Source organism: Heliconius melpomene, chromosome 13 (assembly GCF_056956725.1).
Source record: "Heliconius melpomene rosina isolate 202511_hmr_F chromosome 13, ASM5695672v1, whole genome shotgun sequence".
NCBI classification, from domain to species: Eukaryota; Metazoa; Arthropoda; class Insecta; order Lepidoptera; family Nymphalidae; genus Heliconius; species Heliconius melpomene.
In genome coordinates, this window is record NC_140401.1 from 7309886 (window position 1) to 7877594 (window position 567709).

At 32.3% G+C, this 567709-nt stretch overlaps 38 protein-coding genes and 1 non-coding gene across 80 annotated transcripts; 20 read left to right on the plus strand and 19 right to left on the minus strand.

Moving 5' to 3' along the window:
* Positions 1-294: 294 nt before the first annotated feature.
* LOC146532765 (putative tubulin polyglutamylase TTLL2) lies at positions 295-11587 on the minus strand. 3 transcript variants are annotated; one of them, XM_085196910.1, is made up of 12 exons: positions 9980-11587; positions 9262-9384; positions 8311-8414; positions 5880-6027; positions 4303-4465; positions 3476-3589; positions 3057-3262; positions 2448-2596; positions 1918-2080; positions 1287-1373; positions 677-865; positions 295-525 (listed from the first exon to the last, which is right to left on the minus strand). In XM_085196910.1, the coding sequence occupies exons 1-12, from the start codon at positions 10058-10060 to the stop codon at positions 325-327; spliced, it is 1728 nt and encodes a 575-aa protein (XP_085053036.1). In that variant the 5' UTR covers positions 10061-11587; the 3' UTR covers positions 295-324. The 3 variants fall into 3 exon arrangements, with proteins under 3 accessions (XP_085053036.1, XP_085053037.1, XP_085053038.1); XM_085196911.1 differs by having other exon boundaries at positions 1924-2080; positions 9980-11584; XM_085196912.1 differs by lacking the exon at positions 9980-11587 and having other exon boundaries at positions 9262-9762.
* An 825-nt stretch (positions 11588-12412) lies between these two features.
* LOC146532766 (cytochrome P450 4C1-like) lies at positions 12413-17196 on the minus strand. 2 transcript variants are annotated; one of them, XM_085196913.1, is made up of 10 exons: positions 16846-17196; positions 15600-15689; positions 15378-15488; positions 15101-15286; positions 14213-14409; positions 14063-14132; positions 13725-13926; positions 13307-13458; positions 12973-13158; positions 12413-12773 (listed from the first exon to the last, which is right to left on the minus strand). In XM_085196913.1, the coding sequence occupies exons 1-10, from the start codon at positions 17000-17002 to the stop codon at positions 12592-12594; spliced, it is 1533 nt and encodes a 510-aa protein (XP_085053039.1). In that variant the 5' UTR covers positions 17003-17196; the 3' UTR covers positions 12413-12591. The 2 variants fall into 2 exon arrangements, with proteins under 2 accessions (XP_085053039.1, XP_085053040.1); XM_085196914.1 differs by lacking the exon at positions 16846-17196 and adding an exon at positions 16088-16809 and having other exon boundaries at positions 12414-12773.
* Positions 17197-20299: 3103 nt separating this feature from the next.
* On the minus strand, positions 20300-28156 carry LOC146532767 (cytochrome P450 4C1-like). Its single transcript, XM_085196915.1, has 10 exons — positions 27860-28156; positions 27095-27184; positions 26852-26962; positions 26580-26765; positions 25114-25310; positions 24960-25029; positions 24688-24889; positions 21106-21257; positions 20646-20831; positions 20300-20536 (listed from the first exon to the last, which is right to left on the minus strand). The coding sequence occupies exons 1-10, from the start codon at positions 28014-28016 to the stop codon at positions 20355-20357; spliced, it is 1533 nt and encodes a 510-aa protein (XP_085053041.1). The 5' UTR covers positions 28017-28156; the 3' UTR covers positions 20300-20354.
* A 1375-nt stretch (positions 28157-29531) lies between these two features.
* On the minus strand, positions 29532-34144 carry LOC146532768 (cytochrome P450 4C1-like). Its single transcript, XM_085196916.1, has 10 exons — positions 33758-34144; positions 33516-33605; positions 33158-33268; positions 32902-33087; positions 31978-32174; positions 31832-31901; positions 31200-31395; positions 30873-31024; positions 30319-30504; positions 29532-30012 (listed from the first exon to the last, which is right to left on the minus strand). The coding sequence occupies exons 1-10, from the start codon at positions 33912-33914 to the stop codon at positions 29843-29845; spliced, it is 1515 nt and encodes a 504-aa protein (XP_085053042.1). The 5' UTR covers positions 33915-34144; the 3' UTR covers positions 29532-29842.
* Positions 34145-35579: 1435 nt separating this feature from the next.
* On the minus strand, positions 35580-40840 carry LOC146532769 (putative gustatory receptor 28a). The gene is made up of 4 exons (XM_085195856.1): positions 38520-40840; positions 38281-38349; positions 36131-36220; positions 35580-35819 (listed from the first exon to the last, which is right to left on the minus strand). Exons 1-4 carry the CDS (start codon positions 39561-39563, stop codon positions 35760-35762), a joined length of 1263 nt encoding a protein of 420 aa, XP_085051982.1. The 5' UTR covers positions 39564-40840; the 3' UTR covers positions 35580-35759.
* Positions 40841-40929: 89 nt separating this feature from the next.
* RhoGAP93B (MyTH4 and RhoGAP_KIAA1688 domain-containing protein RhoGAP93B) lies at positions 40930-63911 on the minus strand. 2 transcript variants are annotated; one of them, XM_085195855.1, is made up of 22 exons: positions 63775-63911; positions 63504-63594; positions 62546-62638; positions 62346-62474; positions 60836-60978; positions 59970-60087; positions 59428-59536; positions 58409-58518; positions 58044-58133; positions 56976-57100; positions 54670-54822; positions 54067-54206; positions 53478-53594; positions 52893-53048; positions 51903-52183; positions 51173-51370; positions 50243-50448; positions 49348-49540; positions 48955-49086; positions 48159-48399; positions 46562-46716; positions 40930-45988 (listed from the first exon to the last, which is right to left on the minus strand). In XM_085195855.1, exons 1-22 carry the CDS (start codon positions 63786-63788, stop codon positions 45764-45766), a joined length of 3219 nt encoding a protein of 1072 aa, XP_085051981.1. In that variant the 5' UTR covers positions 63789-63911; the 3' UTR covers positions 40930-45763. The 2 variants fall into 2 exon arrangements, with proteins under 2 accessions (XP_085051981.1, XP_085051980.1); XM_085195854.1 differs by having other exon boundaries at positions 58044-58142.
* Positions 63912-64790: 879 nt separating this feature from the next.
* On the plus strand, positions 64791-76255 carry DppIII (dipeptidyl peptidase 3). 2 transcript variants are annotated; one of them, XM_085195906.1, is made up of 14 exons: positions 64791-64930; positions 65587-65708; positions 66093-66245; positions 68350-68577; positions 69334-69460; positions 69962-70250; positions 70531-70784; positions 73484-73626; positions 73711-73822; positions 74083-74215; positions 74357-74480; positions 74572-74719; positions 74998-75171; positions 75819-76255. In XM_085195906.1, the coding sequence occupies exons 2-14, from the start codon at positions 65589-65591 to the stop codon at positions 75971-75973; spliced, it is 2160 nt and encodes a 719-aa protein (XP_085052032.1). In that variant the 5' UTR covers positions 64791-64930; positions 65587-65588; the 3' UTR covers positions 75974-76255. The 2 variants fall into 2 exon arrangements, with proteins under 2 accessions (XP_085052032.1, XP_085052031.1); XM_085195905.1 differs by having other exon boundaries at positions 64827-65138.
* A 381-nt stretch (positions 76256-76636) lies between these two features.
* Positions 76637-105993, minus strand: Nuak (Nuak family kinase 1). Of its 7 annotated transcripts, none has more exons than XM_085195910.1 (29): positions 105764-105993; positions 98777-98882; positions 96478-96677; positions 95549-95657; positions 95370-95478; positions 95170-95289; positions 94764-94896; positions 94508-94586; positions 93711-93852; positions 92998-93103; positions 90306-90429; positions 89817-89901; positions 89031-89246; positions 88657-88771; positions 88334-88423; positions 87320-87432; positions 87060-87172; positions 86706-86800; positions 86148-86286; positions 85672-85839; positions 85197-85394; positions 84893-84952; positions 84445-84556; positions 83984-84081; positions 83473-83532; positions 83309-83350; positions 82927-83006; positions 78161-81428; positions 76637-77770 (listed from the first exon to the last, which is right to left on the minus strand). In XM_085195910.1, exons 2-29 carry the CDS (start codon positions 98875-98877, stop codon positions 77710-77712), a joined length of 6336 nt encoding a protein of 2111 aa, XP_085052036.1. In that variant the 5' UTR covers positions 98878-98882; positions 105764-105993; the 3' UTR covers positions 76637-77709. The 7 variants fall into 7 exon arrangements, with proteins under 7 accessions (XP_085052036.1, XP_085052035.1, XP_085052037.1 ...); XM_085195909.1 differs by having other exon boundaries at positions 84893-84949; positions 86700-86800; XM_085195911.1 differs by having other exon boundaries at positions 83473-83499; positions 86700-86800.
* Positions 105994-108464: 2471 nt separating this feature from the next.
* TRNAG-GCC (transfer RNA glycine (anticodon GCC)) lies at positions 108465-108535 on the plus strand. The gene has a single exon. It is a non-coding gene; the product is annotated as a tRNA-Gly (tRNA).
* A 1394-nt stretch (positions 108536-109929) lies between these two features.
* LOC146532774 (uncharacterized) lies at positions 109930-129444 on the plus strand. 3 transcript variants are annotated; one of them, XM_085195917.1, is made up of 14 exons: positions 109930-110183; positions 120741-120833; positions 121501-121642; positions 122915-123055; positions 123847-124015; positions 124134-124248; positions 124385-124501; positions 124953-125148; positions 125683-125848; positions 126432-126549; positions 126955-127075; positions 127566-127739; positions 127829-127925; positions 128003-129444. In XM_085195917.1, exons 2-14 carry the CDS (start codon positions 120767-120769, stop codon positions 129164-129166), a joined length of 2787 nt encoding a protein of 928 aa, XP_085052043.1. In that variant the 5' UTR covers positions 109930-110183; positions 120741-120766; the 3' UTR covers positions 129167-129444. The 3 variants fall into 3 exon arrangements, with proteins under 3 accessions (XP_085052043.1, XP_085052045.1, XP_085052044.1); XM_085195919.1 differs by having other exon boundaries at positions 127829-127913; XM_085195918.1 differs by having other exon boundaries at positions 109930-110178.
* Positions 129421-135831, minus strand: pont (RuvB-like helicase pontin). Of its 2 annotated transcripts, none has more exons than XM_085195923.1 (11): positions 135454-135831; positions 135009-135237; positions 134613-134741; positions 134015-134189; positions 133505-133707; positions 132885-133053; positions 132471-132562; positions 132229-132335; positions 131832-131934; positions 131645-131736; positions 129421-130610 (listed from the first exon to the last, which is right to left on the minus strand). In XM_085195923.1, the coding sequence occupies exons 2-11, from the start codon at positions 135147-135149 to the stop codon at positions 130451-130453; spliced, it is 1371 nt and encodes a 456-aa protein (XP_085052049.1). In that variant the 5' UTR covers positions 135150-135237; positions 135454-135831; the 3' UTR covers positions 129421-130450. The 2 variants fall into 2 exon arrangements, with proteins under 2 accessions (XP_085052049.1, XP_085052050.1); XM_085195924.1 differs by having other exon boundaries at positions 135633-135830.
* Positions 135832-137549: 1718 nt separating this feature from the next.
* On the plus strand, positions 137550-151055 carry cdm (importin-13-like protein cdm). The gene is made up of 17 exons (XM_085196862.1): positions 137550-137942; positions 138120-138287; positions 138374-138490; positions 138894-139006; positions 139462-139638; positions 139829-140015; positions 140125-140334; positions 144063-144230; positions 144518-144764; positions 144846-145039; positions 145548-145691; positions 146984-147127; positions 148081-148218; positions 148682-148904; positions 149052-149189; positions 149800-149998; positions 150201-151055. The coding sequence occupies exons 1-17, from the start codon at positions 137790-137792 to the stop codon at positions 150319-150321; spliced, it is 2841 nt and encodes a 946-aa protein (XP_085052988.1). The 5' UTR covers positions 137550-137789; the 3' UTR covers positions 150322-151055.
* On the minus strand, positions 151041-185706 carry LOC146532777 (uncharacterized). Of its 5 annotated transcripts, none has more exons than XM_085196865.1 (17): positions 185484-185706; positions 180203-180292; positions 179385-179508; positions 178852-178922; positions 178574-178657; positions 177901-178003; positions 177308-177393; positions 168478-168603; positions 167446-167541; positions 167020-167127; positions 165589-165722; positions 165206-165266; positions 156872-156915; positions 156081-156248; positions 155534-155704; positions 154878-155081; positions 151041-152839 (listed from the first exon to the last, which is right to left on the minus strand). In XM_085196865.1, the coding sequence occupies exons 1-17, from the start codon at positions 185545-185547 to the stop codon at positions 152585-152587; spliced, it is 1989 nt and encodes a 662-aa protein (XP_085052991.1). In that variant the 5' UTR covers positions 185548-185706; the 3' UTR covers positions 151041-152584. The 5 variants fall into 5 exon arrangements, with proteins under 5 accessions (XP_085052991.1, XP_085052990.1, XP_085052989.1 ...); XM_085196864.1 differs by having other exon boundaries at positions 167011-167127; positions 177901-178000; positions 185484-185705; XM_085196863.1 differs by having other exon boundaries at positions 167011-167127; positions 185484-185705.
* A 1395-nt stretch (positions 185707-187101) lies between these two features.
* Positions 187102-201233, plus strand: Parp1 (Poly-(ADP-ribose) polymerase). Its single transcript, XM_085195915.1, has 20 exons — positions 187102-187367; positions 188456-188597; positions 189305-189462; positions 190204-190385; positions 190984-191194; positions 191521-191623; positions 192265-192451; positions 193205-193424; positions 194000-194104; positions 195188-195293; positions 195724-195886; positions 196133-196289; positions 196650-196808; positions 197032-197168; positions 197402-197538; positions 197875-198035; positions 198422-198542; positions 199556-199715; positions 199884-200057; positions 200740-201233. The coding sequence occupies exons 1-20, from the start codon at positions 187257-187259 to the stop codon at positions 200810-200812; spliced, it is 2967 nt and encodes a 988-aa protein (XP_085052041.1). The 5' UTR covers positions 187102-187256; the 3' UTR covers positions 200813-201233.
* Positions 201234-201895: 662 nt separating this feature from the next.
* LOC146532779 (sphingomyelin synthase-related protein 1-like) lies at positions 201896-212530 on the plus strand. The gene is made up of 5 exons (XM_085195922.1): positions 201896-202573; positions 202709-202913; positions 203404-203690; positions 210600-210792; positions 211938-212530. Exons 1-5 carry the CDS (start codon positions 202123-202125, stop codon positions 212362-212364), a joined length of 1563 nt encoding a protein of 520 aa, XP_085052048.1. The 5' UTR covers positions 201896-202122; the 3' UTR covers positions 212365-212530.
* Positions 212531-214371: 1841 nt separating this feature from the next.
* Positions 214372-216546, minus strand: Sh3beta (SH3 domain binding glutamate rich protein Sh3beta). The gene is made up of 4 exons (XM_085195926.1): positions 216375-216546; positions 216062-216265; positions 215820-215915; positions 214372-215517 (listed from the first exon to the last, which is right to left on the minus strand). The coding sequence occupies exons 1-4, from the start codon at positions 216417-216419 to the stop codon at positions 215110-215112; spliced, it is 753 nt and encodes a 250-aa protein (XP_085052052.1). The 5' UTR covers positions 216420-216546; the 3' UTR covers positions 214372-215109.
* On the minus strand, positions 216371-258953 carry LOC146532781 (uncharacterized). 2 transcript variants are annotated; one of them, XM_085195920.1, is made up of 14 exons: positions 258801-258953; positions 258143-258270; positions 231328-231376; positions 230885-231020; positions 230457-230562; positions 229834-229995; positions 229096-229221; positions 228324-228436; positions 227849-227944; positions 227297-227765; positions 226865-226951; positions 226247-226307; positions 225121-225421; positions 216371-224610 (listed from the first exon to the last, which is right to left on the minus strand). In XM_085195920.1, exons 1-14 carry the CDS (start codon positions 258886-258888, stop codon positions 224490-224492), a joined length of 2043 nt encoding a protein of 680 aa, XP_085052046.1. In that variant the 5' UTR covers positions 258889-258953; the 3' UTR covers positions 216371-224489. The 2 variants fall into 2 exon arrangements, with proteins under 2 accessions (XP_085052046.1, XP_085052047.1); XM_085195921.1 differs by lacking the exons at positions 258143-258270; positions 258801-258953 and adding an exon at positions 243013-243166.
* LOC146532782 (uncharacterized) lies at positions 244089-257728 on the plus strand. Its single transcript, XM_085195925.1, has 10 exons — positions 244089-244394; positions 253350-253465; positions 253647-253758; positions 254510-254607; positions 255118-255228; positions 255316-255531; positions 256294-256412; positions 256482-256578; positions 256933-257168; positions 257496-257728. Exons 2-10 carry the CDS (start codon positions 253358-253360, stop codon positions 257701-257703), a joined length of 1305 nt encoding a protein of 434 aa, XP_085052051.1. The 5' UTR covers positions 244089-244394; positions 253350-253357; the 3' UTR covers positions 257704-257728.
* Positions 258954-260315: 1362 nt separating the features above from the next.
* On the minus strand, positions 260316-266017 carry Rheb (Ras homolog enriched in brain). Its single transcript, XM_085196212.1, has 5 exons — positions 265855-266017; positions 265698-265769; positions 265187-265394; positions 264909-265038; positions 260316-264182 (listed from the first exon to the last, which is right to left on the minus strand). The coding sequence occupies exons 1-5, from the start codon at positions 265901-265903 to the stop codon at positions 264093-264095; spliced, it is 549 nt and encodes a 182-aa protein (XP_085052338.1). The 5' UTR covers positions 265904-266017; the 3' UTR covers positions 260316-264092.
* A 942-nt stretch (positions 266018-266959) lies between these two features.
* Vta1 (vesicle trafficking 1) lies at positions 266960-270643 on the plus strand. The gene is made up of 4 exons (XM_085196017.1): positions 266960-267308; positions 267865-268015; positions 269162-269319; positions 269547-270643. The coding sequence occupies exons 1-4, from the start codon at positions 267128-267130 to the stop codon at positions 270017-270019; spliced, it is 963 nt and encodes a 320-aa protein (XP_085052143.1). The 5' UTR covers positions 266960-267127; the 3' UTR covers positions 270020-270643.
* A 276-nt stretch (positions 270644-270919) lies between these two features.
* Positions 270920-276863, minus strand: LOC146532785 (putative acetylcholine receptor chaperone). Its single transcript, XM_085196019.1, has 4 exons — positions 276506-276863; positions 274505-274643; positions 274033-274177; positions 270920-272631 (listed from the first exon to the last, which is right to left on the minus strand). The coding sequence occupies exons 1-4, from the start codon at positions 276614-276616 to the stop codon at positions 272556-272558; spliced, it is 471 nt and encodes a 156-aa protein (XP_085052145.1). The 5' UTR covers positions 276617-276863; the 3' UTR covers positions 270920-272555.
* A 177-nt stretch (positions 276864-277040) lies between these two features.
* Positions 277041-278962, minus strand: LOC146532786 (NADH-cytochrome b5 reductase-like). The gene has a single exon (XM_085196018.1). It carries the CDS (start codon positions 278512-278514, stop codon positions 277642-277644), a length of 873 nt encoding a protein of 290 aa, XP_085052144.1. The 5' UTR covers positions 278515-278962; the 3' UTR covers positions 277041-277641.
* Positions 278963-281062: 2100 nt separating this feature from the next.
* On the plus strand, positions 281063-283047 carry LOC146532787 (uncharacterized). Its single transcript, XM_085196020.1, has 4 exons — positions 281063-281217; positions 281804-281907; positions 281982-282143; positions 282231-283047. The coding sequence occupies exons 2-4, from the start codon at positions 281836-281838 to the stop codon at positions 282354-282356; spliced, it is 360 nt and encodes a 119-aa protein (XP_085052146.1). The 5' UTR covers positions 281063-281217; positions 281804-281835; the 3' UTR covers positions 282357-283047.
* Positions 283048-283182: 135 nt separating this feature from the next.
* Positions 283183-333152, plus strand: cno (adherens junction formation factor afadin). Of its 7 annotated transcripts, none has more exons than XM_085196009.1 (36): positions 283183-285973; positions 288513-288574; positions 295894-296024; positions 296823-296931; positions 297123-297313; positions 297923-298079; positions 298433-298558; positions 299506-299663; positions 300440-300521; positions 310264-310445; positions 312366-312533; positions 313853-313977; positions 314309-314659; positions 315142-315303; positions 316521-316629; positions 317027-317172; positions 317291-317507; positions 317594-317732; positions 318169-318356; positions 318736-319026; positions 319545-319685; positions 320014-320128; positions 323007-323241; positions 323904-324044; positions 324444-324552; positions 325122-325546; positions 325688-325763; positions 325909-325999; positions 326454-326613; positions 327141-327258; positions 327984-328154; positions 328609-328796; positions 329180-329342; positions 330026-330144; positions 330604-330747; positions 331245-333152. In XM_085196009.1, the coding sequence occupies exons 3-36, from the start codon at positions 295917-295919 to the stop codon at positions 331246-331248; spliced, it is 5409 nt and encodes a 1802-aa protein (XP_085052135.1). In that variant the 5' UTR covers positions 283183-285973; positions 288513-288574; positions 295894-295916; the 3' UTR covers positions 331249-333152. The 7 variants fall into 7 exon arrangements, with proteins under 7 accessions (XP_085052135.1, XP_085052133.1, XP_085052136.1 ...); XM_085196007.1 differs by having other exon boundaries at positions 330604-330739; XM_085196008.1 differs by having other exon boundaries at positions 285614-285693; positions 330604-330739.
* A 518-nt stretch (positions 333153-333670) lies between these two features.
* Mkp3 (Mitogen-activated protein kinase phosphatase 3) lies at positions 333671-354586 on the minus strand. 2 transcript variants are annotated; one of them, XM_085196015.1, is made up of 6 exons: positions 353933-354586; positions 345397-345487; positions 338562-338742; positions 337849-337987; positions 336182-336417; positions 333671-335819 (listed from the first exon to the last, which is right to left on the minus strand). In XM_085196015.1, the coding sequence occupies exons 1-6, from the start codon at positions 354297-354299 to the stop codon at positions 335676-335678; spliced, it is 1158 nt and encodes a 385-aa protein (XP_085052141.1). In that variant the 5' UTR covers positions 354300-354586; the 3' UTR covers positions 333671-335675. The 2 variants fall into 2 exon arrangements, with proteins under 2 accessions (XP_085052141.1, XP_085052142.1); XM_085196016.1 differs by having other exon boundaries at positions 333671-335838.
* Positions 354587-355125: 539 nt separating this feature from the next.
* LOC146532790 (uncharacterized) lies at positions 355126-360663 on the plus strand. 2 transcript variants are annotated; one of them, XM_085196021.1, is made up of 7 exons: positions 355126-355333; positions 355435-355506; positions 355685-355815; positions 356407-356592; positions 356933-357145; positions 357955-358559; positions 358667-360663. In XM_085196021.1, exons 1-7 carry the CDS (start codon positions 355277-355279, stop codon positions 360493-360495), a joined length of 3093 nt encoding a protein of 1030 aa, XP_085052147.1. In that variant the 5' UTR covers positions 355126-355276; the 3' UTR covers positions 360496-360663. The 2 variants fall into 2 exon arrangements, with proteins under 2 accessions (XP_085052147.1, XP_085052148.1); XM_085196022.1 differs by having other exon boundaries at positions 355697-355815.
* Keap1 (kelch like ECH associated protein 1) lies at positions 360655-382651 on the minus strand. Of its 2 annotated transcripts, none has more exons than XM_085196023.1 (13): positions 382354-382651; positions 378765-378916; positions 372473-372586; positions 371897-372061; positions 368621-368770; positions 366859-366975; positions 365548-365709; positions 365087-365278; positions 364658-364789; positions 364284-364363; positions 363713-363918; positions 363293-363469; positions 360655-363127 (listed from the first exon to the last, which is right to left on the minus strand). In XM_085196023.1, the coding sequence occupies exons 2-13, from the start codon at positions 378909-378911 to the stop codon at positions 362871-362873; spliced, it is 1899 nt and encodes a 632-aa protein (XP_085052149.1). In that variant the 5' UTR covers positions 378912-378916; positions 382354-382651; the 3' UTR covers positions 360655-362870. The 2 variants fall into 2 exon arrangements, with proteins under 2 accessions (XP_085052149.1, XP_085052150.1); XM_085196024.1 differs by lacking the exon at positions 382354-382651 and adding an exon at positions 379920-380064.
* Positions 382652-384066: 1415 nt separating this feature from the next.
* Positions 384067-392006, plus strand: RanBP3 (ran-binding protein 3). Of its 2 annotated transcripts, none has more exons than XM_085196030.1 (6): positions 384067-384224; positions 384684-384809; positions 385406-385806; positions 387937-388074; positions 388551-388841; positions 391039-392006. In XM_085196030.1, exons 1-6 carry the CDS (start codon positions 384206-384208, stop codon positions 391414-391416), a joined length of 1353 nt encoding a protein of 450 aa, XP_085052156.1. In that variant the 5' UTR covers positions 384067-384205; the 3' UTR covers positions 391417-392006. The 2 variants fall into 2 exon arrangements, with proteins under 2 accessions (XP_085052156.1, XP_085052157.1); XM_085196031.1 differs by having other exon boundaries at positions 385406-385794.
* Positions 392007-393687: 1681 nt separating this feature from the next.
* On the plus strand, positions 393688-396787 carry LOC146532793 (odorant receptor 94b-like). Its single transcript, XM_085196040.1, has 7 exons — positions 393688-393917; positions 394340-394469; positions 394906-395110; positions 395488-395748; positions 396091-396190; positions 396346-396450; positions 396576-396787. The coding sequence occupies exons 1-7, from the start codon at positions 393693-393695 to the stop codon at positions 396780-396782; spliced, it is 1233 nt and encodes a 410-aa protein (XP_085052166.1). The 5' UTR covers positions 393688-393692; the 3' UTR covers positions 396783-396787.
* Positions 396788-397275: 488 nt separating this feature from the next.
* LOC146532794 (uncharacterized) lies at positions 397276-407488 on the plus strand. 6 transcript variants are annotated; one of them, XR_014878637.1, is made up of 5 exons: positions 397276-398214; positions 403216-403331; positions 404702-404927; positions 405010-405203; positions 406936-407488. XR_014878637.1 is itself a non-coding variant. In XM_085196036.1 (3 exons), the coding sequence occupies exons 1-3, from the start codon at positions 398122-398124 to the stop codon at positions 406973-406975; spliced, it is 249 nt and encodes an 82-aa protein (XP_085052162.1). In that variant the 5' UTR covers positions 397287-398121; the 3' UTR covers positions 406976-407488. The 6 variants fall into 6 exon arrangements, 2 of the variants coding, with proteins under 2 accessions (XP_085052162.1, XP_085052163.1); XR_014878638.1 differs by having other exon boundaries at positions 404702-404905; XR_014878636.1 differs by lacking the exon at positions 405010-405203 and having other exon boundaries at positions 397277-398214; positions 404702-404905.
* Positions 407489-407628: 140 nt separating this feature from the next.
* LOC146532795 (4-vinylanisole receptor-like) lies at positions 407629-414144 on the plus strand. The gene is made up of 8 exons (XM_085196035.1): positions 407629-409284; positions 409778-409907; positions 410335-410539; positions 412511-412771; positions 413107-413206; positions 413433-413537; positions 413671-413826; positions 414010-414144. The coding sequence occupies exons 1-8, from the start codon at positions 409099-409101 to the stop codon at positions 414058-414060; spliced, it is 1194 nt and encodes a 397-aa protein (XP_085052161.1). The 5' UTR covers positions 407629-409098; the 3' UTR covers positions 414061-414144.
* Positions 414145-426508: 12364 nt separating this feature from the next.
* On the plus strand, positions 426509-442999 carry LOC146532796 (uncharacterized). 2 transcript variants are annotated; one of them, XM_085196025.1, is made up of 9 exons: positions 426509-430055; positions 431363-431437; positions 434232-434368; positions 438831-439004; positions 440113-440267; positions 440574-440712; positions 441139-441327; positions 441964-442104; positions 442402-442999. In XM_085196025.1, the coding sequence occupies exons 1-9, from the start codon at positions 426590-426592 to the stop codon at positions 442549-442551; spliced, it is 4626 nt and encodes a 1541-aa protein (XP_085052151.1). In that variant the 5' UTR covers positions 426509-426589; the 3' UTR covers positions 442552-442999. The 2 variants fall into 2 exon arrangements, with proteins under 2 accessions (XP_085052151.1, XP_085052152.1); XM_085196026.1 differs by lacking the exon at positions 431363-431437.
* On the minus strand, positions 442750-447515 carry LOC146532797 (uncharacterized). Of its 4 annotated transcripts, none has more exons than XM_085196033.1 (8): positions 447198-447504; positions 446968-447038; positions 446701-446893; positions 446515-446598; positions 445963-446125; positions 444788-445080; positions 444045-444172; positions 442750-443374 (listed from the first exon to the last, which is right to left on the minus strand). In XM_085196033.1, exons 2-8 carry the CDS (start codon positions 447013-447015, stop codon positions 443174-443176), a joined length of 1110 nt encoding a protein of 369 aa, XP_085052159.1. In that variant the 5' UTR covers positions 447016-447038; positions 447198-447504; the 3' UTR covers positions 442750-443173. The 4 variants fall into 4 exon arrangements, 3 of the variants coding, with proteins under 3 accessions (XP_085052159.1, XP_085052160.1, XP_085052158.1); XR_014878635.1 differs by adding an exon at positions 443552-443869 and having other exon boundaries at positions 443235-443374; positions 446968-447515; XM_085196034.1 differs by lacking the exon at positions 446968-447038 and having other exon boundaries at positions 447198-447505.
* Positions 447516-450241: 2726 nt separating this feature from the next.
* Positions 450242-454449, plus strand: LOC146532798 (uncharacterized). The gene is made up of 6 exons (XM_085196038.1): positions 450242-451855; positions 451932-452480; positions 452956-453159; positions 453345-453494; positions 454074-454165; positions 454270-454449. The coding sequence occupies exons 1-6, from the start codon at positions 450409-450411 to the stop codon at positions 454426-454428; spliced, it is 2601 nt and encodes an 866-aa protein (XP_085052164.1). The 5' UTR covers positions 450242-450408; the 3' UTR covers positions 454429-454449.
* A 536-nt stretch (positions 454450-454985) lies between these two features.
* On the minus strand, positions 454986-473238 carry aux (cyclin-G-associated kinase). 2 transcript variants are annotated; one of them, XM_085196027.1, is made up of 20 exons: positions 472934-473238; positions 472082-472486; positions 471824-471921; positions 470689-470914; positions 470000-470155; positions 465006-465228; positions 464686-464803; positions 463705-463923; positions 463329-463492; positions 462960-463043; positions 462477-462582; positions 462088-462245; positions 461492-461700; positions 460439-460477; positions 459460-459788; positions 459152-459311; positions 458708-458885; positions 457940-458132; positions 457252-457413; positions 454986-457063 (listed from the first exon to the last, which is right to left on the minus strand). In XM_085196027.1, the coding sequence occupies exons 1-20, from the start codon at positions 473064-473066 to the stop codon at positions 456953-456955; spliced, it is 3471 nt and encodes a 1156-aa protein (XP_085052153.1). In that variant the 5' UTR covers positions 473067-473238; the 3' UTR covers positions 454986-456952. The 2 variants fall into 2 exon arrangements, with proteins under 2 accessions (XP_085052153.1, XP_085052155.1); XM_085196029.1 differs by lacking the exon at positions 460439-460477.
* Positions 473239-473486: 248 nt separating this feature from the next.
* On the plus strand, positions 473487-477696 carry elgi (E3 ubiquitin-protein ligase NRDP1 elgi). Of its 2 annotated transcripts, none has more exons than XM_085195699.1 (7): positions 473487-473783; positions 473853-473995; positions 474333-474415; positions 475133-475338; positions 475624-475782; positions 476079-476209; positions 476515-477696. In XM_085195699.1, exons 1-7 carry the CDS (start codon positions 473694-473696, stop codon positions 476651-476653), a joined length of 951 nt encoding a protein of 316 aa, XP_085051825.1. In that variant the 5' UTR covers positions 473487-473693; the 3' UTR covers positions 476654-477696. The 2 variants fall into 2 exon arrangements, with proteins under 2 accessions (XP_085051825.1, XP_085051826.1); XM_085195700.1 differs by having other exon boundaries at positions 475624-475779.
* Positions 477697-478360: 664 nt separating this feature from the next.
* On the plus strand, positions 478361-497644 carry LOC146532801 (proteasome-associated protein ECM29 homolog). The gene is made up of 37 exons (XM_085195444.1): positions 478361-478518; positions 478598-478716; positions 478898-479026; positions 479098-479216; positions 479633-479758; positions 480178-480289; positions 480587-480726; positions 481079-481175; positions 481873-481962; positions 482247-482332; positions 482480-482592; positions 483207-483362; positions 483580-483727; positions 484034-484150; positions 484459-484759; positions 485493-485667; positions 485973-486350; positions 486574-486920; positions 487495-487602; positions 487968-488081; positions 488525-488639; positions 488892-489075; positions 489567-489685; positions 490498-490667; positions 491018-491124; positions 491469-491598; positions 491876-491997; positions 492486-492705; positions 493635-493889; positions 494202-494391; positions 494802-494944; positions 495377-495528; positions 495714-495906; positions 496072-496210; positions 496845-497066; positions 497258-497329; positions 497436-497644. The coding sequence occupies exons 1-37, from the start codon at positions 478467-478469 to the stop codon at positions 497561-497563; spliced, it is 5688 nt and encodes a 1895-aa protein (XP_085051570.1). The 5' UTR covers positions 478361-478466; the 3' UTR covers positions 497564-497644.
* A 2015-nt stretch (positions 497645-499659) lies between these two features.
* Positions 499660-506843, minus strand: LOC146532802 (LMBR1 domain-containing protein 2 homolog). 2 transcript variants are annotated; one of them, XM_085195446.1, is made up of 10 exons: positions 506418-506843; positions 506105-506286; positions 505078-505456; positions 504668-504838; positions 504080-504257; positions 503417-503598; positions 502586-502825; positions 502156-502357; positions 501803-501901; positions 499660-501506 (listed from the first exon to the last, which is right to left on the minus strand). In XM_085195446.1, exons 1-10 carry the CDS (start codon positions 506589-506591, stop codon positions 501400-501402), a joined length of 1914 nt encoding a protein of 637 aa, XP_085051572.1. In that variant the 5' UTR covers positions 506592-506843; the 3' UTR covers positions 499660-501399. The 2 variants fall into 2 exon arrangements, with proteins under 2 accessions (XP_085051572.1, XP_085051571.1); XM_085195445.1 differs by having other exon boundaries at positions 499660-501539.
* A 37689-nt stretch (positions 506844-544532) lies between these two features.
* LOC146532803 (uncharacterized) lies at positions 544533-545501 on the plus strand. The gene has a single exon (XM_085196487.1). The coding sequence runs from the start codon at positions 544758-544760 to the stop codon at positions 545499-545501; it is 744 nt and encodes a 247-aa protein (XP_085052613.1). The 5' UTR covers positions 544533-544757.
* The last annotated feature ends 22208 nt before the right edge of the window (positions 545502-567709 follow it).

Genomic DNA, 567709 nt, shown 5'->3' on the forward strand with positions numbered 1-567709 from the left:
TTTATTTTGTACGTGTATTCATTGTTAATAAATTAAATATGAATTATTTTAATTCATTATTATTTTGACCGATCACATCGCCCTAAGGCTCGTTACTCTGAAATACGTGTTAACAATATTTCTGCTACAACTTACTCGTAGTATCAGATGAACTAAGAGAACAGGAAGTTCATTTCTTAATTAAAGTATTTTGTAAATAAATCACAAATGGGTACTTTATAAAAAAAAGTTTTTGTACACCTATTTTTAAAACGAAGAAAGGAAACAAAAACATAAACAACAAGCAATTGAGCAAGCATTTATTTAGGGCTAACTAAGAACACACTAAAACGGTGGCAGCCACACTTCGAAGTTGGAAGATAGTTGGTAAGACAGTTTTTTCCTCAGCGCCGTCTCCAAGAAGGCATCGCGGCTGTCGTCCCGCGGCGCGCACTTGTCCCGCCCGCCCTCGCGTGCCACTTCTCGCGCCGCCCGCAGGAACTTTGACACTTGAGCTACACTTTCTCTGGCATCCTCTACTGGTAACTGTAGTTTAAATATAATGATTAGTTAGGTACATATGATTTAAAACCTAGTTAAAAATAATAATATATGTGAATTGAAAATTTAAATAAAACTAGCTGATAGTAGAGACTTAAAACAATATCTGCTGTGTGCGGGTACACTAAAAAAATACCTGATCGTCACCAGGCAGCGTATGTGGATATATCCGCACCCACTGCCCCACACGCCCCACGCCGCGGTCCCACCGCACCCCGTTGCCCCACGCACACGCGCTCATCATCCGACGACGGGACGCCGCAGTCGAGTACCCGCCACGCCAAGACTCGTCAACTGGCTCCGTTGGTGTTATATTAGTTGTTGACTGGAAATATTTTTTGTTGAACTTCATACTGTATCCCGCATTTTATATGGTAGGAAGAGTAAACCTAGTGTTAAGACATGGTCAGCTCCTAAGTCGGAAAAGTTCAGGTTTGGACGGTATCCTGTGATCACAGACTACACCAGTGACCTCCCGCCACTAAGCCAAGGCAACGCTTATCCGACCATGGATATCGTGATCGACGCCTTCAGACTCGTGCATGACGGATCTAAGATACCTGAACTTTTCCGACTTAGGGGCTGGCCCAGGACTTATAAGGATAGTGCTCGACTCCGGGCTCTCGCAGGCCTCTCTCACTCACTATATATTTATTATTTACATATTGTATGTATATACCTACGTATTATGTATTTATTATAAATTTCTCCACCATGAAAAAATCGAAACTGATATCGTAACATACCGGTACTTCCGTAATTTCAGGGCTTGATTCAGGCGAGTTTTTCGGCAGGCGCCCAATTTGAATGTCCTTAGACTTTTCAGGTATCTCCTGGTAAAAAAATAATATTAAGTATGTCGAGATTCTCGATAAGTAACATAATGAACATCTTATAAAGTTTAGTAAATATATGTTAAGTAATTATAATTATTTAAATATAATTAAGATCAATCGCATACAATTTTGTCCGTGATGTGTGTTCCTTTCTAATACTTTACAGTAATCCAATATCGCATGTAAACATGACTCTACTTCTTGTAAAACGTATTTAATTATAATTAATACGTAATAAATCAATTTTGAATGGGAAAAGCAAGCTTATTGTATGAATATTGGGAAAATAATAATAAAAATATAACTTTCTTTTTTTAATGAATTACACTGTATTACAGAGTAAGCAGAGGAAACCTAATGTTAAGACATTCGGTTCCCCACTTTCCGGTATTTTTTCGAGACAGTGCGTATTGGGTAGAGGAGCACAAGTATGTTCTTAGTCTTGTTACCAGAGCAAAGAACAGAAACACATTGTGCCACTGCGTTACGACTGCCTTAAATATAACATATATAAGTAGATAAGTTTGACAGTTGAACCAACATTTACTATAACAGGAAACTTATCAGCCACAGGTGGTTGCAAGTTGACGCAGTGTATGGGCATGGCGCGCCGTCTGCGCTGTCGGCGAGTTCCGCGGCGGTGGCCCGTCGACGCCCTCGTCGCTACCACCTTTGTGACTCCGCTCTCGTCCTCTGAACTACAGCTAGAATATGTTCATATGTAATAGAGAAATATATTATTAAAAGACAGCTACGTAGAGTACGTAAAAGAAATGTACGTTCCATGGTTAAATTTTGAATTATTTTCTATTATTTACCGTTTGCTCCACATAACAATTCTTAACGTATTAATAAGAAATAGAGAGGGATAAAAATTTAAGAAAATGTTTTAAAAATTATCTTTTTTTAGTGGATTTCAAACTAAGAATCTCTATGTTCAGTCAGTCGCTCTATGTTCAGTCAGGCAACAGGTATCGCAACTGGGCCACGGATGAATAATAAACAATAAATTAAAAAACCTTGAAAAAATATAATATGTAGTTTATTTTAAGTATAATAAATGTTACATACTTAGTGGGATGTGGCGAGGGTCCCTGCAGTAGAGACAAGCCAGTATGACGCATGGGTAGACCCAATAAATCAAATAGCTCGTGTAACATCGGTTGCTTCACAATTACATCGGCTTCACAGTCAGCACCCAAGGCTGGAGACAGATTCACCTAAAATACAACATTTTGGTATAAAGCAAGAAATATAAAGGAAATATTTGAAATAAAGCAATAAATATACATTTCAAAATTACTAATATTATAAAATGGTACTGTACTGTAACTGTAACTTATAGCGTACATTACCTAACAACACTAATATCTATATTCAATACAAATTTAATATAAATAAGGAAAAAACTAAATAATTATTATAATTTATATTTTCATTTCTTCGTTCTGGTATCAAGGCGAAGCGCGGCGTTGAGTTCCGCCACTCAACACGCAATGCCTCCACAAATTTTAATACTGAGTTCCTTCTGCCAACCCTGCTGTGTGCGTACAGCGTGACGCTGATTATTATTAATTATAATAATACCTTAAAGATAGCAAAATTATCTATTTGGTGTTACACGTTAACATTAGCTACGATATGGAAGAACACAGATCTCAACAAAATGTAACATAATACCTCAATAAGCCAAGGTTTCAAACAATCATCAAGTAGAACATCAAAGCCATAGAATTCAAAACAATTTCTCGCCGGTGGCGTCCCCGCGGCCTGCGCGAGCAAAGTCAGTGTTACTAGCGCCCTTATCCTTTGCCAAACCAACCACTCGACGGCGCCCCATCTCCCGACCAAGGCTCGTCTCACTTGCTTAAGCGTCCATTTGCAACCTGAAAACGAGATACTAGCGACATCTGGCGAATCATTTAATTTTCTTTGAAGAAAATTGAATCAGCGCCATCTTTTATTATGCGAATCACAAGAGTTATGCGAATACATTATCTTAAAAAGTGACAAATACGTTGATAATGCACGTATTTTGTATGCTTACTAAAAACTAAGTCTTAAATTTGCATTTTTTTTGTTTCTAAGTATTTACTTACCACTGCCAATTCTGTCCTTACATTCAGCATATCTCGGCCCAGTTTTGTTCAATGACGAATTTGTCAAGTGTCGGTACGGATTGTGGATATCGGACAACGTGTATTTATCTGTACCTGGAAAACAAATAATCACCTAAACTTAACAATATTAAAAACTCTATCTTAACTCTTTTTTACCTTTTTGATAAATATATGGTATTTAAGACCAGTTTTTGTAAGTTTAAAATGTATTTAAACTGGTAACCCTGATAAATGGTCTTTTTATGTAACAGATATATTTTTTATGATATTGCTTAAATAAAATACTACGTACTCTTCAAATGGTGAAAAACATTCTCTCACTCTCTCTGTCTCTACCTTGTGAGACGCGAGATGGCTCACGCAACATGAGAAATAAGTTAATATACATACTTACACTGTGTACTTAGTTATGCTTATTATACATATAATGTTGCTACTATTTACATCTATCAAGTATATATCTATAATGTTTATAACTATTTTAAAACTTAACGACCGTAATAATGTTTAGAGGCTACGATCTTTTAAGTCAATTACACATAATATATTAATTTAAAAAAACAAGAAGAAAACCAAATAAGAATATATAGACTTGGTAGAGTCTCTCGCTCAGAATTGATCGCTGATGCCGTTTGCATCATAGATATGTAAATTATGAATGAAAACGGAAGATCTATCTCAGACTTTAAACTCAAACTCAGAAAACGAAGTAAAGTGTGAAAACTTACTACTAGAAAGCAACGACAAAATGATATAAGAAATTCAGGATAATATATAAAATTTCGTATATTTTATGTTATACATACCAAATCTAGCAAGCCCCTCGGCATACATATAGGCGGTGAGCGGTCGATATCCAGGTACGCAAACGTATAGTCTCAAATCGAATTTGTACCCGGCAATGAGGAGGGGCCGCTCTATATATCTTTGAACGACAGCGGGACTACCGCAACGCATATCACACACGCTCTGAAAATTAAATAAAAATACGTTTAATTTACATATTACACTTCAATTATTTTTTTTAAATATAAAAAGACAGATTAAGGCATTCGTGGCGCAGTGGGAACAGCCTCTGACTGCAAACCTGAAGGTTATTAAAAATTATAATTGGATTATCGCTCAGGGAAATTCATTCCTTGGCCTTGATAGTGTGCGTGTTGAGGGGCGGAACTCAACACCGTGGCTTGCTTTGGAATCAGAGCGAAGAAATGAAAATTTATTATTCATTCCCCCGAGTGGAAATTGAACCCACAGCGGTTGCGTTTACAGTAACACAGCCTCATTATACATGTATGTTTACTCTTTACATGTAATACTCGTATATGCATATAATATTAGTGTAAGTTGGCCAAGCCCCGAGCTGATAAGATGTAACAATAACAATAATACGTGTGGAACATATGCAGTAGGTATCTTCTAACATACCAAAATAGAATACTAGAATTCTAAAGAATACCAAAATTCATTCATACGTGACGTACGTAAGGACTATTTATAGACTGAAGCTAACTCTTTACACACACAAGACCTACGACCTGCCTCAATAGCGTGTCCACGTGCACTAAATTTGGCAGCTCAGTACAAAGTTCGCGTACTTGGAAGTATATTCAGTTATAGTTGCCTTAGATGCACTAAACCCATTTAGGATTTTAGGGCAATAAACTACAAACGTTTTATTTTCGCTTCCTCGAAAAATGAAAAACCTATGCCTCCATAGATGGAAGAAACAGAAAAACAAATTAGCAGCAGAATATGTTAATTTTCTTTTAAGTTGTTAGAGGCTATCGTGGCGCAGTGGCACAAACGTTTGACTGTAAACGCGACGGCTTAGAGTTCGGTTCCCAATCGGAGAAATGAATTATTATTTATTAATATTTTCATTTCTTCGCTCTGGTAACAAGGCGAAACCCGCTGTTAAATTCCGCATTGCCTCGAAAATTCGCCGAAAGTGGGGAACGGAGTGTCTTAACACTACATACAACATGTAAGAGCTTATTACCATATAAGATCCATGTAATAAATACTCATATGGCAGTAAGAGGTAATTATTTATTCCATCCCAGCGCAGTAGCCACTAAAAGCATATTAAGATGTATTTTGCAGATAATCGTTGTTGTAATATCCAAGGTGGAAAAGAAACGTAATTTTACGTGATCTACTATACAAATGGATATTCATGTGAAAAATGGGGCACCTTTTTTAAGTATTCGGTGACATTTTCCTGTTATTTTGAGGTTTATTGCCTCTGTCTATTAAAATTTTATATGTATGCAGCATATAAATCGAATAAATTATATTATCGTTTTTGTCAATATTATTATCACTTTTACCTTATAGGTACTGCAATTATTAAATTATTTGTTCTTATAGGGATATTTACCCTAAATAGAAATATTCCTCGGCCCTGGCTCTGTGCCACGGGCTTGTGTATCCAAACGACATTGGATCCAGCAGACTCATCGCGTCTTAAGCGAGAACACTCAGATACCAATTTTGCATACTCCAAGGGTAAGTGGAAGCAGGGTGGACTGAAACATAATATTAAAATAGTTCAACAAATATGATAATGCAATTATTTTTAGGCATTTCTTTCAATTCTTCTCCAGGCATTAATGCCAGAAAGAAAATGCCGGCTTTTGCCGGGGTCTGTTAACAATAGCATTTTTTCTCTAACTTCTTTAAATTTAAACATATGTATTGTATATGATCTTGAGCAGCGGCATTGTTTCGAAAGATACCTAACAAAAATCAAACCCGTTCCTTACATAATCCAAAAGCCAAGCGGGGGTATACAACACAGTGTTAGAACTGTCGTCACAAAATTTTCAAGGACACGACATTACCTTCCGTTTCTTTAAAACAGAAAGTAGCGTGCGTCAGTTGCTCTAGCTAAAACGTCATTAATTCTATATAAAACAAAACTATGACATTGGCTTTTTCTTGAGATTGTCACGCGAGCCCCGGTACCACTTGGAGTAATTACGTTTCATTAGTATACAGTATACACTATAATTTAATATTACCTCGAACTTTCACCTTCGTCCCGGCAGGAAGAATTCCTAACTCGACCTTTAAAACTTCGCTAATTTAATATTCGCGACGAGTTAGTTTCATAAGTTTACATTGTTTCTCCATAGAATTACATTTTCAATAAACGTATTTTCTTTCTGTTTTGTTACTATTTTGTTCATTCTTAGAACTTTATTTGTCCATTAAGGGTAGGTAATATAATAAATTGTAATGACTGTTATCTAATGATTATTTGATAAGTTTCATTTTTGCTATATATAGGCTAAAACATTTAGAAGCGTTCGCATTTTTGTATCTTATTTTTTTACCCGCGAGGACTACATGATAATGACTATAATTTGGCATTACAATAAAATATTCCATATTCTAGAGAAATAATGTAGACAACACAACAAAAAATATTCCCTAAGATATGTATTTTTTCTGTCTTATAATAACCAATTATTGACGAATTTACTTTAGCTGTGGCATATGGAAACGCAAGGTAATCTAAAATATTTCTAATTATATTTTGAACAGCCAACACAATGACTTTCAGGAATAAATAGATAAACATTAAATATAGTTGCAATTTCTTTCCCGCAATTTATTTCATATAGTCTATATAGCATAAAATTACGGTTTTTCCTCTTCTAGAATTTCCAAAAATCAAATCAAACTTTTGTTCTATAGTACTAAGGATAATTTTATATTGTTCAGAGTGATTAAATCAAGGCATCCAAGGAGGTTAGAAGGCTCAATTTTCTTAGATGCATCTCATAAAATAACGATAATGTCGTGCCGCACGCAACACACGTAGATTCATTCAAATCGCCAATGACGTGAATCGTAACTAATGTAACGAACAATATCGGAAAAAGCCAAAATGAGACTAATTTCTAGTAACGTTAGAGTTACAGAAATGATATTTTGTTTTTGATAAACAAATAAATGTTGTAGAGATATACAAAAGATGGTATTTCTATATTGGTAACTTTTTGATTGATGTTGTATTTATATTACATAATTTCAAAGTTTCCTTCATGTCTGTGATAGATTAGTATCGAAAATACGCTATTAATATTTTTTGGCATCACGTAACGACGTCATCAGTTGGGAAAGGATGAACTCGGATTCTTATTCACGAAATGCTTTTAAAATGTTTTCGATATTCGAAATATTTTAAATATTATTTTCCGATTTAATTTATTTTAATAAATACAAACCAATATTTATAACAGCATTTAATACGCAATATTTCGAAAAAAAAACAGAGAGGAGAGAACGCAGTATTTAATCATAACAATGAAAAAATAACATAACAATTTCTATAAAATAAATATGGAAAAAATATTTAAAAAAAATATTTTAATACCTCTATATATAAATAAAAACAAAAAATATATCATGCTGCAGAACATGGTTTGAATATTAAACGTGATATTAGCGATCAATATATCGGTTCCAACGGCGGGGAACCACAAAAATATCGAGGGTGCAATTACCTCCCTTCATTTTACAGCCTGATTAGAATTCATAGATTTGCGTGTTGATTTTTTTATTGTTTTAAAATGAAAGATTTATGTTTAATTTTTATTGGCTAATTCTCTATTTCCCTTGTTAATTCTATTTTTTTAATTACCCTGAAACGACTTCCTGTTGTTTGTTTGCTTTATATTTTACGATCGTTGCTTTAATTTTATAGCTTTTTCAGTAGGAATTTACGAAAATATATTAAGTTAAAGGGCTCTTTATGCATATATTACAAAATTGTGGAAATAATTAAATCGCAAACAACTAACCTAAAGTCATAAATTGTTCCATATATCCTTCTCATACACCGTAATAGTCTAGACAAACTGTCCTTCCTGCATATCGAACCACCTTTTGGTATATGATTCATAAACTGAAACGAAAAGTAAATTACTTGTTTTCTAAAAATAAATTATTATTCAATCTTCAGAATGTATAATAACAACAAACTAAAAAAACAAATTTCATAGTACCAAATAGTACAGATTTTTGGAAAGCCACTGAAAAAGATGACTGACTGTAAAACCGACTGGATGTGGGTTCGATCCCCACTGGAGGAGGTGAAATATTTGTTTAAATTTATATTTCTGGTGGCGAGGCAAATCGCGGCGTTGAGTTCTACCACTCAATAAGCAACGCCTCAAGAATTCGGCAGCAAATGGGGAACGAAGTGTTACACTACGCCTCTGCCTACCCTGCAGTGTGCGGGATACAGCGTGAAGCTGACTGAAAAAGTTCATGTATGTATAGGAATTGCCATCCCTAACACCGCTATAAAGTATACCAAATTTGCAAATGCTCAATATTTACGGAATTTCAACTGCTTTACGAGTAAGGTAAATAATAAAAAAGTATAACATGAATAACAATAATGTTAGACACAAGCCCAAGTCATAAAACTATCGACGTTTGTCACAGCGTCATAACTTTGTATTAGAGGTAGACACGAGAAATCTCAATAGAACATGAATGAATATCTATCGCGAACGAATACTCGCATCCATTTTATAGTCATTTTACTAACCCCCTTAGATTTTTCTAGCACCTATAAAATATTATTAGGAAGATTTACGCAGATATAACTTGTCTTGAAATAGATATACGATGTCATATGCTATAAAAACAAAGATTTCGCATTATATAAACACCTCTACCTAAGTAGATAAAAGAATTAGTTCAGATGGAGACAGAAATGGATGTTAATAGCAAGATTCTCTAACCTGCCAATCACCCAAAGCTCTATAAGAAGTGGCAGGAAAAGCGCTAGTCCGCCACCACAGATTCCATTTTTCCTCACCACCACCGAAGCCTTGATAAACGCGCCATCCGCGTTCTGTACAAACCTGATAAACAAATGATTTAATAGGCAATTTGGTATAAAAGCAATGAAGTACTTACCTACAAAACCTACCTTACAAAGCCCATATTTATATAGCGCTCTCAAGTCTGAGATTCTGAGAGTCTGATCTTGAGATGCTGTTTTCTTTCATAAATTACATATCCATCTCAGATTTGAAAGTGATTAATAAATATGTACACATTGCGTTTGCTATTTTCCGTTTAATTTTCGAGACGTTGTGTGTTGAGTCATAGAACTCAACGCCGTTACCAAATCAAAGAAATAACCTTAACCTTTTTCAGTCGGACGCTGCAACATTGTGCCACAACAGCCTCATTTAACACTCCTTTAAAATAAGTTTAGTGTTGTTAGCCCTAGTGATTGGAGCCTTAAACAGTAGGAGATATTCACTGTTAAAAAAAAAATTCTATCTCATTAGACATAGAAAATTTTGACTGTGGTAGTGCCCATAATATTAAAAAAGTAAAATATTTGAATAAATAATATTATTCAAATATTTTCAATTTATTACTATCTACTTCTAATTTTGAACCTAAATGGTTTAAATTTACTTTACTTCTAAAGGTTTTAACATTTACCTTTACAAGAAGACTTGGTCCAAACCCGTTATCATTTAACCGATAAATAAAGGGCTCATCGTTATCAAATACTTGAGTCATTTTGCTTAAGAGCTATCTGGAAAATTATATATTATTTAATTTAATATTCTCATATAAATTCTCATTTCGTATTTCTGAATGTATCAGAGGGGAAATGACATACTCGATAATATCAAAACTTATGCCATCAAATATTTTTCGCTTAGCAAAAATATGAGCATATTTCTATACAAATGCGTAAATCGCATGCTACGTCGTAATAGAGAAAGCATCGAGATTCATATTTAAAATCTACATGTCAATAGAGACACGTTACTTTTTACGTTAGTTTCACGTGTGCTACGTTTTCCCGCGTCACGTTATAGGGGCCCGCCCAGCACGGCCGCCCGCCCGACACTGCTCCTGGGTATTCGTGACACGCTGCTTTTAGTAATAACAGTAACTAAGTAAATGTCTTTCCTTAAATGTAGTGACGTGACGTTTCTGTTTATGCTCTATTGCACTTGTCACGTTGACCTTTAACGATATTAAAAATTTTAACTTCGCCAGAACAAAGAGCAGTTATGCACGAAGTTATATTTTTGAAGAGAATAGAAATAAATTTACTGCAATAAAAGTAAACTGAAGTTTACCTTGGATAAATTTAATTAGGTTTGTGTATACTAAATTCTAAAGTAATTTCTATTATGTCATTTTGAGAACTTCAAGATATTACGTACCTACGACGGAAGCGACAGTCTCAAATCAAATATTGAATTAAATTCGCCGCCTAATCAAAACATATGGGAGAAGTTACGGGACAAATAAAGAGAAAATTTGAAAATTAAATATTTATAGGTATTTATATTAAAAAAACCATAACCATCATATATTTGTAGTTCATCCTAAAATTGTGCATATAATTTAAAATTACATGTAAAAGTAACTAAAATTAAATGTGCGGGACATTTAAATTTGACCGTTCTTTGAATTTGTCATAAAACTTTACTTGAGAAGCATCCGTAGGAAAAGCAGATTATTTAGTAGAAAAAAAAGCATGAGCCATCAATGTTCTCCGTAATGACAGCCAGACAAAGATTTCTAGATGTTTGTCGCTAGTTTTATACAAGAAATACAACACATGAAAACAAGAAATAAAACAAATTAACTTACGAGAACTTCCTATAGAATAATTAGAACGTCCTATAGAATAATTATCACTTAACTGCGGATTCTTCTCTTCTTCTGATTATCTGCTAAAATAATTGTGTATTTTTCTCCAATATCACAAACAATCATAAGCTAATCAACGAACTGTATCTGTTCAAATCAATTGTCGTAACATTGACATAAACCAAAAAGATTTATGTTGACAATTTGTTTTAATGGCCTGAAATATAAGCTGCATTATGCGAATTATGTTGAAATTATGCTTTAAAAGGTCGTTTGTCATTAAAGACATTGCTTATTGCTGAAAGCTATGTGAATGTTTATTCACAAAGGTTTTATTTATTCAAGTAAAGGTTATTGAAAATAGCAATTTTAAAGTGTAATTATTTTTCATCTTTATAAACATATAATAAACGTATAATATATAACATATAATATGTTACTTGATCAATTTGTTTAAATATACAAATTTGTATAATTTACAGTTAGATACACAAACTTATATAATTTGTTTATTTTTTTTACAAAAAAGTATTAATTTATATAAAAATAGAACTAAGGCACTACTACTTAAGGCACCGTTACCGTTAATTCACTTCCATTCCCCATTTTCCGTCGAGTTTTCGAGCTGTTGTGTGAGTGACAGAACTCAACGCAAGGCTTGAAATTTATAACCAGGGCGAAGAAGTACTGGCCACTTCTGGCCTCAAATCAATAATTAATATAATTTTTTTTTTTATTACAAAACTGTCAAGTTCAAAATTACTATTATTACTAATTTTGCTTTTAAATCCGTTTTCTATTAGCTTCACGCTGAATCACGCACACAGGGAGAAGAAAGAAAAAAGTGTTAAGACATTCCGTTCTGCACTTTCCGCTGAATTCTGGAGGCATTACGTGTTCAGTGGCAGAAATCAACGCGAGAGCGACGAAATACAAATATAAATTTAAATAAATATTTAATTTTCTCGAGTGGGGATCAATCCTACAAGCAGTCGATGTAATTATGCATATAATATTATAATATTTACAGGATAAATTGAACTAACATTAAATGGTTATGGCCGTGTATATTTCTTAGAAAATTAACCAACTGTTATAGTCGACTAAGCAATAAACTTGATACTAGTGATTACTTAGAATTTCCTTGTATTTAATTGATGGAGCAGTTAATATAACAAAATAAGGTATTTAATAGCGATGTGTTTTATTGGCAATATGATTTGTATTTTATAGGTAAATTGGTATGTAAATAAATAAAACATTTTTTTTTATATTTTTCACTTTTATATGCAGTATTTTATATAAATATGTACAAAAATATACTTATTAATACTATCAATAGCTATTACATACTTCTTATATATTGATACTATGTACCTACCTACTGTATAAAAAGAAAAAAACCAAGTATTTTTTTATTATTGAGTTTTTATTAATTGTTATAATGTCATTCCGGGCCGTCTTTCCAAAGCCACTTGATATCCATCGACATCTTTCATCATGACATTTAACTTAACTCTAATATGCGGTATCGGTCCCTTCTCCGGTTCTCCAACTACTTTATAATATCGCAGTATCATTGCCAGCGAGGTCTTGATCGACATTAAAGCGTATTGATAGCCTACAAATAATATATAAAAATATGATTAAAAAATAGCATAATTGATTTATTAATTCATAAAAGTATGAATTCGATATTTTAAGAACGAAATTGTCATAAATAAGTTGTTATAAAAATTAACAGCAAGATATGGCACAAATCTTAAAGAATTTGATTTGAAAACCGATAATAAAAATATTTAAGTTGCAACTTCACTTGCCTACACAATTCCTAGGTCCGTTACTAAAAGGCATAAAACTACAGGGATGTTTTAAGTCAAAGCGCTCTGGCAAGAAGCGGTCAGGATCAAAGTGGTCTGCATCCGCTCCCCAGTATTTTGGATCTCGATGACAGCCCCATATTGACACTACTACTCCTGAACCGGCTGGAAGAACACGGCCTGAAGCTGAAAAAAATTTAAATATAGGTACGTACATTATAGAAAAACTTACTTTGCCATGTACATATAAATTTTGCAAATTGTAGGAAAGTGTAACTATATTATTCCGTCAATTAAGCAAGATATTTCATACAGAAGTAACAACGTTACTTACGAAGTGTGACATCGGCTTCCACTTTTCGAATAATAAAAGGTACAGGAGGGAACAGTCTTATGCTTTCTTTTATTACTCTCTCTAAACATTTTAGTTGTAGCAAATCATCTTTGGTCACAGACCTATTGGAATTTCCAAACATTTCATACAACCTGAAAAGGTAGACTCACTTATAATTTTTGTATGGCCTATTGGGAATTTAAATACGGAAATTTCTTTATTTTAGATTTACTCATTTTAACGTCAGTTAAGTAACTAAATAATTTTCAGATCAAAATGGGAGCACAAAAGTAAGCAATTTGTGAGTGACAAAAGTAAAGATAAGAATTAATTTTATTATTATGTGATTAATTAATCATATTCTTCTTAAGTAATTACTAAATTATTAATTATTTTTCTTAGAACTTGAATTACTCACTCTTCATACACTTTCTCCTGTATTTTTGGATATTTTGCCAACAACTTCAGTGTATAACCAATAGCTACAGCAGAAGTGTCTGTCCCAGCAATAGTCAATGTGAGAACTTCTTCGCGTAGTTCCATGTTAGTATATCCTCTCTCACCGCCAGACAACGATATAAGAAGGTCCAACAAAGTTTTTTTATGATATTCCTGTAAATCTGTAAAGGGAAAATCCATTTTTTTACAATAATTAATCAATAATTTAGATATTCTGCATATATATTTTTTAAGAAAAATGTAATGTAAATGTGTTACATTAAAAAATGTAATGTAATAAGAAATTATACCACATACTATATTCCGTACTGGCTTCTGTTTCGTTATCCTTTTCTTTGCTCAATTCAACTCGTCTCTTTTTGATGACCTTAAATGAGAAAAATATATAACAACTTTCATCTAATTGTCATAATGTAATAATATTCACTATAAGTATGGATTATTTACTTCATCTGTGAAATTATGTAAGATGCCTATACACTCTTCTTGCTTCTTGTACTGAGGGAAAAATTTGAAAAGCCAATCCGGTTGCAACCACAAATGAAAAATTCTCTTGCTAACAATATCTAACACAACGTTTATTGAATTTAAAAAGGAAGAATTCGGATCATCTTGGGCGTTTAGTTGAACACCTAATGTAGTTTCTGTAAAAAGAATAGTAAGTATGTGTTGATTTTGTATATTACAGCTAAGTCATTTAATTTTCCATAAATATTTACAATTTTGTTTACATTAATGGAAAATTCAAATAATATAATAAAATCCAAATTTAAAATAATAAAAAGAACATGATAGTTTTAGCAAAGCAAAAGAAGACATAAATCAAAGTCTAAAGTCGCGTGTGTGTCTAATGACAGATAAACGTGAATAAATCAACATGAAACCAAACAAGTAACATTTGCTGCAAATACTTCTGAAACTGGAACGCCCATTAATATACTTATGTGTGTACCTCCGTACGAGTGGGACTTAGAGAATTATTTTTAGAACTCTAGTAATTTATATTTCTGAGATAGGTATTTTTAAATTTTTCAAAATGATGAGGTCAAAAATAGACAAATGGACAAAGGATGTCACGGAGTGGTATCCCAGAGACGCAGGTGAAGAGATGGGAAGACGACCTGCCTAAACATTGGAGAAAGCTCGCCAACTCAAGAGACCATTGAAGAAAGTTGGAGGAGGCCTATGTGTCAAGACAACCTGACCATATTGAAAATATAAAAATAAAGGCTATTTATATTTATTTTTTATTTTATTTAGTAATTTATAACAATTTTTACTAAACTACTTTTATATATTAACTATCATAATTTCCGGTATCCTTTCCATACTGACCACACACGGAATCCAAAGCATATGCGGACAAGTATGGCCATATGCTAAATTTTCCTTTTCCATCAACTTTGGATAATTTTTTCACTAATTTTTCACCATTATCAGAAAATACATCAGAAAATTGATCTGTAATTTTTGGACTAAAGGCTGGTATTAATATTTTTCTGCGTCGCCTCCATATTGGAACTGAAAGAAGTTATATTCAAAATGTTATCACAATAATGGAAAATATTATATATATTTTTTGAATATATTAATAATATGAACACATAAGTACCTGGTGCGAATATACCACCATTGCCGATGATTTTTTGTATAAATCTGTGTAAGTCATCTTTAGTTAAGCATGTCTTTAATATCATTTCCAAATCCACAGGATTCGTTATTACTAGAAATAAGAAATGCATCGAATAATGATTGAAATAAGTAAAACGTATTTTAACTATAAAACATTAGTAGATAAAAATAATAATTATAAAATAAAAAATAAAATACTCACAAAAATAGAGTATATGATTGAGCCAACCTCGAAGCACTCCATCGTATAACATTGACTCGTAACTAAATGCTTGTAAACTCAACATTATGTCTGCGTAAGCAAAAGAAGATTATGTTATTAAAGAATAAATAGATACGTTTCTGTATATATGTAAGGTTATAAGGATTTTATAGAGATAAATAAAAGTATATTTTGTTTTTAAAAGTGTCTGATAAAAAATCTGTTGACATATTCATAGCCCCAATGTACCTAAGTACAAAAGTTGATTCACCTAAAATATCATTATATTCAAAATATAGGTTGGTGTACTTTTAGTTTGCCTTAACAATATCTATGTTCGATCCGCCCACTTTATATATCCTTATAATGTTATTAAGGTTAACTTAAAAAAAATCTATCACAATTTTATTTTTTTTTTCTTAAACATGATTGACTTTTTTTCATAGTGTGTATTGTTATCTGTAAGTAAAATTCATTTCAATGATTACCCATATCAAGTTGGTTGTCAAAGAATCCATGCTCGGCCATCATACTGGATTCAGTATTATGACACAAACCAAACGTGTATTGGAAAATTCAGCCCATTTCATTATTTGTGAATATATTATACACATCCAGAGGTAATAATCTCGATTTATAAGTAATAAATAATTAATACATTCTTGTTAGTAATATTATTATCATCTATCAATATCATTATTATCAAAAAATATCTCCACATTAATAGGTAGGTATATCATACTTGAGACCTTTGATATAACCATGTAAATTTACACATTGTTTGTCTCAATTTTAAAATTTACATGGAAAGACTAAAGCGATTTTGACGCATCTACCATCGGAAAACCTTTTTACACAAACAAGACTACATTTAGTACGACAGGAAAAAGAATGGTAAGCTATTTCAAAAATTTATTGTGTTGGAACACAAACATATTTACAAGATCAACGAGACCACAAAATTTAATATTCCACTATACTTAGTGGAAGTCACTAAAGACCATATGCAGAAAAGACTGGTATTAAAACATCACCAATTGTTACTCCGAAATTACGACGAATTAATCAGTGGGGCGGTAAATCTTTAAATTAATATATCAAATAGTTGTGAAAATCATATTTTTTCTATTTTTTTTATATATTTAAACCGATCTTTAAGTTTTTAATTAATTCATTTTGTGTAATTCCATAACAATATTCCATAACACTTACATGTTTTCGTATTTAGGTATAAATTTTAACTTGCCTTCATTGCTTCCCATCAGCGTTTGCGCTATCCCTATAATGGGTATTTCCCTATCCGGCGCTTGGATTTTAGAAGCCAGCTTGTACATATTCCTTCTCCTGAATCTATATATAAATGTCCATAACACAACTATAACTAGAATAGACCACAAGATCATTTTAAATATATTTTTCGTTGAAAAATAATATAATGATACTCGTTACAGTTCACTGATATAAAATGTGCGCCGTTTTATACGTATGGTCGATTTACACGATCGACACGGTTTGCGCACAATTTTTCCCGCTTTAATAACTCTAGTGTCGTTAGGTTCATGGCATACATCCCGCAACCTTCACATCTCTAGGAAACCGTAATGCCATAGTGGAGTAATAGCACGTACGTATATAAGTACATGTATGTATGTATGTATAAGTGCACAGACAGAAACAAATTAAGGAAGAATAAGTTTTGTTTTTAAAACAAATGAAACAATATAGAAAACTGAAAATCCCTATGGATTTTAAAATATGTTTAACTGTTATAATTTTACATATTTTCATATACAAATTTTATTATTACGTGTAGTTCCCATATCGCTATATGAAAATACATTATAAAACAAGGTCCTATATTATATAACAATTGTTTTATACTAAACTGAAGTTTAGCCAGGTTTGCAGAAGTATCCAATACTGATAATGATAATCCACTTAAATAATTAACGTTCATAGACTATGGAATGGAATAATACTTACACAAAGATTACTTAAGTGTAGGGTATAGTTTATTATATAACTAATAACTGCGGTAACCCACAATAGAGGCCAACTATGAAATTGTGTCACGAGTAATTTATCTTCTAAACACTGTAATTTATATAATAAGACATTTTTCTTGCATTTTTATAATTACTTCAAGTTGAATATAATAATTAACGGGTCAACCGCGCCGTTGGGTCAATGTTTTTTCTTTAACATCATAAATTTATTGTTTCATTAAAATAAGAAAAATAATTAAAACACATGTTAAATAAATGTAGTTTTTTTATTTCGTACCACAAATATATTTTTTAACACTCTTCAATATAGTACCATAGTTATAACAAATATATATATGTTATATACCTATATAAAATAAAATCTATGACTAAAGTAAGTTAGTAGTAAAGTAAGTTAGTAGTACCTAAATAGTTATTATATAAATAATATTCTTTTTTATGTCAGTTATGTCAAATTAGTTGTCAGTTTTTAATTTAGTTGTATGTTTAAATTAGTTGTCAGTTTTTACGCGTAACTATTATATGTAAAACACTTTTCTTCTATACATTGCAGTGCCTCTAGTATCCGGCGAGAAGTGGGAAACAGAAGTGTCTTAATGTTAACGAGGTGCCTTAATATTAGGCTACATACGGGATACAACGTGAAACTATAAAAAACATATCGTTAACTTAACTTCTTAACATATGGCTTACGAAGAATTAAATTTAATTCAATATTATCTATATTTATGCATATAATAAAAAGGTAACTGATTGCCTCCGTAGAGTAAACCCGGGATAGATGCCTACCACACCCCCCGCCTCTTTTGAAATTGCCTTTTAGTTTCAAAATAAATATTATAAATATAAATATTTTTGATATCAACTAGTTTTATTTATTTATATTTTTTGGTTTGTATTGTTCATAGTTGTTTTTGATTTATCAGATTAATATGCAGAATAATAAGCTTACAAATTTTTTAAGATCAATTTACTCCAAACAACTCAGATCAAAATATGAAAATTGCTATTTATTGAATCTTTGTATTATTAAGATTGATGTTAGAATATAATTGTTTTTACCTAGTAATGACCTCTAATTTGTATTGACCTAGTAATGACCTTTAATTTGTATTGACCTTGGTCTTGGGTTACTTTTACATATTCATAACTTTGCAAAATGACACAGTTTCGTTATAAATACGTTATAAAAACGTCACCAAAAATAGATTGCTCACATATGATGTGCATCGTCGCATCTTAAATAATAGTACAAGTTTTATACGACAGATGCAAGAAGAAGCGGAATTGTAATTTTTATAAGAAAAATGTTTTTATTTATTTCACACCATAATACGCAGTACAAATATACAATTTACAAGAGCTTATAAAATAATAAAATGTAATAAGTCTTATCACTAAAAGTGATCTCTTCCTGGCAACCGGATTGTAGCAATAGGCCGAGAGGAGCGGGCCTAGTGCGGTGGAGAAATAACTATTACATTACTGACAATACACGAAAATAGAAATATATATATTGCTCCAGTAGAGCTCTTATTGGTTGAAACCAACATCCGGAACGGAAGTAAAAATTATTGGTTGTTAAAAGGGGTGTATAAAGGAAATAGGGAAGACATGAAGGTATGTAAACAGAAATCTCTTACTCTCTCTCTGAAAAAATCTATCAAATCAAATCAAAAATACTTTATTGCACAAAATTTTTATATAATTGGTATAATCTATATACGAGTATATAAAAGTACTTGTCCTCACTGACTGAGGTAAGACGCGCGAACAGCCGTAACTGCTGATGGTAGGAACGTTAAATTTGGACAAAAGTTTACTTTCGTAATCTGGACATCCACTAAGAACGGATTTTGAAAAATTTTAACCCTAAAGAGTTGAAATAGGTGTTCAAAATTTGTATGGAAAAAATTTTAAATCGGCATCATTTTTAATAAAATTTGAAATTTAGATTTTTAAAAGTATTTTATTGACCACGTGTTTCATCGTTTTCTAAAATTCTCCCCCTAAGGGTGCAAATAAGGGGTTGAAAGTTTGTATGGGAAAATTCTTAAATCGCCACCGATTTTTATAAAATTTGATATTTAGACTCCTAAAAATATTTAATAGAACATATGTTTCATGGTTTTCTAGAATTCACCCTTTAAGGGTGCAAATAAGGAGTTGAAAGTTTGTATGGAAAAATCTTTAAATCGCCATCAATTTTTATAAAATTTGAAATTTTGACTCTTAAAAATATTTCATTGAACACATGTTTCATGGGTTATTAGAATTCACCCTTAAATACGCAAGAGAAGCTGCGCGCGTCCGCTAGTAAATTGAGATAGTGCAAAGGCAGCCTTAACACTGTACGGGATCTCTAACAGGCAAAGATATTTTTGTTGTTCGTTATATATCATACATACGAGAATACTATAAATACATATAAACATATATATATATAATCAAACAAACTTACATACAAACCGTATATATATTTATGATATATAAATATTATATATAAAATCTATAAATGGTCTCTCCACAATTAAAAACAAGTTTAATTGTTGTATAGAACTTGTAGCTAGCGCTTCAATCCTAGCTATATAATAAATAAAACCTATTTTACTTATATTATTATTAATTTTTATATGTGGAAACTTATGTACTACATATGTATAAAAGTATATTTATTATAACTAAAAATAACGATTGTGTATTGAATATATAAAGTATTTATTTTTTAAATAGGTTTCTTTTTTAATTGTTATAATGTCATTCCAGGCCTTCTTGTCAAAGCTACTTGATATCCATCGACATCTTTCATCATGATATTTAACTTTACTCTAATATGAGGTATCGGTCCCTTCTCCGGTTCTCCAACCAACTTATAGTACCGCAGTATCATTGCCAGCGAAGTCTTGATTGACATAAACGCGTATTGATAGCCTACAAATAATATATTAAAAAAAAGATTAAATGTATAATTTTTAAATTTTTATATTTAACTATATTTTTTAAAACAATATAACATATTTACGATAAGAACTTTACTTGCCTACACAGTTTCTTGGTCCACTACTAAAAGGCAGGAAACTGCTGCGATGTTTTAAGTTAAAGCGTTCTGGAAGAAAACGGTCAGGGTCGAAGTGTTCTGCGTCCGCTCCCCAGTATTTTGGATCTCGATGACAGCCCCATATTGATACCACTACTCCTGATCCTGCTGGAAGAACACGACCTGAAGCTGAAAAAATAAATCCAATATATATAAGTACACTATAGGAAGAGGCCAGTCGTGGGACAGTAGCACAAAATGTGTTGCAAAATCGGCTGGTTGTGGGTTCCATCCCCACTCGACAAAATTGCCTGCCTTTGTCCGACAATAATTTTTTTAATATGTTTGTTTAAGCAAGATTTAAAATGTAGTATCATTCATCTATATTATTATTAAACTAGATAATTAATATAGAGTTAGAATTAACATAATGAAAATCAGAAAAAGTAAAAGAGGTACTCACGAAGCCTGACATCGGTTTCCACTTTGCGAATAATGAAAGGTGCTGGAGGGAAAAGTCTTAAGCTTTCTTTGATTACTCTTTTTAAATATTTCATTTGTAACATATCATCTTTGGTGATAGATCTATTGGAATTTCCAAATATTTCATACAATCTGAAATTGTACAGTTTTCTTTTATACATTTCTAACGAAACGGAAAATTATTCTTTGGGCCGCAACGTATACTACGGTTAACAATAATCTTCTTCTTCTTCCTGGCATTAATCCCGGCTATTACCGGGGTCTGCCTTCCTACTTAACCTACTCCACTTTGCACGATCTTTTGCGTCCTCGGTGGTTAGACCATTGGCTCTCATGTCCTGCATCACGACATCCAACCAGCGCTTCCTTGGGCGTCCGGGAGGTCGCGCCCCAGGAACTTGTATAGCAAGGCACTTGCGTCCGACATAGTTCTTAGGCCGGCGCGTAACGTGGCCAAACCATCTCAAGCGACGCTCTTGGAGCTTATCCGCTACGTCACGGACCCCAAGACTACCTCGAATGAATGTGTTGCGTATGCGGTCAGACCGCGTTACGCCGCACATCCACCTCAGCATCTTCATTTCCGTGACGTGAAGCTCCTGAGTGTGCCGAGATAGTGCTGGCCAACATTCGCTGCCGTATAAAAGAACCGGTCGGACGATGCTCTTGTATATCAGCCCCTTGAGCTTGGGCGGTATTCTGCGGTCACAGACCACACCAGTGACCTCCCGCCATTTGGCCCAGGCAGCGCTTATCCGGCCATAGACATCGTGGTCGATGCCTCCAGACTCGTGCATAACGGATCCAAGGTACCTGAACTTCTCCGACTTAACGGCTGGCTCAGGACCTATAAGGATGGTGCTCGAGTCCCGGCTCCCGCAGGCCATGTACTCTGTCTTCGACACATTTAGTTTAAGACCGCCGTTCTCAAGCGTACCCTTCCAGAGGTTCACTTTACGCTCCAGCGTCAGTCGGTTCTCGGCAATGAGTGCTATGTCGTCGGCATACATCATCAGCCATGGAGGATGGTCCTGGATGTGAGCCGAGACAGTATCGAGCACTACATTGAATAAGAACGGACTAAGAGCCGAGCCCTGGTGAACCCCCACTGTAATCGGGAAGGGTCTAGTGTCGCCAACAGCAGTCCTAACCATAGAAGCGGAATCGTGGTACATGCCCCTGATAATCTCAATATAGACCTCAGGGATCCCTTTGGATCGCAATGCCCACCAGATACACTGACGAGGCACACAGTCAAAGGCCTTCTGCAGATCTAAAAAGGCCACGTGCAGAGCTCTCCTTTTTTCCCTGTATGCCTCCATCAAAGTTCTGAGGGCGAAAATGGCGTCCATGGTGCCCGATCCTGGCTGAAATCCATATTGAGACTCAGAGACAGTACACTCTTGGTGGAGCCTGAGGTCGATCATGCGCTCGAAGAGCTTCATGGTATGACTCATAAGCTTAATGCCCCTATAACTACCACAATCTTGAACACTGCCCCTTCCCTTGTAAATAGGGGTAATAAAGCTAAGCCGCCACTGATGCAGCATCTTACCAGTGTTCAAGATATGGTTAAAAAGGTCAGTAAGCATGAGCACACCAAGAGAGCCCAACGATTTCCACGCTTCGATCGGAATGTCGTCAGGTCCCACCGCTTTTCCGTTCTTAGTGCGTCGAAGGCAATTACGTGTTTCGTCTAGGGTTATTGGGGCAATAAGTCCGAGGTTAGGCGGTGGGTCGTGATGAAGACTGCATGGGTGCTGAGTATTCAGCAACTCCTGGAAGTAGCTTCTCCACCTCTCCTTCACAGAGTCATGATTACAGAGCAGCGTGCCCTGGGAATCTCTGACGCAAAGACATTTTGCGATATCTTGCGTCACTTTATCCCGGGAACGTGCCAGTTTGTAAATGAGCTTCTGCCCCTCCACAGTTTCAAGTTTATCATACAATGGTGACAAACTCTCACTGCGGGCTCTGGCTACAGCTCTTTTACTGGCACGTTTAGCTACTGTGTACTCCAGTCTGTCTTCAGGAGAGTTGGATTCCTGCCACTTCTTAAAGGCAGCCTTCTTTTCACGAGTCACCTCCTGGACCTCGTCATTCCACCACCATGTCTCCTTGTCGATGACACGTCCTCCCCTAGAAACGCCAAGAACTCGCCTGCCTGCCGCAATGATTGCCGACTGAGCCCGATCCCAAGCCTCCTGAGCAGTCTCGGTGTTAGTCGAAAGATTATGACTTTTCACCTCTGCCAGGAAGTCGGTCTGCATCGGTCCATTCAGCAACCACCACTTGATCCGAGGCCTACGTTTCTCGGCTACTTTCTTCTTCGGAGTGACGTTAAAGTCCATGACAAGAAGACGATGTTGGGCCGTTAGGCTTTCGCCTGGAATGACCTTACAGTTAGTTACCCTGCCCATATGACACCGTCTGGTCAATAAGTAGTCTATTTGAGTTGAGTGGGACCCGCACTTATACGTGATAAGGTGCTGAGAATTCTTTTGGAAGAACGTATTCACGACGGCCAGATCAGACGCAATGCACAGGTTCTCAGAATGTTTTCTCCCTCTGCATTGCGAAGACCGTGCCCAAAACCCCCGTGAACACGTTCATACGGCTCAGCAGCCTTACCGACGTGCCCGTTCAAGTCCCCCCCAACTAAGACCACTTCGGTACACGGCACAGCAAGTATCACCCCTTCATACTGCTCCCAGAATGTCTCCTTTTCGGCCGCGCTACATCCCGCCTGGGGAGCATAGGCACTGGTTAAGTTTGTGATAACGCCCTCAATCAGTACCCTCACTCGCATCAAGTGGTCGGAGCGACGGTCAACTTCAAGGAGCCCATTCTGAAGCTCTTCAGAAAGCACTACCGCTACACCGTTTCTACCCGAAGGTGACCCAGTGTATATAAGCCGGTAACCCTGTCCGATGTTACGGGACTTATTGCCCTTCCAGCGTGTTTCCTGGAGGAAGGCACACTGGACCCGACGTCTCATGAGTACATCTGCGAGTTCCCTGCATCGTCCGGTCAGAGAGCCAATATTCCACGTTACAAAGCGGAGTTTCCGTCTGGGTACTAGCGTCTTTAGCCGTGCCCGTACATGACACGGTAGCCCTTGCCCACTTGTCGCAGGTGTAGGGCGATGTGCCTGCGCGTCGTTTTGCGGCGACGCCCTAGCCGTACCCAGTCTTTTGCTTTTTCGGTCCATTTAAGTGGCGGTTGGCGGTTTTTAAATGGAGCGACTGCCGTCTGACCTCCAAAACCCCTTTGTGGGGAAAAACCGAGGGGAGAGGAAAATAGAAGGGGTAGGATAGGTAAAAGGAGGGAGCTAAGGAAAAGAGGAGGGGAAGGGGGGGAGTTAGGACACCATTCTTACGGACTGGATGAGGATGTAAGAGTGGCGGCTCGAGGATCCGGGGTCGCGTACCCGTATGCCCACAAACAAATATCGGACAGATATTAGTCAGGACATCCTCTGGATAACAATAATACTACGGTTAACAATAATATGTTTATGTAATTAATAATTATATATTTTCCAAGAACCTCAATTACTTACTCTTCATACACTTTTTCCTGTATTTTTGGATATTTTGCAAGCAGTTTTAGTGTATAACCAGTAACTATAGCAGAAGTGTCAGTGGCAGCAATAGTCAAAGTCAGAATTTCTTCACGAAGTTCTATATTAGTGTAGCCTCGCCCACCGCCAGATAGCGATATTAAAAGGTCCAGAAAAGATTTTCTCTGGTATTCTTGTAAATCTATAAATTAAAATTACAAATTTTAGACAACAATAAACAAATTTAATGTTCTTTAAATTATACTACGTACCATATTCCTTACTAACTTCTGTTTGATTATCATCTTTTTTGCTCAATTCCATTCGTCTTTTTTGTATGATCTAAAATGAAATATATATATATTTCAAATAGCATATATTTGCCACTATAAGAACAAATATGCACTAAAGATATATATTGTTTACTTCATCTGTGAAATTATGTAAGACACCTATACACTCTTCTTGTGTCTTGTACTGGGGAAAAAATTTGAAAAGCCAATCCGGTTGTAACCACAAATGAAAAATTCTCATGCAAGTAATGTCCATTAGAAGGTGAAGTGAAGTTAAAAATGAAGACTTTGGATCATCTTGAGCGTTTAGTTGAACACCTAGTGTAGTTTCTGTAAAGTAATTGTAAAATCGTTGGGGTCAAATGTGCGAATACCTTTAAAGTCCCACTGTGCAAACAAAAGTTAAATTGCGGTAAAAAGTATAATTTCGAAATAAGCGGTTATTATTCTATAAATCAAAATAAAAAGCTGTACATTTCTCATTTATTAAGAAACAAAAGAAAGTCAGAAAGCGTAGATTTTAAATTTTTATTAAGACTTTTAAGTCACAAGATGTTAAGAAAACATCATATGCTAGATCATATGTATGGGATATTTTTCTCAATAAATTTTTGAAATGTCATGTATAAGAAAAATATTAATGACTTAGCAATACCGGTGATGTATACAGGGTGGAATTGTCAGCGCCACTTTAAATGAAACCACAGTTTTAACTACTCTATGAAAGCCTAATATAATTCGGAAAAAAAATAATTCCCAAAAATGAAAAAGTTATTTTTTCAAACAAAATAAATAATAAAATTATCGTTTTAAAATAAAACGCCATTTGTAAAGTATAACATAGGCACGCACACACTTACCTGTCAAATCGGAAACGCCGCATACGTATGTGTGCGTTACACGAAATACAGGTATGGATAAAAATCGTGAAATGAAAAAAAAATCCTACGTCCAAACTGTTGAGGTACCTTGATTAATTTCTTAGGTGTGGGTTTGAAATATATTACCCTATATGCAGTTTCAATAAAAGAAGCGCTGCCTCTTCCACCCTCTATAGTAATATACATAGTACATAGTGCTTAAACTTAGCGCACCTGTAAGTTACAACAGCATCCCAGAAAACGTCCGAGGATGATCTATATTACAAATTTTAAAAGTTGAGAAATAATTAATTAAAAAAGTCCCATTGAAAGTCTTGCACCGTGTATTGCGCAGAAACTTTAGTGCACCGGTGGCAAATTATTCCACGTCAAAAAAAAAAACTTTCCCTGACTTAACCCTATTGAGGGTAAGTGTGCGTTTAACTTCGGGGCAAGTAGACACAATTCATGCAAGTGAACGCTTTGTTTATATTATAAGCGTGAATATGAATCCAAACAGGCAATATACGCAGAAATACTTCTGACTTCTGAAACTGGAAACTTAATAAACTTATATATGTAGGTACCGTACATGTATGTCGTACATAATTTGAAATCTGTAATAATAGATTGTATCATTCCATTTATAATAGAACATAAAAATACTTTACATTTCTTAATATCAAAAACTCATAAAATAGCAAGTATTCATATATTTCGATATCTTATTCATACTAACCAAGTACAGAATCCAGAGTATATGCAGACAAGTATGGCCAAATGCTAAATTTTCCTTTCCCATCAACTTTGGCTAATTTTTTCACTAACTTTTCACCATTATTACAAAATATATCTGTGTATTGATTTGTAACTTTTGTACTAAAAGCTGGTATTAATATTTGTCTTCGTCGCCTCCATATGGGAACTAAAAAACGTTATATATTAAATTATGGAAAAGTTATTTCATCACAATAGTAATAATTATTTTTGTATTTAATTGTAAGCGAATACCTGGTGCGAATATTCCACCATTACCAATGACTTTTTGCATAAATCTGTGTAAATCATCTTTCGGTAAGCATGTTTTTAATATCATTTCCAAATCAATGGGATTCGTTACCACTAAAAATAAAAGATTTATCGCATAATGCTTAAAAAATATTTATTTCTATTAATAGATCTTCACTTTAATGTAGTAGTGTAATAGTCAGTGTAATATAATAATGTAGTATAATAAAAAAACATAATACTCACTAAAATAGAGTATATGATTGAGCCAACCGCGGATGATTCCGTCGTTTAGCATTGAATCGTAACTAAATGTTTGTAAACTCAACATTATATCTGCATAAGCAAAAAAAAAATTATTATATATACGGATTTTATCGGAATTATCTTTATATGGATTGAATCTGAATAATCATAAAAATATTTCTTTAATAATAAATAAACTGTTGACAGTATCGTAGCACTAATTTATATCGATTGTAAGTGCACAAAAGTCGTGGACTATTGATTTCATCTATAATATCGTCAAAATATACAATTTTTTTTAGTAGTACGTTTTTAGTAGTAGTAGTTTCTCCCACTGAATACAATTTAAAAATAATTCCAATACAACTTATTTATTATAAAAGAAGAGGGAAGAGATAGAGAAATGTTGGTCTTTTCAATGTTCGATCCAAAAGAGTTCAACAATTTCCATGCTCCCGTTCTTCATGTGTCGAAGGATTAGGAGTTTTGTCAAGGGTTATTATGCCACTAAGGCCAAGGGAAGGCGCTAATATAAGAAGATTGCACTGATACCGAGTATCCAGCAGCGTGCCCTGGGAATCTCCGATTCAAAGACATTTTATGATATGTTGCGTTGCTTTATCTCAGTGTAGTATAGATGCCCATATTAAGATAGTCAATCAATTTTTCCTAAATAGGTCCTAAATATATAATTTTAAATAAATAAAGCCGCGTGGGCACCGCTAGTAAATAATAATAAACTAAAAAGAAAACATTTGAACTTGCCTTCATCGTTTCCCGTCAGCATGTGCGCTATCCCTATAATGGGTAATTCCCCACCTGGTGCTGGAATTTTAGAGGCCAACTTGTACATATTCCTCCTCTTAAATCTATATAAAAATGTCCATAACACAACTATAACTAGAATAGACCACAAGATCATTTTGAGTATGTCTATGTTTTTTCAATTACAACAAACCCAGAAAAAATTAAATAAAATGATGTTATGCTAAGCACTGATTTACAATGTGCGCACTTTTTACTCGTACGTATGATCTATTTACAGTATGGACGCGGTTTGCGCTCAAATTCTCCTGCTTTTATAACTCTAGTGTTACATATATATTTAATTCTATATAATATAATCTTTATATTTCTAGGAAACTATAATACCATAGCAGATTATTAGTGCATATATACGTAGATACGTACATACACGTAGGAGACACATACGGAAATAAATTAAGAAAGAATAAGATTGGTGATTTATTTTTGAAATTTATGAAATAATGTAAAACACTTAAAATGTATTAAATTTATTTAATTCTTAAGCTATTTTTAAGTGTTTCCATAATGAACATTTCAGTTGGTGTAGTATTTATTCAGATAAATCATTTATTTACTAATTTCAATAATTTTATTAGCTAATCTGATTTATTTATTTAATTTTTAAGTAATATTTGCACTGAGACGTAGATAATTTCTCATGTCGTCAATACGAACGAGTCCGTTATTTACTGAAGGTTGCCTGTTTAGAGATTGTTTGAAGCAATATAAGCCTTTGCATCTTTTTTTAGCTCCACGTTGAATTGCGCACATAGCAAAGTGAACATTGGAACATAGTGTTAGGACATTCAGTTCCCATTAAGACACTTCCGTTTTCCACTTTCCGGCGAATTCTAGAGGCATTGCGCGTTGAGTGGCAGAACTCAACGCCATCGTTTGCTTCAATATTAGGAGAGGTAATTAAAACATTAAATATTTCATTTTCTCGAATGGGAATCGAACTCACAACCTGTCTTGTTTACGATCATACTCTCATGCCTGCGCCATGACTGGCCTCACTAATTTAATCTAGTGTTTATCTGTGGCTTTGTCTTAATATTTTATTTCTCACATTAAGGCAAAGCCACAGATAAAAGCTAGATTAAATAATACGATTAGATAAAAAATTTCCTTCATTTTTATAATTACTTCAAGTTGCACATAATAATTAAAGGGTCTCCTGGGGTCAATTTATTGTAAGGTACAACTCGTGATGGTCTTTTTAGTTGGTAATACATAAATTTATAGTTATAAATAAAATCAGCGTCACGCAGACTCCTGCACTCAGTAGGGTAAGTAGAGGGAACGTAGTGTTAAGTTCACTCCGTTCATAATTTTCCATCGAGTTCTGAAGGCATTGCGTGATGAGTGGCGGAACACAACGCCGCACTTTGCCTCGACACCAAAACGAAGAAAATAGAAATATTAAATATTACACTGAGGCCAGTCGTGGTGCAGAAGTACAAAGTGTGACGGTAACACGGCAGGTTGTCGGTTTGATTCCCATTTGAAGAAATGAAATATTTCATATTTTCAGGATCAGCGTGAGGATCCTTGGGAGATACCTATATCTAACAGTGGACGTCGAAAAGCTGATGTAATTATGATTATGGGTAATTTTGTGTCCTAAGAACCAAATAAAAAACAGTTGTGATAGATATTTTTTTAGTTATATTTTCATCATTATTAAATTTAATTATTTTAACTAATAACTGCATATAATTTAATATTATAATATTTTGAAATTGACTCTTTTAAATTTGAGGTTGCAGATTTACCTCTAAACATTTCATATCAAATTATAGCACCAGAAATAATTCTGGACATACGTTATACTAATAAAAAAAGTTATACTAATATTTAAATTGCATCATATATGAAAGAAAACAATTTTCTTAATAAATTATACATGTTTTTTTTTTTTCAACTACAATGCCATTTCTCTCAATGTCTTTTTTCCAAAGTCACTTGATATCCGTCAATATCTTTCATCATAACACTTAATTTAACTCTAATATGAGGTATCGGTCCTTTCTCCGGCTCTCCAACCACCTTGTAATTTCGTAGTATCGTTGATAGCGATGTCTTCATTGACATTAATGCGTATTGATAACCTGGAAAATTGTAAGATCTAAAAAAAATATACTTAAATGTGCCTAAAACACCGATAACAGTGTTGTTGTTATTAGTACCCTTTAAAAATCACGTCGACGTTTCTCCGTCTGTCCCTTTGCCAATAACTATTTCTCAAAACTTCGGGTAGGTAACCAGCTTAATGAAATTAACATCAAATATCGAGGTCCACGATCTTTTGGTGTTTGGAAAAAATAAACTTGTAAGACATCGCAATCAAAATTAAAGGTAGAATTTGTGTTTTCAATTTCTGGTAGGAAAATAATACTAAGAACAGCTAGACTTGCCTACACAGTTCCTCGGCCCGTTGCTGAAGGGCATAAAACTACAAGCATGTTTTAAGTTAAAGCGCTCTGGCAAAAAGCGGTCAGGATCGAAGTGCTCTGCATTCGACCCCCAATATTTTGGATCACGATGACAGCCCCAGATAGATATCATCACTCCTGATCCAGCTGGTAGAACACGACCTGAAGCTGAGAGCAGAAATCTTTTTAATATGCATGGTTAATATAAATGGGGTGGTCTAAGAAGAAAAGAATAACGGCACTTTAGTGTTTAAAAGCAAGTAAAGTTATATTCTTTCATTAAATACATGAAACGCATATAAAAAAAGAATCCTATTATAAATATTAGGTACCTGGTAATTTATTTAGTATATAAATAAATTACCAGGTCTGTTAACTGCACTGTCAAGTAAAACTTATTTCAAACTAAAAGTAAACAGATACTTTAACAAAAGAAGGCAGAATACATTTTATATTATACTCGTATTCGTGTGTTTAGTATAAAATAAAACAGTGAGAGCGAAGTACTCGTAAATATAAATCAAAAGATTACTTACGAAGCGTTAGATCAGTTTCGATCTTTCGTGAGATAAACGGTGCCGGAGGGAAGAGCCTTAAGCTCTCTTTTATAATCCTTTCTAATAATTTCATTTTTAACAAATCTTCCTTAGTTATTGCTCTCTTAGAATTTCCAAATATTTCATATAACCTGAAAAGGCAATTCTTCATTCTATTTAATTTAAAACTTATGAATCTATAATTTTTAGAAACCGTCGTAGCACAGTGGCAGAGCGTGTGTCTGTCAACGTTACAGTTGTCGGTTCAATTCCCACTCGGACGAATGGATTATTAAATATAACCATTTCTTATGTTTAATTACTTACTCTTCATATGCTTTCTCTTGTATTTTTGGATATTTTGCCATTAAATTCAGCGTATTCCCGGTAGCTACAGCAGACGTGTCAGTGGCAGCAATGGTTAAAGTAAGAATTTCTTCCCGTAGCTCTATATTAGTGTACCCTTTTTCACAACCCGATAATGATATTAAGAGGTCAAGGAAAGTTTTTCTGTTGTACTCATCTTTGAATGGAATAAAATAAATATAATATATAATACAGAAAGGATAGTACACCATAATTTAAAAAGTTAAGTTTAATTATGTTATATAATCATTAATATATATAAGTATAATATATATAAATATAATATATATAAATATAATATATATAAATATAATATATATAAATAAGAGGTCATCGTGACGCAGTTGCAAAAGCGTGTGACTGTAGACACGATAGTTGTGGGTGCGATTCCTACTCGGGAGAATGAAATATTTCATATTTTCAATTTTCATTTCTTCGGTCTAGTACCAAGGCAAAGCGCGGCGTTGAGTTCCGCTGCTCAACAAGCAACGAAGTTAATGTGAAAAGTCTTAACACTAGGTTCCCAGGTTCCCTCTGCCTACCCTGCTAAATGCGAGATACAACGTGAAGCTGTAAAAAAATTTTACACTTACTATGTGTATCACCACTCGGTGTTTGGTTTTTTTTTTCTTTATTTAATTCAGTTCTTCTCTTTTTGATGATCTTAAATGAAAAAGATATTAAGAAAAGATTTTAGATATTAACTGTAATTATGCATTTAAATGATTTATTTTATTACTTCATCTGTGAAGTTATGTAATATTCCTAAGCTCTCTTTATATATCTTGTACTGGGGAAAAAATTTAAACAACCATTCCGGTTGTAGCCATAGATGAAACATTCTCGTGGCTACAAGTTCCAGGGCGGCGTTGAGTGACGTTAAAAATGTTGAATTTGAATCCTTTTGGGAGTTTACTTGAACACCTAATGTTGTTTCTGCGAAATGTATATATATTATAATATATATCATATATTTTTTATATGATTTATTATCACACTTATCAAGTTAATTATATAAAATATTTAACATATTTGATTAATGAAATGGAATCAAATGAAAGACATATATCACAGACCTTATTTTCTTATATAAAAATCAAGATCATTCTGTAGGGTAGGCAGAGGGAATATAGTGTTAAGACCACTCCGTTCCCCCACTTTCCGCCGAATTCTGCAGGCATTGCGTGTTGAGTGGCGGAACTCAACGCCGCAATATTTTCTTATATATTTTTTACATTTTACTTTCAATATTTTTAATAAAATGTAAATATCAAATTAATAGAGAAAGAACAAAATTACTTAAGCAAAATAAAGATACATCTAAAAGTCTAAACTTGTGTGTCTCATGTCAGACAAATGTGAATAAATTAACATGTAACCAGACAAGCAATACTTATCTACCTCTTAATATAGCTCAATAGAAAGTTGTAAAATTATTGAAAATTGTAGAAAACGAAAGCACATTATTTCAATATAGATGCTACCTCTTGCCTTTTTATATTAGCAGACGGACTTTTTTTTATTATTTTTTCCTAAATATAAAGTATAAACATATCCATCTATGGATATATCAAATTTTTATATTATAGATTCGCCTATTCGAGTCGTATTTTTACGATGTTAGTAATATGCATTTAAATAATATTTATTTATTTTAACTCACCACTCACAGAGTCTAGTGCGTAAGCAGACAAATACGGCCAAATGCTAAATTTTCCTTTGCTAGTAACGTTTGCTAGTTTTTTTACAAATTTTTCACTATTTTCAGAAAATACTTCGAAAAATTGATCTATAATTTTTGGGTTAAACGCAGGTAACAAAATTTTTCGTCGTCGTCTCCAGATTTGAACTAAAATAGTTAAATTAACATTTTATGTTCCAAGAAAATAGAAATTAATCGGTAAAAAACTAATTCATACCTGGAGCAAAAATGATGCCATTACCGGTAATATTTTTAAGAAATCTGCTTAAATCATCTTTTTCTAAACATGTCTTTAATATCGTTTCTAAGTCCACAGGATTAGTTACCACTAAAATATATAAACCATAGAATTAATAATATTAAATTATAGACATTATATGTAATAAACTCTCGTTGTGTATAATTACAGATACATTTCATTTAGATTTTTCTATAAAAAATCTATTTTATACCTAATTACATTTTATGAATTTATGTAAATCGGAACTTTCTCGCTCACTATGAGCAAAATAAATGCTTGACATTAAAATTAAATATTTTTAAAACTATATACCATTATAAATTATAATACTTACTAAAATATAGTATGTGACCAAACCAACCCCTGATCACCCCATCACATTGCATTGCTTCATAACTAAATGATTGTAAGGCTAGCATTATTTCTGGAAAAAATACAAAAAACATAGATAGGTACTGGTTAATGCTATAAACAGAATTCTCATTACTTTCTTAAAAATATAAATAACTGCTACAATTTCTATAATTGTGACTATGAAAAACAACAATTTGACAATAAATAAATGAAAACACTTACCTTCAGTGCTTCCTTTCAATGTATGCGCTACTCCTATCAAAGACAATTCTTTTTCTGGACCTGGAATTTTAGACGCGAGCCTATACATATTTCTCCTTTGGAATCGATAAGCAAATATCCATAATACAAGTATCACTAGTAAGAACCACTGAATCATTCTGTAATTGTTAAGTTTCTGTAAAAATATTTCATAAAACTTCGACGTTTTATACGTATTGGCGTTTTACTCAATCGACACGGTTTGAGTAAAAATTTGTCCGCTTTATTAGTCTAGTGTGATAAAGTTTATAGCTCAATATGATACACTCATTTGACCTCTACAGAAGTGTGCCACTACAATGTAGGTAAGCAATAGAAAAAATTAGCACAGTTCCATCCTCTAGCGTTAAGCGGGTAAAGCTTCTATGTGATCCTACCCTCAGAAATAATATATTGCAGTGTTAATGACTTCATTTTCATTGACCTTTACGTTATTTTTTTTACGAACTAAAAGTGCACAACAATTATATCTTTTCTAAAAGGAAAGAAACAAAATGCTATTATTTGTACAATGGAAGTGTCATACATTTTTTTCCAAAATATATCGTTGAAACTTTGAATTTTTTAAGATAAATATTTCATCTTGTGCTTCAATTATTTATGAGACTAAAAACTAATTGAAGCGCTCTTGCATTTAAAATTGGATTATTCATTTATAAGCTTTAAAAAAATAGGAATGTAAGTGCTCAAAGTTTTATCTTATTAATTTTTTGGTAAAAAATCTGAAAAAGAAATAATTTTATAAAAAAGTTGATATCTCTGCAATTATCAGTCTTTGAGCCCCAGTTGATGAGATTTTTTGTTTCAATTACAGTACAGTACCTAAACAACAATAGATCAATTATAAAATAGTGACGTAGTAATTAGACTAACAAAGTATCTTTCTCATATTTTATAATTACCTACAGTTACATATAATGACTAAAGGTCATAGCTCATTAGAGCCCCCCGGCACCCACTCCGCACCGCCTCGTCGCACGGCGTCCACTTGTTGTCGACAGGTGGCCCACGGGTGGACACCGTGTTATCACCAATAAACGTCGCGCGGTCAACCATTGGATCGTCACCCAGTAGACCCCGCGCTGGCCTCTGGTGGACGCCGCGTGGTCTACGACTGGAGACTGGTTAGTCCAGGAATTTTCGCGTAGTCTGTTAACAATTGGCACTACGTCTACACGTGTGCTTCATAATGTTAAATTTTACAAACCGTGAATTGGCACTCATAGCTGTAGCGCTTGATGCAGAAGAAAATGAATGACCCAAGAGAAAAAGGAAAGCTTATTGGGTGCACGAAATGTTTAAACAAAGAAAAAATCGTCCGCCTCGTTCGAAAAAAAGGCTGGGAATGAAGGGAGGATGGGAAGCGGTGCATCGCCAACGCATCGCCCTCGAGTGAATCACTCGCAGGCAGCGCGCGGTCCACTCGTCGGCAACGCGCGATCAACGTGCGGCAAGCATGCGAGTTGCGAGTTGTCACCGAGTGGTCCACTCGCCGCCCGCGCGTGGGCAACTTGCGAGCGAGGCGATCCGGAGTTGATGTAATGAGCGTATACCCATAGAAATCCATACAAACAATATCAACCGCACTAGTTGAGGCGGTGAGGGTCGGGTGCCGGGTGGCTCTAATGAGCTATGATCTTAAAGGGTTATGGAAGGGTCAATTTTTATATAAGAAATAACATTACAAAGCTCATCATTACTATACTAATGAAATATCTATCTAAATTAATTACATGCTACTGTCAATTAGTTACTATAAGGAAACTCAACTTTAAAGAATACATTTATTTCGACATTATAATTGTTAAAACAAGTAACCGTAGTTCTAAAGAATGGGCCACTTTCCGATTTTCTTCTTCATATTAACATTGCCATCTTACATACTAATAGTTGCACTATTTTTTAATTATGTGTAATATACGTTATAACGTAAAATATTTACGGACATAGTAATATTGTTAGACTATTTATCCGTGACAAACTGTAGAAGAATAACGAGATAGGTAGTTACGGAACGGGCTCCCTGGAACAGAATAAAAAAATGGGTTGTAAGAATATTGGAATTTATAAAAAGAAAAAGTAAAAAATCTGTTATGTAGGTAATTCATCATTCAAAAATTCTTTTTTTCAATTAGCTAGATAGAGAGATGAGTCCGGACAGTAGAGGTGAACGTTTACAAGCAATTAAACGAAAATCGAAAATCCTAGGCACTGGTCTGATTATCCTGCAACGTGATGGTTTCCGTACCCACATGGTGAATGCATATAAAATGCTAAGTAGTTTGTTTCTAGTATATATTTCATAAAGAAGATTTATGAAATTGAATTGCTTACTTCCAACATCATTGCATAGTCGAGCTTGAACAAACCACGTGCTGTGAATACTGGCCTCTGATGAAGTGTTTGTAACGAGAAGTGCACTGCCTGAAAATACATTTTTTTTAAATAAATCGTTCAAATGTTGAACCATTTTACCATAATGGATGTACCTACCAATAGTTTTTTTATTTAAATTGTTGAAAAGAAGAAGACTAGGTACTACTGAAATCTGATTTTTTATGCTTACTAAAAATGACTCAATAGAATCTATATTAAGAAAATTATAGGAGGACAAACATAAAGTGTAAATCTGGTTTGAGTACTTAAGGTAAGTGACGGTAACTTCGTGATAGTACGTCGTTTCGTGAGTTTTGCTACTGGCAAAAATAATAAGCAATTTAAGTATTATTTACGTAAACTATATATTGGTATATAATCTTTATACTTTCAACTGTCTAAAAATTAAGTAACACTATTTTAATGATAAAATTGAGCGTATAGCGACACTTTAAACGCAGAGTTGTCTACAAACTGCAGTGTAACGTGTCTGCGATGCTTGCGACCGTAAGACTAGCGTAAGAATTTCTTAAGGTTGTAGAAAGACAAAGGTAAGTTATTCGAATAAAACATTGAATACATGCTTTTTTGTATTCTATAAAAAAACATTTTATTGAAAAAAAAAATAGATGGAAGCATAAAATTCTTTTAAAATTGCAATAAATCGATTCACGAAATAGCAGTCATTTTATTTATCAAGTGTCCGCTATTTCGTGCTACTACCGAATTAGGGGGATCTTAGATACTTTTTAATAAATTTATATTTATGTTATAATTGAGATAATTCAAATTTAAAGTTTAAAATCAGTTACTGTATTTAATAAAGTTTCTCGTGATCGAAATTCGGTATATATTTTGTTCACTTAAATTTCTATATTTCTATTTTAAAGGTAACCTGAATTGATAATTTTAAGCTAAATTCGTATAGGTACTGCCAATGTAACTTTGTTTTTTAATCAACCTTTATAATTTATTTTTGTGTATGTTTTCGAATATACATGGTAGTTAATGATTACTTTACATAATGTAAAAAATACTGAATAAACAGAATTGCGGAAGTTACCAAAATCAGTAACACGAAATAAGCTCCCCCACATTTCATTATTTTCTCTAACTTCGTGACAAATAAATCTACGTAAAATCAACACATTCACTTCTCTGTCTTTGTTAATATTGTTTATCTTAGTCTTGTTATAAGTCTAAATAAAGATCTTTATATTTTTTCAAGAATATACTAAACTGGTTGCGAAAATAAAAGCCATGAGCCAAATATATAGGTCTATAAACTGGCATAGCTAGCTTCAAAAAATTTAACTTGAATTTTGAGCTTTTTTTATATTTTTTTTATAAAAAAAGTATATAAAAGTTCAAAAATGTATTTTTTTTTTAAAACTGTGCTTTTATATATTTCTAAATTATAAAAGTTGAAGCCAGTCGTGGCGCAGGGGTACAAAGTGTTACTCTAAAACCGATTGGTTGTGGGTTCGATCCCCACTCGAGGAGATGAAAATAGAAATAGTATAGAAAATAGAAAATGTTTATTTAAATTTATATTTCAAGCCAAGCGCGGCGTTGAGTTCTGCCACTTAACATGCAATGCCTCCGGAATTCCGCAGAAAGTGGGGAACGGAGTTTCTTAAAAACACTAGGTTCCCTTTACCTACCCTGCTGTCAGCGGGATACAGCGTGAAGATGATTTAATTTGATTTTTTTTATAAAAGTTTTAATGTCGTTAAACTGATCTAACCAATTTTTTTTATTTACAAATTCTTTACAATGAAAACCTATAAAGGTGTTTATTTTTTTTATTATAAAACCTTACTCGCGGGGTAAAAACTTGTGACCCGAAATAGGGGACACAAACTCACGAAGTTAGAAACAGAGCTAAATTTTATCACGAAGTAGGGTTCAAACAAGAGGTCCACAAATAAATTAATATAAAAATTAAGCTTAAGTTAAACCGCATAATTCACACATTAAATTACTGCCAAAAGACCCACTTTGATCATACTAAAATTTGCAAATTCATATAACCTTTAATAATGTATTTACAATAGTTTAAAGTTATAAGAGCCTTAAACTGCCGAATCCCCGTACATTTACCTTACTTCACTTCTTACTTCGGGATCCGAGTTACCGTTTATAATTTCATGTAATATTTGAGATGTTAATTGTGCCTTAAAATAACCAATAAATATAATTACTTAATGTTTTTAATATTAGATTCTAAACTTATTTTGATATAAAATTAGATTCTAAACCTATTTTAATATAATAGATTCTATAATCAAAATAGGTTTAGAATCTAAGTTTTTAAAAACATCAGGAAAAAAATATATTCCTTTACCTCTTTAACGGTGGCTTCACTGAAGTAAATATAAGCGTGTTCAATACTGAGCGCAAAACCAATTTGCCAAAACACATATATTAAGAAGTCAATATATCTCGCTGTATCGTGGAACAGGCCCGATGCCGTCGCCTCCATAAAATAATACAGATATAGAACTATAAACAATAGTGTCATCAGCATAGTGTGCAGTATCACTGATCCAAATTTGTCGTTGGCAGTTTGTGTTGCTTTGTAAATCATACTATAAATTTTTCCACAAGATTTAAGCTTTATAGTGGAATATTTCGCTTCGAGTTTAATCCTCCGAACTTTTTCCGAAACGCCTGGTTGATTCAATCGGATCATAAAAAAATCCGTTGATTGCTCTTTTATTGCTGTGAGAACTCTATTTATGATTCTGTACCTTCTTTTCAATATTATAAGATAAGTACAATACTGTGCCGTTATAACGAAAGCTATGTAGTCTGTAAAAAGCATTTGGAATACTCTACATATGGGCACGCTGATATCTAAGTTTCGGAATGACATCCATACGCTGAGTATTCGAGTACCACTGATAAATATTTGGGCTGTGCATATTATGATGAGTGATTTAATTTTTTTCGAGTAATCAAGCTCTTCGCCAAGCTCTCGGAAGGCTTTGTCGATATCGACAATGAACTGCATGTCTTCAGTACTACCACTCAAATCAAAGGGAACCTTCCACAAGGCGTACAACACGAATAAAGTATTAGTTATCCTCTCAACTTCATCACCGTACCGTTCCAATTTGGTATCATAGAGCGCTCTAAGTATAGTTTGATCTTCAAAATAAACGTTATAAAGCGAATAAAAATATAGAGTATACCAAAAAATAAAAAAAATAAAACCAAAAAGAGTAAATGTAGAAACAATAGTTTCGTTGGAGGTGCTTTTGATAGTAAAGACCGAGGAACCAGCAAATTGTCTCACATATCGAATTAAATATGACGACTCTACTATATTCTTCACTTGGTTTGATTTTAAAAGCTTTTTAATATTTTTCAATAAATTCGACGACATTGTTAGTCGAAAGCAAGGCGCCTTTTGACTGTGAAGTGAAAACGGCTGTTGACCAACATTCACTCATTTCCTTTCATGTTGATTACACGATTAGTCTTGTATTAATTTAATTTCCAATACTTTACTTGCTTTCCGCTAAATAAAACGCTTACACAAATATACTAAGAATAGTAGGTACTGTACCTGTAGTATTTTCAGTTTCACAAATATACTAATAGGTACTAAGCATTTCATAAAATTAATATTATGTTGTAGGTAAATTATATTGCGTTAATATTGGTGAAATCCAATATTCATGAAATGTAATCTACATCTAATAAATAAAGATACATATTATTTATTATTTTTGAGTTGAAAATACTTAAATAGCAGTTCCAATTATAACATAACATAAAAACTCTTTATTTCACACCATATTAAACATATTTAACAAAACAAAAAAAAATCGTACAAAAAAAGAAATGTGAAATTGCGGCCTTATCACTAAAAGTGATCTCTTCCAGGCAACCTAATCTTAGAGGAATCAATTTAAAAGAGGGCATGGCGCGATCAAACATATATTATACACCTGCGTAAATACTATCTCATAAACTACATAGAATACACATACATAATAAAAATAAATAAATAAATAAGTAAATAAATAAATAAATAAAAAAAGTGCATAGATACATGACAATTACGTCGAAATATATAAAAATACTACATACTAAGATAGTAATTTTTAACTTTATATTTAAATATATTTAAGGATTTAGACTGCCTTATAGCTCGCGGTAAGGTATTCCATAGCTTCGCAGCTTGGACAGTGAATGACTCACTGTAGCAACGGGTACGACACAAAGGTATTTCCAGGACATTATCACTTTGGGATCGGAGAGTTAGGGCAAGACGGGATTCAGAGCCAAGAAAGGTAAAGCGTTTTATGTATATCTTTATATCCAATTATATGTATATCTAACCAAATAATTTCCTAAAATCTGAAGACCAGAAAAAGGATATTCAAATATCTGCGTAACATCGATGACGATATTTTTTTTCTTCAGTTTCACGCTATATACCGCATACAGCAGGGTAGGCAGAGGGAAGCTAGTGTTAAGACACTGACATTACGTGTTGAGTAGCAGAACTCAACACCACGCGGCTTTTCCTTGTTACCAGTGCGAAAAAAATTAAAATACTAATATCTCCTAAGTGGACATCGAACTCGCAACCGTAACATTTACAATCACACGCTTGTGCCATTGCGCCATGACGACGTAAAAATTATAATAAAAAATAAAAATATCAAAAATCAGAATTTCTATTGCTTTTAATCGCATTTTTTATCACATAGAATATCATAAGGTAATAATAAAACAAATCCTGGTATTACCAATTATCCGATGGATAACTATGTTTATTTGTTTTCAAAGCTTACAATTACGTAATCTTCATTTATGAACATCATAGGCATTAGGTATATTGTCCTGATTAACGAAAAAGGAGACTTATTATATACAAAGGGTTTAGGAGTGAACTGATTATTGCATTTTTATTTATAAGCACTATACAATTTTACATACTGTCATATTATCAAGCAATTTTGTATACAATTTAGGTATTACATTTCTAGCTGCCAAAATATAATAATCGCATGCAATGTGCAATTATATAAAGTAGAAAAAATAAAAATTACAAAAAACAGATTGTGCTCGCGCTATCACAAACTAGCACTTAGAGCATCACAGCTAACTACTACACAGTAACTGGTCTCGTTTAAACATAATTCTTTGTTAATAATAATAACCTAGCTAAAACTATATGAAATTCGAATAATATCAGCTTATAGTGAAAATCAACTTGAGAAAAACGCAACTGTCCTCCACAAAATCGAATAAAAAATTATAATTTCGATAATACTGTGTAAAATTACGAAAAAAAATAAAACATTTTAAGTTCCCAAAGAACTGTGTTGCCAGGCCCTAGTTTACAAATGGCACAATATACAGTAATAAGTGTTCATCTTAATAGTACCTATAAACTGATCTGTACTATCCCAGTGCGGTATATAGTAGACTGCCATAAATGTATTTAATATCTATATAGTTCAGCAATTAATTATTATTAGGGACGATTACAAAACACGTGTAATCTGACATTTTAAATGAATCTTTAATATAATTGTGGTAACAATGTCTATAAGTAACTACTTTTTCAAGTAGGCAAAGGCCTCTACGTTTGGATAACAACGTGTTTCTTTAAAATAGTGCATTTTATAATTCGATATTTATTCCTCATCTTCATTTAGAATTTAAACGCTAATATTTTAAACAAGGCGTCATTTTTAATATTATTTTCTAGGACTTCGACTTTTAAGTAGTTCTATAAGAGTTTTAAGCACTATATTTTTTCGAGATCTATGAAACAAAACTCTATTTTTTTTATTATATCAGTACACCTAAAAGCTTTTTATAAATTGTATCAGTTCGATGAACGAAATAAAAAAATAGGTTAGAGCTAAGGGTGTAAACAATGCAAATTAATGAAGAAAAATAACATAATATATAGAGTCAGCAATGAGTATTTTAAGATTAAAAAAAAAATTATATAAATAAAGTATAGTTTCTGTACAAAAATATTTCATCAAAGGGAAGTAAATAAATGGAATGTTGAACGGAATCTTAGCAAGCGAGTCAGCTCGAATAATGGCGATCGCCATATGAAAATCAAATTAATTCAATAGAATTTTACGAATATGAAAATGATAATTTAGTAATATCACGAAAAATGTATGAAACAGAGGTAAAAATATGATACAAAAAATATCGAAATATAGTAGAAATGTCAAATATAAATTAATATAGTAAAAATGTCAACTTTAAGCATTGCTAATTGGATTTCCAACAACACTAAATTTATCAATTCGAACAAAATTTCCTTTGTATATATTGTTATGATATATTTAACTATTACAATTTTCAATAATAATCCGATACAACTTTTATAAATATCAAATAATACCTATTGAATGCAGCTTAAGCATTCACCAAGTAATTTGTTTCTTTATTTATTACATTTTGTTGTTTTTCTAATAAAAAATACTTTTACTTCATCAGAATATAATCAATAGGAATTTATTAACGATTCATATGAAATTATCTATATAATATTGATGTAAGCTGATCATATAAGAATCAATTATCCTTATATATTTAAATAGCGCTATTTTATAATAGCTGTGACAAGCCAACTTTTACGAGATCAAAAACTTGTTTAAAGACAGTTGAATATTGAATTATAAGTATTTGTAATATAGTTTATCTATTTCGTAAATGTATTCAAATTATGAAAAATAGATTTTTTTATGTGGTCCAGAGGTGTAAGCGATTCTTGTATGAACTTTTAATATTCTAAAGCAATGTTATAATTACGAGCTTACAAATAAGAAAAAAATATATATGTATGTGTAAATGAGATTATCTTTTCCTGTAGATTCCCAAAATAACAATTTTCATATTTGAGTCACTTTTTATAATCAATTATGGCATCGATAAATAATTCATAGCGAATAGCATTCTTTGACTATCACGTTTAAAATGGCGGTTTTACAGAAAACGCGATAATTTCAAACATATACCAGCAAACACAATTTTAGCTTGACTTTTGCTGTATCATATTAAATAATTACGAAGCATAGATCAAAGGTGAAGTGCATAATCGTTTTATTATAATATTTATGATGACAATTTATGTAAAAATATTGTAAGATTTTTTAGCATGTTCAATGATTTACTGCCTTGTTGTTTATTATATTACCTTGAAAATATACAGGCGATATAAAATTTCTGATTTAGCCTTATTCTAGATATGCTAATAACTAATATAAAAATAAAAGCAAATTTTAATCAAAATAAATGCATTGTTGTGACCGTAGTTCTACGAAAGGATCAGTAATTCATTGAACTGTTACTAGCTTTACTTATATCGTGATGAACAAACCTACAATAAAAATAGCTAAATACATATATTTATAATAACCATCATTTGTTTTATGAAAAACAGTTTTTTTTATTTCCGATTTCATTTTAATTGAATACTATCCTAGGTGTTTCCAAATATTTTATTTAAATGCTATATCATCTGTTGTCTAATTAATATAGAATTTAATTGAATATGGAATATATTAACATTAGTTTGTTTGTGAAATGAAACTCGTTTTTTATTAAATATAATTATAAAAAAAATATAAAAATGAGATTTAATATTAAAAAAAATAACTCAACATGTCAGAAAATTATTTTTAGCTTTGGTACAAGTATTTTAATTCATTTTATATACTTTAATTGCATACATTATGATGCTTTTAAGTTATTACGGTTGTCATTTAGTCATTACGTATAATTTTACTAAATAAAGGGAGAATTACGTTCATATGTTAATTATACTAATAAAACGTCGGAAAGTCACATAGTATCTACGTTTTACATTTGTCTAACGTCACGAAACAATTATACTAAAAACAGTTACAGAACGAAAAACCCCATACATAGGAAGTGTTTCAGCGTATTATTAAATCGAGGATTTCAAACTAGGCAAATTCAATATTTTTATATAATATATCAATATGTATTGTCAGTCTTACCTTTCTCTACATGTAAAACCGAGAAAATATATCAGAAAAAAATTCTGACTGCTGCTTAGTTAATACTGTTTTTTTTATTCATTTTGGTTTTATAGAAACAGCAATACAAAGTAATTTCTTTTAACCGACATAGAACATTTACTAAATTAGACAACAGCGTGACTATAACACCTAATTCAATATAAGGAGCCATAAAAATATAATTGAAAGCGACCGTTCCAATCGCATAGCAGTAATAATAGTGATGTGTATATTCGTAAAGCCTATAAATTTTTAATTCGTTATTAGGTCTGCTCGAGGGTAATTCCTTAAAATATAATAATATAACTAAAAAAAATAACATTCCGCACATATCCCACGCAAACTATAACTACAAAACAAACACACAACAGTTCCTATAACAACTTATCGGAACATTGCACATACACTTTTGTAAAGCTCAAGTCTAAATATATTTAAAATCACATCTCATTAAATATCTTTGGATACGACCAAATAATAATAATAGCGTACAAAAATACAAAAAATATACAAGAATGTCCAATATAATACAGTGGAGCCGCGGTAAGTCAACAAAAGCTTAGTAGAGTGATGTCGTATTGTTGAATTTGTTGGATTGCAGAGTTAAGTTAAGACCCTCTATAGTCCGGATTTTTTTTAATAATTCGATAAATCTACATTTTTTTATTATATAAAACACTTCCGTTACTGAATGACTAGCAGATAATGCACATACGAAACTAATGAACTTAGAAAGTTTAAATTTAGCATGTAGATTGGTTAGTGAGTATGTGGAAGCTAAATGAGGATTTCTCGAAATTCCTACAGAACGGTAAATACGGCAGTTTCCTTTTTACGTTTTATAGTCGAGCACAAAACAAACTCATACAAGTTACAACCCGCCCAATTATGCATTATATTAGTGTCGGGTTAGATAGAGCCAGAATTAACTTACATTTTTTATATCCAGAGCGATAATAACCGCGGTTCCACTATAATACACTTAAGAGGAATATACTTTGTATACGATTGACGATAATGGTATACATATTTTTCATAATTGATATAAAGAGCCTAAAGAGGGTCACTAACTATTTGCACTGAAGGCTTGCATTAGATTCACTAATATAAGATTTTGTGATATAACAATTGTCATAGGAAGAGATTTGGTTTTAAAATTTAATTTCGTTGAAAAATAAATACGCATAAAGAAGTATGCATGGAATACGCATCGCATCGCATCGCATCGCATATCGCATATATTTTTATCTTGTATTATCATAATTTTTGCCTACATGATAGAACATTACAAATGTAAAATGTTTGAATTTATTATATTATATATTTGCTACAAACTTTTCATAATTGTTATATTGATAACATATTTGTGACGTAAATATAACCATAATATATTTTTTGGCTGTAATCATAAATTTCCCAGCAATATTCCAGTTCCAATCAACATGTACATGAAAAAACACGAATATATAAATAAACATCAAACCCCTTCCAATGGCAACCAATACTAATACTAAAAAGCTTGTTCAACATTATTATTCTGACAAATGAGATTCGGTCACAGTAGATCTTGCACATGGGAAGTATCTAGATTAGTAATTAAAGTTTTCAAAAAGGTCATTTCTTTGTGTGCATTTTCGAGTATAACACGTGGATCCTGGGCGGTGCATCGGAGGCAATTCGGAGCGAAGACCATAGCTAAGTTTGAGGAGTCCATCTTGGTTTGACTCACAACTTCCGGTGCGGCGAATTGTTGAAGGAAGCTTATTAAATATGTAAGTACCTGTGGGGGAATTAGAGTATTAGCGGAGGGATAGGACGTAAAAGTAATATGTTATTAAATATTAAAGCCATCGTGACGCAGTAGGACAGCGTCCGACCGTAGACGTGATGGTTCGGTTCCCACTCGAGTTAATAAACCATTTACTTTTTATTTCTCCTTCAGGTAAGAAGCCAAAGCGCGGCGTTGAGCTACGCAATCTCTCGGAAATTAGGCGAAATGTATTTACAATAAGTAAACGGAATGTCTTAACACTAAGTTTTCTTTATACGGTGCTATATGCAGCTTAAAAAAAATAAACAAAAAAAATCTGTTAGTGATACACTAAACAGTTTAGAATCATGGCATCGTGGCACAAGCGTGTGACTGTAAACGCGACGGTTGTAAAATGAATAATTGAATATTATCATTTTCTCGCTCTGGTTACCAGGTACTCAACCCGTAATGTCTCAAAAAATCGGTGGGGAACGGAGTGTCTTAACACTAAGTTCCCTCTGCCTACCCTGCCATCTACAGGAAACACCGTGATATATATATATATATATATATATAAAAAATAAAGAAACCAATACTAACCAATCTATTTAAAGGTGGCAACCGCTGCAGCGCTCGCGTGCACGCTGCAAAATCACTACCGGCGGCGACGCAAGCGCTGTACAGCGCGTCCGGGATCAGAGGCTCGTAAAGCTCGCGGTACCACAGCTTGAGGAGGCTGGCGGGGGCGTGTGCGTCTGTGGAATATTATTGATTAAAGTCTACCTGCTTTCCTTTCTACATCTTAGCAAACTCTTCTGTTCATTGTCAACATTTTTTTAACAAAAAATATATAACAATATAGATATAATGTAAAGAGAATAAAAATTTATAAAAACTACAGTGATTGTCCACAGCTTAAATCTAACATAGATTTCTGTAATAAAATTACTTTTATTTCATAAAATTACCAATCTGTTCTAATTCTTTAATTTAATTCTTCTGTTTAATTACACTATAAAAAAATTAAAAACAATTTATCCGACCATGACACTGGTATCTTTCACGACAAACTTACTTCCTTTGAAAAATGGCCGAAATTGATTTGTAATAATTAATTTGATATTACAACTCACTACTATAATATTAAATCTATACTAATATAATAAAGCGGAAGAGTTTGTTTGTTTGTTTGTTTGAACGCTAAGATCTCTGGATCTATTGGTCCGATTTACTTTGTTTTTCTTTTGTATGAAAGCTGCATTCTTCAGAAGTGCTATAGGCTATATAATATAACATTACACATATACACTAATATATTTTAAAGTACTTTCTAATTTGACATGCAATTTATTCTGCTATGTTAATAACAACCGTCGCGTCGCTACGCAACCGTTACCGCGACATTTTGATATTCATCCTTTTGAAAATAAATATAATAGTCACTTTTAACATTTTATCTAGATTGAAATTATAGTTTACTGTATAACATTCTAATAAATAATTAAGGAGATATCACTGATTCGAAATGACCCTAGCCTTCAGGCGGCATAGTATGAGTATGACCGACGCGAAAATATTCTTATAGTTCAAGCAGGCGTAGCCGCGTCCTGGTCCACTAGTATTTATATAATATTAAATATTAATTTTTCTGCTTCACTGTACCGTGTACACAGCAGAAAAAGCGGAGGAAACTCGACGCTTAAGTAATATTTAAAATATATTATATAATATATATTACACATTGTCACCAAGGCGCGCTTGGCAATGGTTTAACTCTGAGTTAAAGTGATATTTTGTCTCACATGGCAGATAATAATATCTTTTAATTAAAGTGTTTTAGTGACAAGTAATATAAAACTTGCTAAATAGTATGATTTATGCCTATATCCATTTTATTAACCCTTTATATTGCAAAAATGAAATGAATAACTTTATAAACCAATTCCAAACCATTCCTGCCATCTTTCCATTGGGAGACAGCACTGATTGCGAGGTGACCATATGCGTGTTGTGGGTGCAACACGCTCAAAGAAAAGATACACAAATAATAAAAACCATCAAATACATATATTATAGTACGGGTGACGAAGCCGGGGCCACTATGAAGTTAGATGACTGTGCAGATTTGATTTTAGTCATTTTCCTTACTTTGGTTATTTGCTTTTTTTATGTATCGGGTACTACGAGGTGTACTGACCGGTGAGCATAGAGGCGTCGGGCAGCTCCCAGCTGTCGACGTTGGCCTTGAGCGCGTTGACCTCGTCGACGTCAGCGGGCACGCGGAAGATGCCCTCCGTGTCGCGGCCGCTCAGCGCCAGCACCTGCTGCGACAGCGCCGTTTGCACCCAAGGCAGCGCGCGCTGTGGAAACCGCTCGCGCTGCAGCGCCATCACCTCCGCCAGCGTGTTGCCGAACATCGATTGACGGAAGATTTGGATCTGTTGGTGGAACAGCAGAACTTCAACTAATCTGAATTACTTTAACATTATCACTCTATTTATATAATGAAAACTAAAGTTTCAGCCAATTCCAGTTGACTTTTTGTTGCAATTTTGACATAATACTCTAAAAACAATTTAGTGAAGGAAGTTTGAAGAAATAAAATAATGATAACTGCATTTATAAATTTTATAAATATGAAAATCAACAGACAAATTTTAAAGTGGAGACCCCCATGTTCCCATAATAATCTATAATATTTATGATTTAAAATTATTCATAGTAAATTTGTATGTTTATATTTTATAGGAACATGGGGGTCTCAACTTTTAAATAAAACCAAATACATATAACCAAATACAGTTGCAAGTCATAGTCAATACAATAATTGATTAATTGCTTATTTAGTTAGCCGATTAATTGGTTGATAGACTAGGTATTAAATTAATTAAATTGATAAAACCATTTTTAAAGTGTTTTTCCACAGTTAGGAAAGAAAAATACTTATTTAGAAAACATCTAAATAAGATAAAAGCCTGTTTTAAGTAACTTACTCTAGCTTGATCAATATCCTCAGTGCTTGGTTTCCTCGGAGGCCTCTTCCCTCCGAAACCGATCCTCTCCAGCCTCTTACACGCTACACTCGCGTAATGCGATACTTGAACATGAATAGGCCATTTACCCACCTGACAAAAAAAATTTAGTTTCAATATTTTTAGCTGTATCCCACATATAGTATGGTAACCAGAGCGAACCAAGTTTTATGACACTCCATTTACCACGCACCATTCAATATCGAGAAGTGGAACTCAACGCCGCGCTGTGTATTGTTAGAAGAGCAAAAAAATTAAAATAAACGAATCGAGCTTACAACACCATCACAACTGCTATATGCGGGATACTGCATGAAGTAGTAGAAAAAAGAGAAATAAAATATATTAATATACCTCAGGGAAACAATCAGCAAACGCCGGATCTCTATGTCTATTGACATAGTTAGTTAACGCCGGCTGGAAGGCGGGCGACGGCGGCACAAAGGCGAGGCAGACCGCCAGCAATTCCCAACCTCGCAAAAGTGAATCTCTTAGGGGATTTTCTGTCGTTTGCCTGCATAGTTGCACGTATAACTCGTCTCGTAGTCTGGAAAAAAAAACTATTTATAGGATTGTGTAAAAAAATAGGTGTTCGGCAAGTAAAGAGAACTTGGCAAAAAGTAACTTTGATTTTACTGTCGTCATTTAGCTTTGGAAGCGCATTGAGTGATACATGGCTAAACTAAGGCATGCATTTTGTCCAAACTGAAAACTAAAGCATGCATGGAAGACTTATAGAATGCTCTCCTACAAATTTTATTGTTTAAGTTATTGGATGTGGGTATTTCATGTTATTATTGGTTAATATCAGACTAAAGAGATCTTGTTAATGCGTTATGGAGAACACATGCAAATTATCAACATGAATATTAAAGCATGTAATTATAATATATAAAATATTTTTAAAATTAAAAAATAATAATTAATAATTTCCAGACATGTTGAAAAATATATATCTGAGTAGAGCAACTAGAAGAGCCTTAACGAGACTGACGCCGGTATCAATCTAGAAAAAAGTGGAACACGTCGATGAAGAAAAAAGTATACTTACTTCTCATTTCAAAAAGTTGCATGCAATATATTCCAGGCCATAGCTCAGTGTAAAGCCTGTCATCGTTGTCCTATCGCCTATGTATGTATTTGCATTAGAATAAATCAATAGCCACATTTTAGCATGCCTTATCTCCACCCATGGGCACTTTGCGTTAAAAGGATTGTTTATATGAATCATATAAAAAAATATACTTACTTCTCATTTCCAAAGGTAGCATGCAATATGTCCTGGGCAACAGAGTTCAGCGTCATGCCGGGCCTCGCCTTCCTGTCGCCCATGTATATTTGCACTAAACGGAACAGATCAATAGCGGCCTTCTTGTGTGCTTTGTCCCAATCCGCACCAACCATGGGCGCGCTGATGGAAGAAGACGTCCATGATAACATGTCTCGGACCGATGCCTGCATAAATAAAATATTAATTAATATATCACTTTTATCAATAGAATCCATTGTTATTGTAGGATTGATTTCCATTCAGGGGAATTATTTGATTTCTTTCTATCAATTATTCAAATTATTAATTACTATCTTTCCCACTGTATAAAGACAGAACGTGGTGATGATGACTTTCACAACTTAGCACACGATTTCTCAAATTCGGGCGGTAAGCGGAAAACGGAGTGTCTCTACCGCCTATCTGTACTTGCAGGATAGAAGTGTGAACATGAAAAACAAACTCTTTATTCCCTAGGGAGTCAATTTTTCAGTTATAAATTTTAAAAAATATTAAATTATTTTTAATGATAGCGCAATGTCACCCGTAACTATGTTATAATAGCTGTTACTTATTAATTTCTTAATTTTAAGCATCTCCCACATCCTCATTCGTTATCCACTTATACATGGAAAGTAAAATTAAAACCCTTTTATGAAAACAGTCTAAATTAATTCACGAAGACCACACATCAAATCCTTTTACCAATCTAATAACCTGCAAATTACAATCAAAAATCCGAATTCTTCGCGAATTTCCCAATATTAGTGTTTGGGTAGGCACAAACGGCTCTCTGTTTACCACATTTTCCATCTTAACTTTAGATTTTCCTTGGTATATGCGGGGTACAGCGTAAAACGAAAAAAAATCATCATCAATCAAAATATCTAGAAATAAAACAATAACCACCTTCCTCCTGAATATCCCCTTATTAAAATTCAAGTTATCTTTTGCAAATATCTCGATATCCTGCTCGGGGGGCGGAGCGAGTCCGTGTGCGTGCGCGTGTCCTCTAACTGGACTGTATAATGCTCCTTCTGTTCTAGGATTGCTGGGTTCAGAAGTACCTGAGGTCGCAGCTGCAGCACCACTGCCTAGAGAGGATGTCTGTAAATAGAATTTGACTGTTGTTGGTTCGATTTCCACTCGGGGCAATAAGTATTTTATTTTCTCGTTCGGGTGACAAGACAAAGCGCTTGCAAATGTTTCGAAAAGTGGGCGGAATGTGCGGAAAGAAGTGTCTTAAAACAGAAAGCTTAAACTTTTAAATAAAGATATTTAAAAGATATACTATGTGTGAAGTAGTAATGTACGACAACTCTGTGGCATAAAAATCACTGAACTTTTTATTACATGACGGTTTCAATAATTTCCCCTTTCTACAACATTTGTTTTAGATCTTTGTAAAATATATTTTAATTATATATCATTCATGATTACAGAATTTTAGAAAAAAGCAAAACGAAGGATTAGAGTGGAATCTATAACCTTTAAACAATTAAATTACGTTATACACATTATTTCAAAATTTGTTAATTTAATATGTTATTTAAGTATGTTACTTAATACGGTTATTTTAATTATGTGCAAAATAAATTTAATTTATTGACATAATAAAAAATATAATAATAACAATTACCCTATGTATTCCAGGCGACGGTTGTCTATCCCTATCGAAGCCAACAAACGTATTGTAATATGAAACACCATGGTTCATGTATTCCACATCCTGAGGTCTGTGTGCGTATGTATGTGGTAAGTAAACACCAGAGCCGTCATCATCATCAGGTGTTCTGGCACCACCATCAGATGACTCGTTGTCAGGCTCATGACCTGACAGGGATCTAGACTCAGATCCTGATCGAGACCTGGAAGTAGCTGAGTCTGCGTCTGTATCTGATCCGTTGTAGCGACTTCGACCTAAAAAAGTTTTTTAAGTTTGTACATCAAATTATTGAAAATATAAATTGAGGAAAAAATCTTAATTAATATTGAGAATCCTAATTATTTTATTTTTGTGTAATGTAAATAATTCCATTATATTTTTGTGTGAACTTAAATAAATATATGTTGTTGTGGTTGTTGCTCTTTATTTATGGCGTTCCGAGAATAAATACATGTATATTTGTATACAACCTGTTATTTGCGGCTTTGTTCGATCAAATAGAAGTAGTTAAGAGTGTTTGACACACGACATATTGAAATAAATAACGTGATGTAATAGCCTACAGACCTTGTCGGTAAATGGATTATCCAAATAAAAATATTTTTTCAATACATGGTTTGAATTGTTCGTGGCTTGAATTGCCATTTCCTGAGATTTTTCAACCAAATAAATTCTTTAATTTGATTTATATTTTTATTATGGAAAAGACAAGACAAAAGAGTGTATGGGTCTTTTGTATTTATAATGTACTCAATGTAAAGAAATGACTTTTTTAGTTTTATTATGTTTGTAGATTAAAAAACTAGGTAGCCTAAATATTGTTCCACTATCTTCCAGTAAAAGTTCTTTAAAACTTGAAAGCAGTATTTTTTAAATCACAACCATAATTTTAATTTTATTTATATATATAAATTTAAAGATGATCACATAAAAATATTAAGGTATTCACAAAATAAAACTAACTAGATAATTTCGCCTGCTGTATAATATAATCCTGCAAAGGCAACAAATGCTGCATGCCGCGTAAATCCCAGTTGCAGTAAAGGGGCGATCCACCGCCATCTTCTTCCTCTTCTTCCCCATCAATCTGTGGCTCATCTTCTACTGGTCTTTTATGTCCTGGTATGTAGAATTAATATTTGTAGACAAGATAAAAAGACACAATATATAATATGAGATCAGATATTTTTATCTGATATCATCTCAGGAAAAAGAATAAAAAAATATATTTCATAATAGATAAATAGCAATATCACAATTGAACGAAGGCCAATTAAGAAGTAAAATTTAAAAAGTAAGATAATAAAACAAAAATAATTACGGCAATTTTTTTGGTCTTTCTACAATACATGTCAATTAATCAAAAATATTATTCATTGTATATTTTACTCTAATTCATGACTTAACTAAGCCGTTAATGAAAGGTTAGAATATATATCTAAAACTAACGCACCTAAGATATTTACCAGAAAGACAATCACTATAATTCTTGCTAAGAAGTAAAATTGTAGTTTTTATTTAATGAAGATGAATCATTTCTGAACTTACGACGTGATTTAGTACGATCTCGTGGTGTAGTTGACTTTTCGAGACGTTGATTGTGCTTCTGTACATTGGGTTCCGTTAAAGTTGGTTCCAAATTCACACATTTTAATTTGAAATTTACTGTAACATGAAAATAGCACATTTTTTATGGTAATGGCATGGTGCATGAAACACTTTTTAATATATAATTTTAAGCATTTCAATTTCCATTAATCCTTAGTATACCAAAACTTTTTTGTTATCTTTATTTTTCTCTTAAAAAAGAGCAAATTTATACAATAAAATATTTAGTATGAGTGGTAGGACAATGTCTGAATGTACACGTAATGATTGTAGTTTCGATTCTAACACGAGGAAATGAATTAGTTTCTTTTCTTCACTCTGGAAAGACATTCACAATATGCAATATGGAATGCGGGTGGACAACTAAGAATGGAGTGCTATGACCCTAGACTCTGTCAGTCTACCCTATATATGTGTGGCAAATTTTTATTATTTGTATTAGGCTTTTACAGAGAGTTAAAACTGTGGTTTCATTTAAAGAGAAAAAGAATTTGTATATTAAATATTTAGTGTGTTCAAAAGCACATACCCGCAGCAACATTATCCTGTTCGTTGGCAGACGAGAGTCTCATGAAGTTGTGCGCGTCATGCGGCGGGCGGTGCTTGCTGCTGCCCGACGATATCGACGTCTTGCTGGACGTGTAGCGCTCGGGCTCGGCTTGCTGGCGTCTAGAACATTTTATGCTATTATTATTTACTTTATAACAACTTCAGACTGTTGTGGCGCAGTGGCACAATTGTATGGCTGCAAACACGGCAGTTGTGGGTTGGATTCGCACTCGGGGAATTAATTATTTAATATTTTCATTTTCTCACTCTGGTAATAAGGCATTCACTCACTGTGACAAGTGACACTCTTTCCCCTCTCAACCTCCCCACTCTTTCCACTTCATTCCCCACACACCGCTTATCTCTTTTTTTTACATGTATTCTATAATTGTGTATATTTATCTTTTTTATTACCGGTCAATTTCCTTCGTGTGTTTTCCATACAACGTGACATTGGCGAAATGAATTGTGCTCAACTGGCACGCTCGAAACGCCATATATAAAGAATTCAATTCAATTCACACACCGCTGCGCCACGACGACCTCAAACTATATACTTCTATGTATGTACGTAAGAACATACCTAGTAAACTCCCTGGGCGGATGCCAGCTGGAGGCATTATGGCGAAGATCGAGACTGGTCTGTCTGAACGGCTTGTCTACACTGTACACTGCTTGCTTCTCTGGATATCGCTCCATTCTTTCTAATTCCGCTAGACGTTCTTTGTCTAAGTGCCTGTTATTAAAAAATATACTGTATAATTTGTGGGTATTATTTTCTATACAAATATAGTTGTTTTCAAACTCGCATATTAGGTTGATGACTTAATTAAATAGAACGAAATTACAAAATTTAATTACATTTTTTTGGTAATATTTTTTAAAAACAAAATTTAAAAAAAAATCCTTTTATATATTTTTTTCAAATCGATTTCTATCATAATAATAATAATAATAATATTCTTACACCCAAAAATATAACACAAGAAAAGGAATCAAGATAAGAAAGAAATGTACAAGAGGCGGCCTTATCGCTAAAATAGCGATCTCTTCCAGGCAACCTTAAGGCATAGGACGTAAAGTGTAGGAAAGGGTTGGGGGTGTGAAATAATAAATTTAATAAAATACATATAAATAATAAAATATATATATATCCATATATAAACATATACAAAAATATATACATAAATACACATACATACATACATACATACATACATACATTCATGGTCACATAGTACACATATATAGCTTATAGTATAAACAAAATGTAAATAAATAAAAGATAAGAAGCTCAGAAAGTAAGAAAATATTGTTTTAATAAACGTTTAAAAACAGGTAATGATTTTGCCCGTCTAATATTCATAGGTAAATTATTCCAGAGTCGGGAAGATGTAATTGAAAAAGAATTGCTAAGGAAGGAAGAAGAATGTGAAGGAATTTTGAGTGTTAAGTTGTGTTTTGAGCGCAAGTGTCGTGAGTGGGATCGCCCCAAAAATTCAAAACGCTCTTTTAGATAAGGTGGGGTCAATGGATCAAACAGTACCCAGTAGAGAAGATGGAGAATACGAGTATTCCTGCGAAGTCGGATTGGGAGCCACTTGAGCTTAGCTCGAAACTCTGAGACGTGGTCATACTTTTTTAATCCAAAGATGAACCGAATTGCAAGATTTTGTAGCCGCTCAAGCTTATTAAGTTGCTCTTCTTTTAAGTCAAGGTAACATGAGTCAGCGTAATCAAGAATTGGTATAAGGAGAGACTGTGCTAGCACAATTTTCGTTGGTATAGGTAGAAAATTACGCAACCTTAAAAGATAACCAATCGAAGCAAACATCTTCCTACTCACCTCACTAATCTGTGGATCCCAAGACAAATTTTGATCAATAATAATGCCAAGATTTTTAACAGTCTTACTGTACGGTATTGTTTGTCCACTCAGTAGTATAGGAGGTAAAGAAAAGAGGACGTGTTAAATCTAGACATAAGCTTTGGACTACCGACGATTATTACTTGAGTCTTAATTGGATTTAACTGCAGTCCAAAAAACTTACTCCAGTTGGTTATAGTCAGTAAATTATTATTTAAGAAATTTATCGCCGCAGGTAGTTCAGACACTTTGGAATGGCAATAAATTTGTAAATCATCTGCATATAGGTGGTAGAGAGAAGAGATATGTTGGGAAATATTATTAATAAAAAGTGAAAATAAAAGAGGAGACAACACGCCACCCTGCGGAACGCCAGCATTGACTGAAGACCAGTCCGAGTACGAATCATTTATTCGAATACGTTGACGGCGTCCATGCAGGTAATTGTGAAACCAGTCGATTACGTTAGGAGATATGTTAAGAGAAGCTAAGGTGGCAAGCATAAAGTCAAAATCTACAGTGCCAAAAGCATTGCTAAAGTCTAGCAACACTAACACCGTGACCTGTTGTGTATCCATAGCAGTGCGGATGTCGTCAGTTATTTTTATAAGTGCTGTAGTCGTACTATGACCAGGACGAAAACCGGATTGCAAAGAATTGAGAAGGTTATGCTTTGAAAGGAAATATGTGAGTTGACTTTGCACCAGGCGTTCGAGGACTTTGGATAAGAAAGGAAGAATTGAAATTGGACGGAAATCACTATCGCAAGTGGGATTGTTCTTTTTGTAATAATATACATGTATTTCAGCTTTATTTATATTCTAGGATTCAAAAGTGCTTGTCTTCTTGAATACAATAAATATAATATTCTTTATATTATGAATTGACATAGACCTTCGAGTAAGTGTTGAAAAAAGTTTTTTTTTTATTTATTACTATCATTATACATACAAATATATACACTATAGTGTAACTCAAAGTTATATGTAGACAAAATTTTAAAATTACAACAACATACAGACCTATCAGAAAATCGTTCCCTGGCGTGTCGCGACAAATGGTGCGGACGCTCTAAAGAGTGTAAAGCACGGGCGCCTTCCGCAGCTAACGAAATTGATGATACTAAGGAAGGACGCGCCGCACTAGCCTATAAAAATAATCCGATATTGGTACATTTTTTCTTTAATAATATATACAATAAGAGTTAGTAGGAAAGAGAGCAAGGTTCGATAAATCGTGTCTCTACTGTAACAAAAAAAATATTGTCGACTATAAAATATAGAAAAGATGGATGTCATATGACAGAGTTATTTACTTTCCACTCAATAAGTAATATTTATTTGAGTTACATAATGAGCGGTGGAACTGAATATCATGGTCTAACAGAAGTTACCACCATTTCCTTGATTATTAATCTAGCCCCAACCTTCATATTCAATCAAGTCTATCACTTACATTCATAGTGTATTATATTATATTGTATCATAAGCGTTTTTTTAGCTTCACGCTTTATTCCGCACATAACGGGGTAAGCAGAAGGAACCTGGGAACCTAGTGTTAAGACACTCGTGCTGATTAGAGGGACTCAACGCCGTGCTTTGCCTCGTTACCAGAGCAAGTATATGAAAGTAAATAAATAATTCCCCCGAGTGGAAATCAAACCCACAACCGTCGCGTTTACAGTCACACACTTGTGCTCCTACACCATGACCTAACTTCACTTAACAAAAGCCAATTTAACACAGACGAAACTGTTTATTTTGTTCAAATTTTAAATTTGCAGCAATCAAAATTTTAAAATATTACTATATGAGTACAATCAGTATAACTGAAACAAAATTTCTAAATTACATTTTTTAAGATTCACTTTCCAAATGGGAAATGAAATTTTATCATATCCTTACTCTGGTAACAAACCAAGTGCGCCGCAGTTCCGCCACTTAACACGCAATGTCATAAAAATTGTGAGGAAAGTGGGATGCAAAGTGTTTTATCATTATGTTCCTTTTGCTTACCCTGCTATAAGCGGGATACAGCGTGAAGCTGTAGTAAAGAATTAAATAAATAAATAAATAAACTATAAAACACACCTGTAAAAATGGCGTAGGCTGTGGCTTCTGCAATGGACTGCTAGGACTCTGAGGCGACGCTGAATCACAAGACGATCCTCCGGCTGACTGCTGTTTTAACTAAATATTAATTAAACAATCAATATTTCTTAAAAAGACAAAAAAAGTATAATAATATATAAATAAAACAGTAAATATCTCTAATAAAATTAAAGAGTATGGAAGAACTCTTCACATGTTATTTTATATTTTACTTTTTTAATAATAATTTTAATTAAGCAATAATATTTTATCACAAAATATAACGTCTATCATAGAGATGGGCAGATGAGTGACAACCTAGTCCCCTTTTATGTACGCTAATTTATAATGTGTGTCAATGTTACCTTACGTCTCGTTAATGGCGTACTCTCAACGGATTTGAAATATTTTTCGTGCATTGAATCGTCCGACGCATCCTTTCTGGGCGATATAAAACTACCGCTGCGATTCAAACCTGTAAATTATAATATAATTGTATATCATCCACAATAAAAAAATACTTTGATGTTCTGAAAGCACAATATAATTTTCTCTAAAGAAGACTTAAAAAACGAAAATGTCATAATATTATACGTTATTACGTATAAACAATTTATTGAATAGGATTTGTACCCAACAATCATTGTATACAGTCCAGCCTGCAACACGATGGCGAAAAGTAAACATTTATTACTTATAATGAAAGAAAAACATAATTATCAGCTCCACGCTGTATCCCGCACATAGGAAGATAGGCAGAGAGACCTAGTGTTAAGACACTTCGTTCCCCACTTTCCGCCAAATTTTTCGAAGTGCGTTGCGTGTGAGAGGTTTTTTGTCTAATTGTCCCCCTTCTTTCATTATTTTTATATTTACAATCAACATTTATATTTTTATAATATTGAAACTTACAGGAAACCGTCTGAAAAAATCTGGTCATGTAATATGTTCTTATTACTTCTTTACATATGTTCTTAATCCATCTTACTAAATTACTTTACAAAACATATTTTAAAAGCCCTCGTAGCGACGTCACCGTGTCTATAATAGCAATAGTTGTTGGTTCAATTGGCACTCGGGGAAATTAATTATTTTCATTTCGTTGCTCTTAGAACTGAAGACGCGGCGATAACAGATTGTGTTTTAATATTAAGTGTCTCGATCAACCCTTCTATATGCGGGATACAACATACATGAGCGTAGGAAGGGGGAGGGCGGGGTGAGAGTGCCCTTCCGACAAGTTTTACCGACCGAAAAATTAATAAAAAAACAACATTTATGCGAACATATTTGTTCAAAGGTAAAGTCCAGGCCTCTCCCAGAAAATATCTCTCTAGATACTCTAATGACAAAATATGAACTAAAATAAAAAAAAAGAATTTACCCGAATGCGGCGACCATTTATCAGGCTCGTGCGGGGGCGCCGGCTGTGCACTGCTGCGCTTCCTCAACTGCGGCGTACACGCTGTGGCACACGATACACTGCTCAACTCCTGTTGTAAGAATAAGTTTCATTATTAAACATTTGTGTTATAAATTGATAATGAGAGGAATTATTTTTTTTTGTTAAATTATAATATAAATAGTTTTAGAAAATTAAAGTCTCCTTTCGATTAGGACATAATAAGATGTTTAGTTTTTGTGATTCTGACACATAAAGCTATATTAAACGGATTAACTACGTGTAATTTAGTATTCGAAAATAGAGTTTAGAAAATCGGACTTTTCACGGATGTTGTGATGTTGTTTCAAACAATAGACGACCTGTCTGATTTAAAACTACTTAAAATTGTTTAAATTTTAGGACAAATAGTCCATGGATTTTGGCCAAATTACCAGATCTAGTGTAAAAAACAATTCTTTCTTCATTTCAGTTGCGAGTAACTCATCATATTCCTAGAAATTGAATTCAGAAAAACAGCTTGCCTGTTTACGTCGTTGTGCACTACTAATGCTACTATCCGAAGACCGGCCTGAGTCTGTATGCCGACACGGCGCCGTGCCATCCTCGCTTAGCCGCCCACGTCTGTTTTCACCACTATTCCTTTTTATAAGAATATAATTTATAAATTTGTAAAAATAAAAAAAAATCAACATGTATGTTAAGTTTATAATATGAGAATAAAACTTATTTTGTTTACACAGAGCAAAAATTCAAAACCAGACAAGTCACGGGAAGGAGTCACACCAATAGTAGTTGTTAAACACATTGTACACCTAAAATTTTCCAGAACGTGTAAAGCTGTTTAAAGTATATTGAATACAATTCATTAAATATTAATTTATATAATTATTTAATATATAATAAATTATATAATTATTTAATATATAATAAATTCTCAAATGTTATTCACTAAACAAGACAGAACTGGAATGGCCTAAAGCTACTTAAACTGGCTCATGCTATTATATTATGGCATATTCAGTGGCTATTGTCACAAGCAATGCATTGCTTTTTTATTTTAATATTATAGATACGTCAACTATTTACGTTATTATTAAATGATACTAATTTCACTTTTCACTAAATATAATAAAGTAATATTAATTATATATCAGCTTCGCGCTGTATCACGCATAAAGCATGGTAGGCAGAAGGGGGTTGGTCAATATATATATATATAATATTGAACAGTAGCCTGTAAATAGACGAACCTGTAAATTGCAGGCATCTAAGAAAATAAATTTACGTTAGTTAATTGCATTCACACATAATTATACAAACATTACGCATTAATAAATATTAATAAATTATTCATTTGATCAATGTCTAATAGCTGTATACGATATACCTGTGATGATAGTGCGTTCTCCTCGTCCGCACGGGACTAGTTTGCGTGATCGTGATATTCTTGGCATTGGTCGGTGAAAGTTTGCTAACACTCGCCGCCGTACTGTTGCCATTACTACTTATTGGGTCTAATGTAGCTGGTATCTGTGTAACGAAATATTATTTTTTATAAATTATGAATTCTGTATAAAGATTGTTATGATATGAAGTCAAAGTTAAAGTTTTCATGTTAGATGCGTGAACATCAAAATTATAATCTTTAACAGAAAAAACACAGACTTACTTAATTTCAACCGAAACCTAAAGCAGAACCTACTTTCTTCAAACTACCCTTGAAGTGTATACTTTAGAATAAAAAGAAAAAAAAGAATCATCGAAATCAGTTGTCGGGATATTGAGTTATTCGTTGATTTGTCGAGCACATTCTGAATGCAAGTTTAAGACTTATGTGATTTGCTCACGGATAGATTTGTCAGAAAGCACTAATAAAAAAAGTATAATTCTTAAGCTTCAATTAAAAAAAGAATAATCAAAATCGGTTCTCCTAGTCAAAAGTTCTGAGATCTGAGACAAACAATAAAAATTCAGTTGAATTGATAACCTCCTACTTTTACAGAAGTCAGTTAAAAATATATATACGTTTTCTAATGTTAGTAGTGTTTGTTAAGACACTCTGTTCTCAAATAATAGATAATGATAGCATATTAATTGTTAAGAGGAAACGGAAGTTGAAGTTTGAAATTTTATACTGCTACAGGAGGGGTTATTGTAGAACCTTTCAATACGTGACTTTTACTACGCGACGTTTTTTCCACATTCACTTTGATAAAAACCGAGACAATGTTAGAGGTCGAGCTAACTTCCGCCCTCGATAGGCACAATGAACTCCCTATACCGCTGGGGATACGATCCGTGTCAAAGAAACTGCGTTAGAATAATGTAGCCTTTGTTTATAATAGATTTCAAATAGTTATTGCAAATAATTCATTTCTATAATATAAAAAAAACTACTGTTACAAAACTAATTACACACAAATGATGCGGTAAAAATGATATAGTTTCTGCTAATTTGTAATTTTATAAACACAAGTTAATTTTTCATTTGTTAACATTGTGATGCAACGGCACAAGGATGTCCATTTCTTTACTCTGGTGTCAAAGCAAAGCGCGGTGTTGAGTTCTGCCACTTAACACGCAATTCTTACAGAATTCGGCAAAGTGGGGAACGGGGAATATCTTAAGACTAGGTTCCCTCTGCCTACCCTGCTGTGTGAGGTACGCAGCGAGAAGTTGATTTTTTTATTTTTTTTTTATTTTCTTGCTCCGGAAACACAAAGTGGTGTGTTGACTGTTGTCACTCAATATGCAATGTCTCAAAAGTCAGTGAAAATAGAATGGATGATGGTCTTGTGGAATTAAGCATGAGGCTAGAAAGATATAATAATGAAAATATGTTGGGCCAAAATATAAAATAAAACTAGACATAAAATATATAAGAAATCTAAACTTACTTGAGGTGCAGCTTGATTAGTTTGAGTAGAAGTCTCCCGTCTTTTTTGTGGATCTGTATTTTGTTTTAAAGTCTGTAATTTTGCTAATGGAATAATATCACAATCAGTAGGTCGATGCCACACAGTGGTCTGAAAAATAAATGTATGATGAATATATTGTTTAATACAATGATACCATTTTAAATGGCAATAATGTTTACCTGCGTTGATGCATTGTAATAGTAAAATCTATGAGTATTTATGTCAAACAATTCCCACCATTGGGAAGAGTCAGTTCTTTTTACTTTGACACCCTGCAAACAATAAATTGACTATCTAAATCAATAAAATAAATAAAAGCCTATGAAATAATTCAGGAAAATGATAAAAAAAATTAGCACTGTGGAAATGTGTTTACTAAAAGCCACATAATTTCAATTAAAAGATATGTAGAGGCCATTGTGTCACATTGGGACAACATACAACCGTTAATGTGATGGTTATGAGTTCAATCCCCACTTAGTGGAATTAGTGATTTTCATTTTTCTAATCTAGATAGGATAATGAATCAGGATTACGATGGTCAAAAACTAAACTTAAGCTAAATATCACAAGCAATACAATATCTTACAAATCACTTTTAAATATACCTCAAGATATAATATGTGGTGGTGTATGGTGGGCTTAGAGTATAAGCCTGCTAAATTCATTTAAAGTTTTTTGTTATGTACATTTTTATACTATCGAAAAGTGTATAAAATTACAAAATTGTTTACAAATCAATTACAACCAACAATACATATATATATACTCAAAATTTTTTAAAGGCTTGTCTTTCCTGATAATTTGCTTAATAGACTGTTAGCAGGCTTACACTCTAAGACAATATAATTTATTCAGTATTAATAATTTCTTACATAATTTTCCAGATCTTAGATTTAGGAACTGGTGATCAGTGTCTTAAAGCATGTTTTTATTATGTTTCAATAACAAATACATATATTAAAATATTTATAACATTACACAAATATATATCAGTCTAGCATATAAGGCTATATATAGCAGACTAATATATGAGACTATTGAAATTAAAGTCCATTCCAAGTTTTACAGCGGAAGTTAAACATTTAGAAAGAAGATACTTTAAACTACAAGAAAGTGAAAAGTTCAAGAGAATACCTCAGGGGGATCCCATACACATTCACCAGTTGTTAGGTTAGCATACATATGCTCCTTTGTCTTCGGTTCTATGATCTCCACCCATTCGACTCTAGAATAAAACATCACTATGATTTAATTTACCACATTCACTGCTGCACAGTAACAAACTAATTCAGGGCGTGACATGAGTGATTTCCGCGTACTTTATTGATTTTGCAACTTTCGACCGAATTTGGGAAAGGAATCAAAATTACTAACAATTTGCTGTAAGGTATACCAATGTAATTACCTTTCAGAAGCCATTTTAAAGACTATAACTTAACTCTCCTCTACATTACTAAAGCATTTTATACATTTAAATCTAAAAACCGAACGATATTAATGAGAAATCATCCATGTTGAGTGTTTACTTCATTCCACAGATCCAAAAAATATTTCAGCACAGACAGTAATATAATTGTCAGTTACAGCTGATATATCAAATGTCTGATACCGTACCATACGGTACAATACCGTAAAATGGGATGGATAAAAGCATTTTTACACTTCACATTCTCACATTCTCTTCTCATCACAGTTACGTTTTAACGATGCTATTATATTTACAGTAATAGAAAATACAAAAATATAAGTTATTTCCTATATAGATTCGATGTGCAACCTATGAAAACGCCAAATGGGCTAAATAGAAAAATAAATTTTAGCTTCACACTATATCTATATTCGGCACATAGCAGGCAGAGGGAACCAGAAAATTAAGTATTGAGACTCTTCGTCCACCATTAACACTGCCGTTCTCCACTTCCCACCAATTTTTTAAGGTATTGATATTATATGTTGATATTGATGTTAAGTGGCAGCATGTTGTGGCACAACTGAACACCGCACTTTGCTTCGGCACCAGAGCGTAGAAATGAAAATCAATCATTTAAAATATATATTTAAATAAATATTTCATTCCCTTTCAATATATATATATATATATATATATATATATATATATATATATATATATATATATATATATATATATATATATTCTAAGGGGCCTCTACGTGTTGAACCTGTATTCCCAGGCAAGTCTTTCAAATTACTGAGTTCCTTTGAACTCGGGATCCTTGAGGAAAGAGACACATAATGACACACCATGTTCATTATACAAATATAATTTTAAACATTTTCATGGAAGTACAAAGTCTACATCTATAAACTGTTTAAATTTTTTGGCAAAATTAATTTATTATATTATTGGTACTGTGCCGTATTTATTGTATTCTATATTAACGGCACCGTACATACCCTTAATTCTTATCTACATCGTACGTGTCAATAAAAATGACATTTTGACATTAGTTATTTCTTTGAAGTGCTGTGCTGAAGTCGTGGGTGTCATTTTAAAATATTGCTGGAATTTTTCTCAAACTTAAAGTATTATCAATTATTTAGTAAGTACGGCATTTTAAAAGTTTAAAGAGCTTATATAATACTGTTGTCAGGTTTTAACGCAACTGTAATCAATGTTCCGAACCCTGACTATTAACCTGTCGAAATGCCGGCATATTAAAAATGCTGATTCATTTATTTGTAAATACTTAAGATTTTCGTCAAGTGCATCTAAAGTTAATAGTGTACAACCGGCCAAAATAGTTAATGGTCAGTACTGTGTGTCTATTATTATTTAAAATTACATAAAACATTTGTTAATATGGACGTTGTATAGAACCAAGATACATAGACAAATAAATTGAAAATTTTAATCACTCACCACAAATCTCACTAATTAAAGAAAGTTATATCTCAAAATATCATATTCTCATACTTCTTTTTTTAAAAACCATATTAAGAATATAAAGCATTTTTTGTTACAAACATTTTATGTGTTAAAAGTGAAATAGAATATATGTTTTATATGATACAATATTAAGCTTTAGTCGCAGTAAACAAAAAGCATTTGAGGCCAATTGTGTTACAGGGGCACAAGCAACAGATTGTAGGTTTGATACCCACTTGAGGAGATGTAATAATAATTATTTATCCTGCTTTATGCAGCATACAGTGTTAAGCTAAAAAAACATTAATTGAGTTCACTTTTTACTTTTAGCCATGGAGGATAAATCAATCTTTCTTCTACCTAATAATCAAAGATTTGTGGAATTAGATAGTTCACAGGCATTTGAAAATTTGACTAATCAAGAAAAGCTTTATGCTCATTATTTAAGTCAGGTAAGATTTTCTTATAACAGAGAATTATTAAGTTACAATTATTAAATATTATAAGTATTAAACATATTATTTTTTAAAATAGTAAATTCTATAAAATAAATGATATTTTATTAAAGATTTTCTAAATATTTTTATAAACTTCTACCCACTGCTTGTATTAAATTGGATTTTATTCAAATTGGACTGGATTGGATTTGGATTGGATTATATATATATATATATACTATATGCTATGCTTAGGTCATCAAGAGAGTTAAGCCAGAATTTTGGCCAAGGTGTGTTATATATGCTTAAGTTGTGGCTTCACTCTTTTTACCATCAAAGCAACCATATACACATGATGGAATTTTAATATTATTATCAATAGTTATGATATTTTTTTAGGCTGCTTGGAATGGTGGACTTATTGTTCTTGTACAAACTAGTCCCGAATCACCTAAAATATTTTCATTGTTGCATAGAATATTCTTAGCGGAAACATTGGAGGAGCTTAAGACATCTTCAAATGCAGCTGGAGTGTCAGATGATGATTTTCAGGTAATACTAAAAGACCTAGATTACAGTCATTCAAAATAATTGTTATGACCTTTTTGACATTACCATTGATCAATTTAATCACAGCTCCTGCAAACTACTATACCCACTCACCTTAGCAATTTTCTGCCAACTCTTAGTTATATATGTGTAGTTATTTTTATGAAAACTACATATGTGATTAATCAACATTTAGAGACATGGGTATCAGCAACTAAGTTATACAATAAAGACAAATAGAAGAAAGTTCAGCTTCACACTGTATATTGCACAGCAGGGTAGGTAGAGGAAAACCAGTGCTAACACTTTGTTCCGCACTTTCCGCCGAAATCTGGCGTCACTGCGTGTTGAGTGGCGGAACTCAACCCCGCGCTCTGCCGCAACACCAGAGCGAAGAAATGAATACATTTAAACTTAGAAAAAAATTGAAGATATTTTAAAATATTATTTGTATGTAGTATATTTTGTTACAAGATTTATGATTAATGACTATTTGTTATAAAATATAAAACATGGGGAATAGAGTGTCTTAGTACTGATTTGCCTCTGCCATGCATGTGAATTGCCATGCTATGCATTAAAGTTCAGGCAAATATTTTTAATATAAAGTAATTTCAAGTTTTATAAAAATTCATGCTAATTTAAAGATTTTTCTATACAAATTTTCGACCCCTATGCACCCCGGGTTCAGGGTTAACATTTTTCAAAGTCCCTTCTTCGTGGGTGTTCCCATTATAAAAAGAAACATCTGTCCAAATTTCACATTTCTACCATCAGTGGTTACATGCATCTATACATCAGTCAGTGGAAAAAACTCCTTTTATATACAAGTCCTTGTATATAGATATTGATTATGTTAACCTAAAAGTTTATTATATTTATTTGCCATTTATGTGAATCTTACATATGTTACTGTCACAATATTTATATATTACATATAAGATAATTAATAGATAACATAACCACATCCTATTAGATAATTGTTGTTGTGGTTCTGTTGTACTATTTTCTATGAGCTATCAAAAGAAAGGAAATTGCTAATATTTCTTTCAAACCCATCTTTAAATTACATTCCACGATGCGTTTTGACCTTGCCCCCGTCGCCGCCCGAATTAACATTTTGCCTGCATCATCTTTGTCTTCGCCATAAAACGTGTAGCCGTGGGCCGAGATATCGCTACGACCGCGTGAAAAACGCTATCTTGCAGCTGCAGCCTAATCGATTTGATAGTTACCACTACAACGGTCGCGCTGCTCAGACCCTGAGCCTCGTGAATTGTCAGCACCTTCGAGCCTGTTTGTCCTAACCCTTCCCTGGCCGACCAGTGATTTTTTCTCCTCCTGGATAAACGTCAGGTGGAGCGGGTGTTTAAGAACACTCGACACTGGTGTAAATAATCTTGATGTCCTTCATAGAAAGGAATCACTCGGGCGTAGGTTTCAGTGGTTCAAAGGGATGCTTATGGATAGTCTGCTTGGGTGCTGAAGTGGGTGCAGACTTACGGTAATAAAGTAAATGCTAGACCAGATGCCATGCATCTACGCTTATTATTCGTGGAGTTCTGTTATCTCACCCAGTTTATTGAGCAGCTCACAAGCCCGCGTTCTTTCATCCCAGTCGAGCAGTCTTATCGATTTGTTTTTCGATTTGTTATTCGACAGGCAATGTCCTCCATCCTCGTGGGTAACGCTTCATTAATTTTGCGTCTTACTATTTTCTTAGTGCTACCATTCAACGGACGGAATTTGTGATTTCTAGACCTGCAGAAGCTTATGCCTAACCGTGCCCCACTTTTGACGCCGGGCTTTTTGATTTGGTGCCAGTGTGAAGAAAATATTAAAAAAATAATAATTCATTCTCTCGAGTCGAGATCCAAACAACAACTGTCGCGTTACAGTCACACCCTTGTGCCCCTGCGCCAACCATAACACGGCCTATATTAAACTATAATAACGGCCTCAAATGTAATTTTTATAATAATTTAAAAATATTTATTTTTATTATAGTTACTTTATTTGTGGTAATATTGAAATTTTATTTCCTTACTCTTTTGATTTCTTAAATTAATGATGATACTTTTTAATCAAGGTATTAAAATTGTTGCAGGCATTTCTAGTATATGCTGGAGGCTTTTTCGCTAACAGTGGAAATTATAAGGGCTTTGGAGATACTAAATTTATTCCCAATATTTCTAAAGAGTCTTTTGAATTGATTGTTAAAGCATCAAAGGCTTATGAAAGTGATGGTACTCATATCCAAAAGCTGTGGGAGAACACAAAGAATGTTATGTATAGTGTTGCACCTAGATTGACTAGTCTTGGCTTGGCAGACAAGGTGAGTTTTTATTTATGAATTTATATACATTAAATTATTTATAAAGAATTGTTGATATAAATAAAATGTACATAATGTTTTACAGCTAAGTAGTAAGTCCTTTCGAAAGCCTTTGAAAGAAGGCAATAAATAACTGCCTACCGTGGTATGTGCAGGATACAGTGTCAAGCTAAATAAAAAAATAATTGTAACTATAAAAAAGAAACACTTAAATCATAGCCATATCTAAATATTTTTTATAATCTCATTACTACTGTATATGTATATTATTTTTTTCTACAAAACTTCCATAAATTAGTATTATTTTCTTTTTTTTTAATAGGATTACCGAATGTGATAAGAAAACTATATTAACCTCCATTTATATTGCATATTGCTGTAAGCTTATAATGTAACAAATGATCATAAAAAAACTATATGCAGTCCATCAAAATGTATTTTTAGTAAATAAAATAAGGGTATTACTTCACACCAATTTGATGATATTTTGATCCTTTATCCATCATTGTCACATTTGTTAGGGCTACCCTTACCTGATCAAATGTCACACATTTTGCTCTTTTACATATGAATATTGAAACAACAGTTTCAAAATTATACTTGTATATTATATTTTGAAATGTGATGTAATAACACTTAGGACTCCTGCCCATCCCTAGTTACACGATGTCAAACTTGGTTGACCCCGCCACCCCCCCTTAACATGTGACATAATTTATTAATGGGCTCTTACAACATTTTTTTATATATGTATAGGGTGTGACTACATATTTTTCGAGCAATTGCACTGAAGCTGATTCTAATTTGGTGAACGATTGGATGAAGACCAAACGCATAGAGGCATATATTTGCAGAACATTCAAAACAGTTGCAGATGATGGATGTAAGTTTTATCAAAGATCATTTAGTAATTAGATAAAAAAAAAAATTTTTAGAATTTTTTCTTAAATAATGTGTTATAATATTATCCTTCTGTCATTTAGTAGATCAGGTAAGTGTATAAACAATCTTAAGTAGTACAAACAATCTTTAAACTGGTTAATTGTTTACGCATTGTGTATACAGAGTACAGACTGATATTTGTTTAATGCAACATGATGGCTTATACGTTATAACAGCTAATTTATATATTATGATAATCTTAGTAAAAATTAATAATTATGATGTAGTGGGACTGCATTTGACTGTAAACTTAATAGTTGTGAGTTTGATCCCCCAATCTTGATATCTGGGGAATGAACTTCCCTCTTCTCTTGGGTTAGACAAAGTGCAGCAATGAGGTCCGCTATTTAACACGAAGTAGCTCCATGATCTCTCTGTCTACATTGCTACGGATGAGATAAATATAATTTAACAACCCGATCATCATATTTTTTTCTTTCAGTACCTCTTTACACCATACATTTGGCCAGCATTGAAAAAAACCCTAAACCACCACTAACAATGGATAAAGAAAAATACAAAGACGCTTATTTCCAAGTGACTCGTGGAGATTATTCACCATTATTGAATCTCGTTAATGAAAATATGAGTAAAGCAAAGGATTATGCGGCAAATGACAATGAGAAGAATATGCTGAAACATTACATTAATAGTTTCAAGGAAGGTGACTTGAATGAACACAAAGAGGGCAGCAGATACTGGATAAAAGACAAGGGACCTATTATTGAAACGTGAGTTGTCGAATTCTTTATAAATTCATAATTTCTGTAAAAGTGCGTTAATTTTATTAAATTAAGGCACATTTACAATTAATTTGAGGCCATTTTGTTGCATCATATAATATTTCTGTGTTTCTGTTTGTACTACTGCTTTTATGTTTTATTACATAAATAAAACATAAACATCAACATCATTTCGTTAACATCAATTAAATCTACATAAAACATTTTTTTTTAAAATAAAACTTGTGGCAGCAATTTTTTTATTAGTTTTTTTTAAATATATTTTTAGTTATCAAGGTTTTATTGAAACATATCGTGATCCGAGTGGACAGAGAGGCGAGTTCGAAGGTTTCGTATCAATGGTCAATAAGGAAATGTCCAAGAAATTTGGAAAATTAGTAGAGGGCGCTGAAGGCTTCATAAAATTATTGCCGTGGGGCAAGGACCTGGAGAAAGACACTTTCCTTCGACCAGACTTTACTTCATTGGATGTTCTTACGTTCTCTGGTAGTGTTATACCAGCTGGTATTAATATACCTAATTGTAAGTTTAATATTTAGAATTATTTTTTGATTTAGTTCCATATTTAGCAAAAATTAATACTTTTATAGAACTTGAAAATGTTAGCAACCGCCCAAGAGCGGGCAGAACTGCTGATATCTTTTTAAACAATTTCTAAAAAAAAATTAATTTAACAGGGGTTTTTTTACATAGCCTACACGAAACTCAAAATCGTATCAAAATATGATAACATTTTTTCCAGCGTAATTTTGATATAGAAATACTGCTGAAGAAATGTTTCACAACCAACAATTAAACTCAAAACATCTTTTTAATCAGATTTCGTTAAATCTATATTTATAAAGTTTTCAATATATTATTCATCTATATGGTTAAAAAGTGAACAACTCCTTACCAGATCCACACTGCAATTAAATTGCTAAACCATAAGAAATCGTCATATATCATTATTCAATTATCATTATAAAATACATATACAGGGTGGAATTGACGGCACCACTTTAAATGAAACCACAGTTTTAACTACTCTATAAAAGCATAATATAATTCAGAAAAAAAATAATTCCCAAAAATGAAAAAGTTATTTTTTCAAACAAAATAAATAATAAAATAATCGTTTTAAAAAAAAACGCCATTTGTAAAGTGTTATATTATCACTCACACACTTACCTGTCGGCGCGGCAACGTCGCACACGCTTCATTCAAGAAATCGAGTCGCAGCAACTAGCGTAGGTATGTAGGCGACGGCGGCGAGCTGATGTTAAATTAACGCAACACTTAGGAATACACTTTACACACACTTTTATTGAATTATTTCTATTAGGTTTTTAATTTTACTTTTGTTGCACTACAAACACATTTTTTATGTTCCCGTTTTAAACTAACACTCATTTTTAACATGTTTACAAAATTATTACAATAATAGCATTTTTTTTCACTTTTTTTAACAATAAATATTACATTTTCTGTCCACATTACATTCAGCTCGATAATGACCCATATTATTACACTTGAAACATTTAATATTTCTTTTAATTGTAGCATTTCTTTTTACAATAAATGCAGATGATGATGACACAATTTCCCCCCGTAGTAGTATTATGGTTTGGAACTTCCAAGCATTCCAATTTTTCACTCCTTCCAGTTTTATTACTGTGCTGTTTCCTTTTCATTGTGATTGTTTATTTTGCTTGTTTTTCTTTTTTATTCCTTCCCGGCAACTTAACCTCCAAATTTCAATACCAACGCCAAAGCGTCGCGTGAAGTAACGCTGTTTTAATCTCGCCAGTATTTCTAATTTTCTACGATTGATGCAATCTTCTTTATTATTGTTACAACGTGGTCTGGGCCCATAACCCGTTGTATTTATATGGTTTAGTAAATAGCATTCAGCTATAGTCCGACCCAACTACTATTGCGCAGAATGTACGCGCCGCACCGATTCTATGGGAATCCCCGGTAATCGGTGCGGCGTGAGCGGGGTGTCTTTGTACAGATAACAAAATTCATTTTTAATATTGATTGATTGTGCAATATAACACTATAATTCATAATAAATGTAGATTATACTTTTTACGCATGATTTGATATTAAAATAATTAATAAAATTATCAATACTATTTACAAATAATTACTAAATATTAATTTATTTCGTATTGAGTTTTCGCAGGTCCTCGTGTAACATTATAAAACTCGTTTAATATTTAATTTTTATACGATTTTCTATCAAAATAATCATACAAATATAAATAATAATGAAAATCTTAATAAAAAATTTAATAGTATATTCGATAAGTATTTTAGTTAATGGCAACTATTACAATGTTTTTAATTATCTGTGTGAGAACAGAACTTAGCCGCGGAACGGCTAAGTTCTGTTGTATTTACATTATTTTGTTTAACTTTATACATTGAATAATTATTAAGTGTTTTAAATTATTTGGATGTTGTTTAATATTAATTTTATCATTAATCGGATTTCTAAAATCATGATGAATGTTTCGTGATCGTGATGATGTGATTACTGAGTATTTTTCTCAAATGTGAAACTATTGTGTCAGTATTTGAGTGTACTATCAAAACATACATTTTTTAAGACATTTCAAACAAATGTTGAGTTTTTAATATTACTTATGATGTAAATATTAGTGATAGTAAAAGGAGAATGCGACAACGACGATGTAAAACTAATGTTAAATGTAAGTACCTATCTATCGTAGTTCAATATCATTTTGTGTTAAAAATTTTGAATATAACTTTGTGGGTGGTTCAATAACCATGCAGTATTTCTAAATAATTTCATAATAAAAGTGATATAATAAATTGACTTAAAGTAGGATTTTGTTAAACAATTTTAATAAGAGGTTTGAACATTATTTAGATTTATAATAAATAGGTAATTGCGTGAAAAAGAACGCGAGATATCGTTCTTTCTCGTTCGGTTTTGTTTTGACGAATGAAAAGTAGAAGTTTGGCAACGCTTAGTAGTATTTTTGTAGTAGTATGTGTATGTGTGCGTCACACGAAATACAGGTATAGAGAAAAATCGTGAAATGAAAAAAAAATCCTACGTCCAAACTGTTGAGGCATCTTGATTAATTTCTTTAGCTTCGAGTTTGAAATTTTTTACCCTATATGCAGTTTCAATTAAAGAAGCGCAGCCTCTTCCACCCTGTATAAATAATGTTAATAATTTAAATAATTTGTGATTGTTATTACAGACGATGAAATAAGACAAAATGAAGGTTTTAAGAACGTGTCTCTTGGTAATGTCATCCCGGCTGCGTACAAGGAATCGGTGATACCCTTCCTGTCTGCACAGGACAAAGAACTGCTTGAGAAGTACAGGGTTCCCGCTTTTGAGGTAGTTTATTTTAAGATTAATTTATTTATTTAAATTTATTTAAATAATTATTTATTTAAATATAAATTCTTTTTATACATTCAGGTTCAAGTTGGACTACATGAGTTGCTTGGACACGGCAGCGGAAAGTTGTTGCGACAGAACGCTGATGGCTCTTTCAACTTTGACAAGGAGAAAGTTAAAAATCCTTTGACTGGTGAGAATTTTGGTTTACTTTTAATTTTAGTAATTACATAATTTATTAAATTATAAAAATGCGCCGCAGTCGGAAATTCTTCTGGTGATTTCATCTTTTTTGTAAAATTTATTTATATATTTTTTTTTTCTCATTGTGTTTGGTAATTGTAGTCTTATGACTATCGAACTTATATGAATATAGATAATAGAACTTATGTACAAATAGAATATTAATTAATATACATTAATACAGAAACAACTTTTATTTATTGTTTTTAGGCAAACCAATAGAATCCTGGTACACCGAGGGTGAAACATACGACAGCAAGTTCACCACCCTCGGCTCTGCGTTTGAAGAGTGTCGCGCTGAAGCGGTCGGATTGTACCTATCTTTGCAGCCTGAGATATTGAAGTTAGTTGCGGTTTTCGTATGGGGATTTTTTAGCTGTGATAATTTTTGATTAACAATTTTATCTGTTACTTAATAAAAGTACCTATTTAAATCGTCTTCTGTGTAATTTTTTCTTATTTAATGACGAACTTATTCTTTTAGAATATTCGGTTACGATGGTGAAGAAGCTCAAAATGTGATTTACGTGAACTGGCTCAGTCTATTGTGGAATGGTGCTGCTAAGGCCACAGAGATGTACCAACCTGCTAACAAGACTTGGTTACAGGTAACTTTAATAAAAAAAAAGACTACACACTAGTGTAGTGTATATAGGTTTTATCTACTTCTTTTAAATTGATGTATATTTATTTATACAGGCACATGCTCGAGCACGTTTTGTACTGATGCGTTTACTAGAGCTAGAAGGTTCTGGGTTGCTCACAGTCACAGAAGTGGAGCCTGGGACAGATTTGCTACTTACCCTTGACAAATCCCGCCTCGCCACTGACGGGAAGAGGATCATTGGTAATTTTCATTATATATTTTTTTTTCAAGAAATTATATCTATGAGTCAGTGAACAGTAAAAACAGAAAGTTTTTTTAGGACAAAAAGGAAGGAATAAAATCTATAAGTATTTTTTCTATTAAGTGCAAATTTTACTACTCTGCCTTATAAATATAATATATGTTTTTGTACAAAATGTACATTTAAATGATGGATGAGTATTATTAAAAAATATATTTTTTTAATTATATATAATTCTCATAATGCACTCATACTATAAAATATAATAATATTTCAGGCGACTTCCTAGTAAAATTACAAACGCTAAAAGCAACGGGCGACGTATCAGCCGCAGAACAACTGTTCGACCGCTACAGCCGCCTCGACGAGCCCTGGGCGCGGTGGAGGGACATTGTTATGTTACACAAACAGCCGCGTAACATATTTGTGCAGGCTAATACTGTTGTTAAAGGTATGTTTTAATAGTTGTAATAACACAAATGTGTAGGCTATATTATTGATAGTAGAACATATTTTTGGCTGTTTGGATTTAACTATTGAGTTTGTTTCTTGGATTAAGTATTTGTTTTATTATGTTGACCCAATATAGAAGCACAGATTTGATGTTTTTTTAAATTATTTCACTACAAACATAATATGTATTAATAATAAAATTAATTAAATAAAATAAATTAGCTTTACAGTGTATCCCGCTCACAGCAGGGTAGGCAGAGGGAACTAGTGTTAAGACACTCCGTTCCTCAATTTCCGCCGAATTTTGGAGGCATCGCGTGCTGAGTGGCGGAGCTCAACGCCGCGCTTTGCCTGGACACCAGAGCGAAGAAATAAAAATATAATAATAATAAAGAATTATTATATTTTCATTTCTTTCTTCAGATAAAGAAATGAAAATATAATAATAATAATTCAAATAAATATTTCATTTCTTCGAGTGAGGATCGAACTAACAACCAGTCGCATTTATAGTCACACTTTGTGCCTCTGCGCCACGACCGGCCTCGTTAACAGTTAATTAATTAAATATAATTATATAATAATGTCATTTAATAATAATTTACGAATATAACAAACTTTAGTACATGTTGTTTTAATCAACAGGCGACGCAGTGGAGCTGCGTCGTTATCCAGCAAGTGCTGAGGGTATGGTCACGTCATGGGTAGAACGATTCCCAAATACGCAGGTCGATGACATGTTGGAAAAACTTGCTGAACACGACCACAAATACTTTAATGAATTATATCAACTTTTGTAAAATTAAGTTTTTAAAGCGATTGATACTAAAAATAGACATTTGGTATTTCCAAATTATGTTGACATTATATTGAACAATTATTTGAGAAATTCACTTCATATTAAATGGTTCAATATTATCAAATTCATGTTTTATTTGAAAACAGTGTAAATAATAAATATTTACAATTGTCATACTTTTAACGTTATAAGAGCTATATTTTTTAGTTTTATGAGCATTTTATACATTACAATAATTATATTGTCATACAATTTTCGAAATATATTTTATATGTACTTCAAACTTTTGTTTTTTTTATTACCTTTGACTTTCTACTAATTTAATACCTAATAACCGGAATGGTTTATGTGAATGTCGCAATAGGCATGATGACAGCTAGAAAAATAATTAACATGACGTGTTTCAGTAATGAAACCCTGAAATGGAATGAATTTTTATTATTAGAATTATAATTATTTTGAAAAAAATAAACCACATATAATCCGCCAAGCCGCCATATAGTAAACGAAATCGGAGAAATTATATCACGCCTTGGTAAGCAAACGAATTCATTATAATGTTAGTGTAATATTGTTTACAGATATTATACAAATCAGAGGGTACTTTGTAGTTGAAGTTAATTAAATCTTTGGATTTCTTATATTAAGCATAAATAAAAAACAATTCTCAACTATATAATTTATTCACATTCAATACAAAACGTGTGTGATAGTAATCATAATATCGAAAACAGTTCATATTATCTTATTAATAAAAAGAAATATTAATAATCACCACACACTAATAAATAATTAATTATTACAAATCTAATGAAATGATAATAAATCAATAAATAAATAATGACAAATAGAAATAATAAATTGATTCACACGTTACATATGTATGTGCTAGACAGACTAGTTCTCACAGACGTCTAATAAAGTGAAATGGCAACAAATGATAAAACATAGTAACTAGTTCATTAAAATACTTCTGTTCTGCCTTAACAAAATAGATTCTTTGAATTCGAAAACATTAAATGTATTTACCTACATATAGTAGGTGGCTGTAACTTTCTCTATAAATACGAATTATTACTAAGAAAACCTTCAACTAAGCACCATTCTATTCGATTACTGTTGCTCGACCGCGGTGAGCGGTCAATACTATTCGGTTAACATTTAAACTTACGAGCTGGCTTACTATTCCGACGATAGTAAGTATAAAATAATTAAAATTAACATAATGAGTTAAAACATTTGTGCAAAACACTAAAACTTGCGTCATCATCATTTCAACAAACTTGACTATCAAATCCAGTTGCTTATGTTATAAAGGCACATAAGATCAATTCACAATAAAGTTTATAAAAAAAGGTAATATATGCAAAATATATTATTAAAATTGTATATTTCTAAGAAAGTTACTTTTAAATACAGATAAAATTGCTTACTCGTTGAAAAGTTGCAGTTGTAGTGATTATGTTTTTGGTTTAACGATCGACTAATGAGATTTCTCAAGATGCGCTATTCGTCAATTAGTCTAAGTACTAACTTCGCAAATGCAAAAGACTAAGTGGCAAGAATTATACGCGTACTATGAAACTATCTTATAATGCTATAAAGTAGTGGAGATAAAATTGAGATTTCGTAATAAATCCGAGTTCCAACTAATTTCGTTATTAGTTTCAATGTACCTCGACCGAATGTTACGCGAGAACAAAATATTATAATCGATAGTAGTATTAATAGCGCCTCTCAGTCAATTTTCGTAGAGCGTTCTGAACCGTCGCCTTCGCCTTTAGGTGTGACATTGGATCTGAAATTCAAAATCACACGGGTTTTTAAACAAATAAATGCATCAACAAGTCATTTCCGCTGATGCTCGAATGATACAAGTGTGCGCCATGATATTTATTAAATTTCTACTGAATGAAACTGCTTCGTTAATAGCAGAATATTTTAAAATATTTCTTGATATTCTCAAAGTACTCCTTTGCATAGCTGATTATTATTTATAATGTTCAGGCTAATGTAAAACTATAAATTCATTGTCTATGAATATTTATAAATCTACAATATATTATAAAACTTAAGCATTAGTGCTGTAAAAATTTAATTCAAAAGCGTGAAGCGTGCACAGATGTTTTTGTAGGGAAAGTTATTTATTATTATTTACTTTACATGAAATAAACTCCGTCATACACACCTCGGCAATGGGTCCTTTTCGGGGTCGGGTTTCCTAGTAACGCTGATTGAATACTTTCGTTGTCTTATTTTTTCTAATATATTTTCCGGACTAGGTTCTTTTTCACTCTCTTTGAGAATAATTGCCGAGTTCCTAATCTTTTTCGGTCTGTAGGTGGCGTAGCTCCCGGGTGAGAACAAGGAGCTAGTTCGACTATACTTTTGAGATTCTCTCGGAAGACCGTGATTCTGATCTTCCGCGGGGTCCGAACTGTCGAATAAAGATTTTGTTCTCGAATATCTACTAGAGCCGTAGGAGGCCGGTTGATCGTAATCTAGATAGGATCTGCCAGGGTACTTCCTGAAGTCGCTGCGGTCTAGCGACCTGTAAATGTCTACTTTGTCATTCATTCCATCATATCTCAAGTTACTTCTTGTATTGACAGGCAAGTCTGCGAGTAGAGATCGATAGCGTTCCGTGGACGGCGACAAGTCTGAGCCGACAGACAGACCCGGGGACAGGTCGTAGTTCCCCGGGGACGAGGGGGAAGCGTCATATTTAGACTCCGCCGCAATCGGAGAAGTGATACGTGCCAGAGGGTCGTACTCGGTAGCTCCGGGACCAACTAGACTACTTTTCCTTCGCTGTTTCTTTTCGTTAAATCGTGAATAGAAACTTTTCCTTCGTATTCTTTCTGCAAGATCCTCCTTTTCGGGGGTCGTAGAGTCGTGATTTCTCGCGGGTAAGTGATGTGTGCTAAGCTTATCTTTGCCGTCAGCACTCTGCTCAGATTTTACGTCAGAGTTCGAGTAAGTGGATCTGCTCCTTGACCGACTCCTGTTGTTTGCATCGCTAGAGTCCTCCTTAGGGTCACCATCGTCTGGGACAGATCCGTTCTTTTCTAAATAGCCTGTATCTTTTTCTACGTCGGATATATTAATTACTTGGGGTTCTATCACAGAATTAATAGGAACTATTTTTTTAACTCTTGGCAATCTTGAGAAATCTAGTTTCAAGGAATTTTTCATACTTTTAGAATCAATATCTTTTTTAAGTACTGGACGTTCATTATTATCTATGTTTATCATAGTTCCGTCATCGCTTGCCGTCCTGGCGTATCTATTTTTACGTCCTAAACCATTTAATAGTAAAGAGTTTGGCCGTTTTGGCTTATCCTCCAGATCAACAGTCGACCTTGACGTCTCCTCACCAATAGATTCATTAATAGGCTGCTTGTGTTCTGCATCTCCTCTGTCTGTGTTATTTTTACTTATTTTTTCTTTAGGTTCAAACTTTTTAAACAAGCCTAGTACTTTGGATACAGTTGTTTTATTTTGGTTACTATTTTGATTTTCCAGAGCAGCCACATCGGTAATGGTAACAGCTCTCTTAATTAAATTCGATTCTGTGGGTGGTTGAACATATGCTGGAACGGAGTTCTCTCGTACAGTGCGAATCGGTTTACTTATGTCACTCTTGACATTAGCTAATTTTTCTGGTGAGTTTGATTTAGACGATGTAAATTTTTCCAACTTATGTCCAATTGACTGTAAAACTGATTTCTTTTTGGGTACAACACTAGTTCTTGTATTGTCATCACTAGTTTTCTCCTTTGCTTTTTTAGTAACTTTTTTCTTTTCAACTGACGTTTTGGAACAATTTGCATCTGTTGAACTCAAATCAGTCTTTGATTTAGAAGACACTTTTTTGATAATCTTCTTCTTAATTACATTTTTCTTTTCGCTTGTTTCACCGTCTAGTGTCGTTAATTTGGTATCATCTTTTTTATTTACAATTTTACTTTCTTTGCCTTTTGTATCATCGGTACTTAGTAAAGTGGAACCATTCTTAGTAATTTTGTCATTTTCGGTACTATCAATCTTACTCTCAGTCTTATCGATAATATTTGTATTAGTCACTTTATATCTCTGTAATGTCAGCGAATGTTCCGTTCCTTTTTTCTCTGTACTAGATTCTGTTGATTCAATTTTTTTCTGTGATTCAGATTTAGTCACAAACGGTTTGGACTTTTTAGGTAAAGTGATGCTAAAGCTTACTTCTATATCAGTTTTAGTTTCAGGGGATTTACTTTTTTCAGAAGTTTTATTTTCATCTTTTTTATTCATGCAATTGAGATACACCTTTTCTGGCGACGGACTACTTGCCGGATAACTTTTTGGCCTTGTAAGTTTGGATTCTCTATTAGCTTTTTTATCATCTGTATCGTTATCATTACTTCTACAACTTTCTAAGGATATACTATTATTCGTATCATCATATTGATCAACATGTTTTATAGGATAACTTTTAGGCCTTATCATTTTCGATTCCTTATTTATGATATTTTTTTGCTTTTCACTATGTTTTGATTCAGAAATTAAGGCAGAGGAATCTAATGTAGTTTCTTTAATATTATCTAGAATAGGAAAAAACGGTGTGTTAGATCGACTCCGTTCTTTTAATATTATATTACTAATTGGCGATAAGCATTTTTTACCCGAGCTCTCATCTTTAGAATCGAATTTAAAATCACTAACTTCAGTAGGGCTCTTAGCGTTAGATTCAAGTGATTTATTTTTCTTTTCTCGAATTTCTTTAAGAATTTTTTGCGTCTCTAGCTCCTTTTCCTTTTTATGTTTAGCATATAAGCTTTCATCGGAGGGTGTATCAAAAAAGTCTGATCGCAAAAATCTTGAAATACGTTTTTTAGGCTGATCTCCACTTAATCTGAGGGAATGGCGTCTAAGTGTCAAGCTCGGTGAACTTACCGCGGAGGGTGCGCCATAGGCTACTATATAGCTCGGATCAGATAAAATACTACCGCTGTCCAGAGAATGGCTCTCATCCATAGACAGATTTTTTTCAGGCGCTAAATATTTACTCAGTAGCGGGCGATCTTGAATTCGATGTGGTGTGTCAGTTTTGGGCTCATCTAATTTTGCGGTACTTTCATTTGCTAAAGAATTGATCGTATCGGATTCCACGGAGGTAGTGGAGCGTCGCCTGGAGCGAGGTAGCGTGCAATACTGGGGGGCGGGATCGGAGGGGCACTCGTCGGGCGCGGCGGCGGGGGTGGCGGGCGTGGGGGCGGCGTCGGATCCATGCAGCGACAGCGTGCGGCGCAGGCGGGCGGCGGCGCGCGGCGGCAGGTGCGCGAGCAGCTGACGCTGCAGGCGGCGCGACAGCGCGGGCGTGAGGCCCGACAGCGCGCGCATCTCGCGCTCCGAGAACTCTATGGCGCTCAGGTCCAGGTCCGACAGGTCCAGCCCCTCCGCTTTCTTACTACTACCTGCAATGTCAATCGAAAACACACGATTTCCATCATGCATGGTGGTCGCTAAGATGGTGTATTTACAGTCGATGGCAGACTCTATTTCCACCCTCGGCGGGGTGCCGGCTCAGCTCACAGGTCGTGAACAGATCGGAGTTATTCGTTGTGATTAGGGGATGCAAACACTGATGCGACTGGTTAAAAGTTAAATTTGAAAAATTTAGTCTAATTAGAATTAATATCAAAACAAAAAGCGAAAAAAATGCAAAAATATCAACACACAAAAGATATGCATTAAAATGTTGCTTTCGAACAAGATGTGTTTACCATTATTGCGACGTGAGCGCAGTGACATGAGCCGGCAAACAAACAGCGATGAACAAATAGACATAGTTTAGTACCTATTGGTGCGCGGCGCGAGTCGGTGTGTCGGCGGGGCCGCCGGGGCCGCCGCGGAGGGTCGGTTTGGGCGGGGCATGCAGTGTAACGCGCAACCCAACTGCAACCACACCAACACAACCTCACTACTGCGTCACCCCCCTCTATCTACACACCACATCGACTAGCTACGTGTATGCTGTGATCTTTCCAAACAAATTCATTAACTGACCAGTAACTGAATAGAAATGCAAAACAATTATAAACATTAAATATTTCGTGTTCTTTAATCGTACACATTAAGGCATTGCCTCGCCGCTTATTATGCAAAATGAATAAAAAATATGCTTCTTTTTCAACACGTCATGCAATCGTAACTACGGATATGAATTTGTGATTAATAATCGAGAGCGACGCAACATTTTCCTGCTAAGGTTAGCGGAGGCAAAGTCAACACCTGCACAAAGAATGCATTAGGTATACAATGTGAACACTACGATGCAGAAACAAGTCATATTTAGTAATCAAACGTTAATAATAAAGAGGGGCTAAAAGAACACACAGAAATGTAAACGGCAATTTCGAATTATGTATTCGAAATTGTCTGTTACACAAATGTTATAGGAAAAATCACTGGCACGCATCGCGACCCCGCCCGCCGCCCGCGACCCCTCGTCCCACCCTTGTTTAGTGTAAGCTGTGAGTGAGGCGTGCGATATCTAACTACTAGCGGTGCCCGTGAATGCTTTATGTGAATCATTGAATACATAATCTAATACCTTTTTTCACGATAAAATAAAATAAAGTTATCTTATTATTAATTATAAAAAAAATATAACAATTTCAGATATCAAATTCCAATGAATCAAAAAGATATTATTCTCAAATATCATTATAATATGAAGAGAATAAAGATTTGATTTTTAGATTAAATTTGATATTCAAACGAATTATAAAAAGAAAAAAAAATTCTCAAAGAAAATTAAAATTTGGAAACGGAATAATAATTTCAAATTTGAGTATGTGATGATTTGATATGTAAATTTATATCAGCGGAAGCGTGTCCGGGCGGTAGGGGGCGACGTGGCGGGTGGAGAGTGCGGGGTGCGGGGCAACGCGTGGCGGGTGCGGCACTCACCTCGTGGCAGCGACTGGCGGGACTTGCTGAACACGGAGTCGAACGGCGCGTGCAGGTCTCGCGAGCCCCAGCCTTCACGCCTGTTTAAATTCAAGTAAAAATAAATATAATCCAGTTCTTTCAATAAATATAATATTTATATATAATAAATAGTACATGCAAAAAATATAAAATTTCAGATAAAAATTATAAATATAAAACAACTATAATGTAATTACGATATTCATATTATTGATACCTATTTATAATATAATCAATCACATACCAAATAAAAAATAGAACAAGTGAATAGTCATATTATTATTAAAATAATTCGCTTAAATATAATAATTTTGAAACGCTATGTATTACTTGTAATTTAATTTACTAGTAACAAACTCACGTTTCGGACACACTTCGTTTACTTTCCATGTACCTATGAGTGCTGCGTGTAATGAAAGCGAGCGACACAATTATAATATATAAAAATGACAGCGTACAATTAAATATAATTAGTTTGTTAACAGGTGATAGATAAATGTTTATATTAAAATGAAAAATACTCACAAAAGATGTCTCCGCGGTAAATGGGGACTGCATGCGGAAAAAACGTCATTATTTATTAGTCTGTACGCAAAAAAAAGCATGCGAAAAATTTATTAAAATTTTACCTGAAAATAAACCATATTAAATAACGAGTTATTGATAAAGTATATTATTTTGTTTTATAATGCTATGAAAAAATAAAGGTTTATCTATAAGAATCTTGCATTTAAAGAAAATCATAATATTATAGAAAATTTGTAATATTTTTTTATAGATAAATCTTTTTAACTATTTGAATTATTGTGGCCGTTTCTCACAGAAATGAGGTTCAAAAGCCTGTCCCTTTGCTATGAACTGAAATATTAATGTAAGTGAATTATTGATAATAAATAACACATAAGAAACATTATATTAAAATTATCAGACAACTTTTGAACTGATTGAGGTAATTATGATTGTGAGTATTTTAAATAATAAAATGACACAAAACTATCCAGTCTTAATCAACATAATTATGTTTGTTATATGTCACCTGTTGAAAAATGGCGATTGCAAATTGTTGAATAATGAATGAGGATGCTGGAAGCCTGGACCCTCTTCACCATTCAGACGTTGGGTAAGAGCACGCACCTAAAAAAAGAAAAAAGTACGATACAAATAAATTCCTTATATTTAAAATACGAAAGTGACTTTGTTTGTTACATTTTCTTTATAAAACGGTTCAACCTATCTTTATCAATTTGGTAAACATATTTTTAAGAGTATTATGAACAATATAAGATACTTAAAAAAAAACTTCAATGCAGGTGAAGCCGCGACAAACAGCTTGTGTTTTATAAAGATATATAATTAACGCTTTGGTGACAAAACTTGGAATGTGAAAGCACTATTCTCGGTTCTCTATGTCTACTGTCTCTCAGACAGGAAAGAGAAATTTATTTTCATTTTTAATAGTTTTATGAAAATAAAATGAAAATCCAATAAGTAACTTACTCTGTGCAGTAGAGTGGAGAACAAATTTTCAGCAGTTAGTAGATGGAAGCCTTCATCTTCTTCATCTTCTTCCCCAGAGCTTACTGATTCCGCTCGTGCAGCTCTAGTAGACCTGAATAATTATTTGATATTGGTTACTTAGCAAGTTTATCATATTTTAAATGAAACTCTTTGACCAGATTAATCTCTTACATTTAGTAATATATATTTTTGGAAACCCAACATTTCGAACACTTTGCAGTAGTCCACAGTCACTGGGAAACTCACTGGTGACTACAGGAATTTATTAAAGTGTTCTTCATACAATGATGAAAGGAAAATATTTAGTATCAACTTATTAAATACCACTCTCTAGTCAAATTACAATTCTTTAATCTTTGTGTAGCGGAAAGTAATAAAAATCTCCATAAAAATAGAGAAAATATCCAGTATCCAATTTTATCCATACCTCAATCTGTGCATATGTGTATCGTCTTCTTCTTCAGATTCACCACCACTCACCAAGCTGCTGTAATGTAAAAAAAGATGATATTATTATACAGTTTACTAAATTAAAACCATATTATTGACTTCCTTTAAAATAACATTCATATGATGCCATATTGTGGTTGTAACTTTTACGACTTGTCTGACACTGTCTTGTTAATTATTTTCCACATTATAGTTTACTTGTAAATTGTTACAAACATATATCTGGGTTGACTATATAAACACATATTAAGAAACCATAACTACAAAAAAAATAGTAATACCTTATACGTCTTGGCCTTCCGTGTGTATTCCGCAATCTTGTATGTAAGGGCTCGGGCTCAAGGCTTCGTTGTCGTGGTGTTACATAGCCCTTGCCCTCTACCGCTATGGGTATTATAAACTCGCGCGCTGATTTCTTTATTGGTTCGCCTGGGGAAGGAGTGCCTGTGTCGCTTGGGGACTCAATTGATGTTAGACGTCTGTAATTGAATGTTAACCATTAAATAAAAACATACTTATTACTAATATTATTTTTATATAGAAATGTTAGTAAAAATAACAGTGTGTTGTGTGTCAATGGTTGTAATCATGTGAAATTCCGAAATATATACTTGAGTTAAAACTTCAAAAGTGACAAAAGTGTTCTTAATAGAGTTGACAAATAAAAATAAATTGAAGGCACGCAAGCTTAACGTTTTTATCAACCACTGTCTCACTACTCCACAATGGTTTTAATACTAAAATATCCATATTTACCTTAAAGGCGTATTCGAAGACCTAGATGGTGGAGTAACAGGTGTTACAGGGGAAGTAACAGGTGATGCAAGAGTGGCTGGGGGTGAGACTGGCGTAACAGGAGATGCTCGAGCTGGTGGCTCTTCACTAGACATTGTGATTGGTATTATTCGTTCTACTGATACACCTCTGGAATATGAAAATTAATAAAGTTATTGTTAAAATATATAAATAATGGACATTGGTCAATTTTGGTTTCCAAAAAACCGAAATATTTAATTTATATACTTATCAAATATAGTAATTCTGTAATTAACTTCAGTAGACAAATAATCAATGTAAAATACGATTGACAAGAACACAAAGTTTGATTGTTTGTGTTTTTAAAGAACACAAACAATCAAAAGAACCAAAAAACTTAAAATCAAACCTGCAGCCATGTACGCTAAATTCATGGCGGCCACAACATGTGACCGTACCATAAGTAAGAGACCCACCTATTACGATGATCTTCCACCCTGTGCGAGGCCTCAGTGCGGAAGAGGCGCGCGGCGGAGGCAGGCGGCGTAGCAGGCGGCGACGACAGCGACGCCACGCCCGCGGACGACGAGCGCCCGTACGGCACCGGCGGCTTGCCTGCGTAACGTTAGAGCTATTCTTCAAAGCAGCTATCGAGCATATAGCAGGGTAGGAAGGGGGAACCTAGTGTACGAGTGAACACTTCATCCCCCACACACCGTTCAAATTTTAAGACATTGCTTAATGATTAAACAGAAAGATTCAATGCTACGTTTTGTTTTCCTAAAGCGAGGATATGTAAAACGAATCCCCCGGATGAGAATAGAATCTACGTACTATTTACGTAGTCAGTCGTTTTATTACTGGATCACGATGGTCATACATGCTATGTTTTTTTAAATACTCGAAAATAAAATATAGACAGACAATTAAATTCTATCTCCAATATCATTAATATATTTACTGATAGAATTCTAAAAACATATATTCATATGCTTATGGTATCTTTATTACGTAATACAACAGATTACCCGTACGTATGGCTGAAGAGATAATATCGCGAGCAGCACGGCGGCGGCTGTCCTCACCTGCACGCTCCTCCGCCAGTTTTGCCATTGAATTCTGAAGACTCCTAGTATAAACAATTAATTATTATTTTTACATCTCAATAAACGTTTTCTTTTTTTTTGTAACTAATGTTAAGACACTTCGTTTCCCAAGCATCGCCCAATTTTCGAAACACAGCCATGATTGAGCGGTGCGTAGAAACCTGAATGTCTTAAAACTAGGTGCTATTTGACTGACCCTGTTATGTGAGGGATAGAAAGAAATAAATAAAACATATAAATTTAAGAAAAAATCAAACAGGAATATTTATATGTAGTTGATACCTCCTAGCGTCCTGCAACAGCACAGAGGGGTCAACGGCGGTGGAGTGCGCGGGCTCGCTCTCCGTCTTCTTAACGCCGCCGCGCCCCATCTCCTCCAGGCTGGCTTGCGGTGACTGAAATGTATAACGAGCTTATATTTTTTTCCGGTTCACTCACTCAGGCAGAGGGAACTGAGTATTAAGACACTCTGTTTCCAACAAAATCAGCTCAATGACAACAAAATACATAAAGGTTTTCTTAATAGGAAGATGTATAATTACCAGTGATGGTTCAATTCCAATCTGCTGTAGTCGCACGGTGCCATTATCCGGGGACTTTGCACTGAGCTCACGATCTTCGCTTTGAGCTTTAGGTTTAGCGATTTTTGACACAACTGTGAAAAAGCATAAATTTATTTAATATATTAACGATATAGTAGGTCGGGGCAAAAGTATTTTATTTTGAATGTTTTATTAGTAATCAAACCTCTTTGGCTGTACTGAATGTAAATGGCTGGTTTTAATACGTGACATTCTGAAGATGCAATAAAAAAAATTTCATTTGTTGAAAAACAATCAAAAAGCAAGCAAAATGTTTTGTTGTGAATAAAAATGTGAATAATATTTGTGTGGTTTACGGGCCTAATGCGGTATCAATACACAAGTAACAAGAAGCACGTTTCAAGTCTGGAAATTTTAGTGTGAAAGATTAATATAATTAAATATTTTCCTTTGTATTGTTCAATACGAAAATACTTATGTCCCGAACTAATTCAAAATTCAAATTCAAAATATTCTTTATTCAAATAGGCAATTATTACAAGCACTTTTGAATCGTCGAATGAACATATGAATAAAAAGCTACCACCGGTTTGGAAGGCAGTTCTGCTGAGAAGAGCCGGCAAGAAACTCAACAGTTGCTCTTTTCAAAATCATTAGTACAATCTATTACATTAGCTGGCAGCTATCCTGCATTACATTCAATAGACATTAATTCCATACATGTTTATCCTCTAAATATTCTTGAACAGTGTAATACGCTTTACTTGTTAGAATTTTTTTTACAGATATTTTAAATTTTTGTAGTGGCAAACTATACTGCGGAATATTAAAATTTATTATTAAATAATATTATTGCTTCTTTCTAATAGATGAATATTTAAAAAAAATATATACATGCGTGGTGACATATATTAACTAAATACATAATCAATCTATTAAACCATTTAGAGTTAATTACTTACATTTAACTATGTTCAAAATCATTAACAAAAAATCCTGATTCAATTTTATTACCTGGTTTAGAAATGTTTCGTTTAGTTTCAGGAGCTGTAGTGAGAGAAGCACGACGCTCAAATTGCTCTTTAAAGTTACCTACGTGGCCTCCTAAAATGTAATTGGGTTTTTAACTTTTTTTTAAAAAAGACTTAAAAATGTACAATTAAGATAGCTTTATCTAAGCTATAGTGAAATGAAAGCTAAGCTATCGCTTTATATATGCAATATTGTGTTAGTTATATTTAATAAATTAAAATTACTATTAATATATTTTTTTAATGTATATCTCAATATGCTGTTTTATAAATATGCGTGAGTGTAAAAAAGTAATAAATATTTACCAGGTATAGAAAGCTTTTTAGGCTTGGCAGGCGCGGCGGGGGCCGGCTGCGTCAGCGACAATGATGTCAGCTTGTCTGCAGCTGATGACACAGAACTTGGCTGGTTTTCTTCCACCTTAAAAAACACATTTTTATTTAATTAAATACTTTAGAAAATATATTTTTACTATTTATTTTAACCGAGAGTAGCCAAAAATTTATAAAATAATCATTACATTTAATTATTATATTTATAGGGTTAGTAGGTAGATTATTATCTACCTCATGACATTTCATGAGCTTACAACAAAAAAGTTGTCACAAGTACTTGGATAGTTTCCAATAAGGATGATTTCGTACATTTATGAACCGAATCAATAATAATCGAATAATACCTTTGCATCATCCGATTTCTCTGGTTTCTCCTCCGGCTTAGGTGACGTCACTTTTTTCTTAATAATCAGTTTAGGTTTAGGCTTTTCTTTCTCATCTTCTTTTGGTACATCGGGTATAATTTCAGCTTGCACTTCCTTTATAGGCTCGTGGGGCAATGGCGAGGGCGATATTGTCATTGTTGCTGACGATTTGAGAGTCGGTTGAGTGATCTGCAACTGAAATGAAAATGAAATGTAGAAAATTACAGAAAATATTATATAAGTAAAAGTATGTTTTTAAAACTGTATCTTGCATATAGGATAGGCTACAGGAGCCAGAGTACTAATTTTATTAACCACTTTCCGTCCAATTTTCTATGCGATCATATTGAGTAGCGGAATTCAACGTCTCGTTTTGTCTTATTACCAGAGCGAGAAAATGAAAATAATTTATTCCTCCGAGTGGGAATCGGACCCACAATCGTCGCGTTTACAATGAGACGCCGTGCCGCTGCGCAAGAAATAACATTTTATTTGTTGATCAATTCCAATTTTTTTTTATTTCACATATTCAAGTTTCATATTTTTAAAGTACAAACAAAATTTATTTAAATTTTATACTTATAAAATATATATGATAATACATGTGATATATATATGATAATATGATGATAATAATCCAATGCTATATACAGCACACCCATAGTGTCAACTATTGTCTAAAAACCAATTTTTCAAAACAACAATTAAAATTAAAAGTGTTATTGTTATGAATAAAATAAATAAAATTAGTAAGAAAAATATTACTGTATCGTCTTGCTCTTGCGGCGGCGAATCCAATTTAGCTTCTTCTTCGGGAAATGCTGGTGAATGAGGCGCCATGCTTGCACAACTGTTAACGGAACGGGAATAAATTATTTTATTTTCATAATATTATAACAATATATAAATGACAGCAAAGGCATAAATAGGCCTTATCAAATGTTAGAATTTATACACTATATTCAAACAATGCTTAGAAAAATTAAAGAGATGTAACAACTAAATTGAAGTTAGAAGCTTCTATAGGTGAACTACTCGGTAGTATGTAATAATATTATTTGGGTCTTCTAAGTTGTCAATTATAGATAAAGATGGTCATTGGATATTACATCTCGCTTAGGAGAAGTACGGGAAAAGAGAAAAAAATATTGTGCCTTATATAGGTGTAGGTCTAAATGACGTAATATTTATGGCAAGGGTGCAACAGTCTGTATATATACAATTATACATAGCGATATAGATAATTTAGCTTACCTGGCCACGCGCTCCTTTTTACGCAAACAAGAAGCACTCATAGCCGCGTCCAACTTGCGCTTGTTGTCGCCAGCTGATACTATCGTACGAGTCGGTGAAGGTTTAATTGCGTCTTCACCGCCCTCTGCAAGATGGGAACATTAAATTATTAATATTAATAGTATTTTGTATCACTAATAAATCTGTTTTTAATAAGTGATTATAAAAATTGAAATTTATTTATGATAAAAACATAAAACGATTAAAAAATATATATCATTCGTAATATTGTTACACATGTTAGACATCTCAATTTATTGTCATTGAAATATAGAAATAAGCTAATAAATAATAAGTTAACCATTGGTACACATTGAAAACATGATATTTTTTTTAAATCCATTATTATAAAAAATATCATGTTTTCATTCGGAAAATACAGACTAGTGAACAAATTACTTATATACAGGGTGGAATTGACGGCACCACGTTAAATGAAACCACAGTTTTAACTACTCTATAAAAGCATAATATAATTCAGAAAAAAAATAATTCCCAAAAATGAAAAAGTTATTTTTTCAAACAAAATAAATAATAAAATAATCGTTTTAAAAAAAAACGCCATTTGTAAAGTGTTATATTATCACTCACACACTTACCTGTCGGCGCGGCAACGTCGCACACGCTTCATTCAAGAAATCGAGTCGCAGCAACTAGCGTAGGTATGTAGGCAACGGCGGCGAGCTGATGTTAAATTAACGCAACACTTAGGAATACACTTTACACACACTTTTATTGAATTATTTCTATTAGGTTTTTAATTTTACTTTTGTTGCACTACAAACACATTTTTTATGTTCCCGTTTTAAACTAACACTCATTTTTAACATGTTTACAAAATTATTACAATAATAGCATTTTTTTTCACTTTTTTTAACAATAAATATTACATTTTCTGTCCACATTACATTCAGCTCGATAATGACCCATATTATTACACTTGAAACATTTAATATTTCTTTTAATTGTAGCATTTCTTTTTACAATAAATGCAGATGATGATGACACAATTTCCCCCCGTAGTAGTATTATGGTTTGGAACTTCCAAGCATTCCAATTTTTTACTCCTTCCAGTTTTATTACTGTGCTGTTTCCTTTTCATTGTGATTGTTTATTTTGCTTGTTTTTCTTTTTTATTCCTTCCCGGCAACTTAACCTCCAAATTTCAATACCAACGCCGAAGCGTCGCATGAAGTAACGCTGTTTTAATCTCGCCAGTATTTCTAATTTTCTACGATTGATGCAATTTTCTTTATTATTGTTACGACGTGGTCTGGGCCCATAACCCGTTGTATTTATATGGTTTAGTAAATAGCATTCAGCTATAGTCCGACCCAACTACTATTGCGCAGAATGTACGCGCCGCACCGATTCTATGGGAATCCCCGGTAATCGGTGCGGCGTGAGCGGGGTGTCTTTGTACAGATAACAAAATTCATTTTTAATATTGATTGATTGTGCAATATAACACTATAATTCATAATAAATGTAGATTATACTTTTTACGCATGATTTGATATTAAAATAATTAATAAAATTATCAATACTATTTACAAATAATTACTAAATATTAATTTATTTCGTATTGAATTTTCGCAGGTCCTCGTGTAACATTATAAAACTCGTTTAATATTTAATTTTTATACGATTTTCTATCAAAATAATCATACGAATATAAATAATAATGAAAATCTTAATAAAAAATTTAATAGTATATTCGATAAGTATTTTAGTTAATGGCAACTATTACAATGTTTTTAATTATCTGTGTGAGAACAGAACTTAGCCGCGGAACGGCTAAGTTCTGTTGTATTTACATTATTTTGTTCGATTTTATACGTTGAATAATTATTAAGTGTTTTAAATTATTTGGATGTTGTTTAATATTAATTTTATCATTAATCGGATTTCTAAAATCGTGATGAATGTTTCGTGATCGTGATGATGTGATTACTGAGTATTTTTCTCAAATGTGAAACTATTGTGTCAGTATTTGAGTGTACTATCAAAACATACATTTTTTTAAGACATTTCAAACAAATGTTGAGTTTTTAATATTACTTATGATGTAAATATTAGTGATAGTAAAAGGAGAATGCGACAACGACGATGTAAAACTAATGTTAAATGTAAGTACCTATCTATCGTAGTTCAATATCATTTTGTGTGTTAAAAATTTAGAATATAACTTTGTAGGTGGTTCAATAACCATGCAGTATTTCTAAATAATTTCATAATAAAGGTGATATAATAAATTGACTTAAAGTAGGATTTTGTTAAACAATTTTAATAAGAGGTTTGAACGTTATTTAGATTTATAATAAATAGGTAATTGCGTGAAAAAGAACGCGAGATATCGTTCTTTCTCGTTCGGTTTTGTTTTGACGAATGAAAAGTAGAAGTTTGGCAACGCTTAGTAGTATTTTTGTAGTAGTATGTGTATGTGTGCGTCACACGAAATACAGGTATGGAGAAAAATCGTGAAATGAAAAAAAAATCCTACGTCCAAACTGTTGAGGCATCTTGATTAATTTCTTTAGCTTCGGGTTTGAAATTTTTTACCCTATATGCAGTTTCAATTAAAGAAGCGCAGCCTCTTCCACCCTGTATAATGAGGAAGGTATAATCGAAATAAAAAAAATGAAAATCATACCGGCGACAAGTTCCAGAATTCTCTTTTCCGCCGAGTTACTGGGTTCGACCGCCATTGATGTTGAACTGGTTAGATCCGTACCACTCTCTTCTGGTCCTAAGTTCGTCTGTACAAAAATAAATCAATCTAGTCATATTATTGACAAACATTATATAACAAAAACATAAATACATTTAAAATTTTATTTTAATTTCAAGTTTATAAATATTAGTCTAGTTCTCGATTATCTCGTATACTGCATATATTAAGAAAGAACCTATAAAGGTTGCTACACTGGTTGGTGTGTCACGAAATCCAACTTACACTTCAGACTGGGAAATAAAAAACATTTTAGGTATACATGTGTAAAATTTGAACCCACAACCAACGCCACACCGCTCCATCTAGATAAAAAAAATTTAAACGCCATTATTGCCATATTTAACAAGTACTTAAACTTAACTTAGCTTCCACGCTGTATCCCTAGCGGGGCAGTCAGAGGGAACGGAGCGCCAAACGCTACGGTCTCTACATACCTCTTTCGCTTCGCCCACTGTCATCAACCTCTTCATACATGCCCTCAGGGAGGTTATCATGCTTTTTAAAATTTTCAAAAGTAAAAAACAAAATCGTAAAATCAAATCTGCGCAGCCATTTACAGGTAACTTCATGGCGGCTAATCGATCGCATAATATATATTTTATAAAAAAATATAATTAAAAAGTAATGTATACCTCAGGCGGAACAACAACACTGTTCGAGCTGGAAGGCGCGGCGGGCGCCAGTGACAGTAGCAGGTCGAGCCGTACTGGTGTTTCCGCTGCTAATGCCTCTGCCACCTCCAGGCAAGACATCTCGCAGCCCGCGTTTACCCATCTGTCGTTTTAATATAGACTAATGTATATGTTCTATCCCACTTGGAGGACTGAATTATCTATTATTTCCATTTCCTCGCTATAGCTACAAAACGCGGCGTTGCGTTCCGCCACTCAACACGTAAAGTCCTGAAAATTCGCCGCTAAATGGATCCACCGAATTTTAGAGATATTGCAGTGTTAAGCGGCGGCACTTAACGCAGCATTAAGCAAAATCGGACTTTATTAACCATCAGTTATATACATTTCTTCTAAGTAGAGATCATACAACTTGGAGTAGGAAGCAAAGAGATATCCATACTTATGTTATAAATTCGAAAGTAACTCTGTCTGTGAAGCAATCATGGCCAAACCGCTGCTCCGATTGTGATAAAATTTCATAGAGAGATGCCTGAGGCTTTATAATATTAAGAATTTTATTTCCCTTACTTATTAACGTCTACTTATTATTCTTTTTCGGCTTATTTTGATTATTTAGGCTTATATTTTCTTACTAATCCTATTGAAAACTGCAAATAATTTCATAAATAAACATACGTTTACTTCAAACTGGCGAAGCCGCGCGGATCCAAAATTATTATTTGAACATGTTATTATTTATCGAGTATTTCGTAAACATTTGTTTGTTTTGGAAATTATCACAACTATACACTTACGGATGGTCACAGATATATGCGATGTCAGCCCTCTTCATAGGATCCACTGTTAACATATCTCGAATCAAAGGTGACGCCGCTAAAAATAAATAAAGTTGATATACACTATGGCATTCTTATTAAACGGAACCCCTAAACATGATATACAATCAGACATGTTCCGATTGTAACATGATGGAGTGATAGCTTTTATGTTTATATTATAATAATGCATACAAATCGACTAGAAAAAATACATTTGCAAATGAAGACTTACTGGAAGGATTTTTAGGTTCATAATAGTCTCCATTGCTAATTTGTCGAACCAGACGTTTGAAGTTTGAACCATCAAAAGGCATAGCCCCATAGACTAGAGTATATAACAGTACTCCCAATGACCAACAGTCCACCTGAAATTACCAAATGAAAAAATATAACTAACACTAATAAAGAATATTACAGGCATTGCAGTGCAGTGAAACAATATTTTACTGTAAACGGAATTATAACACTCGGAAGATTGTATATTTAAATTATATTAATTTCTCCTTTCTCTCTTCAACAAGAACTATCCTAAAATCGATTGAAAAGCGGACAATAGAGTGACTAGGGTCAGGTTCTTTTTGTCTACTCTTTTACTTAGAGCGTGAATTTCAAATGAAAAGTACTACTAAACATTTTACCTCCGGCCCTATATAGGGAGTTCCTTTAACAATTTCGGGTGAGGCATACAACGGTGATCCACAAAATGTTGCTAGGAGGGACGTTTCTTTAAAAACATTTGATAGACCAAAATCAGCTATCTGAAACAAAATATTATTTAATCAATTTATTTACACAATTAAAGTCATGAAAAAAGTTCAGTTCAGAAGTATTGACTTACCTTAGCGCTGCCGGTGTCGTCAAGCAATACGTTTTCTAATTTTAAATCTCTATGGCAAATTTTGTGTATATGACAATAATATACTGCTGTTGCAATCTGCCGGAATAACCTGCAAGATCGATATTTGTTAAACATGACAAAATTATCAAATAAATTCTATTCTCTAACGCTCATCTGACCTTCTGGCTTCGTCTTCTTCTAATACTTTCTTCTGGCTGAGGTAGTCATATAATTCGCCGCCCGAACAATATTCCATTACGAGAATCATCTTTTCACTGTTTTCAAATACTGAAATGTATAAGTAAAAACAATATTATGTAATACTTAAAATATAGTTATCCTTATTGCAATGGTTTTGGGCTTTAATTTCATAGATAGACTGACATGTTTTAAAATATTTATTTACTTCAATTTAAATCTTACTGACTTATGTAAAAAAAATCATGATTTATTTATACAAATATTTTAAGTAAAGTTTAAAAAAAATTGCTAATGCTTGCAGCAAGTAGCAATAGTTAAATTATGTTACTGTTAATAAACACGAAATGAAGATGATGACTGATATATTACATTAATGAAAGTGTTAAAGATTCTAATCGTGACTTTTGGCACATGCACAAATATGCATTAAGTTAACCAAGACCAACATCTCTGCAACTCAAATATGTACTTTTCGCTATATACTTAAAATAATTGCAATGTGCTATTGCTTCTGCTAGGGATAAACTTTTTTACTGTTGTAAATAACTAATATTTTTAGAAATTATATAAACTGAATGTATGGTGTTATAATAATTATGATTTATGGCGAAAATATCGTCACATTAAATATGTGACAATAATAGCTTTTTGGTGCCAAAGTTAAATTTAGAAACAGCTCAAGAGACACGTGACCCAATGTAGTCCAAATGCAGGACAAAGACCTAACGTTTACATGTTAGGTTAATATTTATATTTAATACTATACTTAATAAAAGTAATATTTACAAATTGTTAAACAGTTCAAAATATCATTAATAGTATATAAATGATATTTTGATTTACGATATAATGTACAGCTAATTAAGAATCGTTAGTGTTTAAACCATGCGTATATAAAACACTATACCTTCATAAATATGTACAATGTTAGGATGCCTCACGGAGGACATAATTTGCACCTCTCGTCGAATACGGATGAGGTCTGCTTCAGTTTCAATTTTACATTTTTTAATAGTTTTGATGGCCACCTCCTGGCCTGTTTTCTTATTAATACCGAGCTGTACTTTTCCATATGTTCCTTGACCTAATTTTCTGACTATATCAAATCTGAAATAAATAGAAAGTTATTTAATGATGTAACAAGATGCAAACAAGATAATTGTTTTTATTTTGTACAACATGTTCAAATATTCAATATATTCAAAGTATGGTGGTTGCTATTTTCCTCTCACTATTCTCTAGTTTCTCTGGCACTTTTCTAATCAGTCCAATCTAAGTAAATCACTTATACTGACAGACTGATTTTTTCAAAATGGATTACTACAACTGATAAAATTAAATCTGGCGTATCGTCGTATCGTCGTATCTCTGACTGTTACGTAAAATCCTTAGTCTATTTCCTCGAGTGGGGATCGAACTCATAACCAGTCACATTTAAAATTACACTTTTTGCCCCTACGCCACGACTGGCCTCCAACATGCAATGCGAATACGAACTAATTGAATTGGAATATTTTAATTGCCTCGCGTGGTCAACAAAGCCAAGCGTGGCGTTGAGTTCCACCACCCATCATACAATGCCTCAAGAATACGCCATAATGTAAAGAAACGAAACGTCTTAACACTAGGTTCCCCCGGCCTATCCTGCTAAGTGCGGGACACAGCCCGCGAGGCTCGCGCGAGGGTTTGGATATCAATTTGCACTAAAAAATGTATTTTGGTTCAACCGTAAAAAAAGGTTATTGAAAATAATTATTAAATTTAACTATACTGCTCATATGATTGTCATTTTTTTTGTTTATATAAATATAACATTGACAGCAATAACACATGGACAGCAATATTTACTTTATTTGGACACTAAACAATTCTATTGTGCAATCTAAATAGGCAAGTTTATACACGAATAAGCATTTAGTTTAAACAGAATGGTCGGAGTAAAGGTGTGAATTGAAGCATTTAAATATTATTATATACAATTATTTACATGTTTATATAAGTAATAAGAACCTCATGAGAAGGTGAAAAGAAGTCTATAAATTCGATAGTCGATACTTTTTTAACTCGAAGTACACCATTCTAATCTTATGAATTAAATAGTTATTTAATTTTCAATACTTAGGACGCCTGAAGTCCGATTTCCATAAAATAGAGGAATGATAGAGTAATGCTTAGGGGAATTGGCTCCTCTTAAATAAAATAATATTAAGAAAACGTATATAAATTTGAACGTAGCGGGATTTGAACCTGCGCCTCTTTGGAAACCGTCCAAGCGCTCTGCCGAACTCGAATAAGTCATACGTTCTCATCGAAATTCTTTTATGCTTGTATTTCTATATGTCGTTAGCATATCTGTACGCAACAAATCGCAACGGCTCCCGTTGCCATTTGTTTACTTTACAGATTTTTATTGATACCTACATATTTACTAACACCACCGCAGTTATTTAGTTATCTTTAAGTATAGAAGTTTCTAATATAACCTAACTTGCACCTAAAAATTGCCAAATCTGTACCATGAAAATAGGGAAAAGAACCAAGATCTATTTATTTTACACTTTGTCGGTGGTGAAAAACACAAACACGTACGATAGCCACTTTCAGCTTAATTTTCATAAAGATATATTCAATCGATAGCGAGAAAATAAAGTTATCGTTAGAGATAAAAATTTTGGTGTGTCGCTACTCGGACAAAAAGCAATACAATCATAGTGAAAACAATTCATTAGAAGCCAGAGCCAGCTTTCCCATGCTTATGCGGCTATTCTTTCCCTTTAATTATCAAAAGTGAATGATTTAGTTAAATTTAAATACATATATAGTATAGAACAGTAATCCATATAAACATGCATTACTGTTCTATTATTTGAATAGAATGACGTGATAAATCCAAGAAGGGAATCTGAAAATTTGGCTAACTCTTGTTCAGTACAATATCCAATAACCAGTCGTAAATAATGACGTCATTTACAACCTTTCCACCTACTGAATATAGGAGAAGCCAAGCGTAGGTGAATAAATCGAAACTAAAATGCGGTCACTGGTTCGGCAAGACAAGAAATAATTGTAAAATATTAATGTAACCGTTAAACTGTATTTACTTTTCTAGTTTTAAATTTATACATTTGTATGTAGGTATCTCTTTGTATACTAAACTTAATATTATCAGCATCGATTTATTATTATTTTCTATTTTATCGGGTTACCTCTGTTTGAGACGGAGTCGGTGGTCGTGGAGGCGGACGTCCCCCGTGTTTTCAATACCGTCCATGATGTTGGCTGTGCGCTTACTTTCGCCCACCACCATTTTGACTGTAATAAAAATTAATTTTTAAATTGTTAAACATTATAATTTTAATTTAATATTTAAATACATGGCATTTATCAATGCCATATTTAAATACATGGCATTTATCATGGCATTTATCAATGCCATCAAATAATAAACTATGTATCTCTTTACTGGCAGGTACTTTATTCAATCTGATGTGAAGGGTTTATTTAGGTCGTTTAGGTCTTATGACTTAACGTAGAGCACTTGACAGGATTCTACGCAGTTTAAAGTATTTACACAATCATGTGGAAAATACCTCCTAAGTATTCAGTGTGCGTAAGTATTACAATAGCGTCCAGCTTTCCAATGAGTCATAAGGAAAGTTTTTCGTCAGTTCTTCCTAGTATGTCTACAGACGTATAAATTATAATTATTTAAAATTATTCAAGTTTATTTTAAATAAAAATTTGAAACAAAATATAGGTAATTCTCTTTATCTTTTATAAAGGTATATCTTTATATTTTATTTATTTCTCAGACAAAATTAGATTTACTAGCTTTTTCGAAAAATAATACGTAGACAATTATTGGCATTGAAGATAAAATGGTAGGTGTATTATTATTTCCGAAGTACTTAAATGTGCGATAGCTTCTTTTTACTGTGGCTTAGAAAACAAAATAACGATATTTCTATAATATTTCGTTACATATGTATTCTACAAATATGATTTCATAGAAAAATAAAACAGAATTTAATTTTCTTTGTTCTCTATTAAATTTGAACACTATACTTGTATGTAGGCGTAGTCAACTAGCAAGTTATTTATATATACAAATATTTGTTTTGTAACGTCCTTCTCGCTAGTAGACAGCATGTGAATAATTAGAGTGATGAAAGAAAGACTCAATAGGGTCATTGGTATGCCTTTTAAGGTCCTTAAATGGCATACTTTAGTTTGATTGATTTTCTCGTTTGAGGGCATGTTATATTCAGCAAAGTGAAAAAATGTAACTGAGAAATGTATGTTGCAGCGTTGGAACCAATAGAATCATTATTGCAATCTGTCTATGTCAATATGGAATTTAATAAAAACAAATAATATTTATCTTAGTATTGTATGCTGGGGAATCAAAATTATTTAGTTCGTTCCAGTTATGAAAAAAATACCTTTTAAATTATAAAAGAAATACAGTTTGTATGTGTGAGGCCAGTCGTGGCGAGGGGGCACAAAGTGTGACTGTAAATGCGACTGGTTGTGGGTTCGATACTCACTCGAGGAAACTAAATATTTATTTAAATCTACATATTCATTTTTTTCTCTGGTGTCGAGACAAAGCGCGGAGTTGAGTTCGTCCACTCAACACGCCATGCCTTAAGAATTCGGCGGAAAGTGGGGATCGGAGTGTCTTAACACTAGGTTCCCTCTGTGTGCCCGCACACATGTATCCCGATACATCGTGAAGCTGATTTGATTTCAGTTTGTAAAAATAGGCTTAATTTATTCATCCTTAGACCGCGTACGTAGGACGCATACATCAGTTAAATAAAATATATCCTGTATAATAAAAGTAGCAAAAAATATATTAAGGAAGTCCAAACTAGAAAATTTCTTTCTATTTTAAGGTAAATTATATATTAATTTGAAATATAAAGTAAACCGTCTACAATAAGGCGGGTACTAAAAATAATTATTATGTTACGTTTGACAGCGTAACAAGTAAATGGCGTGTTCACTTCAATTAGTGTAGTAATACGGAACCGGAACGGCCGCCTACGTTGTTATCGCCTGTTAGCAAACCCACGGGATTGTTTCAATCAACTTAATTATAATATTCTAAATTACCTGTCCATTTTTTTTGTGTATTTCATAATCTAATATTACAATACACATATATTCTTATATTGATGTATGCCAAGTAATTTTTCAGTGTAAGATCGCAGTTAAACAAATATTCTACACATGCTATGCCACAAGACTTTTTATAGCTTTTCGATGTATCCCACACATAGCAGAGTAGACGGAGGGAACCTGGGGACCTAGAACCAATCCCGACTTCCCACCGAATTCTGGAGGTATTACGGAACTCAATGACGCGCTTTGCCTCGATACGAGGAAATGAAAATATAAATATATTTCACTTTCTCGAGTGGGAATCTCACTCACAATTTGTCCCGTTTACACACACACCTTTTTAACAACATATTAGACTAATAATCCCCAAAATTTCAGCTTTGCTAAAATTACGTAGGTCTGGGGGCCCTGGGATTTTAGGCTATAATGGGTTTTATTTCTTGTGTTAAGAGTCAATCAATTCAATCAAAAACATACATTATATTTTTGTGTCATGTAACTATTAGTACGAAGTGTACCTAAACTTTATTAGATACAAATTTGGCGTAAGTGTAATTTTTTTTTGTACCCACGTAATTGTTTTTATTGTCATAATAATTAAAATGTGACAGTATATAGCTAATAATTTAATATTAAAAAAAGAATTAATAATATATAAACCTATATTTTATAACTTAAGACACTGTTTCTGTTTCATATTCGTTTAGCATGATTTGTTTCCAATCTATTTTCGTCTATAAAAGTGTCAATGTTTGTCGGTCGAAAGTGGCCTTTTCAATGGCATTGGCGTTGTGCGAGCGGTCGTCCTGAAAAATGCGGCGCAAGTAGCCAATTAACATGCGGGATAGTGAGGCCGGCGTCTCGGCGCCTCTATAAATATCACTACACAGCGAGCGGTGCCGCAGCCACGCCGCCGCCGACAGAGACCTACCAACTCAATATTGGAAAGAAAATGTATGATATCGACATCCAATCTAACACAGTTCAAAATTGTATTTTTGTCTACATTACATACATACACATATTATATAGGTAAGAAACAATGTGATATAAAATTAATTTTCATTGGTGTTATATGGCTAACACTTCAATTCAACTCTTCAATTAGCATATTCACGACCATTGCATGACTCATTAGTACTTCGAGAAGATCCAAATGAGGTATCCACCACATAAGCAGTCAATAAAAGCGCAACGACCGAATTCGTGTACGTGACGCATACAAAGGTATCATTAGAGTAAAATACATGTTAGTCAGCTGGTGTGAACCACGTCACATGTGTAAAAAAGTTTTTATATTTGTCTTTTTTTAAGATGAAATGTTACCCTATTCCATCCCGGAAGCAAGGCCTGTCCCAGCGCTGATGGCAGAGCGGCGTCATCAGAGGTTTACGCTAGATGCCGCGAGTGATCGCGCTATTTCTGTCCACCTAACAGTTGAATAACCTCCAATCAACTATTCGCACTTAGTTCGCCTACGAATCCTAGTAGCACAAACTGGGTACAATCAACTCTATGTAAATTGTGACACGAAAATTATATTTGAAAATCTTTTATTTTTCTTTTTTGAGCAATTTTTAATAAAGTTCCGTTTAAGCAGTTAATAATTAAGAAAACATTAATATTATTATTAAAAACGTACTGAGAACCCATTTAAACAGAAAGATAATATTTCTAATATGAGAATCTCTGAAAACACAGTAATCGTAATTATTAACTAATAGAGGAAAAAAATACTTCAAAAAGAACATACGAAAACTAGTTTAATATTTTGTATTATGATGCACAAGATTGTTGTGAAAAATTTCAATTAAAAACAAGTCTAAAAATTATTTCTATAATAAAGTAAAATATTATTTCTGTAATCAATGAATTCTAATTCCTGCTTAAATTATTACTGTACTCTCTGGATAATTTATCAAGAAATCCAATATATATAACGAAATGTAGTTAAGTTGACAAGAGAGAGTTTTCTATTATATATGCCCCTCCGGTATCAGATAACTTTGTTATTCCTGGTTAAGTTAGCATAAGGTGCTTGCGTGACATTAGGTTTATAAGTCGCCCTTATTGTACATAATAATCATATTATTAGTATAAAGCCTTAGTAAATGTAATACATCTTAAAACAAATACAATTAAGGTAAGAATTTACCCTGCTTTACAATTAATTACAGCAAAAGGAAAACAACAATGAACAATATTGTTCCAATAATAATAATAAGTTTGTTTCAATCGTTTCACTGAAACAATATTTTATAAACTAATGGGAATAATATTTGTAGTACAATGGATCAAGCCATCAATGGGTCAATTATACAGGTTGGAAGTGTCAGCACCACATTAAATGAAACCACAGTTTTAACTACTCTATAGAAGCCTAGTACAATTAAATAAATTTAATTGTTCTCAAAAATGAAAACGTTTTTTTTTTCAAACAAAATAAATAACTTTATTAATCATTGTAAAATAAAACGCCATTTGTAAGGACGACGTACGCACACATAAACTCATTAAAGGGACACCGCCGAAATTGAGTCGTAGGTATTGGCGATAAACTTCAAAGTTGTTTCACCTTTAGTAGTACTTTTGTAGTAGTAAGTGTTTACGTTATTGGTGTCTATGCATAATTGCGTCATACAAAATACAGGTATGGATAAATATCGTGAAATGAAAAAAAAATCCTACATCAAAACTATTGAGGCATCTTGATTAATTTCTTCTGGTATGGCTTTCAAATATTTTGCCCTGCATGCTGTTTCTGTAAATGGTTCGCTGACACTTCCACCCTGTATACATATATTTCATACTTTTAACACTTTCACTAACTTGTAGTATATGTATTATATAAAATTGATAAGTCCATATTGTGAATTACAAAAGTGCATGACTGAACACAATAAATATAGATTCAAATTTATTTGAGAAATATTCATATTAAGTATCTATAGGTAAATAATATGTTAACCTGGATCTTACAGAAATATGTCAGCATCTACAAGTGAATAAATGCCTTATAAAAATCATGAGTAAATCTGCACACAGAATGATATTTTTTTCATCAACAAGTTTCGAGATCAATAGACAGGAATCCTTCTGTAGATCTCAAAAGTACTTTATTACTAATTTCATTAAGCAGCTTTCATTAGCCTATTGAAAGACTAGAGATATTTTTAGATATTTGTAAAGAGTATTATATTTATTGGAGGAGTTGTAATGTATGTGTATTCATAATTTAAATCAATCAATACATAATTTAAATTATTTGTTAGTCCAATATTCTCAATGTGTGTAAAGTCAAATAATTGCATTGGAATAACCAACAAACATAATTGGAATATTGCCAAATGAACACATATATGTATAATAAAAATATTCTCATGAGATTGTATTCTTTTAGTTCATACTTCGTTTAAACAATAGCTAAAAATAATTTGACATTTACTTTGTAAATCTTAAAAACATTTAATTTCTTTAAATGAAATAGTTTAATTAATGCATAATATTTTTTTTTACATAAACTGTATGAGAAATAATAAATGAATAGGAACAATAGTCAACAATTGTTTAATTTAGAAAGCAGGTTCCACTATAATATGTTTTTAGGAAAGGAAAATAACATTATTCAATTGTTTTGTGGGAGAGTAACATTTTTTGGGCTGCCTTTGTCCCCATCACAGTGAGGAAATGAAAATAGTCATAGTAAAATTCCTTTAGGGAGGTTTGAACCCAAGACCATCCACCATCCACCTTTTCACTGTGCACAACGGTCTCAAAGCAATTACACAAGCTAGTCATAAGTTAACATTATTTGGATTGTAAAATAAAAAAAAAGAATGCAAAAATGTCTGTAAATATTGCTCAGATAAAATAGCAAAATATAAAATTGAAAAGTGTAATTAATATACATACTTTTTTAGCTCTGATGTTTTGCTGAAATGTGAATAAAATATTTTAATATTTCTTTTTTAAAAAATATAATATTTATTATATCTTTAATTAAATAACTATTACATAAATTTTTACCTCTTAAGCAAGATTTGCTTTGAATAATTTTCAAATATGAGATTGATTGAATATTTTTTTAAATTAACAAAGAATATAACATTCCTTATTTACATTTAAATTAAATCTTTGTCAACATCCTTTAGGCTTTGATAATGTTATTAATTAAAATATAATTCAAATTAAATGTCTGCAATTGAGTTATTACAAAAATATATTTTTAGTTAGGTACAATATAAATAAAAATCAAGCTACAGTCAATTATAAACAAGATAAGGTAAATTGTTAATAAATCAAATAATATGTTTATTTATTTCATCCACTGATCTCAATTAATTTGACCCAATCACAAAATTATGTCATGCATTCTGAGATTTAGGAAGCTACAACAAAAAACAGACCTAGTTTCCATTTTATTATTAGAATGTTACTTGTTCACAATTAGCCAAGGACACTTTTTAGCTTTTGAATTAAAAATTGTATTGTCATTTTTTAACCTCGCTGTAGTAGTTCTTATTTGATGCAAGTGTAATAAGTTTTTAAATATATATTTTTTCAAATGTATTTCTATTTGTTATAGTAATTCATAATTCTTTTTAAATTAAACATTTAATTTATATGCATAAAATATATATTTATAAAAATTGTGCTAAATGAGAAAAAAATATATGACTATATGTAACAATTATTCAAAGAAGTTATTTTCGATAAAATGTTAAAAATACATTCTCGATAATAACGTTTGATGAATCATACACCTAAATGTTTACAGCAGTTGGTATCGCCTGCTGATGTCATGTAAGCTTGCAAAGGCTCTCAACGTCTAAACTCTAAAGCGACCGTGACTTCTGTCTGGAAAGCACGTACAAAAATTCCACGAATCTTAGAACTTATGATATTTGTGCACGTCGTTCATAAAAACTATTACAAGATCCAATCCTTATGGTGCTCCTATTCTTATGTAATGGTACCACAATACAGTCACCTGTATATATTGATGAATATGGATCGTTTTAAAGTTTGGTTGCAATAGTAAAATTTAAAGCGTAGGAGTTAAATACCTTTATTTTATGTGTAATCCAATATCCTAAAGAATGTGGAAGTCTTATAATCACACGAGTAACACTGTCAATCATGTACAATAACACAACATCACAAAGCAGCACTACACAATTTTTCACTTCTAATTGATAAAAATTGTGAAAATATCACATAATGCGCCATTTTCGCAATAAATCCGTAGGACAGCAGACGGCACTCGCTGCCATCTTTTTTGTCAAATGTCTAAAAACTAAATATAGCGTTTTAAACGAACTCTAGTGTTATTTTTAGAAAGTAAATTTATGAACCCTCTGTAACGACATCTACTAGAGATTTATAACAAAATTCAATGTTTACTAGATGGCATCAGCTTGCTAGATATGTTAAGTCAAGAATACTTTTAATATAATAACAATAGTACCTCAAAATGTTTATAGATGGCGTTGAAGTTTCAAACACAAAACTAATAAGATTGGCTCTATCTATTGGCAATCGTGAAGCATTCCACGTATTTTTTTAAAAGCTTTTTACGCTACATAATAAAAACTTGACAAACAATACTTGTAATTGTGTTTTATTACGAACAGACAATAATAATATGAAAAAGGTACTAAAATTAAAAACTTGAACAAAATCAACTTTTACCATTCTTTTACTTATTTAAGCCTGAAAGTTGGTCGGACAAAAAACATTCAACATTAGTATTTTTAAATTATTTTTATACATTGTAATATAAACTCATATATATACATAGTCTTGTACAAAACAAACTCTACAATTCAGTCAGGCAATACGTAACTATGCGTCATAGCGCGCGCGCGGTACACGTTAGCACCTCTTGTTAACGGCTGCGGTGAAAGTGCTTGTGCAATGATGCAAACATCTGCAGCAGTAAACGGGAAACGTTTATTACACTCTCAATGACATTCTTGTATAATTGAATTTGCATATTATAACAAATTATTTATTATATCTATATAAGATATTTAGTTCCGTATGTTGATTTTTTCGAATTCGCTTCTAGGAAAAACTTTCGAAATATGCTGTCTACGCTTTGCTATTAACTAAAACAGATTATATTTTAATGGGGGAACGGGGTTTCTTAATAATAGGTTCCCGCTGTCTACTCTGCTGTGTGCGGGATATGGCGTGAAGCTAAAAACACTATGTCCTAAACGCTCTAGTAACAAGTCTAAGCGCGAGGTTAAGTTCCACCACTCGATACGCAATGCATCAAAAATTCTTAGAAAAAATGGAAAAGCGAAGAGTCTTTACACTAGATCCCCAGGTACCCTCTGCCTACCTTGGAATTTGCAGGATAATGATATAGATATAAAATAATTCCAGATTCTATCTTTCTTACATAGCTCTACCATGTGATCCTATTTTTTTAATTCCTTACCCTAGTTCACTAGGGTAAACGGCGCATATCTAGAAAAAGCCTTAGATATTTGCATATCTATATGCATATGTATATAGACTTAAAGGCGTCCAATATTATTCAAGCATACTATTATTTACGATACGTAAGTAGGTACGTTACACGTTCTGATTTTTTAAAATCAATATATTAATTTTAATCAGCATAATTAATGTTGATTATAGTAGAATATCTTTCTCTTATGATGTTTTGCTTAAATAATCTTCCGTAAGATCTAACAAATTGAGACTACAGACAGATATATCTACCTAGGTATAAATTATTTTAATTAAATCATTTGAAGAATGAAATATTATTACTTCCACTGCGCAATTACAGTTGTATCAATTTGAAATCATCTACTTACTATAAAACATACTTTAGTTTAATGTAACAGTAACTCAGCAACCAGGAAGGAACTGCGCTATGAATATTAAAGGCTTTGTATAACCTGTTTACGCAATATCTTTATACTCACGTAATTAAGCTGGTGGCTAAATAAGTTCAAGATGCAAACCGAAGTAGATAGAAAGTGTTTGATTTTCCTATATCTTATAAAACAAAGTCGCTTTTCGTGTCTGTCTGTTGTTTCTAACTCTTCTTCTTCTAAACCACCCAACGGATTTTGATGCGGTCTTCACCATGAAGTCGAGTGTTTTTCGTAGAAGGTTTATATATAGTTTATTATTTGTACATTCTTATGTAAATTAACATAAATACGATAAATGTGTATAAAGTCCTACCCGTTGAGACACTTTCGCGCATGCGCTGCTCTAATGGTAAGTACCACATGAAAAACTGTACTGGAGTATTGTTCCTCTTAATCTACAAAAAAGTCCGCGAGAGCATATTCGTATCTTTTAAGAATAACGTGTAGTGATCATTTTTCTGTCTAAAAATAATAATTTCAATATATTTTTTATTGTGAGGGATATTTTTCCATAATGGTATTAATCCTTATCCTTTAAAATACTTTATTAATTTTCTACGTTAAACGTAGATAAAATTTGCTTTTTACAATATTTCGAAGTTGCAAATAGATTTACAGAAAAACGCATTTAATTGTTGACACATCCCGCCATTGACACATCAGCTGTATGTTACTCAAGTTTCACTTATCCCTTACTCTCAGCATATAAATAAGTACATTAGTTACGTTGGCTATTTAATGTAGATCAAAACTGTCTTTTACCGTTTTTCATTTTAATAAGTACTTTAGAAGTTGTTATAATATCAAAAAATCCTTGCTGCGAAACGGCTCGCCACTCGCCATGCGTCCGCCGCGCCCGCCTGGCTTACACGCATCGGTGGTTCAGTGGTAGAATGCCCGCCTGCCACGCGGGCGGCCCGGGTTCGATTCCCGGCCGATGCATTCTATTTAATTTTCCTCACAGGCAGCCACGTAGTACTTGCTTTTCATCAGGGACAGAATACCCTCTTCAGCATTAACCACAAGCTCGAAAAAAATCCGCCTGCCTCTATAGCAACGAAGTGTTAGATGCGTTTGCACGTATTGGATAATTGGAGTTGAATGTATTATTTCAGCGCGATATATTTGGATTAATATTTTTTGTAGTAGTTATTAGTAGGTAGGTTTTGGTTTATAATTTCTTCCGTTTAAAAATAGTCATTTAACTATCTAAAAATAGTCATTTAAATATTTTTTAATAAGTACTTGAAAAGATTAGTAGCACAGATTTAAAATTACGGTACCTACTAAAAATCCTTGCTGTGTAAAACAATTGGAAAATCCTTATTGAAACTACGAAAATGCGGGTTGTATTAGGGTTTAATTAATTTTCACATTATCTTAAGTGCTTTGCAAACATACATTATATGAATAATCCAGTAGTAAAAGCGGGCGAAGCCGCAAGAGGGTCGCTAGTAACTTAATAAGATAATTCATTAATGAAAAATTGACGTCAGTTGCTATGGAAAAATGAGTCAGAACAGGATTTCAAAAGGAACAAAGACCTTATTGGAAAGTCTATAGGCCACCCACTACAGAATAAAGTTTTTAGTATAATATTTCATTTATTTATTCCGTTTCTACGGTATTGCGTGATATAATGTTAGCATTTCATACAATATTTTTATTTCTCATGAATGCTTAATATTGTTAATATTATGAAAATATATGAATAGCTAAAACATATTCAATGTAAATTTATGATTAGCTTTTTGGTAACTTTGTTAAACCTAATCTAGTGCTTCTAATTTTAATGACTGTTAAGTAAAACGTCAAATTTTAGCACAAAATTATGTAGACTATGTTGATAAATCTTAATTATTTAAAACAGTTTCCGTGTGAAAGTTTCTTAAGCTCTTATATGAAGGTACCTACATATGTATATATATACAATTTATATTTTATAGTTATGTAGTGAAGAAGAAATAGTCATATTAAATAAACAAATGCTTTATTTTTAGATATTTTTATACAAACCTTCAACCGAAATATAATATTTTTTTCAAGCAAGACTATACAATTCTCAACAGAAAACATATGATTGAACTTTAAAACATTTGTAAGTTGAAATAAGAGTGTACAGTTGTAACTGAATAATAAAGATAGAGTCACAAAAAATCAACACATACCTACTTAAAAGCTAAAAATAAATGAAATTTCTACTTCTTATACTTTAAACAGGTTTACAGTTTCTTATTAAATATTAAATAGCTTTAAAATTGTAAACAATACAGTCAAAGAGAGCATTGATGTAATCGCAATGCATGTAGGGGGAAGGCACTTTTCTCTCGAGTTTCTCCGGCAGCGCGCGCGCAGTCCCGGCCGCGACGTCGCCCCGTGCGCTCATTGTTCATTTTTTATTTTTTTATGTTTAATAATTCGAAAGTAAATAGAACGAATCGGTGTTACACAGTGTTACATGGGATTGCTGTTACTCTCTGTGTCTTATCGTTTGATATTCTTGGATTACCTATTGAAACATTAAGGCGGATAAAGAAGAACAACTTTATTTTTTTACTGGAGAACAGAGATCTGTTAGTGTAACTGTAAGGTTTGTTTTGTATTTAATTCATGCTGAACGTATCATGCAATAGACAGAAGCACGCAATGTACTAAATTACTCTAGATAATATTATGTTTGCGTTAACTTTGTGTAAGTAAACAAAGACAATTTAGTGACAAACTGCTTACCTAGTCATAAAAGCATACATTTTGAATATACTCGTAGAATAAACTATTAACTGAAAACTGTTCTTGCGATATTTTCAAACACAAGCTGTCCTGGGGTAACCAGTTAATATATTTATTCTGCTACACTATGACAGTCGTATCTACTTATTTTATTCGACTTGTAGATCTTTATTCTCATTTCGACAATGTCAATTACATACAGGCACTAGTGAACACAGAGTTAACACGAAGTATATTAGCCTTACTACTCTGGTAAAATATATTATTTGTAGAAAAGCTTATTTTTATATTTTTTTAATATATCCGCATTATCATAAAGTTTTTGACGGCCACTATTTAGTGCCAATTTTGTGCAGACAATATTAAGAAAAAGCCTTTAAATACCTATAAAATAAGTCCATAAGATAGATAATGTTAAAAATATTTTGGATATATTCTACATACATTAATTGTATTTCCTTTTTTATTGTATTGGAAATACAATTTATATACGTTAAATTTAAATATCTCTAAAACATTTGTAACATTATCCTATGGACTAATTTACAGTCGAGAGAGTAGAGGAAGTCCTCTACGGAGAGTAGTAGTTCTTCCGTAGACTAGATTCTGCATCTTAAGTAGACAAATTTATTACCGAAATATCTTTTTATACATTTCTTATCTTAATTCCTTAAAATATACCTCTAGCAAAACAGATTTTAACACAGGTTTATTTTAAGTTACTTTAAGCTATTTGCCTTATTTATACCTACATAATGAAGATATTTAGAGTTTGCTATAAGGAAATCTAGAAAAGAAAACAAGAAATAGGAATGTATGTGTATGTAGGTACTGTCTTGCAAGTAGTCTTGCAACTTCTTTTACCGCTATTGTCAAATATTATCTCACGGCACCTATTTGCAATATAAGAACTTATCGAGGTAATTAAGACAGACTTGTCCTCGTTGATACCTATATACTCGTATTTGAGATGAGATCATACTGTAAGGTAGCAAATGCTGACTGGCATACAAAAAATATTGTAATGAGTTCAACACATTTTTATAGCTATTTAATATTAACATCGTACACACATACACAATTTAAAACTACTCGTAGTTAACTAGCGGCCCCAGTACGGCTACGCCCGTTGAAATTTGGCAGGAAGCATCTACAGGTAGTTCTAGTTCAGAAAAACAAATTTCATGAAAACAGTTGTAGTTAAATAATAAAAAAATAATAGCCTTAAAAGGGGAGCAAAAGCTAGTTCAAGTGAGGTATCAGATGAAAGGGCTCTGGCTAAGCTAAGCATGAATTAGGCAAGAATCAGAAAAAAGCTCGAAACCGCCAATTTTTGTACGGAACCCTCAATGGGCGAGCCCAACTCGCACTTGATCGGTTTTTATTTGTAAGTAAAAATAAATTGAATGAAAATTTCTCATTGTAATAGTGAGACTTTTTAACTTGTATAGTTTAAATACGGAATAAAGCAATTACCCACTACAAAGTAGGGAAGTAGATAAAAATTATTTTATCCATTGTTGTTGTGGTACAGCAACAGTGGTATCAATAAAAAAAAACAAGTTATTCGCATGCGAAACGTAGAACAATCGAGTGGCGATAGTGTTGAAACAACGCGTGATTTATTTATCAATCGGGTTGCGTTTACGAAAGTGCAATGCAATAGTAAAGTCTCTGACCTATTTTTTTTTTATAGAAAAAGATTTTAAGCTAGATTTGGTAGCCGTATCCATCCATGGTATAAATCCATGTGTAAATTTTGATCCCCTGTGTTAAGTTTAAATTATTTTAAAATCAATTGTTAACTTTAAAGTAAAAAAATATCAGCTTTGAAAAAAAAAACAAAAATTGTATTAGGGTTTATCCACTAACACTCGCATATAATAATTGATAAAAGAGTCTCTTATCACTTTTCTGTCAGTTTCTCTTTTCCATCCATCCATCAGCCTTTCAACGTCCACTGCTAGACAGCTGTATCCCGCACACATCAGGGTAGGGGAGGGAACATAGTGTTAAGACACTTCGTTCCCCACTTTCTGCCGAATTTTGGAGACATTGCGTGTTGAGTGGCAGAACTGAACGCCGCGCTTTGCCTCGACCCCAGAGTGAAGGAATGGGAATATAAACGTAAATAAATATTTCACTTCCTCGAGTGGGGATCGAACCCACAACCGTCGCGTTACAGTCACACCCTACTGTCGCTGCGCCACGATGGCCTCAATACTTTACTTTTTATAAAAAAATATATTTGTAATGATAGGAAAACTCCACCAATTGTATGCAGCACTTGCACACAGGGACTATTTATATTCTGATATTGAAAAACTGAAGCAAGCAGGTCTCTTATATTATAAGCCACGTTGCATAATAATATAACATATATAAACGATTATAGAATGCATTAATATTTTTGTATGCAGTAAACTACTAACGGTTAAGCATTATGCTAAGAACGATATTACGTAACGCGAGTTCGTTGAAGTCTTTTATAAGGTAAAAAATTTGCAAAACAATTGAAAGTTGTACACGTAGGTACTTTGTCGTAATATTAATAGAAAATGTATATTTTGTTTACTTACAGCGCAAAATAATAAGAAAAAAAATTGTATAAAATCAATATTGTAAAATGTGTGTTCAGAAAGCATCACTCAGTATGCCGCACACAACAGAGTAGGCAAAGGAAACCTAGAGTTAACTTAAGACATTCTGTTTCCCATTTTGCGCCGAATTCTGGAAGCATTGCATATTGAATTGAACAGAAGAATAAATTGAAATAAAAATTTAATTTCCTCGAGTGGGGATCGAAACAATAATCAATGGCGTTTACAGTCACAAACCGTCCCGACTGGCCTTGAAGAGAACATGAATTTTTAGTTCCCAAAAAATAATGTTACGATTGAACCCCGTTCAGAGGAACGGAAAAAAATTTATTATACCAGTAAATACAGAGGTATTTACTGGTATAATAAATACCACAGTTTCTTAACTGTTCTCGTTTCGCTTAAGCCCCAACAATTGGAAAATAAATTATTTTCATTTATCGGCTCTGGCATGATAAAGCATAGCATTGAGATCCGTGACTCAACAAGCAATGAATTAAATTTGGGCAGACAATAGAAAATAGTATATACAGGGTGTCCCAGAAGTCAACGATAAAACGAAAACAGGTGATAGACCAAGTCGTGACAGTTATGAGAAAAATATGAAAAAAAATCTGTGTATTTTTCATATTATATTGATTTAAAAAAATATCAGAAAAACCGACACCCTGTGATGATTTTTCAAGTCCTGAGACTACAAATATTACTCTTTTTTCATTTTTTTTTCTGTAATGTAATCATGAGTAACCCTTCTGTGAATTACAGTTTCAGATTGAAACATGCCTGCGTCGGTTTTCAATAAAATGCCGTGTTTCAAATATAAAATTCTAAATATTTAGTACACCCAACTTTAACCGACTGTACTATAAAAAAAATGTACTACACTGTTTTTGCAAGTAACTTTAAAAGTTTGCGCATTTAATCTGGATTCCGAAATAGTACGATACTTGCTTATTTCTTGGACTTTCTTTTCTGGATTATTTCTTTGTTGAAGAGAGAAAAATCGAAATACACGATAATCGGGATGACGTTCAACGTTTTGGTATCATTTCCGATACATTCTAGATGCAGCATTAGCATTACATAACCATACTCCATGAATGAAATGCATATTGGCAATGTGTCAAAGACCGAGTATATGGCCTGCGCGAGCCCGGACTCGACCACTATCCTTATAGGTCCTGGGTCAGCCCCTAAGTCGAAGTTCGAGTCGAGTCCAGATATCTTAGATCCGTCATGCACGAGTACGAGTAATAAATCATGTATGTAATCATTATATGTATATTTATATATTTATTGGGTGTATATGTATGTATATTTTACTTCTGCACACCTGCATACTTATTATCCCACATGACAAGGTTGGCTGGGAGAGAATGCTTTTAGCGTTAATCCTGTCTTTTGTACATTGTTTTTTTTTGTAATTTTGTGCAATAAAGTATATATAAATAAATAAATAAATCTCCATGGTCGGATAAGCTTTGCCTGAGCTAGGTGGCGGGAGGTCACTGGTGTGGTCTGTGATCGCAGGATACCGTACAAACCATTTCCGACTTAGGGGCTAGCCCAGGACTTACCTGTATATAGACAATAGAGTGTCTTGAAATACAGCGCTAAGACGATAAAAAACATACGGCAGAAAATGAGATCCCGAATAGGATCAATTCACGTCCATCAGTCTGTCTCTTAAAATCATTTATCTCAATATTACGTGAAGATATCAAGCTGAAGTTAATATCAAATATTTACGTCTATGGTTCCTTGAAACACGGAAAAAAATAAGCTTCTAAGTCAACGTAAACAAAAGATACGAGCATTTACGTATCGAATTTGCTGCATTTTGTATGGAATTCGCCACATAAGCAATACCCATGGGGTAGCTGTGCATCTACGTCTATGAAATTTGGCATGAAAAGAGAACTTACAATACAAATTAAGGAAAAATCCCAAAAGGGAAAATTAATAGCTATTTACTTAAATTTGTAGTTATTTCGTACAAAATGAGTGCCCAATAAGCCTACAAACGAAATTTTTCCAATTTTTATAGGTTGTAGTTCCGGTTAACTTACAATTCTGCCTCGGAATCCTTGTTGAGTGAGTCCGACTTGCACTTGCCCGGTTTTTTATATAAATAAACTTTGTCACTAATATTTCCTAAAACCTTGAAACATTTCGGTATAAAAAAACTATACAAAAACTTAAGCAAACATTTATATAATCTGACATATTACTAAAATAACGATTTTAATTGTACATACAAGTTTTTACATACAGATATATATAACAAATATATATAAAAGCAAAGCAAGTTAAAAAACTGTTATATTAAAAAATACAAGTTATTCCTACATAAAGATGGTAAAAATATACGAGTAAAAATGTTTTAAGTTGGCTAATGAAACATTTTAATTTTATTTATGGACTGAGAAATATAATTAACCTCAACCTTCAGCCTTGGTAGAGCTTTCGAACGACATAAAGCGGCCGTGTAGCAGAGGTCGTCCGCAAGATGCGCTGAACTATTCACTTAAGTGAAAGTGTGCTGGCCGTGTATCGAACCAGCCGAATCATGTCCATTCAAGTGAAATTGAAGGCAATTTCGAAATGTTTTAGTTAATTAAATATTTCTTTTATGAATCTATCACAAAGAAAAAGAGCAGTATATTTTATACTTTAATGGTATATAGCTGCATGTATGTTAGTATTTATCGTAATGTATTGGGGAAGGATGTGATTGAAAAATCGATAGTTATACCAAATTTAGTGTTGGATTCCCCCACTCAATGTACATTGTCATGACCTCCACCAGAAAGAGAACAAAGGAGTGTACTACCACTATACGTGAAGCTAAAATACTCTACATAATTGAGTCCAAATATATCTACATTAATTCAAACATTTCATGAAGTAACTTTCATATTTATTAATATTTTTAGTCTAAACAAGGCAATAAACAATACTTATAAAAGGATAATCAAAACTAATATTTAAGAAAATATAAGTAACTTAACTTTAAAAATCTCAGTCATAAAACGTGAAAACAAGATGATAAACCAGATTAGCGCTTAACAAAATATACATATGTCGGTACAATTCTCACAGCAATTAAAAAGCGAAGAAAGTTTCCACTCAATTTACATACCATATAGCCACTACCGAGCACGGCTACTCTGACAATAAAACTCCGTTCTCACTTTAATTATCGGTTTACTCTTTTAGCGTTTACAGGTATTGTTAATAAACTATACAAAACAATACCATTAACTTTTATCTTTAATATTTTTAAAGTGTTATTCTACGCGTAGTAAAGGAAAATACTTTTTTAGAAACGTGTAAGAATTTGAACACAGTGGGGTTTGAATCCGCGCGTCTTGGAAGCTACATAAATAAGTTGTAACAAGCGTATAAGAATTTCGAGATTTTGAAGCTCGATGAGGGCATATGGCTTGGTGATCAGAGTACTTGGTTAACTAGAGGGACGGGTTAAAATTGCGCCACTTAATTTTTTTTATACATTTTTAAAAAATTATGTCCAACCAAACAACAAACAAACAAACAACAACAAACCAAAAATATCCAAACAAAAGAATCAATCAATATGCTCTATCTTGGTGAAATTCGACATTCAAAAGTTAACATATGCAGATATAAACTTCGTAATTTTAGTATAAAAACACATAATAATATGTCTACGGACTGCTGCGTCAAATCAAAATACTCGCATGAAGGATAATTACAGGAAATTAGTTAAGTAATTACAGTAATTAGCTATTATATATAATTAAAAATACTAATCTTTCTCTTTAGTGCTCTAAATTATTCAATTACACTAGATTCATATAGAAAGATTATTTAGTCTTTAAAATGTTAATATTCTGTATATTTTGTTGATTCCAAATAAGGTATTTTATCATTACTCATTTTGCACAATATTTGTGTCTCGCGAGTCACGACGTCAAGATATATAAACATACGTAATGTTTTATAAGAGCTACTGAGATACTTCACTTGGGCCAATGTCAGTGTTCATATGAAATAGCGCATCAATTGAGGTCGCAGTACGTAATATCACGATCATTGTTTCCGCTACAAGCTATACGGAAGTGCGAGTAATAAAGCCGCTGTCAAACGTTTGTGGTGGCTGCCTAATTAGCTTTGTCATAAAAATGTTATCGTAAAAACGAATGAAACAATATGAAATATTGTGTGTGACATATATATATTTAAAGCTATAAAAATAAATTGTGTGTTTCTTGCAAAAGAAAACGTTTAGAAATTATACATATTATATATATTAAATCATTATATATTATAGCAGGTTAAAGATTAATTTAAAATAAGTGTCTGTAAATGTCTTACTTGTTCTTATTAAAGTAGGGTACAATACTCTACCGCTCAAAGCTTAATTCCGATATAACCTTTATTAGAAACGATTTATATGACAATTAGAATTAAAAAATATAAATATAACGAAAAACTGTACAATTGAATAAAATCATTATCAATAACGACGACGTTACGCTCAATGTCTAGCGAAGCATGACACGATTCCAATTTACTGAATACGGGTCACTAACTTTGACCGATATGTCTGTTCAGACATACTAATTCACATTTATTAGAAATCAGTTTCAACCGACGAGTCGACGACCACTGTTCTATTCTCATATGTAACAAGCAATACTGACGGAACTCACTTACATATTTATTATTTATCGTAACATTATTGATTTGTAAGGAAGAGCTAACAAACGAATAGATATAATTTTATTTACAGTTAAGTGAAATTCTGTTATTATTCCTAAAATGAATGTCAAGGAGAATAGAATGAGACATATACATTGATATTTTTCTACTGTAAATCTGTTAATCTTATGCCAAATCCCTATAAATCAACGCGCTTTGCGTCGACCAGAGCAAAGAAATGAAAATATAAATTTAAATATATAATAAAATATATATTTCATTTCATCGAGTGGGGATCGAACCCACAACCACTCGCGTTTATAGTCACACATTTGTGCCCCTGTGCCGCTTAATATGTTTTTAATTTATGAAAGTCTTTTTAAAAATATAATACAAGGCTTCGAAATCCATTATGTACATTACATGTACAGAAGGAGTAAGGAGGTCGACTTGTAGTAATATAAAAATGTTTTCATGTTTTTTCCGGTTTTGAGTCCAGCAAGATAAATATTTAATGAGAAAAATTGAAACAATATGAGCTTAATAAGATATTAAAAAGCTAAAATGACTATGAAAATAATTTTGAATACACATTTTTATATTCATTTTGTTTAAAAAAATCTTAAAACTTATATCTCACATTGTCCCACACTGTTTAATATGCTGACATCTTTCTATTTAACAATTTTTTCTAAAAGACATTTAATATGTACCTTCGCTATGTACTGACATAATCTATACTAATATCTATACTATAATATAATAAAGCGGAAGAGTTTGTTTGTTTGTTTGTTTGAACGCTAAGATCTCTGGATCTACTGGTCCAATTTTCATTGTTTTTGTTTTGTATGAAAGCTGCATTCTTCAGAAGTGCTATAGGCTATATAACATTACATTACACATATATACTAATATATTTTAAAGTACATTCTAATTTGACATGCAATTTATTCTGCCATGTTAATAACAACCGTCGTTGCTACGCGACCGCTACCGCGACGTTTTGATATTCATCCTTATGAAAATAAATATAATAGTCACTTTTAGCCTTTTATCTAGATTGACATTATAGTTTACTGTGTAACATTCTATTAAATAATTAAGGAGATGTCACTGATTCCAAATGACCTAGCCACCTAGCGGGCGGCACAGTATGACCGACGCGAACGGGCAGATGACGTTGACGGTTTTATAAATTTTCATACATTTTCGAACTTTATTTGTTGTTTATAATTAATTTAAAATACACTTTGATTCTCTTCTTATTTTATTTGATATTGCCCGCTAAAATTATCCTATTTAATAGAGAGAAATGTTTAGTTATTTCGTAGAGTCGATATCTATGTACGCACGTACGGAAAACTTTAGGTACTTTTTCTAATATTAAGAATACCTATCCTTTAGTTACTTTTAATCCTTTTGTTAGTTCATTTCAATAACTCAGATATTTTTTTCTAATAATGTGTATCTACTTATTATTCTTTTTGATTATTTGAGCTTATATTTTCTTACTAATTCTATTGAGAATTGAAAATAATTTCATGAATATATTTAATAAATATTCTTATAGTTGAAGCAGGCGTAGCCGCGTCCGGGTCCACTAGTACTAATATAATAAAGCGGAAGAGTTTGTTTGTTTGAACGCTAAGATCTCTGGATCTACTGGTCCGATTTACTTTGTTTTTGTTTTGAATGAAAGCTGCATTCTTCAGAAGTGCTATAGGCTATATAACATTACATTACACATATATACTTATATATTTTAAAGTACTTTCTAATTTGACAAGCAATTTATTCTGCCATGTTAATAACAGCCGTCACGTCGCTACGCAACCGTTACCGCGACATTTTGATATTCATCCTTAAGGAAATAAATATAATAGTCACTTTTAGCATTTTATCTAGATTGAAATTATAGTTTACTGTTACATTCTAATAAATAATTAAGGAGATGTCACTGATTCGGAATGGCCTAGCCTTCGGGCGGCATAGTATCAGTATGACCGACGCGAAAATATTCTTATAGATCAAGCAGGCGTAGCCGCGTCCGGGTCCACTAGTATTTTATATATCTTCAAATAGTACCTACCTACAACAAATATGAAATAAGTTACAAGATTGAATCATAAAATTCAAACAGTTTACAAATACCAATAAACGTCAGATAGCACTGCTTTGGTAACGAGACCGTCGTGGCGCAGTACGAAAACTTCTGATTGTAAATGTGACGGTTGTGGGTTCGATCCGAACTGATTAAAAAACTGAAAAAGTGTAAATAAAATATATAGCAGTTTATTATTAGGTTATAGTAGGTTTAGCAATATGTTTTCTTAAGAAATGTAGAAGAATAATGAATATTCTTAAATATTCTATGTAATATGTAGTTTAATCTCGTTAGAAAATTACTTTCATGGTTATTAGCCTTGTTCCTATTTCACCTTTCTCTAAGTAATAACAATTACTTTTTCTTAAAGCATGGAATTAAATTTTTAATATGCGTACAATATGTTTTCGACGATATCTATGAAAAGACATTAAACAATTTGAAGTTAGGGATATTATTATGTACCTTTGTAAAGCTTATTTTAGTGTTTTAATTATAGTTTCTCAAAACTATCAAATATTTATCCTCACCTAATTTAAGGATGCTTACTATTATTCAATTATGCTTAGTGAAGTTTACACAACATTGGATTCAACTTCTCCCAAGGATAAATGCTTGTGATAAGCATTAATTAGTATTTGTTTTGTGTTCATATGAAATTTTACTTACACCTTTTTATGTATCTTTAATATTACACCTAAGTGTTTGTTGATATTTATTATAATCTAACACACACAGAAAAGATGCTTTTATCGGTATATAAACCTTATAGTACCCAAGTCAATTTCTGAGCTCAGCAAGATATAAGGGAAAGTGAAGTGTTTTATAGTGCATAATATAAAATTCACAATAACTATCAATAAACACCGTGGTAGAGTATTAAATAAAATTTAAGTGTTTATATTCTCCATAAAACGGTTATAAGTACCGCGTTGATTATGCGGTCAGCTAACCAGTTACAATAAATACTGTATCACATTGCATCGGTGCGCTTTGTACAGTTTATTTATAAGAAAGCAATTTCCAGGCGCCCGTGAATGCCGCGCCGCGTGGATGGCGCCGCAAGTATGGCGGTCGCTCGCCTTCCTACTGGTAGCTGCCTCCTTCACCCTAGCTAAGTGTAAGTACCATAAAATAGTTAATCGTAAATTGCGTTGGAAACATCAATTAAAAGTCCATTAAAGTTGTCATATAAAAGCGAAGTAAAGTAATAATCAGAAATTTGTTTTGTAATTTATTAACCTAACAAACAAAAATATGTATTGCATATATTCTAAGTTGAGTGTGTTAGAAAGAATAATAAAAACACAAATAGAATGAACTCGCACCATATACCTACATTGAATGTAGAATCGTTAAGTTTCCCACCATACAAGATGATGGGAATGGTCTCGTTTCTCGTTTCTACGAGATACTGCCCTACACCGCCACATCAAGGCCGGCAAAGACTGACGACAGCCGCTCACCCGGAGACGGCCGCAATTTGGGTTACCTGCTTTGTGCCGTATACGCTCTTTACATTTTAATATGTGCACCTTTGTTGGCGGTTTTACGACAAACACCATTCAACACAGATGAAAGCTGACATTTCTCCTTTTCGAAGAATATACTCGCTTTACATACATAAAAAAAATAAGAACGTATTTAACTATAATAAGATTCTTTATTTAAATAAAAGTTAAGTTATTTCTTATATGCTCTAAAAGTAGGTGAGTAATACTTACCTACTTGTAAAACCTATTCGTAGCCTTATGATAGGGCCAATTAAAGTGTTTTATTTTGAATAGATGCAGAATTAGAATCATGGACAGGCGGCGGGAGGCCCGTAACAGCTGCCCAGGAGGCAGAGGACGAGCGACACGATGCGGAGCTCCTGGCGGCTGTGAGGACATCCATGAAACAGTGGGAAATTAAAAGATCACGCACTAGGTTGTTATGTTGTGGACATTACTTACTGTAACTGTAATATTGTACAAATTACGATATATTCTAAAATCATTAAGATAAAAATCTTCATTCATATAATTTTACATCACTTATTAATTCAATGTTTTCCTATTATATATATGAATATTATATATATAGCTTTTATTTTAATTAGCTTTAAACTTTAACATAATTCACTCACCTTTATAAAATAATTTCGATATGGATTTTTGCCGAACATTTATTTCGGGCAATAAGCTAAAAGGCAGTATCAGAACTTTCACTTCTCAGCTCCATGTACACTTTCTATTGTGCAAATTTATTATCTATCTGGCAATGGAGCGCGATATAAGCGCTTCGACAAAAAGCGAATCATTACTTTTATTATTATTAATCATAGTTTACTTATAAGGACGTCGTAGTGCAGCGGCACTGACTGTAAACACGTCAGCTATGGGTTTTTTCTCACGCAGGTGTATGAAATATTTTCAATAGAAAAAACTTACTTAAACTAAAGACAACTCACTTAAAGAACTTACCCGCGCTTTAAAGCGGCGGTAAGTTTTCACTTCTCAAATAAGGAGAAAACGGGGAACGGAGTGTCCTCAAACTAGACTGTCTGTCTGACTGTCCTACTACTAGTACCTATGCTAAATATACATATTACACTGCGAAGCTGAAAAATAGTTTGCGAAAAATTATATACCTAGTTTTTGTTTTTGAGAAATTTGAATTAAATGCTTTATAATGTTTACTTAAAATTATTTGATAATCGTTTTTCTATCTAAACATGTATATGTTTCTTATCGACTTCTCATATTTATTGGCCTTTTTTTATCACTCTAAATTAAAAAAAAACCGTTAAAAATACTAACATAAATGTCTTAAAAATATTCATGTATTCATTATTACGTAAGTTGCAAAAGCTAATTATTTTAAATATATTATAGCCATCCGGGCAAGTCAAGGTGTAGTTCAAGATTTTTTCTAATATCCAAGGATTTGTTAATTATTCTAGAATTGTAGTTTTTTTAAATTATATGTGCTGTCGTTATACGTACATAATATGATGTTTAGTTGGAGCCAATTTTAATATATTTTTTAGCCTTACGCTGTATCCTGCACACAGCTGGGTAGGCAGAGGGCAGAGGTTAAGACACTCCGTTCTCCACAAAGAGGAAAATATTGATACAAAAGATGACATTAAACAAATGATGAATTAGTTTTATCTAGATAGAATGAATAACTAAGTCTATTTTTGATTTCTTCCTGCAGGATTAAACGGTCACAAGGAAGCATTTGCTATGGAGAATTCGGTTGCTTTGAGGATTCTGGTCCATTTGCATACTTGGAGACGCTACCAAGTCCACCATCAGAAGTTGGAACGCATTTTCTCCTCTACTCTACTACGAGCAGGTTTTTAATGTTTATTTTTCAACAAAATTAACTTTACAGTGCTTTTATTATACAATTTCAACGTGTTTATTTATTTAGAAAACATCTTACGTTGTGAACATAATAAAAAAGCCACTAAACGCAAAGACTTTCGGCAAATTACTTTTTATTCAAACAGGATGCAGTCGAATTTTTGGTACAGTGAAGTCATGCAGTAATCAAAAAGATTGAGGTGAAGGCTAGAAAATAATTTGTTAGGTATTGCCACGATTATATAATTAATGATGCCTGAAGTGGTAAATTTGAACTAAGTACCTATTTATTTCTATTAAACTCTTCTAACTCTAAGTTATTAAATTATCATAACAGATGATACAGCACTTTCCTTTCAAAAACTAGTAAATATTTTCATATCAAATCCATATTGGCGCAGTGGGTTGGCATTGTCTGACTTTGAACGTTGTGTAGCTTCGATCCCTATTCAGAGGAATGATTTTTTTTTTGTCTTTCCTAATTTGGCAATAAAAAGTACGGCGTTAGTTCCACCAGTGAGCGTATAATGTCTCGATTTCTATGGAATACTGAGGACGAAGGGACTCAACATCAGATTTTATCTGCATATCCTGATATGAATATCCATGATAAATATGAAGCTGAAAGCTATTCAAAAATTTAAATATTCACTTGTACTAAAAGTGAATGCAGCTCAATTTTCATTTTATAGGAAGCAATTGTGCAATATTTAAGCTATATAATGAACGTAATATTATGTCTAACAAACATTACCTCCTTCCATTTTTTTTTTACTTTAGAGGAGACCAACCACTTATAGCTGTCCCGGCAAGCAACATGTCGGCAGCGTGGAGCTGGGCCGCTCGCGCCTTTGACACCGTCCGACCCACACGCGTCATCGTGCACGGCTTCGGCTCAAACTGTGATAATGTATGGGTGTACGAGATGCGCTCCGCCTTAATGGCAGTGGTATGCTAATCTTCACTTATTAGAAATAGAAAGGCATGTTTTACAAAAACTCATAATTGCTTCTCGTGAACTTTTAACGTAACTGAATATCAATAGAAATTATGTACATTTCTTATAGGAAGAATGCAACGTAATTTGCGTAGACTGGGAAGGTGGTGCTACTATGCCAAATTACCTTCGAGCGGCAGCTAATACGAGACTTGTGGGCAAACAGTTGGCAATGCTGCTACAAGGTAAACTACTTATTTAACGAATGCAGTGTACCTACATAGAAACATTCCTATTAGCTTTAATTTACTTAGTCTCTGCATTCATTATTATACTTTAAAATGCAGGTTACAAATATTTAACGAAGTGAATGTTTCACAGGTTTGACTCAACATATAGATCTGCGATTTGAGGACGTCCATTTGATTGGGTTTAGCTTGGGAGCGCATGTCGCAGGATTTGCTGGATCTGAATTGAGAAATATTAGTCGTATAACAGGTATTATAGTTATATTTCAAGATATAATACATTAATATACATCAAGATAAATAGAATTCTGGCTCAAAATTTCACTCAACATTTGTTTACGTGCATCTTTTACTATTTTTGCAAGTTAGTGTATTTCCACCTTGTGTTGGACTATTAGGTTGATATCTAGTAAGGTGCCTGGTGATAAAAATAGCCAAGTCGAAATAAGAACTTAAATAATTATTAAACAGAACTCGGCACCAGTATAAATCTCCCATTCTTTTGTCAGTGAAATCGAGGACGCATTTCACATCGAAATTGGCTCTCATTTCACATTTGTTTATGATGGGATATATTTTACATCACAATGTTTTGTTATCCACTTATATGTACTTAGATGGAGTAACGCGTCATTTAAGTACCGGTAGATAACAGTTAATATCGGTATTTATTTAATTCAAAATAAACAAATTTCACCTAGGTTTGGATCCAGCGGGACCTCTATTCGAATTTCAAGACCCGAGAGCACGATTGGATAAAACTGATGCAAAGTTTGTAGACGTGATACATTCAAACGGTGAGACGTTAATACTCGGCGGGCTCGGCGCGGCGCAGCCTCTCGGACACGTCGACTTCTACCCCAACGGCGGCCGCGTGCAACATGGCTGTTCTAATCTGTGAGTTACTTATGTATTATATATGTTATCGGAAATTTGGGATAAGCTTATATTATACTATTAGTAGTATTCTATGGCTGAAGTTTAAATCTCACTCGGGGATATTCATAGTATAGAATAAGTAGGTATAAATTCTGAAACTTAATTAAAATATGAATATCTCGGTACACGGTTAGCCGTGGGAGCTAACGTACGTAATTTTTTTTTTAAATATATGTTTTAGAATATGTGTAACGATTATTAAATCAGAATTATTTACATTTAATCTAAATAGCCTGTACCTTGCTTGCACCTTGTACCTTGCTTGTAGAAGTAAAATGCTGTACCTTGCCGTACCTTAAGATTTACGTAGAAAACCTTACCTACTCATCTTACCTTAGTAATTTCCACAACCGATAGCGATTTTCCTAATGGCGGCAAATCATGTATGTATAATCTCCCTAATAAAATACACTCACGAGTATATTTTACTAACTATAATTTACAAATGTAAATACGAGTATTATCATAATAAAATATAATGTTAAATGTCAGGTTCGTCGGTGCAGTGTCTGATCTTGTTTTGCCATGGGCCGGCGCGTCTCCAGAAGGACGGTCATTGTGCAATCATCGTCGCGCGTACAAGTTCTTCACTGATTCTGTTTCGCCTAAGTGTCACTTTCCAGCGTTTCCCTGCACTGATTATGATACTTTCTTGGAAGTAAGATTTTTAAATTTTTTTGGCTAACCATATGGTATTTATTTAATGAATCTAATTTTTTATTGTTATAAATGCTCTTTGGATTATAAAATGAGGTCAGTCATGGCGCAAAGGAACAAGTAATTCAATTGTGGGATCAATTCCCACTTCACGAAATGAGATTTTTTTTTTCATTTCCTCACTCTGGTAAGGAGGCAAAGGGTGGCGTTAAGTTCCGCCAACGGCAGCACCCATTGCCTCCTGGATTTGGCAGAAAATGAGGAACGATAGTGTGTTAATGGAAACGGATTAGCTTAACACTAGTTTTCCCCAGGTTCTTTCTGCCTACCAAGCTACATATGTGCGGAATAAAGCGAGATGCTAAAACAATCTTTGTAAAAGTCCCCACATAGAATGCTTTCAAATTTTAACTACAGTCATAAGAACCATATTAAAATTTAACGCTGATTTACTTAAATGTAGAATAAAGCGCCTTAATGTCTCATGTAATGGCTCAAAGACACAGTTTCAAGCCAGCTACTTACAATTCTTATTCATAGGATAGCCCAAAGGGTATTAAGGTATCTAATAATCTATAATTTAGGGTCGGTGTTTTCCTTGTGATGGCGATCATCGTTGTGGCAATATGGGTTACTACGCCGACCGTTCTCTCGGACGTGGACAATTGTACCTTCTCACGAGAGAGGAGGAACCTTTCTGTGGTATGTATAATTTGATATGCTATATCTGTTTCTTATTGACCGTAGCCTTACACGACACTTATATAATACACATTGTTCCTTCTTCTCATATTTTTAAATAAAAAAAAAATCATTTGCTAACCATTATAGGAATATTCCATATTGGATGATATGTCTAGCTCGAACTTGTCAATAGCACATACCGACAATTTTTTTTACAAATAATTGGAATAAGTAATTTAGTAATACTAAAACCTGTTCAATTGCAAAAAATGTGGTAGTTAAAAATGTTGGTATATGTTCGTGTAGTCGAAAAAGCCAACCTTGAGCTTATAATAATAACTACTTCAAGACATATTATATACCTACTATACTTAGGCTTCATAATAAAATGTAACTAATTAATTATGTTCTTTTTTATGTTAGCACATCAATACCACGTGGCCTTGTGGGGAGCTAGCGAAGTAGGTCAAAAACCAAACTACGGTCGAGTGACCCTCACTCTACATGGGGATTCAGGGTTAAATGAATCTTTTCCTATGACCAAGTAAGATATTTCATATATTTTATCTTTTTTCTTTGTGCAGACGAGGCACGACTACATTTCACGACGACTTGCATTCATGTCAAACCAAAATTTAAAAAAATAAGGGTAGGTAACTTTATTTTACAATACAGAATTAAGAAGGAATGTTGTTAATTTCTAATTAAATATCGATGTTTTTAGATAAAAAAAGGCCGGTCATGGCGTAGGGGCACATAATCTGGTTGTGGGATCGATCCCTTCTCGAGGATATCAAATATTTATTTCAATTTATATTTTCATTTCTTCGAGACAAAGCGCGGCGTTGAGTTCTGCAACTTGACATGCAATGCCTCCAGAAAGTGGGGAACGGGATATCTTAACACTAGGTTCTGCTGTGTGCCGGATACAGCCCGGAGCAGATTTAATTTAAACAAAAACATACCTACAGATCTTGCCGTTACCTAAGTATATTATAATTTGTGATTTTATATGTTCGTGTGTTGTAAATTAGACGTGAGGCCAGTGACCGCAACGTGCGCTTCGGGCGCATGCTGGTACCGCACCCCGCGCTGGGCGTGCCGCTGCGCGCCTCCGTGCACTACGCCGCCTACAACGGCTGGCTCAGCGCAGGCGCGCGCGCGCTGCTCATCCACAAACTGCTCATTACTGACAGCTTTGGGAAGACGTGAGTATCATCATTATTCTAAGACAAGCCAAACATTTTTTTTCACCTCCGTGGATAATAAGTTTCATTGAAAACTTTTCTCCTATTAGTTCATCATTCTGTAAGAACCTACGACTTCTATCCGACGAGTCGGCCCAACTACCGTTGCAGCCCGGGGATTGTCAAATTCAAGAAGTTAGTGTACTGGTATCATCTATTTTGCTTATAATTAGTTATAATATACTTATTATAAATATATTTTTTTCTATATATTTTTTTTCTAGGTTGAAGAACCGACTAACAGCACTCTATTGGCACAGGAGGTTATTCATTTAGAAAATGTGACTAGCGCTCCTCTTGATGACCCGCACGACAATGAACTTCCCGAAGATCCGCAGCAGAGGCCTTTTGTCGCCGAGTCTTATGACTGGGAGGAAACAGCCGACACTGGTAGGGCATTTGGTATGACCAATACAAAAACGGCAGCCAGTGGAGTTATAGAAATTGCCGAACCAATTCTACGTCCTCGACCTCGTAAAACTCCAAGACAAAGAGCAGACTTACCTGATGAAAATCGTGAAATATCAGAGCCAATACTCCGCGCTACTCAGCCTCCGCGTACTACCCAGGCTCCATCACGAAAACCTAAAAATTACGACATGTCTACAATTGCTAATGATTTACCGTGGGACGAACGAGCTGAAAAGGAAGAAACAAGTTTTGCCGTACAATTCCTGCCGGCACGTCTGGCTTCATTCATCTCGAGAGCCGAACGTTACGCAAGAGATACACTCTTACCTCTAGTCTCTGCATATGCCCCGCGTTTGCCCTTATTTGGCTCCCGTGAGGTTCCTAAAACAGTAGCAAGATACATACCTACAGAAGAGATAAATGTAACTAGTTCTATCCCTTTTCCTACTCCTACTTTAGAAATGAAGATTGAATCGCTTAGGATAATGGGTCCGCCGGGAGAGAAGCGTGAATTCGAGACTCCCGAGGAGCCTGACATACCAGTCGTCATTTCCACAACTACTTCAACTACAACGACGACACCATCTACTACTACCACCACAACTACGACAGAGGCGTTACGACCTGCGCCAGTTGAAATGTTACAGGTAGTGGAAGGTCCCTCTGCGTCTACGAGCACTGCACTTCCACCGGTTGCTCTACGCAGTAAAGGGGAAAAGATTTTAATTGTTTATCCAATTAACGCTCGTGATGAAAGAAAAATCAAGTCACATACAATCTCTGAGGAAATGCAATTTGAAGCACTATACAGACATACAGCCGGACCAGCTGACGTCAGAGTAGATCTACCCACATTTACTCCACCGATTTCCACCGAAAATCCCTTTCATTCAAGTCAGACCTCCTCCACAGTATCTCCTGACTCTCATTATAATCCAATTTCAAATTCAGATAAAAGAAAATCGAACAAAAGATGAAATATGATATTCAATAGATTTAAGTGATTGAAGATTTTAAAAATGTAAATATTACTTTAAAGAAGACTTTGACAGTCTTCAGTAAGTTGAATTCACATGTAATTAAATCACATACAAGACGTTCTATTTAATTTTAGGAATCTAACCAATACTGTTACAATTATCTGATATTAAAAAAAATTACGACTAAATAAAAAAATATGATGTACATTCGGTTTTTATATAGCTTTAGGTATAGAATAAGAGGCATCTCATTTTTATTAAAAAGTTATTTATTAGTTATTGTTTTTTTGTTTTATAATAATCCACAGAAATTGTAGCCTAACAGTATTTATGAACTTAAAACTTATCTCACTTTTTTATATTATAGGCTATGCTTAGGCACTTTGTATTGGATTCAAAACTATTTTCTGGCTAAAAAAGTAAAGGGAAAATAGTTACGGTACAGTAGGAGAGTCGCGGCCGACCTGAAGCTTGGTGGAGATTGTTGCGCAATTTGATTTTAGGATTATTATTACTTTTGATATTGTTACTTAGCGAACAATGCGCAAAAGTTCAGAAAATCTAATTTCACTTTTTTACTGTAAGATATGCAATAATGATATATGTTGAAGCTATGTGACAAAGAACTAAACAACACTAACATTTAAACGTAGTAACTATTGTAATTTTATAACACTCATGAAAACCAATTGTACTATCTTAGAAAAAATATAAAATAATATTTATTGATTGAATTAAAAACTACCTATGAATAGACACTTAACTAAAATTTGTATGCATTCAAGTACATTACACATACCAATAAAAAAATTAAAGATATGAGAAAATACAGCGCCTAATTTATATACGCTCAATATTATATGATAATTATGTTATAAAATTAAATGTTTTTTTGACACCCAGCCAATGTAGAAATATTTTAAAACACACTTTAAAAATCTAATGTATAGCTAAGTAGACAGAACCGTGCTTACACACATATTGTGCAATTAATTTGTACAATATTATATTAATAAAAAAATATTAATCGTAATACAACGACACAGTTCATGACTGTAAATGCGACTGTTGTGAGTTCGATGTTCACTGGGGAGTGAACTATTCTCATTTCCGCGGTTAAAACAACTACCTAAAATGTCTCAAAAATAGACTGAAAATTGGGAAACGCAGTGTTTTAACACTAGGTTTCCTCTACCCTACCCGACTTAATGCAGGATACAAAAGAAAACTAATAAAATATCGAGCATATAAAGGGGCGCTTGAAGTGAACAATAAAGTAAATTACTTCATATATTTATCAGAATGCTGTGTTAAAATACGGGCAGATGATTTAGCGTCCAAAAATAGTGTGTGTACTGCTCGTATGTGCTGTGGCGCGATACGAGACGCACCCTCGGCGCGGGCTGCTAGGGCTGCGGGGGTTAGAAGTTGTGCTGCGTACCTGTGTAAATATATATATATATGGTACATTAGAATGATAGGAGATACATAGAAATATTCTATTGCACTTAAATCTATAATTAAAAACCCCTTACACAAAAAGTACTAAAAAGTAAACAAACCACTAGAAAAGAGTGGATAATCTTCAAATGCCTGAACATGTTTATTTTAATTATGGCCAAGGACATTTCCAATTAAGTCATCTTTCAAACAAAAAGAAACTAAACTTACAATCGGTACATACGTTTGTGAGACACACACATAAACACATAAACCCATACATGTAACACCCCTTTGTTTTCGTCGAGGGTTAAAATACATTAAGATAAATAAAGTGGTGCATGCCAACACGTTTATCGCTACTAGCAATGACTTACACACAAGAAGTAAATAATGTTCATAATTAGTATGAGAGAGCAATAAGTTTAAATTAACTTTTAACGTTTAATAACTGTAAAGACTGAAGATACAATAATAAAAAAATAAGAATTAATACGATAACATAACATGTAGAACTCTACATAAGATGGTTACGGTCATTGGACAGATTCCCACTACCTGTCAAAATTATTATTTTAATCCAGCAAACTGGTTAGATACATGATGAAACTATCAATAAATTAATTTAATTTTTCGTGCCATTTCAAAAACATAGAGCTTCAAGATGTTTGTGCATGTCATAAAAAGTCCCAATGGAATAGGAATAGGTTAATTTGTAATCAATAATAACATTTAATTTTGCATGAGATTTTAAGTAATACATTCAAATCAAAATCTTTCATAATTTTTATATTCTACTAAGACCAGACGCGACGGTTATGGGATCGATTCCCACTCGAGGAAGTGAAATATTTAGATGGAGTAAAATTTTTGGATATAATTTGATTCCTAGTGACATAAGAAAAGGGACACCAGGGAAGTCTTTAAAAAAGCACCAAAATAGCTCAATTAATTGTAGGCACTAAACAACTTAAATGTCCCAGAACAACTAAAATGACATACTAAAACGACAACCATAAATCCTCAATATCTTACCTGAGTGTACTGTTAGCACCAACTTCAGACAATGCAGTCAACGCTTCATCTTCTATAGCTATTCCTTCCGTTGCTGCGCGTAATTTTAATATCTACAACGCATATAAAGAACAATATTATATTTTTATAAAAAAAACTAGTTAAAAACAAGCAATAGTTCAAATAAATTCAAATAAATATTTGTTACCTGTAGAAGTTCTGCTTTATTGTAAGGCAATGTGCGAATTATTAGGAGTCTATCTAGTAAATCTAATGGTATACCATGTGGTGAGATAATATCCTCAGTCCCTCTGAAATTTTTTTATTAAATATGCATAAGTATTAATTCAGAAATTGTGGCACAGAGGCACTCACTATAAATGTAACTTTTGTGGGTTCCGAATTGCGGGATATATATATTTTTTATTACTTTACTCTTGAAACAGCTCAAATGGCGATGTTGAGTTCCTCTATTTGACACAATTTCACAGAGTGTGTAATGAGTCTCTTAACACTAGGTTTCCTTTGTTGAAACATATACAATGAAATATATATTTCACACATTACCTTTTTAAAATTAATTATATACATAAAATAACACTAACCTTATTTGACATTTTCCTCTATTAGTTGCAAAAATGACTATAGGGGCAATGGCAGATTCTAAAGCCCGATGCAAATATGTGAATGTTTCCAAGTCTAGCATATGTATCTGTAATATAGGAAAAAATATTGGAGGAGGCCTTTGTGGCGATATACAATAACATCTACATGGACATAAAAAAATTACAATTATTTTTATACATGTCTATACTCATACATACTCATACATATTGTAGGTACATACCTCATCAATGAACAGTACTCCTGGAACTAACTCAGCTATTCCTTGGTCAATATATTTATTTACAACTTTATTTATTTCTTTTCTCAGTTTATCTAAAAATATTAAATATTTAAAATGTTGGTTTAGTTTAGTTTCATTAAAGCATTTGGTAGAAATGTTTACCAATCATGGTAATGTGTGGAAGTGTTTAGCTGTGAACAAACTGATTGTGGTTTCCAAATCATTTTCAATTCCCTAGTTAGTATAAAAATGAAAACAAAAAATTATTACTAACTTATTATTTCCTTGAGTCTTTAAAATTGGGCAGAAAATGTGTCACATAGTGTCTTCACACTTGGTTCCCTCTGCCCAGTGTCATGATATTTAATTTTCTCTGCCCTGCCCCACTTAAGCTATAATAAACTTTCAACACACCTGTTATTTCAGTTTTCTTAGGCTTCATTAGCTGCCCCATCATAGACATGATATCATGTCCTCCTTGAGGTCTTGCGTTAGCAGAGTCTAAATCATGCAAAGTGACATCTTGTACAACTTCTTTCTTTTTATGAACATCACCTTTTGGCAAAGGTACATATTCCTCTGCCTAGAGTAGAGAAAATGTTTTAAATTAGTATATTTAGCCAGAAATGTATATGTAAATCTATATTGGCATAATGCAGATAGTATTTCAAGGGTAAAAAATACTTATAAATACAAGCAACTGCCATTATCAAGAGTAAATGTGATGGTTACAAGTTTAATTCCCTCAAAGAAATCTTAAAATTAATCTTTAAATTATTAACCAACTTCTGTAAGAAAACTTTATTAGTTGTTTTAATACATAATTTTCCTACTTAGAGGAAACAAATAAAAACTTTAATGTAGAATGTTAGAATTTTTCTTTCCTAACTGTGGAATATCACTCTAAAAATGTTAAAAACATAATTTTCCTAATAATTTCTTTACTGCTATATATGAGATAAAGCATAACACTAAAAAAAAAAGTAATAAGCAATTCACTTCAATAATTAACAAGATATATTCAATCAAATTACCTCTAAATCAAATTCAGTAGCAAAAGTATCACTTCTGCCTTGCCTTTTGACAGCACCTGAATTTGCTTCTATGTAAATTACATCACCCACTTCAACTTTTTCCTTTTGAAGTGATTCATAAATTGTTGGATCAAGTTTCAGTTGCTTTGTACCTTTTGCTGTTTTCAATCCAATAATTACATGTGAAACAGTTTTCCCGTAACCTAAAATTAATATAAAAAGTTTACTAAAAGAGTAGTAATTACTAAATAATGAGGATATTGTGGTGTCTGACTGCAGTGTCTGATTGTAAACACAACTGTTAGGATTTGAATCTCATTCAAGGGGATGAATTGTTTCATGTGAGAAAACTAATGTAGTGTTAAGTTTACCATTTAATATTATGTCTTGAAAATTAGGCAGAAAGTGGGAAACATTGTTTTAACATTAGGTTTTTTTTGCCTACCCTGCTATATGTGAGATACAGCATGGAACTAAGCATACTTTTAAGTAAGTTTATACTAAGGTTACCTCCAGCTGGATTTTCAGTTTCTACTGGTGTAAGTTCAGTAACTTCTCCTTCATAGACTTCTTTTGTTTCTCTAATACGCAAGCCAATAGCTCGTCGGAAATTTTCCATTAGGACCTCTGTTTTTTTAATCTCTGTACTATAGACTTCACTGCCTACCATTGGGCAAAATGGCACCTAAATATAAACAAATAAGATAACATATAATTTTGGATAGATATAGATGTAGTCCTAATGAGATTTCTTATGTTAGAAGAATCTTTTGGTACTAGAAAAAGCTAAATAACAAATATCACAAATAACAAAGTAGCTGTCCACCATTATAAGAATATAAAAAACAACTGATTTTATAAAAGAATTTCCATAACACCTAATATCAGTAATGGAAATTATCTGAAACTAATGGATAATCTGAAATAATTTTACATCTATTACCAAAACCAAACATGATAAAGTATTATTCTTATATCTATATCCATATCCCGAATTGTAATTTTACATTCCTAATATCCTTGTAATAATTGAATAGTAATCTCAAATATCTATCTTTAAATAGTATATTTTTTATACCTAAAAGTAGGTAAAAATTCTTATTTTTACCTTATTTCCCAGCTCTTGTGCAATTGCTAGGGCAATAGCAGTTTTTCCGGTGCCCGGAGGTCCAGCAAGTAAAAGAGCTCGACCAGCCATTTTCTTACTTCTAATCATATCAACGACAATACCAGCTGCCTGTAGAGAAAAATAAAAAAAAACATATATATTTTATTAATGCGCTGAATAGTGTATCAAATAGACATGTTTTAAATTAATTTAAATAAACTGTTTCTAAGCTCCATAGCAACCCATGTAAATTAACCTAAATGTTTTATCAATATTTCATATAAGATTTTAAGAATATACTTTTAATTTATTAAAACGGGTTGAATGAGTTATTCCTAGAGATATCATGTTTATAGCCTGCTTGATATAATAAAACTTCGCAATGCTCCTCCTCACCTCTCGTGCTGCTTCTTGGCCCACGAGACCGGCTGCCATTTGAATTGGAACTCCATTCTCATCTAGACCTAAGCCTTTTATATGGCTGTGTGCTGATATTCTTTGAGTTTTCGCAGTGCTCTTTACCTCTTCGATTTTCATTTTAAGATATAATTCAATAACAAAGTTCAAATTTGGACACTAATATCAACAATTCCGTGACAGCTTCCGAAATTCGCAAAAGTGACACCTACCAAATTTAAATTTTTATATTACCGGCCTGCAGTTGAGGTTAACACAGAGTAAAAAATATAATATTATTTATTTTTTATATTTAACCTAGGTGCCATAACTACGTATTATGTACATACGGAACGGGTATACGGACGGAACGGATACCTAGGTACCTAGTAGTACGGTATGGTACCTAGGTTAAATATAAAAAATAATGGCTACGGTACGGTACCGTTCTAATGAAAAAAATTAAAATATTATTTATTAATATATTAATTTGTTCACTCTGGCACCAAGGCAAACGCCCGACATTGAGTTCCGCCACGCAACAAGCAAAAAAGTGAAATATTTGTTCAAAATCACTCTCATTTAATTCTTATAGATTAACCTAATACAGGAAAAATATGAAACCAGATCATTATTCGTTTTCGAGAAAGATATTCGATGCATATTTTTTTTGATGACCACAGAACGGACACAGTTCTACAGAAAAGTATAAAGTATTAGTGCTACATGTATTTAATTGGTTTCCTACTTCTAATAATAATAGTATTGGTTAATAACGACCTTGATTACGATATGACATCAATATTGTCACGAAAAAAATAAAAAAATCTAGTAAATGTCAGATTCATACAGCAGATTCCTTCAGTCTTAAAAATGTAAGGTAATAAATAGAAAAAAAAATATAATTTCTTACAATTACTGAGTAGCAAGTATATTAATCCATGTTTTCTTATCATTATTTGTTTGTTCATAATAGTTTCAGTAATTTTCTGCATAACTCAACAGAACTAAACTTAAAATTTTTATTTAAACAATGAATAAATTTATAAATAATGTTAACGTAACGATAATGATACTGTAACAAATACTAGCCTCTTAAAACAATAAGAAAGAGTCCTAATCAAAATAGCAAATCTATTCATTAATGAATGGCCAACAATTATATCGAAAAAAAATTATAAAATTAAGTTTTCTTCGTCATTTTCAAGAAACTCTTTGTGTCTTAATCAGATCTTTAAGTAAGGGATCATGTCTCAAATTTGTAGAAATAGAACAGATAGATGTTGTCTTAAGTTGTAGCGACTAATAATCAACGAGTAGTAAAAAAAGACCCAAGTGTGTAAATAAAAATGTATTTTTAATCCACCAAAATGGATTGGTTGAACTTTTGATCCATATTTACAACAATAATTTTCAGAGAATAATAATAATAATAAAGCCGAAGGGCAGCTTGTGGCGAGCTGTTGGGGAGTGGCGACCCCACGGACCTGACCCCTCCGGAGAGGAATTGTAATCTATCCCCCGCCTCTGGCTTTCCTTTATTGGCCAGCAGAGTGGAGCGCAAGAGCTATATGCTTGAAAGGGTGGAAGTGCTCAAGCGTAATGCGTAATAATAGGAAATCCCGCTCACGAGCTCCTCGTGATGGTGAGCTCTGCTGCTGCTTCTCTCTACACCCTTAGCCGACCACCCCGATGTTGCGCTCGAAGCATTACGCCGCTTTGTGGGGGCCCATCTAATAGGAGGCGAGTCACCGTCCACCAACCATTCAAATTCAAAATATTCTTTATTCAAATAGGCAATTATTACAAGCACTTTTGAATCGTCGAATGAACATATGAATAAAAAGCTACCACCAAATTTTTAAAATGCAGATTTTTTGGATCACAGAAAAGAGTCAGATACGTGTAACAGCTAGTTTATTAGAAATTATAGTAAAAAGGCTGAAGCATATTTTGAAAATTATCATTAAAAAATCAACTCAAGTATATTCTACGCTGAAAATATGTGTGATTTCGATGACACGGGCGTAATAACTTAAATTACAATTTTTTTAAATTATGAACTACGAATCTGAACAGCCCACAGAAGGGGACAAATGATGGAATTTGAATTTTTTTCTTTACATTTTTTTTTAAATTTTGATTTGTTGACTATCCACTTATCATAAGGGGTAGGCATAGTTAAATTTAGAATGAAAAATCGTTCTATTTTCTTTTATTTGTTATAGCTATTGTAATATAACACTCATATGAGTATGACCCATATGTTATTACTCATTTACCTTCTGATATACATTTATATATTATTAATAAATATACATTTTTATAAATAATATATAAATGTATATTCACTATTATTCATTTGCGTGTAATTTATTATACCATCAACAGCAAAAAACATCCGTTTGATACGAATTCAGACTGAATATGCGCCAACGTCTAAACATCTTGCAAGCGTTTGCCGCAAGCACTCCATTTGATCTGGTAGCGTATAAACGCCGAACGGGCTATTAAGTTACAACATAATTTTGTTAATGTCATATATAAGAATCTTGACATTTATGTGTCAATTGTAATGTTAAATACATTATTGACAAGTGAATATTTGCTATTTTATTTATCCATATTTTAAGAGTGGCTAGTTAATTAAAAATATATATTATAACTGATATTAGTTTTAGACATCTCCTTTAACGTTTATTAATTCTTTAAAAGTTCCAAATGTTTATTAATTAGTGATAATGCTTTAAGTGCTGAAGGATTGAAAAAGTCTTATAAATAATGGAGTATACAGCTCAAAATTTAGAATATGCGGTCTCAGTATTTTATAACGGCGAGCAAGAAGATCGGGCAAAGGCTCATGCGTGGCTTACAGCAGCTCAACGTGTATCAGAAGCCTGGACATTTGTGTGGGATTTGCTTCAGCCCAGCAAGGTAATATTCCTGCTTTTCCATTATTTAACGTCATTATGGACTAAATGATAAAATATTTTATGAATTATTATTATACTATCATTGTCATTTATATTTATTTCACATATAGATGAATCAAATAAAATATTAGTAAGTGCTGAGATACGTAAGATTTATTTATACCACAATATTTTGTAGGGCACAGAAATACAATTTTATGCTGCAACAACTTTACATACAAAAATTTTGAGATGCTGGAATGAGGTACCTCCAGAAATGTATCCACAATTAAAGGAAAAATTATTACAGGCTGTTATTGGTTACTCCAAAGGTCCTAAAATAGTTACTAACAGATTATGTATAAGTGTAAGTAATATAAATTTCTTATGTTGCACCTTTGTCTATTTTAAAACATCCCTTCCAATTTATTACTTTTGGTATTATTCTTTTAGCTAGCAGCATTTATTTTACAACAAGGCTCTGTAGATTTAGCAGATACTTTAAGACCACTTTCAGCGGCTGAAAATACATCACTTTTACTGGAAGTACTTACTGTGATACCTGAAGAAGTAAGTACATTTAAGTTATAATTATACAAAAAATAAAAATAAAACTATTAATATACATTAATAGTGAAAAAAAATTGTCTGTTTGTCTGTTTGTGCATGCTAATCTCCGGTAGTACTGGACAGATTTGAATGAAACTTTTTTGGTTATATTACTATTAAGTCTAGGCAACATCTACGCTATAGTTTATTTTGAAAATCTGGATTAAATTATGGATGGATTAAATAGTCAGGACCTATAAATAATTCTTCAATCAATAAAAATTTTACCAGGAACCCCACATAATTTAATGAGGTCCTGACTGTTAATCCTAATAAACAGTTGGCCTTGCTTATTTTCTTTTTAGATTTATGCAGTTGGTTTTTGTTTTTTTAATAAATATTTTTTTTATGTTTTTATCTTCAGTATAACAGTATGACAATGGGTACAACTTTACGCCAAAAAAATCGTGCAACATTAAACCAAGCAAGCAAAATGGTTTTGGATGACATGCTAAGATATCTACAGAGTGTTTACAAGTTAGTATGTGACATTGTGACATAATAAAAAAAATTAATATTTATTTAAATATAAAAGAAGCTTCACACATTCTCCTAAATAGCAGGGTAGTCAGAGAGAATTTAATGTCAGGTTGATTCTCCATTTCCTGTTCATTTTGAGACATTGTGTATTGTATAGTAAAACTCAATATTGTGCTTGGTTTCACCAAAGTGGAAAAATAAATTCACAAATTCAAAGTGTCATACATAAGTAAGCAGCTATCCCAAATGCTATAATACAAAAAGAAATATTATTGTCATTCGGAGAATGCATCTTTTTTATCATTGGGGCAAAGCAAGGAGGTGGCAAAGCCCTCTAATAATATAACAACATATATATATATATATATATAAAGTTGTAAAAGAAGTAGCCTAAACACTATAAATCTACTCATATATATTTTTTATGGCTATATTTTTTATATCACTTTCAGTGACTACAGTAAGGACCCACCAACTGAAGACACAATACAATCATGGACTATAGCGGCAATGTGTGCTGCAAGCTGGCTCACCCTAGGAGAGGAGGATGCAGTAGACTGTGCCACTACACTACCGGAACGTGCCTCGTTATACCGTGGCCTGTTGGCCGCTGTTCATGTTATATGCAGGTGTGTTTCATTATTACAAGGAACGGAGACAATACAGTCATGGATTATAGGGATATATATACCACAACAACTTTATATAGGAGTCAACGGGCGTTGCCAAAACTAGCATTTTAAAATATACATGCATTTATAACATTTTTCATTACGCAAACTCCTGGAGGTCCTCATTATTATAACTTTATGCACATAGATGGAACGAAGCCGTAAGCGACACAGCGTTGGAAGCGTGCGAGGCGTGTCTGTCGGCGGTGCGTGCGGCTGGCACAGCTGGCGGCGCCTGCCGCCACCCGGGCGCGGCCAGGGACCTCCTGGCCAGTGTTTCTGAGTTAGCCACACCGCTGTTTAATGCCAATAATGTGCCAAATTCTATTAATGAAGTAAGTTTATTGGGGATTATACTTTATGAGGCATTTTAAAAGGAAAAATAAATGCATAAATTATTATCCTGATATATGTATATACAATTTTCAAATGATTCGATTACAGGAGCTTCTCTCAGCTCTAATAACGTGCTGCGTGTCTATAAGCGAATGCCACTCGCGCGAGATAGTGCGCGCGGTGGAGTCGCCGGCCGAGCGCGACCAGGCCGCCAGGAGTGTCTTGGAGCTGTTGCTGGCCGCGCAGGCCGCGCCCGGGCACTACCCGCTACACGAGACGCGGTCGAATCTTGTGTTCGGCATTTGGTATACTTTACAGGTGAGTGGGTTCGTTTTGTTAGTTAAATTTAAAATATATTAGAAAATACCGACATTAGATTGTTAAACATTCTTTAAATATTTTTTTACATCCTCTGAGGTAAAAATATATTTAACAGCCTATTGTCCGTCAGTAACCAGGCTGTATCTCGTGAACCGTGACAGTTAGAAAACAGAATAAATATTTATGGAGGCTCCCGTCCCGTTATAGATAATGGTAAGGAACCAATGGTAATAAATACCAGATTCACGAGCACTGCAAACGCTTAGTGAAGCGCTACTTTGAGCGCGCAGTCTTACACGCGAATCCCCTCATTGTTAATGCGTGTGATTACACCCCTAACGCGCTCCCTAGATGTAGACGCCCGCGTAGCGTCCTTTAAACTCCGATGACGCCATGACTATAGCGAATGCCCCGTATGTAGGCAGGAAACACTACTCACACACGACGCAAACACCGTCGTCGACGGAATCAACGACAATGTCCAGCTTATTCAATGGCTCGGCCGTGTCTCGGCGCAGTCGGGCCCAGCGGTTAGGGACCGTTAGCTCCCTTAGATTAGTCTAATTTGTCCCCAGTCGCGGCTCGGTTGCTTAGCATAAGTGAAATCCCAGTCCGTTCGACGGCCGCAAGCCAAGGTTCGAGTCCCGCAGAGGACGCCCTTACAGTCGTCGACTCCCTTGTGAGGGAGTCGACGACTGTAAGGGCCTCGTTACCAAAGCGAGGAAAAAAATATTAAATATTTCAAATAAAAAAATAATTTTAAATTCGACAACTGACTGAGAAATCGACGCACAAATATAAAAAAATAGTTAACGAAAGTAAGAATGTAACGTCCTTTTAGAAAACAGTAATCGGTTAAAACCATGAAATGAATTAGTAACGTTTTATAGCAAAGCCGTTGTCGGATAAGAAGTTTGATCCAGTGACCCCCTTGGCTTTGTCACTCGCTAAGAACAACACTAAATCAGCTATTTCCTGAGCCTCTGACACTCTATTCAAGGAAGTGCCTTTTTGTAAGTCCTCCATTGTCCAAGGGAAGCCTGAATTTTCAATGATATCGGTTATCACAGGACCAGGACTCCCTGTGTTCACTCTTACACCATGAGGAGCCAGTTCCACAGCCGCACATGCACTGAAATGATTCAACGCGGCCTTGGAAACACTGTACGGCATTAACGCTGGTAAAGAAGAGGGAATCTGACCAGCGACACTCGATATGTTTACAATTTTACCTTGAGTTTTAATCAGATACGGCGCAGCTAGCTTCGACAAATGTATGGCAGCGCGTAAATTGACACTCATCACTTCATCGTACGCCTTCATTATGTCACCATTTAAAAGACTCCCCAAAGATCCGAAACCAGCATTGTTGACTAAAACGTCCAATTGTCCGAATTCATGAACTGTCTGTTTTATTAATTTTTGTGCTCCTTCGTCTTTAGAAATATCAGCCCGTATTACCAGCGGTTGATTGCATTTGTAGGCGTATTTCTTCCAAGTAATACTACACGAGCTCCTTCGTTACTTAAGGCTATGGCTGTTGCCGCCCCTATTCCGGAAGACGTGCCGGTCACTTTAACTACTTTGCCAGTGAAACTCATCGCGACGTCTGAGAAGTGTTGGGAACTAAAATAGAATGAGAATCGCTCGAACAAGTACATCAGTATGACTGTTTAGTAATAATAAATTAATCTTATCACCGCGCAATAATCCACTAATTTCGTCCGGAAGGGGTGAGCGGGTAATGCTCAGGTGGAACGGACTCCTTTTAAATAAAATGGGTGTATATTTCCATTAATAAAGTTTTGTATTTTGTAATATTAATAATAATATTAATTTCACTCGACAATTTTGTACGTACAGGCTTTATTATACATATTTGCAAGTTAGTCGTAGTGTACTTCCGGCTTGTATTAATCTATTAGGTTGATATTTGAGTTGGTGGCTGTTGCTGAGTGAACATCTTTTCACATCTATGTTTTTGATGGGATATCATTACTTTGTTTGTGAGGCCAGTTGTGGCGCAGGGCTACAAGTGTGTGATTGCAGCGCGACAGTTTCGATCCCTACTCGGGAAAATGAAATATTTATTTAAATTTATATTTTTATTTCTTTGCTCTGGTGCCGACACAAATCGCTGCGTTTAGTTCCGACACTCTACACGCAATGCCTCCTGAATTCGGCGGAAAATGGAGAACAGAGTGTCTTAACACTAAGTAGGTAGGATATAGGTGAAGCTGATTTGATTTAATACTTGCTTATTTTTAAAATCGCTTTATTTTCCTAAGTTTTGATCCAACTTTTGTACTTAACTTCTTTTTAACTTTCGTGTTAGTAATTATCAATAATTATTATCAGTGTTTAGATTTTTTCCTGTATACCTATACAGGAAATACTTTTTTAAAATAAATCTACCTTGGTACTAGAAGTAGTAAATTTCATGCATGCATACTATTTTTTTACGAGTTATGGGCTCAAAAGAAGCTTCAAATGATACATATAAAAACAAATTGGGCGTTTGCAGTTTTTTAAGTTGGCTGGACAGGCGGTGCGTGTCCTTATATTTTTCTAATGTTAGGTATTATATGCTGTCTTTTCCCTACAAATATAAATTCGTGTGACCCTTACAGCAATAGCAATAACTGATAATGCATATCGTGTTTATGTAATAATTCTTATCTTTAAGGTGTAAAAACAATTTAAAAGCGTGACTAATTAAAGGGAAAATATTAGAAAATACTAAAAATAATTAACATGACAATTAATACACTAACGAAAATATAATAACTATTATTATGTTCCTACACAAATAAAATATTTCATTTGAGCCCATTCGGCACGAATGGGCAGTAGGGGCACAAAAGTGTGACTGTAAACGCGACGTTGTGGTGTTGATTTCCACTCGAGGAAATTGTATTTCTTACTCTGGTAACGAGACAAAGCGCGGCGTTGTGTTCCGCCACCAACACGCAATTCTTCCATATCCGCAATACGGCGGTAAGGGGGTAGCTGAAGTTTCTTAATAGAAATGGAGTGTCTTGACACTAGGTTCCCAGATTACTAAAATAGACAGAGTCTTTCCCTGTTATGTGTGGGATACAGCGTGAAGCTAAAAACAAAAATTAGTAAAGCGCTAGTCGGACTTGTTCACCTAGGCTTCCGTACCATACCAGGATTGTAGGTCAACGGAAAGAACAACTTATAAAAAATGACAAACTTAAATTGGCGTTCATATGCACTCATTTTATATGAAATGAACTCTGCAAATGTAAGTGTGTAATGATCTTTTTTTTTGAAATACCTATCCAGTCATAGCGCAGGGACACAAAATGTGACTGTAAACGCGACCGGTTTTTTGTTCGATCCCCATTCGAGGAAATAAAATATTTATTTAAATTTATATTTCTATTTCTTCGCTCTATTGTCAAGACAAAGCGCGATGTTGAGTTCCGCCACTCAGCAGGCAATGCCATGCAGGCAGCAGGCAATGCAGCGTGAAGCTGATTTGATTTGAAATACCTATAAATTTTCACTTATCGGACTTTTTCTTTTATTTGTCTTGTAAGTTCTCACTTTTTAAGTTCTCACTTAAGTTTAACTGTAGGTACCTCCACGCGATCTCGAGATAAATAATTTCGAATATGGACACAAATAACATAGCATCTGCTCACTATGGTAGCACGTACGCAATCATTTATTTTTAAAAGCTTTTATTTTTATTACAGGACGAAATATTAAATGCCAATGTGGAGATAAATCCAGTATGGCGTGAAGTTTTTACGCAACTTCTCTTGACATTAGTGAAGAAATCTGAAATGCCTCCGGAGTCAGCACTTTCTAAAGACGATAAGGAATTACTACGGTGCTATAGACAAGACATTGCTGATATTGTGGTAAACAAATATCAGTTTTTTTACGTTAATAATTAAATGATTAATTATTGTTAGCAGTACTGATATAACACAAAGATGAAGTTCAATCATGTATTTTCAAAGATCATTTGAAACTTATGATTAATGAACATTTATATAATTTTTACTAACTTCATCTATTACTGTTGTTTTTTACATAATTTAGAAAAAATTAAACTATTTTAACTAAACTATTTTAAACTATTTTATTTTATTTAAAAATAAAATTAAACTATTTTAATATGTCAATAATGATATATGGTTATTAGATGTACTGCTACATGTTTCTCGGCGAGTCATGCTGGTCGCTAGTGGAGAGCGCTTACACGGGCACTTCGCCAACGGGGGCCGAAAATCGCGCCGCTGCGCGCGAGGCGGCCTTGCACGTGTGTCTCGCGCTGGCGGACGCGGCCGGCCAAGCCGCAGCGCCCGCCGCTTTGCTGAACCACGCCTTGCACTGCGTGGCGGATCTGAACGAAGACTCTCGCGTGTTGCAGACGGCGCTGGATTGTCTCGGTGAGTCGTATTTGTTGTGGGCAGAAGGAGCGCAGTGCGGAGAACTCACAACTACTATATTACTTACTATATATTCCACAGGCGCGTACGCATCGTGGCTGAGCGCCGCGGTGCCGGGGCGGCAGGCGATGGCGCGTGCGGCTGTGCGCGCGGTGGGCGGCGCGCTGAACCGGAGCGCCGCTCCGGCCGCGCTGGCGCTGCGCCGCCTTTGCCTTGACTGCAGCGCGCCCGCCGCCGAGCTGGTCGACGACATCGTGAGGGTGGCGCAGGCGCAGGTGAAGTAGTTAATGAGCTTCCCGATCAGATAAATATTCTTATTTGTATTCGCCTCGTTCCCTTATCGTGGTTAGTTAAAGAAAGCTTTTTTATTTTGAGATTCACTATTATCTATAACATAGTATACTGAATTCGCTTTGGTTTATCCTTTATTTTCGGTTGACTTCGGTTACGAATCATAGAGAAAGGGCGTTCTATTCGAAATAGCGTCACACCATTGCCAAAAGTTCCGAAAAATATATCTACATATCTACAAATATAATAAAAAAGTAAAAATAACGCGTCTGTACAACAAAACAAAAAACAAAATATAAATTGAGGGTGCCTAGGAACAACAGGTAGCGCAGCTTTCTTTATGCTTATGGAGCTAGACTCTTTATTTTTAAAGAATCTGCTATTTACAGCCGTTTTCTACATTCTTGTTAAGGTATAAGCGGTCTTGTTGTTTGACATTTGAAACTATATATAATTATTATTCCTAGTATGTGTGTTGTTTATGTTTAACAGTGTGCCAGTACAGGCGTGGATGCGTGGTCGCGCCGCCAGCTATTGAGCGCGGCGGGCGCGGCGCTAGCGGCCAGCGCGCCCGACCGCGCCACGCCGCTACTGCGTGATCTAGCTGTTACGTTGCGACAGAAGCTTGTTAATCAGGTATAATTCATTTAGTATTAGGGCTTGTATTAGTTGGGGGAGTTAGGCGTCTTCATGTCGTAAAGCAACACGAAGGGGAGAAGCCATAGCGCTTTCCCTACTATCAAAATATGAGTCCACGTGTTGCTATGCGTATTATATTAATAAAAGTTATTACAACCTGACTGCTTCTGCTTCAGCACTTATCTCTGACGAAGCCAGTTCTTTACGGTGCGTGAGCACCTTAATGAGACGGGGCCCAGCGGTCGCAGACCCTCCTGAACGTACGCAGGGTGGATGGATCAGAACTCACATTTCTTTAACTCGCCTCCCGGCGACGCTGTAGAGACTATTCTAGGTCAACGTCAGTTTTGTCCATTTGAAAAAAAAAACGTGGCGCAGCCGAATTGTTTCTGTTTCAATTATTTGCTGCAAAAATCAGTCCTCCGGATATGGTCTTCTGGTGACATTATTACTTTTTGCTCCTCCAAAAACGTAAAAGTAACTTTTAAGTACACGTAAGATCTTATGTATTTATATATACTTGAGTTTTTTTATAATAGCAAAATTAATTTGACTCCAACAAAAAAATATGAAATTTAAGATAATCTATAATGATTGCCTGAATGCGAATAAGACAAAGGTTCTGGTTTTTTTTTTAAAGAGATGAAGAAAGGACGGAATGCAAGATCAGTGTAGGTAAATGGCAAGATATTAGAACAAGTGAATGCAGTGGTATATTTAGAAAATATAGAAATGGACGATACGAGATGGATGTGGAAAGGCGTTGATTATGAGTTCAATACCCAAAATTTAAATCTCCATTCTGGTAGACAAACCACTAAATAGATCTTAACCCGATTACTCCAAAATTTGTCAGAAAGTATGATGTGAGCGTCTTAACGATTTGTTCTCTCTGCCTGTCCTGATGTGAAAAAAACGTGAAGAGTGTCATAGGTGAGAATTACAGGACCACCATAAGGACAAAAGAACTATTTTTACTTGTTCCTTCTTACGGACCATCCATAAATTACGTCACAGGTAGGGATGAGGAAGGATTCTGATTTTCGTGACATGCTACTGTTACAATTTAATTCTACGTGTGAAATTACAGATTTAATACAACATTACAATAGGTAAGGGGAGTCCCTTATGTTAAACCAGCTATAACAACGACGTGGAAGGAGCAGATAAAATGAAATCCATGTGACGTAATTTATTGATGGCCCGATAGAAGGAACAAATATAAATAGTTGTTTTGTTCCCATGCTGCTCCTGTAATGACGACCCCTACGACCCCTACGACATCACAGATAAGCGAGGGCGGCACAGTGTGCGCGTCCGAGGTGATAGCGCTGATGGGCGCGCTGGGCGCCAGCGCGCACCTCGCCGCCGCGCTCTACCGCACGCTGCACCCGGCGCTTGTGCTCATGTTGGCCACCGCCAGGATGCCGCAGGTATGAATACTACTATAGTGTTCCCATTATAGGCTTGATGTGTTAAGTCCATAGAGTCAATATTTGATATAATGTTAACCATTCCTTCAAACAGGAATCGCATTCACTTTATTCACAAAATCGCGATTTTAAAACGAATCAGTCAACTCCCTGTAGGACACTCTATTCTCCACACACCGCCCAATTCTGGTGACATTAGTGGTGACGTACAGCGTGAAGCTAAAAAAAATATTCCGTGAGTCGTAATTTAAATTTGCTAAATTTTAAAATTCTAGGTGGTATGGATGGAATGTTTTTAGGGTTTCCGTACTTTTTAAGGAAAAAAGAAACCCTTATAAGATCACTCTGTTGTCCATCTCTCTGTCCGTCTGTCAAGACATTTTATCGCAGAAAAGCTTGGCGGTATCGGGTTGTAATTCAAACCATATACTCAGATGTACAGCCCCCATGATGATATGACATGATCAAAAAAAGATATGGCCGTGTATATCGCAAAAAATGCGTATTTCGACACATACGCTTTTTTGCGATATAAACGGCGATGCGATACAAAATTAATAGGTACTTCCTGTTGACCTAGAAATATAAAATTTGGCAGTTAGCATTTACAGTTAGTTACTACGTTACTAGTTCAGGAAAAAATCTGAAAACTATACAATTCTGGTTAAATAATAAAAAATTAAAGCCAAAACCGAGAATTTTGAAATTTGGCAGCTAGCATCTACAGCAGTGGTTCCCAACTAGTCGTCCGCGGACCACAGGTAAGCCTAGGCGTTGGACGCGAAAACGCTCATACCGGTACACCTAATAAATAAATATTTCATTTCCTTGAGTGTGGACCGTTGCGTTATATATAGATCCTAGGGTTTCGTCTTTTTTTCTTTTGAGGTACGAACCTTCATAATTAATTTGTTCATATTTTATCATCTCATCAATATGTTTTATTTTTTCAGCCAGTGTTTCAAGTGTTGAAGCATACAGTATCAGCAATGATGGGTGACATTATAACACTAATAGAAGATATCGCGGACTTGACTATAGCCGGTTTTGAAATAGAACCGTGCCCTGTTGGCCTGGAAGTTATTAAATTAGTGAGTTGAAGTTTTTTTTTTCCGTTTAGTAATTATTGTTAACTCTTAAAAAATATTTTTAAAATATTTACTGAATACCCTAGAGTACCCTTTTATTTGATCTTTGCTTTCATTGAATCTTATAAAATGTCATATAATATTTTTTATTTAGCCTGAATTTGTAAATTTCTTGTAACATGAAAATTTATTCGAGCCTTATTTCTCCACTCCACCGTTTAGGTAAAAAAATGTTTTACGCTGTATCCCGAATATAAAAGAGAGGGCAGTGGGAACGAAGTGTCCAATTACTCCGTTTCTTATTTTAAACCAATTGGGTGTTGAATAGCAGAACTGCGCTTCGTTTACCAGAGCGAAGAAATATATAGATACATATAGTAATTCCAATATAATCGTTACCCCGAGAGGAACCAAACCCACAACCATCGTATTTATAGACAGATGTGTGTAATATACTATATTGCAGGTAACAGTACTCGTAGGCAACGAGTGGAACGGGGCGTGTCGTCTCGTACGTGCGGGTGTACTGAGCAGTGCGCGTGCCATATCTCCCCCCTCCACCCCCTCCCCTACATGTGCCGCGCCAGATCTCGCTGAAGCCTTGTTTACATTACTTGTAGCCTTAACTAAGAAACAACCTCGGTCAATCGATTGGTTGGAAGACTTGTTGCCAGATTTGGTCGATTTGGGTTAGTTATTTTAATTTTTTTCTTTGTTGTTTGACACTCCGTTCTACCATTTATTTCAATATCTCGAAATTGGTACGGAATTCTCGACGGAGGAAACTGAGTCGCACTAGGCTGGATAATAATAAAATATAAAATTATTAATTCCAGCGTGTAGTTGCGTGCGCGTGTGGGAGGCGCGCGCGGCGGGCGCGGCTTGCGCGTGGCTGTCTGTACTGGCACAGCGCCGCGCCACTGCCCTGCAGCGTTGTGCGCCGAATCTGACGCACACCGCTCTGTCTTGTATTGGTATGTTTTGTTTTCATAGCAAAGAAATTATGTTGCACAATTTTATCTAGTTTAATTAGAAAAATAAAATATTATATTCTCTCTCTCTCCCTCCTACTTAAAAGATCGATTTTGTTTCCGAGGTGCCGATCCACTTCTTCACCTCCACCTTAGATCCCGTTCTGATAATCTCCTTAAATTACCAACCCCCCATACCCTGTTTTATTCCAAGTCTTACTATGAAATCTGCAATTCTTTGGAATGAACTTCCTAAAGAAGTTCGACATTCCAAATCTCTATACAGTTTTAAAAATCGTCTAAAAGAGTACTTATTTAATTTAGTATAGTAGTTTATCCTTATCTTTTTAATATTATGTATATATTTTTGAACACGTTTTATGTATGTATTGTGTATGTGTTTTTCTTTCAATTTTATTTGTGTTGTTCTTTGTATATATTCCTTTTATGTGTGCAATAAAGTATATTCTATTCTATTCTATTATTTATTTTTGTTTTGTTTAATTTATTTAACTTTGGAAAATGTTATTTAGCTTTACGCAAATATGACGCAGCACCGAAAAAGCAAATTTAGCAAAAAAAAGAACTATTTTCATATTCCATTTATGTATAGGTGGCGCAACACCCCGTAATCAAATGGAGCCCTTAGCAGAACTATTACTAGCGTTAAACCGTGCACAATGGGGCGAGGGGGAGAACAACGCGGGAGGAGAGTTCGGTGCGTGGTTAAGAGACGCTTTAGCGCGTGCGGGGTTCCCCTCGGCGCACGCTACGGATGCGCATAAACAGAAATTTATACAGGCTGTGCTTAAGTAAGTTAGCTACAGCGAGAAAAAAAAATACAAAATAATAAAAAAAGAGAAAATGTCAAACTCCCATACGGAGCTTCTAATGACTGGTAATACATATAATATTATATAATTGATACAAAATTGATATGAAAGTACATAAATTCAATTACAAGGTTACCACTTGTGTAAATATTTCTCAAGATTATATTATTCATATTTACAGAGAAAAGAAAAGCAAAAGACGGCTATTAGAAAGCGTGCAAGAATTCTCACTGGCGTGTCGCGGCCTCATCGGAACGGAGTACGCGCGGCAGTCGCTCGCCGCTAAGCAGATGGTGGCTTGAGCACCGTATACAACGGGAATGAATATATTAAAATTATTTCCATTTCCTTGTGGTCATGGTACACAAAGTTCAGTGTTGAGTTCCGCTACTCAACACGCAATGACCAGAAAATTGGGTGGAACATGTCGAAATATGCATTTCCTCAGCATACCTGCTGTATGCGGGATAACGCAACGGGAAACTGCTTACCATTTTGTATTTAAAAAACGTTGTCTTTACAAATTATTTCTTAATATAATGATGAAAATAGTGGAATTGTTAAAAGTGGTATTTTTGAAGCTTTGTTTTTTTTTCTATTTGTTTTATTTATGATGATGTGTATTATGCAAAAGTGTAAGTAGTTACTGCACTACATTACTGTTGTATTGAATTATATTAATATATAATAGCATATTCAATATTAATAAACGTTAATTAAACGTTAGGTTGGCAAAATGAATGTGATAATTAAATTTAATAAATTTTTAGTTTTGTATATACTAATTGCTGTAGAAGATCGAAAAGGGCGCATGACATTGTAGTGTCCAATATTGCAATATTACTGCAGAAATAATTATATAATAGACAAAAAATACAATTATATTATATACAAAGCAGATTTTAATTTTTTATCTAAATTTAGTATCTTCTGTATGCCCCATTTGTTTGTAAAAGGACATATCACGCAAATAATAGTTAATTTAGTGTTTACTTTTAAGATTTGAAATAAAAATAATAAATATATTTAAATACCATTATTTTATTTTATGATTGTGGCATTCAAATCACCTTAACCTTATATTATTATAAAAAATATTTAGATAAACGACTTATTAGTTTCTCTGCCGCAGTATGCAGAAACTTAGTAAAAATTAAAAAAAACGTTGCGAGGGCCGGAGGGACGTCGCAAAAGCATAACCAAAAATCACAGATATAAAACTTTATATAAGGTATGTTTGAATCTTTTAAACACAATTAACTGAGTAAATAAAAGAAAAAGTAATTTATAAAAAACTATATAACATGTGCAATGCAAATATGAACTTTTAACTTCTAAAATTCTTCAAAATATGTATGTATCAATTTCTAATAACAAGAATGACAGTGTAATACTCATTAATCGAAGTCGATTGAAACTAAATTAACATTATTCTTTTTCACTCCACTGAAAACAAATTTGAAATATTAACAACATTAGATTACGATTTTATCTTCGAAAAAAATTTACAATATCAGTTTAAAAAATACAATAACAGCAATTCATACAAAAGAGAATAATTAAATGACAAATATCGCTTTAAAACTTATGAATAATTAACAAATATTTAAGAAAGAGTAAAACTAAAGTAAGATTATTCAATTATATTTGCATTTATTTTGAAATAAGATACAGATACAAAGTTTTTACCACTATAACTTATTTGTGTAGGAAAAACTAATGGTAACTTCTAGCTTTCTATCGAGTGTTTATAAAGGCAATATCAGTCTATATAAGTCTCAAGTAATACTTTTATATAATACGACACTTTCACCAGTAGTTTAGCCTCTATACCCTTGATGATGAAAAGGAGAAAATAAAATTTGTCTTTTAAATTTTAACTATCAACTTATATCCTCATTATACATAGACAATTTATATGATCATAAAAGCTTGTCGTGCGATTTACTTTTCTAAGTTTAAAATTTAAAAGTTTCAATTTAATCAAATACATTCTTTTATGCTCATATAAATTGTGTATAATGAGGTTATGAGTTGATAGTTAAAATTTAAAAGTAGCAATATAAAAGAGCTCGAATAAAAGATCATTTTACTCAAGTAGAAGTATGTAAGAGATAATAAAAATATACTATTTAATATATGAAGAGTAGTATAAACAATATATATTATATTATACAATGTCGATTGAAGTTCAATATAACAAAGTTTTACTAATTTAACAAACATTAAGCATAATTTAAAGAATTCGCCAAAGCAAAATGATGACACATCATCACAATGTATCGGCGATCCACGCCTAAATAAAAAAAAACTACATAATATAGGGTAACAAATACATAATAATATAATGAGTTATAAGAATAAAATGGTTAAGAAATGCACTTTCAAGGTTCCGCACTATATCCCGTTGACATGCAAGCATGAAATCGGTGCGCGAGTCCGACTCACACTGAACTGGTTATTTCTGAACATGCAAGTCCTTCACTGGGTTTCAGGCGCGTCAGGGATGCCGTGCGTCTCGTATCTGACGATGCGGCCCTCGCTAACGTACACCACACACTCTAATCAAGAATCCGGTTCGTCCGTCAGGCTTTCTACAGGCTCGTCGCATTTACTAATATCCACTGTGAAATCTAAGAACTTGTCGAGTTCACGAATGTTATGTTTAATTCTTCTCAGTTTTAGGAAGTTCTGGGCCTGGTCCAGGGGCAAGTGAAAACAGTCTTGGCGACTTACGTTGAGTGATGAGCTTTCAAGGTCGCTATGTGTTGCTCTCGTGTAGACTAGCTTCTTGTTGTTATGTTCTCCCGTCACCGTCACCTGTTAAGGAAATGTTATTTAATCTTTGTTCACCACTCAACAAGAAGTGTCTCGAAAATTTGATTTTGAAAAGTTTCACACCTGACGCAGAACCGTAGTGGTCCAGCTAAACTATAACTAACTAAATACGTCCAAAACGAAAATTGTTAAGTGAAGAGCATTTTGTATGGACATATAAAAATTAAAAATTAAAGATTTGGAACATCGGATGAACAAAAATTATAGTCCAGCTAAACCATAAGAAATAGTGAAATACCGCCTTGCCAAAAGTGTAAAGCATGATAGACATTTTCTACTTAGGGAACTAACTTATTATAAGAACTAAACCAGCTAAATTAAATCAGCTTCACGCTGCATTCCGCACACAGCAGGGTAGGCAGAGTAACCCAGTGTAAAGACACTCCGGTCCCCACTTTCTGTCCGAATTCTGGAGGCATTGGGTGTTGAGTGGCAGAACTCAACGCCGCACTTTGCCTCAACACCAGAGCGAAGACATTACACGTAAATAAATATTACGTTATACGTTTACATACAAACGTAAATAAATATTTCACTTCCTCGAGTGGGGATCGAACCCACAACCGTCGCGTTACAGTCACACCCTTGTGCCGACCTGAATTAAAGATCTTGAAAATATCATGAAGAACATAATGGTGGTACTACCTTAGCTAAGATATAAAAATTTAAAAAATGAAATTATAAGAATTTTGTATTAATAATAAGAATTCATAAAATGCCTTAGTGGAAGGTATTTTCAGTATAGAGGACAATTATCTATCTCTGTCTATTTGTCCGGAAAAATCTCTGGAAAAGCTGAACCGTTCTATGTAGGGTTTTACTGTCCGATAGAGGTGTAGCCACATATAGGTCACTTTAAGATAGAGATTTGGGAGAATTTTTCGATTAAACACAACAATTTTTGCGAGCAAAATACCAAGATTTAAGTTACCGTTTATAAAGTGTATACAAAATAACCAACCAATTTTCATAATCTATATCTATAAAAGGACTTGTCCTCACTGACTGAGGTGAGACGCACAGCCGTAACCGCTAATGGTAGAAACGTGAAATTTGGACAGATGTTTACTTTCGTAATCTGGACATCCACTAAGAAGGGATTTTGTAAAATTTTAACCGTAAAGGGCTGAGATAGGGGTTGTATGGGAAAAAAATTAAATCGGCACCGATTCTTATAAAATTTGAAATTCAAACTCTTATAAGTATTTAATTGAATACGTGTTTCATAGTTTCCTAGAGTTCTCCCGCTAAGGGTGCAAATAAGGGGTTGAAAGTTTGTATGGAAAAATCTTCAAATCGCCACCGATTTTTATAAAATTTGAAATTTAGACTTAAAAATATTTCATTGAACACATGTTTCATGATTTATTAGAATTTACCCCTAAATAAGCTAGCAAAGCTGCGCGCGTCCGCTAGTATTTAATAAAAAAGAAGCGGGCGGAGCCTCGCGGGCCCGCTATTAATGAAATAAACCCTTATCTAAAATAATAAAAAAAAAACGCAGTTGCATAGTATATTATAAAAAAGCTTATAAATTATTATCAAGGTTAGTATAACGAATTCTTGATCTCACTTTAAAAACAAATTTGAATATCCTATTAATATTATAAAATTTTTGTGATATTTGTTTTATTTTTATGCAAAACTACTAAACTAAATTTAGATGAAACTTTACAGTAATATATCTTATACATCAGAATAAAGAAGAAAGACTAAAATTAATTTAAAGATTTTGTAAAATTTGACTATAATATAAAGTATAAGTTAAAGCGGGCGAAGTCGCGTTTGGGTAGCTAGTTAAATATAATTACAGAAATGTAGCTGCCTAACTTCAGCCAACTCAAAACAAACATGCAAAATGAAAAAATGGTACATCAATAAACTGAATTTTGTAACAATTTGAAAAAAAAACTTACCTTATACACACATGTGTTGTGGTGGCGCGTCTTCAGGGTTTGCCAAATTACTGTACACACTATAACATACAGTAACTTTACTGTCATTGATTACACGAACTCACCTCGTAAACAAAACGACTAGCGTTACATTTAGGTCCAATGTACGCTACATACACGACCACGCCCCACGCGCGTAAGTCGACGTCGATATGCAAGTGGAACATGTCGCGGGCGACCATCACGAACCAATTGTCGGAGTGCGTTGTGTTTACTCGTACGGAGAATTTGTGTTTGCGCCCCAGTTTCAGCATTGGTAGGTGTTCCGCCTGAAAGTGTTATAATTGATCTGTTTTATTAGGGAAAAGGGGTAAAAGTTAGCGGTTGCCGTTATAAGACGTTCACAAGGTAGAATCAGCCGTGAATTCTCGTCGTGATTACTTAAGTAAAATATGAAACCGTTATAATTATAACAAAACCGTTATCGAGTTTTATGTTAAAAAACGAAACGAACGAAAGTTCGGTAAATGTACAACAGAGGTTGAAAATGAAATTCGAAAAAATTATATGTTAATATTGATTGTCATAATAAGAATTTAAATTAATATTAAGTGATAATTGAAAACAGTGACAGCAGCAGCTGCAGGACGATAGGCAGCGGCATAGGCGCGCAGCGCAGCTGGCCTCGTGCGCGGCGCACAGCCGCACCCGCACGTGGCGCCCGCACTCGTGGCAATGCAGGTCGCGCGGCAGCTATAGTACGGTAGACAGAGGGGCTCACCCGTGCGTGCGCGGCGAGGCCGAGCAGCGGGAGAGGCGCGCGCGCGGCGCAGGGCGATGCGACGCAGCGGTAGCGGCGCGCGGCGCAGCTGGCTTCATGCGCGGCGCGTCGCCGCATCCGCACGTGGCGCCCACACTCGTGGCGGCACGGGTAGCGCAGCAGCTCCGCCACCTGCACGCGTCGCGCAACATACACATTTGAACGTCGCGCCGCTATAACGACACCCATCCTTTCTCTTTTATTCATTCCTTTGATTTTTTCTTTTATTTCATATTTCTGTATTTAAGCTTATAACCTTCTTCAAGCAATAAAACCTCTCTTCAATCATTCCTGGATTAACTTCATTTTGTCGATCCAGACAAAGAAAATAAGAAAGTATGATTAGAATATTATATAATTTCGGTAAATATACACATTAATTTATTAATAAAATACCTTGAAATACTTTGTTTTTTACATTTTTATGTTAAGGGAAAAACCCCTACACATATAGATATGTGGGGTATTTTCCTGGCCTCGCGTCCGGCCCTGCGAACACAATACTCACAGCTTCCATGGCGCGGTTGCGCACGGAGGAGAAGGCGGTGCGGCACACGGGGCAGGCGGCGAGGCGCGCGCGGCACCGCCCGCACACGAGATGGCCGCGCCGGCACTGTGACATGGGCGGCTCCATGCACTCCAAGCACACCGGGCACTCCAGCAGGCTCAGGAGACACTGACCACGAGCACACAATATTACTTATACCTCATTATCTTATTACACAGGGTCTAAGCCTAATCAAGACCGCATTGGCTGCTTGGTTATTATTCCAATATAATGAAATCCCTAAGTGGAAATCGAACGCAATAAGACGTTAACAGATAGGTTAACCATTGCACCATGATAACCTCAAAATTGTTAAATTGTTTCATTTTAATAATTTCTTATTTATACTTAATTGATATAAAATAGGCTATATTAACTTAAATTTGGCTATATTAAGTAAAATTATTCTCTTTTTAACTGCACGTTGATACCGTTTTATACGATCAGGAGAGAACCTAGTTTTAGGACACTGTATTCTCCACATTTCACAGAAATAGGAAAGATTGGATTGGATTTGCAATCGAGTGGTCAGTCGAGAACCTTAAATAACTCATTGGTAGAGGAATACAACTTACAACCACAGCGGTAAAATAAGACCCTGTTCCATAGCTATGCAATGGCTTTCTAATAAAAATTACAATCAATATAAATATTTCCAAAATATTAATTAATGTTTTCTTTAATATCCCAAATTATATTAACAAAAACAAAAATAACAAAATAGACTTAACTATAAATATTTAATAGCTCACCTGGTTAAAGTCTTTAACCGTCTGATGCTCAACATTCTCACGAGCTGTAAAATACATATCAGTAAATTAAAGCACAAGAGATCACCTACTTAAATAGATTAACGAAATCTATACTTATAATAAATAGCTTATAGGTGACTTTACATGGAAGATGTATCAGAAAAAATATTATTGGGGGCATTTATCAATATAATAAATAGAACTCAAAACAATGATTTTTAAAAATTTTGTTTGTCTGTACGCTTGTTTACTCTAACCTCAGAAACAGCTTAAATGCAGTTGCATTATTGGATTCTAGCAAGCTTCCGTTCACATTTAGTGTTTATTTTTTTACAATCGGTTCATAAATAAAAAAATATTTCAATTTAAAGTATATTGTTCGACTAAATTACTACTTGCTAAAAGAGTTATGTTATATTGAATTGCTTAAATCGATAGTTTTCAATGTTTTCTTGTTTCATATTGTTTATAAAATTGTTATTTGTACGATGATAGAAAAAACCTGAGATTGTACGATGATAAAATATACCTAGATTTCAAGATTTAAGATTCTCCAATGTAACTGTAAGTACACCTTCTCAATGTAAGTTGACACTCTCGCAAGAAGCCACGTAGTGCTTGCAATTTATCAATGAAAGATACGGGGGGTTGTGGAGCAACATATAATCTATTTTATTCACCCGATTTTTTTGCAATTGTAAGGTCATTCCAGGCGAAAGCCTAACGGCCCTACATCGTCTTCTTGTCATGGACTTTAACGTCACTCCGAAGAAGAAAGTAGCCGAGAAACGTAGTGGTGGTTGCTGAATGGACCGATGCAGACCGACTTCCTGGCAGAGGTGAAAAGTCATAATCTTTCGACTAACACCGAGACTGCTCAGGATGCTTGGGATCGGGCTCAGTCGGCAATCATTGCGGCAGGCAGACGAGTTCTTGGCGTTTCTAGGGGAGGACGAGTCATCGACAAGGAGACGTGGTGGTGGAATGACGAGGTCCAGGAGGTGACTCGTGAAAAGAAGGCTGCCTTTAAGAAGTGGCAGGAATCCAACTCTCCTGAAGACAGACTGGAGTACACAGTAGCTAAACGTGCCAGTAAAAGAGCTGTAGCCAGAGCCCGCAGTGAGAGTTTGTCACCATTGTATGATAAACTTGAAACTGTGGAGGGGCAGAAGCTCATTTACAAACTGGCACGTTCCCGGGATAAAGTTACGCAAGATATCGCAAAATGTCTTTGCGTCAGAGATTCCCAGGGCACGCTGCTCTGTAGTCATGCCTCTGTGAAGGAGAGGTGGAGAAGCCACTTCCAGGAGTTGCTGAATACTCAGCACTCATGCAGTCTTCATCACGACCCACCGCCTAACCTCGGACTTATTGCCCCAATAACCCTTGACGAAACACGTAATTGCCTTTGACGCACGAAGAACGGAAAAGCGGTGGGACCTGACGACATTCCGATAGAAGCGTGGAAATCGTTGGGCTCTCTTGGTGTGCTCATGCTTACTGACCTTTTTAACCATATCTTGAACACTGGTAAGATGCCGCATCAGTGGCGGCTTAGCTTTATTACCCCTATTTACAAGGGAAGGGGCAGTGTTCAAGATTGTGGTAGTTATAGGGGCATTAAGCTTATGAGTCATACCATGAAGCTCTTCGAGCGCATGATCGACCTCAGGCTCCGCCAAGAGTGTACTATCCCTGAGTCTCAATATGGATTACAGCCAGGATCGGGCACCATGGACGCCATTTTTGCCCTCAGAACTTTGATGGAGGCATACAGGGAAAAAAGGAGAGCTCTGCATGTGGCCTTTTTAGATCTGCAGAAGGCCTTTGCCTGTGTGCCTCGTCAGTGTATCTGGTGGGCATTGCGATCCAACGGGATCCCTGAGGCCTATATTGAGATTATCGGAGACATGTACCACGATTCCGCTTCTATGGTTAGGACTTCTGTTGGCGACACTAGACCCTTCCCGATTACAGTGGGGGTTCACCAGGGCTCGGCTCTTAGTCCGTTCTTATTCAATGTAGTGCTCGATACTGTCTCGGCTCACATCAAGGACCAGCCTCCATGGCTGATGATGTATGCCGACGACATAGCACTCATTGCCGAGAACCGACTGACGCTGGAGCGTAAAGTGAACCTCTGGAAGGGTACGCTTGAGAACGGCGGTCTTAAACTAAATGTGTCGAAGACAGAGTACATGGCCTGCGGGAGCCGGGACTCGAGCACCATCATTATAGGTCCTGAGCCAGCTGTTAAGTCGGAGAAGTTCAGGTACCTTGGATCCATTATGCACGAGTCTGGAGGCATCGACCACGATGTCCATGGCCGGATAAGCCCAAGGAAGCGCTGGTTGGATGTCGTGATGCAGGACATGAGAGCCAATGGTCTAACCACCGAGGACGCAAAAGATCGTGCAAAGTGGAGTAGGTTGAGTAGGAAGGCAGACCCTGGCAATAGCCGGGATTAATGCCAGGAGGAAGAAGATTCACCCGATTTTTTTGCGGAATCGGAATTTATGTTGGTAAACCTACATTTGCAGTGCGCGCACGACAATTTTTGCGAGGTCTAAATTCTTAAAAGCCTTAAATTACGATTTATTTAATGCATAAAATAATTAATCAATTTTTATTGTTCTGTGTCTCAAAAGGAAAAAAAAACGGAAATCCTATAGGAACACTTTGTTGACCGTCTGTTAGTCTGTCAAAGCCATTTTACTTGAGATCGTGTTGAGGTATAAAAATATAAATTTATATCAGATATTCAGGTTTACCAGTCCCTTTGCTTCAAGGGACTGGTAATCCTGAATATCGCATTTATACATCGAATTGCTTTATTTTGTATTAAATACACTGCGTAATCAAAAACTATAGGGTACTTCCTGTGGAACTATAGTTACGAAATTTGACACGAAGATACAATACAAATAAAGAATATTTTTAGACATGGTCCTACTATCAAAAAACTTTTCCAATCGACTAGCTCTCTGAGGAGGCTTCGGAAGCCAAATATAATAAAGATGATACATCTTTAGTTTTTAAGGTTAATAGACGGCAATTGGAAATTGACGATGTAAACAATGCTCTTTCTAGGATATTACACTGGTTTAGTGCCAATAACTTGCTTTTAAATAGTAGTAAAACTAAATGTATCAGGTTCTTTACTAAGAATGTGCAACAAGCAGAAACCAGGGTTTTGATGAACAATGAGGAACTTAAAGTAGTTAATGAAACTGTTTTCTTAGGTATAACAAAATGGGTCCACGGGAGTCACTAAGGAATAAATTCAAAGACTTTAACATCCTCACACTACACTCCCAATATATTTACGACAACTTAGTATATGTGCATAAAAATATTAATAAATTTAAAAAAACAGTGACCATCCATCAACATAACTTAAGAAATAAAAATAAGCTTGCTGTGCCCTTCTCTAGGCTCCATAAAGTGTCTCACTCATTCGTAGGTCAAAGTATACACTTTTATAACAAACTTCCAAACGACATGGTTAATTTATCACTGAACAAATTTAAAAAAGTGGTAAAGCACAGGCTCTGCCAAAAAGCATATTACTCTGTTAAAGATTATGTTCGCGATAAAGATGTTTGGAAATGAGTTGCTCTATTTCTAAGTTAAAATTGTTAATTGTAATTTGTAACAAAGGTTGGCATTTAAAAAGAGTGGCCATGAGTTTCTTTGCCTGTATCTTCTCATGAGCTCAACCATTTGAACGGGCTTTTTTCAAGTCAAAATTGAAAATTTTTTTTGGTTATTTTGTTTTGTATTTTTTTTTCTACTTTATGACATGTCCAAGTAAATGTTAAGCATTTTTATGGAATAAAGATATCCCATCAAAAACATAAATGTAAAAAGAAAGCCAAGTTCTGTAATAAAACGTATGCTTTCAGCGATAAAAGAAGTGAGATGTAAATGTATGCCAAGTTCAATGGTCAGTCCTGAAATTTATTTTTAACAATATAAAATATTTTATAACAACTGAAAATGCCCATTCTTCTTACAACTTGGAGACTTTATTTATGTGTAATATCTGACTTGGCTAGTTTTCATATGAATTTACAATAGAATCTGAATAGAATAGAATAGAATTTGAATAAATTCATTAATATCGATGTAAATTAATTTGAAAACTAGCCAAGTCAGATATTACACATAAATGAAGTCTCCAAGTTGTAAGAAGAATGGGCATTTTCAGTTGTTATAAAATATTTTATATTGTTAAAAATAAATTTCAGGACTGACCATTGAACTTGGCATACATTTACATCTCACTTCTTTTATCGCTGAAAGCATACGTTTTATTACAGAACTTGGCTTTCTTTTTACATTTATGTTTTTGATGGGATATCATTACTTTTTGTACAGAAATTAAAAGTAGGAAGATTCATAATGTTATCAAAATCAAAATATTCTTTATTCAATTTGGCCATTACAAGTACTTTTCCTATAGGAAGCTACTATAGCAAGAAACTCAAGAGTTGCTCTTTTTAAAACATAGTTTAGAGTAAGCGCTTCATAGGACATTTCTCTTCGCCGAATAAACCAAGTAGGATACCATTGTGATAATACACTTCTATCTTAATATTGTACAAATCTACTGCAGCCTTTATTTCGGAAGTAGCTCCGTACGTAGTTAAGCAAAGCATGTCTTCTTTAGAAGAGTAAGGATTCCCGTTTCGAGCGCTAGTGTAGATACTTAAATCATTCCAGTTACGACATACGTACTCTACTATAGTCTCGCGCAATTTATTAGTTTGTTGTATATCAATACGCTCAAACAAAGAATATACAAAAGCATGGAAGAGACAGCTCCCATCGGGAGGCATTGGAACAATTCGGTGTAAGGTTCTTGTTTCACCCACAAGCAATTCTAACGAAACGACTCATTGTTCAACATGTCTTGGAAAAAATATAAACAATAAGTTTATTAAGTGCTGACGGTACCAATCTGAATTGATATGATCCCAAGGTTAACTTCGTTCTCCGCCGTTTTTACAAGTGTTCTTAAAACCAGTAAAATCATGAAACCCAGGCCAAAACAACCATTAAAATATGAGCGCCTTCGTACAATAAAATGTATCTAATATAATTAGGTATTTACTTTTTTTATTATAGTCAATAATATTATGTTTTATTACTCTTAAGATGATATTTAATTATATATGAATTTAGATTATATTTATCTATGAATCTCGACTATAGTTTTTATTTTGTTGATTAAATGACAGTTGTCAGATTATAAAGTAATTAATGTATGCTGCGTTTAGAAATCTGATAAATTTATTATTATTTTTTTCTAATTTTATTATTTTGTTGGAATAACTCAACACGCAATGCCTCCAGAGTTCGATGGAAAGAGGGGAACTGAGTGTCTTAACACTAGGTTCCCTCTGTCTACCCCGCTATGTGTGGGATACACCGTAAAGCGGATTTATTTATTGGAACGAAGTTCCTTACGGCAGGCTTGGAAGGGATAGGGATTTCGCTGCGTGACCGAACTGAAAAAAATGTGATAGTAAAACCATAAGAAAAATGCGTGGAATAAAACCGTTAAATGAGACGTGCGCAGGCGCGACAGTCGCATACACAGACGAGTAATGTATAATACCTTTCTCTTTCTCCCTCTTTCTTTTTTAGTTGATAATTTGAATTACGATGTTTTTTTATTGTAAGTAATTTATTATTTCCTAAAATACTGAATTTTCTAAATACTTTCTTATACTTAAATAAAAACAAATCTGCAAAATTTAAGAAAAAAATCAAGAAAACCTACATAAAATTGAGCACGACTTTTTTTGCAATTTGTGTCGATTTTACATTAGCCGAAGGACTCGTCGTTCGTCGAACTTCGTTCCTAAGTGGTGTCCCACGACACCACATTTTGGTTTCTTTTATTATTTTGTTTAAGTAATTTTTAATTTTCTCTTTTTTTCTCTTATTTTTTTATTAACAATTACTTAAATTTTTACTGTTAATAATTACTTTATAATTACTTCTGTTAAGATAGCTGGTAGGCTGACAATGTTTCAAAATAAAAATCAAATCAGCTTCACTCTGTATCCCGCACACAGAAGAGTAGACAGAGAGAACCTAGTGTTAAAACACTCAGTAACTAGTAACCAGTAACCAGTCAGGTTTTACAGTCACACTTTATGCCCCTGTGCCACGACTGACCTTACAGATAGTATATTTTTATTAAATTTTATATATATTTCTATCAATATAATTACTTTTTAAAAGCTTTTATTTATATTTATTTTTTAGTGTATTTTTTTCTGTTTTAGGATTCTGTACCTCGAAAGCAATAAAACAGAACCCTTATAGGACTTAGTACTTAAATATTGTAATAATAATTTGTTATAATAATTTGTTATTTGTTATCATTGTGCCGATAGTGGTTTCGGTTAACGGTTTAATAGCGAAAAGCCTCGACCAACACCTTAAGAGGCTATCGCTTAGCTGTTGGATCAAGAACCAGATACAGAAGGCAGTATCACTTGAGACGGCACGTATTGTGCGGAGGTTCCTCTCTCTGGAGCCCTAGCCACCGATGGCTTGGACCCTTGTCCCGCCCTCGGAAGAGTGGTTTTTTTATATTTTTAAATGTATCTTTTTTATAATAATTTATATTTAAAAATGTAAAAGTGATTCACTAATTTAATAAAAGTTCTTCAGGTATTTAATATCAAATACGTTAATCGACTATGCAAATACTCTTAGTATAATAAGTACTAAAATGTTTAAATTATCTATATATATAAAAGGACTTGTCCTCACTGACTGAGGTAAGACGCAGGCACAGCCGGAACCGCTGTGCGTAGAAACGTTAAATTTGGACAAAAGTTTACTTTCGTAATCTGGACATCCACTAAGAAGGGATTTTGAAAAATTTTAACCCTAAAGAGATGAAATAGCGGTTCAAAGTTTTTATGGAAAAAAATTTAAATCGGCACCGATTTTTATAAAATTTGAAATTTAGATTTTTAAAGGTATTTAATTGAACACGTGCTTATTATTCCCCCCCTAGAGAGAACCCTTAGGGGTGCAAATATTCATAAATATTCATAAAATTTGAAATTCAGACTCTTAAACGTATATAATTAAACATATGTTGTATGGTTTTCTAGAATCTAAGGGGTTGAAAGTTTATATAGAAAAATATTTAAAACGCCACCGATTATTATAAAATTTGAAATTTAGACTTAAAAATATTTCATTGAACACATGTTTTATGGGTTATTAGAATTCACCCTTAAATAGGCAAGCGAAGCTGCGCGCGTCCGCTAGTAATAAATAATAATGAAGGATGTTAATCCATTTATTATATTTTTATATTTTTACGTGAAGCCCTTGAAGTCCACATGATGGCAGGCTTTCTCAGGACATTAATTAGACTCACCTTCAGCTACAAATGGAGACATATCTTATCTTAAAATATACTTGAAAGCATCGTGTTGTTTGAGATGGCTTACGTAAGTAATAGTGAAGTTAGTTTACAAAACAAATAAAATATTTACTAACGCGTGACATAAATTAAAGCAACATATATATAAATAATGCATTGCTCTTATTTTGTTGGCAGGCGCTATGCCTAAAAATCAGTTATCATTAACTTTGATTGCTATGCTTTCATTACAGGTGCTATAAGTAAATGTTCCTAATTGAATCTATTTATTGAAAAATTATAAGAAAATATTTAAAAAAATACTAGTTTCGGATTTTTCCCTTGACATACACCCAATTACTTAACCGGATGCTAAATTTCACCATTCTGGATCATCTGGAACTTGGTTAACATTAAGGTCTATAGGTCAGTCACCCTCCTAAAAATTTACGATTTTTGGACGTCATTATCTAAATAACTGTTTGAGCTGTGTTTATGAAATTTTATGCACATATACAGGTAGGGGGTCTAAATATTTGATCCAAATATGACAGCTTTAGGTGGAATAGTTTTTGAGTTACGAATAGGTAAAAAGTGGCTTCAAATGGTTCGTGTAAAATAACACACGGTGCTGCTCGCCAGTTCTGAAACCCAGAAACTTGGCACGCGCTCCGCGCGTTTTAAATTTTGACTTTGACTTTGAATGTCATTGAGACATATTAAGAAGAATTTTACTATCTACAGATTCTGTGTTTTAATGATGATAGACGAGAGTTCCAAAAATAGAATGAATAAAATGTACTAGAATAATAAATAATAAATAAAATGTGTATATAAGTTTTCTGGAAAAATATCCATAGTGAGGCAGTTCGTTAATGAATAAATAAAGATTGAACACAATATGCACAAATTGTTATATATTTATAATTACTTACTTTCTCGTCTTCTTTTAACTGTTTGTGATGATTGTGGTGGAAGACTTTGGGTTGATGGCTCCTATGAAACATAATAAAATATTAACTAACAAATTCATACTTATTAATAATCAAAATATGTATCTAAATAATATTCAAGATAAAATTTTATATGATTAATTTGAAAGTCTATTTATTTATGTTTTATACCTGGTTCTGGCAATTGAATGACATTAATTTTAATTTTATTTTACTTTTAGTAATTGACTTCCCAAGTGAACAATCAGCAAAAGTTCAAAAAAACTTCAGGACGAGCAAGACTCGTCGATCCCTCATCCGTATGGTAAATATGTGATGAACTCTAACAATGAAGCTTTATAATTTATTTGCTATTACTCAATTACCTCATGTTCGTCTTCATTTTCAGGCAGTACATCTATATCATTTTCATTATCGTCGTCGTCGTCCTCACGGTTTTCCTCGCCACCGTCGACTTCCACCACATCTTCCTCTAACTGCACACTTTCTGATATATTCACTGTTAAACATGTATTTATTACTTGTTAAATACCACAACCGACAGTACAAAAAAATTATCTTAATTATTATTTAATTTACATAACATTTTTATATATAAAGAGTTTTTGTCATCACCACTTTCAATGAAACCACAGTTTTCCCTACTATAAAAGCCTAATACAATTAAAACAAAAGAGATTTTGCCAAAAATTAAAAAGTGTTTTTTTCAATCAAAATAATTAATTATATTTTCGTTGTAACATAAAACTCCATCTGTTAAGAACGACGCACGCAGACATAAACCTTCCTTTCATTCCGAAATCGAGTCGTAGGTATTGACAGCAAAGTTCAAAGTTGTTTAACCTTTAGTAGAATTTTTGTAGTAAATGTTTACGTTATTGGTATCTAGTGGTAACCGCGCCCCACGTCATACAGCATGGATAAACATTGTGAAATTAAAAAAAATCCCACGCCGGTTGACGTATTTTAATATTTTTTTTTTAGATATGGGTTTGAAATATTTTTCCCTATATGCTACTCCCGTAAAATGAGCACAGACTTCAAGGAGTCAGCTTCCACCTGTATATTGTACCATCATAATGACAGGTAAAAAGTAGCTCTATATTGGGAATTGTACTTAAAATATAAGAGTATGAATGAGTAAGTGATTTCAATAAAATATTTGTAAAATATCTTTTTTATGACATACTATAAAATGTGTATATATGATAACTTTATTCTGCATTAAAAAAATTACTCACAGGTTTTGCTATTACAAATCGATATTCGATATGTCAATCTCGCTAATGCTACTGCCAGACTTGATGGCGAAGATTCGTGTTCGCGTTACGATATAAGTTCGTGTTCGATTTAAGACAAAGTGCTTTTCCACATTAATAAAAAACTTCACTATGTCGCTCGGAGTCTCGCAGTCCACTAAAGCGCGTGACGTGTAGCTAACCGCACAAATTTTGTCACGACAAAAACCCTTTCAAATACGACGTTTTCGATTCTTTCCTGAATACGAAAGGCATTCGTATTCACGAAGATAATTCGCGATAGGACGAAAACTTAGGCCAGACGTGTCGCGACAACGCAAATCTTGGCGTTACCGCGATAGTGTGGCCCAACCATAACAAATTCAACAAATATTTGGCCGTAATGACGCCATAGTGGCTGACTGTAAACGCGCTGGTTGCAAGCTCCAATCCAATCGGAATAGTGACTTATTTTCTCGCTCTAGGTCAAGCGTGGCGTTAAAAAAATTACTTATCAGATGAATGATTATAAAAGGTAGAATAACATACTGTCCATACTTTCCGGTCCCTGAGTGTTAGTATCATCATTGTTTTCTTCAATATTTTCATTATTATTTCCATTATTTTCTTCAATGACGAATGTTGAACGCACGGGTGGATCTGAATCTAAAAAGAAATACAATAAAAAAGGTGAAATTTAATTTAGAGTATTTCACATATGGAGCACACTTCTAACATATGTCAACAGCACATCCCTTATTGTATCTTATAAAATTACAAAAATATAATGTTAAGAAAGAAATTTAGAAAAGTGCCACATGTTCATAGCAAAGGAGTAATTCATACAAAAAAAGATAATTTTAAATTCCAACATTTATTATTAATATGGATGGAAGCAATTAAATAATTGCTATAATTTATTCAGCTTAATTAAATAATTAATTATTTAATTAAGCTGAATAAATTATACTAAATCAAACAAACCATCATCAGAGTTTTGTTCCTGTTCAGTATTTTGTGCTTGTTCGTGATTATTGCGGCCAGATGAGAAGCTTTCCTCGTCCATTACAGGAGGTATAACTGAGTTAAACAAACGAGTTAAATATAATATATTTAATAATAATATAAAAAAATATCTTCCGTAACTATCTGAGTGACTGATAGACAACCAACTAACACTAAATACTTTAAATTTGGTATGTAGAGAAAATTGATGGTTCGGGAAAAGGAATAATAATATCGTTGTTTCATCTGGTACAGGGCAGACTTCTACTTCTAGTACGTATCTAATTTTATCACACCTGACGGCCAAAATCAAGTATGAATGCCAATGCCATGCCGTTTTGTCTACGAACGCGCCCTCAGCCCTTTAGCGTGTTGTTATACAAGCTTTGGATGATTTGACGAACACTTACATAGTAGTGGTTATGGATGATGTTCTCATTAGGGAACTCGAACGGCATTCGAACGACTAAGAGAGGTTCTTAAAAAATCTTCCTTTTTGAAATAAAAAGTTGAATATCTCGAATTCGCAAAGTGAGCAACAAAAATTAATACAATAAATAAACATTCTACAACTTATGTATATAGTATAATCAATTATTTTCATTTCTCCGTTGACTCAAAGACAAAGCACGGCGTGGCGTTAGGTTTTGCCCAGAACACAGCCTAAACAATCTTATAAGAAAAAATGATTTAATGCTGTTGGCAATAATAACTTGTGAAGCCAGTCTTGGCGCATGGACGGGCGACTATAATAGGGACAGATTGTGGGTTCGATTCCGACTCGACGAAATGAAATATTTAATATTTGCATTTATTCGCTCTGGTAACGAGGCGAAGCGCGGCGTTAAGTTGCGCCACTCAGCACGCAATGCCTTCAGAACTCGGCGGAAAATGAGAAACAGAAGTGTCCTAATGGGAACGGCGTGTTAAATACTACATTTCCAAGTTACATCTACCTACGCTGCCGAGTGTGGAATACAGCAAGAATAAAAAAAGAATAAAAATACGTACTACTGATTCTATCAGAAGGCAGTGGAGCTCGATGGGAAGGCCGTCTTCTGATACGAATAGTTCCTAACGCTGCTGTCACATTCGTTTGCATTGATGGATTAAACACTACATCACGAGATGCTCCTCCTAATAATAACAAAGTTGTAAGCTTAAAACGGATACTAATTTCGGCTATTTACTGAATATCGAATATGGGGCAAACAAAAAAAAAAGAATTCAAAATTTGTAAAAAGGTGATTGTTTTAGATTTCTTTGTATTTTTGATTTATGATTATTGCCATACAAGTGTTTAAAGAACTACTTAAAGACATTATTATTTGAAACATAATTAAGCATATTTGGATACAGCCTACATTTGGTAAATGGATAACTTTACGCTTCACGCATGTGTCAGAAATTATTTATTTCTATAATAAAAATATATCAATAATAATATATAATATTTATAAAAATATATAATATTCAATTATTTAATAAAAGTAATCTATTACTTGTTAGAATTTATTAATTTCTATAATAGAAATATATCAAAAATAATATAAAATATATAATATATAATATTTGTAATAATATTTAAGTATTTAATAATTTAAAACGTATAAAAATAATCTATTACTGAAAAGTTATTTAAATTCTTATAACTGCTTTATATGGACGGGATAAGAGAAACAAATAATAAATTCAAAATAATATTTATTCAAATAGACTTTTATTATAAGCACTTTGAATTGTCGAATGAACATATGAACAAAAAGCTACTACCGGTTCGGAAAGCAGTTCTGCCGAGAAGAACCGGCAAGAAACTCAACAGTTGCTCTTTTCAAAATCAATGGTACAATTTATTACATTAGCTGACAGCTACGTCTATTACATTTAATAGACATTAATTCCATACATGTTTGTCCTCTAAATATTCTTGAATATATACCAATTTCATAATTCATAAACTAATTTATTATATTTCTTAATTTATTATATTTCCCTTATTTAATAAATTCAGTAAATACATCATTATATATTTGATAATTAAATAAATAATAGAAATATTAAATAAAAGCACAAGATAATTTATATTCAGTTAAATAATAGAAATAATAAGCAAAAGCAACAATTTATCTGTAAATATTCATTTTTAAAAAAAGAATCAATAGAAAGCAGCACTTACGTCTGTTCAGTCCGGCAGCTCGTCACAAGATGTCTTTACAAAGCACTGCACTTCGATTTATAAACTACCGACCGATGATGGTGGGGAACCACCATCATAAATTTAGTCAAAATACTTCTAATAAATTTTATTATTTTAAGATACTGTCAAATTCATATTTTTTTTATTTTAGTATTATAATATTCTTAACGATAAAATTTAGAATACAATAAATGTATAATTTTAAGATACTATCACGGCCATACTGACAGTACTTCGCTCCTCGAAGTACAAAACTTAATATTAAAACATAAATAACGTAACAAAATACGTAATATAATACAGTAAGTAATATAATACAGTAAACAATATAACATAGTAAGTAAAATAACACAGTAAGTAATATAACATAGTAAGTAATATAACACAGTAAGTAACATAACATAGTAAGTAACATAACCTAGTAAGTAACATAACCTAGTAAGTAACATAACATAGTAAGTAATACATAGTTAATTGCTTTTACAGTTAATTGCTTTTACAGTTAATTGATTTTACAGTTAATTGGTTTTACAGGTAATTGGTTTTACATATTAAATCTATACAATAATTCTTAAACATAACTTACTACTATTAACAATTCTTAAACATTAATCGCTGCCGCCAGACCTCTCACATTAGGTTGACAAGACAACGAACAACTCGCAACTGTTCTATCTCTCACATTAGATGAACATGTTAGCGATCCTCTTATTGTCATACCTCTCACATTAGGTTGACATAACTCGCAACTGTTCTATCTCTCACATTAGATGAACATGTTAGCGATACTCTTTTCTTACTATCTCACCTCTCACATTAGGTAGATAAGTTAAGAAATCACTCTTGCTGTCGCCCCATCTCTCACATTAGATGGACAATCTAGCAATATCCTCGTGTCCATCTTTCACATTAGATGAACAAATACCATAACATTAATAAGCAATTTAGGAAGCAATTAACACATATTATAAATAAAAACATTAATGAAAAGAAATCAACACTTAAAACATTATATTCATTATAAATTAAAGTATTATATACTACCAAATGAGATTAAATTTATCATGTGTCATCTACCCATTCTCCATGCCACAATCTTAATTTATCTTTAGCAACAACAATATTTCGTAAATGCCCTTGACCCTGAAGAGAGTACCTATCGTTTGGTAAGAGAGCCATAATTTTATATGGTCCCTTAAATTTGCAACTCAGTTTATCACGACGTCTGTGATCTTGGTTTACATAAACTATATTGCCTACCTCAAAAGACACATTATCCCGCCTTACACTGTCAAATCGATTTCTAAACCTTTCGGCTTCTAATTGTAAACGCCTGGTAGCTAACTCGCGATCGGCTCTTAAATCAATGCTGGACCCTGGGACACTAACATCATTTAAACGAGCTTGTATACAAGGTATGTTAGCATTTACACCTATAAGTAAGCGAATCGGAGCAAATCCAGTTGATTTTTGGACAGTGGTATTAATAGACTGTTGGACCTTCCATAAACCGCTTGGCCAGTCTGACGAACCGTTACAGGTAGTATTCAACATATTGATAAGTGTCGCAATGTATCGCTCTACCTGACCATTTCCCCTTGGGGTACCGGTTGATATCATATGATGTTCGATTTGTAATTCCGTAAACATTGACCTAATTTGAAGAGAACTAAAGTTAGTGCCTCTATCGGTTATTACCAATGAGGGAGTACCGAACAATGTAATGGTATCTCGAATAAGTGGTACCAATTCTACAGCACCGAGCGTTTTAAGTGGTTTTAACACACAAAACTTGGTGAAAGCATCTAAGAGTAACAAAATATATTTGTAACCGTCATTTGTTTGTACGAATGGACCCGTACAGTCTAAATGAATCGTGTGAAAGGGAATAGGGACTTTTTCAATTGGATGTAAGAAACCTTGCTTTGGGCCAGAGTGGCTCTTTCGTTCTACACAAATTAAACAGTGTTTTAAGTATTTCTTAATAAATGGAATCATTCTCGGAAACCAGAAATTTTCACGAAGCTTATGTAAAACTTTCTCGAATCCTACATGACAATTGTTGTCATGATAAAGTTGTAAAAGACTAAATCTAGCTCCTTTTGGTAAATATAATTTTGGCTCCCCAGATTTAATTTTATAAAACAATAAATGGTTCTCTAAAAGATAACGGTTTTCATCAAGGTCACCAGCTGTAACTCGACTAATTAAATTTTGAATTTCTGGATCATTTTGTTGGGCAATTTCTAACCAAGATGGCGTCTCATTAATAAAATTGACATTTAAGAATTCAGTAGGTGAGCATAGACTAGTAGAAACATTACTTGGAGCATTTTGATAGGTAATTTTAGCAAGATTAACAGAAACAGGACTCCCAACAGGATTGCGACTAAGGAAATCAACGTGTCCAATATATTTACCCTTTTTATATACGATATCAAATTCAAAATCTTGCATAAAGATCCACCAACGGGCTACACGTGGAGATAAATCTTTTTTATTAAATGTAGCTTTAATAGCATTACAATCGGTAATGATTATAAATTTGATACCTAAAAGGTATACCCTAAATTGTTTTAAGGCGTTATAAATAGCTAAAGTTTCTAGGTCATACGAACAATATCTAGATTCTGTAGGAGACGTTCTTTTACTAAAGTAAGCTACAACTGATTTTACATTATTTACTTTTTGCACCAAAACTGCTCCATAGCCTATTGAACTAGCGTCAGTGTAAAGTTCTGTAAGTAATTTTGGGTCAAATACAGTTAATAAAGGTTTAGATGACAAATGCTTAATGACATAATCCCTAGCCTCGTTTTGTTCGGGTCCCCACTGAAATTTGAAATTATTTTTAGTTAAATTCGTGATACAGGCCGTACGCGTTGCGAAATTTGGAATAAATTTTCTAAAATAACTAGCCAACCCCATAAACTGGCGCACCTGTTTAATATTATTAGGTACTGGAGAATTTACCAGTGCAGATACTTTTGTTTCACTAGGTCTTACACCTTCTTGTGATATGTGTCTTCCGAGATATTCAATACTGTCAACAAAAAATTTACATTTCGACAAATTAATAATAAATCCTGCAGAACTAAGAGCATTAACTGTTTTTTCTAAATAATCTAATCCTTCGTCGATTGTGGAAAATGGGATAAGGATGTCATCAATGTATACTAAGAGAAATTTTAAGTGTTGCACAGCCTTTGTGATGGATCTTTGAAACACAGCTGGACCATTACAAATTCCAAATGGCATTTTAATAAATTCGTAATGACCAGTTGGCGTCACAAATGCTGTATATTTTCTAGACTCTAACGCCACGGGTATTTGATAAAACCCGTTTCTCATATCCAGTGATATAAAATACCTTGCTGAACCAAGCTTATCGATTTGATCTTCGATGAGAGGAAGTGGATATCGATCCTTTTCTATAATTTTATTCAATGCCCTAAAATCTACACATAACCTATCATTACCATCTTTTTTTTTTACCAAGATTACGGGACTAGCAAATGGAGATTCACTTTCGCAAATTATTTTTTTTTCAAAAGCTCTTGAATAATTTTATCCACTTTCTCTCTTTCGACAGGGGCCAACCGATAAGGGCGGTAATAGACAATTTCATTACTTTTCAAACGAATAGTTAGTTCACCGGTTTTTACCGTGCCTATCTCATCCATGACAGAGGGTTATTTCTGAAAAATACTACAAATTTTATTTTGTATAATTAAATCTAAGTGACAAATCTTTGATGCTAAATCAGATAATTCTGTTACAGAAGAAATGAAATTCGCCTCTGCTATGTTTTCGATAGGTTTTCTAATCAAACGAGAACGAGTTGAATCAGTAACAATTTCTATATCCGGGTACTGTACTGCATTTCTACCTATAAGGAGGTCATACTGAAAATCAATATCTCTAACTACATGTATATCGAGTTCTAAATTGACATCTTCAAACTGAACACAAACAGTAATTAGTGCAAAAACATGTATATTATTGCTGCCTATTCCTTTTAAATATAAGGATAAAGGAATTAAGCGACACCCCAGTCTTCTAGCTACGGATTCTCTAATTAAACTACAATTTGCCCCTGTATCAATCAGGGAATTTAGTAATAAACCATTAATAGAAACTGGTGTGAGGCTTAATTCGGTTTTCCTAAAAAATTAACGTCTTTAGTAGGGATTGAAGTTACAGATCTTTTTGAATCTGCCCTTAGTTTATAAAAACAAAGATTTTCGGTATGACCTACTCTTTTGCAATAAGTACATGACTTTACATGAAAATCATTTTGCTTCGAAACCTGTGGTGCCTGGTCCGTTTGATTTTTCACATTTTTCCAACATTGAGACTGTACATGTCCAGTTTGGTTACAAAGAAAACATTTTCTATCCATATCAAATTTAGACCGTTTAGCTCCACTGAATCCTGTGCCAGTATTCTTATTACTACTGTCTGAAGCTCTTTTCCTGTTTTTTATGTACGTTGACAACAAGGAGATAAGGGCTGCAGTAGTGGTGACACCGCTATTTAAAGATGCCATTTTTACATCAACATCAGTTATGCCTCCACAGATCAGCTCAATCAGTTGCTCATCTGTAAAGGTTACTTTAGTGTTGCGTAGTAACCTTATTTTTTCTCTGGCATAATCTCCATAGGATTCTACGGCATCAGATGAATAAAGGACTGCTCTTGAAAGTCTCTCGGACAGATTTTTTTTCTCAGGGTAAGCGTCAATAATGTCTTGACGCAGATTTTCCCAAGATCTGCCGTCCGAAGGCTCCCATGACTCAAACCAAAGTAAAGCAGAGCCCTTAAGGGCCTTACCGGATTTAGCCGCTGTTCGAATGCTGCTCCAGTTCAACTCCTTAGCGAGGGACTCCACACTGTTGCACCAGCTGGCGGCTCCACAGTCGTTGTGATCGGGGTCAAACACTGGTAGTGCAATGTCATCATCCTTTTGATGAGTAGCAGTAACGGCATCGCGAATTGCTCGGAGAAGACCACTTATTGCTTCAGAATCCATTCTGAAACTTGTAAAAATAGGTGTTAACAATTATGGCTATACGATCCCACTTCTGATGTCAGAAATTATTTATTTCTATAATAAAAATATATCAATAATAATATATAATATTTATAAAAATATATAATATTCAATTATTTAATAAAAGTAATCTATTACTTGTTAGAATTTATTAATTTCTATAATAGAAATATATCAAAAATAATATAAAATATATAATATATAATATTTGTAATAATATTTAAGTATTTAATAATTTAAAACGTATAAAAATAATCTATTACTGAAAAGTTATTTAAATTCTTATAACTGCTTTATATGGACGGGATAAGAGAAACAAATAATAAATTCAAAATAATATTTATTCAAATAGACTTTTATTATAAGCACTTTGAATTGTCGAATGAACATATGAACAAAAAGCTACTACCGGTTCGGAAAGCAGTTCTGCCGAGAAGAACCGGCAAGAAACTCAACAGTTGCTCTTTTCAAAATCAATGGTACAATTTATTACATTAGCTGGCAGCTACGTCTATTACATTTAATAGACATTAATTCCATACATGTTTGTCCTCTAAATATTCTTGAATATATACCAATTTCATAATTCATAAACTAATTTATTATATTTCTTAATTTATTATATTTCCCTTATTTAATAAATTCAGTAAATACATCATTATATATTTGATAATTAAATAAATAATAGAAATATTAAATAAAAGCACAAGATAATTTATATTCAGTTAAATAATAGAAATAATAAGCAAAAGCAACAATTTATCTGTAAATATTCATTTTTAAAAAAAGAATCAATAGAAAGCAGCACTTACGTCTGTTCAGTCCGGCAGCTCGTCACAAGATGTCTTTACAAAGCACTGCACTTCGATTTATAAACTACCGACCGATGATGGTGGGGAACCACCATCATAAATTTAGTCAAAATACTTCTAATAAATTTTATTATTTTAAGATACTGTCAAATTCATATTTTTTTTATTTTAGTATTATAATATTCTTAACGATAAAATTTAGAATACAATAAATGTATAATTTTAAGATACTATCACATGCAATGCATAAATTTTGAGTTCAACAATAATTAAAAGCTTACAAATATGGTTTAATTATGCAATATAGTATATTGTATATTGATTCTAATTCGTTATTTCATAATAATCCTTCTTAATATTATAAATTCGAAAGTAACACTATCTGTCTGTAACGTGATCACGGCCAAACTGTCGTGCCGATTGTGATAACATTTCATATAAAGATGCTTGCTGTATTGGAATCAACATAGATTCTCCAAAATTTTCGATATTTTAAGAAAAGGTCACCGAAAATGGAAATCCTGAACACTTACACGGCGTGCGCTGGCTCAACCTTATGAGACACATCAAAACAATGTTCTACAAAATATCTTCCTTTAAGAAACCTATAAGATGTCTGCGATGGTATATGTATATTTTTGAAGATTGAGCCACAGTAACCATTTTAATATATTTAATTACAATTAAAATTTTGTTAATGTATTTTCTATAATTTAATCCTTATTAAAATAAATATAATATACATATACACCTTCGGCATTTCGTCTTTAATTTGAAAAAGTACTTTACTATACCTACATCATTATAATAAACACTGTAGGAGATATCACTGATTTAAAATTACCTTGCCTACTTTTAGACAAGATTACTTTTAGAGATTTATTAAATTTATTTTGTCTTGTTTTATTGTGGTGTGTTGTATTTCGTGTTACGTTACTTTTAATTTTGATATTTTTTATTATTTTAGGTACATAATATTATTGAAACAGCTGTGTTTATCTAGATTTTTTCAGTAATTACTATTTATACTATTATTTTATTAAAATATTAATAATTTCCTTTAGTTACGTTTATTTATTATTTCTTGTTTATTTTAAATAGGTATTTTTTTAATACTAAGAATTTTATTTCCCTTATCTACTTTCATTCATCATTATTTCCTTACTATTCCTATAGAAAATTGAAAAAAGTTTTATAAATTTATTAAATAAATATTTGTATAGCAAGTCATTCATTTATTGTAATTCTATAAATTTGTTTAAAGTAAATCATCTTTGTACTGATGTTTGATGTTGACTTGATGTTTTAAACTAAATCATCTTTGTACTGATAATTTTGCTAAGGATATTTAGGTATGAAAATATTGTGTCATCGTTAGCTCCAAAAACGTGCGTATATTTTCAAGCAAATCAGACGACAAGCAGTGAGGCAAATTATTGTTGTAAGATTTTCTTACATTAATAAATAGATGCATATAGAATATTTAGGTCCGAGGCCATCGTAGCACAGTGGGACAGCATCTGACTTTTAACGTGATATTTGCTGTTTTGATCCAACTTAATTAAATTTTAATTATTTTCATTTGATTGCGGTAGTGAATGATGCGGCTTTGATTCTACCACTTAACATACGAGACGATACACTTAACATCGTACAATTTCTTGTAAATTAGACGGAAACCAACGAACCAAGTGTCTTGTCTCGCCTTTCCCTCTGACTACCCTACTGGGTGAGAAAAAGCGTAAAGCTAATAAAAAATAACTACATAAAAAAACATACCGCGCTGTACAAATTGAAAATTACGCCTCAGTCTGTTGATAGCTTGCATTAGTCTTAAATCACGAGCTATTGGCTGATCTCGATATCTATGAGAAAGAACTTTATTATAAAGTGGTAACACAGAACATTAATATGCTATTTAAGCACAATAAGCCCAACGTCTGGTTATAAATGGGACGGACGTGGGTTCGATTCCCATGTTGTCGAATTCCGTCACTCTACACAAAATCACTCGGAAAGTTATCTGTTTATCCTGCTATTTAAGAGATAGAGCTTTAATCTGAAAAAATAAGTAACATAAATAACATATTGTTTGAAATCGGAAGCGATAAACGTAACGTAAAAAAAACATATCATCTATATGATTCTATTGTATTCAAATAGAGGTTCTACGTAATTGCAATAAGTGATATGTATCACTCAATAACAATACTTCACACAAGATACCTTCCAATCAGGGCCATCTCCTACAAGCAACTACCCCGATTGACACAATTCCACTGATTTTAGAGCCTTTTTCAACTACATCTACCCTCTTTTACACCAGTACCCTAACAATGTATTATTTATATATAAGGTACATAGATATTTACCGTGAAGCACCCGAATCGTTATTTTGATTGCTTTCAGACCAGTATGTTCCTTCCATTTCTGGTTGGTTTCTTTGTGTAGGAGATAAATTAGATGTACTTCCTGCTGTAATTATTAAAAAGTATAAAATAATAGAAGACTAGTCGTGACGCAGAGGAACTAGAGTGTGACTGTAAGCACGACAGATTATGGGTTCGATTTCCATTCGAGGAAATTAAATAATTTGTATTGTCATTTCTTCGCTCTGGTATCGAAGCAAAGCGCAGCCTTAATTTTCTCCACTCAACACGCAATGGGACCAAAATATCTGAACACTAGGTTCCCTCTGCCTACCCTGCTACGTATGTGATACAGTGTGATACTATAAAAAATCAAAAAATATAAATTTATTACAATTATGAATGTTGATTAACAGATAAGATATAAAAAATTGCCAAAAACTATTGATATTGCGTTAAAAAATATACGATCGGTAACGGACAAAATGTACGGTATGGCCTATAATAATAAACATAGCCTATATTACTCAAGGATAACTTGGCATACTAATGTGAAAAAATATCTGAAAGCAGTCTAGGAGTTTTTGATTTTATTCGATAAAAATAGTCAAAAATATAAACTTTTGTCCTTTATCCAGTATATGTGTTATAGAATATAAACAAATAAAAAAATTACCACTGGGTTGTGCAGTGTCACTGTCAAGATTTCGTTGTCTGCCAGGCACCGCTTCCTCATTAGTCGTCGGATTGTCTTCGATAGCTAAAAATAATATTATTAATTCATTGAAATAAAAAAAATTACTTAACTTATATGCACATTTGTATTTAACAAGGGTATTTTAATATATATAAATGAATGGCGCAGTTCAACACTTACAAATCTAAGTAAGGATACACTTTTATAATTGAATATTTATAATTTTACTTTAATAATTTGTAAATGAAAAGACTTACACGCTGGCCAAAATATATCTTCTAAATTTGGCGTCCGTCTCGTAAATGCCAGCATATTGGGATTGCCAGATCTGTAATTAATATAAACTAAATTACATGCTGCACTATGTATAAAGATGTTTCATTGTAAAGAATTACATATAAAAATATTACTATACAGTAATGTGAGAAAACAACTTGTGCACATTCGAAGATGGTTTTGGCATATCGTCGGCTAAAGAGTATGAACTTGCTAAATCAGTTTTTTGTCGTTATGTAATCGTATATTTTTACACCACTGGAAATTGTAAAAAAAGTATAAAACAACCATTATATTTATTTATTTCGTATAAGAGATTTTAAAAATCTTCCGATAATATGTGTACGTATATTCATAGTTTTTTAATAGACATTTCTTTCCTCCCCTGAGAATTTGTTTAATAGGCTGTTTACGCAGCTGCACGCGTGGGAATGTATTCATATCCACAACCGTCGTGTGTGAGGGAATTAGTAAAAAAAATAGATAGAGAAATATAAAAAATATATATATTTACCGTGAAGGAGGAGCTGGTACATTTATTATACTTGGCGTATTCAGCCGAGACCAGTACAAATCCCGTTCCAACCGTGTTGGATTTCTTCTCGTTGGTGAAATGGCAGATGAAGATGTGCCTGCAACTACATTATAAAAATATTATAAAGAAACAGCTGTACCATATTTTATCTGATTAAGAAGAGATCAGTTTAAGATATTTTTATGTGTCTTCGAAAGAAAGCTGTTTAGCTGTTATTTAGATTTATCATTATGGACTTAAATACATATAGTTACTTTTCTTCTGCTATTTTTTTTCTTGTTCTAGTTTTGTTACTTTTGCTAGAATTATTTTAAATAAAAAATATTCCATAATTTATGTAGTACTGATGAAGTAATGATACACAAAAATATATTTTTTGCATTGTTGCTGTTATGTTAACTTAAGTGGGTGATTATTGTCTATCATATTAGTTGATGGTGAATTAGAATAAAATTATTAATTATAAGATTACTATCTAAAACTCTATTGGTACCCAGTGAAATTATAAATCAGCTTTAATGTATTCTGCACACAGCATGGTAGGCAGAGGGAACCTATTGTTAAGCCACTCCGTTCCCCACTTTCTGCCGAATTCTGGAGGTATTGCGTGTTGAGTGGCACAACTCAACACCGCGCTTTGCCTCGACAACAGAGTGAAGAAATGGAAATATAAACGTAAATAAATATTTCACTTCCTCGAGTGGGGATCCTTGTGCCGCTGCGCCACGGCGGCCTCACCTTGTGAAACCCCAGTGAAACTTCCATTAAATATAGTTCTATCCTACTTATTGACTTACTGCTGGATCCAGATACAAGAGTAGCACTTTCAAGATATCTTCTGCTTGCAGGTGACTGCTCTTGATTAGTCCGTGGATTATCTTCATCATCTAAAATTGTAATTGTTTACAAGTTGCAACATTATCTACATTTAAATGTATATTGTCTGTTATACACTTTTTTTTATTACTAGCGGCCCGCATGCAGCTTTGCACGCTTGAATTACAAGAATTGACTGACAATAATTATAATGACTTCTAATATGTGTTTTTACGACATTATCGTAATTTCTATAAGGAATGTTGATACTTGATTTTTATAAAAAAATTATAATAATTAGATATTAGAGCATTGATACGTAAAGCTACCTAGACCTAATAAATATGTCAGAGAGTATGAACTATGAATATGGAACATCAAGTTGTTTGACTTGGGTGTATTGAGAGGATGATAACACTGTCATTTGGCATAGTCAATTGTCAGTTTTTAGGGAAGTGGGGTGAATGACGCTTGGTTCTTAAATAATGATCCTCCCTCCTATGATGCGTCATCTCATTCCACAGTTATGCTTCTTTAAATTGAAGCAAGTCTGGATCGCCTTAGTCGGTGTATGTTTTCATCTATATCGATCAGTGACCTTGCAAGTTCATTTCTATGATGTTCCAATCTCATTTTATATGTGATACACGATATATTTATCTGTTCCTTGACAGTAGGCATTTTAAGATATTCGTGGACTTCTGTATTTCTTATGAACCATGGAGCACTAGCAATTGTTTTTAAGGCTTTATTTTGGAAGCGTTGAAGTATTTCTATATTGGAGTGGCTTGCTGATCCCCAGAGTTCAATGCCGTAAGTCCAAATAGGTTTTATAATAGTTTTGTAAATTAAGATCTTATTTTCTAATTTGAGTGAAGACTGTCTCCCTATTAGCCAGTACATATCCCCAAGTTTCCGATTTGCCTGTTCTCTTTTTGCCTTGATATGGTCTTTCCATGTGATCCTCCTGTCCAGATGCATTCCCAGGTACTTGACTGTTTTTTGTTGAGGTAAAATCATGTCATTTAGTTTCACTGGTGGGCAGTCTCCTCTTTTAAGTGTGAATGTCACATGTATAGACTTAGCAGCACTTGCTTTTATTCTCCACTTTTTGAACCAAGTTGCGACTTTATCTAGGTGTTCTTGTAGTTTTGCAGACGCTATGTTTGGATCTTTGTGACTTGAGAGTAGTGCCGTATCATCAGCGTAAGTAGCAGTTAAAGTATCATCGGAATAAGGGAGGTCAGCAGTGTAGACTGTATATAATACCGGACCCAGCACTGATCCCTGCGGGACTCCAGCTTCTATGCAGCAGATAGGTGATAAGCTTTCCTCGACCCTGACTTGGAACATACGGCCCTGAAGGTAGGATTTTAGGATCATATACATATTGTTGGGCAGGCATATTTTTAGTTTGCATAATAATCCTTTATGCCACACACGATCGAAAGCCTGTTGTACGTCGATGAATGCGGCAGAGCAGTATTCCTTTTTCTCCAAGGTTTGGCGGATAGTGTGAGCAATTCGATGAATCTGCTCTACCGTACCATGGCACGCTCGGAATCCAAACTGGTGATTTGGTATTATTATATGCTCTTCCAGTATCGGATTTATTCGTTGCAGGAGAAGTTTTTCCAATAATTTTGATATTACAGGAAGGAGACTTATAGGTCTGTATGAAGTGACTTCTGTCGTAGGCTTTCCTGGTTTTGCAACCATGTTTATAGTTGACATTTTCCACAATGATGGGAAATATTGTAACCTTAGCACAGAATTGAATATAATTGTAAGGAGGACTATGCCTTTTTTGGGGAGTTGTTTCAAAATTTCTGCTGTAATCAGGTCAAATCCTGGCGCCTTCTTAGTTTTTAATCCTAGTATAGATCTTTTCACTTCCACAGCTGTTATTCGCTTTACAGGTAGCGATACTTGTTGTTTATCAGTCGTCAGGATGTCATCAATTTCTCTTTCTGTGTCCATGAGATCAGGTTCATGAGGTGTAAGTCTTTTTTAGAAAATTAGCAAATAACTCTGCCTTTTCGAAAGGCTGTCTCGACCAATCACCATTTGGTTTTCTTAGTGGAGGAATGTGATCTTTAGGTCTTTTCAGTGATTTCGTCATCTTCCAGAGAGAGTAATCATCCGCTTGGTGTGGAGATAAAGTCTGTAGTTTATCCTGGAGAGTTTGATTTTCGTTTTCTACCAGCATCTGTTTTAATTTTTTTTGCTCTTTGTTTAGTTCCCTTTTATACCTGTGATTTCTGCTTGTTTGCCATTTCCGTCTAAGTCTCCTTTTTTTGGCTATCTTTTCTTTGATCTTTACAGAAATGTCTTGCGATTTTTGTTTGCGACTAAGTGATGGAGTGGATAGCCATGCCGCCTTCTGTATTAAGTTTGTGGCATACAGCGTGACGCTTTCGATATCTTCCTTTGTTTTAAGCCGAATGGATAGATTGATATTTACATCAATATATTCTCGGAAGGCGTCCCAATCAGTCTTATTGTTGTACAAAGTATTTGGCGCCTCCTTCCAGATAATGGTAGTGCTGAGACTGCAGATCATCGGTGTATGGTCAGAAGATCCATCCAGACAAGATTCTATCCTAGTGTAGAGCTCTGACATTCCCTTACAGATAAATAAGTCAATAAGATCAGGAGTTTTATTGGGATCAGTCGACCAGTAGGTTGGCTCTCCAGTAGAGAGGACAACGAGGGAAAGTTTATCTATAGCTTTTTTCAACTCTCGGCCTCGTGTTGTAGTAAGTCTGGAGCCCCAATAGATGTTCTTTGCGTTCCAGTCACCTCCAGTGATGAATCTTTTTCCAAGTTTGCAGAAAAAATCTGTATACATTTGTTCGTCAATCCTATGTCGAGGTGGACAATATACAGCAGCAACAGTAAGCGCTCCCTGCCAGTCATCTATTGCTACTGCTATGGCTTGGAGATGCGGGTGTTTGAAGTTGAGCAATTCATGTTGTTTAATACATTCTCTAATAATTATTGCAGCACCACCGTGCGACGTTCCATCGGAATGATTAGAATAATATACTGTAAATCCATTAATCTTAACCACTCTTTCCTCTGTCAGATGTGTCTCGGAGATTAGTAAGATGTCAATTTTATTATGAATTAGGAACAATTCTACTTCTAGCCTATTAGGAGCAAGGCCATGATGTTCCATGTAGCGATCCTCAGAGTTTTCATTTTTGCTGGCGGGCTATTAGTGTAGTGAGCAATCCTAATAAAGTGCCCATTTGTTGTATTAATATGTCTATCTTTTCAGATTGTTTCATAATAATTTGTTCTAGTGAACTTGTTGACTGAAGCTGTACATCCTCTGTTTTCTTTAAATGGTGTCGGGTAGCTGAAGAATATGTCATTTTCTTTTTAAAGGTAGGCTAGGTATGCTGTTATCATCTTGAACTTCGTTATAGTTTTGCATCCGAGTATGGAGCGGAGGGAACTCTTTGACATCTGGTGGAATGGATGACTTATTAGTTCTTTGCGTAACTAACTGTTTTTTATTTACAGGGCGGTAATTTTTTCTTGCTCTGATTTCTTTGTAGACTTGGCAGCCCTTATAATTGGCTGGATGATCGCCAAAGCAAAGTGTGCAATTAGCAAGTGTATTTCTATCTTTTTTAGGACAATCCGTAGTTTTATGTCCTTCTGCACATTTGACACACCGATAGGGACGCATACAATTGTTTTTCGTATGTCCATATTATTGGCATCTGGTGCACTGAGGGATGTCGTTAGATTTCCTCGGATCTTCAATCTTGACTCTCATATGATAAATGAATTCAATATTTTTTATATCTAGGTTGTTAGTGCTGGGTTCAATATTTACAAAAAACATATTCAATGGTTTTTTATTCTTTTTTGATATTGCACATACTATTTCTCCTCTAACTCTGTTGCCAGTCTTTTCTATCTCTTCGATTATGTCTGTTTTAGGTGTAGTGTGGTGCAAGTTCTTAACTACGATTCTATAACACTTCTTTTCTTTTTGTGTGAATATATGGCCTATAAGGCCATTTTTTCGAATGTGGTCCATTAGGTCCTTATAAATTTCAGCTGATAGTGTTACGATTCTTAGTTGATCCCTATTGATGATTTTGTATGAGTAAGTTCCACTGGGTACAGCTTTATTTAAGAGATCAGTTAGATTAGAAAGATCTTCTACACCATAGAGGATGATTGGTGGTGGTTTATGGACCCTTTTAGAAGGAGCCATTTGATTTTGTTCTCTAGAGTCTTCATCAGTTAGATCTATCGGGAGTCCACTAAATCTGTTTGAAGTGCTGGTAATGTGTCTTTTTGTGTTTAATGGGCTGTTAGTTTGTCTTTTTCTTTTAGAGTTTCGCTGAGTTGGTGACCTTTGCCATACAGGATGGCAAGGTTTAGCGTTATTGTCAGTAGCAATTGCCTCTGATAGAGGATTTCCTTTGTGACATACTGGGCTTCCTAGTGAAGAAGATCTAGGTCTTTGAGTAAATAGACTTGGATGGAATGCCTGTTGTACATATTTTTTAGTATTGCTTCCAATAGCATATACTGATGCAGAGGCCTGGTCACTCGCTCCTATGCAGTCTTCGGTAACCAATTTCACACTTGCAGGCCCGGATACCTGCAAGCGCCGGGGGCTAGCCGGGTCGCATGACAAAACAACATCTTTTTCGTTCATAATTCATAGAAAAGAGGTGGGAAATACTAGCGGCACTTTCCCAAGGTACCGCAGTCACTCTTTTTGAGAGGATTTAATCTCCCAAGGTTTGTGATGAACCAAAGACAGGTTAGTTGAACGCCGCCCGTTGCTCGGAATAGGTAGTATATAAACAAGTCTAAATATTGTGTCTATAAAATGTAAAGCAAAGAATATATTTTTTCGATATTGTAGAGAAGACATTTTTTTTAATACATTACAAGACATTTTCTCTTAAATTATAAATCATTCAATCCATCAGCTTCATGCTGTATCCCACACAGAGCGGGGTAGGCAAAGGGAACCTAGTGTTAAGACACTCCATTCCCCACTTTCTGCCGATTTCTGGAGGCATCGCGTGTTGAGTGGTAGAACTCAACGCCGCGCTTGGCCTCGACACCTGAGCGAAGAAATAAAAATATATAAGTGCATAAATATTTTACTTCCTCAAGCGGGGATCCAACCCACAACTGTCGCGTTACAGTTGCTACTGTTGCGCCACGACGGCCTCCAAAATAAATTAAAAGTGATAGATATGTATACATTTGTATACCTACCAGAACTCCAAGGATACTCTGTGATACCAAGAGATTTTTTCAAGCTCTCCTTTCTATTGCTCATTTTTTATGACAATAAAACGAAAATTATAGACGTGTAAAGCATAAAATTACACTTAAATGATTAACAACGCCAATAAATAAACTGAGATTCAATGAAGTCTTTATGTCATGACTTTTATAGAAAGACCGGTGACAGCTGACTTCTGTCACAGAAGACAGAAGTTCTGTGCTGGGTCCAGTGCTGCCAGCCTCACATAAGCAAAAAAAAATTAAATAACTACCCAAAACATTATTAATTTTATTAAAATAATTAATTTTATCAACATTTTAAATTTCGCGGCTATCGACGTTAATGTACTATATTTTGAAAGTTATGTACATAAAAAACTTAACCCTTATTATAAGATCATTTCATTGTTCGTCTGTTTTGATGTCTGTCAAGACTGTTTATCTCAAGATCGAGTATCGGATATGTTAAACTGAAATTAATATCAAATAACCAGATTCACGATCTCTTAGAGTTCCAAAAGTTATAGTTTTTGCTGCATTTTATTTGAATTTACCACGTGCAAACCCTTTAGGGTACTTCCTGTGGACCTACAATTATGTAATTTGACCAAAAGTGAGAACTTACAATACAAACGAAAGTATGAAATGAATGCAACTTTAATAAGCAAAGTTCCTGTTGATCCACAATCATAATTATTTTAACGCATTTCAAAAAACAGTAGATATGAGGAAATGAGTAATAAAAGAGAAAACATGGATACCACGGCGAAAACAGGCAATTTACTGCTAAAAAAGTAGGGTTGGCAGCACTGGCTGGGCCTGAGTTAGACGTCAATAGACATCTTTTAACATAGATATTTACCTAAAAACGGTAAACATTGATATTTGTATACATGAATGTTTATTTTATACGTACGGAGTTGTTGGGAAGAACATTTAATAGTATAACCTAGAATATGTTATTGATCTTTTTAACAACTAGTGGCAACTGGCAACACTGGCAACTTCGTTTCGTTTACTTGATATCAAGGAACATACATTAGGGATGCCCGATGTTAGATAAGATCATGTTGACATCGAAGTCAACATTGATGTTCGATAAAAATCAAAATAAATGAATCAATTTAATCAAAATCGATGGATTTTGTTTTGCACATATCGTCGTCAATAAATAAAAAAACGGACAAGCAAAATAAATAAAAAATCAAGCTAGCCCACCGAGGGTTAACTTTCAAGCTCAAGCTTCAAGGGAAAATTCAAGCTCAGCTTAACCAGAGCCCTTTCATCTAGCGCTTGAACTATCGGCTATAATACCAAATCTTGCTCCCCTTTTAAGGTTATTATTTTTTAGGATTATTATCTGAAATTTGGCAGCTAGTATTTAGATTCTTGGTCAACCCAAAGTATCTTATTAATTTCGATTCACTTTATAATGTTGAAATACGCTTTTTTTGTGATATAAGCGGGCATATTTCTTTTTTAGGAAATGTAGAAATACTTTTTTTTTTCAGAAAATCATGGGACCGTACATCTGAATCTGAAAATATCGATTATATGTCCCTGCTGACATCGATGCTACGATGATTTATGCAACATCGATATTTTATTATTTTATTTTAACATTGAAAATTGATGATCATCGGGCATCCCTAGTCTAGACATTTATTATTATTAATTATCTAACCGGTTTGAATCACAACTTTGAGTTTGAGTCGTGTTTTCGTGTTGAGACAATTTTAAAAATTGTTAATAGTAATAAATATGGCTGATCTACCTTACCAAGTAGAATATGCTAAATCTGGTAGAGCATCATGTAAGGCATGTAAAAACAAAATTGATCAAGGCGAATTACGAGTAGCTATTATGGTACAGGTAAGTTTTCACAATTAATATGTTGCAATTATTATAACAGTATAAGTATAATACACATTATACGTATTAAATGTTCTCTAATCATGATATTTAATTAATATTTCTAATTATTGGTGCAATTCTAGAACTTCATTGTTATATTAGAAATTATACCTAGAACATTACAACAGGAAATATATTTCAAAATATTCAAATACAAAATATTCAATGCCAACAGTTTTAAATATGTACTAATATTCCTTTAGTTCCCTAATTTTTATACGTACTGTTAATGTCCTAACATTATATTTAATAATAATCGCATTAGCAAAGAATAAGAGCACAGATTAAATGTTACTCTCTTAGAAAGAAAAATATGACAAGATACCGGTAATTTAATTTGCATTATATTTACGTTCTAGCGATATATATATATATATGTTGTATTTGTAAAATACAAGGCATGAAATACAAAAATGCTACATAAACATTAAAACTTTAAATTTATACATAGTTATTAGTTTAAGCCTTAAACTTTAAGGTGATATCTATACTAATATAATAAAGCGGAAGAGTTTGTTTGTTTGTTTGAACGCTAAGATCTCTGGATTTACTGGTCCGATTTACTTTGTTTTTGATTTGTATGAAAGCTGCATTCTTCAGAAGTGCTATATGCTATATAACATTACATTACACAAATGTACTAATAAATTAAAATACTTTCTGTTGAAATGAAATGTTGAATATTGATTCCAAACATGAACATAGTTTCATGTTTCGAATATATAGATATTTTATGATTAATAACTAAATAAATGTTCTTATATTCTTAGATTGAAATATAGTGAATAGAAGTTAACCTTAGTTATTATTTTATATCCAATCTAAGACCAAAAATATGGAAGCGACTGTATAAAGTCGTTTTATTATTATTGCTTTATTTTACAATAAAAAGTTAATGATGAGAATTAATGAATGAAGTTTGTAAGTATGAATGTTGAGACATTAAACATTTCATATAAGCATTTCACTCAATTTTTAATAGCCAGAAGTAAGAAAAAAGATTCATTTGAAAGGTAATAAAAATTGTATGAAAATTGAATTTTTAGTCTGCATTCCATGATGGAAAACAACCTAATTGGCACCATGAAGATTGTTTTTTCAAGAGAAAATGTCCACAAAGTATTGCTGAAATAGCAAATTTTAATAAGTTGAAACATGATGACCAAATTAGAATTAAAAGCAAGTTGGGTAAGTTATTTAAAAATAAATAATTATAAAAGAGGATAATTCGTAAAAAATGATACATTTACTAATGAAATTTTGAAATATAAATCAGTGAGATGGTCATAAGCCTCATGCATGTATCACACATTGTTAAGAAAACTGTCACTTAAAGAAAAAATGTATTTTTTTGTTAGAAATACTGCCTTGTAGAGATAACATCACTATATGAAAAACACAATTGTCCAACATATAATAGTGATGATCTTTTTAACAATGTGCAATATATTAATTCTGTATAGGAAGGAAATAGGAAGGAAGGCAGAAAGAATTTACTTTATCACACTTCCTCCTCTGCTTTCAGCCTAAATGTTGAGTAGCAAAGCTCCTTGATGCACTAGAGCATGTACAATGATAATTCTTCAATTAATGTTGAATCACTCAATTTGAATATACATATATTATATTTAATATTGATTTCAACTATAAATTATGAAACAATATATTTTTTCCAATAACTACATCTGTTTATTATTTATAATTGAACTAAATAGCAAAACAATATGTAATTGTTGATACTTTACAGTATAAATATTAAATATAAGAGATCATAGTGGTACAGAGCTATGTCTGACCATAAACGCAACTGTTGTGGGTTCCATAACCTAGTACCCCATAATCTGAATGGTCAGATTCTGGGGTATGAATTATTTCCTTGCACAAAAATGTTTCAGGTGGTTCATCTGGCATTGTAATGCCAGCTAAAAAGGGCAAGAAAGGCAAAGGTACAAAAAGAGAAAATTCTGATAAGGCAGCACTTTCAAATTATTCAGTAGAATATTCTAAATCTAGCAGAGCTACATGTAAACACTGTGATATTAAAATTTGTAAGGTAATTTAATATTAAACTAATATTTGTAGTATCTATAATATTATAATTTTTACGAAAAAAAAACCGCTTTTCACCGGATCCCACAATCAGAACCTAACCAAACTCAATAAAAACTACCCATGAAGTGCATCCTTTTCAAAAATAAAATCATCGAAAGCAGTTGATCTGATATTGAATTACTTGTCTATTTGTCGCGCACATAATTTAAATTTAAGATTTATGTGATTATCACAGGATGCACAAGCTTTGAAATAAAAAAAGAATCATCAAAATCATTTCACCCAGTCAAAAGTTCTGACGTAATAAATGATAAAGGTAATAAATAAAAAAAAATACAGTCGAATTTATGCATAAAATGTTTTTATATTTTTTCTAAACAGAAAAATATTTGATTCCAAAGCTGCTATGAGACGAAAGGTATATAGTTTCTAGCGTTAGGTTAACCCGATACCAATAACCCTACAATTATGATATTTCGCAAGGTTGGAGAACTTACTGAGGAAATTTAATATTTTTATTACAAATAAAATGTGTAATAACATGTGTAATTGTTTAATTTCATATAAAAGAAATCCATACTCTCGTATTCTCTCTCGTACTCGTAGTTTGTCAGCTTTTATAAGTTGTGCTTTCCATTGACTTTTTTTATTGAATCAGAAAATTCTTTCACAAACACGGATGCGGGAGGGTGGGCGAGATTTATTTATTGTAGGAAAAACAAAATCCATTGTAATGTTTCAGGGAGAAGTAAGAATATCTAAAGTAGAGTATGATCCTAAGTATGGTGATCATCCCAAGTGGCACCACGTCAATTGTTTTGCTGAAAAAAAAATTGAATACTTATTCTTGGCTGGTGGAGAAGATCTACCGGGATTTAAGAGCCTTAAAAAGGAGGATCAGGCAATAGTCAGAGACACTGTAAAGTATGTAAGACTTATATAAATTTTAATATTACATACTTTATAGAATCTTTGCCTAAATTTATTAAAGTTAATAATGAGATAAAAAAATATGCCTATGGTGCATTCAGATGCACCATTAGTTCAATCCCCCTCATTTTCTGCCTTATTTTTGAAAGAAATCAGACCGAGAGAATGAAAATAATTCATTCCTCTGAATGGAATTGAACTCACAGACAACAACAGATTACAATCAGAAACTGCATTTACGCGACAACGTCTATTTACTACTTGTTTTGTTTATTTTGAATTGACTTTTTGTGACCTTCACGTTGTATCCAGCACATAGCAAGGTAGGCAAAAGGAACTTGGAACCGAGTGGGAAGGGAACCTAGTGTTCAGATGCTTCGTTCCCATTTAAATCACTGTTGTTCCCCAATCTCTGCCAAATTCTGTAGGCATTGCGCGTTGAGTGCAATTAAAGCTGCGCTATTAAATATTTTATGACCTCGAGTGGGAATCGAACCCATAACCTGTCGCGTTTACATTCACACGCTTGTTTCCCTGTTCCACGACGGCCTCATGAATTTAAATTATTTATAAATTAACAATATCATATTAGAGCATCAAAACCAGATGAAGTGGAAGTAAAAAAAATGAAGTTAGAACCAAAAGACGAGAAAGAGATTAAAGCTGAGAAGGAGTTGGAAAAGAAAATAGAGAAACAAAATAAAACGTTTCACAAATACAGGAGTGCGCTTACTGAATTGTCTAAACAAGATATAAATGATATTCTTGATCAAAATGCATTGAATGCTGGTACCCGGGATGAGGTAAATGTAAAAAAAAAATATTCTTTCTTTTGTGCTTGGGTAGATAAATGGAGACGAATTGTTGATTAGACACTTCATTTTTCACTATGTGTGTGATGTTATATTTAGTTTTTTAACAGCAGAATTGAAAATAATTGAACATCTTAAATACTTGATTGAGCATTTTGGAAAAAATGATGCTTAATATTAACGCTCTGCTTAGTCTTTTTACCAGAGTAACGAATTGAAAATATTAAGTAATTCAATCCCCCATGAATCGAACCCACAATCGTCGCCGTACAGTCACACACAGCCCTTATTATATTTAATATACTTATTTTTTACAGTCTTTAGATCTTTTAGCTGATATAATGACGTTTGGTGTTCCATTGCCATGTCCAGAATGCAAAGGCCAGCTTGAATTAGATACATTTTATTATAAGTGTACTGGTATGTGATTTACTTATCCTCTAATTAGTATGATAACATGTAACAGTGGGAAAAATTCTTATAGCCCTATACCAGCTATCCATATTATTTTTATTGTGTCATGAAATGATGAGCATTTTTATATTAATTATTTATAAAAATGTTTATAACTAGCAACCCACTTGCGGCTTCGCCAGCTTGAAATATACAATTATTTTTGGAGTAACCTGGAATATTTTCTTGTTCTATTAAAATTATCACTTTACAGACTATCTATGCATTAGTAAAAAATGCTCTTAAATTTTAGTTGGTTTTTTCCCTACTGTTAAGAAGCGTTATTAGTATTTGTTGTTATAGACGCAACAGAAATACATCATCTATGGAAATTTCAATTGTCATGGTTCATAACATATAGCTTAGTCACAGACGGACAGACAGACAAGCAGATGGACGGACTCAACTAATAAAGTCTAGTTTCACCACTTGGATACACAACCATAAAAATTAAAGTTTCAGACAACTGTATATTAATATTATTATTTTATTTATAAAGAAATAAAATAGAAACACCAGCCCACCAATAAAATACAGACACCAATCTGTTAAAATTTTATTACAAGTATAGATATCATTTTATTGAAAACAATTTTCTTCCTAACCAGGTAACATAAGTGAATGGTCCAAATGTAGATACACTGTGAAAATTCCAAAACGAGTTCCAATGAATATTCCTAAAGAGCACAAAGATGTTAAGCCATTCAAAGGTTTTAAATCAAAATGTAGCGATCGTGTATTTGAGAGTGAACCACCACCTACTACCGTTGTAATAAAAAAGGAAGAACCTGAAAGGTAAGTTATAATTATTCTCTATTTATTTATTCTCTCACTTACTCCTTAATTTATATATTTATTCCATTTACCAATAATTGTTGAGCAATGGAATAGAAAATCTATATATATCTATATAATAGTCTAAAAAAGTAAATTTTAACAAAATAAATTATATTAATAACATTTTAAGATAAAAATTTAAAAAGAACCTAATATTGTATATCCATACCTATATTATAGATTCGAAAGTAACTCTGTCTGTCTGTCTTTCACGCAATCAGGGTCAAACCCGTAATCCAATTGTAATAAAATACTCATATAGAGATACTTGATGGTCTCGGGATGAAAATAGGTTACTTTTTTGTAATATTGTCGATATATACCAAAATATTAAAATATTTATTAATTTGACATGCAATTTATTCCGCCATGTTAATAACGACCGAAGCGGGCGAAGCCGCAAACGGGTCGCTAGTATACTATAAAATAAACTTAAGACCAAGTATGTGTACAAACAAATTTGAGGTAAACACTGCATGCAAAACATGATAGATTTCTATAGTGTGTAATAGAAGTAAATAAAAGGAGCTACAACAATAAACGTTAAACTGCTAACTAAACATATTACTGACTAATATATACTACTTATCATAGTTCTACTAATATTATAAATGTAAAAGTTTATTTACATTATGTTTCACGTAAAAAAAGATGTAAAATGCTTGCAAACGCTCTCTAAGCCGACGATATATAATTTTAAAAATGTTTTAGCTCTCAGTCTTCAATACCTATACCGCCATTGAAAAATCTTCAATTCTTTATATATGGTAAATTTAAGTCATCCAAGGAAGATATAAAGCATAAGATTTTGAAACTTGGTGGTCTTGTAGTAAACCAACTGCCAGACACGCTAGCCGCAGTAGTATCCTCTAAAAAAGAAATAGAAAAGATGAACGTTACGATGATGCAAATACAAGAAAGTGATATTGTAGTATGTATTAAAAACACTATAATGCTATATCAAATGTTGAGATTGTTTTTTTAAATAACAGGTTGAACTTTTACAATACAAACGCAAAGGCTGTGGTATGTCTCATAAGCAACCATCGCAGTTATTTCCATTCGACCTCGTAGCTAGGAATCTTTTATATAATTTTTATTGGGGCTAAAGTATTTTCGTATTTTGAATGTATTATTATTTATTAGTAATCAAATCTCTTTGGCTGTACTGAATGTAACTGGCTGGTTATAATACCCTTAAATGTGACTTACTGAAGATGTAATAAATAAAAACTAGTTTCCGCCATTTTGCACTTGTTTTTCAAGCAAGCAAAATGAGCGTATGTGACGGAGAAATACGGTACACCTTAAAATTTTATTACAAAAAAGGTAAAAATGCGGCGAATGCTGTGAATAAAAGAAATGAGTAGCACAAATGTGGTTTAATCGTTTCAAGTCTGGAAATTTTAGTGTGAAAGATGAGGTTAAATATAATGAAATATTTTTCTTTGTATGAACAATATGAAAATACTTTTGCCCCGACCTAATATATTAATCATATTATAGGTTGTAGACGAAAATTTCTTTGATTTGATTGATCCAAAAACTGGGAGCATTGCAAAGACACTTGAGCTGATAAAAGAAAACAACATTGCGGATTGGGGATCAGATGTACGTATTCATCACTTATTTATTATAATATTATATACTAGCGACCCTCTTGCGGCTTCGCCCGCTTTTACTACTGGATTATTCATAAAATGTATGTTTGCAAAGCACTTAAGATAATGTGAAAGTTAATTAAATCCTAATGCAACCCGCATTTTCGTAGTTTCAATAAGGATTTTCCAATTGTTTTACACAGCAAGGATTTTTTAGTAGGTACCGGAATTTTAAATCTGTGTTACTGATCTTTTCAAGTACTTATTAAAATATATTTAAATGACTATTTTTAGATAGTTAAATGACCGTTTTTAAAAGGAAGAAATTGTAAACAAAAACCTACCTACTAATAACTACTACAAAAAATATGAATTCAACTCCAATTATCCAATACGTGCAAACGCATCTAAATCTTCGTTGCTATAGACACAGGCGGGTTTTTTTTTCGAGCTTGTGGTTAATGCTGAAGAGGGTATTCCGTCCCTGATTAAAAGCAAGCACCACGTGGCTGCCTGTGAGGAAAATTAAATAGAATGCATCGGCCGGGAATCGAACCCGGGCCGTGTGCTAGTGTAAAAAGCAAATTTTATCTTCGTTTAACGTAGAAAATTAATAAAGTATTTTAAAGGATAAGGATTAATACCATTGTGGAAAAATATGACTCACAATAAAAAATATATTGAAATTATTATTTTTAGACAGAAAAATGGTCCCTACACGTTATTCTTAAAAAATACGAATATGCCGCCGCGGACTTTTTTGTAGATCTTATTAAGAGGAACAATACTCCAGTACATTTTTTTCATGTAGTACTTACCATTAAAGCAGCGCATGCGCGAAAGTGTCTCAACGGGTAGGACTTTATACACATTTATCGTATTTATGTTAATTTACATAAGAATGTACAAATAATAAACTATATATAAACCTTATACGAAAAATACTCGACCTAATGGTGAAAACCGCATGAAAATCCGTTGGGTGGTTTAGAAGAAGAAGAGTTAGAAACAACAGACAGACACGAAAAGCGACTTTGTTTTATAAGATATAGGATTTTTTATTAATGTATTTTAATTATTTCTTGTAAAATAGCCAACTGTACGAGTTCCCCAAGATGTCATCGACGGAAAACCCATACAAAAATCTGGAAGTATGTACGCAAAATCTAAATCAACTACAACGAAATTAAAAATTAAAGGTAATTAGTCTTTTTATATTTATTTTATTATCAGTATAATTTGTTACATATATCTTTTTGTTAATTGTAAGTAATATCTTCACAAGTGATCTTATTGTGATGACATGCCTGATTGATTACACGCGGTTGTAGGTTCAATCCCCATTTGGTGGATTTATTATTAATTCTCTGCTTTGGTGGAACTATGTGACGTGTTAAGTTGCTGAAAATGCAATGTCTCTAGTTCTAGCCGAAAGTGGACTACGGTATGCAAAGTATCTTGGTACTAGATTCTTATCAAGTTAAAAAACTACGTTTCCCTAGCCCAATAAAAAAAATTGAAGAGTCGTTTTTTAACTTTGTTATCTCTGCCAGTATATATCAATAGGTATAGTTAAAAAATATATATTAGTCTAAAAACGAAAATTTAATATGTATAATTGTTATCAAGGTGGTACTGCAGTGGATCCAGATTCGAATCTCCAGAACGTAGCCCACGTATATCAAGACCGTGATGGTAATAAACATACCGTAGTGCTAGGAAAGACTGACGTAGTTGCTGGAAAGAATTCTTTCTACAAACTACAGGTGCTGCGTGCCGATAATAAAAATAAGTCAGTATTATGTTGGTCAAGATGAATATATGTATACAATAAATAAGTACATACATAAACCAATAAATAACGATCATATAATATAATGTATTAAAAAACAATAATAATATAATGTATTTATAAAAAAATAACTACTTTGTGAATTATTAACACTTATTGTCCATATATTTCTAAATTATACGGATATAACTCCAATAAGTGATATGTCACCCAATAACAATACATATATTTTTTAAATTTATTTAGATTTTGGCTGTTCCGTTCATGGGGAAGAATTGGTACAACTATAGGAGGCAGTAAAGTAGAAGAATGTAGCACCCTCGATAAAGCAATTGACAAATTCGAAAATCTTTATATGGAAAGGACACAAAATCCATGGAGCCAACATCACAACTTTGTCAAAGTAAAATTATTAAATATGAAAAAATATTAGTCTATACTTAATACAATAACGTACTAGTCTCAGGAACTACTGGTTTGCTTACATTTTTTTTGTATTTGAAGGTCCATTTTTTGTATGTAGGCCATAATAGGTTATTTATTACATCACGCTTCGATCAATAGGAGCGAAAACCAATTTTCCTCATTGAGCGCATTTTTTAGACGTTGTGTTTAGGGCGTGGAACCCAACTGTCATTTTTTTTTCCTAAAAATGGGATAAAATAAAGGTGTAATGTTTTCCCTTGGTGAGTGAGCGAGGTTTACAGTTAAATTTCCAAATACTATATTTTAAGTAAATATAATAATTATACATACATTTTAGATGCCAGAATGCTACTATCCAATAGACCTGGACTATGGTACCGAAGAAACGGCAAAATTAGAAACAGACATAGAATGTTCACTGGCCATGCCCGTACAGAAACTTATGCAGAAAATATTTGACATAGATACCATGAAGAAAACTCTTTTGGAATTTGAGGTAATTGACTGTCATAGCTCCATGCTGTATCTCACATTTTGTGATGTAGGTGGAGGAAACCGAATGTTAAGATAATTATATAATTATATCACTGCCCAATTTTCATGTCTCTCACTAACTTTGTCTTGTTACCAAATCAAGAAAATGAAGATAATTCATTATATTTTTGAGGCCAAACAAAAATTAATTATTGTAATAAAAGATATATTTGTTTATATTTTAGCTTGATACAGAAAAAATGCCACTAGGAAAGCTGTCTAAGAAACAAATTAAAGCAGGTTATAGTGTACTCTCAGAGTTACTTAAGTTGCTGGAAAATAACTCTAGTAATGAAAACAAAATTATTGATGCAACAAACAGGTTATTTTTCAATTATTATTTTATAAGTATGGTAAATTAAAAAATCTTAATATTTTTTTTTAGGTGTAGAGAAATATATCTATTGACTTATTTTATACTCATATATAATTATTTATCTGTACGTTAACAAAACTGTAATTCACAAAAGATTTAAAAGATGCAAAAGACATTAAAAAATATCTTTAGTAAATTCCAATTAAAGCTAATAAAAAGCATTTTTTATTAAATTTTAGGTTTTACACATTAGTTCCACATAGCTTTGGTACTGATAATCCTCCACTTCTTGATAATGTGGAGTCTATCAAAACCAAAACCGAAATGTTGGATAATTTACTGGAGATAGAAATCGCCTATAGCTTGTTGAAGATAGGTAAACATAGAGATATTTAATATTTTTCTCAGTTTTTTGCTTCATCTAGCATATAGCAAGTTGGTCAGAGGTTATAGTTATGACACTCTGTTCGCCGCTGTGTGAACTCGATGCCGCGCTTTGTCTTCCCAGAAATGGTAAATGATAATATTCGACTGAGTAGAGATTGAACCCAAAACCATAAAGTTGTAAGTTTAGAGTGTAAACCTGTTAAATCCGTTTTTTTGTTGTTTCGCTATGTACATTTTTATACCTCCGTTATCTCCGCACAAAGCACAAATGCAGGATACATATAAAATTAAAAAAATACTATTAAATATATTTAATTATCATCAGACAAGAGCGACGACATGGTACCAATAGAGTCTCACTATCGCAAATTAAAAGCGGAGATCGTTCCATTGGATAAAAACTCCGATGAATTCCAAATGGTGGTTGAGTATACACGTAATACGCACGCAACCACGCATACATTCTACACGCTGGAAGTTGAAGAGGTAACGATTTATAAGAATAAATATGATTCATAAAATAAATGTAATTTTATTATGTCATTTTATGAGCGTAAATTTTTTTAAAGGAGAAAAGGAAAATTATTCATTCTTGGGAATTGTGAACGAAGTAGTATTTTTTGTTATGAGATTGTTACTTAAATATTTTTATTTTATAACTTAAGTAAAATAGTAATATCTACACGCATAAATACAATTTCGCCCATTTGCCTAAAGAATTAATTTTACAATCGCCTGCAACGCCGCCAACAAATTACATAAACTGACCAACCTACTTTTTATTATAAAAAATGAAAAAAACAATTGTCTCATTATAACATTTTTAAGGAAATATTATTTCCAGGTATTAATAAACATAAATATTATTACAGGTATTTAAAGTGGTTCGTGAAGGTGAAGAAAAACGATTTAAGCCATTCAAGAAACTTCACAACAGAAGATTATTATGGCATGGTTCAAGAACCACCAATTTTGCAGGAATACTTTCACAAGGTACCATCCTTCACCTTTATAAAAAATATCGATTATTATATACAATAAAATTAAAATTTTGCGGGATATTTTAAAGTATAATATTATGTAATCAAAATTATATCTAAAAATATAAAGATAAGATTGATCGTATAGTTCGATTCCCAATAATAGGAATGCATTATTATTTATTAATATAATCATTTTTTCGCTCGGGTACCGAGGGAAAAGCACGGCGCTAATTTCCGCCTCTCAACACCCAATGACTCGAAAAGTCAGCGCAAAGTGGAAAGGACTCCTTTCCACTTTCCTTTCAAAGGAGTGTTTTAACTAGATTCCATTTGCCTTCCTTGCTATATGCGGATACAGCGCAAAATTGAAAAAAAAGGCACAGGATACAACGGAACAACAAAATTAGCACGAAGATTGCTTGTTTGAATCTATTGCAATTAAATTTGGATATTTTTAGTACGCTTTTATTAATTGTTGCATTGACTGCCTATCTTGTATGATGTTTATATAAATACAGCGTTGAGTTCTGCAACACAACTTTCAAGAGCTCTGGAATTTGGCGGAGAATTGAAAGTGGAAGTGTCTTAATATAAATGGAGTGTGGTAACACTAGTTTCTTAAGTTAACTTTAGCTGCTATGTACGGGATTCAGCATAAAGCTAAAATGTATATATATTTTGCGATAGATAATCTATCAATCAATATAAGAAAATCTTTCAACGCTAAATTGATCTGATGTCAATACAATATATTCATAGCATGATCCTGATATTCTTATCAAGAAGAGCTGGGTAACAATAACATACTTTGTTAATTTTTTTTATTTATCTATTTAAATTCACCATTAATATAAGTCATTTTTTTACCAAAAATAAGTCATTTTTTGCTTCTTAACACTTAAAAGTCTCTAAAATTGGGTGATAATCTGCCGACCCTGTTTTATGCGGCATACATACAACATGTAACTTAAAACAATGAAAATCTAGAATGGAAATCTAATAATAATTTATAATATTATTTAGGTCTTCGTATAGCGCCTCCAGAAGCCCCAGTCACGGGTTACATGTTCGGAAAAGGCATATATTTTGCGGATATGGTGTCGAAATCTGCGAATTATTGTTGTACTGATAGAAGGAATAATGTCGGTTTGATGTTGCTTAGCGATGTTGCTCTTGGAAATATGTTAGTATTGTTTATTTATATACTTAAGCATATAAGTTTGAAAATTCTTTCGTTGTTTTATGCATTATAATATATATTTTCTTCTTTGTATTAGTAACTATATTATTAAGTGTTGTATGTCAGTGTGGCGATCAGCTACTCAATATCAATATATTTCAATTTTTACAGGAAGGAATGTATGAAAGCAGAGTATGTGACAAAGTTGCCAGCTGACAAACATTCAGTATGGGGTATAGGGCGTACCCAGCCCGACCCGGAACAGGCACGAACAGTTGGCGACGTCACAGTGCCGCTGGGCCAACCAACCACACATGACAATAACGCCTACTTACTGTATAACGAGTATCCTTTTATATTATATAGAAGAGAGATGAGAGTCTGAGACTACTGAGTATTGTGAGCATTGTGTGTGAGGGGTCACTCACTGCCACTATCCAAGCTCTTCTCGACACCTTCACCAAATTCTATGTTTGCCACCTTCAAAGTATGTTCTAGAAATTAACTGATGATAGTTCCAAGCAAGCCCTGATCTTTTAGCAAACTATAGTCGGATTACATTTGTATACTTACCTCTTACCTTTACCGCGTATAAATTTACTCTGAATTTCTGGCCATTTTGTTAGTAAGTCTTTACTTTAACGAAGTCTTTATTTTAAATTTTTTATTAATTTTGAAGACTTGTTGCCTGATACCACATTTCCACAGAGCTTAGATAAAGGTAATTTTATAATGTTTTCTGTTGAATTTGAATGTTTGTAAACATGCCATCATCACCCAACACAAGCTGTTCCAAATTATAATTTACTACATATATTTTATTAATAGAATATTTTTTAAGTGTTATTCCACGCTAAGGATGGGGAAATATTTTGAAATTAAATACAGCAGGACTCGAACCCACACCTCTTGGGAGTTACCAGGATAATAGACAATGGTCAGTCTTCAAGAACAAGTCTCTCAATGTTCAAATTTTTAAACAATTTCTAAAATATAATAAATATATTTCCTGAACAAAGTACCTCAGATTTATCGTATATGATGTGGCGCAAGTTAACGTCAAGTACTTAGTGCAGATGAAATTCATATACAGAACCTAAAACGAAATTTTTTCAAGAGATTTGCTAAAATGCTTAATTTTTAATATAGATATATTTTAGCTAGAATACTGTATTATTACTTTTAAAATTAATTTTATTTGGCAGCAATATTGCATGTTTGGTTTTTGTTATATTTAATCACAATAAATACTATTTTTTTATATTACTAAGAATTATGATACTAACATTTTACTCCATGTTGCAATTTGTTTTCATGACCATTATGATTGTAATGTTATTATTCGTATATTCTAAGATAATGTTAAAGAGAATTAATTATGTACTAGTTACATTAATAGAAGTGTTATTTTTCGTGAATTCGTTCATTATTTTTTTATTCTTGTTGTTTTAATGACAACATGTTGTGATTATTAATGATTTTTTTTTCTCTAATTATATTACATTTTGATTTTAAATTTAATATGTTGTTTTATTTACACTAAACACATCATTTATGCAGCAGTTAGCCGCAGTGGTTCAATCGTGTGACTGCAGGCGCAACGTTTGTGGTTCCGATTCCCACTCGGGGAGAAAGATATATTTAATATTTTCATTTTCTCCTAAAATTGTTATTTTTATCTAAAAAAATGTCTTTAAAAACCAGCATGTAAAGCTGAAATTTTGCTGTGAGATATAAGCTTGGACATTATAATGAAATAAATAAATATAATTTATTGAAGTGGCCTTTATGAACTACCCTTTTTAAAAAAAAAAATGGAATGCGCTTGAAATGTGTTGATATGGACAATGACAATTATTGAGAATAATGGTAAGCACGTGTAATAACTTGAAATTAAATAATTACTTAACTTCATGTTGTGTACCTGGCGGGGTAGGCATAGAGAATGGAGCGCCAAAAGTTACTGTTCCTGCATACCTCATTCTCCTCGTCCACTGTCAACCTCAATCAATCAACCGCTTCCTATATGCCCTCCCCCCGGAGGGCTTTCCTTATGCTTTCGATGTCGAGTTCTTCAGTGTCATCATTTTGTCTAGTTTCTCTGAAAAATTAAATTTTTAGTTTTATGGCAATATTCGACAGCGTCGCTGTCAAATTAAAAATCATAACATTGGTGTGCTGTCACCGTGACATTATGCACTGTAACATGAACATCGGATCATATTATTAATCTGAGTTTCGCGCAGATCGGTGTTAAGAGAAATTAAGAGTGACAGTAAAATCAACAATATGTTTATATAAACCAAAGATTTAACCTCAACTATGATATGAATTTGAACAATAATTTTAACAATATTATTTATATGTACAGTTACTTTCATAAATAGTGCTTGCGATCGTAATCCAAAAAATGGATGTGGATATTATTAAGTGGAGCAACAAAGAAGTTTTAGAAATATTACATAAAGAGAAGATATCCAGCTTTATAATAGATATATGTAAATCTCAAGACATAGATGGACAGTGTCTCCTGTCTTTTGTAGACCGAGATTTTTACGACTATCCTTTCGATCAGCTAAAATTGGGAGAAAGAAAAAGGTTTATTTTATTAGTGAAAAAATTACAAAGAAACAATCGAAATGCAATGTATGAACTTGGTTTATGTGAAGATCAAACATTAAATAATCCTGCAACTAATATAAATTTTGTTGGTACCAATTTATCACATTTGAGCTATAATCTCCATAATCAATTACAAAATGAACTATATGAGAGAAATTCAGAATGCCCATCAACTTTTAGTACAGATGTTAAGGCTTCAAAGCTTAAACCTGAGGTGTGGAAAACTGCTATAGCTTTAGGTAATTTTCATAATATATTAATATGTAATATTAATATGATATTTTATAGAAAAAAAATATTTTATTAATTTTAATAAAATAATAAAAAATTTATATAAATAAATATGGATTAAAATGTGTATTACTTTATCTCAGGTTATGTATTTCTGGTAACTTGGGTCACTGCCGTAGTGATGGTTATTGTTCATGATAAGGTGCCTGATATGAAAAAATATCCTCCACTGCCTGATCTCTTTCTGGACAATGTGCCCCACATTCCTTGGGCCTTTGATATGTGTGAAATAACAGGTTCATTTCTTATGGCTATATGGCTTGTAGTATTGTTCTTCCATAAACATAGGTAAGTTTAATTTGTCTTTATTAGTTACTATTTGTTTCTAAACAATAGAAAACATTCTAGTTTGCTTAAGTGTTGATTAAAATGAAAATATTGACACATAAACACTTATCATAATTGTGGAAGTGATTACAAAATCATACATTCTTTTGTTTGTGTGCACTTTACATTTTTTCTTTGTGAGTTTGGAAGTCATTATTTGTCTTTTGTTCAATATACATAAGTCATCTCTATTACTTATCAAGAATATGAACTTTGTATCAACAGTTTATTACTATACAAAACACATATACAATTTTTTCTTGGTAGAGGAAGTAGAATTTTTTTAAATGAAAATGAGACTGTATTTATTATACATTAAAAAAATAGATGAATTAAAAGATGCATATATTTAGTTTTGAAATTTCTAAGAAATGTTTTTATCAACTTGTATAAATTTTTTTTTAAGAGTAGTTGAATAACAAGGATGATTTAAAATGTTATCTTTTGTCAGATTCATAATTCTGAGGAGATTCTTTGCATTGGCTGGAACAGTATTTCTATTGCGCTGTTTCACAATGTTGATAACATCATTATCAGTACCAGGATCACATTTAAAATGTGAGCCTCGATTTTACCCCCCCGCTGATGACCTTACTGTGTGGGGTCGAAGGCTCCGCCAGGCCTATGACATTTGGAGTGGTGCAGGCATGTCCGTACGAGGAGTACGCACCTGTGGGGACTACATGTTCTCTGGACACACTGTTGCATTGACATTACTGAATTTTTTCATCACTGAGTGTAAGTTGTTATTGTTTTTTTTACTGTTATACATGGTGTTGCATGAACGTGGTAGTTTAGTAGGCTTGCAATATATAACATACCCATTTACTAAATATTGAATATACAGCAAACATCAAGAGATTTGTAAAAAAAAAGGTGATTATACACCAATGACTACTATAATAATTATACTCTATATGATTTTAAAAAAAATTATGACATATTTCAATAATTAATTATATTTCATCAATTAAATTACCTCATTCCAATAAAATGTATTATCTAAACATTCAGAATCTCCAAATACGATAAAATCAGCCAAATATGCTATTCGTCACAAGTATAATATTTTATATAGTACATATCGTTTTTATTTGACATTAAGTTCCCACAAATCGAACTGTCTGTCCTGAAACTGTGTGTCGTTACAAAGAGCACCTAATTAGATAACCCTAATAAACTACTGACACATTTTGGGTACGATTTAACGATTCAAAGAGTGTAAATATTGACTGAACTTCAATTGTATATATTTGACTATGTATCTATAGAAATTTGTTACGTTAATATTTATAATGTATATATATATATATATATATAATATAAAATTAATGTATAAAAAAATAATATCATTTTTATTACAAGTATACTTTTTATCCGCATCATCCTACAGTTTTTGCACTACGCGAGAGATTCGTGAAGATCATATAATATATACCTATAACCTAATAATAGATAAAATTATTTAATAAATATTTTTTAAATACATACACATATTTATATTTTGATATTATTTTAAAAATATTTTATTAAGTATTTATTTGAGTTAACTCTTAACATAACATTTAAATATTGTTTGATTATTTTATATTTTTAACAATTAAATATTACTTTAAAATTTTAAAAAAATTGTCATATTAGTAAGAACTATACCCATATAAAGTAAAGGATTCTACACAATTGCATAAATCATTTGTTTACAATAAAGATCAATATATTATTGTAAAGGTAAAATACCAATTGCCTTTACCTAAGTAAGTAATTCCTTAGTTTCCAACAGCATGACAAATAGAATAAATTACTTGATGCAATGTTTGTATTTCAATATTTTACGTAAGCATGATATTATAATTTATAACTGACTTTTTTTTAACAATAAAATAATAACGGACCATAAATTTTTCTCAACCTACTTTAATTTAATGCGTAACAGTTATTTAATAATAATATGTGAATAAATGAATTGGTTCAACAAAATAGCTTAACAAAGAAATTGAAAGATTTACAAAGCTTTGTTTATAATTTTTGATGTACCTACCTATATGAGTCACTCGGTACAATACAGTAAATATGATAAAAGGTTCAACGAACAGTTTTATTGTATGTGAATTTGGTTCAGTTCTTGATGATATGTAATAAACCAACATGATGCACTTATACATTCAAGTGTACCTAATGTAACCATATGTCCTCTTTACGCGTTGGGATTTACGTGATTATACCTAACTCCTAACGCGTAAGTTCAAGTATTGCACGCGCTGTTATTAAACAGCTTAAGACGATGCATAATTTTAATCGTATAAGTATATGACCGTAAAAAAATACTTAAAAAGTAATAAAATAAATAAATCAGCTTCACGCTGTACCCGGCACCCGGCAGGGTAGGCAGAGTGAACCTCGTGTTAAGGCACTCCATTCCCCACTTTCCGCTGAATTCTGAAGGCTTTGCGTGTTGAGTGGCGGAACTCAACGTCGCCCTTTGCTTCGACACCAGAGCGAAGAAATGTGAATAAATAGTTCATTTCCTCGAGTGGAGATCGAACCCACAACCGTCATGTTACAGTCACCCTTGCCGCTGCGCCACGACTCAAGAGATTCATTGAGACTATTGTTTATCTTAAACAAAAGTTACTTAAAATAATATACGTTAAGTTTTTCAAGTAACGGCTTTAAAGTATTTTATCATTATCCTGGTCCTGGTCATGGTAACAAGGACATGAGTTTTTGCTCTAAAAATATTGTAATGGCATCTGATAAAATCAGCAATTTGCTTTGCAAGATTTCATTTTCTTAGATTGATTGCGTGTGAGATAGATCAATACAAGAGAAACTTAAGTGTGTTAAAAACAGATTTCATTTTTTTCTGTGTATCTAAAACATTTTATTGGTTTATATTTGCCGAGGTAGCGTACCTACTTATAGTACTCCAGATTTATCCGTACCTCATATTTTGTACCTAAATGAATGTTGGTTAGATACAGAAAGCCCACTTTGTGAATATTGGCAACTTGTTTATAACTTATGCAATTATTTGCTTGAGTTGGTGTCTAAGATATGGTGGGTTTTTTAAGGAAAAATATATATTGTGGATTTTATTATAAAATTTTCTCTTGTAGTTGTAAATACATATGTACGTTGTGTGTGCTCTGCACGCACGTATTGTTTGAATTGAAGAACGTACGTACGTTTAATATATTTGACGTTTATATGGAAATTTAACAACATATTATGACACTGAGTAAAAATACTAGTTGAGACTTGTAATGTATGCACATTGTTTCATTACTTAATAAAATTTATATTAACATTAATATCTTATACAATGGGAAAGCAGAGGGAACCTAGTATTAAGAGACTCCGTTCCCCACTGAATGGCAGAACTCAACGCCGCACTTTTCTTCGACGTCAGAGCGAACAAATGAAAATATAAATGTAAATAAATATTTCATTTTTCGGATGACGATCGAAACCACAACCAATCGGTTTACAGGTATGCTTTGTGCCCCTGCGCTACAACTGGCCTCAAATATACATTTCTTTAAATATATATATATTTTTTTAAAATATAAATTACATCATAATTTTATATACTTAATTATGTATACAGGAAAAAAAATTGCAATTGCTATTTACATTTAAGTTTAAATTTTATATTTCCATTCAGAATTGTACTTAAGTGAAGGCTAACGATGGCACGGTTTAATTGTTGTTACGAGAAAAAATATATTATATAAGTACATAAATACTAATTAGACATTCTGTAAAAGTTTCTTTGACAAATTTGATATTCATCAAAAGATTAAAATTTACCTATATGCGTTATGACATCATTAATTTGGTAGCAAGATTGCAGATTAAATCTTATCATGTCTGGAAATGTTTTCCATTCAGAGTCCATTTTTACTTATTTTATCTATGTTTTGTAAACTTTATCTAAAATTGATCACCATTTTAAAAAAGTTAAATAACCGAAGTAAGTACTTTTTGTTGAAAGCTTTGTAGGTAGGTACGGGAATTGTGCTTAAGATGACATACTTTTTGTTTGAAGACAAATATTTCAAATAAATAAGGTCATCTGAGAACGGCATATTGCGTATACTATTATATATTTCATAATCTACGAAATTATTTTAGTTTCAGAACAATCATATTTCAAACATCATAAAAACAAACAAAAATCGCACTTAGGTCGACCAGTGTAAGACGACATATCTACAGAGTAAAATGACATACTTAGTATGTGGCATAAAAACGCCATCATTATTTGTCGAGCATAGTTCACAAATAAATAGTTTGTTGTTTGCTGGGGGGCTTTTAAACAGTATTAAGGCCAGATTCATACATGTTGCAAATTTTATGAGGTTGGATTCCGTTAGCAGTCACTTCGTTTTCCAAAAGGGAAATAAGCTTCGTCACTTGCAGCTATTGAATGCCCTTGCTCTAGCAGCCTTATCCATGTCTTCTTGTGACCAATATATATTGGTTTGTAATTGCCAGGCATTTTGTAGGTAAAGCAAAAAATACATCGATTCTATTTATAAGGGTATGCCATCTTATACTCACGTTTTGTATGTCATCTTACCCAATAGATATATGAATTTAATTTTAACCGTTGTGACAAAATGTTATAGGTTAGGATGCGCTTTTAGCGTTAGTTGTGTCATATAATAATCCTATTTTACATTTATAATTAGTTCAAATAGAAAATCTTTATCTAACATGTCTTTTCACCATCAAGCAAAAGCGAAAGAAAAATTTGTTGCAATTGAAAATAACGAAAACAGGAATTGCTTGCTCATCTGCATTCACTTTAAGCACTAGCTGCATCTACAGACACTCTCTAAAACGTCACAAGATCGCACTTAGCGCTAATAGTTTCATCAATATCGTAATGTGTCATCTTATCATAGTATGCCATCTTGAGCACAATTCTCCTACTAGACGAATATATAAATTAAAGTAAGAAACGCACTCTTAGGTGACATCTAAAATTAAATGCAAAATATTAATTAGGTATTTTCATAACATTTTAAAAGACAATATTGCATTGTTGAGATTCACATTCAATTTGTTTACAGTTCTCGATAGTTGATTCGGTCACCCAACACAACATCAGTGACGTGTTATATTTTGTTACTATTGAAACTGTGCCATTAAGATTATTTCCGTGTCGTATATTATATTTTGCAAACTCCAATTTATTACTATGTTTATTGATAACATTTACATGCGTCATTAAATCACATAATATCGGAAGCAGTTGCTATTGTAGGTACGCGGTTATGTCTATAATGCAGCATATACTTGTTGTTTATTTTATCTATAATATTTAAACGTATTGGGGAAAATGTATATTATCAAGCGTGCGACTGTAAACACGATTGGTGGTGGGTTCAATTTCAATTCTCACTCTAGTATAGCGCGGCGTTAAGTTTCTCCACTCAACACGTAATGTCCTCAGAATTTGACGGGAAGTGGGGAACGGAACTGTCCGAATGGGGATGAAGTGTGTTAAAACTAGGTTCCTAAATTCTCACTGCCTATTGAGTGCAGGACACAGCGTGAAGCTATCAATAAATAAAATATGACACTTATAATGAACGACATATTGTTGAGTTTACTTTGTTTCAACGGCAATAATGAAATGTTGTCTAACACTTACGTTAAATGAAACTTTGCTAAGATTAGATTAAGAAGACCTCATTATGTCGATAAATAAAAAAAAACTAATAAAAGTAGTAAACAAACGCTTGCTGCTTTTAGAATTTAGAATATTCATATTAACTATATTAAGTATGTTCCCTTATCATGCCCGGTACCTATAATTTAAAATTGATTCACAACATTTAATTTCTAAATAAAACATTCGAGTTTCTAATGAGACGACGCAGATTTGATAAAAATATCTTACTACATATTATTTATCACCTTTATTATTCATGTATAATGTAAAGAAAATAATATATTTATTTTTGTTTTTATATTCTTGTCCGAAAGATTAGTCACTATTACCTTGAAAAGTAGTCATCAGTTAGCGGCGTTTTTGTGAAATTACGCGACAAGTTATGCTTATCAAATCAAGGTGTTGCGTGATAAGAAAAATAATGCAGGGCATGTCTCTTAGCTTTACGAAATATTTCTGTTGTACGCTTCATAACTCATAAGTATATTTTTAATAGCCAATAGGTGCAGCTACAGTGTACGATAAGAATTAGTAAGAAAGACTAGAAATTTCTAAAAAATGTATAGATAATAATAATATTATTGGTTATGCTTAGGTATATACGGAAACAATTTATTATCATTAAGTTGTTACTGAAACACTTAGCTATTATGAATTATCGTTCACGTACAAAGTTCACTTGTTCCTATACCACATAGGTAGGTACAAATGTCTATTTGTACCTACTATGTTAGATATTTTTATCATTAGTTTTTTTAATATAGTTCATGATACCATTCTTTATCTGACCACATAAAAAATAATTAGAGTTATTAAAAACCAGTTACCTACTCAAACTGGTGTTTCGGAAATACATACATGTACATATTTGGCATATTATTTTAGTAAGAATTTTGCTTTTAAGAGACTCGAAGTGAAAGCTTTAGAGTACAAAGAAAATGGACTGGACGCAACGCAACGCTTGTTGCGTTATTGTAGTTTTGAATATTTTTGGCGAAAACAATGGTGAATACGACAATTTCTTTGAAACAAACAAATAGATTTTTCATGCATTTGATTTTACAAACTATAGCTTATTAAAGATTACGCTATAAGGAAGTTTTACCTGGGTTAGGAATCCCATAGTGCACCGCAATGCTATGACTCATAGTCATATGTAACTTCGCAGTACTTTTGTTTCATTAATTAAAACAGAGAAACAATTAATGACAATGGGTTTCCTTTGCTACGTAATATTAAGAAGTTATCCATATATTATTCTTTGGTCATTTTCACTATTGTATTTATGTGAGATTATTTAGATTAATTTATAATTGACGTAAAACAAATCTAACATAAAAAATAGTTAATAGGTAATTTATATAAACTCTTATTTATTAAGTTACTTAAACATAACGTGACCAGACGTCCAGTTTTGAACGGGACCGTGCCGTTTTTCGTTGCTAGCCCCACCTCCAACGAAAGAAAACGAAAACAGTTGAAAAAATCAAAAGCATACCTAAAACAGCGGAAGTATTTTACGCAATTTATACAATTTTTGTTAAATAAAGAAAATCGTTTTCAACCAAAAAAATTATAGTCACGTTACTTATACATAATATTACGGGTAATGAAGCGTGTGCCAAAAGCTCTGTATTGCAGCCAAACCACGTGGATATAAATTGGACCTAACGTTGTATACAATGAATGAGTTATTAAAATACACAGACGAATTATTATCTATTTACATAAAAATGACTTTGAACAACAATCTTTGTGTACCAATTTAAATTGGTTCGTCTGGGGGGAGCTGAAGAAGTATTTTGCCCCGGGCACGAGTTAAGCTCGCTATTCCACTGACTGTGTTGGCTCTTTAGTCACAGCATCTTGATTTGTACGGAAAGCGGAGAATGTAATGACATAATATGCTTGCAGCCATAGCCTTACAGTTGTTTAATAATAATTTATTAATCATTTAATTCCAGACACCTCACGCAGCCTGTACCTCCTGCACATACTGACGTGGGTGATGAACATGTTCGGCATATTTTTCATTCTGGCAGCTCACGAGCACTACTCTATTGACGTTTTCATTGCATTTTATATAACGTCGCGTCTCTTCCTTTATTATCACACTCTGTCTAATAACCAAGCTTTGATGCAAAATGACTCTTCTCGGTAAGTAATATTATAGACGTTAAATATTAAAAATATGGCATTATTCGTAATATCTAACGTCCCAATTTTTTCCTACTTCTTTAGGAGGAATGGTTGTAAAACCATGTCCCTCATTCCTCCTTGCTAGGATTGAACCCTATTTCATTGGCGCTAGTCAACTCTTATTAAATGAACCACTGCATTGCAGTATCAACGAAAATTATTTATAACCTGAATATTATATATAAAAAATATATAATTAATATATTCGTATTTAGCTGGAGGCCAATCTTGGCGCAGGGGCACAAAGTGTGACTGTAAAACCGACTTGGGTTTGTGTGTGGGTTCGATTCCCACTCTAGGAGATGAAATATTTATTTATATTTCAATTTCTTCGCTCTAGTGTAGAGGCAAAAGCTCGGCGATGAGTTCCGCCACTCAACACTCAATGCCCTGATCCAGAACTCGGCGGAAAGTGGGAAACAGAGTGTTTTAACACTAAGTTCCCACTGCCTACCCTGCTGCGTGCGGGATACAGCGTGAGCTGTTTTTTTTTAGTTTTAACTTTATGACGCCTTAAGAAACTGGAAAAAAATATTTTGAAAGCTGAAATAATATAAGTGAGAGATCTCTTTCTATAAATAATATAGGTATTAAGCAATAGGTATACATAAATATCGAAAACTAATAAAACATCTAAATATATCTCAATTTTCTCACGTAATATATTTATACAATACTAGCGGACGCGCGCAGCTTCGCTTGCTTAATTAGGGGTGAATTCTAAAAAACCACGAAACATGTTCAATGAAATATTTTTATGAGTCTAAATTTCAAATTTTATACAAATCGGTGGCGATTTAAAGATTTTTCCATACAAACTTTCAACCCCTTATTTGCACCTTTAGGGGGTGAATTCTAGAAAACCATGAAACACATGTTCAATTAAATATTTTGAAGAACTGAGCGTGAACTTTATGACCATATCCATAATATGTACTTCCATTCCACCTACTACCTACTACCACCTACAGGTTAACATTGAGAAATATAGACCCATAATTTTGAGATATTGCTTTTGTTGAATGGTGGAACTCAACGCCGCGCGTTTTTTCCCGGATCCGCTCCGGGAACTCTCAGTAAACAATTTAAATATTATTTTACAGAACACGAATTTGGTTTCCTCTATTGTCCTTCTTCGAATCTGAAGTAGATGGCATAGTGCCTAACGAGTACGAGGGGCCTATGGAAATTGTAACCAACTTAAAGATATGGCTTATCCAATTTGTCGTTGACGTGAAAAAATCATCTATGGCCAAGATAGCAGGTAGTAAATTACAAGAAGGGGCCGCCATGGGGGAGTACTCAGTAGTGCGACTAGTCGACGGCATTAAAAGGAATCTCAGTCTTATTGAAGAATATAAAAGCTCTCGTCAGCGACTCGTAACTCTTGACAAGAATGTGCAAGCTGGTTTATTAGAAGAACTACCAGACGCTGAAATACGTCGTAGAAATCTCGCAGAATTGGCGAGTGACTCGCTTTTCAAAGAATTTAGCAACCCACCTTCTCCTGTCATGAAAAAAAATATATGAACTAGGTCATACATTTAGGTCTACGCCTATTCAACATTTCCATTTTAGATTTTATATAATATCATGTTATTCCATATTTATATTAAGTTATAGTTATGTAGAAAATTACAAAGATTAATTTGCTCAAGATGATTGATTGCGCTGAAATATTATATGTTTAATTACTTATTTTGTTTTTTTTTATTTCTTTACTTTAATAAATTGTATTATATATTTTATCTGTAACTTATACATAGTTTCAGCAGATTTACGCCGCCTTTTGCTTATTAATTTGTTTAACTTCTTTACAGCAAATACAAAGCAGCATTATTTTTCATAATATTTAGGTAAATAAATAAAAAAATTATATCAATTTAGTCTTCAGATTTGAACATAATATCAAAGAAATAAACAACATATTGCATGCAGCATAAAAATCTATACTTGTATTAAAAAATGTGTAATAGCTATAGAATCAATTCATTCGTACTTTGTTTAAATGTAAGTGCTTTATTAGCAATAAAAAATAAAAAAAGTATTATATGGTTAGCTAAAAATAGTTAAGTATTTTTACACTTTGTTGGTGCATATTTTATTTGCTAAAGTAAGTAAAGTTCTCGAATAATATATTCTTATTCTAAAGTGTCCCTATATTTTATCATAAAATTTATTAAAATGCATTCAATGATAAAATAAAAAGCTAGATCTATCGTATTTTCATATTAATGTAGATAAAGGTATTGATTAATTATTACATAAATTGATATAATGATAGTCTTAGTAATATAAATAATTATATTCTTTGCATATAAATACAATATTAATAAAAATTCTATTGTTGTGCTTTTTTTTACATTAAAAAGTAAGTTAAATGGACTTCTGTAACAAATTTTGTATTAGATTTTAAAGCCATGTTCCATACCCACTTAACTGAATAAGTATATAAAAATATTATTAACTTATTCAGTTAACACACACAAAAAAGAATTTGGTGCTTGTATCTTTTCTTTCTTTAAATGTAGTAATTTTTACAAATATATTTTGTTAACAAGATTGAAATCAATCAACATAGTTTGTAGGTCCCTCGCGGCGAAAAGCAAGGTATAGGTGGCTAAAATGCTTGCCATTAAGTTACTCAAAAATGTCAATTTTGTACAGAACTTATATTTTATTGCTTATTTATTATTTATAACATACTAAGCAATAAAATATAAATTCTAATTGTATAACAAACTTCTCCTGTAAAAAAAGTAATTTTTAAACCAATTTGATATAATAACTTGGTAGCGAGCTGAACTCGGGCCCGGAGCAAAACACTTTAACAGCGCCCCCCCAGGCGAACACAATATAATTTCATATGTATGTTTAAATAGTTTTGCGGACTATTTGGCGCCCCTTTATGAGCGGCGTCCGGTGCACGATGAAACCCCTTGGATCCCCCCCACCCCCTCTGCCTCACTGCGCCACTGCTTTGCGTATTACATCATGAATGATGAACGACAGTCACCATGTGTTATAGCAACGTCAGCAATGACTGCGCGGCGCGCCTCTCGTGTCTACTGCTATATCAGGTCTATTTTTTTCATCATTACTAAACAAATATTTTATTAATAAATGAAATAATATACATCTAAATCACACAATCGCTGAAAAAAGCTGATGCACATTGTTAAATAAATTATATTTTGTTTTATTCTTTAGATTCAGGAACGAGAACATGAGGCTTCACAACTTAATTGATCATTGAAAAATTGTAAACCTATGAATAATTAGAAAATTCCATATTTTTTGCAAAAAATGAATGTTTTTTTTAGTATCCACGTGAGACCGAAATCTAGCCTTAGATCACAGGAAGGGTGAAGTATGAAACTCAATATTTATATTAACTATTTTTATAATATGTTTAAAATAAAAGCTCCTAATTATGTAGCATTTATATAATTGATGTGAAAAAATTATTAGTAAAAAATGTCTTTAAAACAATAAACATGATGACATCAAAGGATGTAAAATAAAAATAACAAAGGATTAATTTCATAGAATGCTCATTTATGTATAAATCAAAGAAATATAAAATCAGCACCTTAGACTACAAAGTCTTACATTACTTAACAATAATGTCATGTAAATGATAATATTTGAGTTTCTTAAGCAAATGAGCACTCCAAGGTAAATAGTTATTTAATTTATGTATATAAATATTTTTGTGAAAAAAATACAAATTAATACTTTGAAATAATACATGTCTATGTTAATTAATAAACTCTTACATTAGAGAATGATAATTTGATTAATTTCATTAAAAAAAATAGGCCACATGATAGCAATAACTACAAAGATTTAACATTATAAACCAACAAGTAATGGCAATGAGCTCCTGTACAATGTAAGGATGATATAATCAGTGACTAGTAGCATAATGGTGAATTGTTCAAGAAAAATTTAACAATTTCAATTTTATTTATAAACAATCTTTATGGCTTTACTTTCTAAAGCTAAATTTTCATCACTTAATCTCTACTAACTAGTCACAAGGCAACTTGTTCAAACTTTGCTATCATATAACAATAGACTATTACAGCATATACTTCGCAAGGTCATATGAATCATAAGGGAGTTCACTGAATTTGCATTATATACAAGAATTAAAGTATGCCAAAAATATGATAGATGCAATATAAATAATGCAATGATGATGGATAGTGCTTGCTTAGTGCTAGATAAATGATTTGAGCTGATAACATGAGCCCATGAGATGATAGCAAATTATTCTGTAGAAGCCAGCTGTTCATTCTGAATGAGTGCTTCTGAGGCATTCTCTGCAATTTGTTCATTATCTTCATTTTTCTCTTCTGATTGACCACGAGACCTAGCACCATTCTTGGCTACATCTACAGAGGCTTCACTCTCTGAAATTTGTTTAGATTCAACTTCAGTCTCATTAGGTTTCTGATCACCATCAGCAGATTCAGAGTTTCTTGCAGGTGAGGATTCTTTTTCTACCGATGCTGCTTCAATCTCTGGAGAATTTTCTTTTGAGTGGCCATCGTCAGCAGAAACTTCATTTATGTCTTTAGATTTGTCTGCCTGTTCAACTAAATCCTGTTCTGGGGATTTTTCTTTTGACTCCATTTCATCCTCATTATTTTGAAGTACTCCATTAATGGCATTACTCTGAAAGAGTGAGAGTAAAGTTGTTAGCTTCCATGGTTTCACCATGCTTATGTGCATAGCACATTGTGTCTTTGCAGAGAAAAGAGCTTAAATTTTCACTTTTATTGAGTGCCCGTGGCATTCAATAAAAGTGTAAATTTAAGGAACTGTTTTAATTATATAAAATAATGCACATTCATACACAATGTTCTACTAGCCTACCTTCAAAATGTTCTAGAGTTTTGTTGATGATAATACTAGACACAAATATATTAAATAATTTAAAGTACTGAAATAACTATTGAATAAATTAAAAGGTAAACCTTATTGTTTAATTGAGGTTCTTCGGCAGGGACCTCTACCTTCAGAAATTGCTCCAGTGTATCTACTTCATTAGCTAAGTCAAACTGATCATAGTCCTGTAATAAACCACAAATTCAAATAAAGTTAATTATAATGAAATATTTAGGGAACTTAATTTTGATAAAAATTTTCCAAAAGTAAAACATAGTAAGAACTGCACTAAATTAAGTTTAAAAAATGAAACAAAAACGACTACACTTACCCCACAGTACTCGTCGTCGTTGAAGACTTGGGGAGGTAAAGGTGTTCGAGGATTGGGGTCACTTACAGTGCCTCCATTCGATTTTGAATTATTTTGCATAAAGTCCTTATCATCTTCTCTACCAGGTTCCGTTATGTCAATTATTTCATATTTAATGTTTTTCGAATCAAGTATCATTAAAACACGCTGCTGCCTTTTTTTTACCTTAAAAGTGCACGATAAAAAGTTAAAAACAAATCGAACTATGAATCAGCACTGAAAAAGTCAAGAAAAGCACCCGGTTATCCCAGGAAGTTTCTAATATTGTACTTGCCTCTTTGTTTCCTGAAATACCACTTATATACACTTTAACAACCATGTCTGTAAGAGTCCGGTTACCAGTGTGTTATTCAAAATAAAACAATTTTTAACCAAATCTTAACTGAGAAAGATATAGATAGGCTTGGCCATTAGACAATCTGTTGTAATAATTATTACCAAAGTTGTCAAAGTGACAGTAAAGTGCTGCCATTATTAATTTAAAATTATAATGATTACTACCATAACAATATAATTTTGCATCTTTTATATTGTTATAAAATTGGTCATAAAATAATGAGAATTTAAACTAGCTTTGCTTGTAAATAAATATTTTACAAAAATTTAATAATAATAATTCAATATAAAGGGAAAAATCATCGTGGCAGTGGAAATTAACATGGTGGCTGTGAATTCAATCTTCATTTGGTGGTATGAATCTAATTAAACATTTTTAAATGTTACTACCTACTCCACGAAGCAAAGGACTAGTAATGTAATACTAAAAACAAAATGAAAAATCAATTTTAAGAAGGAGGGAAATGTATCAAATGTAAAATAAAAACAGAATATTTTCTTGTACTTTCTTCGGGTAAACAAGAAGTGCTGTTTTTGTGCAGATTAAATTTTTTGTCTAACTTCGCTTTTCCGGATCCGACCGTCATAGCATACCTGCTTCTACATCAGGTACAGCCGTGTACAGTAATTATTGGATTTATAGTAAAATTTATTTATGAAATTAAAAAAAAGTAACGACAGTAATAAAACAATATAGGTTACTCATATAAATTTACTTCATTTGATGTTATACAAATGCGTATTGTCTTATAAACGATGTACATTGCTCAATGCAATATATACCTAATGAAGCAAGGCTTTACGCGCACAACATTTCTTACTCTTCTCTTGACAATGCATATAAGTACTACTGCTGAGATGACTCTCAATTATCATTATTATCTCATATACTTAATATAACTCAATAGCGCAATATCTAGTATTTATGAATATCCATTTATGCAACAGGTACCATATATGTATACAAAATAAATAATGTTTAAATTGTTTTATTAACAGAATTTCGTTATTACTCATTATAATAATTTGACTGATGTAGTCATATTTTATTATTGTTTCTAAATTTTCTACCTAATAGATTGTGGGTACTACTATAAAAAAGGGAGAATGAAATAAAATTTATGTTATAGGTATATAAAAGCGCAAATTCATACAATAAACCTTACTTAATAATTTCTCGATGATTACTAATACAATTTTAAAATTCACAAATTTAATTATAGTTACATATTAAATATTAAATAGAGATCACTGCACATTTCCATATTAACACGAAATTATTATACATCAAATAATGTGAAAGTCTTTAAATATAAATAAGAACAATAAAATTAAAACATAATATTAGATAATATGACAAATAACATTATAATTATAACTTTATCACTGGTTATAAACAAAGCTGTTTTGTGGCGTATATTTACCCTGGGATCCGACCGTTGAATCCTGCATAAACGAGTTTTCTTAATTAAACCTATATTAATGAATAATACGTGATTAGTAGAACAGATTACACCTGGGTTGCCTGGAAGAATCCTGCCGCAATCACCTTTAATTACATTTTTTCGTAACTCGTTTTTGGAGAAAATTGCACCCATACGTTTTTTATATGAATCGCACATCATTTGAAAGATAATCGCATAAGGAATTGGAAAATTAAGGGTTGCCAGCTCTCAGTCTGCCGCAAGTCTGCGGTTGCCTGGTTTAAACATGTCACTAAATGTTAATAATTTGCACTCATGTGTTTTTTTAATGAATTATATATCAAATTAAAGCTTATTTTTTTCTGAACACTATAAAACAGGGTTGCCTGGAAAATTCCTGCCGCAAACAGGGGTTGCCAGCGTTTGAAATATTTTATTCCGGTTCCGTTTGACTATGAGAATAGACGATGAAATGCGCGGTCTGCCTTATGTTTTAAAGTAAAATATTATATAATAGAAGGTCAATCTTAAAATCAATGTTTATTCTAATTGTTCACCTGTTAAATGATGATTTTAATCATATTAAGTACACGCAGAAAACTATTTAAAGATCATAGGGCAGAAGAAATCATCCTTATTTTTCAAGTAAAATAATGAATCTATAATATTGAGTCTTTGCAAAATCTATTTTCTAAATACTAATATTTATTTATTAATTTAAATAACCCTTTCAAAACAACTAAATTAAGTAAATGTTTACAAATATCGATCTACTTTAAGGTAATAATTACAACATGTTTCCTTAATATAATGAAAGGTGACAATTATTGCGGATATTTTTTTATTAAGAAAATATGGAAAATTACATTTCAATAAACAATCTCTCTCTCTCTCTTCGCCCTCTGCTTGTTTGATTTGACAACGCCGTCCGTATCCGTAGAAAGAACTATGGCGCCCATCTTTTTGGTACGAATATTTACGTTTTTGAAAGTAAATGAAAACTATTCAACTAATAAAAACTATTAAAAAATATAGATAAAAAAATGTCGCTAGCAACAACTTGTCCGTCTATGCTGATAGTTTTTAAGGCATTTAGGTCTGAAAGAATTGTTCTTATAATTATAATAAAGCGTAATCACTCACTCACGTCCCTAACTTAGTGTAATCAAAACTGAGGCAATTCCCATGGCCACAATTGTCACATTTTATTAAACTATATAATATTAAACATTAAAGTATACTTACGTTTTGCATTAGAAAATAATTAAAAAATACTTCTTTATATTTTTGTTTTTAAACAATGAACTTTTTGTAACACTGTAAATGATAACTGTGCATTGTGTCACTATTTAAAAAAATGTCACTGTATTTAAAATTTATTTTTTGGCGAATCAATAACATAATTTTACACTTTTGGAAAGATTCCTTATTAAATTCTATCACATTTTCACATCTTCATTTTTGTCAAGTAAAAACGTCTTTACTCCAAAAGGAAAGGTAAGTAACTAAGTAATATGCTCAAAAACAACTCATTTGGCCATCTGCACTTTTATTGCATTTAGAAACAATACATCTTCGAAAATAATTTTATTGCATTTGGTTTGCTTTGTATCGCGCCGAAAAATGTTTATCTATAGTAAAAAATAGCCAACTAATTGATATTTGCCGACTCTTGGTCATAAACCATAAATAGCGTTTATCAGTCGGCATTACTGTCGGATTTTCTTCGAATTTATTTTGCTAACTTAGTTTTGTTTATTATAATTCTATTATATATATTTCTTTCCTATGCAAATTATTAAAAATTGCGTGAGAAAAAATCAAATCAAATCAAACAAGTAGAGGACGAAGAGAGAGAGAGAGAGAGTTCATTGAAATGTATTTTTCAATATAATTAATAAAAAAAATATCCGCAATAATGGTCACCCTTCATTATATTAAGGGAACATGATGTATATGTATGTATATTAATAGTTTATAGAAGATCGATATTTGTAAACATTTATTTAATTAGATAATTTAATTGTTTCAAAATGGTAATTTAAATTAATAAATAAATGTTAGTATTTAGAAAATAGATTTTGCAAAGACTCAATATTATAGATTCATTATTTTACTTGAACAATAAGGATGATTTCTTCTGCCCTATGATCTTTAAATAGTTTTCTGCGTGTACTTAATATGATTAAAATCATCATTTAACAGGTGAACAATTAGAATAAACATTGATTTTAAGATTGACCTTCTTTTATATAATATTTTACTTTAAAACATAAGGCAGACCGCGCATTTCATCGTCTATTCTCATAGTCAAACGGAACCGGAATAAAATATTTCAAACGCTGGCAACCCCTGTTTGCGGCAGGAATTTTCCAGGCAACCCTGTTTTATAGTGTTCAGAAAAAAATAAGCTTTAATTTGATATATAATTCATTAAAAAAACACATGAGAGCAAATTATTAACATTTAGTGACATGTTTAAACCAGGCAACCCCAGACTTGCGGCAGACTGAGAGCTGGCAACCCTTAATTTTCCAATTCCTTATGCGATTATCTTTCAAATGATGTGCGATTCATATAAAAAACGTATGGGTGCAATTTTCTCCAAAAACGAGTTACGAAAAAATTTAATTAAAGGTGATTGCGGCAGGATTCTTCCAGGCAACCCAGGTGTAATCTGTTCTACTAATCACGTATTATTCATTAATATAGGTTTAATTAAGAAAACTCGTTTATGCAGGATTCAACGGTCGGATCCCAGTCTAATTTACTTACGCGGGTTACGTTATATGTATTGGCGTTTATCCAAACAGCTGTTGGCTATATTTGCACCCCATTATTATTATTATTTACAACAATCACTTAATAAATTACATTAATAGAATGTCCTCATCGGATGTTGTAAGAAATCAATAAGTTATGTATAATAGATATGTATGTGTTTAAAATAAATAATAATATTTAAACATAGTGATGTTATTTATGTAAATAGAACAATTTTTGTTCTTAAAAATATATAGCAATAAAAAGAAAAGTAATTAGATATAATTAAAAATGTTTTTTTTACTGTAGAACGTCATTACATTGTTTTCGATTCAAGCGCCAAGAATTTTGTAGGAATTCGGTGACCGATTTAGATTAATTAACACAAAAATAATTGTAACGGCATATTTGACAGAAAATACAAAAATGAAAGTTTTATTAATAGACCTTTAAAGTATAAAAACAGACCGATATACTAAAGGTGTTGCGTAAAGTATTTACGTTGTCAAGTGGAGATAGTTCAAGACGCGTGGGAGTCGGAAAATTCTACGTTGCGGACTAATTTACCGTAACGTGAGATTTCTCGTCGATCTTATAAGATTTTTTATTGTTTTTGTGAATGCCAAATATTTTAAATGTGAATGTAAATCGTCATATATAAAATCAACCCAACATGAAATTACTAAAGCGTTATAAATAGCATAAAATATTAAAAACATTATGAAATATTTTGATATATAATAAATTTCTAAAAAAATGTACATGGAAAATAGAAAGTAGGAAATAAATAAATACAATATAAAAAAAAGTAACAAAAAATATAAAAAAATGTTAAATTTTTAATTTTCCTTTTAAATTCTACATCTCAAGCCTTATAATAAAAATAAATATTAGCCTGTGCACCTTGCAATGACACGACCAAGTGTTTTATTTCACTGAGCGAGATTAAAAATAAGCATAATTAAAGTTATGTATATTATATATATATATATATATATATATAGGAAAAATATCTAGGTTTCAAGTCGGCAGACGACAGGTCATTAAGAGATCAAAGATGGAAAGCTGCGCCTCGTGTAGAGGAATCCAACGTGTGTGTGTTTTTATTTTTTAAATTTAAAATATATTTTATACTACTTTTATAATTTGGAACTAAATCACTCAAATTTTGTGCGTCGTTGTAAACCAATAAGTTATTCTATTTTTATTTATTTATTTATTTAGAATTTATAGTTAATTTTTCCTATTGCTTGCCTATTTCTTTCTAGAGGCAGCAAAAATGCAGTTTCAATTGCACTACAGTCTTAAAACTTAACGATATTCATTTTATTAATGATAGACCAGATAAAGTATATTCACGTATTCACTAATTCAAATAATAGTAAGATTTTTTTTTCAGCTTCATGATCAGCAACATGTAATGCAGAGGGAATCTTGTGTTAAGGCACTCCACTCCCCACTTTCGCATTTACATGCATGCATGTGACATGCTTTTGCCCATGTACCACGACTGTCCTCAAGATTTGATTATAATTAATATTTAAACTCAATTCAGTTCCGATTATGGCGTTTCGAGGGTGCCAGTTGAGCACGAATCTATGCAGAATAGAAACCAAATCAAAATAGCGTTTTAAAAGAAGGGAAAATAAATCATAATATTATGTTGTAATTTTGTAAATGTATGATTTCAGGTATCAAATTTATATTATTACACAACAATATAATATTTGTGTATAAATACAAATTTAGTTTTAAATTACTTTTGCGGTGCGTCATGGCTTTGATACGTGTTCACATTTAAGGGGTTCTACTGCACTCATATTTTTAGAACTTTGCCCGAAACTAAATAAAAAGTATAATCCTTGAAGAAAGCGTTGAGTTCTGTCACTCAACACGCAATGCCTCCAGAATTCGGCAGAAAATGGGGAACGGAGTGTCTTAACACTAGGTTCCCTCTGCCCACCCCCCTGTGTGCGGGATACAGCGTGAAGTTGATTTATTTTTTTAACTTTAAAGAATAAATGGCCTCATCTATTCAATTCACATCGATTATTATTATATATTTATGTATTATATATTTTATTGGATAATATTGAGGAATGTTTTTTTGGTTATATGCATAATAATTAAATTACAGGATATGTTAAGAATCTTAACAATTTTGTAAAATTATTAAAAAATTGTGGAATTTTAAAAATTACATATTAAAGCATAGTTTCTTAGGACATAATAATTATATTACTAAAATGAATATTGTTTTACTACGTCGCTACCATGCAGGTAATAATACCTATTCAAACATCTGACGGTAAACAGGGTTGTGGGTTCAATTACCAGATCCGGCAAGACAAAGCGCAGTACAGAGTTCTGCCACTCATCACGCAATGTCTCGAATTTCGGCGATGAGCGGAAATCGTCTATTTACTATGCCGGATAATACTGGAAACTAAAACGGTGTATACACTTTACATATCATTTATTAAGAAACATAAGGAAATCTCTTGACAGAACACTTGTCTATTATTTTTGGAATGTTTTTGAATTTGTTTTATCATTATTAGCATCATAGCAATTAATATAAAAGTTATTTATTATATGAATAATTTAAAGTTTCTAAAATTAAAGTCGACGTCAGCTTACACTTTCCACGTTTTGACCTTTTTATTTAATCCTAGGCGATATTAATTAAAAATAGAATGTCAAAACATTATGCTCTAAAATTATTCAACACTTTGTCTAATGTAAGAATATATAATTAGAAGCACCGTAACTAATATTTACAGTGTGTAATACAATGTCCTCCAAAAATTAATTACTATTTATTTTCGGATACACTATTCTAATACGTAAAGAAAGGAATTCTCCGAAATTCCGACCTTAACCCTATTGAAATTGTATTATACCGCAGGATCCTTGTTTCCATAAGACGCAATAAGAATTTGTTTAAAAATAAAATTCTTGAACATGGTGGACTATTCCGGTAAAAACACAAAAAAATCTTGTAGAATCAATGCCTAGACCTTAAAGCAGTTCTACAAAATAATAGCGGTCATACAAAATATTAAAAGTTAAGACAATGGCAAAGGCACAATCCTAGAAATATTTTTTCAATTGCAACTAACTTTTGGTATCCTAATTTCAATGTTTATGAAAGTTGTAAAGGTTCTCTTATCGATTAAAATATTCTAAATTGATTATATTTTAATAAATAGATATTGCAGCCAAGATCTTATTTGGTTTTATTATATTTTTTCCTCATTTATTACATTATTGATCTTTTCAATTTATATTTGGAGGGCACTGTACATAAAAAGGAAATATGAAAAGTCGCGACATTGTTTCAAATAGGGGGCCATTCATAAATTACGTAACACATATTTCAAGATACACCCCTACCTCTTTGTCATAACTGGTCATATTAGTGAAACTGCCCTTACTTGGTGTGCATCACATATTTTGCAATTTTACACATAGAGATTCTTAAATTAAAATAGTAGTTCCGATATAAAATATTATTAAATTAAATAACGTAATTTGGGACTCCTCTCCACTCCTTTTTACATAATATCAGACTTCGTCGATCCCACTTCCCTTAACATGTGACGAAATTTATGGATGGCTCTCGAAAACTTTCAACTATAAAATATATATATATAGCGGCTTATTAGGCCGATTAGCTCGTAAACATGAATTGTACGTACATACATACTACGTATAAATATATTAAAGTACAAGCATAACTAGCTAGCGGTACTAGTGCGAACCGAGCAACAGGAAACGAAGCGAAGTGAATCAATTTGAGGCGAGTCGAGGCGAGTCCAAGCGAGTCTAGGCGTGTCGAAGCTAGTAGAGGTGAGGCGAAGCGCTCAGACGGGCGTGCCGAAGTCCGGATCGCCTCGGCCGGGCAGCAGGCGCGGTGGAGGTCGCCGCTCGCGTTCCGTCTCGCCGTTGCGTAGAGGTTCTGTGACTCGACGGGCTGACCCTATTCTGTAAGACATGAGGATATTATTTTGTATCTATTTTTTTCGCTCTCCGTTTTCCCGCTTTGGCTGGGTAGGCAGAATGAATCACTTGTATCATATGTATTCGCTATCGCATATTTTTGTAAATTACTAATATAATTTCTTTATTTAAAATATTGTCAATATCCTCCACCGTGTTATTACTCGCATATTAATTTTGATTAAAATCTAATTAAACCCTTTCATTATCTTTAAAATATATTTAATAAAATAACCGTCATGTTGAGTAGTATATCGTTGCAAAACAATGACTGTGTTTTCGATTCCCATACGCCGGAATGGATAATTTTCATTTTCTCGCTCTGAAAAATGACAAAACACGGCGTTGTGTTGCCACTTAACACGCCTCAACTGGGAGGTGCGTGGGGAATAGAATATCTTAATAGGTTCTCTCTGCATACCCATACTAAAAATATTCAATAGAACTGCAATCGTTTCGTTCGTTGTTTCGTTTATAAATTTAAAATCCATTTACCGAAATCCTTTCGTATCTTTTCTCGAACGACTATCGCCATTTGCTTTGCTTTTTGGCAAAACTGATGCAGATGACGTCACCATGATGGTTGACATAACAGCAGATGTCACGTTAGACGTGACGGAAGGTGGCTTATCTGCCGGGACGGATGACGTCACGGTGGATGTGACGTTTGACGTGACGGTAGACGTCACAGCAGCCGTGACGGGGGCCGTCAAGGCGCATGACGTCTCGAGCGCCAGAGACGGGATTGAAATCGGTAGGTATCCAGATGGTGAGGTTTCTTTTGTATCGTTCGTAGCTGAAAAATATTTTAATTATATTGACTTGGTAATGCTACAAATGTTAACTTATTTTTTAAAAAGTATCTCAACGCTATCCTAATCTTAATAAATAAATATATAAAATATTAGAATATTTATTTAATAGGTACATAGATGTGACATAAATCCATTACAATTTTACATTTTCAAATTTCCTGATGAATACCATATTGGTCTTATGTGACGTCAGTTAGTGTTGTAAGCAAATGCAATAACTATGCAGAAGGGTAGCGTTGATCCTTTGAAATTTTGTATACAAGACCGTTTGTTTGATGATTAATGATTAAATATTTTAAGACTGATTTAAATTTTCAAATATACATTATATATAGTAAAATACTCTATTATCTAGTAAATAATTGAGGCCTTTAGTGGGCAAAAGCGAGCAACTGTAAACGTTACAGGTTGTGACATATTTAATATTTTCATTACCTTGCTTTGGTACCGTGATAAAGCGCGGCATTCAGTTCTGCGTGTTTTATTATGAACAGAGTGTCTTAAGGCTATGTGCGGCATACAGGATGAAGTTAAACATTAAATAAAAAATAAAATGTTTAAAACAAAGGTTCAGTAATGCACTTTTTAATAACAAAAACAAATATTTAAAAGTCCAGTTACAGGTATTAAAATCCATGTTTCAAAGAAGGCAGGGAAGAAATGTGTTTCACTGAACGATTAACATGTTACAGCAAGGTACGTGTGCTCAGAGTTACACCTCTGCGTAGTGCTCTCACTTAAAACTTGTTATGCATCATACATAAATTAAAAAAAGATAGTTTGAATATATTCATGTGCATACGTACGCAGGTCGTCGGAGGATTGCGCATCCGACACCGCGCAGTATGCACCTTTGGTCCTCCAGTCCTGTAAACAATTATTTATTTGAAATATGTTTTTTTGTTCAAAACAACGAAAAAAAATTAGACAAAACAGGAAAATAAAAATTTTAGTAATGAACTCCTACTGTACGTAATGGTTAAGTAAAAATGTAAAAACGCCATTGTACTTAGCTAGCACTGACTTTACTGCAATACTAATCTAATTGGGTAGGCTTCGTAATCGTTTTGTATTTTTCCAAATAACAATATAAAATAAAGCTCTTCAGTTCCTAAATAACAATTTAATATGTTAAGTGAGGAGCATTAGAAAAAGACTTTGGAAAATAAGAGAACTTACAAACACAGACATGGGATTTAAAATTTAAATTCTTAAAAGTAAAAAAACAATATGAAAGCTAATTTATTTACATAAATGACAAATAATCCTACTAATATTACAAATGTAGAAGTTTGTAAGATAAATGTTTGTTCCACTTTCAAGCAAAAACTACTTTTATATAACTTGGCTATAATAATATATAACAATAAGTTTAAGCAAGCGAAGCCGAGAGTGGGTCACTAGCTAATAACAAAAAAGTTTACCTGAGGTTTACGCTTCTTTTTCAGCGAATTACGGGTATGTACAGGCGTGGAGCGAACTGACGTGGAACCCGACACCGCGCCAGACATCTATGGAAAGTTCCTTTTCATTACAAGTTTACTTTACTCTACTATGATTTTAAATTGATATTTTTTTTTATGGAAGAAGGACAAGGCAAACGAGCGTTCGGGTCACCTGATGGCGATCACCGCCGCCCACGACCCCGTGCAACACCAGATATGATATGATTGAGTTAATGTGATAATGGCAAAAAAAACTTTTCTACAGCTATAAATTATATTTTATATACTTAACATTTCTACTTATTAAATGTAATATAAAAAAAAAAAAATAATAAATCAGAAATATCAAAAGTTTTAGTTGGGAAAATGTGACTTTGACAAATTGTCAAAGTTTTAATTATAAAACGTTACCTCGAGTCGAGCTTCTATCTTAATAGAATCATCATCCATGTCTAATATGGACAAGTTATTGATATTATTATAATCAGCATAATGCGTGACGCTGTCTACCGCTCTCTCTTGGACATAAGAACCGTTTTCATCCTTCGATTTCAACTCATGAGACTTATCGTAAGGTCCGTTTACCTCTCTTGGTTCATATGATTTATCATAAGGCCCGTTTACATCCCTCGGTTCGTGCGCTTTATCATAAGGTCCGTTTACATCCCTCGGATCATATGCTTTATCGTACGGTCCGTTTTCATCCCTCGTTCCATACTTATTAAAAGGTCCGTTTTCGTTACGAGCGTAAGTTCTCCGTTCTGGTTCATACAAAGGTACTGAGTCTCGTACACCATCGTGAAGACAGACACGATGTGGATCGTATACAGGCTCGCGAGCGTATGAATTATCTTCATCGCATTCACTTGCTGAATTATCACTGTGAACGGAAAATATTTTATTTTAGTCCACATAGTCAATTAAAACCCTAAATTGCATATAAATTGTCATAAGCAAGCTCACTTATGGTTATATTCTGGTGTACGAGGCGCGGTGGGCGTAGCGCCAGACGCATCTGGTTCTTCGAAACCTTCACCGTCTTCTGGGTATAGGGGAAATCTAAAAAAAAAAATCTTTTGAGTTTAGTGTAACTAAAAAGATACATTCAAATGAATTGTAACAAATAATATAAATTTATTACTATGTGTGAAGCTTTTAGCTTAATCACTGGAAATCTAGTATTTTTTTTTAGGTCAGGTTATATTTTGTACGGTCGATAAATCTAGGCCGCTCTGAATTTTAAGTTTTCTGAACTTTTGAGCATTGTTCATTCGGGAAGAAAATATTGGAAAATAAGAAAATTTCTGAAATAAATTCTACGCACCCATCTACACCTAATTTCAGGGCGACCACGATTCCTTGTCCGTACTGTATTCAATGTTGTGATAGCTTATATATATATATATATTCTACGAGAGCCAAACAAAAGAGTAAAAACCTGTAATTATCTTCAGAAAGTCTATCATCATCGTCGGTAGCGATGAATTGAACACAGAGGGCACAATCTCCTTTTACACTTTGCAATGCTTGAACTGCTTCTTTGTGACAAGCCTGTCACAAAAAATAGGAGATATGACAATTAAAACTTAAGTTATAGTTTATACAATAGCAAAATACTTTTTAAGACATTGGATTTGGACCCACGCCACTTGCAAAGCTGATCGCTGACGCTCTGCGTCCAAGTGTTTTAAGTTATTTTTTATTATCTTCATACTTCTCCTGCATTTTTAAAGACAAAGAGTAGAACTAGTAGCACCGCTTTTCATTCACTTGGGGCATTGCGTGTTAGGTAAGGGACACTGATTCTCTTAATATATTCAAAAATCTCGTCCGAGCAATACATATTAATATGTCATTAATCTTAACAATCTCAACTTTATATCTTATCCCTGGGCATCTATATTATTTATGACTATATACAAAAAACATTAATACAATTTTGAAAAGAAGTAAATTTGACAGTACAATATCTGAGTTAGATATAAACCGTTGATAGGTAATATAGTGCCACCTATGTCGCTCCGAAATGAGTATGGGCACTCAATTAAATGCATAATTTATTTTTATTTCCCCTTTTCTAAGATAGAGAGCGACGTCAAGTTCCGCCTCTCAACACTGAGTTTGGAGTATCTTAACGTTAGCTTCTCTGTTTAGTTTATTATAATCAGGAAAAACCTCAAAAAACAAGTATATAACGTGAAATATAATACCTGAGTTAGGTCTAAGTCGTTGATAGCCAGTATAGCGTCACCCACATACAGTTCGCCGGTGAGCGCCGCCGGCCCGCCCGCCTCCAGCTCCGATATGAGAATGGGCACGCCATGTTCCCGACCACCCTGTATATAAGCATTCATTATTAATAATGCTTAAAATAGTATATAAATGTGACATTCATTAAATTATTTTTTCCAAGGCATATCAGGATAGAGTTCACTCGCTACAAGATTTTAGGGACAACTAATTGAATGATTAACTGGAATAAGAAAAATAATAACAAGTTATAAATGAGATCATAATAATACTTTGTAAACCGTTTGATAAGTGTGCAACGTATATACCAATACCTGTTTAAAATAAAGTTGCCATATTATATACTCATGGGCATAAGAATAACGGGGCCGAGTGTTCTATGCCCACCCTAAATATTTTAGTGACAAAAAATTGCCCTGAACCCTCTCCACCAAAATGAGACGCCGCAGGATCGCTCGCGCATACTACTACGACGCCTCGATGAAAGGCCCGCCTGTTGCAGGTCACCGTCGCCTTCAGGGTGCCCTGGGGTTTCTCCGAGGGCACCCGCAACCTCGGTGACTTGCAGAAGGATCACCCTGACACTCCCGCAGTAGCTCCTCTAGAGTAGTGGGAGTAGAAGATGCTCATACCGCCTTCTTCTACCCCCTGATTATGAAATCTTCCTACTGTAACTATAAACATATAAATTAACCTACTGTAACAGAGATTCCAAGTCCCAAATGCGGAGATCGTCGGACGCGCACAGTGCGCGGAGCTGGCGGCGCGTGTGAGGCCGGCGGGCGCGGCGCGCGCGGCGCTAACCCGCGGCACACGCGCACCAACGTTTTATGGCGTTGGAGAAGGATTTCTGCCTCCACCTTTAAATAGAATGATTGAATATTTTTTTTGGCTTCACGCTGTACACAGTATATACCTACTATACACAACATTTTTCATTTGTTTTTCTTGTATCTGTGTCATGCTTAAGTTAATTTGTTTGCTTTTTTTTGTTTTGTGCTTAAGTTATTTATGGTGTAAAAAAGTATTAAGTAAATAAATAAATAAGGAAGGCAGAGGGAATCTAATGTTAATACACTCCGTTTCCCACTTTGAGATCAATTACCTATGTTATTATTTATTTATTTCATTATATTAATAAAAAAATAATACTTAAATATCTACTGCATCCTACATGACAAGTATAATACAAAACACAATAACGGTTTTTATAAATTACTAGGTATACCATTTGATCAAACTACAAAAAGAAAGTGTTCCAATTTCACAGTAGACATTTTTATTCATAAAAGAGAATAAGTTAGTAGTATAATATAAATACTTGGGCCCATAACGAATCTCTCAATTCGGCCCGCATGTCGCTACCGAGCAACTGCAACTGCTGTATCCGTCCCGCAAGCTCCTTATCTAGGTACTTTGTTGCTAACCTGTAAAAGTTAGTTATAGCACATGTAGGTAAATATGTAAATTTATATATTTATTAGGCAGAAGTAACTTGGGAACTTAGTGTTACGACACTCCTTTCTTAGTTTCTCTCGTTATTACTTTATGTTAATTAGTGTCTGTGGGCTTGTGGCTTTTGTTTCAACTCGGTAAAAAGTTGTAATTTAAAATTATCGTGATTTTCCCAATAAGTTAAGATAAACGCTGCGTTGCTGTCTGTCCGTAAATGGGGCAATTTATTGATTCCAGACTTTCTGACTATTGCGGTCACGTGGAAGATGTATATATTTATTAATAAATTATTACCTAGCGCCAAAAAGCTCGGAATGTAAGGCAAGCACAGTTTCTCTTAAAGCAGCGTTCTCTCGCGCAAGTTGTGCAGCTTCGGCACGCGCGCGCGCCGACTGCGCTACATTAACCATGATGTCTCCACATTTTTGGCCTGTGAATTAATTAACAAGCAGAAACAACTAAAAGATAAGACTATAATTTAAATTTTTAAGACCATTCCACACTTTCAACGAATTCTGGAGGAATTGTGTGTTGAGTAGCGGAACTCAACGTTGCGCTTTGAGGCAAAGTATGTATATAATATTTCATTCCCCCGAGTGGGAATCGAAGCTACAACCTATTGCGGTATAGTAGCAAGCTTGTTGCCCTACCAAGCCAAGGATGGCCTCGATATCTGGATATCTTATTACCCACAAAGTCGCCTATTGTTTAGGAACAATAAAAAGATTAAGCCTTACCTGCTGCCCGAAGTTGTATTAATTCAGCTCTGATATCTACAAGCTCCGCCTAAAAAAGAAAAAAAAAAAGAAACATGAAACGTGTAGATTCAAATAACACCAAATTGCAAAAATGGGGCGTGTTAAATTTTCTATGAGTTCGAGCATTTTTCTGGTTTTTTATCTAATACAATCTTTGGCGTTTAAAATCCTAAACAATAGTATCCACGTAATACATTCCACATGTAATGTGTGATTTAAAAAATGCACTGGAAAACATTTTATGCTACATCTTTTGATATAGGTACATAAACAACTAAAGTTTGAAGATCAAACCGTTACAATTCTATTATTAATATAAAGGACAAGTGTCTATTAAAGCATTTCATATAATATTACATTTTATTGTATCCATTAATTTATATTCCATAATGGAGATTTGATTTATTATTATTTCAACTGTCAAACAAACGCTAAGCCCTGCGGGCGACATCAGTATCAATATTGACGTCTACTGGATATTGCTCGTCATTGGTCTCACTCTCAGTTGATGGCAAAAACACTCTAAGTTCGTTTATTATCTCATCATTAACACGTTTACATTGTGAAACATATTATCTAACTAAGTTTCACTTTTATTTCAAATTAAGTACAGATGCATTTAATCAAGTACTTACTGCTATTATTTATGTGTATACCTACGAGCAGTGGTAGTGTTATATAACCCTTGCAACGTAAAGCTGCGGAAGCAAATCAATATCGTTGTTATTAAGGCAACACAATTAAGTATACTTAATCTCCATTTATTACTGTTATTACATTTTGGAGTTGCAATAATTAAATTGAGGCATCTTGTGAAATTAGAACAAAACAGACATGGTAAAAAACATAAGTAAATATATGAGTAAATATACTTAGTACATAACGATACCTATGCAAGATAAAGCTACTTCGTGTCTTATCGGGCATATTGTCAATACTATCATAAGCTATTTCTAGTGTTTACCTTGTTAAATACTAGTTCATATTACTAAGTTTGCTTTATGTGCTTAGGTATAATAATGTAAAACCAAAAATATTATTTATTAAAAAATTTGAGACATTGAAAACATAATTGGAACATCTAATCTATGAGGCACTGCTTTTAACCCTGGAAAGATAGTGATAGATAGATAGATATTTTTGTGTTTAATTGTATTACAAGACTGTAAACAATAAGGAAACACGCCTCAATATAATATAAAATTGGAATCCAAAGCTCATAAATGCAAATCTTTGCACAGGCATAATAAACTATGCAAGGCATTCATATAACAGCCTTTGTATAACATTCATATTCAATAAATACGTCCTACGCTGATCTCAAGATCATTATCGTCTTCGCTTTTAGTGGGCGTGTGTTTTAACGGTCAATTGTGAATATTACAATAATAGCAACGCTTTTCAACAAGTGAAATTATAAAATGATTACGAAATATAACGGCCAGTTTATAAATGAACTATCTCTATACCAGACTTATTCAGAATCATTGATAAATTGTATGTAACGAACCACATAAATACGGGCCATTGATATCCAGAAAGCTTGTCTAAATTTCTGTCTTTTGTGCCCTAAGTAATAACACAATATCATTTTTAAAATAGTATCCAAGTAAGTGTTTTTTTTACACAGCAGGGTAGGCAGATGGAACCTAGTAGGTATTAAAACACTCCGCTCCCCAAATATCTATTTAGGTTTTTTCTTTTTTAGTAACAAAATATTAACCGACAAGGAAAACAGAGTAGCTATTTAACCAAATAAATACAAACAGTGCCTAAATACCGTTGCTTCATTCATCGAATGTGGTGACTAATGGCAGATAACATCAAACATAGCAAAGATTGATTCATAACATATCTATATCAGCACACACATCTTAGATACATTACGATTAGACAAAGTCGCGCACGTGCCGCGCGACGGCCGCTAGCCACGCTTACACACGAATCAACCACTTTTTTATTCATGGCGCTAAGTAACAATAAATCTTGCCGGGTTGTGTCGACACTGTTTTTCGTATAAAACGAAATTTGACTCTTATTATAAAATATCTTCAAGCACTTTAGTGTCGTAGTTACCTAATCTAATATCGCATTTGTATGTGACCACACAGCCAGATTAAATAAAATAAATAGACGCGACAGTCAACAAAATGCCTTCGGAAATCAAGAAATGAGGAAATATCTAACGTGAAAGCTGCATCGTATATTAATTATCGTTCGTATGAAATATAATATAGTTTCAAGTGTGTTAATTATTATTATTCTTTTCAAAGTGTGAATAAACACCTTAAAAATGTTAATAAAGGATAATCATTTTTAAAGATTTCAAACATAAATAAAATCAAAATCTAACCAAGGAAACCTGTCAAAACAAACGAATGGTAACGAATCAAGGCTGTTAATAGTATTAAAAAAAAAACAAAAGCAGATGTACCAACACTGTTACATTATTTGTACCTCTGGAAGCAACACAACGCGGCTTTCATTTACATAAAACGTTTGCAGCCAGTCTGTCACGAGGAGGCACGATTGTCCTGCCGCTTTTCACCTGATGTCACTCAGTATGCAAACATTCTTCTTTACGCTAACTGTTCTTAAACATTTTAAGGGCAGTGAGGTTAATTGCTTGCATGAATTTTTGTTTTCTTTATGGTTTTACGAGCTCCCTTTTGTGTACATGACGTTATACTAATTTGTTTATAACTATGTTCGAATTGTAAAGTAAAAACTAAAGTTAGTAGTACGCTAACTTAGGAGCATCGAAGTGACGAATTGTATAAAGTAATAAGGTTAAAAAGAAATAAGTTCGCATTTTTTCCATATCAGTTACTAACCCATGTTAAAGTCTGATTAAGTTTTGTTGCATTGTATTTTTAAGCAAAGATACCTAAATACATGGCTTACTGAGCCATAATCCCAAAAAATATAGGAAACAATCTATTTATTTTATAGACATCTCGTCTACTACTTACTACAAAAAGGTGAAGAACGAAATTATTTATCTTTTTCTACAGTATTGGATAAAAATATTAATAGATAAATAAAATACACAAATATCTGCACATACACGCAAGTATATTTTATATTATTTTAGGTTAAATAATGAATATACTTATCTACTATTATATCTACCCAAAAAAAAAAAAAACAATTTACAAAAATCTCGAATGAATTCGTAAGACCCAAAGACGATAAACAATAGAAAAGCTTGTGAGGAACGGAACCACCCAACTAACTAACGGATTTTATCTCAGAAAGGTTCTGATCTCAGCGGGTGCTCATTTGCTTAACACTGTCTTATCGGAGTTACATTATATATTAAAAAGAGCCGCTTCGACTGGCAACCGGATGCATATGCCTTGTTTTTAAATGAGAAGTTATAAGTATTAAGTAGGTATATATTATTTAAGAGTTCTTAGTTTACGGAATGACATACAGTTTAGCTATTCGTTGAAGAAAGTCCGTGTCTTGTTGTCTAACAATGGCGTGATTTAAACGGCATGCAGCGAAACAAATGACGAGACAGTACAATAATGAACTCGCTATAGAGAACATAGTTAATGAATACTCCCAGTAACAAACTGGGAGACGCTCGCCCGCCACCGTGACTTGGAGTCATTCCAAGCGTTCAGCGTTGATTATTTAAATTTACCTTTAAGTAGCCTATTTTAGAGTTAACATGAGTGTCTTGGGTTCTATAATTAAATTATAAAATAATTATAATTCTGTTAAAATATTTAATCACACAAATTATTGTGTGGAGACTTTTAATATTGAAAAGTTGCATCCTAATTTTTTTGCTACTAATTCGACGTTTTCTGTATAATTAAACTAGTATTACAAATAGAGTGAGATAATAGAGAAACTGAAATAAATTAAATTCTTAAGTAATCTCAAAGGTAAGACAGTCAATATTTCATAGATAACATTTTTAAAATTTATATGCAACAAAATATTATATCAAATTTCGGTATATAATTTCTTCGAAAACTATTTAGATTTTGTCAGTGTGAGAAGTGTGCTTAAGAAAGTTTGTCATTCGTACCTGGCAATCAACGATGCAATATGCACGTGTGGACGTCATGTCGTCTACAACCACAGACGGTTCTAAGAATCGTGTATATGTATGTAACGTAGCATGACGACATGCAAAAGTAATGCATTCTTATAAACGTCCTGTATTAAATTACAAATTCTCAATAAACACATCACATCTTTTTGGATATATATATTTTTCTTTTAGGATAAAGTATAAAATAAATTACTTATCAAATAATTGTATTCGGTATATAAAATTTAATTATGTTAATGTGAAATTATGATGATGAAGTTTATGTGTAACTAGCACTAATGTACGGAAATACTAAAATTAAATTAAAACTACATCCCCGCTTTCGTTTCCATATAATTATAATCTATTAATTACTGCGTTTATTTCTATCAATCCTTACTCCTTATACATTTTTTTTGTGTATTTTAAATATATTTTTCTGATGTTTTCTGAATGTACAGTTTCTTATCTTATAAACGCGCATATGATATTTTATAACAAAAATATAATTTCAGGTGTTTACATTGCTTAAACTAAGTACACATTAAAAGATAAAATTCCGCGATGACATAAATATGACGTGAAGGTTGGTTCACGGTGAGCAATTTAAATTTATAAATTACTAGCGGCCCGCTCGCGGTTTCACCCGCGTGAACTATGTTATTATTAATTTCTGTCTCCATGACTTCGTCCTAGTGACGTTATGCAAAATTTGAGACACCTAGCATTTGTAGTAATGAAGTTTCATACAAACTTTCGACCCCAAAAACAACCCCTTAGAAGTCGAATATAGCAAATTCCCGTCTTAGCGAGCACCTACGTCCTATAAGTAACTCCTATGCAAAATTTGAGATTTCGTGTAGCACATGTAGTTTCTGAGATTTCGTGATGACTGAGTGATCTTTCGATTTTATATATATATAGATGAACGTATTAATAAAAAGGCACTGTTACTTTTTTAAACTCTACTAAAGTACTATAAACTCCATGTTAGCTTCGCTCGCGAACGCCCGTTTTTCATAATGTAATGATTTGAAAAAGCTCCAAAGAACGACAATGTCTTCTTTTATTATGGTACTTACGACATTACGTTCTCTTCCAAAATATTCTTAACTTATTTTTCTTCGGCATTAGTAGTAAGCTAAAATAGGTATCAAAGACAAAAAAAATGAAAATATTTAATCTTTTAGTCCTACTAAAATAAAAATATAAAATATAGGTTTAGCACATTTTAATTTATACAAAGCAACGAAGGTTAAACATCTATGTATGTGTTTTACAAGCTTTTATTTGACTTGCCGTGTGACGTGTTAGTGTCTTATTGTATGTAAAATATTGCAAGTTTAATTTGACCTACTTCCCAGTGCTCGATTGAGCTGAAATTTAGATAAAAATAAATAATTAAATCAGCTTCACGCTGTATCCCGCACCCCGCAGGGTAGATAGAGGGAACCTAGTGTTAAGAAACACCGTTCCCTACTTTCTGCCGAATTTTGGCATTGCGTGTTAAGTGGCAGAACACAAAGCCGTGTTTCAAAAGTTTTTTTTCCAATATTTTATTACTTATCTATTAGGGTCTTTCATAGCTTATACTAAGCAAGCAGAACAAATTTATGTTGTTTAAACTGTTCACACATTAAGAACCTAACAGAGTTGCATATAGATAGATCTATCTATTATTATGTACACTAGTAAATTGTTTGTTTTTTAATACAACACACAACTTATTTCGGAGATTGACAAACATTGTCCAGTTGATTTTTCAACATTTTTCCATCCATTATAGATAAATACACAGTTATAAACATTTTATTATTTAGCAAATCCAGCTTTTACTTTAGAAAATTATCTTAAATATACACAAGGGCATCATTATCGAGTGAAAATGAAGAATCTCAGTATATTTTATGACATTTAATTATGGTTACTAATTTTAGTAATTCACGCGAGTTAGTAATAAATATTTAAATTGTTTCCCGCAGTGAGCATATAGAATGGTTTGTGGGCGTTCCAGTGAGTACTAAAATCAAATGGCAAATGAAACGAACCAAATTAGTATTATTCGAAGGATGAATTTAAAAAATCGGCTGAGGCCAATCGTGGTGCAGGGGCACAAGCGTGTAACGTAAACGCGACAGGTTGTGAGTTCGATTTCCATTCGGAGAAATGAAATATTTAATATTTCGTCGGTCTGGTCGAGCTCGAGGCAAAAAGTTCCCACTTTCCGCCGAATTCTGGAGTAGAGTGGCGGAACTCCACGCTCCGCCCTGATACTGAGAGCGAAGATAATGAAAATATTAAATATTTCATTCCCCCGAGTAGTAATCGAACAGAGATACAACGTAAAGACGGCCCCTGTGCCACGATGGCGCTAGGCGCCAGCTTTTTACACTGTATCCGACAGATAAAAAGAACCTAATTCAAAATTCTACATATTACGTGTTGAGTCGCGAAGCTAAACACAGCAACACAGGCTAAAAAACAAAATACAAGTAGGTAAAACCTTATTAATGTCGTTGCGAACTAGCTAATATATATATTTTTATTAAAGCGTATCATGCGTGACATTAATATTTAATTTATCTACCATACATGTAGAGACAAAATTATAGTGCCTTTAGCATACAAACAGGTTTATATTGTCTTGCTGTTTGCGGTCACTATGGCCGAGGATGTCTTCGGTTGAATGGGTCACAAAGTGGACCGCGCGTCTTCCTGTCGTCTAGAGTATTCTCATACGAGTTGAGATCGTGAGATATAGTTTTTGAGGGCATGGAGCGTATTATTACGCAGTATTGAATAACAATTAAAAACTAAAGTTGTATATACAAAATATATAACATATGTAACTATGTACAAAAAAAGGTAAATTTAAAACAAAGGAAAACAGCCTCTTATGCTTTAGCCTTGTTGTTTATATCTTATACCTACTCATCACTTCAATATGAGAGGACATCTTTGTCCAAACCAAACTAGCACTTACAGAAATAATTTGGCTGAAATTAATAAGTGAAAAATAGCTCCATTTTTCACTAATTAATTATCCTTTTATTTCTTAATGTCATATGACGTGCACATCATTTTTTTTATAGAATAGATAAATAGTATTTTATATCAAGAAGAAAAATGCAAGTGATCAAGTGATTAACAAACAGATACTCAACGTGACTCGCGATTAAATTATTGTATCTATTAAATATGAATAACTTTTGAAGTATGCTATAAATCACAACATAACGATTTTGAGAAAGTTGTACAATGTGATTGTTATTCATGCGTGATGCATAATAAATATTAAGCCTATTTATCAACTTCTTAATATCGAAGTCATATGAAAGACCATTAATATAAGATAACCAAAATAACGGTAAATCTAATGTCAATATATCATTCTAATAAAAATTTGCATCATAAGTACACCTGGTATTATTGAATGTACCTATGTATATTATAGTATATAATTGTAGTATATTTCAAAACATTTTCTGTAATGACGAAAAGAAAACTCATGTTTGTGTTGATTGTAGCATTTAAAACATCATCTACGTATTCATTAATGAGAAAGAGAATAGATCGTAATAAAAAGCTCCATAAAGCAGTGAATCTCATTACAGAAGCAATTAAGTAGAACAAACACGTCAATCAAAGCGATAGCAGTGCGGATGCGCGCACGCACGCCGGCGCAGGGCCGGGCCGGCGGAAAGCTTGTTTCTCTTTTTCTACCGGCATTGTCCGAGAGGGAGAAACATTGATTTACTGCATGTCACGATAATTTATGAATGTAACATTACGCTTCAAACATATTACTTCTGGTGATAGTAAAATTTCGCATAATAACATTATCTAGGCTGTCATCGATCATGTCTTGGCAATTGTAGAAATAAACGAGCTTGTTTAAGTTAATGATGATACATCTGTCTGTATACTGATATACATGTAACATGTAAGAGAAGTATAAAGATGATAGTAAATTACCATCCACTGCGAATCAATTATACGATACGAGTCGGAGATACATATACCTATAATCAAATCTGACTAGTTTGTGTTATTCCAAGAATATGAATCGAGACTCGCGTGTAGCTCATCTGCGAATAAAACCTGTCGCGCTGCTCTATCATCTCACGATTGCGATGCAAATGTGACGGCCCGAGCGAGCTCATCTTCGCAAACGATACCGGTTACGTACGTATGTATACGCGCGGGCAAACCTTGGCCGGCTTACATCTAAACAGATTCTTTAAGCGCATAATAAACTTGATTTGTACCCATGCAACACCCACGTAGTGTCGTTTTAATTATTCTGTATCATTTAATATCAATAGATTTCCTAATAAATAATTTTCCGCGCTCGACTTAATTGCATAGTCATGTCAACGCATGCCTAAGAAGGTGATTTGTTTACATTTTTCATACATTAAAAAGATAGTGATTTAATTAACACGCTTTTAAGAATAGTCGTAAATCGCCCACATTTTATTTATTCATTTCTATTAATATTTTTGTATAATTTTATTTTGAGTCTGTCATCGTAGAATAAAAAAATTAAAAAGATTCAAAAATTTAATTAATTTTGCAGGAAAGAAAAACAAGATAAACACAAACATTGTATGGTGATTTTACAAAGTTTATTAGTATTTTATGTGCCATAAACATAATTACACAGCACAGTTCACAACCTTCCAAATGAGACTTTGTAACGTCAAAGTGAGGTATTAAAACCGGCGCAGTATTGATCAGTATTTTCTTACTTAGTGCGTTATATATTTATATTTTATAATTTGAAATAATATTAAAATAATATTTTCTTAAATGTCATAACCAAACAAATAAAAACATAAATAGTGACATATGTAGTATTTCAACCACAAAATACTTAAGTAACTTTGAAATAGCTTAACTTAAACTTTATTATTTTGATTTTTTTAGATTGATTCTTCATTTACTTATGTCACATTTTCCCCACGAGGATTTGAAATATAAAAATAGCATAAAATATTCAAAATATATCTTTGCAAACGATGTAGCCAAGGTCTTAATCATTGAAAATAAGCTTTAATTTAAGTGACCAAAAGTCTTTCAACATAGAGCCTGATTCTGTATTCAATTGTACTTAAAAGACTGCCCATTGAGAGCTTCTTAGAAGTATTTTCCTTAAGGCTGTTAACTGATACGTCTATCTATGAATAAGGTGCATCACAGCATCAGCACTCAATACTGAGTTTAATTTGACAAACTTTAGTCAAGCTCACTGTGACAGATCTTTTGGCATAAATTACCATTAGTCTAGTCTAGTAATCAGAATATTAAATACTAGTGGACCCGGACGCGGCTACGCCTGCTTGAACTATAAGAATATTTTCGCGTCGGTCATACTCATACTATGCCTCCCGAAGGCTAGGTCATTTCGAATCAGTGACATCTCCTTAATTATGTATTAGAATGTTATACAGTAAACTATAATTTCCACCTAGATAAAATGCTAAAAGTGACTATTATATTTATTTTCATAAGGATGAATGTCAAAATGTCGCGGTAACGGTTGCGTAGCGACGACGGTTGTTATTAACATGGCATAACAAGTATTTTAAAATATATTAGTATATATGTGTAATGTAATGTTATATAGCCTATAGCACTTCTGAAAAATGCAGCTTTCATACAAAACAAAAACAAAGTAAATCGGACTAGTAGATCCAGAGATCTTAGCGTTCAAACAAACAAACAAACAAACAAACAAACAAACAAACAAACTCTTCCGCTTTATTATATTAAGTTAGTATAGATAGTATAGATTGTTTTACGTAGCAATCAGATATTATTTATAACAATGCTACTATATTAGCGGAATTATTTAAACAAATCTGGTCATTCTATCGTTATAATGTCGCAATGCAAAGCCATTAGTTTAACGAGCAAAATGTGATAGCGAGAGATTTGCAAATTGTCGATATTGATAATACTCAGTAGGCCTTTGATAAGGTACGTAAATAAATTCGTGAGTAATGCCAGTAGTTGACCAATAGGTAGATAACCTGATCACAAGTTAAAGCTTTATAGTTAAAATTCCTTTAATTGTCATTTTCATTTGAATGACAATAATTTATGTTGTTCTACTTCTAGTAAAATAATTTTACTTAATGATAAATGCAAGCACATTTCTTTTCTTCAATTCAATTTACATGTAAAAACATAATACAATACAAAGTAGAAAATATTGATTTCTACAAATATCTAATTAAAACAGAAATAGACCAAAAACATCAAATGTATTTAATATCATGCTATACGCCTGTAGAATAGAGCAATAGCTTTCTAGAACACGATATGAGAAACCACAAACCGTCTTAGAAAATCGCGATAAAGTTTAATGGTCGTGTGGTATGTTATGGGCTGACACAGACGTTGCTACCAGCATTTCACATAAATTGATTTATAGATAATCGGTCACCCGCGACCACCAGACGCACTACGTCAAGTGAGTTCGTGAGCTGATAGTATATCACGGGATTAATGTTAGTTCGACGGCGAGAGGCCAACATCCCGCTTGCCCCTAAAATTTAATTGGCTCGTTACGCTTGCATGCGTCCAGGCACGCGGCGCAGATTGAAAATATAAGAGTAGAAGTCTTGTAACGTTCTTGGTTCATTTTGATTCGATTATATAATATGTATTTATACGTCAAGTCGTTGTAATGGAAGGACAGATTAGATATTTTTTATTACACTAATAATGTTTTACAAAATTTACAACAAAAATCTTCGAAACTTCTATTCAATGTTTATAAAATTTTAATACAAATTATGCATAATAAAGAGTGAGATATTTTTTTAACGTATTGTTAGTATAAAACATGAAGTGAAATTCGTATAACGGAACGGGGGAAGATAGCGGTAAGGAAAGCTCTGAAACATAACCCACTCTGACCGTCATCTGTTTAGTGCATGAAATAATATCTGGACTATATTATTTTATTTTAACACGAAAAACGTTTACTTAATCATTATTATAAACGGTAGTTGTGGCAAAAATTTAGTAGTTGATCTTAAATAAAATTAATAGTACTGACAAAAAAATCCTGATTCGTAGAAAATTTAATTCTTTAAACACAGACATACATACATAATTACTATGAATGTTGAGATAATTATGTATATTTATATTGTGCCTACTTATTAAATGGAGGACACTGCCGCCACCGTATGTAACGCAATTATGATTTACAAGCTCTGTGTCGGTTCTTAATTCTCATCATGATTGAAAGATGTAGTGCTAATAAAAAAAATATTACTTGCCAAGCACATAGCAGACATTAATCATAAAAATATAATGTTAATAATTGTTATATGTTTAATAAATTATCATAAGTTTAGTAGTACAAAATAATAAAGGCTCTATCAAATTGTTTTATTTAAAACAACAAATGGACCGTTTATTTTGAAAGTGGTGTAAGTCCATTTTTGAGAAAAATGAGCTATCACGTAATTCATGCTTAATTTAATATATTTTTTTTATATATAACTAGTCCGTGTTTAATTTCTCAAAAAAACCCATGTTTTGAACAACTTAAAATCGGTCGGTAAATGAAATTGCATAATCATCGACATACTAACCTTTAATTTTCTCGAAACAAAAGAAAATGGACTTACACCACTCTCAAAATAAGAGGTAAAATTAATACTCGACAGCAATGCCTGTCGAAGATTAAAAAGTGAGTTTCTTCAACGACTAAGCAATGCAAACTGTGCAAAAAACTGTACCAGAGTAGAATATACTCGTACATAAAAGTACTTTGTTGCAAATTTATTCTTATCTGAACTAGCAATTACTGAAGACGATAACGATAACGCAGAAAACATGTCGACTCTTGATGATGGCACTTTTCTAGTCTAGTGTCTACTTACACTCGCGGCAAAGCAGTCGACAAATAATAGAAAGTCAATTTATATAACTGAAAGTTACAACATAACCAATATTGATTGTAATGATGGATAATAATTTGAATGTTTAATAAATACAACATCAGCTCGCGTGAGGAGTGTCAGCATGATTATATGAGACAGCGTTTCACCGCAAAGAGAGCTAGCTAGCTGTAACACAAAGATTTCTTCGTTTCTCAATTAGCATCTAATCAAGGGACTCATTTAGTAGTAACCAATATACGGATTTACGAGCATTGGACGGTAGACTTTCTCACGCGCTTCACATCCCAGATTCAGCGCATCGCCACTTGCTACTCGTCTCATAGATATATGCTTCGATAGCTTAATTAAACACACCGATTATTATTTTATTTAATTAACATGCTTACATATTTAACGATGATGGTATGCCTTGGTTTTATCAAAGACAAATATTTAATCGTTTATTTTTCCGTGTGATAAAAGAACGTTCAGAAAATAATAAAATTATTATAGGTATATAATACCTAAGTGAGTAAAATATAAAACTTCGTTAGTCAATTTCAAGAACCACATTTAAGAAATTTCAAGCCTAATTCATGCAGAAATAATAAACAAAATAATATTTCGTAATATGGTTTTTTTACATATCCAAAATATAAAGTTCAATAGTTTTATTTGATAAAAAATCGCGAGGAGCTTTCGTGATATAGTAGATAAAAAAATATTAAATTAAGGCACATTACCCAATGTGCCTTAATTTAACGAATTAAAAGAATTTATATTTATTTAGAGGAACGAGCTGAAATTAGGATTTAGTAGGCTTCAGCGTTGGGGCGGGCGGGGAGGTGCGCGCACGCACGGGGCGTGGTCGTAGCGCTATTCGCGTCAGAGCCGCCGTGGATGCTGCGGTGGTCGCACCTGTCGATTCGCGTTAACTTTGCAATCGGGAATACCGCGCGTACGATTGTAACGTAAGAGAAAATGCAATAAAAATCGAACTCAGTGATATATGATTAGAGACATGAGTTCAGTGATAGTGACAGCCAATACATAGAAGCATCTACCTCTACGCTGCTCGGGAATATCCCTAGGTTAGTACTTAAACATATTCTATATAGGCGCATAATTAAAAAACTGTGTATAAAAATATTATTATATTAAAACATTTTGTTTTCTTTCTAATTTCCATTAAGATGGATAAAGTAAATTATATAATGTATGCAGGTATATATGATATTGAACGTTTTGAAAACAGGAAAATATATAATCATAATAAAACAATTTATAAGCTTAATGTAAATGAGTATATTGGAATCGTAACGTAAATGTGTGGTATATTTATGGGATATAAATAAAACTATTTATAGTCTAAAAATCATGATTGTAGTAATCGTTTTTAGACTACATTTTAGCAAAATTAAATTAGAAGTTACTGTATTTGTTTTCAATAAAATTGGCAAATTGGTTTTATACAAAAGGAAATGCTATATTGTCAAAGTTCACAGATACCTTGTTGAATCGAAGAAGTGTTTTCCAAGCACTTCCTATTATCATAAACTTTAAATAGATTTTAATGTGTGTACATAAATAATTAAATCAAAATAAATATTAAAATATCACGAGATCCGATGGGACATATCAAGAACAACAAAAGCAGGAAAATATTATTAAATGTATTCTAAATCAAATCGTTTAGAATATATATAATAAATTTAATTTTATGAGATATGCAGATATCTCGTCGTTAAGAATACAATTATCATCAGTAATATCAAAATGAACAAGCGTAGCTTAGTACGATTACTTCGTAAATGACTTCCTTTCAAAAAAACAACGTTTACATATCACCTGTAAAGCCTTTTAAGAAAAGATGAATTTCTCATTATATTGTTCCTTCTTTGTAAAAGCCAAACAATATGGATGTGAAAGCCTTGAAGACGATTGAGTAAGGTCGCGAATACGCGTATATACATATGTATGCATGTACGTATATTTTAAATTTAACGATAACTATTTAAACTTCTAGTAATTTCATTGTATTTAGCTTTTCTCACGAGTTTATTTTAATACGTCCAATTCGTTAGTAGAAACAGCAGTAAAACGTCCAGGGTGACCGCAGCTTATTCTCATAATCAATCAACTACCGGGACTTGTAGCTATGTAAGCTTTACTTGCCATAAACGATTTACATTCCATATCCAATGTTGGGCCGTAATAGAAAACGCTTTTCATATGTCGAGAACTACGTATAAACAATTTCAATCGCATTCCTCCAGAAAATACATAATATGATGGTATATAATGCCTAATTAGCGATATTTTATCTTATTTCTTTTTTTTAGGTTTACGCTGTATCCTGCACATAGCAGGGTAGACAGAGGGAACCTTGGAACTTAGTGTTAAAGACACTTCTTTCCTATTAAGACCCTTCCGTTTCATTCCCTCGAGTGGGAATCGACCGCCTAACCTGTCGCTTTTACAGTGACACACTTGTGCCCTTGCGCCACGACTGGTTTTATCTCATTATTAATTAGTTAAATAAAATTATTTAGCTAACTGCAACAGAACAAAATTACTTTAATTTTCTAGAAACATAGTAAACTAAAAACAACCACCTTTATTTGGGCAGTATTTACTTCCAAAGGCAATGGGGTGTAAGTGAATTGGGTGGTATGCATGTCAACGTTAGCAAACAAGCAACAAGTGGTAGTTCCCGCGTGCCACGAGTGTGTTGTATTTGCTCACCACAAACACTACTCCCGACATGTCTCCCAAGAAGACGCTCATATTATTTTATTACATGAAATCTACTTATTTGTTTAAACGTACACAGATATGAATAAGTCGCAAAACATTAAAACGAGTACCTTCACTAAGTTATTTCAAAACTAACATTATAGATAAAACATATCTTAATAAATTGAATAGAAAAAAAAACGAAAAATTATATACATTTTAGTAAATAAGGCACTGTTTTCTAAACCTTTATATATGAGTCTGGAAAAGAGAGAAAGTATCAGAACATAAAATATTTCGTAACGACTGAGTGACTTAACTCACGTTTAAAATAATAATAAATTATTTTCTTCCTAATACATTGTGTATTGACCTAGTAAGTGTTTGAAATAAATGATAAATAGAGTTATAAATATGTTTACTAAATGATATTGAAAGTTGCCAAATTCATCTTCGTAAATCGAGGTCGCAGAAGTAGTAATCTCGTAGATGCTCGTACGCAGTTAATTAAAGTACCTAATATATAAATTTATGGTTCAACTAAAGTAATGATCGTTACCCAGAGCGTAATAGAAATAATATATAAATAGAATATTTATATTTTTTTTTCCCGCACATAGCAGGGTTGACAAAGGGAACCTGGGAACCTAGTGTTAAAAGACTTTGCTCTCATTAAGCCCACTTTCCGCTGAATTCGGAAGGCCTTACGTTTTGAGAGGCAGAACTCCAACGCCGCTCTTTGCCTCGACATCAAACAAGAAATTAAAATATTAAATATTTCCTTGAGTGGGAATCGAACCCACAACCTGTTGTCTTCGTCGTCTTTACAGTCAGTCACACGTCTGTGCCCTGCGCCACGACTACCCTCAGTTAAATATTTTAATCAAGCGGTTTATTATAATCATAAACTCTCAAACGAGTTGGCAGTAGATACTCATATTTTGTTGGACTAGGTGTAGTATTAGTATTAAAATATCGTAAGTACCTACAAATATATAGCTAATACAATATGCACGCTGTTTATAAAATGTGTGGTTTTTTTTTCACGTATTTATAATTTTTCAATGACTATTTTCTTCTATAATATATAAAACTCCTTCGTTATTAAGTGACTGACAGACAACGCACAGCCAAACTGGAAAGCACTAAATAGGATTCCCCGAAATTTAAAATATGGAAAAAACGTTTAGATTAATTTGGATTAAGACGTAAAGTATAATAAAAAAATAACAAATATGAAACTGAACAAGAAACTCTTTAGACACATACAATACTTAAATTTGAATACTGGACAAAATTCTCAAATGCAAATTATGCTATCATCTATACAGTTCTACCTTCAATTGTTCTATAGCTAAGTTACGAAAAAGGTACACGTTCGTTCAACGCAATACATTCTAACAATGTATTCGAAGAAGTTCGTCCTCCTTTTTATAATATGACAAATGTTTTAACATTGTTTACTCTGTATGCATATTACTCGTGCAAATATGTAATTCTATTGTAAAAATTATTAAGAAGTAAAAAGAGGTGTCATTTTTAGAAATAGGAATTAATAAGAAAAAATATTATGTTCAGCTCCGTTTCTTTTCGTAAAATTAAAATAAATTATTTACAAACTTTTACCTACTTATTAACAGTTTGAAGGTTTTAGTTTTTTCCTTATCATATTTTATCATAATACACCCTAAGTTTTACCTCTAATTCCAAAAAGAATGCGTAGCTTGAAATGAGTCCGAATGGAACATACGCTGCATTCCAAACAGCAAAGCTTCTTAGCTTCTTATAGGCCGTCGCTGACGTTGACCACTTAAATTTTAGGCTACATTGTTCCTTTTCATATTATCTTTTATGGTATATTGTTTGAAACATATTATTTATATGATCATTTACTAAAAGACATTGAACTTAGTGAGTGTATTAGCTATGAATCAGTTGTTTCTACATATTTTTTTTTTCAGTTTGTGTCAACATGACATCAGAGATACTAAATATGATTAAATATTTGAGGAGGACGTTTTAGAGTAGGCAACAACACTGTACAAACAGTTTGTTGATGCTGATAATTTATATCACTAACTCTATCATTACATTTACTTTATAAAAAATCCAAGTACACGAATAAAAGTGAGTATAACATAATATGTAAAAACGAAAAAATTTTGAATTCTATAGCGTATGAATTTAATACTAAGATAGGAGGTATAAGGAATTCCTTATCGCTTATATTATTCTTAGAAGTGAATCGTTGATGTTACATTGGAGTACTTTAAATATGCAGTTCTGAGATTGCACAATCAACAGTAAGAGGCTGCAAGGGATAGTGTTGATGTCCAACTATTTGATTATATGATAAAACATACATAAGGCGTGTTTGCTTTGAAAACATATTGTTGTTACATTATAAGATATGTATCTTATACTCGTATGCTAGTTGCGTGCAGATAAAAGATAATAAAATCAGTGCACTTAAATCTCAAGATTAATTTGAAAATAATGCTTGGAACAAGACTAACAATATTTTTATTCATTCACTGGTGATTATAGCACAATATTGATTGAATATATATAATAATATAAAAATAGATTCACATCTCATCTTAATCAATGGAAATCTGTAATTTTATAAAAATTACACATTTCTACTTGGACCTAATTTTATTGGGCCTAACATGTCAATTACCAAAACATCCTATATTCTTAAAACGGATCATTATTTTAGAAATTCATCCTAAAGATTCTCGATTCTATACGATTATATTTAGAAACGATTTGGTATCGCCTACAGGCAACACACGCACTATACCTACGCCATACACATATTCGGGCTAAATTAAAAGTAAAGATACCACTTTCCATCTGGTATTTAATCAAAAACAAAATAATATATTAGGCAACAAATAGTTTAAACAAAAAACTGCATTTACTTTTAGAAAAAAATGTAGCCACACGATAGACACGCAACTAAGAATATATTTTAAGCATCGCTCTAATGATAGACTATTTGTCTTCATTGTGGTGTACTATTCACGGAATTTTCAAGACTATACTTATAATTAGACATTGACAATCATTGGCGTTATACGTAAAGATTTAACCACAAAATTATTGTGTATAAAAATGGAATATATTATAAACTATAAACTGTCTAAATCTGCTATTGTTCGATCGGGTTCGAGATTGCGATCGCGTTTTTTGTCGACATCGAAAGAAGGAAATGTTATTTTAAAAATAATTAACGTGGTATTATTGAAATTCTTGTTAATTAATTAAATTATTTTTTATAAAATAGAATGCTAAAATCTAATTGCCTTGGCGAAACCTCTGGAAATTGATGTTACCTGTAAATAATTATTTTTAGTCCTGATTATGATATAATGCAATTTATTGCAACTTTTTGAATTTTATCAATTAGATAAGAAATAACGAGGTCGAGTAGGTACTATATCAACAATTTAACGTCATAATAATAAACGGACCGTGTGGTAGCAGCTTACACGAATTAATTGCTATAAATTCTCGTCTTTATATTCATGTAAAGGTAGGCATTTGAGTAACCCATGAATCATAACTCTTTATGTAAAAGAAAAGGTTTATGTCCTTTGTCCATTAGTTTTTGTTTTTATGTTTAATGTTTGGAAGATATTAAGCGTCCTGTATTGTTAAGCCGACTAATTTTTGAGCCAAGAGAATCGTAGCTATACTTTTAATACAATAGTAAAAAGTAAATATGAGTAGAGAGAGATTTTCTTTATGATATTTTGATAAGTCTGAGTGCCCTTCATAAGTGTCTAATGAAATATAATAAAAGTATTAAATACTACAGTAATCAGTTTAAACTACATTTGTAATGTGTCTAAAGGTGAAGCTATCTTTAGTTAGTTTTGCTGGTCAATTGGCTACCGGCTCTCGCCGCCGCGCAGTCTGTCGCGCCATATAACCTACTTTCGCAAATTTAAACAATTAAATTTAAAATTGAAATAAATTATTTCCTATAAATAGAGAGGTTATTGACAAATATCAAATAAAGTTTTAACTTTTTAGTTAAGATTTTCATTTAAAGATTGAACTCTTTAAAAAAAAGTAGGATATTTGAACTAGAACTAAGGTGATTCACCTATTGACTAGAAATTTCAAAAGGAGGACGAACAGTGACACGACCTAAGACAAGCAGATAAGGCGATCTAGGAGAATTCTTAGCATATATATCTTTGTATATATAGATATACCAACATGTTTATAGTAAGCAGGCTGCAGGTATTGCGAGACCAAGCACAATGTACACATTACGTGGAACACAACATTTTGAAATAGTGCTGATTATTTTCGGATACCATAAGTGTGAGCCTCTTTAGATGACAGCATCATGTCATTTTTTTAACCATAATATGGGTTGAAAGCATTTAGAAACAATTTCATAATAAATAATGTAAAATTATTTTAGTAATTATCATGCGAGTACAGCGGAGCTTATTGTCAAATGTAATTTATTATAGCGAATCACGTTTTCATTGGCAACCTAAAGCAAATTATTTATCAGTCACCCAACGGCATTCCACGATGCGTACGAACTGCCTGCCACCTTTGCTGACTTGACTAAACTTTGTAATTTATTTCTCGCTCATTATGAATATCAGACAAGTATCACCTTGGATTCTGTACCTATATAATTAAATAATATTCATTACTTCAACTCGCAGGTGCTAAGTTAAAATAGTACATAGGATAGACAAAAAATACCATTCAGTTTATTTAAAATGAGGGATATTACAATTTTTAAGAAGTTCAATAACAATTACAATTGATTTTAATTCAAAGATTCATAAAACGCATGTCATCCCGTCAGACTAATTTAAAAAAAAAATCAATTGCGGTACCTTCCGTTTTCAAAACGGAAGCTGCATGATAAGGCGAAAAAATAAATTGATTCTTCCTTTATCATGTTCCTTACAAAACGACCTTAATTTGATGGGACCGACACTACCATGTAGACAAAGAGATGTTACAGCAAATATATAAGCTTAGAAATAAACGTGATCTCACCAGGAAGCTCCTGCATACAATAGAGCAAGGGAAGGACGGTAAGGCCAACGACTTCAGTGAAAACAAATAAATATTCCTATAAATGATAGCAGCCTGCCTCTTCAGAACTATTGTGTTTCTCTTTTCATTATTTTTAATTGGTGTAGAAAATAATTCACAAATAATACGAACATCAAAGAGAGTAACAAGCCCCAGTGATTAGTTTTATTAGACCACTAACAGGCACGCTAATAACGATCATAGGGAATCTATATTGCACCTGGAAGTGCAATCTAACCGTATTGGCTCAACTCCAGTTCTACTGAACTTTGACAAACCGCCGCTGCAAATTGCATTTCTGCAAATCAACTGTACTTCACTAGTGGTTAGATATGACTTTTGCATGAGTAACAAACCTAATGACAGTATTTTTGTACATTTTTTTTTATTTATTTTTATGGAAGCCCTATATATATATACCCTAAGTTTGTCCTTGTAATCGTATACTTGCGTTGCAAGTTTTAAGCACGATGAGGTCATCGAGCTCCAAAATTATACATTCCTTTCCCTTTCTGAATTTATTGTTGTAAATGTTTAACAACATTAAAAAAAATAATTACTAGACATCGTTGCCTTAAAAAAATACACCATATTTAACATTTTAATATTTACAAATATGTTTTGTATTTGTGATTATAGTTTTTTTTTAGAACATAGACATACATATATAATTCTCAATGTTTATTTTTTATTAATTATAGCTAATATTTAGGCTTTAACTAGCTTAAAGATATAAAAAAATATAAATTTTCCTTCTATTTTGGCTATCATCGTACTTTGCAACTCAACTCAACTCTATCGTACATAGTCATTCAAAAGTAAAAAATACTAAACTTTTCTGAGTTTTTATTTTCCAAGATTTTAATCAGGAGTTATGATTGACGTTATAATAGCGAGTCGTTGTGGGATTATGCAACGAATCTCATGGGAGCAGTCAGGGCTGATGAAAGGTCGACCTCGGTCGTGTGTGGGCGCAGTTCGACAATGATAATCTGACTCGGGGTCCACGAACTGCACCGGAATGCAAATAAATAGATGCATATAAGCAGGACGAGAGAGCACACCTGCCGGTGATCGCTGGAATAAACAATTCATGTCAACACGCGCCTGGAATAATGGAACGCACCGTGCGTCTAGTCACGATCGAGTGTCTCTCTTCCGGATCCGCCTATTGATCTTGGGAATGAAGCTATAAAAACTACATCTACTTCAAATATTTACAAATAATAAATCATAGTGTGCTCTTTTAGTTCCAAAAGCCCAGCGCCTATCAAATAACCATTTAGACTTAATATCATTTTATTATTAAAAAAAAATACAACTAACTACCTCTCGTGTAGATGACTAATTGTTTTTAAAATTCATTTAAAGTGACACCTGCTTATTAGTATAATTATCTCGTATTTTTTTATAGTCATCGATCATTTGAGTTAAACTTATCAACCATACATGTATTAAAAATAGCACAATACGGCTTGAAAGACATACCTGGAGACAACTGGTTTACCTTGTTGTAGTACAAAAATAATTATTTTTAAGAAATTTATGTTCTGGCACAAGCCAATAATTTAAGTTTGTTGTTATAACAAATTGTTGATATAGAAATTATAAAATGCTATACGCTTTTACTTTTGATAATATAAAAATTTCATCCCATTCGTACTAATGCCTACAAAGAGTGACAAACTGATAAATAATATTTATTTGGCATTATATTTCTTTTATATTTAGATTAGTGAACTCATTACGTGATCTTTAACTGCGTGGCCTAAGTAATAAAAATGATTAAATATTTCATAACTACAGATTGCCGGCGGCTTTGCACGCAAGTGAATTAGAAATAAAGTACTCTGAAATCACTTTAACATGGTAACATTCACATTCAATATTTTAAGTTACATAAATATATTATAAACTTATTGATAAAAGAGACCGTCGTGGCGCAGCGGCACAAGGGTAGGACAATAATACGACAGTTGTGGGTTCGATCCCCACTCAAAGAAGTGAAATATTTATTTACGTTATTATTTTCATTTCTTCGCTCTGGTATCGAAGCAAGGCGGCGTTGAGTTCTGCCACTCAACACGCAATGCCTCCAGAATTCGGCGGAAAGTGGGAAACGGAGTGTCTTAACACTAGGTTCCCTCGGCCTACCCTACTGTGTGCGGGATACATTGTGAAGCTGATTTAATTTTATTTTTTTAAATATGACATGTTACTTGTTACAGGCGGGGCGATGTTAAGTGTGGCAGTGGCGGCGTTCGCTTGCCTCTGGCTGGCGCGCGCCTCGCCGGCTGAATCGCACGGTTTGCGATCCTATACGATTAACACTTACACACCTAAGGTAATTAATAAAAAACAATAGATTCCTATTTGCTCAATATGTATATCTTTTTGATAAATTATTGTGAAATTATATAATTTTAATTATTTAACATTAAAAAACCTTAACTTCCTAAATTTTAATAAGACTAACATATTTTTTTTTGATAATTTATAAAATAATATGTTTTGTTTATTTATAGGATTTAGGCATCATTTTAGGAAATATAGACGAACGTTTACGTTTATTAGACACCATAAGCGCGGTGCAAGCGAAACAGGCGCGACGATTGGATGTAATACAAGACAAATTAGGTAATATAGTAGTTCTCATTTTACATTTCATTACCTGTACACGAAACATTATCATTTACGTTCTAAATATATCGTCATATAGGACGCAGTAAAACAACTGCCAGGAAGTTGAGCATTAGGTACTGTGTTTTTATAACATATGAAAAATAATTGATTTCCAACACAGAAATAAGTGCTGATAAAAATCTTCATTCCATATTCCATATTCATATTCCATTTAAATACATATAGAAAAGAAAAACTCAATTTATTATTTCAGACAAACGCAAAAAATCCTAATAAAGGTATAGATACTTATGGAAAACCGCAATAAGCTCCGATACCAAGGAACTACCTTCTTCCTTCCTTCCTTCCTTCTTTACTAATGTCAAAAATTTATATTTTCATAATTAAGGTTTAACTATGTAAAATAATATAAAAATCCTAGCAGTAACCTATTATTGTTAAAACATGGCCGGCACTACTGACACATTGACTTGTTACAAATACAATATCCCATTTGAAGTTCCGACCTAAATTTTATTTGTATGTGCGTACTCCAAAGAAACGTATTTCTCAATGTGCAACGATGAGTCACGACATCCTTATTGTGTCATATCCTATTTTAGAATACGTATTATGTCAACATTCGCAATATTGCCTCTATTTATCATTCGCAATTGAACAGAATAGGGGCATCGTTTAATCAGTAGCGTTCATCTACCAAACGGTGTTTATATGAACACGGAAATAAGATGTATGAATCTTTCAGATCATCTAGAAACTACGTTATCCATAAAACTGGAAAGAGCTCAATTGGCTGCTGAAAGATTGGAGCACAGGCTTCATATGCTGCAAACTAGTGTCCAGGTTCGTATTAATAAAAAAAATTATAGTATAATTTTAGTTTATTTAATCGAGTCAAGAGCCTTGATCTCAGCTTGGACATATCGAGTTGAAATTCAACCGTATCTACGGGTCCCTTGATTTTCTGAAAAAATCGTATTTCTACATTTACTTAAAAAATGGCTTGGCCGTTTATATGGCAAAAAAACTTGTAATTCGACGCTGTGAAGGGAATCAAAATTAATAGGGTAAGTACTTTCGGTTGACTTAAAATTATGAAATTTGACAGCTAACATCTACAAGTAGTTCAGGAAAAAATCTGAAAACTATACATTTGTGGTAAAATCTTAAAAAATTTGGTATTAAAGTCGCTGGTTCAAGTGGGGTATCAGAGAAAGGGCTCTGGCTAAACTAAGCTTGAATTTCAGAAAAACCTCGAGACCTCCAATTTCTGAACCCTAGGTGGGCGAACCCGACTAGTGCTTGTCCGGTCTTTTTTTTATTTAAATTATATTAATTTTCATTTTCTTTCAGACTTCTATCAAGGAGAGCAGCGCCAAAATAGAAAACAGTCAAGCTAAAATAATGGAAGTAGCCCAAAATTTAACAAATCGTATAGAATCGCATACTCATTTATTAGAAAAAGTAAGACCCTTAATTAAAAGTAAAAGCTTTGTCATTATTTATTGGCCGAGTAATAGAAGTAATTGAAAATTGTTGCCATAACGTTAGGTAAGTGGTGCGTATGCCGACACGTGGCGGCGCGGCCTTCTGCTGGAGTCCTTGGTGCGAGACGGAATGTCGTTGGTGAACGTGACGCGGCGGGAGCTGGCGGACGGTCTACGCACGCTCGCCAGGCGACAGCGGGAGGCGCGCCTATCCTCTGTAGACTTGGAGGCGGCGTTTTCAAGACGCATCGAGGACAACACTTATAAGATAGACATGAAGGTAAGTTTTCGCGGATCCTATTTTCATACATGTAATATTTAGTTTAACTTTTATAAAGCTTTTTATCACAATTCTCGTTAAGTTCATTCAGATTTACCGAAATATGTGACCCATTAAGTTAATATATTAATATTGAGCCGGTTTTAATTTGATCGCAGTGATAGTTAAAATAAGTGAATAGTTAAAATGTTTAAAGTAGCTTAAGCAATGTCGATTCAAATATTTAATATTCAACAAAGCTACAGTAACATTAAAAGTACGTACTCACAGTATTGCAGTACACGCACAGAGCTTTGCATGGCTAATAAGGTTAAGAAACAACAACCATACTCACCATGCTTACAAGTAAGATTTAGAAATATGAAGGCTATAGTGGACATGTATTACTAGTTACGATAGCGATATTGGCAATAGATAATTGATATGTATATTAATAAATTTTAATAAATTATAAATGACAAAATCAAATTAGTGTACAAAATATTTTGAAAGGTTACACGTGTAAGCTACTTGGATACATAATTACTTTTGTATTTATGTAAAGAAAATTATACCCCGAATGATTACGCGTCGTGTTTATGGTAAAATGTTCAATTTACATAATAAATTTAAAATAATGGCATTGCCCACTATATAGCCTAGCTTACGTTCACTAACGTTCACTATCGTCAGTCAACAATATCCCAAAATTACTAATGAATTTATGAGAAATTACTATTTAAATATGTAACATAAATATATTGATCTAAAACTATATTCCAGATGCAAGAAGTCCTGAACGTACAAAAACGCTTCGCTGATTCTTGTCAACGAGTGCAACTCGACGATCCAACGCACGTAGCGGACGTACTAGATAAATTGATAGACTCGCTCATAAATAAGTATGTATTGTAAGCTTTTTGTGCATAATAATATCTGTTGTATTTTAAAAATGAATGATTTAATTTCAGAACGGCGTCTACATTTCACGAGTTGCAAAATATTCAAGTTACTATGAGAAACCATGACAGTAAAGTCATAAAACTACTTAACACTCGACCGACACAGGTCAGTATGGAACGAGAAAAGTAAGACGGGAGCACCCTTGGCGAAAGCTCGAGGTTTTTCGCATATTGAATGAAGCGATTCAATATTTTTAGCAAATTGTAAAGTAAATACGCCATATAAAACGAGTATATAACGAACGACTAGGAATACAAAATATAAAACGTAAATTTTATTTAATACAGGGACTCAAATATTTTTAATGTTATCTGATTGTGAACAGAAAAAAATTAAGTATTTTTTATCTTTTGATCTGAATCTGTTTCTTATGTATTGGTTGTGCTACGGCTTGTGTATTCATCACATTTAGTTTTATAGAAAAAACATTTTTGTAATTAATTACAACTCTATTTTCAGCCGCCTGAAGTCTCATGCAAGCTTCTTGAAACCTTATTTAAAAATTCATCACATTCAACTTTCAATGAGAAAGAATTACAACAGCTGACTGAAAAATTCATAGCGTTAACAAATAGAGCCGATGCTGCTCTGCAGCGATTAGAGGGACATGTTAGTGAAGAGTCAGAAGAACCTATACCTGGCACGGATGTCACTGATGCAGCAGATCGACTTTTGTTAAAACTTAAAGGAATCAAGTATGAGATACATTTACATTAATGCTCACACACTTATTATGGAATGTATTTTTTTAAAATTATTTTTATTATTTTAAAAATATTATGGTAAATAGAAATATTTTAGGTAGTAGTAAATGTTTAGTTAATATTGATTAAATATTAATGATATTGCAACACATTCCATTTCCATACTTTATATACATATGTACTTTTTTAGAAAATTTAAAAAAGGAAAGAAAGAAAACAGTCCAAGGGCCATAAGTTTGATTATAGCATAGTGGCACTAACGGTTACTTTATTTAGAATTAATCCAAATTTTACCATAAACCATTATTTCATTCCCAGGAGTGAGCAAAGTTCTGAAGAAAATGACTGGGAAGATGAGCAAGATAGCAATTATTTTGACAATAATATGAATGATTTCTCACAAGAAGATCAAGAAATATTGAATAATGTATCAAACAGAGAAAAGTTTACAACCACAGAAAGCACTATAACTAAGCCTCACCGGAGACATCTTCATAAACATCCTTATGACCGTGGTCCCATGTAAATACAGTGTAATGATTTTAATTAAATATATTTGTTTCATTTCAATTTACATGCATAATGTATACTTACAATTTTGTAAGGAAAAGGATGTAAATTTTGCATATAAAAGAGATAACACAAAATAGGATAAAAAATAAACAATATTATGAACATAAATATTACTCTGCTTAACATCTTTGTTTTACCATACATTTTTATCACACATCCTAATATAAAGACTTTCCACTCTCCACTTTCCACCCAATTCTTGAGATATTGCATGTTGAGTAAGGGAACTCAACATTGCAATTTATTCATCAGAGCAGTGAAGTGAAAATAATTCACTCACCTGCAAAATAATTCAATCACCCACAATCCCATTTACAGTTGGAGACTGCCCCATTGTGCCAAAATGAATTATAGTTAGCAAATTTCAGTTAAACTAGGATTTTAATACATACATCAAGTTTTGCACTGTTTTGGAAAATTGTTAGAGCCTTGTGAGTCAACTGAGCAAAACAGGAGCTTAAAGTTGCTATCTTCTGCCGGGATGAAAACACAACATCTGGTTCTTCGCTTTCTAGTTCGGCTGCAAACAGTAATTTTATTTAATTAAAAAATATTATTAAATATATGCTTTGGTAATATGGAGGAAAAAATCAATATCATTAACATCTTTAAGATTTAAGTAAGTTAATTAAGTACACGATTTAATAAGTAAAAACAATATCTAATTTTAATTACTCTAAAAATCTGTTATTGTTGCTGTTCTGTATCTATCTCTAAAAACAATATATGTTTATAGTGAAGTAAAGCAAAGATTTATATAAGGAGAACTCATAAAAGGGTTGTTGTCCTTAAGTCATGATTACATATTCTCTCACGTCACTGTCGAATTTATATTTATATATTCAAATAAAATATTTCCTATAAAATCATACACTAAACTTTCATAAATCTTGATACAAACAACCATAACATATTCAAATAATTACAATTACAAGCTTTTTTTATTAATGTCATTGTTAAATCACTCCATAGATATCTGAATATTGTTTAATTCGTCACATGTGCAACTAAGTAAATTAACTTAACTACAAGGCCATATTTAAGACTTACATAAAGAAGTATCTAATTCGACACATGCTTTATCAAATTCTTTTTCTAATAAATCTAACCACCGAAATCCAACTCCAGACGTCGCCATCTTCACAATAAACTTGTTGTTGATAACAATTAAACGTCACTTTGACATACTTAGCAACTATAGAGAAAATTAATTTAAGTATAGCTTAAAAATCAATCAACATTATTAAAAACTACCCTAAAGTGGGAATTTAGACCATAAATATAAAAACAATTCACATTGAAGAATGAGTTAATATTGATTTTGCATTTACTTTGTAGAAAAAAGTGATTTTACAATAATAATATATCATAAAATACATAAGTATTTTTACTGACCATATCTGTGGGGCAATAGATATAATATATGGGGTGAATAGAAAAATAATGCTAGGTTTACTCCCGTTTCTACAGCATTTATAGGAATGTGAGGATTTTGTTTTTTGAAATTGTTTTGGATTGTGAAATATAACTAAATAACTTTTCTATATACTCCCTTCTCATTTCTATCAATCCACGTCCATCCACACGTAGTATACGTGTCTACCGCCTCTTTCCCATCTCTTTTCACCCCAAAATTTATAAAATTGTACATGTGCTACTATTTTCATTGATATCCTAGACTTAAAACATAAATGTACTTACTAGAACTTATTCATGATTAATCACAGTATAATAAAATGAGACAATCAAAATAAATAACTTTTTTGAAGCATAAATTAGCGCAGTTCAACCTATTACCAATTACCTATCTGATTTCCCTAATTTCACTTTTAATTTTAGTGGAAAAAGAAAGAAGAAGACGAAGAAATGGAAATATAAATTTAATAAAATATTTCATCTCCTCGAGTGAGAATCGAATCCACAAACAGTCAGTTTTACAGTCACACTTTGTGCCTCTGCGCCACGACTAGCCCTATTTAAATGTATATTTTCATTTCTTCGTTCAAGTGTCGAGGCAAAGCGCGGCGTTGAGTTCTGCCACCCAACAAACAATGCCTCCAGGATTCAGCGGAAAATCGGAAACAGAGTTCCTTAACACTAGGTTCGTTCTGTGCTCCCTGCACCCTACTGTGTGCGGTATACAGCATTTTTTAAGGTTCTTTTATTCATATTAATTTATCTTTTACTTTTACATTCTTAATCTATGCATCAATCACATACGACATATTATTTAATTCATTCATGATATTTAACTTTCATAGATTTAATTTGTAAGAGAATATCTAATTACGATACTTTCAATTTTTTTCCTCCTAATTAAGTCTTCGTACGTATTGAGCGCGTACGACGGAAACGGATCATTTGAATTAGAATGTTTGAATTTCAAATTTTTATTTTATCGAAAACTGGGAAGCATATAAAATTTGGGTTGCGAAATTTTACTTACACTAAGTAGGACGACTAGACTACAAGTACGAGTAGCACAAAAAATATTATTTATATACGTAGGAAATTTGCTTATATCTAAGTGAATTTTTATCACGACAAAATAAAAAATAGACAATATAAATATGAATAGCTCTTTAATTTAACCACTTATATTTATATACAGTAATCTGTACAGGTCCACCGAGGTATTTATTTTTAAGTTGGAAAAAAATATTTTCAAAATATTAATTTAAAATAATTTTTCTTTAACATATCACTAAAGATAAAAAATCTGCCCTGTCTTTTTCCTAGAAACCTCTACTCTACAAACCAGTTTTGTAGATTAATTATAACATACCACTGGTGTATTTACCAGCGGGAGAGTCCACTTGAGAATAGGGTGGCAAATCTATTTTTTACTGCTATCTACTTCATATTCATACGGGGGTTTCTGTACGGTACATAGTACAACATGCAAGTAGCATACACCATTTTGCTAACTCATGCTATTTCAACGAAATGTTGGTCACAATATTTTAGGAACTGACAATTGTGATGGTAAGTTCAACAAAAACATCACATCATTATACTTTAAGTTGCAATATTTAAATTTAATATTGGTTTATAAGAAACCGCTTTAAAAGTTTTAAGCATTCAAACAGTTTTTGAGACCTCGGCGGTTACATACGCTGATGTTGTGTACATATTTGGAATCATAAAAAAAATACAAGTAACACTATGACTGGGCTTATGTATTACACAATAAAAATCATCTGTTAAAAACTATTTAAAAATCATTACTACGAGGCTTATAGTTAAAAACAAATCATTGTGATAGGTTAATGATACAGAAAACAATTTTACAAAAATAACGGCTGTATTGTGCCATAAAAATGCGACAACGAAACTTGATTCATATATGTATCTTTCTAACTTATAAAAATAAAATTGTTATGTACATAATTACAAGCTATTTATAAGCTTTACGTTTAACAAAGTCGCAGTTCACCAGTAAGTAGACATTGTGACTGCCACACCACTAACCATCTAAAGCTAAGCTATAATATGAAGGACATAGCTTTAAATACAGTATAAGTATAATTAACGGTAATTACTACTGCAATGATCTACAATAATTATTAATGAGCTTCAATAAATTAAGAATAGAAATGTTACGTTATTGGTGTGTAAATGTAAATTTATCTTGTATTTGAACTAATTCAAATTATTATATAGCTGTTTTTTTAGTAAACTCTTAATTGTTTCCATAATGCTCATAATGTAGTTGACTACTAAATGCTTTTCGTCGAGTCATTATCATTTAACCTACAATGTTTCTAGTTTTAAATATACAAATTCAATAATTATAAAAAAGATCATAAATACATTATATAAAAATACAAAGAAATGTCGAAGAACTTATAAGAGATATACCTATAACTATTTACTTCGTTTCGCAATGTTACTTTATATAATTATTAGTTTGGAGCCAAAATTTACATTCCACTAGCAAATTTTATCATGTTGTATAATTTAGTTTTTGCCAAAGGGAATAATATACATATTTTTAAAAATGTTATTCCACACTATAAATTTTTTTTTTTGAGATGTATAATAAAATTAAGGCAGCGGGATTTAAAACCGTGCCTCTTGGAAACTGTGCATGCGCTCTGGCCACTAATATATAAAAAAAGTTATGATTGATGAAATACCCTCATAGACAATATTATCGCAAATTAATCATAATTTTTTGTATACAGAAAAATATTTTTAAGGGATATATTGCATATGATTTGGTAATATATCTACATGTTAAGGTTTAGATCGCTTTTCAAGAAATTCTTTTTATTAGCAAACGCGTGATGTGCAATATACTGTGGTTTCATTTAATGTAGTGCTGAAACTTCCATCCTGTATATATACATATACTTATATCCGTCTCGTCCCGATATTTTTTTTATTCATATAAAAATTATAAGTACTAGAATATACCAACAGTTATTGATTTGACAAACAAATTAATTTAATTGTAGAAAAATTTTATTGTAAAAAAATAACTGGTTAATATTGCAATTGAACACCCACATGGATCGATTATAAGTAGAAAATTTTATTTCGAGATTTTATTGTTTTTTTGCTTTTATCCTGCAGACGGCAGGGTAGGCTGAGAGCACATAGTACCAAGAAGTTCTCTTCTCCACTTCCCGCTCGAATTCGAGACGTTACGTATTGAGTGACAGAATTCAACGCCAAGCTTAATCCTTGCCAGAACAGGAAAATGAAAATAATTCATCCCCCTGAATGGGGATAGAACCCACAAACATTACGTTTATATTATTAATAATATATATGTATGACATTATTGGTACAACATAATAACAAAAATTGGCAATTACTTTCTTCTCATAATATTCCAAAATTTCCATCAGATTTTTAAAATATTGTGTATGACTCAATCTGCTAAATATGCAGATTGAGCCGCCGCCTCCGACCTCGTTTAATACCAGAGGAACTACCTGAGTTGACTTCTGTCATTTAATACGTAATTACTCGGAGAATTAAGTTATTAACAATAGGTTTCTTCTGACTACCCTTATACAGCACAGTCGACGAGCCGTGGACGCCTGAAGATAGGCTTTCTGAACGTTTGCGCATTGTTAACTCGGGAAGAAAACAATAACAAGTAAGATAAATTCTAAAATCAATTCTGTGCAGACATCAACAGCTAACTTTAGGGTGAAGCTAAGTATTAAAATGTACATAGAAATCTTCGTTTACGAAGACAGTTGAGAAAAACCAAAGTGGTGACCTTCATCCATTTGTTAATACTTTTTATATAAAGTTTTCTTTATTCTTGCATATATCAGAAAACACAAATCGCGCATACAAATGAACAAGCTATTTGTCACATGTGATTCCTTTTTATATCATGGTATGTTTAGAGTGACTTGATTACTTTATTACGATATTTAAAATTTGCAAACTTATAACTTTTATAAATTATTAATATGATGAATAAGCATATAAAATGTATCATATATAAATTACATGACATATGTAGAAATGAAGAAATTATATGAATAAATAATGTAGATACACCTTACTATATTGTGTTCCATTTAAAAATAACATTATATTTTATGACAAAAAGATCTTAATATAACCTTAACTACTGCTGGCTCTATTATACTATTACAACTTTATATATAATGAACACACAAATATGAGTTGTGAGCAAAATTTTTAAGGATATTTATGTTGTGATTTATATAAAAATAAACTTTGATTGAATATTTTGTTGCACTCATACCTTTTGTCAATATATTACTTACTCTTTAGCACCAAAGTGAAAAAAAACAGTTGCCGTGTGATTCATATCATTATTACAAAAGTAAAACATTTTCTCGAAATAGAAATAATTAATTCCCCTGGGTGGGATTCAAAATCACAACCGTCAGGTCACAGCAATTACAGCAAAACACTGTGCCGCTGCGCCACATGCCATTTAACATTTTTAATGGATTTATATAAGCCTATGTCCTTTCCATTCATGTGCAACAAATAATGCTTGCATAGGCATTAAATGAGGCATCAAAATTTGTAACAGTAGCTTAATGAGGTACATTATAAATTGAACAGCACTTAAAGTTGCCACACATTTAACTTAAATCTGATATAATATTATTGATAAAAAAAATATTTAAATATATATATTTTTTTTTACAGCTGTGAATTTATATTGCTCCATATTCTGTTAATGTAGAAAAATATATGTCTACAATTAAATGTGTGAAAACTCTTAAGGAGTTACTAAGTAACTACAAATTATTGCTATTATATTAGCTGTGCATAAACTATCAATAACTTACTTTCACTTTTGCATAAACAAGCACTTTGTCCATTAAATATTTTCTATTAAGAAATAACACATCCATTTTTCTCAGGCATGTGTCCATCCGATCTTTCTATTTCTGATAGCATTGCATGAAACATATCTGTCACTGACTGAAATGATTGAAATAATGAATTTATTATCAACAAAACATAATAAATGAATCTAAACAATTTAATAAAGGAAGTGTTGTGGCAAAGTTGCACTATAATATATAACTGTAAATGCGACAGCTGTGGGCTCCATTTCCAATCAGGGAATCTATCACCAATTTTTTATTCTTCACTCAGGTAATTATGCAAAGTGTGTTGTTGAGGAACAGAATGTTTTAACACTAGATTCTGCCTGCCCTGCTTATATACAAGATACAATATAAAAAATAAACATATCAATGGTCCCTGGTAAAGTATCAAAAGCGAAAACTTGCAATATTTTTATCGCTCTCTTAAACTTCTAAGAAGTTTATTCTTAATGATATTATTTCAAAATTTCAAAAGAATTGTTTATGCATTTTTTAAGAGTGTTAGTATTGAAAACTACCCTTGTTAGTAGTTCAAAACAGCAATTAAAGATACTTGAAATTTTCACTTTCAATACTTTACCTAGGGACCATGGATATGTAAATAAAAATAAATAAAGAAAATGAAAATTTGTATAGATGTTTCTATGGTTATGGTGTATGGTGTTGGCAAAATGAAAGAAAATATTGACTTATTTTATCTCTTAGAATCATCATAGTAGTCATTGGTACATAATAAACCCGTAACTAACCTAGATTGCAATCTGGAAAACATGGATCTGTTAAATAATACAAATATATACATGAAAATGTACAATACCTCATTTCTTTTAGCACTAGTTTCTACAAATGCTGCATTCCATTTTTCAGCCAATCGTTTCCCTTCTTCTGTACTAATTTTTCTTTCTAAATGTAAATCTGTCTTGTTTCCCACAAGTACAATTGGTACACTAAGAAAATTTTAAATAAAAAAATTATACATTTTTAGTTAAATAAATAGGAGCAACTTGAAATGTTTTGCAATTATTAATGGATGCAATAACAGACAAATAAACTAACATGTAGCATTACACAAATAAATATAACCTTTGAACTTACTGTATCTTTCCAACCATATCCAATAGCTTGTCATATATTATTTGCACGATCTGAAAGCTTTTACTTGAAGTAATTGAGTACACCAAAACATATCCATGAAAGTCCATACTGTATTGTAAAGGAAAGATACTATATTCATCTTGCCCTGCAGTATCAACTAATTTTACCTCATACTCTGTAGAATTCAATCTAATAAATTTTGTGAATGCTGAAAATTTATAGAAAAAGTTATAAACGCAAAAGAGAAAATATTATTCGTACATTTCTTTAAATAAGATAGTTGAACAAATCTTATAGGTAAGCAAAAGTCAACACATAAAAACCTTGTTTATTTTGATGGACCGAAAATGTAATATTGCAAAATGTAACTAAGGTTATTTAAAAAAAATGTAATATATTATATATTCAAATAATATATAATATAATATAATATAAAGTATAATTTTATTAGAGAAAATACGGCAAAAATTAAACTTATTTTATGATGGAAAAAATAAATATTTGAACTTACTATTTTCTATAGTAGGATCGTAGGAATCTACAAATTGTCCCTCAACAAATTGTATAATAAGAGATGATTTGCCTGTAAATATTTTTTATAATACATAACGTCATAACAATAAATAAGACGCATAAATATATCACAAAACAATAAAGGTACACCTTACCCACAGATCTGTAGCCCATCATGGCAATCTTTCTCTGTTTCGATGGCATTTTATTAATTTAAATTTGAGTCACAATATACATAAAATATTAAGAATATTTTTACAACTTTTTTAATCACACTTTAGGACTTAAGTCACAAACCACAAGATTGTCAAATGTCAAAATCAAGTCACAAATATATGATTGCAGATTATATTTACATTTTCTTAGGCGTATCTACGCATTTGAGTGGCACATTGGCATAGAACGGTACCGTACCGAACCGTTCTCAATAATGTTACAATTTTCAAGCAAAATTCTCTTGAAGGAATTCTCAACGAAGGTCTCTCTCTGAAGGTCTATATTACACTTTTCTTCACAAAATTAAATTAAATTAAATCAGCTTCACGCTGTATTACGCACACAGCAAATTAGACAGAGGGAACATAGTGCTAAGACACTCTGTTCTCCACTTTCAGCCGAATTCTAAAGGCATGGAGTAATGAGTGGTGTAACCTCAATACCAGAACGAAGAAATGAAAATATACATATAAATAAATATTTGGTTTCCTCAAGTGGGAATTGATCCGACAATCAATCGCGTTTACAGTTACACTTTGCGCCCCTACGCAACGACTCGTTACCTCTCGACATTTTCTCGACACCTCTTTACTTTTCTTCATAATTAATAATTATTCCAAGAAATTTCTTACATGCTAAAATATTTTTCCCCATATCACAAATAACCCTTTCGGGGTCCTTTAAATCCTCCCACACAACTTCTAACTCTATTAGGCCGTTTACACGTTTGTGATGGCTCGGCAAGCACTCACGGCTATACGCTTGTGACTGCTTTACTAGTATGTTCATTGTTCATATTCCTACATGCAAGCAAGACAGACGTGGATGCCGAAGTTATTATCATCTTTTGCTTTAATCTTGACTTATTTATATGCTATAAAAAAAAACGAAAAAGGAAACTGAATTTTCCACAGAAAACTAATCAATCAATCGTCAGTTTAATATTATAATAATATTTAATATTATAGATTGTACTACTAATTACTAAGTCATCGGTGTAAACTTGGGTTAAAAATGTAGTTTATGTTATCAATTGTCATTTGTCAATGTCAATGTCAAAATTGTCAAATAAACTTATAAAAATTAGTGAATCACTAAAAACATTATTAAATTAGTAGTCATTTTTATTTTAAGATATATATATTTTGTCGATCACTTCTGTGCAATTTAATATTTAATTATTAGCGTACTAGTAACATTAAAAACGACACAATGTCCGTAAATATCCCAGAATGCCCACCAAGCTTAAAATCAATTCAACATTTTCTAAAAACTGCAGCTGAACATGACACTAGGGATCCAATTGTCGCATACTGGTGCAGGTTACACGCTCTGCAAGTTGGCCTCAAGTTGACTACGAAGAAAACTCCAGAGGAAACAAAAGTGCTAATGGGTAAATCAATTTTCCAGTTATAAAGAGCAAAAGCGTTTTTGGCTACGTAATATATTCTTGTTCTTGAATAATATGTGTAAATATATATAGGTATATTATAATATATAATTTTTCAACAATTTTTTACATAATTTATAAACTATACCTATTTAACAAATTAACAGAAATTATTTTAAGTAATAAAATGTTTATCTCTTTAATTGAGGGAGATTTTTTTTAAACTAAAAAAGCTATCTATTTTACAAATTATAATAGGCTCTAATATAATAGTGTCATTCAGTAGGGAAAATAAATAATTGTACAGTACATGCTGGTGAAGCTGCAAGCAGGTTGCTAGCCAGTATATAAAGTCTTTACATTGGCGAGAAAACCAACATTTAAAATGAAAAAGTATATACTATACTTATACTTTTGAAACAGAAGTGAAATTTATTCACACTGTATCCTGCACACAGCAGGGTAGGTTTTTATTATTGAAACATATTATTATTAATTCTGAATTATTTATTTAATAAATATAATAAGTATGATATAAAACATATCTCTTCTCCCACAGCAATAATGGATTGGTTGGAAGAAGCTAAGAAAATATTTAAAGACAATGAAGCCATTTCTAGTGAAGTAGTAGCACAGGCACATTTAGAGAATTATGCACTCAAACTGTTTCTATTTGCTGATAAACAAGATCAAGAATTAAATTATGGAAAGTATGTATCTATCTATGTATATATAAAATCGAAAGGTCACTCACTCATCACGAAATCTCAGAAACTACATGTGCTAGAAATCTCAAATTTTGCATAGACGTCACTAGGACGTAGCAATGGGGACAGAAATTAATAATAACATAGTTCACGCGTGTGAAACCGCGAGCGGGCCGCTAGTATAGTATATATGTGTATACATATATATAATCTCCTCAAAATCTCCTAAAGTTTAGCTTTATTTTTTTTTTGCTTCACTCTAATTCTCAATTGTATCCCTTAGGCAAAGCATTGTCCTCAGTGCTTTAAATGCTAAATGTGTGCTAAATGCTGTGCAGGTGTGAGCTTTGTGGAGACTTTGTCGTACCATCTTTTATATTAGATTTGATATCTCCACTCAGCTAGTGACGGTAGTCCAACCCAGGGGCCCATCTTGAAGGTCCCTGATATGGGCTCTTAGCTGGCATAACCTAGAGCTGACCAAAGAGCCTGCGATTGTGGCAATGTAGAGTTCCCAGCGGAATATGATGGGCTCCAGCTCAAACGTTGAAGTGATGGCTGACCACTTGCAAATCACAATGACGAAAATATGCGACGCTGGGACGCCCGGCCCGGAGCCCACCGCCCAGCGTCCAAGGTTCCTTCTCCTACACCTTGTATTTACACAAGGTGTAGGAGACGGTCTCGACCCTGCACTTGAGAGTCAGCTGTAGGGCATACACAAAGAGTTAAAGAAGGCTCTGCAACAAGCTATTAGCTAAGCGACGCATGTGGCTTATCATGAGCTTATCTACATGGTCTTAACAGATTTCCATGGGGGCGCCCCTATCTCGCTGAGCGGAAAAAAATCCGTGCGCATAGCATGCCTTCCATGCATTTCCGAGTGAAACTAGTAGCAAAGTATATCTTTCTATGCTATATGCCTGCATTTGAAATATTGCGTACAAATAGCCGAACTTAATGCGGCGTTTTGCTTTTCAAGAGTAGGGAAATGAAAATACATAATTCATTTACCTGATTTGAGATTGAACATCCAATCAGATATTGTCCCGTTACGCCACAATCATCTCAAAAGTATTTTAAAAAGTAAAAGTTTAAAGTATTTTTTAACTTACAAAATTAGTTTTATTTGAAATTTAATATTTCTAGGAATATTGTCAAAGCATTTTACACAGCAGGTGTAATTTATGATGTTCTGACTACTTTTGGAGATTTGACTGATGAGGCATCACAAAATCGCAAATATGCAAGATGGAAAGCTGCTTATATTCATAACTGTCTTAAAAATGGAGAAACACCTGTACCAGGTAAATATTTATTTTTTTGGGATTCCACTTACTTTCTTCAATCTAAATCTCCTGTTCGAATCTAAATAACATTTCTAGCCAGCGAATTTATAACTATATTCATTGATAGATATTCCAACTTATTCGCAAAAACATCTATCATTCTAAATATAAAGCAAGTTAAACATTGTTATAAGCTTCATATTTCATTGAGTATTATTTAACTTGTATATTTATATTAAATGTAGGTCCTATGCAGCCTGAAAATATAAATGAAGAAGATGGGGAGTCCACGAATGATGTACCAAGTCAACCTGGAGTTGCAGATGCTGGGAGCTCTTTTGGATTTACTTCAGTGACACCAGCAACTCCTCAAGACTTATTACCAAGTGTTCCAACAAGTTTTAACAATAGCCTTCCTGATCCAAATATGGCTATGAGAGCAGCTTCTCAATTACCACCAGTTCCTTATACTCCAGATCCAAACCCTGGGGGTTTTATTCCATATGATCCCTCCCAGCAACCAGCACCGACCCCTTCAAGTACATTTTATGGTGATAATACCACATCAGTCGCTCAATTAAATCCAGATCAAATAGCAAAAGCTCAAAAATACTGTAAATGGGCCAGCAGCGCTCTAAATTATGATGATATCAAAACTGCAATCAATAATCTCAGAAATGCTTTAGAATTGCTGCAAACTGGACGTGATCCTGCCTAAATATTGTATAATAACAATGTGAATGATATTTTACCTGTTTCAATCACAAGGTCACTTATAAAAGAATATGATGTATAGAAAACTTTCTTTGCGAAAATATATTTATTAAAGAATATAAGTCCCATTGAATATGATCATTGAACTTCACAAATGCATATTATTACACACATTACTGCTTCGGCTTTTACAAATTGCTATTCTTTAAGGAAAAAAATTGCTATGTGATCTTTTAATAAAATATACTAAATTATTTTATTTATCAACCATATTTTAATCATATTTAGGTTACACTTTGTTTATATAATATTCTGTTCTTTATTAAAATTGCCTCAAATTTATGATTCTAGATAATATTTTTTTTGTAGTTTGGTTCAACACAAAAATGTATGTTCCCTAAAAGAACTGTAAAAGCCTTTTAATTCCTGTTAAACAATTATACTGATAAAGTATATTTTACCAATCTGTTTTAAATTCTGAGATATGTAAAGTAGATGAGAACTTTAATTACTATAAATGTGCATATGACATTCTTTATAATAATAATTATATGGAATATACTATTTAGTTATATGTAGCAGTTATCAAGACGATTTTTTTAATATAATAAATATATATTATATATAATCTAATTTTATTAAAATTGTACCTGTTTTTTTTTCTTACACATTTTCAAGTAGTCCTGCAGATAGTTCTTTTTTCGTTATGTTATGGGCAATCTGTAAAACTCCGATATTTTATACAATACCTCGGCAATCTATAGTATATATATAGATTACCTGGGGGGTCCAGGCAATGTATGAGATATTATGAATAGCAGTACATACTTTACCTAGGTAATTAATAAAATTCCTAGGAGGTTCTACCTGGTGTTCCATCGGGAATGTGTAAAATAAAATGAAAGAAAGATCTTGGTCTATATTTGAACTCCCTCTCCACTCCTTTCTTGCTCTCTATACTTGTCTTATACATACAATATATATAGATATGTCTATGTTTGTTTCTAGGGTGCTATACAAATATAGTAATAATTTTGTTGAATTAATATATTATGCTATATTGTCTATAGCTATACATATATTAAAATGAACTAATCGCTATCTGTACATGGAAGATATATAAGAACTATTATTGGAAGTATTTATAAAAGTAACAGAACTCAAAATGTTTATCGGTCTGTGCGTTTGTGCATGCTAATCTGAGCAACGCTTAACCAACTTAATTTTCACTACAGTATTTTGGCAAAGTTCCCTTAACACTTGATGTTGTTTTGTTTCAATCATAAATAAATAAACAAATTATGTCATAAAGCATTGATTGCGACAAAATCGTTTAAAAACTATTTTATTGAATTGGCTTTAGTATCCAATGTATGGATGTTGTCTTTAAGATAATAATGTTATTTGATCACAGAATTAATTCAGTTAAAAAAAATTGTAGTAGGTACAAGCGGGCGAAGCCGGGAGCGGGTCGCTAGTGTTAAATTAAACTATTTAATTTTTTTATTTACCATTTATTCACTTGACATTTGCAAACACGTTACACAACACGTTTTGTATAAATCAATTTATGGTAGTATTGCATTTGTTAAACAATTTCAATTGTTCTTTTAACAATTCACTTTTTAATATAAAGTAAACGCATGTCATTGTTTTCTTTACTTAAGTATAGGAAGGATTACTTACATCTACGATACTTATGATTATCGATTTTTAACACATGTTGGTGACTTTATTACTAAAGTGCTTATTAAATACATATTTGTATAATTTTATGTTATTTTTATAATTGTAACCCCCATTTAAAATTATATGTCACCTTTGACTAGTATTATAAAGGTAGGTCTAAAATCTAAAAACCCGCACTTATTTTATACATGGTTGTCACATTCCAAATTACAATTGAGCAAAATGTATTATATATACATATCATTATATGTATATTAACATCATAAGTGCATTAATCAATAAACGTCTACCGTATAGTGGCAGTACCGAGGTCCTACGTTTACATCAGGGAAGTTACGGATGTAACGTTTAGGATCTGGATACGGATATAAGAAGATTATTTCGGATACAAATATTAGATTATTTTGGATTCGTTACTTTCCTTTACCGATGTCTGATAATTTCGGCTTCGGTTATGATTCTCCATAACATCCCTGGTCTACATGTTAACTTATTCACGTGCTCTCTACACTCACTCACTTACAAAATGAACTTAGTTTTACTGCTTAAATTAATATCACTTTTAGATAAGTTTTCTATGTCATCTAAACTTAGAATTACGTTAAGAAATTAATTTAGATTAACTTGAGATTGTGTGTGCCCAAGAAGGAAAACTGAGCGACAAAAGATACTTATTGTAACTAAAAGCGTACTAATAGGATACATGTTTAAAACGATGACTAGTTATAATCACAGTACAAATTCGTATAAAATACTTCAAACGTTCTACAAAATCAGATCATATATTTGTGCTGTTTTGAATTAATGTGCATGGGACTGTTATTGATAGAATGTAAGTATTGAATATTATTTTAGTCTCTCTTCAAGCCGTTACCGTTTTGCGTGGCCGCGGCCTTCTCGCACTCCTCCCGGCGGCTGGTCTGGTACCTTTAAAAATAAATTATAATATTTTTAAGCTTAGGGGCTTTTCATTAACTACGTCACACGAATTTCATGATTTCCACTTTCCTTCGTGGAGCCTAGAGTGAAGTTAAATATATTTGGCAAAATTATTATGCAACGTCACGATTTAGGACCCCTCCTAAATCCTTATTACACAATGTCACATTTTGACGTAATTTATTGTCATCCTTATAGATATGATACTGAACGAGGAACTGAGACCTTGATTCAATGAAATATACAACACATTACATTACGTAACCTTTGAATTACGCTCCAAGTCCAAGTCATCATTTTTCAATGCTCTGCAATGAACGCTATTTATTTGTAACGAGAAATAGTTCGCCGATTGAAGGCGACCACATGCGGGTGAATTGAAATAGGTACATTAATATTTACGCGACAAGCGATTCGTCATAGCGAATTTTTTGGCGCCCGGCCATAGTGATAGTCGCGTTATAGAACTAATTTTATTTCGTAACTCATGTTTACATCGCTTAAATAACTCAAGGTGCAAGCGGTTACTATTTGGTTTTTTAAGTTTTATAATTGGTAATATTTACACTTTTATTTTAGACGTTACGTACCTACACGAAAGTCTCGTTGCAAGCATGTGGCTCATTAAAGGCAACGTGGTAAAATGTTCATTACCGGTAAAATTAACAAGTCAATGCACATACGAGTATAATGACTAGATCAAAGCTGACTTTTACGCGAGGCAAATTCTTCGGTTAATTCGTTTTAGAATATACAATGACGCAAACTCTGCCCACGATGTGGCCGTGGTTCGCTCTGACAACTTCAAATATATTTCCGAAGCGAACTGTTATGATATATAACACAAATATACAAATCACCGTACAAAAATCTCCAGTGAATATAAGATGTAAATATACAGTTTTGTTTAAAACGTTTGTACTGGAAATAATTTACGAGACAACTTTGAGAGTGGTGTTGGAGACGTCCCTAATTATTGTTAATGGTGCACTTAAAAATATACACTCGCTATTTTTACAAAAGTGCAAAAACCTTTTTATTTTTTAAACAAATGTAGCCTGAATTTGATACACAAGAAATATTTATTCTAAACTTATAAACAGATTATTGTGTTGAACCTGTTTCGTGTTGTAAATTTTATTTGTTTTATGTGTAATTAATTAAACATGATCACAGAACAATGAAAATTTCGTAAATTTAAGTTGGTTGGTATTCTATTTTTTTTTTAATGCGGCAATAGAAATTACTATACCGATTGGAATATACATAGATACCTACCTACATTAAAAGGGATTAGAAACTTTTATGAAATAAGTTAAAATAATCGAAACAAAATTGGCTTTTATATTTTAAAATTATATATATTATTTAAAAATTACTATCACTTACCAAACAACAAGTCTTCCAGTGAGCATAAAGAAGAACACGAGGGAAGGAGCACAACGGTCGAAGGGGTCGCCGACCATCACATGCGAGTACGCCGCCAGGATCATTAGCAGTACGAGGCCAATGTTAGCTGTGTTCTTTACTTTATCTGTTATCGTATTTTTTTATTTATTTAACTTTTTATGTATATTTTATTCTAAGCTTAAAGCATGTATAATTATGGCTGCATACACCACGGTGCAGTGGGACCCCCACTGGGGGAATTAATTATTTGGAGGCTCATAACGAAAAATATCTATATTCGGTAATAAGCTGAGTTCCGAATATTCGACGATCTTTTAGATCATATTAATTGATTTTTTGTCAAACGATCCCAGAAAGTAATTATTATAGGTACTTGTTATATTAGGTATACCAAACAATAATTCTATAAAATAAGAATTCAGATAAATATATGAAAATAAACACAACTTACGACTTGGTATGATGGCAAGACAAAGTCCGAACAAAATTTCTAGCCCGCCAACGCTTCTTCGATACCATTTTGAAGGAACTTTAAAATCCAACATGCTCGTTAGTGGGAATACTTTTGCATATCTCACATACTCTTTCCTCTGAAAATATAATCATAAAATGTTTATTATATTTACTTAATTAAAGTCAACGGAATTTTGAGTTAGGATGTTATAGAGATATTAATACTGTTTATGTCCCTACTCATTTTAATTTAATAAATTATAATTTATTACTTTAAGTAACTGTAACTACTTTTTCAACTACAATTTTTAATTAACCAATTAAATTTCCTATGGAGTCGTGGTGCATCCTGCACAGGAGTGTAACTGTAAACGCGAGAGTTTATGAGTTCGATTACCATTTGATGAAATATTAAACTCGATCAAATAGCAAAGGGCGGCGTTGAATTCCGCCTGTCAATACGCAATGCTTCTACAATTCGGCAGAAAGTGGGCAACCGTGTTTTGTTGTGTGTGAAGTGTTTTAATGGGAACGGAGTGTCTTAACACCAGGTTCCCAGGTTTCCTATACCTATGTTGCTAAGTGCGGGACGATGCGTGAAGCTAAAAAAAATGAGAAAAAATCTGTAAAATACATAGTTTATTACATATTCCTGGCGATTAAAAAAAAGTTATATTTTTTATCCTTTTAACAAAATATTAGTTTAATAATTTATACTCAATATGGATTGATTATGCGAATTGACTTGAATTTTAAGTATTCTTTACTTGCTCGCATGCCGATAACTCTCAAAATTGATGAAAGCCAGAAAACATTATACCTCCTATAACGTATAGTTTTTATTGCGTGGTACGGTACGAGTATGAGCACATTAATTGTAATAAGTCTGACTTGTTTACAATACAAAATGTTGTCTTGTTATTTATGTTGCGCAGATTTAGGACACTGGGCACAGTCTCCTTAGTTACATTCGATAAATAAATCTTGATACAATATTTTTGTCGTAATTCAAATAGGTATTGAAACAAACATCAGATGCTGGTGTGGCAAATTAAGAGGTGCCGTTAATAATATTGCAAAACGAATTTGTGTACCGTGCAATCTTTGCTATATATACTCTTGTCACCAAGAAATATAAGCTGTTGATTATTTATCATAAAACGTCAATTATTTTACTCAGCGATGCCAGATTTTTTCTAGATAAAAAGCGGGATTTTTGAACATTTTAAGTAAAAAAGCGGGACTCTTCCGCCAAAAGCGGGACAAAAAAATAATAATAATAAGGATTCAATTTACTATTGACCCATTATTAAAATTTTAAATAAGGCTTCCAATAGTGATAAATATCAATTTAAAATGTTTTTTTAATAGAAAAAGATCACTATTTAAACAATAATGTTTTGGTTTACTATATGTAAGGCAGTTAAGTCTTCAGAATAATTGTGTGTAATATACGAATACCCTTATTTGTATTTCTATAAAATTATTAGTAGCCGATGAAAATTTTAAAGTAAAAAAATAAATATTTTTCACAGTACGTAAAATAATCTGTGAAAAGCGCGACATTGATTTTTGGGCTAAAAAATCAAATGTCCCCGTCGGGACGTTCACGTAAACATTCCTAGGCCGTTACATAAAGCTTTAAGCAAGGCAAGCAAGCTTGTAATGAAGATAAGGTTGTGAACTTATAGCTTATGAATGTAATTTATATTTTGTACTTCAAACTTGATACGATGAAACATTTGTAACAAAAATATATATTTTTTATTCCATTTCGATATTTATTTTGATATTTTTCTAATATTTTTAGCCATAAAGAAATATTATAACATCAGATCATATCCACTGTCACATTAAGCAGCACTGCTGGGCATTAGGCGTCTGGCCAAATACTAAAATAGCAAGCCACATTGCTCCGCAACCAAAATCTTTGTGCATCTAACGAATGATTTTTTTTTTATTTTTGATTCAATACAGTATAAATTTCAATAGTACTTACCAAGTCTTTATGTAATTCTTTAGATATGAGAGGTGTCAGTTTAGTTATGCCAACAAATATGAAGAAAATTCCTAACAGAACAGACAAACTCTTAAGAACGATGGAACCCATTTTGATTGTACAAATAAAATCACGAACAATTAATTGAAAATTACACTTTGAACTGCATTTTTATTTATAATTAAATTATAATGAAATATAGCTCAATAAGAAATGACTTTAGAAATAAAAATGAATAAGTCTTAAGATTATATTCCGAAAAGTTTACGCATTAATACACATTATTGTTACTTATTAAATATTCAATCGACTACGGGAAATTTTGCAAGGCACGTTTCGACGTTCGCGCCGGCGCGAAAAAAATCCATACCACATATTTTAATAATGTTGATGTAGACGCGGATATTTTGGCTCGTCTACATGAATAGGATTGCCATCGTTAAAAATATTACTACCCCATCACGTGCACAATTTAATTACTGATTAAAGGGGGATAAATAAAAATCTAAATCTGTTTAAATTAAAAATACAGTGTGTGCTAATATTCTTCTATTTTAACGAATTGACGTCAACCTATTGTTAATTAAAAAGAAGCAAAAAGTATATAAAATTTTTAATACCATAAAGTTACATATGAAAATGTGTTCTGTGATCAGTGCATGACAGAGTGCGGCGTCGAATTCCGCCACTCACTTTTTGTGTGCTTTCATTTGGTTTGATTATGCCATTTAGCTATTTTTTTATTGACAATGCGCATTGATGTACAACGATAAACCGACGCGAAACGTAATTAGAACTAGCCATTTACCTACTGGCGCAGTCTTCCCAAGCACGGGACACGAGCAAAAAAATGAGGGGAGAGTTTCATTCAAAACGGGACGTTTGATCAGACTAGAAATATTTACCCCACACCCCACAATTGACATTGGGATTGTAAATAAAACGAGTTTTATATGTGATATGATTAAAAAATAATTGAATATTATTTATATTCTTTTTTGAACTAGGAGCATCTTGTTAAGTCTCTATTCTTTTACTATATAATCAGAAACATTAAATTATTTACAGTTTGTAATAATGTGCTAATGTTAATTTATCATGGTTCAGGACTACTTCAAAGATAATTTAAAACAAATTCAAAATAAGACTACATTTGCTGATGTATTCAATAAACATTTTTTATACTCATCCATAAATTCCCTTGAACCACATAATAATATCTGATCAGTAGCTAATAATTTATAGTTCTCTAAATATTCCATATTAAATTTTTTTGCAACTAATGGCTCTTCATACTTTGCAAATTTCAAAACATCTTCATTTTCACTAAGAAAAACAGAATAAGAGAAATTCCAATAAGCATGGTATTCATATAAAACATTTCTAAATAAAATTTGTTCAATGTTTTTACAACAAAACAACAAAATTATTTTTGTCATGTCATCTTCGTTATTTAAAATATTGTCAATAATAGATAAGAATGGTGCTATTCCAGTTCCCTGTGCAATCATTATAATTCTACTATATTTATCTGGTTCCCTCTCATAAAATCCATAAGGTCCTCGCCATAAAGTATCATCTCCTATTTTTAAATTAAATAAGTAGTTAGATACCACACCATCATTATATTTTTTAACAACCACTAAAAAGTCATAATCTTCATGACTGTTCTTTTTTAATCTTATAGGAGTGTATTGTCTGCTACAAATAAAATCATTAAAAGAATATTTTAAGAGAAAATGATCACCAGGTTTCCACCAAATATTACATTTTTCATAACCTGTTTTTTTAAATTTTATTACTATTACTGAACAACATATTTCTACAATGTCGGTTATAACAAATTTTGTGTATTTAATTTCTGAAATACCATTAAGTATAAAATTATCACAATTAGCATTCTTATTTTTCTCATATATGTTCATTTGTTTTTCATACACATCAAATACACATGGATTACAACCACTATGACAACAGTCTTCTTCTGTTGGTTTGCAGGGTGGCTGCATATTTTAATATTCTCCCTTTGCTTTTTTAAATGAAATTTTACAAGGGAGATTAGATAGCTTATAGCTAAGGTTATCTGGCAGATATTATTAAAAGCGTATACATTCAATATTGTTTAAAAAAACCGTCACAACACAATTTTTATTCTTTATATTTGCTTTTACTGATTTTGTCTTAACTTTTAAGGCGAAATAAATCCAAAATTTTCTGAAAATCTTACACCAAATTATATATCTTAAATCTTAGTGAACTGAATATTTTATATCAGGCACATTAAAACTAATAATTTAAAATAATATGTAAATTTGATATTTGATTAATGATTTGAAAAAAATATCCCTAACAATTATAATAAGGATTGAAATGGAAATTTTAATAAAATTAATAATTTATTAGGTTAATGCCTACAGGAGCAGAAACAGATTACAGAACTACAGATAACCTAGTATATGTTCCTAGCAGATAACCTAAATAATAAATATATATACAAATGTTGGTAAGATATTACAGTGCACCCACACACTACAATATTATTGACAATAAACCTATCCCCCAATAAAATCCCCCCGATATTGTCGGGGCAAATACAGAATTTTGTAATATGCATGCCTAGTCTACCAACACATACAAATTGTATAATACAATAATATTGTCAATAAAGTACGTATTGTCAATAACATTGTGTGTGTTTTCGGTTTGTCAATATTATTGTAGATTTCTAGAAATTCTGATTTTGCCACGACAGTATCGGTGGAGGCAGGGTTCATTCGTGTGCGGGCGCGCGGCTATATTTTACTTGAACAAAAGAATTCAGGGAAGGCGGAAGCTTATGCTTATTATTATGGATGAACGACGAAAACAGTGTAAACAGCGAAAATAATGTTGATATTACTACTTTCACGGAAAAACAATATTAAATAGAGTTTATTACAACATGGGAAACTTATCAAGAGCAATGGAATACATCTATTGAAGCATATCGCGATAAAGTCAAGAAAAATAGTACGTTAAAAAAGCTGTTCGATATTAACATAAATATTTCTTTTTAAATAATCCTTTGTTAGTAAAATTAGTTTCAGCGTGAAACTACTATGCCGCACTATGCCGCACACAACATGACATCAGAGTAGGCAGATGGAGGATATAATTAAATTAATAAAGGGACTTGTTAGTCCTTCACGATGGTATTAAGTAGTGGTTCATTGGAAAAAATACCTTTGATATTCTACCGAATTCTACAGGCATTGCGCGTTGAGTGGCGGAACTTAACAATACGCTTTGCCTTAACATCACAGCGAAGAAATGCAAATATTAAATATTTTATTTCCTCAAGTAGGAATCGAACTCACAACCTGTCGCTTTTGCAGTCACACTTTGTGTCCCTGTTAGTTGCAGTTCATTAATTATATAGAAATGATTAATTCAGTTTTTTCCTCATCCAGTCTTAATAAAAAAATATTGCCTGATTTTTGTAAGTAAGTGAAATGTAATAACTAAAGCATTGGCTTTCTATCCATTTTAGATTTAATACGTCCGCACACAAATAAAGCTACTGAGCACAGAACACATTTACTCATTTGCTACTCAAATTTGATTGAAATTTGCTAGCAAATGAGTAAATGTGTTCTGTGCGGCTGCGTCAGATTTTACGAGAAAATATTGTCAATAGTACTGTGTAGTATGCGGGGCCATATATTTGTTATATAGCGTTCGGTGTCACAGGCGGAAAACTTATTTGGAATTATAATGTGTCCGTCTGATAGACGGCCGAGCTCCACAAAATGCTGACAAGGGAGAGATCAGATGAACGGCGCCAGTGAGAAAGTCTTAGATATAGTTTAGTTTTAGATTAGATTTAATTTGTACTTTCATTTAAAATTTTATCAATATAAGTTTATCTATAAAAATCGTATTTTTCTGAATTCTCCAATTGCAGCCCTCACAACTTATCAAGGAACATATACTCACAGAACACATTTACTCATATATATGCATATACTTATTGAACAATATTGTTGCCAATATATGTTAGTACTGACAATAATATTGTGTGTTATAGTAATGTCAATGTGACAATAGTAATAGTGTGGCTAGCCTAATAAGAGTAAAAAAACTTTTATCTAATTATGTTTTTGTTATTAAAACAGAATGTCACTTGGTTATACATTTACTGAAAAGCCAAGCCAAGAGGAAATTAACAATGGGGCCAGTCATGGCGCAGATGCACATGCGTGTGACTGTTAATACGACAGGTTGTTGTTATTTTTTTATTTAAAAATTATAATAATAAATAACATATCAAAAGCGAAGAACAATGTCAGTTAAATAATAATAATAAATCGTCAAATAATGTATACCGGTAAATTGGCATACGATAGACACAAAACCCGGAAAGTTTTCATAACATAACATCCAATGATTTTTGTTAGTACTACTATTTTATTCTGTTGGCTGTTGATAGATTGATGTTAAACCAGAAGATATTAAAATAAAATACGTTTGAATGGCGTTGCTTGAATTATTATAGTTTCTATCCACCCCATTTTATAGTACCGTATCTAGTTATATTTTTCCAAAGTCTAGTATCATATATTACTATAGCGCCCTCTACACTGACGCCAAATAAACACCGGCTAGCGGCTAGCGTTCAGCCCGCCATAATATTCTTTTTAGCTACTGCTATATCGTTGGCTGTAAACAATTCTGTGAGTACGCTTTACATTTTTATCAAATTGTAATTTAATTTTATAAATATCAAATAAAGGTGTAATTTTCTTACTGTGTAGAAATATTTTGTTACTTTAAATTTGCCTAGTTTGGATATAATCTTTAATTACCTAATGGCAGACTCCATTATATTGGCTTGGGGCTCGTAAAATAGTGAACATTGTATTAAAAATGCTATACTATAGAGTAAAAAAATCTAATAATTACTGATTTTTTTATTTCAAATTCAAGAATATGTGGAATAGCGTTTAATTTACTTTCAGTCTATATTTGTACAAGCCCCATATAATCGACATTATATTTAACAAACGTAAGCGTCCAAGAGGCTAATGACTCTTAGTTTTGTTTATTTTCTTGTACATTTCCTTTGTTTCTTTTATTTTTAAGAAAATCTATTAAGAATATTCTTAATATAGAAACTTAATAATATATATATATTATTTAATTTTTATATTTTAATTATTCGTTGTATTATTATATATTATTTATTCACTTATTTATTTTATAAATTTATATTTTTTGTAATTATTTATATAATTCTTATTAAGCCTATCATATTTTCAGATTTTAATTTCGTATATTTAATATTTAACAAAATGTCGGACGATGGGTCAACAGCAGTTGAAAAGAAAGGACGTGGTAGACCTAAATCTAATGGGACACAATCAGTGAGCATTTTCTTATTAAAATTTATAGTTCTATTTTTACATATTTTTTATAACTCTTCACTTGTACATTTTAGGAAGCCAAAGGTGATGGTAAGAAAAGAGGAAGACCAGCAGTACCAGCTGCTAAATCTAAAGAATCAAAAAATTCTTCTGACGATGAACAAGCACCAATAGCAAAACGAGGAAGAGGCAGACCCAAAGGCTCTAAGAAAAAGGCAGCTGCACCTAAATCTAAGGTATGGTTCCTAATATAAATGTAAATAAATAAAATAATATATCTTTAATGTAGAATATAAAAAAAATATATGTTTTATAATTTTTAGAGTTCGTCTGGAGAGGGGCGATCTCGTGGCCGGCCACGCAAAGATGCACCTCCACCTAAAAAAGATGCGGGATCTACTGAAGAAGAACAAGAAGATGAAGAAGAAGAGGAAGGTTCTGATCAGTAAACACATATGTTTCTCTCACAACTCACTCTTAGTGTAATTTGATTGTCATCATAACTCCTTAGAGTGTAACTTTTCATAAAAATACTTGTGAAATGTTATATGCTCTGTATTGGGGTTATAACAACAAGTCTCAAATGAGATTGCTCCTAAATTTTAATCATGTAAGAAAAATTTTAAATTGAAAATAATTAACACATAAATTAAGAGATCATTTTTCATGATTTTATTGCTTTTACTGCAGAATGTCTTGCATGGTTAAAATTTTGGACAGATATAGCTCTCCCTAGCAACGTACAAGTCTAAGATATAATTTGTAAGATCTTTTTTTTGTAGATTTATTCTATTTCTATTATAATAAGTATTTTGTAATCTCCTGATTTATATTGTAAGAAATCAAATAATACAATTTAGATTTATTAATTTGACTGAAAAGTCAAGTATTATTTTCTATAACAATAAATATTTCATTTCATTTAGTTATTTTTTTCTCCCTTTTCTGTTCTTTGTCAAATGCTTTACATGAAATTGTAATTAATTTGTTTTTTTTTTGTTTTTGGTGTATTTAATCATGTGTAGTGCCATTCAAATATTTGGAGCAGACTGAAAAGTAATATTATTTTGAAAATAAAATTTACTGTGTGTTTGTGCGTGAATGTACAATTTTAGAACAATATTAAATAAATCTATAAAATCATGATTTTTCTTTGCCAATGATCATATAGTTTAGGTGAATATGATTATTTTTATTTTAAAATGAATTAAAAAAACACTACATTCTTATTAAAATTGTAGTACATATATGTAATTTCATAAGCATTACTAATCAAATCTATCCTACATTGTAATATATTTACAAATAAACATATAAGATATTAATTATATGTTAGCAGCAAATACGGTCATAACTTTTTTGTGAGCTGCTTTTCTTCCATTTTGTCGGCTATTTCCAGAAACAAGTCCTCGTTACCAAAGCGAGGAAATGAAAATACACCTATCCCCCGATTTACACGGTAGATACGTTTCTGGGAAAAACGTGTAAATCGAAAATTAAAAATTTTCTAGTCAAAACCGTGTAAATCGAAAAGCTTGCAGAAAATGCATAATTTTGCTATTTAACAGTTGTGTTTTTTTCAATATTTTTAAGTGTTCACCACCAGCTGTTTTAATTCACATAACTAGACGGTTTAACAAAAGTTAAATAATTAATTTTTATTCAAATTAAAATGTTTATTTTTTTATTTTAATTAAACCTATTTGGTAAACTGCCATGATTTCTCCAAAATTTCTCGCATTTTTTCCTCTAAATTTTACTTTAATCACGGCCGTAATTTTCACTTATAATTTACGAATATGGAAAATTAAATCATTTAGTAGAGTGCGATATAAACAAAAAAAAAACTTATATGGAAAACCGTGTAAAAGCGAAAACGTGTAAATCGGGGGATAGGTGTACTAAATATTTTAGTAGGAATGGAACCCACAACTGCTCAGTCACGCTTGTGTTCCTGCGCCATCACCGTATAAAAGGATAATCATAATATGTTTTATATTTCTATTCTGTAAGTTTTTATCTCGACAATTTGCCCTTATATTATCAGTGTATTATACTGTACATATTAAAATTACTTTACAATGTCATGAAATGTGGAAGTCTTAAATTAGGATTCGAAATTTAATTTGTTACAAAAATATTGCTATAGACAGTAAGTCCTTGGTTCAGAAACTTCCAGTTCATATTTTTTTAATAGACCTATATATATATCTATTTTTATAAAGTATTATAAACTAAAAAGTTTAAAAATTGGGCATTGCCTCAAGTTTGAATAAACTAGTTGACTAGTATCAATAATGTACGTTATACCCTACAGAGCCATTATATGCTATTATACCAACGTATCAACATCCAAATTCCTGGCCCTTTAAAGTTTAATAATTCATGTAATAATATTAAATGTTGCAAGTATAAATTAAGGAGTTAATTGTGGTACTTTTAAACAAGACAATGACTACATTCAATAAAAAAAGATATGAAGGAACATTTTTTTTAACGTGTGAGTCCCGGGACGCCTAACAGAAGAGATAACTTAAATTGCTAAGCTTAGGTAATTTTTTTTTTTTTTTTTTTATTTTTTTTTTTTTTTTATATATAAAAAAAAATTATAAATAAGTTTTATATATATTAACATCATAGTATACGGAAAGGTTATTTATTAATAAAATCTTCTATTAATTATAAAATTTATTTTATTCTGTACATGCTCACTTATGTCATTATATGCTCACTGTCAACAGTACAAGTTATTCGCAAGCTAAACATTAAGTCTTGCGAATAGGAAAGCTAGCTATCGCTATGGGTTAGAGTGAGAGAGAAGGAGCCTGTCTGCCGCTGCCGTATGCGTGAGAGAAAGAGAAGCAGGTATCGTTACGCGTTACGTAACGAAGCGGTTTACTCTCCAATAAAAAGTTAACACTTCAAAAAACTATATTTTATTTTTACTGAATTTAAGTTTTTACTATTTATGAAAAGTAAGGACTTGTCACTTGGTGCAGAAGTTTTTTTTTAATTTTTTTTCAAATGACATCTGTGTATTGTCTTGTAATTCTGACTCATCTCCTAGGTAACGAGTTTGGATATTAAGTTGAAAAAGAAAAAGTAAATAAATATTTTTAGACTTAATCCATACTTACTACAAAATAATATTTTTTTAGAAAACTTATAAAAATTGGAACATGTCGCTGTTTGAAGGTTTTCAAGAGTTACGGGTTCATAAACCTCTACGTAATTTTTTTTACACGATTTCATACAAAAATACTAAATAATTATATTATATTTAGATAAATACAGGTTTTTACAAAAATTGTTATATCATTATGGTGGTGTGCAATGAGTCAAGAGATAAGATAGGCTTGGGCATAGGCTGCAGGGCTTGATAAATTCTAATATTTAAAGATATAAATATGAAACTGAATTAAATATTGTGGTATGTGGTAAGTGCATATTATATTTAAAATTTAAATACTTGACGAAATGCAGTATTTATTCCATTTTTTTCAATCTCCAAATAGATTTCTTTTCTTTATAAAAAAAAATTGTCCTTTTATTTACTTATAATTAATAATTTAATATAATTGTTTACATCTCCCTCGTATCTCATGACACGTTATATTGTTTAAATGTAGAAAGGGGGTAAAAATAAAGCTTAAGTGGTAACACTCGACGCTTGGTATGTGAATATTGGATAGATAGCTATAAGTATAATTTGTACATTGAGTGTTGAATGTTGATACTTGCGCATTTCCCGTTTTGTAAACTTCACTGCTTGCGTCAGTTTGCCAGGTTGGGATAAAGTTTCTCCGTAACGTATATTTGTTTTATTTAAAATATCATTTATACTGGCTTACTCGTATAGGTTAGAACGTTTCGTTTGAGTATATCAAATAACTTGCTTTTACGTTATTTTAAGTGAACAAGTGAAAACAATAGTGTGATGAGGTGTTTTAGTATTTGTGCTGTCAAAAAGTTTTGAAAGTTGCTGAACTTTTCATTGTGTGTTTGTGTGATAAAATGTTGGAATATTGGAATGCAGTAAATATTGTAAATGATGTTATTTTTAAAGGTTTGTATTACTAAATACTTTTATGTAAGTTTACTCCTGCATTTTTTCAAATTATTAAACAATTCAACACTTTTCTTTAAAAAAAACCCAAATATATGTTTTAAGTATCATATTCAATAAACATACAACAAAGCAATATTTTTTGTCAAAATAACTGCTGTACTAACTATTATTGTCCAAAGAATATGTACAAATAACAAATTTATATTTAATTTAATAACTATAATAACAGTAAATTTATTCTTGCAAGTGCATCACAGGATAAGTTTGTTGCTAGGTTACAGGCAGGTTTGTGTTTGAGGGCAAACTGTTTAAATCAGATTGTGTTCAGTATGAATGGATCAGACTTTCATCTTAAATGTAAACCTTGTGTAATACTATATTTTTATTTAAAATATGAAAAAATATATAAAATACTGTGAAAAAACTAATTTTATGGAAAACAAAACTACATCATTTGTAAGAAAATATAAACAAATCTTAGAATATTTTGAAAATTTTATTGCTATGTCCATCCTCCATTGTTTTGCACATAGACTTCACAGACTACAGTCTATATTAAAATAAAGTGTAAATTATAAATAATAATGTCTATTATAACAATACTATTGTATATTAATTATTGATTTAATGACTTATTAAACAGTGTAATAAAATCTGTTTGGTACAGGTTATGTGATTAAAAATAGCATCCATAATTCTCCATATAGTAGGATAGATAGTAGGCCTTGTGTCAAGCTATTCCACTCTCCACTGCATAGCAGAACTCACTTTTTTCACAGCAAAAAATAATAAAAATTCAAATGTAATATTCCGCAGTTAGATTCGACTCACAATTATCTTATTTAGAGTTGTCTCACTACGTGGTGTGCTTACAAACAAATATTCTAACATCAAGACAGTTGTTTTTCTCATTCTACCTAATTTAGTCTTCAGCTTCTTTTAATGTAGATATTGAGATGTTATTGCTCATAATAGGTTTATCCTGTTATGTTTTGTTTTCTTATTATGATCATCCTGAGATAAGCACTTTGCTGATACCATGTTGTATGTAGACCACACAGGAGACTGTACAGTAAGAAAGAGATAATGTTTCAATATGAGAATGCTTGGTATAAAGTGATTGACCATTTTTCTTCTACTTGTCTAGTTACAATCAAAGTTAAAACCAATATTTCCAATGAATTAACATTTTCATCTTAAAAATATAGCCTGCATTTAGCAGAATATATATTATCACACAGTTTTTACTTTCTATTTATATTTATTCCAAATTCAACAAATTCAATTAACTTATTTCTGCTATTGTTGATTCTGCTTGTATTAACAAAACACAGTATACTTTTGGTACTATAACAATTAATTGTTTAAGCAAAACCTTAAAAAAATTATCTCTAGCTACAGTTCTTATATAAGTATTGATTACATTCAGGTCATAATTGTACACACTTATAATATCGTAAATAGGAATCTTGTTAAATTTTGCACTATATAAAAATATAGTGGAAAATTTAACAAGATTCCACTATCATATAGAATAAACATTATTTTTTCTATGTAATAAAAATTTACATAAAGATATTTATATAGTATTATAATGGTTATCTTTTTAATCAAGATACTTATAAACCCTACCTATGTTTCATTGGTCTTGAGTCATGACGCATGTTATAATCCGTTGGCTCTATAGCATTGTATATTGAATGACTATAGTATGTGAAGGCTCTGTTATGAATTTTAATTGACTTATATGGTCTTTATTACGAAACTAAGACGCGAAAATCCGACTTAGTGTCTTTTCCGGCGTAATCATGGACGTAGGAATAGCGGGGGCCCAGAAATTTTACCAACAAAAAATTTACCCCAAAAACAAGGAAACAATGCTTACATGAACATATATGTTCAATGCTTAAATCGAGGCTCCATCCAAAAAATATCTCTAGATAGGATAATGGGCGTAATATAAAAAAAAACCTTTGCGGTTTGCAGAATATACAGACATTATTATGATGATAAAAAATTAAAATGCTACTAAAAATTAATATGTACTATACGTACGAAAACTTGTACAGTTTGATGACAATTGACAATATAAAGTTGTGTGTGATTTGAGGCGAGTCTTAAATGTCACAGGTTGTGCGTTCGATTCCCACTCGAGGAAATGAAATATATAATATTCTCTGCTGTCGAAGCAAGTTTCGCTACTCAAGACGCCAAATAGGGAACGGAGTGTCTTAACACCAGGTCCCCCCTCCCTACGCTGCTGTAAGTGGGATTTACAACATTTCGTTCCCCTAAATTATATTTAATTCTTATTAATATCACTAAAGGTAAACTTAACAATAGTACATATAAAATTTATGTGATTATATTTTGATAACTCTTTTCATAGACAATATAATGCTGACCGCAATGCATGTTTGTTATCAATTAAGGCCATTATTGCAACTGCGTTAATGAATGACCTTATTACGGTATTGCTCTAATTTATTCACTAAATGATATAATCATTGTAATGGTATAATTTGAATTGTTTCAGATAGTATGGTGTGAATGCACTGCACTCTAGTATTCGTGGCCCACACGTCACATTCCAACAAGGTGAGTGATCTTGAAATGTTATTTATACTCTAATAGAGGCCCACCACGGTCTCCTTTATTGCGAATTCTATTTTTCATACAGTATCCCTTTCTTATTGCCCGTCAGAAAATTATTACGAAAATCTAGATAAACCTTTGCACTCGTGAATATGTCTACTTATTTGTCTAGGATGTTTTTATATGAGTTTCTTTTAAATGTGCTAAAATTGCGTACTGATACCCTTAGTATAAAATATGTGGATATTTTTTATTGTTTTAGAGAAAAACACTAAAATCGCTTAATAATATGGTGTGCCGCCTATACGGCGAAATACGAGTGTAAAACATAACGTATGTCTTTTTAACCATATCACACACATCTCATTTCCGTCACTGGCCACGTGAAGTTATGTCGAAGAGTATATCAATGATAAATAGGTACATGAACCTCGCAGTAGGTCAAAGCTTGTTAGATGTCCTGAATTTTTAAGTAAGCTATTACGCTTGTACAATGTTAGCCACCGCGCTCTTTTCTCTCGTTGATTGCGTCTTTACTTTCACACGACACGATGGTTTCACTATAAGGGACATTTCCATCAGCTTTCTGCTTTCGACGGACATTGGCTTGAACTCTTTTCCGTTTGACGCAATCACTGCTATTTATAAGCATTTCCTGTTTTTTTTATTGACTTATGAATAATTATTGTTTTCTTTATCAGTTTACAGAATTTCATTATAATGAATATCAGTTATGATTAGAAGCCGAAAGCTATTATAATTTACTTAATATTGAACGTATTAAGCATAAATTATTATATTTAAATATGTAGAATGATTTTATTGCAAGTAATAAGAACAAAGGCATATTAAGGTATAGAGTACCACATCAACAGGGCGATTGCTTCTAATTCAATTAGGCTGCAAGTAGAACGCGTCTGGCATTCTTACAAACGGCTTCAGCCTCGTATTATGGGCTTTAAAAGTATAACACGACCCTAGAAGCGATCATTGAAGAATGAAAGAGCTGCTCACTTTTTGTTTCTGATGAGTATTGGCATAGTAAGTACCAACAGGCTAATTCAAAAATCATTCAACGTTCTTGTGGATGTGGACTCTACAATCACTATTGTAGAGTGTAATGTAAATGTTCGCGATATAAAATCGATAATACTTACAAACATATAAATATCTTTTGCATTACACACAGGCCCAAGCACTGATACCTGTCTATGACCTAATTTAGTCTTGAAATATTGCCAAAACGATCTATCCTTAAATTATATAACTTAACATATAGTACAATACACTGTAATCGCTTCGGATAGGATTTGCGACGTGGTGACGGTCACGTAGGGACTAATCTAATAGTGCATCTATTGATTCTCACATTCCTGGCGTTTTTTTCTTTTGTAGGTTTAAAATTATGTGTTACGTTATTCTACTTTAAAAGTTATTTTTTCTCATTAAAATAATGTTTATTTCGAATGAACTCATTTCTTCACAGTGGTTGATGTTCCACATGTAACTGATTATTGGTTAACAATTGGTTCATTCTTACCAAGATATGCAATTTGCGAGTAACCAAGGCTCAACAGTTTTTAAAAACAATAGCTTGTAAAGTATGTGTTGTATTTTGGATGAACATCATTGACGCAATATGTTCATTGTGCGATTTAATCTTTCATTTCCGAATGGATGCCTTTGTTATTAGATTTTAATTTCATTTATACTGGTGTTTCAATATATGCAATTTATTTGGTACAGGCATTGTAATGTGAGATTTATGACATTTACATTTTTTCAAGGATATCGTGTAATTTTTATCCCTACATTAATGCCCTAACTTAAATATATTTTGTATCCTGTTATTAAATATAAGGTTTTATGGAAAAAATGCGTGAGTGCAATAAGGCACGCCGCTCGGTACCTGGCTCCGATTTACTCGTAAACTGGTGGTGGTCGATATGCCGACTGAATGACAATGAAATATAGGTATATCGCTTCCTTAAATGTCATTAACCGACTAAACTACATTACGCTTATTCCGGGCTTCCGTAGATCTAAAAAAACACAACAGTTTCATGCAGGATAAATTACAGAAATTACTTATATTATTTTTATTGGGCTAGCTCGACATTAAAATTACATTTAAAAAAATATAAAGATTAATATAGTTTATTTGTCTTATAGTTAAATGGAGCCTATTAATTATATTATACAATATTTTAGTTTCTTTAGCTTTTAAAACTGATATTTTAATCATTTAATCAATTAAATTAATTTAATTTGAACTAAATCCAAGTCCAAGTCATTTTAAATTCAATAGATAATCGAAAGTCATACATTATCGCGTCGCGAATACAAGACGGGACATATTTTTTTTTGCTACGCGTCCGAAGTATTCGAGAGCGGCTAGACAGTAGACGTTGTGTAGAGCTCGACTTGTGAAGCTCTCACTGACGCACCGGAACGAAAACCGACTGCTAAACTATTGCCCTACTATCACTTTGCCAACTACTCTCTAAATAAATTACATTGATGGATAGTATTTACTAAAAAAAGAAGAAGTAGTAGTGAAGTTCCTTCGAATCCAATTGCAATATTTTATAATTATTAACTTAAAATTAAATATCGCGAAAATTGTTGCATTATTATATTAGTTTTTTAGTAAAATGCTACATTTAATTTAATATTGTATTTTAAATAAATTTAAATATAATTAATTTCAATAAAATAAATTAACTGAATTATATTGTAATCGTAACCGTAATGACCGAAATGTAATATATGCCATGATTTTATATTCCATTTGTTTTAATATTTATTTTAAAGTCTACGATCGTATTGTCATCTTGGCACTTAAAAATAATGTGTACCAGTTTTCGAAGTAGGACTAGTCAGGTGTGCGTTAAGTTTAGTAATAGATGAACTTTATTTTATCATTCTTGTTTAAGTTTATAATAGTATGTAAAATAATATATTTTGTCTTTTTAATTGAACCTTAATATTTTTGAGAAATGTAACTCTTTATTACCGAAATCATTTACTTGATCACACATATAAAAACAAATTTAATACTATTTAAATTGTATAATTTTTAAACCTGTTAAAAATAATTATAAATCAGATAAATCCATAAAAATTATAACTTATTGAGTATCGCTATTGGTAGTGTATAATTTAGTGAAGTGCTTTGCATAACTTCTATGTGAGTCACTCTTGCCTTTAGTTCCATACTGGCATTCTAATGTAATGGAGCAATTATACATAAAAATAAACTTACCTTATATAATTTTTATATAAATTTTCGTTATTCACTGGATAATTCGAATTATTTATTAATATTATCAATGGTGTTTCTACAAAGATGATAATGTTTATCATCGGTAAACGGTAAATTTTAAAACTAGCCGACCTTCTTGAAAGTTTAAACATGGACAGGTGTCCGCTAGTCCGCATCTGTCAATTTAAAAGAATCCATCCTCAGATAACATCTGATTATAAAAATATGTAAAACCTTTTTCATTAATGAATGTTAATGTGAGGCAATCGACATCAGCATCCAGTTACATAACCTACATGGGAGTGTTCTCAGTTCACACAAAGGCCTTGTTCTCAGGCCCGTTTCGCACCGCTCGCGTCATGCGACGGCACTCTGCACCCGGCAGACATCAAGTTTCAAGATTCCCGTAACACGAGTTGAAGATCGCGCTATCATATAAATGAACTGATGTGATAGGTGTGTGTATGCGTGTAGCTTCGTGTGGTTTGACATAAGAGTCACTGCTGGCGCATATACCGCTACGACGACCTGACTGATGATTGCTCATCATAATATAATTGAACTCAATTATATATAAGAAACACCTGCTATCGTAGTTTTACAATTTATAGATTGGATGAGAAATTAAGATCAGATTCATTATGCTTCATGCATGCAGCCATTAATTTTGCTATATTATTTATAGAAGTATTTAATGGAATATATGTACACTTTGTTATATTCGTTAAAACAATGTTTTCGAAATTATATTATTAAAGCATACGTAAGTTGCGAGGTTCGGCGTAATGTGGCGATACGTCCACTTGTTACGCCCCTATGCACTTGCCGTGGGGGTCGGTGCTCACTTTAGTTTTTGCACCCCTTCAAAGTTTAACTTAATTTGTTCCCACGATACGGCTAGCTTATGTTATATGTATTTTATGCTAAACATGATATAGCCTCGGTATTTGATATATTACCCTTCCACTAGATGCTTTTTCAACCAAATCCAACTTGTTACTTGTACGAATGTTTCTCCACACAATCGTAAACAGCTTCTTAATAATTTGATAAAAATTGTCACTTATCTCATTACGTTCAAAATATTATTCATTTAGGTATACGGTATACAGGGCCGCAGTATATACACTGACTAGCGGACGCGCGCAGCTTCGCTTGCCTATTTAAGGGTGAGTTCTAATAACCCATGAAACATGTGTTCAATGAAATATTTTTAAGTCTAAATTTCAAATTTTATAAAACTCGGTGGCGATTTAAAGATTTTTCCATACAAACTTTCAACCCCTTATTTGCACCCTTAGGGGGTGAACTCTAGAAAACCATGAAACATGTGTTTAATTATATACGTTTAAGAGTCTGAATTTCAAATTTTATGAAAATTGGTGACGATTTAAAAAAAAACCTATACAAACTTTCAACCCCTTATTTGCACTCTTAGGGGGAGAATTCTAGAAAACGATGAAACACGTGTTCAATTAAATACTTTTAAAAATCTAAATTTCAAATTTTATAAAAATCGGTGCCGATTTAATTTTTTTTCCATACAAACTTTGAACCCCTATTTCACCCCTTTAGGGTTAAATTTGTTCAAAATCCCTTCTTAGTGGATGTCCAGATTATGAAAGTAAACTTTTGTCCAAATCTACCATCAGCGGTTAAGGCTGTGCGTGCGTCTTACCTCAGTCAGTGAGGACAAGTCCTTTTATATATATAGATTACAAACATATAGGGATTATACAACTTAGCATTGTTTTCACAACTAACACTACTTTTATATGATTAGGTACCAATTCTCTCTTTTTCAAACGCCGTCGCACATCTTTATAATTTAAATGTATACTACAGCTATATCTTGTAACTGTTCAAAGGTAAATATAACATAGGCAAGTGCGGCGTGAACCCAAGCGTAAACTTCCGACACGATTGACAACATCGTGACCAATTACTAATACATAAGTACCTAATGTCGATGTAGCACTCCATAAATAATATTTAGAGTTTGGTAATAAATTAATAGAGACAAAAGTAATATTTATAGCAATTTTTTTTATAATTGAGATAGAAAGTTATTATGTTATTTCAATTAATTCATCATCAAGTAGTAGTTAACGATTTATCATTTCATGTTATATGATAATTATTGGTTGTTAAATTATAATACAAAAATCTTATCAAATTGTGGTTGCCGCATCAACAACAATTTGATAAGATTTTATTAGCAGATTCGTACAGCCGATCCTTGTTTGTAGTTTGTTTTATTTTAAAAGTCGCTACCTATTTATAAAGTCTATAATATTATTTTTTTGTCAAATTATTTATTTTACATTATTTTTAACGTGTAATATGAGACTAATGATTTCATGCAGTATATTATAAAAATACTGTCATATATTATATAGATGTGTTGACTAAACCAAGTTAAGTTAGATAATTTTATTAAAATATGGTCACCAACTTCCCCGAAAAATTGTTACCGATAACACACGTTATCGGTAACAATCGGTAACAACATTCTTTTTCAATCAAATCCGTACGCTTGTGGAACTCTCTACCAGTAACAATTAGACAAGCTAAAACATTACCAACCTTTAAAAAAAGACTTAAGGAATATTATATGACACTGTAATCCTAAGAATAATTAACAGATGCAATTATTGTATATTTATGTACCCAAATAATGTGTTTAAGTATGTATTTATATATTTTCATATATATATATATATATATATATATATATTTATATATATATATGTATGTATGTATGTATGTATATGTGTATGTGTTTGTGTATGTATGTATATGTGTAGGTTTATTTTTATAAGTATATATATTGTCGTATCTATAATAATGACATACTCAGTGCACCTCTTCCCATTTAATTAATGATCTCCTCTACCCCAAGGTTGCCTGGAAGAGATTGCTCATTTAGCAATAAGGCCGCCTATTGTACTATCATAACAATATTATCTCTCCTGATTGTGATACATGTTTGGTGTACAATAAAGAGTATTTTACTTTTACTTTACACGTTAAATACCGTGGCGTCATCTTATAAGCAGGTTCAAATGTTCTATGATTTTTTTACTATTTATATGTATAGTAATTTGTAAGAAGGAAATGATGTACAAGAATCGTTCTGTAGAAGCGCAATTTACAGCTCCAACGCTAGGTCGGTTAAAACTACATTCGGAGTTCGGACGGGCCATATGTTTACGTTATAAATACAAACACGCGTGTAGGTGCGCAGGCGCACATGATGAATGCCAGAAACCGCCCACAAACATTTTTCTTATTTCTGTATTTTATTGTACGTAAATGCGATTTTTTATATTAAAACTATGTCATAGTGATACCCGCGAAAATTGGTGGCCGGAAGAAAGGTGATGATGTTAAGAATGTCTCTCTCTATCTTCACAAATATTAAAGCCTGTCTAAGATATCACGTATTCCTATGCTCTGTTTAAAGCGCATCGCGAAAAATATAACACATCTGAGAAAGAAGAAATAACTAGGCTCAGATATTTTTAGAGAATATCGTTACTATGGTGTAATTATTATTAAACAAGTAGTGCATATTTAAATATACAAATTATTGCTTATTTTTCACCATGACCACCTGTCGTCAACTGTATATTTATTAAGTTGTAAAGAATGAAAACTAAACCATTATCGTTTTTATCTAAATTATTTCTCTTATCTCCAGGTATCTGGTGTAAATGTAGGCGCGGCGGATATGTTACGACTTATTTTTGTTTTAATGTTGTTATGTTTTTAAATAGCTATTCTATTGCAGTGACAATATGGAAAATCCTATTCTAAATCTGATATTTTTCTGTTGTCTTTAGTAACGAACAATTAATAGATTCCTTCTACTCGAGGCCAGTTATAATAATTGTATCTCGTATGTATAATCATTTAACAATTATTAAATGTATGTCACAACGATCGTAGAAATAACATAATAGACCTACATATTCAAAACTTTTTTTAGTATAACTTAATTTAAAGATTATGTTTTCCTTTTTTTTTTAATTAATTGAAAATATAATAATTGCAGGCGGTGCTTAATGTGGTGACAGGATGGACGCGGCGGACAAGCGGATGTTGGATCGCGAGGCGCTCCGCAACATGATCCAGCAATGGAACGCCAACCGCCTCGACCTGTTCGAACTCAGCGAACCCAACGAGGTAACTGATACTATTGTTTAGAGTAAGCTATGCTACTCCGTGCTTGAAATAACAGTGTTCTAGGAATTAGTTATATCAATGTTTTAGATAGAATTTAACAATATTATGAACTCTTAAGTTTTATATAGACTTTATTATTTAATACCATTCTGTACTTACGTGTCATATTAATAAACAAAGAAAAGCGTTTGTAGCGATTTAGTTTCAGAACTACTTATTACTTTTGTGTATTTTAAAACGTGACTCATACAAGTAATTTGCTTAGATAAGTTTGTCATCATACTTTATCTTAGGTACCAAGAACAGGATCGCGATAGCGTTCTTCCGTTTACAATGCTTTATCTTACAATGGTCTATTTTATTGTTAATTTTTTTCCAAGTTCTTAAGCACTGTAACATGCACTAGCTTTTTACTTCATACTCGGCGAACATTAATTGTCTCACAAGAGTAGAGATATTTTATTATTTTAAATTAATTTAAAGAATTATAATTTATATATTATGTGGGAAAAGTTACAATTTCTTTAATATACAGTTTTAGTTTTTTTTAATGTTTTATCTTTATTTATTAATTAAAACATAAACTTTTAGCTTCTCGCCTTATCCCGCACATAGTATGGTAGGCAGAGGGAACCTGGGCACCTAGTGTTAAGATATCCCGTTGTTATTTAGAAACTTCCGTTCTCACTGTCCACGGAATGTCCCCATGCGCCACGATTGACGCAGGACACTTAAAATATAATTAATAGCTTATATTTTAATAAATGGTTAAAATATGTTATATTTTTTTATTTACAGAACTTAGAATTCCATGGTGTAATGCGCTTCTACTTTCAAGATTCGGGTCAGAAGATAGCAACTAAGTGTATCCGTGTTGGCTCTGATGCTACTGTCAGTGATGTTATAGGTAAGTCTGTGTGAACGTTATTTCTGTATTTGGTTAGTGTTTTTAACTGTTTCACTGCGCCTCTATTGCCTTAATATGTTGCAATTTAATAATTTACTTTTTAATTTATTATTAATTTAAAACATTTAATAGTATTAAAATAATTATTTTTATTCTCAAAGATGACCAAAGTGCCTTTTTTATAATTACAGAAACCCTCATAGAAAAATTCCGTCCAGACATGCGTATGCTATCGCTCGGTTCCTACTCGTTGTGGGAAACACACGGGCCAGATGATGAAAGAAAGTTGGAGCCCCACGAGAAACCCTTGCTAGTCCAGCTCAACTGGCACGCTGATGACCGTGAAGGGAGATTTCTACTTAAGTGCCTTACAAATAATGAGGTAATTATTTTAGTAGATTATCATTATATGCCGGTTCATTGTGTTTAGGACTCATATAGGGCTAACGTATTAAAAAATAACCAAAATCAGAGACCACACATACGATACATTATGCGACATTACTTCCTCACATAACATCTACCATAATGTTGATATGTTTAAAATCTGAAATAAAATAAATACTTTAACCAGCACTACAGTCAAGTGCTTTAAAATATTTTATGTTTTCGGTTTAACAAGGTATAAGAAATGGAGAGGCGATAAACTTTGTTTGTTCATAAATTTAATATTTTATAGGCACCTTACTTACTACGGTGTATTTTAATGCTAATGACCTTTATCAAATTAAAAAAATATATATACGATTCTAACGATATAATTGAACGTAGTGGGATTTGCAACCGCGCCTCGTGGGCGGTTTCTAAATCTCGATATGTTCAACTGTTATAAACGTTTCTAAAAAAGTATTTTTCTTAAAAAAAAAATACTTCGTAAAATATATGAAGTATTTTACGAAGTATTTTTTTCCCACTTAAGTGGGAAATATAATAAGCTAGATTTCTAAAAAAGTATTTGCGATTTTTCTTAAATTCATTATTTATTTTGCAGGTCTCACTGTCTTCAGTTAATGAAAAAGCTGACCAAAACTTCAAACGAAAATTATCGAAACGTGAAAAGAAAGAACTTAAAAAGAAAGAAAAATTATCGCGATTAAAATCTGACACTAACAATGAAAATCGACCAGTTGCAGAAAAGTTATATACAGGTGAATAACAATTATAACAAGTTACGCCCATAATGCTAGTTTATTTTTTAGCATGTAAAAGATACCAAAATTAGAATTATCGCCAATATGTTATTGAAATATTTTTTTTATATAGATTTGTCTTTAGCAAAAAGCTTTGTTCCTTTAATAAATAAAATCCTTACATTATATATACAATAACATGGGCAAATTACTGATCATGTGTAAAATACCACATATATGACACATTTATACAATTATACATAATACTGTTATCATATACATTTCACTTATTGTTGCTTGATGTTGTCTGCCTGCTATGTGTATATTTTGTTGGTATACCTTACAAATAGATAAATTTTATTATGTTCTAGAACTACCTGAAACATCGTTTACCCGAAGTATCAGTAACCCTGAAGCTGTTATGCGTCGACGTCGTCAACAGAAACTTGAGAGAAAATTGCAACAATTTCGTTCTAAGGACGGTGGACCTGATACTGGTCAGTATTTTTTTGTTTAGCGTCACGGATGTATCCCATCCCATATATAGAAGGGTAGGCAGACGGAAGTTCTTTCTTATAGATATGTGTAGTGTATACTGCATAGTGCATATTCACTTTCTCCTCAATTTTCGCGACGTTATGTATTGAGTAAAGACAACGCCGCAACTTGCCCTGTTCCCAAAGCGAGGAAATGAAAAGAATTCATACCCCCGAGAGTAAATTAAAACCCCAACTGTCGCGTTGACAATCAGACTGCCGCCTCCAAGACGGCCTCCACCTATAAAATAACATATTAACATAACTTTGAATATGCACATTATGTAGTATGTATTGACTTAACCGGTGGAAACGATAGTTGTACGATCTATTAACTATTAGGTACCTTAGATTAAATATTTGATTTTATAACAATTTGAAGTCACTTCTTTATATAAGTATTTAGAGTTTAAGTTTGCCTTTATATCGAATCGAGTATAGCTGATATTGTAGTGGTGAACGGTGAATTTTTTTTGACGATACGTCGGTCTAAAAAGATTTCAACTTTATACTGTACACCAAAGGCATAAGATGGCACGCGTGTCGTTTTAAAATGTTGCAGTTAACTGTAATTTTGACTAAAGAAAAATGTCGTTCTGTTATTTGCAATACGTCGACGTAACAGTAATGGCAAAATATCGATAATGAAAACCAAATATTCTAGGTACAGGTGTCTTTTCATTTAATTAATTACTCAGAATAAATATAAAGCTTTCTAAAGGTTACATAAAAATCTTTAAAATTATATAAAATACGTATTTTTTATCTTTTTGAGTAGTCACTTTTATATTTAATCAACAAATAAGTATAACACGCAAATATGTGAAATATAATGAATCACAACAAACTAAATATGTTATTTCTAAAGCAAATAACATTAGTTATATATAGTATAATTTAAAACACAGGTGGCACACTGAAAATCTACGGGTCGTCCCTCTGCCCGGATGTGCCGTACAAGACGCTGCTGCTGTCGGTGGGCGACTCGGCGGCGGCGGTGGTGCGCGAGATGCTCGACAAGTACGCGCTGTCGCGGCACGATCCGCACCAATACTGCATCGTGCAGGTTTGTCGTGGATATTATCTAATTACCATAAACAACTTATGTAGCGTTAAACTATTTGAAAGAGATTTGAGAACGTATGGCTTAGTGGTCAGTGCGCTCGTATGTATCCCTCAATTTTTTTTACGTTTTTATAAAAAATATTTTTCTTTTCTAAGTATGGAATAATGATGTAAAAATGTAAAAAATATCTCAAGCGATTAACTTGTTAAATTAAAACTGAAATTGTATCTAAAATATTTTATTGACTGCGACTGAGTGAGAGCTGATAACCATTATTTTTTCGATTCCATACATCATTTTCTTACAAACTATGTTGGGTTCACTAAAAATACATGTATCTACAATTTATTAAAAAATCTAATTGCCATAAATAACATTAAGTATAGGTTGTTGCGTAAAAATTTTGCGAGTCAACCAGGATGTAACCTATTCTACTATCAAGTATCATTTGTAAAAAGAAATTCCATTAAAAAACAGTTACCTGCAGATTTTCGTTATACCATTGTATAATTAAACATTTAATAAATCCAAATATTGAATTTAAATTTAAATTTGAGGGCCTCATGGTAAAACCGCGTCTGATTGTAAACGCAATGGTTGTGAGTTTGAGCCCCCTCGGGGGAATGATTATATTTGAATTATTTTAATTTTCACGTACTGGTAGACAGTGCACAGCGATGAGTTCTGCCAATCAATACGCGAAAATTTGCAACGGAGGATCTTCACACCATGCACCAACGCGTCGAGCTATTCTAACTAGTATAACTATTTCGTAGGTGGATACGGCTGACAACTTGGAATATGTACTGGAAGACGACGAATGTCCACTCGCGATCGTAATGTCGCACCCACATCGCAGTGAGTAATGAAATATTTTTTAAAAATAATTTTTATATTGTCGGCATCCATTGGCCATCGTCTGACTGTAAACGCGACGGTTGTGGGTTTGATTGCTTGAGCTTGCGCGGGGACGAAGAAAATACTTTATATTCATCTTCTCGCTTTGGCAAGACAAAGTTTATGCCCGGCCGCGAGTCTTGCTGAAGGGACCATTCTTGGTTATTGAACATGGTGTTGTTAAGAAGTTTAACATCTTTTTCAAGAATGATATTGTTTACCATGGCTTTATACACTTGTGCACTACTTCTACTTCACAAAGAATAAGGCTCAGTCACTCTTTCATAGCTAACAGCCCACTTAACAATCACTGAAGTCGGGTTATGCCCACGTTGTACTCTGTTGACTATTTGGGAAGCTTCCTTAGAGCTTTCAGCATAAGTTTTTTTTTTTTGGTAAAATATTGCTCAATATATAAATTTTCTCATAAAATATACGAGTATAATTAATCTCCAGAGCGGAGATAAAACTTTAAACCATCATACAGTAAAAACCTGTACCACTGTGGCCCTATGGCCTGGATTCATTGTCTCGTATGTTCCAGATCTTGTTTATTTTTATGTCATTGGGAAAAGTATATTACTTTAAGCAGCTTTTATGGATGCGGTATTACAATATTTCTTTAACTAGACATCAGATGGTTCTTCAGTAGATGTTCCAGGTCTTTAATATTTATATGTCAATGGAAAATTCTCATCTATTACAACAACTTTCGTTAATGCGGCATTTCGTAATTTCGGTTGATTCGTTGGACCTTAATATTAGTATGGATAAACGCATGACTTAAATTGAATATTAATTATAACTTTAATAAATATACCAGCCTTTGCGTACAATTATAGTTATTTTTACATAACAAATCTAGGAGGTGTGTGTCCTTACATAAATTATTCTGTTTTATCTTTAAGCAATTTGGCATCACACTGCCAGTTGTCAGTTGGCGAGCATTTGAAATTTAATGAAGTTAACTTTACGTTTCCTGCATTTATTATAAATCAAGTTGTAACATCAGGCTAAATCAAAACAGGAACACGAACTTTAATATTTACGTTTATATTTGATGCGGATGGAAAAAGTTGCACATATCAATAAACAAGCAAAATTGAAAGAATCACATTTATATTTTTTTAACAAATACAATTAATAATTTAATTCAAATGAATAGAATGAAAATTTACTTCTGTACGTTTATAAATAATTTATAGTATGATAATATTATTGAAATAATATTGTTTCTTGTTAATCGTGAATTTTTTAAGGAATTATCGTACCTTTAATGTAAGGTTAGTGCGAGTTATTTTAATTTGAATGTCATTTTAGAGTGCTGTGTCTAAAAAGTCTGCTTTAACTTATTTAACTTGTATTTATCTAAATTACGGGTTAAAAGTCTCATTTAATCAATATGTGTTCACTTTGGATTATGACTTTGTATGCAAAAATATTCTTCTTAAAGCTCAAGGTATTTTTTATAAAAAAACATATTATATTTTTATGTAAACTACGCCATAAGTTTAATAAACTTATTAACTTTTTGCTAACTAAAATACTATAAAACAGAAGTAGGCGTCTGTAGCTTGTAGTAAAGCTCGTCTGACTCGCAAGCTGTTCGCGCGTAGAGCTCTGGAGCGGACAATGGTCGTTGTGCTCACTGCTCACAATGGGAACACATGACGGGAGCGCGCGGGCGGCAGGACGCGCCAGTAGTCTCGCAGACGCCGCGCCGCGTGCCGCCCGCTTCGCGCACCTTTCCGAAATGGATTGGGGCATTCGTCGTAAGTTCGATCAGACCAACTATTTTGTAGAACTCCCGAGAGTACCCCGTAGTGAATTCGGACGCCTCGTCCGCGGCCACCGTGATCGAAGCCGATAGTAAACAAACGCATGTGGCACCGCCGAGTAGTTCGACCGGTGTGTCCGCAGATGCCGGTCTACTTGCCCGTGTTGGTATTTTTAACTCGTTTCTCAGTTCGATGCCCGTTGTTTCGCCGAATCGATATGCATAATAACGTCCTTGAAAGTTTTACGTCGCGAAAGTTTTTAAAAGTGTTCATGATCTCCTAAGGCCAAAGCTTAGCTTGCACAAACTTTCGCCGTTCACTCGTAAGTCACAAACTTGTTTTGAACTTTGCTACGCATGATTTCGTTCACTTCTTGAGTCATCTAACGGTGACTTTCCAACTTGAATTTTTATAATTTGTTACTGTTAAAACTACAAGATAGCAGTAAAGCAGTAAACTGAGAGAAGGTTTGTTTCTCTCGACAAATGCAATTTTTATAGAACTTTGTGTCGGCGCTTACAAGCAATTGACCTTTAGCTTTAGTGAGATCACCCTTAATGCAATATTATTTGCAGTGTATGTTTAATTAATATTGCTTGTTTCCATTTTTACTAAATATATTTGATGCAAGTATTTTGTTTCATTTTATATTCGGCAATAGTTGACATTTCATATTCTTCACGGTATTATACATTATAAAATATATTTCGAAGCATTTATTAAATATGTATAAATTTATTTTATCACTGAATTGTATTTCAGATTAATCGTTTTATAACATCATTAATTTCTATCATTATATCATAAAAGTCGTATCGTATAGCTACGGATACTTGACTCAGTAACCTTATAAAACAGCCTCACAAGACAAATAGATCGTATATTAGCTCGGAAACAAGCTTATAAGATGGATGATTTGTGCCTATATACAAATATGTTATACCTATGCTATATTATTTCTCGAAAAGTTCATGAAAATATATGTATTATTATTTTTTATAGAATATAAAGGTTAGAGAAATATGACTAAAGCTCTGATAAAGTTATGCATAACTAATACTCTAATCTCTATAATACCTTTGCTAGCTACGAGTGTTGGGATATTATGCAGGATAAACTACGACGTCTACGTTGTCCTCCTTAATTTATTCAGGTTTCGACATTGTTTGCCATTACAATAGGTTAATTTAAATATTAACTGAATTTATTAACAATTATATGTTTATAATATTTAAGTCTGAATTTTTTGGCACAGTATCTGACTGCTAACGTGATGGTTGTGGATTCTATTGCGACTCCTGGGCATGGATTAAATTTATTTCCTCGCTCTGGTAATAAAGCAAAGTGCGGCGTTGAGTTCCGCCACTCAACAAAACATGCAATATCTTAAAAGTTTCGATGGAAAACACATTAAATTCCTCTGCCCTCAATTCTTCAATTTTTTTAAACAGTTCCTTAATATTGTTTTAGCCTGACGCTGTATCCCATATGTTGCTATAAGCGGGATACAGCGAGAAGAAACAAAAATTAAGAATCTGTTTAAAGAATTTGAAAAAATGTCTCTGAACGAGCGACAAACAGCACATTGAAATCATGTGTTTAACGCCTGAAAATTTAACTAATACAAGAGATGTATAAGTAAACGAAGCATTACGCTTGCAAAGGTGGATCTACGTCTTTGTTAGTAAATCGTAACTTTAGGGATTACGACTGCTTATGAGGAACGGAGCTCGTCGCCTGTCTTTTATGGTCGTTTGTCACGCACGCTCCTTATCGTTATATTAACAATTTTATGATTGATAGCTATATGTTTTAGCTTAAGTTTTTTAAAAAAACCATTAATAAGGCCAGTCGAGTTGAAGCCTGGGGCATAAGCGTATGGCTGTAAACGCGACAGGTTGTGTGTTCGATTCCCGCTCGAGGAAATGAAATATTTAATATTTTCATTTCTTCGCTCTGGTGTCGAGGCAAAGCGCGGCGTTGAGTTCCGCCACTCGTCATGCAATGATTTCAGAATTCGGCGAAAAGTAGGGACCTGAGCGTCTTAACACAAGGGTCCCTCTGTCTACCCTGCTAAATTAAGGATATAGCGTGAAGCTGAAAAAAAAGAAATGTGAATGCCGACTTATAATATCATTACATATTTTTAATTATATATTTATACTTAATGTAGCGTAACACATATGTAGCGAACTTGTAAATTATTATTTTTTAACGACTTTATATACATTTTCTATAATTTAAATATATTTATTTACCTTGACGTATCCCTCAGAAGTCAGTTCAAATTGAACTGTCGCTTTGGTTTCATACAAAGTGAAACGCTATTTGTACTCTACATCGGTGGAGTCCTGAAAGCTACGTTACAAACAGATCACGTCCTACTTCTGTAAAGGTCACGTCCCAACCTCTATTACGTTATGTGCCAAACGCTAAAGCTAAAGATGATAAAACTTTACATTTATTTTACGTACTACTTTTATTTGAAGCTTTTATATGTTTTCTTTGACAAAGATCTCTTTCTCTCTCTTTCTTTGAGGCTATCATGGTGCAGTGGCACTGCGAGTGACTGTAGACGTTACCTACGGTATTAGGCGCAATTCCCTCTCGGGGAAATTAAAAATTAAAATATGTTTATTTCCTTTTTCTTGTAACAACACAAGACGCGGCGTTGAGTACCGCCACTCAACACACAATGTATCGAAGATGCGGCGGAAAGTGGAAAATGAAGTGTCAAATCATTATGTTCCCTCTGCCTACTCTACTTTTTGCGGGATAAAGCGTGAAAAGATACTTTTTTTTACATAACTACAAGTTTCAATTCATTTCAAAGTATTTTTTACATATATTCGTAAATTAGGTGATTGTATTGGGTGACATCGTTTACAATTGTCGGCTTCACAAAGAAGTAAATAGTTCAACCGACTCGATTCTATAACTGGTTATCAGTTTATTGTAATGAATTGATTTCTGGAATTATTTTTTTATTTAACCGATTCTTGTAGGAAAATTAAAATTATTAATGTTAGCTGTGAAGAATGACTCTACACGGGCGAAGGTGACTGACTTCAAATTGTCGGCAAATTCAGCAAATCTAAGCTTTAACTCATTAGTTTTTTTAGTAAACTTTTCTATCTCTAATATAAAACTGATTATGTATATATATTAAAATAAAAGACTTATAAAACATTTTAGAAACCATATATAGTTAAATCTTTTATATCCTTAGTGTGTTCTAAAAGGTCTCTTAACTTAAGTGAAAGAGCTGTCGTCTAAAAGGTTGCCAAAAACCCGATAAGTAGGTTCTTTAAAAGGTATATTACGTTACTGGTACTACTTGCACATAAAGTAATATAATATTGTGTATAAAGATGTTGGAAGTTTCATATCATAAGTGAACTTCTCGTGTAAAACAACACGTGTCCTATAATAGCCAATATAATAGTTTCAGCTATTAAATTGTTTTGGGTTTTAAAAAATAAATTTTCCATAGTAATCTTTAACGAAAAGCATTTACGTAATATCTTTTTTAAGTAGTTGTAAATATTAGTATTTTTTAGTATTCAAATAAAATATAAATAATATAATTTTATAAGTAAGAATATCTTAAAATGTTTATAATACTTTTACATTTAGATTAAACAATTGAAATGCAGTATCATATCAAGCATATTTTGCTTATTCCGCTGCAGTGTTGAGAGGCTCTCGTTACAGAATACCGCTCGGTAGATGCTTGCATACTTTTTTTTATCTCAAAGCTTCTTGGCTCTGACAGATATTATGATGATATTTCTATAAAACATTTTTGAATTTTAGTCGACTAAACTATTGTTATAAAGGCAATCCTTCGCTAAGCTTATTTAAATTCATGTATAATTATCGCCAGGTGTACCTAGGTCGTGTTGTTGAATGACGTATTTTGTTAGTAGGTCACTACTCTATGTTTATTTGCTGTACATACAGACATATGACAATGAACTGGCCACTCCTGCTGGTGGTCGATCGATGATCCACTTTAGATTAAAATTTTGATGTGAAATCTCTCAATTTGTTAAGTGACTTTGATTTGTATGTTAAAATAATCATAAGTAGAAATTGTTTGATTTGATTTTTCAGAATTTAGATAGAATAATTGTTTGTAAATCTACTAATAAAATATCCTTATAGGAAGTTCTTACGATATGAAGATATTTTGGATATGTGAATTAAAATTTTGCTATTCGCTATAATTTATAAGATGACGTATTCATAAGATAAATTGTAAATGAAAGCTCTAAATGTTATAAAATATTCTATGATACATTGATTTTCTTTGTTTTCATCATTCACACACCAGAGACTTATGGTTGAAGTTGAGTAATTATACCGTCGCTTGGCGCTGGTTAAAGAGCAACAAGTGAGACAATTAGTGGAACCCTACATGTCACGTAACCACCATACAAGCTCTCACAAGGACGTCGGACGCGCGCCGTCGACACTCGCCCTATTGTTATAATATTGTAAAAACTTATGTTGTTTGATGAATAAGTGAATAAGAAAAACAAAACCATTTTACGTTAACAAATTTTTTAAACATGAATGAATAAATGTTATATTTTTTTTTAAATTATTATTATTAACATTATTGACTGTAGGCTTATAAAAGGAATAGGTGTTATTACTTATGCGTTTGATAATGACAATAAGATTTTCTCATTTTACTTTCATTTCTGCACGTTAATTTATTAGTAATTCTGTTATTCGAATGTGCATGGTCCATCCTAATCTTATTATACAAGGTGTCATCTAGTCGTGCATATGAACATATGTATAATATATTACATTTGTATATTCTACCGTTTGCTTTGTTCAAATTTTCTTATTTTCTAACGTGAAAAATACACAAAATATATCTTTCAAACATGTTTCACGCTGATCTGCTTATACGATGCATGCCGCTTGAAGAAAATTTGTGATTCATTGTGTTCATGTCAGCGGTCACTGTCACTTCGAGGATAAACGCAGTCAATATTCTTACATAGATTAGTAAAAAGACTTACATATGATATAAGTTCGGGTCAATGCAATATGTCATTAGATTTTTTAATTATAAAAGAAAAAAGCAAGCAGTACGTATATCTCCGTCTGATATACGAGGAAAAGAATGAGAACGAAAATAATAATGCTTTTAGCTATATTATTAACAAAATAGTTAAATTTCCTAGTTTTTTAAAAATAAAATATTTTCATTTGAATGACATTGATAATTGATCAATTTAATGTGACGTAGTAGGTTTACCACCAGTCACAATTAGACAGTCGCGTGGCGCGCTGCTTTAGAGCAACATACCGTCTACGCGCGTGAGCCCTGAGGGCGGGTCATGGCTCACACTATTCTCGCTACCGTGATATGCTCTATAGCCGATCATTTAGTTCGCGAATGCGAGACGGTCGAAAGGAAGTCGTACTCGGTAACAAACGCACACAATTGTATTGTTGCTTTCATTATTCAATCACAACAGTTCTCTATAAAATATATTTAAAAATGTTTAATCATTTTGTATAAAATAAATTGTTAAATTCATAAATCTCTTTTTACCAATTAATTTAAAGTAATGTTTAGATTTTCTTGCCAAAATGCTTAAATCAATGATCAAATTGTGTTTGGCCAGTTCCCCAGTGTCCAGAAAACAAATATCAATCATAAAATACTGGCTTGAAAACGAATTGTAATAAAACCATGAAATTTAAACTTTCATAAATTAGATAGTAAAGTTTAAATATCTACCTTAGTCATGGAAGTTAATTAACTAATTTATATCATACACTGTAACTTATTGATTTTTGTTATTTTCAGCTCGATTCTATTGCATTATTATAAAAATACATACTTATATTAGACAGTAAAGATTTAAGCCTTTGGACTTTTAAGCAATATTTACCTAACCGTCAAAGGTCGATGTTGTCCTGGCGCAGTGGAACATCATTTAAATGTGATCGCCACGGTCTGGGGTTTGATCTCCACTTGGGGGATATTTCAATGATTTCCATATGCCGCTCTGACAATCGAAGCAAAGCTTTGAGTTCGGGTACTCAACATACAATTGCATGTAATGTCTCGAATTCGAGCAGAAAATAGACAACAGAGTGTCTTAAGTTCTTAACGCTTTCTCGGTCTACAATGCTCTGTGGGAAAAATGTGAAAATGTTAAGTTACCTGCCGTCACGAAAACAAAATATCCACAAAATCGACTGTATTGCATAAGTATATTATGTTTTTGATGAATATATCCTATATTCATCTTGGTAATTGTTATATAACGAGGAGTAAAAAAAAAATTAATACAACGCCGCAGGTACCTACTTCATGTTAAACTTCATAACCCTCAATATTCACTGACATACATTACATTTCAAATTTTGGTCAATTATACAATATTTTAATACATGAATGTTGTAAAAAAAACGTAAGAATTACGTATTACCGATTTTAAGATAACTTTTAAATAGTAAGACAGGATTTTTTTTTCTAAGCTTTTTCAATAACAATAATTTATAGTAGTGCTTACTTATCAGTTAGAAACCCCTTCACTTTTACAATATGTACAAAAACAGTACCAAAAAACAGTATCTCGCCAAACATATTTAATTATTACTACCAATAAAAATATTTAGTAATTGTTTAATATTCGTGTTCGTAATCTACATTCTTATAAATCTTAGGAACAAATAATTATATTTTATTTTTCTCTAAAAGTTTGGTTTAAAAGAATGTACCTAATATTTCTTTCGGATTTGTTTTGTTTGAAAGTCACAGTCAAGTTTTAGTGACCTTTAAAAGTCAACAGTATGCCATTATATTGGTATATTTACAGTCGGTCTACGATTAACGGAGCAGAACTTCAATAGAAAAATAGAGTACACATATAATGTTACATGTTTTATTAGCGAATGATTACCCGGTTGGAGGACAATATATAAATTGTAGTACCTAGAAGCATTTATAGTCAACATTCACTAGAATTCCTTATATTTTGTTATAACATATTCAATTTAAATAAATCCAATATAAAGTGTGGAGAATATGGAATTCGATAACGTTATCGTTTGGCGCAGCCATTCACTAACGCGCCTGTATCGTTCCACGTGGAACTGGGAACCCACTTAGCGCAATATAATAAATTATTATTTTAAAAATTACTTGTAACTTATTAATTTATCTATATGTACTTATACGAAGGTACTATTAGTAATTTTCAATATTTTAATGAACATATATATGTTTTTAAGATTTAAAATGGATAACAGATATAAAAAATGGTGACTTTAATAGCTTTAAGTTATTTGAAATTGTTTAAAAATCTTTTATTTCTTGCACAGTAAGCAAGTGTCAATCTGTAGATATTTGTTTTGATATTTGTTTTTTGCCGCACATAGCAGGGCAGTCCTGGGAACCTAGTGTTAAGATAGTCAGTTTTAAGTACCCACTTTGCGCAGAATTCTGGACGTACTGCGTGGCATGGCTTTACTTAACGCCGCGCTTTACCTTGTTACCAGAATGAGGTAATGACAGTATAAAAAAATCATGTCCTCGAGTGGGAATCGAACCCACAACCTGTCGCGTTTACAGTTGTATGTTTGTGCCCATACGCCACGATTCGCCTTAAATTATTTAATTAGTAATATTAACATTTTTTCAAAATTTTAATGAAATAAAGCAAAGGACTGAATCTTTCAAAGAAATTAACCTGGGGTTATTAAATATTTCCCTAAATTGCAAATAGGTGGAAAATAGAATGGAATGATGTATGTGTAACTAGAGAAGATACGTAAGAATAGTGATGTACCTACATTAGTATTATTCTTGGGTTCCATGTAGAATTCTATATTGTTTCTACACTTTGAATAACTCTTATAATAATATTCAAATCCTCTTGTGTGTGAAGGCTCCATCATGTTCCACGTGCGGCGACGACCATCAGATGCCCAACCCCGACGAAGGAAGAAAAAGACTGGTGCGGGCACGGGCAGCGCGCGGCCCGGCAACGAACCCATGCTGGTAGAAGTAACCCCTGAGGGTACTGTTCTAGAAAATGGCCGACGTGTACGCATCACAGATGTTATTGAGGTAGGCGTCAACATTATATTAATAAAATACATAAAAGGACGCTGCTAAGTGACGTCGACTACGTGACGACCTTATCAATTTTGCCGTCGAAAACATGTCCTGGTTCGATGACGCTAAGTAATGTGCAATTATAACATTGCAATAAATAACTTGGTTCATACAATTTAAATATTTTTTAACTGGATTAATCGCGAATATTTAGTTTTATACATTTTTGGACTCCCGACATTTCGAACTTTTTGCAGTAGTCCGAAAATCATTTATCATTAATATTTCATTTTTGAATAATACAATTATATTATAGACTAAGATAATTATTAAAAAATGGAAATAATAGTTAAACAATAAATATTGTCTTTAGAGTCTGTCTAGCCAAAATCGTCTAAACAATTCATATCCCAGAAGAGCATAACGAAGCGCAATGCAGTAAAGCTTAAGTAGCGGTCTTTCTAAACTTAATCAATATAAACTCTAGGGTTAAATGCACATTATTATATTCATTGTAGAGATGTTATTAAAAAAACACATATATTTTAAAAGCTTTCCCCACGTTTAACATCACACGTGGGAAAAGCTTTTAAAATATTAAAAACATTTTCGTCCTCTTTCATAAATAGAGAAATATTTTTTACTGAAAGGAATAAAAATGATAGATCATATTTGAATTTCAATATACATATAAAACACATTTCATTGGAAAGCTTTTCAAATTTCAAGTGAGTATAATCAACGTGTGTTTGTGTATTTTAGAGAAAGGCCCATTGGCTTACTTTATTGTATGAAATTAACTAAATATATTATTTTATATAGTAATTAATATATTCACTTATAAACATATTTAAAGTGTTATTATTAAGAATAAAACAAATAATAATAACTTATTATATTTCAGTCTCATAACAAGAAAATAAAAGTTGTCCATCTTATTTTTAAGCTTAACGATTTTCTTAGAAAAAATCTCCTCTGACCCTCGTGAAACGCTTTAATAACGGCCATGACTTTGCTAACATATAATAATTTGTAAGTTCAACAAGTTTAATATACAAGAGTTTTTGTATTTTGAATTTGAACCTGGGCGCCCTTTCGCAAATCCTCACATGTTTACTTTAATTACCTACCGAGATAAGCGTGCTTGTTTTAGTATCTGCTGTTATCGCACGGATTTATAACATCAAATATATATTGACATATATAATGCCGAAGAGCCATGGGCAAAATACATTGTGGTTTTTTCGAAATTCATAACAATATATTATGATGGCGTCCCTTTATTACATACAGCAGTAAATCCATCATGATATGGGTGTAATCTTGCGTCATTTTCGTTATACAGAAATCATATTCTGTTACATGTTATTTTAAATGAAAAAAATATATATATATTTTATATTATATATAATAGAATATATCCAAATTCTGGGTGGGCGAAGAAAAGAGTTTGTTTGAGAATTGTACTTGATATTCTTCAACGACATTGTTAAAATTTAGTATATCTTTAATAAAACATACTTAAAAGTTAAAAGTATATTATACAGCTAAGGTATATAACATATTCCAATTTATTGAATGTTAACTTATACGTATCAGAACTATTTACTTACTTTAAATGTTTTCAAGTTGAAATACACTTCAACACAACTTAGTCACCAATGACGTAGACGATGAAGTTAAAAATATCGAAACAAAAATCTGTGGATCAGCTGTGTTCAGTGACATGAATCTAATATTGTATCTTATAGTGACGCTACCAAAGACAACTATAGCTGTAGGAAGAATAAATATAAGCATAATTTGTCTTATTTACCTTTAGTTTTTGGGAAAAGATAATTATTATTTTTTTTACAAATGATTTCTAATATCGATATAAAAATAAATAAAATAGAGAACTTATATAAAACAAGTTGATATTTTTGTACGCAGATCGGTTCTGGAAATGGCACAGCGTTGCAGTTATACGGGCCATCCATCCAGCCCCGACACTGTGTGGTGGCGGCGGCGGACGGCGGCGGGTACTCGGTGACGCCGCTACACACCGACGCACACGTCTACGTGAACGGACGCAGGACTATGCATTCACAGAGATTACAAGTACAAGCTCCTTTATATATGTTACTTTCTGTTATTATTGTGATATAGTAAATATATTTAATATATTTCTAAATTTTCACTATCTAAATAATAAACAAAGATTTTTTATAAGAGTTAAGATGTTCTTCTATTTTTGCAATAACTTGTTTAAAAGTAGTAAGTAGACTTAGTCTGTTTACTTTTAATCAGATTTCTAGAAATGAAAATATATTTGATACAGATGGAAACAATCTTTGTTTCCAATTAATCCTATCCATATTTTTTCCCCTCCCTCCATTTTTTAAATTTAGTTTTCCCTGTTTTAATTTCGTTTTAGTCTAACCATCTCCTTTTTTATAGTACCTTTTACTATATTTATATTTTTAACTTAATTCAGTGACACTGAATAGCCTATTAATTTACGTCCTTTTCAAAATAGATGTAATAGCAGAAACAAATATCAGTTAAAATTAAATTAATATTGATAGAACACAAACTTACCTACTCGATTTTTATATCATTATGTGATCCTGCCAATGTTTATCTTATATACTGTAGAAATATAGAGCTTTTAATAGAAAACATGTACACATTTAAATATTGATATTGGAATTAACATTATTATAAAGTTTTTTAATTACAACTAAGAACAATTATTGAATTTTGTTTAATAAGTTATGTGCGGTTTACCGTGCCAAAGTTGTAGCTGTCTAATAAAATATTAACGCGACATGCGCAGAACACAAGGCCCCTGTGGCTTGTAAACATTTACACAGGCACCGCATTCCTTTTTGTCGTCTTTTCATAGCCTACCTATTCCCTTGGCTATCCAATTTACCAACTACCTCTAGACTATTTTCTCCAAGAATATTATCAATATATTACGTATCTATACGTACATTAATATGTTAGATAATAAGACATCTTAGTTATGGCTCATTCTTATCATTTGTACAAATGTGAGGATATGTCTATATACCTATTGGTAAATCAGAGAGAACCCAGTGATTATTTGAAAATTGATTTCGTTTGTTGTTAGGATGTTTGTAATGCAAGGGAGTCGTACATTATTTATAGTATTAAAATTTATAGATTTTATATGGCAAGCTAGAAAAGTATTTTTAAAAATTTTCTTATTTCTAAATGAATGTAGGTAATACTCATCAGCACCATGACATCATAAAAAATATTTAAGTTATAAAGTTATATAATTTAAAGAATGACTCTGACTACTAACCATTACATCTAGTATGCGCCAAGATGGTGTTTATAAGAAAAATATTTTATTTATAACTTATAAGTTTATTTTACGGGTATGTAATTATATTTTTATTTCCTAGCACGGCTGCTTATTAAAATTTGGTCGAGTGTCCACTTTTCGCTTCGTGGATCCTGCTCAAGAGAACCTTATGAATCGGAATCTCTCACAGTCGCAACATTTCGGCTCCGGCTCTATATACGACAGGTGATAAAATATCTATTTTACAAATGTAAATCCTCAATATGCCTTCTTTAGAAATATATAGCTATCTTTTACATAATGTAGCCTTTTCTTACTTTTACTTAGAATGAAAGCCTAGAATAGTCTAGAAAATCACAGGCCACTCTAGCGTTGTTTTTTTTTTTTTTTACTTCTTTTCAATTTTAACTTTACATCACTGTATCGATCCGCTTTTCTATCCACTGTTAAATGTTGTGTTCGATTATGTTATTCATGTATGATCGTCGTTTTGTTTTCTTTCGTTGCATGTGTGTCACTGGCTCACCGACATGCGCTTGTGTATTGCAATTGTTAGATCGCCGTCCGGCGAGAACAGCGGTGCCATGTCGCCCACCTCGCTGGCGTCGCACCAGCCCGACCCGCTAGACCCCAACGCGAACGTCGCCGACCCGGACTACCCGCGGCCCGGCAGCCCCGCGTCGCACGACCACTACGACCCGCCCTACAATAACAACACGCTTAAGCTAGACAACGAGTCGCTCATGATGTCGCAGCATCTGAGCGACGAGCTCGAGCAGGGCGCGCCCGCCGCCCGCGCGCCCTCTCAGTACAAGGACAACTACGAAACCACCTTCGATTTGGATGGCAACGTCGAGACTAAAAGCATTTGTAGCGCTAAAAGTGGAGGGTCGGGACAGGACAACAGGTATGCTTTTATTTTGTATATATATATATATATATATATATATATATATATATATATATATATATTTATTTATTTCTTTTGTTTTGTAAATCTTGAATGTCGTTTTTAACTCCTCGTAGTTGCGCTAACTTTTGTCGAAGCTAGTTTCACACGACTGTTAATTTTATTTTAGTAGAATAAGACGAAATTACTTTGCTATTGATTTATGAAGACAAATAATTTAAAATGTTATAATAAGGGAATTTAAGATTTGAAATAGACTTATTCAGATTTACTTGAAGGAAACATATAGATAACATAGGATTTTCACATCTGACACTATACTGAGTTAGCACATACTTTAAGTTATCTGTAACATATCACCACTTCTATTTACGAAAATATACACCTATTATCTGTATATTCAGATCAAATCCATACACAATCCTCATAATAAGACCTGGACATATTTAATGTTACAAATTGATCTATAAATGTATCAGGAGTGCAATGAGCTCTCGTGGCCAAGAAGCCATCCTACCAGCAGTGTTGGAGTTTCCTGAAGCAGGTCAGGCGCAGTTCTTAGCGGGCGTTATCACACGGTTGGACCCACACGCCCCCGCCTTTAAACTGGCACCTGTTTATACACTGTATTTATGTGCGAGGTTAGTATTTACTGTAGATCTGTTTCTAATTTACTTAGAATTCTTATTATTTAATTATTTTATTAAGGCCACAACGCCAATCAGCACAAAGTTTGACTGTAAACACGACCGTTTGTGGATTTGGTTCCCTACTCGAAAAAATGAAATATTAATTTAAATGTATATTTTTATTTTTTCTCTCTTGTTTTGAGGCAAAGTGGGTTCCGCCATTCAACACGCAATGGCTCTAGAATTCGGCGGAAAGTAAGAAACGAAGTGTCTTAACACCCGTTTCTTCTGCCCACCCTGCTGTGTGCGGAATACAGCGTGAAGGTTTTTTTTTTATTAAAAAAGAAACCATTTTTTTTTTATATTTAATTGAAAATTTAGAGACAATTGTACTTGACTGTGCACGTGATATTTGTAGGACGGATCTTCATTAGCAGAAATTTTCATATTTTAATTATTTTCATTTCTTTGATTTGGTAAGACGTAGCGCAGTGTTAAGCGCAGAAAATTGGAGAACAGCGCGTTTTATACTCTGTATCGAATCGCTGTATTTTACTGCTCAAAGCAGTAGATGCGAGAAAATGTTAAAATGCTTATAAATAAAACTAAGAAATGCCATGAATACATCGGTCGTTAGCTAATTCTCAACATATTCGGTGTATTGGAGGAAATATTCATTTTAACATTTGGTATTTGACCCAATATTGCTTATTATTCGGCCATTCGGCCAACATTAAGTAGTCATGAAAGCTCGAAATTATCCGATTTGTAATTTGATTTCAACGAATACTTGTGAACTTTATAAGAGAGAACAAATAATAATTTTTAAAAATTACCTATATTTAAGCATAATTTTCCTTCGTTTACCACATCATGGCGTCTCGATTACATCCAACCTTTATCTTGGTTTCCGAATCCAGAATTTAGATTTTCTCATAAATATATTTACATTTAGTTCAGTTACATCAATTTAGATTATTATTCATTATTTTAAAACTGTATCCTGCATATAGTAGGATACCAAGGGGGACCTTGTGTTAAAACACTTCGTTTCCCGCAAATTTTAAGATATTGCATATTGGGTGGCTGCGCTTTGCGTTTAACCTTGGCGAGGAAATTAAACAGAGGCTGTGCCGATACGCGACAGTACCATAAGGCGTAAGACATAAGTCTTAAGAATTTTTTTTAAGTTACGTAGGAAATAACGTGAAAAATACATAATTTCGTAGGTACCGCGCATCCACACACTACCGGCCGGAGCTGACGCCGACTGAGCGTGCTCACAAGCTTACCGCCTTCCTACACCACGTCGCCACACTCATACACGCCACTGTACAGGTTATTGGGAAATTTAAATTTACTCTTTATGTATTAAGTGATATAGTGATAATTTTTTTTTTATATAATTTTGTCTAAATGAATTTCTATGAAAATGTCAATATCTAAATGAATAAATATTATTCAACTCACTTTTTATTTTCTTTAAAATATTTTCTTATTGAAAAAATATATATCTATATATGCGGGAGAACTTAACAGATTATACGTTACAATTTTATCCCTTTCCTATTATAATGATATTTGTTAGTTTTACTTGTTAAACGAGAAAACCTGATAAATATGTTTACTTTTCAAATTTTGATGTAAAATTTAAAGTATTTTTTTAAGTGTAAATTTTGGAACATATAGCTTCCAAATATTAGTCTTTATTTATTCTTAAATAATTAAATTTCAGGAAAGACGAACCGATTCCGCCGCACAAGCGTTTTGGATGGCTAACGCGAGTGAGCTGTTGCATTTTTTAAAATTTGATAGACACATCTCATCATTTTCAACGCAAGCTCAGGAGTTGCTTCCGAAAACCGTCCAAAACGCATTCAGGTATGGTTTTTTTATCACTTATAAAATGAGATAATCTTCATCTCTCCTCTTTGGCCCAAATTTATAATTATTTAATATTATTTCAGTATGTTTTTAACAATTTTATTAAATTTGACAGCAACCTAGTGACGTGCTTCCAAGAGGAGCTGTCGCGAGCGCTGGTCGAGCTGAACACGGGCGCGGGCGCGGGTGACGCCACGGACGCGACTGCCCCCACGCTGCAGGCGTTGGCGGCCGCCATGGTGCTGCTGCGGCGCTGCCGGGTCAACGCCGCGCTCACTATACAACTGTTCTCGCATCTCTTCCACTACATCAACGCCTGTTGCTTCAATAAGGTACGTTGGGTGGAGTTCATAGTATCACTTGTCCTGTGTATCCTGTCCATCTGGCGGTCTAACAAGATACGTGATGTCCATTCCAGCTAGTAACGGAACCGGGTTGTGTAACGGCTCGCTGGGGCTCCGCGCTGTCAGCCCGGCTGGCGTTGTTGGCAGCGTGGGCGGAGCGCCAGGGCTTAGAGCTGGCTGCTGATTGTCATTTGGCAAGGACTCATCAGGCTGGTCAGTTTTCATAATAATAATGTTCTTCATACATATATTTCTGTTTGCTATTTTAAAATTAAAATGGATATGTGAATTCAATAAGAATAAAAATTTGAGGATTTTTTTTTTAATTTACATTAATATTAAAATATTTAGCTAATGATGTTAATTATATTCAATATAAATTTATTCACTGTAATTATTTTTCTCTATATACACAAAAGTATGTTTAGCTGAAAAGCCTATTTGAAATAAAAGTTAGTTGACTTTATTGTAAATATAAATTAAATTATTTTTAATAAATCAGCGTCACACCGTATCCCACATACAGCAAAGCAGAGGGAACCTAGTGTTAAGGCACTTTGTTCCCCTCCGTAAATATAAATGATATATAAAAAATATACGGGAACATGCATTACTACTGTTATTAAAAACGGTAAATTTTCTATTACAGCACGCCTAATATCTGGCACATATCGTTCACCGGTGGAAGTATGCGGTGCCTTAGGTGCTTGTTTCAAGCTCAATTCAGTACAAGTGCGCGCTTTATTGAACCCAATACTACCTCCTGACTTAGTGGACGCGGCCGCTGCTCACGCACGTGCTCATGCCGATGAATTATATAGAGCCGATGGAAGAGAGGTATGGCTTAAATAGCTTTGGTTTAAGTTTTTTTTAGCTTCAAGCTTTATTTTGCATTTAGCAGTATAGTAGCAGAGTGATGTTGTGTTAAAACACTCAGTTCCAAGCAAATTTATGTGATTTTGTGTTTTGTGTGACGGAATTCAACGCCACTCTTTGTTACTAACGTGTGGGTACGGCGGTGTTGAATTACGCCACTTAAAACACGACGTTAAGAGTTATGCGTTAAGATCAGAGTGTCTTAAAACCTAGGTTCCCTCTGTCTACTCTGCTGTGTACAGAATACAGTGAGAAGTTAAGCATAATATAAGAAAATTTCATATATATATATATTAAAATGAAATTAAAAAAAAAATATATATATATTATATTTGTCCAGATAACTCTAGAAGAAAGCGTATGGCTCGGTGCAGCACTTCTAATACCAGGCGATGGATTTAGTCCAGAAGTAGTCCGTGGTGTGCCCCCCGGACTAGCAGAATTTGTGGCCCCCTTACAACGTGGTGGACTATGTCGATTAGCCCATCAACCCCATGCCAAGGGTGAATGGACTGTATATATGCATAGTTTTGCCCCAGCTCATGCGCCCCATGATATGCACCCGAGAGTGCATATAGTACAACTGCATAAGAATTCGAATGGAATGGGGCTCAGTATTGTTGCTGCTAAGGTAATTAATACGCTATTTTAAAAAAAGTGGTATTTTAATTAAAAAAATGGCTTGACTCTACTGATACGAACACATTACGGTACGTACTTATGTATACGGTACGTACGTATACGGTACACTTAATGTATATCGAGTCATCGTCGAGTGTCTCTAATTGCCAAAAGTATTGCGACTTGATAAAAAGTGCCACATCAGCGGTCTTGTGAACATGTTGTGTCAAAGTGTGCAGTATAATTGAAATGTACGAACAGGTTAAAAAAAATTCAGTACACCGCACGACGCACATTAAACACATCATTGTCAACAGTCTGTGTGAACAGCTCGGAAGCGATTGCCGTGCATTTACAACAGTACATATATTAATGTAGGGCGTTACTTTTTGTAGTAGTATATTCGTAAATAGTTGTATGGCTTTAAAATGAGCGAGAAATAAAAAAATTGAAATTGTAGTGATTTGATCCATTGCTTTCTACTTCACACAAATAATTAAATGGTTATTGTTCTATATATAATAACAGGGTGCAGGCCAAAGCAAACTAGGCATTTACATAAAGTCGGTGGTACCGGGAGGCGCGGCGGCGGCGGACGGACGCCTGGCCGCCGGCGACCAGCTGCTCTCCGTCGACGGACATTCTCTCGTTGGGATTACTCAGGAAAAAGTAAATTACTAATATTATGTTATTGTATACTTTACTATTTCGGATGTTATTCTTGTCCCCTTTTTATGTATATATAAAATATAGACAAATCAACAGCAAATACATACTTTAAAAGCGCAGCATTGAATTCCGCCATTTAACATGAAATGTTTTGAAAATTTGACGGAAACTGAGAAACGGCGTGTCTTGACACTCGGTTTCCTCTGCCTAGCCCCACATGGTTCCCATATGGCGCATACAGCGTGAAGTTAATGATGATAGTTTAGTTTCACTAATAAAATTATAATCTTAAATAAATCGTTAAAATAAATATTGTATTTTCGTCCAGGCCGCTGAGTATTTAGTCCGTACGGGTCCTACAGTGACGCTGGAAGTGGCGAAGCAAGGCGCTGTACTGCACGGACTGGCGACCCTCTTACATCAACCGACGTATAACCAACAAAGTTAGTAATATTTTATAACTAGTCTTATTTAATACTAAACTATGATATTGTTATTAGGGTTCGCGTTGAGGAAACTGCATTTGTAAATTATAAACATTTTAAATATAAAATTATTATACACAATCATGCTGCTAGTTGCGCTTATACTTGCATCGCATAAATTGAGCAGAAGAACAAACTAAATGTACTGTGTTTTAGGAATTGTGGAAGTATAATTTTTAATGTTCTATAAGTATCATATTTAGTGTCTACCAACATTTCCATAGATGAAGAAGTCCAATACGAGGATCGCGCTCGTCGTAACTCTGGTACTTTCATAAATCCACATCCAGCATTATTGAAGCCGGCGTCCCCGCTCACTGAACTCGTTACCGCAGGCAAATTATTTAAAAAGATATATTTTTGTTTTTATTTGCGACTTTATATTTTATTTTCAGCGTTAATTTTATTCAATGTTTGTTATATTCTTGTGTGAGATTCGCAAATCTGGTCTATGATGACTATGATTTCATGATTTTTTTGGCTTCTTATCATTTTTACGTTTTATCTCTCGTGTGGTTTTAAAGTTCCTCTCATTACAGGAAACGGCAGGTATTCTAATCGAAATCGTCTTTTAAGAGACGAAACGTCCGAATCTAGTACGGATGAAACTGAAGAATTTCAAATGCAATATCACGGCTCTATACCGAAGCTCGTGATTACTTTAGATCGCGAAAATAATCAATTGCAAGATGATCAGTCACCAGACACACCGGGATGTCCTTTAGAACTTAAATCCGAATATATTCCACAACCAATACCGATTTTTACATTCACATGTGAAGATGTAGATGCACATCAGTCTTGTGACAGTTTGTGCGAAGACACTTATGTGCCGGAAGTGTCGCAAGTGTCGCCCATACCGCCCCCGGTGCCCGACCCTCCGCCCAACTATGACCAGTCAAGTGAAAGTGGCGAAGCTATTTGCTTGCCACCGGAGATGAAGCCGATAGATACTAAATTAACTCTAGATTTATTCAATGCACGTTCCAAGGATGAAGATTATAGACGTAGATGTACAGGCGTCGACGAGTGCGTTAGTGCTTGTGAATGTTGCCGTACTCCCCAACCTGAAACTCAACAAATACCCTACATAGATGAACCTAATTTTGAACCTGTGATATTCGAAAATGATTGTTTTCATAATAAAGTTGTGACCCCTAAAATACGACGTATACTACCTTCGCTTTCATTAGATTTGACAACGGATGAGAAGAAACCAAAAACAGCCGACGCCACGTGCCAAACTCCCAACTCGCCCTTAGAGACTGATACTAAACCTCGCATTGTGGAAGTCACAAAAAAGGTCGATTTAAGTCTTAACTTCAAACGCGCATCTCATGACATACAAAGTATACAGAGTCAATTACAAAAAACTTTGTATAGTATGTCAAAATCCCTCTCCAGCAAATCGGACGATACAGATGGTCCATCCTTATCAACTTCAGAATCTTTTGATGAGGATTTCATAGACGTGTCAAGGAAGGTACCACCTGTCGATACAGAAGTTAATGTTATTTTAGATAACGTTGCAAAAAAATCTTGGAAATCACCAGATGAATATCGACCCGCTTTTGGGAAAGTAAAAGCCTTAACCAAACATTTTAATCAAATTAATCTTATGTACTGTGCAAAGAGTTACAAACGTAACTGTAGATCCAGTCCTAACCTCAGCACAGGCGTTAATCAAGAACCCTTTATTATCAAAGAACATTTGCCAGCGAGTACTAGTTTGGCGGATATTCAGTACGAATGTGAAAAAACTGATACAGACGATGGAAAGACCGACAAAATGTCTGAAGATGAAGTAAAAAGCATTCTTATACAACTCGAAGATTGGTCCAAATTCGGTTCTCGTGGAAGCGAGGATACTTTGGCCCAAGGAAATGAATTCGAACTACCAAATCTTCCATCCGAGGATCATACCGAAACCATTCTATCCACAGCGGGTAGTCTTATATTCAACGAAATTTTAGATAAGAAGCCGAAAACGATTACACTTGATGACATAAAATTGAAATCTAACCTGACGAGCGTTAAACGCCCAGAATGCTTAGAAACTTTAAAAATAAAGACTGGTAGTTTAGAAGATATGGACGAGAGTCGAGTGTTTCATAGCAAGTTTTCACGCAAGCACGTGTCGTCGGCGGACGTGTCCCGATGGCGCCGGGATCCCCCCACGTGTAAGCCGACTCTCGCACCGAGCATGAAATAGGTGTGTGACACACGCACGGCTTACGATTTACGTTATTTATTATTTTGTATTATAGGTGCATGTATTGCAGATGTTAGTTTCTGTCACGGCGGCCTTTATTTTTTGAAATTTTATCAGTTTTTATTCGTTCAATTTTATACACTCGTAATTATTCCAAAAATTATTCTGATACGTTTTTTCTTTGAAAATGTTGCATGTTATATTATCGCTGTAATTTCTTTTTTAGTTTCAACACTGTAATGTATATGTAAGATATTCACTATTGTGGGGATGTTGACATCATACATATTTTTAGTTAATGATATTAAGCCATCGTTGTACATGGCATAACGTCTGACTGTAAACGCTGTGTTTGTGGGTCACCCTACAGTGTCTTAACACTAGGTAAACTCTGCCTACACTGCTATAAACGGGATGAAGCATGATCTAAACAATCAAAATATCAGACTTTGTCAACATTCCAGCTGTATGTAATTTTTATTTTATTATTTTGTTTATTTCGTGCATATTACATTGAATTATATTATAGCAAATCATCTCACCAATATTTAGTTAAGACAGTAGAAATTATATATAATTTGATTGATCTATTCCAACTAAATTATAATTACATTAAAATAACAGGGGCAGGCGGTGGTACAGAGGGTGTTGGGGCAGCGCGACGCGCTTCGGAACGCGATCTTCCTTCCCGCCTAGCAGCGGAACCAGTAAAGCCGAGTAAAAGCACTCCGGCGCTAAACCACGCGTTGGCCTCGCCCGTGCACACGCCGCACATGCCCCACGCTCCCCTTGCCAATGTGCCCATATCCCAAACGCAACACTCGGGGAAGATATCGCCGCACTCCTATATAATGCCGAGGTAAGAAACCTGACTCTCCTCTCCCATAATATCTCAAACTACGCCACATTCATATTTAATACAGAGATAATATTAATAATTATTTAAAAATTATGTATTATGCTTGAATTGATTTACTGAATGTGATATATTTTATGGGTGATATATTGTATGTGATATGGGGTGACGATATTCGCAAAGTGGCGGGCAACGGCTGGATGCGAAGAGCTGAAGATCGAGCTCAGTGGCGTGCCATTAGAGAGGCCTATGTTTAGCAGTGGACGAGGACAGGCTGATGATGATGATATATTTTAAAGATATTATTCGATTTTCATCATTTTGCTTATCTAGTATGATGTGGTTATAATTTGTATATATTAAAAAGAATTTATTGTAGTAAAATGATTTCTAAATAGATTCTTAATATCAAGTAATTAGTATTTCATGCTAAATATATGATTGTGATTCTCTCTATTTCCTAACAAAAGCCATAACTTAGCTATTTGTTAGGACTTAGCCGTACAATGTGGCGACTTCCGTTTTTTACTTCATCTGGACTTACAAGACAAGGCACAGTGTAAAGTTTCACCACTCTGGCGTCTCAAAAATTGGCCTATACATGTATGTTCGCTATATAGCTTGAAATAAAGAAAGGAAAATAATAATACATTTATTGATAACAGTGGCTATGCAAAAGGAGGATCGCCAGCGTGGAACGATGTATCAGCTAACAAATCCCGTAGTAGCCACAACTTATCTGCGCAGAACGATTCGTTCTACCAGAACTTATCGTCTGTGCACGCTCAACATCCTTTACAAGACAGGTTAGTTATACGTATACATATATTAATACTAGCGAGTCCGACGGACTTGTTGTGTTATATCTTGCCCTTAAAAAAAGTATCATAAGAAACATGACGTACATGATTTCTTGTAGTTTTGCTGATCTTTTTGTGTGTGTGTAATGTACTTTATATATCTATGGCGGCGTCATCTACCTGGTCCAATCGTGTTTTCATAGTAAAATAGGAGTGTAGTCATAACTTTTTTTTACATAAAGCTTACTTATACTTTAGGTTAAAGCTTATGAAATTGGATTGTTGTAAACGTTACACTCAAATTTAATATCGCATGTGTAAAATTTTAGATAATGAATCTCCTATAAGGTTTCATTAAGAAAAATGAAAACAAGCAAAACTGCATCTTTACTGTTCTTTATATAGATGGTCATCGCTTCGTAGTTCAAGCGGAAGCGGTCGACCTCAATCTGCACACTTCCCAGCCACTACTCCTGATAAGCCTCCGGACGGTTCTAGCACTTTGCCAAATCAGGTACATTTTATTCTTCCTACTAATATTATAAATGAAAAAGCGAGTGAGGATGGAAAATATGTTCTACTTTCAAACCTATAATATGAATTTAGATGAAACTATACAGTAATATACCTTTTATATCAGAATAACACAGAGGCTACAATTTATATAAACATTTCTAGCATTAGCTATAATATAAGATTGAGCTTAAGCCGTCGAAGCCACGTTTGTTTCATTAGTAATTCATATTTAAACTATTCTATATTTTTTTGCATTTTTTAGCATTTAAACTATTCTATTTTTTTTAGTAGATCTCTATCTACTCTCTGGTACCTAGTGTTACAACACTCCGTTCTCCAATATCCGACTAATAATAGAAATTGGATGTTGAATGGCGAATCTCTAAGCCTCACTTTATGTTGTTACCAAAGCGAAAAAAAAAAAAATCATTACTGAACCTTTGAGTTTACGGTCGAACTCTGTGCAGCTGCGCTACGCCTGCTCTAGTTTGCTAGTATTCAATTATATACTTCTTAAGCAATTAGTGCTGCTATAATAATTAATATAGGTGACAATAACATTTTCAGATTAATCAAACAAACGCAGCGAATGTAAGGGCAGCTAAGTTAGCAGAGATGTCTGAAGAAGTAACTAGACGTCAACACCAACAACAACAACAATACTTACAACAGCAATACCAACAACATCAACAGCACCAACAACATCAACAAAATCTACAAAATCATCAACAACATTTACAACAACAGTATCAACAACAACATCAACAAATACAAAAGACAAATACCTATCCAAACCAACCTATGCACGTCCACGCAAACCAGACCATGCATATGCATGCGAGCCCGCAGAACCAGGGTATGCATATACATGCAAGTCCGCAAAGCCAAGGCATGCACGTGCACGCGGGCATGCATGTCAATATGCATACGCAATACGCGGCAACACCAACGCAGCCCAATCAAGTGTATCAAAATCACGCTCAGTCTCAAAGGTATTATTTGTTATTTAAATTAATTTTAACACTAGTTTCCAATACACCATACCAAAAAAATATCGAAGAATAATTTATATTTCTGATATAGATTTTTCAATGGTAGTAACAATAAATTGAATTTGAAATGTATGTTCAAAGGTACGACTGGTACCCGCCAGGACCTCCTTCGCCGCAGCGCACACAACCGCCTGTTGCACCTAAACCAATACCACAGGTAAGACGAAATCATGTAGTTCAGTATTTTTTATATCTGCAAGTAATTGTTAATATTTGGAATAACTGTCTGGAATAACACTTTAAAATTGTAAAAAATATCTTAATTTTATTGTTTTAATTATTTTCGTAAATTTTATTTCCAGTCTAACAGAAGATCTGAAACTGAACAAGATGATTTATATCAACAATCACAGCAGTCTCAACAACAGCCCTCAACAGTACAGCCAGAAGATGGTAATAAATATTGTCAATATATATTTTTTGTAGCTTCACGCTGTATCCCTTACATAACAACGGGATCTGGCAGCGTAGTGTTAAGACACTCCATTCCCTATAAGACATTTCTGTTTCCCACTTTCCCCTGAATTGATGACGCGGCGGAAGTCAACACGCAATGCTTCAAGAATTCGCCGCGCTTTGCCGGATAAATGAAATTAGTTAAAATCATCTTGTCATCATCCATTAGAATACATATATAGAGAATTGACGGAAATAATATTATATAAAGGCTTTATTGGGAAAGATTATAATTTTTAAACAATATACAATTTTTAAACTATAAGTTTAATTATAATATATTTTTTGTTGGATTTCGTTTTTTTTTATTGAAATTATTTTTTTACTTTTTTAAATTTCCATCAAAATATGGATATACCATATATATAAAAAATGTCTCGTTTATATTTAGAGCGATACGTGGCAAGTGCGTCAGAGCCGCCAGCGGTGTCGGTGTACCCGGTGGCAGGCGCCGTGGGGGCCTCGCGTGCCCAGCCCCCCCACAATCCGTGGCAGAGGGAGGAACGAGAACGTCAGGCGGAGGCGAAACGTGCCGCTAATAGAGCACGGAGGTAGGTTTTTGAAAAATTTTTTTACAGGTTCACGCCTATTTTGCTAGGAATAGGCAGAGGGACCTTGGTGTTAAGACATTTTCTTTGTTTGGAGTGGCGAAAGTTGATGCAGCACTTTATATCTGTCTAACTACGACACGACAGCCATAGTTTATATTGTATATCGAATTTAGAGCATAAATATTTGTACTTATTTCTGTTATAATGACTTGTTTTGTAATTGTATTAAAATATTAATATTTGTTTATGTGTCATCTCTGCATACGTTGAAGAATAATTTATTTATTATTCTTCTCAGTCTTTATTGCAAATAATATAAGACAAATATGTCTCATCCCATGTGGGTGTGGTCATGGTCATTATATTAATATTTATTTAATCTCAATTAATTATCAATCATATATTAATCTACAAACTACATAAATCTTTTTAACCATAAATATAATAATTATTATTTTTTCCCTAGCCTGTACTGTCCCATTGTTGGGCAAAGGCCTAAATTAGCAACGTTAAATGTTTTCCAACAGAGACGCGGCCATAGCACAGCTGGTCGCGTTAGGTAGTATGCGTACTCCTGTACAGAACCAGCAGCTGCGGGCGTTACAGCTGGAACGTGATTTCGAGCGTCGTGCAACACAACACCAGGTATATTATATTGTTGTTGTTGTTGTTTTTTCTAGAATTTTAGCATTACGCATAGAGCTGGTTGTAGGCGGAAACCTAGTGCAACACTTTTGGAAACATTTTTAACGCTTTTAAAGTAATATTCCACACTTAGAAAAGAAAGATAAATGAATAAACTACTACTAGTACTATTGGAGATATTGCCCGTTAGGTGAAGAACTCAACGCCGTGTTTTTTCTAACCACCATAGCGAGAAAATAAAAATAATTTATTTCTTCGATTAAAAAGGAAACCCACGACCGTCGATATGCAATCAAAACCTGTGATTTGTATTTATATATTGATCTACAAACAAACTACAATGACCGCTGTCGGAGGATTAAATTAAGTATTAACTTTTTTAATGTTCTTTTTAAATTATATTCTTAAAATACATATAGTAAGTAACTAATTATATCTAGGGCTAAAGAATTGAATGCTAAAACCAAAAGTACGAAAGAAAAATTTCTATCTTATCGCCGATCTTTTACGTAGTCATTATTAAAATTTTTAATAGCTTGAATGTTTGCATTCACATTTGTTACGGATATCGTTTCATTATTACTATGTAACATAACTATTTGTAACAAAACATAATATTTTGTATACAACAAAAAAATCTAAATCTGATCATCTTTTATATCAAGTTAGTGTATTGATTATATTATGTTGTTATCTCGCGAATGATATATATTTTTTTAATTAAGGATGATGGTGGAGGTCCAGACGGTGGTAACGAAGAGGAGAGTCCGTCACCGGAGCCCGACCTTGAAAGAGAACCTGAGCGCGAACGACAACCACCACCACCTAAATCTATACTTAAGACTAACCAACGCGCGGATCTTACTAATGGATATGCCACGCATTCGTCGCATACGGTATGTAGGATAGTTTCTTTATGTACAGTATGGCCAAGTTATGGCCGCTGTATGTTTAAATTAATAGACACTGTACAGTAATTATTAGAAACTGTAGATTGCTGCACAGTTTTGATTATACAAAGCCTGACCTTGAAGCATCCATGACCTGTTGACCATGGTGTATTTTTGGTTAAAGTTTTTATTTATTTCTGTTTTATTGTTTGTTGAAAATATTTTACAAATATTAAATAGAGAAAAGAAGATTCATGAGAATAAGTATCTTTGCAGCCAAAACCTTCAGAATAGCTATTTATTTTAATGTTTCTTCAATGAGAATATGGAGCACAAATATATATAAATTTATTTGTTGTAAATATTATTAGAGTGAACTAGTTTTCTAAAAACATGTAAATAAAAGTTATAAATATTACAAAACTAATAACTAAGCCTATATGACATTTTTTATCCACAGGTAACAGAAGAAACACGCATGTCGGAATTAAGCTCCAGTATGGCCAACATCTCCGTAGCCAGCATGGCTATCAACCCCCCTCCCCCGCCGGAGCGCGGCTCGTCCTTCGCGGTTATGGCGGGCCGTCGCCTGGACGCGCCCCCCGCGCCCCACGTGCCCCACCCGCCCAACGACAGTGTACCCCCGCAGTGAGTAGTATACTTGTCTAATATATTCATTTAAACCAACATCAATTTTTGTAATCGGAATCCAAAAACGTATAAATCGAAAACCCTTGTAGTTTTTTTTGTAATCAATTTAGTGGCGATAAACGAGTTAAGTGTACTCGATTTTTATCGACTATGACTCAATTTTGTGTCCCTACAATCATTTAAAAACAACAAATTTAAACCTGCTATTACGCCCGCATGTCCAAAAGAAAATCGCAATGACACATGGCATATTCTGGGTACTTGTAAGTAACTGTGATATATCGAAGCGATTGATGATATGTAATATAGCCTGTAGCATTTCTTAGTAAATTATTAGTCTTATATTAGTATAGATAATAATATAATTGTATCCTAAACAGATCACCAATTGGAACTCGAGATAAACGCGTTTCATTTCACGAACGAGCGCAGCCTCCTCCCGCGGCGTGCCCCTCCCCATCCCCCGCTCCGGCCCCCGCCCCCGCGCCGCCCGCCTCCTCCCCGCCGCCGCTGGACATACAGCCCGCGAGGGAGGACCCTGATGTAAGTACAGTGCCGACGATGACGATGACGATTGTAGGTATCACGGTCAGCATAGGGCAACAACCTAGAGTTAGGACACTTAGTTCCTCACGCACCGCCCAAATGTTACAGATTGTATATTAAGTGAAAGAACTCAATGTCTTGCAACAACACTGAGTTTAATCGTGACGCCAGAATTTAATTTGTTAAAAGATGAAAATAACTAAATAACAATTACATTTAGAAAACAAATAAATTTTATAAGGATAAACCGTAGTCTACTTAATACATAAAGATTTTGACACCATTGTTGAACATTTATACAGCAAGTAACTGTATACACGAAGAACGGCATGCTAAAGAAATTTATTTTATTTTCTCGTTTTGATAAAAAATATACTCGACATTTGATTCCGCTGCCCAAATGTGATAGATGAAAGGCCTTCTTTTCATAGTTCCATCATTAAGTTCTCTCCGCTTACTATCTTTAACAAGGAAAATAATTGTGAAGACAAAAAAAATTAAAAATACTTACTTAAATTTTATCGCCTTATAATCATTAAGTATTTATGCATATTTTTTTATATTAGTTACGTCACTTGTTATTCCTTTTACATTGTTATAATATCCAATGTAAAGCAATATTACTCTAAATTTATAAATTTCGTATAAATAACAAATTATTTTTGTTTGTTTGTTTATAGCGTTTCATCGAAGAAGCAGAAAACATGTTATCCGGTGGCATATCCCCGGGCGTGACCCCTACCGGCGCGCCCGCGCTCGCGCACACGCCCGGCGTCATCGGCGCGCAGGAGGTCTACAGGTTAGATACACTTTAAAATAGAGTAAACTATGTAGCTTTTGCCTTTTGCTTTTTCATTTCACGACGATTTATCCAAACCAATAACGTAAACACTTACTACTACAAAAATGGTACTAAAGGTTAAACAACTTTGAACTTTGCTGCTAATACTTACAACTCGATTTCGGAATGAGGCGTGTGCGTCGTTTTTGACAAATGGCGTTTTATTTTACGATTATTTTTTATTAATTATTTTTGTTTTAATTGTATTTGGCTTTTATAGAGTAGTTAAAATTGTGGTTTCATTTAAAGTGGTGATGACAAAAACACTGTATACTTTGTGCTGTCTAGTCGCGTCAGTGCTTAAACTAAATAAATAACTTACTTATTCTTACTTACTTAGTCTTAACTAAGTTACATCTGCCTACCGTGTTATAAGCGGGATACAGCTTGAAACTATAAAAATCCTTTTCCCCACAGAGATCCACGCGCTCGTCGTCTTGCCGAAGCCCAAGCTCGGGCCGCACCTGCGCCTGTCCCGGAACACCTGTCTTTTAAAGAGAAAATGAAAATGTTTGCCCTGGAGTCTGGTGAAGCCAGCACACCCAAGGATAAGGTATCATTGTACTGTTCACTTGTATATTATTATTATATTTTGTATTATTATAGTATTATTAGGAATCTCGTTTATAAATAGGGTAGCTGTAGATGAAAGTCTATGAAAGTAAATTAGAGACCACCTATAAATTACACTATACGAATTTCACAATTTTTTTACTCCAACCCGTACTCGTTTCAAGACAAACCTAGCAATTATTGAATTAAAACAGCAATTACGAAATTATGTTTACGTAGAAAGTCTATCCGAATAATTTAGAAACATATGGAGTATATATAATTCTATTTTTTTTTGTATTTGAAATACGTTAAGCACTTTTTAATTTCTAACAATACAATATTGTATATTTCTAATAGCTTTTATTTTTTTTGTATACATTGTTTAAATATAATAAACATTATCATGTAATGATTGAAACTTAAACTGCCCATTTTTTGTGCTAAATTGAATACAATTTAAAACTAATAAGTAATCAGCATTAATAAATATTTTTTATTTTCAGGTGAAGATATCACGTGCACAGCGAGACATCGATGCAGTACACTAAACCTCAGTGTTCCGTATATTTTATCTAAATGGTCTGCTCTTTTTAACCGAGACATTTACATTGGAGTATTTCTATGTAAACATAAACATAATTAAGAAATGATATGGACATCATATAAATTAAATAACTTTTTCATATTAACCATATAAGTTTTAGATGAATATATAAAATGTATGGTAGAAACTATAGTGGCGCAACGAAAGTAAATGAATCCTGTATAATTTGTTTACAATTTTTCAGTATTACAATAAGGATTCGTTTAACACGTTCTAAGATGCGTTTTTGTGCTTTATATGTGAATAGTTTACACATTTATGGACCAGAAAGATTTTTTTATATTTTGGAAATTATTCCTCAAAAATCATTTACCAATATTGGCACCAATTTTATGTCAATCATAGAGTTAAGACATGTCTTATAAAGGAATATATTTTTATGACAGGGATTTTGATCGGTATTTTATATATATCGCCTTAGCAGCTAGTGCAATGTTTTACAGTGATTTTTAGCATCTACCGTTTATATAGAAATTATTTGAGTATATTTGAAATTTAGATGTCTATATATGTATAAATATATTTTCGAAGATATAAATGGCACATAGAAAATAAATAAATATAGAAAAATATAGCCCGTAATCCAAATTAGCCGCGTGCCATTATTATAATAATTATCATTAATAAAATATTATGTGTACGATGTTTTTGTCAGAAGGACCAATATTAATTACAAATTTAATCTGTGGGTGCCTTTGTGTGTTTTAGCAAGTAATCAAATTATCATTTTCTTTCACAGATAATTATATTTAACAGTTAAACTTCGTTACATTCCAAATAATGATTCTATTTGCTGTCTCTTGTAAGCATTCCTCTTTATATCATCAGCCACAATTCTGTGTATGACACAATTTCATCACGAGTATCGCTAATCAGTTTCTTACTTAACACCATTTGTTAACCTTAATTCGTAAGCAATAAAAACTTTGCCTTCTTGTAAATACCGAAAAATGATACGTGTAAATTGATATAATAAACTAGCACGTTAAGTGCCAAAAGAATGTTCACTCCGTTGCCTGTAGGGACCATTCATAAATTTCGTTACGACTTGAGAGAACTCAACAATTGACATTCTATGACAAGGGATGGGATGGCGTTCTATATTTCGTGACATCACATTTCGAAATATAATATACAAACATAATATCGGAACAGCTGTTTTAATAATTTCTGGATGTATATTGCTAAATATGTGACGTCACTACTTTGGGAAATTGTCACAATGTAAGCATGACAAGGGCGGCGTATCTATGAGACGTAATGTATGGTTGGCCCCTTTATTTGAACGCGAGGCAGCTCCACGACTGCAGGTCACAACTACGGTAGCTCGTAGGTATTTTATCATTAGCAACTACTTAGCTTTACATTTGGTGGCACCAATTTATTATTGTATATAGAATAGCTAATAAGATCTTAACATCGCATTGAGGTTTTTACTCCCGTTGTATTTGTAAAAGTTTATTTAATGAAATTACGATTATATCGAAAGTTAACGGATTGTATGCGAGGCCTATTGGAGGTAGGTGTTAGAGTAGTCACTGAGCGACTTATTGTCCTCAATATTTCACCCAACGATAGTCAATTAGCGAGAATAAATATTTTATAGAACGGTTTCGGCTCACTTGTATATATTTATACTGTAGAAATGGGAGCAACTCCCGTATTCCACGTTAGAAGTCTCTTACGAAAGGACCCTCAATATTGTTAACTGATATTATACTTATTACACAAATCATTGTATCGCTTATAGAGTTTAGTGTATTTACTTTAATTATTATCAACATTAAAATAAATTAATTAACATTAACTTTGTTTTATTACTATCATTGATGTCCCTTTACTAATAAATTTATGTAGAACAAAACTTATTTTTTGGCTCATCCTGCAAAATAGCACCACCTCTCGATTTGAGACAGCATGCCGGAATAATAAGAGAATAACATCTTTATTTTCAAGATAAAAACATATTGTGAAGTTCAAGTTGAAGCTACATCTTTATAAATGTATTCTATAATATTTATTGGAATTTATATTGTAAAAGAAATTTAAAAAAACAAACTGCACTTTTAATCATTGCATATATAAATATATCTCCATTTTCTATTTTATAGATTTAATCGATTCTGCATTAAACAATTCATATAAGAGTTCATTTCAAAGTAAACTAAAAAAATATATTATGTTGTAATGAGCTAAGCTAAGCTTGTACGGCAATAACATAAATGCATTAAAATATATTCAGTCTTCAAAGTTATGCTAGTCTCGTACACTATCAGATCAACTATACTACCTAAAAAAGGACTTTTAAGAGAAATAAAAAACAAATAGTTTAACAGTGTTTATATTTTGTTTTGAGGTTAATTATGTTTGCCGTGTGGCATTAATGAATTTGTACAAGACCTCAATGGATCCATGATAATTTTCTATAATATGTGCGATACAAATTTTCAAGACAAGACACCTCAATCGCTTGTCACAAAGATTTTCTAAATAATACATAAAAGGAATTTAAAAAATACATGAAATTGTCACAGGAGTTGCTGCAATTATTCTTACAGGTACAGAAATTTGCCGTTTTTATCAGGGATCGATTCTAACGTGAATGTGACACATGCTGCGTATGGCTGTTGATAACATCAGAATATTTCATTTAAAAGTCTTAATCATTAAAATAATATTTTATGTTATAACTTCTAGGTGTCCCAAGTATGAATCGGACTCTGAAATTAAACTAACGGCATACAATGACGTTACATGTAAACTTCAGGCTTTGGTGATTTTGTGCAAATACGATTTACCATAAAATTACGTCTAGAAATAGAAAACTCGAGTATATCGTGCAACTAAAGCTAAAAAAATGATATCACCATCGCCTTTGCGTACTCGCACGGAGTACAGGAATACAAATACACTTAAAACTTTCACAAAATGTTAATAAAACTGTTTCAACGTGAAGCTTATAACGAGTGATGACCGCTTGGCATCGATAGGAAGTCCAATCTCATCTTATATAGGGGTCCACCCGTTGATTACGTCACACGGGGGGTTGACATAATATAATATGCACACAATTTCGTCACTGCTATTTAAATTTTATAAATTGTAGGTGTAAAATTGCAAAATATGTGACGTCACACTAGGGCGGGCTCACAAATGTGGCCACACCTGTGACAGGGAGGGGAGAGGTCAAAACATGACATTCGTGTGACGTAATTAACCGAAAGCCCTTAAGACTTAGTCTACAACAAATTTACAATTCGTAACAATTTACTACAATATCGTAACATACTTAACATTAAAGCTTGATTTATTTACATACATTTAGGAGACGGTGAAATAAAATTTTGACAATATAGAAAAATATGACGATTTAACAGCACTTTAAAAATAAATGCCAATTGAAATATAATAACTTTATAAAATCAATATATCACGTAAATACTGGCGTCGCTGCAGCTACTATAGTTTTTTTTTATAAAAAATACACATTTATAAGCGTGACTAATGGCTAACATTTAAAATATTATCAACTATAGAAAGGAATCGTTTGAGGTTACAAAATTCACGTTACAGGTTACGAGAAGATCAATAGAAAAATAAACAATAGTATTTATGTTTAATCTATTTTAACTATAAATATACTCTTCGATTTTAAATATATGGATATAGCAGTAGTCGAAGTTCACCTGCGTCCCATCTATCTGTGACAACTAACTAGAGTTAACTATAATTAAAATAATTAATTATTAGAGGTGGGCGATTATAAATAAGAGATAAAAAGTTTTTGTAAAAAATAATATTACGAACATACATAATAATTATGTTAATACCGTTATCTCGTTACAATAGTGTATATATAAAATGTATCTATTTAACTATAAATACGCAACAGTTACCGTCGTATCGCGCCAATCAGTCGCAATCGCTCACCTCCGTACTCCACACTCCGTACTCGACTGTTCAAGTGTCACGTTACGCATTTTTTAAGAATTTTACTTATTCTACCTGTCACGTCATATAACTATGTCACTTTGTCATTTGTATTCTTTTTTGTTTGAAAAAGAATGTATAAGAATAGTAGAGTACTATATAGGTAGGAAAGGATTCACTTTAAAACAAAAACGAAAATTATTGAATAAAAAAAAATGGTTGTTCTTGTAAAGCTTCGTTTAATTCCTCTCCAGACACGCAAAGCAACATTTTATATGACACGTCCCATCTCCCTTGCCCAAGTTGTATTTCGTTACTCGAACTATCTTCACAGTATTAAAATAACACTAAATGCACAATACAATAACAATAATGGAAGAGTGACTCTCTTTCTCTCTCGCTAGTTGTGGTGCGCGTCGGCCCAGCGGTCGAACTCGATGCCGGAGTCGGGCGACACGCCGCAGAGCGCGCAGGGCGGCGGCGCGCACCCGCACGCCGCGCACGAGGAGCAAGCGGCCTCACGCACGCCCAGCTCCGCCAGCACCTGCGCACGCACGACCGCACTGCACAACGTCACGTATGTCGCATGTACCGATACGAGGATAATGGCGCACCAAATACATTCACGCCGGAGGATAGACATTCGTCTCATATCGCCTTTCCGCCTAATTGGGGTATGTTAAATGTTGAATTGAGTTTTGTCGAAAAGGACGAGGAAAATGATAATATTTTTTTATATAAAAAATGGACATTGAATTCACGACTTTAGCTTGTACGCCCATTAGGCACATACTGCCTCACGCACATCTAGCTCAACGTTATGTTAAGAAAATAATCTAAAAAGCATTAAATTTAAAATTCAATCCCATCAAAACAAATTAAAATAATATCACAAATGATACACACCTTGGGAAGGCTGGCGCTCCGCTCGTGTAAGCCCAGGTCCCGTTCAAACGAGTGCAACTGCCTCATGAAGTGGAAGTTGGGGGCGATGTCGGTCTTGCGGCTGCGCACGAGCTCGAAGGCGTCGCGCAGGCACAGGCGGTGACGCTGCATGAGGTACGCGAGCGTCACCGTCACGGAGCGCGACACGCCTGCCACGCAGTGAACTAGGACACCGCAGTGGGCGGACATTGCTTCTTCTGTATGATAAAAAGGGACACCTTAGTATTTTCCTCGATATATCCCACATATAGAAGTGTAGACAGAGGGAATTTATTGCCAAGACACTGTTAATTTAATTATACAATATATTTATCAAATCAAACTATTTTATTTTGTACATTCAATTCAAGAAAGAAAATACAAAAGTCTCTTAGACTTTTGTAAGCTTTGTTAATGTATATTATGTTACTATCTTTGTTATTTCTATTTACTTTTGAGATATTTACATAACAAATAACAACCTAATGCTGTGCTTTATCTTACCAAAGAAAGGAAATAAAAATATTGTTTAGCATAAATAGTTCCTTGAGTGGGAATAGAAAGAAAAAAGAAAAAAAGTCAGATACTTTTTCAACTGTAACATCATCTTATTAAAATATTTAAACTCGAAATATATTATTATTTAACGTATTTACTAATATTAATATTAAAATTACGTAGTCACAGAGACTTAGTAGTTCATTGCCCCACTGCATGGTACTAATTGCCTCAACATTCTTAACGGAAGTAAAAGTTAAATATCAATATAAAAAATTGCCAACCTTCGAATTGTGTAAAGAGCTCGTCAACGAGCAGGTTCTAGTCATATATTTCATAATGTATGTTTATGCGAAAACATTAGTTAAATTATGTAGGTACGATTGACCTAAATGATATCCTACAGTGAAAGTGTTTAATAGGCAATTTTTAAATAAAAGATACTTTAAATGCAAAACTGTAAGCAATAATAGTAAATATGTAAAAACTAAAATAATTTACTAAATTATCTTATCATATAATGATATTGATATACCTAATGTGAAATGTATTTTCATATATTTTTTTCTGTTTATCCAGCAAATACATATCAATCAAAATGTAAATGAGATTGTTGCTTATAAATTTCAATTCAAGTAGTTTTAATTAATTCCATATTTTTATATAATATAACATTATCATGCTGGTAGTTCAAACAATTATTTTCTTTATTTTCTTCAGCTTCACGCTGTATCCGATTCAGACATTCCTTTCTAAACTTTCAACACTGATTCGAGACAGACATTTCGACCTGTTGAGAGGCAAAATCTATCTATCTTAAATCTATATCTATCTATGTTAATTATATATATCTTGACCAGAGCAGAAAAAAGAAAAAAGTCGCCATCGAAAAGTCCACAGGGGACCCCGGTTGACCCTCGAGAACACAGTATCCGATGATACTGGAGGATGGTCACCTAGGAGATACATATATACCGATATAAACCCTTTCGGCGACCCTGAATGAAGAGAGCATAGCATGAAGAATATGGATGTCAGTGGACGAGGTGATAGACATATGCACAAACGGTAGTGTTTGGCTCGCCGTTCTCTCTAGCTACACCGCATGGGATAAAGCATGAGAATAGCAAAAAAAAAGTATTTTTTCGAACCTATAAATCGTATGGCCTGTGGAAAGTGCACTGCTAGATTTTGACTCCAGTGGTCAGCGATGGGTATCTTCAGATAGTTGATGTCGCATCCTTCCGCCTCGAACGTGTTGGGCAAATCCGGCGTCACGTTCAACACATACTGGAAAATTACATATTATAATTAGCATTTGCTTCACTTTAGCAATTATATTGAACGAGTAACTAGGCTATTTAAATATCTAATATAATAGCAATGAGCTAAAATTAAAAGTAATTTTACGATATAAAATCAATATTTTTACATTTATTTTTAAATTTAGAGTTGTTTCACACTCATCTCACATAGCGCAGAGAATGTAGTGGTAAGATGTTTCGTAATTTCCGTTCCATTTACGAACTTAATGCCGTGCTTTATCTACCAGCAAGCGAGGATATTAAAATATAATAATTTACCCAAATGAGGACGATGATGCTGTAACTACTACTCCTCTCAAATCATGAAACATTAAATTCAAAAATAAAATGTTTTCTTATTTTTAAAGACAAATAAATCGGGATAAACCCAGAAATATGGTGCAAATTTATAAATAAAAAAAGAATCATCACAATCAGTTCACCCAGTCAAAAGTTCTAGTAACAAACATGAAAAAAAGAAACTGTTGAATTGACAACCTCCTTCTTACAGAAGTTGGTTAAAAATATGAATATTATTATGCACAGAAACCTTATTATACCTTGATATTATGCCTAGCGAGGGCCTCGCAATCACCGCTGTTCGTGGAATTGCCAAGGTAGAGGTTCGGCAGTATTTCTACGGGAAAGTCCTGTTGCACGTGTGTGTGTGCATCCTCGCATTCGGACGACGAACCGGACGATAGCGCGTCGTCGCAGCCCGAGCCGGATATACGGAGGGACCTGTAAATTATACTCAAAAGCTTAACTTAAATAATCTAATATTAATGTATAGAATACGTCTTCAGGTACATATTATATGATAGTTAATACGTTTGTACTATATCTTGGGAATTTTTCGTGTAAACCTTCTATTATTCATTTAACTTATGATAATAAACTTATGATTAACAATTATCTATTAGTTCACTAATAATGATAAGAAACAAGCTTATTATATTTTTCTAATCATATCGCATATTTCTATATACACAAGCGATGCATTTTAAATTTTAGATCGCATTCATAACATCTAACGTAATATAAAGAAGTTTGACACATAATTTATCAAATTAGGTTGAAGTTTGCGCCGTCAGTATGTAACCTCGTGGCGCGGGCGAGGGGAGGCGAGGGCGGCGGATGCGGCGAGGGCGGCGAGGCACCCGGGCCTCGGCGAGATCGATCGGGGTTGTTCAATGAGGGAGGGGTGCCCCATTCACCTGCCCCCGTGGATCAATGGCCGCCTTACTCTAGCCCCCGTCGCCCCACGCCAGCCCCCGCCGCCCCACGCCAGCCCGCGCGACGCCAACGCGTCTACACCCACGCGGTAACTTTCCCGAATTCGCCCTCTCAATCGCGACTCGCGAGACGCCATTCAGTTCCCTTTATTGAAAACAATCTTTGCTACTTGAACACGCATCCGATAAGCAATCATTATTTTTCATATGAATGAGTAGCATCAATAAAAGTTCTACTATAATATTTCAGTAATAGATATAATTAAGAAAATGTTATAAATATTTAATTATCTTTAAAAAGTCATTGAGTAAGATACACATGGCTATGTGTATTTCTTTGAAATTTTCATTATTATAATAAATTGATGTCACCATTATGTAATAAAAATTGTTTAAAAGGCTTGAAATACCTAAGTCAGTTCCTCAGTGCAGTGGTACTGGTGGGCTTTTTGCTACTTTAATAATTTAAAGTATGTGTGTAGGTAGAATGAGGTAATTGAAAACATTTTATTCGTTTCATTTTTTTATCCTCGTTGTTTATTAATTACGTGTTGTTTATATAAAGTAGTAGGTACAAGTAGACAACGAGCACCTATAGTAGGTAGCGTCGAAGGAGCGCGCGTAGGCCGCGCGTGGGCGACGCTCGACACGTCCATTCAGGGGAGCTCGCCCACGCGCCGCGCCATTCTAACTGATCTGATACTGACAACATAGCTATTTACTTCGATTTGAACGTGGGCGAGCGGACCAATTTTATCGCAAACTCACCTGTTTATTTATACCTACTCAATAAACAGTGGTTAATAATATCGTCGCCCTCGCAAGTATAAAACAAAGGACCGACGGTGTTAGCGCGCTAGCTAGTCGCTTCTATAAGCTTCATCCGACAGAATGACAACATCGCGCAACGGCTTCGTTCGAATGTAATTTGTATTTGAATGAAGGCGAGCGAGAGGGGCCGCCGGAAGCCGTGACACGGCCGGTGCCCCGGTGGCGTTATTAATGAACGAGCTCTATATACGAGTCGTTGCGTCTATAACGTAGCGGGTAGGTGTGCGTGCGTGTGGGCGTGCTGCTGCGTGCGCTGGCGCACAGGAATGCGGCCCGCCGACCGCCCCCCCGCAACCCGCCGCCCGCAGCCAATGACCGCCTGCAAGGGACGCTTTTTTAATGTCTGACTTACTAGTTCTCATCCTGGCAGGACGTTAACGAGCTGACTTGACCGGACAAAGAACTAAATAAGCTGTTAATGTAATGTACTGAATATCGTCATCTTATATATTACAAATGTTTATAGCGTACATCAAGTGTGGCGAGGCCGCAAACCACAATCACCATTTACCTAGTATTTTTTTTTCTTTAAATCGCTCATTAAACATTACCGACGCTATCGTATCGAATAACTCAACAAAATGTGTCAAAAGTTTCACTAATTATACGTGGTTATAAAATAATTTTATAATATGATATAGAAAATATAATTTTATAATTGTACTAGCAATTGGAAAACTTTTGTTTGCTAAATTTAATATATGTAGGTATATGCAGATAAAAAAATATAACAAGAAATTTTTCAAAGCTGTCAAGTTTTATCATAGTTTTAAGAAATAAATATTAATTAAAAATTAAATGTAAATAATTATATATTATTTTGCAACTACTAAAAATAAGTGACCTTCATACCGTGTGGAAACTTACAGGAAAAAAATCATGTTGCACCGTTCAGTGAGCATTGATAAAGTAATTTATCGAGTAATAGTTGCTAAGTTACGATATAATACGATTGCGATTTATATATATATATTGCACAACTAGGATCCGCCACATGCTTTACACGTCGGGTGGAGCTGAGCGAAGCTATTTTGCGCCAAATTTTGCGAAATTTTCTTTTTTCTCCGCACGCTGCACGCCCTGGGTTAGGTTAGTCAAAGTTCAATCTGAGCGCGTGAACTTAAAAACGACTCAACTCTATGGGACACATTTTGACCATTTATTCAAAAACTACAATTAAAATTATCACCAAACTACTACTTCTTCTACTTCTATTGGGATCACCGTGTCGTCCACAACGTTCCTGCAAAATTTCAGAGCTGTAAGTTTAGCGGTCTAGCAGGAGTAGACGAAAAACACTTTTAGCTCACACTTTGACCAGTAAGAGACCAGAATATTTTTTTTCAAAGCAATCTTTTTCTCTAGTTAGAATCTTTCTAAAATGTTCTTTATTGATTAATTATGTTTTTATTTATGTTACTTTTCATTACTTTCTACATATGTTATTCTGCAACATTGACAGAGAAAACAAAGAGAACGTAATCATACGGTACAGCCTTAAAATGACCTCAAATTGCATGTAAAGGAAATTATCAAATAGCTCTATTGTTCAACAGTAAAACGTTTACAATGATACATTTATAATTTAAAAGGGTATTATGTTTTGGCAAGACCCTCCGTTCTCCGTTGGCCTCCCGAATTCTACACAAGCATGTTTAGTGACGAAATTTCTTCTGTCGTACTGTGTTTTTAAAAGCGCTTAACGAATTTCATATTTATCTAGACTAAGTTGGTAATAATTATGATAGGTCACTTTGATGTTTGAATTCTAAACCTAAGAGTACTAAGAGACGTTATTTTCATAAATTGCTACTTACATATTTCCGAATGCTCTTTCACTCTATTATGTATAAATAGAATTTTGTTAATGTTATTGAAAGCATCTATTAGTTGTATTTATAGGTATATATTTATATTATAAGCATAAATTAAGCCGTGATCGTCGCAGTCATAGACGTATTCGTGAATGGAGTCACGAGAGTGGCTGACGCTGACGTCAGACGATTCCATGACGTAAGGTGATAGCATCATATTATAGTTTCTTAAGTTTTTTTTTTGGTAAAAGTGTATTTCGCCTGTCCCTATTAACAAACATTGTACATAGCTTTAAATTAAAACTGACCGTATATAAAAAAAATAGTTTAAGCTTTGGCGGCCTCTCCTGTGAAGTTGCCGATTTTCACAACCGACAATGTTAATAGGAACTGGCGATTTCTTCTAATTCCTTATTAAAAATTACAAATATATTGACTTTGATTAAATTCGTTATCGAAATATAATAACAAGTGTTGCCAAATATTGTCAATTTAATTTATAGAACTAAGATAATTAATAATATACTAACGGATTAGAAGATATTGAAGAAAATTCAATATTAACTAAAATTTCAAGTACATGTTACACAGAATATTACGGCTTCCAGTATGGAAGCCCAGTTAATAATTAATTCAAACACAATGAAATTAACCATTTCGCATGATGGACTCGTGTAAGTCGCAATCTGGCAAGCAATGTGAAATAATTGAAGAACCTGAATTCGAAATGTCCAAAGATAAAGTTAGCAAGGTCAACGTGCAGGGGTAGGTCAGCTGCTGAAACTCAAATAATATTTTAGCATAATATAAAAGATGTCATCAATATTTGAATTAGGTATATATTTTGAAAAACTAGTTTATTTTCTTTTTCGTTTTATGCAGACGGGGTTTTTGTTGTTTTTTATTTTTATAAGTGATTTTTTTCTGGCTCTACTTTTGGTGATCACTAGCACAAATGCAAAGTTACTCACCTGTACGTGAGTAACATGTCATTTGGGTAGTCAAATAAATAAAGGGATATAGCCTGGCGGTAGTTAACAAGAGGAACATAGAGCATTTTTTTGTATATATTTTTATAAGTTAGTATATTATTAATATCTCTGAGACATTTTTTAGCCTTTCGTCGCCCTAACATAAAAAGTAAAGATATTTTATTAATAAGTGTTGCTTACCCAATCTTCATAATTTAGTAAAAATATTTTATTTTTATTAAGCTTGTTATAAAAAAAACAAAATTATTATTAAAAAAATATTACATTTTAAAAGTATGAGGCTTGTTTATTTACTAGTGATAAGTCACGGTATATCAAAAATATTTGTAAGAAAATTATAAAGAAACAATTTTAATTTATCATCATATTAAAGTAGAAATTTAGTTTTATTTTCACGTGTGTAGCATCCAAGTTGTGGTTGTTGAACCACAACTTAGAAAAGCGATTGCGTAGCAGTCCTAACATTTACACCATATACATTACTATTTATAGACCAGAGAACGATGTCGCGAAAGAGAAACTCGTGGGCGGAAAACGGATTTCATATATGAAACAGAATTAAACTTTTAAATAATAATAAATACGCAAAGAACGAATTATAACCTGTGTACTTATTCGGGTGACGTCAGCAATCAGTCCATTGACTCGCCGCGCCGGTGCGAGTTTATTATTTAGTGTGGCGTAATATAACTGCTCGTATACAAATTGAAGCAAGTACGATTTTGCCGTGAAAGGTGAAAAAGTGAATAGTGAACGGTACCACTTCCGTGTGCGCGGCCGGCGCATGAATGAAGCGGACGCCATTGAAGGCGCGACCCGCGTTTCTCTAAAGTCTAATGCAATAAGTACATGTATAACTCGGTTACTTTGCACTAATCGCGCACACCTACATCGATGGCTGGCTTCGTGTGACGAGTGACGTCGCACTCACGAATCAAAAATGAATGAGTTCATTAACCATTTTTTTTGTTTGAGTTCTGTGAATGAGTGTGCAGTGTGTCATTTAAGTGACGATCCACACCTGCGTGTGTGTTGCGCTAGTTGCGATAGGTACATATTACTAATTAAGTATATCTATTATTCATATAGGTACTTACATACATTGATTTAATACGTAATGCGTTAAATTTTTCATATTTTAAGTAAGAGGAACATAATTACATAAAACATTGCCTTATTAATAATTTGAAATCTGCACAAACTTGCAATAATTATATATACTTGTTTGTATTTGATGTGTTTTACGTGTTGAAAATAATAAAATATTAAATAATATAATACTCTATATTTTATGTTACTAACAAGACGATAAATTTCCATATCATTATATACTTAACTTCATCAACAATTAAGCGCTTATTACAATTTAGCGGAGTCGGGATCGCTAAGTGGCCGTCTACCGTCTAGTACACGCCTTATTCAATTAAATAATCGAACCAAACTCGATACTTGTATTTGTGAATGAGTGAATAATTCGACATTGAAAAGTATTATGAATTGCCGGATAGCCTTCAATGAACGAACGCTTATTTGCACAACTGTGTTGGACAATTAGTATGACCAGTATAATTCAACGATTTTAGCGACTAAATATAGTCCAATACCTAATACGTACACGTGATGACTAATATGCTCAATGTTTCTACATAATACCTCTTCCACATTTGTTTATTTTTATAACTCCCACGTCGATAAGTGTTAAAATAATTCCAATACTGCAAATATTAGAAAAAATACCTATGTTTTGTATTAATCATCAAATATTTTAGTATTCTCCATCAATATCAAACGTATAGGAGATACGTTAAATTTCCATTTCTTCGCCCTGGTGTCGAGGCAAAGTGCGATGTTGAGTTCTGTCACTCAACACGCAATGCCTCCAGGATTCGGCAGAAAGTGGGGAACAGAGTGTCGTAACACTAGGTTCCGTCTGCATACCCTGCTGTGTGCGGGATACTAATTTTATTATATTTTTTATTTATTTTAGCATGAAACTAATTTTTAATTTAGGAAATGAAAGAATCCGAGATAGTTCCGTTATAGTTTGGGTTATAAAGTGCAAGTAATTCAGATTTACACTCACGAGGTCTTTCTGTGCCATGAAGCGACTATTAGTATGAAGTCGTGACTCAAGCCAGAGTAGGTACACACCTAAGTCATTTCGCTCGACGAGCAGCTTCTTCTGAATCGATTAAAAGGTGATCGGAGAAAAAGTCTCACGCACATGAAATCGAATTCCCACGCGTGCAAGTTTTTCTTGTTCGATTAATTAGACCCTAACCTAACCAACCGGCTGCGTAACATTAGCAACCGGGTACAAACTGCTAATAATTATTTAATGATAATTTTATGTTGCAAACTTTTTCTTTTTCTCGCATTCGAATAAATTATATGCATATAACCGATGTATTTTTATTCGAGAATTTCATAGTAATTTAAGACAACATTTAAATTCAATATCATAGAAGGAGTTAGAAAGGGTTTTCTATAAGATTTGGTGTTATATCTATAGACCGGTCTTACCGTAGTCCCATTAGCGGCAAATGTGGCACGTGCTGCGCATTGGCCTCGCTGCACCACTCGGGGTAGGCGCGGCGGAACTCTGCGAAATCTCCTGTTGACAATAGAAAAAAATATTCAAACAACAATGAATATATATAATACGTTTATGTTAAGGAGTGCAAAAAGTAAGGTACCTAACGTTTATATGTTGAACTTTTAAGTACTACTCATAATTTAGTTTATAAGACGAACTAACGAGGCTAGTTTGAAACATGAGCACGTTTATATTAAAAATGAACTGTGCTTAGAGAACATTAATGCACAGCAGTGCTTGGTGGGTGCTATAGCCGACATTTCCTGTGCGGGCGCCTGCTTCCTGCCCTCAGTCGGCATTGTTATGATAATGGTCATTCCAGTTGGTAAGTATATATGGCGAAATTGCAATATGTTTTCTTATAGTCGACAATATTCTAACTTCATTTTTACTAATGCAATATACATGCAAGTAATCGTTATCAAATAGTTGAAACCATTGTAAGCAATTTTGAAAGAATGCCAATGTAAAATAATAATAAAAAAATATTTTATCAATTAACATTTAAAGTAAATATTTATAAAACAGGTTTTTTTTTATAAAACAGTTATTTCCACGGTTAGAATATAATTTTAATAAAGAGTTTCTCTCTTTAATGCACAGGAAGTGCGAGAGAATAAGAATTTCATATATCAAGTAGATACTATCCTGGTTTTTACTATTCAATGGTTTAGGTATTCATAAGTACCTAACGCTTAACCGAGATAGTAAAATAAAAACGTAAAAAAAATCATAAAAATTGACGCATATAAAAAGTTTCAGAACAAAAGTGTTAATGAAAGCTTCATAATTGAACATTGCTACACTGCAGGTCGTTTCAGCGGAGGCGGAGTTGCAGAGCGGGCCAGCACGCAGCCGCGGGGGGCGGGTGGGGGGCGCGCGGGGGTGCTCTCATCGATCCGATGACTCATCGCGGCCCATTCATCCGCCGCTCTCAATGAACGCCGTAAACCCCCCAGGCTACCCACTGCCGGTGCCAGCCAACCCCGCCCCCCGCCGCCGCCCCCCGCGCGTGTCCTCGCCACCAAGGACTCCATTAAATTCGTTATTCGCCCCTCGCCAGCTGAATCAAATCCTTTAGCCCGTAACACCCACACACGAAAACATAATCGTTTAAACAACCGAAAGTTTTGCATGAGTAAACGCCTACGCGATGTTATTTTGGTATGTTTCGTTAAATATTGTAAAAATGTAAGGCATTTATTTTATACAAACAGAAATAGAAACAAATAAAACATTTATACAACCTTACTTAAAATATCCGATTCCATCATCCACCCTCGACTATGGCAACTGTTAGGGTTGCCACAATCAAATAGAGGTATATGTTATTATATTTTTTCTAAAAGTTAGCTAAACAAGATATTTAAAAAAAAAAAAAACCATGTTAAAAATTATCTAAGCATCATTAATACTTATGCATATCTCCTGTAAACATCGCTTTACGTAGAGATCAATCATACAACAATAATTCATAATTTATACAAAGTAAACAATTTGTAGAATATTTACCATGACATACAAAACATATTTTCCGTAGAATTCATAAACAACATAATTAGTAAGCCATACTCATATTTATGATATGACATAACATAGATAGCATAACTGCGAGGAGGACGGGGGAGCGAGGCGGAGGGGGCTTTTACAACGCTAGCCGTCTGCTGGCGAGCAGCGGGCGCTGGTGCGCGTGGGAGGCAGGTGCGAGCCTTGGCCCGCGTCCTCCGCACTACCGATAACCTTGCGCTAACCACAACCCACTAAAAACCACCTATGGATAATCAAATTGCTTGTTTATGCACTAATATAGTGTAGAATGATGCTTCTTATTCATATAATAACACAAGCTTGGATCTTGTAAAACCACTTACGCCCAATGTTAATAATGTATCTCCGATCTCCAGTTAATGTCAATCTTGGATTTTTTGACATGTCTATCCAATCACTAACCTGCATGCCGTCCTCCATCTCTGTCTATTTCAATCTATGGTTGCAATTTATGGATTAGGATTGATCATTAACATCGGGCGTTACTGTATTTTATATTTTAATCCGTGAATCCGCTATCCTAAATATAATACGAAGGTCAACATTGTATGTAACCGTAACTGTGGTGTACCCACAGTCACGGTTACGTACCCCTTAGTCTCATTTAACGTCCAATAAATATAGCGTATGTTCCCTCTACTATGTTGAATTGACCTAACTTAAATAAAAATTGACCCAACTTGCAAAAACTTTGACATATTACAAATCCAATTGCATTAAGTACCTATAGCGATCAAATAAATATATTGTATTTTATTATACTGATGAAATATCAAGTGAATACTGGATGCGTGCGTAATAATTATAACTGAGTGTCACTAATTTTTCGCCTTAAATAGAGTTTAATCAAGCCAGTTGGAACAATTTATATCAATTTAAAGGAATGGTGGGCGAGATGTTACTGCATGGACACCGGCTACGAGTGGCTTCATGTACCCAAAGATAGGTCAATTGTATCAAGTCTATCAAAGGCACAGTTTATTATGTTGCGACATAAAGATCGTCTATTATTAGAATGTATAGAATAAAATTGAAAAGAACTTTTCATTACTTTAAAAATGGTGCTTGTTTGTATTTGAATATTTTTCCGTTTATTCGCGTGCGTTCTAACTTACGTAGAGTAGGTACTGTTTTCTGAAAAGGGCCTTTTGAAATAAGTAAAATTTGTAAATTTGCTTTATCAAAATAACTAACATCAACACTTATGTTCAGGTTTAAATTTCACATAAAATAACCAATACATTACACAGTCATATCATATTAATATAAGTGATTGATATCCAATAATGCTTAATAGAAAAAAAGCTGGCAATGTTCCGTACGGAATCGAAAAAGCCTTCTGCCAAAACAGAATCTATATCACTAAAATATACAATTAATCTTTAATTTTAATAGGTACTTATAAATAATATAAGTTATCCAAGAAACATATAACGTACAAAGTCATTTTCAATTGTTTTGTCACATGAATTGAAATAAAAAATTTATATACTTAATATAAAATTTAAATTAATGTTAATATATCAAAAATAATGTAATTGTATATGCTTAACACACATGAAATTATAATATATTTATACACATCATTTAAATACAACACACAATATTCAAGATGACTAATATTCGAGACTATAAATTCTTATATTTATGAAACTAGCAACAATAGCATAATTGGTTGCTTACTGTTTGATCGATTCTATCCAGTTTGCTTCTTGGAATATACATACGGTACTGACGTCAATGCTTCAGATTGAGATTCTGGGAAACGGGAGAAGGATGTGCAAAGCACTGTAACCAAATTAGACTAAGGTGTTAACAGCATAGAAAGACATGATTCTTGTTTTAGCACGATTAAGTTAATTAATATATAAAAAACTGAAACGTACGTTTTTAAAATAGTTCATTATTAACATTTAACAGGTTTTTATAAATATCTCTATAATAAGTTAAAAATTATATATAAATATTTGTTTCTAGAATTTTTTACGTTAGATAAATACATATATCATAAGTTTTTATTTCTATTCTATTAATAATATACATAATGTTTAAAATGTTGTCCAATATATTGGGGATTTGTCTATATATATAATTTGTTGAGAAAATTAGTTTTAGTATAAAAGTTAGTAACTAACTTTTCAAATAACTAATACACACATTGGCCCATTTAGAAGATGAGTCGATAATGACATGGCGCCGTTGAACGAGCGATAATTCCCAGATAACAGTATCAACGGGACAAAGTCGCCGCAGCGACGAGCACCCGACCTCATACTACCATTGTGACTAATAAACTATCATCACTTACATCGACTTGATGCATTTAAAATATTCAATAAATTAATATTGTCTTTAAATAATCCTTTATTGGCACAGCCGAATAACTAGATGCTATTTTATATGAATTTATTAAGTTTAATAAGTTCATATAGAGGCCGTAGGATGCTTTTAGACGCCTCAGAACCTCTTTCGGCATAAATTCTGCTAAAGTGGAGAACAGAGTGTCTCAAAGCTAGGTTCTCCCTGGCTGCACTGCTATGCGGTGAAAAGCATCCTTTTTTTATTAGTTAATTATCTCTTGTTTCATAGCAAACAGCAGCAGCAAAAGAAGGAAGTATTCAATTTGTATTAACTAAAATTCGTTTTCAATTTTTTTTTCAATTAACTAATCCAATAATTTATATCTAACAAAAATCGGTTTTTCTATTCATCGCAATGGATTTAAAAATATGTATTTCACCAAAAACAAAAATATTTTACCTTTATTTGTGAAATATTTCATTAGTTTTTCTACAATTTAAACACTCTCGTTGTTTCCAATGTTTTCAAAATTGTAAGACGCAAAATTTTCAATTCCATAGTAATGATAATCAAGAACAAGAAACAAAACTGAAAACATTAGCGAGAGGAATTTAAGTTTGTAATAAGAATAATAATTTGTATATATTTTTACACAAATTTTAATTCTTGGTCACTGTTGCGCAACGATACGAAACAGAGAGGTACCAAGTGTATTGTATAACAAACTCACAAGAATACTATAACTATAATATTATTATTATTATCATTATTATATTTATAATAAATACAAAAATTAATGTTTTAAATAAAATAAAAGAACAATTACAATAAAATTCAAAAGATTATTATAAACATTGAAGTTAAGTTATATATTTTTTTAAATATTAAGTACTAGTAAAAATAATTATTATGCCGATTGGAGATCGAACTCACAATCATCGCGATTAAAGTCAGATTCCACAATGCCAGGACGGCATCATCTATACATAGAATAGTCTGTATATAAGTCTGGAAAATGATAATGTTATTAGAACATGAAAGTGATTTAGATTAGTAAATAAATATTTGTGTAGTTCAAGCGGGCGAAGTAGCGAGCCGGCCAGTAGTAATTAATAAAACTATAATTATATCACTTAAAGCTGTTATGAATATGCGTGGTCTAGTTTGGTAAGATATCGCATCCTTCTACTATTTCGTTTTCCTCTATGAGCTCATTATGTCCGGTTACGAGAACCAGATGTATGGCATTTCCTCTGTTAATAAAATGAAAAGCATCTAAGATGAGACGATCTGGTAGCATCCTGTTAGTAATATATATACTATATAAATTTCTTGATAAAGCTGAATGTTTTGCAAAGAATTATGGTGAATATTCTTAAGTTTCCAGAATTTGTCTATTTCTCATTTCTAAACCATGAATTACTTGTCTTATTTGACTTAGATGAAGAATAATGTAGTTAAAAAGATTTTCCATATAAACAAAAAAATAAATAACAAAGTTGACGAAAGCATAGATACAAAGCAAATTAAAGCAAAATGCGAAAATATTACTATTGTGTAATGTTATAGTTTAACTATTATTATAAAGCTGAGTTACGTTGAACACGCTAATCTCAACAACTGCTGATTCTACATTATAAAATGTGGGATAGCTTGACAGCTCCCGAGAGCGAGAACATGATTGATAATTCAGTTATTTTCATTTGGCCAAGCCAGCGAAGTCGCAGGTAAAACTAGTTAAATATAAACAGTTACATTACAGACTAAAGTACACCTACATATTAACAACGTTAACTATTAAGTCGCCCAAAAACTGGTTAGCTTAACCGGTTAAATATACTTAACATAGTCAAGACAAATATTCAATTTTTTTCTACATTATTACGATATAAGTACATATAGAATAATTTTCGTTATTGGCGAAAAATTAGAAGGCTTTTTTATTTTCTTATAATTTTTTCACTTGAAAGTCTGGGCAATATTTTGAGTAACCAAAATATGACTTGATAGAATTGGCAGGACGTGAGTGAAACAGGAACTTATTAATAAAATTGCGGCACTCTTCCGTTTCACGAAGACCGCAGCGATGCAGGCATCCGGCCTCCTTTGATCGTGTGTTTATTATTAGTGTTAATGTTTCATTCACAGTTCCTTCACCATAACTCATGATATTGGCAGACGTCACGCATAGCAGGTAGGCAGAGGGAACCAGTGGTAAAACACCCCGAACGGTGTTATGGCGGAACACACAGACGTCGCCAATTATTACAATATTTTTAAAAAACTCTAACTAAGCATTCCTATGTAGTTATTTAAAAACTGCCTCAGATATACTTAAGTACATGCTCCTTCAACTAGTAGTACGTAACGATATCAACAAGAAAAGTGATTCATAACTATGTATTACGCAATTCATCGAGAATATACTCATGTTTACATAGCTTTTAATAGTTAATCATAGCTTTTAATATAATCCTTATGCACAAGTTAAGTTTCTAGAGCAAAACTATTGCAGAAAAAGGTTTTTTATATGAATATTGCGAATATAATTCGAGTATTAAAAACTCTTGATAAAACCCTTCTGGTATTTTTGTGCTTTCTAGAATTACTATGGAAAATACGAGAAAAGATACCGTGAACATATGCTACATACTATGAATCGAAATCGCGACTGGAATGAAATTTATATACACATCTATTTCCTTTGCATATGCCCATACTGAGTCATATGTGTGCACTACAACAAATATAATGTTATAAAACAACAGATCGGTACACTCTCACGATATTGTATTTTTAATAGCCCATAAAATATACCATAGGCGGAAACGCGAACGGGCGGGCCCGAGTTAGTACCTACGGCGATCGTAATCTATCGTCTCGCATTGAGGAGCACAATAAGTAGCAGACATCCTCTCTCACGTTTGGAAGAGCGGATGCCTCACTTTCGGCCTCCGTGTTTACTTTAAAAGGAAATTCATTAGAAATGATAACTTGAATAGAATGTATATTTCATTGATTTTAATGTTAATGGATATGTTTCTAAATAACAATTTAAAGATAACCCTAACGACTACACGTACTATCCCAAGAACAACTTCAACGCCACAAACAAATTCAAAAAAAATCAACTTCACGCCGTATCCCGCACACAGCACGGTAGGCAGAGGGCACTTCGTGTTAAGACACTGTTCCCCACTTTCCGCCGAATTCTGGAGGCATTGCGTGTTGAGTGGAGGAACTCAACGCCGTGCTTTACCTTGGCCGTGCCTACTGGAATAATCGCATTACCTACTTCGCTCTTTATAATTGCGGCATGTATGTACGCACGATTATTCTCAGTTCGAATCCCACTCAAGGGATCAATGTAGATATTATAAATTAAAATATGAAGGCTAATATATCTACGCGTCATGAAATGAACGAAAAGTAGATTACGTTTTGATGTTAATACACTCTTCCTGCTTACCTAAAAAGATATGAGCGATATGTTAAGATAAAAAAAACCAATTCTACTTAATATTTTTTTAGATCTATAAATCAATTGATCAATATTGATTGATAATCAATCAAAAATGTGTATTTTATTAGAAAAAAAAAATGAATTTTAATAATTCAGTGGACATTCCGATTAGCTGAATTAACGAATAATACTGTAGTATAAAGTTAATAATTATTTCAATTTATATTATAAATAAATCAGCTTCACACGGAATTTATTTATTTTATACCTATTTACTGCAAAATATATATTTAATCTGGGGGAATCAAACCCATCACCTGTCACATTTACAGTCACACACGTGTGGCACTGCGCCACGACAGGCTTCACATTGACATTTTAGTTGTATAGTAATAATTTAGTTATATATACTTAATATATTATGTTTATAGTGATATATATATATACATACATATATAGTACTTATAGTTTGTAATAACTAAAATATATTAGACATATAAAATAAAAATATGTTAATAAAATTTTTTTTTTTAGTCAGTCAGTTATTACTTTCTATAACTCAATGGGTAAAATATTTACTCATTTTGTAAACAGAGCGGTTGTGGGTTGGAACCGCTTTTTATGAGCTGATGATGAAACTGGAGTTTCACTCAAGGAATTAGCTATTTTTTCCTTGCTGTTTCAGCAAGAGAAACTTTCTCTACTAAACACACAATGATTTAAAAAATGGAAAGTGGGGAGAACGCTGACTAAACACTAGATTCAATCTGCTAACTCTCCTACAAATTATACAAAAAGTAATAATATATATTATAGTATGACACTGCAATTTTCATATGAGAAAAGTCATAATATATAGAGTTTTATTGTGAACAATATTAAAATGAATATGTTGTAATATCTTGATAATTTAAAATTTAATATCATACCTATTTCTATTGTGGTATTTAATTTATCTAAAACTATGTACATTATATATGTAGTTTTCTTATTTTGGTGAATATAGTTGATTTTACTTAAACTAAATAGGGGTTTTATTTTTTTTATTTACAATAGGGCTTGAAACATACCATTAAAATTCTACATTCAGGAAGCTGCACTATACATAAAAGATGTAGAAAAATATGATTATGATTAAAAGTTGAGTTTACCTTCAAGACAAACAACCTGCACGCCATCTTGCTTCAAACGCTTGAGCAGGATACCATGAACGGAGTCCGGATCTCTTGGGGCACCATCACTGTACAACACAAAAGTGCCTTGTGCACAACAATGGGTGATCCTGGCTTTAAGTTCTTTACACTGAACAGTTGACGCCAGTTCTATTTTCCCTGCAGCTAACCTCCTCAGCATAATACTTGGTATTGAGAAGTTTACTGCAGAACGTATATGGGATACGGAATACTCATTCGATCCCCGACAATCTATAAGAATTGTGTCCCTTTCATCTGATCGTAGTTTGGCTAGAAGCCACTCTTTCGACACTACATCGCAGCCACTTTCTGAATCTGTAGGCATTTTGTATTCACAATGTACTTCTCTGTTTACACGGGCCCTTTAGAACGCCTGTTGCACTTCTTCACTTTTGCGTACAAATTACGCAAAAATGCAGTTTATAAACAAGAACATATTAAAAATCACAAATAAACAACAAAGCAATTATTGGAAGTGTTAATAATTAAATCCACCTATAAATAAACAATACGCGGATCTCACGTCCATAGCGTACGAGATACTAAACGAGACGACAAACGCTAAACGGCGCGAGGCGTAACGGCAACAACTATGTTGTCTTCCATTTCACCCAGTGTGGAATGGGGATACCATACACTTGACGCACCCAAGCCTAAGAAAATTACAAATATTTTATGAGCTGATGATTTAACTATTATTCAATATTGCTGATTTTAATAATATTAATCTGTAAACTATAATACCTTTTTCTATTTAATTAGTCTTTACAAATATTTTAATTAGAAGAAATACGCTACGAATTATTTGGTTTTACCTACGTATATTGATTTACTTGTAAACAAAGAAAATTGTAAAAAAATAGGACTATTTTTTTATAACAAATTTGGAAATATATGATTTAGCTGACCATACCATTTTGTTAACAATATGTTAAATGCATATAAGAAATTAATTTGACAATATTTATACTACTACAGTTTAATCACTGTTCAAATATGACTTAATTTTTTCTAATTTCAAAATTTTTATTCAAAATTGATTTAATTTGATTCAAAAATTTTTAAATGCGTTAAAAATATTTATGATTTAAATTAAAAAAAAAAAAACATAATTTCGCAACGTACATAAAAATTAAAAGCTGCATGGCAACTTTTGTAAAATGTCAAAAAGTGTAACTTGTCCTGGATCGTTTATCACTATTTTTAATTTAAGTGTTTTAACATTTTAATTTAATATATATTTTGAGTTGCATGTTTGTGCATTTTGCTTACATTGTTACCTAAATAAATATATTGATTACAATGGATGATATATATGATAACTTGGAAAATTATGAAGATGTAAATGACGTTACAGAGGTATCGCGTTTTAGCGCCAATTGTTATTTATGATTTATTTCGATAATTGGGTTAATAATCAGGAGTCAAAACTCAGCAATTAAATATGTATTTTTTTCTAGCTTAAGAATGAAAATAATGAACTTAAACAAAAACTAGAAGAAAATTCTATTGCTATGAATCAATTGCAAAAAGTAAGTATTTCAATAGTTACTTAAATTTCCTTAATATTAGCATTATTTCAAATAGATTAAGAAGTACCATTTCATTTTATAAATAATAATCCAGAAAAGTAAAATGTGTTTATAATGCTAATATGTTTCACTATCTTACATCGCCATTCATAAGAATGGATGTGCACTGATAATGTAGAATATTTTGCAGGATTTTGAAAAATTAAATTCAGAATATAAAAAGCTGGAACTGAACTATTCTTCCCTATTGAAAACAGCTCGAGCAGAAATTGAAAGAAAAGGTGAAATGATTAAGAACTTAAATACTGAGTAAGTATGATTTTGTGTTATTTTTGTGAGAATGTTTCTATAGCCCACATATAGCATAGAATAGGGTAGGCAAAGAAAACCTAATGCCACTGTCAATACACCCAATTCTCCTTTTACTTTTCACCCAAATTTCAAATGCTATGTATTAAGACATTTCTCTCATCTCATTTTATATGACAATGTTAGAGATCTTATAGATGTACAACATCTCTGAAGTATGGGACATCCAAAATCTAAAACCTATTTGTAACCTTTGGTTATCCAAATCTTATATAAAAGTTTAGGATAATTTTGAAAATGAATGGAGTCTAAATTATTATTATGACAGGTTTTTGATTATGCCTGGCTGACACACTGGCATTAAGAAGAAAGTAGCAATAAGTTTGATAACTTTTGTTACTAGAAAAGAAAAACCATAATTATCACAAACAACAGTGAAAAAACTGTTTAAGTTTTAAAAAATATTTGTAAACAAAATGATCCAAAAGTAATTGATAAACTGAAACATTTTTTTATCCATAACTGAAACCAATACAGTATTTTTCATCTATCTGTCATAATATTGTGTTAGATAATATTGATTTCTTTTAGAAAAGACAAGTTAATAATTAATGCATTGCAAACCAAGGGTAAATGCATGTCAAGGAATAGTAATAACTTTAATGGAAATCAAAAAAATTCAAAAGATCAAAATAATTATGCTAACATAGATAAAGGCAAACAAAAACAGAATTGTGTTGATTCAAAAGATAAATCTTGTGGAAACAAAAATAATAGGTATGACATTATATTCTTTTCTATTAATTAAGGTCTTTTTCTTTATTAATTTTTTTTAGCTTCAAGTTGTATCACATATATAGCGGGGTAGGCAGAGGGTGTCTATTGTTCAGGCATACTGTTTCACACGTTTACCTATATCCAAAAGACAAAGAATTTTGTGTTAAGTATTGATTTCAATGCTGAGCTTTATCTTGTTACCAAAGTGGGGAAATGAAAATAACTCACTCCAAGTAAGTGTTGAACCCACAACAGTTGCATTTACTGTCAGACATTGTCCTGCTACACCACAAGAAAGTCTTTTAAGATTAAAAATTGAAATTATTCCTAAAATTTTTAGACTACAAACCGGAGCATCTTCACCTCCTATAAGTTCAAATGCAAATGAAAATAAAACCACTACAAATACTACAAATGTAGATAATAATAATTTTGGTAAAAAATCAGTAAGCAATACTGAAATGAAAGAGAATATATCTAAAAATGAAGTACATTCTAATAAAACTTCAAGCCAGAGAATTTCAAATAGAAGAAAATCAATGCCAGCAACTAGGTAAAATTAAATTATATAAAAATTTATATAGAAATATATATATATATATATATCTATATATCTATATATCTATATATATATATATATCTATATATCTATATATCTATATATATATATATATATATATATATATATATAATATATATATAGTGGAATTCATACCCATGCCCATTGGAAACTGTCCACTACACTACTCTATGTACATTTTTATCAAATTGTGTTGAAATTTTTATACACTTGTTACAACTTTTTTATGCAAGACCATGGGGGCTTGATTCAATTGGAATTTCAATGGTGGGGTGAAAGTAAAAAAAAGATCTATATTGGAAAAGTGCCAATCACTTTAAGGCACAATCACAGGCCAAGAGAGGTATAGTGGAGTCCTCAATTTACCTTGGAAAACAGTATCAAAGATACTGGACGAAGGTCACGCATGAGGACCTCCCGTAGGGCATGTATCAAGAGGTTGATGACAGTGTACGAGGCAAAAGAGATATATAGAGACCGTAGCACTTGGCGGTCAGTTCTCTCTTATTACTCCGCTAGGGATACAGCGTTAAGTTAAGTTAATTCCTTCTTTCTGGGAACGAGGCAAAGCACGGCGATGAGTTAGGATACTTTTTTCGCTCTTTTCTCTCTCTCTCTCTTTTCTCTCTCTTTTTTAATTGGTGAACGGAAGTGTCTTAATAGGAACGGAGTGTCTAAACATTAAGTTCCCTAGTTCCCCCTGTATCCCGCATATAGCAATATGCGTGATACGTCGTGAAACTTTTAGCTTAAATGTAATTGGAAACAATTCTGATATATAGTTTTCAGGAAGAAAAATTTAGTTCTGATGAAGAAGCAGATAAACCATATAGCAAAAAAAATAGAAAAACGCCTCCTAAGAATTCAAGGCATGATAATCGAGATTATAGGACAGACATACACAGTCACTGCTCAACTGACTCAAGTAGAAGTAGAAATAGCAATAACTTTGACCATAACACTCCAAGACACAATGACTATGATATGAAACGATGTCACAGAAACTACAGTCCAGAAAGATATCAACATAGATATAGTGATTATAATAGAGTAAGAGTAGTAAAAAGTCCACCTTCTGACAAATATAATCGTTCTAAAAGTAGAGATAGGAGGTACAATTACGAAAGAGATCATGACAGACATCGACATTACGAAACTTCTAGCCTAAAACATAAAATAAGGAATAGTTTTGATGAGCCAAACAGTAAACGACAAAAAACCGAGTTATACAGCAAATGTCCTTCACAGGATAGTAATTATATTAGTGACAGGGAAAAGGAATTTTCTGATAGAAGGTATATAGTCGAGCCTGAATTTGAACAGATATCCTGCCAGTCACCTGATTATATACATAGTGACAGTCATTTCCCTCAACATTTAATAAAAGGTAAAAAATAAACATTTTTAAATGTACACATGACACGAAATTAGCATAATTTTATAGATATTAAGACAAAAGTATTATCAATAAATTCCATATATGATCTGTTCTAGAAATTAGAAACATTGCTGCAACTTCACTTGAAGATCCAAGAATTTCGAGTAAAAAATACTTTTTACATTCTCACAATGGTCAAAAATTTTTATTCATACCTTCCGCTCGGGATATTGATATTCTATGCATAGATAAAATGTTATGGGGATTAGAGAATGTAAAACTTCCGGAACCTTTAAAAAGTTTTCCATGTTCTTTTACTGAAAGTGAAAACTATTTAAATCAAATTTACAACAATATGGATGAAAATGAATCAATTGAATCAGGAGAAATTCTAAGTTTAGAAGATGATGTTACCTTGTCAAAGGCTCCAAAAAATTATAAGGAGCCAAATCTTGATTTTAATAGAAAAAGTATAAGCTCTAACATTACTGATACTGGGCAAAAAATAAATAAACTGGAAGTACGGCAAAGTTCATCAACCTGTGAATATAAAATGCCCGAAATTAAAAAAAATCAAGAATGCAGTAATAAACTGGACAAAAGTACTAAAGTTAGTGATGATATAAATGTAAATATAAAGAAGAGCAAAGAAAGCAATTTAAAATTAAAGGAGTCGGATAAAAAATCAAAACCTAATGAAGAAAAACATAAAGAAGTTCAAGTTAGTGCTAAATTTAAAAAGTCTAATAATAATAAGCAAAGTAATATAGATAAGACAATAAAAGATAAAATAAGAACTGTTGAAGGTGATTTGGAATTGAGTGATGAAGAAAGTGACACAATGGAATTTCAGAAAGAAATTGAAGAGATTTTACCAAATAGTGAAAGCAATCAAAAAACAAATGCGACTACAAAAATTGACAAACCTTACACAAATTCTAGTTTTGTAGAGAAAAAAGAAACTGATGTTCATGAAAATCAAATGATAGACAAAAAAGAAACTGATGTTCATGACAATCAAATGATAGACAAAAAAAGAACTGATAATACTGTAACACAAGAAAGTACTAGTATCAAAAAGAGCTCATCTAAAGATTCAACTCGGGATAGTAAAAAACGCCGAAGTAAGAAGAAATCGGAATCCAAAGAAACTACATCTATGGATCAAAAAAATAAAAAGAAAAGTAGTGAAAAAAATAATAAAAAGATTATTCCCGAGCAAACTGTAAATAAATTTAGTGATCTGTTCGGTGATACTAATAGCCTAATAACACCAGATGATTTAGGTATACCAGTGAGTGATAATAAATTACAAGATGTTACATATGCATTAATGTTTGAAAACACGCAAAACGCCATGAGTTTAAACGTTCAAGGTGTCCTTAAAGCGGAAATTGATCAATCAATTCACCAACTTCCTACAAATACTAACTATAACACTATAATTGAATCAGTACCAAATAAAGAAAAGAATAAAACAGATAATGAATTTTCCAATATCAATATATCAAATAGTAAATGTGAAATGTCATATAAAGAACAACAGTTAAATGACAATAGTGAAAATCCAAAAGGGGAAACCTCGATGGAGAAAAATGACGTAGTTAAGACAGTTATCATATCTACAGGGATTCAACCTCAGAGAGATAATAACCTTCCAGACCTTTCAGATCTTTCAGATTTAAATGTAAAAAACAGTAATGTAAAAGATACTATTAAAAAAGACGCGCTAAACGAAGTACGTGTTTTGGCTACTTCAACTCCATACAAACCCATTGTTAGTGATGATAAAATGATTACTTCACCAAATTCCGATACTATAAATACAAATAATGTTAGTATAGGATTAAGTTCTTCAAATTCTAATACAAATCAAACAGAAGATGTACCAGAATTTAAAATAATTATAAGAAGAAAAAGAAAAGTTATCAGGAAGCCTACTTAGTTTTTACTAATCATGAAGTTGTTTTATAAAGCTAAGTATTATAGAATTACTTTATAAAAGTATTCTAATTTTGAATATGTTACTGTATAAAGTTAGACATACTCTCTTTAAACAGACTGAGATATAGATTTGTATTACTAAATAAAATAAAAGGAGGTATTATTCCCATAGCAGTCTTTATTTTCCTTACAATAGCCTGTACTCTTACCGCAGGTATTATATTTACATACATATTTTAAACACATTATACACTTGCTATGACTTAAGTAATAAATACATGATGTTTTATTTACAATGAATTGAATTGAAAGGTTGATAGAAAAAATGTGAGTTATAGAATAATTACAGTTAAACTCTCAACCATGTTTACAAAATTGTTTAAAATGTTACACCTTTAATACTCAGCCGCCTGCGGTCAAATTTATGTGTTTGGAAGACGATACACAACATTCTCATAACATTCAATCATTTACAGTTTAATTTAATTGTTCATTATTATTTACAAAACTAAAATAATTATAACTAGGGACATAATAAAAGTTATCGCTTATTATTATAATATAATTGTTTGACTTAATTTAAATAGATGTAGGGTAAGCAATCCTTCGATCCAATTTGTGTATTAAAAAAATAATTAAGACATCATTACAGACACATCAAACAAATAATTAAGACTCATTATACTATGAAATATAAAGGAAGAGTATAATGTCAACATTTTTAAAGTCAATTCATGCCTCAATACTTACATCCTTATAATCTTGTCAAGAAATCGCAAACTTAAATTTACATACAAATAGTTAATTACACCAAGACATGTTATTTTAGATTACTTTACACATGAATAATATTAAATAAACTTGTTTGTAGTACTAAAAAAATTGTATTGTTGTGGTATTATGTAAATACAATTAACCATACTTAAATTTTGTAAATAAGGTCACACACACTTTCAATAATTTAACTCAAATATTATAGGAATGAAAATTGAAAGTATTTATCTTTAACACCATTTATATTGCTAAACAAATGTTTTTCATAGAACAAAGATGCTAAAAACTTTTTGTATATATGCATATCATATATACGAAATTAAAGTAAGTAAAATAACATTCACATATTTTATGATTTAAAAAACGCAAATTTATTGTACATACTTTCCACACGTATTGCAAGAAATGCTGGGATGTCTTATTTTTATATTTAAATATAGCAGTCATATTATATATCTAAAGAACTACATAACAAAATACGTACAAGAATAATGGCCTTATTAAATATTTTAGCTTTAATAGTGTATTGTGCGACACTGAATTTGTTAAGAAATAAATAAATTTTGACAAATAACGTAACTTAAAATTTTAATAAAATTATTAGGTTTTTTTGAAAAAATCCATTATTATTTATATAAATATTGATAATAGATATAAGCTAAATGTGGTAAATGTAAGCCTTGTCCCAAACACCGCGGAAATATCAAAATCCATTTCAATTTATAACGGATATAAATAGACTGGCTTCTAATGATTTGTTTTTATCATGTTTGAACTCTTAATTTTTTGTCCCCGACCCGCGCAGGAAGGGATGTAGGTGGTGTGGTGGTGGATCACAATCATTAACTTATTTTTTTTATAAAACTTGAACTGAACCAGACTATTGATGAGCCTAATATAATTTTGCTCTCCTCTCCTTTTTTTATTGTAAAGCAATCCAATCGTGACAGAAACTATTTATTAGAAGCCAGTACAGTTTCTATATGTTAAAATGACATAAAATTGTACTAAAACCACTAATAATGAGATTTCAATAATTGAAAGAGAAATTAATGCAGTTGATTTAACTTGCCCCATTTACTTGAATTTTAAATGTTAATATCAGATATTTAATGAATTTTCATATATAGATTTATTGGCACATGTTTCATGAAACATAAATTCAAAACTCGATCGGACAAAACTATTTTAATATAAGTGGTGTGTTTGTCACCCAGCATGCAGAAAGTAGGATATAATTAATAGAATTATTTATTTCATTCATAAAAAAACATTATGCATGCTGTAATATGAATGATTGACATAGACACCGCATATGGGGCCATCCATAAATGGCATTACACGTAAATAAAGATGTGTGATGTGTGACAGGGGGTTCTAAATTTCATGACATCACATTTCAAATGCATACATAATTTTAAATTGAAACAGCAGTTACGGCTGTTTTAATAATTTGTACATTTAGAATAAAGTCAAAAAATCATGAAATTCGTGAATTTATAGATTGTCCATTTAAGACGAGACCAAACCAGACCTTAACAATCAACAAGGTTGCCACTACACTAATAAAAATAATTTATCACAGCGTATTCACTCCGAATGCTATAACCTTCTTTGCGGGTTGATTGCGTTCATAATGTTGGCAGCCATGGGGACGTCGTCGGGGTGGGGCAGGGGGTTGGAAGTCGAGGGGAGGGGATGGGAGTCGCCTATTTCTGTGGACCTCGCGATATGTTGGTAGCACACGGCTGAAGCGTGTCCGGAGCGAACTGATGTTAGCGAAGTGCCGTTTTTCCATGAGTTTGTTGCTGGGTCGTATATTTCTACTATGTCAAGGAAGGACGCGCCGTCGTAGCCGCCTGGGGAAATAAACACAGTTTATTATTTTTAATATTTAACGCAACACAATAGCTACAAACAAAAACAATCCTATTTATACATAAGAAAGTTATTCTCTAGGACTAGAGACTCCGTCTCCATGCTGTGGCTTAAGTCAATGTTCACAGAAGAACTGCAGTACTCACCCATAGCATAGAGCTTATTATCGAGTACGGCGAGCGAGAGCGCGGACCTCGCGGCGCGCATCGGCGCCACCTCCTCCCACGCGTTGCGCTCCGTGTCGTAGCGCTCCACGGACGCGAGCTGCGACGCGCCGTCGTAGCCGCCTACTACATAGATGTATTGATTCCACGCCGCCACGCCTGCGAACAAATTATACAATTATATGTTTTGCTTATTTTATTTCTGCAGCAGTTATTTTCAGCAGAGGGAAAAAAAAATAATTGAATCTCGTCGCATTTACAGTGAGATATCATTATCCTAATAATAAAAAGAAATTAATGTTCTAAAATAACACTTTATTTAATAAACACAGTGACAGTATTCAAGAAGTAAACTTCAATAAATAAACAAACACACACAAAGTAACAATAAAATTCCCTCACCAGCCCCACTCCTAGCGTAGTGCATGGTAGCAACTTCAGTCCAGCAGTTGTTCTCCGGGTGGTAGCACTCTACCGAGTTGGATCTCCTCGCGCCGTCGAAGCCGCCTACGGCGTACAGTAGGCGATTGACGACCGCCACGCCGACGCCGAGCCGCGCCCGCCCCATAGACGCTACGTATGTCCACGCATCTTTTTCTGGGTCGTAACTGAGGAAATGAAGAAGATGTGTAACATACAGTAGAGCAACATAGCATCCAGCGTTTTGGTCATAATCACGTAAAATTTTAAAATCATACTTTTTATTGTGGTGGGTAATAGGTGGATATTAGTACTTTTCAAAAATAAATATTATATTTAACTGTAAAATTGAAATTACATAGTAAAATTTAAATTAAATTGAGAGTGGATAGTAAACGAAAAGAAAAATAACTAAAGTTTTGTTATATTGTTACATATATTTGTAATTGTAAATAATTAGAAAATACTGGTTTATGGAAGTAAATACTGCGACTAAACTCGGTGATCGTAGTAAAATACTAAATAAAGAAAGCGAAGAAAACTAAATAATTACCATTCAACAGTCTTGTGGTATTCAGAGCCGGCGGATCCGCCGACTGCGTATAATAAACCGTCCATTACCGCTACTCCTACCTATAAAGAGCAAAATGTTGATTTTATTAAATTAATATATTCATTTAAAGTACCATCGACTTATCGAGGGGCCCTGAAAGTAGCTAGGACTTTGCAGATTTCATTTTAGGATTTTTCTTACTTTTTATTATTTTCTTCCTAAGCTTAACTTCAAAGTGTACAAAACAAAAGCGGTAGTCTGTCGTACAATATTATTAAATGTAACATATTTTTATTATTATTAAGAAAAATTATTCAGTGCAAAAAGCAAAGAATAAAAATGGCCACAACAAAATAAAGAAATAAAATATATACCCTATGCCGTGGCGTGGACATTGGACTGCAAGGACGCCAATGCTCAGCGGCGGGACTATACACATCTACCCAATCACTATCGTACGATGAGCCTGGCGATGTATTTCTACCACCCACTGCATAGAATAGACCCTGAAAATTGTATTTATTTTAGTATTTGTTAACAGTATTCTCTCTTGCCAAATGATTTTTCTGAGTCTTTCTTTTTACGCCTTTTTGTAGCGGATATTTGTAAAAAAAAATAAAAAAATATAATAAAATCAAACGGAAAAGATAACGTTATGTAACTTTATAATAATCGCCTAAAACCTTCTTCGATAAAGGGACTACCCAACATTTTTTAAAATCGGAAAAGTATTTCCTGAGGTTACTGCGATCAACCAAACTAACTTTATAATATTAGAGTAGGAGTATAGATTCGAATTTTACCTTAAGAAAAGCTGCTCCTAATCCAGATCTCGGTACAGTAAGTCTAGGTAATGTTGTCCAACAGTTATCATCTATATTATAAGCTTCAAACGTATCTATAGAATGTCTGAAATATCCACCCGCCACGTAAATAATACGAGGCGTGTTGGGCCTCCGCTCTTTTACTATTGGTTTTTTATGTAATGTCAGATCCTGTAAATAAAAAAAACTTATATACTTATGTATATTTGTGTTTTTTAGTACTTTGCACGCTAAATTCAGAAATGTCTTAACCTATTTAAATACAGTTTCTACTATTGTATTTAAAAAAATAAAAGTAATATAAAATATTTTGCTCGACAAAATTGATAAAATAAATTAGCAGAAACATGAGTAAACAATATATCTTTGAAATGATATCGTATTAGAACACGCGGGGGCCACGACCGTATTATCAACATAAGTTGTAGAGAATGGCATACCTTAAATATTTTAGCTAAATACTCTCTACACGCTGGAACCTTCTTCAATACAGAACACGTGCTCATTTGTTCCTTTAAAAAGCTGGGCGTCAGATATTGGCATCGAACAGCTTGTAATATGTGTTCCATAAGAGGATACCTTCTATCTTCGTCGAATTTTACCTTTAAAAAAATATTAAATTTAAGTTATATCTAATTTATTTGAAGTCAGCTTTTCTTTACAGTGGCATGGAATCCCACAGTTCATTCATAAACTGTGTCGTGGTTAACACCATCATCTATGCCATATCTCTAAAATTAAACTTTTCCCGCTGAGTTTCTTGCGCCGGTTCTTCTCAGGCCTGAGGCTTTGAGGCATTAACTTTAGTGAACTGGGTATATTTTGTTTCATATTTCAAATAATGGAAAGGTATTCTTTTTATTTAGAACAAGTCGCAAACCCACAAAAAGTGAACGCTAGTTCAAGGAAATGACATTGGATTTTCTCATTTTCCTTAAGGGATAAGTAAAAATGAGAAACAAATATATTAAAAGTCACGGTTACTTACAACATTTTAGTAATAATTACAGTTCCAATAAAACAATATAACGTATTGTTGGTACGCCGATTTGTATAAATATTGATAACGTATATAACATTAATACTACTTAGCTTATCATAGGACATTGGCCTATAAAAATATTTTACGGCTATATACTAGACCTAGCAAAGACCAATCCGTTTCCGCTTGTACAGAGACACGCTAATATTTTCAAATAAAGATATATTTGTTTTGGATTTGAAGCTCCAGTCTTCCCATAAAAAAATCTTAATAGACAACACGAAACTGTTTTGTATGTTATTTTTCCAGAAAGGATTATAATTTATTGCACACTAACGATTACAAAACATTTTTTCATCCTGGGGTTTACCTACCATTGATAAAAAGGTACAACAAAGATATCATTTTAAATTTATTTGAATTTTCCAATCTGATAAAACAACTTTGTCAAAACATTATGAAAAGAAAACAAAAATGGGTAAAAGTTTTATAGTAGGTATAGTGTAGTAATAACTCAATAAGTGCCGACTCACTCCTATCAAGGATAATCTTTTTTAACGCTATACAAATGCAAATTTAAAATAAAATAATTTATGTTCATATATTTCATACTAAATTTATCATGGTCTTACACTTTTTGTAAAAAAACAATCCTTTTTATGTAATGTAACGTAAATTATAATCACGAATCCGAATTTGGTACCGTTTTAAATAAGATTTTATCATTAATTTTATTAATAAATACTAGTGTTTCTTCAACTACACTTACCCAACTTAAAACTGCATTATAAACTTCTCTCTCTTCCCGGACGTTAAGTTCATCTTTTCGTATTAAACAAATAAGTTCTTGAGCCGTTAACTGTAAAAATTCTTCTTCCTGGCACACCTACAACAAAAATACAATATATACTTGATTAAGATAATCGGCACAAGCGTCTGACTATAACGCAGCGGCAGTACGTTCGATTCCCACTCGGGGGAATGAATAATAATTTATTAATATTTTCATTTCTTCCCTAAGGTACCAAGACAAAAGCACGGCGTTGAGTTCCGGCACTTAGCACGCAATGCCTCAAAATATCGGCGGGAAGTGGGGAATGGTGTGTCTTAACACCAGGGTCCCTCTGCCTACCCTGCTATATGCAGGATAAAGCGTGAAAGACATATTATAGCTCATCAATTAAAAAAAAGAAACAAATACAAATAGTAAAAAACTTAATACTTAAATATAATATAATAAAGCTAAGTAAACTAGTACCTATATGTTGTTGGTAAAGCATGATTTTATAATTTAAATCTCATCGTTGTACGTCACGTACACCATTTGTCATAAAGATAGCTGTCGTGCTGCAAAGCAGTCTAAAATAACAATCCCAAATTCAAGTTCCTTTTAAAAAATAATATTATCAAAGATATATTTTAAAATTTTTGTCTTGTTGTTGATAAATAAAAAGAAATTATATACAAACGACTACTCAAAATAGCGCATATCTCCAGTCATTAATGACGTAAATGTACCTACCTAATATTAAATTCAAAAACGTGGTTACCGCCATTACGTAACAAATAAATACAAATGACGAGTAAAATGACATGGCATTTTTAACATCAGTTGATAGTGTTTGTGGAATAGACAAAATACCGTAAGCAACACCGCTTACACTAATCAATCTAAGTAAATGTTAAAAATATAAATATTAGCATTTTGTCCCCTTTGTGATTTATTTTTCCTTATTTTATAATTTAAAATTGATATTTTTTTGCTAAAATGTTAATAATAAATGTTATCTTCATATTGGATTACGAATCAGCTTGTGACATTTACAAATTTCTACACAAGAAATATGCTGTATGAAAATAACTTCTAAGCATAGTGATTTTGTTTACACTTTTACAATTACGTGGCAATAAAGAGAATGTTGAACTAAAACATGTTGAAAACAAAGTTCTTGTGTCTTCATAATACAAAAATATATATGTACTTAAAAACAAAAAAAAACCTAATGTTAAATATCAAAACATTTGCCTGATATCCGGCAATGTATCTCTACGTAATGAAAATCAGTTCGAAATAACACATTATCTTTTTGATAAATACATATTTGCAACAATAGTCTTAAAAGTCTGTATTTTAAAGTTTGTTTTCTTCAATTAACACATGTTTGAGAAAAATATCTGATGTCTATAATAGTCAACAATTCGGTGGAATTATGTTATATAAAGAATGTAGTGAGCTAAGATTTAGGCAAATTAAATATAATATGACAAACTGACAATATTTATAAAATATAATTATTTAATTGAACACGTGTTTCATCGTTTTCTAGAATTCTCCCCCTAAGGGTGCAAATAAGGGGTTGAAAGTTGGTATGGAAATATCTTTAAATCACCACCGATTTTTATAAAATTTGAAATTTAGACTCTTAAAAATATTTCATCGAACACATGTTTCATGGGTTATTAGAATTCACCCCTAAATACGCAAGCGAAGCTGCGCGCGTCCGCTAGTTATATATAAAGTAAGTACTCACTTGTGTAAAATGTCTTTCGATGAATTGGTTTGCTTTCTGTTTGAGTTCAACGCAGCCATGTTGCTCCGCAAAGTTAGCTATTCCGATGGCGTTCGACGGGTCCAGCTGCCGCTCGAGGAACGCACAGCACGCGTCTATGACGTTGGTTATCTGCAGCACACAACTACAATATATGTCATTTCACATTCTAGCACACCTTACTATTGGTGTTGACATTATGAAAGTAAACTTGAATACAGCTATAAAGCAGGGGAACACTGAGTTCGATTCCCACTCGAGGGAATGAAATATTTGGGCGCCATACGGCCACGCAATGCCTCGAGAATTCAGCGGAAAGTGGGGAACGGAGGGTACACTAGATTTCCTGGTTCCCGTACATAGCACTATCTGTTATGTGTAGGATACAGCGTAAAGCTAATATAAAAAAAGAAAAGCAACTCTAACTCGACCAAGATGCAATAATTAAACGTTTATATAATAACACAGTAATAAATTAACATAATTATGGTTAATAGAAAAAACAAATTGAATAAAGACTTATACAGTAATGTTATTCTCAAAACACCCATTACGTTCCACTGTGCCTCTCGCAACTTAGTGTTTATTCAAAGAGTCGTGCAATATCATGGCAACGCATTTAATTATGTAACTATCACATTTTTTTTAACTATGCTCTCGTTTTTTTTTGTTTGCATACAATAAGGTCAGGCAGAGTGAGATTCCGTTTTCATTCAAAGATTATAATTTACTAGCGACCCTCTTGCGGCTTCGCCCGCTTTAACTACTGGATTATTCATGTAATGTATGTTTGCAAAGCACTTAAGATAATGTGAAAAATAATTAAACCCTAATGCAACCCGCATTTTTGTAGTTTCAATAAAGATTTTCCAATTGTTTTACACAGCAAGGATTTTTTAGTATTAATCTGTGCTACTAATCTTTTCAAGTACTTATTAAAATATATTTAAATGACTATTTTTAAATAGGCTAATGACTATTTTTAAACGGAAGGAATTATAAACAAAAACCTACCTACTACTAACTACTACAAAAAATCTGAAACCAAATATATCGCGCTTAAATAATACATTCAACTCCAATTATCCAATACGTGCAAACGCATCTAACTAAATCTTCGTTGCTATAGAGGCAGCCGGGTTTTTTTTTTTCGAGCTTGTGGTTAATCCTGAAGGGGGTATTCTGTCCCTGATGAAAAGCAAGCACGACGTGGCTGCCTGTGAGGAAAATTAAATAGAATGCATGGGCCGGGAATCGCACCCATTCTACCACTGAACCACCGATGCGTGTAAGGCAAGCGGGCACGGCGGACGCATGGCGAGTAGCGAGCCGTTTCGCAGCAAGGATTTTTTTGATAAGTATTTTTAAGATAAGTGAAACTTGAGTAACATACAGCTGATGTGTCAACGGCGGGATGTGTCAACAATTAAATGCGTTTTTCTGTAAAACTATTCGCAATATCGAAATATTGTAAAAAGCAAATTTTATCTTCGTTTAACGTAGAAAATTAATAAAGTATTTTAAAGGATAAGGATTAATACCATTATGGAAAAATATCCCTCACAATAAAAAATATATTGAAATTATTATTTTTAGACAGAAAAATGATCACTACACGTTATTCTTAAAAGATACGAATATGCCTCCGCGAACTTTTTTGTAGATCTTATTAAGAGGAACAATACTCCAGTAAATTTTTTTCATGTAGTACTTACTATTAGAGCAGCGCATGCGCGAAAGTGTCTCAACGGGTAGGACTTTATACATATTTATCGTATTTATGTTAACTTACATAAGAATTTACAAATAATAAACTATATATAAACCTTCTACGAAAAACACTCGACTTAATGGTGAAGACCGCATTAAAATCCGTTGGGTGGTTTAGAAGAAGAAGAGTTAGAAACAACAGACAGACACGAAAAGCGACTTTGTTTTATAAGATATATATATATATATATATATATATATATATATATATATATATATATATATATATATATATATATATATATATAGGATGAATGAAAATATCATCTCTATATTGCTCTATGTTATATACTTTTAGTATCGTTGTAATATAGTATTATAACGAGATTATAACGAGATTTTCTTAATATATATAATATTTAGAAATTGTTTTAAAGGTTTAGTTAGAGTAGTGGTAGAGTTGTGTCACTTCGTTTAGACAAAACCGTAAATAAAATTAAAACTATCGCTCACTTATTTTAAGTTTAGAACAAGCACTATCGTATGACTGGTAAACGCGACGGTTCTGGGTTCAATTCCTCCTATTGGAAATGAATAATTTATTATTTTCATTTTTCGCTCTAGTAACAAGGGGTACCTCGTTGAGTACCGCCACGCAACGCGCGGTATTGGCGGAAAGTGAAGAAAGGCGTATCTTAACTTAACACTAGGTTCCTTCTGCCTACTCCGCTATATGCGGGATACAACGTGAAGCTGAAGAGCTATTCTTGCGGGGTAGACTAAGATAATAAAATGTTAAAACATGCGTTTCCATTTTCTGGTTGACTTTGAAGTGATAAAGAGCTTAATTATTACGCTTGAATCCCTACGTAAAGTGATACGTTCTTATGTGAATATAAATAAGATAGTTATTTATATTATACGATAACGTTGTTACGTCGTCTTTAAAGATAACAAAATCAAAAAATATTATCTTGGTAATATCAATTTTCGTCAAGTAACGGTCTCAAATATGATTAGGCATTTTCAAGCCGGATACATTTAAATATTACTAATATTATAATTCTACTGACCCTACAAACATTCTAAATGTGTAAATTTGTGAGAATCGATGTTTGTTCCACATTCGAGCATAAACTACTGAACGGATAACAAATACATAAGAATTCAAGAAAAACTTAAGCAAGGTACCTACGTAATATTTAAATTTATTTTAAACTAATTTATCATAATTAATAATTCATGACGCACTCTTTTTTATCATTTCAAAAGTTTTATGTATCTAACTATAGATATAATTATATATGTGATGAAGAGAAAAATCACCAAAACACTTGTTTTATTCAGCGCTATAAAAATTAACTAATAATAAAATGTTGCTAAAAATATATGCATAAGAAAAGAAAGGTAAACGTTTAAAATGTACTTAACATTGGTACAGTAAGGTCGGAAGTCATGGCCTACCTAATCAGCGACGTCCACGACTCGTCCACCGTATTATATAAATACATTTGTTAATAATTAACTCTTAAGGTATAAATATAATACCTGGAACATAGTAGCAGCAGGTAGCAGCTGGCACACCGTGACCTCGGTTATGCGAACTTTGCCCGTGTACATGAAGTACACCAGCCAGGCCATAGCGGACGGACAGACACCTTGTAGACGAACTCGAGACATTTCACTCTCTTTGAGCCCGCTCGTAAACATTGCCTGGTAACATCGTAAAAACTATAAAGCTGACGATTTTGTTTGTTTCATTGGATTAATTTTTAGAACAGTTGATCAAACGTGGAAAATTATTTTTGTAGATATATAAAAATGGTTATGGTAAACTTATTATGCATTCTTTAAAAAAAAATCATTAGACAGCTTAAATGATCGGCTTTATAGTATATTTACTAGGTAGGTAAGTATATATATAAGATAGGACTAGAACTAAAATAAGCATTTTTTATTTAATTTACAATACAATATGATTTTCACGATGACGCACCTAAAACATTTGTGTGTGGCAACTGAAAATTAATATTTATATAACTTTGCTTTTGTTTAACTAACTGTGGTTATTATAACATCTGACATTACTACAAGTAAAGTTATGGAAAATTAGTAAGCATTTACCTTAAAATAAGGACTTCCCGCGGCTAAAACCACTTTGTGAACGTGAAATAGTTCCTTTCCGACTTCTAGAACTACATCAGTAAGCATGTGATGTGATCGCATTGTGAATAACATCTGAAAAAAAAAGGAAAATAAAATATCCATAATAGTAAAAAAAAAACGTCATAAATAGTAGATTTAACATTAACTTTTCAATTCAAATGAAATAATATTTTTTTCCACCTTCATCTTCATCAATCTTTCCCATTGTAACGTAGTCAAACAGAACCTAGTGAAAAGACAACTTGTTCTATTTCCAACATATAAACCTGTTTAGACTGTGACCTGTTTAGTGGTTTAGAGTGTTCAGTTGAAATAAATCTCTTCCACGATAATGGATCAAACTCCCCTCCCCCCAACTACCCCGTTTATATTCAAATATTTTTCCACTGCGCCACGATACTAATTTATATGATAATTCATTATCTTGATAGCAATTGGTGTTAATGTTAAGCATTTTTTTATGGGAAAAGGCTTTTAATATTTTTTAAAATTATATTGACAGTGGACTTTGATCGGAATTTTATCATTAAATACATAAGATTTTTGCTTCCTGCTTATCAATGGTTAGCAAATAAGTTATAGGTTAGTGTAATGTATCTCTTAAATAGATATTTTTAGAGTTATATGTATCATTTAGAAATAAGTTGTTATAGAAAATGTTAAAAGGAAAATATATGAACATGATTCCAAAAAGTTGTTTTCTTTGTCTTCTACTCAACCAACACAGCCAACACTTGAAAAACAATTAATGTACACTTACCAAAAAATAAAACAACCTGAACCATTTTTGTGTAATCAAAAGCAAAAAAAAATTGAATAATTAGGTAATAGAAAAGAAACTTGTTTTTATTTTTTTATAACACCGTGGAAAAAATACAATAATTAGAAAAATCATTAAATAATGTTCAGAAACATTAGCTCAACGACTATTTAAAAGCATATAGTATTATTAATATTAGTTTCTTAGGAAACAAAAGCAAACCTTGATTTATAATATACTACGATGTTTATTAACATTTTTGAGAAATCGTCAAGAATTACATATGAAGCAAGAAAGGCATCGGTTGACCTTCGAGAACACATGGATCGATCTAAATCCAACAAGAGTATCGATGATATTGAATAAGGTCACGTAAAAAGCAGGACTGGTGGAGGGCATGTAAGCACATTGTATGGGTTGATGACTGATGATATAACATTATGAGGATAATATATTTTTTATTTATATTAACATTCTAATAGTATATTACTAGTGGAAGATTAAAATTAATATATAAAAAGATTATTAGTTAAAATTATTATATACATATAATTAAATTTCTACAATAATATTATATACAGCGTTGTAAAGTAATATTTTGCAGAGTCATGGCGGCTTGCGTTATTTCAATATTGAGCGATAAGAAGATATCTTAAGAAACGAAGGTATAACATTTTAATATTTTCAATGACAAAAAGTATTTTTCCGAATAAAAATATATTTTTTCCTTTACTTGTAAGTTGGGAATACAAAATATTTGTTTTTCTTAAAAACGAATTATAAACTTTTTGCGACCTTTATCATAAATATTTTATGACTAGGTAGTTTAGTAAATGTCATTGTCATTTAGTGTTAAAAAATTGCGAAATTAAACAAATAACATAACCCGGGGACAAGACTTTTTTTCTAGCTTCAAGCTGCATCTCAAGAACCTGAAAACAGTCCGTTGCCGGGAAGACGTAAGGTGTGGAATGGGATTGCCTTAATGAACACTTCCGTTTTCCGAATTCTGGAGGCATGTCGTGTTGAGCAGCGGAACTAAACGTCAATTCTTGTTTATTTTTCACACTATCATATATAGTAGGGAATAGTAACTGGAATTATTATTGTTAATTTCACACTTATGCTAAGATTTATTAGCCATAATTATTAGGATTATAAGACGGAAAATTTCACAATCTTATTATTTCTTTGAGGGTCTTAATTAATTAACGTACAAAACAAGAAACAAAAACATAATAGTCTTATTCATTATCTGGAAAATTTTTATTTAGCTATGTCACCCACCATTTTGCTCCGATTATATTGAGATAAAAATGTAGCATGTTCATCATCTCTAACAAAAGAATAAATAACACAAATAATTATTATACTACATCCCAAAATAAACAGCAATTATTAATTTGTAATTTAAAAGGACTACAAGAATTTAATTGAACTACAAGAATTTAATTGCTATTACAATTTAAAAAGATTTTTGCACTTTGTTTTGATACCTACTTATTTTAAATTAAATTACATCAACTATTAATACATTTGGAAAAAAGATAACTTATAGTATTTATGCAAATGTTATTTTGCAAATGTTTGTTTAAATTGGACATTTAGGTCACTAACAATAACAATACGAACAAGGCGATGGTTTGACGCGAGACGCTGTGCCCCTATTGTACGTTATAAGATAAGGCTTCGTGAAAATTAAATAAGCGATCTCGGATTAACATGGTCCCTTCAATTATTTGTTTTGTCTTTAAATTAATTTATTTTGAACAAATATACATAAAATACGTATACAGCAAATGTAGCGCCGTCACTTTGATTGTAATTAAGATATTATAGTTTTTCGATTATTATGTTTATTGTCACGTTTATACAAAAAATATTTTCTTATCTATGTACTAGCGGACGCGCGCAGCTTCGCTTGCGTATTTTGGCGGTGAATTCTAATAAACCATAAAACATGTGTTCAATTAAATGTTTTTAGGAGTCTAAATTTCTAATTTTATAATAATCCAGATTAGATCCAGTTTGTATAGAGAAAAGATTTTGTCATACAAACTTTCAACCCCTTATATGCACCCTTAGGGGGAGAATTCTAGAAAACGATGAAACACGTGTTCAATTAAATACTTTTAAAAATCTAAATTTAAAATTTTATGAAAATCGATGCGGATTTAATTTTTTTTCCATACAAACTTTCAACCCCTATTTCACCCCTTTAGGGTTAAAATTTTTTAAAAATCCCTTCTTAGTGGATGTCTAGATTACGAAAGTAAACATCTGTCCACATTCCACGTTTCTACGCACAGCGGTTATGGCTGTGCGTGTGTCTTACCTCAGTCAGTGAGGACAAGTCTTTTTATATTATCTATGTACTAGCCGCCCGCCCGCGGCTCCGCCTGCGTGAACTATGTTATTATTTATTTCTGTCTCCATGAGTACCAGCGTCTTATAAGTGACGACCATGCAAAATTTGATACTCCTTCTACTACTCCCTAATTTGTAGTAACGAAGTTTCATACAAACTTTCAACCTCAAAAACAGCCCCTTAGAAGTCGAATATTGCAAATTCCCGTCTTAGCGAGAACCTACGTCCTATAAATGAATCCTGTGCAAAATTTCAGATTTCTAGCACATGTAGTTTCTGAGATTTCGTGATGAGTGAGTGACCTTTCGATTTTATATATATAGATTATATTATAGTGTTTTGCTATGAGGGTTCCGTATCCAAGGGGTAAAACAGGATCCTATTACTAGGACTCCGTCCGTCTGTTACTAGGCTATATCTTATCAATCTTAATACTTATAGTGAATTTAAAAAACAAAAATAAATATTTAGAATACTCCCATAGAACAAACGTACCAGTGGCAGCCATACATTAATTGTATAGTTTCAATAATTAATTTTATTGTTATTTATTGAAACAATATTCTCAATTCCATACATTTTATGCGTAATTATTTGACGCAAGCATTTTGTTTAAGTAAATATGTGCCTATTCATGACAAGTTTCCATTTTGTGTAGAGGATTCGTGTCATATAAAATAAAGCATTTCTCTTAACTCTTATTTATACATCCGTTATGATTCAGTAACGTATTTTCAATAAACATCATTGAGTGATGTATTATGTGAAAAATCTCGTATTGAAAAAATATTGTCAAGTTTTTTTTTTATAAATTAAGGTGGCTTGGTTATATCATACCTTAATAATAAAGAAGTTTAAATATAATTGTTACCACGATTGAGGATCGAATCCACAACCATCGTGTTTAGTCGTAATAACATTCATAGGATAATAGTGACGTAGAAAAACTTTGTATTAATTTCAAAGTAGTACCGTAATACCCCATAACCAATTATTCGACAATAATTTTGTTAAGGGTTATTTGGCATCAGTACCCTTATTTAAAAGGCTGTAAGGGGCACAAACATGTGACTGTAAACGCAACAGTTATGGGTTCTATTCCCACTCGGGAGAACGAATTATTATTTATGAATATTTTCATTTCTTCGCTTTGGCATCTGGGCAAAAGCCACTTAACACGCAATGCCTCGAAAAATTCGGCGGAAAGTCTTAACAATAGGTTTCCTCTGCCTACCCTGTTATAAGCGGAATACAGCGTGAGCTGATCCTTATTTAACGTGTTTCCCCTACATTAGCTAAAGGTAATGGGCGAAAGATAATAAATAGTACATAATGGTCAGCTGATAATCGACGTGCATTGACAATTGATAATATTTATGTTGAGCTAGAAAATAACATACATTTCCCAAAAAAAGTTTTTTTATATATGTCGTATTTTTTTTCGGCAAATCGCTCTTGTTTATGCCGACTGTTTAGAATTTCTTTAATATCTAAATAGTCATAATTCTATAAAGCATTAATGTGTTATTGTCGTATTATATAAGTTTTAACTATATAAAGTTTTATATATTCATTATATTGTAATCGCTAAAAAACCATTGTTAAAACCATCAAAGCAGACATCATAATCATTACCTATGTCAATTCATTCAACAGGAATCAAGGGCGATGCGTAAGACAATTACATAATCTGTCATAGAGTAGTAGTACTTTAACTTAAAATAATAATCTATATATATAAAATCCAAAAGTCACTCACTCATCACGAAATCTCAGAAACTACATGTGCTACACGAAATCTCAAATTTTGCATAGGAGTTACTTATAGGACGTAGGTGCTCGCTAAGACGGGAATTTGCTATATTCGACTTCTAAGGGTTTGTTTTTGGGGTTGAAAATTTGTATGAAACTTCGTTACTAATGACATTTGTCTTTGTCATTCGTTACTAAATGCTAGGAGTCTCAAATTTTGCATAGACGTCACTAGGACGTAATCATGGAGACAGAAATTGATAATAACATAGTTCACGCGGGTGAAACCGCGAGCGGGCCGCTAGTCTTCTATATATTATATAAAATCGAAAGGTCACTCACTCATCACGAAATCTCAGAGACTACACGTGCTAGGAATCTCAAATTTTGCATAGAAGTTACTTATAGGACGTAGGTGCTCGCTAAGACGGGAATTTGCAATATTCGATTTCTAAGGGGTTGTTTTTGGGGTCGAAAATTTGTATGAAACTTCGTTACTACAAATGCTAAGAGTTTCAAATTTTGCATAGACGTCACTAGGACGTAGTCATGGAGACAGAAATTAATAATAACATAGTTCACGCGGATGAAACCGCGAGCGGGCCGCTAGTACTGAATATATAATGTATCAACTAATACACGAATTAGACTTCAGTTTACTTTTATAACAATAATACACGCGGTAAGTCCATAATAAAAATGTTATACTATTAAGTTCCATCGCATTGACCATACAAAATAAATTTGAAATAATTTTTCAACGATATCATGTAGAATTAAGTATTTTACGAAATTTTCCTGCATAAACGAAAAACCTATAATATGATTCATGTACATGTAGATAAAGTATATTTAATTTAAATTTTTCTATAAAATTGAGAGGAAAAACCGTTTTATTTAAATTAGTCCTGGTATTTTAATAAATACGTGTTTTACATATTTTATTTGTATTAAGTTTTTCATAAACGAAAATATTTGTACGATAATTTAAGAAAATTGAAAAATCATTCTGGTCGGTCCGTTTCCAGACGCTCTAAAATTGAGCTTTAGCATGACTCATTACAATATTTACAACTATCAGCTTCCCTATACTAGAGGTCCGGCATCTTTGCTGGTTAGTCACATATTGTAAAATTTACGCATATATTTGTCTTCACACTTTAATATCTCATTCAGTTTGACGTTCAAGGTAAATTACCTTTATCACGTCAAAAAGAATGAGTTAGCTGTCCGTGCGGTCACGGTTAAGGACAGATAATGTTAAAATGATTTGACTGATAACGTGAACCTTTTTTAATCAAATTTTAAAAAATGTTTAATAATATTAGTTATTAACAAAAAATAATCAATTTCAAACGATTATTGCTTACCTTCATAAAATCAGGGACGTAATTTCCAAGACAAAAGGTCATATCACCAATATCATTACTTCCCACGTAGGGTCCTTCAAAAAGATCACAGTTAATCGGCGGCATATCGTCTAATAAATTACGACCAATGTCATCTTCTTTCTCCATTTTATCTGTGAACAAAATATTACAAAATTTTAGTAACCAGGGAAATAATTTCAGAAAGTCGTTATGGCGTCTAATGTAAGAATTTCCTGTTAATTGCATATACAAATAAGTATCGACTAAAATATTTTTTCGGCTTATAAAACTTGAGCAAATTAGGACTTCCAATCACGCAATCCGCATCATTATCGGGTCCCGCATATTGCAGGATAAGGCGTGCGGGATTGGCGGGACAGGAAAGAAGTATGTACATCACCTACTCCGATCATAATCACTCAGGAAATTGTAACTCTTTATAATGATAAATAAGTCTTGATTCGTTCTTAATTTAGTTCAAAATGTTTCGATTTAGTTAATTGATTTGTGTTTTTTCGCTATTTCCTTTGATTTTATTAAACGGTGACATTCCGTTGCTTTTCCGTTTCCGTTTTTTCCGTTGTCCAATACTAAGTAATACCTACTTAGATAGATGTAGAGTTATTGATTCATTGATTTAATTCCTTAATACTTTATTCAATATTTTCTATATGCTAAATATATTAGCATATAGAATTACCGAGGTTGGATACAGGCTGTGATATTTGAAGCTTTCAAGCCGTTTTGTAAAATCTGTTATGTGAAAAGAACAAATGCAAAGGTAACTCTACTACCTAATATGATAAAAACATGTAACATAAATAACGATCGGTATACATAGTATTTGTTTATATTAAAAGTTGCGGTCTAGGCGCATAAACTTCGTCTACGAAATATTTTTTTTAAAAGATGGAATAAAATAAAATAAAATAAAATGGAGTAAATTTTCTTTAGATTTGTCCGGCTTCTTCTCGTCTAGTCAAATAAGCTTAATCATAAAAAAGTCATACAATAAATTCAAAGTTATTAATAATTAATTCTGGGGGATGGAATGTCTTAACACTAGGTTCCCTCTGTCTACCCTGCTGTGTGCGGGATACAACGTGAAGCTGTTTTTAATAATTGATCTACAATTAAAAACTTTTCTAAACTCACCTAGACATGACTGCACTATTTATTTTCTATTGCACTTCTATTGCAATCCAAAAATAAATGCACTTTATCACATAAACAATTTCGATTCCACAATAAATTACACGTTTATTATATTTATGATTATTATGCGATTGTTCACACACAATCGGTCTGACCGCTGCCACCTTAACGACTGCTCAAAAGCATCACGAAAACGTAACGCTAACCTGACTCAGCAAAATATTTGTACGTGTTTATGTATTACGGGATTTATCGGAAAACAACAATAGTCACCGTTCGAATAAATTTCGTTGGTGAGTTTAATTTAAAATATTGGTATTAATCTATTTGTAATGTAAATAAGGAAAGTTGTTGCCTACTGCCACACTTAAACAGCAGTAGCATAGTGGGCTATGATGATAATCACGGGTATTGTGAATCATAGTTTTTACTGGTTTTACCAGCTGGGCTTTTAATTTAAAACTCAAGAATAAGCCATGTCTGTTGATTAATTAATCACTAGTTTAATAGAAGAAGACAAATATGGATTACAGAAACGAAATGGTAAATGTTGGTAAAATTTAAATTCATAATAATCATAATCTAATCATATGCAACAAAAAAGCTTTGTAATAGCAGATATGCAAGAACAATGCTCGGAAACTGACAACATTAAATGATACCTAAGTGTTAGGAACAAGTAAAAAAGAAAGCTAATTTTATTATTTTTTTTAAGTTAGCATAATTGCGGTTTGGTTAATGCGTGATACACGAAAAATATTGAAAATGTATTGATAAAATATGTATTATAACAACATTTTTGAAAATATGCTATTAAATATGAGAATGATTTAAATATGCAAAGAAACAAATATAATTTGGTCTCTACTGATGACAAATGTACATATTTTAAAAATTATCAATAATCACTTTCCACATGTTTAGTTGCATGCAGTTGAATGAAACTAATATAATTATAGTATTTTATATGTCTTTTAGCTAGCTAGCTAGCACAGAGTAGGCACAGGACCAGTTGGAAGTTGCTAGTGTTGAATTTTCCTTTTTTCATCCCCCAATTAAAAATATTGTAAAATTCAGACACTGCACTACTGCCCCCATATTGACCAACATAAACAGTGTTTATAATAACTTAGCTTGCTAAATCACTATATTTTTTTCAGCGTAACACTTGTCACAGTAGATGACTCAATGCCAAGATCTTTTCAAGTGGGAGGCTGAAAGCAAGGTATTCTGTGTTGAATGGTGGTACTGAGCTTTGTATCAAGGTGGGGAAAAAAAATGATAGTTAAAAATATGTTGTCTCACTGCCATGATACATCATGGCACAGTGAGACACTGTCTTACTGAACCATGCAGCTGAATTATAACTGATAGTATATTTTAAGATATATGCCTTTCTTATGTCTTTATTTTTTAGTTAGTCTTTATTTATTTTTCAAAATAGGATAAGATATGAAAATAATTTTAATAATTTGGCACTATTAAAGATTTGCAGGTGTCAATTATGGCAATGTTTATCTTACTGGAGTTTTAAAAATATATATTTTATGTCATATGTGTTTTTTGCTAATGATTTTCTATAACTGTTACTTAATTCACTATTAACTACCTTAAATAAGATATGTTATTGCATAAACTTTTGTATATTAGGAATAATATCAACATTAATAATATAACATTGAGTTTTTGAATTCTTTTGCCAGTGTGGGGAATGAATTTTTCATTTCCTTACCACAGTAAACAAGACAAAGCAGCGTTTTAATTTCACCACTCAACACAAAATATCTCAACAGATTGGGTGGTGTGTGGGGAAGGGATATCTTAATACTAGGTTCTGTCTGTTTACCTTTTTGCAATCAGGATACACATGATCCTAATAAGAACAAAAACAAATGTCTTAAATTTTATGAAGCAATTCAATTGATGTACAAGAAACAAATTGAAAAAAAGCAATAAGAAATAAGGTTAATGGTAGGTTTAAATTGTGTTATTTCATTGTAATTACGTTTAGTATGCTATTTACAGTAACTATTGTATTTACTAAAAAAGTAAGAAGTAGCTTTACATATAAAAATATTGTTTTCTAGGTCATTTAAAATATGATATTATTTTACCTACATACTTATATACTAATTGAATGAATAGCTTACAGACTAATATATAAGATCACATATTATTACTGTTACTATTGTGCAGATGAGGCATTTGATCTGTTTTTTTATAAATAAACAAATATATATATTTCTCTTACTTTATATTCCAATACGACACTTAGCAGCGCTGGTATATATTAAATTTTATGTATATATATCCATGTTGATATATATTTCATATTAAAACTGCTGACTTCTTTTACATTGAAAAAAAAAGACAAAATCATTTTTTAATATATACTTACACCTACTGTTTCTTTTTAATATTCAATATCACTTACCTTTTCCTTTTTAATATTACGATATCAACACACTTTAACACTTTATTATTTTTAACTTCTCTTGTAGTAGAACTTTTTATTACCACTAGCTCAAATACTACACGAAAAACTTAATAATATAACTATCATTTACTTTTGCTTATAACAACTAATGTGGAATGTTTGTTTAGAAGAGATAAATTTTGGCCCACAGCACGGATATTTTAATTAAAATGCAATTTAACTCCTAAAATTACTATTTTCCATGGCTATAAAGTATTACTGATATCAACTGACAACTACTGACAATCATATTGTCATGGCTAATGACATTGCAATGTTAAAGTGACTTTGACATAAATGATAATATTATGTATTATTATTTATTAGTGTACCGTACCTAACACTTTTATTTAAATGAAAATTATATTTAAGAATAATTTTATAATGCTATCCCTTGAATATTTAAAAATATGTACATATTTTTGTATGTATTTATACTACCTCTAAAAATATACAAAAGAACAATATTATCACTTACGGCGGGATATATTTAATTTTATAAAAAACCGGACAAATGTCCGTGTTCTGTACCAATTTTAGGATTGTATATCAATGGGAAGTATAACGTATAAAAGTTGACAAAGTCAAATTTGCGGTTGTAACCAATCAATTACAATTATAAGTTGTTGTATCAAATGAATTACAATTATAAGTTTGCAACGATATTTGGATTACAAGTTCTCACTTCTTGATTTATTGGCCTATAATTATAGAGGCAAGGTTTCGTTTTTATAATTTGACGTGCGCAGTCCTAAAAAGTATAATTTATATTTATTATAGAACTAGCGGACCCGGACGCGGCTACGCCTGCTTGAAATATAAGAATATAATTTCTATAGAAATATACTATTATATTTATTTTCATAAGGATGAATATCAAAATGACGCGAGAACGAACGCGGTCGCGTAGCGACGACGGTTGTTATTAACATGGCAGAATAAATTGCTTGTCAAATTAGAAAGTATTTTAATTTATTAGTATATATGTGTAATGTAATATTATATAGCCTATAGCACTTCTGAAGAATGCAGCTTTCATACAAAACAAAAACAAAGTAAATCGATCCAGTAGATCCAGAGATCTTAGCGTTCAAACAAACAAACAAACAAACAAACAAACAAACAAACAAACTCTTCCGCTTTATTATATTAGTATAGATATATTCTCCGGCTCCATCGTGGTGAGGCTCAAGCGTGTGAATGTAAACACAACGATTGTGGGTTCGACTCCCATTCGAAGGAATAAATTAATTGAATTCATTTTTCAAATTAATTCGCACGTAATTCCTCAAAAATTCGGCGGACAGTGGGGAACAAAATGTATATATAGTACATGTATAACTAAAAGAGATAACTTAAGAATAAACATAAGAAGAGATAACATAACAAATTAAAAGTTAGTTTTAACTAACGGTCTGACTCTGACAACAAATTGGATCGTATTCCACTCTTAGGAATATTCTCATGATTTCATTTATAGTTAAAATTACTAGTTTATCTAAAAAGAATCGGGTTATTACCATCGCTGAATAGCTTGGAGACAATGACATCAGAAATATTTTAACTTTTTGTGTGATTGATTTCTGACAAAATACTTAAACTTTAAAAATCCTTGGTAATGTTAACAAATGTTTTTAATTCGTTACGTGCTATTGACTCAACATTGGCATGCGCGTTTTGAGCTTTTTATTCTATACATTTTGGTTGTAGACTCTTATATGCATTAGTCTGTGTCATAGAAGTACCATTCTCAGTTCCATTCATATTTTTGTGTTAATCTGTGTCATCTTAAATCCATGAATATTCGACAATGGCAGATGCTAAGCAAGGTAAGCTTATTTATTACATTTATATACTTGTAAACTACTTTTATAACAAATGTTACCACTATTTTCATTATTTTTAACAAAATCAATATATTAATTAGTATTAAAAGTTCAATACTATTCACATGAGTCGCCAATAACCATACCTTACTGCATCAGCATTTTTTGATTTAAATTTACTAAAACAGTAATTTGAAATGTTTATAGTCAGTAGTATACCATTAAAGCTTTTTAACATCTTGACTTATAAATTTCTTAAACAAGCACATCTTTTTTTTTGTTAGTGACTATAACGAAACAGAAATGTACATAGTAGTAGTTCATTTATGTTTGAACGTTTAATGAACAAATTGCTATATTTGTTCTCAAGCCATTAAATAAATAATAACAAACGAAATCATATAACATTATTTAACTTATAATAATTACATATTGTGTTACTTTGTTATTTTTAATTTTTAGGCAAAACACCAGAAGACTTTTATAATGGATCATCACAATCTCGAGTGGTCCTTGCTAAACCCCGTCTTGGTGGCTTCGGATCTTCTAGTTTTGCATCAAGCTCAAGTAAAAATTGCAATCCATTTGGTAAATATTCATATTTTTTAAATTATATATTATTACTTTAATGGGATTTTAAAAAATAAGGAATGTTCCTTCAACAGAAGTTTACGTAAATTAGTTTCATTAATCAAAATGTTATATTTTATATATCAATTATTAAATTGTTTAATAAAGTGAATCTAAACAGAAACAATTTGATAAAATAACTACATTTTAGAATTACATATCTTATTAGAAATAAACCATAATACTAGGCATTACATTTTAGTGACACTTAATTAATATATTTGAGATGCTTGTAATAAATAAATTTAATAAATGAATAAGCAAAGTTTTAACACTACAATCAAAAGTATTTCGAGACTTTTGTGGGCTACGAAGTAGGCTTAACTGTAAATGGGAATGAATTATTTTCATTTGATTTTGCTTGTTGAGTGACAGACTTCATTGCAAGACAAATCACTGTATTGAGGTACATCAGTCAAGAAGCAAAATGTTGAATTTGTGTGTGACCTAGCAAAGGACAGAGACAGAGTAGTTGACACTAGGTTTTCTCCCCCCACATGCAGAATAAAATGTGAAGTTAAAACTATTTTCTGTTACTATTACAATTCTTACAGGGTCAGTCCTTCGTCCACCACAACTAAAATCAGGGAACAACCCCTTTCTTAAAGTATCTGAAGCAGAGGATGCTAAATTAGAAAAAGATAAAGATACAGAAGGTGTAGAGGACAGACTAAAAAAATCTAAAGAGCAAGAAGCACCGAAGTTTGTACCCTTAGGTTCAGGTAGTGTTGCTCCCAGGTCAAACACATCGGTACCTGCGCCTGTACAGCCAGCTACTAGTGCGTCTTCATCAGGATTTGTGTTTGGACAGAATTTAAGTGAGAGGGTTGTCATAAAGGAAAATGTTAACAATGGAGAAGCAACAGTAGACCACAGTTCATCGAATGGTGCTTCTGAATTACTGTTTACAAGTGCAGCGGCTTCTGTGAAAGAGAATAATCAAGTAAGTGAAAAGGTAGCATACCTTTATATTTTAATATGCTTGTACTGTTTACATAGGCTTATCTAGATTAATTTCTTGAAAGGGAAAATTGTTTATTTATTATACACTAGCGACCCCCTTGCGGCTTCGCCTGCTTTTACTACTGGATTATTCATATAATGTATGTTTGCAAAGCACTTAATATAATGTGAAAATTAATTAAACCCTAATGCAAACCGCATTTTCGTAGTTTCAATAAGGATTTTCCAATTGTTTTACACAGCAAGGATTTTTTAGTAGGTACTGTAATTTTAAATCTGTGCTACTAATCTTTTCAAGTACTTATTAAAATATTTTTAAATGACTATTTTTAGATAGTTAAATGACTATTTTTAAACGGAAGAAATTATAAACAAAAGCCTACCTACTAATAACTACTACAAAAAATATATCGCGCTGAAATAATACATTCAACTCTAATTATCCAATACGTGCAAACTTGTGGTTAATGCTGAAGAGGATATTCTGTCCCTTATGAAAAGCAAGCACTACGTGGCTGCCTGTGAGGAAAATTAAATAGAATGCATCGGCCGGGAATCAAACACGGGCCGCCCGCGTGGCAGGCGAGCATTCTACCACTGAACCACCGATGCGTGTAAGGCAGGCGGGCGCGGCGGACGCATGGCGAGTGGCGAGCCGTTTCGCAGCAAGGATTTTTTGATATTGTAACAACTTCTAAAGTACTTATTAAAATGAAAAACAGTAAAGACAGTTTTGATCTACATTAAATGGCCAACGTAACTAATATACTTATTTATATGCTGAGAGTAAGGGATAAGTAAAACTTGAGTCGATACTGCTGAAGTGTCAACGACGTGATGTGTCAACAATTAAATGCGTTTTTCTCTTAAACTATTCGCAATTTGGAAATTGTGTAAAACGCAAACTTTATCTTCGTTTAACGTAGAAAATTAATAAAGTATTTTAAAGGATAAAGATTAATACCATTATGGAAAAATATCCCTCAGAATAAAAAATATATTGAAATTATTATTTTTAGACAGAAATATGATCACTACACGTTATCCTTAAAGGATAAAAATATGCTCTCGCGGACTTTTTTGTAGATCTCATTGAGAGGAACAATACTCCAGTACATTTTTTTCATGTAGTACTTACCATTAAAGCAGCGCATGCGCGAAAGTGTCTCAGCGGGTAGGACTTTATTCATATTTTTCGTATTTATGTTAATTTACATAAGAATGTACAAATAATAAACTATATATAAACCTTCTACGAAAAATACTCGACCTAATGGTGAAAACCGCAATAAAATCCGTTGGGTGGTTTAGAAGAAGAAGAGTTAGAAACAACAGACAGACACGAAAAGCGACTTTGTTTTATAAGATATAGGATATTGTGGCATTAAAAGCATTTTTTTTAATCATTCACATACAGGTGGAAGAGGAAAGTGCTTCTTTTACTGAAACTGTATATAGGGTAAAATATTTCAAACCCAGAGCTAAAAAAAATAATCAACCTACCTCAACAGTTTTGACATAGGATTTTTTTTTCATTTCACGATTTTTATCCATACCTGTATTTCGTGTGACGCACACATAAGTGTACGACGTTGCCGCTTTGACAGGTAAGTGTGTGCGTGCCTATGTTATATTTTACAAATGGCGTTTTATTTTAAAACGATAATTTTATTATTTATTTTGTTTGAAAAAATACTTTTTTATTTTTGGGAATTACTTTTTTTCTGAATTATATTAGGCTTTTATAGAGTAGTTAAAACTGTGGTTTCATTTAAAGTGGTGCTGGCAATTCCACCCTGTATGTAAAAAATTGTAACTTATAGGTGTCTATATCATGTATAATGTACAGTTCTACATGAAAGATATATGATAAAGATTATAATTTCATTTATCAATGTCATAAATTTTCAATATTTTTGTCTATTACTCTGTTTGTGAGTGCTGATCTCAGAAACTGATTTAAAAAAGTTATGTTTATAATATAATTATATTAAAATGCACTGTTTTAACCATTGTATTTCCGTAAACAGATTCAGATTAGTAAATAAATAATCGTGTACTTCAAGCGAGTGAAGCTCGCTAGCTCGTCAGTTGTATAGTATAATTATTTGAATTATTATAGCCACAAGATGACACAAGTGAAAGTGGAGAAGGTCTAGCGGCAGCAGCGGCGGAGTACGAACGCTCCCACGCCAGACCTCCCCCGCCCGCTGCATATTGCACTATGACTGGAGAAGAAGACGAGATTAATATTTTACAGGTAACGGAAATACATTGTGGGTTCGATCTTCACATGGGGAAATTATTATATTTCAATTATTTCCATTTTCTTGCTCTGGCAAGGCAAAGTTGACTTGCAATGCAGTGCAACATGCAATGTGTCGAATTCAAACGTAACACAAATAAAATGATGGAGTTCCTAGTAAACTATTATTAATTAATTTTTTTACACTTAAGCTCTCTATTAATAGTTCAGTCACCATCGTCGGTTGCATCATACAACCTCTAGCACACTAGAGTAGGTCACTACAAATAGTGTTCATGTATAGTAATCTATTTTTCACGGAGAAAACAACTTATACTGTTCCTGTTGATTTACACTAAGATATATCTATTAAGACTAAATAAATTCAGTTTTTTAAAGGTTTCCTGACAGAGATTGCTATTAGCGAAAAACTTTGTAATATTGTGCGCAAAAAAAAAGTATATGTCTATTTATACATTTAAATTTCCTAGATATCCTGTCGCCTTTTCGCATGGGAAAGCGGTAGCTGGCGTGAAAGGGGGCGTGGGGTACTTCGACTGAACGACGCAGGGGGGGCCGTTGCGGGCGCTGGAGGGGGGCAAGGCGCAAAAGTGGGACAGGGGGCAGGGGGGGCACGCCTTGTAGCACGAGTATCGGGATCACTACGCGTAGTGTTGAATACAAAGCTATGGCCAGAAATGGTGGTAGAGAGGGCAGGGAACAAGTCATTGAGGATAACAGCGGCTGATGCGCAACAGCAAGTTAAATTGTTTTTGATTATGGTGAGCTTTTTTTATTTGATAAACAGAATTTTATTTTCCTCACAGTTGCTTTTTATGTACATAAGGTAAGTGACTTAAGTAACTTCGTGATAGTACGTGGTTTCGTGAGTTTTGCTTCTGGCAAAAATAATAAGCAATTTACGTATTATTTACGGAAACTATATATTGGTATATAATCTTTATACTTTCAACTGTCTAAAAACTAAGTAACAATATTTTAATGATAAAATTGAGCGTATAGCGACATTTTAAACGCAGAGTTGGCTACAAACTGCATTGTAACGTGTCTGCGATGCTTGCGACCGTAAGACTAGCGTAAGAATTTCTTACGGTTGTAGAAAGACAAAGGTAAGTTATTCGAATAAAACATTGAATATATGCTTTTTTGTATTCTATAAAAAAACATTTTATTGAAAAAAAAAATAGATGGAAGCATAAAATTCTTTTAAAATTGCAATAAATCGATTCACAAAATAGCAGACATTTTATTTATCAAGTGTCCGCTATTTCGTGTTACTACCGAATTAGGGAAATCTTAGATACTTTTTAATAAATTTATATTTATGTTATAACTAAGATAATTTAAATTTAAAGCTTAAAATCAGTTACTGTATTTATTAAAGTTTCTCGTGATCGAAATTCGGTATATGTTTTGTCCACTTAAATTTCTATATTACTATTTTAAAGATAACCTGAATTGGTAATTTTAAGCTTTAGCTTAATTGGCAGTACCTATACGAATTTATTCGTATAGGTACTGCCAATGTAATTTTATTTTTTAATCAACCTTTATTATTTATTTTTGTGTATTTTATCGAATATACGTGGTAGTTAATGATTACTTTACATAATGTAAAAAATACTGAATAAACAGAACTGCGGAAGTTACTAAAATCAGTAACACGAAATAAGATCCCCTACATTTCATTATTTTCTCTAACTTCGTGACAAATAAATCTACGTAAAATCAGCACATTGACTTCTTTGTCTTTGTTAATAGTGTTTATCTTAGTCTTGTTATAAGTCTAAATAAAGATCTTTTTATTTTTTCAAGAATTTTTCAAGAATATAATATATACCTACTAAACACAAAACGCCGTACAAACTGGTTGCGAAAATATATAGATGTAATAGAATGCGATATCTATAAACTGGCATACCTAGCTTCAAAAAATTTAACTTGAATTTTGAGTTTTTTTATATATTTTTTATAAAAAAAATATATAAAAGTTCAAAAATGTAGTTTTTTTAAATCTGAGCTTATATAATTTTTAAATTATAAAAGTTGGGGCTACTCGTGGCGCAGGAGTACAAAGTGTGACTGTAAAACCGACTGGTTGTGGGTTCGATCCCCACTCCAGGAGATGAAAATAGGAATAGTATAGAAAATAGAAAATATTTATTTAAATTTATATTTCAGGCAAAGCGCGGCATTGAGTTGTGCCACTTAACATGCTGTGACTCCGGAATTCCGCAGAAAGTGGGGAACGGAGTGTTTTAAAAACACTAGGTTCCTACCTATCTACCTACCTACCTACCTACCTACCTACCTACCTAGGCCTATCCTGCTGTGTGCGGGATACAGCGTGAAGATGATTTAATTTGATTTGATTTTTTTATAAAAGTTTTAATGTCGTTAAGCTGATCTACCTATTTTTTTTTATTTACAAATTCTTTACAATCAAAACCAATAAATATGTTAATTTTTTTTATTATAAAACCTCACTCGCGAGGTAAAAACTTGTGACCCGATTTCACACATTCACACATTAAATTACTGCCAAAAGACCCACTTTGATCACACTAAAATTTGCAAATTCATATAACCTTTAATAATGTATTTACAATAGTTTAAAGTTATGAGAGCTTTAAACTGCCGAACTCCCGTACATTTACCTTAATTGTTTCTTATAACTGGTTATCCATACTTAGTGAGTAAAATTAGAAAAATGATGAAATGATCTAATATTAAAGATCCTTAGCATTCTTAACTATAGTCTTCTGTTTCTCTTATTAATCTGTAATTTAATTTCCTAGTAGCACTCTAAATTATATGTATGTATGTCTTAGATCGTGAAAAGATTATTTCCGTACTAGTTTATTAGTATAAATAATATTAAAGGCAGTTTTTTTTAAAGAAAACTTTTTCCATAATCACATTTATGGATTTACTGTAATAAAAATTATAAAATTTCAGGGAGCTCCAGGAGATATTTCACAGTTACATCGAGCACTAATGGCACGTATTTCACTTAGCAAACGTAACTCGCTAAGCGCTAAAGAAGACGAAAATTCCCAAAGATCAGCCGAAAGACTTGAAGCCGCCACTGACGAAAATGACTATTTGGAAACGGAAAAATCAGTAGATGATTCCAACCAAGAAGATGATGACACACAAACTAGCGATGAAACTGCAAATAGACAAACTATTGAAGATAATAGACTAGAAAGTACAGACAAGACTGATGACGCAACAAGTATGGATGAACGTGTAGAAAAAGAAACTAAGGCATTGAAACGGAAAGAGCCAGTACAGGATGAATCGTCACCCAAAAGACAGTGCCAAGAAGTCTAATTAAGTGGCAGAGTCTCAGTGTAAATGTGTTAACCTAAAATATGAACATTTTTAATCAATTCCTTGCTAAAAGCTATAAATATAATGAAAATGAGTAGGGATATTTATGATTAAATTAATATAAAATAACAATCAGTTCAGTTTGTAGTTAGAATTTATGGGGCATGATTCTTTTCTAAATTCCACTTTTCAAATTGTTTAGCTAAATATCGTCGACTAAAAGTGTTAACATACAAAGAGCCTATTAAGCAAATAGTCTATTAAGCAAATTTCTCATGAGAGAAAAATAAATAGAAATTATGGTACTATTAAATGGTGATTACAATTTCAAAAATTGATTTGTGTTCTCGTTTTGTACATTTTCGAATGATACAAAAATGTAGGAGTACATAACGAAAAAAAAAACTGATTTAGTAGGTATACACTAAGTCGACGATATCATGAAAATATTAACTTTGGCGATTGTTACACATTCCAATAATAAAAGTGAACGAAATAAATATTAGCATTCGGCCGAAGCTGAAAACCAAATACATAATATACATGTGATTTATTTTCTGAAATATGATAAAAATAAAGAGTTCTACTTTTATGTTCTTTTATCTTACCTCCTTTTTGATGTTTTTATTAATGTTTTCAAGAGTCAATAAAGTTAGTATTTTTTATACTTATTCTCTAATAGTAATCTTTAGATTTCACTTTTAAATTTGGTAATAATCCAAAAAAAAAATATCCCTCGCATAGTAGGGTAGGTAGTGTTAAGTTACTCCATTATCATTAAGACACTTACGTACCACATTTTCCATCGAATTCTCGACCTATTGCGTGGTGAGTGGTGGAATTTAATGCCGCGCTTTGTTTTTACCAATTACCAACTCGAGGACATGAAGATATTAAGAAGTTTTCCCGAGTGAGAGTCGAAGCTCTTGCGCCACGACGGTCTTTTCAAAAAATTCTTTTAATAATAAAGACCAACTAGATATATAACATGGTCCCTTGAAGCGCAAAAAAATGTTTCATCAAAATTAGTACAGTACCTTTTGTGTGTAGGAAAAATTAAAAAAACTTATTTTAGCCTACCTACTTATAAAAATTAGTAATTTATAGGAATTTTCTTTTTTTATAGGAAGATTATATCAGACTCCTATACCCTATAGTTAGATTTTTATAAAGCACAATAACCATAGGAAAAAAGGCTACAAATAAAACTAATATATATAGATATAGATAGATTTTGTTTGAAAAAAAAACTCATTTTTGGGATTTTTTTTTATTGTATTACTAGGATTTTATAGAGTAATAAAACTGTGATTTCATTTAAAGTGGTGCAGACAAAAACACTATACTGCGCAAAAGTTTAGAAAGCCTAACTTAAAAGCGGCCACAACACATCGGCCGTACTGTATGTTGAATTGAATACCATAACTACTTAAAACATCAATTAGGTTTAGAACGAACTTCGTTCCCTCAATAATTATAAACATAAATTAACAAGCAACACTAATATATCATGACATGTAGAGTGCTTATTATGTTAACGACACACTTAGCGTTAAATGAACGCTTTCTGACGATAATTACTTGCTTCTCCAAATAAACACCTTGGCCTACACACTATTATACAGGGGATGATGTTAACAGATTTTTTTGATACAATATGTACACACAATTAGGGGCGCGAAGCGAAATCTCGGTAGTGTTCACATGTTGAGCGAAGCGAGAAATGAATTTTTGAAGTTTTTTCGCCTAAAACCATTTACGTGGTCATATCTATATGTATGCAAATTTCCATCTCAAAACGTTTAGGAGCCTATTGGTGACAAACAGTGTAAAAAGTCTCCAGTAGAGCGCCCCGCTCGCTTCGCTCAAATAATTTCTATTTTCGACTCTTTCAAATGAAATAATTACCTTGTAGGTTTTTTGTAGAGAAATATTTAAAACGGTAAATATATTGAATGTCTTTAATTTTTTACGTAACCATTCCTTTAAGTGGAGCATCGCTTAAAGCTTATTTTTCGGATTCATTAATTCGATAAATCATTCTGATAACAGACAACAGGTTTCAATTCATTAAAATATATTTTGGGAAATATGATATTCTACTAATAAAGATTTTTGTACATCCTTTGGTTTGTACAAAAATCTTTATTAGTAGAATACAATTAGTAGAATATAGCAATGATATAGCAATATTAATTTATTATTTTAACAATGTTATCTCTACCTCTATATTTAACGGTAATTTAAATCTTTCCTGATGTTAATATAAAAGAGATATGCTCGTGTCACTTCAAAGAATCAAAATTATTATTACTATGTACGAGTATAGCACATTTCAAGCATTTCGTCCCCATTTTGATGCTTTGGCTCGAGTTGGTTACTTCAAAGCTGTTTTAAAGCCAGAAACGAAATGGCAGAAAAAATTGCATGATTGTTATAGAGCATTCGTGTGGATGGGAGTGCTTGCTTATAACGTACAGCATATGACGCGAGCGATTAAGGCAAGTTCTATCAGATCCTTTGATTAACGTTTAATAATAAAACGAACTGTTATAAGTAGTTTGTGGTACAGATATGTAAGGGAGATATAAAAAAATATCGTTTTACTTTCTATTTATAAAATACATACAATATTACATTATTTAAATGATTGTAAACGCAACGATTGTGGATTCGATTCCTAATTGAGTGAAAGTAAGTATTATAATCTGTTTTTCGCTCTGGTGGTCACCAGAGTAAGGAACAAGACGAGTGGCCTATTCTATTCAACATACAATGTCTTGAAATGTCTCGAAAATTTAATATTAGGGTTCCCTCTGTCTACCCCGATATACGCGGAATATAGCATGAAGCTGAAAAAATATTAAGTACATGATGTAAAAAGATTTTTTTGGTTCTTTTGATTTATTTATTGTTTAAGCAGGTGAGACATCAAACTGATCAACTAATTGGAACTATGTTTCTTTTGTTGACTACTTTAAATACACTTGGAAAGCAATTAACTTACAATTTTCGAGTTCGACGCATTGATAAAATTATTGAAACCTTAAATAGTGAGTATTAAAGCAGTAGTAGTCTCCTTATCAACACAGAACAAGATATACTTACACAAGACTATCATTGGATATATGCTTATATAAACAATAATATTTTGGTGGAGACCTTTTAGCAAAGTACAGAGAGATTTGGCTGTATTTCTCGCATATTAATACTTCTACCTATATATATAGTAGGTACCTATTTACTCAAGTTATAATCTTTCTGGTTATGCGAGCCCCAGTCAGACCGTTAAGACGGTTTCTAGAAAACGGATTTTGGACAGTTTCTGCTACATTCAAATGTTTTTTTGAAAATAGAAAAATATTTATATCTTTGTATATATTTAATGTGGAAAAAAATTGAAAAAATCTCAAATCTCTTCAAATATTTCAAAGTTAAAAATTTTACGCATACCTATTCGTTGAGTTCAATCATATTTTTTTATTGCAGGTCCTTTCTTTGCACCGAAAAATAACGACCATGAGACTCTCATAAAAGTCAATGCTAAATTTATGTCTCGACTTTTAGCTATTTGTCAAATTGGTGTTGTTACCTGTGGCGTACTTTACAGTGTTGGCCCTATTGTGGAAAAACTTCTGGGATATGAAGTTGTTCTTACAGCTTTTTTCCCATTTGATGTTAGGAAGTTTACCCCGTAAGTATTTATATATTGATGAATAATATATTTATAAGATATTTATAAGAATATATAATATGAATAAGATATTTATAAGATATTAATTAATTAGGTATTGTAATAACAAACAAATTGCTACAGGTATGTAATAGTAAATACTTTTTTTGGACCATGTTTTGTCCCACATATACCAGGGTAGACAACGGAAACCTAGCACAAAGACACTCTATAACTATATCCCACTTTGCGCCGACTTTTTGGGACATAGCATCTTGAGTGGCGGAACTTAACGCCGCGCTTCGATACCAGTGCGAGGAATATTAAATATATAATTCTCCTGAGTTTGAATTGAACTCACATCCTGTTGACGCATTATGAGTTTTCTTAACTTGCAGATTTTTGATAGCCAACTTATACATGGGAATTCTTATATGTATGCAAGGTTATGGACACATTACTATGGACTGCGTTATTGTAGCGTTTTATGCTTGCGTAAAAAATCAATTACAACTGTTTCGCTATGATTTAGAACACCTAATGGATGATTTCAAGTTACGGAAGACAAATTTAAAATATGTCGACGATGATGACGAATATCGTAAAATACTGCATGATAAAATTGTAGCTTGTTTCAAACATTACGATAAAATTGTTTGGTAACGTTTTTTATTTTTTATTTATTTATTTTTGTTTTTGCTGTATTCCGAAAAAACCAGGGTAGGCAGATGGAACCTAGTCTTAAAAGACTCTGTTCCTAACCACTTTCCATTATTTAAAAAAATCTTGATCCATTGCGGGTGGACCTCGATGCCGCGCTTTGCCTCGATACCAAAGTAACAAAAATATTGATAATGAATTATTTACTTTCATCCTAGTGATAATCGAACCCATAATCGTCGCTGAGTTTACTGTCGCACGCTTGTACCTCTGCGCCTCGATGTCGTTATTTTTGTTAAGAACATTATGATGATAACTTTTATATATCGCCTAAATTATAGGTTTGCCCGAGAAGTACAGTCAATATTCAATGAAGCGATGGTAATGCAGTTTTTTGTAACAACCTGGGTTATATGTATGACAGTTTACAGAATAGTAGGGGTAAATGTTTTTTTACATCTACGTAACTGGTACTACAATTTATAGTTTACATAAAATAAATTATTAGCGTGGTTACCCACTCAAAAACATGTTTATGTTGATATATTTTTTCAACCAGATCTTAAATATAATACCTAGTATCTTTTATTTTCTAGCTGCCCTTATTTACACCGACATTTTTTACTTCAATCGTGTATCTTTGTTGTATTTTGGGGCAATCGTTTATGTATTGTTATTTTGGAACACATCTGAAAGTTGAGGTAAAGTTAAAATTTTAATATTTAAGCTTTCTAAAATGCGCTGCTAAAGGCGCTGTATAAATTTTGGCTTTATAGAGTTTCTGTTAACTACATAATATATTTTTTTCTATGATATATAAACACAGAGTGGACTAGTAAACGACTCTATCTATCGATCGGATTGGCTGTCAATGTCACCGGCGTTCCGCCGTTATTTGTTCATCTTAATGGAGAGATGTAAGCGCGAGATAGAGCCGCGTACAGCCTTTATTATTCCAATGTCGATTAACACATATATTTCTGTGAGTAAAAGTTATAAATTTACTAAAATTCCAATTATTATGTCAGTTTAAATGATGTTTACATTAAATTATAAGTAAATGTAACCTTTTGTTACTGTTTTAAAAATGAAGTTAATACCTATATGTTTTTTTTTTATAAATAATGAAGTAAATCAGTAGAATATTTATATAATTTGTTTTATTTTTCAGGTTTTGAGATCATCTTATGCACTATTTACAATATTAAATCGTAAAGAGTAACTCTGAGAGTCTTAGTTATAATATAAACGATAATAATTGTTAAAAATAAATAATTTTTAATCACCTTTAATCTCTTTTTAAGGCTTTTGAAGTGTTATTTCACACTTTGGCATGAAAAATACTTTTTAGAAAAAGCACAAAAATTAAGATGGTTGCCAGGAAGCGCGGGTTCAAATCCGTTAATTAATTGTTTCATTTCATTTTTATACGTTTCCTAAAAAAGTATTTATCTTTAATCTCTTTCAGTGATATTAAATGTAATTTATCCAATGAATTCAAATAAGGGTATTATTTGGATTCATTGGATATTTTTTTTGACCATTTACAGGTTTATTATCTATAGTTTTTTATGGATAACAAGATTTATTTTGAGATGAATATGTGATTATTACGAGTTTCGAGCTTCCGAACATGTAATTCCGCTTGTCATTTTGACAAGTCTACGAGTTTGTTAATCGAATACGGCCGATTTTACTTTTGCGAAATTGTTAGAAGTGCAAATATTTTTTGGGATTATAATCCCAATGAATTCAATTCCCAATTAATTGACGAATGATAAAATAATGTTCTATTATATTATACGATATTTTCTTTTGCACTAAATTTAAAATCAAGTTTTTTTATGTTCCGATTGCAATCATTCTTTGTTCATCGGTACTTAATATAAATAGTAATAAAAATGCTTGGTTAAGGCTTGCTTTTAATATTAACAGAAATTTCTTATGTCTAATCTATTTTTAAATTAATTAATTCATCCCAAAAGAAACATGAAATATGAAGAACACACACAACACAGTATCGGGCCAACCAAATTAGTGGTTTTAAGTTTTCTATTTACGAAATGTAAAAACAAATTAAAGCATGCGGGTCACTATAAATATCCTATCATTTATGTGCCACAAGATTCTCGTATACGTGTAATTATTTCGAGTCGCATTTTTGTATCCGAAAACCGCTGAGCGAGGGCGGTTGAGTCACGACTCACGAGTCACAGTATCGGTAGACAATCCAGGAACTTCAGTGCTCCGTTCGTCGTAAGTGCTGAAAGTCGTGTAAAAAGTTGTATCCGGCCGCGAATAGCGCGTGTGGAATTTAGTTTATAAATATAGGATCGTAGTGTGGCGGCGCGACCGGCTATGCGCGCGCGCCGATGATATTCACCGGCGGGGGGGCGCGCCGTCGCACCTCGCCCGCGCCGCCGCGCTCGCGCCCTCCCGCTTACCAGCGTCTGTATGCTGAAAATGTAAGTTTGAGCTTTTGTCAAATGAACTACTTAAAGAAGGAGAATTTTTAGTAATCAATACCGATTGTAGTTTACTGTAATACATCACACACCTCGTATACATATAGTGTATAGCCATTTGTTAAACACATTTCTTTAGAACAATAACGTAATGCTGAATTGTCAATTTATATAGGCTAAACCATCTAAAATTACCTACGCCCATAAATATAAGTAAATACGTATTAAAGTTGTTTTTTTCTTCATACCGTCTTGCAATAAACGATATACGTTAAAATACGTTAATACATTCCATGTGTACTGGAGCTACAATACAAGTTTAAAAGCTTTCAGCCTGGTTTACTTCCATTGATGTGAGTTACGTAGTTCCTGTCTTTTGTGAATATTTCTTTACTTTCTAAAAAAATATTAAAATATAATAAATCAATTAGATAATACATCTACCACTTGGCTTTAAAATCTTTTAACATAACAACATTTTGAAGACTTGTTGATACTCACAGATCTAATAAAAACAGTTTTAAAATTTTAAAATAGTAATTTAACGACCTTAATAAATAGCGCTGTTAATTCTGAAACTATGAATCAGAAACTTTTGCATATTTTATGTACGAGAGGTTTTATTTATACTTGAAAACTTTAATTTTAAAGTTTCAATTAATAAGTTTGATTTGATTAATTATTTGATTGCGATCACTTTTTACTATTATTATTATATGTAGACTTAAATAGCAATAGAGAAGGTGATGACATCTAAACATATCTTTCATCTATTAGAAAGTTCTAATCTTTCCGACGGGGTAACCTAACCACGTAACCTCAACTTGGGGTGATTGAGGAGATGAACCGTGAGGTTGTAGTGGGCATTCGGGAGGCCTACGTCTACCGTGCCGGGAGTCTATCATACATAACAGATTGGATTTCCCACTCGGGTCTTGATAGGTCTTCGTAGAAGTGCTTACTCATAATAAAAAAGAATGGTATCTAACCTTTATTGCAGGAATAGATCTTAAGATCCTTTTAAAAACGCCTTCACTTCCATTTTCCCACTAAAAAGGATTGAAATTTGTAGCTGTACACATCATGACTAGATTTCTTATTAAATGTAAATTTTTTTGCACCCTTGGAAGATATTTATAGTATGCTCGCGTATCGTAAACATAATCTTTACGAAAACACCGACCACTTAGCAGTAACCTGTTAACTCATATAAGAAAAAAAAATAATTTTCGTGAAAAATATAATTTTAAATTTAAATTCCTTATGCTATTACAGCATTAAGAAACAATCTCTGAAAACGGTTTTAACGTTCCTACTGAAAAACAATCGGTCAATCAACTGCTTCAATTAGCCGAGAAAAGCCGATATACTTAAGTGTTTCGGACACTAAAACGTTGTCGATACAACTAATTTTACAGAGTCGAATAAAAATTGTGATGAATGAAAAGTAGATTAATGTATTAAAATTTTTTTATAGGTAACTAAATAAAATATTAATTAAAAATAATCTTTTTAAACCAAGCTTTTATTTAAATGGCCAGTGTCCTATCCAGCCTCTAGATATTTGTTTCATGGTATATTAAATTTAACAAATTAATACATTAATAGAAAACAGTTCCTTTGATACCCATATTTTATTACAGCGGCCATTTTGGATAAACAACAATATTAATTTTATGTAATTCCAAAGTCGTCAGAACTGAAGTCGTAATCCAAATATCAGCTTAATCTGACATTAGGAAGTTGGCCATATTGCTCATGCAAAATTTCACACACACCGACTAACATGTTAAGTTAAGTAAAAGCTTGTAAAAAAAATAAAGTCTTAAAATCAACAAAATGATTTAAAAATAAAAAGAACGCGTCTATTTTTTATTCTCTTTACCCCTGTCACCCTGGCAGTGATATCAGGTTAGGTGGCAAGAATCGTTTCAAATTAACTTTGTTATTGATAGATACATGTAAAAATATAATAAATACTTATTATATTATTATACTTATAATTATAAAAAGTATCTTTTTCGAAAATAAAACTACAACAGACCTGCGACATGATTAGACATATGAAGGCATCTGCTAATCTGAAATGGTAGAATTGAGTAAGAATCAAGGTTGAGTGGCGTATAGTATAGCACAGTAAATGCATGGATATAAATAGAGGGTACTAACGTTAAACGTTTGATGGAATCGTTACGCGTATTGTGAGTTCTCGTAGAACTTGCACAATAAAGTTTGAATATATATATAATTATTATAAAAGACATGTAGGTTTTCTTTTATTCGTTGTATATAATAACTAATGTCCCGCTCGCAGCTACACCATCTTGGAATACACTTTTCTACAGGAGGGAAGTTTCACAGCCATACTCTAGAAACACTCTGTCTTTTATGTAATAAGGTGGTACCAAATAATTTGTACGCTATAGCTAAACTAGAAGACTGTGTAAGCAAAATAATATAAACAAATGTTACAGTTAGTCATCTCAGATATCTAAAAATTTCGTACAGCAAATATATAAATTATACTGTTAGACATCTTCATTAGTACAAACAGAGGTAAAACGATTTTATTTAGAGAAAAATAAAAGGAAAATATGGATGATATTTTAAGGTAAACTGTTACTAACATAATTTAAATATCAATAACATATTTTAATTAAATTGGTACCTATATAAAGCCTATAGGTATATCTTACAATTTATATTTGATACAAGTATTGTAAATTTAAAGCTTTTACAACTTTAGCTCTATACCCATGTTCATAAAATGAAACATTTTAATTAGACTTTTAATATATCTATATACTCAAATACTTTTATGGGCAAGATATGTTTATCAAATTTTTTTCAACATTGGCGAATCCATTCACGTAAAAGTTTATTTAAGGCATTTGCCTCAGCATCTGAGAACTTATAAAATTTTTCACGTTTGACGTTTCAATGTTATTAAAGAAATATATCGAAATAAGAAAATTTGACTAAAAACTAAAGACTCCACGTACTAACAATGTGACCTATCTAAAAAGAAAACGAGAGTGAATGCTAAGCCTATTACACTCCTTTATTAATATAATAATTTAATATGAAAACTTATTACTTATTGTAGGTTAAGTGAAATGAATTCTTGTTTTCAAAATATTTACAGCCTAAAGTACTCATAATAGGTAAAAGCTATAAATTGATATACATACAAGAAACAATAAAGAGATATGTATAACATAAACACAGCATTCCCTCGTGATTCTCATAATAAAAGCCGAATATTAATAGAGATGATGCGTTTCCGCCGATTTGTATCGATATCGTCAATGGTAGTAGTTGTTAGAGATTCACGTGAATGAGGTACGTACCTACTTTAGATGAGTCACACAAACATACAAGACGTGTCAGGTAAATTCACAATATAACCGCATCAACCATTGCGCTTGCGGATTCATGCCAGGGAATTCTGAAGGAGACCTTGGATGGCGACGTCTTCTTAACGGAAATGACACTAGTAGCGTACCTTCGATTGTATGGGCGCCACATCAGTAAGCAAAATGTAAATAAACAAAGCTTTAAATGCAATCGACTTCGTTGTTTTGGCGATTGATCGAGACATCGTTCCAACGGACCTGAGATGTCAAAGTGGTTTCGGGTATGTTTATAAAAGTTATAATATATAAACTGTTCTACATTTTGGATGGGCGATATAAACCTTTGTTGTAGACTGTAGCTATACTAATAAATATAAAAATATATACTAAGGAGTTTAGCACTAAAAAAAAAGTTAATTTTTAAAAATTAAGATGACATAAAGTACGAATGTTCATAAAACACATGAGATTATTATCTAAAATTGTTGTATAACATTTTTCAGTGTTTATAAATGATGTTATCAAAGCAAGGTCTTGGCATCTTCACCCCTTTTCACACTTACGTAGATTTTGTGACGAGCATAAATTGCATTTTAAATGCCCGCATTTACATACGTTCTTTCCACCTTACTCAAAAATAAAATTACACTGCTGCTGAAGTAAAAACTCATAGAAGTGAGCGCAAACAAGCTCAGCTGAATAATATATTGATTTTGTTGAGGTGGAACTTATATATGCGTTTTTTGTCACGTTTTTTCGATAAAAATAAAAAAATACTACTATTTCGTAAACCTATAAGTGAAATAAATTGAAACAATTTTAAGACTTACACCTGTCTTATTGAAATTAAAGTGAAATTAACTAATTATTAACTTTTAGTGAATTAACAATGAGTGCTGTCTTTTGTACCAATTAGGTATTTATTCTGTGTAAAAAAAATGTAAAAATCTTTATATCAGATAGCTAAATATACAATAAATGTTGTAATTGCCATTAAAAATTGGCGTAACGTGATAAGAACTTAATTGGCTAGAGCCCTTGGTCGGATTCCAAAAGGCACAGGTTCAAATCTTAATGTTTTAATTTTTTATATGAAATTTCAGTAATTTCAAAACATAAGATATTTTATAGCATGGTTCTATTAATTTTTATAATACGTAAATGTACAATATAAGCCTATAACACACTTTTTTTCTTTTTACTGTTTTAATATATTATATTTGTATTCTGTAATGCACATTTGGAGCAACATGTATATATAGTTAGCGTCGACGCTGTGCAGAACTTTAGCAGTTGTCAACGTATTCTTTGTTTAAGTATACTTACTATACAGTACATACTACCTTCTATTTTCGTTCCTATTAAATATTTTTTTTATTTTTATTTGAAATAAGTCACACAAAATTATTAATGTTGCTACAACAAATAATAGTGCGAATAAAAAAAAATAAGAAAATTAATTATTAAGATTCTTATATCGTAAAGGCCTAAGTTGTAGCAGTAGGCTTCGTACTACTGAAAAACGACAAAAACCTTAAAAAAAAATTTAATTAGGCACTATTGATATTATGCATACAAATATTCAATGTCAACTCTAAAACATATATCGATAAAGTAAATTTAATATAATTGTCCAAATTTCCAGTGGTTGCCGGGTGCGGGCGACGGGCGCGGCCGCGAGCGTGGCGATGGCGAGCCGGAGGTGCGTCGCTCCCGCGCCAAGCGCATCACGCAGCGGCGGTGCGCTATCAAACACCATAAGTAAGTTGATTGAACAAATGAATGGGTATCTATAAGTATTGCTTATAACAAGATATCTCTTAAATAAGATAGGAGTAGATCACAAAGTTCTTAGGATACAAAATTCTTGTAATCATACCCAAAATATAGACGACAAAAATATGAATTATATTTTTGGATCTCCGCCTTTCTGTTGTTCACGATTCACGAAAAATAACAGGACGAATTTGTATTAAACTTTTCTTTTTTTATATAGTTATAGTTCTCGGAGCATATAGGCTATAATTTATTTCGAGAGTCTGAATAATTGAGTTTGAATGACCACTCTCATTTATAAGAGATAATAATGGTCTATGCTTTAGTGGGTTAAAATGATCAGCATTTTATTTTGACATATTTTGATGACGTTAGAAAATCAAAGGTCTTGAATCCATGATGAGAAACCCTAGCAACCCTTGTACTATACTATAAGAGATATTAGTAAAATGCCTTAGCAACGTTTGTTGCTAACGCATTTTACTACTAATTGTTCAATTTTGATGAGCATTTTAGTAAATGGAAGCAACGCAGCAAGAGTCACAATTTAACGTTTTACGCAAACGAAATTGCGGACGGGAAGTAATCACATATAAATAAGTGAACTAATTTTAAAAAAAATAGATATTTAATGCGTTTTCTTTTCCAAGTAAAATTTTAATAAATGGTGCACCGTTCAAATAAAAGCCTTGCAGAAAATTAACTGCATAGCAGTTTGTCCATCAGTGACTGTCTAACAGATGTCTATCATTTAACGTAGCTTTTTGTTTATAAAGCAGTTATTATAAGTCAGACATTTTTTTGGCGGGGGCTCGTTAATTAACACGTCTGGTGCGCATGGCCATTTGTTTAGTTTAAATAGATCCATTTGTAAAAGCTCGCAGACCAGAATTAATGATGATGAGCACTCGGCTACATATACAACTACCTTGTTAATGTTTAAGATACGGCGTCATAGTAGTGTTCATATAATTTTTTACAACTTGTTTATATATATTTTATTACACTTAAAAGTGGTTTATATCTAATGAATACTGCGACTAACTTAAAAACTATTTTGCTGTTACTTTGAAACATGACTATGTTGATATTTATACGGTATACCTTGTATAAAATAGTAAAAAAATAAACATTGAATAGTAATCGAAATTTAGGTACGGTTATTTAAGGTATTTGTGGTATCTTAATACCGGTTCTGTGATTAGCATATTCTGAAAAGACAGTTATTAACAACTTTACCTTTCGGGAGGAAAGCGTAGAACTGTGTGACAATTGACACTAGATTATCTTACCTTTTAACTATAGTATAAAATCGTTGGTATTAGTACTAAAATTTTTTTTTTCTTTCTTTACAGAATTCATGAAGTCAACGGGCATCGTTTCGTATTTCAAAATTTTTCCGGCAGCCGACATTTTGCACCTTTTGTAAAGAGTTCTTATAGGGTTTTGGAAAACAAGGCTACCGCTGCATAGTGTGTCAGACGGCTGTTCACAATCGATGTCATAGCAAGTTACTCGGGAAATGTCCCGGATCTACGGCTTACTCTGATGCTACTGTGGTAAACATATAATTTTTTTATAGTAGGTATCTTAGGTTGTACATTGTACACACATATACAAAGTACGTTATATATTAAAATGTTAATGTTAATAATCGTTTTAGGTGAAAACGTACCTTATCCTGTAAATGTTCGTTATTTAATTATATAATAAATAAATTGATTATTATGAGTATTTGCTTACATAAAAAATATCAATCAAAATGTGTGAATTATAATTAGTTGGAAACTTTGAATGTAACTTATAAACATCAAGAACTTTGTCAAAGCATGAAATACTGCTGTTTGCAACTTAAAGGTAATTATTACAAATATCTGCTGGCTGTATGTGAAATATGACTGTAAACGCGACTGGTTGTATAAGACACTTCGTCTCCACTTTCTATTGCATTCTGGAGGCATTGCGTATTGACACCAGAGCGAAGAAATGGAAATGGAAATGTAAATAAACATTTTATTTTCTCGAGTGGGGATCGAATCCACAACCAGTCGATTCAGTCACAGTTTGTGCCCTTTCGCCACGACTGGCCTCAAGATCTTACAATACAAATAAAGGAAAAATCTGAAAACTAAAAATCTAGACATTTCATAGAAAAAAAACATTACAAATTTTTATTTGTACGTAGTTCATTTCATACAAAATAAGTGCATAAGCCCGTAAACTTAAGTTTGTTTACTTTATTCGCTGCATCAACAAAATTTATAAGGTATTTCACAAACACAATTCTGAAATTGCTACAAACTACATTAGCATATTCGAAGTGGGTGTAGCCGCACCTGGGCCTGTAGATGGTATGGACCACGGGGTTATGTAGATTTTTCTAAAATTGTGTAAAAAAATGTTTAAGCAAGAATATATATATTTTTTAATCTTTAGGTTATTATTTTTTGGCAATTTAACGTCATTGGCTTTTTGTTTTATTGATTCCTGAAGGTGGAAATATATTCCATATCATAAGAATATCTAAACAATGATTCTATTTTGATGAGTTTCTATGTTAATGTTATAATTATTCTATATAAAATGTACGTTATATTTAAATATATAGCATTTTTTGTTTCAGCAACCTGGGAACCTTATATCGAGACACTCTGTTTCCATTAAGACACTTACTGCCAAATTATCTAGTTATTAGACCGAGGGAATGAAAATATTAAAAATATTATATCCCTAAAGAATAAAATTAAGATATCTGAACTAAAATAACCAGCCATTCTTTCCTAAATACACTCTGGTAGCTGACATGCGGGGCTATAACTTACATCCTACATGTGTAGTAGCTATCATGCGGCTAAAGAGTGATCTTAGTGTTAAAACATTCCACTTTCTGTCCGATTTGTCCGACACTATGTTACAGCACTATCTCCAATCACCAAACTAGCCCCGAATTCTCAATCCTTAAACGTAGAAAAACGAATGCTATAAATTTTCAATACCGTAGCTTTCAAGCCGTTGAACTAAATTTATGAATTGTCCTTTTTTGTAATTGAATAAAATTTATCCAACCAATCCAAAAAGTGTATCTTATTTATTGCGTGTCGGTAGGAAAGAGTTTTAAAATCTCAATGCAGTTTATTATTTTTTATTCATTTTTAGATTTGATATTTTTTATGAATTCTTCGTGATGGAATCATCCTTCTCGTTAACACTTTTATTAAATAAGTTAATCAATTTTACATTTTTAAATATAAATTATTATAAAAAAGACACATTTAAAAATATAAAAAAACCACTCTTACCAGGGCGGGACAAGGGTCCAAGCCATCGGTGGCTAGGGCTCCAGAGAGAGGAACCGCCGCACAATACGTGCCGTCTCGACTCTTATTAGTAGAGTAGCGACTCTTATTAATCTGTAATTTAATTTCCTAGTAGCACTCTAAATTATATGTATGTATGTCTTAGATCGTGAAAAGATTATTTCCGTACTAGTTTATTAGTATAAATAATATTAAAGGCAGTTTTTTTTAAAGAAAACTTTTTCCATAATCACATTTATGGATTTACTGTAATAAAAATTATAAAATTTCAGGGAGCTCCAGGAGATATTTCACAGTTACATCGAGCACTAATGGCACGTATTTCACTTAGCAAACGTAACTCACTAAGCGCTAAAGAAGACGAAAATTCCCAAAGATCAGCCGAAAGACTTGAAGCCGCCACTGACGAAAATGACTAGATGTCAAAAATCAGTAGATGATTCCAACCAAGAAGATGATGACACACAAACTAGCCAAGAAACAGTGCCAAGAAGTCTAATTAAGTGGCAGAGTCTTAGTGTAAATGTGTTAACCTAAAATATGAACATTTTTAATCAATTCCTTGCTAAAAGCTATAAATATAATGACAATGAGTAGGGATATTTATGATTAAATTAATATAAAATAACAATCAGTTGAGTTTGTAGTTAGAATTTATGGGCATGATTCTTTTCTAAATTCCACTTTTTAAATTGTTTAACTAAATATCGTCGACTATAAGTGTTAACACGCATAGAGCAACGCACCTATTAAGAAAATTCTCATGGTAGAAAAATATATAAATATTTATGATACTATTAAATGGTGATTACAATTTCAAAAATTGATTTGTGTTCTCGTTTTTTACATTTTCGAATGATACAAAAATTTAGGAGTACTTAACAAAAAAAAAAACTGATTTAGCAGGTATACAGTAAGTCGACGATATCATGAAAATTTGCAAGCTGAAGTGGCAATGGGCAGGCCATATTGTCAGGAGGGCCGACAACCGATGGGGAAGAAAGGTCCTCGAATGGCGACCCCGTCTCGGTAAAAGGAGCACAGGCTGCCCTCCAACCAGGTGGACCGACGACCTTACAAAGACAGCGGGAATCCGCTGGATTCAAAGGGCGCAGGACCGGACGGAGTGGCGAGAATTAGGGGAGGCCTATGTCCAGCAGTGGACGTTGAAAGGCTGATGGATGGATGGATTCTTTTTTTATAGGAAGATTATAATTAGACTCTTCTATACCCTATAGCTAGATTTTTATAAAGCACAATAACCATAGGAAAAAAGGCTACAAATAAAACTAATATATATAGATGTTGATGATGTTTTGTTTGGGAAAAAAAAAACTTTGATTTCTGGGATTTTTTTTATTGTATTACTAGGCTTTTATAGAGTAATAAAACTGTGGTTTCATTTAAAGTGGTGCTGACAAAAACACGCAACGGCGCAAAAGTTTAGAAAGCCTAACTTAAAGGCGGCCACAACACATAGGCCGTACTGTATGTTGAATTGAATACCATACCTACTTAAAACATCAATTAGGCTTAGAAGGAACTTCGTTCCCTCAATAATTATAAACATAAATTAACAAGCAACACTAATATATCATGACATGTAGAGTGCTTATTATGTTAACGACATACTTAGCGTTAAATGAACGCTTTCTGACGATAATTACTTGCTTCTCCAAATAAACACCTTGGCCTACACACTATTATACAGGGGATGATGTTAACAGATTTTTTTAATACAATATGTACACATAACTAGGGGCGCGAAGCAAAATCTCGGTAGTGTTCACATGTTGAGCGAAGCGAGAAATTATTGAATTATTTTTGAATTATTTGATTTTTTTCGCCTTAAACCATCTACGTGGTCATGTCTATATGTTTGCAAATTTTCATCTCAATCGGTCAAACCGTTTGGGAGCCTATTGGTGACAAAGAGTGTAAAAAGTCTCCAGTAGAGCGCTCCGCTCGCTTCGCTCAAGTAATTTCTATTTTCGACTCTTTTAAATGAAATAATTACCTTGTAGGTTTTTTGTAGAGAAATATTTAAAACTGTAAATATGTATATTGAATGTTGTGTCTTTAATTTTTTACGTAACCATTCCTTTAAGTGGGGCATCGCTTAAGGCTGATTTTTCGGATTCATAAACTCGATAAATCATTCTGATAACAGACAACACACAGGTTTCAATTCATTAAAATATATTTTGCGAAATATGATATTCTACTAATAAAGATTTTTGTTACGCCCTTTGGCTTGTCCCTTAAAGCAAATCTAGCAATGATATAGCACTATCAATTAATTATTTTAACAACTTAATCGCTACCTTTATATTTAACGGTAATTTAAATATTTCCTGATGTTAATATAAAAGAGATATGCTCGTGTCACTTCTAATGAAATATTAGAAACTGAAAGAAACAAAAATTTTATTACGATGTACGAGTATAGCACATTTCAAGCATTTCGACCTCATTTTGATGCTTTGGCTCGGGTTGGTTACTTCAAAGTTGTTTTAAAGCCAGAAACGAAATGGCAGAAAAAATTGCATGATTGTTATAGAGCATTCGTGTGGATGGGAGTGATTGGTTTTAACATACAGTATATGACGCGAGCGATTAAGGCAAGTTCTATCAGATCCTTTCATTAACGTATAATAACGTTTAGTAATAAAACGGACTGTTATAGTTTGTGGAACAGATATGTAAGGGAGATATTAAAAAATATCGTTTTGCTTTCTATTTATAAAAGACACATACATACATTATTTAAATTATTGTAAATGATGTAAACGCAACGATTGTGGATTCGATTCCTAATTGAGTGAAAGTATTATGTTCGTTTCCTCGCTCTGGTGGTCATCAGAGTAAGGAACAAGACGTGTCCCTTGAGCCTGACCTGTATTCAACATACAATGTCTTGAAATGTCTCGAAAATGGAGTGATAAGTAGGAAAGTGGACAGTGTCTTAAAAATAAGGGTTCCCTCTGTCTATCCCGATATACACGGGATACAGCACGAAGCTAAAAAAATATGAAGTGCATGATGTAAAAAGAATCTTATTTCTTATTATCTTATAAATTTTTGGGTTTTTTTACTTATTTCTTGTTTAAGCAGGTGAGACATCAAACTGACCAACTAATTGCAAGTATGTTTCTTTTGTTGAGCCCTTTGAATACACTTGGAAAGCATTTAACTTACAATTTTCGAGTTCGACGCATCGATAAAATTATTGAAACCTTAAATAGTGAGTATTAAAGCAGCCTTATAAACATAGAACATGCTATACACAAGATTCTCATTAGATATATACTTATATAAACAGTAATATTTTGGTGGAGACCTTTTAGCAAACTACAGAGAGATTTGGCTGTATTTCTCGCATAATAATACTTCTACCGCGTACGAATTGACTCTAAACTTGGTCTTCGGCAGTTCACAGTAGGTACCTATTTACTCTTAGTTATAATCTTTCGTTATGCGAGTCCCAGTCAGAGCGTTAAGATGGTTTTCAAAAGACGGATTTTGGACAGCTTCCGCTACGTTCAAATATGTTTTAAGAAAATATTTATATCTTTGTATATATTTATATAAAAAAAATCTAAACTTAAATATTTCAAAGTTAAAATTGTTATGCATACCTATTCGTAGAGTTCAATCATATTTTTTTGCAGGTCCTCTCTTTGCACCGAAAAATAACGACCATGAGACTCTCGTAAAAGTCAATGGTAAATATATGTCTCGACTTTTAGCTGTTTGTCAAATTGGTGCTGTTACCTGTTGCTTCCTTTACAGTGTTTCCCCTTTCGTGGAAAAGCTTCTGGGATATGAAGTTGTTCTTACAGCTTCTTTCCCATTTGATGTTAGGAAGTTAACCCCGTAAGTATTTATATATAAATGAATAAGATATTTATAAGATATTAATTAATTAGGTATTGTAATAACACCAAATTGCTATAGGTATGTAATAGTAAATACATTTATTGGACCATGTTTTGTCCCACATATACCAGGGTAGATAACGAAACTCTAGTACAAAGACACTCTATATCCCACTTTGCGTCGACTTTTTGGGACATAGCATCTTGAGTGGCGGAACTTAACGCCGCGCTTCGATACCAGTGCGAGGAATATTAAACATATAATTCCCCTGAGTTTAAATTGAACTAACATCCCTCTCAACAACAACAAGCTCCCTCTCGTGAGGTATTCAAGCGCCGGGTAAATATATAATACTAGTGGGCCCGGACGCGGCTACGCCCGCGAATATATAAACCTAAATAATTAAAATAAGTTAAAAGATAATAATAAGTGGAGATTTATTATTAGAAAAAATATCTGAGTAACCGAAATGAACAAACAAAAGAAGTAAAAGTAACTAAAGGAAATCCTTAATATTAGAAAAAGTACCTAAACTTTGCCGTGCCCGCGTACTAAACTTTTTTCTATATTAAATAATTATTAATTTTTGCGAACAATATTAAATAAAATCCCAAATGATTAAAATTACGATATTTTAAGTGTATAACATCGGTATAGATAACCGAACTGAGATAAATTAATTATAAGCAGCAAATAATTGCATAAAAAATAATAGTAATTCGAAAATATATAAAAATTTACAAAATCATCAAAGTCATCTGCCCGTTCGCGTCGGTCATACTCATACTATACCACTCGTAGGCTAGGTCATTTGGAATCAGTGACATCTTAATTATTTATTAGGATGTTATACAGTAAACTATAATTTCCATCAAGATGAAATGCTAAAAGTGACTCTTATATTTATTTTCATAAGGATGAATATTAAATTATAGAAATCATCTAATTTTTTTAATTTTAATGTATACAAATGTATATCCATGTATGCATTAAGCAAACTCACTTTGGGTGACGTTTTCTTAAAACAACAAACTTTGCAAATCGTTGCTTAGCAACGGCGGTTGTTATTAACATGGCGGAATAAACTGCATGTCAAATTAATTATTTTAAGTATATACCGAAAAAATTACAAATATGAGAAAAAAAAAGTATCCTATGTTCATCCCGAGACCCTCAAGGATCTCTATATGAGTATTTTATCACAATTAAATTAGCGGTTTGGCCCTGATTGCGTAAAAGACAGACAGACAGACAGACAGAGTTACTTTCGAATTTATAATATAGGTATGGATTCATCTATTTAATTAATTGTATATATTGGAGTATATTTGGTATGCTATATTATTATATGGTTTATATTTTTATGTATTTTATTTATTTCTTTTATTTAGAATATCCGTAATATTTTATTATAATCATATATTATACTAGCGGCCCGCTCGCGGTTTCACCCGCGTGAACTATGTTATTATTAATTTCTGTCTCCATGGCTACGTCCTAGTGACGTCTATGCAAAATTTGAGACTCCTAGCATTTGTAGTAACAAAACAAAGTTTCATACAAACTTTCGATCCTAAAAACAACCCCTTAGAAATCGAATATTGCAAATTCCCGTCTTAGCGAGCACCTACGTCCTATAAATAACTCCTATGCAAAATTTGTGATTCCTAGCACATGTAGTTTCTGAGATTTCGTGATGAGTGAGTGACCTTTCGATTTTATATATATAGATGTATAACTATTTATTATATGTATATTTATATATTTATTGGATGTATATGTATGTATATTTTACTTCTGCACACCTGCATACTTATTATCCCACATGACAAGGTTGGCTGGGAGAGAATGCTTTTAGCGTTAAGCCCGCCTTTTGTACATTGTGTTATTGTAATTTTGTGCAATAAAGTATATATAAATAAATAAATAACATCCTGTTGACGCATTATGAGTTTTCTTAACTTGCAGATTTTTGATAGCTCACTTATACATGGGAATTCTTTTATGTATGCAAGGTTATGGACACATTACTATGGACTGCATTATTGTAGCGTTTTATGCTTGCGTAAAAAATCAATTACAACTGTTTCGCTATGATTTAGAACACCTAATGGATGATTTCAAATTGCGGAAGAGAAATTTAAAATATGTCGACGATGATGACGAATATCGTAAAATATTGCATGATAAAATTGTAGCTTGTTTCAAACATTACGATAAAATTTATTGGTAATATTTTTTTCTTTTTTATTTATTTATTTTTATTTGTGCTGTATTCCGATAAGAACATGTTAGGCAGACCTAGTCTTAAGAGACTCTGTTCCCAACAAGCTACTTTCGTTTCCACATTTTAAAAAAATCTTAAGGCATGGATGGACCTCGAAGCCCCGCTTTGCCTCGATACCAAAGTAACAAAAATATTCATAATGAATTATTCACTTTCATCCTATTTATAATCGAACCCACAATCGTCGCTGATGTTACAGTAGCACGCTGCGCCTCGATGTCGTTATTTTTTTTAAGAACATTGTAATAACTTTTATATTATATCGCCTAAATTATAGGTTGGCCCGAGAAGTACAATCAATATTCAATGAAGCGATGGTAATGCAGTTTTTTGTAACAACCTGGGTAATATGTATGACAGTTTACAGAATAGTAGAGGTAAATATGTTTTTTTACATCTAGGTACATAAGTAATTAGTCATAAAGCAGTGTGCGTATGTTTTGACTGGTACTACAATAGTTTACGAAAAATATTTTTTATTAGCGTGGTTACCCACTCACATATATGTTGATGTGTTAATTTCTTTATTTTTAGAGTTTATTTCGTTTATATATTTTTTCAACCAGATCTGAAATATAATACCTAATATCTTTTATTTTTTAGCTGCCTTTATTTACACCGATATTTTTTTTTTCACTCTCGTATCTTTTTTGTATTTTGGGGCAATTGTTTATGTATTGTTATATTGGAACACATTTGAAAAATGAGGTAAAGTTAAAATGTTCATATTTAAGCTTTCTAAAATGCGCTATATAAATTTGCTTTATAGAGTTACTGTTAACTACGTAATATATTTTGCTGATTAAAAGCAAAGTTATTTTTCTATGATATATAAACACAGAGTGGACTAGTAAACGACTCCATCTATGAATCGGATTGGTTGTCAATGTCACCGGCGTTTCGCCGTTATTTGTTCATCTTAATGGAGAGATGTAAGCGCGAGATAGAGCCGCGTGCAGCCTTTATTATTCCAATGTCGCTTGACACATATATTTCTGTGAGTAAAAGTTATAAATTTACTAAAATTTCAATGATTATGTCAGTTTTAATGATGTTTACATTAAATTATAAGTAAATGTAACCTTTTGTTACTGTTTTAAAAATGAAGTTAATACCTATATATTTTTATAAAAAATGAAGTAAATCAGTAGAATATTTATATAGTTTGTTTAATTTTCAGGTTTTGAGATCATCGTATGCACTATTTACAATATTAAATGGTACAGAGTAACTCATGAATACAACATCCGTTGTAATTGTCTTAGTTATAATATAAACGATAACAATTATTAAAAATAAATAATTTTTAATTATCTTTAATCTTTTTTTAACGCTTTTAAAGTGTTATTCCACACTTTGGCATGAAAAATACTTTTTAAGAAAATGTACAAAAATTAGGATGGTTGCCAGGAAGTGCGGGTTTGAATCCCGCTACGTTTAATTTCATTTTTATACGTTTCCTAAAAAAGTATTTATATTTAATCTCTTTCGTGATATTAAATGTAATTTATCCAATGAATTCAAATAATACCCTTTTTTAACCATTTACAGGTTTATTATCTATAGTTTTTTATGGATAACAAGATTTATTTTGAGATGAATATGTGATTATTACGAGTTTCGAGCTTCCGAACATGTAATTGCGCTTGTCATTTTGACAAGTCTACGAGTTTATTAATCGAATATGGCCGATTTTACTTTTGCGAAATTGTTAGAAGTGCAAATATTTGTTGGGATTATAATCCCAACGACAATTAATTGACGAATGATAAAATAATGTTCAATTATATTATTGTAATATACGATATTTTCTTTTGGACTGAATTTAAAATCAAGTTTTTTTATGTTCCGATTGCGTTCATTCTTTGTTCATCGGTACTCAATATAAATAGTAATAAAAATGCTTGGTTAAGACTTGCTTTTAATAATAACAGAAATTTCTTACGTCATTGATATTTTTAAGTTAATTAATTCATCCCAAAAGAAACATGAAATATGAAGAACACACACAACACAGTATCGGGCCAACCAAATTAGTGGTTTTAAGTTTTCTATTTACGAAATGTAAAAACAAATTAAAGCATGCGGGTCACTATAAATATCCTATCATTTATGTGCCACAAGATTCTCGTATACGTGTAATTATTTCGAGTCGCATTTTTGTATCCGAAAACCGCTGAGCGAGGGCGGTTGAGTCACGACTCACGAGTCACAGTATCGGTAGACAATCCAGGAACTTCAGTGCTCCGTTCGTCGTAAGTGCTGAAAGTCGTGTAAAAAGTTGTATCCGGCCGCGAATAGCGCGTGTGGAATTTAGTTTATAAATATAGGATCGTAGTGTGGCGGCGCGACCGGCTATGCGCGCGCGCCGATGATATTCACCGGCGGGGGGGCGCGCCGTCGCACCTCGCCCGCGCCGCCGCGCTCGCGCCCTCCCGCTTTCCAGCGTCTGTATGCTGAAAATGTAAGTTTGAGCTTTTGTCAAATGAACTACTTAAAGAAGGAGACTTTTCAGTAATCAATACTGATTGTAGTTTACTGTAATACATCACACGCCTCGCATACATATAGTGTATAGGCATTTGTTAAACACATTTCTTTAGAACAATAACGTAATGCTGAATTGCCAATTTATATAGGCTAAACCATCTAAAATTACCTACGCCCATAAATATAAGTAAATACGTATTAAAGTTGTTTTTTTCTTCATACCGTCTTGCAATAAACGATATACGTTAAAATACGTTAATACATTCCATGTGTACTGGAGCTACAATACAAGTTTAAAAGCTTTCAGCCTGGTTTACTTCCATTGATGTGAGTTACGTAGTTCCTGTCTTTTGTGAATATTTCTTTACTTTCAAAAAAAATATTAAAATATAATAAATCAATTAGATAATACATCTACCACTTGGCTTTAAAATCTTTTAACATAACAACATTTTGAAGACTTGTTGATACTCACAGATCTATTAAAAACAGTTTTAAAATTTTAAAATAGTAATTTAACGACCTTAATAAATAGCGCTGTTAATTCTGAAACTATGAATCAGAAACTTTTGCATATTTTATGTACGAGAGATTTTATTTATACTTTAAAACTTTAATTTTAAAGTTTCAATTAATAAGTTTGATTCGATTAATTATTTGATTGCGATTACTTTTTACTATTAACAATACTTAGCACTAATGTCCAAAATATGTAGACTGAAATAGCAATAGAGAAGGTAAAATATGACATCTAAACATATCTTTCATCTATTAGAAAGTTCTAATCTTTCCAACGGGGGGGCTCACGTAACATCAACTTGGGGTGATTGAGGAGATGAACCGTGAGGTTTTAGTGGGCATTCGGGAGGCCTACATATACCGTCCCGTGAGTCTAACTTACATAACAGATTGGATTTCCCACTCGGGCAGGTCGTGATAGCCGTAGACTAAGTACTTACCTACTCATAATAAGAAAGAATGGTATCTAACCTTTATTGCAGGAATAGATTTTAAGATCCGCCTTCACTTCCATTTTCCCACTAATAAGGATTGAAATTTGTAGCTGTACACATCATGACTAGATTTCTTATTACATGTAAAAATTTATTGCACCCTTGGAAGATATTTATAGTATACTCACGTATCGTAAACAGTAACCTCTTAGCAGTAACCTGTTAACTCATATAAGAAAAAAAAAAGTTTTCGTTTAAATTATAATTTGAACTTTAAATTCCTTGTGCAATTACAGCATTAAGCAACAATCTTTGAGAACGGTTTTAACGTTCCTACTGAAAAACAATCGGTCAATCAACTGCTTTAATTAGCCGAGAAAAGCCGATGTAGGTGTTTCGGACTGATGTCCGAAACACCTATCGACGTTTTGGTAAACGTTGTCGATACAACTAATTTTCAGAATCGAATAGAAATTGTGATGAATGAAAAGTAGATTAATGTATTAAAAATGGAATAAGTAACTAAATAAAATATTAATTAAAAATAATCTTTTTAAACCAAGCTATTATTTAAATGGCCAGTGTCCTATCCAGCCTCTAGATGTTTTTTTCATGGTGTATTGAATTTTACAAATTAATAGATTAATAGAAGACAATTTTTTTTGATACCCATATTGGGTAGCAAGTTATGCAAAAAATTGTAATCCGGCATTTTATTACAGCGGCCATTTTGGATAAACAACAATATCAATTATATGTAATTTCAATGTCATCAGAACTGAAGTCGTAATCCAAATATCAGCTTAATCTGACATTAGAAAGTTGGCCAAATTGAACATGCAAGATTTCACACACACCGACTAACATGTTAAGTTAAGGAAAAGCTTGTAAAAAAATTAAAAACTTAAAAAATCAATAAAATAATTTAAAAATAAAAAGAACGCCTCTATTTTTTTATTTTCTTTACCCCTGTCACCCTGACAGTGATATCAGGTGGCAAGAAGCGTTTAAAATTAATGTTGTTATTGATAGATACGTGTAAAAATATAATAAATAATGTATAAAGCTTAGGCTTATAAAAGAACATTAATATGTACTTATTATTATAAAAAGTATCTTTTTCGAAAATAAAACTACAACAGACCTGCGACATGTTTAGATATATGAAGGCATCTGCTAAGCTGAAATGGTAGAATTGAGTAAGAATCAAGGTTGAGTGGCGTATAGTATAGCACAGTAAATGCATGGATATAAATAGAGGGTACTAACGTTAAACGTTTGATGGAATCGTTACGCGTATTGTGAGTTCTCGTAGAACTTGCACAATAAAGTTTGAATATATATATAATTATTATAAAAGACGTATAGGTTTTCTTTTATTCGTTGTATATAATAACTAATGTCCCGCTCGCAGCTACACCATCTTGGAATACACTTTTCTACAGGAGGGAAGGTTCACAGCCTTACTCTAGAAACACTCTGTCGTTTATGTAATAAGCTGGTACCAAATAATTTGTCCGCTATAGCAAAACTAGTAGCCTATGTAAGCAAAATAATATAAACAAATGTTACAGATAGTCAGCTCAGATATCTAAAAATTTGGTACAGCAAATATATAAATTATACTCTAAGACATCTTCATTAGTAGAAACAGAAGTGAAGCGATTTAAAAAATAAAAAAACAAAACATGTATTTCATTGTGCTTAACATTTCACGTACGACCGAACATTCCCGATATAAAAAAAGGGAAATATCAATAACATATTTTAATTAAATAGGTATCTATATAAAGCCTATAGGTATATCTCAGATCTATCTATTTTTATAATTTATTTTTGATACAAATACTTATTGTAAATTTAAATCCTTTAAAACTTTACTTCTATACCCACGTTCATAAAAGGAAACATTTTAATTAGATTTTTGATATATCTATATCCTCAAATACTTTTATGGACAAGATATGTTTATCAATTTTTTTTCAACATTGGTATATCCATTCACGTTAAAGTTTATTTAAGGCGTCTGCCTCAACATCTGAGAACTTATAAAAATTTTCACGTTTGACGTTTCAATGTTATAAAGAAATATATCGAAATAAGAAAATATGAACGTAATTCAAGTGTACCTCGGTTTCGAGTCTTTAGATTGAATTAATACTGACTCCACGTACTAACAATGTGACCTACCTAAAAAGAAAACGAGAGTGAATGCAAAGCCCATTACGCTCCTTTACTAATACAATAGGTCATTTAATATGAAAACTTAATACTTATTGTAGGTTAAGTGGATTTCATTTTCAACAGCCATTTTTTAATATTCTTTTTACAGAAATGAATTCTTATTTTCAAAATATTTACAGCCTAAAGTACTCATAATAGGTAAAAGCTATAAATTGATATACATACAAGAAACAATAAAGAGATATGTATAACATAAACAGCATTCCCTCGTGATTCTCATAATAAAAGCCGAATATTAATAGATATGATGCGTTTCCGCCGATTTGTATCGATATCGTCAATGGTAGTAGTTGTTAGAGATTCACGTGAATGAGGTACGTACCTAGTCTAGATGAGTCACACAAATATACAAGACGTGTCAGGTAAATTCACAATATAACCGCATCAACCATTGCGCTTGCGGATTCATGCCAGGGAATTCTGAAGGAGACCTTGGATGGCGACGTCTTCTTAACGGAAATGACACTAGTAGCGTACCTTCGATTGTATGGGCGCCACATCAGTAAGCAAAATGTAAATAAACAAAGCTCGCAAAGCAATCGACTTTGTAGTTTTGGCGATTGATCGAGACATCGTTCCAACGGACCTGAGATGTCAAAGTGGTTTCGGGTATGTTTATAAAAGTTATAATATATAAACTGTTCTACATTTTGAATGGGCGATATAAACCTTTGTCGTAGGTTGTAGCTATACTAATTAATTTAAAAATATATGTTAAGGAGTTCAGCACTTTAAAAAAGAAAGTTAATTTTTAAAAATTAAGATGACATAGAGTACGAATGTTCATAAAACACATGAGATTATTATCTAAAATTGTTGTATAACATTTTTCAGTGTTTATAAATGATGTTATCAAAGCGAGGTCTTGGCATCTTCGCCCCTTTTCACACTTACGTAGATTTTGTGACGAGCATAAATTGCATTTTAAATGCCCGCATTTACATACGTTCTTTCCACCTTACTCAAAAATAAAATGACACTGCTGCTAAAATAAAAACTCATAGAAATGAGCGCAAACAAGCTTAGCAGAATAATATATTCTTTTTTTAAGGTGGAACTTATATGCGTTTTTTGTCACAAACGTTTTTTGGATTAAAATAAAAAAAACTACTATTTCGTAAACCTATAAGTAAAATAAAGTGCAGCACGTTTAAGAATCACACTTCACTCAAGCGCCAACTTTTAAAGTTACTTGCAAAAACAGTGTAATACATTTTTTTTATAGTACAGTCGGTTAAAGTTGGTTGTAGTAAATATTTTGAATTTAATGTTTGGCAAAAACACCACATTTTATTGAAAACTGATGCAGGTATGTTTAAATCTTAAACCGTAATTCACAGAAGGGTTACTCATGATTACATTACAGAAAAAAAAATGAAGAAAGAGTAATATTTGTAGTCTTAGGACTTGAAAAATCACCACAGGTGTCGGTTTTTCCGATATTTTTTAAAATCAATATAATATGAAAAATACATGACAAAGATTTTTTTTTATATTTTTCTCATAACTGTCATGACTTGGTCTATCACCTGGTTTCGTTTTATCGTTGACTCCTGGGACACCCTGTATATATTTACAATATATAAACTGTCTTACCAATTATTCATTCCGTGTAAAAAAAATTGTAAAACTCTTTATATCAGATAGCTAAATATACAATAAATGTTATAATTGCCATTAAAAATTGGCGTAACGCGATGAGAACTTAATTGGCTAGAGCGCTTGGACGGATTCCAAAAGACACAGGTTCAAATCTTAATGTTTTAATTTTTTATACGAAATTTCAGTATTTTCAAAACATAAGATATTTTATAGCATGGTTCTATTAATTTTTATTATACGTAAATGTACAATATAAGCCTATAACACACACTTTTTTTCTTTTTACTGTTTTAATATATTATATTTGTATTCTATAAAATGCACATTTGGAGCAACATGTACTTATATATAGTTAGCGTCGACGCTGTGCAGAACTTTAGCAGTTGTCAACGTATTCTTTGTTTAAGTATAATATATTACCTTCTATTTTCGTTCCTATTCAATATATTTTTAATTTTTATTTGAAATAAGTCACACAAAATTATTAATGTTGCTACAACAAATAATAGTGCGAATAAAAAAAAACAATAAGAAAATTAATTATTAAGATTCTTATATAATTAAGGCCTATGTTGTAGCAGAAGGCTTCATACTACTGAAAAACGACAAAACCACTAAACACTAACTACAAAACGACAAAAAAACTAACCACTTTTTTAATTAGGCACTATTGATATTATGCATACAAATATTTAATGTCAACTCTAAAATAAATATTCGATAAAGTTAATTTAATATAATTGTCCGAATTTCCAGTGGTTGCCGGGTGCGGGCGACGGGCGCGGCCGCGAGCGTGGCGATGGCGAGCCGGAGGTGCGTCGCTCCCGCGCCAAGCGCATCACGCAGCGGCGGTGCGCTATCAAGCATCATAAGTAAGTTGATTGAATTCTTAAATAAGATAATAGTAGATCTCTAAGTAGAGAACTATATGTAGCTCAGAATACAAAATTTTTGTAATCATACTCAAAATATAGACGACAAAAATATTAATTATATTTTTGGCTCTCCGCCTTTTCTCCTCTGTTCACGATTCACGAAAAATGTCAGGACGAATTTTTATTAAGTTTTTCTTTTGTTATATAGTTATAATCCTTTGAGCATATAGACTATAATTTATTTCGAGGGTCTGAATACCTGAGCAGTCTAATTTATAAGAGATAATAATGGTCTCTGCTTTAGTAGGTTAAAATGATCAGCATTTTATTTTGAGATATTTTGATGACGTTAGAAAATCAAAGGTCTAGAATCTATGATGAGAAACTCTAGCAACCCTTGTATACTATAAGGGATATTAGTATAATGCCCTAACATTAAACAATTGTTCAATTTTGATGAGCATTTTAGTAAATGGAAAGTAGCAGCAAGGGTCACAAATATGCGGCTTACGCAAACGAAATTGCGGACGAGAAGTAATCACATATAAATAAGTGAGCCAATTTCAAAAATTAGATATTTATGCGTTTTCTTTTCCAAGTAAAATTTTAATAAATGGTGCATCGTTCAAATAAAAGCCTTGCAGAAAATTAGCTACATAGCAGTTTGTCCATCAGTGACTGTCTAACAGATGTCTATCATTTAACGTAGCTTTTTATTTATAAAGCAGTTATTATAAGTCAGACATTTTTTTGGCAGAACGAGGCTCGTTAATTAAAACGTCTGGTGTGCGTGGCCATTTGTTTAGTTTAAATAGATCCATTTGTAAAAGCTCGCAGACCAGAATTAATGGTGATGAGCACTCGGCAACATATACAACTACCATGTTAATGTTTAAGATACGGCGTCATAGTAGTGTTCATATAATTTTTTACAACCTTTTTATATATATTTTATTACACTTAAAAGTGGTTTATATCTAATGAATACTGCGACTAAGTTAAAAACTATTTTGCTGTTACTTTGAAACATGACTATGTTGATATTTATACGGTATACCTTGTATAAAATAGTAAAAAAATAAACATTGAATAGTAATCGAAATGTAGGTACGGTTATTTAAGGTATTTGTGGTATGTTAATACCGGTTCTGTGATTAGCATATTCTGAAAAGACAGTTATTAACAACTTTACCTTTCGGGAGGAAAGCGTAGAACTGTGTGACAATTGACACTAGATTATCTTACCTTTTAACTACCGTATAAAATCGTTTGTATTAGTACTAAGAAATATTATTTTCTTTCTTTACAGAATTCATGAAGTTAACGGGCATCGTTTCGTAGCAAAATTTTTCCGGCAGCCGACATTTTGCACCTTTTGTAAAGAGTTCTTATGGGGTTTTGGAAAACAAGGCTACCGCTGCATAGTGTGTCAGACGGCTGTTCACAAGCGATGTCATAGCAAGTTACTCGGGAAATGTCCCGGATCTACGGCTTATTCTGATGCTACTGTGGTAAACATATATTTTTTTTATAGTAGGTTTCTTAGGTTGTACATTGTACACACATATACCTAAAAAGTACGTTATATAATAAAATGTTAATGATCGTCTTAGTTGAACGTACCTAATCCTTTAAATGTTCGTTATTTTATAATATAATAAATAAATTGATTCATTATGAGTATTTGCTTACATAAAAAATATCAACTAAAATAAATGAATTATTATTAGTTGGAAACTTTGAATGTAAGTTATAAACATCAAGAACTTTGTTAAAGCATGAAATACTGCTGTTTGCAACTTAAAGCTAATAATTACAAATACCCGCTGGCTGTATGTAAAATGTGACTGTAAACGTGACTGGTTGTGCAAGAAACTCCGTCTCCACTTTCCGCCGCATTCTGGAGGCGTTACGTATTGAGTGGTGGATCTCATCGCCGCACTTTCCTCGACACCAGAGCGAAGAAATGAAAATGTAATATAAACATTTCATTTTCTCGAGTCCCCAGCGAATCCACAACCAGTCGATTTTACAGTCACATTTTGTGCCCCTGCGCCACGACTGGCGACAATACAAATAAAGGAGGAGAAAAAATCTCAAAAGTAAAAATCTATAAACATTTCATAGAAAAAAAACATTACAAATTTTTATTTGTAGTTCATTTCATACAAAATAAGTGTATCAGCCCGTAAACTTAAGTTTGTTTACTTTATTCTCCGTATCAACAAAATTTATTAAAGGTATTTCCCAATCACAATCCTGAAATGGCTAAAGAAAAAAAAAATTGAAAATTCTCTCTCGGTGTTTTTTCTTAAATACACTTAAATAAACATTCACATATCTCAAGTGCTAATAGTTTAAATAAGTTGTGTACATTTTTTAAAATTGTGTAAAAAATTGTTTATGCAAGAATATATATATTTTTTTAATCTATAGGTTATTAGCTTTTGACAATTTAACGTCACTGGCTTTTTGTTTTATTGATTCCTGAAAGTGGAAATATATTCCATATCATAAGAATGTCTAAAGAATGATTCTTTTTTTACGAGTTTCTATGTTAATGTTATAATTATTCGATGTAATATGTTCGTTATATTTAGATATATAGCATGTTTTTGTTTCAGCAGCCTGGGAACCTAGTATCGAGACCTTTATCCTCTTACCACTCACTTTTCCATCATAGATCTTTTTTGACACACTCTTTTTCCATTAAGACACTTACCGCAAAATTCTCCAGTTATCAGACCGAGGGAATGAAAATATGAAAAATATTAAATCCCTAAAGAATAAAATTACGATGTATTAAGTGTATGTATAAGAACGGTATAGATAACTGAACTGAAGTAACCAGCCATTTTTTCCTAAATGCCAAAAATGCGGGGCCAAAACTTACACTATACCAAGAAGTTTAAGAAAATCTAACTAATCTACTACTCTAATAAGCGAAGACAATTAAAGAAAAATATAAATTAATTATAATAACATATAACCACATAAAAATTAACAATATCGGAATAGTATGAAAATTCTATCTAATCTCTAGATACGCCAGTGATGTCACTGTTTTTTTTAAAGCTGTACCTGCATGTGTAGTAGCTATCATGCAGCTAAAGAGTGATCTTATTGTTAAAACATTCCACTTTCTGTCCGATTTTAAGGTATTATGTGTTGACCGGGGGGAATAATATGATCCTTTTTGTATAACAATATATCCCATCCTGTTTTTCTTGTGGAATCCCAGTATCGTGTGTACAGTCAGATACTATTCTACTGCACTATATACAATTACCGAACTAGCCCCGAATTCTCCGTGCTTAAACGTAGAAAAAAATGTCAAAAATTTTAAATATCGTAGCTTTCAAGCCGTTGAACTAAATTTATGAATTGTCTTTTTTTGTAATTGAATAAAATGTATCCAACCAATCCAAGAAGTGAATCTTAGTAATTGCGTGTCGGTAGGAAAGAGTTTTTAAATCTCAATGCAGTTTATTATTTTTTATTTATTTTTAGATTTGATATTTTTTATGAATTCTTCGTGATGGAATCATCCTTTTCGTTAACACTTATTGTTAAACCGTCAATATTCCAATGTAATAAAAATATAATATAATTTAATAATTTTTTAAAATACTAATGTTGTTATAGTACTTACGGGAACGTTTCAAAGTCGACGTCCCCCATCGCTTTCGTCCACATCAATTTATGTCCCCAACATTTTGTGACCATTGCGGGGCTCTTCTGTACGGTTTCTTCAAACAAGGATTGAAATGTGAAGGTAATTATAATTTATTTTATCGTTAAAAAAGACAATTTTATTTTTTTTTAAAAAGGAAAATAGAAAAAAAATAGAATGATTATTTTAGTAACGTTATACTATAGCTTAAATGATAGATTATAATATCAACATTATACCTTCATGAAACTATAATATTAAGCTTTACTATGATTATATAATTAATCAATGGAAATGAAAAAGCCGCGCTTTGTCTGTTAGAAAAGAAATTAAAATAATTCTTTCCCCCGAGTGTTGATAAAACGGCTGCGCCACGATGGTCTCGTATATTATCTATTTATAAGTTGAAAAAAAAAATACAAATTGTATGGAATTTTAAGAAAAAGTGAGGCATGAGCTTATATTTTTTGTGCAGCATGCAAATAAATAATAGGAAAAAACAAATTAATTATGCAACTAATACAATCTTTATCTATAGAAGTAGCTGAGTAATTGACTTAAAGGTACACAACGCAATAATAGCGACTAATATATGGGTAATTTCTTGGTTTGTTTTTATTGCAGTATCAATTTTAAAAATATAAGGCAAAAACATGTAAAATTAAAAGTAAAATAATATTTATTTCGCAAAAAATATATTAAATACCTAACTTTAAAAATACGTGAACTGAAATTTATTCATTCCTCAACTAACGTTATTAATTATGTTACTGTCTAATTAGCATGTTTTGTTGATATTTTGTATTTGTTATTGTTTATTGTAATATTAACATTAAGTTTCACTTTGTATCCTGCATATAGTAGAGGAAACTTAGTGTTACGACACTACGTTTACCGCTCCCCGCCTGAATTTCAGACATTTCAACCCAACGCCGCAAAATGTATACTAATTTATTGATATATTTATTATATTGTAAAGCAAAACTTTAAGCCTCATATTCAAGTTCGAAGAACTTCGTAGCTTAGTGCTACGAGGCTACGAAACTATAAAACGGACGATACACTAATACGTGTAAATTTTACTCTTTACCTTATTTATGTTTATTATATTTAAAACTTATGATGCATTATGCAAAAGGAACAATAATAATTAATAATATGCAACAATACTTGTTTTGGTATATTTTACTTACTAAAATTTACATATTTGTAATGTATGAGGCCAGTAGTGGCACAGGGGCACAAAGTGTGACTGTAAAATTGACTGGTTGTGAAGAATCAGAATCCAGAATTCGGCGGAAAGTGGGAAACGGACTGTCTTGACACTAAGTTCCCTCTGCCTACTCTGCTGCGGTGCGGGATACAGCGTGAAGCTGATAATTTTTTTTAATACTTATATATATGTATATGTACGTATAGTACTAGGTAAATACTAGTCACATGTATTGCACCAATATCAATATTTTTCAGCGACAAAATATTTTGAAGTCCCCGGGCTTATTTTAGTTGTTAACAATAATATTTATTTGCTGATACCTTTTTTGTGTATAATCAATATTTATTTATGATTTTTAAACACTGCGCGCAAAATATTTTTAGATTAAGCTAAATCTAAATATAATGATTCGTATGATTTATTTTCGTCTGTCGTAGCAAAAGCGAGCCAACACATGCATTAAGTTCCTTTGAGGAAAAAGATCATAATAAAAATATTTGAGATAAATTTAAAGAAGCATCTTTTCATGTAAAGCATGTATTAAAAAAGGAAACTGTCACTGGGGCGTCATCAATCAATCAAGAGGGTGGGTTGGTGGGCGGAGCTCACACCTGCGCCAGCGCGCGTTCCCCGCTCAGTCTGCGTCGCGCGTCCGTTGATTGCCGTCGCGGCGTCGGTGTAACGATTATGCTATCTATAAAATAACCATGCCGCTGTTTTCGGAACATATTACGAACATGTATTACAGTGGAAGTCCTTCTTATAGTGCACCGTATAGTTATAGTAGTTCAATGGCCCCATATGGTTCATCTTATAGTGCATCTTATTTAAATCCGGGTGGCAATTACAGTAGTCACTCTTCTCTCGGAGGCTACTCACGAACCCCTTTGCCTTCACGATGGATAAGCAGCAGCCGTACTTATTCACCTATCTTAAGTACTATTTCAGAAAAAGGTACGTCTAGTCCAGTGAGAATAAATAGTCCTAGAAGAGCACCAATTACTAGTAGAAGTTATATATCATCCGCTTATATAGCACGTCCTATCAATATTAATACCGCTGATATAGATGTATCCAGAGATAAATATCGCAATAAAATCTCCACTTCAAATTTGGTGACGACACCCCCCAGACGGCCGAGTCCAATAGTTCAAAAAGATAATGATCACGATAAACCAGATATTGGCATTGATTCCTCCCCGGGTCCACAGCGTACTACGATTAAACGCGATCGAGCTGTGGTTAGGCTTCATACGATAAAAAGAAAAGATAGAGATTCTCCAAGGAAGCCTATGGAGACAAAACCTGTACAAAATAGCGCCAATATTGAATTATCGAAACGTACAGAATGTGAGGAAAAATCAGAACCTGTTAAGTGGAGGGAAAAACTAGCCGATGATTTAACATTTAAAGTACAAAAGGAAAAGAAATCTATTGGAGCTAAGTTAGTAGAAAAATTTACACTGAAAGACAAGGATAATGATGGTGCAGCTATTGTTTCAAAACAATCTCCGTCTAAGAAAAATGACGAAAATATATGTTTAATTCAACCGCCTTCAGATGAAAGTGCTCATAATAAATTGTTAGGGAGACGTTGTTCTATGGAGCTTTTAGCTGAGCAAGCTTCTTTATTCGATTCATTAATAAGGAGAGAGAATTTAAGCACTGCACCATTAGACTTAAGTAAAGTTGGCACTGATTATGTGCCCGACAGTGGGGATTTGGAAGAAAAAAAGAGAAAATTATCGGAACATGAAAATCCTTTAGCAACTACAAAGTCAGACCACTCATTACATGATAACTTACAATCTAAAAAAATCAATGACCAGAAACACTCTAAAAGACGAAGCCTAAGAAAATGTTCATCTGGTGGTAGTATTTGTAAGTTAGATTGTATATCTGAAGTTCCTAGAAGCACAACGTCTAAAGACCTACTTCATACAAAGGAAAATAAAATTGTAAACAAAAAAAATAATAAAACTCCTAAACCTAAAATTAAAACAAAAATTACATCAACGGTTGAAGTAACACCACCTACCACACCATTAAAGTTAATTGTTGAGCAAGTAACTGTAGAAGAAAAACCACGGACATATAAAAAAGGTATAATATTTAGTAGCACAGTTGATGACAGTTATGATAAATTAGAAGTTAAAAGTGTACCCAAAAGTCCAGATGGACATAGAATGAGTATAAAATGCAAGAAATCAAACAATCAGAGTCCAAAACTCCCTAGCCCTGAAGTAGAATTAAGTACAAAAGATTTAAATATAGAAAAAGGAGAACATCTAAAAAGTATAAGAGTTAAACCTATTGAAAGCCCTGAGCCTGAGGATGGAAATTTTTGGAATAAAATAGGAAAACGAGAAACAATATATTTAATTAAAAGGAAACAAAATATAGAGGAAAATATGGAAAAAACCAAGCGTTCATTATTTTGGTTCCCCGAAAATGATGAACCTTCCACCGACGATGTCAATAACAATGAAAAATTTACGGATAACCAAGATATATTTAAAGTTATTGAAGCTGAAAAGCGTTCAGATGTGGAGGCAGGTACAAAATCCATATCTTCCTCCACAGTGGACAAAATTTGTAAGAATGAAAAACAATGTGAAATCAAAGAACGAATAAAAGAATCAGAACTACTAAAAACATCAGAAATAAAAAAAATACAGACAAATCACAATGAAGAAAATATTTCGAGTATAAAAAATACTAATATCTTAAATGAAAATAATGATTACAGTAACATTACAAGACAGAATGATCTTGTAAATTTGATGTCAAATGAAAATAAGGAAACGAAAACAAAATTAATTAAAAATGACATGCCAGTAAAAGATGAATCATCAACTCCATCGGAAAATTTGAGTCAAGGATTAATAGAAACAGTGAATCAAACTGCCTTTGAAGTTAAAGAAAGCAAAACGCACAACGAGCCTAATATAAAAGAATCAAAAACACTATTTAAGAATATACCTTTGAATATAGAAAAAAACACTGAAATTGAAAAGACATTAGTGGGTGAGTCTTCAGACAAAAGTGAATCAAAAAAATCTCATAAAAATGCAACTCTTATAGAATCAAAGAAAAATGAATGTGAAAAAGTATCACCTGTAAAGATCCAGAAGGCTATAGAGACATCCAAAGAATTAAATAAAAATGAAAATTACATCATAGAAAAAGCATGCAACGATTTCCAAAAAGCAAATAAGGAATCTAAGAAGGACCACAATCTCATTGAAGATGTGCAATCTAACAAAGATGAAGTTGTATCTAAAGCAAACAATAAATCAGTAGAATTAATATGTAGTGAACCAAACAATTTCAAAATTGAAAATAATAAATGTGATTTAGTAGATATCAATAACTTAGTTACTAAAAAAGAAAAACAATTCAAAAATGATTCTAAGCCGAGCGTTGATGTTAAAATAGACAAGGATCCAATAGTGAGAATTATTGAATCAAACATAATCAGTAATGTAAGTTTAAATAAAAATATACATGAAATGGACATAAACAAAACTGATAAATATGCGGAATTAAGTCATAAAAATTCGTTTGATAATAAGAAGGAAGAAGAAAGTCAAGACGTCAAGGATATTCATAAAACATTTGAAAATCAAGATATTGTAAATAAAGAATTAGTTGCCACTATAGACAGAAAAGAAGATAACAAAGAAGAGGAGGTGACTGATCGTCATCATCTAGAAGACAAATCATTAGATGTCAAAAACATTCCAGATTACAATGATCAAAAGAATATTTCAATTAAAAAAGATGATGTAAAAGTAAACTTAAATGAAGCAACAAATACTGTTGCAAAAGATGTAAAACAAGACAAGACAACTCCCTCACCCGCTGAGGCAGTTGGACAGTTTGTTTTGAAAAAGCCTGTCAAAGAGGAAAAGGCACCAAAAATATTAATAGCCACTCCTAGACCTCTGCAGAAGAGAAAACCACAAGTAATTCACACTACATCATCATCTTCATCGTCAGACGAAGAATCATCAGATGACGATTCTGAAGAATCAGAATCGAGTGAAAGTTCTGCAGAATTTTTGGAATGTGAAAACAACACTGACGGAAGGACTTCAACGGGCTCTAATGATTCAGGATTCGATTCATCGGCACCGACGTCTCCTTCGTCTTTTGTCTATGCAAAGAAAGGTAAAAAGTAAAAGTTGTCTTAATTATATACTTTTTGTTTACTAATTAATATGCATGTATCGGCATGGGAGCTTTTGCACGGCTTGAGCACACGGACGTAAGTATAGGAAAAGCATTAAAGAATCCATCTTTATTATCTAGGAAATGCTTTATATGATTGTTATAGACTGCGATGTAAATTGTCATCGAAAGTGTGAAAAATTGACAGCAAATTTGTGTGGAGTGAACCAGCGGCTTTTAGTCGAAGCATTGGCAACTCGTACGACATCAAAAAGAGGTCAGTAATGGAGTAAAATAACAAAATTTAGTACTTTTTTAACAAAAACAAATAATCATTTAAATGATCTACTATATGACTAAATAATTTGAGTTATTTAGTTATATTTTTAAATAAAAATATAAAATGAAGTAAAAATAAGTATATGATGTTTTTACTTTATCTGTAATAATAATAATCTTTCTACATTTGTTATACATTATGACATTTATCTTTATCTCCTTTGTATATACATATATTGAAGAACCGCGTGGGAGCACTATGCGGCTGCTACTGTCTGGATATAAGCCAGTCACTCACAACTTACATACTATGAAGGATTAATAGCAATTATCACTTCTTAAATTAACGAACACTTATCTATTTTTCTTATTACTTTTTTCATAAAAAAATCGCTAACCTCACTTGTAACCTATGTTTAATTATATTATCATTATATCATTGCTGTAAAATATTTGGAACTTTCATTTCCGGGAATATAAAGAAAAATGATACTAAAGTAGAAAATATAATCAGATATGAAATTTTCGTAAACAATCGAAAGTAAGAATGGTCATTGATTTATTTGGCGGGACTTCAAACATCACGTATTTTTATCTATACAGACCGTACGCCCCTCGTTGGCAATGCTCTTTAGACGCTTAGTTAATTCGATTAATATATAGCTGATTGAATATAAATATATACTGATTTAAAAACCTCTTACAAAGAATATTTATAAAATATAAAAAAAATCTATTTAACAAGAAAGTGAAAGTGAATATATTAAAGAATTCTAAGAAGAACGTATTCTTAGTAACGCTGTGATAATAGCAACATAAAAATACAGTCGAATTGATAACCTCCTTCTTTTTAAAGTCGGTTAAAAAATAACTAAAATAATAAAAGAAATGCGCGGAACTCGGAAGCATTCTTTATCATATTCAAATCATTTGTAATTAAAACATAGTCAGATATATCACAAGGTCACAATATGTATATATAGTCTCATAAACATTAGGGAAGTTGGTTTTATCGTATTTATCTACAGGTGGAGACCCCAGCACTTCAACAGCTCCCACACCATCCCAAACGTATACCCACGACGTCTTAGAACAAGAATTGGGTAAGAAAATTTGCACCTATTTTTAATAATAATTATAAAATTCCTCTTCATTTAACATCTGTCACACTATTTTCTCTTACAAATAGTGATTACTTTGCTTCGCCTGCTGTCTGTTCACTAAAACATTCATTACAGTGCTATTAAATTGATGTAAAAAATATCTGCTAAAGGTAAGTCTATTTTATTTATTACAGCGAACGTTCAGATTTATTTTAGTCCGTACAAACAAGCTATTGAATAAACTCTATTTCAAGATCTTTTAGCCTGTGGGCTATAAATTTATACTTCCTGACACAATTGGCAAAAACCAAATTGTATTTCGAAACCCTCTAAAAATACCTGCGCTAAAAGCGAGTCAGGACTTTCTCTGTAGATACTGCAACAATTTACTTTTATTTCCGCGTTCCAAGTCTATTATATATAATATATATAATTAAAATATTACTTAATTTATTAAAATAGAATACAGTCGTGATGCACGGGCTCAAACGTGTGACTATAAAGGCCACAGGTGGTGAGTTCAATTCCCACTCGAGGAAATGAAATATTTCATATTTTCATTTTTTCTTCGCTTTGGTGGTTTCTTGCTCTGGTTCGCTTTGGTGTTCTCAACACGCAAAGCCTCTAGAATTCGGCAAAAAGTGGGTAATGAAGTCTCTTAACACTAGGCTGGTAAAAAAAACAACTACAACGACACAACTAGTGAAGAGAGATGATGAGTTGATATAGAGTTTATAATTTCCATTACAATTAATGTTCTAATTTTATTATAATGACGTAAAATAACAAAAACAAAACATTTATTTTATTTACAACATAATGTTAAATTTTAACAAATTTCTTACTATTCTTTTGAACATTTTAGAAGTACCTAATTTGTTTGACCTGCTCCAGAGTTTGTTTATTGTCTTTGTAAAAGACGTGATCGTAAACTCTGTCATCATGGTTACATTTTTTGTTTGCTCACAAGGCAACGGCGATGTGGCGTAACTCAATTCGTTAGATTGCATACGATTTATTTATATATATATTATGTTTCTTATCTTAAATTTTGTTGTTTATTTATTTATAAATATTATTTTATTTCATTATCTAAATTAAGACTAGTCGTCGCCCGCAATTTTGTATGCAAGGACTCTATAATGTTTTATTGGTGCAATTTTGTCGAAAATATACTTTCAATCGGTTTATAAAACAAACAGTAAATGTTGAGGTAAATTTGCTAAAATACAATAGTGAAGACCGAATTTAAATCGGTTAAAATTACAGAATTTTAAAAATCATTAGCATACATAATACAAATGCCCCCAATACTGGATTTACTCGTGTATCTTCTATGTACAGGCAGCAATCAGATACAATTTTATACCTATATAGATAAGGAAAATCTTTCTAATTTGCATTCGACTTTGTTTAAAGAGATGTTCCTTGAATTCAAAACAAAACATACTGCATATAAACATTCAAAGATACTTGTCGGTCATGAAGAATCGAGCATTTTCCTTAATCATTTTCTTCTGAAGTACTCAGTAGGAATAGATTATTTCAGGTATCTGACCTGTAAATTTCCGGGTTCCTATTGAATAAATAAAATAAAAGACCTGTAATTTTTTTTTATTTACAGATATTTTATTTTATTTATTCAATAGGAAGCCAACGCCATATACAATCATAATTCTTATGCTTAAAATAAAATAAAAATCTTATAAGTAAATAATCTTCATATGCTCGAATGCATATGTAATGTTTTATTCGTAAATATAACATGACAGAATTTACGAGTATATTGGCTTATAAACAGTGCCAAAGTCACTAATTGTGGTAATTATTTACTACATTAGCTATCAAGATACATAATTATTAAACGTAGATGGTGACTTAAATAATCTATCTAATTAATTAAGATCCATAAATACTATTTTCATAAATAAAGTGGCTAAAACATATTTAATGACGACAATAATATCATAATATGTTAAATTCTTTGGATAGCATAAAAAAAGAAGAAAAGTTTTGATAATAAATTTTCAGTATTTACTGAGACGACCTTGATATTGCTGCCTGAGGCGAGTATTTTTAGAGGGCGCGTGATTTTTTTCTAGAACTATCAAATTATTTTGTCGTTGTATTGTGTTGATATGACATAATAATCTATTATACATAAAAAAACCGGTGTTACGTTAACTAAATTTAAAAAGTAAATCAAAAATTAAATCAGCTTCACGCTGTATCCCGCACACAGCAGGGATGGCAGAGGTGACACCTAGTGTTAAGACACTCCGTTCCCCACTTTCCGCCGAATTCTGGAGACATTGCGTGAAGGTAGCCATGTTGACGAAATTATCTCTAAATAATATAAAAGGTAAATTTACGATTGCTCTACTACGTATTTTAAATTTGGAAGCAGCTCTATTATTAACGGTAAGACTTAGTGTGTGAGCAATTTAAAAAAATACAGATCGTAACATTATTGTTACTTTAAGAATTAAAATTTTAATTGCATTTTCATTCTAAGCATGACTATGAATATGTTTGCATTGCTTCAAATTTAATTTTCTTTCAGTCAATAACAAACGTTATGCGAAAAATATGTTTAATATGTAATTAAACTTGATGCATAATATATGTCTTATAATTATACCATTTCTTCATTTATAATTTATGTGATTGATTAAAATATTTAAATGCTTTTAGTTACGTGTCTTTGTATTGTTTTTATAAAAAATATATATTAAAATAATATTAATAAAAGTATTTTTTCTATAAAAATATAAAAACATTCCTATTTTTACAGAACAATCGACGGCGTACGATCTTTTTAGAAAAACTGGTCGTTTTACTCCCCCCGCTAGATCCATACCGAGATTCAAAAAATATACAATTGAAGACTTTCAATTTATTAAGGTGCTGGGCAAAGGAAGTTTTGGCAAGGTATGCTCTTTAACATTTTAATCTTTAAATTTAAAAAAAAAATCTATGTCCGAATAGATACCTTAGGCCTCCTCCTCGCTTTAGCCAACTAAGGGTATATTGTTGATTTGAGCTTAGTAGAAGAAAGCTTGTTTACAATTTATGAAATTTTTTTTATTTAAAAAAATGTAGATAGACATCGAAAAAAATTACGACAGTATTATAATATTATCATCACTAGAAAAAGCTTTCAAACCCTAATAATAATTTTATATGACGCAGTTTAGAGTAGGTACGTATAAGTGACGTAGACTACACGATCACGTCGGAGTGCACATTAAGTGCAACGACTGACATGCTGGCAATGAAATTACGAATTATAAGATTATATTATAATGAAATGATCTTTTACGCTTATTTACTGCAACATATAAATTTATACTATGTGTTGTAATTAGGAAGATTTATTTAAACAACAAAGTAAACAGAAAGCATATAATTAATTTAAGCGAGCTTAACTATTGCTACATCAATGTATCCCACACATAACAAGGTAGGCAGAGGGAGCCTAGTGTTAAGACACTCCGTTCCCATTGAGAAACTTCCTTTCTCCCCTTTCTCCTCTTTCTTATTTATAATGTGTATATCATGTATATCTACATGATATACCTACACATTATAAGAAAAATATATTTTTCACTAGGCAGTTATTGTTTTCTGCCGTTGACCCACTTGTCAATAGAGTCGAGTGCCAGAATTGATGTGACGGTTAGAGTTAATTTTGGCGTACTCTGTTCATACCAAATGCATTATATACGAGTATTTGCTCGCTCCTAAACATTAGATATATTTATCTAATATTGTAGACTCTTGTAACGAAAACCAGATGTCAAGCACTTTACTTACTAATCTATTTGTTAGGTCAATAAACAAACATATTGATTTTCAGTAATAATATAAATCTGAATTGTTTGCCTCAGCGATAATGGTCAACTTTACTTTTAATAACTTTACTTTTGTTTTTTAATTATTTTTATTTTAAATTGGAGCTTATATTTTATGCTCTATAATAAGTATTTATTCTATAGTGTTGTATGGGTATTGTTATAATATAAATAATATTACATACCTAATATCAATAGATAGATATATAATAATTATTATTATTAAAAAAAAATATAATAATGTATTAATAGATACATTATTCAGTGTTGCGGCGTCACACATACTTAATCTACGCGTCTTTCAACAGGTAAATATTCACGTCCAATATTAGACTCAAGTCTAAGAAGCCGTTTTTAAATCTTTTGTTGTAGGCGAAAGCCAGATATTTTCTTGGCATATCCACTTGTTTAAATTTTTATTTTTAGATTGAAAATTGTGGATTTATTTGCAAATTGATTATGTAGTTTCAAGGCTACTAGAAATAATAAGGGAAATAATAATTTATGTATAAAGAACGTATGAGAATTGTATTTTATCATGCACACATATTATTTTAGAAAATATCATTGGGTTTTTTTTCAGCTTCAGAGGGACCCTAGTGAGAAGACACTCCGTTCCCTACTTTCAGTCGAATTTTAGAGGCATTGCATTTATAAAGTATCAAAACTTATATAATTTAAAAAAGATGAAGAAAACAATTTCTTTAATTAATAAATAGTAATTGTAACGTCAATACAGTGTTACTATCACTAACTAAAATAAAACAATTAATTATTTACGCGCACATAATTTCGTTGTCACCAAAATTTCAGCAGCTCATGTCTGAAATATCATGAAACTCAAAACGCAAGAAAACAAAGACAATATAACGCCACTAAAACGAAAATACACAATTTAAAGTAGGTCGCTGGAAAATATTTTGCTCACCTTTAGAAATCCCAGAAACCACAACGGTAAAATATATTTAGAATTTCAAATTTCAATTGCGCGTAGCGAGTTTCTAAAGGAGAGTTATTTAAAAAAATAAATAATGCATTAACCTGAGGAAGCTGAGAGACCCATAAGATTTTTTTTTTCATATTTTTTCCTGACTTAAATATAGCATCATAGGTAATATATATGTATTGAATTTTTTATAAGGCATTCATAATAAGATAAACACGAGTAATTTATTGTATGAAACAATTTAAATTGCGTGTAAACTATTTCATAATGTCGATGACAACGCGATGTGGGTGTAAAAGTTTCGTTTGAGAAACAACGTGAATCTAATAAATATATCGCCATCTCTACACTTTATTTTTTATTGATAATAAAATTGATAAAACAAATACATATAATAAAACATTCTTTATTTTAACTTGTTATAATGATATGTTTTGTATTTTTGTTTTGGGCGGCTCCATTGGGCGGATGACAAATATATTATTAACATACACTGGTTAGTGCTGGTGTCCCGAGTCTCGGCCGTAGCTATGGAAATGTCAAATTATATTTATATCAACCGATATAACCGAGTACGATGAACTTTCAGTGGAAATAATATGTAGTAGCTGCTTTGGCAGCGCTGTTAGTGTATTTACTGTTATGATTATGATACTTTCTAACGTAGATACATTTTAATGATCATAAAACGTAATAGCCATACTTAAATAAAGAAGACTTTTAGTTTAAATCTTTTTAATTGTTTTTGGGTCATTACCTGTGAATATAAGAGATTGTCGGTTGAATACTTTTACTCTTTGTGTACGGTCTACGCTATCTTCGTAGGGCGTAATCTGGCAGAACGAAATGGCAGTTTGCCACCTGCATCTCTCCTTTACCTGCCCTGCAGATATTACTACCAACACTTTCTATTCTCGGTTTTGACATCACTCGCTCGGCAATAACCACGTGTCATCGGTCTCGGCCTTGTATCCGTTTGTGATTGATATAACGATGACAATATTGCCCTATCGATGAATCCTTATTGTTTCATGTATTGAATATATACAAATATGTAGGTAGATAAAAGGATAAAAATATAAATATAATAGTGAGGCCTTCGTGGCGCAGTGGCACTAGCCTGTGACTGTAAGCACGATAGGTCGTGGGTTCGAATCCCATTCGAGGAAATCAAATATTTAATATTTACATTTCTTCGCTCTGGTAACGAGGTAAGCGCGGCATTGAGCTCCGCCACTCAGCATGCAATACATGCAGAATTCGGCGGAAAGTAGAGAACGGAAGTGTGATAATAAAAACGGAGTGCTAGGTTCCTAGGTTCCCTCTACCTACTCTGCTATGTGCAAGATACAGCGTGAAGCTAAAAAAATAGTTTATATAAAATAGTTCACTCAGAAGTCTAAGGAACATCAATAGGTACGTCATCCATTTTAAAAACATCATGTGGGGATGCCAGAACTTTTCTACGTCACAATTCATGTGACTATATATATATATATATATATATATATATATATAATGAAATGAAATATATAATGTACATGTTTTGTTGTGTGTCTTACCTCAACCCTTTAAATACGAAAAAAAGATACTTTGGTATCTTTAACAAAATCCATCCATCAGCCTTTTAAGGTCCACTGCTGGACATAGGCCTCGCCACTCCGTCCGGTCCTGCGCCCTTTGAATCCAGCGGGTTACCGCTGTCTCCTTGAGGTCTACTCGGTCCACCTGGTTGGAGGGCGGCCTGTACTCCTTTAATACAGGCTATTTTATTTTCTTTACTAGACTAGACTCTTTATTTCTTTTAAAAGTAAAAGCAAGGTAATGATAATTTAAATTATAACTTCACATATACTCAAACATTTCGTGATTTAAAGTCATTAGCAAAATCTGGAAATAGAGCAAATTAAAATTATGTAAATTTAATATCGTTCACACTTCCCTATCCTCAACGCTTGGTCGAAATACCTTTGACACTGGGCCAGAAACGGAGAAAGCTTAATTTATTAAGATTAAAATGTAAACGAACATGTCGTGTAGCAATTTTGACAAACGCTACCCACTCCATTTATCAAAGTATTTAATTCGACGTTATGATTAAAGTAGACATTAAAATCTAGCAATATCATTAATCTTACTGTCTATTCAAATTATTAAAATTTAATGAAAATTAATTGTTTTATATTAATTATAAAATAACTGAGAAAGTTCGCTAAAAGCTTACTAATCAACTCCACTAAAAAACGTAATGTTCCCGAATAAGCAATGTGCAAAAGTTCAGACAACCTAACTTCAGATTGGTTACGAGTCTACCACCGTAGAATGAAGGAGATGTATCTGAACACAGGTGTTTAATTAGATATTTATAACTAAGTAGATATATGAGTATATACCGTTTATTAAATCACGTGTACGTGACAGCATAATGATGTATAGAGAAAGACTAATTTGAGAACAAATGATTAATTATAGAATCATGATTCAATAAGCTTATACTCATGTACCTACTCATCCATTAAAGAAATATTGGCTCTTAACTCTTTATCATATATAGTGCATATTTTAATACTTTAATATTTTTTCATTTCATCAGGTAATGCTAGCGGAGCTTCGGGACACTGAATATTACTATGCAGTCAAATGCTTGAAGAAAGATGTTGTATTGGAAGACGACGACGTAGAGTGTACTCTAATTGAAAGGAAGGTTCTAGCTCTCGGAACCAACCACCCTTACCTGTGTCACTTGTTTGCCACCTTCCAAACTGATGTAAGTGTTAAAGGTTTTTTTCATTTTTCAAGTATTATTCCACATTTAGGAAAGAAAAATACTTTGACCATTAAGCATTTTCAGGACAAGCGGATTCAAATTCCGCTACGTTCAAGTTAATAGACGTTGTCTAAAAAAATTTAAATACCTCCTACATATTTTATACATAATACGCATAAGGAGTAGAAACTCGATTAACCGGAGTAATTGTTGTCGTTAGTCATTCGGATAATCGAAAATCAGGATAATCGAATCTATAAAGAAAAGCTGGTATTTTGCATGTGTAGCACAAAATTGTTATATGTCTATTAAAAGCAACATGTATCTACATATCAACGAAAATCAACGTTTACTAGAAACTATTAACATTTTCCAACATACGATTTATGAAGGTACATAATTATATATTACGTACGCATGTACGTACATATAAATTTTCTTAGTTTTCATTGTAGAAGATTGTATAAAATAATAATCGCCATTGATAGTCCGGATAATAGCGAATCCATATAACCGAGGGCCGGATAATCGAGTTTCTACTGTATATCCAATTATTTAAAAATATAAATGATCTTTAAATAGGCACTGTGACGTTATGAATGCGCAATTGAAAAGTAGAATAACAGATTATCGTGAATTTGAATTGCGCCCAGAGGGATATAAATAAAATAATCACAATAAATATCAAGCAAAATATGAATTTATTAAGACAGAATCATTTGGCCACATTGATTGATTGACAAAAAATATATAATAAACACAGTTGAAAATATACATTTAATTAAGAGATATTTGATACGTTGTTTAGCTGTTAATGCAGAATTAAATAATATATCGCAACCTACCTAAAGCATAAATTAAATACAGGTAAGCACCTATCGCATACCATATGCCTACTAAAAATTATAATATTAAATTAAAATATATTTCTTGAGAGATTATTTTAGAACATGACCAAAGCTGCGTAAAAAGCAATGTTTACCTACATAAAAAGTTCTAGCACACGCCAAAATAATTAAATTTTATTACACTTAGTAAAAAGCTCAAATCGATTAAGATTAAATAAATGTACAGGCGTGGGTGAAATGTTGATTATATGGTATTTCAGTCGCATCTATTCTTCGTGATGGAGTATTTGAACGGAGGTGACTTGATGTTCCACATTCAGCAAAGCGGGCGGTTCCCGGAAGCGAGGGCGCGCTTTTATGCCGCTGAAATCGTGTCAGGACTTAAATTCCTTCACAAAAGAGGAATCGTTTATAGGTAATAAGGAAACGGATTTGTTTTTTTTTATTTTCAAGTTTGACTGGGAATCTTTACTGATAAAAAATATTGTTTTGGCCATCCTTTAATTATGGAAAACATATTTTTAAACGTATATTTTTATTTATTTGTTGTAAAAATAACTTTTTTGGTCTTTGTCTAGTTAATACACAATGTCTTTGAATAGGCGGAAAGTATACCTAATAACTAGAGAAGTAGAAGAAAAATCTTATTTAATTAATATCACGTTTTCTTCTCATTCCTTTTACTTAGATATTTTAATTTTTCCTTTCTAATCTTCTATAGGGATTTAAAATTAGATAACATATTGTTGGACTTCGACGGTCATGTGCGGATAGCGGACTTCGGCATGTGCAAGTTACAGATATATCTCGACAAGACGGCGGATACCTTCTGCGGCACTCCGGATTACATGGCTCCTGAAGTAAGGGTTCTATAAAATATTTATATATATATATATAGTGTGGAAAAACTTACTGAAACTGCATATAGGGTAAAATATTTCAAACCCAGAACTAAAGAAATGAATCAAGGTACCTTAATAGTTTGGAGTAGGATTTTTTTTTAATTTCACGGTTTTTATCCATACCTGTATTTCATGTGACGCACATATTTTTTTTCATATTTTGAATAAATATATTATATTCAAAAAATATTCGACTATTTATTCCTCCCATACCTAAGCCTGCCAATCTCACATGTAAGGACCTAACAACATAAAAGGCAAACATTAATTATAAGTTATATGATATAACTTATAATTAATGTTTGCCTTTTATGGTTTAAAAAATGGCTCGAAGAACAACTTTTAAAAAAATACTAATATTCCTAAATAAATATTATTTTTCAGATAATCAAGGGCCTAAAATACAGTCAGACAGTCGACTGGTGGTCATTCGGAGTATTGTTATACGAGATGTTAATAGGGCAGAGTCCGTTCAGTGGCTGCGATGAAGATGAACTGTTCTGGTCCATCTGCAATGAGATGCCCTCATACCCGCGTTTCCTGTCAAAAGAATCTTTAAGCGTATTAACTAGGGTATGGCTATATTTATTTTGTGGATTTCTAATATTGTGTTATAGTTGTTTCCTTATTTATTTAGGTTTAGGCATTGAAAGTTGACAAATCAGACACTTATAAAATCTGAACACAAATTTGAGGGTTACGTAAGAGAAACGTTAAGATTAGGTATATTCGGCATCAATATTCTGAAAGAATGTCTATTTGATAATTGAATAGCGTGGTTTAATAACGAGCGTCCTATTTTAGCAATTGATCTAGATTTTTGTCTAATTTATTTTAGCTACGCTGTATTCCGCACATAGCTAGCATCAGGTTAGGCAGAGGGAACCTAGTAACGTCGTGTTAAGATACTCCGTTCCTATTAACACATTCGTTCCCCACTTTCGCACAACCTGTTGCGTTTATAGTGGCTGCCTTGTAATCCTGCGCCACGACTGGCCTCAGCTTTATTTTGGCGGCTTTATTATTAACACGTGGTTTTTTAGCTTTACCTGCTTTTAGTACCTATACACAGTGTATGACCGAGATAACGAGACAATGTATAGCTTTAACGCAGTATTTTAAATTTCTTTAAACTATATTGTTATCTTACATTAGGTAAATAATAATTCATACTATTTTAAAATCATTAATTTATCTTTTCATCCGTAGCTCTTAGACAAAGACGCACGGACGCGCTTGGGAGGCGCGGAGTGCATGCATGGCGACATTCGCGACCAGGACTTCTTCCAGCCTATACATTGGGAACGGCTTGAACGACGTGAATTGGAAGCGCCCTTTAAGCCACGTGTGGTATGATTTAGTCAATATATTTTTTTATATTAAAAAATCATAGCTAATTTTGACAATAATTATAAAATAATATCTAGTACGAATGTATCGAGTGGTGATACAAGGAATATCAAAAGCCACGTTTGTAAAGAAATTCCACCTATGTAAAGTCGTAGGAATCCTTTGGAAAAGATTTTCTTAAAATAAACTGAGTAAAAACGTTTTTTTTACATGAAAACAAAGTTTTTTTACATTAAAGTTATTTAAATCATCAATCAACTTTTATAAGCATAATAAAATTTGTTTCTGATTTCATAGAGACACCCAATGGACACACAATATTTCGACCGAGCGTTTACTGGCGAGAGACCGCGCCTCACCGCTGTTGAGCCTCAAGTTCTCCGTTCCATGGACCAAGAACCATTTAGAGGATTTTCTTACACCAATCCTAACGCCACTGATCGTTAAAACTAAATTAACGAAATATGGTTAAAATTTGGGTAAACTACTTTTATTACAGTAGTTTCGTTATCGTTTCAAAATGGCGCCCTTATTCAATAATCGTTTTAAGATGACGTGAAGTTAGAAGTGACAATTAGCTATCAAATGTTACTGCTATTTCTGATTGTTTTAGACAGAGGAAAGGCAGTGAAATAAAAAGAGGACTTATAATTATATTTTATTACAAACGACCTGTAAAATATTTACCTGTATAATATACAAATGTACATATCAATTAGGCAATGCAATGTGTCTGGAACACATTCATAACTTTGAGCAAAATATCACAATGTGCTACGATGTATTCTATTTAATAATATATGTAGTTTTTAACAGCGTAATCGTTTTTTATTATTGATTTTCAAGTAAGAAATACAAATGTAACTTTATGTAGAAATTAAATTATAGTAGAATATATAGTGTTTTATTTATTTTTGTGTTATACACTTTTTCTTAATTCTACAGATAACAAATTAAGCTTCATATCTCCAAAAATAAATAATATTAGTATGAAATATCAAATTAAAATAAATATATTATAATAAATAAAGCGTTATTTTTGTATAAAAAACGTTTTTGAATACCAAAATTAAAACTTTTCGCTAATAAGAAACTCATGCACTAATGTGTCTGTCACTACGAAGAGATGGTGTCCAAGTTTTCCTTCGTGGATATCTAACGCTTTTATCTTACTATTTAGTTCTGAAGCGTCTGAGTAGAGAGACAAATCAATAAGAAGTTCCGGCTCGGTTATTTTCTTCCGCAATTTTTCAGTTAAGAAGATTTCAATCTGAAAATATAATGTTTATTGTATCATTATTTTGTACTTATCAAAAACTGGTGTTTTTATTACTTCTTTATTACTACTTCTTGCTTACTTATAAATATAGCAAGCTTGTTTATTCGGATCCTCTCGTTATTATAAAAGTTAATAATATTTTACAATAATATAAATCATAATACTCACAAGAAGTGTGCATTTAAATGTAAATTTGTTGATGTTGTCACCTGATAAAATTGATAGGGGATCGATTTTTTTAGCTTCAGGTTATCATTTAATACCACTTAACAAAGTCCAGGAAAATAAATATGCGGATAAGATAAGATGCAATAGATAAGATAAATGGTGTTAACATTGCAATTATATATTAAACAACACCATTGTGGTGAGGTTAGACTTTTTTGATTTGACAATGTACTAGGTTTGTCGCCAAATTGGGTCCTTTTTTTCTCCATTTCACACTTCACGCTGTATCCCGCACAAAGCAGGGTAGGCAGAGGAAACCTAGAGTTAAGACACTTCTTTCTCAGAGAAATGAAATTATAAATTTCAATAATTGTTTCAATGTCTCAAGTGGGGAAACTAAATTGTAAACACTGCCTTGTGGAAAGATATTGGTTTATCAAAGGACGCCCTATGTCCTCTCAACTAATTATTTCTAAAATATTCTAAAGCTCACCTTCATATTTTCATATCCTATTATTAACGCTGGTCCATGTTCAATAGCACATGTGAGTCCCGGACAGGCCATTACAATTTGATTTTCTTTATGTTGGGTGTAAATTTTAATTTTTTCATCATTTGGAACTATAAAGTTAATTAATTATTTAGCAATATTTTTAAAACTCAAACAATATAGAACTAAAATGTTTCATTAACTTATTTAATAAACAGTAAATGAAGTACATAAAAAAAACTTAAAACAATCACATATACCAATAAAACCTTCAAAGACAATATAATAATAAAACTATACTACAAATATTGACATGGTGCAGCTTCACAACATCTGAATGTAAACATGACAGTTGTGGGTTCAATTCCCATTTGGAAATGAATTAGTTCTATATCCTCAATCTGGTAACAAGACAAAAGAAAACAAGACCTTCTGCATAGTCTGTCTATATATACGAGAATCAGCATGAGGCCAAAAAAACAACATCACAAAAATGAAATAGACACAAAAATAAAATAAATGGATATCACAAATAAAAATATTGAGGTCAATCGTGGCGCACAAGCATGCAACTGTACCTAAATGGGACAGGATGTGGGTTTGATTCCCAGTCCAGGAAATGCAATCTCTATATATAATAAAAGGATAGAATAGAATTGAATTCCAGAATATCCTGCTATGTGCAAAATACATTGTGAAGCTAAAAAAAACAAATTAAAATATCTAATTCCTAGCTTTGAATTTACCTGAAAAAAGTTGACTGAATACATGGAATGTAATTGGTTTAGATTTCATATTGTGCAATGATGTATCAAAATGGAATATTATGTCAAATTTCCTCGATTTCACATCTAAGTATAAAACATCACCTCTTCTTAATAAGACATAAATATCATCTTTATGTATATTTATATCTAAAATAGAATCCTGTACCCCATAGTGCCTAGCTAGGACAATCTCCTGCCATTTGCAATAATCAGCTTTGAATACTCTCAAAACATTTAAATTGTCAATCACATAACATTTATTTAAGTGCACTCTGAAATATGTATGTACACAATTTTTATAGAATTATACTAAAACATTATTACATTTAATTTTTCATAATAATCTAAAACTTAATTTTTATGTTTATTGTGAATAACTACACCATTTCATAATCGAGAACCACATAAGATTAAAAAATGTTTGCTATTTAAACTAAAAGTGACAACTCCATTAGATTTTACAGTAAGAAGAATTAATTATGAGTATCTGATTCCATTTAATAATAATAAAATTATTAATTGGGGACAAGTGGGACAAAGTATGAGTATAAACATGATGGTTGTAACATGTTGTGTAAAGTAGCAGAATTCTATGTCACATGTCGATACCGTCTCAGGGAATTTATATATATATATTTTTTTTGAGTGTAAAATAGAAAACAGAGTATGTTAACAGTAGGGTGTCTCTGTATTTATGTACCGGATACAATGTGACTCTAGAAAAATCTTAAAATAACTTTATTAATTTTATTATACAGGATGGAAGAGGCAGCGCTTCCTTTACTGAAACTGCATATAGGGTAAAATATGTCAAACCCAGATTTAAAAAAAATAATTTAGGTACCTCAACAGTTTGGACGTAGGATTTTTTTTCATTTCACAATTTTTATCCATACCTGTATTTCGTGTGACGCACACATAAGTGTACAACGTTGCCGCTTTGACAGGTAAGTGTGTGCGTGCCTATATTATACTTTACAAATGGTGTTTTTTTTTAAAACGATAATTTTATTATTTATTTTGTTTGAAAAAATAACTATTTTTTTTCTGAATTATATAAGGCTTTTATAGTGTAGTTAAAACTGTGGTTTCATTTAAAGTGGTGCTGACAATTCCACCCTGTATATATAATAATGTTGCTTAATAAACCTTACTTTATTATATGGGCTCTACATATAATCATTTTCTTTCCTTTTGTACAAACACAATCAGGTTTGTGCAGTTTATTTATAAGAACTAATAAATTTCCTACATCATGTCTCCCTATGGGTATTGGCACTTCTGCACTCAAAGCATGATTCTCTTCATATTTTAGACCTAAAATTTTTTTAGTTTTAATTAGTATACAATATATAAAAAGGATCATTATATTTGTTTTTTTTTAAAGTTGTATAGTAGAGCATTATTATTAAATGAAATAAATGATTTAGCAAAACATCTTTATCCACAAGCAAATGAATATAAATTATTATTTACTTATGTAAATAATAATATTTTTTAAATTAAAAATTGGAATTAACACTAGTCTTCACACAAAAATACTACATACTTTTTTTTTCATGTTCACATTCTGTTGATTTAAGGTTAAGAACTCAAGTTAAAGATTAAGAACAATCAATACTATACTGTATTCAAAATTTATGATAATAAATTATTTATCAACTACATAAAGTAGTTTAATAAAGTGTGTTAAAAAAACTACTTACACTTTGTATGAACTGTATTCATTAATGTAAGATTACTTATGTTATAATAATTGACTGTTCTATTACTTACTAGAACTAAGTTATCTGAAAAAGAAATTATAATTTTAAAAGTCTAAATTATTAATAAGTTATTATTATTCTCTTTCGCATTAACTATAATATTTGAAAAAAAATCTATTTTTTTACCTTTATAAACTGAAATACTCTTAATATGACCTGAGGCGTATGTATGGCGGCGAGACACAACTGCATTGTTTATATTTAGCCATTGCTGTACACATGTAAAAAGATCTTGTAACTCCAATATTGATTTTTCTTTAAATTTTGAACCAGAACTGTCTATTAGTTCTTCAATAACTTTTTCCCATAAATTGAAATGCTATAAATTAAATAATTAAATTAACTGAATAATTAATATTTGAAGTATTAAAAATATTTCTGAATTAAATTTACCTTACAACAATACTCCACTATTTCTCGAAAATGATCACTAACAAGCATACAATTAAGTAGCGATTTTGGATCTAATTTAGAAAAGATAATTATTAATATTTCATCAGGTAAATATATTGGAATATTTTCTACTTTACACTTTTGCAGTGACATTTTAGTACCAATTAAAATTGAATAATAACAAATTAAGGTAAAAATAATTTTTAAATATTTATCTTATAGCTAAAAACCTTCATGAGTCTTTCATGACGGATGACAGCTGGAAAATAAAGATTACAGATAATGAGATAACAAAATCAGATTAATCAGTTAAACCAATTTCAAACACACTAATTGGTTAAATAAATGTGTTCTGTTATGTGGATGATCCCTTAGATTCTGTCTAAGATGTTTCTCTTTTCAATTCCCTATTTAGAATCACCTAGTTTTACAATTATTTTTTCTAATTTATCTTGATTTCGACATCATAAACGTTATCATAAAATTAAGAAATAAAATGCATTTTTATAAAAAAAATAATGTATTCATAAAATTGTAAACTATCGAAAAATTGTAAACTCCTTAAACGATTGTTCGCTTTAACAGCAACATCGAACAATACGCGTTGTGATCACAGAACTAAGAATCTAAAAAGGTGTCAATAAAATGAAACTATATATTATGTGATATAAAGTATGTTGTATTGAGAATATTAAAAATATTTTTTTATTATATTCGAAAATTAAAAAATGAACAATTAAAAACTAATATTATATACTGTGACTTTGGTATTTACGTACTATTTGCATTTCTGCCGGTATACTTATATTTAAGTGTAAGTTCGGTTAGGTTAGATCAGTTATTTTTAAATTTAAAAGTTTCTAACCTTACGCAACCTGCATTTAAAAATCGCTTATTCTGTAGCTGCGGTGGCGTTAGTAAATAAATGATATTTTTTATCATTTACATATTTTGAGCCTACTGTAGTAGTTTTTGAATTCTATGGTGAATATTTACGTTTGACAATGTCAGTTCATAATTTTTCGATAGTGTACAATTTCCCAAGTAAAGTATTATAAACTGATGGTGTTAACAATCTCACAGTGACATGCATAGGTAAATGTGTTCTGTGGTGACGTGCACAACAGCTTATAACAAATGTTTTTGACAATTACGTCAAACGACACAATAACAAGCAGAACTGAGAACATTAAATTTAAATATTTATATACAATTTTACTGTAATAAGTATATGAAATATACTTTAAAATATATGTGATAAGAATCATCATTATTGATAATTTCCTTTCCTAAGACTCAGAATGGTAAGTCGTAGCAATTTAATTTAATAAAAAAATCGTTGTTATTGTTGTTACTTAAAAGTAGTCTTGCTTATTGCGCTATCATACATTAAAAAAAGATATTATTGTTATATTTTTTTAAATTTCAATCACAGTTGTTTTCCCTTTCCATATCTGCACCCAATGTTTTAATTTCTAAGTCGAAAGGCAAAACATAACCTAATACTTGTTTTCAAATATTTTTTGGTGTAGGAAAACGAACGAAAAGGCTAACAATCCACAATCTAATATAATTATATATTAAATTAAGAATAAATCTAAAAAACATTATATTATATCATTTTATTGCTATTACACATTTCAATCATAACATTAATTACATTGGGCATTTTCAGCCTGTTTTTAAAAGTTGCGAATCTAAACCAAAATATTATTAGATTGTACAGTTTTCATTTACATTTAATTTTTGTCGTTATTTTAGTTGAAACCCATAGAGAAATGGATATAATTTTTCAATTTTTATTTGTTTAAATGACAAATGTTTGATGCATATGTGGATTTCATCAATATAAGTGCAAAGATTTTCATTATCCACTGTTACAATGTGTTTTAAAAATTTTTTATGTATTTGTTGCTCGCTAAGTTTACTTACGATGACTGAGTGTATATTCACTTTGGGAATGTATCTTTTAAAACTAGCCAGATTATATAATTGTCACTTAAAACTAACCAATTATATCATTGAAGGAACTTGTTAGAAAATAAAATTGTCATAAAAGAAAAGAAATATTACATTTGTATTTTGATAAATCTGATACTATAGGGCAGACAAAGTCTAGAAGAACATTACTGTTCATGTATACATGGATGTCATTCTCATGGCAGTTGTTGCATTTCATTAGTATAGTTTACTCTATTCATGGGCCTGATATCAGGTAGCATTTCAGAGAACTGCAGAACTTTAGACAAGACTATTGTGAATATTAATGAAGGAGAATAACAGTTACTACAAATATGTCTATTAAATATTATCTCTGTGAGAGCCAGTCATGGTGCAGGGGTACAAAATGTGACTGTTAATGCAACCGGTTGTGGGTTCGATTCCCACACAAGGTAATTAAATAATTAATATTCTTATTTCTTTGCTCTGGTATCAAGGTAAATGTGAATTGTCGGGCATTGAGTTCCACCACTCAATAATCAATGCCTCTAAAATTTGATGGAAAATGGAGAAAGTAGTTTTAAAACCGGAGTTCTCTCTGTTTACCCTGCAGCATGCGGGATCTAACGTAATGCAAAAAAAATATCATCCCTTTCCATTCCCCATTGATTTTTACATAAAAAAGATAAAAAACCTGTTTGTGAAAGTTAAGATATAAAATCTTTTGGTACCATTTCTATTTAACCCCACATCCCGCAGACCATCTAACCTAATATATATTTTTTTTGCTGTGGGTAAGGGTTTTGTCGTAAAATGCCCAATGTCCTTTACAATACTGATGTGCTTAAATTAATTCTTGGTGTATTTCAGGCCAGAAATGCAGAGAAAGCCATGTAAGTAAACTTATGTTTACTAAATTACCATTTTTTTTCATTGATTGAAATTCCATCAGAATACAGTTGTTGTTATTACAAAATTTATTTTATGTGTTGAGTAGGAGCTGAACGCTGTGCTTTGTCTTATTATCAGAGTAAGGAAATTAAAAATAAATCTTTTTCCCGAGTTTAAATCGAATCAACAACTGTCGCGGTTAGGATCGTTGCTGCGCCACGAACACGTCGTTGTTATATGTTTTTGTTTTTTCATATTAGGACCACGCTAGCTCGTTGGCGCGCAGCACAAGTTCAGGAAGCAGGTGGTCAAAGGGAACGTAGACCATATCTCGCGTCAGAGTGTACCAATTTACAACAAGCAGAAAAATGGCGTCTTCAAATTGTCAGAGAAATTGCAAAAAAAGTTGCCCAAATTCAAAATGGTAATTTACTAAAAAACTTACATTATATTTTTTAGACAATAGACGAATTAAAGGAATGTTCTAATTTAAACCACTTTTTAAAATCAAGTTGGCCGTGATTTGTCTTCAACATATAATATTAGATAAGCAAATTATGTAGTGTAGATATTTTTTTCTTTATATTCTTATACACCGTCGGAACAAAGATGGATGAAACTCAAATTCCAGCAGCAAATACTCCATCTATACCATCGCCAAACGAATTACAATCTCCAAAAGAAGCACAATCTCCAAAGGAAGTACAATCTCCCAAAAAATCACAATCTCCTAAAGAATTAAGTATAAAATCACAAAATGATGGTGGATTGCCTTCTCCGCGCTTAGGATCTTTGCAAAAATCTATAACACCGATACGGTCTCTTAAACTTCCAACATCAACTCCTGGTTCTGTTAAGGCGTCTTCATTGCCTCCTTCCCCACCTTCGCTACTTAAAGGCTCTATTCAACTATCGATTAAAAATGAAATTTCTAAAGGCCAATCCTTGTCACCAAGTCGTTCAGAACGCAAAAGTTATACGAGTGCTAAAGAAATAGTGGCTGAAAGTGGTGGAAAATCTCACAGCTCTGAAATATCAAACAAAAACTCAACATTGCGCCAAGATGAAAACATTGCAAAAACAGAAGACCTTGCTAGAAACGATATCGCAAAAAGTCCTGTTTTGCAAAGAAATATAGATAAAATAGAAAACATGAGTAAGATTCTTACAAGTGAAGCTAACGCATTGAGGGAGTCCTTAAAAAGCTTATCTGAAAATATTGTCCGAACAAAAGAAGAATTGAATGTAGTTCAAGAAAATGATGTAAATTTTCCTTATCATCTATTTCTGATTGAAATTATAATAAATAAAATCAACATGAAATGTGACTGCTTTGAATTAGATTACAATAATCTTGTGATAGCAGCGAGATTTTTAGGAAAGCCACCAATAATATTATACGATTCGACTTACGGGAAAGTAGAAGATTTTAATCATTTAAACGTTGGAAAATCTGCATTATTTGCCATGACTTATGATAGAATATGTAGCATTAAAGAATTTGTTGTGAAGATTAATATAACTAAACAACCGCCTTGTTCGAATTGTGTTACAAAAATAGCCGAAGCTAAAGTTGACTATACTAAAGAATTTGTCGGTCTTCGAGAGGAATTATGCAAAAAATGGATAGAAGAGAAACCCTGTGATAATATAATGTGTACAACTTCAACACCACTGACTCGAAAAATGTTGTACTTATCTTGTGGCGACGCTGATCATTGTGATTCAATCGGTATTATCGAGTTAACAACAAGAATGTCGTTTCTGGGAAAAGAAATCACGACAGCGTTTACTACTTCCTCTAAGACAAAATGTACTTCGGTTTTAACCAAAGAAGATAATGGAATGTCCATATATGCATGTCACAATGTTGAAATGGATAGACAGGGCAAAATTGTTTTAGACGAGAACACACTGAATAAAAAATATGTCCCTAGGAGCAATTATAGTTTATCTCCTAGAGGTTACGAAAGCCCTACATCTCAAATTTCAAGTCCACACGGTTTGAATAAACTTTACAGGAACCGTAACAACATTCCTCAGCATTATCGACAAGGTAGCTACATTTTTTTGAATTCGTATGTAGGTAAACTCTTAATAGGTTTATATTTAATTATATCATGTTATTTCAGATAATTTATCGAAATATGATGAAATATATACCAAAATGAATACAAATGAATTAAGAATTAAAGTTCCTAAAACTACTAAATTGGATAGGGTGGGAAAATATGATAGAATACAAGAACTATGTTCTTGCGAAGAAACTCCCTACAATACTGGAGATCAAATTCAACTTGAATTACCAGATGACGTTTGTTATCCAGACAAACCTCACAATATATACTCATCAAATTTGAAATATACCTATAAAAATTGTAACAAAAGCTGTGATAATGCCGATAGAAAAATAATTAATGTCACCCCTTCAAATTGCCCGGTACCACTAAATATGGAGAAAAAAGTCCACCCTCGAAAAGATGTATTCATTTTAAAAATAGGCAAGAAGCTTGAATCTAAAGACAAGAAAACAGATCTTGAAATTGAACTTGTAACGCCAAAAGCTCCTGAAACTAAATCAAACGACAGCAATAATATATCACAACAATGTAGTTCTAATGCTTTAAAAGTAAAACAATCAGCGGGTGATAAGAAAAAAGATAAAAAGAAACAAAAGAAGAAAAAATCTAAAGAAACAAAATCAAATAAAAATAAGTTAAAGAAAAAGAAGAAATAAAAAAAGATTATTAGTTTAATATACAAAATTTCGGCAAATATAATATATTTATGTCATATTCCTAATCCATCTACAATAAAACAATTAGAGATAACGTTTTATTTGATAAGTAAAACAAAGTGAGACTTTCAAATTTCCCTTGACTCATGGTCAATTTATTTAAAAGACGGTTTGACTTAAAAAAGATTTAGTAGGCTGTTACTTTGTACTTATTGTGTTTTATAAGCAAAAACTATAGTGACAATTACACCACTCTACTTCTAGTGCATCATGTAGATAAATGCATGTTCTAGTTAGGGTCCCACATTTCTACGTAAAATCGTAATACCATATTTTTAGTGACCTAATATAATGCACTACAAGTAGTGTTGTGTTATAACTGCTTGTACATTTACTTATGTAAATTTAATTAATTTTAGCTGGTCTCGGCGAATTTAGAATAAGAGATTTGAACGATGAAATTAATAAATTAATGCGTGAAAAACGCCATTGGGAAGTACAAATAAAGTCACTCGGCGGCCCTGACCATGCCCGCGTCGGACCTAAAATGTTGGACCAAGATGGCAAAGAAGTACCAGGGAATAGAGGATACAAATATTTTGGAGCTGCTAAAGATTTACCCGGTACGCAAATTGTTTTAATAAAATTTCTCTCGTTCCTATATTTTTTAAAGTGTCTCAAAACTTTTGGAACTCTTATTATAAGATTTCTCCCACATTCGTGTAACTTACGTAGAAAAAAATAAATGTTGCCTTTAAAAAGTTTCGTACCTAAAGTATATTTACAAAATATATTTTATTATTGTTAGGTGTTCGAGAATTATTCGAGCAAGAGCCGCCTGCAGCGCCCAGAAGGACTCGAGCCGACCTCATGAGAGATGTAGATGCAGATTACTATGGATATAGAGATGATGATGACGGACTATTACTGCCACTTGAACAAGAAGCGGAGAAAGAAGGTAATTTAGTAACCTATGTAAAGTAAAAGTGGAATATGTAATCAAATGTTATTAGTGTTTTTTAGTTTCACGCCGCACTTGTATATAGCAGGGTAAGTTGAGGGAATCTTTTGTTAAAAAACTCCGTTCTCCACAAATTTTCTAATTTTCAAGATTAAAATTTATCTTGACGCTGTATTCCGCACACAGTAGAGTAGGCAGAGGTAACCTAATGTTAAGACACTCTGCTCTCTCCAAATTCTGGAGGCATGGGGTGCTGAGTGCCGGAACTCAACTCAAGAAATGGAAAAGTAAATTGAAATAAATATTTCATTTCCTCGAGTGGGGATCGAACCCACAATGCCGTTATTCGGCGTTGAGTTCCGCCATTTTTATAAGGCTGAACTTAACGCCGCGCGTTGTCTGGTTACCAGAGCAAGAGGAGCAAATGGAAATTGAACCCACAACAATAGCAGTCAGTCTAATGTTTTACCACGGCTCTTACGATGGCCAAGTTCACTAGACTATAGTCTTAGTAAAAAATATATATATTTTTTATTGAAGTTTTAAGAAAACATTTTTTTTTCATATTGGTTTCAGCAATTGCGAGAGCGGTTGATGAGTGGAAACGAAATAAAGAACAAAATAATGATCAAGATATGCCTGAAGAAGAAAATATTTACCCTGAAGATGTATGTGTTCATTACTTAATACAACATAACTTAATTATATCTATTAAGATATTCGAGATACAGCGTGAAGCTAACAAAAATCTAAAATACTGTATTTATTTCAGCCGGATGATAAGAGAATAGAAGATGATGAGGATGCTGAGATGACGTCACACGTCGCTGTTCCGTCACAGAAAGACATACAAGAAGCGTTATTAAGAAGGAAAAAACAAGAACTACTAGAGAAATATGGTTGTTTAGAAGTTAAATTAGAAGAAAGCTAACAATAAACTTTTTATATTATTTTTTTTGTGTTTATTTAGATTTTCTTTTCAAAATGTTCTTACAAAATATTTTGTTATGAACTCCCCATGTGTATAAAATATAATAAATATGTCATACATTGATTATGAATACTTAAAAATGATAGGTGGATATGATGATGATAAAAAAGTTAATCTACAGAAAAATTATGTTTTTAGCTTGTTTTATATGACTTATCCTGTTATACTGAGGTAACCTAGTACTAAGACACTCCGTCCCTCATGCACCGTCCAATTTTGGAGACACTGCATGATGAGTGGCGAAACTGTCTCGCTAACAGAGCTAGGAAGCTAAAACAAAATCAACTCATTCCCCCCACGAGTGAATCGACACTGACGTTTCACCAAGACGATCTCAAAAATAGATATCTTGAAAAAGTCGAATAAGTCTTTAGGTGCAAAATATTAAAACAAGTTATATCTTAAGTTGCCGCCTTGTTGTATATTATATAATTATATAGAGACTATATAACGCCATTTGTAACAATAAAATTCCGATAAATAAATGAAATATCATATACATATGCCATATTTATTTATTTTATTCTCGAACAATTTCCTTATTGACCAGAACATTAGAGTACATTGATGTTAAGCAACATATACAAAAAGAAAACATAAATTAACAGATTTAATACTTGAATTCTAGGCCCTAGCAAGCTTCTATAAAAATATCTAGGAACAATTGCACTGGTTAAACACTCTTCTTTAATTACCTATGCAATTTGCTTCTTGGTTGTTTAATTATTAAATGTACCATAAAAGAAATGAAAAATATACTTTATAATAAACTATCTATTGTAACAGTAGATGTAAGGAATGTACAAACTTAATATCAATAAGCTCTTAAGACATAAATATTGATCTGATAAACTACAATTTTTAATTATATTTCATTAAATAAAAAATTTAACCTTTTTCGTATTATTTCATAATTCTACAAACTTAACTTTATATTAAAGGCTAAAGAAGTAAAATTTACTAATTGCATAAGTACTATCTCAGACTTTGTCTGTAAACAATTCGTAAGTAAGTTTAATTGAACCTATTATTATTTTTAAAATAACCATAGCCAATTATAATTATGTTTTTGTTTTATTCTATGGTTTATATTGGTTTTAAAAAAAGTTGAAACAAAATGAATTTTTGAATTATAATTATTATACATATACCATGGTTATTAAAAAAATTTTACTCTTAAAAACAAGTATACAACACATGATAAATAGAAATAAAAAAAATGACATCGCCATTTTGATACAGAAAAATAAATTTATCACACAGATAATAATAATAATTTCTTAACATTCAAAATATTTAAATGATATATGGAAGGTTGATTAGAATAAGATATATCCCATTAAAAAAATCCAGGCAGCCAAAACAACCATGTGTACCGTTGGTACCGTATTTAATGAAGTTGCATTACAGTAACAAATCTAACTATATGTTTCTATTTTACTAACATTTACACATATATAGTTATATCAAGATATTTATGAACAATGGAAATTAATATAAAATAAAAATAACATTTAGGACAATCAAGACAGATAGAAACTAAGAAATCGAAGTTCTACGTTTTATCATTCTCAAATGTTTTTACGTAGTTAAATAAAGAAAAACGAAATTTAATACATACAAGAAACCATCATTTATGGTCTATATTAGCTAAATTTAATACAAACAGTCTCTATTGTATTAAATTTAGCTATTTCGATAACCCGGCTTTCAGTCATACGGTATAAATAATTTTCGTAATGAAATACAAACTTTGAAAACTAAGGAATATTTCTAAATATATATTTTTCATGGCCTAAGTCCAGTATTCTTTTAAACTTATTCACACGTTTATTTATCCGATTTATGCACAACAAGGAATCTGATTAATTGTGTTACTTCTGTATTCATATATACTTTGTAATAGACAATTTATACATAAGCAAAATTACATTTTCAAAATAAATTTTATTTTTAATTAAATATTTCGATGAGACGAAAGAAGACGGAATTTGAATTCACTATATGTATAATACATAATTTAGCTACACCCGGGTACCAAAGCTATAATAAGCATGCTTAGATTAAACACTGTTTACCGCATTTATACCACAAATTATATTATTGCTGCATATATTTAAATGTTTTTCTAAATAAATAATATAATAGAAAGAGTTCTGACGAATGAACCATAGTGTGATTTATACTTTTAAACTAATAATAATAAATTTGATCCTAACTAAAAATATCATGTATTTTACTAAAAAAGAATAATAAAAGTACTAAGAATGTGATGTATCCATTTGTAATATATTTTAATTATTAAGAAATTAATATTCAGTCAGACCTATTTCTATTACATAATATGTAATGTATTATGTTTCAGTAAATCGCAAAATAATATAAAGCAATAAAGTCGAGACATTTGGGGCTATCTATTAATTTCTCTTATATGGATCGTTTGTGTAATGATTTATAATAAACATTAAGATTGAAACAAATTCTGCTGCTTGGTATCGTTTTCAAAGTCGCTCCACGCATTATTCAGTTCCATGAATATCATTTTTGCTAGGTTTTCATTTGGGGTTCCCATTTGCTAGAAAAATCAATGTACATATGTGCATTAATTTTGTTTCATGTGAAATAGAAAAGGTTGATCCGGTTATAGTTGATAAAAATATACGAATTTATATTATTAAAGACAAAATATTTAACTATCTTTTTATATATATTTAAAACAAACATCTTAAGGACTTTAGCTAGAGTGTAAGCTAAGGTGTGTACCTTATCGGGATGTACGGCCAGACACGCTTTCCGGTAGTGTCGCTTGACGTCCGCTGCGGACACCAATTGCGCCATGTCCACGCGCGCCCAGCGACACTCCTCCCACACCACGCCATGCAACGAGCACATGAGGGCTCGTATATTTGCTTTTTTACCTTCCGTCTAAAATGTAAAATAGAATGCAGTCATTATTTATTTATTTCAAATTTTCAAACCCAATCTATCTTTTTACGGCATATGAGTTTTTTTAATTAGCTTAGCTCGTGACCAAGGCGAAGAAATTAGAACATTTCATTCTGGATCACATCATGAGCAACGCGTTTACAGTCTCATGCTACCCTACTGCGCCACTTTATATTACTAAATCTGTGTAACCTGAATATTATATGTGTACAATAATCGATAAACAACTGTATATTTGAACAACTTCACGTATTTCCCGCAAATAAAAAGGTCATAATACTGCGTCCTCCACTGATATTTTTTTATTTTTCACACGTTTTGTTTTACAGAAATAAAAAATTAAATATCTTCTTTTCTTCTAATTGGTATGAAATCAACTATGAACAACTTGTGTGGTCCTATGTGCGTCTCATTTTAATATTATTAAAATAATACGTAAATAAGCGTTCGTGATCATGATTCTTATTGATAAATTGACGCGTGAACAAATTACTACTAAACATACCCATTCATGTATTTTCAGTTTATCCGGATCCATTTCCTTCACCATTTCCTCTTTCCGCATCGCATTCATGGTTTTAGGGCCGGTTTCGCGTTTCGCGAAATCGTACCCCTGACTACCGAGCAAGTCGCCGAAGACGTCCATTGGTTTCTTAGTTTTATCTTCTGCAGCTTTTGGTGGTTCGAAATGGGTGCGGCTGTGAGAAAGTTGTGTAATGTTATGATTAACTTATTTCACTTCGTCTAAATTCAATGGAATTGTACATGCATACGAGTACTTTACATATGATATGAACAAGATTATGATTCGTAAAATTTATATTTCTTATTGCGTCGCGTATACAGTCAGACGTGTCTGGCTCTATCTTATATATAAATTTTTAGTTTTTTCCCATACTAAGATTTAAAGAGAATCATACTCAAAATATGTTGCATGATTAAGTCAATTTGAGGATTCAATTACTTAAAAGAAAAGTCACCAAAAATATGTGCTCTTTATAATATTTTGTATTTCTATACAAATATATAAATAAAGAGTTATTAAATAAATAAACGAGACCGCCGTGGCAAAGCGGGTACAGCGTCCGAATGTAAACCCGACGGTAGTGAGTTCGAATCCAACTTGGTAGAATTAGGAAAAGATTTATCTTCTTACCAGAGCTAGGTAATTGGAATATTGGAATAATTGGTCATTCAACAAGCAAGGTTTTGAAAATGGAACGATGCGTGGGTAAGGGATTGTTAATAGTAGGTGTTCTCTGCGTACACTAACCTATAGTCGGGTTGGTGCGCGGGCGATGCGCGCGGCGTGACGAGGGGCGTGGCGTGCGGGGTGGCAAGGGGCGTGCTCAGCGGCGTGGTGGGTGGGAGTCCCGCGCCCAGGAGACCCATATCCGCGAACGGATCCCGCTTTTGTTGGTTCGCTTCTGCTTGTTGTTGCCGTGCTGGAACTGTTTGTTTTGTTTTATCTTTATTATAGTTTTCCATATCATGAAAAAAAATATATATATATTTACTAAACATGAAAATATCTTAAATTTATTAATTTGATTATAAAGTTTAAATCCAACCCAAATAAAAAAAAAATGGAACTTGAATGAATTTTAAGTGTAAACATGCGAATTTGATGTCTATAACTATGAAGTGAACAACCTATATACAAAATAACATATAAGCAAATATACAAATATTAAATAATATATATGATAAAACTTACCTTCATCTTTAACTGGTTTCGGAGTAAGCAAAGGCTCTTGCTTAGGTAAAGGATCGTTCAAGCCAAATGGATCAAAGTTGAGATCACTTGAATTGGCATTTCCCGTTGTAGTAGTAGGTGGGGGTGGTAAGTCACCGAATATGGACTCAGAGGAAAACGGCTGAAAAAAGTAAGAACATTTTCAAGATAAATAAAGGTGTGTATAACAACTAAATCAAATCTCTATTATATTTCCGTTTATTTTAAAACCAATATAATAATATTGGATCTATATATCACAAAAAAACAACAACAACCACAAAACAAACCTGCTTAGTATTTTCCCCCGCTTTAGAACTAAGGAAATCACCAAACGTTTCATCATTCGTTTTCTCCATCATACCAAAGAAATCAAAGGAGTCATCATTCTTCAGTTTCTTCTTATTTTCCTCTTGTATTTGTGGCGTGGGCGTTAGATTGAGGAAATCTGCTGTAGAGGGGGGTGCGGGTTGTTGAGGGGGTAATGGGGATGGGGCTGCGGGTCTTTGAGGGGGCAAGGGGGAGGGAGGTGCGGGTCGTTGAGGGGGTAGTGGGGAAGGGGGCGCGGGTCGTTGAGGGGGTCGCTTGTCTGGTTGACTTGGAGGGTAGTCTGCTGTAACTGTGGAATTAATTTAATTATATTAAAACGTATTATGTGTCACAATTAATTAAAACAATTTTCTAATTAAAAGAAATAAAGAAGTAAAAGTATGAGCTGCATTTATTATAGTAATTACATTCTGTTAAGAAAAGAGAGAAAATCAGTTTTTTTATTCACATTTTAAAATTTCATCTTATTTTCAAACTTTACAGAAAATTTTAAAAAATTGCCTGAAAAATTATGAATTTGTATGACCTCGTGTTCTGTGGCTATGCTAGATTATGTGCTTATATTAATAAATAAATAGTGCATGCAATATGTAAAGAATGTATACAAAATATTGAATCCAAAATTTTATTTACAAATATCTAAATTGAGGGCCGTCGTGGCGCCGGGGCATAAAACGTGACTGTAAAACACGACTGGTTGTGGGTTCGATTCCCACTCGAGGAAATGAAATATTTATTTAAATTTATATTTTCATTTACTCGCTCCGGTGTAGCTCTGAAAAAAATTTTAAATAAATGGCGATATTCAAATAAAAGAAAATTAAAATAACAAAAATAATACGTTTATATGATTTAATACGATTAAAGCAATGTAAATAGAAACATATAATATTCTACCATACATAAAAAAAATTGTGTACACATTTATCTACAACATACTTGTCGAAGGCTTAGCCGCGGGGTTCCTTTGGAGATTAGCTGTATAAATATGAACATGTTTGTTACAATCATCAGGGATGTTACGGATGCAACATTTTAGATACAGACACCTATATACATATATTTTATAGGCGAAAGCTGAGCTTTGCAATTGTGTGCGTGTAAACAGATAGTGTAGATGTGAAGATGGCTTGGAGCTTCCTTGTTTGGTTTATATCCTTTTGTACTGGTGCACGTGTATAAATGTTGTTCCTGCACATCACTCACTATACAGCGAGTATGCGTAAGCTACGCCAGCCAACAGGCGCCAGCCGAGGTGGCGCGACCTCGCCTCGTACGAGATTGTAACCGCAGCCACTTCACCTTTACTTTGCAATTCTTTTATCTACATTTTATTTTTAAATAGTTAATAATATTTTTTCAGGCTCCACTCTGACACAAATGCAAAGCTCAGATTACGCCTCGCTGATTGCACTACATATATCAGTTTCGTATACGGATATAAAATGATTTCAGTTACATATATTAGATTTATGAGAAATTTGTTCTTAGAAGACTTTGGTATTGACAGCTCGTGATATTTATTGTTTATTTTTTTAATTTGACTTTATTTCGAATATCCGACAGCTTCGGTAACGGTATTACTAACACTTCTCTAATAAGTATAAAAAGTAACAAATTTTGTGAGAAATATATAATTGACATATATATTTTAATATATAATACTAATTTTAGACCATAAAATGGTTGTTAATAATAATATTATTACAATCACATAGACATAAATAATATATAAAAGATGCTTAAAGACAAAGACATACATTAGAACACCTAGAGATAAATGCGGCGCAGGATTCAGCATATAGCTGTTAACGCGATGGTTCTGCGTTCGATTCACACGCAAGGGGTCCTCGCTCCGATTATAAGGTAAAGCTTGGCTTTGAGTATCGTCACATAATCCGCAATATCTCGAAAATTAAGTGAAATGTGGGGAAAACGAGGGACTTAACACTAAGGTTCCTCTGCCTGAAAAAATAGAAAAACGTTACATACCAAAATTATCAATAGTCTCATCTCTCTCTAAAGTAGTGGAGAACAGTACATCAGGAGTTCTGATTGGGTATGAATGATCTTCCTCCCACAGGTCGCTCCTTGGTTTCCTCCGCTCCCCGTTTTGCACTACGAGACTAATAACCACCGAGACGTTTGATGAGAAATGCTCGTTTACGGGACTCAATTCGTCTATGCCGTCGATTTCCGACCTAAACGTAAATAAAGGAAGTTTATTTAAAATCTTATTACTTTGGTCGACGAGTTGTGGCTGTCATGAAATTAGATGATGTTGTGTAGATGCGATTTGCGCAGATATGATTTTAGGATTTTTTATTATTGGAAGAATATCCCAATACATAAATTATTGTAGCTCTTTAAAACTTAGATAATATAATAACCTTCTGAGATAGCATACTATACTCATAGTTTTATAAAAACTTTTTTATATCTCCTGATTTGTTTAATAGGTTATTTTTACAGCTTTACACTTTAAGCCTATAGCCGACGATATAATTAGCTTCGATCAAATTTTACCAATTCCATATTTATAATATTTGTATTTATTTAACTCTTTGCAATGAAAAAGCACTCATTACCTTGTAAACTTAATAACATGCTGATCGTAATCCAAGAAGCCAGTGTGGAATGCTACAGACATCATCGGGACACGTTGGAGTCGACCCAGTTGTTGACGCAAATGGTACACTATTATAGTTACATCGCCTACCACTGTACTATCCAAGGGAAGGGTTACCTATAAATATGAAATTAAATAAAGAAATATGTATTAAAATAAATGAAATTAAAAAAATATGTTTTTGTTTAATTCTGTATTACACATATTGTAGGGCACATGGGACTTTCGAAACATTGAATGTTGCCGCCAAAACCGGCGTTTTATCTCGTTACGAGAATGAATAAAAGATGCCAATGAAAAGGAGAATAATTTATAATACTTTTGATATTAAAAGTATAAAAGTAGTACCTTTCCTTCAGCCATCATATAAAGATGCATGCTTTCATAATTTCTGAGCGGCGGTGATATCAATCGATCTTCATTATATACTTCTAGAAAGGGTCGACATCCGTCCCTAAAAACGCATTTGTACAATTTATATAAAGAATCAGATATTCTGATATATCACAAACTAATATAAAGCAAAATTTCCATGGATTGTTTCATTAAACGCAAACGTCTCAAGAATTACTGGTTTTCATTTAAATTTTTGCGTTCGATAGTGGCCAACGCAAAAATTTCAATGCCATTTAGGATATATATTATATCAGGGTAATCAACTCGATGTAAATCGCTGGACTGGTCCGAGATAAGTCCTGCACTTACAATGTGTCATATCTCATAAACAACTCTTAGATATGTCCATTTGACCACATAGCAAAGCCACACGTAAAAACTAGTACAAAAAACATATAAATATTTTTTTTTATTTAATAATTTATAAATACATACCTAGCTTTAGTAAATAACGGAACTGGCTGTATTGTTAGCGAAACAAGTGAAACTGGTCTAAAGTGTGGCAGCACTGGCACGGGTCTGAAAATAATAAATAATATTAAAAAAAAAATATCGTTATTTTTATTATTATTTATTTTCATACACTCCAAATAAAACTCTTCAGCCGGATTAAGAGCGTATATTTAGTATTATTTTAGGTATAAATAATTTGATCTTGTTTCATCTTATACTGTCATGTTATTGTCATTGTGGAATGCTATACATTCAACAATGACGATAATCGTATAATCTAAGTTGATTTTATATTTAAAAATAGCAATAAGTAAATTGCATACTGTAATTATGAAAAAATACTATACATGCCTTATAATATTACTGAGGTAGTATAAATATCTTAGCTGACTCGGTGGGAGATTAATTGGTGTCCTTTTAACGGCAAAAATTTGCAACGCATCTTCAGGAACAGTTACTAATTTTGAGTATATGAGTAAACCACAAAGGAGCATACAGGATCTTGATTTCCCATCCTGAAAATGAAAAATAAAACTACTTTAACGTCTATTCTGGAGGCATTGCGTGGTGAGCGATGGAAGTCCACGCCACGCTTTATCTCGTAACCAGAGCGAAGAAATAAAAATATTAAATATTTCAATCTCTTCTTAGTATTTAAGTTAAAAAATTACTTAACTATACTTCTTAGTATTTAACTTAAAAAGTACTAAAATAATTAACCACATACCTGACAAGCAATGACCAATGCGGATTTATCATCCTTCCCCAAATACTGATACATATGTTGTAATAAAGCGTAATATGGGGCTAATAATGGCGCCTTATAGTCATCAGTCGGCCACACCGCCGTATCGGTCACTAGCTGGCGTCGTGGGAAACGCGCGCGAGCGTCATGCACTGTATAGACACAGTATTTACCGTTTGGATGGTGACTTTCTAGGTACATCTGGTAATAGGTATAAAATAATATATTATTATGTCTTTGTATGTTGTTTTTAATAAATTATACTAGGTCGTCATCGATGCTGACGTCATGCCTTTTGAAAACGCCTGTGGGGAGTCTTCTTCGACATACATAATACATGGCACATTTTAATTAGCTCCAAACGAAAGTATAGTGGGTTACATAGAAACGATTAACGTGAATTAATAGACGTTATAGCTTTTCTCTACAAATGGAATATCCAACACAAAAATATTTTTTGAATTCGTAGTTCCTGAGATTGGGGCTCTCGCCAAAACAAATCCTTCAGATTTATAATTTTAGTATAGATTATATTAAGATTCGCAAATCAACACTTTGTCACTATAGTAATTATTTGCTGCAATATGACGCGATTCGTAAGCTGTTTAAATAATCTGTATAGTATTTGTATGATAACTATGTAGGTAGGTACATTTAGAATTTAATTGTCATTTATTATATAATAGTCTTATATGTTTTGACTCTATAATATCATTGTTCAGATGAGTTTTTTGTAAACAGTACTGGGTATGGGTTCAATTCCTTTTCATAAGCACACAATGTCATTATTAAATCTATACACATATTGTATTCTTGTTACCTGAATAATCTAACCAAAATTGTTTATAAATATGTTATAAATATTTTCTATATCTCATTTTTCTAACATATCAAAAATTACTATTCCAGTGGTTTCGAACATTCTTTATCATTAAAATAACGTAAAATATAATATATACTCACTCTAACATCTTCAATGTGATTGGTTTTGTATGCACTTTCCAATAATTCGGAAGGATACGACATAACTATAACGCGACTAGTGATATAGCTGATATCGAGGTCAGCGCGGGCTATTGATCTAAAAATAAAAAAAAAACATATCATAACAAAGAATACATTTCTTAAATATGTTATTTGTAAACATACATTTTCTTAGTTTTTTATATTTTTTATTTGAATTTTTGATAAAACTTTTCGACATTCGACACTTCACCAACTACTATAATCGCAACGTTGAGCCAGAACCATGCATAAAATTAATAAAAAATAAAACAACTCACTGTTGAACCGTTTGCATAACTTTTGACGACGTATCCTTCAGATTTTTCAAGAAGCTTCCCGCACCATCCTTAAGGGATGAAAACAATCCCCCCGAAGTAGGAGGTGCTTGAGGTAGAGGCGTATGTGGTGCGGGAGGAGGCCGCGCAGGGGGCGGCGGGCGACTCGGCTCCGGCGGTCGCGGGGTCACTGGCTCCTGGACATTTGCGGTTGGCTCTTTGACCGCTGGAAAAAAAATTGTGCTTGGCGGGAAAATGGAAATGTCAATGTTAAATTCCGAATCATTTTTAATTTTGTTTTGCCAATAATTGACAAATAAAAATTTAGCAATTTGTTAATTATATTGATTATAAACTTTTTTACTTATTAACTATTATTCACTTTTGTTGACTTTGCTTAATAGCCAATTAAATTCAATAAAATTGGTAAATATGTGGATATAAAAACAACTGATTTGCCTTTAATTTTATCTTTATTTCTAGATTTAAATATATCTTTACACTTTCACAAGTCATTGCTTATAGCCTAATAGTAACAAAAATATTGCTTGCATATATTATGTAGTTATATAAAACAATGGTTTCCAATCATTATTTATCTACATTTCAAAAATGTGATGTTATATTAAAAATACAATATTAATTAGCTCCTCAGAAACCTGTTAGTCGTTTTTATAATAAATATTTATGAAAATCTAACTTTTTTATCCTTAAACAATGATGTATCCTGACACTGAAAGATACATTGTTACAATTCCATTTAAATTCGAAGAAATATTTAGTTTAAAACAATATAATCAGAACTAGCAGCATGTAATTTAAAATAGAACCTAAGGAATGTTAGAATTGAGTGAAAACTACTTTCCAGAAATACAATAGTAATTTCAATTTTATGTAAATAAAACAGAACGTTAATTACCTAAAAAATGAAGAATACTTTCGAAGATGGTTTTAAAATTAAAATCACTAAAGATGTAACTTATAGTTGTCTGTTTACATGATCAATAGTGGTATTGCACGAAACGCCATTTGTCTACCTAATTATATAAAAGAAATCACTCGCAAAGTACTTGTATATGCAATTAATTATAATAAGGACTAAAATATTTAAAGTTACGAATACTGTTTTTTGTTATCCTTTTAAAGAAAAATACAGATTCTTATAATATACGTAACTAAACATTAAGATTTATTTTCTGAAGTAGATTTATTAAGAAAAATAGAAGTAGATTTATTATAATAAATCATAGAACGTACTTTGTACAGTATTAACTACATTTTAAAATTTTACTTTATTTACATTTTATATTTTACTTTATTTTCAAAAACAAACTGATTTTTCAAAATGGTGTTTTATATGGTACATAACATAATCAAAAATGCATTGGTTTTTCATGTAGTTTCTATTTTTGATTCGTCTTTAAGAAAATTATTAACATAAAAATATACTCAACTAAAATAACTTAATTTTAATACTTTTCATTACAATTGGAATGTTACATACAATAGCGTCTTCTCAATTGAGTTTCAAATATTTTATTAAAAATATTATTGTCTAATATTTACTTTTTAACAATTTGTATTGTTTATTGCAAACAAGAATCAAAAAGATTTTACTATTTAATAAATAGATTATAGTCAAACTATTTATTTAAAAATATCACAACAAAAAAAGAGGATGTTTGCCTAAGCAAGTATAAAAAAAATAACACAAATAACACGCAATAGCGCCGCACTGCGACTGAACAAGAGGGAATCTATTCCAAAAATAGTATCAATTGAACGATATGACCTTTATCCAGAATATGAACTTGCAATTAAAATTAATAGCCGCCGTATTTTTTTAAGAGGGTACGAGGATAAAGGCCTGTTTTAGTGGAATGTTGTAGTAACTTTGCTCATCTATATATATATATGTACGTGTATATTGAAATATATTTTATACAAACTAAATACACCGACTCATATTAAAAAAGGATTTTTTATCGTAAAATTTTCTCTTAACAATTTTAATAGAGAAAACGAAGATTGGTGATTGAACATATATTTTTATTGTATCATAGCACAGCATCTAAATATAAGAAATAAATATTATTTTCAATATTTATTACCACAAATTCGATTTCAATATCGATTTACAAAATGCAGTAGCATGCAGTTAAGTAAGGTAGGATAGTTAGTATATTTTTGGCACATTTGAAGGCAGCGCGGCGCGACGGCGTAATTACTAATAAATAAAAACAATACTCATCATTGCGAGCATATCCATTATGTCTAGTAAGCTTTCAAGGTGGAGTCCAAGGATTCATGCGCCACGGGTCATTTAAACGAGAAAACAATCGGGCACCCAAAAAAGTTGAAAACACCTAAAATGAAAAAGAAAACGTGATATGCATGGACACAGATCTTCGTGTCGATTCAAGTCGCATGCCTTTACTTCAGATAAAACTATTTTTTTTATCAAGACCGACTGTTTTGATAGAAGCTATACAATATTTTAATTTGAATATATATATTTTTTAAATAAGCAATCAAAGTAATTATATAAAAGTCCAGAAGGTAGATATTTAAGCGTTTTAGAAAAGGTAAGACAAAGGCATGTGACTTCATCTGTATAGACACGGACATGCAATGATTTAGCTCATACTAACAGAACAGGGACAAGCGTCGACTAATCACATGCAAATTATACAGAAAATAAATAATAGCCAGATGGAAACTGATATCGGTCTGTTTCAACGATCCTACATATAAAATACCTTTTATCTCTACCTGTACTTAAGTGATTTATGAAACCTAGCTCTAATTTCAAAACTATTTATTAGGCTACACAAGAAAACCACTCAATTAATGCTACACATCAAATATTTCGTGAAAATATCAATCATCACCCAAATGGTGCCAATGTTGGACCTATCTACAATGCACAGTATAAAAATGAGTGCCAAATAAAGTAAATTTACGTGAAACCATCACCTTTACTTGATCGTTGTATCCATATCTAAAGTTGTATTGCTCGTAAGTAGTAACAATGCAATATGTAGGTATCATAAATATTTAAAATTTCTTTCACCTCATGTATTACAGAAAATAAAATGCACGCTTGGTTTAGGCTTTAATAAATGTGATTCTGGTGTATAAATTATTATTATAAAAAAGATATGTTTTATAAATAATTTAAATCGTTATTACAATATACATTTGTTAGAATAAATATAATTAAGCTTGTTTGTTCCAATTTTACTAGAGTTAGAGTGCTTGTTCATGAATTATTTATATTCTTAGGCCTTGCGTTAAAATGGAAATATAATAACCTACGTAATGATACAAATATAAAACAAAACAACAAATATTATACTACCTATATATATTTTACCGGTTAGTTCATTCGTTTAACCAATTAGGCAACTTACTTAATGTGCGAACAGTTAAAAATTAGTAAGCGTTAATAATAAATTATGAAAGGTTAGTGTAGCCATAGCAAGTTTTTAAGTTAATTTACCCTTATTTCCGTGATATCCTTTCGAAAGTATTCCTCCTTTATACTGCATGAACTGTTTATAAATAAAAACAAACCAATAATGATGATAATATATCCTTTTATTTCCCTTCAATTGACATTATATAAATAAACAAAAAAAATGAAATATGATTTATTTTGGCATGTTTCAGAACAATCGTCTGCCAAATGATCACTTATTGTATTAGCGATTATATAAATTATGTATGAATATTACATATATGCTTTCCATATACATAAATTTCGTAATTCATCTCTGCAATTCTACCACCATATTGTCTCGAAATATCATAAATCCATGATTTATGTGACATGTTTGTACAATGATTTACTTAGAATTAATAACTTATTTTTCCTTAATTTCGACTAGTAAATACACCAATAAAATGTGAAATACCGATAGACGATTAATATACATTTTAAGTGCTGTTCACCAAGCCACCGTAATGTTAGTATCGAATTATGAATAAAATTTTTGGCTTCCCACATTGTTAGTTTGCAAAATATGAAACATCTTATACATTGATTATATTGTTTGTTCCTGTTATTCCTACAATTGTTACAAAAATGCTAAAGTATTAGCTGATAGAAGGAATGTAATCATAATATGTCATCAAGACTACTATTTAAAATTTCAATTATTAATATTAAGTTACACTTTCAAAAAAGAATAGAATACATTATATAATATGGGGTCTCATTAATTAATTATAATCAGTGTAAAGTATGTTAAACCTAGAGGAATGTCACATAACTTTGTTAAGAGTAATATAGTGCATGTAAATAGCATGATATAACCCTAAATCTAACTCCAATCCACACACTTTTTAAATGTGTGCTGTCTTTTTTGGTAATAACATTTTAAAAATAATTTAATTATCTAATTAATTTTAATGTTCTTTCGCTTTATTTTTTAAATATTTTCTCATGGCATATTATAATTAACAATGAATACCAACTCTATAGTTTAATATTCAACAATAGTTAGTATTTACTATTCTTCACTTGAGACTAGACACTTCAGTGATGTGAAGCCATATTTATTTAGACCATTAACGATTGTAGCAACAAGCGTTATCATAAAACAATTTACTGAAAACAGCATCCATATTATATAACATTATTATTATTAGTAAATCATGAAAAGTCAAATAAATGCTATACTACCTTCGATGGGCCGTGAATAAGTCCAATATAAACTTCTTACCTTGTCTGTCGATATCGGAATGTAAAGACACTCTGTCTATTGCTTTATAAATTAAATAATAAACTCAATTGAAAACAGAAAAAAAATAAAAAAAACAAAATTTGAGTGTAAAAAGTCAAAAAATACTTGACCATTGTTAGCTCGAAAATGCAACAGAACATAAACGTACCGTAGATAGTAATTCGTAGTAACATCGATATATTTATTTTGTTGAAACGATACGCGCGACTTAGGATATGGTAGTGTAATATTTACTTGACTTCTTATTACCTGGCGAGCTAGTGGCCACAGATTGTTCAACTTTTTTACGCTCAAATTTGAGTGGTTGCTTGAGATTGACGTTGTTCGACTCGGCTATGGCCGCCAACCGCTCCAATACACTGCTTATGGGTAGACGTTCCTCGGGGTTCACTGTAAGGCAACCACCTGCAAAAACGTCCAGTGTCAATCAATATTATACTTTATATCCATCTTCTGTAAGTACTGGACTAAACGTAAGTAGCATTTGACCATGTCCACTACGTCACTACGTCATATGAATTTCATGATTTTTGACACTATATACATCCATGTCATGGCTGGTCACATTTGTGATATACATTTGCAAAATGAAAAATTGAGAATTATAACACACTACTCACTTACATTAAAATATATAAAATATGTCTGTTATCACTCATTCCTTTCAAAAATATTACAAATTAAAATAAAGCAGAAGAATTTTGAAAATAAAATTCAAAGCCGTTGTCGCCCAGTGGGACCAGCGTGTGAATGTCAACACAACAGTTGTGGATTCAACTTCCACTTGAAGGAATAAAAATATTTAATATTTTCATTTCTACCCTCTAGTATAAGGCAAAATTAGGTAGAGCCTGAGAAACTGAGTGTCTTAACTTTAGGTTCCCTCTATCTACCCTGGTATATACAGGATACAGTGTGAAGCTAAACAAAATTCTTACTTATAATTTCATGAAAACATTTATATCGTTGATCGTTGGGGTTCAAGTTATAATTTCCATTTAATATAGCTAGCTTTGCAGAATCCTCAAATGGATGTTGCATATAACACAATGTATATAGAATACATCCTAAGGCCCATACATCCACTGCATGGTCTATTTTACGATTGTCCCATGTGTCGAGCATTTCCGGTGCCCTGTACATAGGTGTGGTGAACTGTGCCAGCTGAAATATGTACAAAATATTTAAACAATTGTAAACAATATTTGTATCTGTCAAGTCTTATTTTAAAAAGAAAACTTTTCAGCAGAATCCAACTTGAAAATTTTAAGTAAGTTAACAATTCAGGCTAGAGCTTGCAATTGCCTAATTAAATATTATAGGCAAATAGAATCTAATGTCCGCAACGTCCAAGACGATCCATCTTCTACTTTCTGTTCAATTTCTGAGATATTACATATAGAATGGCAATGCTTGGTATCACACTATGTCTGACCAGAGTGGGAAAATGAAAATAATTTATTTTTCAAGTAAAAATCAAACCCACAATCATTATATGTAGTCTGGAGCTATACCAATGTCCCACAATGGCAACTTTTCATTTGATTGTTTTAAAATGTATGGAAACATTAACACTAATGAATATAACACAATCATTAGATTAATGTTTAACTTGTCTGATTTGAAAATGAACTAAACAAAAAGGCTAGAAATGTTTAAATTGGAAATTCTAGCTATCATAATTGTAATAATTTGATTAATTATGTTTAAATTGTCTATTGTTCCACAAACTAGCCAACTGATTGGTTTGGTTGGTGATGAAAATGACAACAAGAAAAATAATGTACAATATGACATATATATGTACATGGGCGGCAGTGATCACCATCACGTGACCCGAACACTTGTTTGCCTTGTCCTTTTTCCATAAAAAAAAAACATGGCAACAAAAACTTCAATGTAGGCATTACTTAGTGATGGGTGCCTTATAGTGGCCATATGGGGACATATTTTGTGTACATAAATGGAAGATGTTACTCAATATGTTTGTAAAAATATCTTTTTTAGTTGTAACTTCTAATATATTTTAATATTTGTCCCTAATTTTTGGAGCACATATATAAGTTTACTTACATTTTCTTCTAACATATTTCTTTGATTTGCACTCCATGAAGGATTTGGCATATAGACATCTGTAGTTGCAGAACCAAAGTCACACAGCTTAATTGTACCTTAAAAAAATTAACATTGCAAATGTCATACTTAAATAAAATTTAATATTATGCATAAAAATAAATTCATATATTATAAGCAAACAGCATGAAGCTAAAAAGAAAATATTAAGCTTTTTTATGATAGCTGTTAAGGAGATTAAGAAAATAAGATAGATACCTTCGTTAGATATTAAGAAATTTTCTAGCTTGAGATCACGGTGAGCTATTGGAGGCACTTGAGCATGCATATGTTGCACAGCTTTACATGTTTGGTAGAAAACTCTTAAAATTGTAGGCAGCGGAAATGCTTGACCTCTATTTTGTAAAGCTTCCATTAAACTTCCTCCACTACAAAGATCTGTTAGTAGTAAATATTCACCCATGCCATGGCTAGTTTTTGCTTTATCAATAAAAGATGCTGCTATATATTTAATTACATTTGAATGTCCAGACAGTTTTTTCAATATACTAATCTCTTGAATTATATTCTTATTTGCCTGTTCATCAGCTGCCATAAGCCTTTTCAAGGCATACTCTGTACCAGAAGATACATCTTGAGCAACAAATACAAATGCAAATCCACCTAAAAATATATTTCTTTAATTAACAATTTCATTAAGTATACAATAAAAAACTTAAACAATTTACAAACCTTTTGGATAGGAGCCAAGATACTTATATCATCACATTCTAACATGAAATTTTCAGGATAATTCTAGTGAAGTCTACTTTAAAATATATTAAAGATAAGTAATGGGAAAAATAGTTATTTTAAATAGTAATATTTTGTTTATCCACTTAGAGTAGAGTAAGTTTATAAAAATTACTTTGGTAATAAGACTTTTCTTTTCTAAAATATCACGATAAGGCATAACAACTACAAATAAAACATTACAGGACAAAGAGAAGTCAAATAATGAATTCTTACGCCCCCCATAGGCTTTTATAGCGTGCAGTGAGTGACCCATTAGTATTGCGAATTAAAAATTTGTTTGTGAGCAAACGTTAAAATTACTTACTACGCACTTACCTTCAGCAATAACTTTCTTGATTCTCAATTTCATATTCCCTATCTCCACAAATTGGCCAACAAAATCATTATCACTGCCACCGTTGGCACCTCCAGAACTGAAGTACCCCATTGCAGATTTAAAAACACTCATGTTTATTAATATTTTTTAAAACTTAAACGGAAAACTCACAAGATAAATAAACACATATTAATTGATCCCGAGCATTTGATCCATCATTTCAAGATCTAAACGAGAACAGAAGAAAAAGATTTGCTGAATGGCAGATTACATGGATTTCGTAAAGTGGCAGTATACAATAAGATTGCCACTATACTGTATACCATAACTATCTTCGTACATATTTTATGGCTGGCAATACTATTTTCAACTAAATAAATTTAACTGATTTGTATTAAAAAAATATAATAACTAGTATATATAACATTAGTTTATAATTTTTTGAATTATAAAGAAATGTATATTACTGTTCCATACATTATGAATTGATTATTAGTAGCATCGATAAACCAAAATTCTATTCACTTTGACCTTTTACAACACTATTTGTATGATATACAACGGCACTTCCTTATGTCTTGTATGTATTGTATTTCATTTTTTGTTGTTATTTGATATTCACTTAGATTTGGATGACACAAATCTGGATGCTGAATGTGACATATTTTCATAAAGCAAAATAAATAATGTGTTGATGTGTTTGTTATATTATTTTAAGAAATTTGACTGTGCTAATGTATATCTGCTTTAAAATTAAGAATGGGCTTTGAAATCAAGAGGTTTCAAGGTGACGTCGACGAAGAACTTATTTGTCCTATTTGTTCTGGAGTTTTAGAGGATCCTTTACAGGTAGGATTTTTTATAGATTTATATCCTATAATATTAGTACGTACTTATAGTACTAGTGTAATTTTTTAGGCACCAGCTTGTGAACATGCATTCTGTCGTGCATGCATAACAGAGTGGTTTAGTCTTCAACCAACTTGTCCTGTTGACCGGCAATCGGTAACCGCAAGCCAACTAAGACCTGTTCCGAGAATACTTCGTAACTTGCTTTCCAGGTCAGTGTACAACATAACTTATTTAGTTTTACCTATTACCAGAACTAAAATATTTCAGGTTATGATTTGGTATTAAATAGTGTATTGAGCTTAACTTCAATAAAATATTGCTATGACACAAGTATTATTCTTTTAAACTTATTATTTATTTTGTGCTGTATATACAAAGAAATTGTATTTGCTTGTCTCATTTTGTTAGTGGTGTTTGTAACAAAATAGTGTCTTAATTTGCATGTATATGAATATGTATGTATATATAATAAATACATAAGTAATAAAATATATGAAACAATATGTATAAGGTTGTCATTTTTATTTTCTTTTGTTTTTTTTTCAGATTATGTACAAGCTGTGATAATGCTCCTCATGGATGTACCGCTATCTTAAAACTTGACTCACTGGCGTCACATTTAGTAGAATGTATGTATCTATTTTTATAATAACTAAAATTAATTGTCAATATGTGTTATATTTAACGATTTTGAAGTATATATACTAGTAGCATTTATTTAGAATTTCCAACAAATTCTCAGTTGCTTGCGTTTTAGGAAAAAAACTATTTTTATTGTATTTATGTAAGCAATAAATAATTATTATATGTTTAAAGTAATAGTAAAACTTGTGAGTAAATAATAGAATTAAATAAAAAAGCCAACCATAGTCAACTACTGTGTAACATGATACTTATAAGATATTGATATAAATATGTAATTGGATAAATGTAGAGTGAAAGGTTAAGGAGTAACTTGTACTTGGTTTATAACTTACAAGTGTAATGTGAACTAATACTGTAAGTTACTAAAAATGTGAAGTAATTTTCATCGATAAAAAAAATAAAATAAACAATAGTAAAAATATACACATAATAGTAACCTATATAGTGATTTATATGAATAGAGTCTATAATTTAAGCAGAAAGCAGCGGTTGGTTTGTTGAGTCACAAAGTTCTCTCTGTCTAACCTGCTGTATGCAAGATACAGCATAATAATTTAAAAGTATTATAAAAGTTTATTGTTAAATAAAAACAATAAAAATCTTTTTTGACTATAATTTAAAACATAAGTAATTAGCATTTCACAAGAGATTATATCTTTTAAACAAACTATTTTTGTTAATAGCAAACATATATTTTTTAGGTGAATTTAATCCCAAAAGGCCAATGCCATGCGAGGCAGGCTGTGGGCTTGTAATACCAAAAGACGAGTTAGCGGAGCACAACTGTGTAAGAGAGTTACGTGCTCTGATTGCCACGCAACAGGGCAAGCTCACTGACTTCCAACAGGAGTTAGCTGAACAGAGACTGGTCATAAATGAACATAAAAGAGAATTGGCCTTACTCAAAGTGAGTGATTTTTTTTATGCAATTGTTATTAGAATTTTTATTGGAAATTGATATGATAAAATATTGTTAAGTTGCAGAAGGTTGCAGTTCTTAATGTTTTGACTTTATTTAGTTAATTAACTAACTTGGCTACAAAACACTAGTGAGTGAATTGTGTGTACAAAGACTATTAAAAGAATCTTACTTATTTATTATATCTGTCCTTAAGTCTTTTTGACAAATTTCGTGTACGTAATAAATTCGAGAGAAATTAATAAAAGGACTGACTTTATTCCTTGAAACTAGGACTTTATGCGAGCAATGCGCGTGTCAAACCCTACAATGCGTGCACTCGCCGATCAAATGGAGCGCGAAGAGGTGGTCCGTTGGGCCAGCTCTCTGTCGCGAGCGCGCGTCACGCGCTGGGGTGGCATGATCTCCACGCCCGATGACGTCCTTCAGGTGGTAATTATATCACGTGTTTTATATGATTTTTTTTTGGCTATGGTAATATTTTTTATTCTTTTTTGATGATAGTAGTAATTTTAAAGTGGTTGTAGCATGTTGTTATTTTGCATTTAAAATTAAAAAGTATTTTAATGATCTTTCATACTCTTAAAAATGCGACAAGGTAAAAATAACAAATTACTTAAAGGTAATTTAAACTGAATGGTTTGGGTATCTAATAAAATGGTTTCAAATATTACACTTATGATAACTTGGACAATTAATGACGCTTCAAGTCGCTATATCTTTAACAGATGATGATAAAAAGGAGTTTGTCAGAGTCAGGCTGTCCCCCGCACATCATTGATGACCTCATGGAGAACTGCCACGAGAGACGGTGGCCTCCTGGCCTATCTTCCTTAGAAACAAGACAAAATAATAGAAGGTATGTACTATGTACATTTCGGTTTGATTACATTAGATTTCTTTTATTATTTACACATTTTATGCAATAGTGCTTAGTAGTTTATAGGGACCTAAATTTTTCCCTAACAAATCACTTAAAAAATGTATTTTTTCCAAATATTTTTATATTTCCTTTGTAATGAGTTGACGGTAAAGAAAGCTTAATTACTTACTTACTATTATTATAATTTACTAACGACTATCTTAACACTATGTTTCCTCTGCCTATCCTGCTACATGCATGATATAGAGTGAAATTAAAAAAATAATTTATATACTTTACAGATTATATGAAAAATACGTCTGTAAAAGAGTTCCCGGGAAACAAGCGGTGCTCGTCTTACAAGTAGATAACACTCATGTAGATGAACATATGATGGTGGAACCCGGACTTGTTATGATATTCGCCCACGGCATTGAATAACATAAACTATATAGACATTTTTAATATGAACTGAATATTATAATATAATATAATATATGGAAGGAATATTTTGTGTCGTGCTATAAATAAAAACGTTTTAGGAAATTGACAGTTAAGTTATCACAAATAAAAAAATAAGATAATAATATTTTTAAACACTGTATAAATACAAACTGCCAATATATTGTGTTGCCAACCATAGAATCTAAATCAACAGATAAATGTATAATAAAATCATTCATTATTTTACTATTTGAGAGAGAATATCTTAAAGCAATATATTTTGAAATGAAAAGTTGAACATTCCTAAAAAAATAGATTTAAAAGGACTTGATTTTTCTTTATATATTGGTATGTAGCAGACATCATTGTGTAAAAATATATTAAGCTAGATATTTTTTTACCTAAAAGAAAAAATAAAATTAGTAGAATTAATTTCTTTGAACATAAAATACTATGATACACATACAATTCTCATATTGCACAAAATACATAAATAGTGAAATTCAGTACGAGAAAAATGGCAGTGCAGAGCACCCCAAACATACACCTGTGGTTGTGAGTTCGATACCCACTCGCGAAAAAGAATTATTTTCATTACCTATTCTTGCAAGAAAGTTTGGCTTGGTTCAGATGAGATGGTAAAGTGTGTCTTAATCCAAGTAGGCGGGAAACAATAAAAATAATAATAGTCATAATAATGTAAGTTGTGTCTGCTACATAGGAGTATATATTTAATGTGGCTTTTTTATATTATATTAGATTAGTAATTGAGTGCTGTGTTATGTTAATATCCTACAATGTAATTGCGACGCTCTTATAAATAATAAATCTGCTATCTATTAGAAATCAATTATTCTTACATTTGAATATTTTTTTATTTCAATGTTATAATTTAGTTTAATAATTTGTTAAAATTGATAAGTTCTGTATAATGTGATATTATTAGGAAAATTTTTTATGTGTACGCAACCACCTCCAGTTTTTTATTCAAAATTTTAATATATTTAGGTGGACCTAGAATAAATTTTTAATTAAACTGATTTCTATTGTTTTATTATACAGAATTAATAATAGTGCACTTATCATGTTTTACTTGGGATACTTCTAATTGAACTCAATGGAAAAAGACACAAATTTCACCCGGGTTAGGTTTTTATATTAAAAATAAATATAATTCTTTATTTTCTCTCTAGTGGCTGATTGGTTAGCTTATTTTCACCAAATATGCACAGTGAGTTATGAGGACGACTTGAGTATTCTAAAGAGTTGATTTAAGCTAAAGATATTTAAACTAACATGTGTGTACAATTTATTGTTACAATTGCCGTGCTATAGCGCTATAAAAGCCTAAGTATTTTTTTTTCGTTTGAAAATAAACCGTATTTGTAATTTATTTATTAAAGAAATACTATTTATAGCCGGTTATTCCCCCAACAGGTTGATCGGCGATTTTCGGCGTCAGTCACTGAGGGCGTGAGGGCATATGACTAGCACACAGGAGTCAGTGTTTTTTGTTAACAAAGCTATCGCGGCTCTGAGCGAATACACCGCTAAAAAATACTTCGCAACGATGGACATAGACATAGATTATTATAATGTTTTGTTGTTGTTGTTCTTTATGGCGATCCGAGCGTGCCAATAATGTTTTTAAACTGTATTTATTTTCTAATCTGTCTCAAAAAGTCAAAGTCATTAAACGTCAGGTGATAAATTGCCTGTCATTGTATAGTATAGTGTACTGTATATGTGTTGTCTAAAACGAATTCTTTCTTTAAAAAATCTTTAGAAAGTGCTTTGCCAATGATAAAAAATGTCTGAAATGGAAGTATCAGGAAGTAGCAACGATTGCACAAATGATTCACGTAAGATTCAAATTATTTATAAATATGAAATCAATTTAAATATTTTATGTTTCTAATTCCTTACCGGTTTCTTCTTTAGTTCTCCTGGATCGTGTCTTTTTGCGGCTTGGAAATGCGAATACTGATGACCAGCTGGAGAGCTGTCTTAATAGATTCTTACCTCCAGTAATTTTAAAATTGTCTTCTCCTCATGAACAGGTTACTAAACTGTATTTGTATATAGCTGAGACTATTTAACGTCATAATTTACTTCTTTAAATACAATAGTGTCCTTATTATTTTAAAGAATTAATATGATCTATTAATGACTAGATACATTGTATTCAACGTAACAGATTGGATATAAAATATCAATTGTCCTTTACTTATTTTTTTATAGATTCGGACTAAAGTAATGGAGCTTTTGATCCATGTAAATAAGAGGGTAAAATGTAGAAATGATGTCCAACTACCAGTAGAAACATTGCTCCAACTTTATAGAGATCCTACTGCCAATAGTTTTATTATTGTAAGTATGTAACCTTTTTTTATATTGGTATGTGATGGTATCATTTTTTACTTCTAAACGATTTGTTTCAGAACTTTTCTATAATTTACATAACTATGGGTTTCCCAAGACTCTCCAGAGATAAACAATTGAATTTAGCACCAATATTATTAGAAGCAATAGAAAACAAGCCTCCTCAACATCAAGATGGGTTTGTATTCAATATAATTATTGCAAAATTATTTTATTTAAAAAAAATATTGCTAAATTAAATAGTGTTAGGTTTCTCAACCACAAATAATTTTTGGTGATATTTTTTGTAATTTAGGTTGATTTAAATAATTATGTATGTGTATTGTATTGTTAAATAAAACTAAAATACTTTTAAGAAAATGTATAAATATTTTAACTTAGTGGAATTTAATCCTGCATGTGTCTTTGGAATTCTCATCAAGCTATGTGGACATTCTTATACACTTATTATAAATTTATTTTTTCTGTTGTTAGTATCTCTGTAGGGACATTTTTACAAATTTGTTAAAAATATTTTTCTTTCCTAAGTGTAATAACACTTTAAAAATGTAAAATAAAGTAGAATGTGTTTTTAATATAGTTAATATTTTTTAGAATGTTAATGTTAGTCATGCCTTTACTTGGAGATATCAAGGAGACTAATCTTAATTTAAAAGAAAAGCCAAAGGTATCTACTCTGATTTTAAAATTTGCAACTGATGTTCTATTGTTACCCTACAGGTAAGAATATTGTGTATTTTTTAGCTACATATAGCAGAATAGGCTAATGTTAAGACAATCCATCTCTATGCACCAATCAATTTTAATTCACTGATTTTATATATACTTCTTAAATATCAGTATACTTAATTATTTACCTTCAAGAAAATTATGATGCAGTGTGACAGTGTCTGTAAATGTTTTACATGTGGGTACAAGAAAGTATAGCATTGAGCTCTGGAACTCAACATATATATAATTTAAGTAGTAAATGAGGAATGGAGTGATTTAACACTAGGGTGTCCTATGCATACTTTGTTATATTTTAAGATAAACATTAGTATAGTAACTCATGTATAAATTATTGTCCTAAAGAATCTGATGGGATAATTATTTCATATAAACTGTTTAAATGTTGATAAAATAAATTTATCTTATAGAGCATTACCAAATGCTGGTGAATATGACTTTCAAGTACCACCTGGTATGAGTCTTAAGTCTTACAAACGACTTGTTGAAAAAAATCAAATTAATCCTGAACAACTGGAAGAGGTAACAACACTTATAATTTTAAATAATAAACAAAAATAAGTATTATCAACTTAAGCTAAGCTAAGTTTTAATGTCATATTTGTGGACGGAGTGGCGAGCATTGGGGGAGGCCTATATCCAGCAGTGGATCTTAAAAGGCTGATGGATGAATGTCATATTTTAATTACTGTTGTAATGTCATGTAAAAAGACAAAGCATAATGTTGAGTTCCCCCATCCAACACATAATGTGTGGAAAATTGGTGCTAATTTTTTGGAGTTAGTTAGTTTTTTAAATAAATAAAAACCATTCTTTCAGATGAAACTTTCTATAGTGAACTTCATAAGTAAAGATATTTTTAACATGAATGATGTACTTGTGCCTCTCATAGTAGCTGCTGCTGATTCTCGTTTCAGTGTCGCAAACCATGCCAACAGCCCACTTATAAGAGTTAATAGGTAAGCTAAATCTTTATTCTTATTTGAATGAATACATTTATGGTGCATTTGAAAGCGAAGCTGGAAAGCCTTTTCCATTCGTTCATTCTTCAGCAGAGCAGCAGGATACAAATTGTGAAGCTAAAAAATTACCCAAATTTGAGTTTAAGGGTCTCCTTTAAATGTGCATTAACACTCACGTTCACAGCCTTGTCTAGAATTGAATTGATAATAGTTCTAGTCAAAGATCATTCTAGAAATTAACTAATGACAGATTAAGAAAGACCAAGATGTTTTTAATAAATTATAGAGACTTTATTGCCCTAAATATTTTTTAAACAATTAAAATTTCAATAATGTTATTTTGTTCCAGCTCAGTGGACTGGGCCTTACCATCGGTAGTGGCACCTTTATATTCATTGTACTTAGGTACTTGGGGTGGGATGAAAGTTCCTCCAGATGATCGTAAGGTAACATATGATAATAAAAAAATATATCCATAATATCTATATAAAAACGAATGTTTATTTAGCTATTTTAAAATTTAGGTAAGATTCACATTACAGTGACAGTTCGTTCTCATCCTATCTTACTCTGTCTAAGAATATATTATTATATGAGAAACAATGAGAACATTCATGCGATTGTTACGATCAAGTACTGGTCCATTCACGCATAACAATATTTCTCATACAAGAATATGAGATTGGACCGAGAACGGACTGTGTCCGGTACTGTAGTGTGAGTCCTTTCTTATTTGCACAACTTACCAAAAATTACTGACAGGTTAAAGTTAAAAATTTGTTCTTAGATAAACCGAGAGATCAAGTCTTGAACTATTTTCAGATATGGTGTTTTGTATATATTGCATCATTACGCTTTTTCTTACCAGAAACACAAAAATGTTATACAATTATTACTACCAAAGCACCGTGAAATTGATAGCGAAGTTTCTTACAATTTATTGTTAAAAACCCCCGACACAAAGATTAAACGAACAACACATAAAAGGGAAGGTACAAATAAGATGATAATCTTTTAACGATTGAACATATTTTCTGGAATTATAGCTAAGAACACTCTTGTTTAAGTCACTTTTCAAACAAAAATAAAATTCCCAATCAGCAACAATCTTTCCCAATTTGCAACAATGATTTTAAATTCTAGGTGCCAGCGTGTACACGTCTACGTCTGAAACTAATTCAGTATCTAAATAAGGCAACTGGACCGGCTATCATGTTCCCACATTGTGTACAAGTGAGTGCTCAATTTTGTTATAAAACTAATAGGTATAGTCAAAAAAGCAGTTATAGTATGTATATTGCATTGCATTTATAGTATGTATTTAATTAGATTTTAATAATTAATATAAATAAACAGGCGTCATTTTCCGTGTGTTGTTCTTAAGGCCACATACTACATATTTTATAATAGGATTCTAAGGGTGCAAAAAAGCTTGCACACTTTGCAAAGAATGTTTGAATAATGAAGAAAGAATTAATTTTATTGTAATAATATGGAATATGTTATTGTGTTTTCAGGTTGTATTTTCATCACTATTTGACCCTAACACGAATTCTCGTCTTCGAAACATGGCGCTCATGTTTTTGCTGAACGTCGTCACCAAGTGAGTTAAATAATTATACTCATTTTATTAAATAGAAATGTATATTTAAACGTAAGAAATGATATGGATGCATGAATTTCCTGCTAAATTGAACTCTTATTAATATTATGTGTTTATAAATTATCATATTATTATATTATTTTGCAGTGGTGATGAAGTTCAATTAAAGAAAGTAGCAACAGTGTTCCTTCAAGGATTACTGAAACTTATCAGGTCGGAGGAACACGCAGAACATCAACCTAAAGCCTACATGTGCTTAGGTAATAGTTTCTTCTCAAAATATTAGGCGGTCGTGGCACGGTAGTACAGTATACTATACGAGTACAGAATCGAATAAACTGTCGTGTTTAAATTGGCGTGTAACTGTAAACGTAACGGTTCTGAGTTCTGATTTCCAAGCTGAAAATATGGTGCTTACAATCATTTTATGTAAAATAGACCAGAAAATATATGACAATTTAAATATAACCTCCTCAAATATAATCTTCCTCCTAGAAAGAGGAATGTTGATTTAAACATTCAGAATAATTTTTGCTGTGGCAAGATGTCGATGAACTGTTACTTATTAATATTAATATGTACACAATTATACAATTAATTAAAAATGTGATAGTATAATTGTATTGCATAATTAGGTGTGTTATTGACACTACTCTTTCTAAACGACTGGATCAATTTGGATTAAATTCTGTAGTTATATTTCAATAGATTTCAAGCCTACATCTAGGTGGTGGCTACATTTGCTATAATGGACTGAGCTAAACTGTAGGAAAGCAGAAAATAAATTAAATATAAAACTAATTAACTCACATTTATTTCGACGCTTAATTTCCAGATACTTGCCAAGTATTTTTTATACAATAATATATTTTAGGTCGCTTAGCGATGAAATGTCCAAGCTGTTTCAACAGTCAATTTGCATTACTTGAAGAATTGGTCAAGAAAATACCAGAAGCAGTGCCTGAAATGAAAACTGCATTAAGAGATGCTTTGTTAGAGATGGCTGTGGCATATAAAATTACACCTGAAGGTTACTCCTTTTTATATATATATATCTGTATATTTTTTACTCTTAGTACAGTCCGGTTGAGGAGTTGTGGCCGCACTTAAGTTAGGGTGTTTACTCAAGATAAGAGTAAGTTATCAAAAGTAAGAAGAAAAAAAATGAAATATCTGCAGTAATGTTTATTTTTGAATACATGGACATTAAATACAAAAAATAAATAATTTAAAATAAATGTTACCAGATAAATCGGAACAAATGGATACATCAGAAGTAGCGGGTACTTCCCAAAGTGAAGCAATGGATGTAGATGAGAGCTCTGAAAGTAAAAAGCTTAAACCAAGTCCCTTTGATGAACCTCAGGCGTTAGCTCTTTTCGCTTTATTGGATCAGTAAGCAGTACATTATAGTATTATATATTTGTACGTTTACACATTTACACACATGACGACACTTCTACACATGTGAATACACTACCACATGTGATTACACACACATATAATATTTGAAAAATTAAATACAAATCAATTCTTTTCAATTGAATTTTAATTTCTTAAACAATTTTAGTTGTATTACTTAATTGAGAATAAAAAAATGTGAATAGTAAAATCTTATTATCTTCAATTTCAGTAATGTGATTAGTTAGTGAAGTTAATTTTAAAGTAAATAAAGTAAGATAAAGAAAATTTTTATTACAGTTACATGCACAGTGATGAGCCAATGATACGGTATATAGCAATGAGGTATTCAGCCACGGTCTTCCCGCAAGACTATGTCCCATCCAGATATTTATTGCTACTTGCCAGTGGAGATAAGTAAGGAATTGTGATTTATATAACTTTAAAATATAGTAATGCGTCCCTCTGTCTTTTCAATTTGTTTCAAGTGGGGTAAAAATAAAATAATTTTAACATATTTTAATGTGTAAAATGTATAAGAGTTTGAAAGTAGCGGGACTTGAATCCGCGCGTCTTGGATATCGTCCAAGCGCCATACCTTCAGTAATTTTTTTTTATTACCCATGTTCTTAAATTTTTTCCTTTAATTCAATAATAATTACACGGAGTAAAGATATTATAATTTTTTTTTGTCATTTTTTAAATTATAATTAATTCTTTTACAGTCAAGACGATGTTTCAACTGAAGCTTTGAAATGTCTATATGGGACATCTCGAGCCAATGAAATAGACGACGTAGTTAACAATGTTTCAACAAAAGAAACAAATAATGTTATTTTAGACGAAGATTCGACTAAGAAAGACAATTACACAATATCGGAAAAAAAAATTAAGGTTCCCAAGTTTAAAGAAGTTGTAAATTATATATGGGATCAAATGCAGAAAAGAAAGAAAGGGTCTAATGCTAAACATAGATTTGTTATTAGCAACCAAGTTTTGCAGTTTCATCCGCAAACTTATCAAGAGGTATGTTGTAGTAGAATTTAGTATATATTTTGTTCCCCACTTCCGACACAGCCAGTCAGACAGTATACCAGAGCAGGGAAATAAATAAAAATAATTTACTTTTTACACGTGGTGATCTCTCATGAAAATGATTTAACGTACATGACAATACAAATGATGTTAGTTTTTCAGAAAAATACTGCTGTGTTAGAAATAAGCCGTCGTGGCGCAGCGGCACAAGGGTGTGATTGTAACGTGACAGTTATGGGATCGATGACCACTGGAGGAAGTAAAATAATTATTCACGTTTATATTTCCATTTTGTTCGCTCTAGTGTCGAGGCAAAGCGCGGCGTTGAGTTCTGCCACTCAACACGCAATGCCTCTAGAATTCGAAGAAGCTGAATAATTTTATTCATTTGATTTAAAAATAGAAGCTTAAACTTAGCTTGAAAAAAAAATAGTAACGAGAAGTGAAGCTTCTATATGTAAATTATATGTTTTTTTTAGCTTCACAGTGTGCCCCGTGTACATCAGGGTAGGCAGAGGAAACCTATTCCATAAACACTTCGTTCCCCACGCACCGCCCAATTTGAGTTTTTTCTTATTGAGTGATGTTACTCTACGCTGCGCTTTGTCTTGTTACCAAAGCGAAGAAAAAAAAAATCATTCCCATTATGGGAATCGAACCCACAACCGTCGCGCTTACCGCTGCGTCACGACCACCTCAAACTATATGTAGTTATATTTTACAGATATTACGTTATTTAAGAATGTGTTTGAATCGCGACGCAAATCTAAAAGATTGTTCGAACCATCCCAACGCCACATCGCCGATACTCGCCAGATACTTCCACGAGCAACTTCTAGAAACTGAATCTCTTGATAGATATCTGACTATGATCATTTCCCTTTTAAATACTAGCCCAGGTAAATATTATTATTATTTTAAATAATTGATAATTCATAACCCACGTCATAAAATGCTTTTAAAAGTAAACAAACTACTAGGAAAGAGCTAATAATCTTCAAACGTTTGAACATCTTTTCTTGAATCATGGCTAATGTTACATTCTAAAAATAAATCATGTTTCATACGTTTTGGAGCTACCATGCTAAAGACACACATACAGATAACTAACTTATAACATCCCTCTGTTTTTCCTTCTGGTTAAGAATTATTTATTTTTGTAACAAAATATTTTTTTGTAATTAACATATTTTTAATATTTCAGGTGTCATGCCTCTGACATGCTTTTTGGACATCGTCGGTTGTGTACCCGAAAAAATGGCTGACAAATACACAAATTTATTACCATTCTTAAAGAATCTTTTCACTTCAAGTACCAAGGAGGATATTCGAGAAACTTCAGCGGCGATCTACGCTATAATAACAGTTTACACGAGCAATAAAGCTGCTGTAGATAAAGAAATTAAAGAATTCGTTAGACAAGCAGAAAATAATAAGAATTTAGAATCGCAATGTGGATATTTAATAGCGTTTACATATTTATGTGAAAGATGTATAGTTTTGTCTAAGAAAGGCAAGTTCGGTGGTAAAGGTTTCAATCCTATTAATTGGGAGCCGTATAAGGAAGGTGCTTTGTATTTAGGTAAGTAAAAAAAATGTTATTAAAAAATGTACTTTATACACAAGCGGCGTCCAGTTATGCCCTTCAACACCCAATGAACGGAAAGTGGAGAGCGGAGTGTTCTGGCACTAGTGCTATTTAAACAATTAATGTATTGAAATTTCGTGTAAAAATTTCGTTTATATATCATATTCTCTCTTGGTTAATATAAGAGTTTTAATGTATTTTTCCAATTTACTTTCAGCTAATTGCCTTTCCAGTCCACAAGTGATGTTAATCAGTACATCATGTACTGCAATATCAATTCTAGTCAGATACACTGCTTTACCATTACCAAATATATCACAAAAACAAGAATCCCTTGTACAAACAGACAACCCGTTCAAAATAAATCAATCAGATCCTACAATAATAGATGAAGAAATAACAAAGTTTTCAATAGCAGATAAATTGTTTAAAATAGTGGGAAATGCTAAAATACCATCAAAAGTCAAAGAAAGGTCGCTATTTACGTTAGGATTGATGTGTTGTGGCGAAAGGTTGTCATTTGCAAAGGAAATTGTCAAAGGTTTTCTACAAATGGCTAAAGATGTAAGTTATTATATATGTTTCTAAGATTGTGTATTTTGTAAACGATTTAAAGATTTGATAATCTTTAAATGTCAAAGTAGGAAATAAATTTAAATCTTTTAATTACATGTACAGTAACTATTTATTTATTTGTTTGGATGTATTTTAAGACTAGTTTTGTTTTAAACTACTAATATAAATAGCCGTACAACTAATAGCCTAGTCTCTTTATTGAATGGCGTCCTTTAACTAGCACCTTGACCAATATTTAGCTGTAGTGTCCAATGTATCATTTAATGAAATGGCTAAGTGATGCCTAGACTTATTAAATTACATTAAGACCATGTCGATATAGATTAAAAAAAAACATTAATTAATAATTATTTATAAAATAAAATTATAAAAAATTGAGACAGAGGCACAAGCGTGTGACTGTAACGCGACTATTGTGGGTTCGATTACCACTCGAGGGAATGAATTATTATGTATTAATATTTGCATTTCTCCTTGGTACTGGTACCCAGGCAAAAATGCAGCATTGAGTTCTGCCAGTCAACTCGTAAATATATAAAATTTATATGCTGTGAATTTCTAGAGTAAAGAATTTGAAATACATCTTCAAATCGGCGAGTCTCTAGTACTTTGCGTGGAAGGTGTCAATTCTAATGAGAACAGAGATCTGTGGACAGAACTGCCTAAGGAGGTATTTATTATGTATCCATATCTAGAAATTTGAAAGTAGTATAAGTAATTATTTTATTTCTTTTTTATTTTCTGGTAATTTAAGTAATAAAGCTTAGCTGTTTTAAGATAACAGTTGCTTTTATCTCTGTCTATGTTCATTTAGTATTAATTAATGATGAAACACTTGTAGAGTAACTTTAATGAATGGGTAGTAAATTATTTGGCATTAAATAATTAAGCATGTAACATTTTATTTTGAATTAAATTGTTTGACTTTGACTTTTTTGATAATTTTTATAATATCATGTTTCTAAATTTAGGTCATTTATTCAATTATAAGCACATTGTATATCCCTTATATTATAAGACTTAATTTATCAACAGGGCGAGGATAAAGTTAAAGATCAAGAGGCATTGAAGGAAAATGACGAATTATTGACATGGTTGTTGTTAGAACTGTTCAAGATCGGCAAACACCCACATCCACATTCAAGACAAGTAAGTTTATTATTTTTTTTAAATGCTAATAAAAAGTTAATTTATCTGTTAAGGCTATTTAATTATCCTGCTAATGTATTGACAACGTCTTTTATACAGAAAACTAATTAGTTTAAACTAGCCAAAAGCTTACAAATGTAATATGGTGCTATATTTATCTCAGTAGCATATTTAGACCCCTATAAATATTTTTACTCATTAAAATAAGTAATTTTCATTATTGAAACATAATAAAAAGAAAGGTGACCTGCCTGAGCCTGAGCTTTGCATTTGTGTAAATGATCACTAAAAAAGCCAGAAAACATTTTTCAAAAGGAATTTTAAAAAATTATCACTCTGAACAATTAGAAAAAAATAAATGTAACAGTATAATGTTATCCATATGATTAATTTGGCCCTTTATTTAGATTTATTTCATTATCTAAAGTGGGACTTTTTCGTAGGCAACAAGCATATGGCTATTGGCGTTATTAAAGAACTGTCCAGAAAGAGAACCCGTAAAGAATTCTTTACAACACCTACAAGATGTTTTCATGGATTATTTATCAGAAAATAGTGGTAAGCTAGTGTTAAGATTTATATATTAGAGTATCTACTACCACCAATGCATTAAGAAATAATAAATAAATATATTTATCATATTTTTATCTTAATATTTTGGTTAGATTTTATCTTAATATTTTGATCAGTGAAAATAAAAAATAATTTGTGTTACAAAAATATATTTTTTCATTACATACTGTTGTCATTATAACATTACTTGTATATCAATTATAAACAATATTTTAATTACATTTGACATAATTACAGACATAGTACAAGATGTAGCAAGCAAAGGTTTAAGTTTAGTGTATCAAAATTCTGACGAAAATCAAAAGAAAGCACTAGTGGGGCAAATCATAGAACAATTAACCAGTGGCAAGCGTTCCGTAGCTCAGGTTACTGAAGATACTAAGATATTTGAGGAAGGCCAGCTTGGAAAAGCACCTACTGGGTAAATGTTGGCTTTTTGTTTGATATATTGTAGATTATAGGAAGGTTAGAATGTCTTATTAGTTTCATTTATGTGGCATAAGCATTTTATAATATTTTTTTTAATATATGGATTTTGAGTAATTCTTACATATTAAAACAAATGTGATGTCATTGAGAAGTAGTAAATTTAATTGTAAAAGAGAATGTTTATATCGTCATTTTTTTTGATTTCACCGGTCTAGACTTCCTAAACACGTGGTTAGGTTATGACATGCAGTATCTTAACTAAATTATCTCTGCAAAATCCCCCCTACAAAAAGCTGTTAAAATGTAACGAATAGATAACTCACATATTTCTTATTATGTTTGATATTATATAAGAAGTTAAAAACATATTTTAGAAAATGTATACAAATATGAACAAAGTGGGCATTTAAATATTTTTCAAAACGCTTTGCCAAATAATAAAATTTTAGTTTGAATAATAGGTGAACTTTTGTTTTTGTTTAGAGGCAATCTGTCGACATACAAAGAGCTGTGCTCTCTAGCATCTGATTTGAATCAACCTGATTTACTTTACAAGTTCATGCATTTGGCTCATCACAATTCTGTATGGAATTCTAAGAGAGGTTAGTAATTTGTCTAATGCATTAATATTTATTAATAGTAGTGATTGAATGAATTATCAAATATAAAAAATTTAACAATAAACAAGGCAGGCAATACGAGTATAATATAAAATTTTCGAAAATAAAAAGATTTAATTGATATTGTTTCATTTTACATAATTATATAATTTCTTTGGAATAAGTTAAACCATGTTCTTTTCTATATTTAAAAAAGTAATATTTTATATTCAAAGAAATGAATTGTATTTTTTTACTAAAGCTACATATACAGGGTGGACTTGTCCGCACCACTTTAAATGAAACCACAGTTTTAACTACTGAATAAAAGCCTAATATAATTCAGAAAAAAAAAATTCCCAAAAATGAAAAAGTTATTTTTTCAAACAAAATAAATAATAAAATTATCGTTTTAAAATAAAACACCATTTGTAAAGTATAACATAGGCACGCACATACTTACCTGTCAAAGCGGCAACGTCGTAAGCTTATGTGTGCGTCACACGAAATACAGGTATGGATAAAAATCGTGAAATGAAAAAAAAATCCTACGTCCAAACTGTTGAGGTACCTTGATATTTTTTTTTAATTCTGGGTTTGAAATATTTTACCCTATATGCAGTTTCAGTAAAAGGAGCGCTGCCTCTTCCACCCTGTATATATCTAACCTGTTCCAACTTTTCTCAATAACTATCTTTTTCTCTCCTCAGATGCAGCATTTGGTTTCCATTAATTCACTTGACCCAAAAGAGATCCAAACATATCGGTTTTTCTCTATCCACTAAAAGAGGTTATATATTTATCTCTTTCTCCAGGTGCGGCATTCGGTTTCCATTCAATCGCGCTCCAAGCGGGGGCTCAGCTAAGCGAACATCTACCGCGCATAGTGCCGCGTCTGTATCGCTACCGGTTCGACCCCACGCCGCGGATACAGAACTCTATGGCCAGTATATGGCATGCTATAGTGCCTAATACACAGCATACTGTGAGTACAAGTCTTTTTTCAGCTTCTTCTCTAACTATCCAATATAATATGTAAAAATAATAAAACATAAGTTAAAAAGAAGAAAAAGCTATGTCTTAACACTAGACCCTCTATATACCGAGGTTCTGTTGAAGATATCCGACTGAGAAGAATAAGAAGATTCGACTGTACCATATTAAGCGTACGGTAGAAAAGTCCTGGTAGCCCTGAAGTATACTTAACACCGCTTTGTTTTGTTACGAGGGCGAGAAAATGTAGATATTAAATAAATTATTCCCACTGCTGGCATTCGGTGTGCCACTGCGCGACGGTGTCTTTGTATAAATGTTAATAATATAAAAAATATCCAGGTCCACAAGTACCACAAGGAGATATTGAAAGATCTTGTGACCAACTTGACTTCAAACCAATGGCGTGTGCGAATGTCGTGTTGCAACGCTCTCTCTGATTTATTAAGGTAAAGTTAAGATTTTTTTTACATAAGTATAATTATTTTATTTACTAATGTTACAAAACATTCCCAACATAAGTGTTTCGTATTCCTTACTGAGAAGGCAAACAATTTGTATGTAACTATTTCTAAATAAACAAAAGATTTCAAAGCTTTCGAAAGATTTCAAAAGTTTGATGATAATCAGCTCTTTCCTACTTGTTTATTTACTTTTTGGAGCTTATGATGTTGCGAGTGACTAATTTTATTGCATATTAAATTTTGAAGCTATAATACGTATAATAATATAATATGGCCTATGGAATATAACAAGTAATATTTACATACCTAACTAATTTATAATATTTTAGGGGCGCACAAAATCTACACCAATCACTAGAACATTTGCCTACAATTTGGACTCAATTGTTCCGAGTGATGGACGATGTGCACGAGGGCACTAGACAAGCTGCCACTACCACTGCTAATGTATTGTCTAAAGTAAGTATTTACAATCTTACTCTGTTGTGGTGTGGAATACAACATGAAGGTCATTTATTTTATTTTTATATGTCTATTCTAGTTAACATACAACAAATGTTGAAATTGAATCTGAATAACATACGTTATGGTGGGGACCCCGAAGTGATTTGAATACGTCATTCAGATCACACAAGTGATTCAAATAACACACAACTTTATAACATATTTCAATTATGTTCACAATAATAATATCGAATTAAAAAAATATATTTTTAATCGTATGTATTTTTTCTAGCTATGTATACAAGCTTCGGATGTCAATCAAGGCAAAGATGGAAAAGAAATAGTATCTGTTATTTTGCCCGTCCTGTTAGATACGGGGATTACCAATCTTGTTAAGGAAGTTAGAAGTGTGAGGTGAGCTTAGTATAATCAAAAGTAAAAAAAACTAAGGTCGTCGTGCTGCATCAGTACAGCATCTGACTGTAAGCGCGACAGTCGTGGATTCGATTCCCACTTGGGTTCCGCTACTTAACGGAACGGAGTTCTACGTTCCCCCTGCCTACACTATTATGTGCGAGATCTGGCGTGAAGCTAAAAAATAAATAATTAAAATCCAGTTACTTAAAACAGTTAAATTGCTTTATAAATTTGAACGTTCTTATAAATTGAAATTTTAGTCATAGGAAAACTTTTATGTTAGCAATAAAGACTACTTTACAAGACACCATATTTTTTTAAATTACTAATATAAGAAACACAATGACGCCTAAAAATATTTTTATACAAACAAACATAATGTTTGTATACTACAAAACAAAATGTACAATTACCAGTCATACGCTTGTACCACAGTGCCACGAGGGTCTCTAAATTAATAAATAACTTATAATATTCCATCCCAGTCTCCAAACAGTAGCCAAGCTAGTAACAGCAGCTGGCAACACCCTCACCCCATTCCTCGCTCGCCTCGTCCCAGCACTAGTGGCGGCGGCGGGCGAGTTGGAGTCAGCCAAGCTGTCCTACTTGAGCACAGCACTAGCGGACAGCGGCTCGCGCGAGCTGCTGGACGACATGCGCGCCAGTGCTGCGCGACATCACTATACTACTGACACTGTTGTTAAGGTTTGTACTGCTTTTTTTTAGGGTTTTATTTTCTATTTAAAACGTCGACTAGTCGAGGCCGCATTAGACTTAGATTTTTTAAAGCTTTACGCATTATTTACTCGGGAAGAACATAATCAAAAGGAGGTTAGTCGGCCGTACAATAAAGGCGAATTGGAACCATTAAACTGTCCAGTACAGTAGCACAACACTAGCTGACACACTGTGGCTTGCGAAAGTAGTATTGGATGACATGATTGAGTGTGCTGTTCGACATTTTTATACTACTGATATTATTAGTGTTCAGTACTTGTAGAACTTACGAGAAACTTTAGGACAAAACTAGAGAGAATTATCCCTAATTGTTTTGTAAATAATCCTTACTAATTTTATTTAATACTCATATACTCCCATGTTGGAATAAAAAGTGAAAGCGAAATAATTAATTTCCTACCGCCGTTCAAATTTTCAACTAAGTTTAAGTTGCAATCTTTTTTGTAGTCACCATTTTATAGCTCTCGGTTGCCTGCGCCTGTCACACGGACTCCTTATTATATGACATAATAATTATACCGCTTGTGACACCGACCGCTATACAACAAGGAAACAGTATTAAATGTTGATTACGGTACGGTCGGTGATTATTTTCTTCCCGAGTAAAAGCCCAAAAAGAAATGAAAACGAAAACTTAATTTCAGAACGGCAACGATTCGTTGGTCGATTGATAGGTTAGGTAAAGCTTAAGTTGATTATAGGCATCTGTTAAAAACTAAGTAATATATATATATATATATTTATTTTATTTAACATAATACAGTTTTGTTTATGAAATATTTCTTAATTAACATTATTAAATAGTTTTTTAACCTAAAATTGACTGTGAATAACGAGTGGTTAAATAGCTACAAAATATGTTAAATTAAAATTATAATAAAAATATTCTCTTACAGTGCATGCCGTTTATAAACGTAGATGTAATGAAGGATATGTTACCCAAAATCCTCGAGTTGACAAAATCTCCGCAACTCGGTACCAAAGCAGCTTGTGCACATTTCTTAGTACTTTCCGCGCATTATCTAAGGGCTGACTTAGAACCAGTTGCTGGTAAAATTATGACTAACTTGTTGAACGGAATATTCGATAGAAATGCGACTGTAAGGAAAAATTATGCAGAGGCTTTGGGACAAATTTCAGCGCATGCTAAGGTTCGTTTTAATATTTTGTTTTTATTCGTCTAGTTTATATTGGAAAAGTATCATGACGTGACGCAGTACGACAGCGTCTGACTGTAAGTCAGCGTTGGTTTTGAATTCAACTTTCATTCCGGAGAACGAAATACTGTTTTTTGTGTATTTTCATTACCCCACTCTGCCAGACAAAGAACTGCGTTGAGTTCCACTTCTCAATACGCACTACGTATACACTAGTCGCATTACGTCTTAAACACTAGATTTTGACAGCTATGCGGAAAAAAAGCATGATGTTGTTTTTTTTTAATAAAAAATCCTTTACTACAGGCGCAATCTATAGAGAAGTTAATGAAGAAACTGGTGAATCTCTATGAAACAAAAGAAGATGACGCCTCAAGGTCGGCCATTGCCTTGACACTGAAGTCAGTAGCAAAAGCTAAGATCGAGCATATTAAGGATAATGAAGAAATATTAGCACCTGTTGTATTCCTTGCAATGCACGCTCCTAAGGAGAATGGTAAATATTATACTGATATTTTGTAGGTTATGGGTAGATACTGATGGTTTAGTCAACTCACCCACTTTTTGTCTTTGAGATTGCGCACAACTTTTTTGATACAGGTAATAAAGAATTTCCATAGACAAATTCATAGAAAAAAAATATGTTGAAATGAAATGGAAACCATTGAAGCTAGAACATTTCTATCTATTTTTAGTCAAAGTTGCTACAATTCTCCTCTATGGAATATTTTTTTATGATGCCCCAAACTGGTAGTACAAAGCGCGACGTTTTGTTTCATTGTACAAAACACAATGCTTTTAAAATTCCATTAAGTAGAGTAATTTATTATATTACCTATTATATTATTATCTTGCCTACCCGCAAAAACAAAAAAACTTTTTCTAAAAATATAACACAAAATACAGATTCAACAACAGTAGAAACGTTTGAAGAAATCTGGTCAGATATGAGTCCGACCCGCGCAAGCGGCATACGACAACACTTGCCTGCTATACGAGCTTACACTGAACTTGCATTGTCTTCTGGTAGCTGGACGAAAAAAATACAGGTAAATTCGCATAATATTTTATTGTTTATTTTTTTATGATTTTGAGTTGTTTGACATGATGGATCCTATCCTTGTCAATGCAGTGCTGTCAAAACTCCATTAAATACCAAATGAAAATAACTTATTAAGTCAAAGTAATTACAATTAAACATTAAAGTAGATGTACAATATGAATAAACTTAAAAAAATATTTCTCTATATTATGCTGGAAAATGCATGGAACACATTCTGATGTGATTCTAAATAGTAGGTTCTGTTCTGAACAAGAGATTTTCTACATCAGGAATCTCTTTGGAATGTGAAGGAATAGAGAAAAATGTGACGTTAGATGGCGGAGTTAACGCTGCTCTTTATTAAAGATGCAACCTTTGCTTACCATTTGGCTTATTGTCGGAGGTTTCTTAAACTTTTACTATGTTTGCTTATTGTTAGGCAGCAAATGCAATTAAGACAATTTGTAAAGAACTGTCAGACGGTCTTGGAGAGGAAAGGGAGGCATTCATACGGTCTTTACTAGCGGCGGTACAGGGCAAGACTTTTGATGGGAAACAACATATTTTGGAAGCCCTTGCTGATTTGTGTGTGTAAGTATTATTCTGTTATAATCATTAAAAAGTGTAGCAATTCGATCGTAATAAATTACAATATACATTTTATATTAAATCCATTAGTGTTACAAAAATGCATTGCATAGATAATAACAAATGTTGCGTTGGTTTTATTAACATCAATTAACAAAATTACTAATTTGAATATATAAATACAACAGAGTAAAAGAAAACGAAACACCCCTCTCTCCGTCAATATCTACCGTGTGCATCGACGCGCTAGTAGCGGAGAGTCGCAAGCAGGAGCCGGCGTACAAGCGCCACGCGCTGACGGCGCTCGCGCGCGCGCTTCCAGTCGCGTCCTGCGACAGGTTCCACCAGCTGTATGAGATTGTTAAGCAGATATTGTCTAAGGTACGGTTGGTTATTTTTACAATAGTGACATATTTCTCCGTTCTTTGTTTTAGTACATTGTTTGAAATATAAATATTATTTTGAGTGATATTCGAACTCACTACCATCAGGCACGTTGTACCTACATCGTGGCAGAGTTACAATTTAATGAAATGTCATATATAGGACGAATTATCAATGGACAAAGATTCAGACGAAGAAGACAACGAGGGCGTGCGACAGAGACGGGAACAGTTGACAGCGTTGAAAGAGGCTGCCTACGATTTACTGGGCAAGGCGTGGCCTAAAGATCCACATACACAAGGTAGAGTAAAAGTAGCATTGATTTCTATTCTAATATTTATATAATGAAGAGTTTGTTAAATCGAATGTGCTAATCTCAGTAACTACCTTCTGTTGAGAATTAAACAAATCCTTGATGGTAAGTCGAGTTAGTGAGGAGCGTCGCGAGGACGCGCACGCAGTCGCGTGTACGATTCAATAAAGTAAAATACATGTAATACTCTTTTAAAATATATCCCGACATGAATACCTAAACACTGATACGATTAATTTAATATAATACATTATTGTATGTGTCTCATACAACTCGTAGTTATTTCGATCTGTCAACAGGAGCGAGACTGCAGGTAAAAACTAGTAGTAAATAGGTTCATTAGTGTAGGTTAAATTTACATATTAAAAAAATACTATATCTTTTAGGCTAATTAAGCCGTTTTCTTTATAATTATAAGATTGATGGGGTTTAATGTTCTTTTCTAATATAAAACTTAAGCATATGCGAAAATTTAATTTATATATCAATTTAGTACCTAGAGGTTTTTGCGGCACTTGCCACACTGGATTGACAAAAATATTTATTTTATTTCCAATAGTCAACAATTACTAAACTTAATGAGACTGTTCAACAAACATGAGTCATATATATTAATTTTCAGAAAAATACCAAGATCTGTACTTCGAGCATTGTTCCAAATCATACCCGTCCAGTTCTCGTTCGACCCAACTGGCCATACTATCGTCAATATCGTCGGTAGTGGAAAGGCTCGCAGTGTTACGTACAGAACCCATGGACACAGAGGAGCCAGTGGTCCAAGCGGGCAAGGACCCTGTTTCCATGGTTACCGGACATGTTGCTAGCATAGTCGAGTATACGCTTAGTGAGTTGTTTTTTTATATAATTTTGGTTTGGGCAAACTGGTGTATTTTATTGATGGGATTGACACTCCGTCCGTAACGGTTACAGAGCACTCGTTATGAAGTAACATATCATTATTTACTGTTATAGGAATTAACATAAATTTTATCTATTTATTTTATTCTTTTTATATAAGTTTTTTTTTTATTTTAGAAAATAGCAATCAGGTGCGGAATCGGAGGGATGCTCTTAATTTAATGGAAATCTTGATTAAGCAATTAAAAGGTTAGTGAAGTTTTACTATAATATTTTTTGTAACATTATATGTATATAATATTATGTATAATACATTGAACTTTTTCAACATGCTATTTTATTTTTCTTATTTCAGAACTCCAAAAAACAGATGAATTAAATAAATTAAAGGATATTTATCAAACATATGCTCAAGATTTATCTAAGGAATCTTCACACGAGTTGCGGGCCAAAGTAGATAATATTAAAGTTTACTTCAAGTGAGGTCACTAAAATACCAGTTACCATTATTTATACTGAAAACTGACATGTGTATTATTATTAATAAAATGACTTTTCACAAAGTGTTTGATGATGATGATGAACAAAATGATTAAAGATCGATTCTTATTTCGGGATAAAAACGACGAGACTAAATTAAAATGCGACATTGACATTGCGTTTTCCCATTTCTCACCTTAGCGGGTTAGCCAGAAAAGAAGTGTTAAAAGACAGTCCGTCCTTTCAACTTATACAGACAACGCAAAAATGGAAATAAATTAAATGGCATCAGCGAAAACTAATTCAAAATGATCGCGTGTACAATCAAACACTTGTTAAATGTATGACTTTGAAATTAATATTGAACATTCCAAATAGGCCATTATCCTATCCTATCCTATCCTATATCTTATAAAACAAAGTCGCTTTTTGTGTCTGTCTGAACTTTCTAACTCTTCTTCTTCTAAATTACCCAACGGATTTGGATGCGGTTTTCACCATTAGGTCGAGTATTTCTCAGGGAAGGTTTATATATAGTTTATTATTTGTACATTCTTATGTAAATTAACATCAATACGATAAATGTGTATAAAGTCCTACCCGTTGAGACACTTTCGCGCATGCGCTGCTTTAATGGTACATACTACATGAAAAAAATGTACTGGAGTATTGTTCCTCTTAATAAGATCTACAAAAAAGTCCGCGATGGCATATTCGTATCTTTTAAGAATAACGTGCAGTGATCATATTTCTGTCTAAAAATAGTAATTTCAATATATTTTTTATTGTGAGGGATATTTTTCCATAATGGTATTAATCCTTATCCTTTAAAATACTTTATTAAATTTCTACGTTAAAGGAAGATAAAATTTGCTTTTTAAACTATTTCGAAATTGCGAATAGTTTTAGAGAAAAACGCATTTAATCATTGACACATCACGCCGTTCACACATTAACTATATCGAGTCAAGTTTCACTTATCCCTTACTCTCAGCATATAAATAAGTATATTAGTTACGTTGGCCATTTAATGTAGATCAAAATTGTCTTTTACTGTTTTTCATTTTAATAAGTACTTTAGAAGTTGTTACAATATCAAAAAATCCTTGCTGCGAACGTTATGCTTATACAAGCGAGTCCGCCGCGCCCGCCTGCCTTACACGCATCGGTGGTTCAGTGGCAGAATGCTCGCCTGCCACGCGGGCAGCCCGGGTTCAATTCCCGGCCGATGCATTCTATTTAATTTTCGTCACAGGCAGCCACGTAGTGCTTGCTTTTCATCAGGGACAGAATACCCTCTTCAGCATTAACCACAAGCTCGAATAAAAAACCCGCCTGCCTTTATAGCAACGAAGATTTAGATGCGTTTGCATGTATTGGATAATTCGAGTTGAATGTATTATTTAATGTCATTTAACTATCTAAAAATAGTAATTTAAATATATTTTAATAAGTACTTGAAAAGATTAGTAGCACAGATTTAAAATTACGGTACCTACTAAAAATCCTTGCTGTGTAAAACAATTGGAAAATCCTTATTGAAACTACGAAAATGTGGGTTGCATTAGGGTTTAATTAATTTTCACATTATCTTAAGTGCTTTGCAAACATACATTATATGAATAATCCAGTAGTAAAAGCGGGCGAAGCCGCAATAGGGTCGCTACTGTACTAATATAATATTAACACTTTTCATACATGAATTTTTTACTATCTACCCTTATAAACGAGAAAAACTATGAAGGATTTTTATCTTCACGCTTTATCTCTAGCAGGGTAGCCAGAGAGAACGGACTGCTAAATGCTACAGTCTATGCATACCTCTTTCGCCTTGTTCACTGTCATCAACACGCACATACGTGCCCTCTGGGGGTCCTCGTGCTTTTTACGTGATTCATCAACTATCATGACCTTTTCCCTGGTTTCCCTGTCTGTCTTACTAATCACTTTCCCATTTTTCCTCATTCATTTTCTCGTCGTGCCCATACTTATTTCTGGCAAGTATAAAGGTGCTTTTTTAAAGTTATGGTGTGCTAAATATCAGAATAATTGAAGGCTATAGTAAATTTTATCGGTAAAAAGGGTTAAAATAAAACAAATTTGCTATCACATTGTGTATTATACATGCAATACCAAGGAATTTGACGAACGGAATGAAACAAAATAATTAGAAATATTGAATTGATATACCTCTAATTAAGTATATCACCCTACTGTCTTAAACATTTTGTTGACTGCAGGATGCCTTTTTTTTTGCAGCATTTAACTCAAATATTTCTGTTAGTAATTATATTTAAATAAATGTACATACATAAACGAAATGCGTTATTTAGTATTATTGTGTCTTTCTTAAACTTTAAGGCTCAATATGTAGAAGTTAAATCCTCTCTAGCGTCCAATTTTTTTATATGGTCTTATAATCGGCATCAGTTACAAAATGATGAATATTAATTCGGATATTAAAAATTGTATTTTGAACATCTAAAAGTTATTGTCGTATTCTATGAAAGTTAATTATAATAACAGTTACTTCGTAGCTATGTAAATATTTCATCACGGCCATTCTAAGGTATATATTAATATTACTTAAGCTACTTAAAAACAAATATTTATCTTCAATAGCGCCATTTAATAACATAATCTCTGAAAAGCTGTCAACGATTTAGTAATAAATAAAATTAAAAGATTAGAATATGGCGATAAAATAAAAACTATATAAAGAAGGTCTTACAATTGATTAACAAAAACGACAATTGCAAAATATTTTTGTACAAAATAATCACGAAGCCTTAATATACGATTATACTATATTAACATGTAATATTATTCTAATATTTTACGTGAAATGTCAATAATGTAATAATTCTCAATGTAAAAGTCTGTCGCTAATATGTGACGCACTCGTGAAGTTACACTGCTTGTAGAAAGTGCCATTAATACTTATTTGTAGTTGCGTGTATAATTTAAAAAAATGTGTAATTCAATTAAATATACGTACGTATATAGGTGTTTAATTGTTATTGCCACAGATTATAGAAAATACCAATACTAATCGTTAGCATATTAAGTATCTTTACAAATAAATCCCTCTTATATTAAATTTTACATAAAGCTCTAAAACAACTTCGAACCATAAATTTCAATGAATGTTCAAACACTATTGTTGTCATATTTCATATTAAGAAACAATACTAAATAATTTTCTATTTCTCTTACCTAAATCTTACAAAAAAGCTCTAAAGTACCCATTTTTATACATCGTTACACGGTCTTCTAGGCAGCATGGTCTTAATGGGTGGAGGTGGGCCGAATTCCTAGACACTGGGCGCCTGCTAGCTGTGTTTCGCATAGTAATCTAGCGGCGACAATAATAAACTACTTCTAGTGCGATGTAGAGCAGTATAAATGTATATAGATATGTAGGACTCTAACTTAAATGGTGTAAATCAGAGCGTCCTATTTGTGGTAACCTAATCTGGTGCACTAGAAGTAGTGCGGTAATAGTAATCGCCACTTCGTATGCTTCTATATTTTATTTGTATGCTTTTGCATACTATTTTGTATGTGTTTTTGTTAAGTTATGGCTTATATTGTTTATTTTGATTGTAAAGTATTATATTACAAAAGTATGCCGCAGCTAAGTCAATACTTATTTGTTACTTTTCGACATTACTTGACGTCTGGTATCTGTGGTTTACGAAGTAATCGAAGCAAAAGTAAGCGATCATTTAATTTAGAAACTAAGACTAATAGATTTACATACTTTAATATAAAATCCTTATAACTAAAAATCTTACAAATAAGCTCCAATATAATATTCTAAAACCATCTTTATATCTCTATACATCGTCAAACAATCCCCTGGGCGGCATTGTCATATCGCGTCGCGGCGCCTCGAACTCATCCACGTTGCTGGGCGCCTGGTAGCTGTGGCTCACGTAGTAGTCTGCGTCCACGTCGTTGAGAAGCCCGGTGCGGGCTGTAATGTGGTTACCATGCACAATAACTCATTTTTACATTTTTTATCTTTGAGGCTGTCACGGCACGGCGTGCATCTGTTAACGCGACGACTGTAGGTTCGATTCTCACTCGGGAGAATAAATTATTTCCATTTGTATTGTCCCGATTGGGAATCGAATCCACAACTGTCGCGTTTAAAACCAGGGACTGCACCGCAACGTTTACTAATTTAACCTAAGATGTTGGCATATACAAATAAAGTAATATAAAAAGTGGTGTTACCTCCATCTTGGTTGTCCCTGGTGCGGTAGTTTGAGAACCGCTCGTTGTAGTCGCGGCGACGCGCTATCGATTCCTCTGTACGTTGACGCCTACGTTTTTCTGTAGTTATATAATTAAATAGAATTTTAGAATCATACGCAAGTTATTTTGTAACTACTATCTCACAATGGTTTTGATTCATATCAGTCTCAGGATGGATGATTATATTTATTAAATATATTCAATTTACAGGCGTTACAGGTGTAATATCACCCAAAACGCAATATAAAATAAAATAGTTATCTTATCACTAGATAAAAAAATCAATAGTAAAATGTCCAAGAAAAAAAAAACGAAAAGGAACTAAAGCGTACCTCGTTTTACAATCTCCCGCCCTTCGTCAACCAGATCAGTGGTCAACTCATCGTCACCCACAAACTGTTGGAAGCCACAAAGTGACAATAAACGACTGCCAAGCGATAAGTAAGTGGCTAAACATAACAGCACCACTAACATTGGAAAATATATGTTGAAACCTTCAGCTATGATGCCCAATACGTCCATGTGGCCCATTATCTATAATTATGAATGGATCATATTAATGTATGGTACAGGTACAGTATGTTCGCAATTGAGTTCCACCTTTCAACACGTAATGCCTCCAAATTTCGGCGGAAAGTGGGGGACGGAACGGAGGGAACGGAGTGTCTTATCACTAGGTTCCGAGCTCTATCTGCCTACCCTGCTGTGTGCGGGATACAGGTGAAGCTAAAGCCAAAACAATACAGTCTGTTTTTTATTTACCTGCGTATAATACGTCTCCATAATCCTTTCTTTAATAATATGAGAGTCCATATGCACTAAGCTGAGGAAATTTAGACACATTGCCGGCGTTAATCTACAGACCATCATTCCGGAGAATATCAAACTGTACTCGTTGGTCTGGTGGTGGGGAGCCAGGTAGTAAAGATTGAGAAGCCTTATTTTAAGAACAGTTGAATATGCGCAGTAAAACATGTATGCGATTATTAATGTTGATATTGACTGAAAAAAAGTTCTTTTTAATTATGCGTTTTTTTTTAATGTGGGAAAGGTAGAGAGTCTAGTGGAAGAGCCATAATGTAGCGTTAAGACACGGAGCGTAACGCTATACTTGACCTGACCTGACCTGGTAATTGAACAGAACATCAAAGTATATTCGTAAGACAGGGGCCAGATAGTAAAGATTAAGAAGCTTTATTTTGATAACAGTTGAATATACAATGTAAAACACGTATACAATTATTAAGTTGACATAAAAAAATAGTTTTGTTTTAAATTTGTGCACTTTTTGTAAAATGTGGGGTAGGTATAAATCTTGCCATCCACGAATACGCAACCTATTCTACCTCCCAATCGCTTATAGTATAAGTGCGTATAGTATAAGTGCGTGCATATTTTAACAGTATGTTGGTTTTGTCGTTAAGCGTAGTAAGATGTTATAACTTTTTAAATATTTGTTTTTGTTACTTATTGACTAATAGAAATTTAAAGTCATGGGTTCTAATACAAATAAATAAATCAATAAACAAATTAAACCACCAAATACACATTTACTTTAAGCACAAATAACTAAATAAAAACAAAAACCCATACCACGATGGCCGCATAATTATAGCTGTCTCTCGCAGAATTAACAATCATAGCAAATATTGATAGCACGGGCTTCTTACAAAAGAACGTCACTTCTGACCACACAACCGCCACTGACAGAATACAAGTGACCACCGCCATTGCCTTTAAGAAATATTGCTTGAGAAAGCATTCCCAGTACCATTCTGTAAATAATTTATGTTTTTATATAAAAGTTCAATGCGTTAGATGTGTTACTGTCAAGCCTTCGTGGCGCCACGTCGGAGCGTCTGACTGTAAACTTAAAGATTCTTCCTCGGGGACATGAATAAATTTTATTGATTGATTTCTCGATATATGGCGTTTCGAGCGTGCCAGTTGAGCACAATTCATTTCGCCAATGTCACGTTGTATGGAAAACACACGAAGGAAATTGACCGGTAATAAAAAAGATAAATATACACAATTATAGAATACATGTAAAAAAAAAAAAAATTTTATTCTTGTTACCAGTTACGTGTCATTGAATTTCACAACTGAATAATGCTTCAAAAAATTTGGTGGAGCGAGGGGAACATAGTAGTATCACCAGGTTTTGCCTACTCTCTTATATGCAGGATACAAAGTAGAGAAATAATATAAAATAGATAATAGATTTATTTACAAGTATCAATAATTTAATCTTACCAATAATAGGTGGATAAAATATACGTTGTAACCTCGGCCGCGGTGTATGGAAAGTGTGTTGGAACCTGTGATCAGGTGAACGAGAATTGGACGCAATGTCCTCCAAATGAAATATACGCTCCAACATGAGACCCCATTGTGTTTCTGTTCTTTGCAACACATGCAGGGCTTTGATTGTCTGAAAAAAATAATAAAATATGTTTGTTTTGCTTCACACTGTATCCTGTTTCCATGATTAGTGTTCGAATTTGACGTTTCGTTTTGCCTTGTAACAAGAGTCAAGAAATATAATTAGTCTCAGTGGGAATCTAACACATAAACGCCGCCATCACAGTCAATCATAGTGTGGATGCACCCCAACAATTTCAGATAAAATAAATCTTACAAATAAACAAAAAATATTAAATTTAATTGCATTTATGACTTAGTGGGAATTATCATTATCATCTTGAAGTATCAAACACCTAAAATATATCAGTGTTTATTTTTTTAAAGCTTCTCTCTCTTTTCCTATACAAAAGATAAAGAAATTTTTCCTATATAGATATACAAATTAAGACTTTTATTGTCTTAATTCTTATAACATACCTTTTTATGTAAATTAGCAAGTGACTTTAAAGATGGCGGTGAAGGCCTATCAGGGGGAGCTCTAGAATTTAATTTATCTCTCAATTGTATTGGTAGCTTTTGCACTATAGTTTCCACATGCCTGTGCAATGGATGCCCTGGGCCTACTGCCGCTGTGACGGAATTTAGACTCTGTTCCAAAAATATAAAGCTCATTATTAAATAACATGTAACACCTATTTTAAACATCATTATCTATGATTCAGGTAAACATATGATTACTTTTATTTGTTCATTTGACAAAAACAATATTGTATATCTGTTATATTCATAATTGTATCAACTTGTGAAAATATAATTTAGAATTTATATAAGAATACTAATTTTTTTACTTATATTTTTAAAAAAAGCCACTTTAAATTAGAAATTACCTCTAATATGTCATCCACAGTTTCTTCCGCTTCACATTTGTCAGTACTCAATTTTGCTATTTTAAAGTAGCTATACGTTAAAGTATAGTTCTTTTTAGAATTGTTCCATAAATTTCTTGGTACTTCTACGAGGGCATAACCTAGAAGTAATATTAAAAGGAACAATCCCCATGTATTACTGGCGGATGATGCAATAGCTTTAATTTTAGGTCCATCTAAATATACTCCAGGTTTTAACGCAATATATATGAGTAGAATGCCACATATAAATAAGTATGAGCCATAATATATTGCATTGTCAACTAATGCTGATTTAAGTTTGCCTTTCACTGTAAAGTCACCTGCTTTGCTATATGATTGCATCATTGGCATGATGAGCCTGAAAGGGAGTGAAAGTTTATTAGCTTAAATACAATTAATATTCTTATATTTTTTGAAAAAATAAGGTGATTGTTTTTTTTAAGGTGTTAATCCATACTAAAAACAAAAAGCATCTTTAGAGAACATATAAAAATTTGAATGTTCTTTAAAGATTTGACCATGCCTCTAGGTGTATGACTTAGTGTTCAGGACACTTGGAAGGTTTCCAAGAGATGCGGGTTCAAATTGCATTATGTTTAATTTTTTGATATGTTTTCTAAAAAAGTATTTAATATTTTACTTTCATTAGTGTGGTATAACTCCTAAAAATAGTAAAAATACTGACATGGTTTCCATCTCACACAAAATATTTAAAGATTGAAAGAAGAGAGAAATTATGCTTATGGCTTCATATCCTGATCTAGTTAATCAAATGAAAGCAATAGATCTACTTAGTAATTTATAGGGGATTTTAAAATAAAATATAATCATTGACTGTAAACGCAAATGTTGTTCCACTTAGGAGAATAAATTATTTCCCTTTCTTTGCTTTGGTAACAAAACAAAGCAAGCAGCTAAGTCCCACCGTTCAACACACAATACTTTGAAAATGAGGATGGGGAGGGAAATAAATAGAAATAAAAAGTATTAAAATGTATTTACTAACCATGTCAAGCACTGTGATGTCCAATATACAACACGCCACAGATTAGGGAATACATTATCCGGCACAAAACTCCATGGTTTCTGACACTGGTTGTTTGGAGGTGGTAAAGTACTGGTATTGGTTGCTTGGAGTGATGGATTTACAATTTGAGTTGCATTATCTAAACATTGTCTATAAACAGTCTAAAAAAAAAATTACATTAAATGAAAAAAATATAATATTAAATTGCGCACAACAAACAAAAACAAGAAATTAATTATTTTCATTTCTTGATTCTATATATTCTTATTATCAATATGTATATCACACTTACCGATGACACATCCAATGGTAAAATAAACATTATGACGAATGAGAAGTACCATGCTGTTAAGACTGATACTGTGACCAATATATGATTTCGGTAGCAATCACCATATCGATATAAAAGAGTGGCAGCTAGTATAAAAGCTGATATTATTTCTACTACAAACAATGTGTAAACCATTTTTAATATTTTTATTACTATTTACTTATAAGAGCGTATTTTAATTCTTCTGTGCTGTTTTTTGTTTTTCTTTCCACACTTGTACAGCTTCACGTTGTAATTGTTCGAAACGTATTTGTGTCGGTGATTTTAGTGGTAGTAATATAGGTTTGTCAATTTCGTACTCCGATGGACATTCTTCATAAAATAAAATACCTCTGTCTGGCAAAATTGGATCAAACTCAATCTTTCTTACTTCTCGTTCCCCCTCAGACATTTTAGGTACAGTGAATAACCTGAGCTGACATTTTAAAATATTTAACTTTACAAAAGCTGGTTATAAAAACTATTTTAATGATTTACGAGATAAAACGGAGAAGTATTCAAATATTTTCTTTAAACAAATCAATGCACTAATAAGTTGTAAAACAATGACATTCGACACGATGACAGTGATGACAACGTCGTAGGAATTTGATTCTTGACAATACTGTTTAGAAATATAGCATGAAATTGTAAGTTTTAGAAATAAAAATCCTTAAAACTAACAAAAAGTCCATTTTATTTATGAAATCTTATAATTTAGTATAATACTTAGCGTATATATTTCTATAAGCCTTTCTTACGAGTAAGCTTGAAGTTTATCGGTTTTTTCTAAAGAGCTGATACTATTTTTGTACTACCTGTTGTATAATAATAAAGTTACTTTAGAATTCATTATTAAAATGATGTAATGAAAATATGAATTACGATAATGGATTACTTAGGTACATTTTTTTGTTGAGGATATTGTTGTATCAGTAGGTACTTACTTACTTTTTATTAGATTAAAATCGATGTCGACTCCCGATATGGTAATGTATTTATCATGTACCTATATTAGATATTGTCGAAGATATTTATAAAAAAAAAAATCAAATGCCAATGTCGTGTACTAATTTACGCCGCGTAAGTATAATAACCTAATAAAAAAATTATATTAAGAATTGCCAAGGGCACCCCGTAGTCCATGCGTAATATTGATTTAAATAATTTGTGTAGGTACATTAAATAGCTAATTTACCAAAATAACCACAAATCTTTATTTACTAGCAGTAACCGCTCTTTCTGAAAAGGGTTTCAAATGCATGGATTAGAATGTCAGTTTTATCAATTGAGTTTTTTGATTCTTTATTTACTTAGCGCAACCTGGGAGTGAAGCAGGATTCCAACCCTCCCGGATTGCCCGGGAGACTCCGATAATAATGATTAACCTCCTGACCTCCCGGAGAACAGTAATTTCTCCGGTTTTTCAAAAAATCCCTGTCCTGAATTGAAAAAATGGTCACCTTTGTTCTTTCCATTCCTGTTTCTAATGCTACATGTGAGCGCGTATTTAGCTTTATGGAGCAAGTATGGAGCAAGGAAAGAAACCGAATGAGTATTTCTTTATTAAACGCAGAGTTACAAGTACTAACAATCTTCGATTTTTATTTCTTTCAGCGTTGAAAAGGTTAGTAAACAAATATTTTTAAAGGCGCAAATTACAATATTTTTTACGTACTTAATGCTTGGGCCAGTATCAGCACGTGCGACCGTAATTTGGTTTCGCTCTCATTGATCACCCTACTTAGTGTTCAAATGTGTACGATTAATTGCTATTTTCTGAATTAATTTGACAGTTTTATTGTTCCCAACTGTTTATTAAAGTTGAGCAGTTTAAGCCCATTTGTTCTAGTGATTTATAAATGCTAATCACAAATGTGGTTCCAATTAGTTTAGGTTGGTATACTGTATGTGTCTACTTTAATCACAAATGGTATTGTGATCAGATAATAAATAATAGCATTTTAAATTTAGGACTATCATACATTTAACAAATTAACGAAAATTATAAGACAGTCACATCATTGCGCTACAAAAGTGACATCTTAGTGCGTAGTTGGGTAGTGTATACAATAAATGGCGGTAGTAGATTCGAAGCCCACTTAGGACAATGTTTAGAGTATTTTAAAATGAGAGGAAAATGGAGAACGTATCCTTACATTTCGTCCTATCTTCTATTACGGTAAATATGGGACATTGAACAAGATAAAAAAACACTCAAGTAGGACATTTAGAATTAGAGTAGAATTCGTATCATATTAATTTAAATTTTATACAAAATGTAACTAAAATATATAAGTAGATCTTGACGGGCGTGGGCTTATAAAACAGTTTTATTTCTAAGTGTGGATATCATGACAGAGGTAAGGTAACAAAGGCCGACCTTCGTCAATCCCTGTTATCTGCTACGTCGAATTTTCGATATTTTTTTTACGTTATAAAGAACATTGAAATTGGAAATAAATCAAACCTACAATAGATATGTGATGGAACTGTTCAATAGAAAGAAAAAATGTCTTCCTAATTTTATTTTTGTAATTTTCTACGATTAGGTACGTGCTGTTCTGAATATATTAAACAATTAAAAATTTCAACGATATTATATCTTTTATTACGCACAGATAGTTTAGGGAACCTAATGACTACTCCATTCCCCATTAAGTCACTTCCGAATCCCTTTTTCCGCCGAATTCTTGAGACATGCTTTTTGAATGGCAGAACTCAACGACGTTCTTTGCGTCGATACCAGAGTATGGAAATGTAAATATTAAATATTTCATTCCCCTGAGTGAGGATCGAACCGACAGTCGTCGAGCTTGCAGTCGCACGCTTGTGCCCTTGCGTCACGACGACCTCAATTTTGCAAAACATATCTTAAAATTGTTAAACCTCCAGCGACCAAATAATTTTCATTACACCTTATTTTGTGATATAATAATATTTTTAAATATCCATATTATGCAAACTTAAGAAAGCTTATTCAAATTTTCATCAAGAGAAATTTTAGCAACTGTTTCCATATTCATAAGCGTCACCTCTGACCTTCAATATAATTCTTCCTTTTAAGACTATTTAATATCATAAACCTTGAACGTTTCCAAGCAAAAGTTTCCTTTTTTAAGAAACAATTTCCATTACTCTTGTTTAAGTTGGAAAAAATGTTTATTTTGTTGGATAAAATGTAGGACATTAATAGAAGAAACAATCATTTATATATCTACAACCGAAGCGACGACGCTTGAGAACGGATCACGGTTGGAATTGGAGTTTCTTTAGAAAAAAGGAAGGAGCTTTAAGGAAAAGTAGCTCAAATACTTCTTTTTAATAACTATAGAAGATATAGTAGGTAACCTATCTATTAGTTTGACACAAATTCTAGACAACGAATTCTCAATTCAAAAAATAAATGCAATATTATTAAATTCTCTTTCTATAACAAAAGCAGCTCTTTATCCTTTTACAGAAATATCTCAACTAAACAGACGAATTCAAACTTGCGAAATTAAATTTTTTCTGTTGTCACGAACAGTGAACGTAATTTCGGGGCTCTTTGAATGTAATGCTAGGAAAGTTGTAGGTCTCGGAAAAGTGAAAATTGAATCAAGCTCCAGCGAGAAAATTCTGCAACGAAGACCGTCGTAATTTGTTTGCCACCAAATATTTTGCAAGTCATATTAGTGTTTATTCAAATAATATGTCCGATACATTTGGAAAACAATATATTATGTTTGTACATTTGATCACAGAAAAGATGTGATGATATTTATAAAAATGTGGAACAGGGTACAATCATAATACCACGCAAAGGTTGTGGGTACGATCCTACTACGAGAATGAATTATTTTCTTAAAAGGGGTTATCTTGACTCTAGGTTCTTTCCGCCTAGCCTGTTTATTTATTTCGATAAATATAATGTTTTTCGTCCTTCTCTTCTATTGTTAATACATTATAAAGACAACTTATAACTTGCCCGAATATTATTAAAAGCTTAGTTCAAAAAGAAGAGTTCAAGCCGTGGCCTACTGATATTGAAAATCCATAATGCGGGCATACAGTCATCTCATTTACATATCACAAAAGAATGAATGCGAACGCGATGAAAGCCGCTGAATGATAAAACCTTTTATTGTAGTTTTTATTTTTATTTTTACACTGTATACCTACTTGATAAATTTAAAGTGATTGTGTACGGTGTGGACTGTAGAGGAATCCACTATTTGTAATGTATTGGTGTTTAAGCCCAATATTACTAGATCAGTGCTATTTTTTTAATGATTATTTAGGTGTATTATTATTTCTTTCTGTACTTGTGACATAGAAAATATCTTGTACAATTCATAATTAAATAGATTCTCATCTACGTAATCTAATACAATAATAGTACAAGTATCAATCCATCAGTTAATGTTACGTTATTTTGACCCACTTCCCTCCGTTAGATTCGCTTGAATATTGGCACGCGTGTTCGGATCATGACAATACGACGTTTTCATATCATGATTCTGATATGCTTGCCAGAAGATGTACAATTACGCTTAATAATTAATTTATTAATAATTTTATAATTATCTATTATATATTATTTATTTATATTTATATGTTTGTAGAATAACGTAAAAAAATATAGAAATTATACTAAAAATATTTTAACAGTCAGCCGCACATATGGAATTATGAAAACAAAATTGGAATGCCAGCATAAAATAAATACTCATGTGTTTAAACAAAAATGAAAAACAAAACACAAAGGAATGTTTTTGTTCTACTTCCATTTAGAAATGCTAATTCTATTTATGTGTGTATGTGTTTGTGTATGTGTTTGTATTTTAGACCTAAATATATACGTAATAGAAAGAAGAAAATTAAATGTATATTGTATTATAATTATACATTTTATAATTTTTTCAGCTTCATGGCGTATCCCACATATAGCAGGGTAGGTAGAGGGAACATAATGTCAAGACACTCCGTTCTTCCACTTTCCGCCGAATTTTCAAGTCTTTGCCTTGTTACCAGAGCGAAGAAATGAAAATATTCCCCGAATTGTAATCGGGAACCTACTACTGTCGCGTTTACAGTCAGAAGCTTGTGCCATTGCGCCACAACTGGCTCACACTGTACCTACTATAATTATGAACTTTACATGTCAAAAATTTTCCCGTCTTCCTTACAATAAGTTTAGAAAACTACTTTAGTAGAGAAAGACGACTCACAATTTAAATCTGTATACTTAGACAAAATTACTTTCATACTTTTGTAGTACAAAAATATGGCTTTTGTTGGCTCAACTATGGAACGAATCTCGAGTCACTAAATGCGTTCTTCTTATTGCAGTTATTATTCAGGCTATTTTTATCATTATGCTGGCAAATGAATGCACCTTGAAATTTATAATATGCAATATGACTGCTGTCGTCGTTTATTCGTTATAAATTTAATAAAGCATGTCGTAATTCATTTCAATTTATATGATTGTATTAACATTTGTAATTGAATGAGGTAATACGTTTAATAATTATGGACTATTGAATGGTATTGTATTGAATATCGATTGCATTTGATTATTGGGAGTTCGATTTACTAGAAATCGTTAATATTAAAATATTTCTATTCACATTCTGGTTAAACATGGCGCGGCATTGGGCTCAGTGACGTAACCCTTAATTTGTAAAGTGGAGAAAGACGTAGTGTTAACAGAATTGGAATATGATGTGAGAGATTTGTCAAGATAACTATATATACTAACTTTGTATAAAATAAATATACTTTACTAACTTTGAAAATGTAATTTATTTATATTATAGAAAAAAACCCTTAAAATTTATATTTGTGTGTTAGTTCATTCCATATAAAAGTGTTGCGACTGCAAATTTAAGTTGGTAAACTTTTAAAAGTTGTACTCCTCGCTGACCTACAATTCTTAATTGATACGGAATCCTCGGTGTGTAAGTTCAACTCGCACTTGACCGAATTTTCAGATTATATTCATCAAAGGAACTAAAGCGTTTAGAAAGAATCGTTCTGGAAAAACATATGGCGGTGATCCAAATGACTACACGGAGGACAACCTCTCTGCGGGAATTGAGTAATTCGAGTGAAAAATATTCTTTATTTTTTTACAACATTTTCGCCCTACTATAGCAAATATAGATGTAGTAATTAAAACAAATAAATCAATTTTACAATTAACTGCTTACTCATTAAGGCTGGGCCTCTCTTATTTTTACTCTCATAAATATGGGAAAAGCGTATGATAAAAAATATCATAAAGCTTAATGTAACCACAAAAATTTGGCACTATGCTCCAGCTTCATTAATTTTTCCCTCTATTTATCAAATACTTCAAGCAATCAATCATCGTTACTTTGAAGTGATTTTATACATTAAAAAATTAACGACATTTGCTAGATAAAAATAATTTTGCATATTTTAAATAAAGAAAATCTTAAATCAGCTTCACGCTTTATCCCGTACAGATCAGAGTAGACACAGGAAACCTAGTGTTAAGACACTCCGCTCCCCACTTTCCGCCGAATTTTGGAGGCATGGCGTTAATATGAAATATTTCAATTTCTCGAGAGAATCGAACCCACGATCTAATAACCTGTCGCGTCCTGGCCATTTGTATAATTATTATTTTTTTGAGTGATTTAAATATAGAAAAAACTAGTAGCTCACACCATACTAACACAGTAGTTACTAACTGTAGACGTTGGTTGAGGATCCACTTTTGTAAATATTAATGAATGAAAAATATTCTTGTAAAATGTATTATTTATCTTTTTGGAAGTATAAATACAGATATCGCGATCGTAATCAATTTTATGGATAACATCAGGATTTTGTTGCGTATCCATTACCTACTTTTTATCTATTACAGAATTTGTAAGAAATATCTAATTAACTGTATTTTCTTCTTCAAAAACAAAGGGCGAGAGATTGCCCTTCATTTGCTAATTTACTTGCTGTTACAAGATTAACGATGTTGCTAAAAATAGAATGCCCTGTCATTGTTACCGAATTACTTGGTTTTAATATTTTTTTCTGAATTGAAATAATTACGACCCAAAAAAGAAAAGAAAAAGAAAAACAGTCTAATAATAACCTCAACTGTCCTTTTGAACGAAAAAACGTTTGAAATATCATTCAGAGTACGAAATATCGAAATATCGAAAATATTTTAATAAAAATAGTAACAGCCATCTCTATTGTGCTACGAAAAATTCTTACCTAAACCGCTATGTGATACTTTCACCAAACAACAATAAGCGTATAACGCAAACTTTCGTGGCAATTGGCCATATCCAGCTGAAAAGAATCTTAACTTCTAAATATCTTTGACGTTCGTTGTAGTGGAACAAAAATGATAAGTAGGTGGTTGATATACTTTTGTGTGTGTATATTCTTTTATTTGCAATGTCTACAACGAAATTCTTATACTGTGTGAAAAGATCTTCATCATCCAAAGAACTCATATTTATTTATTCATCGGGAAACTATTAGAAATAAGAGAAGTATTAAATAGATTTATCTTAGCGTAATCAAGATAGATATATAATGTCGTACATAAATAATTATATTTACTTTGAAATTTTATCTTAGAACAGATCAAGTTTCCTAGAAGATGTTTAAAAAGATGAGAAAAGCCTTTGACTTTAAAATGACGACTTTAGTTTCTCAAAGTACTGTGGAGGCAATTGTTTTTACAACTTTGAAAGCGATCTTCCTTTGATAGAATGAGACTTTCAAATAAGAGATTTTTAATCCTTTGGACTGAAATTTTTGTAACATTAATTAACCGAATAGTCATAGAAATCTGTTTAGTTTTTGTTTTATCATTGGCTGTAAAATGAGAATACATGAGAATTGAGCATACAAAATGAGAATACTGCTCTTAGAATAGGGTTTTATTTTTTTATTTACAATAAAAAGAAAAGAAAACTGCAATTTGGCTGTTCATTAAACTTACTTTCAGCATATCTAATGAAATTGACATATGCTTTTAAGGCGAAGCGGGATTTCCTCAACTAATTTAAAACTTCCTTGATTGAATCGCGGCTGCGCTGGGTCGGCGCTGTTTTGGTTTAAATTCTTAGTGGCACCAAGTTGTATTGAGTTATAAGTTTGTTTATTATCTTTTGGGTAAGTATATTCTACATATAGTACCTCACTTGTCTCATTTATATAACAATAAGGTTATTATAGTTCAAAATAGTGATATCCCATAATATGAAAAGAAGAGACATAAATACGAATAAATACTTAAAAAATAAACGCTTAAAACTCTAAAACTAACATCATATAAAAGTGTGTGCAATTGACTTTTCTATAGTTATAGGTAAATTATGTTATGCTATTTACTGCTAATTGATGTCTCTGGGTGCGAGAGTACGTGAAATCTATATTTTTCTTTTTCTACAGTTATCTTTAGAAAAATAATATTATATAGATAGCAGTGAAGCGGCAAGCACTTGTTTTTTCAAGATTACTTTCTTGGAAGATGGATAACGTTCATCTATCATTTTCTTTTGCGTTTACTTAACGATAATAAACGTCGCGCCGTCTTTAGCGGACGACATTACTTGTAGATATGTATTTTGCAAAACTGTAATTACATTTTATAATATCTTAGTATCGAATGCATTTATAGAGTGAGTAATTCCGTAATAAAATAGACTTTTGTAAAAAGTCTATTTTATTGCAAGATACCGATTTGTAAAAGAGAGAGAGAGAAAGAGATGTAAAATATAATTATTTTGTGTTATCATTAGGTATATACAAACATAACGTTTAATACTTCAAAGCCTTTACCGTATATTTGTAATAAAGCTATACATATATACACTAAAATGAAAAAAAAATCGAAATACATTTATATACAAAAATTACGTTCACAAAACTAACACGACACAGTTACGGGAAATTCCAATAAATTATTTGTATCGTACGGCAAAGTTCAATGCAATTGAATATTCTAAGAAAAAAGGAAGCACAATTATTATAATGTTTGGGGGTCCACGAAGGAAGACTTGCTCGCAGCCCCTGGCAGCCCTTACGAGGGCTGCTACGATACTTCTGCCACGTGCACCTCGAGAGAGCGCACTGATAGGGTCGCGCACCAGTGCATCCCTGCTGGTGTGTCAAGTGGCGTTGGAAACCGCCACCCAACACGCCATGTCCAGAACGGCGGGACGGAGTGGAGGACGGAGCTACGTAGAGCTACGTGGAATGTAAGAGAAGAAAGATGTAGGCAGAGCCCTTAGCTTAGGCGCTCCGTTACACCGTGAAGCTAGATTAAATTAGATTAGATTATGTCTAATGTATATATTTAGAGGGAGAAATTGCAGTACAAAAAACTATTACAAACCTGTAAGTTAATTTCAGTGCATACGCCCACAACCTTAAGTTTGTCAAGTAATAAGTTGTACTAACCGTTCACCCGCGTTCCTGAAATTGATACGGATCGCTCGATGGGCGAGTCCGACTCGCGATTGACCGATTTTTAGTATAGGTACATATAAGCATTCTGAAACATTGTAATAAAAGAAGTATGAGCGTAGGGCCCTGCTTGGAGAAACAAAGGAGAGTGATTCAAGCATTTGCTCTTTAAGATGTTTTTGTAAAGGACGCTTAGTCTCATTCAACAATACAAAGCCTGGTCATTAACTTCAAGGTGTTTTATGAGATCCGAGTTCGTTTGAGTATCTTTCTTTTCTAGCTACATGAAGTATTTTACTTTGTCTATATTCGTCTACTGCTTATTGCTAATTAGACCGAAAGTTCCAGTAATAAGTAACATTTCCTTCGTTTGTTGGAACCGAAAAAACACCAAGTTATATGTACAATTCTGTCCCTTAGTTGATTTTTAATCAACAAAAAAGGTGTTTAGTCGGATTTCTTTTTATTGTAATAATATATAGAGCTGAGAGTAATTACATTGAAATATAATTATAAGCACTGTATCTTCAACAGGAAACGTATTTATGTATATACTAGCAACCGCCAGCGGCTTCGCCCGCTTAAACTACACAATTATTAATTCAATATACTGAATTACTTTATGTTCTAATATTTCATGTTTGCAGCGCACTTAGTGATTTCTAATATGCACATTTCAATAACTTTGGTACCGTATTAGCGTAATTGTTATAAGAATTTTGAATGGTTTAAAAGAATGCAACCTACATTACCTACTATTTAATATCAGTTATAAGATTTTTTTGTAAATATATATATTACCGATTTATTTAGAGCGTATATTGCAAAATATACGCAAAGATATGGTTAATTTTTTTATTATAGTTAATATTGCAAAGATATGGTTATTTTTTTTTATTTTTTTTACTTTCACCATATGTTAAAAAGAAATATAAGTATTAATTTGAACTATTCAAATAATTTACAATTGCATAAACAGACTTAAAGACGAAATAACTGGCCTTGACAGGGATTCATTCCTGATAGGGCTCTTATCACTTTTATGTAAATTTTTGTTATAGAGTATTATTAATTTAAACAAAAAAAATGTTATTCTCATATACTCCCAGTATCAACATGTTGGGCTTTAACGTTTCGAGTAATTATCAGTCAGTATCGCGATCATACGGAAACCAAGAGCAAGTTGGTATCAAAGACACTGGGAGTCACCGGCAGAGCGAGACATTACTTTACGACAAAACACCGATTGGTAATGTAAAGAGCCCAAGAAACTTTGGTTTTGCCAGCATCCATCATACCAGTCATTTTTGCATGATTCGCAATCGGAGATTTCTATTTTCCGAAGAATCTATTTTCCGCCCATTTCTGGAGGCATTGCGTATTTAGTGATGGAACTCAACGTCACGCTTTGCCGCGACACCAGAGCGAAGAAATGAAAATATAAATTTAAATAAATATTTCATTTCCTCGACAGAATAGACATAAAACCTACAACCAGTCGCATTTACTATAACACTTTCGTGCTTCTGCACCACGACTGGCCTCTTTATCTTTCTTTTTTCAGCTTCACGCACTGTACTCCGCACAGAGTATAGGAAAAGGGAATCGAGCGTTGAGACACTCCTTTCACCACTTTCCACTAAATTTTTCGAGGCATTGCGTGTTGGGTGGCCGAACTTCACGCCTGGCTTTTGAATTGCTGCTAGAGCGAAAAAATATAAATATTAATATACAATAATGCATTACATCGATTGGAAATCGAACCCACACCCTTGTGCCCCTGTGCCACGAAGGCCTATATTTTTCATGTGCAGATTTCGCTTTTATATCCTTTAATTATGTGTAGAATATGAAATGCATTATACAGTTAACAGATGTTACTTATATCCCGAAAAACACACCCGACCCGACCCCTAAGGGTCGAATTTCGAAAAAAAAACTTGTTTCAAAATCCATGTCTAAATCCCATCTAGGGTAGCACGTAGACACTAAAATAATTCGTATGTAAAATTTGAGATTTTTGACCAGCACTTGTAATTACGAAATTGCATATACAATATCAACCCCAAAACTATATGCTTAGGTATCAAATTTAGCAAAATCTCGTCTTAGTTAACAACTACTACCTATAAGTAGCGCTCATGCAAAATTTGAGACTCCTAGCACTTATAGTTACGAAGTTTCATACAAACTATCAACCCTAAAAACAACCCTTTAGGGGTGGAATATTGGAAATTCCCGTCTCCGTGTGTACTTGCGTCCTATAAGTGACGTCCATAGAAAATTTAAGACTCCTAGCGCTTATAGTAACGAAGTTTCATGCAAACTACCAACCCTAAAAACAACCCTTTAGGGGTGGAATATTGAAAATTCCCGTCTCCGTGTGTACTTACGTCTTATAAGTGACGGCCATGCAAATTTTGAGACTCCTAGCATTTGTAGTAAAGAAGTTTCATACAAAATTTTAACCCCAAAAACAACCCCCTTAGAAGTCGAATATTACAAATTCCCGTCTTAGCGAGCACCTACGTCCTATAAGTAACTCCTATGCAAAATTTCAGATTCCTAGCACATGTAGTTTCTGAGATTTCGTGATGAGTGAGTGACCTTTCGATTTTATATATATATACTAGCGGCCCGCTCGCGGTTTTACCCGCGTGAACTATGTTATTATTAATTTGTGTCTCCATGGCTACGTCCTAGTGACGTCTATGCAAAATTTGAGACTCCTAGCATTTAGTAACGAATGACAAAGACAAATGTCATTAGTAACGAAGTAACGAAGTTTCATACAAACTTTCAACCCCCAAAACAACCCCTTAGAAGTCGAATATTACAAATTCCCGTCTTAGCGAGCACCCACGTCCTATATAGACTGGGATCCGACCGTTGAATCCTGCATAAACGAGTTTTCTTAATTAAACCTATATTAATGAATAATACATGATTAGTAGAACAGATTACACCTGGGTTGCCTGGAAGAATCCTGCCGCAATCACCTTTAATTACATTTTTTCGTAACTCGTTTTTGGAGAAAATTGCACCCATACGTTTTTTATATGAATCGCACATCATTTGAAAGATAATCGCATAAGGAATTGGAAAATTAAGGGTTGCCAGCTCTCAGTCTGCCGCAAGTCCAGGGTTGCCTGGTTTAAAGTTGTCACTAAATGTTAATAATTTGCACTCATGTGTTTTTTTAATGAATTATATATCAAATTAAAGCTTATTTTTTTCTGAACACTATAAAACAGGGTTGCCTGGAAAATTCCTGCCGCAAACAGGGGTTGCCAGCGTTTGAAATATTTTATTCCGGTTCCGTTTGACTATGAGAATAGACGATGAAATGCACGGTCTGCCTTATGTTTTAAAGTAAAATATTATATAATAGAAGATCAATCTTAAAATCAATGTTTATTCTAATTGTTCACCTGTTAAATGATGATTTTAATCATATTAAGTACACGCAGAAAACTATTTAAAGATCATAGGGCAGAAGAAATCATCCTTATTTTTCAAGTAAAATAATGAATCTATAATATTGAGTCTTTGCAAAATCTATTTTCTAAATACTAATATTTATTTATTAATTTAAATAACCCTTTTAAAACAACTAAATTATCTAATTAAGTAAATGTTTACAAATATCGATCTACTATAAGGTATTAATTACAACATGTTTCCTTAATATAATGAGAGGTGACAATTATTGCGGATATTTTTTTTATTAATTAAGAAAATATGGAAAATTACATTTCAATAAACAATCTCTCTCTCTCTTCGCCCTCTGCTTGTTTGATTTGACAACGCCGTCGGTATCCGTAGAAAGAACTATGGCGCCCATCTTTTTGGTATGAATATTTACGTTTTTGCAAAGTAAATGAAAACTATTCAACTAATAAAAACTATTAAAAAATATAGATAAAAAAATGTCGCTAGCAAGAACTTGTCCGTCTATGCTGATAGTTTTTAAGGCATTTAGGTCTGAAAGAATTGTCCTTATAATTATAATAAAGCGTAATCACTCACTCACGTCCCTAACTTAGTGTAATCAAAACTGAGGCAATTCCCACGGCCACAATTGTCACATTTTATTAAACTATATAATATTAAACATTAAAGTATACTTACGTTTTGCATTAGAAAATAATTAAAAAATACTTCTTTATATTTTTGTTTTTAAACAATGAACTTTTTGTAACACTGTAAATGATAACCGTGCATTGTGTCACTATTTAAAAAATGTCACTGTATTTAAAATTCATTTTTTGGCGAAACAATAAGATAATTTTACACTTTTGGAAAGATTCCTTGTTAAATTCTATCACATTTTCACATCTTAATTTTTGTCAAGTAAAAACGTCTTTACTCCAAAACTAAAGGTAAGTAACTAAGTAATATGCTCAAAAACAACTCATTTGGCCATCTGCACTTTTATTGCATTTAGAAACAATATATCTTCGAAAATAATTTTATTGCATTTGGTTTGCTTTGTATGGCGCCGCAAAATGTTTATCTATAGTAAAAAATAGCCAACTAATTGATATTTGCCGACTCTTGGTCATAAACCGTAAATAGCGTTTATTAGTCGGCATTACTGTCGGATTTTCTTCGAATTTATTTTGCTAACTTCGTTTTGTTTATTATAATTCTATTATATATATTTCTTTCCTATGCAAATTATTAAAAATTGCGTGAGAAAAAAAAATTGCGGCAAGCGTTGTCAAATCAAACAAGTAGAGGACGAAGAGAGAGAGAGAGAGAGAGTTCATTGAAATGTATTTTTCAATATAATTAATAAAAAAATATCCGCAATAATGGTCACCCTTCATTATATTAAGGGAACATGATGTATATGTTGTATATTAATACCTTATAGTAGATCGATATTTGTAAACATTTATTTAATTAGATAATTTAATTGTTTCAAAATGGTAATTTAAATTAATAAATAAATATTAGTATTTAGAAAATAGATTTTGCAAAGACTCAATATTATGGATTCATTATTTTACTTGAAAAATAAGGATGATTTCTTCTGCCCTATGATCTTTAAATAGTTTTCTGCGTGTACTTAATATGATTAAAATCATCATTTAATAGGTGAACAATTAGAATAAACATTGATTTTAAGATTGATCTTCTATTATATAATATTTTACTTTAAAACATAAGGCAGACCGCGCATTTCATCGTCTATTCTCATAGTCAAACGGAACCGGAATAAAATATTTCAAACGCTGGCAACCCCTGTTTGCGGCAGAAATTTTCCAGGCAACCCTGTTTTATAGTGTTCAGAAAAAAATAAGCTTTAATTTGATATATAATTCATTAAAAAAACACATGAGTGCAAATTATTAACATTTAGTGATAACTTTAAACCAGGCAACCCTAGACTTGCGGCAGACTGACAGCTGGCAACCCTTAATTTTCCAATTCCTTATGCGATTATCTTTCAAATGATGTGCGATTCATATAAAAAACGTATGGGTGCAATTTTCTCCAAAAACGAGTTACGAAAAAATGTAATTAAAGGTGATTGCGGCAGGATTCTTCCAGGCAACCCAGGTGTAATCTGTTCTACTAATCATGTATTATTCATTAATATAGGTTTAATTAAGAAAACTCGTTTATGCAGGATTCAACGGCCGGATCTCAGGGTATAAGTAACTCGTATGCAAAATTTGAGATTCCTAGCACATGTGGTTTCTGAGATTTCGTGATGAGTGAGTGACCTTTCGATTTTATATATATAGATGTGTATTTAAATATATATTCTAGAATCTATCTTACGTTTTCCTCCTTAGAGAATTGCGCTTTCATTTCGACAGGTAATGGCTTTGTTCAATGTATTTTATTATTAACGAATACCATTTTCCTAGTATTAAAGTACATATTACACAATTTTAAGATAAATGCCATACATGATTGAGGTATTGCCATGCATAGTTTTTGTTTCTTAGTGCACTTTTCGTGGCAAGACAATGCAGTAGGCACAGAAAATCGACGTTAAAAAACGATGTGGGATAAGAAAAATGATCATCATATTATTGCATTACAAAATTCAAGCAAATCATTCATATGAACGCTAAACGAGTCCGGAAATATTGAATATGATTTGTTTGTGAAAGTCATATTTTTGATATTGAATAATTGAATATTAAAAGAAAATTATATATCCATTAGAATAAAAAACGATCGATAAGTTTAATCGGTAAAGCATTGATAAATTAATTCAATAAATATTTTGCGGGTTCTCTACTTGTTAAAATATATATATACATAAATATTTATGTATTTAAAATACATTCGAGTTGTTCATTATAATTAATATTAAACAGAATGATTCTTGACTCGATTATTCAAGAAATAATTACTGCAGAACGAGTTTACTTTGTTTTTTCAACTTTACTTCAGCAGGGAACCTAGTGTTAAGACACTCCGTTCCCCCCCATCCGCCGAATTTTCGAGGCATTGCGTGTTGAGTGGCGGATCTCAACGCTGATCTTTTCCTCGACACCAGACCAAAAAATGAAAATATTAAATATTTTTTGCTCGACTGGGAATTGAACCCACAACTGACTCTGCGCCATATCTGGTTGGCTCTTATGGTTTACTATTAGAGAATAACATGTTTTTTTGGTGAAAAATTATACAAAATAATATTTTTTGTTCAATCTTCGAAGTGGACGCTAAACAACAAATATAAATATTTCAGAAGACATGTTAAATGTTGAATTGGATGAGAATTATTCAGTACCGTACATTTCAAAATACAGTCGCGTTTCACGTTAGCAATATAGCTAAAGCTTTCTTTCATCTACAGCGATAAAGGATTCTGTATGTTTAAATAAATTAATAGTATTTTATGAAAAAAATGGATAAAACACATAAGAAAAAAATAATAATTTGAAATGTAAAAAAAATAAAATACAAATATTTTAGGATATTTACACACAAAGAATAAACTAAATTGTCTATTTAGAGTATAATTTGGTACATAAATGCTTTCAAGCGCCTCGAGGGATTAAAAGCCATTTAAAACTTTGTATTGCGCTCAACTTTTCCTGTGAACAACGGTAGCTTAATTTGATGAGACTTAAAATTATAGTTGCCCTTGTTATTCTGTTTTAATATAGAACAAAAAAAAACATTACGTTAATGGTTCATCCCCTTGCTTGGTTGCTTGTAGAAAATATAGTGTAGGTTTTCTCTAATAAAACAATAAAAAAATAATATGTGTACATTTATACGATTATATTTACGAAAAAATTATGTACTACTAATAGAACATGAATCTAGGTTTTTAAAATTTTTGTTTGTCCGTTTGTACACGCACATCTTTTGAACTACAATTACAATTTCAGGATTGTATGTCAATGGGAAGTACAATTTATAAAAGGTGACAAACTAAAATTTGCAAACGTAAGCACTCACCTTGAAATGAACGTGAAATTAACTACAGTTATAAGTTTGTAATGGCTTTGTAGATATTTTCCTTTATTTGTGCTGCATTTGTGCTCACACCTTTGCTATTTGATAATCTACGTCCACGAGAGGTAAAACACAAAATGTAGATAAAACGATGTATAAATGCTCGTATCTTTTGATTGCGTTGACTTAGAAGATTGATCTTTTCTGTGCTCCAAAGGACCGATCTTTTTAGAAGATCGATCTCGAGATGAATGTTCACGGCAGACAATAAACTGATTCTATTTATTTAGATAATATAAAGAATTCATATTGATATTTTATATATCTGAATGATCTTTTTTGAGAATGAGTTCAGATGTTTAAAAAGCCTATAAAAAATAACACAAAACTACAATGTGTATATTTACAAAACCATATACGGGTATTTACCTAAAACCCTTTTTTTTTTTCAAACAAATAAATATACCGTCCAACGATCGGCACAGATTTATTTTGCAGTGTAAATAAAACGAGATACTAAATATCGTTTACTATTTAGAATTCTCCTCTGCGTTCACGATTCAACGGTGAGTACCAATTAATTATTTGTACTACAGTCTATTGGGATTCACGAAGTGTTATTTTGCTTTTGTAACGTTCTTTTAAATAACTAATGGGCCGCGAAGTAAAGACTTCCATTTTTTAAATAAGGAAAATTTTATTTATTCTATGTTTATTTTTATATTATTCCTTCGTACGATGAACGTGGGTCTTTATTATTCGTTAGTGGACATTAATTTATAAATATCCATTTCTTATCTGTATTAAGAATTATTCTTTTTATCTGTTTATCTATTGAAATTTGTAAAAATGTATACCATGTTGTTATTAATCAGTGAAAAAATTAAACCTGGTTTATTATACTGTAAACATTGTTTAAAAATACGCTTGTTCAATGTTTGAAAATGTTTTTAATTAAAATTATTTTAGTAGGACATTTACATGCCAAGAAAAATAATATTTATTATAAATACCTAAAGAGCTTAACACATAGCTTGCTTAACAAGTTTTAATGCCTATAGCTGTAGTTTAGTGTCTGGTCTATTTGTATCATTAAGGCTGGCTGGCTTCGTGCCACAATGACCTGACTAAGCTGACCTGAACCAAAGGGTATCTGACGGTTTTAATTTTTCAGCTTAACATTATCTCTTATGCAATAAAATAATTTTATCAAGAATTAAACTTATAAAATATTGTACTGAATAAAAAAATTGAAGACTATTTTTGACGTACTTATCAATATCTAAAGAGAGAGAGAGAGAGAGAGCTTATTGGAACCTTTAATATAATAATGTCATTGGGAAGTACAATTTATACAGTACTTTCGACGAGTCGTGGACGACTTTTAGTTAGCTGTGTGTAGGTCGATTGTACTGGTAGCTGTAGGCAGGTACTTTAACTCTCATACATAAGAAACATGTTTCAAAACACTGTGAACTTCAATATTTTAAATGAACGCCTAAGTTTTTTCTGTCTTAGAATTGTTGGGGTACGATTGCATTACAACGGTCCATAGTATTCGTAGTAGGAATATAGGAAATATTACTTTTGTACGTAACAAGGAGCATATACTCTCGTTAATACACTTCACTTTTTAACATGATGAAACTAAGTATTTTAGACATTTAGTTAAGCATATTGGACGTAAGCCAAGTTTACTAAAAATGTATAGCATATTTAACTATGTAAAAAATAAACAAATTAGTTTTGATTCAAGCCTCAACGTCGGCAGTTTTAGTCCATTACATTGAGCGTGGTTAGATTTATGTGTTGACGAGTCCCAAAAGAGCGAGTTGGCAGATTGCCACGCAGTTGACCCGCGGTAGAGGTCAACGCACAGTGGAAATTTTTAATGGTTTATTACAGGTAGAAACTAGGAACGAGACGTCTAAAAATAATGATGCTATGAAACAGTATGACTTCTCAATTTTTCCCAACAATAAGAATTGTATAATATATTTACATATTTTTTTAAAATTACGCATTTTACAGAAGATTTTTATTATTAAAAATGAGCCACTTATCACTTGGTCCATACTATTATATTTGAACTTCAAATAGAAGTTAATTAAGAAGAATAATGGAAAATTTAATAGTAATGGAAATATATCTACTGCTCTGACAATATTTGTTAGCTTTAAGCTTTGTTTGTGTATGAATAACAGTTAAGAGAGACAGGTTAATGTAGCAAATATCATGGAATTTAGAGCTCTCTATATTCAAATTGAGATATTTGTTGACAGTTTCATCCATTAATATCCATGGGTAATACATAACAGCCATAAACCTTAATGATATATTTATGATACGTTTATGTTAGTTAACACATTTTTTTTTATAATTGTCTTTACGAATTTGCTTTAAGAATTAACTATTATCTTCTTTTCCACTAAAAGTCCTATTTAGAAATATGGCCTGGTAACATAATGGATTGGAATGACAATGAAGTATATTTCAGTAATACATATCATATACTTTTATATATGTCGGTATACGTTTGAACAGAATAGCTCTGAAAGTTCTACAAAAACATCAAAGGGCGGATTGATCCCTTTTAAGATGTTACACGAATAAGTTTCTTGCACGTATCTTATAGTGGAAGTGAAAATATTTGATAAGATATTATAAAAGCACTTTACTATGAGTGGTTTTTCGTCTATTATTTTAATATTAGCTTTTTACTTGATATTTTCTTCCTTTTAGGGTCCCATCATATATTAAAGAAAAAAAAAACCTTTTACGGGAGCAGCATATAAGGTAAAATATTTTAAGCCCATACCTAAAAAAAATTATCGAGATTCCTCAACAGCTTAAATAAATTCACGCTGTATACCGCACATACTCGTAACAAGGTAGGCAGAGAGAACATAGAAGAAACTCCCGCCCCACAGAAACCTCATTTCCGTCGAATTTTTCGAGGCACATTTAGTTTTGAGTGGCGGAACTTAAGGCTTTTTGTATTGGGTCCAGAGCAAAAAAAATAATATATTAAGAAATAATAATTCAATTCCTCGAGTGGGGATCGAATCCACAACCTTCGCGTTACAGTCACACCCTTGTGCCCCTGGGTCACGATGGCCTCTTTAGAGTTAGTAATATTATTTTCATTTCATGATTTTTATCTAACTGAAACGTGTGACGTAGTTGTTCCATATACATTAACAGCAAAGAGATTTGACCTTTCATATTACCGAAATATATTTCCACGCTAATCAGAATTTCTGTATTGTTCTCGCCTAAAACTAGGTGTGAGTTGTTCTGATAAATATCACATTACAGAGAATATTACTTAATATGCATCTAATGTGTTATATAATAATAAATAATAAAATAATAAAATAATAATAATAAAATATATTCACATATTTAATAAAAGTATATTCAGAAAAATAATATCATATTTTTACCTTACAAAATATTTTGATATTTTTTTCATAATGAATTCAGCAATTTTCATAATATAAAAAATAGTTCGGGTTTGTTTTTTTTTACCTTAAAAATATATTTTTGTTCGTGTTCAGTGACATTTTGTAATGGAAGCATTGTTCTCAACGTTTTAACTGAGGCAGTCAGCTAATTCGACCGTTGTCAACCCTGACCTCTCTGAAATAAAAAGACCGGTGTACGGTCAGCAAGTTTATTTGTAATTGTCTTCTTTACGTATAACAGCTATTCTTTTTCATAGGTCACTAAATTAGGTTCAACAAAAGACTATTAAAAAGAAAATTGAGAAATAAAGTATAAATAAATCTACAGTAATCTTTCTTCTTTTTTTGTTTTTCTTTCTTTTTTTTAGCTTCAAGCTGTATCCCGAAGAGTTAACCTGAGAACCCAGTGTTAAGACACTCCGTTGCCATGAAGTTTTACGTTCATTTTGTATGCTATTAGAGGTAATTTTGAAAATGCTATTGATTAACAATCAAAATCTTATGTAAATTTAATATATTGTAACATATTGTAAATTTTACATATTCCCTATAACATAGTGCTAAGCTACTACATATTTCAACTTCGATTGTTTTATGTTGGATTTCAACCCACAATTATTGTATTCCATTTTAAACGACATTATTGTACAGCAATGGCGTTTAATATATCCATTCATAAGAATCCTTTATTCTTATAAAACTTTATTTAATAATATTATGCAGTAAAAAAGATCACGCTTTTAAACGTATCAAAGTAAATTATAAAAAGTGTGAATAAAACTCCAGTTATGCTAAAACTTCGTAACCATCTAATTTGATCTTTTTTAATCTGATCTCAACAGTTTCTGGCATAATGAATTTGAAGGAACAAAAGATTGCTTTCTCGGATTTAAAAGATTTTTCTTATATGTACGAGTATATTTTCCAATAAATTTGTATCAATTTGTTAATATGAGACATTCTTTTCAAGATAATATAAAATTTTTTTTAGTTTCACGCTCTTTCCCTCAGTATAAGCAGAGGGAATGTAAGGAGAAAGCGGCGGCAGTATAAGCAGAGGGAATGTTGGGTTATTACACTCCGCTTTCTACTTTCAGCCTAATTTTCAAGACATTGCATGTTGAGTGAAGTCGTTGACTTCCATTCAACACCGTGACTTGTCTTGTTACCAGACCAAGGAATGAAATTAATTCATTACTACGAGTAGGAATTAAACCAACAACCGTCGTTAAAAACATTACTAATGAATAAAATTAATTTATTATTATTAATTAGTTCTTCTTTTCATCACGTCATGTTCTTTAACTAAATTCAGGTTGTCATGACAAAGCTAATTAATATGTATAAAATCTTATGCTGTAAGATTATATAAATATTCATTAGATTCGTGGGCTTTTCTTTCTATTTCACCTACCTACCGTATTTTATTACATTATTTTTATAACTAAAACTGACCTAATCGTTGTTATCCCTTGCAGAAATTTAAAAATTGAGAGAAAGTGATACTGTTAATTTTTTTTTAGGCAGCTATTATTACAGTGGGCAAACAAATATTTTAAGTTGTTTCAGTGATTTATTTACTGTAGTTTATTGATGAAAAAGTGAACTGAAAAAACTAAAAAATATATATATTTACTATAAATTATATACCTGTATAAACTTTAATTAACACCAGTTGCGGCGCAGCGACACAAAATGTGACTGTAAATTCGACTGGTCGTGGGTTCGATCCCCACTCGACGAAATGAAATGTTTATTTAAATTTGTATGTCCATTTCTTTGCTCTGGTGTCGAGGCAAAGCGCGGCGTTGAATATCTGCCACTCAGCACGCAATGTCTCCAGAATTCGGGGGAAAGTGGGGAAGAGAGTGTCTTAACACTAGGTTCCCTCTGCCCACACTGCGGGATACAGCGTGAACCTGAAATATTCTTTAAAATAAATACATCTGCATTAGGTATTTGAGGCTCGCTTCGTAGAAACTTAGTTCTCTCGGGAATATTAATAGTACGGAAGAACTCGGTCTGTAGAGGCTATACAATTAGATTTGCTTCACTGAACACACTGACAAAGAAACTTATGCCTCGATAAATATTCTTTATAAATATTTAAAATAAAATAAATACTAAAATATACCTATCATGCAATTTTCAAATGTATAGAAAAAAATATTTTAAATATATAACAGATTATTAAATAAGAAAAAGAGAGTAAATATTAAAATTAATAGCTATAAATAGTACAAATTTAGAATCTGTTCTATTAAATACAGCTAACCCATAATATTCAGATATAGGGTATGAGAAACTATCGCCAAACTCCCTCCAGCAAAACAAATAAATCGAATCTGCGAGTAAGTTGTGCCGTAGTAACGTTATGCATGTATAACTAACGTGATCAGACGTTCCGTTTTGAACGGGACTGTCCCGTTTTTTGTTTACGTGTCCCGGTGTCCCAAAATATGCATCCGGGACGTACAAAAATCCCGGTTTTTCGGAATATCATGTAAATTTAGTCTTGTCAATTGCAGTACGCTATTTTTAAAAGGTAACTGAATAGAAAATAGTTCACAAAAAATGGGGAAGTATTAAATTATTTCTGAAAGTATCAAATATACACAAAAAACTAAATAACCTCTAAATAGACCGAAAGCCTTTAAAAACGGAAGCTCACCTCTATAAAAATGAAAGTGAACGACAACTGTAATATAATTTTTTCTTAACTATCTTCTATGGGGCCGTCCATAAATTACGTGCGGCTTTTTCTAGGCGCTTGTTAATCCGAGATCCTAGGACAATGTTCGTATGAACATTAAATAATGTCAATTCATATATCACCAAGGAGGTTAAAAAATGGTAGAAAAAACATCTAAATAGAACGATCAATTACAATTTTATCACTCATACGTGTAATGAAACAGATAGGTAGCGTAAACAAAAATAACTTATTGACACGGTGTCTGACCCTGATGTAGGTCGGTAGTGTGGCGAAGTGCCAACTGCTTCCAGGAGAATCGACGACAGTCAAGTTATCCAAGTCTCTGTCTCGTATAATGTACAGTATCTTAGAGGGGCGCTAATGAAGCAAATTCAATTCGAAAATTCACGTCGCTTTTATTTCTATTTTTCTATTTTTATACAAAAACCACGCTATGCTCTAGATATAAACGGAACAAGTTGTTTGAAAGTATCAAAGCTTATTTTTTATTAAAAGTAGCTAAAAAGGAAGTAAAGCAGGAAGCAGAGAATATTTTCTACAATCAAAATATTTTCACTCATTTTTTTCCTTGTACATTTTTACTAATTTTGTTATTTCATTAAATTATTCACTAACGGTCTTATTCGCCTGAGACTTCTAGGACAAGACTTCGCGGAAAACTTAATGAGAACAGGAATTATAGCTATCTCGTAGATTATTAATTAAGAAATTAAATTAAGACAACATTTTGAGGATTTTTTGTTTGCCTAAAGTATGTCCTAAATATTTTAATATTTAAGTTGTTGGTTCATATATCACTGTTATTGACTCATAAGTGTGAGTTGAATTGAATAGTATTTAACATCAATTCTTATTTTTAAAGTTCTTTCTTAGTTCTTCTTAGTTCTTAGTTTTCAAGTATTTACAGACATCACTTTATGTAAGACGTTAAACAAATTTACTCATTATATTAAGACATCTATATACGAGTATGTTACAGGGACGTACTCGTATACGGTTGTAAGCGTTATATCTCACGGAGACCATCCCATCCATTATTGTGCTATAGTGCGAAAAGCAAGGCTTTTACGTGCGAGTCGTGTGTGGTTTAAGTGGAAATGAACAAGTTGATGTGAATATTTATTTTAAATAAAACTATTTTCAAATATTTAATAGAGAAAAACGACTACTTCAATATTATATCTATATGAAAAAAATCTGTGAAATCATTATTTATAGTAAATATAAACCGTTTCAGATATTCTATCTATCTATTTTGAGATATCTACCAATTTATGTTAACTCAAATTTGCCTTAATTTCAAAATGCATGAAGCGGACACGTGTATAAATGTATATTAAAATGTTTTACATTCATATTGCGGTTACGTCTGCCACAGTCTGATAAGGCACATTATACAGAGTATGCTGCAGCAGCAATGTGGTGTCAATATAAATCGGTATTCACTGCGAGTAAACAAAGATCAGCTTCTATTTGATATCTAAGGTGGTGTCGCGAGAAATAACTGCTTGATAGAATTTCTTAGCGTTGCATTTCTTTGTGTTGTTAAAATTTGTTGATATCTTTTTTCTTAACTTCAATTGAAAGTATATTGAAAAAAATCATATTCAACTTTTATAATTCACATAGTCCTAACATCAAAAAATTGCTACGGAACCCTCTGTATTCGCGACCGCCTTGCACTTGACCGGTTTTTTTATAAAATATGTTTTATTTACGAGTGGAGGGAGGCCTATGCTAAACTACTTACGCCGATCATATTCAAGATTTCATTTCAAATTGTATATAATATACTTATTTTCGAATTCCTCGCGCGCGCACTCAGCTTTCGCGGCTTATCTTGGATGAGCATACACTCGAATTTCGTTCGAGGCAAGATTTTTAGGTGTAGTTACTAGTTACGTGTGAGTGTACTTGTTCTGCCTCAATGCGGTTTTCCTTAAAGAAACCTTTAGAATTTTTATATAGAGTAATTCCTTCTATTTTCCTTTTACATAATTGCAGAATTTACGAAATATGCTTTAAATTTAAATGTTTGAAAATTTTAAATAAATTATTTAGTAATATAATAATAATGTCGTCTTTTTTCTAATCCCACATTTTCCTACGAACAATAGATAGACAGACCTAAATTGTTACTTCCGTTATTCAATTTTTGCAAAATGTTAAACGCTGAATGTCGACGACGCGGCAGTGTTTCGCTATTTTACGTTCAATGTCGCACGAATTCAGCGGAAAGTGGGGAACTGAGTCTCTTAACACAAGGTTCCCAGGGTCCCTCTGCCTATACTGCTGTGTGTGGGTTACAGCGTGAAGCTAAAAAAAACTATAATACATGTACGAGTACAGAAATGTGATTGATTGAATGAATGATTGAATGATGACATGAATTTATTGCTTATAGCATATTACATATGCAAGAACACACACACTTTCTGTAATAAATATGAGAAGAAACATTTATATTTAATACATGTATATTCTCAGAAGGAAGAATTGTCTCTCTGTTAAACGTCTCAACGATGATAAACACAAAGGCCTCGGGAACATTCTGAGCAATTTGATAGAACAGACACGTGTGTCGTGTTGTTCTGTCGGAGTCTATAGTCGCTAACTTGTAACAATTTCGTATTATCTTACACAATACTATTGGAAGTAACCGCCCCTGCAGTGAAGAAATTATAATAAATATTAGTTGGTTTTTAATCTTAATTGTTTTAGATATAAAAATTGTACTTGCATATTTAAATTTAGTCGTTTTAGATTTTATTAATATTTCATATAAATTTTATAGTGCATCATAATTTAAATATTCTGTTTTGAATTGAGAATAAGATTTTTATTTTATTCCATATTTTTTCATTATTTAGTTTAGTGTATACTTTATTGCACACAAATAATAGAAAAAGAATAATACAAATAGTACAGAAAAGAAATAAATAAAAACAAGTATGCAAAGGCGGCCTTATTGCTTCAAGCAATCTCTTACAGGCAACCTGTGATAAAAATAAAGGACTTAAAATATAAGAAGAGAGTGGAATAACGTTACGTGCAAAATAAAAAAAATAAGCAAATTGTTTAATGTTATAATACTATTTCTCATTAATAGCTTTGAGGTATGTCAGTAGACGCTAATATGTTTCGCCAATACATTACGAATAACGACATGACAACTATACGGATAGAATCTATTTACCGTCCTCCGTGTTCGTATTACTAGAACCTTTTTTCATTTTTCAAAGGTAACAACCTTTTCGCTGTGTTATTTCTTGATATACCTGATTTTTGATATGTCATTCACATTATATAATAGGTATTTACGAATTATATTATTTTTACTAATTATGTATATATATGCCTTGTAAAATAGTAATATAGAAGAGAAGAATATTATTGTTGAATTTATCATCAGCTATTCTTGCTAGAGCTGCCTTCTGAGCTGGTGTCACCTTCCTGTACAAATGACACAAAGAAAGCTTTTTTGTATTGTAAAATTTAAAAGAGCTTATAATGGCCTAATTGAATAAAGAACATTTTGATTTCGATTACATATGTGCAATTGTAAATATACAGCAATATTGCAAATTATTTTGTTTGACAATTTTTTCTAAAGCGTACGCCAGTTGCCTGTGGCGGCGTGGCGGCGTTACCTTTTGGAATAATGCAAATTTTTACATGCTTGACCGCTGTTTGCGGCACTCTACGCGTCACCGTGCGAGGGTTATGACAGAGAATACTAGATCAGAATTTTGTTTTTTTTTTTTTACATTACGTACGTGTTGTCTCTTACATTATATGTGTGTATAAATAATGTAGAGAGCCTAGTAATATATTTTGCCGAACGTTGTCTGATTACACCAAAATAAGCAAGAAATTATTTTTTTAATACAAATTTTCAAACCAACGGAAATTCAACTACCTGTCAACGCCGTCGCATATAAAGAATAACAATGAATATAATGTTTCAGTATTTATTATACACTACAATTTCAGTTAAAATTATATTATAAACAAAATTTTCCAGAGAAGAGTATGATAAAGCAAAATAAAATTATCTTCAGATGAAAAATTAGGAAACCTCATTTCAGTCCGTAATGATATTTTCGTCTACGCGAGCGTTGAATACAGCTCTTGGAGAATATTCCAAAAAAAATCTTCAACATTGAAGAGTTTAAAAAAAATAAAAAATCTCCTTGTCTCAATATAGCCGCCTCACACCGTTCATTATTATTTCATTCACCCTCTTTCCACAAACGGTGGATCGAGCACTTAACCATTAAAATGGCGCTTTATAATTTCAAAAATTTCAAATGAATCCATGTCTTATTCTTTATATTCTAAACGAATTTTATGTAATGTTTTTTATATAGTATATTTACTTTTGTGTTTTTGATACCGTCTAATCAGATGTAGTTAATTATAATTAAAAGAAAACGATTATTCGAAACGAACAAAAAGAAATGTTACAATAATTGTAATGAATTTAATTTTAATAAAGATTAAGATTTAGATTAATAAAGATAAACTAAGTTATTAAACCAAAGCTTGCACTAAAATGTATTTATGCGTCAGTGTACATTTTTTTCAGCTTCGCGCTGAATCCCGTATGTAGCAGGGTAGACAGAGGGAGCGTAGTGTTAAGACACTCCGCTCCCCAGTTTTTGCCGAATTCTGGAGTCATTGCGTATTGAGTGGCGGAACTGAACGCCGCCTCGACACCAGTGCGAAAAAAATAAAATATTAAATATTTCATTTCCACAAGTGGGCATCGAATCTACAACCTGTAGCGGTTATGGTCACGTCACGTCTGCTCCACGAATGTAGAATTATATAGTTTGGATATTAAAAGTGAGTATTACTATTTCTAAAATCGAGCAGCATTTTATGAAAGACATAAAAGAGAATACGAATTATAATAAAACGTCTTGTAAATGTACGTAGTATATTGTGGGGCACGTTCAATTACAATTTATAAAACACAACGATCATTTTTGTTATAAGCGATGAACATTTATTTGAGAGCATGGTATAAAAAACACGTTACGAAAAGCTTTGTTTTACTTTTTAGGGTTCCGTTCCTCAAAAGGTAAAAACGGAACCCTTATAGTATAACTTCGTTGTCCGTCTGTCTGAAATTAATATCAACTATTGAAGTCTACGGTACCCTGGAGCACAGATTTTTTTTTTATGGAAAAAGGACAAGGCAAACGAGCGTTCGGGTCATCTGATGATGATCACCGCCGCCCACGACCCCGTGCAGTGCCAGAGGAGCTACAGGTGCGTTGCCGGCCTTTGAGGTGGAGATAGACGCGCTTTTTGAAGGTACCCATATCGTACCGACCTGGAAACACTGCCGCGAGTAGGCTATTCCACAGTTCGGTAGCGCGTGGAAGGAAATTTCTACGAAACCGCACAGTAGTGGAGTGCCACGTAATAGTGGTCAAGCTGATACTGGGGTGCACCAGCCCAGAGCATTACGACGTATTGGTGTATTATTGTTATTTATTTTTTTATGAAATCCGTAGATATGGTAATCAAAACATTTAGAATATTATTCCCGTGGACTCAAGTGAGAATTGACAATACAAAAAAAACCGAAATGTGAAAATTTTTATGTAGTTAGTTCATTTCATGCAAAATAACCGCATGCGCCCGCAATTTTAAATTTGTCAATTTTTATAGGTGGTATTTTTTGTTACAATCTAAAAATTTGTACGAAGCCGTCAGTGGGCGAGTCCGACTCGCACTCAACTGGTTCCTTTTCTACTTTGAAACTAAAAAAGCAACACGTAAAAGCAACTTTTTTACCTGAAACAGAAACTGTAAACAAAATGAAAATGCCTTAAAACGACGCACTATGAATAGCAATTCGTTTATTAAACAAGTCTTTTATTTATAATTTTTTAAATAAATATTTTTAACTATATCAAAACTATGTTCGTACTTATAATCTAGAAAATGTCTTATTGATTAACACAAGCTTATATCTTTAAATATGAAACTAAACAACAGACATTAGCTAAAGTGACTAAAACAGCGGCATGTAGAACAGCTTAGCCGAAACAGTTGTTTTAAGTTGTAAGTACTTCAAAAGCTACTTAACCCTAAGGGACCCTTTGCGTTGTCTTTATACCACCTATTACTGACTAGGACTTAACGATGTGGACCTTCATTAAGAAAATTAGATATGTACATATTATGTTACATGTACAGACCGAAGTTTTAACTAGAATATGATATAATCAGAAATATATATTTAAATTATTAAAATGCACAAAAACCCTCTGAAATAATTCGATATTTTGTGCAATAAATACACAGATAATTTAGACATTTCACGTTGTTCTCAATTTCACATACATTTCTAAACTCTTTGTTTTAAATGATAAATGTCAACGACGCGCCTCATATAACAGAGCAGGTAAACTTGTGATTTTAATAGTATAAAAATAATAGTTACAAATTAAATATAGAATAAACGGTTTATTCATTATGCTAAAAATATGATTCAATAATATATTTTTTAAAGATTTCCTCATGAGTTTTCCACTATTTTCCCATCTATCATACCACGCCTCACGAGTCTTGAAAATCAGTGCGAGTGACAGGTAAATTACTTTGAATTTATCTTCGGCATCTTACATATTGTAGGTAATAGTGAGGTTCTGCATTTAATAGGATGTTTTATACTTCAGGGCGCGTTTCTGATAGATTTTACTGTATAATGTAAGTAAGATTTTTTTATAGGATTCTAGAATAAATAATTTGTTAGAATATTCTGACGATCACGGTGAGTGGAGAGAGAAACTGGACTTAATGCACTCTATTCTTACCTGTAAAAAACAATGTCTTTGACATTTATGCTATGTTAAGCATATATTTCTCCTATCGAATTCCTATACATGCTGGCTATGTCATAATGTACTATCTATGTCTATGTCACACGTATAAATTCTAGTTGTACTATTTTATCTCCATGTTTGTGATTAATGAATAACAAATTATACTAAAAGTGGGTTCTGGAAGGCGGAAATGGTCAGTTGCTGTGACGTTGGTCACGCACATAAATGACCTATTCTAATGACGTAGCTCGAATTTTATGGCCTGTGACTGTATTAGGCAAGCGTCATAAATAAAATAATTATAAAAAATCTATACTATTTCACAAAAGCATTTAGTAAATAATATTTACTTTAAATGAAATAAAGAATAATGGATAAGATCGCATAAAATCCATTATGGCGCAGTGGCACAATGCCAGATTGTAAACGCAACAGTTGCAGAGTCGATTCCCACTCATGAGGATTAACTGGTTTCGTTTCCTCGATCTAATAAAAGAGTCCGCCAATCAAAAAGTAAGGTCATGGAAATTGAGTGGAAACTGTGGAATGGAGTGTTTAGCACTAGGTTCCCTGCCTACCCTGCTATATAAGGGATACAGCGTGAAGATAAAAATTGTGGAAAAAAAAGTTTTATTTATTAGAAAGCAAAATACTATGAAATATATTTATCTACTAATGATAAACATTTCAACATGGTTAGGTTTTGTTATAAATACACTGCATATAAATGTACGTAGCTATATTGAACGAAAGTTTTGCCATAATACCGTTCGACTTGACGTAGCCACTTGCCACCAAACTTTGTTACAACTTTGCCATAAATATATTACTACAACAAAGTTGTTGCAATTTTCTTGCAATCCAAAAATAAATAAAAAAATATATGCTTATTTTTAAAAAATACTATATTTTAAGCTTCATTCTGTATACCACATATAGCCAGCATAGGCAAAAAGAACCTGTTGGGTAATAGTAAATAATTTTCATTTTCTACATACATTCGGGACATTGTGTGTGTGGAATTCAACCGCGTTTTATCATACTAGAGCGCAAAAATTAAAATAATTAATTCCTGCGACTAGGGATTGAATTTACAAACACCAAAAAAAAATATCTTAAGCAGTCTTTAAATTATCTTCAATTTAATAACTATTTAAATATTTATGAATTATCAAAAAGTTGAATAATATATTTAAAGCGCAACATCCAGAGATAGAACGTGCGACGCCTTTACCAATAAACTTTCAATTACAATTACTATGTTACAGATATTCTGAAGCATTATATAAGAAACATAGGTACATTTATTTCTTTTTCACAATATAAAATAATAAAATACGAATACGTTTTGCATTTTTGTAAGGTTAAGAATTCAATTTCTCGAATGAAAGCACAAATCCGCTTTTACGTCTCCTTTATTTGGTAGAAAACTGTTAGTTAACTAGGTACAGTGCCTCGGGAACGATATTTTATATTAAGAGAATGACTTAAAGCTTATGTTTATATTGAGTGCTATATTATTTTTTTTTATAAATGGATGTTGACCATTAAAACAATGGTGGTGGGTTCGATTTTTACTGAGGTATTATTATATTTAATTCATTTTCTTTTCATTCAATATGTAATTTTTCAATAACTGTCAAAGTGGGGAGCGGAATACCTCAACACTAGTTTTCCTCTGCCTGTCTTGCTTTATGTGGATAAACGTGTGAAGCTGTAAGGTGTTGTATAATAATTAAAACTGCATTTATATTAAAAAAAAAATGTTTTGGTTTCTATTACATTGATAAATGCCTCTACTAACAGTTTTTTTCATACATCCTCCATGTATATACAGCGATCAGTTACAATTTTATTATATGTATAGATTGTAACAATAATAATACAATAACGTACAATATTACCAAGAAAAATATTTTGATTTGAAATTCGAACATGTTGCTAGCTTTCCTTTGATGGAAAAGTTATTGAAAAATGTAAGCTGAGCGGCTTAAATCTATCGGGGAAACATCGAGAATAGTGAACACAGATCGGTAAAGCGTATTTTCAGTGCTGTCTAAGCCTGAGGTATTTTAGAACAAAGTCAAGAACTTAAATTGCTTTGTTAACAATAAAATTAGTTTCTCGATTGTTTTGAAATAGCTTTCCTTTAATTTGAAAAGGTTTAAAATGAAAATACCTTTAAAAAAAGAAGCAGTATACTTAAATAGAAGAATACTGTTCTAAACTTTCAAAACGAACAAGCAAGTTAGTGAAAACTTATGCAAATATTAATTTCTTATGGTTTAATTTGTCTTTCCTATTTATTCATTTCATTAAAAAAATGGACTACGTAAATTTTTAGTTGCAATTTTTTTCTAAATATGTAAAATATGTACCTAATACTACGAACAAAGGCTTTTGAGAACGTGCACTTTGATATTTATTTTGCCGCTAGACAGTTCGGTCTAAAATATGCAAAACATACATGTATGAATATAATAATAAAGGCAAAAGGAAAATTTATGTTATCCATATTTTTGTGTTTTTTTTATACAATACTAGTTTTATTTCGTTTTTATATTATTTTATTTTTTAAACAGTTTCTTTTTAAACCTTCGTCTATCATTGTATCATAGATGCTATATAATGTAAGAAAATCTTGTAACGCAATTTCGACATTTACCATATGATTTGCTTGAAAACAGTACATTCACATGTGTTTATTTTGTAATAGCATTAACCCAACGTCCTTACCAGGGAGATCAGAATAAACGGTAAAAAAAATATATTTTTAGTTTTTTATTTGCGACTTTATTACATATAAAAATCGATTTTCTTAATGGGACTATAATCTTAAATATTATGTTATTAAAAAGATTTAAAAACAAATAAAAATAGAATGACGTAAGGTTTTTGGTAAAGTACCTACTTAATAAAAAATTGTAAAATCTTTTAAAAAGAGCTTTGATCTTTTTTACTTGAATGCGATGACAATGCAAATATAATTGTAGAGTAATATTTAACATAGCACATCTCTAAGGATTTTGTATAAGAAAAACACGTTTTAGCCTTTATATTTGATGTTCGTATAAGGCAGATAGATAAAGGACGATTAATCACGCACATTAACGAACGTCTTTCAGGAAAGTGAATAAATAATTGCTTCATTACCTTTTTGTACGAATTCTTTTGTCAAATATATTCTATCCGATGCGATTTAACCTTAAATTTGGGCCTTTTTGCCGATATCTGATATGAACCTAATTAGTTTGCCTTTTGTGTTATACCCATTGTTATTCCATGATTTATTATTTATAATTATATGAATTTATATGAATTTACGTAGATTAAGAAAGTAATTATTTAATGCTATTGAAAGGAAAAGAAAATTGTTTGAAATTTTTTTTTATCGTTTCAACAAGCGAAATTGGCAACAGATGTCTATTACAAATAAATAAAGTAATTTAAAATATATAAAACGATTACGAAGACGAAATATATAAAACGAAGTAGTTAAAACGATTGTTTTTTACGTTAATGGTTTTGTGGCTACAGGCTGTTTGTGAGGTACAAAGATTTTGATGGATGATGTATCAACGACAACACTGTCCTGAAACACCATCAATCTTATGGTTTCTTACAGATGTGATTTATGTTATAAAATATCAAGAGAGTTGAAAAAATTTATATAATAAATTGTCATTAGAACAGATTAGAGAAATCTGTAAAATATTTCAGGAATTTTATTTTTTAGTAGAAAGAGTACAGAAATTTCTATTACTGTTAGCAGTAGACGCCACAACAAGAGAACCACTAGAAGACCAGTTTGACTGGAAAATGTTAAAGAATTTCATCTTAAATATACTTGTAAGTATGAAAGGAACTATTTTATAATATTTAGCTTAAAATGTTTTAAGTGTGGATCAGGCTTACTCAGAAGCTGGAGTTTCAAAGAAAAGTCATTAGAAATGCTAGGGCATCAGAATACTAGCCTACTTCATACAAGACGTTAACGTAAACATGCACGTAAAAGCGTGGCCCAGTTAAAATCGGGAGTGAAGCAAGGGCAGGTGTTTGTGATACTACTGTTTGGAGATATTCGCGAAAGATAAAAAGTTTCGAAGCTTAAATTACTTTTACTTTTTCTTTAGAAGTGGAATGATCTTCATATCTTAAAATGGAGGTCACGATCGCAAATATTGCAAGACGTATGGAAGACAATAAACTATATAGAACTTGTAGAATTTTCAAGCTTATATTGATGTGTTTCAGTCAAATTTCTAATTTAATCGAAATACGTTTCAGTCATGTTTTATTCATAAGATGTATTGCTGATATTTGAGCTTTCACTGTTATTATGAATAAATCATAATACAAATGTAAATGACGGTAAAAATATAACGAAATATATTCAAAATATTGTATAGGTACCCTCATTTGCTCAAATTTCGTTACGTAATAATAAATATAAAATTTTTAGTTCATAAATGAAATAGAAAACCTAAAAGATTTAAAAGCAATTCTTATCTTACATGTTCTATGGTATTTTTTTTCTGTATGAAGATAATGAAGACAAAGCATAGTTTTTTTTATCTAGTGTTAAGACACTCCGTTTCCATTAAGGCTGTTTCCTACTTTGAGTTGCGGAATTAAACATCGCCTTTTGCCTCTATACCAGAGCGAAGAAATGTAAAATATAAAATATTTCATTTCTATTTGTAGGAGTTGAACCTATAATCTGTCGCTTTTACGCTTTTGCCCCTGCGTCACGAAGTAGTCTTTGAATATTGATGTCTTTAAATATCTTCATATGTTATTATATTTATCTTTCTTCATATATTATTATTGCTTTATATGAGCATAAGGCAGATTATTTCATTACAAAATTCTCTATGTTTACTCAATAATTGCATGTTACAGGAATAAATGTACATGAAAAAAATATATAATGAATATAACATTTTTAGTTCCACAATAATAATTTATTCTTATTTCTCATAAGAAAAAACAGAAAGTGTCTTTCCATTTTATATTTTACATAATTTGGAATGTGTATTGAATTTCCCTTGGGGTCCGATTGCTTCTCATAAATGTACCGTATAAATTGATCCGGAAGCAAAAATATGGAAACTTTACGTACGTCCTACATATTTTGTAGGACGAAACTTATATTGTGCCTCTTATGGATAACAAGAAATAGTATTGGATATCTTACGAACTGTTATTTGTATTTATAAACTAGTGCGGCCAAATGCGGCTTCGTCCGCTTAATCCGTAAATATATATTATTATGATATATAAGCTACATAAATGTAAAGTTTCATCTAAATTCGTTCAGTTGTTTTTGAGTGAAAGTTTAACAAATATCTATCCTCACAAACTTTCATTTACAATATTAGTTTACATAATAATTTCATCCTGGAAAGCTTTGCGTTGGATCTATCATCTAATACGCAATGCCATGAAAACAGTGAAGGTAGAGAGCGTAGTGTGCTAACTCTAAGTTTTCTCTTCACAATACTTTGCCAAGCCTCAAGCCTCGAGATAAATATATATATTTTAGATTCAATTTTTTAATAGTATAATTTGTTTTAAGTTGTATTATTCAGTAATTTCAACAGATCCATAAATTTCATCACGATCTAAATATAGATTTAACATTTAAACCAGCTGATACTTAACTTTCTATAAATAACTTTTCTTGAAAACAAAAGTAACGTTATTAATTGAATTCGGCGCACCCAGGAATACTCGTACTACTCAGTTGGTGCTTACAAATTGATCTATTATTAAAATTAGAGGCAGAATTCCGAGCTATTCCTATTCCCTGGCTGCTATTAATTTTATTATGGTTTTAGTATTAAATTGCTTTATCTTCGATTGAATATTTGGTTAACATTAACTTAGAATTCTACGAACTAAGATACGTTTAATACATTTACGAGTACCTAGAAGTAATTTATAATACGAACTGGTGTAGGTGAGTGTATCGATTTAGAACAATTTGCATTAGGAATTACTGCCTATTAATATTTATTACTGTCTCAGAGCGCGGCTGCTGTTTATTACTCAGCCTATTCTATTTCGTTACTATTGTATTGTGAGGTATATTAATAGTGACAGCTGACAAAATGAGTTGATACCCATTCGAGGGACTTTTTATCATAAAATAAATTACCTATATGTAATATATTATTATTCCGTCGGAGTGAAGCGGCGTACAATTAATATTTCAAAGCGCTGGGTTGAGTTTAGCCGCTCAACAAGCAATGCCTCAAGAATTCGGTGGAAAATAAGGAACGGAAGTGTCCTAAAACTAGTTTCCCAGGCTCCTTCTGCATTCCCTGTTACGTGCGTGATATTGGAAATATTTACGCACTTTTTCTTGGTGATTCATTAATTTAACTCTAAATTTAAAGTTTGAATTTCAGAGTATTTCTAATGATAATATCTTGTGTTTTGTATAGCTCTGTACATAAATGTATGTAAAAAAATATTGAAATTATAATGAAGTATGTTAAGTTAAGTTAAGTATGTTAAGTACGCATTGTTAGTATATACAAATATCACTTTATTCTAATCCGAATGGGTAAAATATAATTTCATTTCAATTAATTTTTGATTGATTTATTCTATTTTAATAATAATAGTAACTCAGCAAATATATGTGATTTATAATAATATGTGATTTATTCGAGCAACTGAGACGTCCTTTAAACATAACCTGAGATGATTCTTTCATATATTTTTGTATTATAGAGATATTTTCTATATCTCTTAAGTCCAGTTGGGATGTTCTCAATAAAAATATAATTGGAAATGTTAATAAAAATATATTTTAAAATTGTTATAAACAAAATGTATTCAAATATATTCACATAAACTAATATATTTTTTAGTAAACGATGCAATTTATCTTTCTGGTTGTCAACAGAATTGATAAGTAGTTTTCAGTTGAAATTAACAAGCTTTGCAATAGTGGCATATCAAATAATAAATTTGGATATGGACTCCAATATTAATGGAACTCATCAATATTTGAACGTTTCTTAAAATCCAAATTTAGTTTAAAATTTTCGTAGAGCCAAAATTGAAATTTACTGAAAATAGCAAACAGGTTTTCACAAAATATTAAATTTTTAATTTAGTGCCAAAAATAGTTCTTGACAATAAATTCTCTCTGATAATAGGCAACAAATAGTTTTTGATTCAAATCCCATTCAGTTATTATTTGCAATAAAATAGATTTGGCATAGGATTGGCTTTGACCACCTCAAGTCTTCGGTCAGATAGAGATTTGAGAATATGTCGAAATATAGAAAAATATTCGTAAAATGAATACTTCTAAAGTTTATATTGTCTCCGTGCAGCCAGTAGGAAAGAGTTTGTACGTGCCATGCATTGTATTGCGATTTCGTTTAGTCAAGCGGATTAGCGCCTGTCCCGCACTGCGTCAAAGCTTTAAGTTATTATTTTTTAAATATAGACGAAAACATTATATATAATTACCACATTTTAAATTTTTCGTTTTTTTTTGGGTGCTATAAAAAATAAAATTATAGAAAATTGTACATTATTTAATATGTATAGGATAACGACATAGTTCTGTGATAGTTAACAAATATTTAAAAAATATTCCTTAGCTAAATTTTTATAATTGTAGTCACGATACATTTAAAATATTACTTTACTGCACACTAAAAAGAATAAACAGGTAAAAGTTAAATAATTTATGGACTTTCAACATAATACTGATTTTAAACAGGGCAGTTAATTAGCCTTTATAGAATTCTATTTAAAGAGTTAAATCCAAACGATGCATTTACAGAGGAATCCTAATTGTGTGGCGGACAGGAGTGCTGTGTACAGAGCAAGGCCAGCGTGGCGCGTGGCCAGGTTAAATATCATTCGATTTACATTTTCAGTGCTAGCACAGACACACTCGTTACTGGCTACCTTTAATAATTTTGAAATATAAATATTTACGTAGATTAAGAAAGTAATTGGATTATCCTAATAAGAAGACATTATATTTAACATTATTATTAATTTAACAGTTAATAGTAGTAGTAGTTGCTTCCGTTTCCGGCTGTCTATCAGTAAGCATCTAAGTGAATCCTCCAAGGAAAAATAGTGAAATTAAATAGTTAAATTGGACTAAATTGCGTTTAAAACAATTGCCGTGGACTTAAAAAGTGCCGCTCTACATTATCACAAATATAAAGTGCCAGTAAAAACCAAAACAATCACAAAATTATCGAAATTCTTTTCACCAGTATAAGTTCAAGGTTATTTGTAGAAAACAATCATAGACAATCTAGAAGAAAAGTGAAATGACGCCACAATACTGCCAACCAAAAGAACTGTCATAACTTAACGCTTTGTCACACGCAAAGATAATTGCGTTTAGTTGAATTTTTGTGTTAATTAAATACAAATAAAAATGGAGCAACAATTTCAAATGCTTTTTGACCAAATGAAAATAGAAATGGACAGGCAAACCACAATGATCACTAACAATCTTCTAAAACAGATGAACGAAAAATTAGTGCCGATATTGGAAGATAATAAAAAACTGAAAGAGAAGATGGAATTACTAGAAAGAAAGGTATATAAACTAGAAAATGACAAGAAAAGGAATAATATACTACTCTTTAAATTGGATGAGACAGAAAAAGGCTCAATAGATCTACTCAAAGCAATTATAGAAATTATTGGAAATGACCTCAATATCTCTCTTGAAACAAGCGATATTCAGAACACATTTAGAATTGGAAACAAACATAAAGGAAAACCCAGACCTGTTCTGATCTCTTTTACAAATTATTGGAAAAAAGTTGAAATTTTAAAAAACAAGAAAAGTTTTAAACATGTTTATGTAGTTGAAGATTATCCAAAATCGGTGCTAGAAAAAAGAAAAGAACTGCAGCAACAACTTAAAGAGGAAAAGGCTAAAGGAAACATTGCTTATATAAAGTATGATAAACTGATAGTTAAGGAAGACAATGTAATTACAGAGAGAAAGAAGAGAGAACAATCAACTTCTCCAGGAACATATATAAACCCTAAAAAACAAGTGAATATGTCTTCAAATAGCATAATAAATAAAACCAATGCTTATGATTTGATGAGAGGGAGATCAAACTCACTTACCCCCACATCATCAACTAGCATTAAAAAGAATTAGCAATTAGATATCAGCAACCGGAGACGGACCAACCCCAAGCCGACTGGTCCTCGTGGGGTTGATAGACCTACACCCTCAAATACCACTCCATCCACCCTAAATAATAAGACAAGCAAACTGTATATAACCACTCTGAATACAAGGACACTAAGAACGGAAGACAGACTCATCGAGCTCGAAAATGCATTAAAGGATATTAAATGGGACATAATGGGCCTATGTGAAGTTAGAAGACTCGGAGAAGAGATACAGGAATTTAAAGAATACATATTTTTCTTCAAAGGAGAAATTCAAGGGAATTACGGAATAGGATTTCTGGTTAAAAAAGAATTAAAAAAATATGTGGAAGAATTTGTTGGCATATCAGATCGAATTGGCATTTTAAATATAAATTTACCTGGTTTCAGGAATCCATTCTCAATCCTTCAGATATATGCCCCTACAGACCAAGCAACAGAGAAGGAGAAAGATATATTCTACCAAACCCTCACCAAAACAATGCAAATAGTAAATAAGAATATAATAGTAATGGGAGATTTTAATAGTCAAATAGGAAGTAAATCGGAAATAGGTGAATATATTTTGGGAAAATATAGCCAAGGAAGGCGAAACAATAATGGCCAAAGATTCATAGATTTCTGTTTCGAACATAACTTGAGAATAATGAACACTTTTTTTCCTAAAAAGCAGAAAAATAAATGGACTTGGATCTCCCCTAATGGTAAAGATAAACACGAGATAGACTTCATTACTACTAATGTGCCCAAGATTTTTAACAATGTTGGTGTGGTGCCCAAATTTAACTTTAATTCCGACCATAGACTGGTGAGAGGTGCTATTGCGTGTAAGAAACTGAAACTACCAAGAAGAAAATTCCACGGAACGAAAGGGGGGGCCCTACCACTTTTAACAGAACAAAACTTACACGAATTAAAAGGTTCATTAGACAAAATAGAGAAGCAAAGTAACGGACAAGACAAGTACAACTCTTTAGAAGAAGCGCTGTCAAAATTAAAGAATTGTTTGTGGGAAGGTACAAAAGACAAGCTTGGAAATACAGCCAGATTGAAGATTATGGAGAGAAAAGAATTGATTAGTAATAGAACAGAAAACCGTGAAAAAATAACAAACATTAGCAAAGAAATCACAAAAGCAATAAGGGACCATAGAAAAGCAAGGCGGCTTCACATAATAAGAGAACAAATATGCAAAACAGGAGGCATTAAAAGGGCTTCAAAACAACTAAAAGAATATTCTACATGGATATTGAAAACGATAAAAAAAGACAAAAAAAACAATATTCATACTACAACCAAACGACAACACATCTTAAAAACAGCAACAGATTTTTACAAAGAATTATATACAGACAATCTAAAGGAACAAACAGACGATACAACATTTAAGGACAATATAAACCAAGAACCAATCCCACAGATTCTGCAAAGCGAAGTAAGAAGGGCTATTCAAACACAAAAGATAGGAAAATCACCTGGCGATGATAAGATAACTAATGAACTACTAAAAGCAACCATTGAACAAATAATAAAACCTTTTGCTCATATATGTAACCAAATTTTAGACACAGAACAAATACCCTGTCAATGGACATCTTCAACAATCATACTTTTGCATAAAAAGGGAGACAAGAATAATATAAACAATTATAGACCTATCAGCTTAATCCCAAACTTGTATAAAATATTCATAAAAAATATACTAGAACGCCTGACCAAACAGTTAGACGGTAATCAACCTATAGAGCAAGCTGGATTCCGATCCGACTTCTCAACAATTGATCATATACACACTGTCAAGCAAGTAATAGAGAAATGCAACGAATACAACCGCCCGTATTACTTATCCTTTGTCGACTATAATAAAGCATTTGACTCCCTGAAGCATAGCTACATATGGGACTCATTGAGAAACCAAGGGGTTGAGCAAAAATATATAAGAATAATAAAGCAAATATATGAGAAAAGCACAGCAAAAATACAACTAGAAAAAACAGGAAATCTATTCCAAATTCAGAGAGGAGTTAGACAAGGAGACCCGCTGTCACCCAAGATATTCAACGCAGTCTTAGAGAACATCTTCAGGCAACTCAACTGGGACAACTTCGGCATCAATATCAATGGAGAAAAGCTACACCACCTGAGATTCGCAGACGACATAGTCTTGTTTACAGAAGATCCAGACACCCTACAACTAATGCTGCAACAACTAGCATCAGAAAGCAAAAAAGCAGGACTATCAATGAATACCAGCAAAACCAAATTAATGACTAACATGACCAAAGTCAAAATAGAAATGGAGGAAGAGATTGAATATGTCAACGAATATATATACCTGGGTCAAGTAATATCAGTAAAGGATCTGCCAAATAAGGAAGTAGACAGACGAATAAATAACACCTGGCAAAGATACTGGTCTCTCCGTGAAATAATGAAGAATAAATCAGTGCCCATTTCAGAAAAATCAAAAATATTTAACACATGTATCCTCCCATGCCTCACCTACGGCTGTCAAACTTGGCCATTATCACAGAAAATTGAACACAAGCTGGGAGTATGCCAAAGAGGAATGGAAAGGAGCATGATGGGCCTGAGATTGAAAGACAAATGCAAAGCAACAAAAATCAGGAGCAATACCAAAGTGTTGGATGTCAAAGTAAAAACAAGAACTCTTAAGTGGAAGTGGACTGGTCACATGATGAGATCACATGCAGGAAAGTGGACCAAAAAAGTCTCAGAATGGTACCCAAGAAATGGAAAAAGACGGAGAGGGAGACAGATTAAAAGATGGGAAGACGACCTGCCAAAGGGGTGGAGACGGATAGCACTAGACCGGAACAAGTGGAGGGAACTTGAGGAGGCCTATGTCGTAGGACAGCCTGACCTGGTAGCTGACACTAGCAGAAATAATAATATTGAACAATAAATTTAAATTTAAAAAAAAAAATAATAATAATAATAATAACATTTGGAAAAAAAAAAAGGACAATTTCAGTTAATATTCTATTCTTATGTTAGTAAATATTTTCATATATTGTGTAAAATGTTAGATATAAGTAAAACAAATTATGTAAACAGGTCAGAGAAAATAAAGGCTCTTTTTATCTTTTTATTTTTTTTATTTTTTTATTTAGTTAATAGTAGTGGGAATATAAAGTAATATGCAGAGTCTTGCTATTTTCTTGCTGGTTACCAGAGCAAAGAAATAATAAGATAATTTTTACATGTCCTCGAATGGGAATCGAAGTCACAACCGTCGCGTTAATTAATAAGCCTCAATATAATAACATATTAACATATATGTAGATATGTGAAATCTTAAATATAAAACAAGCTTTCGCCAGAAATATTTGTATATAATTATGCTCCGCGTTGTGTTGTTTAAAATAAAGATTGGTAAACTTAATTCGGTAGCATATACGAATACAGAAATGAAAAGGTAATTTATTTTCCTGCAACATATTAAAATAACATTTTGAAATGTTGCAGTAAAACAAACTTTTATAAAGCAAGAATTATGTCCACCGAAAACCTAGGATCAAATTTCTCTACTCTTTTACTTCTACCTGTCATATTTAATATTTCATCCAAGATAATATCTGATGTTTTTCTTATACTTTTTATTCTATAATATAACCGTTGAATTCCTAAATTCTTTTCATGTTTTCATTCATTCATTCGTTCATTCATTCATTTATTCATTCATGTGTTTTCTCTTAATGAACAATTATGTTTATTTGATAGTTTGACTCAAATTATTGTGAAAATTACATAGTATGTTACTTTAATTAGTTCTTTAGCGACAAAATTAAAAACCTAGTTATAAAAAAGTATTGTTACTATAATTTATGTATTTATTATACTATAAAGTCTATGTAAATTATGTAAACAATGTAAAATATGCAAGTGTATTAGGTGAGCATGCAATTAAAACGAGAGTTATGCAGAAACGCATTTGCATGGTGGAGTTTAGAATAGTGGTATGCGAGTGTGCCAACGTTTTAAATACACTTCATAATTGTGGACGTTCTATGCAAATGCACTTGTTCAATTATAATGTAACATATTTTAAAATGTAAACATGTATCATAGATAAATTATTTATTTTTAGGGTTCCGTACCTCAAAAGGTAAAAAAAAATGAATATTTGATATGAATCAAATATTCGAGTCTATGATGCCTGGGAGCAGAAAAAAATATATATTCTAGGTCAATAAAATTAGAAGATACGAGTATTTATGCATAATTATTATTGCGTTTTGCAGTAAATTCACCGCGTAACCCATAAGGTACTTCCCGTGGACGTTCCCGAAGTTATGAAATTTAACACTTAGAGTATAAGTTAAGGAAAAAATCCAAAATTGTGAATTAATTATTACCAGTAAAAACCTACATTTGTAAATTTTACAAAAAAAATATAATTTGTTCGGTAGGTATATTAGTGAGTAAATGCCATACTTATATAACAGAAGTTTCATAATATAAATAGATGGCAAAAGAGAAAATGACGGGAAGAATGTAAATAAATGTAATATACATTTAATTACATTTTAAATGTAATATACATTTAATTACATTTTACACTTTAAATTTTATTAAGTTCTAGTTTCCATAAAAAAGCTAGTATTTTTTCGGATAAAGAATGTAAAAATATTCTAATTTCATTCACGTAATGTTATTTGAAAGTGAAATCATCCGACAGATGAATGTCCTCGAATCTTAAGCGAAGTGGAGAACTGAAATAGCTCAGGCTAAGTGTTCACTGGATAAGCAAGTTTCTGAGCGATATAAATTTTATTTACCGATATTTTCCACATATGTATACATTCGCAGGCCTAGAAGGGTATGCTCTAAATTATAGGCATCTTTTGTACTATGTTCTGTCTGTCTTCCTGGCATTAATCCCGGCTATTGCCAGGGTCTGCCTTCCTACACAACCTACTCCACTTTGCACGATCTTTTGCATCCTCGGTGGTTAGACCATTGGCTCTCATGTCCTGCATCACGACATCCAACCAGCGCTTCCTTGGGCGTCCGGCAGGTCGCACCCCAGGGACTGGTATAGCAAGGCACTTGCGTCCGACATAGTTCTTAGGCCGGCGCGTAACGTGGCCAAACCATCTCAAGCGACTCTCTTGGAGTTCTAAACTTTAAATAACATTTTTACTATGGCCATCATAATAAGGACTACGTCTAGTCAGACGATTACGACTGTAAGCGCAATGTTTGAGGATTCAATCCTTTCTCAGAGGAATTGATTATTTACATTTCTCTGATGTGATGGAATAAGCTGCGCTATTCAAAACGAAGCAATGTTTCGAGATTCAAGAAGAATTCAGAGACCGGAGTGTTTTAACACTAGATTCTTTCTAGATATCCTGCTATATGTGGGACGAGGTGTGACGGTAAAAAACATACTACTAATTATAGGTACATTGTACAATATATTATATGCACTTTAACATAGAATATTTAAAAAAATCTTCTTCTAATAATTCTATAAAAAGTTTAGCACCTCTATGTTCGAAGAACTATCATGTCAAGTCAAACACAGTGCAACTGCGACGTCCCCCAAATTGCAGTTGTAGCTTTTAACATAACATTCTTGTGAAAGTAGTTAACAAAAACAAATTCTATTATAGCTCGATATAGTATAAGGCACGTAGTAATTGCTCAGTCTTAAGACAAGCAAGCGGGTGGGATAATATGGTTTGAGTCCTTCAGATTCTTATAAAAACGACATTATCCGGGAACCCATTTCTATAAAATTCAACTAACGTAAAAAAATTAAATGGATTAAGTTTGACTATTGTAAAAGTTTTGATAAAATTGATCTACCATAATACTAATATTAAGAGAAAGAGAAAAAAGTATTTTATTAAAATAAAAGATTAATCGTTCATATAAAATCGTACAAAATTTTAAGACACGTTTTTAATATAAAATTTCTACTTTCTTCAATAAAATTAATAAATATTAAATATTTGAATGTATTAATTTTATTTGGAGCTATCTTAACATAAATAATTGTTTTAAAGACACATATAAAATGCGACGTTGGTAAAAAAATAACAATTATAGAAATGAGGATGAATAGGCCAGAGGGAACCTACTGTGAAGACACTACGTTCTACATTTTCCGTCGAATTCTGAAGGCATTACGTGTTGAGTGGCCGACTCAACACCGCGCTTTGCATAAGCAAACCTACCTGAAAATATCAAATATTTCATTTACTCGAGTGGGAAAACTCACATCCTGTCGCGTTTTCAATAACACTTTGTGCCCCCGCATCATAACTGGCCTCGTTTCTCTTGTACAAAATATTTTTCTAGCTTCCCTCTTTACCTATTCTGTTATATATAACAGATATATCCTACATAACTGATATATACTGCATAATATAACAGAATAGGTTAAGACTATAAGACTAGTCTTAAAATACTCCGATACCGATGGGGAAGAAAGGTCCTCGAATGGCGACCACGTCTCGGCAAAAGGAGTACAGGCCGCCCTCTAACTAAGTGGACCTACGACCTCAAGAAGACAGCGGGAACCTGTTGGATTCAAAGCAGGTTCCCGCTGGCGCAGGACCGGACGGAGTGGCGAGCATTGGGGGAGGCCTATGTCCAGCAGTGGACTTTAAAATGCTGATGGATGGAAGATACTACGTTCAAGGTATTGCTTGGTGGACCTCAACCTATCTCTCCTCACAAAAAAATAAAATAATTCCTTACCCTGAGTGGGAATTGAACTCACAAACGTTGTTTTTACAGTTACAAGTTGTGCCGTTACACCACAACTGCCTCAATTATGTACTAAAATATATTGTATTTACATTTATTTTTATTGAAATATCAAAAAATGAAACCATTATATTGTTCGAAGCTTTTACCTTAGAGAATTCTTCCTCACATCTTGCTGATAAGTTATGAATCATGCGATATTTCAATTTGCTCTTCGTGATCAAAAAAATTATTTCACACGAAATATAATTTGTAAGGGTATTTTCGTGTTCATTACGTTGATGAAAGCTTTTTCGAAGAAAACGTGAGGTAAACTTAAAATATAAAAAAGAATAATATAGCGATTTGGTCACATATTTTGAAACACTTTTTCATAATTTTTCAGCTTTTTCATAATTTAATCAGCTTCACGCTGTATCCCGCACACAGCAGGGTAGGCAGAGGGAACCTAGTGTTAAGACTCCGTTCCCTACTTTCTGCCGAATTCTGGAGGCATTGCGTGTTGAGTGGCAGAACTCAACGCCGCGCTTTGCCTCGACACCAGAGCGAAGAAATGGAAATATAAAGGTAAATAAATATTTCACTTCCTCGAGTGGAGATCGAACCCTCAACCGTCGCGTTACAGTCACACCCTTGTACCACTGCGCCACGATGGCCCCAATCATCATATCGGCCTTCATAATTTTTGTAAAGACTTATTTTGTCTAAAGGCGTTATTAAGATTGTAAATAAATAAGAAATTACAGATAAAATATAAATGTATCAGGATTAGAACACATGACTCGTGGATATCATCCTTGTACTATTGTCAATTAAGCTATTCGTATTGTCAATTGCGAAACGTAATTATTGTTCAAAAATAATTATATTTTAGTACTACTAAAAATATATATATTTTTAGAAAGATTCTATAATTTGATTTGTATTGCAAATTTCGTAGTTTAGTCCTATATAGTGTAATATTATTATAATATCAGCTAATGGACCGAAAGAGGCCAAATTAATAGTCAGCCCATTTAATCTTAGCCCTATTTGACTTCATGACATTGAGTGTATAATCGATGGACATTAATGAACCATGTATATTGCATGTTGGAACTGTTGTACTTGCTGGAACATGACTAAACTACGGCGGTTCTTATAATTTTACTTTAGTCTGTCATTGGTACAAGAACGCTTGTAACAATAACTAGTTGAGAAAATTATGAATGTATTACATATATAATTACATAGATATTTTTTATTTATTCTTACGACGAGTCCTTTGAAGTACAAAAGTGTATATAGTTAAATATATGGTATAATTATTTTATTAATTTAAAATATTTTCTTAATAAAAAAGCATTATCATTCGTTACTCTTTAATAAACTATAACAGGGTCAAATTTCCTACTCCTTCGTTTGTACAATTTTCGTACAAAAAAAATGTACAAAATTTTCACTTCAAATATTAATAAATAGATATAAACAATTATTACAAAAGTGACACGTGGTCCATGACTTATTTAATGCAGTCGAAACAACCACTTAATTGAACCACAGCGACTGTCGGATCTACACTACCCATTTAAGATCGTTATTAATGGTCATAAATGAATTATATACTACATTAATAACAATGGAACTGTACGTAGATACATAGTATACTCAATTTATGATCGTCGTAACTTACTGGTAGCGCTTATCCGGTCAACGCGGCGACGTCGATTTTATGAAGTAACATTAGACTTAACGACGGGACTTGCTCGAGATAGCGGATGTAGATTCCAAAATATGCTTTCACGTTTTGAGATTCTAGTCAGTCAGTCATTTATTCTGCTCTTGTAGATTATGATGTAAGACTTGAACGGTCCAACGTCATTCGACGTAATAAAATATATTTTTTATATCTAAGTATTTTAGTGAAGAGTACTTCAGTATTATTATACTAACTCACAATGTAAATTTCTAGTAATGGAATGAAACAAAGTGCAATTATTTTTTAAAGAGCTACTGAGTTTCCATCTATCTATCCATCAGCCTTTTAAAGTCCGCTGCTGGACATAGGCTTTCCTAATGCTCGCCACTCCGTCCGGTCCTGTGCCGTTTGAATCCATTGGGCTTGTACTCCTTTTACAGAGATGTGGTTGGCATTCGAGGACCTTTCTTCCCCATCGGTTGTCGGTCGGTCTCCTGACAATATGGCCTGCCCATTGCCACTTCAGCTTGCAGATACTTAGTTTAATCATTTAAAATTACCCCTTTTCTCTACACATTTTAATTATTACAAAGGTGTTTTACAAGTTTTCTTAATTAACATTATATTAAATTAAATCAAAATTGATTGTTTTAATATTTTAAATTTAGATTGACAAGTTTCAATGCCTTAATTAAAAAGTTAAGAAAACTGTTAATTTAGCTGTTGTAAATGAACCTCGTAGCGGAGTTTTTGGGGGCAACTTAAATATGCGTGAGTAAAATGCTTATATTGTGGGCATGGGAATGAAGTTAGCAAATTTACGCCTTCTTGTTAACTTTTAACATACCTACAGTAAATATTCAACTCTCTAGAACAGAGGCATGAGTTGTTTATGAGCTGATTAGTGTGAAAAGTTATGGGTAACATAACAAAGTATACTTTGTTGCTGTTTAAAAATTGTGCCTATTTTTTTTTCATTTTCAATAAATTTTGAAATTTTTAAAAGTAACATCAAATCTCTTATGTCCATACAATCTATTAAAAAAACTGTTTTATTTACATTCTACTAACAAAATATTGATTAATTGAACATAATGTCTCCCATTTTTACGTATATTTATTTATTCAAATTCTATTACACAGTATTTGTAAAAAAATGACTTCGTTTCTCTTGTGTTTGTGCCCTCGTTTGAAAAAATAAATAAATTTTAACCTACGTAAGCTAATAACTGGAATTAACAATAGAAAAAACTATATAATGTAAATGTACTTTATAATTGAATTTGCTACGATAATTAGAAATGCAAAAGTACACTCGCAGTGGCTACTTTAATTCTGTTATGTAGTATTATTATTATATCTTAAGGACTTACACTTATTTCTTAACTAAAATCTTGGAAACGAAAGCTTTTAAGCCGCATAATTAGTAATTAAAAGGAAATATAAGTATTCATTAGATGAAAGTACTTAAGTACTTACCGCAAAGGCATTACATTTAATATTATGTTCTTAAATAAAATATTATATTTCAGTGATAAAAGGTAAAACATTTTAGTTAAAATTACAAAAGGACGTATTCTTTTGGAAAAATGAGAATAAATGTGCTATCACACATTAAAAAAGCCTAGTATAATAATACATGAATAATAATATATATATTTTTTAAAGTTTTATTATTGAAAAATGCTCCCTTTAATTGTCAAGAGAAATGAAAATAAAAAAATATCTTTGTATTAAATAGTAACTTTATTCAGTTTTTTTTATATAAGCATAGAGTTATTAATACATACAAATTTCTCCACAGAGCTAAGCTCAAGCTCGATAAGCTTCAGACCTTACCAAAATTCATAACATACTTATTTCTCTTTTTCCTGTCAAATTAATAATTTAATCGCTTGATTGGGTCGAAGAGAATAGAGATTTTAATCGTTTTATTTTTTAAGTAAGAATTAAAATGTTAATGTTATAATCATAATAACTATGTAATTAATGTAAATATTTCTAATTATATGGATTAGATAGATTCAAAAATAGTCTCTTTTTTCTGTCTGAAAAAGGATTTCATATTTTTAGTGTACCACCTGCAATAACGAGCTATTCTCTATTTTCGCTGATTTTTCAGAGCGATATTTATGTAGATACATTACTAGCTTACTGTCTAACGCTAACTTAAAAACGGCGAATATCTCTAAAGTTGGTTAGGTATTTTAAATATCGGTGTTGGATATAACAAACATGATAAAAAATAATAATAATCCTAATATTTCTTATTGCATATCAATGTAATTAGAATAATTGTCACGTAGTTAGTACAGAAGCCGTTGTACATGTTTTGCACGTATTATATCAAGTTTAATGAAAGGAACAATCGTTAGTCTAAATTGGCTGGAACTTTATTATGTAGATAACGCGGGGAAATTTGTTCACTATATCTATGCATAGCAATGAAGCTTTGCCATAGAATTTGTCGATATTGCGTTGCTATAGCACTTTAGTGTTTGGTAATAATGCATATTATTACACCTCTAGCTCAGGACTAACTCTAACTTACTTTCACGCTGTATCCCGCACACAACATGGTAGGCAGAGGGAAACTAGTGTGAATACACTACGTTCCCCAATATTCCACCGAACTCGAGCCATTGAGTGAGTCTCTCGGGATTACAGGTAGTGAGTGGAATTCCCACTTAAGGAAATGAATATTATATTATTTATTCGCTCTGGTGTCGAGGCAAAGCGCGGCTTTGAATTGAAAAAAATATCCATAACTATTAACCGAAACAACATTTACAACTGTTTAATAATAACAAAAGTGATAACTTGTCCGTATATTCACATTCAATTAAAAACAATACAAAAAAATAAGCAATTTATAATCCTTTTTTCTATTATCAATATTTTATCGTTTTTTGTTAAATACTAAATATTCAATACTAACTAATATACTTTCATATATTTCATATAATATATTAGTGAGATAGATACCTCAAACACTTATATAAAGGAATCCTTTAATCTAAGCCCGTCGAAGTGTACGTGTAAGATCTATTTGGTTCTACGGTAGTTAAGGCCAGTGGCTACAGGGAGTCGTTATTACTGTGTAGCGAGTGACCTACGTGATTGGCTCGCCTTTGAATGGTTGAATCTCAACATCGTGTGCCACTGGAATCATTTTCTTTTACCATTTTCAGTTAGTAATTCTTTTTTATTTTCACACATCTTTCGTGTTTTGTAATAGAAACGTAGTAGTTATTTATCTTCAAGCATAAAGTACAACCGAGACGTTTTTATTATATCGTATAGGTTTTTTGGCACTACCATTATTTCCCGGTGCACTTGCGATTTTATACAAGTTTGATTAACAATCTACAATTATTATAACTAATAAAAATAAATAGAAATTACTACAAAAGTTAAATCCTTATTCTGTTATATACGGGATATAGAGTGAAACTGTAAAAAAACCGTTTAAAAAGTAATAGTCGTTTTTCCATATCATCAAAAAATCAGCTCTCAATTTTACGTAAATTGACTTTCGAGGATTATTACCGTATAATAATTTTCGGCTTATATTGGATGAAGATGTGGTATGAAATCTACTTCATTTCAAAATAATGTTCAACGATGACTGTATAGCGTCTATATAAAAGATTTTACTCTGTGAATTCACATTATTTATTTATTATTAAACGGTTTTATTTAGCTCACCCCGTTTGTTTGTTTGGGTCAAATTTAGTAATTGAAATTTAACCCTCTTCCCGTTAACCGATTGATCTGAAATTTGGTATACGCCTTTGATTCTGGTGACAATACAATTATCCATATTCAATATTATTGTGAATCCAAGATGGCCGCCGCTACAAGATGGCGGACAACTTAGTTTTTTTCAATCCCATCAATATGGATATCAAATGAAAGGGCTTGTCAAGTAGAATTCAGTGGACTATACAAAATCAAAATCCAAGATGGCCGCCACTATAAGATGGCGGACAAGTTAGTTTTTTTCAATCCTATCAATACGGGTATCAAATGAAAGGGCTTGTCAAGCAGAATTCAGTGGACTATACAAAATCAAAATCCAAGATGGCCGCCGCTACAAGATGGCGTACAAGTTAGTTTTTTCGATCCCATCAATATGGGTATCAAATGAAAGGGCTTGTCAAGTAGAATTCAGTGCACTATACAAAATCAAAATCAAAGATGGCCACTGCTACAAAATGGCGGATAATGTAGTTTTCAATCCCATCAATATGGGTATCAAAATAAAGGGCTTGGTAAGTATAATACAGTATACTATACACAATTACAATATGAATCTCCCACCTAAGTCAAGATCTGGTATCCTGTCGAGGACTGTGTGGCTATAGGGTGCCTAAAAATGATACGTCGCTAGGGGTACCACCCAAGGTAAAAGGTAAAAGCGCGCCGAGAACTGTATGGCACTAGGTGGATAAAAATGATATGTCGTTAGCGTTTTCCCCTCAAGATTCAGGCACATCTTGTTGTACATAGCCTTGTCCCTCTATTGGACCTCTGGGGGGGTCGTTCGTAACATTCTCCATTAACCTTGCAATAATGAGACATCGAGCCTCATTTCAACGAATTGAATAGCATGAGAAATAAAAACTAAAAACTTAAAAATAAAAAAGTAAAAAAAAAATTTTAAGTTAAACGGTTTTATATTGCAGATAAATGTACTAAAAGCTAAAAAATAATTTCATAGAAATTATGATTACTAAAATAAAATCGTGGGGACACTTGCTACTTACCACTAGGTGGGTGAAGTCTCACGCTATGTCTTTCAATTGTAGATATTGGACGTGCCCCACGATTAAATTTTAGTAATCATAATTTCTATGAAATTATTTTTTAGCTTTTAGTACATTTATCTGCAATATAAAACCGTTTAACTTAAAATTTTTTTTTTACTTTTTTATTTGTAATGTAATAACAATGGCAATGCTCAAAATTGTTTACATTTAAAGGTTTAATAGGCTAAAAGGATTTTGATAGACTTAAGAGGAGTACAAATGGGAACCTTCCTTAGGTAAAGTACAAGAGAGATTATTATTATTTAATTCAGTGGTTTTAAAATTAAATATAATTAAGTATTTTAGATTAAGATTGTACTTATTATGATAAATAATATTCTAACATGAACAAGAACCTAGGAAGGGTTAACTTTACAATTGCATTACATTCTCAGGTATTTAGCATATTTTAAAGGGATTTTGTTTTGCATTTTAATCATCAAACCATTAGTGTTAATACACTCCATATTTTCCGTCAAAATTTCGAGCTAGTCCGTGTTGAGTCGCTCAACTCAATTAAGTCAGTTAAGTGTTATTTTTTCCATCAATTAGAGACATGACAAATGTACAATTATCAAGAATAGGTACACATTCCAATTAAGCTAAAGCAGTGTTACTGTTAGGTTGACATCACTTAAGTCCATTAAAAATGGTTGCCTTCCACTTGACCGCATATATTAAATTTTATATGATCGAGCTCAATTTGGCGTACCGTATTGCAATACACTCGAATAACTCAAAATGGAATTTAAATTTCACAATCTCTTGTATATTCAGGATTCTGTCCACGGACCGCGGTCGTTGATAAAATAGCAGCTTGAGGAGATTTATTGAGACCCTTATAATCCTCTAACAATATCTTTTGTATTTATAACTACATTTATGTTTATATTTATATAATAAGTCATATAAGCAACTTACAATTGTTTCCGTATATATCACTTTTTTAAAGCTATTTCATATCTACATTTCATATAAATTGGTAGATGTAATAAATAATGAGATTTATTAACTCTAGATTTACTGTGATAGTTCGGTGTAGTTGTTATTAAATAAATATTGTCGTTCTTTATCTATGGCGTTCCGAGCGTGCCAGTCCAACACTAATCACTTCGGTAACATCACGTTAAATGGAGAACACACGAAGGTAATTAAATAAATAAATAGCAACATTTCATAATGAGCTGTCCCAAAATAAATAAAAATTATTATTGAAATGTCAATTAAAATAAAAATTAATTTATATAAAAAAAATCAATAAAAATCAATTCAATTAAAAATTAAAACTTTTACCATTTGTTTAGAGTATTAGTATTAAGAAACTCCGCTTCCCACTTTCCACTGAAATCTAGAGCCATTGCATGTAAAGTGGCGGAACTCAACGCCGCGCGTTGCCTCGACCCTATAGCAACGAAAATTTTAAATATTCCATTTCTTCGAGTAGGGATCGAACCCACTACCTGCCAAATTTACAGTCCGGCCGGGCATTACGATGGGCCTCAATAGAATCACAAACAATTGGTGTTTGATAACGTAATTTGTATTTTATACAAGAGAATGCGTATTTAAGGGTTAAAGCTCGTTTGTTCTGTAACAGCTTGCACGCCATTTGAATCAAACCCTTTTGTAGGATGACACTCGTAAATATTATAAATGATGTCATATCCGAGCGGATTGTAGGGCTATCTGGTTTTATGTACGTTTGATTCCAGACAGCTTCCGCATGCAAAGTATTTGGTAAGTGGTTAAAGAACACGATTTTACCAAAGTATTTTTTTTTGAGCTTTCTCGACACCAGAGTGAATAAATGAAAATATTAGAGTGGGATTGTATGGGAATCGAACCCATAACATATCGTGTTTACAGTCACACGCTTGGGCCTCTGCACCACGACTGGGCTTTTACTAGTACTTTAATAAATTTAAATATAGCGAGGAAATACTAGAAAAATGAGTTTCTTTTATATTTTTTTATATATTTCCTCTGCACAGTAGATAGAATGAAAATAGTATAATAAAATATAAAAATAGAAATAACTTTTATAACGAACGAATACTTATCTATCTACGTATTTTGTTTAAATGATATGGTAAAAATATAATGAAGGAACGCTTTTAAAATAGCTCTTTACCGGTGTAATTTTAATGAGGTAATGTTTAAGAGCCTTAACGTATTCAGTCGCAAATTATGATACATATTTACATATATCATTTTTTAAAAATAATACCTACAATACTTATGTATGTAAAAAATATACATATTTCTTGACAATTTTTACTGCTAAATACTACTTATAAACTTTATAAATTTAATATAATATAAATAATAAATGCTGTTCTCGGATTTTTTTTATACTTTCTAACATCTTCTTTCGTGGTGCAATGGTACAGTTTCTATTATAAACGAGGTTGTGTGTTCGATCAATCTTTACACGCAATTGTGTCTCAATAAAAAATTATTAAACAAATTATATGCATGGAAACAGTAAAGTGTAATTTAATTTACAAGATTCTGAAAGTATTCATATGTACACATAATTTTCTTACTTCATTATTCCCAATATTCCATTTTAGAACGGTGTTGCTGACTATCGTCCTAGTGAGACCCTAAATAATCAAACAACGAGGCTTAAGTAAACAGCAAACCAATATCACGCCTTTTCAGTTATCCTAGAAGTGTATTGTAGCTTAATACAAAATATTACATATACGTAACAATAATATTAAGTAGGTACCTACTAATAAATTACTTCTAGTATTAATTATTTCTATATCTTACTGATGAAAACAGTCAATGTCTTTTAACACACACTTTTATTAAAACATACGATTGTATAACCTAAATAAAAATTGTACAGATTTTTTTCGGCTTCTTGATGTATCCCGCATATAGCTGTGTAGTTAGAGGGAACCTAGTGTTAAAACACTCTTAGTTCCACACTCTCTACTGTATCCTGGAGGCATTGCGCGTGAAAGCATTAAATATTTCATTTCCTCGAATGGGAATCGAACCCACACCCTGTCGTGTTTACAGTCGCTCACTTGTGCCCTAGCGTCAACACTAATCTAGTATTGATATATTTCATAAAAATGTACCAACTTTATACAGTCTCGTGTACAAAAATAATTATCGATCGCACTGGAACGTTCAATCAAATATTGGATCTTAGATACGTGCGTGAGTGTATATCGAGTTTGTTGCTTACATAGAATAAGTCAAGGATATGGTTCATAAATATATGTATACGTTTATGCCAAGTAATTGGCAAAAGGTCTTTGAAGCGTCTCGGCTAAGAAAATTTTATTACTATATTTACTTTTTAATAGTACAAACCGAGTAAATAATAAAAAAATATATATATTACTAGGATTTACTTTATAATTTCAGGTATCTTTGGAATTTGCAAAATAAATTAATAGAATGAAAACTGCGGCTTACTGCCAAAACTCCCACTTTTGAACTATTATTTTGTGTTTCATGTAAAAAAAGGCAGAGAGACATATTAAAATGAAATTCTTTATGTATAAAAATCATTTTAACATGTCCGCATATGCGAGATACTCTACAAGCTATTCATGAAATTCTCTTAGTGCGTTTACTTCCATAAAAGAGTTAGTCGTCATCCCTTATCAGCTCTCTTTTGTGAAAAATTTACATGCATTGTACAATTATATTAAAAGATATTATTTGTACAGGCCGGCGCGGCGTGGCGAAGTCGGTATATATACCGTATTACACGGGACAGTTGTGAGTTCGTTCCCCACAGACGAAAAAATAAAAAGAAATAGGTAATATAAGGCAGCAAATAAACTACCAAAAAAATAAATTTTATCCTAAAATACAAAACAAACACACGATTAAGTTACGTTGTTTGACATTCTCCTTGCTGTTGGTTGATTGTTAGTACACAAAGAATTAGTTACAGCCCATAACAAGCAATTGCATACTTTATATTTTGATAATAAATTAAATATAGCCTTTCATATTTTAAAATTTTCCTTGAAATAAAAAACAAAGAAAAATAATACGGTTATTTAATTACCAAATATCACAGAGTTTTTTCTTGATGCTTGTATTTTGCAATTTTTTTTCCTAACTGACTTATAATTATACTTAACATACATACACATATATCGATAGATGTATAACGTCTACGTGTCTTTTCTTAATAAAACATACCTAAGCGTCAAAGTATATAGAAAAATATTTCAATCAAAATATATCTTGTGTCAAAAAAATGACAAGGGACGAAGGGTTCACAAAATGCTCACATTTTGATAGTAGGTACAATACAGTAAGGCCGGGACTCCAGCCCTGAACACCGCAAGTATGCACTTAAAGTAGATGAGATCGTACAGCTATGTGATAATAGGGTCTAGAAATGCTTCTGCAAGAGTAATATTGTACTTGATGGCGTCTATTATAAAAATGAAAATCTTATTTGCCCGCCCGTTTCAGTTATTGTGAGTATTTTCTCAGACAATTCCAATTTTATCGGTTTCTACATTTTTTTCTTTTCTTATAATTATACAAATTTTATTAAACATCAGAATTGTCTGTAGATTTGTTTTAGAAACTTTATTAAAAATGTATTCATCAAAAAGTTCATCAATTCTTGTCATATTAAAGAAAATGTCTTTCTTTTGGCATTCAATAATTTCAATTCTATTTTAAAATAAGGGAAACTTTATTATATATTGGAGATGAACGTAAATTAGAAATTTTATGCTCCAAAGAGCCCTTTATTGGAACGAACAACCGGCAATACTTCAATAACTAAGCCAATATTTCCAAATCGAATTTTTAAATCACAAAGTGAGATATTAATATGACGAAGATAATTTTTAGACATTTATATGTAATTCAAATATAAATTATTTAAGATATATATTATTTTAGGCTTCTCGTAAAGTCCATCTAGCTTTGGAATACTACCTCAAACGATTGCCAAAAACCAATTGTCTTTAGATTTCTCAACAAAAACACTGAAGTGGAAGAGTAAAGTAGTCTGTGAAATCCTTAATACGGACCCGAACACACCCAAAGAGCCACAATATCCTGGGTTCGTGACAAAATTGTTTCGATACATTACTTGTTTTCGTTGAGTATTAAACCAGCCTCTTTTAGCCGAGAAACTTTTGTTAGCTTTATTGTTTGGGTATCATCATAAAAGAAAAAAAAAACGCCATAAAATAAGGCTTTTTCTATACCAAATCTGTCCTACAATAAAAAAACTTCTTTCAATACATTTGGAACTATTTTTGACCTACGATTGAATTAGTTTCACGCTGTATCCCGCACGTAGCAAAAGGCAGAAGGAACTTAGTGTTAACACACTCCGCTTTCCATTTTCCGTTGAATTCTGGAGGCAATGTATGTTTACTTGTGGAACTTGTAGAATATAATGTTTTAATATTTTGTTTTGACAGTTATTTTATACATCAACAAATATAATTTTTGCTTATTTATGAAAGTAGGATAACCATAATGTTAGTAATGTTAAGTAATATATTAATTTGATAGGTTATAAATATCCTAGGTGCAGAATTACATAAGAGCCTACCTATGAAATGTTTTTTTAAGCGAACATGTACATTAACCGTAGCGTAGAGTCCGCTGCCACATGGAATCTTGCCAACTCTTTATATATTCGTCAATCGCACACTTCAATGAATTCTTCCATTTATCGATATTAAGACTGAGTAGCCTAAAATAACTAACGTTGCTACAAGAGTCATACATTTTTATTCGTTTTCCTATTCATGTTATTTACAAAAATACAAACATAATAAAATATCTAATAATAAAATCAGCTTCAAGCTATATCCCGCAAACAGCAGGATAGGGAGACCTAGTGTTAAGACACTCTGTTCTCTATAGTGATGAAATTATATATGTATTACAATGATACATACATATATGTTTACTATTAATTTATTAGGTTTTATCTAAGTTCATAATAGTATTAATTAATTAAAGGTAATGATCGAGTAAAATCAGTTAAGTTAATTAATTAAGTAATATTCATAGCAATATATTTGTCGACCTACTTTTTCATTAAATGGTAACTGTTCTATACTGTTTCAGGCATTAATTGGATTTTTCGCTTAAATAACTTAGCACTAATTTTAGCTTCCACTCTCAGTGAGAAATCTAAATGATTCGAACCAACGCTAAGGGGACCTTAAAAAGCTTTGTGAAACTCTCTTTTTACTTTTAACTTCATTAGTCTTTTAGTAGATCTGGTCTGAATATAAACTACGGTTAATCATATAATTGAATTAGGGCAACTGTAGACGAGAGATAATATATTTCCCTCCCCATTTGTTTGTTACATATACATTTTTATATTATTGAAAGCGATAGTCATATTAACTGAGAACGGGTGTCTCAACACTAATTCTCTCTGTCTATACTACAGTTTTGAGAAGCATAAGGCTAATAAAAAGAAGAAATGTAGTAGTAATTTATCATAAATCCTTTTTGTATGTAGCATAAAGTGTCGATTTAAAAATTCCAATTATCCTATAAGTTTCTGAATTCGTAGAATTCGTAATATACTTATGTAAATTTTCAGTCAAGAACTTTCATCGCCATTTTAACTTTAAGCTGTCACCATTGTCAACTGAGCTGACAGATTCCAACTTGTGTTGAACTTCGTCTGAGAAAAATTGGCAAAAATATCTAAACTCTTGTAAAAGCTATATTCTAGTCTAGTAATTTATATTACCTAATATCAATATTTGTAATATACAAATATTTGCTAATTACTCGTGGTTAATCTAAATTCGATAAATTAATAGGTTTATTTAATAATAAATGTACCTACATGTAAATAAAACCGCCCGACCGCGGACGGGACGTGTGTTGTGGTCGCGCGGTCACGTCACTGTACATTTCCGCAAATGTTTCACGTTATAAAAAGAAAATCTTTGTAAAATTGTAATTAATTGAAATAAGGTAAAATTTATCAATACATTTTTTTTCTTGAGGAATAATTATGTTTATATGTAATTATTAATTAACATCAACTATTCATGTCTATACCTCCCGCCACCCTCCAACCAGGTGGACCGACGACCTTAAAAAGACAGCGGGAATCCGCTGGATTCAAAGGGCGCAGGACCGGACGGAGTGGCGAGAACTAGGGAGGCCTATGTCCAACAGTGGACGTTGAAAGGCTGATGGATGGATTCATGTCTACGGTCTCCTCGAGCACAGAAAAAAATACGAGCATTTATGCGTCGTTTTCACTGCATATTGTATGAAATTCGCTTCGTATTCAAAACCTATTTGGTATTTTCCGTAGATTTACAATTACGAAGTTCGACAATAAGTGAGAACTCGTAGTAGGTACAATCCTTCCGCAGAGTATGGAGTGGGAAACATATGCACCTAGTGTTAAGACACTCTTCCAGAGTTAAGACTTAAAATCCTGAAATTGGTACGGAACCCTTCGTGGGCGAGTCCAACACGCACTTACCGGTTTTTTAAAGTAAAATTAAAAATAGCACCTTTATTCCTTATTGGTTTCCTCGGTATGAAGGAACACATGTCACGAGATTGCTTATATATCCGTGAAGCTTTTAACAACACGAAATTACAAGCACACATCGAATACTTAAACAGTAACCAAAATACAGTGTGAAGCTAAATAATAATATAAATATATTGGAATACTTCTTAATATAATAATATTAATAAATCTAAAGTTAGTTTAGTTTATATCATCGTTTAGTATTACTGTTTATAAATAAAATCTAATAAAGCAGGAACACAAAATTTAATGAACGAAATGTTTTATTTCAAGACATTTGAAGATCTTTTAAGAACACTTAACATCGCTTGAAAAGCTAAATAACAAAATAAGATCAAAAGAGCATTGCTGAAGGAAGGCTTGAGAATATAATTTTAATTAAAATCTATAACATTATTTATAATGATGAACATCTCGTTTTAAATTATCCTTATAATTTGATTTACTCGTTTATTTCAATTTTCTATTCGATATTTAATTGAGACGAAAATAAACTTGCATTTATACATACATTCTTGAATTGGTACATTGGTACTTGTGTGTTATATGAATTGGTACATACATATAAAGTATAAAAATAGGTTCGAATTTAAAAAAAAAACATATATATATGACGGCGCGTTGCTATGTATTAGTTTTAATTATAATTTCGCAATTATTACTTTTCGATTTAATTGATTTATGTAATGGATTATATTAGAAGAATATTTAAAATGGAGCGGGTAACCCCGAATAGGGTAGTAGGTGTAGCCACGAGTTATAGCAGACGTCATTGGTTGACAGCTATGGCGTGAGATGTTCACCAATTAACCTATTGGCTCCTAATCTATTGTAATTTTGTTAATCTTGTGAGATTTATTGTAAAACTGTTATGTAAACGAGTAATAAGACATTGTAGAATATAAGTGTGACTTTTATTTAAACATCTCTGTTGCTACAACGCCCACAAATGAATAGTAACAGTCAAGACCGCTATGAGGCCCCTTCTGATGCTTCTACATATATATATATATATATATATATATATATATATATATATATATATATATATATATAAATAGTAATAGTAGAGCTGTAACGCAACCAACAAATGAGTGTCAGTATATGAAAAAGATATTTTTCGATTTAAATTTTTAAATAGATGTTAAATGAAGAACGACGTGATGTTTTGTAAGCCCCCTTCCTGTATCACAATAAGGTATATGACATAAGTTAATTCTATGAAGATTTTTTACAGTCCCTGGCTTTTAGCCGCATAGAGGGATAAGCAGAGAGAGCCTAGTGGCAACGCACTCCGCTATTTGCTTTCTTCTTTTCAGGATTGAGGGACAGATAAGAACAACGATAAAAGTAATAAAAATATGTAATAAAACAAAATTATCAACAAGTAACAAAAAGTTATATCTCGCGGCCTCGCAACC

Bases quoted from the DNA above. Each gene is read 5' to 3' on its own strand.
- LOC146532765 (XM_085196910.1), bottom strand. From the start codon at position 10,060: ATGACTCAAGTATTTGATAACGATGAGCCCTTTATTTATCGGTTAAAT. The intron at 4,466-5,879 runs GTAAATATCCCT...TTTAATTTTCAG, and splicing joins GAGGAATATTTCTATTTAGG to AGCGTGTGTGATATGCGTTG. The intron at 3,590-4,302 runs GTATGTATAACA...TTTGTTTTCCAG, and splicing joins CGAGGGGCTTGCTAGATTTG to GTACAGATAAATACACGTTG.
- LOC146532766 (XM_085196913.1), bottom strand. From the start codon at position 17,002: ATGATCTTGTGGTCTATTCTAGTTATAGTTGTGTTATGGACATTTATA. The intron at 13,927-14,062 runs GTATGTGGTATA...TTCCCTTTACAG, and splicing joins AGAAGCCAGTACGGAATATA to ATTTACAGGAATATCATAAA. The intron at 12,774-12,972 runs GCAAGTGAAGTT...TATTATTTGTAG, and splicing joins CGGACCTAGGAATTGTGTAG to GCTATCAATACGCTTTAATG.
- LOC146532767 (XM_085196915.1), bottom strand. From the start codon at position 28,016: ATGATCTTGTGGTCTATTCTAGTTATAGTTGTGTTATGGACATTTTTA. The intron at 25,311-26,579 runs GTTAGTATGAAT...ATTACTTTACAG, and splicing joins TACTCTGGATTCTGTACTTG to AAACTACACTAGGTGTTCAA. The intron at 21,258-24,687 runs GTAAGTAATTGA...GTACAATTTCAG, and splicing joins CAGGAAAAAGTGTATGAAGA to ATTGTATGAAATATTTGGAA.
- LOC146532768 (XM_085196916.1), bottom strand. From the start codon at position 33,914: ATGATTCAGTGGTTCTTACTAGTGATACTTGTATTATGGATATTTGCT. The intron at 33,088-33,157 runs GTATGAATTAGT...TAACTATTTTAG, and splicing joins TGGCATCATTTTTGCTCCAG to TTCAAATCTGGAGACGACGA. The intron at 31,025-31,199 runs GTAAGTAATTAA...TTGCCTTTTCAG, and splicing joins CAAGAGAAAGCATATGAAGA to GTTATATGAAATATTTGGAA.
- LOC146532769 (XM_085195856.1), bottom strand. From the start codon at position 39,563: ATGTCGTCGAATTTATTGAAAAATATTAAAAAGCTTTTAAAATCAAAC. The intron at 38,350-38,519 runs GTAAAGGAATAT...GGTTATTTTAAG, and splicing joins GTGAAGCCACCGTTAAAGAG to GCACAATTAACATCTCAAAT. The intron at 36,221-38,280 runs GTAAGGTAAATG...ATGTATTTTCAG, and splicing joins ATCCCGAAGTAAGAAGTGAA to GCAGTGCACTTCTCGTTACA.
- RhoGAP93B (XM_085195854.1), bottom strand. The intron at 49,541-50,242 runs GTAAGTATATTT...TTTTTTTTCCAG, and splicing joins GCTACCTTTGGAAATGAGAA to ACTACGAGACGAGTTATACG. The intron at 48,400-48,954 runs GTAAGTTACTTA...TTCCACCAACAG, and splicing joins AGGATATTGATCAAGCTAGA to ATCCAAATCTTCCGTCAATC.
- DppIII (XM_085195905.1), top strand. From the start codon at position 65,003: ATGTTCCGAACCCTGACTATTAACCTGTCGAAATGCCGGCATATTAAA. The intron at 73,823-74,082 runs GTGAGAATTTTG...TATTGTTTTTAG, and splicing joins AGTTAAAAATCCTTTGACTG to GCAAACCAATAGAATCCTGG. The intron at 74,481-74,571 runs GTAACTTTAATA...TTATTTATACAG, and splicing joins CTAACAAGACTTGGTTACAG to GCACATGCTCGAGCACGTTT.
- Nuak (XM_085195908.1), bottom strand. From the start codon at position 98,877: ATGGTGGTGGGCGAAAGTAAGCGCACAGCCAACATCATGGACGGTATT. The intron at 95,658-96,477 runs GTATAGTGTTTT...TATACATTTCAG, and splicing joins CATTGTACATATTTATGAAG to TATTTGAAAACAGTGAAAAG. The intron at 83,533-83,983 runs GTGACATATAAC...TTTTGCGTACAG, and splicing joins CAATCGCCATTTTTCAACAG to ACTAATAAATAATGACGTTT.
- LOC146532774 (XM_085195917.1), top strand. From the start codon at position 120,767: ATGGCGCCGCAAGTATGGCGGTCGCTCGCCTTCCTACTGGTAGCTGCC. The intron at 125,149-125,682 runs GTGAGTTACTTA...GTTAAATGTCAG, and splicing joins CAACATGGCTGTTCTAATCT to GTTCGTCGGTGCAGTGTCTG. The intron at 125,849-126,431 runs GTAAGATTTTTA...TCTATAATTTAG, and splicing joins ATTATGATACTTTCTTGGAA to GGTCGGTGTTTTCCTTGTGA.
- pont (XM_085195923.1), bottom strand. From the start codon at position 135,149: ATGAAAATCGAAGAGGTAAAGAGCACTGCGAAAACTCAAAGAATATCA. The intron at 134,742-135,008 runs GTGAGGAGGAGC...TTTTCTCTACAG, and splicing joins GCCAAGAAGCAGCACGAGAG to GCAGCTGGTATTGTCGTTGA. The intron at 132,336-132,470 runs GTATGTACCTAC...CCTATATTACAG, and splicing joins GAGTACTGTTCATTGATGAG to ATACATATGCTAGACTTGGA.
- cdm (XM_085196862.1), top strand. From the start codon at position 137,790: ATGGAGTATACAGCTCAAAATTTAGAATATGCGGTCTCAGTATTTTAT. The intron at 139,639-139,828 runs GTGTGTTTCATT...TTATGCACATAG, and splicing joins GCTGTTCATGTTATATGCAG to ATGGAACGAAGCCGTAAGCG. The intron at 140,016-140,124 runs GTAAGTTTATTG...ATTCGATTACAG, and splicing joins TGCCAAATTCTATTAATGAA to GAGCTTCTCTCAGCTCTAAT.
- LOC146532777 (XM_085196863.1), bottom strand. From the start codon at position 185,547: ATGAGCAATAGAAAGGAGAGCTTGAAAAAATCTCTTGGTATCACAGAG. The intron at 165,723-167,010 runs GTATGTTATTCT...CATGTTTAACAG, and splicing joins GGGACCGGAAAGTATGGACA to TGAATATATCAGAAAGTGTG. The intron at 165,267-165,588 runs GTAATTGAGTAA...TATGTTTCATAG, and splicing joins AAAATGAAGACGAACATGAG to GAGCCATCAACCCAAAGTCT.
- Parp1 (XM_085195915.1), top strand. From the start codon at position 187,257: ATGGCTGATCTACCTTACCAAGTAGAATATGCTAAATCTGGTAGAGCA. The intron at 196,290-196,649 runs GTAAAATTATTA...CATACATTTTAG, and splicing joins AACATCACAACTTTGTCAAA to ATGCCAGAATGCTACTATCC. The intron at 197,169-197,401 runs GTTATTTTTCAA...ATTAAATTTTAG, and splicing joins ATTATTGATGCAACAAACAG to GTTTTACACATTAGTTCCAC.
- LOC146532779 (XM_085195922.1), top strand. From the start codon at position 202,123: ATGGATGTGGATATTATTAAGTGGAGCAACAAAGAAGTTTTAGAAATA. The intron at 202,914-203,403 runs GTAAGTTTAATT...ATCTTTTGTCAG, and splicing joins TTGTTCTTCCATAAACATAG to ATTCATAATTCTGAGGAGAT. The intron at 203,691-210,599 runs GTAAGTTGTTAT...ATTTAATTCCAG, and splicing joins GAATTTTTTCATCACTGAGT to ACACCTCACGCAGCCTGTAC.
- Sh3beta (XM_085195926.1), bottom strand. From the start codon at position 216,419: ATGGTTGTTAAAGTGTATATAAGTGGTATTTCAGGAAACAAAGAG. The intron at 216,266-216,374 runs GCAAGTACAATA...TGCACTTTTAAG, and splicing joins GTATTTCAGGAAACAAAGAG to GTAAAAAAAAGGCAGCAGCG. The intron at 215,518-215,819 runs GTTTACCTTTTA...TCACTCTTTCAG, and splicing joins AACCTCAATTAAACAATAAG to AGTAATGCCATTAATGGAGT.
- LOC146532782 (XM_085195925.1), top strand. From the start codon at position 253,358: ATGTTAAGTGTGGCAGTGGCGGCGTTCGCTTGCCTCTGGCTGGCGCGC. The intron at 255,229-255,315 runs GTAAGACCCTTA...CCATAACGTTAG, and splicing joins ATACTCATTTATTAGAAAAA to GTAAGTGGTGCGTATGCCGA. The intron at 255,532-256,293 runs GTAAGTTTTCGC...ACTATATTCCAG, and splicing joins CTTATAAGATAGACATGAAG to ATGCAAGAAGTCCTGAACGT.
- LOC146532781 (XM_085195920.1), bottom strand. From the start codon at position 258,888: ATGGCGACGTCTGGAGTTGGATTTCGGTGGTTAGATTTATTAGAAAAA. The intron at 227,766-227,848 runs GTGAGCTTGCTT...TTCCGTTCACAG, and splicing joins ACACCAGAATATAACCATAA to TGATAATTCAGCAAGTGAAT. The intron at 226,308-226,864 runs GTAAACTTTTTT...AATTGTTTACAG, and splicing joins AAAAGAAGCGTAAACCTCAG to GACTGGAGGACCAAAGGTGC.
- Rheb (XM_085196212.1), bottom strand. From the start codon at position 265,903: ATGCCATCGAAACAGAGAAAGATTGCCATGATGGGCTACAGATCTGTG. The intron at 265,770-265,854 runs GTAAGGTGTACC...AAATATTTACAG, and splicing joins GATGGGCTACAGATCTGTGG to GCAAATCATCTCTTATTATA. The intron at 265,395-265,697 runs GTAAGTTCAAAT...ATAAATTTTCAG, and splicing joins CGATCCTACTATAGAAAATA to CATTCACAAAATTTATTAGA.
- Vta1 (XM_085196017.1), top strand. From the start codon at position 267,128: ATGTCCGTAAATATCCCAGAATGCCCACCAAGCTTAAAATCAATTCAA. The intron at 267,309-267,864 runs GTAAATCAATTT...CTTCTCCCACAG, and splicing joins GGAAACAAAAGTGCTAATGG to CAATAATGGATTGGTTGGAA. The intron at 269,320-269,546 runs GTAAATATTTAT...TATTAAATGTAG, and splicing joins TGGAGAAACACCTGTACCAG to GTCCTATGCAGCCTGAAAAT.
- LOC146532785 (XM_085196019.1), bottom strand. From the start codon at position 276,616: ATGGGTTCCATCGTTCTTAAGAGTTTGTCTGTTCTGTTAGGAATTTTC. The intron at 274,644-276,505 runs GTAAGTACTATT...TTATATTTTCAG, and splicing joins AAGAATTACATAAAGACTTG to AGGAAAGAGTATGTGAGATA. The intron at 272,632-274,032 runs GTAAGTGATAGT...TTATTTTTAAAG, and splicing joins ACTGGAAGACTTGTTGTTTG to GTACCAGACCAGCCGCCGGG.
- LOC146532786 (XM_085196018.1), bottom strand. From the start codon at position 278,514: ATGCAGCCACCCTGCAAACCAACAGAAGAAGACTGTTGTCATAGTGGT.
- LOC146532787 (XM_085196020.1), top strand. From the start codon at position 281,836: ATGTCGGACGATGGGTCAACAGCAGTTGAAAAGAAAGGACGTGGTAGA. The intron at 281,908-281,981 runs GTGAGCATTTTC...TGTACATTTTAG, and splicing joins AATCTAATGGGACACAATCA to GAAGCCAAAGGTGATGGTAA. The intron at 282,144-282,230 runs GTATGGTTCCTA...TATAATTTTTAG, and splicing joins CAGCTGCACCTAAATCTAAG to AGTTCGTCTGGAGAGGGGCG.
- cno (XM_085196007.1), top strand. From the start codon at position 295,917: ATGGACGCGGCGGACAAGCGGATGTTGGATCGCGAGGCGCTCCGCAAC. The intron at 313,978-314,308 runs GTGATAAAATAT...TGCAATTGTTAG, and splicing joins TCCGGCTCTATATACGACAG to ATCGCCGTCCGGCGAGAACA. The intron at 319,027-319,544 runs GTAATTAATACG...ATATAATAACAG, and splicing joins TCAGTATTGTTGCTGCTAAG to GGTGCAGGCCAAAGCAAACT.
- Mkp3 (XM_085196015.1), bottom strand. From the start codon at position 354,299: ATGCCTACAGATTCAGAAAGTGGCTGCGATGTAGTGTCGAAAGAGTGG. The intron at 338,743-345,396 runs GTAAGACCGGTC...TATAATTTACAG, and splicing joins TTGCCGCTAATGGGACTACG to GTCCCTCCGTATATCCGGCT. The intron at 336,418-337,848 runs GTTCGAAAAAAT...TTTATCATACAG, and splicing joins ACAGGCCATACGATTTATAG to AAGAAGCAATGTCCGCCCAC.
- LOC146532790 (XM_085196021.1), top strand. From the start codon at position 355,277: ATGGATGATATATATGATAACTTGGAAAATTATGAAGATGTAAATGAC. The intron at 356,593-356,932 runs GTATGACATTAT...TAAAATTTTTAG, and splicing joins TGTGGAAACAAAAATAATAG to ACTACAAACCGGAGCATCTT. The intron at 358,560-358,666 runs GTAAAAAATAAA...GATCTGTTCTAG, and splicing joins CCCTCAACATTTAATAAAAG to AAATTAGAAACATTGCTGCA.
- Keap1 (XM_085196023.1), bottom strand. From the start codon at position 378,911: ATGGAGAAAGAAGATGACATTGGTCGTAATTTATTAGACGATATGCCG. The intron at 368,771-371,896 runs GTATTATATTTA...TGTGTGCTGCAG, and splicing joins CTGCTGCTACTATGTTCCAG to ATAACCAACGTCATAGACGC. The intron at 363,128-363,292 runs GTGAGTACTGCA...TTATTTCCCCAG, and splicing joins TAATAAGCTCTATGCTATGG to GCGGCTACGACGGCGCGTCC.
- RanBP3 (XM_085196030.1), top strand. The intron at 384,810-385,405 runs GTAAATATTCAT...CAATTCTTACAG, and splicing joins TAAAAATTGCAATCCATTTG to GGTCAGTCCTTCGTCCACCA. The intron at 388,075-388,550 runs GTAACGGAAATA...TAAATTTCCTAG, and splicing joins ACGAGATTAATATTTTACAG to ATATCCTGTCGCCTTTTCGC.
- LOC146532793 (XM_085196040.1), top strand. From the start codon at position 393,693: ATGCTCGTGTCACTTCAAAGAATCAAAATTATTATTACTATGTACGAG. The intron at 393,918-394,339 runs GCAAGTTCTATC...TTGTTTAAGCAG, and splicing joins ATATGACGCGAGCGATTAAG to GTGAGACATCAAACTGATCA. The intron at 396,451-396,575 runs GTAAAGTTAAAA...ATATAAACACAG, and splicing joins GAACACATCTGAAAGTTGAG to AGTGGACTAGTAAACGACTC.
- LOC146532794 (XM_085196036.1), top strand. From the start codon at position 398,122: ATGATATTCACCGGCGGGGGGGCGCGCCGTCGCACCTCGCCCGCGCCG. The intron at 398,215-403,215 runs GTAAGTTTGAGC...CCAAATTTCCAG, and splicing joins AGCGTCTGTATGCTGAAAAT to TGGTTGCCGGGTGCGGGCGA. The intron at 403,332-406,935 runs GTAAGTTGATTG...ATAAAATTTCAG, and splicing joins TGCGCTATCAAACACCATAA to GGAGCTCCAGGAGATATTTC.
- LOC146532795 (XM_085196035.1), top strand. From the start codon at position 409,099: ATGTACGAGTATAGCACATTTCAAGCATTTCGACCTCATTTTGATGCT. The intron at 413,538-413,670 runs GTAAAGTTAAAA...ATATAAACACAG, and splicing joins GAACACATTTGAAAAATGAG to AGTGGACTAGTAAACGACTC. The intron at 413,827-414,009 runs GTGAGTAAAAGT...TTTAATTTTCAG, and splicing joins CGCTTGACACATATATTTCT to GTTTTGAGATCATCGTATGC.
- LOC146532796 (XM_085196025.1), top strand. From the start codon at position 426,590: ATGCCGCTGTTTTCGGAACATATTACGAACATGTATTACAGTGGAAGT. The intron at 430,056-431,362 runs GTAAAAAGTAAA...ATTTATCTACAG, and splicing joins TTTTGTCTATGCAAAGAAAG to GTGGAGACCCCAGCACTTCA. The intron at 439,005-440,112 runs GTAAGTGTTAAA...ATGGTATTTCAG, and splicing joins TTGCCACCTTCCAAACTGAT to TCGCATCTATTCTTCGTGAT.
- LOC146532797 (XM_085196032.1), bottom strand. From the start codon at position 447,120: ATGTCACTGCAAAAGTGTAAAGTAGAAAATATTCCAATATATTTACCT. The intron at 446,599-446,700 runs GTAAAAAAATAG...TTTCTTTTTCAG, and splicing joins GAGTATTTCAGTTTATAAAG to ATAACTTAGTTCTAGTAAGT. The intron at 444,173-444,787 runs GTAAATTCAAAG...TTAACTTTATAG, and splicing joins ATTCAGTCAACTTTTTTCAG to TTCCAAATGATGAAAAAATT.
- LOC146532798 (XM_085196038.1), top strand. From the start codon at position 450,409: ATGGATGAAACTCAAATTCCAGCAGCAAATACTCCATCTATACCATCG. The intron at 452,481-452,955 runs AAAAATCTAAAG...AATTAATTTTAG, and splicing joins TAAAAAGAAACAAAAGAAGA to CTGGTCTCGGCGAATTTAGA. The intron at 453,160-453,344 runs GTACGCAAATTG...TATTATTGTTAG, and splicing joins AGCTGCTAAAGATTTACCCG to GTGTTCGAGAATTATTCGAG.
- aux (XM_085196027.1), bottom strand. From the start codon at position 473,066: ATGAGTGTTTTTAAATCTGCAATGGGGTACTTCAGTTCTGGAGGTGCC. The intron at 472,487-472,933 runs GTAAGTGCGTAG...ATATATTTTTAG, and splicing joins CAAGAAAGTTATTGCTGAAG to GTGGATTTGCATTTGTATTT. The intron at 458,133-458,707 runs GTTAGTGTACGC...ACTTTCTCACAG, and splicing joins GCGCACCAACCCGACTATAG to CCGCACCCATTTCGAACCAC.
- elgi (XM_085195699.1), top strand. From the start codon at position 473,694: ATGGGCTTTGAAATCAAGAGGTTTCAAGGTGACGTCGACGAAGAACTT. The intron at 473,996-474,332 runs GTCAGTGTACAA...TTTTTTTTTCAG, and splicing joins CTTCGTAACTTGCTTTCCAG to ATTATGTACAAGCTGTGATA. The intron at 474,416-475,132 runs GTATGTATCTAT...TATATTTTTTAG, and splicing joins GGCGTCACATTTAGTAGAAT to GTGAATTTAATCCCAAAAGG.
- LOC146532801 (XM_085195444.1), top strand. From the start codon at position 478,467: ATGTCTGAAATGGAAGTATCAGGAAGTAGCAACGATTGCACAAATGAT. The intron at 482,593-483,206 runs GTAATAGTTTCT...AATATATTTTAG, and splicing joins TAAAGCCTACATGTGCTTAG to GTCGCTTAGCGATGAAATGT. The intron at 491,998-492,485 runs GTGAGCTTAGTA...ATTCCATCCCAG, and splicing joins AAGGAAGTTAGAAGTGTGAG to TCTCCAAACAGTAGCCAAGC.
- LOC146532802 (XM_085195445.1), bottom strand. From the start codon at position 506,591: ATGGTTTACACATTGTTTGTAGTAGAAATAATATCAGCTTTTATACTA. The intron at 506,287-506,417 runs GTAAGTGTGATA...TTTTTTTTTTAG, and splicing joins TACCATTGGATGTGTCATCG to ACTGTTTATAGACAATGTTT. The intron at 502,358-502,585 runs GTAAATAAAAAA...TCATAATTATAG, and splicing joins TGGAGACGTATTATACGCAG to ATAATGGGCCACATGGACGT.
- LOC146532803 (XM_085196487.1), top strand. From the start codon at position 544,758: ATGGAGCAACAATTTCAAATGCTTTTTGACCAAATGAAAATAGAAATG.